We start from the raw sequence: 576,716 nt of genomic DNA, 5'->3' as shown, positions 1-576,716 counted from the left end.
ATCAGTCCTTTCCAACTCACATCGGCTACGTCTACACATGCAGCCAACATCGAAATAGCTTATTTCGATGTTGCGACATCGAAATAGGCTATTTCGATGAATAACGTCTACACGTCCTCCAGGGCCGGCAACGTCGATGTTCAACTTCGACGTTGCTCAGCCCAACATCGAAATAGGCGCAGCGAGGGAACGTCTACACGTCAAAGTAGCACACATCGAAATAGGGATGCCAGGCACAGCTGCAGACAGGGTCACAGGGCGGACTCAACAGCAAGCCGCTCCCTTAAAGGGCCCCTCCCAGACACAGTTGCACTAAACAACACAAGATCCACAGAGCTGACAACTGGTTGCAGACCCTGTGCCTGCAGCATAGATCCCCAGCTGCCGCAGAAGGAGCCAGAAGCCCTGGGCTAAGGGCTGCTGCCCACGGTGACCATAGAGCCCCGCAGGGGCTGGAGAGAGAGCATCTCTCAACCCCCCAGCTGATGGCCGCCATGGAGGACCCAGCAATTTCGACGTTGCGGGACGCGGATCGTCTACACGGTCCCTACTTCGACGTTGAACGTCGAAGTAGGGCGCTATTCCTATCTCCTCATGAGGTTAGCGACTTCGACGTCTCGCCGCCTAACGTCGAAGTTAACTTCGAAATAGCGCCCGACGCGTGTAGACGCGATGGGCACTATTTCGAAGTTGGTGCCGCTACTTCGAAGTAGCGTGCACGTGTAGACGCAGCTATCATGGCAGAAATCTTTCATAGCTGACTAGCCAGATTGAAGACAAATGAAGGAGCCCCAGGACCGTCTTTATACCCTAGCTCATGTGGAGGGAATCCCATGGTTCTCACTGTGTAAAAGTATGCATCAGGATGGAGTTTGTCACATAAGAAAGTTACCTGTCCATGAATGACTCAGTCCTTTTTAGGCTGATTCTATGGCCCGCATTGTAGACTGAAGGTTTGCAGATGTCTGTTCAACATAATTGGGTGCCCCCCATCCTTTATTGTTTGCTTGATGTGCCATTTAAACTGAGTAACCTTTCCAGATAGTCTGGCTGCCTATTCTGTGGGTGTGATTCTGGGGTCTGACGTCTGAAATACAGACACACAGCTAATGTTCATATCTTTAATTACATCTCCAATGTGGAAATTTTACCCAGTGAGAGGATTTGTTGTTGCTGCCAATCTTGAAGCCAAAACTACTGGCCAAGTGGCCAGGATCATTCAAGGTTATAAACAGGACAAAAGCAGTTAATGACAAAATCCTGCATCCGGAGAAGAGAAACGAGACAGACTATACTACATGGACTTACTGAAGACTTACAAAGACCAAGAGGGCCTCCTCATCAAGCTTTTTTCACCAGCCCCTCAGTTTAGGCTGCCAGCATCCTTAATTCATGACACTGGACTGAAAAGCAACAGCCAACACAATGAAATGTAGACATTTCCTTGGCGTTCATAGCATCATCAGAACATTCCAGTGCAGACTATTGCCCGGTGCTATTTTCGGGAAAAATGTCACTGAGAATCTGACTAGAGCTCTTTCAATTTCACAGCCGTGTAAAATCTCTCAGGGAGTGTCACATTGCCCTGCACTGTGACATCTGATGTCCCCATGCTGCTAGTCTGGTCAGTCTTGGGAAGGACACAAGTTGTCCTTCCCCTACATTGGTCACTCTTGGTGAGGGTATCAGAGCCACCTTGGGAGGCAATACAGAAATGAATGTGAAACCTACTCTTGCCTTGCCCTGAAGGCGGCACAGAAGTGAAGTGGCATTCTGTGAACTCTCTCTCTACAACAACTTGGCAAACTTCCCCCCACTCCCTTACACTCACATGCACACCATGCATGATTTTATTTTGGGCCAGGACACTTATGGTTAGAACACCATAAAATTTAAGAGGTAAACAGCTGAAACTGTGAAAATTGACCAATGTGTAAAACCTCTGGCCATGAAAATTGATCAGAATGCATGTTGAATTGGTAGGGACCTATTCAGTGGAACTTGTGGGGAAATGATCTGCCAGAAACTTTTGGCCAAGTTGGCCCTCAGGCTGCATTGGGGAATTCCCCAATGACAATGATTTTTCTCCAACTGGGGCTCCCAACACAAAAGGGGGTTGTAAGTCTAGTGTAAGGGTGTTGTGAGTAGGGTCACTAACCATCCAGGTTTTCTCAGACATGACCTCTCCTTTGATCTTCCTCCGGGCATGTTTTGGAAATAGTAAAATGTCAGCGATTTTTTTTTCTGGCCTTCCAAGCTGGGTGACTGGAAAGCCGTGGCCACTGTCTGGACACCCAGTTCAGAGGGCAACACCGCTGCCAGCAGCAGCAGCAGCAGCAGCAGCAGCAGCAGCACAGAAGGAAGGGTAGCATGTTATGGTGTTGCCACTCTTCCTTTTGCACTGCTGCTGGTAGTGACACTGCCTTCACATCTCGATGGCAGCAGAGTAGTGCTGCTGGCAGGTCACCCACCTCAGAAGTCAGGGCCACCACTTGCAACAGCACAGAAAGAAGATTGGAATATTGTGTTGCTCCCCTCTTTCTGCACCATGGCTGCTGGTGGGGCTGCTTTCAAAGCTGGGTGGCTGGAGAGCAGCTGCTGCTGGCCAGATGCCCAGCTCAAATGGTAGTGTCATTGTTAGCAGCAGCACAGAAGGAAGGGTGGCAAGGTACAGTACTGTCACTCTTACTTCTGTGCCACTGCTAATGGTGGCACTGACTTCCAAGCTGGGTGTCCTGCAAGCAGCCACTGCTTTCTGGCCACTCTGCTCAGAAGTCAATACTGCTCCCAGCAGCAGTGCGGAAGGATGTGCCGCATGGCTTGGTATTGCAATACTCCCTTCTGTATCACAGCTAGTGACAGCACTGCCTTCCAAATGCAGCGACCACAGAGGGGGTGCCACAGTCAGCAGCAGTGCAAAAGGGAGGGTGACACTGTATGGTATTGCCACTCTTCCTTCTTTGTCATTGCTGGAGACATCTGTGTCTTTCAAGCTGGGCAGACAGAGGGTCAGTGCTGTTGCTGGCAGCAGCACAGAAGAAAGAAGGGTGGTATGGTATGGTATTGCCTCCCTTTCTTCTCTGCCACTACTGATGGTAGCGCTGAATTCCACCCTGGGAGGCTGCAAAGCAGCAGCCTGTGGCTGGGCACCCAGCTCGGAAGGCAGCACTGCCACCACTAGCAGCACATCACAAAGGGTGGCAGATGGCAGTATGTGCTGTCCTTCCTTCTGCGCTGCTGCTGGCGGGAGTTCTATCTTCTAATCTGGGCAGCTGGAAAGGCCATGCCAGCACCAACAGCAGTGGAGAAGGAAGAGTGGCCTGGTATGGTATTGCCTCCCTTCCTTGTGTGCCACTAGTATTGCTCTGGGGGAGGGTGGCTGGGAATTGGTGGCAACTGGGTTCCCAGCCTGGATGGGAATCCCACCACCCATGTCAGCACAGAAGAAAGGCACCATGGTCTACAATTGCCACCCTTCCTGGTGTGCGTGTGACTGCTGGCCGTAGTTCTAACGCCGACGCTGGGCACCAAGACAGTGTGGACACCAAGCACACAAGGCAGTCTGCCACCAGCAGCAGTGCAGAAGGTCTGCTACTGCCACCCTTCCTTCTGTGCCACTCCTGGTGGCAGCACTGCTTTCCCAGCTGAGCAGCTAGAGCTTAGCAGCTGCTGGCAGGACACCCAGCTCAGAAGTCAAACACACCATCAGCAGCAGCACAGAAGGAAGGGTGGCTTCGCATGTCATTGCCACCTGTCCTTCTGCACTACTAGTGGTGGTGGGGCTGCCTTCTGCGCTGGGTGGCTGCAGAGCAGTGGCCTCTGGTGAAGCATCCAACTAGGATGGCATCCGTGCTGCTGGCAGCAGCACAGAAGGAACGGTGGTGTGGCATGGTATTGCCTCCCTTTCTGCTGCACCACTGCTTGCTTTCCAGGCTGGGCAGATGGGAGCAGCTGGCACGCCACCCACCCAGCCCAGAAGGCAAAGTAAAATCATGGACTTTTTTCATACTTCCAAAGTCTGTCTGGGTAGAGCTTGGAGGACTAAAGAAGAGGTCATGGCTGGGGAAACTCAAATGTATGGTGACCCTACTAGCGACCCTCCTGCATTTGTCTTGCTATTTCTTTTTGAGGTGGGACCCCCCAGTCTGAGAAATGGTTCACTACGGGGTTCCTCTATAACCCCGATGGCCAGTGAGCCTTTCCCACAACTTCTGTGGAAGTAGCTGTAGATTCTCAGGGACATTTTTCGTTCTTCAGATATCTGTCTAGATGGAGACTGGAGGACCAAAAAGGAGGTCATGTCCAAGAAAACCCAGATACATGGCGTGTCTATCAACCACCAGCATGCCTTGCATTAAGTGGCCATAGACTTCTTTGTACAAAGAAACCTGTTACTTATCCAAGAACAAAAATACTGTGTCTACATGCCACTTGTATTAGCCAGAATTTATCTAATCTTCTACTATGTAGTCTCTTGATGCCGCCTCCTTAATTTCCTGGAAGAGAAAAAATGAAACTTAGCCTCCAAGAGATAATATGTCAATGCAAACTTCTTTATCTTGGGAGTGCAGCCAGCCTCAGGCAGACCAACATCAGGAGCCAAATAAAATCATGAGACTGGTTTAAAATAATGAGATTAAAGAGAAATAAACAAATAATTTATTCTGGATTGTTTTATGTCTTTGCTTTCTGAGCCTTAAGGACAGACTTGGGTCATGTTTTCAGCTTTTTCTCTGCATACCTGAGGACTTGTAAAACTTTTTACATGAAAACTGAGGGTTCATCTATGCTACAGAACTGATCTTGACATAGCTGTGCCAGCCTAGCCCCCGAGCTTAGATGCAGCTCATATGCACAGGAGTTTTTCTGTTGGCATAACAAGACCACCTCCTGAAACAAAGCCGGCGTAGGCTGATAGTGTATGCAGTCATGCCTAGCAGTCAGAGCAGTGGCAGTCACAGACCAGGACTCAGGTGAGTCAGAACTGGGGTCAGGAGTCCAAGAGGAAGCCAAAAGGCAGGTCTCACTGACTCAGACTTTAGAGGCAGAAGGGGCCACCATGATCAATTGGTCTGACATCCTGTGTATTGCAGGCCACAGAAGCTCATCCATCCACTCCTGAAATAGACCCACTGTCTGAATTACCGAAGTCCTCAAATCATGATCTAAAAATGCAAGTTACGGAGAATCCACCAATCACATTAGTTAGAACCAGAGGGTGACTCATGCCACATGCTGCAGAGGAAGGCAATCTTGTCAGTGCAACCCCCTAAGGCCTCTGCAGATCTGATCCAGTGACAATTCCTCCTCAGCTCCAAACGTGGTACCTCAGAGACAGGGTGACCGTATTTCCCTGTGCTGAATACAGGACACTCAGATGAGTTCAATGACTGAGGTGCAGCCTTCCCAGCCGGCCAGGACAGCAATGCCTTCCCTTGCCTCTGTCATCCACCACCCACGGATGGGAGCTGTTTCCAGCAGCCAGCAGGAGGAGGTGGGAGTGGGAGGTAGGGATGACCTGGCCTGTGTATTCAAGAGGTCATCTCTTCCCTTTGTTCATCCCCCATCCTACTCCCCTGCAGCTGGAAGTAGCTTGTCCCCAAGCTGCTGCTGCACTCACCTAACCCACCCACATCCTGTTCCCTGGCTGAGGCGTGGGTTGGAAGGAGTTAAGCCCTCAGGATGCATTGCACTCCATGGCTGAGAGAATGTGGGCAGGGGTTTCAGTGAACCAGGCCGGACAGATGGTTCAGCAGGGTGGGTGCTGAGGGGACAAAGCAGCCCTTGGGAGCACAACCTAGGGTTGGGGCAGTGTGTGAAGATGGTGCTATGCCTTTGTCTGTGGGGGCACTGCAGAATCTGCAGGGCTGAGGCACAAACAGGCTAGAAATAGCTTCCTTTCTGCTACTACAGAGCTTAGCTGAGGGGTGGGGAAGATTCCTTGTGTAGAGGTTTGGCACATGCAGGCTGGGCTTCGCATGGCCAGCACCCTAGGCCAGAGAGTCTCGATCTTCCTCTGTGTGCTGGCCCAGTCCGAGGCAGTAGGGGAAGGAAGTCACCTGCTAGCCAGGCTGTTGGGGAGCTGAATGATCTGACCAGGGTTTGGCTTTCTGCACAGCACCCAGAATGGCTCACACTCCACTGGGGGCTATATGGAGAAACAGTGGGGCTGGGGGGTGAATGGGCGCAGCAGGAAGAGGACAGTGAGCAGAGAGCCCATGGGTGAGCAGCAGAGGTGAAATGTAACCAGTCCTAACTCTCAGTGTTCTGTGCTGTTATTTACCTGTAATTTACCACTAAATGTTTTTTAAGAGCCCAGTAAGCAGTGGAGGTGTTGGTAATGTGCTAGGCAATATTGACCTCCCATGGTTCAGCAAATTTTCTTGTTTGGCACCGATCAGGTCCTGAGGATGCCGGATAAGAGAGGTTCAGCCTGCAGTAGGTTTAAAATAAACAAAAAAGGAAGTATTTCTTCACACAGTACAGAGTCATCATGTGGAATTATTCACCTGAGGATGTTGCGAACATCAAAACTATAATAGGATTCAAAAAGGAGCTAAGTAAATTCCTGCCAGGATGGGCACGGATGGTGTCCCTAGCCTCCATTTGCCAGAAGCTGGGAATAAGTGACCAGGGCCGGATCATTTGATTACCTGTTCTGTTCAGTCCCTCTGGGACACCTGGCAACTGTTGGCAGACAGGATACTGGACCTTTGGTCTGACCCATCATGACTGTTCTTATGTTCTTAAGTTCTTTCTTTAAAATAAAGGAGGTTCTAGCAGTTGCAGGGGAATAATTGAGAAAATAACGGAACTAAATAGTAACAGAGAGGAAGCCGCGCTATACACTATCAAAACAAAAAGCAGTCAAGTAGCACTTTAAAGACTAGCAAATATTGAGTCTGTTCTGGTCTGGCTATGGTCTGAAGAAGTGGGTCTGTGCCACGAAAGCTCACCTGATAAACTATTTTGCTAGCCTTTAAAGTGCTACTTGACTGCTTTTTGTTTTGATAGAACTAAATATGAGTGACTTGCGGCCAAATTCATAACCGTTGGCAGAAATGACAGTTGAATTTGGCAATTTACTTTGAAGCAGAGGTCACTTTTGACAAACTTTGAAAGAAGCTATTGTGAAGGAGCAAAAAAAAAAGTTTGATTTTTAAGGAAATACAGTAAAATCAGTCATATCTGACATTCTATCAGCTGGAACTTTCAAACAACTGGCATTTTAACCATAAGTACATTTAGTTACATTTTCCATAAGTACAGTACAGTAAAGTGTTAGTAAATACAAATACATACAGCAAATACAGTGTAAGTTTACAGTGTACAATACTACTGTCGTTGGTAAATAAAGTACTCTGAATACATTTTTATTTGTTTCTTAATATCTAATCTTGTTTTTCTTCAGTGTTATGTATTACTAGGTGTACCTCTCTGTTATCCACAATATTTGAATATCCAGTGATCTCCCAGTCCTGGGACTGCTGGATATGAAAGAGTTTGTTGTACTTAAAAGGAATAAAATCTGGGTTTACTCTCAGACCATATCCTAGCAAATGCTTCACAGTCTGCCTGACATTTTCTAATGAGTACAAATACAATACAATTACCTTGTTCATCTCCTTGCAGAATACACTGCCATCATTTTATTTTGGAACCTATTGAGACATACAGTGAGAATTTTGCCCCAAAGCGTGAAGGCTGTATGTAATGCATGTTTTTTTTTGGAGTGAGATTTTCTTGCTTTCCCATAAAAATTTGTTCTCTCTGGTTTCCTCATAACAAATGAGGATAATTTTAGTCAGAATGTGCCCAAGATGTCCTTCCATTTCCACAGTACATTTACAGGTATTATGGATTGTTTGTCCAGAAAGTAATTATGTTCTCTCAGTTTGATACTGAAAAACGAGGCCAATCAACACAATAGGAAATGAAATCAATTTGTAAAAGCTTCAGTTCAGCAGACTTTTATATGGCATATGCTCATGCTGCACAAACCCACAAAAGACTTGGAAAATCAGCTCCCATGGTCTTCAGCAGCTGTCTGCACTGTGGGAGAATGACAGATTCTTCACTGTGCTGGTCCTCATGTACATCCAAACTTAGGTTTTTAGAGGGGAAAAGACATTTCATACTGTGTAACAGGTTCAGGGCAGCAGACCTCAGGTGAAAGGGTAGAAGGCAGCCCAGAACCCAACCTGGGCTAGGGAACAGGCAGCAGGAGCTCTGGGGTGGGAGGGGGCAATAGGGTATGGTGTAAGTAATCAGTTAGCAAGACCCAGCTGAGCTCTCTGACAGAAAGCTTAAAAGCAGGGAGACAGAGCAAGGGGAGGAGAGAGAGGAGTGAGCCAGACCCTGTGAAGAAAGTAAAAGTAGTAAGAGCAGACTGGGTGGAAGAGCGGGCTGGGGAGTGAGGAAAAGTGGTCTCCCCTCCCCAAGCTGGGCTAACTGGTCTGTTAGGGGAAGAGGCAAGCGGGGGAGCACCTTGCCACAGCTATTATAAACAAAACATGGTTTATTGACTACAGTCAGGGGTGGCAGGTTTTCAGAAATTTTGGTGGTGCCCAGAATGCCCAGAGTCCAAACCCCTCCTTCCGCCATGCCCCACTGTGCCCCCCAGCCCCAGTCTGTTTAAGGCTCTGGAAGGGAGTTTGTTTAGCAGGCTTCCGTCTTCAGAAGTATCTAAAAATATGGCTGTTACTTTTTAAGTTTTTGGCTAGCTGTTCTTCACATTGCTTTTTGGCCTTCTTAATTACATTTTTGTACTTCATTTGACAGAAATCATGTTCCTTTTTATTTTCCTCACTAGGATTTAACTTCCACTTTTTAAACAATGCTTTTATATGTCTCACTGCTTCTTTTACTTGGTTGTTAAGCCATGGTGTCACTTTTTTGGTTCTGTATGGCTAGGGCTACACTGTAGCCATATTTCAAAATAAGGGCCTATTTTGAACTTCCCTCTTCCCCTCTCACAATGAGAGGTAGTGGGAATTAAATACCACACTTGAAATAGCCCTGCTATTTTGAGCAGTGTGCTTAGTTGTGGGGTTTCTACTTTGGGATACAAAATAAGCCATAACTGTAGCCTGTGTGTGTGTGTGTGTGTGTGTGTGTTTTTAATTTGGGGCATATATTTAACATAAGCCTTTCTTGTGGTAACTTTGAAAAGTCTCCATGAAGCTTGTAGGGATTTCACTTTTCCTTTTAATTTCTGTTTAACTAACCTCATTTTGTGTAGCTCCCCTTTCTGAAATTAAATGCCATGGTGTTAGGCTCCTGTGGTGTTTTTCCCACCACAAGGATATTAAATTTAATTAATTCATTATTTCCAAACAGTCCAGCTACAATCACCTCCTGGACCAAACCCTGTGTTCCACTTAGGGCTAAATCAATAATTGCTTCTCTCTGTGTGTGTTCTAGAGTCAGCTGCTCCAAGAAGCAGACAGTTAAGGTGTCGAGAAAAGTTACCTATGCATCCTATCCTGGGATCACATATACCCAATCAATATGGGGAGAGGGTGGATAAAAATGGATGACATTCTTTTAAAAAAAGCAAAAAATCAGTTTTTTAATTTTTAAAAAGTTATCCGTAAATACTCAATTTCTCATTTCTAAATTTTTAAAAATAACAGTTACAATTAAATCTCACCGCATGCATGCTACACATACTCTTACAGTCTCATAACAATGAATTAATGGCTCTGGTCTGTCCAGGCTAACTACTAGCTCTTGCTTCTCAAAAATTCAGGGCTTTCAATTGCTGTCTCTCAGCAGACTATAACGTAACACATGCAAAGACAGACACAAGTTGGTAAGGATTGTTTTCGTCTGTGCTTATATAGTAGTAGACAGTGGAGTGAACTAGAAAGATAAAAGGAAGACATTGTTCAGCATACATAGTTTCCTATATTCCCCCGCACTTTTGAAACTCTCATGCCTGCTGGGTGTAAGAGAGACCCCCATCTGGGAATATTTTGAAGAAATTTATTCCCTGGGAAAAAAGGAAAATATGTCAAGTTAAGCGAGAAACTCCAGTAGAAGAAATCTAGAGTTGCCTGTTGTGGCTGAGTGTGATTTTCTTGCTTTATATTGTATAATACAAGGCCATATTCCTACTTTACATCAGTACAACTCAGCTCGTCCAAAGGAACCCCATCCTAAACTAATTTTTTCAAAAAAACAGAAATTCCAGTGAGTGAAAAGGGGCTTGCTCCAAATTAAGTGCTCTCTGAGCACAGTCTTAGCTTTTTTAGTAACTTGATTTAAATCAATGATTTTTTTATTTTGTTTGTTTGTTTTTGGTGATTTAAATCTCCTTCATTTAAATCTCCTTGATTTCAATTGCCTCGATTTAAATCAATCTATCCCGTATGGTGATAGTTGAAATCCCTCATTATTACTGAACTTTTCATTTTTATAACCTCTGTCTAACCTCGCTTACCATTTCACAATCACTATCACCATCCTTGTCAGGTGGTCGATAATATATCCCCATTGCTATATTCTTATTATTAGAGCACAGAATTATGATCTATATAAATGTACACAACCAACAAGCAGCAGAGACAAAAGTGAAAAAAAAAAAAAAAAAAGCAAATACATGGTAGAACTTTGTTAAATGTTAACTACTAAAACCAAGCAAACAAAAAGACCAAGGAAAGTAGCATTTTACTTCTTCACAGTAAAGATTCAAAGCTGTATTTAGTCAACGTTTAGTTGTAAATTTTTGAAAGAACCACCATAATGTTATGTTCAGAGGTACAAGTAACCTCCATTTCCTTGATCTTTATAATTCTGAGTTTCTACTGTAACCAGTGATTCTGGTGCAGTATGTGGATTGTAAATCTTGCTTCACTAGTGCCTGGGTGTGTGTGTCAAATCTCATATTTATACATACATAATTGACATGACTCATGGGTGGACTGGCAGGGATACTGGGATCAGGGGAGACTATAATGTGAGTGCTATTTTCCTGAATACAAAGTTGGTGCTTGGGGGGTGGGCAGGGAGGAGAACTGCAGTTAGTGTCCCACAAGGTATACGGCATCAACTGGCTGCAGGGTTGTGCGGAGGGACGCATGTGCCATACACATTCTACGCTACTGGTCCACTGCTTTTTTCCTGCAAAAATGGAGAAATTTATGCTTGCTCCTGGCATCTGCAGGCATAACGCCCTAAGCCACAACTCCTCAGGCATTGCTCAGACCTCTCGTCCCAGAATGGATCAGCTCATAGGGCTAAATCATACCTTCAGATAAATGTACAGATCTGCTGTTGAAATTAATGTGAGTTTCACAGTTGTATCTGAGACATAAATACCTGGCTGAATCATGGCCTAAATTCAGCATGTATCTAGCCTGAAGTGAACAATTAGTCCCATTGGATTTAAGGCTAAATATGTGCTTACATACCTCGAGGAATCAGGGTCATAGTAAAAAAATTAAATATTGTGATTTATTCATTCTCTTTTGAAAATGTGACCCACTGGGACTAGAAATCTGTGTATTAAAGAAATGATCAATTTTCAAAAGTTGTTCATCAATTAAGTTCCTGCATTTTCACTGCGTACTTAATCCACTAGTTCCTCACAAAGAATAAAGGCTAATATGTGAACCGGAGCACAGCCACTGAGCTGGGAAATTTGTCACTCCATCATGAATGGAAATTATTTTCCTATTTTTCAAAGTATTTCCAAATTCCTCAAAATCCTTGAAGTAGATGGACCCTTCCCCAAAAATATTATACCCACATCTCACAAAATCCTTGAAGTAGATGGACCCTTCCCCAAAAATATTATACCCACATCTCACTAAACTAGGGCATGCAGGATACAATATAAAAATAAAGGTTTTTTCAGCCAACTATTTAAATACAATGCATCTGTTCTCCCCTTTCCAGGAGGGACACGTTTGGACTCATAGTGGGCAATCTGTGGTGCATGGGTCACACATTGCCCATTGGGTCAGACATGCAGATGAGTGGGGCAAAGAGGGGCAGTTGCTCTGGGGCCTGGTGTTTCAAAGGGGCTCAGAGTTCCAGCCACCACTGCAGCAGCAGCCAGGCTCTGCACCCCTTTGAAGTGCCACAGCTGCGCTGCTTTGCTGGTCCATGAAGCCTGGAAGGATGGTAAAGGAGCCCCAGCGCCACACTCCACGAGGCGCTAAGGACTGACTGCTGTAGGCCCCACCTATTCCACCCTTGTCCCTGCCCCTTTTGGAGGTGCAGAGCTGGGTCTCCCTCCCACCTTGCCCCAGGGCTGTGGTGGCTGTTGGCCATGCTAATTGGGGTAATACACTGATGAGCAGCTAGACAGTTTGCTGATGTTGATCATCGCAGGCAAGGGCCCCAGCAGCTCCCATTAGCTGCAGCTCACGTTCACCAGGAATGGCGAACTGTGGCCAATAGGAGCCGGGTGGGGTGTGGGGGTTGGGGAGAATCCCACAGACAATCAACCTCAGCAAAATGTCTCACGGCCTGCCATTGGATTATCCTGATGGACCACATGGGACCCACCATGCCCACCACTGATTTGAACCGTACCAGAGAGGTACAGTATTTTCAATGAGATTACAGTTGAGTTAGGAGCTGGAGGGGAGTCAGAGAAGAGACATTTGTCTCTTTTATTCCCTTTTATTCCTTTTATTCCCTTTTAGTCCTTTTATTCCCTCTTCAGTGATGATAGAAATGATCTTGCCCGAATAAGAAAAGAACATAGGTTGTTATCGAGAAGAATCTTAGAAATGGCCTCAAAATGTCCAGGAGTCTTTACACAGAATAGACGCAGCTTTAACTGACGACTGCCTTTCTTGGTAGGCATTAGTGCTGTTTCAGTAGAAAGAGTGGTTCAAGGTCACCAGCTCCGTAATTACATTTCTTTTTAATCAAAAAGAAATTCGATTTGATGAATGTAGCCTGGTTTGAATTCTTGGTCATGTCATAAGTCTAATAGGTAATCCAATCAGCAGCCAAAGCAAAGAGCAAATACAGACCTTTTGCTGCCTACCTCAGTGGCCCTGAGAAGGCTCTGCAGCCGCCCCATGTAGCTGACATTCCCGCTTGTGATTTAATTTTAACATCTCACACATAAATGGACAAGGCATGAACTTAAAATGGGGATCCAAGAACAGGATGGCTGGAAAGCAAATCTTACTGTGGTATCTCTAGGGTTGGCTGAGAGAAAGTCTGTTAATGGTGAAGCCCACAGTGTGAACAGCTCCTCCACCGAAGCATTCAGGAAGCTTCCCCCGTGCCCGCCTAGACAATAGCAGTCCCTGCACTCTCTGTGCTCTGTGTGGTACAGGAACTACTTGCTTGTACTCCTCTTCTGCTACCCACTGCAGAAAAGAACACTGAAAAGGGGATGGAAAAGATGGAGATCTTGGCCCCACTCAGCCTCTGCATTGGCCTGTCAAGTGTGGCTCTTGTACCAAGGGAAGGATCTGATCCCCACTAATGAACTGAACAGATTGCCAAGAGCAGCACAGAGGCTACGTCTACACTTACAAAACACTTGGAAATGACCATACTAATGGCCAAATTGAAGAATACTAATGAGGCGCTGAAATGAATATTCAGTGCCTCATTAGCATGCTGTGAAGTGCCAGTTCGCTTGCCCCTGTCTCGTCTACATAGCTGATAGGAATAAGGGGATTTCGAGATTGGCAGGGTCCTTTCCAAAAGGACCCCCGGGCAGACGAGCCGCAGGTGAGCGAACCGCAGCACTTTCGAAGTGAATATTTATTTCAGTGCCTCATTAGTATTGTTCGATTTGGCCATTAGCATGCCCATTTCGAAGTGTTTTGTAAGTGTAGACACAGCCTGAGAGACATTGGGCTTTGCTAATGGATGGAACAGGGTCATAGCTGCTACTGGTGGCTGAAACATAGTGATGAAATACAGAAGTTAATGGGGCCACTGTATAAACTCCCTGTGCCACAAAATCCTCATGGCAAATCCAGAAATTGATGACATGGAAAAGTAATAGTAGAAAAAGTTTTATTAAAAAGATTAAAAATTTTGTAAGTAATATTGGAAAAGGCAATACTGCCCAGTTTCTTTTAATGCGTCTCCAGCAGGAAACAGAGAGAGGAGCAACTGCCATGGGAACACCCATCTTTCTCTGCAGAATGGTAGGAACCAAAGGATGCAGCAAGTGAACCATTGTCCTACACGAGATATTCATGTGGAAGGTACCATGCCGACGACAACGGCACTGCAGGTTTTCCCCACGCTGCCCTTCAGTGGGCCTCATCTCTGAGCTCCAGGGTCATCTTTTAAAAAGCAAAACAAAGAGGACCTCAGGTATTACAGACCAGTTAGCTGAACTTCAGTACATGGGCAAGCACTGGAACAAATTATCAAGCAATCGTTCTGTAAGCAGCTGGAGGAGGATAGCATTATCAAGACTTGCTAGCACAGATTTGACTAGATAACACCACACCAACCACTTTTCCTTCTTTAACAGGATTACTGGCCTATTGAATAGGATGGAAGCAATACATCTTGTTTACAGCAAGACTTTTAACCCTGCCCCACATGACATTCTTATAAGCAAAGTAGGGAATTGTGATCTAGTTGAAATTGTCCTCAAAGTAGTTACCAATAGTTTGCTGTCAAATTTGTGGGGTCCTGCAAGGGTCAGTCATAGATCCAGGATTATTCAATATTCATGATATTGATATTGGTGTGGGGAGTATGCTTATAATACATACAGATGTAAGCCAAATTATGAGGGGTTGCAAGCACTTTGGAGGATAGGATTAGATTTCAAAACAACCTTGACATCACCAAGATGACATTCAATAAAGACAAATGCAAAGTACTAAACTTAGGAAGGAAACACCAAATGCACAGCTACAAAATGGGAAATAACTGGTTAGGAAGTAGTACTGCTGAAAAGAACCTATGGGTAAAGTGGATCATGAACTGAATATGAATCAGTGATGTGATTCAGTTGCAAAAAACTCAAATATGTACTAACAAGAGTGTTACGTGTAAGATATGGGAAGCAACTGTCCTGCTGTACTCAGCACTAGCGAGGCCTTACCTGGTGTACAGTGTCCAGTCTTGGGCCCAGCCTTAAGAGAAAGATATGGACAAATTGGAGAGAGAAAAGCAATAGAAATGATAAAAGTTTTAGAAAACAGGATCGACGAGGAAAAGGTTATGGGCATGTTTAGCTTTGAGAAAAGAAGGTGGAAGGAAGGGCAAGAAATTGCTTTCAAATATGTGAAGGGCTGTTGTAAGGAGAAGTGATCAGTTCTCACTGTCCACTGAAGCATGAATGAGAAGTAATAGACTTAATCTGCAACAAGGAAGAAACAAGGAAGATCTGGGTTTGATTTTAGGGGAAAAAAAAAGCTTTCTAGTGATCAGGGTACTTACGTTCTGAAACAGATTCCCAGGGAGCCTGTGGAAGCTGTACCTCTGGAGGTTTATAAAAACAGGTTAAGCATCTGTCAGGGATGATCCTCCCTCAGCACTGGGGGCTCGACTTGGTGACCTCTCAAGATTCCTTCTGCTCCTACATTTCTTTGAGTCTAACCCTCTGGGTGAGAGGTCAGAACAGTTTTCAAGCTCTTATAATGTGCAATGGTACTGCTCAAGATGCTACATGATTGTGAAGGTGGGTTAATACTACAGAACCAATCAAGAAGAAAATTAATTTATTGGGACCTTCATCTCATTTTAGATAGTCCAATTATCAGCCATCCTAAGCTAACAATTTTTAATTGTGTTTCCTGTTCCTATGTAGTACTGTACACCTTGGAATTTCACAAAGCTATTTTAAGCCTCATTTTCTAGCTTACTGCTCACGTTCCTGAAAGAGTCTCTTTTCTACCTTCACTCTCCTGTGATATGTCATTGGTACCTTTGCGTATGAATTCTTCTGCACTGTTTTAGCTCATCTCACCTTCTGGGAGAATAACAGCACCAATCTGAGATCTAAAAATACAGGGAGTAATGGTACGGACTTTTCTGATTTCAAAACTCAAATTCTGTTCATAGAAGAAAATGGGCTTTTTTCTTATCCCTTTTTCACTGGATTTCTATTGACGTATCTACACTGACTTCAGTGGAATTACTTCCAATGTGCCGTACATTCTGATCATCAGGACCAGCTATGTCACATGGGCAAATGGGAGCTAAGCGCCACCAGTAACGTCACAACTGTGTCAGATGTACTGCAGGGTGTGGTACCAGTTTCTGGCAATTTGGAACTCCTACGGTGTCATGAACTGCTGCACCTCCCGGAAGCTGCAAGACAGCTGATTGCCACCAGTTTTAAGTCCCACTGTACAATCAGCTTGCAGGGAGCGGAGAGAGAAGGCTCAGTGCAGAGAGTACAGGCTTCTATAGGACTAGACTCACAGAAGTAGAGTATAAGGGATAGTAGGGTAAGAACTAGATTACTGGGCAGTTGGTTGGGACTCAGAGGCTGTTTCTGCACAGGCAAATCTTCTGGATGAACGGTGCCTTCTTCCGGAAGATCTAAGGAGAGTCTACGCATGTAAGGTGCTCTTCCGGAAAAAATCTGGAAGAAGGTGCCCCAGCTTCCGGATTCTGTACTCCACTGCAGAATAAGGAAGAGGGCCTTCTTCCGGAAGAATCTTCCGGACGAAGGCATGTTTAGATGCTCCTCGACCGCTTCTTCTGAAAGAAGCGGTCCTCCATGGCAGCGGCCCACTGGAGAGTGGGGATGCTCTAAGTGACCCCAGTGGGCCTCTATGGTCTCCAGGTCCTTGCAGCTTTTAAAGCTACAAGGACCTGGAGACCCCGTGGCAGGAAGCTTGAGACTGTGAGACAGGCAGGGCTGCCTGCCACACTCCCCTGGGGCCCCGCAGTGCCCAGCGAGCCCCGACCCACACAGATGGCCAGCAGGCCAGCACCCTGCACTGCTCAGGGGAGCCCCAGGAACCCAGACGAGGGCAGCCAAGACCCCAACCGGGCTCCAAAACGGAGGGCTCCCTCCTGCACTGAGCCACAGCTCCAGGACCTCCTGGGGCTCTGGCTCAATGAGGAAGTCCTCCAGGACACCAGTGGGCACCGGAGGAACGTCCCAGCCATCTCCTGCCTCGCCCAGGGCCTGGCTGCCCATGGTCACCCCTCCCGGACACCGGAGCAAGTCAGGCGCAAAGTGAAGGAGCTGCAGTAGGGTACATGCTGGCCTGGGACAGCGCCTGCAGATCCGGCCGTGCCCCTGCCAGCTGCCCCTTCTACTGGGAGCTTTGGGACATCCTGGCTGTGGATGAGTCCCCTCCACCTCACGCCACCATGGAGACAGCTGCACCTGAGCTTCCTGCTGCACTGGAGGAGGAGGAGAAGGGACCCACCACTGTGGACATTCCATCTGATGGGGAGTCCACAGACAGCTCCCTCATCATCGTGCTGCCCTCCACTGCCAGCAGCCAGTCCCCCTCCAGTCAGGCATCACCCAACATGTGTGAGGCCATCTCAGGTAAGTGCACACTGTGGCAAAGCACAGTGGGGGAGGGGGACACCTGGTCCTGGGCCCCGAAGCCCTAAAGCCCATCTCAGTCAGGGCCCAGGGCACACCCATGCCTGCAGGCAGCACCCAGCTCCCTCCCCCATGGAGTGCCCCCCAGGCATGCAGAGCCCCCCCCCAGGCAGCATAGCTTCATCCAGAACTCCCCACAGTTGAGACCCCCCACCCAGCTCACAAGTCCATTGCCAGGGTGGGCCACCATGGACAGCACCCCGGCCCCAGCATCATGCCCCAGGGGCCACTGCCCTGAGTGCATGCCAGCCCACACAACAGCCTCCCCTGGCATATGCCCGTCCCGTGGGTCCATGGAGGGGGTAACCATCTGGGTAGATTGGGGCCATGCCACCCAGGTCCCAGATGTGTCACTTCCTCTTCCCTCACCCTCTCTCTTTTAACAGCGGCACCATCCAAGGGCAGGAGCAGCCAGACAAGGAGCCCGGGGCCTGCCAGCCCTGTCCAGGCCAGAGGACCCAGCAGTCCACCAGCTGGGCCTGGACCAGCCCCCATGGCATGATGGCCATGTATGCACTGGACCAGGCACAGCTACTGTGAGGACGAGGTCACAGCCTACACCATGGTCCTCTGCCACCAGAACATGCTTGCCAAAAGGCAGCTGCGGTGGAAGCAGGACACATGGGGGAGGTGGTGGGGATGCTCTGCACTGTGTGTGAGACCCTAGTGGGCCAGCACCCAGCCACCCCCAGCTGCTCCCCCCATAGTCCCACCAAAGACCCCCTTGCTGCCCTCCTGAGGCCCCCCCGTTGCCCCCCCGCAGTCCCCTCTCTGCTCCCCCACTGGCCCATGTAAGGCACATCAACCAGGGTTGGAGTGGGTAGGCTGGGTCACCCACGAGGCAGTGAGGCATCACGATGTCCCCGATGGTGCACTCCTGCCAGGGCAAATATGTCCTGGCCTCCATCCTGCGGAACAGGGTGGAATTCTGCAGGATCTGCATGTCGTGCCCTGCCCGGCCAGCCAAGGTAAATGTCCATGAACTTCCCACGGGCGTCCAACACCACCTGGAGCACCTGGAGTGGTACCCCTTGCAGTTGACGTATTGGCCATCACTGTTGTCCGGGGCCCTGATGGGGATATGCATCCTATCAATTGCCTCGAAGCACTGGGAGATCCTGAACACAATGAAGTCCTCGACAACTGTGTCCAGGTCCCCAGTGTGCACCAGCTGCCACACTAGCACATGGTTGATGACCCTCATGACCTGCAGGGGAACGAGAACAGGCGCACTTGTGGGTGTATGCAGAGGGGTCCTTGCCCCCTTCCCCTTCCACCCCCTCCCTTCCTACAGGGCCCTCTCTGCTGGGAGACCCCTCCGGCAGCAGCTATGTGGTATCCTCTCTGGGCTAGGCCTGCCCACCCCCCTGGCCCTGCCCATTCCCAATCGGCACCTGGGGTCCCCCAAGCCCACCGGCCCCCCTTCCTCCCACCGGTGGGGTAGGATCTGGGCTGGGCTTACGCGGAGGATGACGGCTCCAATGGTGGATGTGCCCACCCTGAACTGCTGCCTGATGGACCAGTAGCTGTCTGGGGTGGCCAATTTCCATATCGCGATGGCCACGCACTTCTCTGGGGAGAGGGCCGGCCTCATCCAGGTATCCTGGCATCACAGCATGGGGGCAAGCCTGCTGCAGATCTCCAGGAAGGTCTCCTTCTTCATCCACAGGTTCTGCAGCCAGCAATCATTGTCCCACTCCTCCATGATGACCCTGTCCCACCAGTCCGTGCTGGTGGCGTGGGTTCAGACATGCTGGACTGGCCAGAGGGGGCCCAGCAGGGGCAGTGAGGGTTCAGAACCCACAGGCCTGGGCCTCTGTCTCCACAGGAGGCTGAGGAGGGTGGCCAGGAGGATGGCCAGTCTGTGTGTGAGGGCAAGTCTACTGCCCTGCGGCTGCTGGGGGTCCAAGCCTACTGGTCAGTGGGCACTGGCCAGGGACCTGGGTTTGGCTTGTTGTGCACAGACGTGGCTGGCCTCAGCAGCATTTGCATGGAGGGGCTATTTGGGTGGGGTCCTTTAAGGGGCTGTGTTGCCAGCAGCCACGGAAGGGCTCCCTGGCTGTGCGACCCCATCCACATCATTTCCTGCCCTGTTCTTCCAGAAGAGCACCAGTGCGTATGTAGATGCACTGTTCCGGAGGAAGAGGTGGCTCTTTCGGGGGCCTGTTTGCTGTGTAGATGCACTCTTCCAGAAGAGGATCTTCCGCAAGACATCTTCTGGAGGATCATCTTCTGGAAAAAGTGCCACGTGTAGAAATGGCCACAGAGAAAAGTAAGAAGGCAGAAGATGGAAGAAGAAGACACCTCCCTCTTCTTCTCCACCAACAAAACACTGCCCCATGACACCGTCACCACAGAGAAAATGTGGCTGCTTATTATGAGCATGAGCCATCATGGTTTGTATTTGAGCATATATTAGATGCCTACGGCCTCTGGCTTTCTGCCAAGCACTAAAAAAAGTAGTTAAAATACACAACAACAAATTTGAGCACTTGTTCCAAAGTTTGAAAGTGTAAAACATCCCAACACTTTGGAGCATTTTATGGTTGCCTATTGGGTTCAAGTTTGGCATTTAATCTCCTAAATGGTTTCACTAAAAATAGAAAAACAGTTGGTACAATAAGCTGCTTTTTCCCCTATTGTAATCACAGGACAGGAATCTAAGGAGAAATTGTTGTTGCCTCAGGAACAAGGCTGAGGAACTCAAGTGGTTGCTTGTATCTACCTGACTTTTATAAAGTGAAACAAGAACTAAATTTCCAACCTTATTTATAGCGACAGCAAGGCCAGTTGAGTGAACACTTAATGGAACAGATATTGATGCACCTGACAGCTCTGGCTATTTATAAAAACCCTACTAGCCTTTAGATTTTCATGATCAGACCAAAAAAGAAATAAAAAAAAAGTCATGTGCAGCTGGTGAAATGAGTCCTTTCAAATCCTGGCACAGATAGTCCCTCCACAATGGGAGAGAGACATTGAGTGTGCCAAAGCTTGTGTAGGGGGAAGAAAAATCCAAGCAGGTGGTACCCACCTAAAGAAGAGAGCAAAGAGATCGAATTGTAAGAGACAGAAGTACTTTCATGATATAAAATGTGACATAATAACCCATGCTTGTGCACTGAATAAAGCTGGGCAAAATATTTTGGCCAAGGCTTTGATCAAAATGCAGTGACACCAAAACATTTTATGCAATTATGTTAGTTTCACAAAATCACAGCATCACAGGGCTAGAAGGGACCTCAGGAGGTCATCTGGTCCAGCCACCTGCTTCAAGCAGGATCAACACCCACCAAGTCATCCCAGCCAGGACCTTGTCCAGTCAGGACTTAAAAACCTCAAGGGATGGAGAATCCACCACCTCTCTAGGCAACGCATTCCAATGCTTCACCACCCTCCTGGTGAAGTAGTTTTTCCTAATATCCAACCTACACCTCCCCCTCTTCAACTTCAGACCATTACTCCTTGTTCTGCCACCTGACACTACTGAGAACAGTTTCTCACCCTCCTCTTTAGAGCTCCCCTTCAGTAAATTGAAGGCTGATATTAAATCACCCCTAAGTTTTCTCTTCTGTAAACTAAACAAGCCCAAAGCCCTCAGCCTCTCATCATAGGTCTTGTGCTCCAGACCCTTAATCATTTTTCTTGCCCTCTGCTGAACCTGCTCCAGCAAATCCACATCCTTTTTACACTCGGGGGCCCAAAACTGGACACAATATTCAAGATGTGGCCTCACCAGTACCAAATACAGGGGAACAACCACTTCTCTAGATCAGCTTGATATGCTCCTCCTAATGCACCCTAGTATGCCGTTAGCCTTCTTGGCTACAAGGGCACATCATTTACTCATATCCAGCCTTTCATCCACCATAACCCCTAGGTCCCTTTGCATCGTACTGCTGCTGAGCCAGTTGGTCCCCAGCCTGTAACAATGCTTGGGGTTCTTCCACCCCAGGTACAGGACTCTACACTTCTCCTCATTGAACCGTAACAGATTTCTTTTGGTCCAGTCCTCCAATTTATCCAGGTCACTCTGGATTCTCTCTCTACCCTCCAATGTATCTACCTCTCCCCCTGGTTTTGTGTCATCCGCAAAACTAGTTTCAGAGAACTGTTTTTGTCAAAGTCCCCCTGCAAAAAGTCGGTACATTTTGAATTTTTGGTTCGAAAAGGTGTTCAAAATTATGAAAAAAAATAAAAACATAAAAAAAAATTAAAAAATCAAAAGTTTTTAAATGGTCAAAAATAGAATAAAACATTTTGATTGCCAAAATTAATGTTTTAACTTTAAGTAATTTTTTAAAAAAGACTTTCACTAAAAATGTTCAAAACAATGCTTTTGGTTCAACCTGAGACGGTGTTTTCTCCCATTTTTTTGAAATTGCCAGTGAACAGAAAAATCCATTATTTGCACAGCTTTAGTGCTGAGAGAGTCAGAGAAAAGACTTTTTTCAGATACGCAGCAGGGACATTGCAATGCCAAAGGCCGTGTCTACACTAGAGAGTTTTTGACAGCAGAAGGGGCCTTCTGTCAGCCTAACTCAGGGAGCATCTGCATGCCCAAAGCATTCTGTCAACAGAGTCTGGACAGAACTCTGCATGTGTCTTGATAGTGTTCTCCCTCGAAAAGGTGAGGAATAACGCTGTGTCGACGGAGTTCTTTTGACAGAAGTGCAGTGTAGACATTTCTGTCAACAGAGAGGGCTTCCAGTTCCCTGGGCAGCCCTGTTTGCAGAGCTTCTGGTCAGCTGGTCTGGCTGCTCTCTGGCTGCAGAACAGATTGCTCTGTCATTCTGATTTTGTGTGCAGATGCACTCTGTTGACACAATTTCTGTCAACACAACTCTGTCAACAGATGCTTCTAGTGTAGACATAGCCAAAGATTCTAGCATGATGCTTGAATAAAGTTTCTAGACACAGACATGCTATGTGGAGATACACGTCTCAGAACTGGAAGGGACTTGGGGTGTCATTGTGTCCGGTCCCCTGCCCTCTTGGCAGGACCAAGCACCATCCCTTTTTTTTTTTTTTTTTTTGAATTAAATTGCTTTGCCCCACATCCCTAAATGGTCCCCTCAAGGACTGAGCTCACAACCCTGGGTTTAGCAGGCCCCTGCAGAAAGCACTGAGCTATCCCACCTGTGTTGTAGGCCACTCAACACTCAGTTTGTTTTGATTCTTTTTTATGTTCTGTGTTAAATAAAGCAAGGTTTATTAAGACTGCTTGATTTATTTACTAACGCCGAAGAGAAGAACAAAGCTCTGATGTCAGAAAGGCAGAGCAGGGCAAAATTTACACAGGGAGAATGCTCAGTAAAAGAAGCAGAGCAGTTGGATGCATCGCCCCATGAGGGGTGCTGGCTACAGCCAGTAGGTGTACCAAAAAGAGTAGCAGACACGAGAGAATGACGGTGAGTGTTTCATCCATTCTTATTCATGCCATTTGGATCTTTCAGTAGAGGCCAAGATGTCTCCCTCTTATTTTGGAGAATGCAAAAAAGAAAAAATACAATTTACACTCCTGAGTAATGGATGAGTATAATCAGAATAATCAAGCAGTTCACATTTTATGCTTCAGACACTAAATGTGAAAATTAAAGCTATATTTCCTTGGCAGGATATCAAATGTGATTCCTTGGAGGTGTGACTCACTAGATAATTACCTATACAAGTCACTTGGAGAGATTCGTAAGCTCATAAAAAAGTAAACTTGCAGATCAGTGGTGGCATTGACTGTTATTAGAACCTGAATTGCCTGTGGAGCTATTGTTATGACAGCTGTAAAATTTTGGAATTACTGGAAGAATTCAAGATCCTATCAAGGGGAAAGACTTATTTATCTTACATATAAGAGCTGTGATCAGCTGCTGTAATTATGCTATCATTAAGGGAGGCGAAAATTAAAGAGAGGTGATGTGACATAGCAGAAAAGTGGAAAATATCTCTTCTTTGGTTGTGTACAGGTTCCGCCTCTCAAATCTGGTACTCGTCCAGTGGACAATGGATGTTCTAGGACCTAGAAATTAGCAGGTTGGGGTTACCGACCTTCAAGCCTGGCTTGGGCCAGAGCAGCAACCAGTAGCCCAGCTGGGGCCTGGGCACTGGGGCCAGGAGCTGGAGCTCCCTGCCTGCCCTGTGGGGCCAGGGGACAGAGCTGGAGACTCCTGGCAGCCCAGAAGTAGCACGGGGTGGGTGGGAATCCTGCAGAATTCTGTGTCTGGGGCTGGAGCTCCAGGCCAGACAGGGGGAGCCCCAGCTGGGGCTGGAGTCCCAGGGAGAGCAGCTGGGGCCACATCAGCCTCGCAAGTGGGGCCGCCTGGGGCAAAATCCCTGGACCTCCCCTGGTCTGGCAAATTCTCTTATTCAGGGCCTGTCAGGTCCCAACCATCTTGGACCAGGGAGGTGCAACCTGTAATCATTCTATTGCTGCCTTTCTGACTTGCAGTTTAATAACGTTGATTCATTGAGCAATACGAAATTGCTTCTGAATGTTGTATGCTCCCCTCATTGAATCAGCTAATGAAAGTTTTGTCATGAATTTCTTCTCTGGTTTCTTCATTATTCCCTTTATTGTTCTGCAAGCGTTCTGGGAGCCTACATTCGAGCTGTGTCTAACAGGAAAGTAGCAACTGTTCCCCTACATTCCACTATTAGGGCTTGCTTTGAATTCTCAGTGTTTCACTAACTCGGTGAGTGGTGTAGGTCCTGACTTTAGTCCCACAACAGCAGTCAGCCTGTACTCATTGCTGGTGTGACAGTGATGTAAGTGGAAGTATAAAGCTGCAGGTACTACTTGGAAAGCTACTGGAAAATATTTACAAATCTTCCTTCTGTTACAATAGATATTCTCTCTCTCGCTCTCTCTCTTTTTATCCACCACTTGGAGCATTTGTATGAAAACCATGACAGTTGTTTTCCAAGAGTGTGTCTGTTCTCGCTCCTTATATTCATGCTTAGGGATAAGTAAATTGGGGTGGTTAATATGACATTCTATCCAAAATGTCACCCAGTCTTGAGAGCTGTCATCCCACAAGGACTGGGGCATGTATATACACTTAGATACACAGCCAGGCCTACTGAACTCTGCAGATAGATTTCAATTAAGTCTGTGTAGACAATAAATATTTATAGGGGTGGGGGTAAGATCTAGATCAAAGGTAGTTAAGCACCTAATGCCCATTAAAATCAATTATGGAAGGGATGAATATAGGTTGGTTGTGTATTCCATGAGGCAAGATAGTGTCTTCTAAGGATCCCACAAGGAAAGGGTGTTCAGCTTTCTGTGGCACCCTGGCCCCTTCGCTGGGCCTCACAGAGTGTTTTTAGCTGTAAAGTTTGCAACCCCTATTCAAACGAGTAACCCCACTGAAGTTAATAAATAGGAACCACTTGTGGCAGTAAGGTTTGTAGAATCCACTATAAAATGGTCTTCCTCTCTACCCAAGCCTAGGAAAGCTGTGGCACTGAGAACTGTCACAGTACAGGTTGAACCTTTCTCGTCTGGCACCCTTGAGACCTGACCAGTGTCAGATGAGAGAATTTGCTGGATGATTGGAGGGCAATATTGTCTGGCGCGTTACCAACACTTCCACTGCTTACTGGGCTCTTAGAAGACATTTAGGCGTAAATTACAGCTAAATAACAGCACAGAACACTGACAGCCAAGGCTGATAGCTATAAACAAACTTGATGGGACCACAGGAAACTTGGTGACACCCACCATAAGACGTTGTCCTGCTAACTAAAATCGTGCGGGATTACAGAGTGTGCTGGATGAGAGATGTCCAGATTAGAGAAGTTCAGCTTGTATCACACACAATTATGAGTGTTTCCCTTCTGAGAGCACAGCAAATGAAAGACGTTAAGTAGTAAGTTTAAGGAAATAAAAAGTGCAGCTTCACATGTTGTCTTTCAGAAGCTGGTAGTAATAAAAGACAATTAGTAGCATTATACGTAAGCAGCTATTGTTTTAAAATTTTAAAATACCCCCCAATGTTATTCTATTGTATTATGAAAAAAGTGTGGCATTACCATGGCTGCCTGAAAGCTAAGTGGAAGCCAGATTGTCTCTCCCAAAAGCAACTGCACCAGCTGTGCAAGGGGCCTTTCTATAATCCTACATCAAGATAGTGCACTTTTAATCATATCTTTTAAATGCGATTCTTGCAGAAGGACACCATGTCCCATCTCTATTATTGTATATTATGCAGCCAAATTCTTCCCTGTGCCTTTCACAGTTATTGTTGTGGGCTGAATAAGCCTTACATTGATAGAGCTGATCTGAATTTTCTAATATAAAATATCATTGTTTTAAGGCTTAAGATTCAAATGCACAGTTGCTTCAGATATGTATTAGGGTTATTGGGGTGCACAAATATCCTTCGGCATTTAAAATGAGGTTTCCTTTTCTACATCTTTTAAACTCTGTTCCTACTAAGCTCATGCTGGTGTCATTTTACATCTATTAAGGTTAGACTGGAATTATCACTGAAATGTGCTTTTATAAAAAACAGCCAAGTAGCCGTGGGCCTGATTCTTCAGCCCTCATATGCGTAGGTAAATAGATTTCAGTCAACTACTTACCTGATTGGTTGCTCTTTGAAGCTCCTCTCCTTTTGGCTGCTTCTGCACAGACTTTCTAGGACTACGTTCACCCCTTACAGGCCAAAGTGGGGTGGATGTCACATCACAAATGCCTCTGGTCTCTCCTATCTTGAATTGTAAGTTGGGCAAGTACGGTAGTGATTTAAAATCTTGTATGGAAGTGTCCTGTATATTGACTACAACTTACGTTTTAAAAAGATGTAGAAAACAGTCTTGTAAAATGAAACAGGTCATTGTTCCCTTTTACCAAAATCTGTAGAACAGCTAAAAATTGCACAGAAATATTGTCATTAAATATTGTCATTTAGAGGCATCACTGTATAACAATTATTTTTATTGAAATCTATTGGTTTGCTCCCTACTGAATTCAAGGAGAATTTTTTTTATGAGACACAAGCTATATTTCAAGAAAGAGCACAAGAACTGCTGTGATTATTTCTTTCCTTTTTATAAGATCCTAAAAATACATATCAAATATTAACTGATTTATGAAATGATGATGAACGATGAATCATCTGGGATTTACTGACCTCTAATGGCTAAGTTAAAAACAGCTGCTTTCTACTTATCCTGCATCTCTAAAATGAAAATATGCATAGTTATCTGCATTTTAGGACAATGCCTACTGTCTGAAAAAGCATGCATCTTTATGTTAGGGGAGTAAATAGCCCCTCACTCACTTCTTTGAATAACTTTGCCAGATGAGTCAATTATCATTTATATTTTCGTTTGCAGTCAATCATGGTATAAGTAAGACAAGTAGATTTTGTGTCTGGAGTAATTCATTTTTATTAGAGTTTTTCAGGACAGGTGTATTTAAAGCTTGACTTCTTTCTCCTTCCAAGTTAAAAAAGGCCTGCTAGGGTTTTTAGTATTCATCTTGTCTAGGAAATATTAGGAGGGTTACAGCATACAGTATTTCTACAAGTCACTTAAACACTGAAGAGGATCTGCTTCGGCCACTGGGCACAACAACAAATTTTTGAAAACAAAATAACAATAGTGACATGCAGGGGGGCTGACAGATTTGCTGGACCCCTAGGAAAGATGGGATGGTGGCTCCACACTCCCAAAAAGCGTGGCACCTTGGACAGCACGTGCAGAGCTGGGCAGCCAGCTCTCAGCACTACCAAGGCTGCACTGTGCCACACAACACCCATCCCCAGCTGCGAGAACTGCCAGACTAGATAGCACTGTGCTCCTGCAGTGATTTGAAGGGCCTGCGGTTCTGGATGCTGACACAGTAAAATTGGTGGTGGTCAGGAGCTCTGGGCCCATTTGTATCAGCAGGCTGTGGGGCAACTAGCACCATAAGCACTCTCCCTTCTGTCATCAGGCCTGGTTATAGGTCACGAAGGGGAAATACATTGGCTATATTAGTAATTCAGAACATAAATTTAGGACAAAAAAACAGTTAAGTAGCACTTTAAAGACTAAGGCTGGGTCTACACGTGCCCCTTCCTTGCAAAAGGGGCATGTTAATGAGCAGGTTCAAAATATGCTAATGAGGCAATGCAATGCATATGCAGTGCCTCATTAGCATAATGGCAGCCGCGGCGATTCAAAAGTGTGGCTTTTTGAATTGCACACCACCGTGGAGATGGGACCTTCTGAAAGGACCCTCCCCCAGTTTTCGAAAGCCCTTCTTCCTATCTGATGATCGCAAGAAGGGCTTTCAAAAACTGGGGGGGGGTCCTTTTGGAAGGTTCCATCTCCACAGGCGGCATGCGATTCAAAAAGCCGCACTTTCGAATCGCTGTGGCTGCTATTATGCTAATGAGGCACTGCATATTCATTGCAGCTCCTCATTAGCATATTTCGAACCTGCTCATTAACATGCCCCTTTCGAAAGGAAGGGGCATGTGTAGACCCAGCCTAACAAAATAATTTATTAGGTGAGCTTTCATGGGACAGGCCCACTTCTTCAGACCATAGCCGTACCAGAACCGACTCAATATTTAAGGCACAGAGAACCAAAAATAATAATCAAGGTGGACAAATCAGAAACAAAATTATCAAGGTGAGCAAATCAGAGAGTAGAGGGGCAGAAGGCAGTGGGGGGGGGTGGTCAAGAATTAGATTAAGCCAAGTATGCAAACGAGCCCCTATAATGACCCAGAAAATTCCCATCCCGGTTCAAACCATGTGTTAATGTGTCGAATTTGAATATTAAAGACCGTTCATCAGCCTCTCTTTCAAGAGTGTTGTGAAAATTTTTCTTCAGTAAGACACAAACTTTTAAGTCATTAATGGAATGGCCTACTCCATTATAATGCTGGCTGACTAGTTTGTGGATCAGGAATGTTTTTACGTCTGTTTTGTGCCCATTAACTCTTTGTCTAAGAGAGTCTGAATTCTGTCCACTATACAAAGCATCTGCGCATTGTTGGCACATGATGGCATATATGATGTTAGTTGAGGATCTTTACCAAATATTCATAAACCTGAATTACCCACCAGGAGAAATACAACAAATCGACAGTGCCAGACGAATACCCAGAGATCAGCTACTCTAAGATAGGCCCAAAAAAGCCAAGAACAGAAGACCAGTGGTCATTACCTACAGCCTCCAACTCAAACCACTGCAACGCATTATGAAAGACCAACAACCTATCCTTAATCAAGATGCCACACTCCAGAAGGCCCTAGGTGACAGGCGTGTTCTCTCCTACAGAAAACCTCCCAACCTTATGAGGATTCTCACCCACAACCACAGTCTATACCACAGGAACACCAGTCCTGGAACTTTGCCTTGCAACAAAATCTGCTGCCAGCTTTGTCCACATATCTATTCTGAAGATACCCTCACTGGACCTAGCCAGGCTATTCATAGAATCCAGGCACATTCTCATGTTCCTCAACTAACATGATATATGCCATCAAGTGCCAACAATTAGATATTAGCTGGTCATGTCAAATCTTTCCAAAACTTTTGTCCACAGCTGCACCATGATTCCTGCTTCTAGATGGCACATAACTGTAACAAGTCCATTTGCTTCTAAGCATGTTTCAGCTGTTTCAGCTCCATCTTCTGCAATTTTGAGCAGGGTGTCTTTGGTAACTTCATATCCTTTCTGCAAAGCATTAACTGCATCATGATGGGCTGACCATCAAATGTCTGCAAGCCTCTTAAGTGTTGGTATTCCTGCAGGTTTGAAACTATTCATCAGCATACACACAAAAAATAGCAACTGGACAACAAGCTACTGCACTTTATCCAACAAGATTCAGGGAATATGCACAATAAGGAAAGTATTCAGATAGATTCTTTTTTCATCAATCACAGCTTTCATTCCTCTGTAGTTTCCACTAATGTTGGAGGCTTAGTCATAAGACTGGCCACAACAATCTTCAATACAGATATCATGTTCTTCACGAAACTTAGGAATTGTGTTGGCCAGGATCTCCCCTGTGTGTCCATGTGTAGGAATGAACTTGACAAACTCTTCCACTGGGCCATCTGGTAATACATAGCAAAACATCAATGTCAGCTGGTCAGAATGTGAAATATCAGGGTTAGAATCCACACTAAGAGAATAGTATTTTGTTTGTTGATGATAAGTAAGATAGATGGTCTTCCCCCTTGTTAGCAGAATATGTGCAGAATGGAAATTATTTGGATGATTAGCAGAATATAATATATTCCTAGCAACCCATTGAAAAACAGGCTATTTCATCATTCCCATGAAAAGCAAGGCCTCTAGATGCAAGCATCTTGATCACACTGAGCCTTCTTTGCAGAAGACAGTGTCAGTATTTCTTTTCTGCCTCATACTGCTCTATCATGCCCTGGTCTATGCGTTCGCCACTAAGTTTTCTTCTAATGAGTATTTCTATTGATTTGTGCGCAAGGAACTGTTTTCATGGCAATTTAAGTCTCTAGCTGCACATCTCCAGTCAGATTACCCATTTGTTGCTAATTGTGCACTTTTATATACATTTGCAAATAACTTAGAAGGAGCACAAAATAATTTGCCAGTCTCTGGTGAATAACAGAGCCAGTTATGCTGTATTGTCTCACCATTTCATTATTCACGGAAAAACAATGATTCTGTACAACAATGCTTGAACTTTTCACCAGGGAATATTATTTCAGGAGCATCAAAGTTACTATCCATGTGCTGACACTGATTTACCCCTTTCATGAAAAAGTATGCAAGCAAACCTTCTGACACGTTCCACTTTCCTACATCAGATGGAAACTCTGGTTTCCCACGTGGTTCAACATAGGTTTCTACTCCAGGTTCTTCAACAATAATTTCAGATGGAAACTCTAGATTCCCAGATTGTTCAACATGGGTTTCTACTCTGGGTTCCCCACTAGCAATGTCACTGCTGCACATTAATTCTTGGGTATCATTTGGCTCTGAAGCAGGGGTCACAGTCAATAGTGTATCTGTATCCTTTGCAGTGCATCCACCTTCACTGCTTGTCTGCAAAGAACAAATCAGTAATGTTCTTCATTGTAGCTGACAATTCCTTAATTTTCTTCTCTTCTTCTTTCTTCACTTTCGCCTTCTCCCAACCACTTTTTTGTTTCCTTGTTTTACCCTGTATGGGGCAAAAGGATTTATGAGTCTACATCCGTGTTGCATATGAAGTAATAATACTAGACTACTATTGATTGTACGACAGTAAACCCCCTCGGTTTAGTGGGCTAGTGGTAGGGAGGGGTGTCTGTTGAAGCAGAAAGTCTGTTAACTGTGAGGGTTTACTTGTATTCACATAGTGCCCCCACAGTTCTCCCCGCCAGGCTTCTCCAGCCCTCCCCCCTCAAATACTGTAAAGAGAAGACTCACCTCAGTTGCTGGAGCCCCTGCTGCTGGAGCCTAGTCACATCCTGGCCCATCACGGCAGCCAGAGGAACTGCCACTATGGCTGGAGCCTCCACCACTGCCAAAGCCTCCACTGTGGCCAGAGGAACCACCACCGTGGCTGGTGCTTCTGCCAGAGCTAAAGCTGCCACCACAACCAGAGTTCTGCCACCGCCAGAGCCTCTCCACGGCCTGGGCCGCTGCCACCGCTGGTGCTGCCAAGTGCTCCTCCCAATGGGGGTGGGGTGCATCGGTGAGTGCCTTCTGCCCGCATATGTGCCCATTCCTAGAGGGAGGAGAACATTGTGGCTCCTCCAGCTGCAGCATTTCCAGCCGCAGCATGGGTCCTGCAGCCGCTCTGGCAGCAAGGTGACTCCTCCAGGGGTCCCAGCCACGACAGGTCCTGCAGCCGCTCCAGGCAGGTCCAGCCACGGCAGCCCCTCCAGAGACGGCTCCGGTGAGCTGCCAGCATTTCTTTGCGGGGAGTGGGGTGGATTCAGCCGACTTTGGGAACAGCAGGGGAGCTGGTGAATGTCCATTGTTCCCGAACTCCTCTGAATTGGGGTCTGCTAAATTGGCGGTTTTGCTGGACAAGCGGTTTAGTTAAAATTTTGAAAAAAAACAATCAGATTTTTCGATTGAAATCAGACTTTTGTAGGTTTGAATAAAATAATGACTGTGACAATGTGACCCTTACTAACCATGTAAGAGCTAAAAATAATAACAAATGAACATTTGATATTGTTCTGTTATATATAATTTAATTTTAAAAGGGACGATGGAGCAAAGTGACAATGATGTACACCCTAGAAAATCTGATAATTAGTAAGACTGTAAGACAGATGATAGATCCAGTGTTTATATGTAATGTGATCTTTTTATTAAACACCAACTTACCTCAGTAACTTGTCTTGATAAAAATTGAGTACACAACTGCAGCCTTACTATTGATGTTTATGATACAGACTGTAGAAGACAATTTGTTCAGAACTGTAAAAAGTGTACAAGTCTGCCATAATTTAAAGGGCTGGACTATCAACCATTTTTGCAGTCTGTTGTAGATCTAATATTAAAGTTAATCGACTCACTTAATAAGTGGCTGCAGAAAAATGCATAAATCTTATCAATGGTCTATGCAGACTGTACTTGCTTTTGGGTCTTGTGGTTAGAGTCAAAAATCCTATTAGTAAAAGTTGAAAATTCCCCTACTACCCATCAATACGGTGGTGCAATCTATTGACATGAAATGGTGGTAAATGGAAGTGTCTTTAACATTACTTGGCCCCTCTGAAAACACCATCTACATGTAATTATTCATTATTTTAAACTGAAGTTGTTGTTTGGCAACCCCAGGGCTTGTGAGTCAGTGTACATCTGCATACCGACAACACACCCACTAGCGAAGGAAGCTGCAATCAGTCCTGAATATAATGAATGCCATGATGGGTCAAGTTGAAGTGGATTGTTCATGGAACAGCCCTCATATCCCATTATGCACCAGATTATTGGCAAAGGAGCAGTTAATCATACAAATTCTTTCTTCTTGTAGAAATATGAAAATAAACGGACATAACACTACTAGAAAAGCATGGTATTGCAGCCAGAAGGTAAATAATAACTCAGTTTAGAAGTTTGAAGCACAAATTTGCCACTGGTTGTCCTGTCAGGCTGTATCTACACAGGAACCCACCACTGAAAGAGCAAAATCGAAAGCCAGACATTGATATACCGTCTTTCGAAAGAACACGACCACAAGGCAAAGGCGGATCGCAGTTCTGACCCACTCGTTCAAAGACCCCGGCCCATTATTTTGAAAGAGAACATCCACATGTGTAAGAGCGCTCTTTCGAAAGAAGGGAAGCAGAGATGCCGCAGACGGGGTCACATGGCTGCCAAGCCCTTCCGGGGCTCACAACCAGCCACCACCTTAAAGAGCCCCCCTCCAATTCCCCCGCCCTGCTCTAGCTGAGGCCTGCCAAGCTGCCAGGAGCAACGTGGGACCCCAGCGCAGCAGCACTATGGCCTATGACACCCCGCTCCTCACACTAGATGCAGACTTTGTGGGAGCTGTTGCCCACATTGTCTGCACGGTCGCTGCAGTCACTCCCCTCCTCCTTGGGAGACAGAACAGCCCCCCTGAGGACACGGAGCATGCCCAGCCTGCACCCCGCCCCCTGGCACCCCAGTGCCTCTGGAGCCACCCCAGCAGCACGGACTGATGGGAGCGACTGGTTCTGGGGCAATGGGATGATGCCACCTGGCTCTGGAACTTTCACATGAGCCGGGACACCTTCCAGGAGCTGTGTTACTGCCTGGCACCTGCATTGAGGCATCAGGACACCACCATGAGGCCCGCACTCCCCCCTCGGGAAGTGTGTTGCTATTGCAGTATGGAAACTGGCCACCCTGGACTCCTACCGCTCAGTGGGCCACCAGTTCAGGAGTGGGTCACTGGCTGGGAAAACCCTGACACACCCTCATGAGAGCGCGTAGCCTCCCTCCCATGCAGGTTGTCCGTGCCATGAACGCCATGCTCCTGCAGTGGGTCGCCTGCACTGGGGACCTGGATGCCATTGTCGAGGGTTTCTCCATGTTGGGGTTCCCAAACTGCTTTGGTGCCCTGGACGGGATGCACGTCCCCATACACACCCCACCATACAGCACCGGCTGCTATATCAACCGGAAGGGCTACCACTCAGTGGTCCTCCAGGTCCTGGTGGACCACAAAGGCCAGTTCATGGACATCTATGTGGGCTGGTTGGAGCAAACCCATGACGCCAGGGTCTTCCACAATTCCAGCCTGTGCTGGTGTATGGAGGCCGGCACCTTCATTCCCCAGCAGGAGATGCCGGTTGGGGACACTACCATGCCGCTATGCATGGTTGCGGATGTGGCATACCCCCTACTGCCATGGCTGATGCGGCCCTATACTGGCCACCTCGACCCCTGCAGGGAGGCCTTTAACACCCACCTCAACCAGGCCTGGCACATGATTGAGCGGGCCTTCGGGTGCCTCAAGGGGCAGTGGTGGTGCCTTCTTGCCCACCTCAAGGTGGGGGTGTGCAATGTTCCACAAATGGTGGATGCCTGCTGCGTCCTCCACAACACTGTGGAGGGAAAGGGGATGCCTGCATCCGGGGGAGGGCAGCTGAGGCCACCGTGGGGTTCGAGCAGCTGGCCGCTGTTGCCAGCTGCCAGGCGAAATGCGACGGTGTCCGGATGCGGGAGGCCCTTCATGTAAATCTCGCTCCAGGGCCACATTGACCCCCCCGATGCCCACCCCTCCCCCTCTGCCTCCCCCCATACATCCACCTCCCCACCACATGCATCATCACCACCACTGCACCCAGGCCCCCCACAAGGGACGACAGGACACGGGCATTGGTGCACAATAAAAATGTTTATCAACAATAAACCATAAAAAACTGTGGTATGAATGTTCACCTATTTACTATGTGGGTGGGAGGACACCCCTGTATGTTGCGGGGCGGGGGAGCCTGAACTTGGAGGAGGGTGGGGAGGGGGCCAGAACTGGGAGGGTGACTCAGGCAAAGGGGTTGTGGGCCAAGAGCTCTGCCGGCCGCGGGTTCCCTTCCCCCTGGGAGCAGGTGCCACGACAGGGCTGGGGTGGGGCATTGAGCACCAGAAGGTAGGGGCATGGTGGGAGCGATTTCTTCCTAAACTTGGTGACTCCAAACAATATAACAAAGTGGCGATGCAGATGGATTTCCTGTGCTGCCTTCAGCAGCAGAAGAAGTCAATGTAAGAAAACAACTCTGAAGCCCGGGGGAGGGAAGGGGTGGAGCCCTGGCTACAAGTACAGGGCTGCCGGGACCTTTTGAGGAGACTGTAGAGCAATGGCACATATGTACCAAGCATTTTGAGCATTTTGTTATTGCAAATGACACTAAGGAAGAGAAGAAGGTGCCAATATTCTGAAGTGTTGTAGGATCTAAGACCTACTCCCTGCTATGCAGTTTACCGCACCCTGTTAAGTCAGAGACTAAATCTTACAGTGACATTGTGGAAATCCTGGGCTCACACGATGATCAAAAACTATTGGTAACTGCAGACAGATACAAGTTCCATAAAAGAGACCAAAAAGAACAAAAAGAAAACAAAACAGTTGTACAATTCATAGCAACTTTAAAAAAACTGGTGGAGCCCTGGAAATTTAAGGAGCAGTTAATCACTAAAGGCTGATCCTCGACTCTGTTACTATGGGACCTTACTGTGCACCTCACCAAACATGTGATAGTTTTCCATTTATTTTCCTATTTAGAATCTGTTGTCAACATAAGTCTAGGCAACAGAGCTTATATGCAAGCCAATATAAATTCATTAAAAAGCAGAAAAGGTGAAGTGCTGAAGTTTACTGACAGTGTATACTTCATGGACTGCATTTCTGTGCTCATTGAAGTTTGCAACTCATTTAAAAGAATGATCAAATGTGCATGCTGTGATTTGTTATTATAATCCAGTTCTGTCAGTTGTCCATGACTCTGTCACACTCTACAGAGTCACGGACAACTACGGAACCCTACAGAGTGTTAGGACTTCTCACTTTCGCTTTCTAAAGAGCAGTACAATGCTTGTCATTCTGGCAGTTTAATAAAAATAGTTACCTATGGTGCACTAAGATATTGATGAAGCCATGCATATTCAAGCAAACCTCCCATGGAAGTGAATAGGAGTTTTGTGTCTAAGAGAGAAATGCAGCATCAGGTCCTTATACCCTTAAACTTCTTGGATGTATGTAGTCTAAACTTCCTGTCTTGTACAGATTAACTTTTTAAAGTTTCTTGACTGCTTTTATTATCACCTGTCTTGCTCCTAGTGGTACACTGTTTTGTCTTAAAGAGAAATTTTAAGAAGATTAGTAGGTTTACCATTTTAAAATTGATTTGAACTGATTAACCTGGACCCCTACTGCACTAGATAGAAAGTTGCAAAAATATGGGGACCCAGAAGTATGATCAAGAAATTATGTCTTGTAGCCTAATGCATAGGACACTAGAATTAAAATCAGGAGGCCTAGGTCATAATTCCTCACTCTTACACTAGCCTACCAGGTGACCTTTCAGGCAAGTCACTTCACCCCAGTGTATCTCGGTTTCCCCACCTGTAGAATGGGGCTAATGTTACATCATTTGTAAGGTGCTGTTACTTTTAAATACATCATGATAGCTAAGAGTTAGGTATGATTCTTAAAAGCTCAGGTGCTAGATGCTTCCTTAAATGATCCAGTATACTAAATTAAAAAGCTACTATATGCTTTATAAAAATATTTTTTAATTTGCAATAAAGGAAGAGAGCCTGTGAGCCTTTGAAGAATATACTGTGCTATAATATAGTTGGAATAATGAACACTGCAATGCAGTAGTGTGGGGCATACTTCAGCATCAAACAAGTTTTAAAAATAAGCTTTACATTATTTAAATCACAACTTGAAAAGTGTGCCAACAGCAACCTAGATCTATAAGAAACGGGCTAGTATTTTGCTCATCCTACAAAACCTGTACTGATCAGCAAGGCACCTACTCTGCCAAAACAAAAAAGCAGTCAAGTAGCACTTTAAAGACTAACAAAATAATTTATTAGGTTATTTTGTTAGTCTTTAAAGTGCTACTTGACTGCTTTTTTGTTTTGATAGTATATAGACTAGCACGGCTCCCTCTCTGTTACTACTCTATCAGTAAGAAATAGTTGAACAAACAGAAGTATGTTTGGCATCTTTTCAATTTCACAGAGGGTGTTGTGGAACATTTGGCAGGAGTAACCATCATTAGAAAATTATGAGTGAAAAAAAATCTATGCATGACAGTTAGCTCCCCTCTGTGTTTTGTAACAGACAATTAACAGTTTTCTAAATGATATGCAGCCATTTGGAACTTTTGTCAGTTAAACAGATTTAGATTAATAAAACAATAATCCAGAGCTTTTAATGGAAGAGAAACTCATTTTAACATGTGAATAGTAAAGGAGAGAAAGCTGTCCTAGTCTATATACTATCAAAACAAAAAGCAGTCAAGTAGCAGTTTAAGGATTAACAAAATAATTTATTAGGTGAGCTTTTGTGGGACAGACCCACTTCTTCAGACCATAGCCAGACCAGAACAGACTCAAGGCACAGAGAACCAAAAACAGTAATCAAGGTTGACAAATCAGAAGAAAAATGATCAAGGTGAGTAAATCTGAGAGTAGAGGGGCAGAATGGGAGGGAGAGTCAAGACTTAGGTTAAGCCAAGTATGCAGACGAGCCCCTATAGTGACCCAGAAAATTCCCATCCTGGTTCAAACCATGTGTTAATGTGTCAAATTTGAATATGAAAGAAAGTTCAGCAGCCTCTCTTTCGAGAGTGTTGTGAAAAGTCCTCTTCGGTAACATGCAAACTTTTAAGTCATTAACAGAATGGGCCACTCCATTAAAATGCCGCCTAACTGATTTGTGAATCAGGAGTGTTTTTATGTCTGTTTTGTGCCCATTAACTCTTCGTCTAAGAGAGTTAGAAGTCTGTCCAATATACAAAGCATCTGGGCATTGATAGCACATGATGGCATATATGATGTTAGTTGAGGAACATGAGAATGTGCCCATGATTAAAGTGCCACTTGACTGCTTTTTTGTTTTCAATTTAACATGCTAACAGACTAGAAAACAGGGCCTTGTTTTGTGGTTTTCATTATCAATAACGGCATTTCACTCAGATGCCCCTTAACAGCATTTCTTGTAAGAATGATGCTGAACCTCTGAAAAAGGAATTTTTACATAGTTTATCCTGCTGAATGAAACAAATGTGTCTCCTTGTAAAACATAGGGGCATAATCAAGCGTTTGTGCAGTAGTATAAAATGTCCACAGTGTGGTGCCAGCGTTGCATAATCCGCTCACTACAGAAATCCAGGTAGCATCTGAAGGAAAGGCAGGGACTTCCTTATGTTGAGGTAAAGTGGGTCACGTGAAAGGTTTGAAAATACATTCATCAGAGACGCCATTCTCTGGAGGCTCCAGGGCCACTTTCTTCTGCTCTGATAGTATGAAGTGGTCACAAAGCCAGTTTGGTTGGCTTCTGGAATATTCCCCGTCTTAGGGTATCCACACCACTCAAGTAGCACAGCAACAGTTCCGACAGCATGGCCTGCGCAAGGGGAAAGGCCAAGTGCCAGAGGGCATGGCCAGGATGTCCCTGCATGCTAGTGATCTCCAGTCCTACAATTCCCCGTTGGGTTATTTGTAAACTTGAGCAGCTATAATTAACAGAGTGAACCAGCACAGAGCCCTGGCAGTAGGGTGGATGAAAAAATTCCATCAAAAAGGTTTTTGATGGAAAAATGGGATTTTTGGCAAAACAATTTCTGTGCAAAGTCTGTGCATTTTGAAACACTCCCAAATGGAAAAGTTTGGTTGGGAGCAGAGAAACAGGAACTGGGGAAGCTTTGAAGAGGGAAAACTGCACTAATAAGGCTGAGGAACCAGAGCTAAGATAGACAGACGATTCCACCCGGAAACTGGTGTAAAGAGATGGGGCGGGGGGAGGGAATTACAATATGAGAAAGTCTCTTTTGCTGGAGGAAATGGGCTAATATTTGGAAGGGGTGGGACATGAGGGCTGGTGGTCTAGCCCTTTATCATTTTATTCCATTGACAATGCAGCATGTTTAACAGTGAGACATAATCCGGCATATCCGTGTATTTTATTCCAGAATGGAAGAGAATACCAGGGAAAGTGACTTGTATGTTTGCAGCTCTGTAAACGTATTATGATCAAAGATTTGCTTATTTAAGGTGACAGAGTCCCTTTGACTATTCTGAATTAAACATACCATTTCCTATAAAGGCCCAAAGACTGTAGTAATTAATAACTAAGACTTCATTTCTTTTCCACTTATGCATTTTTCCTGCTCCCCTGTAACTTTCCTGTTAACTAGAAAGAATGTAAACAGAGCCATCAAACAGTCTATAACTCTCCTAGGTTGAAGTTATGCATTGGATATGGCTGTGCAAACAGGAAATTGGACCCTTTTATTGTCCCTCATGGAAAAGTTATGGAATTTGTCCCTTTAGTGAAACAACAAGGGATTAACAGGAATGCTACAGGGAGGGCACAAAAATGAACAAAAAAATCTCCAGCCTCAGAATAGAGTGCCCTTTGCTGTTTGCTTCTCCTGGGAGCGGAACACTCATTTAATAAATTATGCAGCTATTTGTCAGTTTTCCCCCAGGGGATAAAAAATCAGTTTGTTTACAGAGCAGATTAGGCCATAGTTAAGAATTGCACTCATAACTCAAAGATGATTTGCCCTCAGTGGGAGGATATGGGGGCTTGTGCAGGGTTTGTGCGTGTGCTGTGGAGATCTCCCTGTTCTCAGAGCTAGCCTAAGGGTTCAGAGCAGCCTTGGGAGTTAAATATACAGGATACTCTCCACATTTACGTGATATACAAATGTGTAAGGTAAAAGGGGGAAGGATCTTTAGGTTCATCCCATTCCACTGACCTGCTGTAGAAGGGAATCGAGCCGCATATGTATCTCGCACAATGGGTTCTGTTCTATGATGGGGGCTCCAAGATGCACCTATAATATAAATAACATGACTTTCAGCAAGGGGGTTGTGTCAGTTTACATTGGTTTTTGGCCTGAAGGCACTTGTCAAGGAAAACCTACTGAACCTCTCTTTCCCTTTCTCCCCTGAAAACTGAGATTCTTCTTCAGGGGCCTCAGAGGCTGCCTATGTTCATGAGGGCCCCCACAAGCTCTCTCCAGCTCAGTAGTGAAATGAGCCATGCTACAGCTAGCTGCTGCATACTGCTGGGAAAACATGTTCCTTCCCTCCTGCCCTTGCACAACTCCCTAGTGACCTGTAGCCACTTGGGCTGCAGGGGGAAATGGCCTTGTGGCCTCTTACCATGGTCCATCCTATGGCATGTGCCTTTGTGTTTGTGTCCTCTGCTGGCAGGCACTGTGAACAAACAGATGTTTGACTGGCAGGGGAGATGTCCATGCTTGGGCTCTAAAGCTTCCCATCTCCCTAGCTATTGCCGCACACCGATGGCAAAGAGCTCCAGGACAGCCCCTTCCCCCAACCATTTGTAAGGCTGACAGCTGGGGAAGAGAGGTCCTGGGAGAAGGAGGAGTCAGTTCCAGGGTGTTGATACCCACCCACTTTTCTATAATTTTACAGAAGGATGAAGGTACATTATGGTAATTTTGAAATAGCCATCAAGAATGATGGCACCATTACCCCAGACAAGGGCTCTTTATTTCATATTCTGGATCACTGAATCTCCAGTGGACTAAAAGAACAGTTTGTATATTGAGATTTCGAAGTCGCAGCTGTCAGAATACTGCCATTTTCCAGGCTGCCAGCAATACCAATCCTTAGTTCATTTTCTAGAAATACTCCATTATCTATAAATACACACACAGGCCAGTGGCTCCATTTTCATAGATAATTTACAGTAACAGTGCACAGAGATAGTGAAAAAACACTTCTCACTTCTAGAATCCTCAAGGGAACTGAATGAGTGATGTCTGTAGTGGGATGCAGGAAGGCTAATGAGCTAAGCAGCTCCCTGTGGAGTTCCTTGAGAGCAAGACTATGATCTTGTCCTTAGGACTTGACTTAAGAATTCAGAGCTGTATTTCAAGCACTGCCATTCACTCAGGCTGCTGCTGTGCTACCACTCTCCCGTCGGAAGTGCCATGGTAATGAGGTAATTTGACACAGGCTAATAAGGCGCTATAGTGCATATTAAGCACCTCATTAGCATAATGGCTGCCATGCGAACAGACTTCAAATTTCAGATTGACAGTGAAGATGGGGGGAACTTCGAAATAAGTGCCTTGCGTCAACGTCTCCGTACTCCCGTAGAACTAGATCAGAGTAAGAAATGTCGAAGCGGGGAGCTTATTTCGAAGTTGCCCCCACCTACACTGTCAATTTGCAATTTGAAGTCTGCACTTTGAAATTCACACAGCTGCCATTATGCTAATGAGGTGCTGAATATGCACGTTAGCACCTCATTAGCCTGCTTCAAATTGCCTCATTACCATGGCATCTCTGATGGCAGAGTGGCAATGTAGCAGCAGCCTCAGTGATTTTTCAAAAAAATTTAAATTTACAGGACTGTTTATAAAATAGGGAGATTGTAAGGAATATTAATGTTTAAAAATGCCTTGAGACTTTCCAATGGAAAGAGCTATATTGATGTAACACATTATTATTTTACAGGATTAACATTTAAAAAACTTTTTTTTAAAAACTAACTCTCTTTTATGTTGCAAGAACCATTCAAAACAGCCATGCTTTTTTGCTATACAAATCTTGCAAATTGACACAACTTGCATTTTAATAGCTCTAATTTGAAAGTATATTCCTTTTGTGTACATATCTACCATGTGTAGATCTTCTTCATAGATGGACAGGATCCCAGTTTTATCCTAATAATCTGTCTTGGACATATTCTTCTGAGGATCTAGATTTTGATGGATATGAAAACCACAGGAAACTTGAAATCTAGGCCTGGGGAGTACTGAAATCAGGGAAATACAGAAATTTCACAACACAAAACTTTTAAAACATACTAAGAATCTTACAGGTTAGGTCACCATGTCACCAGGTGTGTCAGGTTAATGATGTCAAAACTGTTCAGGTGCTGAAGGCAGATTATTATTGTTTGTGTTATGGTAGCAGTTACAAGTGATGGTTCCTTTGCGTCAGACATACCATAATAACATACAACAGTTCTTGCCCTTAAAGCTTGCAATCGATCCTTTTATAAAAAATTTTAATCAAGTCGCCAGCCAGTTTCTTCTTTCCTTCCCATTGTTTCTTCTCGTCCCTCTATTACAGCTTTATGAACAATGTCCTAAACAGAGTAAGGGTTGCACAGTGGAAAATCAGGAAGGGACTTGTGCCAGTATATGGATGACTGAGTATTTCTAGCACTTGATGATACCTAGCCCTTGGGAACGAAAGTTCCCCCTCAGATAGCCTGAAAAGAGTAGCTTAACCCACATTCTCTATTTGAAGGTCAACAGTTCCATTGCTCTGGACAATCCAGGGTGTGTGCATTCATCTGGCAGACTAGATCCCATCTTTTCTCTGCTTTCTGGAAGCTTGCAGTGTTTGTCAGCAAACAGTCTGTTCAGAAACAGACAAACTCCTGCTTGTACAGGCTGCAGCTACCCAGAAAATCTGCAGGAGTTTGGTTTTTTTATTCTTCTTCCCTCTGTTCTGTCTGTATTCTTCTTCGCACAGGAGTAGAGAGGACATCAACCAACATTTTTAGTCAATAACTGAAATATTGTATGATGTTTTTTTTGCAGGAGCAATGTTGTGTCACTTGCAGCCTGATCACTCCACCACCACCACTGTTGGTAAAACCTATAGGGCAGGGGGAGCGCCGGAGTCTCACGGTATTTCTTCTCAAATGTTCTGTCTAAGTGATGGGTGGGAGACAGAGGAAGGGGAACTGAATTTGCATTATCCCATGGAATGAGCTATGGGGCTTGGACCCAAAATCTGCTAGTCCCCCATATCTGCAAGTAATCAAGGCCATCAGGAGGTCCCATGACTGCACACTAGCTCTGGAGCCTGAAAGAGCTCTAAATGCCCAAGCCCCAATGGAGCTCTTCTACCCCGGCCTTAAAGCTGATCCCCACACCTTCAATAATACAGGATGTTTGCTTGCATGGATGGAGCTATGCTGTACAATGCATGAAATTCAAAGGCCCAGCACAAAAACTAAGCTTTTAAGTGGGGTTTAGGCAGAGCAATCCTGAGGATTTAAATGACTCTTAACTGGTGAATATTATGTGTAGTGGCATTCTGCACAGCAGTGAATTTCATCTCACATGAGCTATGCTCAACAGTTTCGAGATTATTGTCAGGAGAGAACAAAGGAATTTAGTTGCCCTCAGATATCTTGTGGTATCTTTGTTCAGTTTACTGTGAGTGTGATTTAAAAGGAAAGACTAAGGCTACATGTACACTACCCCGGAAGATCGACCCGCTCAGGATCTATCTTCTGGGGTTTGATTCTGCATATCTAGTATGGACATGTGAAATTGACCTCTCAGGGGTCACAGATGACCCCTGTACTCCTCATGAGACGCAAGAAATAAAGGAGATCAACAGGAGAAACTCTCGCATCAACCTTCCCTACTAAAGATGGCCAAGTTAACCGAGCACAGATACGTCAATTTTAGCTATGTAATTGCTGTAGTTAGAATTGCGTATCTGTGGTTTGCTTACTTTGCCTAGTGTAGATGTAGCCTCAGATTCATTTGCCAGAATTCCATTAGAGACAAATGAGAGGGCATTAGGGAAGAGAAAGGCTGCATACAGCACTAGTGACAAATAGGATTTAGTCAGGTAAACAATCCACCCTTAATTATAATTGTCTAGTTTCTAACCCAAAGATTATATGGATTCACTGACATCAGTGTTGGCTGGTCAAGAAAGGTGCACAATACTTGCATGTTTAAGAACATAGACCTGTTCAGAATACTACAACCAGCAATTGTCTTTCCCAACAGGTGGATCACCATTATTCTCTGTGATTCCTGGGCGGTGGAGTTCACAGTTGCAACCTGAGCTGTCAGTGTAAGTCATGATGAGACAGTATCTGGAGAACTGTTAGGGTCAACACAGTTAATACAATATCCATGTTCATGCCGTCTTGGCCTTTGTACGTTGACCATGGCTCAGCACTGTTCAAGGAGTTGATGTTACTTTGCCAGTATATTGTGGAGCTCACTTTGCTCGGAGACAAACTGTAGTGCAGACACAGGCACAAGTAGGCTGACTCAAGGTGACTTACATTGATCTAACTTTGTAGTGGAAACCAGGCCTGCGCGGTATATCTTGAGTTTGTTCGATAACCTCCCTATACTAACGAGTGATTATTATAATAAATACTTAATTTTGCTGATTCTTAAAAACCAGGCATTTAAAAGTTGCACTATGTGAATGTCATGTAAGTAGAAGTGGTGAAAAATTTGCTGAAATATTTGTGCGTGAAATGTTCCATTTTTCAACCCAACGCTGCATGTGACAACGTTATGATGACATGAGAGCAGTGCAAGCTCAAGCACATGGCTCTACATGGCTGAGGTGAATTTAAGCACCTATATGATGTAGTTTACTTTAAAACAGAACAGACTGGAATAGTGCAGTGGTCCAGTAAAATGCCACAGATAAATCTATCTCAGCCATAGTTCCCAAAAATACCAACCCCACCCACCACCAGAACCATAAATAGGGCCTGGGCTCTCATAGAGGCTGAGAAAGCAATAGGAAATCCCAGCAGTTCCTCCCTCACCCACAACTCTTCCCTTACAGACATTTCTGACATCTTCTGTACCCTTTCCCTCAGGGAATCCACTGTCTGTTTCCTATGAGGTTCATCGGCATTCCTGGAGACAGCACCTCCAGACTTATCCGTCTGTTGGCAGTGCACAGGGAGGTGTTCTAACCAACTCTTTGGCATCTTCCATCCATCACAGTGGCAATAGAGAATATGCCTTGTTTGCCTGTAATTACAGACATTTGGTCATTACAAAGAATAGTTCATCGTAGTCCAAACGAAGGGAACTCATCTGTTTTCTCACTAGCTGCCTGACGCATGTGGTTGCGACTGAACAGCTCAGCCCTAGAACATAAAGTCAAGTGGTCAAGAAGCAGGCTGGTGCCTCTTAGTTCTCCCTCTTTTTAGGCTAATGCCATCTGTGTTCAGTACAAACATGGTGTTGTCTCACCTTTATTGTGATTATGGGATCAGGACACCTTAGTTACAGACAATATTATCTGTGATAAAACAGCTAATCCCATGATGTATGACAAGCAGGTTTCCAGTGCGTGGGCTTGGAAGCCAGGACCACCAAACTCCAATCCTGGCATTGTCACTGACACCCAGCACCTCTGAAAATCAGGTTATTTGGTTGCCTAACTGTAGTCACTTCCTTTTGGCCTTACAGTCTCTCTGTCTCAGGTTACTTATCAGTATAAATGCACACCTCAGAGGGGAGGTGGAGGAATGTAGGGTGGGGTGGAGGAGTTGCCTGTCATTAATAGGACCTGAGGAAGAAGTAAATAAGTTAAGTGGGATGGGTGCCAGAAGTTACTTCTTCCACAGGTCCTTGTAATGACACGTGACTTCCCCTGCCCCTTTTTTATTTCTTGTTCTCCTCCTTCTCTCTCCCTGCTCCCGTGCCCCCTGCTATATAAACCTTGGATTCTTACTTCTGCTCTAAATCTGAAGAAGTGGGTCTTACTCACAAAAGCTCAGATAAAATTGTTAGTCTTTAAGGTGCTATAGGACTGCTTACATTTTCTAGTATCTTGTCCAGTCTCACTTTATATGTCCTAAGAAATAAGGCTTCTTCCACTTGCGTTTGGAGATTATTGGTAGACTTATAGCTCTCCTAGGAAGTTTTTCCTGATTGTCAATTAATTTGTTCTAAATTTCTTCTTCCTATTACTTCTAACTATATGCCCATCCTAAATAATTTCTCTTCATCTTTGAGCCCAAATCATGGAGCCCTTATTTAGCTCCTCTCCAGGTTACACTCTCTACAGCAGTTTTATCTGAGTCAGGACATTTTGCAGTCTGAGTCATCCATCCTTACTCATACTGCATGAAACTTCACTCGGTAGCCCCAGAATCAATTGGACTGCTAATGGAGAGAGACAATCCCACAATGTGGATAAGTTTGGAAGTGGCAGGCCCTAACTCAGGATTTGGCTATTGGTGTTTAGATGTGCCTTGCAAATACTTGAAGTATGAGGAGAATACCAAATACCTGATAAAGATCAAAGATTTGCTTTCTTTGGGGAACATCTGGCAACTTTCACATCAAAGTCTCCGGTACGTGTTATCTCTGTGGGAACCAGGAGACTAGTACCAAGGGAATAAAGTCAGTTCATAAAACCTTGAAAAGCCGCAACTATTATATGGGACCTGATGTCTCCCATAACAGACATTTGGCAATTCCTGCATCAAATGTTTATTTCTCTGTTAGCAGGCAACGGACACTGTCACACTAATAGATTTCTGTGTGAATTTATTTGGAGTTATCCATTTTGATTACGAGCTGAAACAACCCATAATGCACAGCATGCTCGTATGGTACGTTCAGACAAATGGTGCATGGCTAGAGGGTGGCTATGGGTGGTAGGCCTAATGCTGAGGCAGTTCAACACGCCACAGAATAGCGTCCTGATGTAGTGTAAGCAGTGATTCCAAGCCACCAATGTGAAATGGTGAAAGGACTATATATATCCCTTTGAGCCTTAAAGGTACTGTATAGACTCAGTATGATTATTTTCGGAGGCTTCCTTTTCTCTCCTTTCCATGGAGGCCCAGAATGGGAGAAGTCACAGGCAGGACTAAAAGTTGCATGTGCTATTCTCTATCACCCACTGTCTGCCATTCTGGTTCTTCAACAGTTTGCAGTTTCTGTGACCCAGCCCCTGGCTCAGTCACCTTTCAAGTTAAATCCTTTTTTGGGGTATCCAAGTCCAGATCTATTCCATCAGGTCCTTATCACAGCCCCCACCCACATGGCTTTATGAAAATTGTTTTATGGATATGAATATGAAGAACTCAAAGACGCTTTATGCAAAATGGGACATGTAGCATGTCATTTTTAAAGTTACAGTCTGCTGAATCTGTATGTCCTATTTTTGTACATGTATCATTCTTGTATGTGAAGTGAGAAATATGAAGTGTGAACCTGGTTTTAAGCCTAAACGTGCTAATTAGGACCATTAGTGAGACTTTAGGAACTTAATGACACAGTATTCAAACCAACAACCTGTGAATGGTTTTATTTTTCCTGTAAGCCCAAACTGTGATTGGTCCTAGAAAGAGATGTGACCATGCCACCTAATACTGGACTCCATCTTGAATGTGGTACTTTGCCATGGGGATCAGGAGACTGAACAAAGGGTTTCCACCCTGGGGCAAAGTCTATTTAAGGAGTGGGAGGCAATCAGATCTTTGTCTTCAGTTTGTGGTGGGAGGGATGCCAGTGTTTTGTGTCCATCATTTTGATTTTTCCTCAGAGGCTGTTGTTAGCCTCTCTGGCACTGTCCTCCATCCTGGAAAAAGGCAGGAAAGAAAAGACAGGGAAAGGTGGATTCAACTGATCTGAATCTGCCCAGTAACAGCAGGGTTTATAACACCCTTCCCTAAGGTCTCTCTGCATGTTGACTGCAACTTTGAAGTGCTGCAGTGGCAGCTCAATTGCAATTCCTTTGGGCAGTTGGGGCTGGCTGTTTGCTCCATAGACTGTTAAAGGCAGAAGCCTGGTTGCTTCCCTACCATTGAGACACTGGGAAGTTCAAGCCAGAGATAGTGTTTGATACAGTCCCTCGGTGATGAAGCATCCCAGTATCCCACGACCAGTAGCAGTTGCTGGCACTAAGAGAGTTTTGTTTAGGACAGGGTAATAATAGTGGAGCTAAGGCAATTTGATTCTCCAGGAATACTTAAACATCCCAGTCAATCACATTCCCCATCCACATTCTCCACACATGACAATTGGTCAAAAAGGAAAGAACTGAAGAAATGAGAGAAGACCAGCTTCTGCCTGCCTAAGCACCTGTGACAGTGACCTGCCCTCCTGAGTTCCTTACCTGCTGTGTCTCCTGTTTCTGTGGTATCCTTCTACCTCATCTCTGTCCATCGAGAATATGGTAGTATGATCCCTTCCCTATTGTATTTTGCCCAGTTATCATTTGTATTTGGGGTTCTGGCTTCATGCCACTGTTTGTTCTGACAACTGGAATTTTTGTTTCATTTTGTTAATATGCCTAAGCATATGTCCTCGAAGAATAAGAAATACACTGTCACAATCCATTGTTGCTTCCTTTGAAAAGCAACCAAGCTTACTTTAGAAAATAAAAAAAGATGATACAAAAAAGTCAATGTACTTGTTCCTTTCTGTATCTTCTTTTCTCTATATACAGCTACGTCTACATTAAGAGAAATCTTTGAAATGGCCATGCAAATAGCCATTGCAAAGATTACTAATGAGGTGCTGAAATGCATATTCAATGCCTCATTAGCATGCCACTGGCCACAGCTCTTCAAAATTGCCGCATTTCGCTCCCACGTGGCTCATCCAGACAGGGGTCCTTTTCGAAAGGACTCTGCCAGCTTCAAAATCCCCTTATTCCTATCAGCAGAGTGGCTTGCGATGGGGCGGTGGCTGGGTCCAGGTGGCCCACCATGGCCCGGGTCAGGGCATCCAAGTTCACCGTGACCCAGTCCCAGGCCTGCCATTCCATGGTAAGCTACTTCCACAGCACACCAGTAAGGTCTCGCAGTGCTGCTGTATAGGCAACGTCCCCCACCTCCTCCTCTCCACCCTGGTGGCACTGGCAGCTGGCCTAGCGGCAGCTCTGTATTTGGGTCTGGGCCACTCCCCCTCACCCTTGGTCATGGGGCTGGTCCGTCTGCTGGTCGCAGGAGCTGTGGAGACAGAAGGGGAGGGGGAATGGGACATTAGTCCCAGGTACAGATCCCCGTGTCCCTGGCCACCCCCCTGGGGTCCCTGCAGTGCCCATGTCCCTGGGTGCCCCACATGGGTGTCAAGGGTGCAGGGTCCTCCCCATTGCCCCACCAGTCTCTCCATGGCTAGCCAGCCCACGGTGCTGTTCCATCCAGGTGGTGCTGAGTGCCGCACATTGTCCCCCCAGGCCTGGGGAGCATAGTCGTCTGTGGTCGACATGCACCAGGGCTGGTGGCTGTGTGGGATGCCTGCGGCCATCCTGGGCACATCCCAACACTCCCTCCCTGGGCATTGGAGGGGCTGGTGTGCAGTCCACCTACCTATGGGTCCCTCCAGGAGGCTGGGCAAGGCATAGGAGGAAGGGGCCTGGCTGGATGGCCCAGATGGGATGTCGATGACTAGGGCCTCCTCGCTTGAGCCCTCATCATCGCTGGTGGGGTTGGGTCCCTGTACTGTCCATGGGTGCCTGGTGCTGGATGACGGCCCTGGGTGCTCCTCACCCTCTGTTGCCATCTCTGGCTCAGTGTCTGCCACAGCCATGTTGAGCTCAGTGATGGGGAGGGGTCCGGCCTCCTTTGGCCCCAGGAGGCAATGGAGCTTCTTGTAATAGGGCAGCTTGTGAGCACTGCCCCCAGCCGCCCAGCTGTATCCCAGGCCCTACAATACCCCTGCTGCAGTTCTTTCACTTTTGACTGTACCTGGTCTGGGGTGTGCGTGAGGTGGCCTCGTCCGATCAGCCCCTTTGCCAGCTGAAGGCCACGATGTTGCAGCGATGAACCCCCATTTGTTGGAGGACCTCTTCATCCTCCCATAGGCAGAGGAGGTCTTGGAGCTCAGCTTCTGTCCAGGAGGGGCCCAGCGCTTTGGGGCCTGGCTTGCCTTGGAGGGTTCCTGGGGTGGGCGGGGGTGCAGGTGGCTGGCCATGGATCCGGGTGGTGTGGGGGACTAGCCAGCTGTCGCAATGGCTGGTGAGCTGGAGAGCAGCGTGGGCTCCCTGCTGCCTGCACGCTCTCAACTTTCTGCCTGAGACTTTGTGGGAGCCTGCGTCCTTAAGCGTGGCCGGATGCTGGGACCATAGAGCTCCATCTGTGCTGTGAGCGGCGTGCTTCCTGCCAGCTGATCGTGGCCATGGAGGACTCCCTCTTTCGAAAGAGCGGGCCGCGGAGCATCTACACTTGCTCTCTTTCAAAAATATCTTCTGAAGGAGGGCGCTCTTCCTGTCCTGGGACCAGAGGACTGACACTGAAAGAATGGGGGAGTTCTTTCAAAGTTAATTTCGAAAGAGTGCGTGTGTGTGTAGATGCTCCGTGGGTTCTTTCGAAATAACGCGGTCTTCTGACCCAAATTTCATATGTACTTGATAGTGTAGATGCAGCCTGAGTGATCCCTCAGTGGCTGAGGGTGGCATTTACGACAGGCAGTTGGTTAGTACAGAGTCTTCTAACAATACGGCTTTCTGGAATCTGCTAGATGTTTCGGAGTGACATCCGAAACTCTGCCACTGTGATGGGCAGCCATGAACTGATCCTGTTCTCGCCTTTTACACATTGTAGGGTGGGAAAACCCCTGCCAGAAACCCTGTGTATTTCACCCCTGCTGTAGAAACCGGGTAGGATTTCTGACTGGAATCTGGCTTTGACTGGAATTGGTTTATCACAAGTAAAAGGCAGGCAGATTTAATGGCCATTTTATGAAACACAAACAAAATGGATTTCCTGCCATTAAAATATAAACAACTTATACTAACAGAAATACTGAGGGTTTTTAATCTTAACAGTGTCCCTAAAGCTTCAACTGCCAGCAGCTGGGACCACATGGCAGCAGATGGATCATTCAATTATTTGCCCTTTCCTGTTCATTCCCTCTGAGGCACCTGGCACTGGCCACTGCAAAAGACAGGATACTGGATTAGAGGGACCCCAGTGGTGGGGATGCACCGCACCATGTGTTGGGCCCTGGCTGACCGGCCCCCAGCCTCCCCTGCCCCCTGCTGCTCACCCTGAGCCCCCCACCCCCTGCTCCTTCTGATCCCCTGCTGCTCCTGCCCCACCCCCAGTCCATGACCCTGAGGCCCTGGCCACACTATTGCTCCTGGGCCTGCCTGGGGCTGCCCTCAGGGGCCTCATGGCCTGGCTCATGGCCACGGCGGGCCCCATGGAGGGTCCCCCAAGCCGTGACCGTACCCCTGGCCCACTGCTGAGCCTGGGCCTGTGGCAGACCGTCCCTACCTCCTGGTGCTCCCAGCCCCATCAGGGGACTGCACACCCTGGGAGGGAGGGACACCAGCAGGCACTGGGGTTCGAGGGCCTCCACCTCATCCCTCGAGTAGGTCCCCCATCATCCCTGTCCCAGGCCCCATCCAAGTTCACATGCCACCATTCCTTGACCCCCATGTATATAGTTATGCAGGTCACGGTTTATACATGTTTGTTTATTGGTTCCTAACAACTATTTACAAATGTTTCCTATGATTCTAAGTTTCGTGGTACATACAGATTTACAGTTTGCACCCTGTCTGTCCCTGATTATTGTGGGAGAAGGTAGGGGACAGCAGGGCCTGTGGGGAAAGGTGGGGGGTTAGTGCTCCCCTTGGGCAAATGCCTCCCAGAGCGCCTCTCGGATGTGGACTGCGTCATGGTGGAGCTGCCTGTCAGGGGCCATGGTGGGCTGCTGGTACCTGGGGGCCAGCTCTGCCATCCAGCCCTAGGGGAGGGTCTCCTCAAGTGCTTCAGTGAGGTTGTGGAGGGCACAGCAGTCGGCCACGACCTGTGGAACATTCTCCACCCCCACAGCGAGGTATGTGAGAAGACATCTGAACCGTGTCTTCCTGTGGCCAAATATACACTCGACTGGGTACGGGCTCATGTGAGCTGGGCATTGAACAGCTCCTGGCGGGGGGGGGAGGTGGCCCATGCACAGGTGCATCAACCAAGGCTGCAGCGGGTAGGCCAAGTCGCCCATGAGGCAGAGGGGCATGGTGACCTCCCTCATGGCACGCTCCCGCCAGGGCACTAATGTTCCAGCCTCCACCCTGTGGAACAGAATGGAGCTCCGCAGGATGTGCACATTGTGCGCCCTGCCCAGCCAGCCCTCATAAATCTCTGTGAACCTCCCTGGCATGTCCACCACTGCCTGGAGCACCATGGAGTGGTGCCCCTTGCGGTTCATGTAGTGGGTGGGCGCTGCTGTGGTCCAGGGCCCTGATGGGGAGACACGTCCCATCTATCGCCTTGATGCCCTGGGGGAACCTGAGCTCCATGAAGCTCTTGACGAGCACGTCCAGGTCTCCCATGTGCACCAGCCGCCACACCAGCATGTGGTTGATGGCTCTCATGACCTGCAGAGGAATGGGAGTGGGCACACTCATGGGCGTGCACACAGGTGCCCCTGCAACCCTTCCCCGGCCTCCTGCTCCTTGACTACAACCTCCCCCCCCGGGGCACCCCTCTGGCAGAGGAAGTGTGTTGGTCCCCCTGGGCTACACCGACTCACCTCCACTCTGGCCTTCTGTGGGGGGGGTCCCTCTTGCTCGCTGGACCTCTCCCTCCCTGCACCCAGCCAGGGCAAGGGCCAGGCTTACCTTTAGTACGATGGTCCCAACAGTGGATGTGCCCACCCCGAACTTCTGCCCAGTGGACTGGTAGCTGTCCAGGGTGGACAGTTTCCATATAGCGATGGCCATATACTTCTCCAGGATCTCATTAATCCTCTCCAGTCAAGGGCAATTCCAATGAAATCTGTTATGGAAACATGTAAGGCCAGGAGTTTTGTGTGTGTCAGTATTGCAGAATTGGGTACCAATTGGGTTCTCCATGTGTGGGTACTGCAGAATGTAGTCCTAGACTGGCAGTGAAGAAACAACATCTTCTGAGCATGTACCCACAAATTAGGAAGCGACTCTAGTATGTGCATGGGGGGAGGGAGACATCTTGCCAACAAGTTTATTATCAGGAAACCAGATCCAAATCCTTGCTGATTCTTGTATCATGCGATTTAAACCCATGGTGACATCTAACTATTTTTAATTTGCTATAATCCCATTATCCCAATAGGCTCCTGTTCCCATTGAAACTAATAGCAAAACCCAAATGATTTCAATAGAGCAGGAGTTAGTGCGGTGTCACGCTTAAGTGATTATAACATTTAATAGAAAACAAACTGCATATTCTTGATATTGTTATGACACCCATGGGACATACATGATACATAATGTAAAAATCATTGAAAATGTGTTCAGTCCTGAAAACCTTATGTGTACAATATGTTTAAAATCAATGAAAAGTTTGCTTGACCACAGTCTGCAGGCGCTGGTATTTTAATGGTTGCATATATGTGTTTTTGAACAAACCAAACCAAAATATGATCATCAAACAAAACTAAAAGTTTATCTGAGCAATCATTTTAAATGAGCAATTATTTCAACATTGGTTGAAAACAGGAAAAATAAGAAATTGTTCATTAGCACATGAAAATCTTACCCTAACATTAACTTCAACTAACTATTAAGAACCACTTTTGTATCTCTACAGAACGCATTAATTTTCACTTTGAAAACAAATTTCAAGCAAATGAAGAAATTTAAAATAATAATTGCAAAATATTTAGAATCTCAAATACTGCTCTGTGAAGTTTTACCAAATCATTCACAAGAGCTGCACAGCACTTATGAAATACAGCTGTGTTCCCCAAAGTTAGACCTAGGGCTAACTCTTGCCCAGGATACACTTGTCCTGTTTTTGGATCACCAGGCACTGACTACACCATAAAACCAAAAGTGAATAAAAACCAGTAATTGGTTTATTTAACAAAATGTAAAACGCACAACAAATGATAAACTCTGGTTGTCATAAACAGTAAGGCTCTGTCTACACGGGAGCCCACCATTGAAAGAGCAAAATTGAAATTCAGAAATCGATATACCATCTTTCAAAAGAACACAACCACATGGCAAAGGTGGATCGCAGTTCTGACCCACCCTTTCGAAGACCCCGTCCCATTATTTTGAAAGAGAGCGTCCACACGCGCACGAGCGCTCTTTCAAAAGAAAGGAGGCGGAGATGACGTGGATGGGGTCACATGGCTGCCAAGCCCTTCTGGGGCCTCCAGCCAGCCGCTGCCTTAAAGGGCCCCCTTCACCTCCCCAGCCCTACACTAGCTGAGACCTGCCGAGCTGCCAGGAGCAACGCAGGACCCCAGCACAGCAGCACCATGGCCGACAACACCCTGCTCCTCGCACTGGATGCAGACATCATGGGCACTGTTGCCTACGTTGTCTGCATGGTTGCCGCAGCCGCCCGCCTCCTCCTTGGGAGACAGAACAGCCCCCCTGAGGACACGGAGCACACACAGCCTGCACCCCGCCCCCCTTGCACCCCGGCGCCTGTGGAGCCACCCCAGCAGCACGGACTGATGGGAGCGACTGGTTCTGGGGCAATGGGATGATGTCACCTGGCTCCGGAACTTTCACATGAGCCGGGACACCTTCCAGGAGCTGTGTCACTGGCTGGCACCTGCATTGAGGCATCAGGACACCACCATGTGGCCTGCGCTTCCCCTCAAGAAGCCAGCCGCCATTGTGGTGTGGAAACTGGCCACCCCAGACTCCTACTGCTCAGTGGGTCACCAGTTCGGGGTGGGCAAGGCCACTGTCAGAGTGGTGCTCATGGAGGTAAGCTGGGCCTGGGGCACACTCCCACCATGGGAAGGGGGCCCATGGACACAGGGACCCCTTGGGGGTCACCGGATGGGGGCTGGGAGGGGACGTTGCTGGCTGTGGGGGGTGGGAGAGGGTCGCCAGCTGGGAACACCCTGGCGCACCCTCACGAGAGTGCACGGCCTCCCTCCCTGCAGGTTGTCCGTGCCATGAACGCCATGCTCCTGCACCGGGTCGTCTGCGTTGGGGACCTGGACTCCATCGTCAAGGGTTTCTCCTCGTTGGGGTTCTCGAACTGCTTTGGTGCCCTGGACGGGACACACATCCCCATCTGCACCCCACCACACAGCAGCGGCAGCTATATCAACCAGAAGGGCTATTACTCAGTGGTCCTCCAGGCCCTGGTAGACCACAACGGCCGGTTCATGGGCATCTACGTGGGCTGGTTGGGGCGAACCCACGACGCCAGGCTCTTCCACAATTCTGGCCTGTGCCGGTGTATGGAGGCCGGCACCTTCATCCCCCAGCGGGAAATGCCAGTTGGGGACACCACCATGCTGCTATGCATACTTATGGATGTGGCTTACCTGTACAGCCATGGCTGATGCGGCCCTATACTGGCCACCTCGACCCCAGCAGGGAGGCCTTCAACACCCACCTCAACCAGGCCCGGCACATGGTCGAGCCGGCCTTTGGGTGCCTCAAGGGGCAGCCGTGGTGCTTTCTTGCCCACCTCGAGGTGGCGATGCGCAATGTCCCACAAGTGGTGGGTGCCTGCTGCGTCCTCCACAACACTGTGAAGGCCAAGGGGGGATGCCTACATCCAGGGGTGGGCAGCTGAGGCCACCATGGGGTTCGAGCAGCTGGCTCCTGTTGCCAGCCACCAGGTGAACCACGACAGCGTCCAGATCCGGGAGGCCCTTCATACAAGTCTCGCCCCGGGGCCACACCAAGCACCTTGATGCCCACCCCTCCCCCTCCCCCCATACATCCACCCCCCACCACATGCACCACCACAGCCACCACCACTGCACTGTGCCTCCCCCCCCACCCCACGGGACCTGGGCAGTGGTGCACAATATAAACCTTTATCAATAAACTGTAAAAAACTGTGGTGTAAAAGTCCAACTATGTACAATGTGTGGGGGGGTACGTTGTGGGGACGGGGGGCCTGAACTCGGATGGGGGGTAGGGAGGGGGCTAGAACTCAGATGAGGGTGGGGAAGGGGCTAGAACTGGGAGAGGGGGCAGGGGGCCTGAACTCAGAGGGGGGGTGGGGAGGGGGCCAGACTTGGGAGGGTCACTTGGGCAAGGGGGTTGTGGGCCGAGAGCCATGCTGGTCCCTAGATCCCCTTCCCACCCCCAGGAGGGGGTGCCACAGCTGGGCTGGGATGGGGCAAGGAGCACCAGAAGGTATGGGCATGGTGGGATGACAGGGGCATCTGGGTGAGGTGGGGTGGAGGACTCTGTGGGGGGTGTGGGGTGGGCAGGGGACCCTGGGTGGGACCTTTCTGGGGGGGTGTCCTGCGGGGGGTTCAGGGGATTGGGCATCTTGGGGGAGGTGTGGAGGGCCAGGAGCTGGGCCACATTGCCCACATGCTCCTGCAAAGTCCCATGGATGACGTCCAGGTGGGACATGAGCCGGTCCCAGGCCTCCCTCCACCACACCAGGTCGGACTCCTCCAGCTGGAGCCGGCGCTCCATAAGCTCTGCCTGGCGGAGGTTGGCGGGGTCATCCACTGGGCGCCGCTGCAACCTCCAGCTGTGCACCTGGCATGACGCCGCTGCTGAGGGTGCCCGGCCCCTGTCCGATGCCTGCGGGGGGCTCTGGGGGACCACCGATGCTGATGGGCTGCGTGGGCCGTCACTTGCTGCACCTGCAAGGGGTCATGGAGAGCATGTCAGTGTCCAAGCAGGACCTCGTCCCCCATTCACCCCAGGACCCTGTCCCCCGGGGGCCCCACCTCTCCTAACCCTCCCAGGGCCTGGCCATGGTGGACACGGCACCCCTGTGGCATCAAGTGCACACAGGCTCCCCCCACCCCTGGTCGGGACCATCCCTGGGTGTGGGCTGGCCCATGGGCATCCCATTGGGCAACTGGGTGCCTGGAACTGTGCACGGGTCCGCGTGCTGGGTGGCACTGGCAGGTGCAGAGGGCGTGTTCAGGGCTGTGGCCGACTGGGGTGTGTGGCCCTGGGCCTCCGGGCCTGTGCCCAGGCCACTGGCAGGGGTGTCACCCCTGCCCTGCCTGCATGTGTGCTGGCCCCACTGTGCACTTAGTGGGGGGGACCCTCGAGGATATCTGGGAGTGCCCAGCTCCCTGTGGCCTGGCTGGACAACTGCGAGGGGACGTTGATGCTGAGGTCGCCCTCCTCGCTGGACCAGTCCCAGGTGGTGTCTGCTCCCTGGCTCGGGCTGGCTGGTCCTGGCTCCTGCAGCTCCTCTGGCTCGGGCTGGTCTGCTGAGCTGTCCAGGACCGCTTTTGGCGGGGAGCTTTCCTGGGGCCCCAGGATGCTATGGAGCTCCTTATAATAGGGGCAGGTGGAGGGGCCTGTCCCTGAGCATCCGGCATCATCCCGGCCCCAGGCATAGCCCTGCCGGAGCTCTTTAACTTTGCTCCAGACTTGCTCCGGGGTCTGCTCCGGGTGGCCTTAGCTGGTCAGTCCCCAGGCAAGGTGGGCAAAGGCAGCAGCATTCCTCCATTTTACCCCCATCTCCTGGAGGACCTCCTCTTCCCTCCAGAGGCCCAGGAGGCTTCTCAGTTCACAGTCCGTTCAGGAGGGGGCCCTTTTCTTTTTTTCAGGGACAGATCCCTGGGAGCCCTGTGGGGACTCTGAGTGGGGACCCTGGGGCTCAGGGGACTGCCAGGCACTGGCCATGTGCCTGTTGCTGTTGTCGGGGGTGGCTGAGAGGGCGTGCTGCCTGGAGCTCGTGCTTTCGCAGCTTGCCTGCCCTCGGCTTACTGCCAGGGGGTTTCTGGGTCCGTGCGGCTGTAAGAGCGGCCGGACGCACGGGTCATAGAGCTCTGCTTGGTGTGGCAGGGCGTCTTTGTGCTTGGACTGGGCGCCGTCATGGAGGACTCCTCTTTCGAAAGAGCAGCTGTGGCATGTCTACACATGCCTTCTTTCGATGTTGTTTTCTGATGGGTGGTGCTTTTCCCATACAGGATCAGGGTCCAGCTTTCGATGTCTGGGCTGCATTCCTTTGATTTCACATCAAAAGAGTGCATGGTAGGTGTAGACGCTTCCTTCACTCTTTTGAAAGAGGGCCGGTCTTTTCGAAATATTGTGCACATGTAGACACACCCTAAGAGCCAAACAAGGGGCTCAAACAGAAACCAAGGTAAACAATTCCCTACGGCAGTCTTAAGTCAGGGATGATCCAGTAGGACTCCCGATGGTAAAGGAGATGAAACAGAAACGATAGGATTCAGTGGTACTGGAACCAGGCTAACAGTCTTCTTTTCTTCAGATCTTTTCTGCTTGAACTCGTCATCCTGTGTGCTGTATGCAGATGCTAGTGAGATGGTAAGTATGTGTGGAGGTAAGACTAGTTCCTTTACCACTTCCCAAACTAAAATCAAATACAGGAATTACGTTGCCCTACGAGGCCCAGCAGTTCTGTGACTGCTGCCCTAGCAACCAACTTGCTCGCCTGGGTTCTCTATCTGAGGGGCTTATGAAGCCTGACAGTCTAGGACTGTTGCCCTAGTAGTACCCCAGTACCAGAGAGTGCAGCTAAGAGCCCAGACACAACCAGGGAACACCACAGAAAGAGCCCTGAGGTGCAGGCTCCACCCCCTTAAATAATCCCTGGCTTCTAGGCAGACCAGGGTGAGGTGATCTTAACCCTTCCTGCCTTTGCCTTCCCACCATTCCTCTGCAGGGAGATGATGATCAAGGACAGGAGGCCATCTTGAAAATGGAAAACAGAATGGAAGCCATTCAAACTCATTTTCTGCCCCAACGGCTGCATAGGAAATTACACCCAAAATTTAGGCACAGATTTGGTAGCGTACTTGGAAAACAAATAAAAGACTCTGAGACATAATTAGTTTGTATTATGTCATTCATTGCCCACTTTATTTCATTAAGATAATTTCAATATTTATCTTGTCTACTGTAATGTATATCATTATAGAAAAAAAAAAAATCAAGCTGATAACCTTGGATAAAATACCACAAGCACACCTAGTTATATAGATGTCATCTACAAAAGAGAGTAATATTAAAAAAAGCATATCATTAGTCAAAGAATATCATGTTTTTAACAGACACATGCAACCTAAATATGTATTTGATGCATATACAGTATACATTATGTGTATACACACACACACACACACACACACACAAAATGCATACAGTCCCCCAATACGTACATATATAGCTTTTGAATCAAATTTTATCAACAGGCTCACATACATTTACTCATGTATATGGGCCTTTAGTTACATCTTTGTACAAACCTCAGTCTTTAGTCTATTAAATATTTATCCCTTTCGGGTTCTAAATGCACATGAAAAATATGAAAAGTACAAAGTACCATTTTCATGCTTTATACCTTTCCCCGCATATTTTTCCTTCCTGAAAAAATAGCTGTAATTTTATTTGGTGCTAGCCATACAGGAAAATACTCTCTTCTGCCAGGGCATAGTCAGCCCTCATTCTCTGCACAAAAACTATTATTGAAATGTTTGGGAGCTACATTAATACCAGGGAGACAGAACATAGCCTAATTATAATACAGTTCTGATTATTTCTACTAGTCCCCTTTTGAGCATGTAGAGTGACATTAAGCACAGTCTTACTTCGCTATCTTAGTTATTGTTTGGATAGTAAATTATTGGGCCTGTCAATTCTAAGTGAGCTTTTAATTCAATCTTGTTAAATACCAAATCCTCTTTATGACGACTTAATCAACAAGAAATGGAGGGACTTTGTTTTCTCATCATACCTATACTTGCATCAGACATGCATGCTCATATTTGTAAACGCACAAGTTTTTCCACTCTTCTTGAATTTTCGTCCTCAAGAGCATGCTATGAATTAAAACAGGAATCCTGCCCCACAGCAGCAAAATTACGGCAACCCTATCCACCTGACGTGCACAAAAGAATGGAGCAGACAGGTCTACAGTGGCCACTGAAGATTGAACTTAGGTTCAGTCTTCTGGGGTGCTGATTTGTGTATGCACAAATGGCACATTCTGGGGTAAATGTTGATCCCGGAACTCCTTGCGAGCCGCAAGGATTAAGGACCGTCAACAGGAGGAGTGCTCCCGTCAACATTCTGCAGTGAGCACAGGAATCAATGTCAACAGCTGCAAAATTGATTTTAGGTGTGCAATTGGCATACCTAAAATTGTGTAGCAGCCGTTGCCATTCCCGGTAAGTATAGACATACCAAGGCAGAACAGAAGGCTGATATATGTGCCTGTAAAACCACACTAAAATGATAGGTTGCATCTTATGCTTGCTGAGCTCAATGTTGACTTTTAAGAGTTTCTTAGAATATCTTAAAAAAAAAAAAAAATAGGACAATTTTTTCAAGGAGCTTCAAAACCCAGATTTCATGACAAAATGTTATTAAAGTACGCAGATGCTAGAAGAATAACACATAGCAAAGCACGAGCTGTAGTGGGACACTGGAATCCTCCCCATAATTATGAATTGTAGTTGAATGTCAGCACACTTCATCCGGAAATGATGATACACTTAAAGTCTGTACAGTCACACGGCGTGCCCCTTCACATCTTTGCATTCAGTGAGCAATACATTTAGGATTGCTAAAATGCTAATATTTTTAGTCCTATATTCTCAGTACAAAAAATGAGCTTTTAAATTCACATCCTGGAATATACTTGCTTGACCTTGAAGCTGTGAGACAGTAGTTTCATCCCACTGACCTCTGTGGGACTATTTGCATGAGGACTAATTGTGGACTCCTAGGATTGGGCCCTACCTGTCCTACTTGGGGAAAAAAAACAAACAAACAAACAAGCAGTTTCTACTCTTAAACCACACGTTTTCCTTGTCTTGGTGTTGGTCTGGCTTGGGGCTTTCAGGAGCACATTACTAACAGGCAGGGAGCAACTAACTTTAATTGTAATGCTTCTCTCTCTCTGCTTTTTATTAAAAGGCAGGTGCTTGATCCACCTTGTAGTGGGGAAAAAAAAAAAAAAAAAAAAAAAAAGATCCATAAGTATCAGTGGGAACAGGAGTAAGCCACAAAAATCCAATTCTTAAGTCCATACCTAAAAAAAAAAAAAATCAATGGAATATTTGACAGCACAAGGGCTGCACAACTGCACGCAATGAGTGATGTTGACCAGTTTCTTTATTCAATGGTGGTGTTAAATAGTAAAACAAGATGAAGGGTTAAACTTGCAGTAACTTTTCTGTGCCTGGCTAGCCAAGCTTTTTAAAATGTTCACCGTCCAGTAAGACCGGACTGTCTCTTAGCTATTTTCTGTTCTAGTTTAGGACCAAATTATGAACTTGTTTACAACTTCGAATTGTCCAATAACTTCAATGGAGGCTCAGAGCAAAACTGAGTTAGTGTAATAATGAGCCAAGAAGTCACTCTAGTTTATACTCGGGGAGAATCTGTACTAGGCCTTTACTGTTTTGAAGGAGTAAAGTCACTACAAAGCACTAATTATTTTTATAAACAACAAATTAATAAAGTTAACTTTAGAAAAATAACGGTCATTAGCACTCTTTACAGAGCAACTGCCCACGTTCCATTGTTCTATGTGCCCCTAATACTTTCATAAAATAATTTACAGCAGTGCCAAATAGTTTATTCAGCAAGATGGTACATTTCATGGTATGGCCATTGCAGTTCATTGTTCATGTGATAACAAGTGCCTCTGACAAGCTTAAAGTGTCACACTCTGATATTCACCAGGGCTGTTATTGCTCTTCAAGAGCACCTGTTTCTTCTGTATAACTGGTTATGGTTGAAATGGGAATGAATTTGGCAGATTTTGATGACTTGGGTGAATACTTCCAGGTGTCCAAACTGTTTGTTAGGCTTTTGTTGTTGGTAAAAGAAGTCTGTCTTCTGCTAATGCCATCAGAATCTTCTTTACCCAAATTTTGTTTTATTTTTTGACAGCAGGGGAAACTCTGTATAAAGTCTTGCAGGAGGTGTCCACTAAAGAACATGTAGATCCAAGGATTGCAACAGCTGTTTAGACCAGCCAGCAGAGCAGTGACTGTAACGACAGTGTTTTCCGTATCTATTAAAAAAGCATGAACTGTTTTAGTAGCAGATAAAAAGGAACATTGCCATCATACAGTAAATTTCTTCATTTTTGATCGTCCATGTTAGTCATTGAATAGAAATAAGAAAAGTCATGATTGAACAGAACAGCTACAGACTTTTAAACGCAATAAACAGTCACTGGTCTGGTTGGACTCTGACTATTGGCGGCCCATCATATTGCTTTGTGGGGAACCCAGTCTCTGGAACACCACCTTTTATAAACCCAGGGATTATCCTAGGCTTGAGGTTCCCAGGCACACTGTAATAATGGAGACCCTCTGTCTTAAACTTCATGTAGAGAGTTGTGAGCTAAAGGGTCCCTGCCCAGTCCCTGTAGGAAATATGAATGCCTCAGGCTCCCTCTGTACCTTACACACACATCTCCCATAACCTCACCAAAGGTCAGAGACTTCTAGTTTACCGCTCCAAGGGACCCTCTTTTGGAAACTGCTACAGAAAACACAGACATACAATCCAGAGTTCTACACAGCTGTTGCTCTTTACTTAATCATGGGAGATACACTTGCAGTTCCTTGCCTCAGTTTCCCCACCTGTTTGGGCTGGTGTCAAATACTGTCCTGGATCCCTCTGTTACCTGCACGCCGAAACATGGAATCTTCTCCCCTCAGCTAGTTCTCTCACCTAGGCTGTCCATGCCCTTCCATCCTCCCCCGTCTTTATTTAATGCTCTAGCTATGCACCTGGCTTCCTCTGCCCTGCACCTGGTAAATTTCCATTTTTTCTCCACTTCCTAAAATTGTTCCTCCTTTAGACCAGAGCTCATCCATTCTTCCAATACGTTATCACCTGAATAGGGTCCTTGAGTTCTATGACCCTCCTTGTATCTGAGCAAGGAAGAAGTGATACAACCCTTCTAGCCCATAGCAGATACAACAAAGCTGACAACAATTTTCACAGTGACCACTTAATGCCAGAGTTCACCACCTGTACAGACAGATCCTCCAAACTGTCCCAAGGAAATAATCAAGGAGTCCTTAGACAACAACAAGAAGTCTTGTGGCACCTTATAGACTAACAGATATTTTGGAGCATAAGCTTTCATGGGCAAAGACCCACTTCATCAGATGCAAGGTCTTTGCCCACGAAAGCTTATGCTCCAAAATATCTGTTAGTCTATAAGGTGCCACAAAACTTCTTGTTCTCGAAGCTACAGACTAACACGGCTACCTCTCTGATACTTAGATAAAAATCCAGCTCACTTCAGTGAGTTTTATGTGAGTAAAGATGAAGGACTTCAGGTTTGGGATCTAAGAAACCCACACACCAAAACATTTAAGTGTCAGCGGTCCCATTGGCACTGAGGCTACAAATACACTAGCCCTTTATGTCACTATAATTTGTGTGGCTCAAGGGTTTGACTAAGTTACCCCAAAGCAACATAAAGTACACTTGCCTAAGTGCCAGCTTGGACAGTGCTATGTTGGCAAGAGAGCTTCTCCCACAGACATAGCTGTAAGCTCTCGAGTGCAGCCATAGTCTAAGCAAGTGAAGTGTTAGACTAGAGTCTTAATCGCAAACCTGAAGTCCTAGTTCTATCAGATAAGAGTGAAATTGAGGTAATTGGCAAAACACTTGCTCAGCAAGACCAAGATTTCATCCTAAGTGTTTTCCTCCTAAATGTACATAGGCCCTGATCAAAAGCCCATTGAAATCAATGGAAAGACTTTGAATCAGGTCCATAATATTTAGAGATGAAAGAAAGATATGCTGCAATTTTTTCTACAACAAAGTTTACTTACAGGTAAAAACATCTTCCCACCTCCACTAGTTTAATTAAATTGTCAGTCTTTCAAGTATTTAGTTACCAGCCATGTTCAATTAAAAGTGGCTATGAATATGAATATTAAGTTTCCACAACAATATATTAACTGTGTTGTACATTTTACTGGTTTTTAAAGTGTCTCTTCATATTTATCTATTTAACTCAATGAAAAATTCTAACCATTTTTTTCTCCTTTTGAAATCAAAATTATATTAGTTTGCTTCAAACCTTCAATTCTATTTATAATTTGATCATATTTCTTATGTAATCTACGTTCCCACTATTGTTAATGAGACAGTGAAGTACAAAAAAAAGGCAGTATCATTAGCTAAAGTTTTAGGGTTCTAACTTTTACTTTACATGTTTACCACATGTATGTATGTGTACTTTATAATGAATGAAAATTACTTCCAGAATTTCATCCATAGCAAGGGTAAAATAAGTTCACTGCATTATTTCTGGAACGGATTTTTTTCGTTTATAAACATAAAGCACATCTGAAATTTTGAATTGGGGAGCATCGTGTTACTGAATAATACTTTTTCAAATTAATTCAGCAACATAGTTTAATCACACCCACTTACCTTTTATTAAATCAAAAAGAAAATGTGACCATTTACTTACAGAAGAGCTGGCTGTTTACAAACAGGAAATTAATAACCTCTAAAAGCTTTCATAAAACTTCTGAGCTTATCAAAATATCTTCTTCAGCCTAAAACTTGTGCTATTTTCCTTAGCTGTGAACAGACAGCTGAAATGTCAGATACACAGGGAACTGCAAAATTCTCCTCTTTTCTTATGTTTTTAAAAGGTAAAAAGTAGGACAAAAGCATTTAAGTTATCACAGAACTTCCAGCCAGAGAAACAAAACAGTTAGCAGCCTTCCTGGTGACTTGTAGGGGAACTGCAAGTTTGCAAACAGACATTTAAGTTACAGTAGACCCTGACTTACTTGGAGGTTGTGTTCTTGAGCAACTCCGCATAAGTCAAATTTCGTGTAACTTGGGGAGCCAGGAAACTGCTTCTCTGCTCCTGTCAGTGGTGGGCAGCCAAGAGCCTGGCTCTGGACTACTAGATGCTCAAAAACGAGGAAAACTGACCAGTACTACTGTACTGGTCGGTTTCTCCACTCCTGTCAGGACTGCTGCCTCTGACAGGAGAGTTTTCCCTTCTCCTGTCAGTGGCAGCAGCCAGGAGCCTGACTTGCAGCTGCCACCCCACTCCTGTCAGGGGTGGTAAGAGTCAGGCTGCTGCTCCAGACAGCCTGATTCTTGCTGCCCCAACAGGAGTGGGGAAACCGCTCCTGTCACAGGCAGCAGCCTCCCTGGTCTTATCAAGGGTGGCAGCTCCTCCTGTCCGCAACAGCAGCGGAGAGTCAGGCTCTTGGCTGCGGCCACTGACCAGAGCATGAAAGACTCTCCTGTCAGGGGCAGCAGCCCAGTTGGCTGCCACCCTTGACAGGAGCTGGGAAACTGATCAATGCAGCAGTGCTGATCAGTTTCCCCACTCCTATGACTGGAAGTTCAAAGTACTGGCGGGAGTGCCGCGGCTAGACATGCGCTGGTTCTTCGAAGTTTAAAACTTTGGAGTTGCCGTGGGGGGGAATTTGCCTAATGAAGTGCTGCCTATGCACGGCAGCACTTCATTAGTAAACTCTGAACAGCCTCATTACCACCCTTCCTTCAAAGGAAGGTGGTAATGTAGACACAGCCCGAGTGCAGTTTAAGAGGATTTGCTTCTGTTAATTGAACATGGCATTTTGATGTCAAAGCAAGACAGCAATAAACAGTGAACATCTAAAACAGTGAACATCTAAAAGCCCAACAATGAACAACTCATATCTAAACAGCAAGTAATGCGTGATCTTGAAACGTTGGATAACTCCTCCTTTAATATGTGCAGTGCCTTGTGGATGTCATACTGTATCTGAGTTTTGATTGTGATGCTAATAAAGTCTTGATTTTGCAAAAAGAACTTGTGGCATTCCTGCTGTGAAGGACAACATACATTTTAAGAAAGAAAACTGAAATTACACATGAAGTAAAAATGGCATAATTAAAGTAGGTTCAGGAGTGAAAGTCAGGAAGATAGTGGTAAAAACACACACATGTAAAGTGTGAGAAAACAGAACGTAAAAAGTTTGTGAATGTCCTGCAGTAAATATTACATCACAAAATCAGTGTGTGCGCCCTGTTCTTAAAATAGGGATTACAAAAAGTATTGTTTGACTTTATTTATTAAGGACTCATTCACATGCACTGTGGCTCTTGAATTATTGAAGTTTTTAAAGAATAAAAAAAAATTGCTTTTCTTACTATTTTGGTGACAACCCCTGCTCTAGGTTTACACACCTCCCACACACAAACTTTACAATGAAATGGAATCCCCAAATTTATTTTACTCTTTTAACCTGTTCAAATGCAGGTAAGTGGCAAAAATGAAACACACACAAAACTAACAGGAGAACAGCTTTCCAGGGTAGCAGATGCATTTCATTAATTTCACCAGAATATTATGTCTGTCATTCAGCAGCAAAAAAAGAAACCATTCCTGTGGTTATTTGCAAGTTATCTAACTCCTACCTCCAATATAAGCAGAAACAATCCTCTAGTTTATATCAAACTTTTTGGGAACATGGTGGTATTTATTCTATGTCCTGAAAGAAATAACTGAGCTACAGTAGAGACAATCCATGCTATCAGTTTTTCCAGCACAGCTTGACATTTGTTTTACAGGAGAAGGGAGCTTAAAAGTCAATAGCTTGGTTGTTCAACTTATTCTTCAAGAACAGAAACCACATGGGTCTCCTTCTCTGAGCTGGTAGCCATTGTAATAATAGCAACTACTAAAGACAAAAAATTAATTAAATATTTTAAAAGGCAGGGTTTCCAGCTCTAAATAAAACCAATGTGATTTCCCCCCTTGCCCTTGAAAGAGCTAACCCACCATCTAGATCAGTGGTTCTCAACCAGGGTATGTGTACCCTTAGGGGTACATTGAATTCTTCCAGGGGATACATCAAATCATTTAGATATTTGCCTAGGTTTACAACAGGTTACATTAACACACTAGTAAAATCTGTACAATCTAAAAGTTCATTCAATGAGATGTATTTCTACTGCTTCATATACCTTCCACTGAAATGTAAGCACAATATTTCTATACAATTCAGAGATGGTAGAAAATCAGCAAGTTTTTAGTAATAGTCTTCTGTGATAACTTTGCATGTTTTTTTAAGGAAGTGGTTTTTAAGTGAGGCGTAACTTGGTGGGATGCAAAACAAATCTGCCTGCTGAAGAGGGTACAGCAATCTGGACAGGTTGAATGGCGCTTGTTTCAAGACCTCAGACGACCTTAGGACCACTTTTCTCAACTGGCGGTAGGCCAGAAAAGTCTGGGGGTACTTGGGATGAAGCGGGGGAGGTTGAAAAAGGGGTACTTCATATAAAAAAAAGGCTGAGAAATACTGGTCTAAATCTCCTCCTCACCTCCCACTCCCCAAGAGAAAGCGGGCCAGCCCTGGGGGCCCCTCTCCCTTCTGAGTCACTTCGGATCGGGCCCGCACTTACCGGCCCAGGCGAAGTGCGGGTCCCAGACGGACCACATCTGGACGGTGAAGAAGGGCGCCCAGCACACGATGTAGGCCGAGACGATGACGAAGGTCATCTTGACGGTGCGGACCTTGGCGCGGGAGATGGCCTTGACGCTGCTGACGCAGGGGGCGGGCAGCAGCCCGCGGCGGCCGGGGCCTGGCGGGCGGCGCGTCTTGCCGCGCACGTTGCGCCAGAGGTGGAGGCAGATGAGGCCGTAGCAGGAGGCCAGGACCAGCACGGGCGCCACGAAGACGCCGCCGGTGACCCAGGTGACGTAGGCGCGGGGCCCCCAGGGCTGCACGAAGTGCGCCCAGCAGTCGTAGACCCGCGAGCCGCGCTCTACCTCGCTGAGGGAGAAGATGAAGTACTGCGGCGTGCTGAGCACCAGGCTGAGCGCCCAGGCGGCCGCCACCGTGGCGTGCGGGCGGCGTGCGGGCTGGCGCAGGCTGCGCAGCGGGTGGCACACGGCGGCGTAGCGGTCGGCCGTCATGGCCACCAGCAGGTAGGCCGAGGCGAACATGCCGAAGACCTGCAGGTGCTTGACCACGCGGCACAGCCCGTCGGGCCCGTAGAAGCGGTGGGTCACGTCCCAGCACAGCTGCGGCAGCACCTGGAAGAAGGCCACGGCCAGGTCGGCCAGGCTGAGGTGGCGGACGAAGAGGTGCACGCGGGAGGCCTGGCGGGCCGCGCGGTGCAGCGCCAGCAGCACGAGGCCGTTGCCGAGCAGCGCCGCCGCGAAGGTCAGCGCCAGCACGGCCACCTCCAGCTTGGCCAGCTCCTCGTTGCGCCCGTAGGGGTCCCACGCGGCGGCGCCGCTCGCGTTGGGGGCGACCGGGCTGGGGTCGGGGCTGGGGCTGCTCCCCGCCGCCGCCCGGCCCTGGCTGCTGTTCCACCAGGTCGCGGCGCTGCCGGCCGTGCGCATGGTGCTGCCCACGGGCTCTGCGCGCTCGGCGGCGCCGGGCCGGTGCCTTTATCCCGCCGGCCAGGGAGGGGCGCGGCCGGCTGCGAGGCTGGGCAGCGCTTGACGGCAGCCGCCCCCTCCCGCTTCTCGCCTCGGCAGCGGCGCGCGGGAGCGGGGCTCTCTGTCCCCGGGTGCCAGCCCTTCCCAGCCGGGTGCGTGCGCCCGCAGCCGGGGGACCAGCCGCGCTCCCCGCGTCGCTTCCCCGTCGCTCTGCCCGAGGGAGGGAGGGAGGGAGGGGCGGGCGCGGGAGATGGGCTCTGTCAGGGCAAGCGGGGAGGACGGGGTCAGCGGCACCTTCGCTCCTGAGACTGGGCTACTCCCTGCGTCTGACCCAAGGGCTTCGGTGTCTTGCTGCGCCGGGGAGGGAAGGAAGCAAAGGCAGCGAGGGAGGATTGCTCGACAGTAGCGCACAATGTGGGGCAGGAGAAAGAGCAGGACAGGGCACGGGCGGGAGAAGGGGTCGGGGGCGGAGGGCTGGATCCTGGAGGGGCAATGGCGATGCCTTGCAGGGAAGTAAGGATGAATAAAAGGAGGCGTGGGAATGGGAGAGAGGGAAGGAACCAAATACAGGGACAGCACGGAGGGTGATCTGCTGGCTGCAGAAGATGCTGTCTCTCCGGCTCTCCACTGTGGAGCGTCGGTTTTTGTCAGGGGTCACAGTTTTGCTTGGAAGAGTCTTCTGATGAGCAGCGAGAAGTAGCTGACCGCGTGATGTCTTGGGTGTTATCAATTTCCTTACTTGAAGCCATCCCTTGAGGAGTTACTGTAAGGAAAAAATATGACATCCTCCCCCCCTGCATTGTTTGTTCCCTGAAGTCCGAGAGAAAAAATAAAGCAGCATCCCTCAAACACAGCAGTTGCTAATACCTGTGAACTTTTATTTTTTGTCATCACAGAATGGAGTCTAATAAAGCTGGTTGTGATGATTTGAACACTGTCTTCCAGATTGATTCCTAGCAGCCTTGTAAATTTTCCATCCTGTGGCACACACACAGGAGAGAGTGAAATTTGTTGAACTATTCAGCTGTGTCTACATGTGAGTGCCCTTTCAAAAGGGCGAAAATTGAAGTTTGGCAGTCGAAATGGCGGCTATCGAAAGGGAGCACCTGCCGCCATTTTTCAGAACAGCTCTTCGATCTGGTCTTTTGAAGTGCCATCGAGGTCTTTCGAAAGAGAGTGTCCATATGGCTTCAAGCTCTCTTTCGAAAGAAGGGAGGCAGGAAACGCCACGGACGGGGCCCCATGGCCAACAAGCCCTTCTGGGGCTGCAGCCAGCCACCTCCTTTAAAGGGTCCTTCCCTCCACCCTCCCCTCCGCACGAGCCGAGTGCTGCCCAGCCTTTCCCAGCCCGGCAGAGCCCCCTCGTGCCCACCACGGAGGCCCAGCAACAGCTTCTGCAGGAGGTTGCCCTCATCATGGACGCCCTGCTGGCAGTGCTGTGCATCATCGCTATAGCTGGATCCAAGCTCATTGGGTGGCTGGGCAGTCCCCCTGGGACCGCGGGGATCCCTCCCTGGGGCACCGCTGGGCGCCCCCCTCCCCCCCCGGGTGCCCCGACGCCTGTGGACCCACCCGAGCAGCACCAACTGGTGGGAGCGCGTGGTGCTAGGGGAGTGGGGTGAGGTAAGGTGGCAGCAGAACTTACGCATGTCGTGGCAGACCTTTGATGAGATCTGCCACTGGCTCGCCCCTGCACTCCGGCACCACGACACCTGCATGCGGCCAGCCCTCACCCTGGAGAAACGGGTCGCGATCACCATATGGAAGCTGGCCACCCTGGACTCCTATCGCTCTGTGGGACAGCAGTTTGGAGTGGGCAAGGCCGCCGTCGGGGCTGTACTTATGGAGGTAAGGTGGGGCCAGGTGGGGGGGGGGCGAGCTGGGGCAAGGGCAGCCCTCCGCTGTAAGGGGCCAGATGGGGCAAGGGCTGGACAGGAGGGGGGCGGGGGCTGCACGGGGCAGGAGCTGGATTGGAGGGTGACAGAATGGGCCTGAGATTGGGGGTGACAGCTGCCACACCCACACCAGAGCACGTGTTCCCCTTCTCCCTCTGCAGGTCATCAGGGCCATCGACGTGATGTTGCTCCATAGGGTCGTCCACCTGGGGGATGTGGACATCACCATCACCCGCTTCCAGGACCTGGGCTTTCCAAACTGCATTGGCGCTTTGGATGGCACACACATCCCCATCTGCGCCCCACCACACAGCACCGGCCAGTACATCAACCGGAAGGGCTACCGTTTGGTGGTGCTCCAGGCCCTGGTGGACGCGAGGGGCTGGTTCACTGACCTGTACGTGGGCTGGGCCAGCCGCACCCACAATGCCTGGGTCTTCCAGAACTCCGGCCTCTGCTGGTGCATAGGGGCCGGCACCTTTGTCCACCAGTGGGAGAGCCCCATGGCAGAGGACATCACCATGCCACTCTGCATGGTGGCAAATGCGGTGTACCCCCTGCAGCTGTGGCTCATGAGGCCCTACACAGGACACCTCAGCCCCACCCGGGAGGCTTTCAATGAGCGCCTCAACTACACCCGCAACGTGGTGGATCAGGCCTTCGGGCACCTAAAGGGGCGGTGGAGGTGCCTCTTCACGCGGCTGGAGGTCGGAGTCCTCAACATGTCCCAGGTGGTGGGCGCCTGTTGCATCCTCCGCAACATCGTGGAGGGGAAGGGGGGACCTCTGGCCAGCACTATCTAAGAGCAGCCGAGCGCCGCCCCCATCTGCCAGGCCCACCGGGAGCGCTGCCGAAGCATCTGTCGACAGAAGTTAACTGTTAACAGGGAAATCACAACAGAACTTATGTCGACAGACAGATTACATCTATACATGCAACTTGCTCTGTCAACAGAGAGCTGCCAGACTGCACTGCCCTCTGGTGCCAGAAGCAGAATGGCAGCTCTGCAAAGAGGGCTGCCCAAAGCCTGGAAGCCCTCTCTGTCGCGCATCTACACTGAACTTCTGTTGACAGCACTCTTGTCAACAGATTGTTATGCCTCAAATTTCTGAGGAGTAATACTGTCGAGGGAAATGCAGAGGTCTGTCACGATCTGTCAACAGAAAGCTTTAAGTGTGTGGATGCTCCCTGAGTTTTGTAGACAGAAGGCCCCTTCTGTTGACAAAACTCTCTAGGGTAGGCATAGCATATATGTCTACATATTCTATAGAGCCAAAGGTAGTGATAGTTCTAAAACTGAGTTTTAGAAAAAGGGAATAGTAAAAAAAAGTGCATTTTCAAACTTTATCACAACTTTGGTTATTTGGGATAATCAAAGGAAATGTTACAGTTACTCTGTTGCTTTTCCCTTGTGCCATGTTCTGTCCAAGGCTAAGTGACTGGCAGGTAGAAAGTGATGTCTTGGCATTTAGCTGAGGACTCTCAGGTCCTCTCATGGGCTATGTCTGCAGTAGAAGCCTCTGTCAGCAGAAGTTACTGTAGATGGAATTTGCAATAGAATGTCTGTTGACAGATTGCAGCTACCCAAAACTTGCTCTGTCGACAGAGAACTGCCAGACTGCACTGCCCTCTGGTGCCAGAAAGCGGAATGGCAGCTCTGCAAAGAGGGCTGCCTGGCAATCAGAAGTCCTCTCTGTCGACAGAAGTGTCTGTCCAGAGATTGTTATGCCTCAAATTTTTGAGGAATAATACTGTCGAAGAAAATGCTGAGCTCTGTTGAGACGTTTGTCGACTGAATGCTGTAAGTGTGCAGATGGTCCCTGAGTTATGTCGACAGAAGCGCGCCTTGAAGACCCAACCATGGATTATAACAGTAGTACTAGAACAGGGGTGGCCAGCTGTAGTATGACGGCGTTTCTGGGCACAGCTAAGGAAATCAGTTCAGAGTATCTTTTCTTAAGACCAGGCCACCTACAGCCCTAGGCTGGGATTTCCTTCTCACTAAGGCAAATTCAATCAACCACAAAAGTACCTCTGCCAGACCTGCTGGCCAGCCAGAAGCCACACATGCAAACCCACAGACTTCCCAGCTGCTACAGCCAGCTCAGCCCAACAACCTTGAGCTTAGGTGAGAGATGTTAAAATCTATTTCACCAACTCCACACAGATTCCCTTGGGCCCCAAAGGGTCCATTCATAATCCATGGTCAGTATACACTTGGATTTTACCCAGATCATTCTGATCTAAACATCTAAAGGTTTATTACCAAAAAAAAAAAAAACAAAAAAAAACAAAAAAAAAATAGAGAGAGAACAGGGTTAAAGAGAAAAATTGTCAAAGCGATACTTTACATACATCAGTTACAACTATTGATGCAGGCCAGCAATGTTATATGCTGATTCTTGAAAGTCTTGGTAGACATTTGGCCCTGCCAGGGCCCACCTTATAGTTTTTTCTATGCGGAGGGAAAATTCCTTTCTTCTCCCATGGGTCTTGGCTTACCACTGACCAGGTGGGATACTGTGCTGTGTTGCCATTCATTGCATCTCAGGAGGAAAGCCCCACCTTCCCGATGTATGTATCGGCAATCTGGGCCTTTACTTAGTCCATTTTCTTGGCTGGGGTGGGGATCCATCTCTCATTGTGAACCTTAGCACGAAAACATTTCTAATACAATTACAGAGCTAAAAATCTCTATAGACAAACATGGCACAGACATGTAAGTAGCACACATAGATTCAGGGCATCATCAACTTTCGTTAGACACCTCACATGCTCCCCCCCACCCCGGCACAATATTTGGTGCCACTACATACAATGAACACATTAAATGGCTTCCATATCCATATAAGAATCCAGTCACGTGTCACCAACATGTGACCCATGAGCCAGAATCTGGTCTGTGAAGCTTTTTATCTGATCCGTGAGGCCTTTTCCCATAGCAGCAGGACCATTTTACCCAAACTGGCCAGAGCGCGTGTGAGGTGCAGGGTGTAGTTAGGCTGAGGCAGAGCTCGGCAACCTGTGGCTCTGGGGCCATATGCAGCTCTTTAAGGAGCCATGTGTGGCTCTGGATGCTGCCATCACTGACTCCTCTTGCAGCTCCCTGCCGCCGCAGCTGAAATAATGAAACTAAATTTAATTGGTTTAGTGGTTGGCAGGGCAGTGGGATGAATCCGGCTGTTAAAACAATTAAGTTTAGTTCCATTGTTTCAGTGTGGCAGGGCAGGCCACATGTGTGGCAGGTGGGGGAAGTAAGCAGGAGAGCTGTGGGGAGGGGCAGCCAAGTTTGCCTCTGCTGGAGCTGCACAGCTATGCTGAGAAGGTGAGGAGGTGGCAGCTGTGGAGGAGCAGTGGCAGCATGCAGAGCTTGTCATCTGAGGTAGGTTAATCCTGGGGATGAGGGCGCTGCGAGGGGTTAAACCTGGGGATGGGAGGGGGCGGGTTTGGAACTGAGAAGGCCTAAACCTGGGGATGGTGGGGTTGGGACGAAGAGAGGTTAAACCTGGGGACAAAAGGGGGTATTTGAAGCTGAGTTGGATTAAATCTGGGGAGGGGAGGGCCAGTTTGGGGGCTGAGAGAGGTTAAGCCTGGGGAGAGCATGGTACTGATCAGGCCATCCTTGATTTGTACTGTAGTGTCCAGGAACTGTAATGACTTAAGAGTCTGAGTCTTACTGAAGAGGAATTTTCAGACTACTTTGGAAACAGAGGCTGCTGAACTCTCTTTGATATTCAAATTCGACACATTAACACGTGGTTTGAACCGGGATGCGAATTTTCTGGAACATTATAGGGGCTCTTTTGCATACTTGGCTTAATCTAATTCTTGACTCCTCCCCAAGCTCTGCGTCCCTACTCTTTGATTTGCTCACCTTGATAATTTTTTTCTGATTTGTCAGCCTTGATTACTATTTTTGGTTCTCTATGCCTTACATATTGAGTCGGTTCTGGTATGGCTATGGTCTGAAGGAGTGGGTCTGTCCCATGGAAGCTCATCAGCTAATAAATTATTTTGTTAGTTTTTAAAGTGCTACTTTACTGCTTTTTTTGTTTTGACAATATATAGACTAGCACGGCTTTCTTACTTATTTGAGGCTTGCTATCGTAAAGCACTCACGGTAGAGTTTTAGAGCTTGAATTGTTCCCATTGAAGGCATTGGCAAAACACTCATTCATTGCAGCAACCCAAGGTACGATCCATTACTTCACAACTTTGACTCTCTCCCACTGTGTTAGGGATTTTCGGTGGTCTTGTTCAGAGGAAGGGGAAAGCCACAGTGAGTTTTGCTTGTATAAATACTGCAAAATCCGTCCCAAATTAAAATGAAAAATTCTGACCAGTTATAATTTATTGTGAACTATATTTAATTGAAATATATCTCAAACATTGAAAAATATTTCTTTCATAAAGAGATATGGCTTTTCCCATCTTTTTTACTATACGTATTATTAACAATATAATCCATTTGATTACATTTGCATAATGCTTTTTGATTAAGTTTTAAACTGAAAACCCAGATACTAACTTTTTCATGATGTTTTTTCAAAATACTTCGTTAACATTCAAAATTATTTCCATTTCAGTTTTCCCTGCAGCTCTGCTAAAAGATAAACCAGACATGGTCTGTATAACCCCCTCAGCTATTCAGTGTGGTAAAGAGCAATTTTGTATCCGTGCAGGGCTCTACAAATATGAAGGAAAAGTAGAAGCTATGTGGTATAACTCCTAATGTAGTATGTAGTCACCCATGACTTCTCCAGATTATATATGTATGGCCTGCTGTGGTAAAAAATTGGGAACAGTCGCTCCTTTCAACAATGCTTTCCTGTGGTTTGGACATGATTTATAAGAGAAAGATTGCCTGCATTAAATTTCTTGTGAACAGAATGAACTTAACCTGTGTTTCATGCATATGTGTGATACTCCATAAGTATCTACTTGGTGAAAAATATTTACTGAGCGCTTCAAGCTATCTGAGAAAGATATATCTCCATCCAAGAGCTGGAGGTTGAAGCTAGCCAATCTAGACTGGAAATTGAGTAATTAACGTGTCCTTCACTGACTATTTTAAAATTGTGATTTGATGTTTTTCTAAAAGAGATGCTCTAGGAATTATTTTGGGAAACTTCTCTAACCTGTGTTACACAGTAGGTCAGACTAAATTACCACAGTGATCCTTTCTGGCCATGGAATCTAGGAATCTGCAGTTAGCTGACTGAGACTGTAAATATCACATGGGAAAGGAGCAATCTCTAAAATTATCCAGAATACAGAAATCTAGAGAGTGATAAATAAAGCAATACATGAAATAGCACTTGGATACTAATTAACAGATTTGTTGGCAAGGCATTCTTTGTGAGAACTCTGATTCTGATATTTAACTCTCTCTCTCTTCCCACTTGGTCCAGTAGAGCTTGAATACCTATAACGTTTTCCTTCATTTGTCTGTACTCTAACCTAAACAGTCTAATTCTCTCCAGTCTCTCTTTATGTGGAAGTGGTTATGTGTTTGTAATAATTTTTGTTATCTCTCTTTGGGCTCCTCTTTCTCCTATATCTGAGATGGGATGATGCGAACTGAACACAATTCAAGTTGAGGGTTTACTTTGGCAGGAACTGGCATTACCATGTTTTCAGAATTATTTTTATCCCATTTTTTTTGGTACATCCTACATTCTGTTTGCTGAGTTCGTTTGTTTGTTCATATCACTCTCATGCATCAAGCAGTTCACTAGATCTTCCCCTCGCAGTCATTACAGTTAATGTAGGGCATAGGGTAGCTGACTGAGAGTTGTTTTTAACAAGATCACCAAGTACAGTAAACCCTCGATTTAATGGACTAATGGGGCAAAGGGGTGTCTGTGAATGCCGCAAGCCCGTTAAATCTGAATCTGCAGGACTGGAGGCACCTGGCAGGATGCACTAGGGAATGCTCCTCCATCCAAGAATTGGAACACCCACTCACACGCCCCACCTTTGGTGGGAGGAGCACATGGCAGTTCCAGCCACTGTGGTGGCCCCAGCGGCCCCTCCAGCCTCAGCTGCTGCAGCAGCCCCAGCAGCTCTTCTGGCCCTGGTGGCCCCAGCTGCTCTGGTGGCTCCTCCTGCCCCAGTGGCCCCGGCGGCTCCTCCAGTCGGGTGGCCTCAGGAACTGCAGTGCCCCCAGCATCTCCTCCTGCTCTGGCGACTCCAGCAGCAGCTCCCGCAGCTCTGCCGAGTCACTGACATTTATTTGCGGGGGTGGGGAGGGCTGGTGGGCAGCATCCATTATTTCCAGAGTCCGCTAAGTCGGGGTCCGTTAAATCGAGGGTTTACTGTATCAGTACTTATGAACCAAAATATAAGTACTGTGTAGCCACAGGATATGGTCGTCACGGAGCGGCTGTGGAATTTGATAGGCTATCTAACCTGTAAGAAGGTCAGTTTTGAAGACTGAATCAACAGTAAAGGTAGCTGAGGCTTTATTTCTCTCTCTTTACAGAATGCTTTCCACCAATGCTTGTTTCAGCTCAATCCTACCTACCAGAACATTACTCATTTAATATCAAATTCTTTAGTAAGAGACAGATCTAACAAACCACTTTGAGCATGTGCAGAAATTTTGGTGTGCTTATTCATTTGCTTAATTTTAAGTGCATTATTAGACCAGGGACTTTATTTTTACTAACAATCTTAGAAAAGCTAATATACCACTGAATTACAAATATACCTTGATAATAAAACATCTGCTGTACCCTTCAAAATCACACTTTAAATCATTAACACAGTGTACACATGTAATATGATGTTACTTTTAACTATCATGTGGACAATGTCCAAATCTATTTGAATGTCATTGTAATATGTGAACTTTTAACATTGTCTTTTTTCAGCCTGTGTGGCTTGTACAAGAATTAAACATAATTACCACATTTTAAAAGTCCTTAAATACATTCCCAGTGGGTAATTATAATTTAACAGAACAGTAATAGTAAGGGCAAAGTCTAGTCCTCAGAGTGTAGTTAAGTAGAATAACTCCATTCAAATTATGGTGTTGTGTAATAACTAGTAAGGAAATAGTGTAAAAGAGATGAAAATCAGACTCAAAGACCTGATAATATAATAGTGATAGTATAAGCCAGAGTTGGTTCAAGTTATATCATAATAGAATTGAGTTTTCCTTCTTGTTTTTTCATACAGTTGTGTTTCAACAAAAACTAACATTTCTTTGTGTGCATTAAAACACATTATTTGAGTTGAAAACAGAGACAAGGAGATGTAATCACAATGACTATTTGTAGTGCATATGGTTATTATCATCATCAACAACCATTGGCTCAGTGCCCCTTAGTGTCAGATGCCTCTCCCACCATTTTGTTCCATCTTTCCCTGTCCAGTGCAGCGTGGCTTAGTTTCTGTAGACTATCTCCACACCAATCTACTGTATCATCTAACCATTCTCTGTGAGGTCTGTCTCTCCTGTTTGAACCGTTAATTATACCAAATACCAGGGTCTTGATTTTTGGTTCATCGTTTGCATATGGTTAACTTTATCTTAATTATTTCTAAGAACACGAATAATGAGGTCACCATTAACTGCCTTATGTTGACCTTATTCTGCAGTGTAGACCAGGCCTAAGCTACAAAACAAATATCAGAGGCCATTATTAGGGAAACTAAAGACTACTTAGAACAGAGGTGGGCAACAAGTGTTTATAGGGCTGGGGGGAGAGGAAAGCAAAACCAGGCAAAGAAACAGAAGTGCCTCAGGGCAGCAAGGAACAGGTGAACTGGGGAAGCAGCCAAGGGGGGGCTGCTACAAACCAATTGGAGCCAAGTGAGTTTACTTGAGGCTGCCCTAGGACTGGTTGAAAGGCCTCCTCTGCTGGGAACCAGGGGAGGGAATAGGTGAGGAGGTTGGAGTTGGGAGATCAGAGGAGGTGAGAGTGGGTTAGAAAACAGAGAAAGAGTTTCCGAAGTTCCAGAAGCAGGTAGGGGAGGTGAAAAGTCACTACAGGGAAAGTTTGGGACTTCCCTCCCCGCAGGTGACTGGGAGGGAAGGGGCCTTCTCCCAGCCCATTCAACCTTGGGACATTGGTGCAGACTGCAGCTTGAGCCCATAGGGCCTGAGCTACCTGTGGGACACTGAGCAGCATGAGGGGACATGAGCCCAGGAGCGAGGCTGACTCTACCTCAGCCTGCTGCAGCCCCAGACCACTCAGAAGTGCTGCTTGCTCCATGTGGCTCTACTCCAGACAATGAGGGGAAGGGGATGCTTTGCATGCTGCTTCCCCCCTGCCCCAGCAAAAAATCTCTCAGCTCTAAATGACTGTGAACTGGCAAATGGGAGCTGAGATATTTTGCATGGGGGCAGGAGGAGCACATGAAGCCCTCCTGACCCTCCTGTGTCTGAAGGAGAGAGCTACCTGGAGCAAGAAGCTGTTTAAAGCAGGCTCCACAGGCTGGATTCAGTGGCTTCGTGGGCCAGATGTGGGCCCCAGGCCATATCTTGCCCACCCTTGACTTCAAAGGACTAGATGGAAAGGGTGTTCTGAAATCTTTTTTCAGAGGGAAGGTTGGCAGGTCTGTTAAAGGGTGTCATGCAATAAGAAGGCAATGTCATTTTTGTTTTTCAAGCCAGTTCTGCTCCCACTGACTTTAGATCAGTGTAGCTAGATTAATTTAAATGAAATTGTTCTGGACCTGTGCTGGTATGAGATCAGAACCTGGACTATAATTTTGAAAGTAAAATAAAGTAAAATAAACAGATGGAAGTTCTGCTTTCTGTTATTTTGAAGACAAAAGGGTATCTCCATTGGTATACACCACAGTTATTTCAAATATGCAACACCAGAGAGGAAAATTTTGCCATAGGATCTCACAGGACTTGAATAACTTAGATAGCTATTTGATAATATTGCACACAAGTTATATATTTAATTTTTAAAGAGGAAGACAACATATCCCCTGATATAACCTAGTGAGGAGGGCTTTAAACTAGGTTCGATGGGGGCAGGGGAGCAAAGCCTGCAGGTAAGTGGACAGCATGAGTACATGGGAGATGAATTTGAAATGGGAGGGAGTATGGGCTACACTGGGAGAGTAAAAAGAGGGCCAGGGCAAAACTGTGAGGCAAGACCAAATCAATGTCTGAGATGTCTATATACAAATGCAAGAAGTATGGGAAATAAGCAAGAAGAATTGGAAGTACTAATAAATGAATACAACTATGATATCGTTGGCATCACAGAAACTTGGTGGGATAATACTCATGATTGGAATGTTGGTATTGAAGGGTACAGCCTGGTTAGGAAGGACAGACAGGGAAAGAAGGGAGGAGGTGTTGCCTTGTATATTAAAAATGTACACACTTGGACAGAGGTGGAGATGGACAAAGGAGATGGACGGGTTGAAAGTCTCTGGGTTAGACTCAGAGGAGCAAAAAACAAGGATGAGGTCCTACTAGGAGTCTACTACAGGCCCCGTAGCCAGGTGGAAGAGGTGGAGGAGGCTTTCTTTAAGCAGCTAACAAAATCATCCAGGGCCCAGAATTTGGTGGTGATGGGGGACTTCAACTATCCAGTTATATGTTGGGAAACTAATACAGCAGGGGACAGACTGTCCAATAAATTCTTGGATTGCATTGCAGACAACTTTTTATTCCAAAAGGTTGAAAAAGCTACCAGAGGGGAAGCTGTTCTAGATTTAATTTTAACAAATAGGGAGGAAATTATCGAGAATTTGAAAGTGAAGGGATGCTTGGGTGAAAGTGATCATGAAATCATAGAGTTCACAATTCTAAGGAAGGGTAGAAGGGAAAACAGTACAATAGAGATAATGGATTTCAGGAAGGCAGATTCTGGTAAACTCAGACAGCTGGTAGGTAAGGTCCCATGGGAAGCTAAACTGAGGGGAAAAACGGCTGAGGAGAGTTGGCAGTTTTTCAAAGGGACATTATTAAAGGCCCAAAAGCAAGCTATCCCACTGTGTAGGAAAGACAGAAAACATGGCAAAAGACTGCCTTGGCTTAACCAGGAGATGTTGCATGATCTCAAAATCAAAAAGGAATCTTATAAGAAATGGAAACTGGGACAAATTACAAAGGATGAATGTAGGCAAACAACATGAGCGTGCAGGAGCAAGATTAGAAAGGCTAAGGCACAAAATGAGCTCAAACTAGCTACAAGCATAAAGGAAAACGAAGGCTTTTTACAAATACATTGGTAACAAGGAAGACTAAGGAGAGGGTAGGGCCATTGGTCAGTGAGGAGGGAGGAACAGTAACAGGGAATTTGGAAGTGGCAGAAATGTTCAATGATTTCTTTGTTTCGGTCTTCACTGAGAAATCTGAAGGAATGGCTGCCATAGAGAATGCTAGTGAAAAAGGGGTAGGCTTAGAAGTTGAAATAAGAAAAGAACAAATTAAAATTTACTTAGAAAAATTAGATGCCTGCAAATCACCAGGGCCTGATGAAATGCATCCTAGAATCCTCAAGGAGCTGATAGAAGAGGTATCTGAGCCTTTAGCAATCATTTTTGGTAAATCGTGGGAGATGGGAGAGATTCCAGAAGACTGGAAAAGGGCAAATATAGTACCCATTTATAAAAAGGGGAACAAGAATAACCCGGGAAACTACAGGCCAGTCAGCTTAACTTCTGTGCCAGGAAAGATAATGGAGCAGGTAATTAAAGAAATCATCTGCAAGCATTTGGAAGGTGGTAAGGTGCTAGGGAACAGCCAGCATGGCTTTGTTAAAAACAGATCATGTCAAACCAATCTAATAGCTTTCTTTGATAGAATAATGAGTCTTGTGGATAAGGGAGAAGCGGTGGATGTGGTATACCTAGACTTCAGTAAAGCATTTGACATGGTCTCACATAATATACTTATCAATAAAGTATGCATATACAACTTAGATGGGGCTACTATAAGGTGGGTGAACAACTGGCTGGATAACCGTACCCAGAGAGTAGTTATTAATGGTTTTCAATCCTGCTGGAAAAGTATAACTAGTGGGGTTCCGCAGGGGTCTGTTTTAGGACCGGTTCTGTTCAATATCTTCATTAATGATTTAGATGTTGGCATAGAAAGTACACTTATTAAGTTTGCAGATGATTCCAAGCTGGGAGGGGTTGCAACTTCTTTGGAGGATAGGGTCATAATTCAAAAGCATCTGGATAAACTGGAGAAATGGGCTGAGGTAAACAGGATGAAGTTTAATAAGGACAAATGCAAATCGCTCCACTTAGGAAGAAACAATCAGTGTCACTCATACAGAATGGGAAAGGACTGCCTAGGAATGAGTACAGCAGAAAGGGATCTGGGGGTTATATTGGACCACAAGCTAAATATGAGTCAACAGTGTGATGCTGTTGCGAAAAAGGCAAATACGATTCTAGGATGCATTAACAGGTGTGTCATGAGCAAGACACGAGAAGTCATTTTTCCGCTCTACTCTGCGCTGGTTAGGCCTCAGCTGGAGTATTGTGTCCAGTTCTGGGCACCGCAGTTCAGGAAGGATGTGGAGAAATTGGAGAGGGTCCAGAGGAGAGCAACGAGAATGATCAAAGGTCTAGAGAACGTGACCTATGAAGAAAGGCTGAAAGAATTGGGCTTGTTTAGTTTGGAAAAGAGAAGATTGAGCGGGGACATGATAGCGGTTTTCAGGTATTTAAAAGGGTGTCATAAGGCAGAGGGAGGGAACTTGTTCTTCCTTGCCTCTGAGGATAGAACAAGAGGCAATGGACTTAAATTGCAGCAGGGGAAGTTCAGGTTGGACATTAGGAAAAAGTTCCTAACTGTCAGGGTGATCAAACACTGGAACGAATTGCCAAGGGAGGTGGTAGAATCTCCATCACTGGAGCTATTTAAGAAGAGGTTAGATAGATGGCTTTCAGGGATGGTCTAGAAAATGCTTGGTCTTGCCATGAGGGCAGGGGGCTGGACTTGGCCTCTCGAGGTCCCTTCTAGTCCTACTCTTCTATGATTCTATGATCTTTACATTTAAATGACTTGATATGATGAGTGGTGTTTTAAAGTAAGAATTTTCTCCTCACAACAGCAAAGGATTTCAAATGAATAGCTCATTTATGTAAGTGGAAACTTCACTCCCAGGTACCCAAGTTCCAGATGAGACCAATTGAGAGATCCCACAATGGAAGACACAGATGTTGATTTGCGGCATTACTTTTGACAAGACATATAGATTCAAAATCAGAAATCTCCCCAGTGTTTTTCTAACACATAATTAAGGTATCTTAATGTTTTTATTTGAACATAAAATATTTATGTACAACGTTTATACACAAACTACAAAAGCATATGCTGTGTATATGGATACCCCAATATACATAGTTACTGAAAAATTGTTCCTGCAAGAGGTTCTGTAGATAAAGTAAATATACCACATACCACATTATAAAGAAAGCAAATAATCCATGAGTAATGTAGTTATTCTATTACAGGTCTGTAGTGTAGATAAATTAGCCACTTTTAGACACTCTTAGGCCAGGTCTACACTACAGACATATATTTTTAAAACCACATTGGTCAAGAATGTGAAAAATCCATATCCCTGAGTGACATGGCTATATTGAGTTAACTCCTCATTTATAGCCGGGACTATGCCAGCAGGAGAGCACTTCAGGAAGGTGGATTAACTGCACTGTTGAGCTGAACCTTTCCAATCCAGAACTCTCTCATCCAGCAACACCTGTAGTCCGGCATGATTTTAATTAGCCAGACGACTAGTTATCGTGGGTGTGGTCAATTTTCCTGTGATCCCTTGAAGTTTATTGACAGCCCCTGGTTGTGGCACTCAATGTTCTGTGCTGTTATCTAGCTGTAATTTACTCGCAAATGTCTTCTGAGAGCTCAGTAAGTCGTGGAAATGCTGATAATAATATGGATAGACAATATTGATCTCCCATGGTCCAGCAAATTCTCTCGTCCAGTACTTGTGAGGTCCAAGGGTGCTGGACAAGAGAGGGTCAACCTGTAGTCTTGAAGACTATAGGGATTGACATTTTACAGTAATCTTTTTCAACAAAAGGGGTTCTTGTAAATAAATTTGTCATGTAAAACTGACTTGCAGAACTTTTAATTTTGTGAAGTTGGGTTCTTTTTATTGAATATACTGAATTATGAGTTTGTTCAAACTGAACAGTCTAGTTGCAGAAAACCAATATAAGCAAAAATATCGTCTATATCCAACAAGTTCTGTTAGAGGCAGGAGTATTGCAGAAATAATTGTGTGTGAGGCACTCAGGTACTATGATGCTCAAAACTATCTAAGTACGTAGATACTTTCTGAGACATGGCTGCCTTAAATCATTCTCTTTGTCTGGAGTGGTTGAATGTAACCTCAGTCCCTGTCTGTGTAAGTAATAGAAAAGCTGTCTTTTGTCTGCATGGAAATAAAAATAGAACCACCACCAAGCAGCCTGCAATATAGAGCAGCAATATGTAATCGGGGTTCCAGTAAATTTTACTGCTAAAAATTTACTTAATGTATTAAAATACTGGAAAAATTACACAAGCTATCATCTCTAAGGGGTAGCTGTGTAAGTCTGTAGCTGTAAAAACAACAAAGATTCCTGTAGCACCTTACAGACTATTTAATAGGGTATAAGCTTTCTTGGGTAAAACCCACTTACTCATCCACAAAAGCTTATGCCCTAATAAATCCATTTATCTGTAAGGTGCTACAGGACTCCTCATTGTTTTTTCAAGCTACAGATACTTGAACCCAACTGTGCAGCACACAAATTCCTGCTCTGGAAAGAATATTAACGAAAATACAAAGCGCATACCTCTATGCAAAGAAACCACCAGTGAGTAGCAGCGCTGGAGATGTAATTTACAGATAACAGCTTCTTAGTTGTGAAAAGCAAATGTTGGCACTTGAAGTCTAACATTACCATTCAGCTTTAATGTTTGTTTATTAACTGAAATCGTGTCAAGTTCTACAGCAGAATATTTGTGTACACATATATACTGTGTATATATAACTTCCTGTCTGTCATACTCTCCTGCCAAAATAGAAATGTGCGTCTAGACTATGAAATTGAAAATGGTATCTCGGAGGAGGATGTACAGCCAGATTGTTGTTAAAATGGCTAGTGACATTGCCAGCTTTACTCCATTTGCTTTGTTAAATGAGTCTTTGAAGCCTGACTGATAATGATTTAGGCTTTTTGAAGCCAGAATAGAAAGAAACTGAATGCTTTAACTAAAACATTGAAATGTTGATATAGAAGCTTCCTAACTCTTGCTACAGTTTGTAAAAATAAAGTAGTAGTGAATAATGTATCAGCTGCATATTAAACTTGTCTCAGCTATGCTAAGGGGAAGAAATCAAGAGCCAAAGCTTTTTCTGTTTTTCCCCATCATATTGCTTAATGCTGACTTTCATACATACATAGCAAATGAAGTATGAGAAAGACACAACCTGTCTGTAGTCAGCTCTCTAGTGACTCTAATCTGGAGGATTAAAAACATGTACACTGACTCCCCAGCTACTATGAGCAGATGGGAATAAGGGGACTTCGAAGTAGGCAGGGTCCATTCGAAAAGGAGCCCCATCGGGATGAGCCATGCAGCGGCAAGCTGCATCAATTTCAAAGTGCCGTGGCTGCCCACATGCTAATGAGGCACTGAATATGTATTTCAGCGCTTCATTAGTAAACTTCGAAATGGCCATTTTGAAGTTTGGGGCTAGTGTAGACATGGCCTGACAAACATAAAAGAGCCTTCAGTTTATTCTGAGGTAAATTTCCCATATCTATATCTATAAGCCAGAGTTAATATAGTGTTAACACATCTCATGCCTTTTCATTCTAATACTACGTGTTATTGATTCACCCAGAAGTAGATTGAGTTGGATTTGAGTGGTCCCCATAGGACCTATCCTGACTGAAATCCAGTGTACCAAATTAAAAGAAAATCAAAATAGTAGTAGTGAGTAAATAAATAATTGAAATGTTCATGCTTGTTAATAACACTCCTTGGCTACGTCTACACGTGCACGCTACATCGAAATAGCTTATTTCGATGTAGCGACATCGAGATAGTCTATTTCGATGAATAACATCTACACGTCCTCCAGAGCTGGCAACGTCGACGTTCAACTTCGACGTTGGGCAGCACCACATCGAAGTAGGCGCTGTGAGGGAACGTCTACACACCAAAGTAGCACACGTCGAAATAAGGGTGCCAGGAACAGCTGCAGACAGGGTCACAGGGCGGACTCAACAGCAAGCCGCTCCCTTAAAGGGCCCCTCCCAGACACAGTTGCACTAAACAACACAAGATCCACAGAGCTGACAACTGGTTGCAGACCCTGTGCATGCAGCATGGATCCCCAGCTGCAGCAGCAGCAGCAGCCAGAAGCCCTGGGCTAAGGGCTGCTGGACACGGTGACCATAGAGCCCCGCAGGGGCTGGAGAGAGAGCGTTTCTCAACCCCTCAGCTGATGGCCGCCATGGCGGACCCCGCTATTTCGATGTTGCGGGACGCGGATCATCTATATGTGCCCTACTTCGACGTTCAACTTCGAAATAGGGCGCTATTCCCATCCCCTCGTGGGGTTAGCAACTTCGACGTCTCGCTGCCTGTCGATTTCAACTTCAAAATAGCGCCGAACACGTGTAGCCGTGACGGGCACTATTTTGAAGTTGGCGCCGCTACTTCAAAGTAGCGTGCACGTGTAGACGCGGCCCTTCTTTGGCATAATGTGATATGATTGTCTTACAGGAGGAAATACTAAACACTCTGTAGTGAAATCCTTTAGTATTGCTATCTTGTGCACTTTAAATGACTAAAAAAATATGGTTCACCCTCACCGTATTCAATAACAAGTGTTCGGCAATTGACAGTGAAGCTATGAATGATGCTAAGAAATTGCTCCATAACAACTGTGTTGAAGCTAATCATTATTAAAAAATTGCCTTCTTGATATGGGAGATATGCCAAGAGCAGAAGGATTATTATAGCTAGTGAATAAATTGTCAGCGTGTTCCTGCTTTTAGCTACTTTCTGAATCATAATTCTAACCGAAAGACAGAGAATAAATGGTATAATGGCTCAATTTATGGGGAAGTATGTTTTAGCAGATATTTTTAGAAACCATTCTGGAAAGAAAGACTTGAAAAAATTATTGTTCTTATTATCTACTATGTGTTTGAGAGAGTTTGTGTGTCTATCTATCCATCAGTCTGTGAGTCTGTTTTTTTCAAGAACATCTCTTTAACTATGAGCTAGGACCACCAAATATGGTATGCAGCTTCATTTTAGCATAACTTAAAAGTAAAGAAAGGTAAAGTTTTCCTTGTGTCAGGACAGTGGGAGGTGTCTGGGGCTATGATTCCTATAAAACAGAAAGGGAGGTGTCTGCTAGAAGGCAGTTATACAGTAGAATGACCACAGGGTGGGTGCACCACTAAGAGAGTGGCTGGCAGGGGTGGGCCTCTGGTTGTTGCCAGCCACCGTACAGGGTAAGATTCCTGTGCTGGTGTTGGGAATGGTTGGCCCGCCCTTAGGCTATGTCTACACTAGAACGCTATGTCGAAGTAGCCTATTTTGAAGTAACAACATTGAAACAAGCTACTTTGATGCATATTGTCTACACATCCTCCGGGGCTGGTCCCATCGATGTTCAACATCATAGTAGTGATGAGGAACATCAAAAGGGGCTGCCCTGGATGGAAAATCAGAGTATCTACAAACACAAGTGGCCCCTTCCAAAACAAGGGCCCAGGAAAGCCGGTGGATGGGGTCACAGGGCGGACTAGCCCTTCGGGGCAACAGCAAGCCATTTCTTTGAAGGGCCCCTCCCAGCCACACTTGGCCTGCACAGCACGCGTCCTGCAGACCTGACACCAGACCCGCACACTCACTGCAAGCAGCCATGGACCAGCAGCTGCAGCAGCAGCTGGACCCTTTCCAGGCTGTCGCCTGGGGAGTAAGCACTCTGCTAGGTGCTGCATGGGAGGCTGCCCAGCAGCTCCTGGCAGGGGGATCCCTCCCCAGGGGGCAGATGGGGATGCCCCAGACCATCTGGCTCCCTGTTCCCCTGCTGCTGGGTGCTCCATCACTTCTGGAGCTACCCCATCAGCTCAGCGTGGTGGGAGCAGCTGGTAATGGGGGAGTGGGACAACGACATGGCTGCAGAACTTCCGCATGCGCCAGCAGACCTTCCTCAAGTTCTGACAGTGGCTGACCCCCGCACTGAGGCACCAGGACACCAAGTTGTGGTGCGCTTCACTGTCAAGAAGAGGGTCACCATTGCTGTCTGGAAGCTGGCCACTTCAGACAGCTACTGCTCCATGGGCCACCAGTTTGGTGTGGGAAAGGCCATGGTTGGGACCTTTGTCATGGAGGTAAGGAGGCCTGGGCATGCCCACTCTGGAGGGAGGTGGGGGCCAGGGGTCCAGATGGGAGGGGGTGCCTGGGAGGGATGTCCAAGGGGACCGGGGGCGGGGGCCAGGGGCACCCTGTGGACCCTCATGGGTGCTCATGTCCCCTCCCCACAGGTGGTCTGTGCACGCAATGCCTTGCTATTCCAGAGGGTCAGCCAAGTTGGCGACCTGGATGCGGCCATTGCAGGCTTCGCTGCCATGGGGTTCCCAAACTGCTTCAGGGCCCTGGATGGGACCCATATCCCTATCCATGACCCAGACCACAGTGGGGGGTAATACATAAACTGGAGGAGCTACCACTTGGTGGTCCTGCAGGCAATGGTGGACAGCCAGGACTGCTTCCAGGGCATGTATGTGCACTGGCATGGCTGCACCCATGACACCCGCATGCTTTGGAACTCGGTCCTGTGCTGCTTGCTGGAGATGGGGGCCTACATCACCGAGAGGGAGATCCCTTTGGGGGCACCACCATGCCCCTCTGCCTCATGGCAGATACAGCCTACCCAGTCCAGCCCTGGCTCATGTGCCCATACACTAGCCACCTCAACACCAGCCAGGAGTGGTTCAACACCCACCTGAACCACGCCCCCCCGCCAGGTGGTGGGGAGGACCTTCAGGCGCTTGAAGGGCTGGTGGCCCTGCCTCCTCACTCGCCTGGATATTGGTCTGCAGAACATCCCCCAGGTTGTGGGCACATGTTGCACACTCTACAACATCATTGAGCTGGGGGCTTTGTTCAGGGTGGGCAATCAGCTTTGGCATGGGTTACCCCCAGCTGTCTGCCACAGCCAGTCTCCAGACCCACTGGGAGGGGGGGTCCGGGTCTGAGAAGCTCTGCGGGCACATTTTGATCAGGGGGCCCAGTGAGTGCCTCCCTGAGAGACCTGCACACTGCCCACACCACCCGCATACTGTGCAGCCCCCCACAAGTACACTTCTCACGTGTGTGGGAAAAATAAAACTTACGTTAGTGATTAACTGTTATCTGTTTACTATGATTTCTGCACAAAACATTGGAACTATATACGGGGGGGTAACTATATATGGTGGGTAGCTATATTTGTATATAGGGGCAATACCTATATACTTTGGGGGCCAGTGGATGGGCCAGCTGTTGGCCTGTCACTGGGGGAGGGATGGGTGACCCCCCACTGGGTTTGGGTCCTGGCCCCCCCACCCCCCCCTTGTCTGTGATCCCTGGCAGGGCTGGCTGGGAGGACAGGCAGGTAGGGCCGGGCTGCCTCCCCCGCCCAGTCTTCAGCCCCAGCGGGCTCCAGTCCTGGAGGGTTTGGAGGTGTGGCAGCAGGAGGGGCAGCGGGGGGGGTGGGAGCCAGGCAACACCCTCCCAGAATGACCAGGCGAAGTCCCTGGAGAGCCCCGTGAGTGCTGCCATGCTGCCCAACGCCAGGCGGTCTCCTTCCAGTCGTGATGGAGCCTCTCCTTGGCCACCTCCACCTGCCTCCGGAGAGTTGCTGGGGGTGGGGGGGGAGGGCGTCCCAGTGCTGCGGGGTGCTGGCAGTCCCTGGACCGAGCCGGGGGGGGGCTCTCCAGGACAACAAATGGCTTATGGTTGTCCAGGGCCTCAGATGGTGCAGCTGCGGAAATGGGGAGGGAGGAAAGGAAGGCTGTTAGTACTGTGCCCTGGCCTATGGCCCATGCTGTCCTCATCCCCTGTCCCCCATCCATGGGCATGGTGTCCCTGTAGGTGGCCCCATTGTGTGGTCAGTTCCCCCTACACCTCCCCTGCCCAGGGTTAGGGCATGGCACTGTCTGTGGGAAGGGGTGCTGACGGGCACTGGCAGCCGTGCTGCCGTCCTGGGGCCATGCTGTGGCTGAGCCGTGGCAGGCTGACATCTGCTGGGAGTGTGGGGGAGATCCCTCGGTTGTGTCTGGTGCCCCTTGCCCCATGGCCTAGGGGTGTGTGCCCTGTGGGGTACGTGCCTGAGAGTCCACTGACGCACTGAGGGGATGCCCATTGGCTGGACACCCAGCTGGAGCTCCAGGATGGGAGGTCAATAAGGAGCTCCCACTCCTCAATGGTGGACCCCTCCTCGGCAGTCCTGAGGGCTGTTTCCTCTGGTGGCCCCTGGGTGTGGGGCTGGCCTCCAAGCTGGCCTCCAGCTTCGAGGTCTGCTGGGGCTCCTTGACCACACTGTCAAGGATGGCTGGGGGGAGGAGGCCTCCCAGGGGCCCAGTATGCTCCTGAGCTCCCTCTGATAGGGGCAAGCAGTGGGGGTGGCCCCAGATTGGCTGGCTGAGGCTTGGGCCTGGGCATAACTGCCACAATTCCTTTACTTTGCTCTGGACATGAGCTGGAGTGCAGGCAGGGTGATGCCAGGTGGCCAGGCCCTTGACTAGCTGGGTGAACACTTCCACTGCTTGCTCCCCATTACTTGGAGCATGCATTACTCTTCACCCCAGAGCCCAGCAGGTCTTGGAGTCTGGCTTCAGTCCAGGAGGGGCCTCACTGCTTTTTACCCCCCAGCATCTGGATGCTTGAGGGCCCTGGGTCCCCTTGGGGTGGGGGGGAGCCCTGGGGGCGCTCTGGGAGCTGGCTGCCCACCGTGAGTGGTCGGCTCAGGGTGTCGCAGAGGGCGTGTAGGGCAAGCACATGTGGGTGCTGCTGCCTGCATGCTCTCAGCTTCCCGCCACAGGATATCCGGGTCCGTGGTGCTTTAAGGGCTGCTGCATGCGGTGATCATAGAGCCCTGCAGGGGCTGCACAGCATGTCTCAACCCCTCAGCTGATTGCCGCCATGGAGGACCCCCGCTATTGCAAAGTAGCGGGATGTGGATCGTCTACACACACCCTACTTCGTCATTCAACTTCAGAGTAGGGCGCTATTCCCATCTGGTAGGAATAGCACTTTTGACGTCTCGCTGCCTAACATTGATTTCACCTTCGAAGTCGCACATGGTGTGTGCAGACGTGACGTATGCTACTTTGAAGTTGTGCCAGCTACTTCGAAGTAGCCGGCTAGTGTAGATGCGGTCCTACTGTTCTGGTCCCCGTGTCCCATAGCCAGAGCTCAAACTACTCCCCCCCCCAGCAATTGGCCCTTGGCCCTGGTGCCAGATGGCAGGGGGTGTGGAGGTGCGGCCCCAGCCCTGGTAAACCCATGCCAGCAAGCACAGCTCCTTGGGTGGCCACAGCACACCCAGACTGCAGTTCCAAAGCATAGGTGGCTATGCAGCACAGTCGCTGCCCCAGCCTTGGGGAACCATTGGCTAGGCAGCGTAGTACTTGCCAGGCCAGCCAGTCTTGGGGAGCTGCCACCTGGGCAGCACAGCCCCCACCACCCCAGCCATCCTGGGGAGCAGCTGCCCCGGTAGTACAGCCTCTCCTTGCTGTGGCCAGCCCTAGGGAGCTGCTGCTGTGGCCTTGGGGCCCTGGCCACCTTGGACAGTCCCAGGGAGCTGCCACTCAGGCAGTGTGGCCTCCCTTGCCCTGGCCAGTCCAGGGAAAGTGCCACTTGGGTAGTTTGCCCCCCATCCGGGGATCCAGCAGACAGGCAGTTTGGTGGCTGCACTTCCAGCCCCAAGCCCACCCCTACACGCCAATCCCTTTCCCTGACTCCTGTACTGCCCACCCTCTGCCCAGAGTCCCCACCCTCTGCCCTGAACCTTTCCTCACCCCCAGCCCTGACTCCTGCAACCTCCACATCATCAGCCCCCTGCCCTGAGGCTGCCCCACCCCATATCCCCAATCCCCTGCCTGACTCCTACATCCCACACAACTGCTGCCCTGAGATCTTCCTAAAGGACCAGAGCCGCACAAAAGTGCTAGTTGTTGTATAATCTGTTCTCCTGATATATTTTAACAAGCCACAGGAAAAAAATAAATTGAATGGGATTTATTTTAATTGACGCTGATTCTGTGCATTCATTATCAATGCTGCTTTTCATAACAAAATCCTCAAAACATATTTCCAGTCCAAGCCTCTTTGACCTGCTCCAAGTTTTGGCAATTTAACATGATACCATTACAATATCCCTATTATAGTATGATTGAGAAAGCAGATCCTATGTATAGGACCTAATCCTGAAGGATGCCAATTGTTGTCAAGCCCCATTGACTTTTTTGCGTCCAGCCATGTGGAGGTTTATGAGGAAGGTGGTTTTTTTATGAGGGTCTCCAGATTTGAGAACCCCTTTTTGATGTTTTCCTGTTTGCTGTACACTTACTCTAAACCTCTAACCAATTCCTGCAACAACCCTTGCTGCCAGCTCTGCTCACATATCTACACCAGCAATATCATCACAGGACCTGACATCAACCATACCATGAGAGGCTCCTTTACCTGCACATCTCCTTATCTATGCCATTATGTGCCAACAATGCCCCACTGCAATTTACATTGGCCGAACTGGACAGCTTCTACATGAAAGAATAAATGAACGTAAATCAGTCATCAGGAATGGTAACATACAAAAACCTGTAGAACACTTCAATCTCCCTGAATACTCGGTAACAGATTTAAAAGTAGCAGTCCTACAACAAAAAAAATTCAAAAAATATGGAGAAATAAATCTCTGAGCTGCAATTCATTTGCAAATTTGACTCCATCAGCCAAGGATTAAACAGAGACTGGGAGTGGCTGGCCCCTTACAAAAGCAGCTTCTCTGCTCCAGATGTTCACACCTCCACATTAGAATCTGACAACGGGCCACATCCCCTCTGACTGATCTGACTTGTTTTCTCCTCTCTTGATGTATACTACTGATAATGGGCCATTTCTATCCTTACTGAATAGACCTTGTCAGCTCTGGCCCTCCCTTCTACTGGGACCCCACTCTTTAAAGACTCCTCTGAAACCACCCCCCGCTCCCCCCCCCAACTGATGCATCTGATGAAGTGGGTCTTCACCCACAAAAGCTTATGCTCCAAAATATCTGTTAGTCTAATAAGGTGCCGCAGGACTTCTTGTTGTTCTCAAAGATACAGATTAACACAGCTACCTCTCTGATACTTTTTAAAGGATAGTTAATGTTCCATCAGATGCAAAGAAAACCCACCTGCTCTGCAGGAAGCCTGATTTCAATGTATTGTGTATCAAACAACCTTCTGTAGTTCCTGCAGCTATCCAAGCTTTCATGAGATGAATTAAATGTGGAAATATGAAGGATGTTCTATCATAGCCCTGTGGCATACAATCAGGCTATAGGAGCTGAGATTGGAATCTGGTGTCATAGTTTGTATACAGCTCTGTCCCTCTTGAGCCCCATGTATGTCTTTTGACTTTAGATTCAGCATAAAAGTAAATCCAGTATCTCATGTACCGGTTGCCTCTGGCACACACCCCCAGTTATATGCTCACACTGACCTACTTAGGGCAATACCAAGTCCCCCTCCTCTGCATACAGGCAGTACAAAGCTGGCTTTGCTCTGTCCATAAACTCCCTCTCCATAAAGAGGCAATAAAGGGTGGAAGAGTTGTTGAATCTCATCTAGAACAGAGAAGAACATTAACTTTCATGTAGAGAAGGCTGCATGTTTGAAAAGAAACAGTTTGAAATGCTACATTTGCAACAAGTGTCACAAAAGGTTTATTTCTGTTGCCTTTCTCTCAGCTGGCAAGTGGTTTCATCACTTTCTGTTTTAGGCTAGGTCACATAATTGGTGTTTGTTATTCTCAGTGAATGCCACCATAATATTTTATGTTTATCAGCTATGAGATTTTTATGTCTCTTACTTGCTGTCAGGGGCTATGTCTACACTAGCCAAAAACTTCAAAATTTTTGGGAAGAAGGGGCCTCCGGAAGAAGCACATCCTTCCAGAAGCCCTCCCAGGGGCCGCGCTTCTACATGGCGTTTTGGAGTCTGGAAGAACGGTCTTCCGGACTCCAAATTATGTGACGTTATGCTAATGAGGCACGGGGAATTTTTATCCATGCCTCATTAGCATATTTCACTCCCTGTATTAGCATGCCACTTCGGAAGTGGCCTCTGTAGAAACAGTCAATGTGTTGAATTTCTTAACGCTGATTAGCGCCTTGATTTTGTATTTGTATTTGTGGACTCTAGAGTCTGACCTTAATCCAACTGCAATAGGTATTATGTGGAAAGAATAGAGCTTTATAAACAAAAGCTGTCCAAAAATCCCAGGAACACTATTTGCATGAAGTCATCACAAGAATGGGAATAAATTAAATGAATAAAATATAAAACTCATCCATAGCATTAACTGGCTGAAGACATCAGCTCCCTCTTAACTTCATCCACACAATGGGTGCATCAACACTAGCCAGTCACTTCGAAGTAGCTGGCACAACATCGAAATAGCACGCATCGTGTCTACACGCGCCATGCGCTATTTCAACGTTGAAATCAATGTTAGGCGGTGAGACGTCAAAGTTGCTATTCCTATCCGAAGATGGGAATAGCACCCTACTTCGACATTCAGCGTTGAAGTAGGGCGTGTGTAGACAATCCACGTCCCGCTACATCAAAATAGCAGGGTCCTCCATGGCAGCCATCAGCTGAGGGGTTGAGACACTCTGTCCAGCCCTTGCAGGGCTCTATGGTCGCCGCATGCAGCAGCCCTTAGCCCAGGCTTCTGGCTGCTGCTGCTGCAGCTGGGGGTCCATGCTGTGTGCATGGGGACTGCAACTGGTGGTCAGCTCTGTGGACCTCGTGCTGTGCAGGCCGAGTGTGTCTGGGAGGGGCCCTTTAAGGGAGCAGCTTGCTCTTGCCCCAGAAAGGCTAGTCCAGCCTATGACCCCATCCACAGGCTTTGCCTGCCCATTATTTCAATAGAGAGTGCTTGTGTGTGTGGATGCTCCGCGTTTCCTTCCAGGACGGCTCCGTTCAACATTTCCCGTTGCTACTTTGATGTTGAACTTCAACTACACCAGTCCTGGAGGATGCGGAGATGATATGCATCGACATAGCCTATTTTGATGTTCTTACTTCGAAATAGGCTACTTCAAGGTAGTGTGCTAGTGTAGATGTAGCCTGTGTGTGTCAGGAAGATTAGTGGTTCATACAGCCCTTCGTTTCTGTTCCATGTTTTCATTGAATAGCTCCCATCTTTCTGTGTTCAATTCAATAGGATTTGCAAGACTCCTGTAAAGGCTTAACTAGAATGCGCCAAACCTTAAATGGGAGTATTCTATGGCAGATCCTAATGATTTGTTTCTAGTTGATGTTTTACTTAAGCAACATTACCTCACCATGTCTGCTTGCTTGTAAGCATCTTTATTACTTGCTGTAAGTCAAAGGCCTTGCTACACCAACCTGATAAAACTACCTGGACAAGAGACATAGCGTTTAGGGTGATGTCATTAGAGCAACACAATGTCAGTGCAGATTGCCCAGAAGGTGTCCCACGCTGCCCACCATTTTGTACTCAGCTGCCCTGTCGCCAGCTGCACAGGTATACATCCTTCCCATTGTAAAGCCCCAGAAAGATTTCAGAGGTCTGTTCCTGTGTGCTCAGCACAGAGAGCCCACATAGCAGGTGCCCAGAGGAGCATATCAGCTCCATGTATCAAACGCACTTCTGCTTATGGAGCACATTGGAGATGGTGGCTCTCATGGGTTTGTGGGAAGAGGAGTCTATGCAATCACAGCTCTGTTACAGCAACAGGAACTTTAAAACCATGGGTCAGCTCCTTCAGGGGGAGGAGGAGTGCTTATCAAACAAATCAGAGAGCTGCAGCAGATGTACCAAAAGCAAAGGAGGCAAATAGTCACTTTGGTGCAGTACCACATACATGCCTTTTCTACAACAAGGGTGCTGGGATCAGGACGGTGGTGGTATATGGACAGGGTACTGCAGGGGAGAGCAATTGTGAAGAGGTCAGGGTGCTTAGCTTCAGGTTATAGGAAAAGGGGGCATGGTTTCAAGGAAGAATGAAGAAAAACAGAAATTAAAACTTTCCACAAACAATTAAAAACTGTTATTCACTTCTTCATATAGTGTTATCAGAGAGAAACTGCACCACCTTAAATGGGGAGATGTGTGAAACTGCTACAATTTTGGATACCCATTGTACATTTATTGAAGAAAAGCTCCACTTCTTGCAGAAGGCTTTTGAGTACAACCTTACCCAATTTTCAAGACATCTTTATTTTAACGTAACTTGCAGTGTTACATGGCTCTGCAAAGCATTATTAAAAATTAGTGTCATGTGGACAGATAATGTACTTCTATTATATTGCACAGATTTAGAATTGGAATGAACTTTTATTATGTAAACAATATGACTTGGTCTACCTCCCCAGGAATCCCAGATGCACAGTAACATCCTTTGGATGCTGACCTCTGTGAGAGGAAGAAGGGGCAAGTCCCAAAAGCAATGAGATTTCCTTAATAAAATAAACCTGGACCAGTGCTGCCACTTTTAAGCATCTCTGCCTTTCCCCTGGATCTGTATTTGTTTTTGCTATGGTATAATCTTCTGAGTATATTGCCTGAATTCTATATTAGAGTAGTACTATGCTACTGAAATGCACTTATATCAGATTTTATAAAAGAGAGTAGCTGCAGAGAAATCATAAGTATAGGGCATCAAATCTTTTCCTATCTGCACAGGCATACAAGTCCTAATATAAAAAGAATGCACTGTGGGGAAGTGTGTAGAGAGAAATCTCTTGTGATCTCCCCCCAGACTGCAGTCTGCTTCCTATGCAAGTTACAATATCCTACAACAAATCATTAGATAAAAATGTAAATAATCTGAGTGATGCTATGTATAAAAGTGACTGTACCAGATCTGGCAATATGTGATATAAACAAAGTATGTCATGTGAATAGCAAAGTTAGGAATTGCAATGTATGAGTGAATGAAAATGAAGGAGGGAGCATAATGGAGATTTTAAAAAGAAGAAGAAGAAGTCCTACTAAGAAACAAAAACTATTCATATTGTAAAAACTTAGAGAAAAAACAGATTTTTAAAAGGCTTTTTGGAATGGTACCTTTATAACAGTGAATGTTAGTATTACATGAGCAAAGTTAAAGCATTCATTATTGATAAGGTACCACATGTTTATATTAGACAGTAGTAGTAGGCATCCTTCAGTCTGCATAGACTATGGATCGCGCCCTTTAAAGTTTCAATTGAGGACTTCATTTACAGTGTCTATTGTGACTATAAAGACCCACACGAGAGTGACAGTCCTTGCTGCATCTCATGCAGATGTAGTGGGTGTCTGGTGAGTCCTTATTGTGCTTTCTGTGCACTCGCTTCTCCTCTGCTAGCTGTCTGATCTTCAACTCGCCCTTCTGAAGGCCCTTGTGTAACCCCTGCCTCCATCTGCTGCAGTTGTCTGCTAGATCTTCCCAGTTGTCCAGCTCGATGTCTACCTCTCTGAGGTCTCTCTTGCAGACATCTTTGTAACGCAGCTGGGGGCGTCCGGGAGGTCTTTTGCCAGAGGCTAGCTCACCATACAGGATATCTTTTGGAATCCTTCCATCGTTCATCCTGTGGACGTGGCCAAGCCAGCAGAGTCGACGCTGCCTGAGGAGGGTGTGCATGGTTGGGATTCCAGCTTGCTCGAGGACGGCAGTGTTAGTCACTCTGTCCTTCCATGATATTCCAAGGATGCGCCTGAGGCAGCGCAAGTGGAAGACGTTCAGCCTCTTTTCCTGGCGGGCATACAGGGTCCAAGTCTCGCTGCCATAAAGGAGGGTGCTGAGGATGCAGGCTCTGTAGACTTGCATTTTGGTGTGAGTGTACAGCTTGTTGTTATTCCACACTCTCTTGCTGAGTCTGGACACAGTTGTGGCCGCTTTTCCGATCCTCCTATTTAGCTCAGTGTCCAACGACAGGGTGTCAGTGATGGTGGACCCGAGGTAAACGAACTCGTGGACAACCTCTAACGTATAGTTGTCAATGCTGATTGATGGGGATTCAGCAACATCCTGACGGAGTACGTTTGTCTTCTTTAGGCTGATGGTAAGCCCAAAGTCCTTGCACGCTTTGGAGAACTGATCCAGCAGTTTTTGAAGCTGGTCTTCTGTGTGAGACACTACAGCAGCATCATCTGCAAACAGCATGTCTCTGATGAGGACTTCTTGCACCTTAGACTTAGCTTTCAGCCTTGCAAGGTTAAACAGTTTCCCATCAGATCTTGTGTGCAGCAAGATGCCCTCTGTTGAAGATCCAAAGGCATGCTTCAGGAGGAGTGCGAAGAAGATCCCGAACAATGTCGGAGCAAGCACACATCCTTGTTTGACGCTGCTCCTGATTCTGAAAGCATCCGATAATGCGCCGTCATATTGGATGGTTTCTCTCATGTTTTCGTGGAACGACTGGATCATCTTCAGTAACCGTGAAGGACAGCCTATCTTGTGGAGCAGTTTGAACAGACCATCCCCGCTGACCAAGTCAAAAGCCTTGGTCAAGTCGATGAAGGCTATGTAGAGTGGCTTTCTCTGCTCCCTGCACTTCTCCTGCAGCTGCCTTAGAGAGAACACCATGTCAACGGTAGACCTCTCTGCGTGGAATCTGCACTGCGATTCGGGGTACACCCTCTCAGCAATCTGCTGGAGTCTGCCAAGGATGACGCGAGCGAACAGTTTACCAGTGATGCTTAGGAGGGAGATTCCACGGTAGTTGTTGCAGTAGCTTCTGTCTCCTTTGTTCTTATACAACATTACAATGTTAGCGTCACACATATCCTGTGGAACCTCACCCTCTTTCCAGCACAGGCACCGTAGCTCATGCAGGGGTTCCAGGAGTGTGTCCGCAGCACATTTGATTACCTCTGGTGGTATGCCATCCTGACCAGGGGCCTTTCCAGCTGCAATGCTGTCGATGGCTGTCTTCAGTTCATCCACAGTCGGCTCTTGGTCCGGTTCGTCCATTACTGGTAGGAGCTCGACGGCATCGAGGGCTGCGTCAACCACAACGTTCTCGCGTGAGTACAGCTCGGAGTAGTGCTCAACCCAGCGCTCCATCTGTTTGGCTTTGTCAGTGATGACTTCACCAGATTTGGATTTCAGAGGTGCCATCTTGTTCTGGGTGGGTCCTAATACCTTCTTCATACCCTCATACATTCCTCTGAGATTACCAAAGTCAGCACAGGTCTGAATTCTGCTGCATAGCTGGAGCCAGTGGTTGTTGGCACAGCGCCTGGCTGTCTGCTGTACTGTTCTTCTGGCCTCTCTAAGTGCTTGCTGGGTACTCTGGCTCGGTGAGCGTTTGTACTCCAGGAGTGCAGCGCGCTTCTTTTCAATGACTGGAATCATCTCATCAGAGTTAGCTTCGAACCAGTCGTTCGTGTTTCTAGCTCTTCTTCCAAACACCAACAAGGCCGTGTTGTAAACTGTATCCCTCAGATGTTGCCATTTGGATGTCACATCGATGCCCCCAGGGCTGCTGCACAGATTTTCCTGGAGGGTCTCTCTGAACTTTTCAGCTTTCTCCGAGTTTGCGGTCTTTCTGGCATCAATGCGGGGCCTTCCAGCACGTTCTTCAGGCCATCAGTGACACCTGAAAGACCGCTGTCATCAACGAGGAACTGAAGAGGCTCAGAGTTGATATCGCTGCACTGCAAGAGATGCGACTCGCAGATTCGGGATCTCTAAAGGAAAAGGACTACACCTTTTTCTGGCACGGTAAAGCCCAAGAAGAACCCAGAGAGCATGGTGTTGGCTTTGCTGTCAGAAACACCCTTCTACAAATGGTGGATTTAGTGATGGGTGGATCAGAAAGACTTCTTCGGATCACACTTCAAACTTGCGCCGGTCCCGTCCACCTGATGAGCGCTTATGCCCCAACCCTGTATGCCACACTAGAAGTAAAAGACAAGTTCTACGACGTGCTTAGTGCTGCTGTAGCGCAAATACCTGCTCGTGAACAACTGTACATCTTGGGTGACTTCAATGCAAGAGTTGGAGCTGATTGGGCCTCATGGCCTTCCTGCTTAGGACACTTCGGTGTGGGAAGAATGAATGACAATGGACAGCGTCTCCTTGAACTGTGCACGTACCACAGTCAGTGCATCACAAACACATTCTTCCAAACGAAGCCACAGCACAGAGTGTTGTGGAGACACCCACGCTCGAAGCACTGGCATCAACTAGATGTGGTCATCACTAGGCGTAATAACCTCAAAAATGTCCTTCTGACACGCAGCTATCATAGTGCTGACTGTGATACAGATCACTTGCTAGTTTGCTCCAAGCTCAAGCTGAGACCCAAGAAGCTGTACCGCTCTAAACCTGCTGGAAGGCCCCGCATTAGACAGAGACACCATAGGTAAGGTAATAGCTTTTACAGGATCAGCTTCTATTGACGAGACAAGCTTTCATGCTCACAGAGAGCTCCTTCATGTCTGATGTGCATAAGCTTGAAAACTTGTCTCTTTCACTGACAGAAATTGGCCCAGTAGAAGATACTTCTCCACCTACCTCCACTCGCTAATATCCTGAGATAAACATAGCAGCAACACCACATAATACATTTATATACCACTTTAGTTTCTTCATTTACGTGATGGTAAAGAAATGCCCAGTCTGAGGTTTTACAGCCCTGATAAAACAGTCTATGGAATATAATAGGTGTGAAACTAGTAAAGCTCTCTAGAAATTATTCTAAATCCTTATACACATCCATAGAAAGATGCATTATTTTCTAGGTTTTTTTTTTTTTTTTAGAATCACCTCTTGCACTTGAATGTAATAGCAGTGCTGTAGCTCATTATTAAATTCTAAAAGATGGCTTCAAAAAAAAGCTATAGGAAAGATTGTTCTGAAGCAGTATGGTTGGTCTTATGTTCTTACCTTCATATTTTCTCATGGAGAAGTCTTATACACTTTAATTGAGAGAAACAAAAGGTCCGCCTAGCTCAGTTTCCTGTTTATCGACAGAGGCCAATGCCAGGTACTCCAGAGTGAGAGGGATCACTTGATGATTACCCGTTCTGTTCAGTCATCCACTTCCAGCCTCCAACAAACAGAGGCTATGGACACCAGTCCTATCCATCTTGTCTAATAAGCATTGATGGATCTAACCTCCATGAATTTTTCTAGATTTTTTTGAACCCTGATAAATCCTGGTCCACACAACCCTCTCTAGCAAGGAGTTCCACAGGCTGACTCTGTGTGGTGTGAAGAAGAACTTCCTTTGGCTCATTTGAACCTTGCTACCTATTAATTTTATTTAGTGACTCCTAGTTCTTATATTATGAGAATAAGTAAATAACTTTTCCTTATTCACTTTTTCTATACCTGTCATGATTTTATAGACCTCTGTCATATCCCCCCATTAGTCTCTTCTTTGCTAACATGAAAAGTCAGACTTTTTAATTTCTCTTCATGCAGCAGCCATTCTAAACCCCTAATCATTTTTGTTGCTCTTTTCTGAACCTTTTCCAATACCAAGATATCTTTTTGAGATGACGTGACCATATCTGTCTATAGTATTCAAGGTGTGGGTGTCACATGGATTTGTATAGAGGCAATAAGCTACTCTCTATCCCTCTTTTAACGATTTGTCATTTTTTTTTTGCTCTTTTGACTGCTGCTGCACACTAAGGCTGTGTCTACACTTACCAAAAACTTTGAAATCGCCATGCTAATTTCTTATTCCGATCAGCTGATTTTGAGTGGGGATTTCCATGTTGGCAGGGTCCTAGCGAAAAGGACCCCCATGTAGACAAGCTGCGCATGAGCAAAACACAGCACTTTTGAAGTGCAGTAGCATGCTAATGAGGTGCTGAATATTCATTTCAGCACCTCATTAGTATTCTTCGGTTTGGCCATTAGCATGGCCATTTTGAAGTTTTTCGTAAGTGTAGATGTAGCCTGAGTGAATGTTTTCAGAGAACTATCCACCATGACTCCAACATCTCTTTCGAATGACTATTGCTAAATTAACCCCCATCATTTTGTATGTATAGTTGTGACTATTTTTTTTCCAATGTGTATTACTTATCAATACTAAAATTCATTTGCCATTTCATTGCCCAATCACCTAGTTTTATGAGAAGGGGTACAATGCAGTGGATGAACAAAGTCAGTATGTAGCACATGTATTTAACAAATGAAATGTTTGTAGAAATGTAGAATTCTGTTTAATGTTCATTTAGTCGGACTGGAGGGCTATATTTTATGGGGTCCTACCTGCCAACATGATAAGCGAAGGACAGACATGATCTCTGTCACCTGTGAGAGAGAGAAATTCATCTGCATCTTAGAGCCAGACTTCAAATTATCTACAATTGATTTCAACAGGCTTTGGCCCAGGCCCTAAAGGCCCAAAACCCTGCTACTAAAGTCAATAGACAGTCTCCAGCAGGCCCCAACTGACCTTAGCAATGAGGAATAAGGTGCTATTTACCCTTTTTTCATATAATTTAGCTTAATTGGAACATTTCTGGATTACACATAGCATGACTGGCATCACCCTTGCAGTACATTTCTTTATAGCATTCTGATATGATGTCACTTCATGCATTGTAACTCATCAATGTGTAAAGAGTCTGAAGACTTGCAAATGCTTATTCTCATTACCTGCTCTCTGAAGTGTTTTAGTTTATATCCAAAGAGGCTTTTTTTCATAATAAGGATTTATTTGGAAAAAATAATAGACCACAGAAATCCTCTTTGGACTGGCTGGTGCCAACTGATAAGAGAATCCCCAAAGATCTGTTGTACATTCTGCATCCCTTGCTGGACCAAATAGATATAAAATGAAAACAGACACAGACAGGAGGTTTTTGTTTAAGAAAATACAAATGAAACCAAACAAGTTGCCTTAATTGTAAAATAATGAAGGTAAAATTGATCTGAATGAGCTGATGACTAAAACGCTGTGAAGATCTGGCCCCTCCCCACCCTAAGTGAAAGCAAAAGGAAGAACACATTGAAGTATCCTTGTCAGTGTAACACTTGATCCTGTTTTTTCCATGCTCAAGGGTACATGAGGCGTCTTTTGCAAATTTATCAGGAACAGCAGTCTAAGCAGGACTGGGAGTCTGGACAGTTTCACTGACTGGATTTGCCACTGACAGGTGAGGTGAACTAGAGCAGGGCTTCTGAACCGAGCCAGACTAATGTACCTCTTGTAAGCATCTTTTTTGTCTTGCACACCGCCAAGTTTCACCTCAATTAAGCTACTTGCTTCAAAAATCAGAAATAAAAATACAGAAACAGCACAGCACACTGAAAACCTGCTTACATGCTCATATTTATGATATAAATCTGTTGGAATATAAATATTGTACTTGGTGATGTATAATATAAAACAAGCAATATAAAGCAAGTCGTTGTTATGAAATTTTAGTTTGTATTGACTTCACTAGGGCTTTTTATGTAGTCTGTGTTAAGACTAGGCAGATATTGAATGATGTACCCCAGAAGACCTCTAAATACCCACAGGGGTACATGTATCCCTGGGTGAGAACTGACCTGAGCCAAGTCACTTACTTTCCCTATACTCATGTTTAACAATGTTTCTGACAAGTGCTTCAGGAATCCTTGAATGAAAAAAAACAAAACAAAACAAGATTAACCCTACAGGTGATGTTATAAGATTCAAAACTATGCACGCATCTGATCTTCTCACATACGTACTGATTCTTTACTTTTATAAGGAACTTTACAAGCTTGCTGATGGTAAAAAGGACCACACCTAACTGTTTTGCATCAAAAATTAGGAGGGAAATTAATGTTCTCTTAAAAATTCCATACACTTGTTCATTTCGTTTTATTCACCAATTAAAATAAGCTTCCTGATCCAAGCTACAGAACTGGACAAAATTGGTAACAAAATGAAAAAAAAAAAAAGCATGCACAGTATTTTACCACCAGTATCTTTTGCATGATTTCACAACCCAACACTCAAATTAACCAACAAGGTTATCACAAGTACACCATTTAACAGGAAGGAAAACAATTCATTTGAAAGCTACCGCAAGCATGTGTTTAATTTACAACCCTTTCTATTCTTATTGCCATAATTTCACAGACAGGACTTTACTTAAGTTACTGCCCTATTAAAATTGCCTTAGTGATGGATGACTCAAGAGGTTGGGAGTTCTGCTTAGTTTTGGAAAGCATCCAGAAGTTTAGATACTTAATTATCCATTTCTTAGCAGACTGAATTGTAAGAGCAGCCATTCCTGCATCAGTTTGATCGTCCTGGTTCCAATCCTAGCTGGAGCCTGTAAGTACAGAGAAAAACAAAAAAGTAGAGGAAACTAATTATTTCAGAACCTTCCAAAAATTTTGATTTGTATCTTAAGATTAGCCCAGGATGGAAATGAAAGTTTCACTTTTTTCTGAAGTAGTGCACAACATAATACAATTATGATACAGAATTTATAGAGGAAAAGGAGATCTGTCTCATAAACGGACGGACTGTGGTGTTATAATCAATCTTTTTAATGCTTTATGTTTTTCCCCTGATTTGTTTATCTCCTTCCCAGATCAGAACCCCACTCTGAGCAAAGGGAGGAATGGTGAAGAGAGCAGAGAGTCCTTTAAAACCCAGTAAATCGCAGAAGAAATGCCTTGGTTAAGCCAGCCTGGCAAATGTTGGTTTATTTGCTCCAAAATAATCCATGTTAAAGTTAAAAGCTTGATTTTCTTGTTGTGGAAATCTTTCCACTGACAAATTTAAGTTTTAGATGATTTTGTTCTGGATTCCAAAGATCAACCTGTATGTTGCTAGGTGTGCTTAAGAGCAAATACCCTCCCTTCTTTTGTCTGAGAGCAGCAGACATTTCAGGAGGCTTACTGCATTATATCAGCAAGTCCTGTTGTGTTGCTTACTGGATATTTGAGAGCTCCTCTTGAAGCCAGTTAATACCATTGACCCATGACTTTTTTCATAATTGTGCCAGATAACCACAGATAAACTTCCTTATGTTGAATACAAAAAAGTATTGGTAAAAATAAGCTGGTTTGCACTTTTAGATCTTCCATCCTCATATCGGTCCTGCTTCTTGTCTCTCACATGGCTATGTCTAAAGTTCATGCCAATTCACATCCAAGATTTCCATTATGTATCACCTGTTATTCCTGTAAGTAGTGCTCCCTCACTCTGCAGTGGTGACAGCGAACACTCTGCCTTCTGGAATTGTGTGGTGTCCTCAGACTGAGGTCAGACCAGCCAAGCCATAAGAAGTCGACTATAGTTCTGGGCCCATCTAACAGAGGCATCAAACAATAATCTGCGGTTCTTAGGTCCATCCTTATAGCAGGCAGCACCCTGCATAGATTTTGCTAGCTGTCTGGGCTAGGAGGCTTAGTCCTGCTGCCAGCTTGGCCCTGCCCTGAAGGCTAGAGTGTCAGAGTGTTAACTGATGTCCACCCCTGCTGTGGTGCTGCAAGCCAAACACACACACATGGTTCAGAGCTCTGCTGCCCTTTGAGCAGGGCACACCGGGGAGGGGGGGGGCAGGTTTTAGCCTCAGCTTGTAGGCTAAAGCAGGCAGCAAAGAGAGTCTCAGGGCACTGAAAGAGGTGAGTACCTACAGCCTTGGATCAGGAAGCACGAATAACCAGGAGCTTAGAGCCCTAGTTTGACAGATGATGGTTCCACTTGGGCTTCCAGGGTTTGGGTGGCATGGGAACAAGGACCGCCCCCCCCAATTCCACCATACCCCTGCCCAGGGGCCTCACCTGGCAAAGCGGTCCACCACAATGTCAGCAAGGATCCTACCCCAACACACCAACCTAGAGGCAGTCAGCTACAGAGCTGGACAGTCATTGGCTACCCCGGGCTACCTCCCACTTCCACCTTGGGATCCACAGAGCTGCTGCGTACATGGGGAAGTGCTGGGACTACCATCTGCTATCTAGGTCCATCTCTCTGGGTGCAGGATGCTGCAGAGCATAAATTCAGCTCCTGGGTGCCGCAGCAGGGAGACTGATCTCCTTAACTACTACTGCGACTGCAACCCTACCCCCCAGCAGTTTGAGTTGCAGAGCCCTCGCTTTATACTTCTTGCCCCACCGTGGTAATACCAGCAAGGAAGGTGTGCCTGGCTTAGTGCCATCCACCACAGGAAGTGTAATGGTTTCTTGCTCTCTAGTCCAGAGGAAGACCCCACACCTCACTGCAGTGAGTGGTCTGCCCTGCTGGCTAGAACTCCCTTTCCTGGCCTCCGCTGCTGCTCCCACCACAGGAACGCTCCCTCTCTGCGCTGCCGTTGCCCCCTTTGCTGCTGTGCAGAGAGGGGCGGGGGGTCTCTTCCTCCTCCAGAGTGAGCAGTTAGGACCCCACCAATCATTGTCACCCACCATCCCTGGGTCATCCTGTGGCTGGCTGTTATTCTCTTCCTGCTGGGGCCGATCTGGAGCCTGCTACCTCACTGAGGCGGCAGCCGTGGCCTGCTTTCTGGCATCATGCAGGGGCTTCGTTTATGGGAGTGTGATTTTTACCACCTGTGCTCCTGGGGTGGAGGAGCATCTGCTGCTGAGGAGGGCTGGGGGAGGACAGGGTCCTCCCTTTAGGCCAGCTGCCCATCCTGTCTCCACTGACCCCCCCTCCCCACCACTTAGCACCAGAGCAGGATAAGAATGAAGCTACCACCACCAAGACCTGTTCTTTGCCCCTCAATGGCGCTTTGTGCAGCAGAGACTGAGCCCCACAAGAACTTGTGAGCACACTTTCTCCCTCCCCGCTCGACGTAGCTCCCCTCTCCCACTTGCTTTTGGCTGGGGGGCCTTCCCTGCCCCTTGCTGCCTAGTTTGTTTCTCTCTCCCTTCTTACTTTGGTCCTGAGAGTTTGCTACTTTGGTTTACCCTGCCTGCCCTGCCCCAGCCCTTGTAAGTTTGTTGTGTGGTGGCCCCACCCACAGCTGGCTCAATGTTCTGCTTCTTGTTAGTTCCCCACCTTGCACACCCCTCTCCTCTGAGTGTTTGTGTCCTCATCACTCACATGATAGTCCTTCACTATCCCAGTGCAGCCAGAGGAGCCAGGGCCACATGCTGCAGCTGTGACCATGCCCCCTTGCCAGTCTCATTGGCACCCTCCTTCCCTGCCTACAGCCCAGCAGGGGGGAGCGGTTGCCTCACGCATCCCCACGCATCCCCCAGCCTCATTAGGCTCACTGGCACCCTCGTTCCCTGCGCACAGCTGAGCCGAGAGGAGTGGCTGCACATCCACTCCTGGTGGAACCCTTCTCCCCTACCTACTGCTTAGTGTGCAGGAGCAGCCAATCCCAGTTCAGTGCCTCCTCTTGCCCCGCCCTGATCCTACCCTTAGCCCAATTTCGCCTGGGGTCTTCCCCCAGCCTGTACCCCCCTGCTGCCCCCTGCGGCTGACCTCGACTGCCTGTCTCATCCCTCCAGCCATTTTACCAGCTGGGGTGAGGGGGTTCCCGGACCTGGGGGGAGCTGTGGCCAGGGCAGTGGCAAAGGCCCTGCCCAGAAGGCAGAAACTCCGGCGGTTGGGACTGCTCCCCTGTCACAGCCCTGAGAACCACTGGGGCCCTGTCCCCTCCCTCTCCACCATTACTGGGGGCATTCCACCTTCCCCCTGAGCATAGGGACAGATGGCCGCCAACCCTCCACATACTGCTTCATCTTCTGCCCCATCACCACTCCTAATCCAGCTCCGCCTTTTCCCCACCCTGCCCATCCCCCCTCCTGTTTTGTCGAACACCCTCACAGCAAACTGTGTTCCCACCTTTCCTTCACCATGGCTGCAGTTGCCATTAGGGGCTGTCTTATGATCCCCCCCTCTGTCCCTCCCTCCACTGTTCCCCTTCCCACCTCCACCACAGCAGACCCAGCCAAGGCTGCTGGGGCATCCGCCCCCACAGTTGTCAAGGACACAGGCATGGATTCTGGGTCCCCTACCACGGTGTCCTCTGCCAACTCTGCCCTGAAAACAGCTCCCCTGAAGGGGAGGAAGGGCCAGAGGACTTAAAAGGGTAAGAGCCCTGCCTGTAAGTCAAAACCTCCCACTTCAGGGGTCATTGCCCCCGCTACAGCCACACCAACTGCAGGCCCACCTCCTTTCCGCCCCCCTGCTCCCTCCACCAACCCTGGGGGCCCTGAATGCCCCGCCCCCAGGTCATACGCCCAAGCTCCGGCCGCCTCACACTCCTTCCACCTCTAGGAATACCATCTGCAACGGCCATGGCCCCTTCCCCACCCACACCAGAAAGCAAGGTGTGTGCTGCCTCCTGGTGTCGGCCTCGCCTCAGGTGGAGACCTACTGCAGGCAATGGCACGAGTGTTATGGCCTGTGGCCATGGTGGCAGCCTCTTGCACGTTTGGGAAGATAGTTTTCTTCCTGGCATTGAAGGCCACTGCCCAGGAGGTGGTGGAGAGGGGCCAGGCAGCAGGGGGGTATCCGTGTGCCCCTCGAGGTGCTGGAAAAGCTGGTCATGCGGATGGTGTTCTCTGGTCCTCCCTTTCTTCTCAATTCTGCCCTTTTGCCATTCCTCACCACCTTGGGGCGGCCATTGTCAGTCCTGAGTCCCCTTACGGAATCCTTGTCCAGAGGGTGGCTGTGCCAGACTTCCACTGGGGGCGATGGTCTATTAGCTCCTGGAGGACACCTGCAGTGGCCTGGCTCTGCTTGCTCCCCGTACAGTCTCGTTCCTTGAGGGTGCAGTTGAAATCCCTGCCAAGGACCAGGCACTCGTGAGGATCTATGGTGTTGTGGAAGGCTGACGCCCACTGGAAGAAATGAGTCCTCTCCAGGGAAAGAACAGGAATTTCTTTAGTTGATGCCACAAACATAAAAACTCCGCCATAAAGTCTCTATGAGCTACATGCCAGTCCCAAGCCTGGGTGAAGGAGGAGGGCTGGTCAGATAAGTGTCGATGCGATGACTGTCAAACAATAATATGAATGAAATCTGATGCCAGTACAACAAAATAATAAAAGACGCTGGCTCGGCTGTTGCCTGGATAAACAAGGTCCGCTATACCAATCGAGCGATCAGAGTTGGGTCGATATGTAAGCTACTGAAAGGGAATTACAACTAACACATATGCTATCAATTGGAACATGAAACGTCCAAACTCTGTGGGCAACCAGAAGATTAGAGCTACTTCAGAAGGAGATAGAGAGATACCGATGTGATATACGTGGACTAGCAGAGATGCGTTTGATGGCATCGGGAGAGATATGCATTTGTGAAGTCATTTGGTTAGGAAACAATACAAAGCATGAAGCAGGAGTTGGATTCCTTCTTAGCAAAACAGCTAGGAGAGTATACTAGGATACAAACCAGTGAGTATAAGAATGACGGTAGCAAGACTCGAAGCAAAACCGTTCAACATCTCAGTCATTCCAGTGAATGCACCCACGTCGGACACTACAAAGGAAGAGATTGGGCTATTCTATAAAGACTTGACAAAGACGGTGGAAGAGATACCAAAGAAAGATGTGTTGATCATTGGAGGTGATTGGAATGCAAAGGCTGGAACAGATAACGAAGGTTGGGAGAGAGTCATGGGAAGGTTTGGATATGGAGAAAGAAACAAACGAGGTGAGAAACTACTAGAGTTTGCTAGAGCATGAGATGGTGATCTGCAACACGAGATTCCAACAAAAGGACTGTAGGAAGTGGACATGGCGATCGAATGACGGGAAGCCCAAGAACATGATAGATATGATTTTGATAAGAAGAAGATAGATAACATCAGTACAGCAGTGCCAAACTTTCCAAGGAGCAGATATAGACTTAGACCACTGTCTAGTGATCGTAAACATAAAGATAAAACTCAAAAGAAAATGCAAGACACAGTTTAAAGAAAGAAGAGACGTGGTGAGGCTATGTGAGGAAGAAACAGGGAATGCATACAGAGCAGCACTTGAAGAGAAGATTAAGAATATCACAACAGAGAAAGACCTCGATAAGAGAGTCGCAGGGATGGCCATTGCTATAGAAGAGGCAATTGAGCAGCCTGATTGAGAAGAAGAAAAGATCAATAAGAAGTAGATTACCCAGGAGACACTGAAGTTGATTCAAGAGAAGAGAGTGTTGAAGATCAGAAGAAATGTTTCCAAGATGGTGGAAGAGCAATATAGGGTGATATGCAATAAGGTAAGGAAAGCAGCCAGAAAGGATAAGGAGAAACGGTTAGAGGAGCAATGTGAAGATACAGAGAGGTATTACGGAAAATGTCAGACTCAGGAGGTGTATAAGACAATTAGGAATATTAATAGGAAATGGCAACTGAAGCAGATGGTGATCAAAGAGGAGAACAAAGAAGTGCTCATGAACAGGGAGAAGATTGTGCAGTGATGGACGAGACATTGCACTGATCTATACAAAGCACAGTTGAACCCAAGTGTCTCAGAGAGACTGATTGAAGAACTGAAAGAGATATCTCCACCGAGCATCGAGAGCGAGACTTATATTTCAAAGGAGGAAATAGAAAAAGCAGCGAAACAGCTAAAGAATTACAAGAGCCCTGGAAAGGTCACAGGAGAGATGATCAAATACGGCAGAAAAAGCATGTTTCAGGAAATACACCAACCATGTAATATAGCATGGAAAGCAGGGAAGGCACCTAAGGAATGGACAAGATCCATGCTAGCGACAATATGCAAGAAGGGAAGTATATTGGAGTGCAAGAACTACAGAACAATTGCCCTAATGAGTCATCTAGGCAAGGTGCTGATGATGAGACTGATGGAGAGACTAAGATTGCAGATAGAAGAACATATAGCAGATGAGCAAGCAAGGTTCAGAAGAGATAGAAGTACCATGCAGCAGATATTGGCACTAAGACTGATAGCGGAGAAAGCTCTATGAAAGAACAAGAACGTGTACACTTGGCATAGAAAGTATGCTTATTAAGTTTCCAGATGGTACCAAGCTGGGAGGGGTTGCAACTGCTTTGGAGGATAGGGTCAGAATTCAAAATGATGTGGACAAATTGGAGAAATGGTCTGAAGTAAACAGGATGAAGTTTAATAAAGAGAAATGCAAAGTGCTCCACTTAGGAAAAAACAATCAGTTTCACGCATACAGAATGGGAAGCAACTGTCTCGGAAGGAGTATGGCAGAAAGGGATCTAGGGGTTATAATGGACCACAATTTAAATATGAGTCAACAGTGTGATGCTGTTGCAAAAAAGCAAACATGTTTCTGGGATGTATTAACAGGTGTGTTGTGAACAAAACACGAGAAATCATTCTTCCACTCTACTCTGCTCTGGTTAGGCCTCAGTTGGAGTATTGTGTCCAGTTCTGGGTGCCTCATTTCAAGAAAGATGTGGAGAAAGTGGAAAGGGTCCAGAAAAGAGCAACAAGAATGATCAAAGGTCTAGAGAACATGACCTATGAAGAAAGGCTGAAAGAGTTGGGCTTGTTTAGTTTGGAAAAAAGATGATTAACGGGGGACATGATAGTGGTTTTCAGGTATCTAAAAGGGTGTCATAAGGAGGAGAGAGAAAGCTTGTTCTTCTTGGCCTCTCAGGATAGAACAAGAAGCAATGGGCTTAAACTGCAGCAAGAGAGGTTTAGGTTGGACATTAGGAAAAAGTTCCTAACCGTCAAGGTGGTCAAACACTGGAATAAATTGCCTAGGGAGGTTGTGGAATCTCCATCTCTAGAGATATTTAAGAAGAGGTTAGATAAGTGTCTGTCAGGGATGGTCTAGACAGTACTTGGTCCTGCCATGAGGGCAGGGGGCTGGACTCGATGACCTCTCAAGGTCCCTTCCAGTCCTAGTATGCTATGATTCTGTGATTGATTCATCAATTTTCAAAAGGCATTTGACAGTATAGATCAGAAAGTGGCTTGGGCAGTGTTGGAGTCATATGGAGTGGATAGCAGACTGATACAGTTGTTGAAGGAAATCATTGACAATGCGGAGGCAGCAGTGAGAACATGTGGGGAGTTGGGAAGCTGGTTCAAGACAAGTAGAGGTACGAGACGAAGAGATCCAATATCACCAAGTATCTTCATCGTATGTCTGGAGAGAGAGCCCCGATTCCCCTGCTGGCCCCCCCAGCCACTGACCATCAGCCGAGGGGTGGCTGAGGCCACCGTGGCGGCGATGGAGGATGTCATTCCTCCTGCCCCAGAGACTGAGCCCAGTGAGGTGAAAGTGGTCGACCCCAAGCCCACGTCCTCTTCCAACTCCGCTCTAGCTGCTGCCCAGGCCACCATCGGGGAGCAGCTGGAGGAGGCGGGCGTCAGCCTCGCCCTCCTCTCACAGGAGGTCGAGGCCTTAGGTCTGACCCTGGCCACCTCGGTTGTGGACAGCCTTCTACTGAAAGCCTGTGGGCCAGCTGCTCACACCCAGCCGCTCCCCTCATCCCTTCCCCTCAACCATCACCGACCTGTCAACTGTCACCTCTTTCTGCCCCCCAGAAATTGTGGGGTGCAACTGCCAGCCTGGCCAGGACTGGTCTACCAGCCATGGCAACTGTACCCCCAGACACCCCAGGTGGGTTTGACCTCTTCCTGTCCCCAGTGTCCCTCAATGTCAACACATTTGGTGTCGGCCCCCTTGCCTCATCAGTGCCCGTGACCGAGCATGCTGGTGCCTCACCTTTAATCCCCCCTCCCCTTTCACCATCTGAAAAGGGCCCCCCCGACACCCCCTTTGTCCATGCGTCCATTCCTGCTTCGGGCCCCACTCCCACTCCCATCCCCTGCTTTGCCCCGGACCTATCCCTTCCTCTGGTGAATGTCCTACCCTGGAACCTGCACCCCTTTCCCCTCTTGATCCTCCTCCTCCTCCACCTCTCTCTCCTCTCCTTTTTCCTTCCCCTCCCACTCCCCCCACTACCTTCATTACCCCTGCTCCCATCCCTTTTCTTCCCGCTCCCCTCCCTGACCCCTGCCTGTTCCTAACCGCTCCCATGGACGCCATCCATCTGGGAGGCCCCCTTTTCTTTGCCCTCTCCCAGCACTTCCGGGGCTGTTCTCCCTCTGCCCCCCGCCCCCGCTTCCTGTGGCAAAGCCCCAGCCCCAGCCCAACCTTCCCTGTTGGCTGTGGGGCCCTCAAGGACACGTGGCTGATGGGTGCTCAGAACCCCAATGCCCCATGCACTGGGGAATGAGATGCTCAGGTTCTTGGAGGCCACCCGTGGCTCCAAGAACAAGGCAGCCCTCGCCCTCCAGCACTGGGGGAACTTCCATCTCATCCTGGAGACCATGAGGGCCCTCCTAAAAGAGGGCAAGGGAACCAGGAGGAGGGACGCCACAGCCTACCAATGGGCCCGCAGCTTCCGTGATGCCTTGATCACCTTCAGCATTGGCCACGGTTTGCTGCGTGGCCCCACAGGGACCGTTGGCACTCCCTCCGGCGAGGTTCCTCCCCAGCCCTCCACACGCCGCCGATCATCCTTGCCCCTCTGAACACCAGGGGCTGCGGGTCAGGTCTCCACAGGTGCCAGGTGCTCTCCTTCCTCCGAGAGTGGAGGTACTCGGTTACCTTCTTCCAGGAGACCCACATGACTCGAGCTGCCAAAGCCAGCTGGCGGCTGGAGTGGGGAGACGAGGTCTACTTTAGTCATCTCTTGGCCTACTGAGCAGGGGTAGTGACCCTGTTCTGCCCAGACCAGCAGCCTGATGTGCTGGGGAGCGATGAACTCCAGGCCCTCAATGACCTTTGGGCGCGGGGGACCTTTGTGAGGTTGCATATCCAGCTCCTTCGGTAGATGGATCATGGCTTCTGCTTCTTCTATGCCCTGGAGAAAGAGAGGGGTGCCAAGAAACATATCCTCTGCCTGCTTACAGAGGATGGCACCCCTCGTATGGATCCGGTGGAGATGCACGAGAGGGCCTGCACCTTCTACGCCACCCTTTTCGCCCAGGATCCTACTGCTGCCGATGCCTGCAGAATGCTCTGGTACCAACTCCCTTCGGTCAGCGCAGGCAACCGGGACTGGCTGGAACTACCTTTCACTGTAGCCGAGTTCTCGGAAGCTCTCAGTCTCATGCCCACCAACAAATCCCTGGGCATGGACAGGCTGACAGTGGAGTTCTACCATGTGTTTTGGGACGTCCTCGGCCCAGACCTGGTCAGCGTCTGGGCCAAGTCCTTACAAAGCGGGGTCCAACCTTTATCCTGCAGGTGAGCTGTGCTCACCTTGCTGTCTAAAAAGGGGGACCTCCGTGACCTCAGGAGCTGGCATACCAACTCACTCCTCAGCACGGACGACAAGATTATCACCAAAGCCATCTCGCTTTGCTAGGTGTCCGTGCTGAAGGACACGGTCCACCCCAACCAAACCTACACCATCCCTACACCATCTTCGATAACCTCTATTTGGTCTGGGATCTCTTGAAGCTTGGGTATAGGGTTGGTCTGTCGTTCACCCTCCTGTCCTTGGACCAGGAGAAGGTGTTCGACAGGGTGGACCACGGGTATCTCCTGGGCACTCTGCAGGCCTTCAGCTTCGGGCCTTGCCTCATTCGGTTTCTCCGGGTGCTGTATGCTGCCTCAGAGTGTTTGGTCAAGTTCAACTGGACCCTGACAGCTCCGGTCAGCTTCGGACAAGGAGTGCATCAATGCTGCCCACTGTCAGGCCAGCTCTGTACTCTGGCCATCGAGCCCTTCCTCTGTCTCCTTCATCAAAGGTTGATGGGGTTGGTGCTTTGTGAGCCAGAGCTTCGGCTAGTCCTGTCAGCGTACGCTGAGGATGTGCTTCTCATGGTTCAGGACCCAGGCGACCTGACAGGTTGGAGGCTTGCCAACCCATCTACTCAGCAGCCTCCTCTGCCTGGGTCAACTGGGTCAAGAGCTCTGGCCTGGTGGTCAGGGCTGGAAGGCAGGCAGGCCGCATCCCACCTGCGCTTCAGGCCATTTAGTGGAGCATGGGTCCTCTGCCCTATCTGGGCGTCTGTCTTTCCATCACACATCCCTTCCCGCCCTAAAACTGGCAGGACTTAGAGGGCAGGGTGGCTGAGCGGCTGCAGAGGTGGACAGGACTGCTTCAGTGTCTCTCCCTGCATGGGAGGGCACTGGTGCTCAACCAACTGGTTCTGTCCATGCTCTGGCACTGTCTCAACACCCTGGTCCCGCCCCCAGAGTTCCTGGCCCAGCTCCAGAAGCTAGTTCTGGAGTTCTTTTGGCCAGGACTGCACTGGGTCCCTGCAGGGGTTCTCCATCTCGCCCCGGAGGACTCAGGTCAATGTCTTCCGCTTCCAGGCCCTACAAGGACTCCTCAACATCAACAGTGCAGATAGTCCGGCGTGGAGCTCACTGGCACATGCTTTCCTCCGTCACTTCTGAGGGCTCTGATACGACCGGCAGCTCCTTTATTTGTCTCAGAGACCATCTGCGAGGCCTCTCAGAGCTGCCGGCTTTCTACCAGGACCTCCTCTGCAGGTGGCAGCTGCTTGTGGTCTCCAGGTCCTGCTACACAACCCCTACCTCCGTGTGCAAGCAGCGGAGTCCCCCGTGGTGTGCCGGAGCTTGGTCCTCAGTGGAATCACCAGAGTCGGAGACCTCCTGGACTACGATCAGTGAGACCGGATGGAGGCTCCGGTACTCACCCAGCGCATGGAGCTCTCCACCCTACACTCTCCCCGGCGCGTACTTGAGGAGGTGAAGGCCGCCTTGCCGCCTACTGCTCATGCCTACCTCAATTGGGTCCTACGAGAGGGTGCACCCTGCCCCCTTCTCACTCCTGGCCCTCCGGCTCTCTCCATGGGCCCCCCGCTTCGCAAGCCTGTCCGTCCCCCCTCCCCCCGCCACCATCCAGATGGCTGCACGCCTGGCAGCCGGTCCCCTTCCCAACCGTGCCCAGACGTCATCTGTACACACTCGTGCTGCACATGCTCCACTTCCCCACCCTCGTGTCCCGCCCCGATCACAAGAGGTGGGACCTCCTACCGCCATTGGTGGGTGGGGAGCCCTGGTGGGCCAGCCTTTATTCCACCTTGGTCCTGCGGCCCGCTGGGGACATTGGTTGAAGGATCCTCCATGGGGCGGTGAGCACGGGCGTGTACTTGGCATGGTTCACCCCCGTCCCGGACACTTGCCTCTCCTGTGGTGTGAGGGAGACCCTGGAGCACATCTACGTCGAGTGCACCAGGCTGCAGCCCCTCTTCCGGCTCCTCCAGAACCTCCTGTTGAGGTTCTGGCTGCACTTTTCCCCACACCTCCTTATCCTGGTACACCCCATCTGCAGCCCCACTAAGTCACGGGACCTCCTTGTCAGCCTCCTTCTGGCTATGGCTAAAGTGACCATCTATAAGACCAGGAAGAGGAGGCTGGCGGAGTGGGAGACCTGCGACTGTGGGGCCTACTTCCATTCCACCCTTCGATCATGAATCCGAGCAGAGTTCCTCTGGGCAGCGTCCACTGGCTCCCTCGATGCCTTCGGAGAATGGTGGGCACTGTCCGGGGTTCTCTGCTTGGTATCCCCCTCTGATTCCCTCATTTTAGACCTCTGACCTTCACAACCATCCCTTCTCCCCCCTTCTGGTTGGTTTTGCCACCCCCCTCTTCCCTTATCTTCCCTCTTTTTGTGCCCATGACCCCCTCCCGCTCTTTGTTCATGCCTGAGCCCCTTCCCTATTCCTCTCACTCACCTCCCCACATGTACACATATCGATCCCCCTCACATCCCAGTGCAGTAACAGGAGCCGTTTTATCATCTTGTGCTGGGAGTTGTGGTTATACTTGTGGTCCCCCTTTTTTCACTGTCCTCCCTCTCTCCTCCTGCCCCACACTTGCCTGCCCACAACCTCAGCCAGGCTGGTGGGGGAGGGGTAGCTACTTCCTCCTTCCATTCTCCTCTCCTCTGTCCCCTCCCCCGCCTTTTCTTAAAGGGCCCCATCCTTTATTAATTCACTTGTTTTCTTTTTGCACCCCTCACCATGGCCTCTACATCCACTGGGGGGTCCTCCGGTGACACCCCCCTCCCTACTTCCCCTTCCACTGTTACCCCTCCCACCTCTGCAGCAGCAGCCAGCCCATCCGAGGCTCCCGGGAATTCTACCCCGAGGTGGTTCAGAAAAGTGCAACTAAAATGATTAAGTGTTTGGAATGGGTCCCATATGAGGAGAGGCTAGAGAGACTGGGACTTTTCAGTCTAGAAAAGAGGAGACTGAGGGGTGATATGATAGAGGTATGTGAAATCATGAATGGTGTGGAGAAAGTGAATACAGAAAAGTTATTTACTTGTTCCTATAATATAAGAACTAGAGGACACCAAATGAAATTAATGGGTAGCAGGTTCAAAACTAATAAAAGAAAGTTCTTCTTCACACAGCGCACAGTCAACCTGTGGAACTCCTTACCAGAGGACATTGTGAAGGTCAGGACTCTAACAGAGTTTAAAAAAAGAGCTCGATAAATATTTGGAGGTTAGGTCCATAGATGGCTATTAGCAAGGGGTAAGGTATGGTGCCTAGCCTTTTGTCGAAGGCAGGAAATGGATGGCAGGAGACAAATTGCTTGACTATTGTCTTTGGTTCACCTCCTCTGGGGTACTTGGCACTGGCTACTGTTGGAAGACAGGATACTGGGCTAGACAGACCTTTGGTCTGACCCAGTATGGCATACTTATGTTCTTATGTTCTGTTGCGGCCGCTGCCCAGACCGCCATTGGGGAGTGCCCAGAGGCAACGGGCGTCAGCCTTGCCCTCCTCTCACAGGTGGCTGAGGCCTTAGGTCTGACCCTGGCTGCCTCAGAGGTGGACGGCCTGTTGCTGAAGGCCTGTGGGCCGGTTACCCACACCCAGCCACCCATTTCTGCCCCCAGTGTCTCGGCCAAATCCTTACAAAGCGGGGTCCAACCTTTATCCTGCAGGTGAGCTGTGCTCGCCTTGCTGCCCAAAAAGGGGGACCTCTGCGACCTCAGGAACTGGCGTCCCATCTCGCCCCTCAGCACAGACTACAAGATTGTCGCCAAAGCCATCTCCCTCTGCTTGGGGTCCATGCTGAAGGACATGGTCTACCTCAACCAGACCTACACTGTCCAAGGCCATACCATCTTCGATAACCTCTATTTGGTCTGGGATCTCTTGGAGCTCAGGTGTAGGGATGGTCTGTCATTTACCCTCCTGTCTTTGGACCAGGAGAAGGCGTTCGATAGGGTGGACCATGCATATCTGCTGGGCACTCTGCAGGCCTTCGGCTTCAGACCCCACTTCGTTGGGTTTCTCCAGGTGCTGTACGCTGCCTCAGAGTGTTTGGTCAAGTTCAACTGGACCCTGACCGCTACGGTCAGCTTTGGGCGAGGAGTGCGTCAATGATACCAGCTGTCAGGCCAGCTCTACACCCTGGCCCTCGAGCCATTCCTCCGTCTCCTTCATCGAAGGTTGACAGGTTGGTGCTTCGGTAGCTGAGGCTGTGGCTGGTCGTGTCAGTGTACACCAACGACATACTCCTCGTGGCCCAGGACCCGGGCGACCTGGTGTGGTTGGAGGCTTGCCAAGCCGTCTACTTGGCAGCCTCCTCTCCCTGGACCAACTGGGTCAAGAGCTCTGGCCCGGTGGTTGGAGCTGGATGGCAGGCAGGCTGCCTCCCACACGAGCTTCAAGCCATTTGGTAAAGTGTGGGTCTCCTGCCCTATCTCGGCGTCTTTCTATCTGCCACACATCCCTCCCCGCCGGAAAACTGGCAGGGTTTAGAGAGCAGGGTGGCTGAGTGGTTGCGGAGGTGGACAGGACTGCTCCAGTGTCTCTCCCTGCGTGGGCACTGGTGCTCAACTAACTGGTCCTGTCCAGGCTCTGGCACCGTCTCAACACCCTGGTCCCACCCCTGGACTTCCTGGCCTACCTCCAGAAGCTAGTGCTGGAGTTCTTCTGGCCAGGACTGCACTGGGTCCCCTGCAGGGGTTCTCCATTTCCCCCCGGAGAAGGGAGGACAGGGCCTGATGTGCTCACGCACTCAGGTTCACGTCTTCTGCCTCCAGGCCTTGCAGGGACTCCTGAACACCAGCAGTGCACATGGTCCGGCATGGAGCTCGCTGGTGCACACTTTCCTCTGTCACTTCCAAGGGCTCCGATACAATGGGCAGCTCCTTTATTTACCCTTGAGAGGCCATCTGCGAGACCTCTTAGAGCTGCCGGCCTTCTACCAGGACCACCTCCACACCTGGCGGCTGCTCTCGGCCACCAGGTCCTTAAGGACTGTGGCAGGGGAAGACCTCCTTGCTGAGCCCCTGCAACACAACCCTTATCTCCGTGTGCAGGCGGCGAAGTCCCCCCCAGTGTGCCAGAGGTTGATCCTGGGCAGAATCACTAGGGTTGGAGACCTCCTGGACTACAACCAGGGAGACTGGATGGACACCCTGGTGCTCGCCCAGCTCATGGAGCTCTCCACCCTACGCTCTTCCCGGTGCGTGCTTGAGGAGGTGAAGGCCGCCTTGCCACCTGCAGTTCATGTCTACCTCAACTGGGTCCTGAGAGAGGGTGCACCCTGCCCCCCTCTAACTCCTGGCCCTCTGGATCTCTCTGTGGGCCTCTAGCCCTGCAACACCCCCCCGCAGCCACCTCCACTTCAACATCCCAGCCGGCTGCATGGCTTGCAGCTGGTCCCCTTCTGAACTCTGCCTAGACGTTATCTGTACATACTCGTGCTTCACACACTCCATTTCCCCACCATCCTGTCTTGCCCCAACCACAAGTGGTGGGACCTTCTGCCACCATCGAAGTGTGGGGAGCCCCGGTGGGCCAGCCTCTATTCCACCCTAGTCCCACAGCCCACCAGGCCATGGGATGATGAGCATGGGCATTTACCTGGCACGTTTCACACACACCCCTGACACTTGTTCCTTTTGTGGCACGAGGGAGACCCTGGCACACATCTATGTTGAGTGCGCCAGGTTGCAGCCTCTCTTCCGGCTCCTCCAGAATCTCCTGTTGAGGTTCTGGCTGCACTTTTCACCACACTTTCTCATCCTTGCACACCCCATCCGTAACCCGACTAAGCCGTGGGACCTCCTCATCAGTCTCCTCCCGGCCATGGCTAAGGTGGCCATATACAACACCAGGGAGAGGAGGCTGGATGAGGGGGAGACCTGCGACTGTGGGGTTTATTTCCATTCCACCCTCTGCTCACGAATCCAGGCAGAGTTCCTCTGGGCAGCATCCACTGCCTCCCTCGACACCTTCAAGAGTTGTTGTTCTCTGCTCAGTGTCGCCCTCTGGCTCTTCATTGCGAACCTTTGACCTCCACTCCTCTCTGTTTTCTTTTTAGTTGCCCCCCGTATTTATTTGGGGGCCAAGTCTTTTTAATGGGGCCCCCCTCACCTTGAGGGGAACCTTTTAGATGTGGGCAGGCTGCACCCACCCACTCCTTGGTCTTCAATAGGAGCCCACCTGGGGGGCTCCTGTGTTTTGGAGGTGTGGTAGTGGGGGGTGGACAGACTTTGGCTGTTTTTGGCCTCCCTTGGGGCTGCTTCTCGCCCCTGTTTTGGGCCAGCTTCTGCCCTGCCGGGGCAGGCTGCTCTCTTCTCCGTCCAACTCCACGCCTTCCAGCTAATTTCTGGAACTGCTGGGTGGGTGGTGTTGTGGGGGGACTCCTGCTGCCCTGCCTTTTGGGAGGAGAGGTGATACCCTCCCCCCACTTTCCATCTTCTGTGGGGGAGTCTGCTGGCCCCTGCTTTGGGCCTACATTTTCCATCTGGTGGCTGCTGCACCCTCACCACTTCAGAGTTGGTAAGGGGCTGTCTAAGGCAGTAGCTGGGCTTCCCTCCACAGCTTGCTGTGGAGTGGTTTGTTTGGGGGAGGGGTCTGGGTGGAGCCCTCTCCACCAAGACTCCGGGGGGGGGGTGGCTGCATAGTTGGGGGGTGTTGGAGGTGTCCCTGCCCCACCCCCACTGCTGCCTCCTCTACTGCCCCCCCACACCCAGCTTCCACTGGGGCCCCACTACTACCATCACCATCTGCCCCTTCCGCCTCCTCCGCTAGTGAAGCTCTGCAGCAGCTGCTGTGGGGCTGCCCCTCCCTTAACACCCCCACCTATTCCCCCCCCCTTCTGGTTGGCTCTGCCATCCCCCCTTCTCTTCCCTCATCTTCCCCCTCTCTGTGCCCATGACCCCTTTCCCCCTCTTTTGTTTGTTAGGCACCTGAGCCTTTCCCCATTCCTCTCTCTCACCTCCCCACATGTACATATACCAAATCCCTTCCACATCCTAGTGCAGTAGCGGGAGTTGTCCACCATCTTGTGCTGGGAGTTGTGGCTTTTCTTGTGCTCCCTTCCCCTTTGCCTTTCCTTCCTCTCGCCTCCTGCCTCACCCCTGCCTGACCAGGTCCTCAGCCTGGCTGGTAGGGGAGGGGTAGCCACCTCCTTCCCCTTCCCTCTCCTCCCTTCCTTCTCCCACCTTTGTTAAAGGACCCCACCCTCCAATCAACTATTTGTCCCTGTGTACCACCATGACATCCATATCCACTGGGGGGTCGTCTGGCAATGCCCCCCTCCCTCCACTGTTACTCCTCCCACCTTTGCAACAGCGACCGACCCATCTGCGGCTGCCAGGAACTCTGCTCCTGCGGGGGTCGAGGGTGCGGGCATGGGCTCCGGGGCATCTGCTGCCCCCATCACAGCATCCTCTTCCACCGACCCTGCCCCAAATCCACCTCCCCAGAGGGGCAGGAAGGGCTAGGGGACCAGAAAGGGGATTGGCCCCGTGTACCCTTTTGGGTAAGATCTGAGGTATACATTGACCTGGGAACGTGGCTGGTCCTTTGAGACCGGAAGAAACTGTTTGGATTTGGTGAGACTGGTTTTCATAACCTCTCATCTGTGTAAGGAGGGAACCAGGCTGTAGCACAAGGGAAGGTGGCGTGTGCAAGGGAATTGCTTTTGAGACTTCTTGCTGTCCAGCATGGTAAGAGAAGTGCTCTGTGTGACTGGTTTGATGCCATAGTAGAGGACCCCTGCTCTTGGGCCATAAGTAGCCCTGTTTTAGGCAATTTGCGCTGGTTTGGCATGCCAAGATGTGCCTGGAGAAACCTCCAATATTACACAGGGATTTAAAAACTCATACCTTAATGAGCTCTATCTGCTGCAGCTGGGCTCACGAGGGAAGAGAAAAACATCCATAAAAGGAAATGCCCACACGCTACACAGAGAGGAAGGCCATGCTGGAGGATGACCTGCATGTTGTTTCTCCACCACCATGGCCAACTCACAATGGCAGATTGAAAAGAGCATGAGCAAATTTGACTGGCGTTGTTAATTAAAAAGATAAGTAACTATGCTAGTCTATAAGATGCCACAAGACTTCTTGTTCTCGAAGCTACAGGCTAACACGGCTACCTCTCTGATATACGGGTCAAAGAAGTGTTATGCCAAAACCACAGTCAGGCAAAAATTATAAGCCGTACACTCTGTGGACACGTTTAAAATATTAAACGGCAAATAGATCAATCTCATTTACAACCCATCAGCCTCAATTTTTTCAGTAATTTAATCCACTTTTTAAACCTCCTCCTCCTCAAGGAGATAAAGCACTTTTAATGGTGATGATATACATTGTACAGAAACCTGAACTGATTGGATTAGTAGATGTTCCACTTCCTATCAGCTTTATCTCGGTATTGAAATACAGTTTAGAGGATTACGTAATGAAATGCTTTTCAACTCCTGGTTCTGAGAAACCCAGACCTAAATCAAAGCTAACTACAAGTCTTCAGGAGAGGCAAGGGGGCTGGATTTCAGGCCTCTGACAGCAGAATCGCATCTTCTGTTTAGAGCCCATTGTCACAATGGCTATTCAAGGGACAGGCTATCTGAAGATGACCCATCAAGTGAGGCAGTCATAAAACAGACCATGACTGACGGGCCAAGATGACTGAAAAGATCAGCCCCTCAAGGGGCTGATCCGCTACTCTGCTCCAGTCTGTATTGTGTCCCCCAAAGCAGCACAAAGAGTGGAAACCATCCACATGTCCCAGCACACGTCAAGCTGGAATAACAAGCTCTCGATGCAATGTTCGCCGTGATCCTGACTCAAAGGCAAGGAGGGAGTATTGCTGGAGCACATTTAATTTATCTCCAGCTGGAAGTCAGTCCTCCTTTGAGACATTTTATCCCTGAGCTAGATTATCTAACCCTGTGCAAACGCATTGTGGGAGGGCTAACAAATCTCTCCGTACGCGGGCCTGGAACAAAACCAGCAATTCTATCCACACACCCTCTCTGCACGCCAATACTGGCAAGATTCCTTATAGCAACAATTTTACCCTGAGTATATAAACTCTACTATAATAGAACATATCATGAGATAGTTTGGGCTTTACCACCTATAGAACCCACATGTTAGTCATTGATATACAGCAGAAAATGTTTCATTTTATGTATTTATTCTAGAGAACTTCCTTCTGATTTTTAATTCCCAGTGAGAGTCAATGCTCTTTTATAGATAGCCCACGCAGTATGCTTTCCAAAAAGCTGTCAGTGACATGACAATGCTAGCTGAACTTAGCCTGTTAATCAGCTTAATATTAAAGTCATTGTTGAGTAAATATTTAGTTGAACTGACTCAATCAAGTAAGTATTTGAATAGTCTGTTAATGGGCTGGAATAAAACAGGTAGAAAAAAATAGCATCCTGTTCAACATGGTCATTTAAGAAAATAGATCAATATTTCTCAAACTACTTTAGTTAACAGATTAGCACAGAGAAGATAAGAAATGGCAATAAAGTTACATTTCTAGAAATATTTACTCTTGGACTCAACCACCCGACCTGTATGATTCTGTTTTCAGGTTCAAATTGTAGCCGTGATGTAATGTACTGGACCCAAAGGACCTTGCTAGAGGCCTTGTGGCCCAGTGCATGTTGCCACAGGAAAACAGATGAGTCCTCCAAGCTGCTTAGACAGGCTGCATGAGAAGCAGTCAATTAAAGATGAGCATTTGTAACGAGCATCCAGTCATAGCCCAGCAAGCTCGTAGAAGGTGCTGCTGGGCCTTAGCAGATTCAGGGGCTGTCTGGAGCCAGAAAAGAAAGGAAAGTATTACTCAGTCCTGCAATGGGTGAGAGGTGCAAGGGGGGTGGAGGGCAAAGTGGGGGCAGTGCCCAGGGGTCCAGTGATTCAAAAGGGCCTGAGGCTCCTGACTGCTGCCACTGGCTACTGTGACAGTAAAGCCAACCAGAGCCCTGGGAGGCAAGGTTGGGGAGCGCTCACGGGTGGCAGGGAAAGGTATGGCACAGTCTGGTAGTACTGAGGGGCTGGTTGCCCCAGCCCCCACCTTCAGCTGGATGGCCTGCCCCTTCTGGACTGCAGAGCTGGGCACCTCTGGTGTTAGTTGGAGTGCTGCAAGTTGCACACAGAAGGCTGCCAACATGAGGAAACATTGCTTTCAGTCGGGCCTAGCCAAGTCAAGAGGCTCCTGAACCTGGTTGTTAAGTGGCCAAATGCACATTCTACCACCATTCTGCACGTGCTGAGCCTGCTATTGGATGGCTCCTTACTGTGGTCTAGCCTATCTGTGTATAGCTTTATGACTCAGGGAATCAAGGGGTAAACTGGGTCTCTTGGGATCACTCTTGGCATTTCCATGTCTCCCCTTCTAATTTTCTGGTCTGGGAAGACAGTTTCATCCTGCCGCTTTCTGAAAGACCAAAGTTCCTAAAGATGCACACATCGTGCATCCTTCCTGACCATCCCACGCTGACCTCAGTGAAATGGTCCTTGTGATTCCCCCAATGCCTGCAACACCATCAAGAGCACCCCGTGCAGCTCATGCAGTCTGGGGCAAGGCGGTCTGGTGCCAAGATAGGAATGTGCATTCCATCTATTGCTCCACCACAGTAAAACCATCCACTATGTCCTGCACATTTCCCAGAGTCCCTGTCCTTCATAGTGGAAGGATATTGATCGCCTTCGCTACGTGGATCACAGTAGCCCCCACTGTAGATATACCCACTCCAAAATTGATAGCTACCAGTGAGTGAGCTATCTGGCACTGCAAGCTATATAATCCAACCTCTCAAGTAAGCCCCTGCCCCTCCCCCCCAGAAAAAACCGAAAAACACCCAGCTCAAAAGAATAAGTTTACTTTGCGGGGAGGAGAAGTTCAAGCAACAGGTGAAAGAAGCCTTGTCAAGTGTGGTGGAATAGCCTTTTGCAGTAACCATTGGGGCTAGAGCGGCAGGCTGTCCTTGCCCTCTCTCCCCGTGTTCGGGGACTGCAACGCCAGGGGGTGGGGGTGGAGCGCATGACCTGTGTTCAGGGGACTCCAGGCAGCAGTCAGTGGAGCCCGCAGTGCTGAACTGGGAGTCCCTCTGCAGCTGCAACAGAGCTCAGGACCTCAGTTTGGTTGCTCATTATGAGCTTTGCTGCTTGCTCTTGTTGGAACTCAAGTGCTTTCTGCTGCCCCTCAGCTGTAGTATGACATCATTGGAACAGCCCTCATCAGGGGAAAAAGGCCATTTAAAGAAGGGCAAACCTGCCTGTTCTGCAGCTACTGGTTTGCAGTAGCATGGTCTGCAGAGCCCAGCAGCCACATGGCAAGGGTTCGATTCCAGCCACATGGACAGCTGGGTGGGGAGGGATACCTTCAGAGTGAAAGGAAATGCCAGGGGAAAAGGGGCGTGTACAGGGAGAGGGCCCAGAGAGCCTGCATCCTGTGCGTGTGCCGGGTAGGAGGTGGAGGGCGAATGGAATGTGCACTAGCCCTGTAGTGCAGCAATGCACTCCAGGGAAATGTGAAAGGGCAGAAAGTAAGGAAAAAAAAATCTGATCCAAATTCCCGTGCTTCTGTAGGTTGCCAAAGACGACATCACCCTCCTAAAACTAAGAGATACCAACAAATAACAGTTGCTCACCCTGTGTGATCACAAGCCTGGAAAACTTGCCAAACTGTTGTGTGGTGCCATGACTCCAGATTGCTATCTGGTTGCCTGCGGGGGCAAGGTATGCTACTGTGGAAGCTGCAGTAAGTCAGGCCTCCCCAAAAACCTTTTGCAAAAAAAAGAGTGCCTGGATGAGGCCTTTGAGGAGATCTCCAAAAAGGAGAAGCGCTCCATCTTCAACAGCTTCAAGCAAGCTGTAGGAAGGAAAGTTTGTGACTAAGGAACTTAGCTGACAGGAGCAGCTAACAAAGAGTTGTGTGGGGGTGTTTGGAGGGGAAGTTTTAAAAGGGGCTAGATACCATTAGCATTCTTTAAAACCAAGACTACCTGATTTAAATGAAATCCCTACCAAAAGTCTAATTATCTGTAGAAGGAAAAGTAGGCAGAAGCCCAGCAGCAGAGTTTGGGTTATCCTGTTTATTGCACCCAGTTTAGCATGTATGATTACCTGCCCTATGGACAGATTGTGTATGTATGCATTCGATGCAGGGAGATCCTGGCCCTCAGAGACCACATACCACTTTGGAGGCCAGGCTAGCTGAATTGGAGGAGCTATGGGAGCCAGACAAGTGTGTCAATGAGGCTTTCTTGGACACTGCAGAACTGCCCTACCTCCAGTCAGACAGCCAGTGCTGAGGATCGTTGTCTCAGGGAAGGAGAACATTCAACTGGAGCAGAGGGAAACCATTCCATAGCTGGGACTCTGCTGCCAGATGATGTTGTGGTATCCTTCTCACAGATACAACTTCTGGGGGAGGGAACTCTGTCGCTAGGAAAAGGCGAGTGTTAGTAATGGGGGATTTGAGCGTTGAAATATAGGCTTTATCTTCACTTCTGTGAAGATCGGCCCAGTCAGGGTTAATCTTCCAGAGTTCGATTTTGTGTGTCTGGTAAAGACACACAAAATTGATCTCTCTAGGGTCGACAGTCAACCCCTGTACTCCTTGCTATTACAAGAAATAAGGAAGGTCAACGGAAGCATTTCCTTAGTGAAGACAGTCAAATAAGTTAATTTCCGATATGTCAATTCTAGCTACACAATTGCCGTAGCTAGAATCACGTATCTGAAATGGACTTTCAGGTCTAGTGAAGACTTGCCCATAGACAGCTCGGTTAGTGACCACAGAGAGAACTGTGGAGTGACTTGCCTGCCTGGTGAGAAGGTTGCAGATCTCTCAAGACATCTAGATGACTTAGGTGTAGTGCTGGGGACAAGCCAGTGGTTGTTGTATATATAAGTACCAATGACAGAGAAGGGTAGGAGAGGTGCTCTGGAGGCCTAATTTAGGCTGCTAGAAAAAACAAATCCATGACCTTTATGGTAGCATTTTCTGAAATGCCTCCAGTTCCACGTGCAGGGACAGGTAGGCAGGAAGAACTTCAGATTCTTAATGCATGGATCAGAGGATGGTGTAGGGAGGAGCGGTTTAGATTTAGTAGGAACTGGGGAAATTTTGGGGGAAGGGGGATCCTATACACAAAGGATGGGCTCCACCTAAATAAAAATGAACCCAGACTGCTTGAACGTGCCATTAAAAAGGTTGCAGAGCAGTTTTTAAACTAAGGACTGGTAGACGCTATTGGGATGCAGAGGAGCACATGGGTCAGACAGACATCTTAGGGGAGGACCTATAAATGGGGATTCTCTATTTTATAGTAAGGAGAAGAGGATCAAAGATGATGAAATATGGATAAGATCAGATGAGAAACAATCAAATGAAAAAAGAGTAACATCAGGAGATGGCAGACATAAATAGTAACAAAGTGCTTATACACATACGCTAGAAGTCTAAATAAGATGGGTGAACTAGAGTGCCTTGTATTAAAGGAGGATATTGATATAACAGGCATCACAGAAACTTGGCGGAATGAGGACAATCAATGGGATACAGGCATGTTAGGGTACAAAATGTGTCGGAAGGACTAAACTGATCATGCTGGTGGAGGAGTGGCGCTATATACAAAAGAAAATGTAGAATCAAATGAAGCAAGCATCTTAAATGAACCAAAATGTTCCATGGACCAGCTGCGATCTCCTGGGGCTTGAGCTCAGCTCAGCAATGCCTGGCTGGGTGTCCCAGAAGGGAGGACAATGATGAAGGTCCCGTCACAGGAGACCTCATCATTGCCCTCGGTGGGCCAGTCCCTGCACAAGGGGGCTGGTGGTGGGAGAGGGGCCTGCCTCCTCACCACTGTCTGAGGGGGTGGGGGACCAGTGGTGTCCACTACGTGCTCTGGCCTGGCTGCCTTCCTCAGCCCCAGGAGCCTGTGCAGCTCTCTATAGTGGGGGCAGTGCATGGGCCATGCCCCCAACCAGCTGGCAGCATCATGAGCTTTGCAATATGCCTGCCTCAGCTCCTTCACCTTTATCCTGATGTGGCTGCCAGTGTGGTCAGGGTGGTCTTGGGCGGCCAGGCCACTGGCCAGCCGGTCTAAGGCCTCAGCTTTGCGCTGGCAGGTGCCGGTTTGCCAAAGGACCTCCTCCTCCCTGCACAGAGCAAGGACATCCACTTTGGTACCAAATGACTGGAAGACGGCCAATATAACACCAATATTTAAAAAAGGCTCTAGAGGAGATCCTGGCAATTATAGACCGATAAGTTTAACATCAGTACCAGGCAAATTAGTAGAAACACTAGTAAAGAGTAAAATTGCAAGGCACATAGAAGAGCACGAATTGTTGGGCAAAAGTCAGCATGGTTTCTGCAGAGGGAAGTCGTGTCTGTCTAATCTATTAGAATTCTTTGAAGGGGTTAATAAACATGCGGACAAGGGGCACCCAGTGGACATAATATACCTAGATTTCCAGAAAGCCTTTGACACGGTCCCACACCAAAGGCTTTTATGTAAATTAGGTGGTCATGGGATAGGAGGAAAGGTCCTTTCATGGATCGGGAATTGGTTAAAAGACAGAAAACAAAGGGTTGGAATAAATGGTAAATTTTCACAATGGAGGGGGGTAACTAGTGGTGTTCCCCAGGGCTCAGTCCTGGGACCGATCCTGTTCAACTTGTTCATCAATGATCTAGAAAATGAGGTAAGCAGTGAGGTGGCAAAGTTTGCAGATGACACCAAGTTGTTCAGGACAGTCAAAAGCAAAAGGGATTGTGAAGAACTACAAAAAGATCTCAGCAAACTGAGTGATTGGGCAGCAAAATGGCAAATGAAATTTAATGTGGGTAAGTGTAAGGTAATGCATGTTGGAAAAAATAACCCAAATTACACGTACTACATGATGGGGTCAAATTTAGCTACGACAGATCAGGAAAGGGATCTTGGAGTTATAGTGGATAGTTCTCTGAAGACATCCACGCAGTGTGCAGCGGCAGTTAGTAAGGCAAATAGGATGTTAGGAATTATTAAAAAAGGGATAAGACAAAAGATATCATACTTCCCCTATATAAAACTATGGTACGCCCACATCTCGAGTACTGCGTGCAGATGTGGTCTCCTCACCTCAAAAAAGATATATTGGCATTAGAAAAGGTTCAGAAAAGGGCGACTAAGATGATTAGGGGTTTGGAACGGGTCCCATATGGGGAGAGGCTAGAGAGACTGGGACTTTTCAGTTTGGAAAAAAGGCGATTGAGGGGCGATATGATAGAGGTATATAAAATCATGAATGGTGTGGAGAAAGTGAATATAGAAAAATTATTTACCTTTTCCCATAATACAAGAACTAGGGGACACCAAATGAAATTGATGGGTAGTAGGTTCAAAACTAATAAAAGGAAATTTTTCTTCACACAGCGCACAGTCAACCTGTGGAACTCCTTGCCCGAGGAGGCTGTGAAGGCCAGGACTCTATTAGGGTTTAAAAAAGAGCTTGATAAATTTTTGCAGGTTAGGTCCATAAATGGCTATTAGCCAGGGATAAAGTATGGTGCCCTAGCCTTCAGAACAAGGGCAGGAGATGGATGGCAGGAGATAAATCACTTGATCATTGTCTTCTGTTCTCCTTCTCTGGGGCACCTGGCATTGGCCACCGTCGGCAGATGGGATGCTGGGCTTGATGGACCTTTGGTCTGACCCAGTATGGCCATTCTTATGTTCTTATGTTCTTATGACATCCTTCAGCTTGTCCTCTGTCCAAGAGGGTCCCCTCCTGGTACAGCTCTTGTCCGCGCCTTGTGAGCCTTGGACACCTTGTCTGAAGCCCTCTGGGCTGGGGGGAAAAGGGGTTATGGCATGCTGACATGGTGGCTGGGGGTGCAGAGGCTGGCTGGTGCTTTGCGCAGGGGCATACTGAGGGAAAGTTTGTGCTGCCCCTGCTTGTGGCACACTGTCAGCTTCCTGCCTGGGTTGCCAGGGAGCTGCTTCTTTTAAGGCAGCCAGCAGGGACCATAGAGCCCTGCCTGGGCTGGCCAGACTGTCTCCATCCTCTGGGGGCGGGGGCGGTATGTCTCCTTGGCAGACTCCTTACTTTGAAGTAAAGGAGTGCAGAGCATCTACACACACACTTAACTTTGAAGTCACTACGCCATTCATGGGAATGGAGTAGTGACTTCAAAGTTAGCCTCCCTTACTTCGATGTTAACTTCGGAGTAAGCAAAAGTGCGTGTAGGCGCTCTGCAGGCTACTTTGAAGCAGCCCCTTAGTCTGAAGTTAACTTTGAAGTAAGTTTGTGGTGTAGACGCATCCAATGTGAAAAAGTGGAACTATTAACTCTGGTTTGTAATTTATTCTTTAAATCAGCTTATGTACCTATTGAGTGGAAGACAGCTAATATGATGCCAATATTTAAAAAGGGCTGTAGAAGTGATCCTGGCAATTATGCCCAGTCAGTCTAATGTCAGTACGGGGCAAATTAGTCGAAACTATAGTAAAGAATAAAATTGTCAGACATGTAGACGAACTTAATTTGTTGGTGAAAAGTCAACTTGGTTTCTGTAAAAGGAAATCATGCCTTACTAGAGTTCTTTAAGATGGTCAATAAGCATGTGGACAAAGGGGATCCAGTGGATATAGCATACTTTGATTTCAAGAAAACCTTTGATAAGGTCCCTCACCAAAGGCTCTAAAGTAAAAGAAGTTGTCATGGCACAACACAGGAGGTCCTCACATGAACTGAAAACAAGTTAAAAAAGACAGGAAACAGAGTAGGAATAAATGGGTGGTTTTCAGAAAGGAGAGAGGTAACTAATGGTGTCAAAAAGGGTTTGTACTGTGACCAATCCTATTCAACCTATTTATAACCAGTCTGGAAAAAGGGGTAAATGGTGAGGTGGCAAAAATTTCTGATACTAAACTGCTCAAGGTAGTTAAGAACAAAGCAAACTGTGAAGAGCTTCAAGATGTCACAAAATTAAGTGATTGGGCAACAAAATGGCAAATACATTTTAATGTTGATATATGTAAAGTAAAAGATATTGGAAAAAAATCCCAACTACACATACAGAATGATGGGGTGTCATTAGGCTATAATCACTCGAGAGAAATATTGGACGTACCCTGGACAGCTCTCTGAAAATATCCACTCAATATGCTGCAGCAGTCAAAAAAGCAAGCAGAATATTAGGAATCATTAATATGGGACAGAGAATAAGACCAAGAATTTCTTATTGTCTCTATGTAAACTCATTGTACACCTCATCTCAAAAAAGAAACCCATGGAGGTTAGGTCCATCAATGGATATTAGCCAAGATAGGTAGGAATGGTGTCTCTCGCCTCTGTCAGAAGTTGGAAATGGATGTCAGGAAAGGGATTGCTTTGGTGATTACCTGTTCTGTTCAGTCCCTCAGGAACATTAGGCACTGGCCTCTGACAGAAGACAGAATACTAAGCTAGATGGATCATTGGTCTGACCCAGTATATGGCATTGTTATGCTCTTAAGGAAAGACCAGTATGAGAGTCAAAGAGATTACAGTTTGCTGTTAATAATTGACTTGAAATAAGGTAATGGGATTATTAGAGTTCTGGTGAACTCTACTTGCAAAAGCAATGAAATTGAATGAGCCTTTACCAAGTATGTGCATCGCAGGAACCCAAGTAATACTTATATAGTTCAGAACATATTTCATGGAAATAAGAGTTGCGCAATAAACCTCAAAACTAAGGCTGCTTCTACACTATGAGATAAAATCAATTTTAAGTCAGTTAGCACCATATTTCCCAGTGCCTACCCTCACTGTAAATTCCATTAGCTTGATTTATGGACCACTAAAAGCAACATAATAGCAAACTCCTAAAATTGTAGTAACCTGATGGGTGTAGTGTTCAGTTCAAACTAAAAATTGTGAATGAAGGTAGTAAGGATGCGCCATGTCTTTAAATCAAACTCATTAGCTTCCACAGATGTCCCATACGTGCCTCACAGTGTCCCAAAGTTGTCCCCTCTGGCCTCTTACATCTCCACTGCTCTCAGGTGTGGAGGAATTAAGCAACAGAACAGTTACAATTCGGCACCTGCAAGCCTGGGGCTGTAGGGTCATGAGGGGCTGAAAAAAATCATCTCTCAGCTAGTAGAGCAGTTATTGGGTCTGTGGTTCTGTGTACACGCCTGCTAGCTCCTTTTTTTTCCTGTGCTGCCTGGTGCCAGCCACTGGTCCACCCCTAGCATGTGTCTGCTTGGCTGTGGGTGGGGGTGGGGGTCATGCTTGTCTGGTAGGATTAGAGACTTTTCAGCCATTTACATCTCCCTTCCCTCCCGCCAGAGGCTCTGGAACACTCCCGCACCCAGCTGCATCATGTGGCTTGATCCCAGACCAATAAAAGGATGTGCTGTGCAAGGTGCTAGGCAGCTTTTGCATGGTGACAGTTATGATGTTCAGGGGCTGGTTGTAGCTTCGGGTCTTTTAGCTCCCCTGAGCCACACTTGTTTCAATGAAGGCAATATATTAGCTATACAATTACCACAGTTGTGAAGTAAGGTTTGAAGCGGGGAATATTCCTGTTCTAAGGGTCATCTTTTCCAGGTCCAAACCTTGCTGTAGTCTGGGGTCTTTTAGCTGCCCCGAGCTGTACCTCTTTCAATGAATCATTTGAGTTTCAGTGTAGCAACCATGTCTACGTAAACATACTTAACATGGCAGGGAAAAGAGGGGAATGAAATCTGCAGTCCTATGACCATCACCCTTGAAAGAAAACGGATGGTGGTTGGTCAGGGACTCCCTCCTAAGAGGGATGGAGTCATCCATGTGCCGCCCAGATCTAGAATCCCGGCAAGTTTGCTGTTTGCCAGGATCTAGAATCCAGGATGTTACAGAGTCTCTGCCAAAAACCATTAAACCTGTGTACTATTACCCCTTCCTGCTTCTCAATGTAGGAACCAATGATACAGCCAAAAGCGACCTTGACAGGATCACAGTGGATTACGTACCCCTAGGAAGGAAGATCAAGGAATATGGAGCACAAGTGGTGTTCTCATCCATCCTCCCTGTGGAAGGAACGGGTCTGGGTAGGGATCGCCAAATCACAGAAGTAAATGTGTGGTTGTGTAGGTGGTGTCGCAGAGGAGGATTTGGTTTCTTTGACCATGTGTTTCTCTTTCCTGAACAGGGATTGCTAGGAAGAGATAGGATCCACCTTATGAAGAAGGAAAGAGCATCTTTGTGAGCAGGCTTGCAAACCTAGTGAGGAGGGCTTTAAACTAGGTTCATCGGGGATGGTGACACAAGCCCTGAGGTAAGTGGGGAAGGAGGAGGAAACAATCAAGTGGGTTTCTTTGGTGAAGAGGAGAAAGTGGGCCAATCAGCCACTTCTGTAAGATGCTTATACACAAATCCCACAAGCCTAGGGAACAAACAGGAAAAATTAGAGGCCCTGGCACAGTCAAAGAAGTATGAGGTGGTTGGAATAACAGAGACTTGGTGGGATGATTCACATAACTGGAGCACGGTCATCGAAGATTACAAACTGTTTAGGAAGGACAGACAGGGAAGAAAAGGAGGAGTTGTGCTCTATGGCTGTTTCTACACATGCCACTTTCTCCAAAAGAGGCATGCTAATAAACAGCCTGAAAAATGAGGCACGTATGTAAATTCCCGGTGCCTCATTAGCATAAGGTCACATGATTTGGAGTCCGGAAGATGGTCTTCCAGACTCCAAAACAGGGTTAAGAAACCCAGCCCCCGGGAAAAATTTTCAGGAAGAAGGGGCCTCTGGAAGGAGGACTTCCTTACGGATTTACATACTTGCCTCATTAGCATATTTCGGGCTGTGTGGCATGTGTTGAAACAGCCTGTGAGGAAGCAGTATGATTGCTCAGAGCTCCAGTATAAGGAAGGAGAAAAACCAGTTGAGTGTCTTTGGATTAAGCTTAGAGGCGGAAGTGATGTTGTAGCTGCTGTCTGCAATAAACCACCACATCAGAGAGATGAGGATTTCTTCAGACAGCTAAGTGAAGCTTCCAGTCACAGGCTCTGGTTCTCATGGGAGACTTTAATCATCCAGACATTTACTGGGAGACCAATACAGTGGCACACAGACAACCCAGGAAGTTTTTGGAGAACTTTTTGGTACAAGTGCTGAAGGAACCGACCAGGGGCCATGCACAACTTGACCTGCTACTCACAAACAGGGAAGAACTAGCAGGAGAAATAGAAGTGGGAGGAAACCTGGGCTGCAACAACCATGAGATGGTAGATTTCAGGATCCAGACAAAAGAAAGAAGGGTGACCAGTAACATACAGACCCTTAATTTTACAAAAGCAGACTTCATCTCCCTGAGAGAACTGATGAGCAGGATCCCTTGGGAAACAAAGATGAAGAGGAAAGAGTTCAAGAGAACTGGCAGTATTTTAAAGAAGTCATACTGAAGGCACAGGAACAAACCATCCCGCTGCATAGTAAGAAATATAAATATGATAGGCAACCAGCTTGGCTTAATAGGGAAATCCTTAGTCAGCTTAAACTCACAAAGGATGCATATAAGAAATGGAAATGTGGACAGTTGACTAAGGAGGAGTAAAAACATATGGCTGGAGAATGCTGGGGAGTAATCAGGAAAACAAAAGTACAACTGGAAACTGCAGCTGGCAAGGGATGTGAAGGGTAACAAGAAGGGTTTCTACAGGCATGTTAACAATAAGCAGGTTATCAGAGAAGGTGTGGGGCCATTACTGGATGAGAGAGATAACCTAGTGACAGATCATGTAGGAAAAGCTGAAGTACTCAATGCTTTTTTGTGCTTCCATCTTCACAGACAAAGTCAACTTCCACATGACGGTCCTAAACAATGCAGTATGGGAAGGTGGAGGGCAGCCATCTGTGGGGAAAGAACGAGTTATGAGCTATCTAGAAAAACTACATGTACACAAACCCATGGGTCTGGATTTGAGGCACCCAAGGGTACTGAGGGAATTGGCAAATATTTCTGAGCCTTTGGCCGTTATCTTTGAAGACTCTTGGAGATTGAGAGAGATCCCAGATGACTGGAAAAAGGAAAATGTAGTGCCCATCTTTAAAAAAGGAAAGAAGGACAATCCAGGGAATTATAGACTGGTCAGTCTTACATCAGTCCCTGGGAAAATAATGGAGAGGATCCTCAAGGAATCCATTTTGGAGCACTTGGAAGAGGGGAAAGTGATCAAAAGTAGCCAACATGGATTCACCAGGGGCAAGTCCTGTCTGACTCATCTGATCAGCTTCTATGACAAGGTGACAGGTTCTGTGGACATCAGAAGTCAGTGGATGTGATATACCTTGACTTCAGCACAGTTTTTGATATAGTCTCCCACAACATTCTTGCCCATAAGTTATGGAAGTATGGATTGGCTCCTTGACGGTAAGGCCCAACGGATAGTGGTCAGTGTCTCAATATCTGGATGACAGTTGGTTTCAAGCGGAATGCCGCAAGGCTTGGTTCTGGGGCCGATGTTGTTAGACATCTTTATCAATGACCTGGATGAGGAACTGGATTGCACCCTCAGTAAGTCTGCAGACGACACAAATCTAGTGGGAGAGGTAGATACGTTGGAGGGCAGAAATAGGATCCAGAGTGACCTGGATAAGTTGGGAGATTGGACCAAAAGAAATCTGATGTGGTTCAACAAGGAGAAGTGTAGAGTCCTGCACTTGGGACAGGAGAATCCTAAACATTGTTATAGGCTGGGGACTGACCAGTTAAGCAGCAGTACAGTGGAAAGGAACCTAGGGGCTGTGGTGGATGAAAGGCTGGATATGAGCAAAGAGTGTGCCCTTGTACCCAAGAAGGCTAACAGCATATTAGGGTGCATTAGGAGGAGCATTTTGAGCAGATCTAGAGAAGTGGTTGTTCCCCTCTATTTGACACTTGTGAGGCCACATCTGGAACATTGTCCAGTTTTGGGCCCCCCAGTATAAAAAGGATGTGGATGTGCTGGAGCAGGTTCAGTGGAGGGCAATGAAAACGATTAAGGGTCTGGAGCACAAGACCTATGAGGAGAGTCTGAGGGATTTGGGCTTGTTTAGTTTACAGAAGAGAAAACTGAGGGGTGACTGAATAGCAGCCTTCAACTTCCTGAAGGGGAGCTTTAAAGAGGATGGTGAGAAACTCTTCTCAGCGGTGTCAGACAGCAGAACAAAGAGCACTGGTTTGAAGTTACAGAAGGAGAGGTGTAGGTTGGATATTAGGAAAAACTACTTCACCAGGAGGGTGGTGAAGCACTGGAATGTGTTGCCTAGAGAAGTGGTGGATTCTCCATCTCTAGAGGTTTTTAAGTCCTGGCTTGAATGACTTAGCTGGGATTGATTCTGCTTGAAACAGGGAGCTGGACTAGACCTCCTGAGGTCCCTTCCAGCCCTGTGATTCTATGGAATGGGGGAAGGCGTCATGATGTACCCACATCTACTTGTGGGACCAGAATGCCATGAGGCTCAGGGAACTGTGGGATAGCTTCCCACAATACACTGCAGCAGCACTTGATTTAAATGACTTGTGTGTGACAGCAGTAAGTTGATTGTGTGGGGAGCGTGTGGGAAGGTGAAGATGCTCAAAATCAAACGGATACACTCCAGTGTTAAGAAATGGATTTTAGCAAAAACAATTTTATCTTGTAGTGTACACACAGCCTAAGTATACTGTCCTGTTCACAAACCCCAGGGCTAAAGTTACAAATCACTATGCTTGCTCAGCAAATGGACCCCAGCAAAGTGCATTTCTCTCTAGAAACCGCTGAGAATGCTGTCACCGAACCTTATGGCTGCCTGGCAGTGAATTTAAATGCTTCACCAGAAGTTTATATGCAGGCTGCCAATATGGGGGGCAAAGGGAGCAATTGCCTCCCTGCCTTTTAGAGTTGCTGTAGCAGGGCCACTGCTTACATCTGCAAGGAAGCCGGGAGGGACCAGCATCACAATCCAGGCAGTGCTGAGGCCTGAGGTGAATGTGCCTTTTGGGTGGCTGTGTTGTGAGCTGGTGGGGTGAGTATCCAAGTGTGTCTGTGAGCATTTATTTGACTGTGTGTTTGGTAGTTTGAAAAAAGCGGCGGTTTAGAAAGTGAGAACTGGGAGTGCTTTGTGTCAGGTAGACCTTCGGTTCTGATTGGATTGCAAGCCAGGCTTTGAGCCGGACCTAGCCGGTGGCCTTACATAAGAGGCAGCCAGAGTGAATGCAGGGAGCAGCTAACAGGGGAGTTTGCCAGAAAGGTTGCTTTGGGGGGAAGCCCCATACTGTTTGGTGATCTTTCTTGATTATGTTCCTCTTCTGCCCCTCAAGGGGGCAATAAAAACATCTGACAAATCTCTCTGAAGGAAAGTAAAAATGGATCATGATAGGTCAGCTATTGTAGCCTGCACAGCACGTGCCATGTTTGTCTTCCTTCGGGAAAACAGAAGGGATTTCATCTGTATTAAGATGAAAAGGTGAGAGGACCTGAGGCCAAGTATAAACCCTTCAATCCATCAGGGAAGATGAAGACTTCCTCGACAGTAGGCAGCATTTAACACCCCAGGTACAGCACACTGAAGAACCAGTGAGGGCAAAACAGAACAAGGAGGACAACTGGCAGCATGTAACCTCCCAGAAGAAAGCCAACGCAGGAGGAGGTAAGTAACCACTATGGAAGTATAAGAGTTACATTGTAATGTAAGTGTAAGAGTTACATTATAAAAATCACGCTATGGCCGTGTCTACACTAGCCCCAAACTTCGAAATGGCCACGCAAATGGCCATTTCGAAGTTTACTAATGAAGCGCTGAAATGTATATTCAGCACCTCATTATCATGCGGGCAGCCGCAGCACTTCGAAAATGACGCGCCTCACCGCCACGCGGCTCGTCCCGACGGGGCTCCTTTTCTAAAGGACCCCACCTACTTCGAAGTCCCCTTATTCCCATGAGCAGATGGGAATAAGGGGACTTCGAAGTAGGTGGGGTCCTTTAGAAAAGGAGCCCCGTCGGGACGAGCCGCGTGGCGGTGAGGCGCGTCATTTTCGAAGTGCTGCAGCCGCCCGCATGATAATGAGGTGCTGAATATACATTTCAGCGTTTCATTAGTAAACTTCGAAATGGCCATTTGCGTGGCCATTTCGAAGTTTGGGGCTAGTGTAGACACGGCCTATGATAGAATGTTGCTTCTGAGCTCAAGAAGGGGAAGTTATGTTGATGCTGTGTGTAGGAATGTAGGGTGGGTTTGGATGGAGCCAGGTGCGCCTGGGAAAGCAGGAAGCAGAGCAGTAGGTGCTAGATGGTAATTAAGATAACCACAGACTATTACCCCTTCTTACTCAACCTGTAGACTATTACCTCTTCCTACTTCTTCATGTAGGAACCAATGATACAGCCAAGAACAACTTTGATGAGATCACGGCAAACTACGTAACCCTCAGGAGAAAGATCAAGAAATACGGAGCACAGGTGGTCTTCTCATCTACCCTCCCTGTGTAAGGAAGGGGTCCGCGAAGGGATCGTCGAATCAGAGGTAAATGTGTGGTTGCGTAGGTGGTGTAGCAGGGAAGAATTTGGTTTCTTTGACCATGGGATTCTGTTTCGTGAACAGGGATTGCTGGGAAGAGACGGGATCCACCTCACTACAAGAGGAAAGAGCATCTTTGCAGGCAGGCTTGCAAACCTAGTGAGGAGGGCTTTAAACTAGGTTTGTCGGGGGAAGGTGACAAGCCTGGAGGTAAGTGGGGAAGGAGGAGGGAACAACCAACTGGGTTTCCTAGGTGAAGAGGAGAAAGTGGGCCAAACCAGCCTCTTCTCTAAGATGCTTGTACACTAATGCCAGAAGCCTGGGGAACAAACAGGAAGAACTAGAGGCCCTGGCACAGTCACACAAGTATGAGGTGGTTGGAATAACTGAGACTTGGTGGGACAATTCACATAACTGGAGCACGGTCATGGAAGGTTATAAGATGTTTAGGAAGGACAGACAGGGGAGAACAGGAGGAGGAGTTGCGCTCTATGTGAGGGTTCAGTATGATTGCTCAGAGCTCCAGTATGAGGACGGAGAAAATCCAGTTGAGCGTCTTTGGGTTAAGCTTAGAGGTGGAAGTAACAGAGGAGATGATGTAGTTGGTGTCCGTTATGGGCCGCCAGATCAGGGAGAGGAGATAGATGAGGATTTCTTCAGGCAGCTAAGTGAAGCTTCCAAATCACAGGCCCTGGTTCTCATGGGAGACTTTAATCATCCAGACATTTGTTGAGAGACCAATACATCAGCACACAGACAATCCAGGAAGTTTTGGAGAATTGTAGTGAGCCAGTGTGGCCTCCTGCTGACTCAGAGGCAGAGGACGCTGCGCAGGAGGCCCTGGTGGGTGGGCCCAGAGCCAGAACACCAGTGGCCCGCCCCTCAGGGGGAGGGGCCTAGAGCCAGAAGGGCCAAGGGCGGAGCTCGGGACCCATTAAAGCCAGGGCCTCCAGGTAGGGAGGGAGCGCATTCGCGAGCTCCCCAGCACCAGGGACAGAGGACCCGCTGCCACCCGACCAGTCCGGGGGAGCAAGCCCCCAGCGGCCCAGACCAGCCAGGCCAGCCACGGATCCGGATGCCCCAGGGAACCTACCGGGACTTCCCAGACCTGCTAGGACCCTCAAGTCGGTGGAGACCCCCTGCCTTGGAGGAAACCCCGGGCCCTGCCAGTCCGACGAGGGCTAGCGACCACGAGGCCCCAGGAGCGGCCTGCCCTGGAGCTCTGGCAGGCCCCTGCAGCTCCCAGGCCCAGGAGCGCCTTGGGCCCACCGTGCTACCGCTGCCGGACTACCCCAATGATGTGGACATGACCGACTGGCTGGAGCCCCCAAAGGTAGATGATCTGGAGGGGGCTGACCCCACGGGACCCCCTGACCAGATGGACTGGGACCTTCCCCCGGTGGAGGTAGAGGTAGGAAGTGGCCCGGGGAACGACGCTCCCGAACCCATGGTGGTGTGTTGCGGCCTGGATCCCCACTGCCGTGGTTGTGTGTGAGCGACCCCCAGGCCCCGGGCCGGGTCGCAGGGGTGTGGGAGGGCCTGCGACTCCCTACCCCCCTCCCTCACGGGGCAAGCCCTTGCTGGGCTTGTGCTCCAAACCCTTGTGCTGCTGCCCCACCCCAAACTGAGGGCTGGGTTTGGCTTGTACTATAAACTGTGAACTGCTGCCCACCCTGAAGTAAGGGCTGGGCCTGTGCTGTAACCCTTTTTGTTGCTGTGCCACCCTGAGGCAAGGGCTGGGCCTCCCAGGACTGCCAGTGTGGCTGCGGTCCCCTCCGGAGCTACAGGCACTGCCCTAGCTCCGGACGCCTTCAAGAATGTTGGGGATAACTTCTTGGTACAAGTGCTGAAGGAACCGACCAGGGGCCGTGCGCAACTTGACCTGCTGCTCACAAACAGGGAAGAACTAGTAGGAGAAATAGAAGTGGGAGGGAACCTGGGCTGCAGTGACCATGAGATCGTAGATTTCAGAATCCGGACGAAAGGAAGAAGGGTGAGCAGAAACATACAGACCCTTGATTTCAGAAGAGCAGACTTTGATTCCCTAAGAGACCGGATGAGCAGGATCCCTTGGGAAATGAAGATGAAGGGGAAAAGAGTTGAAGAGAACTGCAAGTATTTTAAAGAAGTCTTACTGAATCAGTAACAAACAATCCCTCTGCGTAGTAAGAAATGCAAACATGGTAGGCAACCAGCTTGGCTTAACAGAGAAATCCTTAGTCAGCTTAAATTCAAAAAGGATGCATACAAGAAATGGAAATGTGGACAGTTGATTAAAGAGGAGTATAAACATATGGCTGGAGAATGCCGGGCAGTAATCAGAAAAGTGAAAGCACAATTGGAACTGCAGCTGGCAAGGGATGTGAAGAGTAACAAGAAGGGTTTCTACAGGCATGTGAATAACAAACAGGTTATCAGAGAAGGTGTGGGGCCATTACTGCATGAGGGAGGTAACCTAGTGACAGATGATGCAGGAAAAGCTGAAGTACTCAATGCTTTTTTTGCCTCAGTCTTCACAGACAAAGTCAACTTCCCCAGGACGGTCCTAGATGATGCAGTATGAGAAGGTGGAGGGCAGCCATCTGTGGGGAAGGAACAAGTTCTGAGCTATCTAGAAAAAACTAGATGTGCACAAGTCCATGGGTCTGGATTTAATGCACCCCAGGGTACTGAGGGAATTGGCAGAGGTCATTGCTAAACCTTTGGCCATTATCCTTGAAGACTCTTGGAAATCAGGGAAAATACCGGATGACTGGAAGAAGGCAAACATAGTGCCCATCTTTAAAAAAGGAAAGGAGGACAATCCAGGGAACTAGAGACCCGTCAGCCTTACCTCAATCCCTGGGGAAATAATGGAGGGAATCCTCAAGGAATCCGTTCTGAAGCACTTGGAAGAGGGGAAAGTGATCAAAAGTAGCCAACATGGATTCACCAGGGGCAAGTCCTGCCTGACCAATCTGATCAGCTTCTATGACGAGGTAACAAGCTCCGTGGACATGGGGAAGTCAGTGGATGTGATATACCTTGATTTCAGCAAGGCTTTTAATATGGTCTCCCACAACATTCTTGTCCATAAGTTAAGGAAATATGGATTGGATCCTTGGACTATAAGATGGATAGAAAGCTAGCTTAATGGTCGGGCCCAACGGGTAGTGGTCAATGGCTCAATATCTGGATGGCAGTCTGTTTCAAGCGGAGTGCCACAAGGCTTGGTTCTGGGGCCGGTGTTATTCAACATCTTTATTAACGACCTGGATGAGGGACTGGGTTGCACCCTCAGCAAGTTTGCGGATGACACAAAACTAGGGGGAAAGTAGATACGTTGGAGGGTAGAGAGAGAATCCAGAGGGACCTGGATAAATTGGAGGACTGGGCCAAAAGAAATCTGATGCGGTTCAATAAGGAGAAGTGTAAAGTCCTGCACCTGGGGCGGAAGAACCTCAAACATTGTTACAGGCTGGGGACCGACTGGCTCAGCAGCAGTACGATGGAACGGGACCAAGGGGTTATGGTGAATGAAAGGCTGGATATGAGTAAACAGTGTGTCCTTGTAGCCAAGAAAGCTAACGGCATACTGGGGTGCATTAGGAGGAGCATTTCGAGCAGATCTAGAGAAGCAGTTATTCCTCTTTATTCGGCATTGGTGAGGCCACATCTGGAATATTGTGTCCAGTTTTGGGCCCCCTCAGTATAAAAAGGATGTGGATTTGCTGGAGCAGGTTCAGCGAAGGGCATCAAAAATGATTAAGGGTCTGGAGCACAAGACCTATGAGGATAGGCTGAGGGATTTGGGCTTGTTTAGTTTACAGAAGAGAAGACTCAGAGATGATTTAATAGCAGCCTTCAACTTCCTGAAGGGGAGCTCTAAAAAGGAAGGTGAGAAACTGTTCTCAGTGGTGTCAGATGGCAGTACAAGGAGTAATGGTCTGAAGTTGAAGAGGGAGAGGTGTAGGTTGGATATTAGGAAAAACTACTTCACCAGGCGGGTGGTGAAGCATTGGAATGCGTTGCCTAGAGAGGTGGTGGATTCTACATCCCTTGAGGTTTTTAAGTCCCAGCTGGACAAGGTCCTGGCTGGGATGACTTAGTAGGGGTTGATCATGCTTGAAACAGGGGGCTGGACTAGATGACCTCCTGAGGTCCCTTCCAGCCCTCTGATTCTGTGTACAGGAGATTGCTGAAGGTGATATGGAAATGAAGGTACGTGACTGGTCTCAGGGGCTATGTGAGATGAGTGAGAGTCTGGCTTTTTCTTTGTTTATGGAATCACTTTCTTGTGCTGTATAAATTAAGAGACCCAAGTCCCAGTTGCAGGGGAGGGGGGCGGGACTCATGTTTCTGGATGTATTAGCAGAGTGGCTTTGCTAATAAACAGAGTGGTCTGACAAACTGTGAGTCTGAAGTCTAACTTTGACACCACTTTCAGGCTCTGTGCATGGGCACCGTGGTAGAGAATGCTTTGTCAGAGACATCTCAGGTAAAGGATCACAAGATCCCATTGACTGGAAGGCATGGAATACGTGCTCCGAGAGATGGGGGTTCTACAACCACCACTCCTAAGAGAAGATGATGGGTGGTGGTGATCCGGGACTCCCTCCCTCCTAAGTGGAACAGAGTCATTCATCTCCTGTCCAGACCTAGAGTCTCGAGAAGCATGCTGCTTACCAGGAGCTAGAATTCAGGATGTGACAGAAAAAGTCTTCCAAAACTGATCAAACCTTCACATCGCTACCCCTTCCTAATTCTTCACGTAAGAAGTAATGATACAGCCAAGAATGACCTTGGCTGGATGGTCACCTACCTGGACTGCTGCCTTAAATATAACGTTACATCCAACCATTGTTACATTAGCCACGTCTACCCTAGCTGGCTATTTCGAAGTAGCCGGGCCAACTTTGAAATAGCGCCCACCGCATTTTTACATGCTGAGCGCTATTTCGAAGTTGAAATCGACGTAAGGCGGTGAGACATCAAAATCGCTATCCTCTTCAGGAGACGGGAATAGTGCCCTACTTTGATGTTCAACGTTGAAGTAGGGCACGTGTAGATGATCCGTGTCCCGCAACATCGAAATAGCGAGGTACATATTCCCCCCCCATAATTGTAAATAGTTTACTTGTCCCACTCCCCGCTTTAGTAGCTGCCCCCCATGTACATAGTTCCCCCATTTTTAATGTAGACTTCATTGTTTTGTTTCAAAAAAAGGTTTTGGTTTATTTAGAAGAAAAGTGTGTGGGTGATGGGGGCAGGTAGTGTTGGGGAGGGGGGAGCGGTGGGTGGCTCACCAGCAGCTGGCCCTGCCAGCGTTCACCCCGCAGCCTGTTTAAAATGGGCCCGCAGGGCCTCCCAGACCCAGATCCCCTCAGGGTCGACTTGGTGACTGGGGGCAGCGGGTGGCTGAGCGCCAGCCCTGCCAGCCTCCACAGCCCAGCCCTGGAAGAATAAGAATAAGCTATTTCAATGCAGTGTCCCAGTGTAGACGTAGCTATTGTGTGGTAGCCAGCTGCAGGCCAGGGTCTACAGCAGCCTCGTGGAAGTGAGATATATTGGCAGCTGCATGTGTGCCTTTATGATTCTCAGATTCTAAGGCTTATCCGGGACCATCTATCCCATTGGAGGCTGAGGGAGAGGGTGAGCACAGCCTGCCCACTACTAAAAAGGTCCCTCTTAAGAGTGGGGGATCCATTAAAATAACATGGTCCCCGTGCGAGTACAGGGACAACTAAAGAGAAAACAGGAACGGGTGTGGGGATCAAAGGGCTAAAGTAAGGGAGATGGAGGTGGATACTGAGCAGAGAGCTCCAAACAGCATCCACTGCTCCCCGAAGGTGTTGAGGGAGATGGCAGATGCTGTCCAGAGGAACTCTACCTGGATTCGTGAATGGATGGAAGAACAGAAGTAGGCCCCACAATTGCAGTCCCATGTCCTAAGCCTTGGGGTCATCTAGCAGCAGTAGGCTAAACTAGCAGCTGCTGCCAATTTACCACGTGTGGCTAATTAAGGCCTGTGGAACCCTTCCAACGGGTTTCTTTAAGGTAAGCAGTGGTGCAGGGGCAGGAGATAAAGGATGGACAAGGGCTGTGGGACTCCCAAGAAGAGAGGGCTGTGGTTACACCGGAGGAAGGTACTGGAAAGAAGTGTCTGCTGCAAGTGGCCCAGGGAGGCAGTTTGCTGCACCAGGAGGGCCCAGGGAGGGAAGCCCCTCCAGCCACAGCTGCCTAGGGTGCCTGGGCCAGAACCCTGTACGTGAGGGAGGGGTCCGGGTTCCCCCCAGACCACCCCACACTCCAAGGCAGCCCTAGAGGGCAGGAGGAGACTGGGCACCCTTAATGGGGGAAGGGGTGGCGAGAGTCTGCTCCACTAACGACTGTATTTTGGACTAGCCAATGATGAGAATGGCTCAGTGATGCTGTGGCCCAACCCCCTACAAGAGCAGGAGGCAGAGTAGGGGACACAGTGGGCCTCTGAGGTTACACTTTAAACCGCTACATAGTGCGGGACCCGACAAGGGCAAGCCTGGGGCTTTGTCACAATTGGTATTAAAGGTCACTGTTTATTATCAATGTATTGTATGTATTGCTGGATCAAATGAATTTGTTAGACCAAAACCACAAGCTCCAGCATGGAGTGTGCAAGAGAGTCAGGACCTCATTGCTCGGAGGGGGTAAACCTGTGCTGGCGAAACTCTGAAGCAGCAAAAGAAATGCAGACGTATATGCAAAGCTCTCAGAGGGCATAGAGGAAGAAGGGTACACCAGGGATGCAGAGCAGTGCTGCGTGAAAATGAAGGCGCTCAGGCAGGCGCAACAAGACAAAAGAAACAAATGAACATTCTGCGTCATCTCCCCAAAACTGTCGCTTCTGTGAGCGGCTGCATGGCATTCTGGGGAACGACCCAACCACTGTCCACAAAAGTCTGTTGATACCTGTGAGGAGCTTCCTCAGAAAGCCCCTGGCAACAGTAAGGACTTGGTGGAAGAGGACGGTAGTCAGCCGGCAACTAGAAGAGCTTTTTGCAATGCTGGATCTCAACCACCCCTCATCCCTGGATGTTTCGTAGCTGGACCCTGATGGCAGGGAGTGCACTTTTAGGGAGTACTCATTCTTAATAATGCTACAAGTGGATAAAAGCAATGGGGTGTAATCTGTTGCTGCTGCTGTGCCCATAGAGCCCAAGGTCCCCGGAAAAACTTGTTAATGCGTCTGGGGATACAGTGCCCTTGCATATCTCTATAAAGCTCTCAGGAGCCTTAAGTTTTTCTCATGACGTTTTTGCAGGGGGGGGTGTCTGTCTTATTCCATCTTCCTCAATACAATACCTTTCCATGCCAAGCCACCAGTAAATAATCTGGAATCATACCCCATGGCAGTGCAGCATAATGACCAGCCCTGTGCCCACACTGAGTTAGCGTTCATTCCTCATCCACTTTTCTTATCCTAAGCAGATTGAGGGCTCTTTTTGCAACCCAGAAGCAGCAAGGGAAGGAGAATTAAGTGAAGCAGACAGAGGGCTGCAGACAGGGGAATTTAAGAGAGAGAACAAGAGAGCCCACCACTGAACAGGCTGCCATGTGAGCCTACTAGCCTCTGCTGTGAATGATTTGCTGAATGGTTTGAATTTTGATTCTGGTTTCAGTTGATTTCAGTTACTATGGCAGTTGGGATTGTGCATCTGAGAGTGTGATCTTTCATTCCCTTGATCAGCCTTCCCCTGGGTGGCTACGCTAATGAGGGGATAGGCCTGACCTAGGTGAGCAGGCTTTAAAAGCCAGAGGCTGAGCGACCAGGGGAGTGAAGCAGACAGGGGATGCAGATGGGAGTTTAACAGAGGGAGTCCTGCTATGGTTAGGAAGACCCACAACACTTCTGTTAGCACTGCTCTTATCTCCTCCGCCTGCACCTGAAGTCAGACAGACCTGACCATGGATAAGAACATAAGAACATAAGAATGGCCATACTGGGTCAGACCAAAGGTCCATCCAGCCCAGCATCCCATCTGCCGACGGTGGCCAATGCCAGGTGCCCCAGAGAAGGAGAACAGAAGACAATGATCAAGTGATTTATCTCCTGCCATCCATCTCCTGCCTTTGTTCTGAAGGCTAGGGCACCATACTTTATCCCTGGCTAATAGCCATTTATGGACCTAACCTGCAAAAATTTATCAAGCTCTTTTTTAAACCCTAATAGAGTCCTGGCCTTCACAGCCTCCTTGGGCAAGGAGTTCCACAGGTTGACTGTGCGCTGTGTGAAGAAAAATTTCCTTTTATCTGGATGCTTCTATCCAGATCCTATTTTGGTTTTGCAGGGACTGACTTGCAATTCCCACTTACTGAAATCCTGCTTGGAGGAACCATCCAGTGTGGAAGGTGTCTGCTGGTGGAATCTCTCAGGAAGCAGATGGGAGAGCTACAGGAGGAGGGGGCTAGGCTTAGGAGTATCAGAATCCACGAGCCATTCCTGGAGAGTATTCATGTGGTGACAGCTGAGGCAGGGGCTATGGCTACACTAGAACTCAAATTTAAGGCAGTTAGCTTGATTTTACAATGTCACTGTCTTCTCTGTAAATACCATTAGGTCAATTTTAGGGAGCACTAAGGTCAATATAACACCATGGCTACGTCTACACGTGCACGCTACATCGAAATAGCTAATTTCGAAGTAGCGACATCGAAATAGCCTATTTCGATGAATAACGTCTACACGTCCTCCAGGGCCGGCAACGTCGATGTTCAACTTCGACGTTGCTCAGCCCAACATCGAAATAGGCGCAGCGAGGGAACGTCTACACGCCAAAGTAGCACACATCGAAATAAGGGAGCCAGGCACAGCTGCAGACAGGGTCACGGGGCGGACTCAACAGCAAGTCGCTCCCTTAAAGGGCCCCTCCCAGACACACTTTCATTAAACAGTGCAAGATACACAGAGCCAACAACTAGTTGCAGACCCTGTATATGCAGCACGGACCCCCAGCTGCAGCAGCAGCAGCCAGAAGCCCTGGGCTTAGGGCTGCTGCACACGGTGACCACAGAGCCCCGCAAGGGCTGGAGAGAGAGTATCTCTCAACCCCCCAGCTGATGGCCGCCATGGAGGACCCCGCTATTTCGATGTTGCGGGACGCGGATCGTCTACACGTCCCTACTTCGATGTTGAACGTCGAAGTAGGGCGCTATTCCCATCCCCTCATGGGGTTAGCGACTTCGACGTCTCGCCGCCTAACGTCGATTTCAACTTCGAAATAGCGCCCAACACTTCGAAGTAGCGTGCACGTGTAGACGCAGTTCATGAGAAGCAACTTGACATAGGGGTAAATTCAAATGTTAAAGTTCAAATTAAGGCTAGTGTGGAAATGCCATCTGTAAATCAACTATTAGCCTCCAAAGGTGTCCCATGTGTGTCCCACAATGCTCCACGGTTGTCCACTCTGGCTGCTTCCATCTCCACTGCTCTCCAGGTGCGCAGGAAGTCAGCAACAGGAAGCCCACAAATTTGAATTCAGCACCAGTAAGCCCAGGAAATGTAAAGGGTATGCAGAAGCCTGAATTTCTTTTAGCCATCACATTGGTAGGCATCTCTTGCCATCACAAGTACTCAGGTTTGTGAACTGAGTTCTCAGGGTCACAAGAGAGCTTCAGCATGGACCTCTCCTTGCTGTTTGGAGAGGAGTCCATGGCAGGCAGATGAAGTGTCCAAGTGAAATGTGGACATCTATGAAAAGATTCCACATGAGATCATCAGTAGAATTTCTCAACTGGTTTGGGGACGGCAGATGGGGATGTTTGATTTGCAGAAAGATCACATCATCCTCAGGTTGTCAAAATTTTGGGACAGGCCTGTATTCTGTACATTGAACAGGTCAGGAGATCTTGTGGAGAGGCACCCAGTAAACTCACAGTGGTAGAATTGAGCATAGATCCTTTCTAGAACATAACACTGGAATCCATCTGCATGGCTTTGGAGAGGTTCATATTTTTGCCAACAAACTAGCTCTTCTTCCCCAAGAGAACGATGAGACAGAAAAAAAGATATTCAACTCCATCTATTCAGTGGCTCTTGAGTAAGTCTCACAAAGATATACAAATATGGCATGATTTACAGGGTGGGGAATTAGTTTTATTAATTAATGATGACTATTTTCTGGACAGAGAGGTAGCTGTGTTAGTCTGTACTCCAACAAAACAGCAGAATTGTAGCACTTTAAAGACTAACAAAATTTTGTTAGTCTTTAAAATGCTACAATTCTGCTGTTTTATTTTCTGGACAGTTATTCCTTGGTTGAGAGGATGTACCAAGACTTTGGCTACATCTACACTAGCACACTATAGCTACGTCTACACTGGGATGCTACATCGAAATAGCTTATTTCGATGTAGAGAAATAGAAATAAGCTATTTCGACAAATAGCATCTACACATCCTCCAGGGCTGGTGCCGTCGACGTTGGACAGCACTACATCGAAATAGGCTCTGCAGGGGAGCGTCTACACACCAAAGCGGCCCAAATCGAAATAAGGGTGCCAGGAACAGCTGCAGACAGGGTCACAGGGCAGACTAGCACTTCTGGGGCAACAGCAAGCTGCTCCCTTAAAGGGCGCCTCCCAGACACACTGAGCCTGCACAGCACGTGGTCTGCAGAGCCACAAGCACGCACACCCTGTGAAGCACCATGGATCCCCAGCAGCAGAAGCAGCAGCAGCAGCCACCAGAGGCCCACGCACCCATCCCTGGAGGACCAGTGGCTGCCCCGCTCAGTGCCATGCAGGAGGCAGCTGACCATCTTTTAGTTGAGGAAGATGAGCTGCCCCCAGGGGATGAGGAAGCAGCCCCAGACCTTGCTGCCCTCCCAGCGCCCCCCACCGCCGGCTGTGGAGATACCCCACGAGCACGGACTGGTGGGAGCGGCTGGTGCTCGGCGAGTGGGACAACGACCGCTGGCTCCAGAACTTCCAAATGAGCCGGCAGACATTCCTGGAGCTCTGCCAGTGGCTCACCCCTGCCTTACGGCACCAGGACACCCCCATGCGATGTGCCCTCACTGTAGAGAAACGGGTCGGCATCGCTGTCTGGAAACTGGCCACTCCAGACAGCTACCGATCTGTAGGGCAGAAGTTCGGTGTGGGCAAGGCCGCCGTCAGGGCTGTCATCATGGAGGTAAGAGGACCCGGGCGGGGGGGAACCCGGGGGGGGAGGGCCAGACACACCCTGCACACCCCTCACCGGTGCTCTCTCACGTCCTTCCCCGGCAGGTCGTCCACGCAATCAATGCCCTACTCCTCCACAGGCTCGTGCGGCTTGGGGACCCGGATGCTGCCATTGTGGGGTTTGCCAGCCTGGGCTGCCCAAATTGCTTTGGGGCTCTAGGTGGGACCCATATCCCCATCTGTGCCCTGGAGCACAGTGGAGGATGCTTCCTGAATAGGAAAGGATACCATTCCGTGGTCCTCCAGGCCTTGGTGGACAGCCAGGGCTACTTCTTGGACATTTATGTTGGCTGGCCTGGCAGCACCCACACTGCCCGGGTGTTCAGGAATTCAGGCCTGTGCCACCAGCTGGAGGCGGGGACCTACATCCCCCAGCGGGAGATCCCTGTGGGGGACACCACCATGCCCCTCCGCCTCGTCGCAGACGCAGCGTACCCCCTCCGGCCCTGGCTCATGCACCCCTACATGGGCCATGTCACAGCCAGCCAGCCAGGAGCGGTTCAACACGCACTTGAACCATCCGTGCCAGGTGGTCGAGCGCACTTTCGGCCTCCTCAAAGGGCGCTGGAGGTGTCTCCTCACCCGGCTGGTTGCAGGGCTCACCAACATCCCCCAGGTTGTGGGCGCATGCAGCGCACTCCACAACCTGGTGGAGAGCAAGGGAGAGGCCTTCTTCCAGGGCTGGGCTGTGGAGGCTGGCAGGGCCATCCAGCCACCCGCTGCCCCCAGTCACCAGGTCGACCCTGAGGGGATCCGGGTCCGGGAGGCCCTGCGGGCCCATTTTGACCAGGCTTCGGGGTGAACGCTGGCAGGGCCAGCTGCGGGTGAGCCACCCAGTGCACCCCCCCATCCTCCACAACACTCCCTGCCCCCACGCCCACACCACAGAGAACCTGAGAGCACAACCCCCCCCCACACTTCTGTGCAATAAATGGAATTTTTTTTTTAAACAAAAACTGTGCAATGTGTATTAATTATTAAAAGAAGAAGGGGGGAACTATGTACATGGGGGAGCAGGTACTAAACGGGTAGAACAAAAACTATTTACAAGGATGGGGGGAATATGTCCAAAGGAGGGGGGCCTTGTGGGGCAATGTCCTCAGCCACGCAGCCCCTATTGTCCTGCGCCTAGTGTGGGTGGGCGCGACCCACGTCTGGGCCAGAGCCCCTGTCAAGGCTGGGTGGGGGCTGGGAGAACCGGCAGATAGGGCCGGGCGGTGTCCGGAGGCCCATGGTCCCCCTCGGTGGCAGGCCCAGGGACGGCAGATGGTGGAGAGACGGCGGATGGTGGAGAGACGGCAGGGGGAGCCAAGTGCCACACGATGTCCTGGAAGGTACACATGAAGGCCTCTCGAGCCTCCTGCCATGAGGCCAGCACTCACTCCTGGAGATGGAGCCGCCGCTCGGACACCTCCAGCTGATGCCAGAGGGTGGCGAGCAGCTGGGGGTCTATGGACACCCACAGATGGCTCCGATGCTGTCGGGCTCGTCCTGGGGCTGGTCCGTGCTCCGCCGAGGGGCTGGACTACTGGGATGGCCCCGGTGGGCTCTCCGGGACGACAGATGCCGCGCCGGTACTCTCCGGGCCCTCCAATGGTGCAGCTGCAGAACAGAGAGGGGAAGAAGAGTGGAGACAGCCGTTAGTCTGGGCCCTGACCCGTGGCCCTTGTCCCCCCACCCCTCTGCTGCTGGTTCCCCATCCCCATCCCCTGGAGATGCTGCTGCTGATGACGGGTGTCCAACCCCGCCCCACGGGGGACCCTAAGTTCCGCTCCCCCCATCCCCAGGGATGGGGCATGGCGCTGTCCTGCTGGGGGGCAGGGGCTGATGTACTCTGAGGGACATGCCACTGCTGTCCTCAGGGCCATGGTCATCTGGGTGTGTGGAGGGCCCTGGTCATGTCTCTTGTCCCCACCCCTTAACCCCGGGGGGGTGCACTGGGGGGGTACATACCTGACGGGCCGCTCCCACGGTCGGGGGACACCCATCGGGGGGATGCCCTGCTGGACCTGCGGGAGGGGAGGTCGATTTGGAGCCCCCCGTCACAGGAGGAGGACTCCTCTTCCTCTGGTGTCCCAGGGGTGGGCTCCTGGTGGGGCCCCTGGGGTGCAGGGCTGGCCTCCAGGGCGGACTCCATCTCCGGGGCCTGCTGGGACTCGTTGCCCGAGGTGTCAAGGGTGGCCGGGGGTGGGGGGGAGGTGTACCAGGGGCCCAGGATGGCCCTGATCTCCCAGTAAAAGGGGCAAGCGGTGGGGGTGGCCCCAGATCAGCTGGCCATGTCCCGGACCCGGGCGTAACCCTGCCACAGCTCCTTTACCTCACTCCTGACGTGGTCAGGAGTGCAGGCAGGGTGACCCCAGGCAGCCAGGCCCTCGGCCAGCCTAGCAAACGCATCCACGTTCCACCTCTTGCTCCCCATTACCTGGAGCACCTCCTCCTCACCCCAGAGCCCCAGCAGGTCCTGGATCTCGGCCTCTGTCCAGGAGGGGCCCCGCTGCCTCTTCCCCCGCTGGCTGACTGGGAGCCCTGGGTACCCTTCATGGGAGGGGTGCCCTTTGGGCGCTGGGGGGGACTGGCTGGATGCCATGGGTGCTGGGTTGGGGCTGCTGAGGGACGTGCAGGCTGGGCATGTGGCTGTGCTGCTGCCTGCACGTGCTCTCAGCTTCCTGCACAGGAAATAAGGGGGCGGGGAGTTTTAAGAGGCTGCTGCACACGGCGACCAGAGAGCTCAGGGGCTGGAGAGAGCGTCTCTCAACCCCTCAGCTGATGGCCACCATGGAGGACCCCGCTATTTCGATGTTGTGGGATGCGGATCGTCTACACGTGCCCTACGTCGACGTTGAACGTCGAAGTAGGGCGCTATTCCCATCTCCTGATGAGGATAGCGACTTCGATGTCTCGCCGCCTTACATCGATTTCAATTTCGAAATAGCACTCAGCACGTGTAGACGTGGCGGGTGCTATTTCAAAGTTGGCACGCCTATTTCGAAATAGCCGGCTAGTGTAGACGCAGCTTTTGTCAAAGTAGCTATTTCGAAGTAAGGACATCGAAATAGGCTACTTCAATACGTATCATCTACACATCCTCCAAGGCTGGTGTTGTCAATGTTCAACATCAAAGTAGCAACGGGGAATGTCGAAAGGAGCTGCCCCAAAAGGAAATGTGGACTGCCCACACACACACACACACACACACGCGTGCACTCCCCAACAGAATAAGGGGCCAGGAAAGTCCATGGATGGGGTCACAGGCTGGACTAGCCCTTCCGGAGCACCAGCAAGCCGCTCCTTTAAACGGCCCCTCCCAGACACACCTGGCCTACACAGCACAAGGTCTGCAGAGCGCTAGCCACACTTTTGCAGACCGATGCACAGCAGCTACGGACTCGCAGCAGCAGTAGCAGCAGCTGGAAGCCCTCCAGGTAGTCACCCAGGGAGTAAGCACCCTGCTAGGTGCTGCATGGGAGGCCACCCAGCAACTCCTGGCAGAGGAGGCCTCCCAGGAGGCAGACAGGGATGCCCCTGACCACCAGGCTCCCCTGTTCCTCCCCCACCGGGTGCTCTGCCACCTCTGGAGCTACCCCACCAGCTCCAAGTGGTGGGAGCAGCTGGTCATAGGGGAGCGGGACGACGACCAATGTCTGCAGAACTTCTGCATGCACCGGCAGACCTTCCTGGAGCTCTGCCAGTGGCTCACCCTTGCACTGAGGCACCAGGACACATGGATGCAGCGTGACCCTCCTCTTGACAAGGAGGGCGCAATTGCCATCCGGAAGCTGGCCACTCCAGACAGCTACTGCTCCGTGGGACAGGCCACAGTTGGGGTCATCATCATGGAGGTAAGGAGGCCCAGGCATGCATCCACTGGTGGGGGCGGGGGGGCTGGGCAGGGGTACCCTGGAGGGGGGCCTGGAGCACCCTGCACACCCTCATGGGTGTGCGTGTTCCCTCCCCACAGGAGGTCTGTGCACTCAATGCCATGCCGCTGCAGAGGGTCATCTGAGTCGGGAACCTGGACGCAGACGTCGCTGGATTTGCCGCCATAGGGTTCCCAAACTGCTTTGGGGTCCTGGAAGGGACCCACGTCCCCATCCGCACCATGGACCACAGCAGGGGAAGATACATCAGCTGCAGGGGCTACCACTCCGTGGTCCTGCCGGCCAAGGTGAACAGACGGAGCCACTTCCAGGATGTCTATGTGGGCTGGCCTGGCTGCACACGATGCCCGCGTCTTCCAGAACGCGGGCCTGTGCTGCCGGCTAGAGGCAGGGAACTACATCCCCCAAAAGGAGATCCCTCGGGGGGACACTACCATGCCCCTGTGCCTCGTGGCGGATGCGACCTACCCCCTCCAGCCCTGGCTTATGCGCCCATACACCAGCCACCTCAACACCAGCCAGGAGCGGCTCAACACCCACCTGAACCACGCCCGCCAGGTGGTGGAGAGGACCTTCGGCCACCTGAAGGGCCACTGGCAGTGCCTCCTCGCCCGCCTGGATGTCAGCCTCCAGAACATCCCCCAGGTTGTGGGTGCGTGCTGCACACTCCACAACATTGTGTAGAGTAATGGGGAGGCCTTCGTCCAGGGGTGGGCAGTCGATGCCAGCACAGGCTTCCCCCAGGCAAGCCGCTGCACCCAGTCGCCAGGCCCACGAGGCCCTGTGGGCCCATTTTGATCAGGGAGACCCCTGAGTACCTCCCTGGCCTTCCCCAGAGGGACTCACACACACTGCCCTCGCAGGTGTCAGGTTCTTTGGAAAATAAAACTCGATTATTGAAAACTGGTAACGGTGTTATGTTCACAACAAAAACTGCAGCCTACATACAAAGGAGGACAACTATACACAAATGGGGACCCAGCAGATGGCTCGGCCATTGGCCCATCAGTCTGGGGTGGGTGCCCTGGCAGGTACAGGTTGCAACCCGCCCCCCCGCCATCCCCGCTGCACCCAGCTGGGGGCTGGGAGGACTGGCAGGTACAGCCAGGATGCCTCCACCAGCCGGTCTTCAGCCCCAGTGGGCTCCGGTCCTGGGGGGCTGGCAGGTGGCGCAGCAGGTGTGGGGGGGAGGTCGGCAGGCTGCATGGCAGGTGGGGTATCAGGTGGAGTAGCAGGGAGGCAGCAGCAGGGCAGTGAGGGGTGGGAACTGGGGGGCAGCCTCACTAATCAACCTGGCTATGTCCTGGAATACGCCCGTGAACTCCTGCCACGCCGCCCAGCACCAGGTGGACTCCTCCCGGTCAAACCTCAGTCTCTCCTTGGCCACCTACGTCTGCTGCTGGAGAGCTGCCAGGAGCTGGGGGCCCACAGGGGCCATCCCCTGGGTCTGGCAGTGGCGTGTCCCTGGGCGCAGGCGCTGTCTGACCTCTGGCAGGCTCTTGGGGACCACGGAGGGTGCCTGGCTGCCTGGGGCCTTGGAGGGTGCAGCTGCAGAGAGGGAGGGGAAGGCTATTAGTACTGTGACCCGGCCTGTGACCCGTTCACCCTGCCCCCCTGAGGTGCTGGGTCTCTGTCCCTGTCGGTGGGTGTGTGTCCCCATTGCATGCTCCCCCCACTCCCAGGGTTAGGGCACTGTGCTGTCCATGGGTGTGGGTGCTGATGGCTATGCTGCCATCCTGAGACCGTGCTGTGGCTGGGCAGGTGCAGGTCAGGGTCTGCTGGGGGTGTGTGGAGCTCCTGGTCGTGTCTGGTGCCCCGCGCCCGTGGGGTACATTGTCGCGGTCAGGGGAACCCCAGTGGGTGGACACCCGGCTGGTACTCTGGGAGGGGAGGTGTATGAGGACCCCCCCCTCGCTGCTGGACCCCTCCTCTGCGTCCCATGGGGTGGCTCCTCGGGTGAGCCCTGGGGTGCAGGGCTGGCCTCCAGGCTGGATTCTGGCTCCAAAGCCTGCTGGAGCTTGTCAGCCATGGTGTCAAGGGTGGCCGGTGGGAGGTGGTGTCCCAAGGACCGAGGATGGCCCCGAGCTCCCTGTAATAGGGGCAAATGACGGGGACGGCCCCAGACCAGCTGGCCGAGTTCCGGGCCCGGGTGTAACCCTGCTGCAACTCCTTCACCTTGCTCCGGACATGGGCAGGGTGGCCCCGGGTGGCCAGGTCCTCGGCCAGTCAGGTGAACGCTTCCATATTCTGCCGCTTGCTCCCCATCATGTGGGGCACCTCCCTCCTCATCCCAGAGCCCCAGCAGGTCTTGGAGCTCGGCCTCTGACCAGGAGGGGCCCCACCTCTTTTTGGCCGCCGGGGGTGCCTGGGTCCCCTCAGGGGGGAGCCCTGGGGGTGCTCTGGGGGCTGGCTGGATACCATGGCACTGGGTGGATGGTTCGGGGCCTCTGGAGGGCGTGTAGGGCTAGCACCATGCGTGTGCTGCTGCCTGCATGCTCTCAGCTTCCTGCCACAGGAAATCCGGGTCCGTGGTGCTTTAAGGGCTGCTGCGCACACGGACCATAGAGCCTCACAGGGGCTGGACAGAGCATCTCAACCCCTCAGCTGATTGCCACCATGGAAGACCCCTCTATTTTGAAGTATCAGGATGTGTATCTTCTATACACGCCCTACTTTGACATTGAATGTCGAAGTAGGATGCTATTCCCATTGTCGGATGGGAATAGCGATTTCAACATCAAAATAGCGCACAGCATGTATAGACACAACGTGCTATTTCGACATTGTGCCGGCTACTTTGAAGTAGCCAGCTAGTGTAGACACACCCTTTGAGTTTAATGGATGTTTTTCAACAGCTGTCTTATCTGCTATTGTGAAAAAGCAGAGAAACCTATGACAGGGACATCTGCAGACTGCAATCCAAGACCAACTATCCAAAATACTTGGTTATATAGTGAGGATCCTCTGGTTGGAAAAAAAAAGCCGGGGGGGCGGGGAATGATGATAGGACAAAGGGAGCTTGCAGATTGCTCAAACAAAGCCCTGTTGCCTCAGCCTCTCATGCTTACTGATGCTCTTTTTGATGGGAGGACTAACCCTGGTGAAGACATCCACTATGATTTTACTTTGTACTGTTTCATAGAACAACCCCCAAAATAGCCTAAGATACCCCAATATAATTCAAGACATATTTGGATCCCTCACAAATTTTGGAACAGCAAAAAAAAAATAGAGTATGCTCTGTGATGCCTCTTTGTCCTGTTCAAAAACAAGTCGTCCTATGGCATCTTATAGACTAGCAGAAATTTTGGAGCATAAACTTTCATGGGCAAAGACCCGCTTCATCTGACGAAGCAGGTCTTTGCTCACAAATGCATATGCTCCAAAATTTCTGTTAGTCTATAAGGTGCCACAGGGCTTCTTGTTGTTTTTGAAGATACAGACTAACATGGCTACTTCTGACTCTTTTTCCTGTTACCTGTTAAAACGGGTAGCAAACTTATGTTCTCACTATGCTGAACCTGTGCAGAAAATAGAGCAGTGGGAGATGTGTACCCATACTAACTGGGACAGGGCCACCCTGGGCAATTGTTACACAGTGGAATTCAACATTGCTGTAGCAGAAAGTTTGCAGGGGCTATTAAAAAAAATCAAAATCTATCATTTGGTAGAAAAATCTGAAAACCATCTCCTTCAGAACCAGTTTTCCTCCATTTATGAGCTTTCATCTGGCAAGTTTATCTATGATGAAACAGTGTGTGGGAGTCCTGGAAGCATGCAAAGACCCCATTCTCAGTTTCTGATAATGCCAATGTCTTCATTTCCTGTCTTATCAATGGTAACACCCCCACAGAACTAGACAACCCACTAGAAAGGCTGCAAGATCTGTAGCTGTACCATGACACTGATACTTGTGAAAAGGGAAAAAGAGTCAAACTGTCCTCTGAAGAATTATTGAGGAGACCTCACAAGCGAGATCCTGACTGATCAACACATCATGGAGTTTCTGTTGGCCCATTCTGGAAACACATGGCTATGAGGTGTCAGGAGAAAAGGCTGTGTGAGTGTCAAAGGAATTGCCCTGGATGTAGCAATGTGGAGAGAGAGAAAAAAGTCCGAAATATCTAGTCCTGGACTATAAAGAGGACCTGGGGAAGAACACTCTGAAATGATAGAATTGCAACAGACCTTGAAGGTAAGCAATAAAAATCAGTGGTAAATAGAGACGCAAGAGATCATATGAAGTTGTTTGCAAGAGGGTCCTTGCAGAAGGGTTTAAAACCCTGCCCTACAGCGTTTGAAAATAGATACAAGGTGGAAACATCCCTTTTCCATCAATTCTTGCAGGTGATGCTATTTTATGAACAACGTGTTGGATAATTCCAAACAAACTTTATGTTATGCCGGATAACATTTTGTGGCAGAGGTAGTCATCAACTGCATAAAAGAGCTTCTTGGCAAATATCCCATTATTAATTTTGGAGAGATGCCTGATGGTTTTAACTGACTGTGTTTCCTAGCAATTAAGTAAATGATTACTGGAGTTGATCGAATGAACTCCGCTCGCAAAAATCAATGAAATTGAAAAAGCCTTTACAAAGAATGTGCATCACAGCAATCTGAGTATTATGTATATTGTTCAGAACATTCTTTTTCCAGGGAAACAAGAGGTGCACAATAGACCTAAACATCGAGTACACGGTTCTGTCTGAAAACCCCAGGGCTAAGTTACAAATTGCTATCAACAAATGTATCCCAACAAAGTGCAATTCTTTCCAGAAACTTGTGAGGAATTTTATGGGTGCCTGGTGGTGAATTGAAGTTCTTCACCAGAAGCTTATATACAAGCTTGCTGATTGGGGCAAAAGTAGGCAACTGCCCCCAGACTCCATAGAATTGCTGTGGCAGTACTGCTGGGCACACCAATGAGAAAGTGGAGGGGAGCTGACTCTGCAGTCTGAGCTGAATGCCCTATGCCCCACCCATTTTGCGCTTGGCCACACCTCTGCCAGAATGCAGAGCCGTGAACCGGTCCACTTAAGGACCATGGTGGCTGTCAGCAAAACTGCTCACATACTAAGGTACCGGCTGCTGGTATCTACTTTGAAAACAACAAATGGGTATAAAAAGAGAGGAATCAGCAGCAGCCCCCTTTTAACAGCCAGGGTTGCTGCACAAAAGCATGTCTAGCTGCACGAAGAGAAACCTGATCCTTGTTGAATTAGTTAGCAAACCATCTTTGCAAAAAAGGAAGGCTTATACTGTGTCTGGCTCATGAGAATTTAGCAGCAGACATCTCAGAAAAGGAGCTCAATAGCTTAAAAGTAAGAGCACCGTTGATGCAGAATCAAGTGTGCGTGCTGAAAAACATGCACATATTAAAACATTGTGTGATGCAAGTCTCCATGGAAGCAGCATGTGGTAAAGCAGTGGTGGGAGGAGGTTTATCAGACCTCTGTTACATTTTGCTATCCCTCAGGTAATGGGGCTTGTGATTAGGAGATAATGGAGTATGCATTTAAAAAAAACTGACATGATGCCCAGCTGCCACAATTAAGGGCTCCCTCTCTGGCAGACGGAAATACCAGAACAATTTCAACTCAATTCCTGGATGCTGACATGAAATCTGTTTGTCAGAGGACTAACTTAGCCAAATACGAAAAGGCTGAACTTTACAGCACCTTGCCTCAAAAAAGGTACCTAACGTACCTGAGGCAGAAGGATTCAGAGCAGTGGAAGTAGGTCTGTACCGGAACAGGAAGAGAGTGGGATTGCCTGTGTCAGGGTGCTGGGAGAACCCCTAAACCAGCTCCTGCCACTCCGGCCCTAATCAGGGAGAATGGAATAGGCCAGATGAACAGGCTGGAAGGAAGGAGTGAAGGGGGTAGAACTGAAATGGGGCATTTGTTGCCTTGTAAAACAGTTTGTTCAGAAAAAAGTCACACAGCTACTGAAATTAAAAAGGAAATCAACCAAATTAATAAAATCAAAAATTACTGGACTTGTCCATGACTTAGCTACTCCCACTGGAAACAACTCTCCTTCATTTGAAAGCCAGCAGAGATGGAATGATGAGCCAGTTACATTTCCTCTGGGCTTGACTGAGCTACAAAGTGCAGTAGCAGAAGCCATTAAAGGGGAAATTTTAATATGGCAGATTAGTAAATGGACTTTAAGAACTATTATTCAAAATCTGCTTGTATTATTTGTATCTGCTTTTGTAGTGATGGCATTAATGTCACATTAGAAGAAGTCAACACAGATGCTGGAAACTATAACAAATGGGCTCTCTTAATATTGCCTCAATCTTGCCGTCGATGAAGCTACAGAAGTCGCCAGAGGTACAAATGACCTAAAGGCTTTTTTGGATGCATAATAGTCATTGTTGTATCAATTGCCAAAAAGGTCTTGTGACCTGAGTTCTTATAATGAATTAGAAATTGTAGGTCAAAAAAGAAATCAAAAGGTTCAACATACGGTGGGTGGTGTCAACATGCAGAACTCTTAGGCCTATCTTCCATATGCACCCTGCTGCGGCAAAAACGCTTCGAGGCCTCACAAGACCAGTTGAAAGTTAGAAGCAAAACGTGCTACCTTTCAAGCACCACACTCACAGCTCTGTTGTGTATATTTTAATCAGAAACTTATTTTATGCTGGATGTGCTGACAGAACTGAAGGAACTATACAAGAAAGAGGAATCATTCCCAAAGCAAAACCCTAAAGAAAAAAAATATACCTCAGACTTGAGAGAGTCTAAAATGAAAGCCAGGAACTCACTCCTAACAAGCCCAGAAGCATGAACAATCCATGACACTCAAAACAGCCAACTAAATAGGGAAGGAAAAAGCCCAGAATCAACTTCTTATCACTGACGGCACCTGCCAGCTTCATGAACAGCAGCTATAAGACTGGAAGGAAGTGAGAGAAAGGGGGACAGAGACCAGGAGAGAAAAGACAGGCTCAGAGGAGGTGGAAGCCTCCTGGTCTGTTGCGGGTAGGCCTGTGGTAGGCCAAGCAGTTGTAAAGACAGTGTGTAGCTGGAAATTGGTGTTGGTAAACTGATAACGAACAAAGACCTCGGGCATTGCATTAAACTGGCATGTCCCCGATTCCACTAAGGAGAGAGCTCAATGGGCTGAAACTAAAAGAAGCACAATATGCACCATCACACTGCCAAACCCTCAGAAACACCAAACATCTCAGACTCAGTTGCTTGGGCAGTGCTGGAAATCGCAAATAAGCACAATAAAAATGCATTAGTTTTGCTAAAGAAGTGGGCCAGGCCACCCACTCCGCTTTGTGGAACGTTAAAGGGGGTTTTGGGCACAAAGGCTCAGTGGTTAATGCTTCTAAAATGCGCATCTTAGTCAGGGCTATCAAAAATTCTTGCTACAGTGATGCAAGAGAAACACTCAGTGAAAGTGGCATGAGAGAGAGAGAGAGAGAGAAAGTGGCCTTGTAATTGACTAGTGTGCAATTGAACAGTGGCATTTGTGTTTTCCATGTTGTTCATAACGCATCTAGGAAACACTATCTGAGGGACGCCTGTAAAAGTAAAAATATTCTACATGGGTATACCCTGCCAGATACAAGCAAAGCCAGCGTTCACCTGGTTGACCCTGCAGATGCATGTTGTCCACTGAACTTAGGGGTCTTAGACAGCTTAATACCAGGCAGCCAGTTGCAAGGCAGCACATCCAAGAAATTCTCTTATGTAAGAGCTCACTGATAACACACGAGAGCTGCACAGTGTCCATGTTCACAAGTGGTCAAACAGAACCTCTCTCCTCTGATTTCTGTAAGGGCCTTGTGAAAACTGATACACAAAGGCTACGTCTACACCAGCATTCCTCTTTCAAAAGGGGCACGCAAATGAGGTGTAGATTTACATCTGGCACATTATTTGCATATTCTTTCCAAAGAAAAGCAGCACAGACATGGCTCTTTCAAAAATAATCCCCATCTTTGAAAGAACTATTCTTCCTTAAAAAAAAACCATAGGAAGAAGGGTTCGTTCAAAGATGGGGATTACGGGGATTGTTTTCAAAAAAGCAACGTCTATACTGCTTTTTTTTGGAAAGAACATGCAAATGAGGGGCTGGATATGTAAATCTGCACCTCATTTGCATGCCTCTTTTGAAAGAGGACTGCTAGTATAGACATGGTCACTGTCATTTTGGCTATCAAGGCATTCACAGCTCTTACGCTCCTAGTTTTAACCAGGAAATAGTGATTGGTGCACTCCTGGTCAGGAGACAGGTCAAAGGCAAACAAGGTGTAGCCCTGTGAAAATGCCTCACTGTCTATTAATAGAGAGCAACCTTACATGTATTTTTTTTATGTCCCAATCCGAACCTGATTCAGGTGCTCTCCAATTCAGCCTCCAAGCTTGAAGTGCGGCTACAGAGACTTGTTTAATAATCTGTTCTCCATCCTGCCAGGCCACTTGGACTCTCAAATAGCATCTGATGCAGAAGACACAGCTGATGGCCCCACAGAGGAACACAAATTACTGTGGCAGTGCAGGTGAAGATCTCCTGTCCTCCAATAGAGATGGATATGGACTGAGTAAGATACTGGCAACAGGAGTGACCTATATTAAAGGGGTTGGGGGTACTGCAAGGCATTTCGTTCGGTCAGTCTTGAGCAAATAAATACAGCTCTGCAGGTCGTTGAAGACACGGGGGGACACAGCTCAGGACAACGTTAATGGTAGGCTAGCCCTACAGGGGTAAATTCACTCACATTTAGCGTCATGATTTAGCCAGCCCTTTATGTTCAGTAAGAACAAGGGATGAGCTCTGTGCTGAACATTTCTGACAATCAGGCCTCTGAAGTTTCCAGAGTAATAGAGATGTATATTGATGGGATGTTGTGCCTCACTGTGACAGGTGTAAAAAACCATGGGTAAGAATGGCCATCACATTTTAAATTCCATCTTCAATAGTCAAATCACCCAGATGTGTTGACAGTTGTTTGAGACCTGACTTGCACCCAGTACCACTCTGCATTTTTGCAGGCAGTCTCTTGCCATGATGTATTCCTGTAAACCTACACACAACCGTAATGAGGGTGAGGTGACCGAGGCAGTCACCTCGGGTGACAGCTGCAGGGGCACACTTCAAAACCAGTGGCACCATCTTTAAAGAACTTCTGGGCAGCTCCATGTGAGCTGTGAATGGCTCTTTAAGAACCAGCCCAGTGAGGGGTGGGAGTCCGTGTTCCACCTCATGTTAGTGGCAGGTGAGTGTCCCTGTGTAACCAGCCCCCCCACCCCAGAGTCAGCCACATCTCCATGCCAGGTGAGGGGTCCCATGTGACTAGACCCTGCATCCAACCCCAGAGCCAGCCACACATTAGTGCCAGGTGAAAGGTCCCTGTGTAATCAAGCCCCTGCCCCACCCCAGAATCAGCTACATCTCGGCCCAAGGTGAAAGGTCCCTGTATAATGAGCCCCCACACCTCACCCAAGAACCAGCCACATTTCAGTGCTAGGTCCCTGTATAACTACCAGAGCCAGCTGCAGCATGAGGGGTCCTTGCAAGAGAGAAACTCCCTAGAAGTATATGGGGGGTCCCAGACTTTGGCCCTGTCCCCACAGACATGCAATCTTTTTCCAAGTCAAACACCTCATATCTGTCCCAACGCAAGTCAAATTCTGCTTTCTCTCTGGGCATCATGCTGTCTCTACCATATTGCTCCACCTCAGGTGTAGGTTCCACATAAGTGTGGTTTTCTAAAGTGTTAAAGTGGGAAATATCTATGCAACTTTCATACCCCATTGATTGTTGGCACTTGCTAAACTTCATGGGCAAGAAGTTCAGCGTCTCTAAAATGAATGTCCAGGGCCTTAACTTCCCCATACCTCCGTGCACCACCCTGAAGGAAATAGTGAGACAGGCATTGGACAACAACAGGTGCTGAGCCCATGGTTCTGGCTGGTGTTGATGGGATGTCAGCAATGCCCTGAAAACCTTAGCCACCAGGGTAGACTGCCCCTCCAGCATCAGGCCCTGAAAATCTTAACTGCCGGGGGAAACTTCCCTGCCAGCCCCCCGGTGGCTGCAAGCCCCCACAATTCTTTCCTGCTCTTGTACCCCCAACAGCGTGCAAGCCAGGGCATGGTGCTGCCTGGCAGCACGGTCAGCACCACATGGCAGGCACATCCTTTTATGGGGTCGGGGGCTACCTATGTGATGTGGTTGAGTTGGAAAAAGATTGCATGTTGTCAGCAGGCTGTCAAAATCCGAGACAAGCCTGTATCCTGTTCAGAGAAGAGAGCTATAGGAGCTGTTCAAATGAAGGGACACACTGCATTCCACGCCCTGCTGCCAGCAAATCTGAGATTGACCTTTCCTCTCTACAACCATCAAAGGACAGCTCTACCTTTTATATACGTCCCAAGTAGACCTTCAATAATTGGTCTGACATGGCATCTTCAGTGGACCCAAGAGAGTGAACCTGGCCCAAAGCAGAGCACTTGGCAGATACCTATAAAAGGTTAGAGGAAATTTCCCACTCCCATTAAGACAGGCTAATGCTGCATTTCAGGAGGAGTGTCTGGGCCCAAAAGACCATTGGCTGATTCAAATCTACCTCATGGGCATCATTCAGGTGGTGAAAGCCGTTGCAACATTCAACCCCATCCAACTCTGTAGGAAGCATAGCCTTAGTCAGACGCCAGCTCAAATCACACTAGACTACATCAGCCATATCTTTACTTTTACCAGCTTAAAACAGACCTTGTGCCCCTCCTTGAGCGATCAGACACAATAGGCTCTTAAGAACCATCATAAATCCTATGGAGAATCTACATCTGTACTACAGGGATTTTATGGATAGCTGGTTTTAAAGGAGCTGTATCTTGACATCTCCTTGCTCAACTAAAGTTTTCCTGCACCCAATGGAGTGCAGCAAATTTCAAGATAGTCTGAGTCAGTGTATTGTAGAGAACTTACAATCAACTTTTGAACTATAAGCAATATAAACTTCATAGCAGACCTGGCTCTCTGCTGTACTTCCTGCCTTGGAAGTTATTTTCGTCCTCATAGTAGGACACCCACACTGGGCCAGTCTAAATTGTCAAATCGGATCAAGTCATTATCAAAATTTGTGACTCTTCTGCTTACATTATTGAGTCTAGAAGAGCTGTAGCAGAGTGGGAGAAAGATTGGTCAGGACGAAGTAAATGCATAACAGGGCGGTTAGTACAAGGTAGTTTAATGATGAAAGTAATTGTCACGCCTGGGAGAGGCAGGGGGTGGAATACTTAGTGTAATGTGGCCATGATCCCTAAGTAGGGCCTGTATGTATCATGCCAATGACAAAGTTCACAACCATTTCATCCTGCACTGGGGAATAGAATGCAACTGTCCTGACCCCTTAGATGTTAGCTTGAGTTTCCTTGTATTTGAACAGCTCCCCAACTCTTTTTTTTTTAAACAAAGCATGGGCTACTTTTTTAAAGTGAAAGATTTGCGTTCAGCAGATCAGTTTAAAAAGCCCTTTTACTGCTGCTGGCTATGACTGAGATGTGCCTGCAAGACTCAGGTCCACTACTTTTCAGCTACATAATTCCCATGACTTGCCAGTCACCAGACTATATAGACTGCCCCCTTTAACTTGCTGGAGATCAGAAGGCTCTGTATAGATTTCTATAGGGTGTCACAAGGCAGCCATCTACTCAAATGTTTCCTCCTTTGGTGTTTTTTAGGATGCAGGGATAAAACAGATTCTCCCTCCATAGTGCATTAATGGGTGGGAAAAAGTGCTTCCTGTCTAGCAAGATACATACTTCTAGACTAGAATGACTATTCCAAAGAGTATTAGTTGGCAAGATGAAGTAAAACCTTCCTTTTCCAGAGGTAGCAACTCAATTCCTGTTAAGATTGTACTTGAAGAGTCTATTAGCATGAGTATGACATTTTTCTCCCACAAAAAATATTCTAAGTCAGTGCCCACCCTGTTCCTGTGAGAGAATTGTTTCTGAATTTTACTTTGATTTTCCAAGCACTGCTCAGTTTATTAGCATGTGTTATAAAAGGTATAAAATATTGTAGCTTTTCCAAAGCCTACAGTTCAGCTTTCATTTGGTTAAAGGTAAAATAGTCACAACCAATCATTTGCTGTTCTGCTTAGCAAAACTCAACACCAGTAGGAAGTGGTATCAAATATTGCAGCCTATAAAGTAACTGTATGATTTGGGGACAGCTCTGAAAAATTTTAAAAATGGGGGACTGACAAAAGAACACCCCACTATTCATACCCTAGACTATTGTAATCTTTGTACAAACATACCTAGTGAGGTATCATTTGAAAATTAAACTCTGAGATCAATATTTACAGCAAAACATACATAACATTATGTAAAGTTATGAAGTACCATGTATGCTGATGTTAGCACATACTCAAGACCACATGGCCTTACCTTGAGAAAGGGGAATGGCTAAACAGTGCAGAACACATTTTTGGGAAAATTCAGAACTTTGAGTATCTTGGGATAACCCTGCAAATACTAACCAAGCCCAGTAGAAGTCAGAATATGGCTGATGAATTCTGGACCAATGTTGCATCCCAGTGCAGACACTGAGGGTGTGACCTGCCTGCCAGCAGACTGCTTGGGAAAAGCATGCATCTTCTTCGGGGGCTACAGGTGTATAGCACTGTGAGGTACCCAGGGTTGGGGAGCAGGCAATGACAACCCCTCATTAGTCTGGATTACAGTCTAGAATGCAAGAGGGGCATTCAGCAACATGCTTCCTGCATAGTGGAAACTGCACAGGGTTTTGGCTTTTCTCAAGCACCAGCCCACTCAGTTCGCTTCTAACAAGCCTTCTAAAAGCACAATTTTGTATCACCAGGGCTGCACTGTGCACTCTGGAGAACTACATGGGGGAGTAGAAACTGAGTCTGAGAAGCTCCCAATAGCTCGGTTATTAAAAGTCAGGTCTCATTCTGAAGAACTCAAACACTTTCTAGCCCTAAAAAGGCAGTTGCTGTTCAAACTTGGGAATAATGCCACCAAGTGCTCACAGATGGAAAGATATATTTGACAGGGCTGTTTTTAAAATGCCAACCTTTCAAATAGATCTTTTTTATTGTTAAGTGGGTTTTCCCACCACCTGAATGATTAATTCATGCTTCAGGTCAATTTCAGATTTTAGACCCTTCTTCCCAAGAGACAGGGAGATCTTATCTGGGAGGGCAGCCCCCTGGAGCCATAAACACTTCAATATTGCCTTTGAATTTCCTTAAGTCTGTTTAAAATAAAATTTCAGAGGCTTCACTGTACATTAAACATTACTTCAATCCTAAGGAAGATGAACTTTCTCTAACCTTAGAATCTGGACTCAGACAGCATTGCACAATGGTTTGTCTAATCTTCGCTCGGGTATCTACTTGCTTTTAGATCCATTTGTGTCCTCTTTTTTGTGTTTTGCACTTGCAATCTGAAACACTCTGAATAGCTCCTAGTTAACAGTGATTACACTGGATATTTTAAACTATTTGTTCTTTGAAAGCAGCAAGATTAACAGAGGATGAAAGATTTAGTGCCATGTTGTGACCTTAATTTTCTGAGAATGATTGTAGAACTCCCTAAACATACCGTATGCTTCAATTTGCCTTTTTGTAACCCAACCAGCTAAGAAAAGAAAAATAGCCAGATAATGGGACATATGAATTCAAAATTAAAAAGTTTGAACAGATTTATTTTGTTGTAAATATAGAGTTGTAAGACATTTGGCAGTCATTGCCTGCAAGTGTAAGAAATAAAACATTACAGAAAACAACATTAAGTTAGACATTTGTTCTCAGAGGCAGAACTATGACTTGGATGAACTAAGCCATATTAATAATGTAATTAACCATATGTAGATTTAATCAATGGCATGGTGGCAAGAGTTCATAAAAGCCTTTATTTAATGTGTTTTTTTGTACATATCCTTATAACAGACGAGGTGATTTGGGGCAGCTGCATATACAAGGCAACATGTCACAGCAGAAAAGCAATAGCCCTGTACATTGAGCTGGTAGGACTGCAGCTACAAGACTGAAGTGATTTCTGCATTAGCTGTATAACAGGAGTAATTCAGCAACAGCTCTGAGGACAATTCTAATGTTAAGCCACTGATTGTCTAGCAGTTTACAGAAATACAGACAGGAGCTCCTTGGGGAAAGAATTGTGAAACTTACTGCCCCACCTAATTTGCCTTTCTTCATCCCTTTCAAACTGCAGCCACAATAGTTCACAAGCCTAATCTGTACTACAGGGTTATAGTGACCTAATTTACATTGGCATATGGTTACAGCAGTTATTAAAAATCACTTGTGTGCTCACACAGCTGTATCTGCAAGCTGTGTTCTCTCTAGAGCCGTGTCTACACGTGCATGCTACTTCGAAGTAGCGTCACTAACTTCGAAATAGCGCCTGTCACGGCTACACGTGTTGGGCGCTATTTCGATGTTAACATCGACGTTAAGCGGCGAGACATCAAAGCCACTAACCCCATGAGGGGATAGGAATAGCGCCCTACTTCGATGTTCAACGTCAAAGTAGGGACCGTGTAGTCGTTGCGCCTCCCGCAACATTGAAATTGCGGGGTCCTCCATGGCGGCCATCAGCTGAGGGGTTGAGAGACGCTTTCTCTCCAGCCCCTGCGAGGCTCTATGGTCACCGTGTGCAGCAGCCCTTAGGCCCAGGGCTTCTGGCTGATGCTGCTGCAGCTGGGGATCCATGCTGCATGCACAGGGTCTGCAACCAGTTGTCGGCTCTGTGGATCTTGTGTTGTTTAGTGCAACTGTGTCTGGGAGGGGCCCTTTAAGGGAGCGGCTTGCTGTCGAGTCCGCCCTGTGACTTTGTCTGCAGCTGTGCCTGGCACCCTTATTTCGATGTGTGCTACTGTGGCTTGTAGACGTTCCCTCGCAGCACCTATTTCGATGTGGTGCTGCGCAACGTCGATGTTGAACGTCAACGTTGCCAGCCCTGGAGGACATGTAGACGTTATTCATCGAAATAGCCTATTTCGATGTCACTACATCAAAATAAGCTATTTCGATGTAGCGTTCACGTGTAGACGTAGCCTAGGAGCACTGTACCAGTGTGGGGCATTGTGGGAAGGATCCTGAAAGCCAGTCACTGTCTTCACGCACAACAGTTTACACTGATAAGAGTTGCCTTAATTACACACTGATAGGGACTCCTCGCTTCTCAGTGAGGTGGTACTAGACCAGCATAGTGGGGCATTCACATCAGCAAGAGTCAAATTTAAGTGAAGAAACCCCCAAATAGATAGGCATAAAGCAGCTTATGTCAGCCGATTGCAGCAGTGTAAACCAGGTGTAAGTGTCTGAATTGCTGCTCCTCTGTCTGTAGCTCATGCAATATGCAATATGTATCACACCCAAAGAGTAAAAGATCTCAGTGAGTTGTAAGTGAAAACAGACTAGCAGTTCCTCAGGCAGATACTACATAACTAGAGAAATGCCTCAAGTCTGGCAATAGCTGTGTCAAAACAGCAAGGGCTCATCCAAGATCTCATTTGATACAATACTTAGCTGGAAAAGCAGCTTCTCTACTCTGAGCAATGAGCAGCTTGCTGTGGAGGGTTCCAGCCATATTAGCCCATAGGCTTCTCCCACCTCCCTATTGCACCTGCCTGCATACAGTCTTTAGTGACTATAGATGCAATCTAATACCAATACACCTTTGAGAGCCACCCTCAGGCCGTGTCTACACGTGCCCCAAACTTCGAAATGGCCACGCAAATGGCTATTTCGAAGTTTACTAATGAAGCGCTGAAATGCATATTCAGCGCTTCATTAGCATGCGGGCGGCAGCGGCACTTCAAAATTGACGCGGATTGCCGCCGCACGGCACGTTCAAACTGGGCTCCTTTTCAAAAAGACCCTGTCTACTTCGAAGTCCCCTTACTCCCATGAGCTGATGGGAATAAGGGACTTCGAAGTAGGCAGGGTCCTTTCGAAAAGGAGCCCCGTCTGGACAAGAGGCGCGGCAGCAATCCGCGTCAATTTCGAAGTGCCGCTGCCGCCCGCATGCTAATGAAGCGCTGAATATGCATTTCAGCGCTTCATTAGTAAACTTCGAAATGGCCATTTGGGTTGCCATTTCGAAGTTTGGGGCACATGTAGACATAGCCTATATCACCACAAAAGGCCCAAGACTATCATTTCAATGGCTTAGCTGCCAAGCCATAGTTATATTAGACTGTGCAGGGAGGATAAACAAGAAAAGGGGAAAAGAGCGTATTTTTAGATGAGTGACCTGTGTACTGGCACTATGGATCTGAGAGGAGAGGACTCATGGCTGTTTTACGTTACACACTTTCCCCAGTTACCCAGCCACACATCTTTTTGACTCACTGTTTGGAGCTTGATTCACAGGGCCAGAATAAACTGCAGCTACTCTGCACTATAGGAGAGGCACAAATATAAAAGCAGGTGCCCTATACAAAAGGGTAGGATTTAATACCAGCCATACACAGGATCAGCTACTCAGTGAAGAATTATCCCCTATGGTGTTATGCCAAAAAATGTGGAGAAAGTTAGTGGCAATTCAGAGATGATAAACTGTGCGGCTGATGACAAAAGATTAAGACCAAAAATAGGAAGTTTGGACCAATTAGTAGCATAGACCATATCTGAAAGGTCTGGAACACAAAGGAATTAGTGAATGTATTCTGAAATGGTGCAGTACTGAAGACTAAAAAAGGAAAAACTTGGATTGAATATCAAGGTAAGGTTCCACGGAAATAGTTAAACTTCAGAAGAATCTCCCTAGAAGAGAGTAGAACTTTAAGTAGTCATGATGCTAATGTTCATGACATGATAGAGGATATGCCATGGGAAGAACCCTGCATGGGCACAGAGCTGACCTACATGATCTAGGATCTCTTCCCTCTAGCTTCTATGACTATGATCAACATTTGTTAAAGTTAAGATCTTATTACAATTGGCAACTTCTCCAGAGGCTCAAATTAAACATTCATTTCTTCTCCCACTAACCCCCAGTGGGGCATGAAAGGTCTTTTGCTAAGTCATCTCCCACCCCTTCTTTAAGTGATCTTACTGTCACTCTAGTGCTTCCTAAATCATGATGAAACTTCTTGTCCCTGCTTTCAGGACTCCTCAACTGACTGTTTATATAATTGAATAAATTTGTTCTACTTCACCACTTTCTCAGATGTACCAGCTTTTTCCTAATAAGCTCAACGGTACATGCTTTCTTCCCTGATAGCCTGTAGGCCTGAAGTGCTCCTCTAAAGTCTATTTACAAAGCCATCTCACTCAGATCACAGCTAAAGAGCCAGTGTTGTAACATCTACAAAACAGGAATGTTTTGCCCCAAAGGTGAAGACATTATCAAGGCCTAATGTAAGTAAATACATTGTGATAGCTATTTTCTTTCCTCTTGCTTCCCTGTTCTGTATGACTTTGACTCACTATTTAGCAAATCCATCATTCCTATTGTATGCTTTTTAATCCTTAGTATCTCACATGCTATACTATCAAAGAGTAAAATATCAATGTGCCCTGCCTTTTTGCAGATAAACTTATCCTAAGTAGAGCATTAAACTAAAACAGCAAAAGGCTTCAAGCAGCTTTGCTCCTAACTAAAAGAAGTCAATAAAATACTTTCAGTGTAGCCCAAACTTGAGGAGAAAAACCCTCAATGATCCAGCTTTCATCCCTAAAACAACCCTAACTCCTCATGCAGGCTAAACCAGAAAACAGTCTACAACCTGCCTCTTTTATACTGTAGTAAATAACTACTTAATTCATCACACTCGGGCCAGAGCTACTCCTCTGACAAACCCTGCACTTAGGACATACAGCTGTGGTTTCCTCACCCTGAGGAGGGGGAGGTTTAACCCTTGTCTTGCCAACCAGAGGTTGAGAGCTAGACATCCTGTCCCAGGAAGAAGTATAGATAATGCCATTAGACAAAACAGCATTAAAGGTGTTCAAGGCTACAGTTAAGGCACAAATAAGTACTTTGGCCCATCCCAAGAGCCCATCTACAAAGAGATTTAGATGTTGCAACACCTAACTTGCAGCCACCTAAAAAATCACTGGAACAATAAGGAAGTCCCCAGGCCTGAGCTAGGCTCTCTATACAGTGAATGTGGATCTAAGAATGGGATCCATAAATGTCAGCATGCTAGGCAGTGACATACAGACTGGTGTGCTAAGTCAATGCCTCTTACAGAGAAAGGGACCCCACTCTGAGACACAGAGAACTATGTATTGCTGCTTGTGACCCACCACCCGAACCCCCTCTCCTGGAGCCAGTTGGCACCAAAGGTGCATCCACATTTCAAGCTAAAGCTCTGGATTCCAGCTGAGTATGAGTAGCCACGTTATCTTGATCAGACACCAGGCCACAATCTTATAGCTAAGCACACAGTGGGAGAAGCATGAAAACAGGATGACAGAGCACATCACTTTTGGGTTAGTGATACCTTCCTGGATTATTACAATGAGCAGAGTTCCCTGCAAGCTGAGTGCTTGGGCAGCCCCCCAGGAGAGAATCGGGTGTCACCCAGCTGATTAGCAGAGCAGCCACCCACAGTGGGCAGCATGTGCTTCCACTGGTGGAGCACAACTGCACATGCTTTGGTTCACATAGCAAACTTTATTCCACCTGTCACCCCAGAGGCACGGAGACCACTGACAAGGGAGAGTGAAGTCTCAGCTCTACAGGCATCCCTGAGCACCAGCTGGCTCTTATCTTGTGTGGTAGGGCAGCAGGCCTGAGCCCCTAAGGTAGCAGGTTTGTTTCCTCCTGCTGACAACCCATAGCTTGAAAGATGAGAGGGAATGCTGCTGGTGAGTTGCAGTAGAGTTTTCATGGGCTGATCCACAGTGTACAGGCATGTCTCCATGAGCTGAGATTTACACCTGCAGCCCACGGTGCTGGCATTCCAGACTGGGTTGCTTTTGGCAATGAGTTAGGTGCCTGCCTCCTGCTTCACCCACAACAGGAGACCCCCTTGCTCCATTTGTAATGTTTAGTCTAGTGCTTAGCATATTCTTCTATGATGTAGGAAACCCTGGTTCAAATCCTCCTTGGAATTAAAAAAAAACATGTGAAACAGGGGAACTCTTCTGCCGCTCAGGTGAATGCCCTAATTAGAAGGGGCTACCATCCTCAATCTCTCCTTTTGAACCTGTTCTACAGTATTTTGCATAAATAATTGAGTATCAATAGGACTGGCCCCTGGGTCTCTAACTTCCCAGGTGGATGTACTAACCCACAGGCTAGAGACTGATTTGTTCATCTTTTGCTCTGGCCTGATGACTCTTTATTAGGCCGTCCCTGGAACAGACAGGCTGCTGGTTTCAGACATTGTCAAACAAGATCCTCATGGTTGATGTCACAATGCCCTTCAAGAACAAGACACTGGCCTTCCATGATGCTCAGTCTCAAAAGTTGGAGAAGTACACTTGTCTGGGCAGCACCTTGAGCATTAGGAGCCGTGAAGTTCAAATCCATGCATGGATCTTCTGAGCCTAGGGCACATGGGAGCCCTCTAATGAGCAATGTTGAGTCACTGTGGAGTTTGGCAATACTACGTTTGGCTGATGCGGCAACTCATGGTGTCAGACACCCTCAGGCGTTTGAGAACGTGTCACTGGATATCAGCAATATCAGAGGGGGTGAAAAGGGGAGTGGATGACAATTGCAGCCTGGAAGGTAACTCATATACTTCCCTGGTGGACTGTATTTTCCAACAGACAAGCTACCCTAAATTCTGACTTACTGAGGGACAATCTCTGCTCATCAATATATTTGCTTCCCACTATCAACTCTCCATAAAGCAAGTGACGTGCCTGAATATTTGATTCAACTATCTAAACTGCATTGTTAAATTTACAAACCTAAATCCATGTAATTGCTGATGGTGTACTATATGCATCATATGACTTTTAAATTTTACCTGTAGGTAATACAAACAGTACACCCAGCTGTACAGAATCACTTTCTTTATTATGTATACTGTGCATGTTTCTAATATTAGCTGTGAGTTTTTAAACACTCAAGGGAAGGGCCTCTATTACCTCAGAAATTAGGTCACCTCAGGGAATGAGGGACAGCTCTACAAACCTTCACTTCCCTATCTCCCAGGGGAATTGAACCCAGCTCTTCCATAGCCTAGCTGAGTACTCAGACTACTAGGCTGTAACTTATTACTAATTCTACTGCCATGGGCAGGCATTTGACAGGCCCTGCCCATGACTTTCATTAAAAATACCTGTGACAAACTCGACATTAGTGATTACAGCCTGACAGTGATTTTTTTGAAAGCTAAATTAGAAAAGACACAACCTTCGTGCTCATCTTGGACCTCTGGAGCTGAATTCTTCCAGACTCTGTAGCAGTTGTACAACTTGAATCTTTCATAATAGCAGTAACACAATTACATTCAATTCAAACTGAGAGATAGAAGCTATATATATGACTTGAGAACCAGAATATCAACTTACCTGTGAATAAATCATGGTGTACTTACCCAGAGACCAGAGAACATGAAAGCCAGTGCTGCTCTTAGGCAGCAGGAGTCAGAGGAAGAGAGAGAGATGCCACCAGATGTCAGCCATAAGGACAAGCTAACTGTCCACTCTACATTCCTATGAGAGCTCTCAGGGGAGGAAAGCTGGTGTTGTGGTTACAGGCCTAGTCGGGGCCTGTAGAGGTGTGGGTTTAGAGAGCTGGCCTTTGTCAAAGGCTATGTAACCATGGGTGGATCACTTGAGGTTGCTGAGTCTAGATCAGTTACAGATATTACAAGTATTTAAAGGGATCACAAAATATGTCAAACACCACAAAGAAGGATCAGTTTGACATTTGTGGGCATGTGCCAACAAATCTCACGTGTTGGAAAACAGTTCCAAGTGTAGGCATGGGAACTAGAAGTGAAGGGGGTGCTGCAGCACCCCCAGATTTACATAGGGCCCCTGCCCCATCCTTGGGACTCAGGTCCCAGCTGCTGGCCCCATGCCCTGGCCAATGGCTTTGCACCTGGGGCTTCATGCCTGACACCTCATGCCAGGCCCTGCACTTGGGGTCCTGAGCCCGAGACTCTACTCCCCCACCATATGCTCCGGCCTCAGGTCCCAGATTCTTGCCCTGCTCCCTGTTCTCTAGCTGCTGTCCCTGTGCCCCGGACTCTGTTCTTGGTACTCTGGCCCTGTACCCAGAGGACCAAGCCTGTGCACTGTCTGCCAGTCCTGCATCCCATCAGCCCTGCGGCCATGGCTCCATTTCTGGCCTTATGCCCACCTCCAGCTTTGACCCCAGCCTTGGCCCTCTTACTCCACAGACCCCTTCCCCCCATAGACAAAGCTCTGCTCCTGATCCCAGTGCTGGGCGATGGGTGGGGGGCACAGACAAGGGTCAGGAGGGGGCATGTGGTTAAAAAGTAAAATCTGCTTTCAACACTGCCACCAATGTATTCTACCGCCACTGGTGCCAAATGCCATCAAGGATGTTTTCTTCTTCCTTAATCCCTTCATGTATGAGAAGCCATCACAGCCGTCCTTCTTTCAGCTCCTTATTGCTGAGAAATATCTTACTCAGGCTGCCTGCAGGACTGCAAAAGTAAGAGCCATTAACCCGCAGTGTCACTAGTTAAACTTAATTTGGTTGACTTCACTACTGCAATCATTTTACAACATCAATGCTCGGTAATTTCCTCCTCTGACAACTGACAGCTGCAGTGCAGCAGATATACTTAATGATCTGATTTTTCCTGTGTGTATATGTATATTCTTGATCATAAAAACCCAGTCATGGCCAGAAAGCACTTCTGAGAAATTCAAAGCCTCTGTAACCAGCTTATTATATTCTGTAAAAAGGACATTTAAGATGAGCAAAGCTGGTTACTTTTCTTGGAACCAGCATCCAGTGCAGCTTTTTAAAGAATGTATCTCCATTAGTGGATTGGTCTTTCATTGGAATGCTATGCGATACAGGGGAAGGGCCACAAATGTATTCACCTCAGCCAGCACCATCCCTATCTCCAACATCCAGGATCATGGCTGGCTACTAGTCCTGGCCAGTTTACAACAAATAATTATCAAAATAAGCAGAGCTGCACTGGTATAAAACAGCTATGACAGAGTGGAGACTCTGCCCCCAAACCACCTAGCCATCATCTTAGAACACTAAATACAGGGCCAGGGCCATATGCTGATCCCATGAAAAATGTGCTTATAGCCAAATAGGGTTTTTCTACATGATGAGGCTAAATGTGTAAGACACTGAAGATTACATCTGCATTTTTATTATACCAGTATATTTTCAGGAACTGTGACATCTTGGAAGTTGCTGTTTGGCTCAGTTCATGAGGAGTGGCTGATTTTAAGTTGCCCTTTTTTAATCGTGATTTGAAATGAACATACATGAATTTCCAAATGCCTCTAATCAGAAAACTACCAGTGAAAATCCAGGGCAGGGCTGGTTCTTTTTTAAGGATCACCATTGTCCACTGGCAAAAAGTAAATCCATCCTAACCAGCCTGAATGATGAAACAGAATATGTTGTTTTTCCTTCATAGGAGGCTGGGTGGCTGAAAGAATTAATAAGACACAGAGCACGTTGCTTTTAAGTTTCAATGAGCAGTGGTCAAAAGCCATTAGTATGAAGTGACCTATTGCAGAATGGTGGTTTCAATCCTGCATTTGATGTTCTTGGGATCTAACTCATAAAAATTCATCATTCATGAGAGATGCTTGTCACACTCCTCAATAAATACACCTCTAGGATTCAGTGAAACATATTCTGTGCAGTGACCCCTGCAGAAGAAAGCTGAGGAACGCTAGTTTGGCACTGTGCCAATCCCACTGCCATTTTCTTTATGATATGTGAATAGAAAACATTCTTGTCCAGGACTTTGCAGTGGGACAAAGGAAAAGAATCAATCAGAAAGACTGAAAAATTAAATCCTATCCTCTCTCCTGTTACAATAGGTGTCCTCAGTCATAGCAGAACCAGTTCAGTTCAATGGCACAGGGGTGGGCTATATGTGTGAAGCCTGGCCCAGAGGTCTGCGTAACCTCAGTTATTGAACAGGCCAACTGCATAAATGCAGATGCAGCCAGGAAGGGCCTGTCACTCTTGCCACTTGACAAATCAACCCCCTATTAGTCACCTTCGAGTGGAGGACTGAGGAGGAAAGATTTCTTCACACATTTACCACAGACTTATGCACCCCCCTTGTACTAAGCAGGTTACTCTAGCTTGCTGAGACAGGGCAGGATTTAGCACAAATTGTTTTTTAAAAGCCTCCTTCAGATATGTGGTTTTCTCTGGTGCTGGATGGTGTTGACAAGATTTGAGATCACAGTGGGAAAGGTTAATGTTTGTACTGTGTCTTAATAAAAACTTGTTTTGGAAAATAATTCATCTCTGGTTTGTCTCTGATGCTTCTTATATACCTCATGCACTGCGCCAGGCATCTTCCTTTGAATAATACCCAGGAACAAACACACTAGAAATAAAATAATTAAGAAGGTATTTTTTTTAAAAAACACCACATTTGTTCACTGAATTGGGATGAAGAGTCTGAGCCAAGGACTTCTCCATATGTCTATTCATCTTAACGGCAACAACCACTGAAATAAATGGACTTCTTATAGGCCCAGCCTGTGTGCAAGGTGAGCAAGGCAGTTGCTTTGGGCCCTACACCTCCAGGGCCCTGTGCACCCACTGGCTGGACCCCACTGTCAGCGTGCTGCCTTGGGCCCTGCAAATTTTTTGTCTGGGCCCGACTTCTTAGGTACATGAGTCTTGAGGGATTCATGCTTTTATAAAAGCATGTTTTGGGTTTGTACAGAATTTTTTATTCAATCCACTGCCTCAATCCAGTAAAGTGCTTAAGCATGTGCTTGCCTTTAAGCACTTGAGTATTTTCCTGAAGAACAGCATTAAATTCTATACAGCCCCAGTATAATTTTAAGATGAAAAAAGGGAATTGAAAAAGATAAAGACAGGAAAACCCCTTTTAAAGCAACCAGATAAGCAAACAAACATGGATGCTGGAACTAAGGCTTTGTTGTCACACCTCTGGCTTGAAATGGTTTTCATTATATGCAGGGTTTACAGTTTGGTTCAATGTCTCTTAGCATCCCTATAGTAAAAGCTGTTTCAGCACCCCTGCAAATGCACATATTTGCTGATTATCAAGAATATAAAATTGCTGACATCTGGGAGCAGGAAAAAGTGTAACTCCATCCTCTGAAAGCCTTCGTCCACTGTTGAAAGGCTAAAACAGATGCTAGTTTTGGTAGTTCCCCCACCCCCATTTCCAGCCATTTGGAATATCCCACACTAAAAGAGGGATGTAGAATTGGGACAAAGAATCAATATCATTTCCAGTACACACTGGTAGTTATATGGAGTGGGCCATTCTGTTAAAGACCTGAGAATATGTGTCCTACAACAAAGAGACTCTAAAACCAGATTACATTGGGAGATTTGTGAACTGAGAGTCATACTCAAATTCAACATATTAACACTTGGTATGAACAAAGATAGCAATTACATCATACGTTACAAGGACTGCTTCTTTTCCTTGGATGTTCATAATTATCTCAGGAAAGACACTTAATATCACCCACCCCTCGCTTCCCTCCCTCAGCCGTATGTATTTAATTTGTCAGTTTCTATTGCAATGTTTTTTTTTTGGACCTCTGTACTATATAACTGTCAGTGTGTACTGGAAATGTTATTGATCTGAAGAAGTGGGTCTGTCTCACAAAAGCTCATCACCTAATAAAACATTTTGTTAATCTTTAAAGTGCTACATGACTGCTGTTTTGTTCAGTTACAATAGTAATGGGAGGTTGTGGGTACCTACAATACATAAAGGTGTTACCTCTTAACAGTTCCATTCTTTACTGTGACCACAATATACACTACTAGCTTCATGGAGCAGGGAAGACTATAAATTAGTGCATTAAAATGAAATTATTATTTTTCTAATATAGGATTAAAAACAAAAGCTATTCACGAGCTAAATAGGATTATCTGTGTAAACAGGACTGGGTTGCGAAAAGATTAAGCAGCATGTTATGACTAAGGAGGCTTATAAAAGAAAAGGTACCTGATAATGCAGAAACAGTATCAGCTATAAGAAATTCAGTGTGCTTCATGCTATTAGTAAACTAGCTAGAGTGGTGTTACAGTTGGTGGATGTAGCCAGACAGCCAGCCCCCTCTCAGACCAGCATTGCTGGGAACACAAGGGAGCCAAAACAACAGGGCACTTAACATAAATTCCAGCACAGCCTTTGAAGCTGTGAGAAGCACAGGTGTGCTGCTACAATGTGCCTCTGGGAACATATACAACAATTAGGCTCACAGCAGACAGAGAAGCTGTGACAGACATGGCTCTTAGCCCCTACTAAATAACGTGATGCACACACACCAACATCCTAGGTGGGAAAATATTTACCCTAATAAAAGGAATGTCCAGTAGTCGAAACTTATTGTTTCTCTCCCTTGCAAGTGTAAACTACTCTTGCGAGAGCTGGCGTCGCCCAGACAGACCAGCCCCAATTTGGCATAAGAAAGGAGAAAGAGAATAAAGGAGTACAGAGGTATAAGTATGGGACCTACAGCACCATGATTTTTGAGTGCTTTTCACTATCTATCTGCTGGTCAGATAAGTGACAGCCTCCCAAGGCTTCTGCAGCTAAAAGGGTCCCTAAGCCTTGTCCCTTATTCGTCTTTCCACGGAATTGAGTGACCGATCCTGGCTTGGCACCGCTGGAATCGAGAGATGCAAGGAGGGTAAGAAGCACCCACACCTGATCTCCTATCTTTAGTGTACACATATTTTGAAATAGAGCTCTATACTTTGTTTTCTTTCTTTGGGATAGTGGCTTCAGTTTTGTAATTTGTTTGTGTGTGTAACATCTATACATTTAAATAAGTAGGCACTAGCAATTTTGTAACCACATGATTAGAATCTAGTTTAATAAATTTTGGTAACCGTTTGTGCATAAGCCTGACTTGTTTCTCTGGTTTACTGTAAAGCAGCCAACACAATTAAAGAACCTCAGCGGTTTTGGCTATAAAGCTTGGCCATTAGGTGAGAGTACTAAGAGCCTAGCGTTGAGTTGTGCCGCCTCCACGGGGCAAACTCTTGGGGCGCCTGTCAGTCAATCCTGACTGCCCACTGCGAAGGGGCTCTGAGCTCTAGCAGTTAAAGTCACGGGTGTGGAAAGGCTCTTAGTGCTGCCATTGGGGCACCTGTCAGTCAGTGTTGACTGCCCACTGTGAAGGGGCTCTGAGCTCTAGCAGTTAAAGTCACGGGTGTTTAGGACCTTGGGGCATCCGTCAGCCTAGCCCGGGCTGCCCGCCGCGAAGGGACAGTGCGTCCTAGCGGTTAAAGTCACGGATGGTATAAAACGGGCATAGCTGGCACCTCACCAAACATCCTTGGCCATCAGCTAACAGTGGATAAGTTCATAACATCTGTTTTTAACCTTTTTCTAAATTGATGCAATGATGCACTAATGACTTAAACAATATAAAATGCCTCCATAAAAAGTTTATGAAGTCAACAGTTGTGCAAAGACCAAAAAAAACTACTCACCTGAGAAACAGACTCAGGACTTGTCTAAACAATGCATCTGTGCACATTAACTAGAGTGGAAATTCAGTGGGCCTCAGGTAGTAGCACACTATGCCATTTGGGTGTTCAACCAGACTAGTGAGGATTTTGTCCCTATCTGCCACGCAACTTTCAATTCCTCACAATGCTTTGTTGCTGTAGCTCCTACCTGGGTCCCTTATAAACAGCCTTTTAGCATGAAGCTCATATCCTGAGTGTGTAGTTGTAGCCTGCCAGCACACCCCAGTCACACTCTGGCTCCCAACAGCCTTTACCACTTGCAGGGTGACCCCAGCCACTCTCAGTCTTGTATTTTACCCCAAAAATGTGGTCTTCACTGTCTGGCCCTTTCTTGAACTATCCAGGGGCAATATCAAACTGTTTCATAGTTTAATCGGCATTACCTGTACAGTTCAGTTAAAGGTTAACACTGGATTAGTTTTGATTAAAGAATAAAACAATTTTTAAACGACATATATATGGACTTCAAAAGAGTACACATATAAGGCATTAAAGTCAGAAATGGTTACAAAAGAAATAAAGATAAAATGCTTTCTAGGAGGCTGGACTTCACATACCAATCCTGGAGGTGTAGCCGTGTTAGTCTGTAGCTTCACAAAAAACAAGCAGTCCTGTAGCACATTAAAGACTAACAATTTTATTTATTAGCTAATGAAGCTTTCATGGGTAAGACCCAAGTGGGTTCATTATCTAATAAATAAAATTGTTAGTCTTTAAGGTGCTAGAGGACTGGACTGCTTGTTTTTTTGTGAAACTAATTTTGGTTCAAGGTGAAATTCTCATCAGAGGTTCTGAGCAACACAGCTGACCAAACACTCTAAAGTCATGATCTGCCCCCAAAGTCCAAAGGGTGGGTTCCTTTATCTCCTTCAGTGAAAGAGACAGAGACAGAGAAAATATGAATACCTGGGGTATTTCTGCCCCTCCTTTTCAGAGTCATCACACTTTGAAATGCCTTTTCCTGAAGGTTCCTTCCACCTGTGAGGATAGAGACACGGAATCTCATGATTCAATGCTGTTGTTTGTTAAAAGGCTAGTCAATCTGCTCCTGCACTGCCAAAGAATGGTCACTTGACATGTGATTGCCCATAAGCTTTGATGATTCCTGGTTAGAAGCATCAGCTTGTTTTTGAGACACAGGTTTACTCCCTCCCACAACATCTGATAACCACACTTTAGTCATAACTTTTAATATAATGTTGCCGCACAATTTCACCATGATATTATTGACCAGCAAGTTATTAGTTTTCAGATGATACCGCATAAGACGTATTTGGTACAAAGATTATGGCTATGGTGTGTGGACTGTGAATAAAGAAGTGCATTGTTACACCAACTGTGTGGATCCTGCTAGCAGGCACAAAAAATTCCCTAGCATGCGTTGATGTTGTTCCATTTCAAACAGTGTTATATCAGTTCACACTACAGAACTTTTAGTACACACCAAGATGGCCCATACACATTGTTAAGTGCCCAGCATTCTGGTGTGCTCTAGAATTTCTGCCCCGGCTAACTAATGCACCAAGCAGACAACCCCATAGTTCAGGGCTGGTGAACCTATGATCTGTGAGGTTAGGGGAAGTGAAGCGATCTAGTGCTGGCACCCCAGTCATGTGAGTGGGGGAATAATTTTTCTGTGGATCAGTAAGCTCCAGTCCAAAACAGGTTCCCCACCCCTGCCATAGACAGCTCCGGAGGATACTTCTTTTAGTTTAGTGCACCGTCATTCCTTATAAATTAGATTGCTTTGAGGCAGCTGAAAGTGAAATAACTATTCAGTATTAGAGTACAGTTTACACTGTAATGATTCAGAGAATTAGCACACCTTAGATAACTAGCAGTGCAAAAATTAGGGTGGCCATCCATCCGATTTTGGCTGGAACAGTCCCATATTCCAGGTGCCAGGAAGGCGTTCCAACTTACTTTAACAAAAGGGCTAAGTGCCCTGTATTCATGCCCCCCTGCTGAGCTGCCCTTCCCCCCAGATCATTGCAGGCACAGCTGCTGGCTGGGGAGTACGTGGAGAGCACATACTCAATGGCCACATGTACAGGCTGGAGAGGAAGCTAGCAGGGGACGTGACATAGAGGGTATGTTGGGGTGCAATGAGGGGGGTAATGTGTGTCGCCTAAGATTTTAATGGGTCCTGGTTCCCCTGGCAGCTGCCCCTACTGCCAGGGAGCACCCCTCAAGGCAGAACTGCCAACACCTTTTCCAGGTCCCCATGGCTTGGGGAAGCTGGGAGCTACACCTGTGGGGCTGCTGCCCCATTCCCAGCTTCCCACAGGCTGGGGAAGCTGGGAGCTTCACCAGTCGGTTTGCAGCCCCTCCCAGCTCCCTGTGGCATGAGGAGAAGCTGGGTGTCTCACTCACATGGCAGCAGCCCCATTCCCATTTCCCAGAGGCATGGGGCAGCCAGGAAGGTCCCCCATGGGACAGTAGCCCTATTCCCACCACCCAGAAGCGTGGATCATCTGACAAGCTCCCCTGTTCCTCAGGATAACCACCCCTGCAACTGGGGAGCTCCCATGTGGGTCGGCAGCCCCATTCCGGTGCCCTGTGGCATGGGGCAGCCATGGAGCTGCACTTGCTTGGCAGCAGAGCTGTTCCCACCCACACCCAGGGTGTCCCACATTTGGCCTAGGGAAATATGGTCTCCCTAGCAAATATCAAATAAAACTGTCTTGTCAGACTGACTCCCAAGTCTTTTATTGCAGGGCAAAGCAGGGGAAGAAGGAGTATAGGGCAGGGAAGACACTTGTTCAGTCAAAATAAAATGTTTGGGTCAATGGAGCTGTGCCCTGTGGCACCAGCAGAGTTCTTGGCCCTGTGAATTCAGCCAGATAGTGCTGTGAAAATCTGTTCAGTCGGACAGTCAGTCACTGAAAAGGGAAGTGACATACTAAGCATCGTATACAATTGCTTTCTGGCCTCACAGAGCATTTAAGCCCACCCCTAAAGTAAATATGTGGTGATGTTCTTTGCTGCATTGCGACTATTTTGTCCAGCAGCCTATGCTTTTGTGTACTGAAGAATACATGTACATCCACGTGCACATGGAGGCTACGTCTACACGTGCACCCAACTTCGAAATAGCTTATTTCGATGTTGCGACATCGAAATAGGCTATTTCGATGAATAACGTCTACACGTCCTCCAGGGCTGGCAACGTCGATGTTCAACTTCGACGTTGCTCAGCCCAACATCGAAATAGGCACAGCGAGGGAACGTCTACACGCCAAAGTAGCACACATCGAAATAAGGGAGCCAGGCACAGCTGCAGACAGGGTCACGGGGCGGACTCAACAACAAGTCGCTCCCTTAAAGGGCCCCTCCCAGACACACTTTCATTAAACAGTGCAAGATACACAGAGCCAACAACTAGTTGCAGACCCTGTATATGCAGCACGGACCCCCAGCTGCAGCAGCAGCAGCCAGAAGCCCTGGGCTAAGGGCTGCTGCCCACGGTGACCACAGAGCCCCGCAAGGGCTGGAGAGAGAGTATCTCTCAACCCCCCAGCTGATGGCCGCCATGGAGGACCCCGCTATTTCGATGTTGCGGGACGCGGATCGTCTACACGTCCCTACTTCGATGTTGAACGTCGAAGTAGGGCGCTATTCCCATCCGCTCATGGGGTTAGCGACTTCGACGTCTCGCCGCCTAACGTCGATTTCAACTTCGAAATAGCGCCCAACACGTGTAGACGTGACGGGCGCTATTTCGAAGTTACTGCCGCTACTTCGAAGTAGCGTGCACGTGTAGACGCAGCCGGAGAATCTCATTTGCTCAACACAGAGCTTGTAGCTAGATCTGCAATAACCTGATTTGTGTGTTTAAATGTAGAGACTAGTGACGAGCTGAATATTTAGTCACAAATAACACTATGAATCATAAGAAAAATCTTTGAGAAGGCATGAACAGAAGGAAAAAAGATTGCATAAAATCACTGAGAGGGAAGTAGTAATGCACAGCCTCAGTCAGGAGGGTACCTAACTTAAGCAAATAAATAGGATCGTTTACTTTAGTGGGACTACCCATATGCTTAAAGTTAGGCACATGTTTAGGTACCTTCCTATATCTAGGTCAGAATGAGGAACATTTCAATAAAAAATGTAATTTCCAGGACTTCCTAACATCTGTAGAGAAGATACACAACTTGACAAAAATCATTCCCACCCTTGGGATGCAAGAAAATTGTAGCCCAAGGTTTTCTCCTGTTTTACAAATACAATAGGGAGAGATTCATCTCTAGGCAACTTTGACAATGAGGTGATTAGATATGAGTTGTGCTCGGTTATTGACATGCCCACGATTATACCTCAATTCTGCCAGAAGGCCCAAGGTAACGGCTTGCGCCGTCCATAACTGACCTATCTGACAAAGGTAAAGTTTTAGGTGCCTCTTTCAAGAGCACATGTGACAATGTTGCTGCTGATTTAAAATGTGCTTTCTTGTGATTTATAACAACGAGCAGGGCCTGCCCCTTTGTGGCTGTTACCAAGCCGAGAACTTGCTGGCAGCTCCTGCCCTGAGGCTCTGGCTGGGGCCAGGGGAACCTTGGCAGCTCTGGGGCTGGGAGACCATGGGGGTGTGGAGCTCCCTGGGCAGCTCCATCCCTGGGGACACGGCTGGGGTGGGAAGGACAGACAGCTGGATGGACAGACAGATGGACGGACACCTCTCCTTTTGTAATAGTATAGATGAAGACATTCTTGCAGCAATCAAAATAGTAGCATGGAGGCACTTTTCCACTTTTTCTTTAGGCCGCAGTTATTAATAGATTACTTGAGGCTCAATCTCGAGAGCAGCTCTGAGCATGCTATTGCTGCTGCTGCTGCTGCTGCTGCTGCTGCTGCTGCTGCTGCTGCTGCTGCCGGTTATGGGAAAACAGGATGTGAGATGGAAGATTCTGAGTGTCCGCCTCAGACCCTGCCGTGAAACAGAGCGGACTAGAGAGCAAGGGGTCACTAAACTCCTCCTGGTGGGTGGAGTCAACCCTACCCTGTCCCCTTCCCTGCAAGTACTGGGGTGGGACAGGAAACAGAAAGAGGTGGCTCTGCAGGTCACTTGGGAAGGAGAGAGATACCATGCCACTGCCAGAGGTGTTCTGAGGCATACACAAAATACGCAGCTGCACAGGACAGTGCTGGCCGGGGTGGACACAATCCCCTGGTTACTTGGCCCTTGCTCTACTTCCTGGCCCTGGCAGTCTAATCCCCTAGCCCCCTACCCCTTGCTCCAACCACATCCCAGCTCCAGCAGCCCAATCCCCCAATTCCTGCCCCCTGCTATGTCTCCTAACCCAGCAATCCCAATCCACAACCCACTCTCCTCTGCTCCAACTGCCTTCTGGCCCCAACAGCCCCAATCCCCCCAGCCCCACACCCCCTGCTCTGACCTGCCCCAGTAAACCAATACCCCCAGCCCTGGGACCCCTGCTACACCACCCAACCCTACTGACCCCAATTACCCTGTCCCCTCCTCCATCTCCTGGCCCTCAGCCCTAGCAGGCTGCATGGCTCTGCCTTCTGTCTGCTCTCCCGTCTGCCTCCCTGTCCTGTTCTTGTTCCCCACTGTCCTGAGTGCAGCCCTCAGAGCCCAGGAAAGGGATGGGGATGCAGCAGCTCGGGTTGCACAGGGCACCAGAATTCTAAGGGTGGTCCTGGCTGCTGTAGCAACCAAGAGCTGAATCTGCACCCTGCAGCTCCCTGCCCTGGGAGTACACCCACCAGTGGGAGGAGGCAAATGGGGGAGTTGCCCCTGGGTCCAACATTTCAAGGATGCCCAGAGCTCCAGCCACCACCATTGTCAAGGCAGCAGTGGAGGCAGCCGGAGCTCCCTGCCCCCTTGAAGTGCTGCGCACAACTATGAGGGAGCATGGAGAGGGCCAAGGGGCAATCCCTGCCCCTTCTGCTCTTGGCCCTGCCCCTTGCAGGCTGGGGAATCAGCCCCCTACCCACCACCACCACCACCTTTTCTACAGGCCCGTGGAGGCTGTTGGTGCCACTGCCTGGGAGGCAACACCCAGAAGGGAGACGACGGGACTACCATCCACCGTGTACCTAGAGGAAGCAGAGGACCTCTGGATGCACCATCCAGTGTGTACTGCACTCCAGCAGGGCTAAACTGCACGGGAATGGGGGCTGAGTGCAGTGGGTGCTGGTGGGGGTCTGCAGGGCTGGACAGTGAAGCGGCAGGTGTAGATCGCAGCAGGTGCTGCCTAGGGACAGGGTGGTGGTTAAATGTTAGTTTTGGGACTCCAGCTGCAGGTAGGGGTGGGTCACAGAGCTGTTCTGTCTGCGGTGCTAGCAGCCCATGGAGCGCGTCAGCCTGGCTCTCGGTCATGTTTAACAGCTACTCCATGGCTTCATTCCAGCACTTGGCATTGGCCTGCTGTTCCCACCTCCCCCTGGCCCTCCACTCTTTCAATTCTCTTTTCAGCAGTGGCCTGTGGTATAACCTCACACACCAAGTCGTCTTTACGTTTCTGGGGCTGTTTCTTTACACTGTGCCAGAGGTGGGAAAAGTGCCCCAAGAGTTATCTGAGTAAAAGGGCGGCTGTTTTGAGGAATGTACTTAAGTACAAGTCATTGTTGCCCCTCTGGGAAACTACTTGAGTAACTGTACACACGCGCATACCATCTTTATTGTACTCAAGTATCCAGAAGTGAAAGCAGCTGCACTTTTACTTAAGTAACTTTTTGAGTACTTTTTCCACAACTGCCCTGTGTGGCTGTTCAGCTGGTGATAAGAAGGCAGGCTGGGATCCCAAGGTTACATTTGCAAAGGCAAAATGCAACGTTTTACAGAGGGATATTTGTTAACCCTACACATCACTAACTCAGCCCCTTTAAACACAAGCACTATTCATATACCTATCACTGACTAGCTATCTCAGGGCGAGCACACATCCGACACCAGATCCCTGAACTGGTGAGTTAACCACTCTGGGCATGTGTGTCTTGGGGAGAGCCGAGACTGAAGGGAGCCCTATAATCAGTAATGTCCACACATTTTCCATTGGCTTTCTTCATGCTGAAATATATTTCACTGCTGAGGGTGAGCATGGAAGCAGAGGAGGGTCTTCTTTAAGACTGCAGCTATCGTCTTGGCCCTGATGTGACATGCCTGTGTGCAGCCATGGTCCCCCCTTATGGAACAGTGGCATGGGAATGTTACCCTTAATGGGACAAGGAGCAATGCAGCTGTGCCAAGGAACTTGGAGAGGTGGGTTGCCAGTATCTGCATTAATTTTCAACAAGATCTGTAGAGGCAATTGCCATGAAGTGAGAGAGTCCATTGATCCCCTGTTCCCCCCCTGTGACTAGGCATGCTAGCACCACACAGACTCAAGCCTGATTTCTGTAATCTCCTGCCTTCAACAGCTTGTTTCAGTGCTTCCAAAAATCAAAGATTCTGACTATGGGCCTCCTCTGCTGTTTTCACTTCCCCGACCTCTGACTGCTGGACTGGCTAGCCCACTCCGGGGTAGGATGGAATTCCTGACTGCATTGCATGCATCTGTGCCCACAGAGTCATTCTTTGGCTCTAGGCCACCCCTCTGCACACTCATTCACAATTTCTTCCTCCTGGCTCGGTCCACTCTGTGGCCTCTGTGATCCCAAACTATCCACAGTGGTCTTCAGAGTGGAGGTGGGGTCACTCCCAAGTATGCTGTTCAGCTCTTTATAGAACCAGCAGGTCACGAATGCACTACCAGAGTGGTGGTTCGCCTCCCATGCCATGTAGTAGGCATTCTGCAGCTCCCTTGGTTTGACCCTGCACTGCAGAGTGGTCCAAACGGCCCCTTTCAGTCATGTAGCTTTATATCTGCCCATCCGGATTGTAATTCCTATGGCTGGAGTGCAGCTGAGCCTGGACTGTCTCCTTTCCCCGATGAAGTCCAGCACCTCGGCATTGCTCCAAGTAGGGGTTTATCTGGTGCATGAAACAGGCATGGTCCCGTGGAAATATGCACCTGTCCCTGAACAGAAGAGGACTTTCAAAACGCCAAAGGAGTGTAAAGAGGGCTTATTCCAGCAACTGTGGAGTCTGTGTGCACTACGCACCCTGCCAGTGTGGACACATAGGGAGTTACAGTGTTGGGAGTTGATTTATCGCATTGTAACTAGTCAGCACAGCCGGGTCATGAGTGTTGTCCCATTGTGTCTGTGGAGATGCCTGAGGTGAATAAAATAGGAAAAATATTTGTAAAAGATAAAGATTTCCCATGAACAAATAGATATTGGGGGTGAAGAGCGAGCTTTGAAACTCATACTCCAATTATTACAGAACCACCCATACAACACAACAATGACTCACAGCTATTAACATCTGACATACGAAATGTCTGAGGTATTTTCAAGGTGGTTGTTTTTTTCTTTAGTTCCCAATGAATTATCACTAAGCTCTCTGGCTAGCAGCACTCAAGCAGTAGAGTCTCATAAATGTAATCACAAATCTCTTCAGGATAAGATATAGGGGCAATCATATTGCTGTTAAGTAAAGAAGTGGATGCTACAGAATAGGAAATGAAATGCAACCACACCGTGAAATGTGTAAGCTTCTTCAGCATATAAGCTCACTTGTAAACACTCAGAAAATGGAAGAGATGGATCACCAACTGATATAATTAATTTTGCTTCCATTGACTTCAGTGGTGTTATGCCAGATTAGACCATCTAATTATCTGATTGGTAAATACATAATATACAACAGCAAATCATGAGAGAATTTAGACTTCCAAAAGGAGAAATGAAAAATATTTAAATATGCTGGCCAAGAACATAACAGAACAGCTTGTGAAAAAGTTATATTTAGTAGGTAACATACTCTATTGTCATTGCAAATTTGAAAGCTTTATGTGTGGCATTATTTGAGTCAATAGTGATATCTGATCTAGGAAACCAATTTATCACAAGAGTTAAAACGTGTCACTTTTCTTGCCTTCACTGTGTCCAATGATGCAACATTGCTGGTATACTATACATCGTATAACAAGATAAAGGCATAGGTTCTGGATCTAGCAGTCAAAATCAAATTATGTAAAAACAGAGTGCTTGTAGGCCATGCAATATCCTTGTAGTCAGGTTTTTACTGAAGTGAATGCCCCGGTAAGGGATTAAACTGTGGTTGCATTTTTTAACATACATACAATAAGAATAATGCAAATGTAATCAGTAAATGGCCTGATTAATAATCACTTCAACCCATTTATTCCTATTAGGAAGCACTTGGACAGCACTTTCTGTGGATATTTTTACAAAGCACAGTACAGTCTTCCCCCACCTAACGAGGGCAATTCGTTCCTGAAAAACCCCTCTTAGGGCGAATTCTTGTAAGTCAAAAACGTAATTACCATTAATTTCAATGGGAAAAAATTGTATGTGTTCCTGAGTCCCAAAATTTACATCCATTTATGCTAAAACAACACCAAATCCCATTAAAATGAACACAATTACTTCAATAGTTAACATTAGTTATCATAACACAACTTAACAAGGCATTTTCCCTTCATTAATTACAGTACAAAAAATGAGGAGGGAGATCTGCCAGGAAGCCAGTTCTGCCTTGTTTTGCATCATCACCAGGATGCGGTGGCTGGACTGCAGTAGGAAGCGGGAGTTCAGGAGAAGTGCGAAGCTCAGAAAAGTCCTACCGGTAGTGCAGCCTGGGGAGCAGAGCCTGGGGCCGGGGGGCTGTCCCAGGCGCAGAAACAGGGCTGTGAGGGGAACAGAAATTGAAGAGGACCTGGGAGGGGGGGCGTGAAGCCAGATAGCTGCCCGTGTCTGCAGAAGCGGGGCCGGTGCAAGAGAGCAGGCAGGGTACAGCAGGGCGTGGGGAGGCAGCCCGGCCTGAGCGCAGCTTAGGTTAAGCGGGGAGGGGGCGGAGACCCAGACCAGCCACAGCAGCGTATCCTTGTGAATTCAAGGAAATGCCTCATAAGACGAAGTAGGGGTATTAAATGGAACTCCTCGTAAATTCGAATTCTCATAACCCGAATGGGTGTATCTTGGGGTATGACTGTATAGGATATGATGATTGATGATTTGCCACCTTATGGCTACGTCTACACGTGAAGCCTACATCGAAGTAGCCTATTTCGATGAATAACGTCTACACGTCCTCCAGGGCTGGCAACGTCGATGTTCAACATCGACTTTGCGCAGCACCACATCGAAATAGGTGCAGCGAGGGAACGTCTACACGCCACAGTAGCACACATCGAAATAAGGGTGCCAGGCACAGCTGCAGACAGGGTCACAGGGCGGACTCGACAGCAAGCCGCTCCCTTAAAAGGCCCCTCCCAGACACAGTTGCACTAAACAGCACAAGATACACAGAGCCGACAACTGGTTGCAGACCCTGTGCCTGCAGCATGGATCCCCAGCTGCAGCAGCAGCAGCCAGAAGCCCTGGGCTAAGGGCTGCTGCACACGGTGACCATAGAGCCCCGCAGGGGCTAGAGAGAGAGCGTCTCTCAACCCCTCAGCTGATGGCTGCCATGGTGGACCCCGCTATTTCGAAGTTGCGGGACGCGCAACGACTACACGGTCCCTACTTCGACGTTGAATGTCGAAGTAGGGTGCTATTCCCATCCCCTCATGGGGTTAGCGGCTTCGACGTCTCGCTGCCTAACGTTGATGTTAACATCGAAATAGCGCCCGGCGCGTGTAGCCGTGACGGGCGCTATTTCGAAGTTAGTGCCGCTACTTCGAAGTAGCGTGCACGTGTAGACACGGCTTAGATCATCCAAAAACATCACTTCTTCTGACAAAAGAAGCTTCACAATCACTCTTCTGTTATGCAGCTTAGGAACAAGATTGCTGATAATTCCTCCAGAGAGAGTTTTATATTTCGGAGATGGGCAGCACTGACACAAAATCACGTCAAATAAAACTGCAATAAAGCAACACTGGAAACAGTGCTAGTTCTGTTTCACTTATTCTAGGTTCAGGAGAGTTGGATTGACAAGAGTTTTTAGTTGTAGAGCTCCATCTTCTGGCTTTTGGTGTTATGGTAGGTGCTTGAGGTACATTTTTCACACAGGTTTAGTCATGGATACAAAATATATTAATTCTTTGTTATGAGGGGCTTTTTTTTCATTATTTTTGCCGGACATCTTCTTTCCTAAATGAGTATTTTGCCTCTGATTGAGTGATATAAATATATCGTATGATATGATGTTGAACAGTAGTTTCAGTAATTTCCATCTCAAATTCGAGAGCATGAGCTGAAGCCTAGGCTAAGGCTTACACCATAAGGTCATTCTGAAGACATACATAGGAGAAGCTGTACCCCTGTTGGGCACTACTGATAGTAAGGTGTAGCTCAATGGACGGACTGCTGAATTGCCACCATTTGTGGTGAAAGGCCATTACCCAATCTTAATGGGTAGGTCATGGCTTTGGAAGATCCAGCTGAAGTGGGCAGAAGTGCATTGGATGTCTAAAGAAGAAAGAGGTCTGACTGATCTATTAAAGAAACATGCGGCTGCTTTTGGAGAGTAGCTGGGAAATATGAGGGGAATCACCATGAAACTGAACATTAAACCTGACAGCCAGACCAAAAGTTGATGCAGACATGTATCAACTAGTCAAAAATTGAGTCTTGATACCAGTTACCAGCTGCACTTCCACTGTATGATATACTAACATCTTTATGCAACAGATGGAATGATTTTTCATATTATTTTCATTACACATATGTCAGACACAGTAGTGGGTGTCATCACTTGGTTAACGTTGCCAGAATAGGACATGTATCAAGATACGCAGAGAGCTGTATATTGCCCACTAAAGCTAATTGCTGATTTACTTCAAACTCGCCAGCTTCTAAGGAAATACAGAGAACCCAGAGTTTTGGTAAATCCTCTGTTTCTGGACACTCATCTTTCCTGCTGATTTCTAAGAAATGAACTCCAGGGGTCTATAGTTGTTGCAATCTATTTTAGGGTTATGGAATGTGTTTATATATCAGCATTTACATTTAGTTTTGAGAAACAATTTTAAATATTAGCTGTTATTGTGGTTACACGCCCGGCTTTGGAAAAGTTCTGAGCTTGTTACAGTAAATGCAAACTGCAATACACACATCCCTCATTTAACGAGTGCTTTACTTAAGAGTACTCACTAAAACAAGGGACATACCTACCTACCTTTTTTCACAAAACAAGTGAACTTTCCCGGCTTAGATGAGCCAGCTGCAGGGTCCCTGGCTGGGAGGACGGAGAGATCCGCCGCCCCAGCCCGGCCCACTCCCAACACTCCCCCAGCCTTCAGCATGCCACGGACTGGCCTGCTCCCAACAGTCCCCAGGCCCACGGCTCCCTGTGCACCCCCTGGCCTGGCCCCCTCCCAACACCAACTCCAGCCCAGTAGCCGTACCCCAGCCTCCCACACCCCCCCACAGGTAGCACTGCTGCAGCCCAGAAGAATGAGCCACCACCTCCTCCACCAGAGCCGCCACCAGGTTTTAGCCCTCCCTCCCGCTCATGGCCCCAAACTGCCCCCAGCCGTTAACCCTTCCTAACCCCCACAACCCCCGGTTCACTTACCTTTAAAAAGCAGTGCCACATGCTGCCACTCCTTCCCCAAGTCAGGAGCACTAGGAACCAATCAGAGACTTTTACACGTACTTAATGGTAATTTATTGTCCCTCTTACTAGTTTTTGCCTCCGAGCAGAAAGTTGGGAACCAATTGTGCCCGGATAGTGAGGGATGGGTGTATTTTGGCATTCTCCAATTTTTCTAAAATGGAGTTATAAACTTAGCCTTTTGAGCTAGAAGGTAAGGTCCTCAGCCATGCTGTGGCCTCCTCATGCTGGTGTAAAGGAGGCCTTGGGATCCCCTTGGCATAGGCTGTGATAGTCAGCCATAAGTCTGCTAACCAAAGACACCCTCGCAAGCTTAAGAATAATGGGTGTACTGGTGAGAGGGGAGTACCAATGATAGGACCACAATACCGCAAAGTTTCTGGGCAGTGATATGGTAGGTAGCCCAGGGAGGCTGATCCAAGTTATGGCTATGGCAGGAACCTCTCCAACCCCATGGGCAGCCTAGAATCAGGAGTACATAAAAGTGGATTAAAGCCCCCATTACCACACTCGTCAGCCCGCATTTTCCAGAGTAGTGAGCATTGGGCTGCTCCTCTGAGTGGCACAACCCAGACTCCAACCCAGGGCATTTTCTAACATTGTGATGCTTTTATATACCCCAAATAATATAATGATTTTGCTTCTCACCTGTAATGGAAGGCTTGGCAAAGATTAAAAAAAAATTGCAGGAGCTTGTCTACATTCTAATGCAGGGGTTTGCACACTGGGTCAGGACCCCAAAGTGGATTCATTAGGACTTAGATTTGCTGAGATCCAAGGCCAAAGCCCAAGCCCCAACCCCTCTGGGCCAGAGCAAAGCCCAACAACTTCAGCACTTGATGGTGGAGCTCAGGTTACAGGCCCCCAGCCTAAGGCTGAAGTCCTTGGGCTTTGCCCCACTGCCCCAGTCTAAACCGGTGGGGCTCAGGCATGCCAGTGCTTCCACCTGCCCCAGGGTCATGCAGCCATTTTTCTTATCCAAAGCAGGTCACCGTGCAATGAAGTTTGAGAACCCCTGTTCTAATGTAATCCATATCCTGGCCTTGCTCCACCTGAAGACACATCCACTGTGATTGACATTCACTAGAATTCAGTAGCTGGAACCAGCACAGCATCGTCTCTGACCACAGCCTGTCAGCACAGTCTTCTTGATCATCAAGGTACTTCTACTCTAGTAGTACCTCAGACCAGGCTGAAAAAAAATGCCACAGTTTCCTCGATCCCATGCTAATTCCTACCCATTTTGTGAATTCTAATTCCCAGATGGGACCTAATGGACTACAGCAGCATTCAAATGGCCAGTGTATTGGAGATGATCTGTAGCCTAGAGAACAAACTTCATGCATGATTTTGACATTTCTCAAGTTTGAGTCTGTGAAGTTTTGTTCACATAAGTGTTCAGGATTCAGACCATCACCTTTAAAGATCTTCTAGTCTTCTAAGAACTAGTGACAAACATACAAATAGTTGAAAGGATGCAACTGAAACAGACTCAAAGGTGAACTTTATAATACTGAGATTTGTAGCAGGGATATTTTTTCAAGTTCAGACAGTTTACAAATTCTAGCTTAGGTTCTAAAATGATTTGATTACATTGTATCTTAAAATAAGAAGAATGTGGATTAAATATTCTCCTCTGCTTTTTTTAATCTTTTAAAGAGAATGAACATGGCATTTATTATATAATCATAAATACCTTGTTAACTCCGACAACAATGCTGAAAAGATTAACTCCTGTCATATTACAATTACACATGGTATACTTGTTTCAAAGGTGACTAAGACATAATGTTTGCCAGAAATTTAAAAATAGCTATCAAAGCAAAACTGAAATCTTCAATAAAAGTTATGGTTACCAGGAACTGAAAATAAATATACATCTACACTAGCATGGTTGAAATAAACTCAGCTACTGCTATAAAAATCCTTGTCAGTGCTTTGTTTGTTTTATGCGTATATGCAAAGCACAATGTTACTATTAAATAAGACATTTGGAGTAGCTCAGTTAAAATAAACATATTGTTTCTCTCATTGTTACCTCAGATTATAGTGACATTTGGGAGACATAAAATGTGCCTGACAGAAAACGCATTTTCCTGTTGGATCACAAATACACAATTTCTATATACTGTAATGGAAGAAGCATCTTTAGGAGCACAAGCTGCAACTAATATCTATATCTTACTAGAGATTGATCCACGCTGCTAAATTTCATCCCCAGTTCTTGCAAAGGATATGGATGTTCCACTACAAAATTTATATTCAGCCAAATAAAGAGAGGAGCCAATTGCAATGTTTGTAGCTAAACTCTCTGAAAGGAAGTCTTCAGATCCAGTGTGTTGAACCCATCTTCAATTCTCACCAGCCCCCACAAGCTCCTTCACAGTTTGGGGCTGAGAAAGATTAAACCTGGGGACGGGGGTGTGGTTTGGGGCTGAGAAAGGTTAAACTTGGAAGTAGGGGGGGGAGTTAGGGGCTGAAAGAGGTTAAGTCAGCTATAAAGAAACTTCTGAGCCAAAGAGAAGAGGCTATAATTTGTTGTGATTACACAGGATCAAGACATCAAAAAGTTACAGACTGAAATGAAAGTGCATCAAAGGAACTCCATGGCTTTTCAGGGCTCATGCTGAACATTATGCAACCCCTAAGATGCTGTGAGACCGATTCTTTGTTTCCAGCTGCTTTATAGATCCCCAGAGTCAGCCTGACAACAAAGATCCTGTATGCAGGTAGAACCAACTGGAAATGAGTGGCCAGCCATGTCATGTGACCTGTCAGCTGCCCATGGACCACCAATAAGGTACACGCTACAGTGTGGCAGCTACCCACGAAAAGGAGAGTACCTGAGCCTGCAATGGGACTACCCACAGTGAGTAAAGTTAAACTGATGCATGAGTTATTGCTGGATCACAACCAAACACTTCATCTTTACCCACATTTGACCTCATTGTAGATTTCTGGAAATTCTACATCTTACATCAGATTTAGTAGGAAAGCGGATAACATTATGAATAGTTTCAAACCATTTAGTACAATTTCAACAATTTAATTAAAATTCACAAAACTGAACAACTTAACATTTTTTCTGGGCTCGTATTCTATTTTATATCCCACTTTGGTGGAGTCTCATTCTGCAGACAGAGAATGAAGGGTAAATAGTGCATTAAAATAAAATAAGATACTATCATCAGTGCTGTATTCAAATCTATTTTAAATCATAATTAAAATAGTTTATTTCTGCTTCTAATTCAATTTAGTACCCAATAGCTTTATCTAGTGAAGGACAATACATGGGGAATTGGACTGTTTCCTTCTCAGATCAACCAGATCAACCATTGAAATATGCTGTAATTTGACCACTTTTGAGTACACTCAGCTTAAAATTGGTCCGGCATTTCAGCGTTGGCTTGGCTACTCTGGACTGATGTCTATAGGATTTTGTATATGTGTTTATCAAACAATCCTGCTTGATGTGATGCAACTATAGCTTAATAAGGCGATGCTGGAGGCAATGCTCTTGATTGGATGTTTATTTATTATATGGGCATCGACAAACCCCGGTGCCTGCTCACACTTCCTGCCATGCAGCACCGAACCAGGAAGTGGAGACTCCTGCCAAGCAGCTCCGTGAAATCAGCTCACTGTCACAGGCTGCACAGTCCACTCAAGTGCCTCCCAGGGAGGAAGCTGCTCCATGTGGTCAGCAGAAAGATCAAGCTGACACTCAAGAACTAGTTAAAAACAAGACTCAAACTTCTTCTGAGGGGAGGCGCTCATGCCCGCCCCACCACCTGGACAGCAGTGACGTATTCCCCATCACCTCTCTTTCCACTCTTCGAAGTGCCCACGGCCACACGGCATGCCGGGACTTTGATGTTTGACACTTTGAAGTTGCTGCGGGGAGAATTAGCCTAATGAAGTGCTGCGTATTCATCGCAGCACTTCGTTAGTATTGTCTCATCAGGCTGATTACCATGTCTCCATCGAAGTAGGGCGCAAGTGTGGACATAGCCAAGAAGTTGAAATACTTCCTACAGGAAAGTTAAGGGTGTGTCTACATTACAGAGCCTATGTTGATCTAGTTATGCCAGCACAGCCCCATGGCTTAGATGCAGCCAACACACAGAGAAGAAGTTTTTCTGTTAGCATAACACCACCATCTCCCCAAACAAAGCCATCTTAGACTCATAGCTTGAGCAGTCATACCTAACTGTCAGAGCAGTAGCAGTCAAAACCAGGATTCAGAGATATGGGTCAGAGCTGGGGTCAGGAGACCAAGATCAAGCCAAAAGTCAGATCTTTCTGATGCAGATGTTAAGGTCAAAAGAGAGTATTATGATCATCTGGTCTGACTTACTACATGTGGCAGGCCACAGAACTTCATCTATCCTTTTCTGTTATAGACCCACTGAGCTTCTGAAGTCCTCAAATCATGATTTAGAAATGTCAAGTTATGGAGAATCCACCATTTACACTAGTTGAAACCTGCAAGTGACTTGTGCCCCAAGCTGCAGAGGAAAGCAACCTTGCCTATCCCACCCCCAAAGTCTCTGCAAATTCCTTCCAAACCTCAAACATAGGGTCAGTCAGACCATGAATATTCTGGCAAAACCCACCACCCAAACACCTGGGAAACAATTCTCTTTAGTGACTCAGAGATTGCTGACATCTCTGCCATTCCCAGAACAGCCTCTTAGAGTCTGGCCCTGAGTCTACTTTAGAACTGGCTGATCACAGGATGACTATGAGCTGTCTGTGTGAGGAGCCTGTGAAAAAGACTAACACAGTCCTGAGATGCACCAGGCAAGTTATTTCCAGTGGAGACAGGGAAGTGCTAGTGTAACTGCCCTCAGGCAGGCTGAACGTGGGACCTCTGGAGCTTAGTGTATGTGCCTCAGCTTAGGCTAGAGAGACATTTATTCTTCCCTCTGTGAAGTGGTCTAGGTCCCACTACGTGGGACAGTTAACCACACATAGGTGTGTTGGTTACATACTTCTCCTAGCTGAGGGGACATATCCCAAGCTTCAGAGATCCAGTTGAAATCCTGGATGAGCCCCCACTTGTAACTGTCCTCAAGCAGGCTTGCACCTGAGGCCTCTGGACCTTAGTACAGGTGTAGCTACAGCTTGAGCTAAAGGCCCAGTGGCACTCAGCTTAGGCTGTAGAGGACACTTATTTTTTCTCTGTGATGTGGTGTAGGTACCACTACCTAGGACAGTTAACTGCAAATATGTGTGTGAGTTACACTAGTACCATTATACAAGGCACTGGTTAGATGTTACCTGGAATACCTGGTCTCCAATGTTTAAGAGAGAGGAATTCAAAGTGGAACAAGTGCAAAGAAGGCCTACTACCAGCATGATCCAAGGAATGGAAAACCTGCTTTATGAGAGGAGACTCAACAAGGTTAGTTTGTTTAGCCTAACCAAAAGAAGGCTGAGAGGAAATATGATTGCTCTCTATAAATACATCAGAAGGATAAAAAATGTGGAGAGTTATTTAAGTTACACATCAATGCGGATGCAAGAACTATGCTTATAAACTGCCCATCAGTAATTTCAGACTTGAAATTAGGCGGAGGCTTCTAAGCATCTGAAAAGCGAAGTTCCATGGGGACCAGAGGGCGCAAAGAATCTTCAAGAATTGATATGTTTATTGAGGAAGTGGTATGGGATTCCCTACAATGGCATATATGGCCCACTGGCAACTGCTAGTAGAAAAATCTCCAATTATAGCACCAGGAGCCACAAAGAAGCCATTCAAGAGCTGTCTGCAGCTCTGGAGCCTCACGTTGCAGAACCTTGTACTAGACGATCTCCTTTGATCTGTTTGCTTTCACTTATAATCACTTATATTGTCACTTTTAATCACTTATGTTGTTTGAAGTGTGAAGGGGATTAATCACAGCTCATTAACAAGAGTTGGTGCATATCCACTTTTCTTTGGAGAAGTGGTGGACTGGGTAATAAATTCATACTGGTTAGGTTTTGATCAGGGCAGGACAGACAGTAGAGCTCTGAGGTCTTAGACTAAGAAGCTGGGAACGTTTTGGCAGTAGCCTCTCCGTTGTGGGTTCATGACTGGCTGGCCTGGGCATTCATGAAAACAGTTGGGTACAACCCCTGCCTATGGAAGCTGATGTGAGTGCAACCTTGGAGGGCATTGTAGATTGTCACAGCACCACATCGCAAGAGGGAATCCAGATAAGTGAGAGCAAGATGCTCAGCTATACCTCAGTTCCAGGTGGCACCACAAGGGGGACTTGACACAGGTCCCTTCTCACCTTAAAGTCTATAAGCACAAATGGAGCAGAAAGTTCATGCATCTGACGAAGCGGGTCTTTGCCCACGAAAGCTTATGCTCCAAAATATCTGTTAGTCTATAAGGTGCCACAAGATTTCTTGTTGTTCATTTTGCACCTGTACCTCTTGGGCTGGGCTGGGCTGAGCACTCCTCAGCCATGGGATTGGAGCCTTTACTATTGATACAGGTTGAATCTCTCTAATTCGGCACTCTCTTGTCTAGCAACATCCATAATCTGGCATGATTTTAGCTAGCCAGACAACCACTTATCATGGGTGTGTCCAAGTTTCCCATGGTCCCGTAAAGTTTGTTTGCAGCCGTCAGTTCTGGCTCTTAGTGTGGTCTGATGTTATTTAGCTGTAATTTATCCCAAACATCTTCTAACAGCCCAGTAAGCACTAGAAGAGTTGGTAATGCTGCAAGACAATGCTGACCACCTGTGGTCTGGCAAATTCTCTCATTCAGCACCAGTCAGGTCCCGGGTGCAGGACTACAGAGGTTCAACCTGTGGTAATAAATAGGCTCAAGAGTTTCTGTCTAGCACTGCTCTTTGACAGTAAGAACTATCCCCCACTCTCAGGAGGAGAATGGAGTTCAAGTGTATTCATATCATATCATCTGGATATGTAAATCTGGCACAGAAAGCCCTTAATATATGTTCCATCGTAAAGAGCATGTTTTATTATGTGTCAAGTTATTTTGAGTAGGATGTCAACAGTGCTCTCCATTCAGATACAAAGAATATGATATTTAGTAGCAGTTCACTCCTTCCAAAGACTAACACAGAGATGCAATCTCAACATTTTTCCAGGCAACCCAAACATAACAGGAAAAAATAAAATGCTAAAATTAGCAGTATATATTTATAGCACAGGGCTTATCAGATATCAGTAAATCATATCTAAGCGCTTATAAGCAAATCTGAATATGAGGAAAAAACTTTCCAGAATAAATTACAAGACTGGATGTTTCACACAACCATTAAATATTGGCTGAAACCTATATATCAGTGGTTCTCAAACTTTTCAACATCAAGCCCCCTTTTGATTTTTGAGAAACCCTCATGCCCCCATCTCTCCTTTACCATCATCTAACCCCCCTTTAACAAAAAATTCAATTCATAATTTAAAATAAACACAAAAGCTTGACATAAAAATATTATTTAAAATTAAAAATAAGCACAAATAATTCTTCTTGGCCCCTTGTGGTTGCTTGGTGCTGCCTCAGCTGGCCAGCTGCCTGAATCCCCATGCCAGCCTCCAGAGCTGCCCATGCCAGCCGCCCACCTGAGACCTGTGCTGCCAGAGCTTCCCACCTGAGCCCTACATTGCCAGGGCCAGACACCTGCTTGCCCACCAGCTGCTGGGGCCAGCCATCCACCTGATCACTGGCCACCCAAGTCCAGCGATAAATGATAAAGGATAAAAGAAAATGGCAGGAACATATGTTGGTGGAGTTAAGTTGCAATGAATAACGAAAGCCAAGGATACAGTAATGGGTAAACTTGAAGGACTTTTAATACATTAGATCGACAGTCATACTGAATGCAACATGCCTTTGAACTTCCTCATCGTAAGGGAGAAAGCCCTGTGTTTGTTTGAGGACATGAAGAAGAAAGCTGAGGAAGAGAGGCAAGTTGGGGCCAACAAAGTAACTTTCAGAGCAATTCATGGTTGGTCTGAGCACTGTAAAGTGCATTCACATTATCATAGCCTGCCGGTAACAGGTGAAGCAGCATCTTCTGATATTCAGGCAACTAACATTTTCCCAGCCACACTGAAATGAGCAGGGGATGAAGGTGGATATTCTCCAATACAAATCCTTAATGTTAACAAAATGGGACTTTTCTGGAAAAGAATGCCTTCTCAAACCTTTATTTCCAGGGATGAAACAAAAGCAACAGGTTTCAAAGTCTCAAAGGACTGACTAACATTACTTCTTGGTTGAAATTTGGAAGGAGGTGTGAAACTGAAGCCCCTCTTTGTTTATCATTCAGAAAATACAAGAGCACTTATAGGCTTAAACAAGACATCATTACCTGTTGCCTGTCACTCTAATTGAAAGGCATGGCTGACAAAGCAGTTTTGTGCTGATTACATAACAAGCTACCTTTCATCATTCATCTCTAAATATTGTGCTGAAAATAATCTGGATAATAATTGTCTGCTGATCCTGTATAATGTTCCCAGTTACCCTATCAACATGAAAGTCTATGGCGATAACATTTGAGTGGCTTTTTGTCAATAAATACCACTTCCATCCATCAGCCAATGGATCAAGGCATCGTTGCTACATTTAAAGCTTACTATCTGCAACTGGTGATGCGGTATCTCATATCTGCGTCAGATGGAGAAGACAAGCCAATAATTAAGCAATTGTAGAAGAACTACAACGTAAAGATGGCTATAGAAAATATCACAACTGCATAGAATAAAATTACTCAAAGTATCATGAATGGTTTTTGGAAAAAGCTATTGCAGAAATATGTTCATGATTCCTGTGGTTTTGAGGGTGAAGAATTAATTCAGCTGGGTGCAGAAAGTTTATCAGAAAAGGAGGAGAAAGAATTGGATAAACCACAAAACATGCAGGACATTAAAACATTCTCAGAATTCTTCAGTGCATTGGAGGCAGCTACGCAAATTCTCAACAACAAAGACCCAAACTTAGAATGGAGTTCAGCATACAAGTGAGAAGTTCATAAAGCCATTTGATGCTATTAGGAATTGTATGACAGGAAAGGGGCTTGTAGTAACAAATTCCATTCTATCACTTTTTCAACCCTCAACCTCATCAGCTCGGCCTAAACCCTCAACACTGTCATCTTATCCTCAACCCTCCACCTTAAAAGCTGAAGATAGAACCCCAGTTAAGGAGGTTGAAGTCATTACAGAGGTGTCTTCTGATGATGACACAGGTGATCCCATGGAATTCTCGTCAACACCACCTTCTTCACCACTATCTAAGAACAGACTAGTGGTTATAAGTGTCATAAAAAAGTAATAAAATCATACCATTCTTACTTTTATGATTGTATAATATTGTAACGTATGTAGGAAAAATATTGGGTGATTTTTCTGGGAGTTGGGAACTAGAGAAAATATTTTACATTGAAATTAATGTGAATTTCATTTTCAGTTTACAAATTTGCACCTTAAGAACAGTTTTCATCGTACAAATTACGTTTGTAAATCCAGGAATGGGTGTACTTGTTGAATTATCTTTCTATATAGGAAGAGTTAGATACATTGCTCTTTTCATTTACTTATTAAGTTAACTGCAAATGAAACCCTAGGGTTTTAAGGTGTCTAAGTGCCATGGTTGAAGTTGCCTCACTCCACCAACCAAATCTGAAACGATCCCCCCAGTTGCAAGGCCCGCAGTTTTGTCTCCTCCTATGAAACTAGTTCTTGTCTATAGTTGTACGTTTCTGGTGTAAAACCTGCAAGAAAATCAAAATACTATAAATTAGATAGTTTTGTTATAACTGACTATGAAACTGCATGTGTGGAACCCCCTTTACATATGCAAACTAGAATAAAATCCAGTGTATCTAATTTATCTGAATTTTTAACATGTATTCTCCCAACTACATATGGAAAGATGCAAGCTTTAGTTCTTCTAAAAGAATCCGAGCAGAAGGTGAGTTAGCAAAGCTCAGAAACCTGCTGTGAAGAGTTATTGCAATATAATATAGTTCTATATTTAGAAATGTTACAACATCTTTTGATTTTTGATCATCTAATCTTTCTAGTTTAATTTTCGGCCTTTTCCCTTCCCAAAGCAAAGATTTTTGTTCAAATGATTAATTTTTAAACAATGTATTTTAAGTGGCTACATTATGATTAGTATTTTAGCTATTACTTTGATTATTTGAATTTAACTACAATATGAAAGCACTGCTATTTCAAGAGGTTAGTGTGCAGCAATTATCATTGGTCACTTATTTGCCCCGTCACATACTGTTTGTTCTAAAGTGGGTTATTTTAAGATGAGGCAGTTGGATGTCCTATGCTGATACAAAGTGTGAATTACACTGAAAAATATTTGCTTCTGAGAAGGATGATTTGTTATCATGGAATTTCAAGATGTCCTGTTCTTGGACAAAAGGCATTTGGAAATGTACTCTTTGAAAACGGGGAGAAACAAAAGCAATCTCAGTGTTTATATTTTATGTAATCTCACAAATCCCTAGTGATTATGGAGGAAAGGCGGTCTATCTAGATCAGAACATAATGTTTTTCTTTTAATGGGGAGGCTAGAATAGCTTCAGAAAGGATCTCAAGAGAGAGCGAAATCACAAAGCCTATTGAAACAACAACAAAACAAAAATCTGGAAACAGAGTTACAAATCCTTGTGTGAACATACTGAAATGAAAGATGCAAAGGTTAATGTTTTTTATTAAATGTTAATGTGATTGCTTGTTATTACAACTAATAATGAGATTTTGTCAAGACGGATGAAAAGTAATGGTGTTGCTGCTATTTTTGCAGGCCTAACAACAGAAGGAAATTCTATTCTGCAAAATATAAACCAAATATTTGAGAGAAATAGATGACAAATTCTTCAGCCACTGTGGCACAGATTTTATAGATATTTAGAGCTTGCTATGCTCAACATTTAGGAATCTAAGTTATCACTTTCTATTTTTCACTATATACGCAAATGGAAAAACACCTCTGTTAAGTTCAAAATTTAAAAAGACAAGGTAAGAAATGCTGCTTAAGAAGTTTATATATTTACTTTATACTTGTGATGTTGTCAGCTTATTTTTAATAAAGTTTTAACTTCTTAAAGTTTAATGTCTACTCTCATAAAATAATTTTCTGGACCCCCCCATAAGTTATCACAACAGTCATAATTTAAATTAGTAACAATAGGAAAATATATTAGAAATAAAGAGACATGATGCATCAAAATAATGATAAATAATTCTGCCTACAATTTTTCCCTTGATTGCGAAAGGGGTTTTGGTTCTGAAGTACCTAAATTCAAGTTTTCAATAAGTTAAAATCCTAAATAAGTTTGGCATTGCAATGCTGAGCACAGCAATATCTGGGCTCCTTGAAAAATCTGGCTTAATAGACCCAATCCAAGCCCTTTGAAGTAAATTGGAAGACTCCCTTGAACTCATTTTACTCCTTGAACTCCTCCCTGCTGCAGGAGCATCCCCAGTGGTTCTTCTCCCCACTTTGCCCCTTTCTAGGCTAGATGCTGCAGGGAGGGAGAGAGTAAAGACCAGAGGAATGCTCTCCATGGCTTGTAAGCAGCATCTGAAGGAATGCATCCCTTACAGCTAGCTGGGACTGCCTACGTAAATACAATTTTCTCCTACTTTTGTTAAATATTCGGCTGATGGAGTGATATTTTGCTCATTGTAATCAACTTGGCTAGTGTCAGGTTAAAAATGTTGTGCTAATACTAACTGCAGCATCTGTAATTATTGTGGGAATACAGGAAAGACTGTGCTTAACCCTGCTCATAGGGAGACATTGTCAAGTTTAAAGAATCAGAATCTGGGTGCATGCATGTAAATATAGTTTGCTGCTGTTTTGCTGGGATTTTCTAGACATTGAACTGATGGAGTGGTGTTTTGCTCATAGTCATTAATTGGGTTGTTGTGAGAGTCACAAATTATGTTAATACTAAGTGCAGGAATTGTGAAATGTTCACCTGTGCTTGTCATTATTGCGGGAAAACAGAAAAGATAGGCTGTGTTTAACCTATACTTGGATGAACATGACTGACCTCTGTGAAATTAAGATGGCAGAACAGGACTTTCAGTCAACAGGCTACATGCCCTCAAGGTATTGGCTGCAAGACTGGTTCAGCCGGTTACTCCCTTTGTCTCAAGGGTAGAGCTAAAAATGCCTCCATATGGAGTCTCTTTTCTGATATTAAATTTCCTCCACTGTGTAGTACCCAGAGGCACTGAGACCTCATCTGCGGCGAGGGAAGTCTCTGCTCTACAGCCTTGGCTAAATAGTAGCTGGACTTTAGCTCATGTGGTAGAGTGCAGGGCTTTAGACCCTATGCTTACAGGCTCTATCCCTGGGGCCAGCAACCCACATCTGTCAGTGTTACAGCTGGTGCCTTGGCTAGGAAGAACTGCTAGAAGGTCTCAGAAGCTCAGGATGTGCTTCCTCAGCCCAGGGAAGCATGTAGTACCCAAAGGCACTGAGACCTCCTCTGGTGTGAATGAAGTCTCTGCTCTACAGCCTTGGCTGAGAGCCAGCTGGCCTTTAGGTCATGTGGTAGAGTGCAGGGCTTTAGACCCTATGCTTGCAGGTTCTATCCTTGACGCCAGCAACCCAGGTCTGTCAGCACTACAACTGGATGCTTAAATATCTTGTGGTTGGACTCTGCTTTGGGCCAAGAGCTAAAATCACTAAGTTTTTGTCCAAATCCACTGCAAGCAGGCAATTCAGCCAGCAGGAGCTGTGGGCGAGTAGGTGGCCAATAGGATGGCTGGCAGGAGCTGTGAGCAGGTGGTCCGGCAGAGCAGCAGCAGAGAAGAGATGTTATAAGTGGTCAGCAGGGCTGTGGCAGAGAGCAGTGACTGAGCAGATGATGAGTGACCAGCGGAGTAAGTACAATTCCTCTTTACCTTCCCCTGAAAGGATAGTAGGTGAACTATGCTTTGTGGGTTGCAGTGTTGTTCCTGTGATTTTTCTACAAACCTAGAACTTAGACATGTTGATGCTCAACATGAAAACACCTAAGCCCCTTTGTCGATCACACCAGAGGCGCTGTGCCCAAGATCTCACAGCAAGCCAGTCCCTTAGTAGGCATCCTTCAGTCTGCATAGACAATGGATCACGCCCTTTATAGTTTCAATTGGCTTCATTTACAGCGTCTACTGTGACTATGAAGACCCACATGAGAGTGACAGTCCTTGCTGCATCTCTTGCAGATGTGGTGGGTGTCTGGCAAGTCCTTATTGTGCTTTCTGTGCGCTCGCTTCTCCTCTGCTAGCTGTCTGATCTTCATCTCACCCTTCTGAAGGCCCTTGTGTAACCCCTGCCTCCATCTGCCACGGTCGTCTGCTAGTTCTTCCCACTTGTCCAGCTCGATGTCTACCTCTCTGAGGTCTCTCTTGCAGACATCTTTGTAGCACAACTGGGGGCGTCCGGGAGGTCTTTTGCCAGAGGCTAGCTCACCATACAGGATATCTTTTGGAATCCTTCCATCATTCATCTTGTGGATGTGGCCAAGCCAGCGGAGCCGCCGCTGCCTGAGGAGGGTGTGCATGGTTGGGATTCCAGCTTGCTCAAGGACGGCGGTGTTGGTCACTCTGTCCTTCCATGATATTCCAAGGATGCGCCTGAGGCAGCGCAAGTGGAAGACGTTCAGCCTCTTTTCCTGGCGGGCATACAGGGTCCAAGTCTCGCTGCCATAAAGGAGGGTGCTGAGGATGCAGGCTCTGTAGACTTGCATTTTGGTGTGAGTGTACAGCTTGTTGTTATTCCACACTCTCTTGCTGAGTCTGGACACAGTTGTGGCCGCTTTTCCGATCCTCCTATTTAGCTCAGTGTCCAACGACAGGGTGTCAGTGATGGTGGACCCGAGGTAAACGAACTCGTGGACAACCTCTAACGTATAGTTGTCAATGCTGATTGATGGGGATTCAGCAACATCCTGACCGAGTACGTTTGTCTTCTTTAGGCTGATGGTAAGCCCAAAGTCCTTGCACACTTTGGAGAACTGATCCAGCAGTTTTTGAAGCTGGTCTTCTGTGTGAGACACTACAGCAGCATCGTCTGCGAACAGCATGTCTCTGATGAGGACTTCCCGCACCTTAGACTTAGCTTTTAGCCTTGCAAGATTAAACAGTTTCCCGTCAGATCTTGTGTGCAGCAAGATGCCCTCTGTTGAAGATCCAACGGCATGCTTCAGGAGGAGTGCGAAGAAGATCCTGAACAATGTCGGAGCAAGCACGCATCCTTGTTTGACACCGCTCCTGATTCTGAAAGCACCCGATAAAGCGCTGTCATATTGGATGGTTCCTCTCATGTCTTCGTGGAACGACTGGATCATCTTGAGTAACCGTGGAGGACAGCCTATCTTGTGGAGCAGTTTGAACAGACCATCCCTGCTGACCAAGTCAAAGGCCTTGGTCAGGTCAATGAAGGCTATGTAGAGTGGCTTCCTCTGCTCCCTGCACTTCTCCTGCAGCTGCCTTAGAGAGAAGCCAGTCCCACAGCTGTGGGAAAATAATACAAGATGACTATCTCTTACTCTAACCATTAGACCATGCTCCTTCTAAAAGGCCCTGATTCAAGAAAGTGTTTAAGTATGCTCTTAAGTCCATTTCTATTCAAGAAAACATCTAAGCATATACTTAACTTTAAGCATCTACTTAAGTCCATTGGTTTTATAAACTATTCTATCATGGCACGGAATGCCTGCCACCCACTTCTCCCTCTTCAAGACACCTATATTCTATGAGATGTAGAAGAAATCAGTGAACCAATTATGACTATTTGTCCAGGGGTAGGAGGCTTTTAAATAATTCAGAGCCACGAAGCAGTGCGTATTGAAAGACTATGTAACTGCAGGACCTTGTAAGTTTTATCTTCATTCTTCTGTCCCCTTCCTTCCTATTGTTTGTGATGTTCTCATTGTTACATTTTTGTTTTAAATTAAGAGTAATCTCTTTGGAACAAGAACAGCAGAAGACAGAATTATGAGAATGAACCACATGATTGCACACAATAGCTGAAATCAGCAAGCCATTCTCTGAGGGAAAATTTACTGAGGAATGTTAGAATGACTTTGTTTGTCTTCTGCCCAGACCAGAAAAAAAAATTGAAAACATCTCATTCTCTGGCACTATGTCTACGCATCACAGTGATCTGTTGACAGAAGTTACTGTCGGAAGATAACTTCTGACAAATTTCTGCCAACAAGACTGTGGCCAGACAGCAAAGCAGATCGAAAAAGCAATCCGCTCTGTTGACAAAGAGCAGCCAGACTGCCCAGATGCTCTCTCGACAGAATGGCCAACTGGAAACATAGTAGACAGGGCTGCCCAATGTGACATAGAAGTCCTCTCTGTCAACAGAGGGCCCCTGGAGCATCCACACGGCTTTTGTGTCAACAGATACTGTCCAGAAAGGCATTCTGCCTCATGGGGGAGAGGCAGAAGGCTGTTGATGGAAGTGCCATGTTCAGTCGATTTACTGTCGAGAGAACGCATTTTAGTGTGGACATAATGCAAGTTTTGTCGACAAAGCTCTCTAATGTACACATAGCTTCAGTGAACTATGGTGAAACATGCAGAACAGGGTTTCCCAAACTTTGTTCCACGGACAGCGCATTGTGAATAGAAGTTCTGTGAAAAAATTTTGATGCTATCAAGATTTTTTCTTTCTAAAATAGTAAATATGAAATTACGTGTGTATCAAAAATACTAAGGCATTTGAATTGTATTTAGATTGCAGGTATATTTACAACACATTCAGAATAGTATCGCTGTTATTATGCAACTCATGCCAAAACAATCAACGTTGCTTTGGATAGTTTCAGCATGAGTCGTGTTCCGAGGAATCACGTGATAATCCGCTGGGAGGGAGGGTACACTAGGTATTGTAGGGGGTTCACATGAGGCTGGCACAGACTGTCAGGCCAACAACATTAGTGTGCTAATGGTGCTTGTGCTGTGAACTCATGTGTTTCGTGTTGTTTGCTTATAATATCAATATTTTTGTGAAAAAACACAAATAGTGATGCTAAACTCACCTCCCCCGGATCTGTGGCTGAAAGAAGGATCGTTGAAACAAAAAGCAGGTTACTTTGGTATTCCAGCCACAGCTGACATAAAAGAGCAAAATATCAGGACACTTCAAAATGAGGCTGGACAATCGCAGCCTTTCATTGCTGGAAGATCAGCAAGTGAGCTGTCCATGATGAAACAATTCCTGCCAAAACCCACCAGATTAGCAGTGGCAGGAAGTAAAATACCAAAATGAAAGTATTATAAAAGTTATTTGTCTTTCAGATGTACATCCACTGGAGATAAAGATTCTCCTCAAGTGCAGTGCATGGTAGGCAACAAAATACTATCCAACAGTTCTCTGGTCCCTGCTAAACTTTATAGGCGTTTGGAAACCAACTATGCTGTATTCAAAGACGAAGATGTAAGTTTTATCAAGCAACAACTTGAATCACTTGAAAACTGTAAATTTGAAGCTTTTCAAATTGCTCAAACAGACAATAAAAGTGCAACAAAGGCGTCTTACAAAGTAAGTTACCACATAGTGCTCACCAGAGAAGCGCATACAATTGTAGAAACACTCATCAAGCCTTGCACAAAAGATATTACAATGTGCATGTTTAACAAAAAGCATAGTAAAAAAAATTGACACAGTACAGCTGTCAAACAATACTGTTGCACATCATATTAAAGATCTTCCTGCTGATATACAAAAGAGCTAGTTTGCCAACTGAAAATCTGTGATAGGTATTCGTTGCATCTAGATGAATCCACTGACGTATCAGTGCTTGCTGTGCTGATTGTATTTGTCTGTTATACATTTGATAAATCTATTGAAAAGGACCTGCTGTTATGTGAATCTTTGCAAAGCAACACAACTGGTGAAGAAATATTCCACTGCATTAACAACTTCATGAAAAAACATGAAATGGGAAAAATGTGTTGATGTGTGCAGTGACGATCCCAGAGCAATGGTCGAGAAAATTGCAGGAACTGTAATGCAAATCAAAAGTGTGGCACCAGAAAGCATCAGCAGTCACTGTGTCCTATACAGACAAACACTTGCAGTTAAAAAACTGCCTATATCACTGAAAAATGTGGTGGACGAAGCAGTATAAATTATGAATCATATTAAAGCTCAACCACTTCAATCCAGACTATTTAGATTTTTGTGTGAAGAAACAGGTAGTCAGCACACAGTGCTTCTTTTACATAGAGACATGAGGTGGCTATTATAAGGCAAAGTGCTTGTATGACTTTTTTGAGCTTCATGGTGAACTATTGATTGGTGGATTCCAAGTTTCGACTGTCTGAGTGTTTGACAAGTTCCTCATGGCCGCTGAGACGTGCATACCTGGCAGATATTTTTACAAAATTAAACTAAGTAAATCTGTCGCTGCAAGGAAAGAATGTGAATGGAGAAATTCACAATTACCGCAATGGAGAAAAATTCATCATTGTAAAGAAAATTGGAATTTCAGACCTTGTGCATAGAAGAAAAGAACTTTGACTGCTTTCCTGCACTTAGTGACTTTCTGATTGAAATGAAATCTAAAACAGTCAATGAGGATATTTGCGGTGTCACTCCACAGCACCTGCATGCTTTGAGTTCTACTCTCTTTGAATATTTCCCTCCAACAAAAAATGGTAATGCTTGGGTTCAAAGTCGGTTTGCAATTACGATCAAGCCAGTTGCCTTAGCAGCGCAAGATTACGAGAGCCTAATTGACTTGCTTTCAGACTCTCAATTGAAACAAAAGATTAACTAATTTCCACAAAATAATTTTTGGAGCAGACTAATTGCAGAGCACTCAAAAGTGGCGAAATGTGCAGCTGAGTGCTCCTTCCCTTCACTACAACATACCTATCTGAAACTACATTTTCACATTACACTGCAATGAAAACAAAATACAGGAATAGACTTGATGCTGCACCTGCTGTGAGGATCCAACTCTCCAGCATCGTTCCTAATATTGAGCAAATTTGTGATCAAAAAATGCAAAAAACACGCTTTCCATTTAAAAAACTGCCAAATGTTACTTATTTTTATTTTCCAGTAGTTTTCTGTAAAATACAATTTATAAAAGCACGAAATTTAAAATTATTTTTCCATACCGAATTTGGTTTGCGTTTCTTTTTCATAAAAATATTTTGGAAGCTTTAAGGAAGGACATTCATTTTTGAACAGTATTGTCCTTTATAATTTTGTACAAAAGAATGACTCTATCATCCTTCTTTCACCTGCTTTTTTAATGTTTTGTTTTGGGTTTGTACTTAATTTTTAATTTTTATACTTAACTATAGGGGTGTGAACCATCCTCCTACCAGAAGGACATTAGTTGTTCATTCAGATTGTTTTCTCTTGTTATTTTTTGTTCTTTATAAAATAAAAAACGCTAAAAAAAACTAAACTCTTTTAAATCCACTTTTGAAAATTATGAAAGGCAATTTTCAGTGTGAAACCCTTTCTCCTTCCTCCTGGACCAGCATATATATGTTCTATCAATATACTGCAAGCCCAAAAGTGTTCCACGGTCAAATTAGTGTGGGAAACACTGATATGGAAGAAATCTTGGAGAACATGGACCAACAGTTGAAAACCAAGGAAAATGATTTTTCAGCATTTGCATTAGCTCTTGATACAAATTGTGATATTAAAGACACAGCCCAATTATTGATTTTCATTCAAGGCATTATTGCAAACTTTGAGCTCACACAGAACGGGCAACAATGCAGTTAATGAAAAATATGATTACTGGAAAACATATAGTCGAGGCAATAAGTAACAGGATCTCTGAATTGGGACTGGAGTAGGAGAAAGTGACACGTGTGACCACTGATGGAAGACCTAATCTGACAAGCAGAAATGTTGGATTGGTGAAAAGAATGCAAGACCCAAGTGGCAGAAACAAACCTGGAGCAGAAAATAATCTTGTCACATTTTCACCGAGTCCTCTGCAAAAGTGTTCAAAAATTAAGCAATGTATGGATACAGTTACAAAATTAGTCAACTTTATTAGAGCAAGCTTGATCACTGCTTAAAAGTCTCATGCAATTTTTCTAATGGAACCTATTTTGGCAAGAATGTTCCCAGAACATTTTGAAAAATGTGGAGTTGATCACTGGTAAAGTGTATATTTGTGTCTTCTTTCTATCAAACATTAAGATGCAGGAAGCTGTATGTCACTGGCATATTTAAGTGTATGAATTTTAAATTTTTAAATACAAGAATGCAGTGGCTAATGTATTGTTTATAAACTACCCCAACTGTGACAGTGAAAAAAATCACAAACTTCTTTTCACCTTTCATTAATAAAAAGGCTAGAACAAGTGAAGACACTAAAAATGGAATTAAAGGTGTCAGTTGCTTTTCCTTTTTATAATGTTGTGGAGATACTCATCTACTACAGCTGGAAGGGACCTCAGGAGGTCATCTAGTCCAGTTGCCTGCCCTCTTGGCAGGACCAAGCACCATCCCTGACATCTATTTGCCCCAATCCCTAAATGGGCTCCTCAAAGATTGAATTCACAACCCTGGGTTTAGCAAGCCAATGCTCAAACCACTGAGCTATCCCTCCCCCCTGAATTTTTTTTTTAAATTGGAGATACACATCTCCTAGAACTGGAAGGGACCTTGGGAGGTCGTCTAGTCCCACCCTCTGCCCTCTTGGCAGGACCAAGCACTATCACTGACATATATCTGCCCCAGTCCATAAAGGGCTTCCTTAAGGATTGCGCTCGCAAGCCCAGGTTTAGCAGGACACTGAGCTATCCCTCCCTGCTTCTAGGGTTGAAGATCAAACTGGCAGCTGGCCTAGCTTCTGGATTTTGAGTCAAAAATGATTTTTGTACGAAACATGATTGGCTATCTACTTACAATAATAAACTTGGCTGTACGCTCTGCCAAAAAGTTAGAAAAGTTGAACAAAAAGACAGGAATTAAAGTATCTAAAGAATGGGCAAACAATGAAATAGCATACTTTGGTGAAAATCAACAGCAACAGCTTATGTCTTTGAGAAAAAAAAAGTTTGATCACAAGAAAACCATGGAACATAAAGCTGCTTTAAAGTTGGTTGCAGAAGCTGACAAAGAGACTCTTAAGAACGTGTTTTGAAAGGCATTATCTCACAAAAAAGTGATTACCGCTAAAACCTTTTGCATGGCATTTAAATTGGCAAAAGAAAACCAATCATTTATGAATTACATTAGTAATGAGATGAGGAAAAATTTAGTTTAAAAATATTAGTTAAAAAAGTAAAATTGCATTGATAATTGATGAGTTAACTACTCTAACTCAAAAATCTACCCTAATCGCATATGTTCAAGTTTGTGTCACAGATAGTGAAGTAACCATGCTGTTTAATTTATTTTTGGATTTGGAGAAACTTCAAAGTGGTAGTCCAAAAGGAATTTTTGATTCTTTACTCAATTATCTTCAGATTTATGGGATTACAGAAGACTGCTTGAAAAAGTATGTAGTTGATATTGCATGTGATGGTGCAGCTATGATAGTAGGGTGTAACAGTGGAAGTAAGAAGCTGCTGATGGACAAATTTCCTTCTTTAATATCATGGCACTGTGCTAATCACAGATTAGAACTGTCAGTCAGTGATATGGTAAATAAAGTCTCAGGAATCAACAGATTTAAACTGTTTATTAATAAGCTTTATGTCCTATATCACATCACTGAAAAACAGCAGAGAATTGCAAATGTGCACAAACTTGCTGGAATTTCAACTGTTAAAAATTGGCCAAATTTTAAGCATGAGATGGGTGGCTTCCAGTTTCCAGTGAGTTTCAGCAGTGTAGGAAAACTATGAAGTTTTGGTACAACATTTCAAAGAAGCAAAGCATGGTTCTACAAGAAACTAAAAAGAAAAATGTACATATGAGGGATTACAGAGAAAAATTACACCTACAGAATTTATATTGGATCTAGAATTGATGGGTGATGCTCTGCAAGAATTAACCATATTGGACTTGAACATGCAAGAGCGAAACATGGACCTGTACAGAGAAGACCAAAGATTAAAGCTTCTGTACAAGTTTTTTAGAGAAAGTCAAACCACCCCAGGCCCTTTTTATGATAATGCCATCAAAGCTGCCAAAAATCTCTGCTTCCAAGGAGTTTCACTTCACAAAAAAGAATGCAAAAATTATCCTACGATTGATTCAGATGCTTTTTATAGACAATTAAAAGACTCAACCGAACAAGGTTGTTCAATAGTGAAGATGCTGATTTAGCGCAATGTGTTCGTGTGCTTGATAAAAAGCAGTGGCCTGAAGACATTAACACTTGATTGACGTTCGGCAAAAAGGAAGTTAGAAACTTGTCGATCAGACTTCAACTAAATGAAAGCGATACGATTTGCAGATTTCATGAGTATCCGACTGATCAGAAAAATTGCTGCATTTGAAACGTGCTGAGTACCATTTCCATTTCTTCAATGAATGTGAATGAGGATTTTCACAAATGAATCTGATCATCAGCCCAGCCAGAGCTTCACTGATGATGAAAACTTTTTTGTCACTTTTGTTTATCAGAGTTGTTGGACTGCCCTCCCAACTTCATTCCTACAAAATATGTCGATTCCTTGTCTCTTTGAGGACAACTCCCAGACATAGACTCAAACAGTAAAAAACAATGTCATATTGTTTTGTTGGAAGAGCACTTGATCAAAATTTGGAATTTTCTATGGAACTCTAATTTTTTATGTTTTCATTTTTTAATGCTTTACAACTGTTCTAAAATTCTTTAAAAATCAAAATAATAAACAGCTAAATAATAAACATTTTTATTTTGATTGTATGTTTGAATTATTATTATCATATTTTTATTAAAATTAGTTTAGTCACAAATTTAATAGAGAAGGGAAGGGTTGCAGAAAGAAGGGAGAAGGTGAGGGGTGAGAGGGGCATTCTATGTTTTCAAAATATGGGTACCAGCACCTCTTTTTTTACCAAAAAAAAAAGAAATGGTATTATTACCAATTTCACATGTGTTCCCAGAAAAGTTTGCAATATAAATAATCTTCTAAGATAAGCTTTGAATAATTGTGTATTGAGGCCTTGTCTACACTGGCAAGTTATGCGCACTAAATCAGCTCACAGCGACGTAACTCCCATGATGTCCACACAGACAAGACACTTAATGCAACATGCAGCAACCCTAAATGGGTACGTATATTTTAATAGAACTTTGCATTATCACCCTGTATTACCCTGTATCTTTTTAATAGGCCACAGACTTCTGTATTACTCTTTTGCTTTGTTATTTATTTACTACTTTCTACCTTCGTATTATCCTTTATATTGGTTATTTTATATTCATAAGACACTCTGAACCAGATTCCATATTGTATCTAAAACCCCATTTTACTCTCATAAGAACCTGTAACATTTGTGCTGTCTGTGAAAATTGGTGTGTGAGAGCACCACCTGGAAGTGTGAATTTGAGTGCTGACAGAGTTACTCTCTGGAGCCAGCCTGTCTGGATGACAAAGACTTGGAGGCTGAAGAAAAATAAGAACTGGACTCTACAGCAGTGACCCACCCAGACAGGAAGGTTAAGTCCCATCTGTAGGTGAGGAGTCACACAGAAACCTGGACAGTGGGAAAGGATCAAACCCAGCTGCAATTGACTGGTGACTCATTGTGCCTGGGGCAGTGGGACAGAACCAGAACTGTGGACTAAAAGTGACAGAGAGGGAGCCATGCTAGTCTATATACTATCAAAAGAAAAAAGCAGTCAAGTAGCACTTCAAAGTCTAATGAAATAATTTATGAGGTGAGCCTTCATGGGACAGACCCACTTCTTCAGACCATAGCCAGACCAGAACAGACTCAATATTCAAGTCTGTTCTGGTCTGGCTATGGTCTGAAGAAGTGGGTCTGTCCCATGAAAGCTCACCTAATAAACTATTTTGCTAGTCTTTAAAGTGCTACTTGACTGCTTTTTGTTTTGATGTTACATAGGCTAGCACGGCTCCCTCTCTGTTACTGTTACTGTGCCTTAAATATTGAGTCTGTTCTGGTCTGGCTATGGTCTGAAGAAGTGGGTCTGTCCTTTGAAAGCTCACCTCATAAATTATTTTGTTAGTCTTTAAAGTGCTGCTTGACTGCTTTTTGTTTTGTGGACTAAAAGATGTGTGCACCACTACAGAGCTGGGTTCCTCTTCTCGTCTTGTCAACATCGGAGCATTGATCTGGATCAGCAGAACCTGGCTCCACACTCTCCTCTAATCCATCTGGTCAATGGGTTAGAGTGAGCAACCTCTGGTAACTATGAGCAACCACAAGACGAGTGTGTGCATGTGTGTGTGAGTATGCCTCTAAGTAAACAATATATAATGTATGCATATAATGTTAGGGTACTGTATTCTTAATAAATGCAGCATTCTTGCCTTGTCCCGCTAAAAAGATCCTGTGTGCTTTTTATAATATTTTTGGTGGAGAAATGCAAAAGGGGGAGCAGCAGGCGCTGTTGTTTTTTGGGAATCAATGAGTGTGTGAAAAGTGCTTGACCGCAGTGATAAAAATTTACACTGCAGAAGTGTTTTGGGAAGTGTTTATACTGCAGCAGTATTTTGGGAAGTTCAAGTGATTGATCACAAAAGTTTGCAAACCCCCAGTTGTAGCCTGGCTGGGTAAAAGAAGGAGAGAAATTAGATTTCTCACTCTAGGAATTGTCTTCCTAAGGTATACACACCACCGGTCGTAGCATGGCCAAGTGAATAGAGGGAATTAGTATTCCACTGTGCCCTACTAGTGTGGGAAAAGTTAAAAGGTGGCCTCAGCTGGCCAAGCCCAGAGAACAATTAAAGTTTATCATCTTCAATCTAGTGCCAACTTTGTAGGGGTGCTAAGGGTACAAGGCACATAATTGTATTGTAGGAGGATAAAAAATTTCTGTTTAGGAGATTGGATACATTAAAAAAAAATTGTTCAAAGGAAAGCAGTCTTTTTAAAAGGCTCCCCAAGAGGAGCCTGAGAAATTGGCCTTTGTAAAGAATGTTACCCCGTTTGAACAAATTCTACAAAAATTCAGACATAGCCCCTGCTCTAATCAGGCCCTGGCTGATGTCCCCACAATTTCAGATTTGAAGGAGAAATAGGCCAAATATATACTGATATATAAACCATCTACCCCAATGAAAAAGATGCAGCTACAGTCTGGCTCTTCCAAAAAGCCTGTAGTGATGTGTTTAAAAGGATTAGCTGACCGCAAAAATAAAAATTCAAATGTACATGAGGAAAGGAACCAGGAGATGTGGGGGCTAGTTAAGAAAACCATCCTCCTTGCAAATTGGTAGTGGAGCAGAGACTGTGCCCATGGGAAGGAAAAGTTCAGCTAAAAAGGCAGGATCAGGCCCAAACAAGCAGGCCTGCAACAAATAAAGAAAGGGAACTATTTGCTAAAAGCCCAAGGCAGAACCATAGTGACAGGAGAAAGAGACAGAGAGTCCAGGCATGGAAGATTCGAATCCCTGAAATAACACTTAAAATAGTATTATCTAATAAAGATGTAATTTTGGAGAACTAGCAAGTAATTTAAGGAAAGACCTCTGCAGAGTCTGGAGGGAACTAAGCAGTTAAACTTTGTAAAAATGTTATAAAAAAAGAATTCTTGGTTTCTTTGCATCTATTCTAAAGAAAAATGGGCCCTTTTCCAAAAGAATGTCTGCACATAAGCTAGGCAAAGAAATAATTTTAAATCTGAATAATTCAGTCAAATTTGCTTAAAAAAATTAGGGGGCTTCTACTGGACCTTAACTACCCCATATGTATAGAGGGAAGTGTGAACTATGTACAGTGGTGTGGAATAGGTTAAAGTAGTATATGATATTGAAAAAAAAGTCTGTAATATCTGTGTGTAAACATACATATATTGTGTAAATATGTTAGGTGTTCAGAACCTAACCACCACTAATGTGTTGTAGGTTTATAAAAGTCTGTAACCAGCTTAAAATAAATTGGCTTTAATTTTTTTTCTCAATAATGTCATTTTAAAGTTGCAAAACTGACAAGACACTTTTTGCCAGACACAGGTGACTAGTGTGGCTTGACTTTTGGCTTAACTATTGGTATTCAGCATTTAATCTTTATGCTACCTCAATTGTATACCAAGTTCGTGTTAGACCAAGTTGTGGCTATTACAAAAAGTAGCCAGAGAACCAGGAAAAAGAGAAGAAATTCCGGATTTCTTGTTTTTGGTAAACAAAATAGCAGATAAAAGCTGTCTTGAAGGAACAAAAGAGCCGGGGGGCGGGGGGTTGGCATTGTTAGGAACACTGAGCCTTAATGTGACTCTGAGTAATCATACTGTCAGAGTATATGAAAACTCTATGCATAACAGAAAGAATTACACCTTATGTAAAAAAATTATGGCTCATGTTATGAAGTTTAACTGTGAAATGAATGTGCATTTTCCTATAACATACGCAACATCTATTATAGAAGGGGTATAAAAAAAAGCAAGCAAAACATGTTGCTTAATTAAAATCTTTTTAGGGCTCTAAGAAGGAGCCCAAATAAACCATGCTTTCCTTTTAAAATCACTATGTGTTGTGGAAGAACTGCTCATAAGCAGCACAATAAAGGGTTGCAAATAAGGAATATCCCTGGTCAGCAAAAAGAGTCAAACCTGAGAATAAAAGGGTAAAAGTTAATTCTAAGTAGAAAAAAAAACCCTGCATGCATAATGCTAAAATCTAAAAACAAGTACAAAAGGGGGTCTGCTTCTATGAATAAAACCCTTCTATTTAATTCACCCCCAAAGTTAAAATAACCTGCTTGAATTTAAACCTATGCAAAGATTTCAAGAGGGTATTGAACACACTGGCCTCAATAATAAATTGTCTAAATAACAGCTACGGTATAGCAAAATATTTATAAATACCCACTGGTAAAAAAAAATCTAATGCTAATAATACTGTTTAACACTGAAATATATTTAATGTTCATAAGTAACTCTGTAACAAATGATTTGGTGAAAGAAAAGCCTGTTGAAATTGGCAACTGAAAACACCCCCATGATAAAAAGGGCAGGGTGGGGGGGTTAACTATAGTAATAATGCTTCTCAGTTATCTGTAAATAAACTCAAAGATTAGTATAATGGAGAAACTATTACAAACATAATCTGCTGTATAAAAAGGCAACAAAGGTACGCAACCTCGAATATTTTAAATAATTGACCAATGAGATAATTCATCCTAAACCAACTTAAAAAGTAAAAACCATTAAAACCTTGCCTGTCCACAGAACAAACAAATATAAACTTCGACCCCCAAAAGGGGCAGAAAAATGTTTTTTGTCTTTCAGAAAATCGAAAGAAGCTAGTACAAGCTGAAGAGCAGCCCAGAATACCATAGAGCTGCTGTTGCAACAAAATCTGTGTTTTATACGTTTAATGTTTTGTCTGTGTTGTGGTGTTTGTCTTATTGCTAGCATTGTTGTGTATTGTGTCTAATATATATGTTCTCTGCTTATTATTTAGCATAACTGAGGTATACTATAATAAAATGAGTTATTTGTGCTATCAAATTATTATCTACTGTATGGCAAAATGTGTTAATACTGGCAAATAATATTAATGTTGGTTTAGCTATATAAATAGCTTTATACAAATACATTAGCCAACTAATATCACTGTACAAATTCATGCACAGGGTTTGGTAAAGGGTGGTCTCCCAGCTCTAAAGGCATATTGGCAATTGTGGTTCACCCACATTGTATTATTATCCTAAATTTGCCTTATGGAATTGTATTGTATGTGCTGTTGAATAAGAATATATATCTCAAATTAAAACGCCAAACAGAAGTCATGAATCAATACATAGCCCTAAAGCAAATACATAAAATTTAAATGTGACCCACTCAAGAATGATTCTTGAGGGGTCAAGGAGGGGACATGTAGCAACCCTAAATTAATAGGTATATTTTAATAGAACTTTGCATTACTATGTATCTTGGTATCACCCTGTAGTACCCTATATCTTTTTAATAGGCCACAGACTTCTGTATTATTCTTTAGCTTTGTTATTTTATATACTACTTTCTACCTTGGTATTATCCTTTATATTGGCTATTTTATATTCATAAGACACTCTGAACCAGATTCCATATTGTACCTAAAACCCCATTTTACTCTCGTAAGAGCCTGTAACATTTGCGTTGTCTGTGCGAATGGATGTGTGTGACAGCCACCTGGAAGTGTGAATGTGGATGCTTACGGAGTTACTCTCTGGCGCCAGCCTGTCTGGACAACAACGACTTGGAGGCTGAAGAACAATAAGAACTGAACTCTACAGCAGTGACCCACCCAGAGAGGAAGATTAAGTCCCATCTGTAGGTAAGGAGTCACACAGAAATCTGGGCAGTGGGAAAGAATCAAACCCAGCTGCCATTAATTGGTGACTCATTGTGCCTGGGGCAGTGGGGCAGAACCAGAACTGTGGACTAAGAGCTGTAAAAGATGTGTGCACCACTGCAGAGCTGGGTTCCTCTTCTCGTCTTGTCAACATCGGAGCATTGATCTGGATCAACAGAACCTGGCTCCACACTCACCTCTAATCCATCTGGCCAATGGGTTAGAGTGAGCAACGTCTGGTAACTATGAGCAACCACAAGAAGAGTGTGTAGGCCTCTGAGTAAACTATGTAATATAAGGGTACTGTATTCTCAATAAATGCAGTGTTCTTGCCTTGTCCCTGTAAAAAGATCCTGTGTGCTTCTTATAACACTGGCAGCTCTTTTTTTACCAAAAAACAAACAAACAAACAAAAAGAACTGGTATTATTACCAATTTCACGTGTGTTCCCAGAAACGTTTGCAATATAAATAACCTTCTAAAATAAGCTTTGGATAATTGTATATTGAGGTCTCATCTACACTGGCAAGTTACAGCGCACTAAATCAGCTCACAGTGATGTAACTCCAACGACATCCACACTGGCAAGACACTTCCTGCACACTAACTCCACAGTTGCAGTATTCAAGATAAACTACCTTGATGAGAGGTATATGATTTGCTGCACTCCATCTACAGTGCTAGATTGCCATTGTGGATGCTGTAGTGTACTCCAGCACCATGACAGCCCTACAATAACTGTCCTGCAATGCCTGTTCTCATTTCTCAACTGTCCCTGCCTCAGGTGATCATCCCTCAGAGCCACCCTTTACATTTCACTGGAATTTTGAAATTCCTGTTCCTGTTTGCTTGAGGATACATGCTGTGCTCTCAGCTTAACTTTCTAAGTGGCCATGCCTGCTCCGTGCATCAGGAGATTCCCTGCTTGGGTTCATGTAGGGGTGCTAGACCTCATAATTTGAAGAAGCTGTCCAGTCCCCACTGCATGCCAGCCATAAGAATTATAATACCTATGGATGGATACCAAAATGCAGGTAAAACAGCTGAGGGATGCTTAGCAAAAGAGGCCCCGAAAGCACAGCAAGATTTTGTGCTGAGTGGTCTTTCCATCTGTGAGGAGCATGGGTTCTTCTGATCAGGTAGAGTCAGCAGTGTATGGTATATTTCAATACTACTTCTTGGGCCTAATGACGGAAATGTGTGGGGTGGACTCCAACAGCGTGATTATGTTTTTGTTTTTGTTTTTTTTTTGCTGGGATGGTTGTGCAGGGATGCCAGGATATTTTTTCCCCTGGGAGATTGGAGCTGCTAGACTTCTCTTCTATTAGTTGACTGGATGCCGGTGTCTGAACTATCGTCTTCTTTTCATGAGTCTGTGAACAGCAAAACAGAAGGAAGAGATGTGCCTTTGCACTTGGTGGTGCTGCTTCCCCCACATGAGACAGGGTGTGGGTATTCTGGGGCTCTAGGAACTAATTACATTTCCTCCTCTCTCTGCACCACCGATGCCAGAAGACACGAGGATCTAGATGTGGCTTTGGGGGGTGTCAGACATTCCCAGGCAAGCGGAAGGGGCTCCCTTTGCTTTCTGCCTTGTACGGTGCAGGCGGCCCAAAGCCACTGAGAGCCCGGACCGGGCCGGACCGGACCTCAGGTGGCTTTGCGCAGGCGGAGCGCTTTCTCTGTTCCGCCAATCCCGGAGGGAGACAGCGCCCCCTAGCCACCGAGCGTGGGACTTCCAGTGCCGCAGCACCGGGGGTGGAGGGAAGGATCTCTTATGTGGCTGGGCCGAGGCAGTCGTGGCCCGGTGCCCCGCTTCCCTTCTCTTCCCTCCCGCTACGCTGCGGCGGTGGCGGCCGGCTGCTGGCGCGTGACGGGCGGCAGGCGGGCCCTGGCTGCCTCGGTGCGCGGCCTGCGGCGCAATGCGGCCCACGCGGAAGCGGCTCTGCTCCGCGCTGCTGGCCGCCTACTCGCTCTTCTCCCTCTACGCCGCCTACAGCGTCTTCCTGCGGCCGCGGCGCCTGCCCGCCTCGCGGGGCGGCACCCGGCAGCAGCAGCGCCACGGCCGAGGTAACGGGGCGGGAGGGGAGAGCCGGCCGGCGGGCGGCTGCGCTGTAGCGTCTGCGCGGGGACCGACCGCGGCTACCCAGCACCAGGCTGAGGGGCCGCTGCGGTCCCTCCCGGCCCCCGCCCTGTGACACACGTCCGCCCCCGCGTGGGGGGCTGCCGCCCAGAGCCGCTAGTGGCCAGCGCAGGGCAAGCCGGGGCTTTGCAAAGGGGCTGAGGGGAGTCGTAGCAAGAGGTGCCGCTTACAGCATAGCAAGCCGGCGCGGTGGACACCCCCTGAGCCGGCAGGGTTGGGGTGATGGTCACTGGCTAGTAGCCAAACATGTGGTGTGCGCCGAGACATCGGCTGCAGGTTCCAATTGTTGGGGAGACTCCGGGGGCCAGGAAACAGATGCGAAAAACCAGCTGTGTAATAGGCACCTATGTAAGCCAGAGCCCTGAGGATAGGGCCTGTAAAATTGGGCCATCTGGCCACCCTATTTGAGGCCCTTAGCCCTCTTTGAAATCGTCAGCCTAGAACTGGTGTATGCGTGGGAGAATTAGCTCTTTAGCATTCAGCGTCAGTCATGCCCTTGCAAACTGATGAAAGAAATAACAAGAAGTCCTGTGGCACCTTATAGACTGACAGGTATTTTGGAATATAAGCTTTTGTGGGCACAGACCTGCTTGCTGAGATCTGCCACAGGACTTCTTGTTGTTTTTGAAGGTACAGACTGACTCGGCTACCTCTCTGATGAAAGAAATGTTTCCCACACCTGCGGCAAAGTTCTCTGGAAACTCAACAGCTCAGCTCTCTTGGCTACAGGTGTTGGTCCAGTAAAAGTCACCTTCTCGCTACTATCCTGGGACCAACATGGCTACAGCACTCACAGACAGCATGTCAGGGAGGCTGGGGCAGGCTACACCTCCCAAACCTCACACCAACGGGGCAAAGAGTGACAATGACATGACCTTAGGGGCTCCAGTTTTTCTGATCTCATGGCTACATTAGAGATGGGGAGAGCAAAAAGGAGTGAGGGGGGTGGGCGGTAGGGTGAAAGAAGCTGAGTGGGGTTGAGACCGTGGGCAGAAGCTGAGGAACACACAGGGGTTTGGTGTTTCTCTGCTGTGATCCCCAGGTGGGAGGAAAGGGCTATGGGCTTAGTGATCTCGAAATGTCCAAGAGCTTCAGTGTGGTTCCAGTAAAGGCTGAGAACTTGATCCTGGCCAAGGCTGAGCTCTCAGCTCCACCCACCCCAGCTGGGGAATGGGGCATCCATCCTATCCCGGGTCACTAGGATTAAGGGCTTAGCAATTCAGAGCCTCTGTTAGAAGAGGCAGGAGAGGGGACTAGCCTCCCCAACAGAGAGCTTCACCCATCTGCCCATGACAACACAGCATACTGAAAAATAGTTCCATCACAATCAAAATCCACAGATAAGCGAAGTAAGAGAATTGCTCCTTGTACAGCTTGTTGATTTAAGGGTATTTACTTTGCATATTTTGATGTGATTTTGACAGTTTGTGTTTGTGGTTTATAAACCTTTAACATATTGGATTGCAGTGTCTACTGTTGTTAAATTGGGTGGACCCCCATAATTCTTCAAAACTGATATTTTAAATAAAAAAATACTTAAACATCTGTATTGAATCAAAATTATATAAAAACAAATTATGCCAAGCCTATATATAGAGAAATGCTGACATTTAAAAACAAGTAATTGGTTTTCTAATTGCAGTTTTAGTGTGGAACAGCACTTAATACATACAGTAAACTCTCTTTTAACCAGCATTCAATCAGCCCTACTTCTCTGCTAGCTGGCATTCCATCACAGCTGGTGTCACCTCCACTCTCCCTCCCAGAACGGCTCCCTGCGCAGCACAGCTGTGAGCCATGCTGCCCAGAGCAGTTCCTTGTGTGGTGTCACCATGCTTAAGCTGCCCAGAGCAATTCCTCATGCTGTGTGGCCCAGCCATGCGTGAGCCGCCCAGAGCATCTCCTTGTGTGGCATGGCCATGTGCTGAGCTGCCCCGCATGTATTGGAACCTCCCACATATCCGGCATATTGGAATAGTGGACAACCTCCCAGTCCTGGGGTTGCCAGATATCAACGAGTTTACTGTATATTGATGGGAAGAGAACAGGGAAACTGGAGATTTTCTTAAGCTGAACAACTAAATTTCCTAGCACTAAAACTTGAATAGCCAGTCCGGAAAACTTTTTAGTCCCCTGCGTTATCATATTCTACCGTATGTTGTGATCTGCTTTGTCTTTGAGACTGTTACATAATGAATGACTGAATGTGTGCTAAAGAGAGAGAGTTTACGTGTTTGTCAAAACTACCTTGAAATTTGTTGCCGTCTGTATCCAAGTTGACTTACAATGATGGACAGTGGGAGGAGCTGCTGCCTGCAGCAAAATTAAACTTTTTTTTACAAGGTCCACTTATTTGATGGCATGTACATGATCTATGGTGCTAGTTTCCACGAAGTGAATGTTTCTTGTGCCCTGGATTTTAAAATTCAATTTTTATTTTGTTAGAATTATAGATACCCAATAGGGTTCAGGGTGCCCTTGTGCAAGGTGCTTTACAAACACAGGCCCCAATCCTGCACAGGCAGACATGAGTCCTGCTTCACTAAAGCTGCCATTGTTGCTATCTGTGAGTAATTAGAATTCTAATTTTTGCCACTGTTGAGTAGCCCAGTGAGCACAAGTGCAAACGCTGCTCTAGGCATGGTTGAGCGTAAGTGTGCTGTAAAAATTGTTTTACTGTTAACAGTAAGTTAGTAAACATCTACTAAAATAAGACCTGTGACAATTAAGGAGTAGACGTTAAGCCTAAGGTTGTTAATGCAAAATATGTGTCTTTCAAACAGAACGCTCTTCTCTGGGTAATGAAGAATGGAATCCTTGGGAAGAAGATGAAAAGAATGAGCAGATTGCTTCACAGCACAGATACGAAACTAACCTTCAAATGTTAAAAAATATGAAAACCCAGAAAGAACAAATAGACCTAAAAGTGCAGATCTGGGGTAAAGCAGCCATTGGTAAGTACTTGTGATTAATATGATTACTACTACTAAGTATCATTGGTAAGTCACTTAAACTTTGTATGTCTCTGTTTTTCTACCAGTAAACTGAACATAAGAGTGTTTTTACCTGTTTATGGTTGCTACAGGTGGAAAACCTGGTATGAGTGGTAAGTTTTCATTATTTAAGAACTGTATAAACAATGCAGTAAAAAGAAACTTGTGTTCTTTGGCATACGTTGATCATTTTTTATCCTGTTCTGCTGTAAGGGTTTTTCTTTGATTATCCTAAGCAAATTGCATAATTTTGCGTTGTCCGTAGAAAAAAACTGATGAATCCTCATAAATTTTTTCACACTGACTCATAGATCAGAAGTCGAGAGATGGTAGCGTGATCGGTGCAGATTTGGTTTCCTATCCAAACTTTTTACTAAGATGAATCTCCAGCTATATTTTTGTGACCCTTAGATCTTACCTCATCCCATGCTTTTCAGCACTTTGGGCTACCCACATTCTCCATGCTTGCTTGTGGAAACCACCTACTGCCCCGGGTTACATATATGCACTGCCTCTCACCTGCTACTGTAACCCTAGTCCCTTCCCAGCGGAGAAGGGAGGCCACAGTAGTGGAGGGAGTTAACAACGGCCATAAGAACGTCCATACTGGGTCAAACCAAAGGTCCATCTAGCCCAGTATCCTGTCTGCCAACAATGGCCAATCAGAGGTGCCCCAGAGGGAGTGAACCAAACAGGTAATGATCTCCTGCCATCCATCTCCAACTTCAGACAAACAGAGGCTAGGGACACCATTCCTTACCCATCCTGGCTAATAGCCATTAATGGACCTAACCCCCATGAATTTATTTAGCTCTTTTTTAAACCCTATTATCGTCCAAGCTTTCACAGCCTCTTCTGGCAAGACGTTCCACAGGTTGATGGTGCGCTGTGTGAAGAAGAATTTCCTTTTATTTGTGTTAAACCCGCTTCCCATTAATTTCATTTGGTGTCCCCTAGTTCTTATATTATGGGAACAAGTAAATATTTTTTCCTTGTTCAGTTTCACCACACCACTCATAATTTTATATACCTCTATATTCCTCTCTTAGTCTTCATAGTCCCCTTTTCTAAGATGAAAAGTTCTAGTCTGTTTAATCTCTGTTCAGGTGGGACCTGTTCCAAATCCCTAATCATTTTAGTTGCCTTTTTTCTGAATCTTTTCTAATGCCAGTATATCTTTTTTGAGATGAGGTGTCCACATCCGTATGTAGTATTCAAGATGTGGGCATACCATGCTTTTCTATAAGGGCAATAAGATAAGACCCTCGGGCCACACTGCCCACCACTGCCCTGTAGAGTCTGTGGGCTTCTGTCAACCACTCTCACCAACTGTGTCCACATTTATAGGGTCCAAATGCTGTCTCTTAACCCCAACTAGGCAGCAGCTGGTGTTAGCTTATGGCTGGGGGTGAGATACTACGTGTGCCCTCACTTCATCTGAGTCTTTAACTGCTAGGACAGACAGTCCCTTTGCAGCGGGCACCCGGGGTGGTTGACGGATGCCCCAAGGATTTATCACCCGTGTCTTTAACTGCTAGGACAGAGAAGTCCTTTCGCAGCGGGCAGCCAGGGAGGCTGATGGGTGCCCCAGGAGTCTGCCCCATGGAGGTGGCACGACTTTGCGCTCAGCTCTCAGTACACCTCACCAGTGGCCACGTTAATACAGCTGAAAGCAGGCTGGGTTGTTTTATTTGCGTTCGGTTTGCACAGTAACAGGAAGAGTCAGGTTAAAACTTAAACAGTTAAGATTTATTTGATAGGCAAAAGCTTAACTTTTATGGTTACAAGGCTTATATTTCACTTCTTAGGTTACAAGCAGCTAGCATATAACAAAAGTACTTTAATTCATAGATCTGTTATTAAATGTGTGCAAAAGCAAAACATATAGCAGGTCTTATTCTCACCCCTGCGTTACCTGGCTTGGCGTGGCCAGCGTCTGTCACTTAATCCCTCGGGAAGAAGAGTACGAGGAGGGCCTCCCCTGGGACCTCGAGAGGCAAAGACCTTCCTGACCAGCAGGTATAGGTAATTGGAGTTCAATTAGAGGGGGCTGCTGGACCCTTCTTTATACCCCTTGGGTCACATACACTCTTCCTTATCTTAAAGATGCCAATTGTGTTAGATCGTCTCATGACGCTAGTTCTCACAGGGGAGTTTCAGGGACTTAATTCACACCTGCGAGGTGGAGATAATTTAGACATACTTTTCTTATGGGCATGAGATTCCTCTCCTGGGACAATGTGTAGGCGTATCAATGACCGATAGTAGCCAAGGGCAGCCTGAGGCCCTGGTCGTCTGCTAGCCCATTTGTCTTTTGTTGTCTGGTTTCGGTCCGTTCAGGGTCATGATGAGACAGTCCATCTGTGTTCTGAGGCATCAAAGACTGTGCTTGAGATTAGCGCATCTGTGCTCTTAGGCATTCCAAGACTGGGCTGTTTCCTTTGGCCCTTTGTGCTCTGACGCACCTAAGAGGGGTAGGATGGAGTAGAGCAGGGGGGATTCTATCTGGCTACAGCTGGTCAGTCCAAATGCACTGGACTCCATCCACCTTAAATGGCCCAGTCACCCTCTGACAAGTGTAATTAAAGCTGATAATTAATATTAGTTAAAATATTAAGCATTATAGTTAGTCATTTTTGATTTCCCTCTCCAGCAGTTAACAGGATGCTGTCTACAATTTAAAAATAATTGCCCAGATTTTGACCTGATGTGGGAAACCTTCCCGTTCTCATTCCAAAGAGTGGGGGTTGGGTTGTTTATTTTTGGAGTATGGGGAAGCAAGTCCATCTTAAATAGGAAAATTTAACACCCACTTCCCACAATTGTTGCCTTGTGCTTCCTGAAAAAATTTCATTTTGTATAGTTCTTACCATAGACAGGCCGCGTGTGCACCAAATAGTCCAACATCCTCTCAATTATTTATACAGGTCTTTATCTCTGGCAACATGTTCTTGAAGGACTGCTCGAACTTGCTGATGTGACTGCTCAGTGGAGAGAAGGAAGTATAAAGGGAGGAAAAACACATTTCAGGTACAGGTTGCATGACAGTGACCTTCCCTTATGTTGACTTTAGCCATTCCACTGTTTAAAAAATCAAGACTGCAGGAAAAGATGTCCAGTTACATATTTTAGTCCTCCCACTGCAACAGGTGTAAATAATTTAATATGTGTAAAGGGAAAAGGTATCTATAGCAATAATACTTGCTTTGGTGATTGATTTGGACCAATGAGTACTATATTGGCCATACTCTAGATTCAGGTCCCATGTTAAGTATGTTTTGTATGACATTTTAATTTTAAAATGTAATTTGTAAAAATTACAAGAAACATCCTATTGCCCATTGCTTCTTAAAGTCACACAAATTAGGCTTTGTGCAGAGAACTCAGTGGAAGTTGGCAGGTTGGAATTCACCCTCCACTTTGGCCACTCTTCCGGCCTATAGCTTACAGTAGTACTCTCTGCGACCTTATTCATCTGCAAAAGGACCTATGCACCACTTCAGCCGCGACTTAATAGCATAAGTGATGTTCACTGCCTATGTGAACCCTTTGACCTATGATTCAGTCTCACAAGGTGAAATTCATCAGTTTAGAAAAATTTATTTTTATTACAGAGTATGACCATGTTGCATTTTAACAGAAAATTAAATATACAGGTTGAAATAAACAGCTGATAATTCACATGACAAATTCACCAGGCCTAATTTGAGACTAGTCATTTTTGTAGATGTAATAGTAATAATTCTATAGGTCTTAAGGCCGGAAGGAACCATTCTGATCATAAACTCAGGCCATAGACCATCACTTCGTAATTTCTGCAAGAAGCAAAAGCATATATTTTCCTGAGATCCATACCCCAAGGAAGTTGTTCCATGGTTAATCATCCTCACTTTTAAAAAGAAAAAAAGTATGCCTTTTGTTAGTCTGAATTTGTCTTCCATCGGCTTCTAGCCCTTTTGTCTTGCTATCAACTATCTCTTTTCACATAGGTGCTTGAAGACTTTGATCAAGTCATCTCTTAATCTTACTGTGGGTTAAACTAGATGGCATTTATTTGGTCTCATGCTATAAGGCAGTTTTTACAGATGCTGAATAACTTTTATAGCTCTTTCTTAGACCCTTTTACATGAGGACATAAGACCTGGCCACAGTGTTCTGATAATGGTCTGACTAATGGTAGCTGTGGCGGTAGTATCATCTGCCTGCCTCTGCTTAGTATTTCGTGACTTATCCTTCCAAGGATCATGTTGATTCTTTTGCTCCCATAGCTCATGTTCACTTGACCATCATGACAGTCAGATCCTTTTCAAACTACTGCTTCCTGAAATACAATTTCCTCCTCCTGTAAGTGTGCCACATATTCTATAGTATAGCTGGAAGTTGTTTGTCAACAAATCTGATCGTTTTTCACACAGAAAGTTGCATTGCAATGTGAATGCTCACAAAGTTTTGTTGACAAAAGGCACTTTTCCTCAACAGACCTTGCCAATGTAGACAAAGCCACATACTCACATCACCCATGGCAGTGCAACCTGAAAAGTTAGCCATTATGTTCCTCATCAATATCACCTTCCTCATCTTCAGCAGTGGCCATCATTCTGGTGAGTCCCCAGGCTATAGCTCTCCCTCCTGCACACAGGCCGATATGTAACTTTTATTATGTGTTACACTTACACTACTATATCAAATGCATATTCAGTAAGGGTATTTTCCCTGTTCCTTGTTTGTATTTCCCCAATCTAATGTTAAGGTGCCTTCATCTGTAGGTTAATATATAAATTATTTCAGCTCATTAACATATATATTAATTTATTGCCAAAACAAAAAGCAGTCAAGTAGCACTTTAAAGACTAGCAAAATAGTTTATTAGGTGAGCTTTCGTGGGACAGACCCACTTGGTCTGTCCCACAAAAGCTCACCTAATAAACTATTTTGCTAGTCTTTAAAGTGCTACTTGACTGCTTTTTGTTTTGATAGTGTATAGACTAGCACAGCTTCCTCTCTGTTACTAATTTATTGCCATCGCACTTTTGTCGTTGGACATACTTTCCAAAAACTAGTATTAGGTCATGTTTTTGTGTTTGGGTGCTATAGTTAGGCACAAAATTCCCCCGTATAGTCTAGTTTCAGTTCCCCAAAACTTATGGCGGTGACAGTTTATCAATGCCAGAGTTCATAGGCCCCAAACCATAATGCTAATGGCTGAAACTAATGTCTTACAAGATACCAGCCTGTAGGTTCTTCACATAACTGCAGAATATAATAAAGGCAAGGTAGTGATTATGGTAAATGCAAGCTAGCCTTATGGGTTACAGATAAGATGGGCACTGCCAGGTAAACAGTTACAGTGCCTGAACTATGCTGTGATTTTTCCATTACACTGTTTTTTTTTTAAATTTAATAGGTTAATTAATAGTGTTCCTGCTCCATTGGGTTAAATTTCCAATCAGCATGTAGAGTTTTGGATAGTAAAATATAACAGTGCTCTTCATTTCACACATCCTTGTTTAAATTTAATAGGCCTAAGCACATACGTAAAATAAAATATCATACTAATGTTTTCATGGCAATCAGTTTTTTTTTTGCTCTTTTGCATAATCTTTTTATTAGAAAATTAATTAACTTGGTTTGGGACGCTCTTGCTATTTTGCCCAAGTATTTTTAAAGTAAGATTCTCTTTGGAATTTGTGCTTTGTCATTGTAGTTGTACTTTGCTTTAACTCAATTTACAGAAATGCCAGAAATAGCAAGTTCAGGGTAAATGGATTCATAATGCCATCCTCCCAAGTAGTTGTCATCTAAGATTTTTTTTTCAAAAATGACACCATATTTAAGTTTGACTTTCTAACCTGGGGTGACCAAACTTCTTACATCAAGCCCCAATTTTCATCCCTGCAATTATAAGTGCCCCAACGTGTCTAATGTGATCCAGACCGATGGAAATTTTGTATATGTTCATATGAACAAAGACCTTTTGGCATGTATAAGGCAATAATTATGTATAATGTACAAATTTTATTAATTGGTATATAAATATGAATACACATACCTAAAAACAGTAACATATTACAGCATTTTAATGAGATGGATGAGCCTGATACCCAGCAGAGGATCGTGCTGTGCCCCCTTATGAAACTTCACACAGTCCCAGCAGGCGCACCCCCACTTTGTTCACCCCGGTCTAACCTATAGCACTTTGTTTAGATCAGTCAGTTTACAAAGACTGACTCAATAGGGAAGGGAAGTGGAGGAGGTCTTTTGTTTTTTAAAGTTATTTGTTAGCCTCTTAATGCTCAGAATGGCTTTTGTATGATTCAGAGAACAAGAGAAAACTCTTCAATACAAAGTGCATTTAGAGTCTAATCAGGCAAGTGGCTGAATACCTTCTGAGTGATACCAGTACACCCTGAAAAAGCTCTCAGTAGCAGCACAGGACCTGTCCATCTGCTGACTTAGGCAGACAATACTGCATCCCTACATCTTTGAACAGAATGGATATTTGAAAAAAATCCTTTTATGAATATCCTCTTTTTTCAAAACCAAAATTTATATAATCTACACACACGGTCTCCCAGAAAAGTTTCATATTTGGTGTAGACAAGAGAATATTTGTCAAGACCTGGCTTTCACTAGTGATAAAAAGTATTTTGTTACACTTACGGATAGGTTTTTAGAATCTTGACTGCTTCAGGACATTTATTCTTTAAATTATCTGTCAGTTTCAGGTTACTAATACCTAGCAATTACAGGTAGTTTCTTAATGTCTGTCTCATTGGGGAAAAATGACTTCTTTACTGGCATTGAAGTAGGCTGTTTTGTGGGTGCAGCCAGATTATCCTAACACGGGCAATAATTTTTGCAGAGGGACCACTCCACGAATTTTGCTACTGGTCATGGGCCAGCAGAGCATTGGGCAGAAAGGTTAGGGGCTACAGAGAGAGTGTACGTGTGTGAAAGTGAAACACTTTGTCTGAGAGAGACAGACTTTGTGATACAGATAGAATTTGTGCTGCAGTGTAACATGACAGTGACTTTGTGTCTGTAGCACAAATGGGGTGTGTATGACAGGTACACAGAGGCTGTGTCTATGCTACCACCTTCCTTCAAAGGAAGGATGGTAATTAGGGTGTTGGGAGTTTACTAATGAAGCACTGCCGTGCATAGGCAGCACTTCATTAAGCAAATTCCTGCCCCACTCCACTCCCCCCCCCCAGGAACTCCAAAGTTTTAAACTTAGAAGTACTGGCATGCATCTAGCCGCGGCTCACCCACTGGTACTTTGAAGTGCCGGGGCAACTTCAAAGTCCCCTTATGTGAGGAGTAAAGAGACTTTGAAGTTGCCATGGCACTTCAAAGTACGGGCGGGTGTGCCGCAGCTAGGCGCATGCTGGTACTTCAAAGTTTAAAACTTTGGAGTCGCCGTGGGGGCAGAATTTGCTTAATGAAGTGCTACCTTTGCACAGCAGTGCTCCATTAGTAAACTCCCAACACCCTAATTACCATCCTTCCTTCGAAGGAAGGTGGTAGTGTAGAGAAGTCCAGAGTGTGTTTGCTGACAGCTGCTGTGTAAATTTATGAGAGAAGCCACCCTCTGTCTCTTTAAGGGAAATCTGTCCTTCTCTGTTGTCCTCCTCGCACTGCCTATGCCCGCAGCCCCTGCACTGCTGAGTCACTTACCATCCTTGAGCAGCTCCGCTGTGCATCTCCCTCTCCGTGATCCCTGCTCTGCTTATATGCCTATTTGATAGGATGCTGTGAGAAAGGATGAGGGTACCTGTAATGTGAGGGTTTTTTGGAGGCTTATTCTTTGTTTTTGGCTATCTGAAGTAAATTGTTATCTGTATGTAACTATTCCATACTGCTGGATCATGGAGTTATTTGTAATTATTATTATTATAGCCTGTATGCTGCTTGCAGGGGAAGGGTTGTCTTGTGACTGTAAATTATAGGGGGGCACAGAGAACTTTTTATATGGGTATTTTTTTTAAATTAGCCCTGGAGTCATATTTGCCAAAGGGGGCATGTAAGTAAACTCTGGGTATTTCTTTGTTCTCATGCAGAATATCGTGATTTAATAGAACTCATTGGATCTACCCCAAGAATTTTACGGAGGGATAATTTAACCTCCCTTTAATTTTTCAAATAGAAACTTAAAAACAAACACTTTGGAGAACATATTCACATTTGACTTTCAGAGTAATCCATCTTCCCAGTTCTAAGTTACACTCAGGGAATTTTTAGAACTTTAGCTGTGATTTATTTCCCAGATTGTTTGCAGGATCAGAACCCAAGTATGTATATATAGTCATGTTTAACTTCATGTGTGTGTTGTTCCGTTTACTTCAGTGTTTTTTACCCCGTATTTTCAAGGTCAGGCCTTTGACTAGTTAAATGAGTTGGAAGTGGCATATCAGTGTAGGGTCTCTAATGACCTCCCAATTATTGGAATAACTCAGCACCTCAAGATTTATTAATACATGTATCTTCACTTTCCCCCTTCCCATTATAAAACTGTTGTTAGGATCATTTTACAGTTGGGGAATTGAAGCACAGGGATGAAGGTCACATAGCAGGTCTGTGATAGAGCAGAGAATCTAACATTAATCTCCTGAGTCCCAAGCTAGTGACCTCATCACTGAACCATTCTTCTTTCCATACTGGCATCTATCATAGTAGAGTACAGTAAACTTATGAGTTTCACATAAGATGCGTTCCTGGGCAACCACATGTAAGTCGAATTTTCACAAGTCGGGGAGCTGGGAAATTGACCAGGGCTGCTGCATTGGTCAGTTTCCTGGCTCCTGGGACTGGCAAGGAAGCTGCAAACCATGTGGCAGCCTGACTCTCGGCTCCCACAAGTGGCAGGCAGCTGGTTCCAGGCTCCCCCGCAACCCCCACTTGCTGGTCAGTTTCCTGGTTTCCCAGCTCCCCACCACTCATGATTTCGACTTGTGTTAATCCAAGTAGCATGCAAGTCAAAGTGGCATAAGTAGGGGTTTTACTGTACTGTAGATTTCTTGGTCCTCGTGTGGAGCTGAAGGTTTTTAATCCTTGTGTTGTATTTTGTATTCTCTTGTTTTGGAAAAATAATAAAAATTTATGATCAGTTTTACAGATGCCAAACCCTGTCCTAACTAATTATTGTGAAAATTATCCTGGTTTCAAGTCATGATTTTTTCAGTATTTGAATAGTGTGATGGTTTTGATATCTTTGCAGTATACTGTGTTTGCAGTTAATTTTTAATTGCTTTATTGTTCAAGTAAAAGACCAAAGCGAGCTTCCATAAAGTTTGAATTGTAGTTTTAGACTTCGTATATCTGAAATATATCACAACAGCAGAAGTAGTAAATAATGTATATTCAGGGAAGAAACCAAGTCTGTAAACACTACAGGCACATAGTTTACAATATGTTAAAAAGAATATGTCTAAAGGTTGGTAACATATCTCAGAAGATGTTAATTGCTTCTGTTTTATTATTTATAGTTTTGTTACTGGTCCAGCTGTAGTCCCTGGATACTTTTCAATAGAAGCTGATAATGTGGTTCTAGTTCTGAATGGAAGAGAGGAAGCAAAGATCACTTACGCCACTCAGTGGTTGCATTATGCACAAACTTTAATACAAACTCACAAGCTGAGACATATTGCCATTGTGCTGCTTGGAAGTGAACAGTGTAATAACGAATGGATTCGCCCATATTTGAAAAGACACGGAGGCTTTGTGGAACTTCTTTTTGTAGTGTATGACAGTACCTGGGTAAATGAAGAAGATATTTTCCAGTGGCCTTTAGGAGTAGCTACGTAAGTGTTAAAAATAAACAGATTACACTTAAGGTATCAGTTATGCATGATCTATCTGTATCATTACATCTGAAACATTTTATTATACAAATTACATAATGTCTACTACCTTAAAACTCTTAAGTAAGATGCATCAAGCTTCTTATAAAAGTTGCATGTTTTGAGAGATGACCCAAACCACCTGTTGGCTTCTCTCACTTTCTAATTGCCTGCCTGTGCCCCTTGATTTTCACCCAGCACTGCTGAGCATCCCTGGTATAACCTTTCTCCATCATGCCCTGGGAAGTCTTTCCAGAAATGTCTGCATTTCTTTTGTTGGTTTGCAGTTTACACACCAGACACATTCCCCCCCCCACACCCTCCCACACACAGAAATGAGATCCTGGATCTCTTGATGGGTCCATGCTGGGACTCTTTTGTGACCCTGAGAACTCATGGCCAGATGTGATCAGTCTTGAGGTGCACTCCTGAATTTTCCTAGGCCACACTGTCTGGACAGAAAATGAATTCAAATTCCCAGGCTTCCATTCACCTGCTCCCTGCCCAGCTGGAGAGCTGCGAAGACAAAAGTGGCCATAACAAACACGTTGGGGGCATTGGGGGATATCTCTGGAGGTCAATACAATCTATTTAAAATCATGCTGTTCCCACACTAGCATTAATTCAACCTTTTAAATTCAAACTTGGTGCTACCCCTCCTGAGAAGTGAGGGGCAAAAAACTCAACTTTAGCACCCCTTAAAAGCTACCTAATGATATTTGCAGTGAAGACAGACGTTATAAAAATCAAGCTAAGTCCTTTAAAATTGACTTTATGCACTAGTGTAGACATTGCCTTAGAAAGAAAACTAGAGCTAATTTTGATAATGTAACAGCTGTAAAGGACATGTAATTTAACACTAAACATAAAAGTATAGTAAATTAGATCTAGAGAATGAAATCAACTGTCAGCAGTTTAGGTGACTCAGATGCTGTTGTACTGACTAAAATCAGTGATTTCTGAGTATAATTCAAAGATTAAATTTCTGAAGATGCTCAGGTTATAGTAAACAAATGAGTTTTCATTTTGGAATATACCAATGACACTGTTTCTCCAGCATACACTTTAAGGTGATTGAAATAGCTGAGAAGTCAAATCCGTTAAATATAAGTATTATCCGTTAACATTTGAGTATCTTTGTTTTTAAGTTCAGTCTGTAGCTAAATATTGAAACTGATTAAAAGTCAGTCCAGTTCTTAAAATTTGCTACATAAACATGAAATGATGCAACATGCCTAGCTCGTGTACACTATTTTTGGCATAAAAATACTTCCATCTAATATGCGCATTGCTGTTACAGATACAGGAATTTCCCTGTGGTAGAACCCAACTGGTCAATGCTACGTTCTCCAAGATCATATCTATGTAATTTTTTAGGAACAGTGTATAAGAATTCATCTAGGGAGAACCTAATGGAAGTTCTGAAACAAGATGGGCTTGATAAACTCTGTTGGATTGCAGCCAGAGAACAGTAAGAGCTATGCTTTATTTCATAAATGTATAGTTTGCAAGCTGAATTATTCCCACCTCCTTGCCCAGATCACTGTTGTCATCTCTTTTACAATATGTTGTAAATAAAATAATGATGATTGTCAAACTTAAAACAATGAAAACCTTTGCTGAGCTGATATTTATATACAGACCTTGGGTGAATTAACATCTTTGTGTACTTGAGCACTTTACACTCTGGGTGTGATTGAAACACTTTGGACTTATTATATTAGATATTTCTTTCAGTCCTGGCTTCTCACACATACATCTGTGTTTGGTTGAAAGGACAATGGGTATTAAAAATCTGTGTCATACAGCCTGTGGATGCTGCCTACCTACCATAAAAGGGATACATGAAACCCAGATCTTTTATTGGATTTACAAGAGAAAGATGCTGGTTTCTTCTTCACAGTATAGTTGATTCTTTGTCTTCAGGAGGTCAAACAGATCTTCCAACTAATGGAAGTAGGTTTTAATGGTACTTCTTAATTTGCTTTTAACAACTTCTATCATAACCATTGACAGGTATGCCCTTAAAAATGACAGGATGCTTTTAAAACATCTGCACAGTTTTTTCATGTATTATTAATTTAAATAAAGTTTTTGTAGAGCTCCTAAGGGGAGAAAGTTCTCTGCAGGAAGAAATGATATGGATATTGAGGTGTTTCTGGTTTTGTAAAGAATTGAGGGATAATGTTAGAACATAAGAACAACCACACTGGGTCAGAACAAAGGTTCATTTAGCCCAATATCCTGTCTTCCGACAGAGGCCAATGCTTGATGCCCCAGAGGGCATAAATGGAAGAGGTAATCACCAAAGCAATCCCTCTCCTGACGTCCATTTCCAACCTCTGACAAACGGAGGCTAGGGATACCATTCCTACCTATCCTGGCTATTACCCATTGACGGACTTAACTTACATGAATTTATCTAGTTCTTTGTTGAACCGTGTTTAAGTCTTGGTCTTCATAGCCTCTTCTGGAAAGGAGTTCCACAGGCCTACTATGCGCTATGTGAAGAAAAACTTTCTTTTGTTAGTTTTAAACCTGATACCTATTAATTTCATTTGATGACCCCTATTCCTTTTGTTATGAAACAAGTAAACAACTTTTCCTTATTCATTTTTTTCCACACCAGTCATGCTTTTATAGACCTCGATCATATCCCCCGTTAGGCTCCATCTACACTAGAAGCATCTGTCGACAATAACATCTGTCAACAGAGTTGTGTCGACAGAAGTTCTGTTGACAGAGTGCACCTACACACAAAAACAGATCAACAAAGCAATCCGCACTGCCAGCAGAAAGCAGACGGACTTCCCTGCCCTCTGTTGACAGAACAACTGACCAGAAGCTCTGCAAACAGGGCTGCCTGGTGAAGTGGATGTCCTCTCTGTTGACAGAAGTGTTGACATTGCACTTCTGTCGACAGAGCATTATTCCTCAAATTTTCGAGGGATAACACTTGTCAGGACAAATGCAGAGTTCTGTAAAGACTCAGTCGGCAGAACACTTTGTGTGTGCGTGTGTGTAAACGCTCCCTGAGTTATGTTGGCAGAGGGCCCCCTCGGTCAACAGAACTCCCTAGTGTCGACACAGGCTTAGTCTCCTTTCTTTCTAAACCGGTGTCCTTGATCGCTTGCAGCCATCTCAAAAAGCGTTATTTTCTTTTTAGAATTTTAGATTTTAGAATGAAACACGCAGGTTGTTTTAGAATTTAACATATATAAGCCATAAAGGTTTACAAAAAGAATATTCTGAGCGCAGATTTTCAGCATTCGGCTAGGATCATAGATTAAGGTGCTGATTTGGTCACCCTGAATGGAATACTTTACTCCATTTAAAATATAAATAATACTTAGAAGGTTTTTATATTAAAAACGCTATTTTGAGTGTTTTCAGTTTTCTGTATTCAGTGTTTGAATAATTTTAGATGGGCTAATTTATTAGAAAAGGCGGAAGAATGGAAACTAGGAAGAAGTCTTCAGAGTTGCAATATGTAACTATCTCTACCTGAGTTTGCAATGAACACAGAACTAATAAAGACGCAGGCAGAAAAACCTGCTAAATATATTATGACATCTCAAAGAAGAGACTGGTAATAGACATGGAAAAGGACTCTTCAATCAGACTGCCAAGGAAAGAAACAATCCTGAGGCGAGATGAATAGAATAAAATTTGGTGGTAAATTATAAGGACCAAGAAAATAGAAATTGTAAGGACTCAGAGTATTGCTCTTGCAGATCTTAAAATATGGTTTGACTCTACATGGTCACTGGCCCAAGAGTACTTGAACCAAATTATTCCAAAAACATCCTTTATTTGCTATGACTTGGGTAATGTGGTTTCCTGCAGAGTCTTTATGAGGCAAGAATGCAAATGCAAGCCTTTCTTTTTGTGTGATTATCTTGATACTGTAACAGGATTGTCCTTCTGGTTATTAAGTGAGTAAACGGCCTCAATTGAACCAAACAAATTAATTCTGGTCTTAATTAGTTTGTGAAATTGTTCTCATAGAAGGTTTTAAAAACCTTCATTAAAATTTTAAAAGGTATTTAATAAAACTAGAGTCAAGTTAACACTGTTTCCGAAAATTTGGACAAAAGTACTTAAGAAAGGCTGAAATAAAATCTAGAGAGGGATTATAGCTCTAGATTTTAGTGTCATCACATAAAATACCACAGACTGTCAGAGCAAATTAACAATTGCTGATTTATGTTTTCATTTCTGAACAGTCAATTCCTTTGTTGATTTAAAATATTTTGGGGGAAAGCCTGTCAGAGCACTCTATCTCCATATTTAATAACCTTCTTGTTTAATGCATGAAGTAGAATCATAGAACACTAGGACTGGAAGGGACCTCGAGAGGCCATCGAGTCCAGTCCCCTGCCCCAGTGGCAGGATCAAGTACTATCTAAACCATCCCTGATAGACATCTATCTAACCTGTTCTTAAATATCTTAAAGTAAATGTTGCTTCCAGTGTAAAATATTTTAAAATGTTTATTTTTTTTTGTTGGTGCTTGAGGCATTAAAAGTTGTTTAAATGCCCTGAGTTGAAAACTGTGCTTATGGAGTTTCTAGCTTAGACATGAACTTCTCTATAAATATTTGAAAAAATTATTGAGAAAAATGTGGGTTGAAAAATAAAACTTGCTGATGCTCAGAACTGTTGTTTACAAACCTGCAGCTGTGCAACATTTCTAGATACTACAATGAAAATGTGTATCTCTAATTTTTATTGTAATATATTTACCTTTACAGTAAAAAGTCATGTTAATTTCACTTATTTTTATTTTTCTAGGTGGCAGCCTCAAGAAACAAATGAAAGTTTTAAAATCTATCAAGATGCATTGTTGCAGAGTGATCTCACATTGTGCCCAGTGGGACTAAATACAGAATGCTATAGAATTTATGAAGCTTGTTCATACGGCTCTGTTCCTGTTGTAGAAGATGTAATGACACCAGGCAAGTGTGGAAACTCATCTATATACCACAGGGCTCCACTGCTTTTACTAAAGACCATGGGGGCTCCATTTATCTTTATTAAAAACTGGGAAGAACTTCCTGCTATTTTAGAAAAAGAGAAAAATATGAGCTTACAGGAAAAGATTCAAAGGAGAAAAAAGCTTATAAAATGGTACCAGAACTTCAAAGCACAAATGAGACAGAAATTTATTAATATCTTGGAAAACTCATTTTTACCAAATAATAAAGGAGGATAATTTTCTCCTTTGAAAATAAAAAAAGAAGAATAAATCAGAAGTTTAATTTTCATTGACTTTTCAAGTAATTATATAAAAATAAAAATATAAATGAACCAATTTCAGTGCAGGTCTAATTTCTTTGAAGTCAGTAAAGTTGCATCCTCCTATTCCAGGGATGTGTTTCACCCTTCTTTCCTAAACTACTTTCAGAGAAGATGCAATCTTATAGGTTAATAGTTTGGATGGATGACGTTTCTTGTTGTTATTGCAATTATCATTCCTCATTCTTGGCAAGTCAGTGCTTCCATGTCTTAATCTAGATCCTCAAGCACTTCAGCAAATACATCACCCAAAACTAAATGTTTCACAAGAACCATAAAAAATGTGGACTCCACTACGTTGATATTACAATATCATCAATCTCTTTCCCTAAAATTCTCCTGCTATCATTCTCCTTATTTTAAAATATAATTTTATTACAGTTTTCATGAAATGAGAAACAAGAGAACTACTGTAGTCAACCTGGCCTTGAATGATGGAACTTTTAACACAGCAATGTTTAAATTAAGTCTTCAAACTGTTGCAGATAACGAGAGCTCTTCTCCCTCCTCCCACTTTTGGCAGGTACAGAATGAAGCCGTTTAATTATTTGATCCCCTCCCATTCTAATGTCATAAGGAAGATGCCATATATGGAAAAAACTGTTTTTGTTCAGTTACCAAAAGAATTTTTATCACCAAAACTGGTCTCTGATGATATCCCACTCATCCACATCTCTGCCTGCTTTCTTGACAGGCCTACTATCATCTACCAAAAGTATCTCAGACCATCCTGGAAAAAATGACATCTTTAAATCTTTTTCATCCAAGACCCTTCTGTAAAGGAATGGTCCCTCATTTTAAGAATACATTTGAACCCCTTACCCATCCCCATCTCATCAAAAAGTACCAGTTTATCTTTTATTGGAAGTTTCTCCCTGTGATATTTTAGTGGCTGTGTCTGATGATGTCAGAGTATGTCTACAGTATTTAAAGATGTACGTGGGCACCATTCTCAACAAACGCAGAGACCCACTTGCTCAGATAAAGTTATAAACACAATTGTGCTTCCACTGCAGGGACAGGCAAAATACAACCCATTGATGGATCTGACCTGCCATTGTCCTGCAGCCCAGCTGGAGCCTCGGGCAGGTTCCCTGCCTTATGTGTCCTCACACGCTGCTCAAAGTGGCTGGCTGCGGGAGCCAGTGTGTGCTTCTCTGAGCGCCACGTGGCCCTGTGGAGGACAAGGGGGGCTTTGCACACTGCCCCTGTTCCCAGCACAATTGTACAGCTCCCATTAGCTGGAAACTGGCCAATGGGAGCTGTCTGGGTCATGCTTGTGGTGCAGGAAGCATGCTGAAGGCCCTACCCTTTTCAAGGGGTGCACAGCACACGGAGATGTGTAGGCCCCCCAGCCAGCCGCTTTAATCGGTGTATGGGGTGCAGCAGGCAGGGAGCCTGCCTGAGGATCCCACTGGGATGCTAGCAAGGTGTCACCTAAGGTAAGTACCTCCTGGCCAGAGCCTGCACATGGCACCCCATCTCCTCCCACACCCCAGGTAACAAACCAAACCCTCTGCACCCCTCCCCCTCCCAGCAGACCCAGTACAGCCTCATACACCTTTCCTACAGGTCAGAACCCTGTCCTGCACCCATACCATCCTGCACCCTAATCTCCTGCCTTAGGTCACAATTCATGCCTGCTGCACCCTCCTTTGCATCCCTGCCCCAGGTCACAACCAAAATTCTCTGTACCCCTGCTCGTCACCATATCCCCTCCCAGACCCTGCACCCCTCTCCCTTGCTGCAAGTCAGAACTCCCTCCTACCCCAGGTCACAGCTCCCTCTCACAACCCCAACCCTTGCACTCCAGGTCATAGCCCCCTCCCAGACACTGCAACCCCTCCTACACTCTTCCTGACTGGAATCCTCTTCTTCACCCAAACTCCGTCCCAGACCCCATGCCTCCTCCATTAATGTCGTGCAAGAGTGCAGCCCTTGACCACTTACCAAATTCTTGGAGTGACCCCCCTCCATCAAAAATTATTGCCCACCCCTCTACAGTGTAGCTTTGAGACTAACAATTTAGAAAAAAAAATTAAAGAATTAGGAGAAAAATGTTCAAATGTGCCAAAGTGATCTAGGCTCCTGCTTCTGGTATCCTTGCTCTTTCATCTGAAACATCTGATACTAACTGCTGTCAGACAGAGCACTGGACTAAAGAGACCACCAGTCTTCTCCAGTGAGACCATTCCTGCATTTTTGCATTTGTTTTTGATTGAACCTACATGGGGTCACTTAAAGCTTTGTGTTCAGTTTGATGCTCCAACTATAGAGGATTGCATTCTCTGTTCGTCTGATTTTTCATGTGTGGATGAGAGAGCAGGCAGTGTTCTGCACTCCCATCTTTCCCCCTGTTCTAGGATCTCCAGAGCTTCTCCCACAGATCTAGGCACAGGAGGTAGCATGATGGCGATGAAGGGGTAGCACATGGTCTACCCAGGGTCAGGTAAGTAGATGTGGTTGTAGGTCCTTCTCTAGGTACAGCTCAATGGATCACTAGGTGGTCCAATAAAAACAGACAAAATTAATTTATCATTATAGTTAAGGCCCTACCAAATTAACAGCCGTGATAAACACATCACGGACCACAAAATCTGGGCTTCCCAAATGAAATCTGTTGCTTTGTTTGCATTTACCACATATTATGCAGATTTCACAGAGGAAACCAACATTTCTCAAACTGGGAGTCCTGACCCAAAAGGGCGTTGCAGGGGGGTTGCAAGGTTTTTTTTAAGTGGGTTGTGGGATTGATACACTCACTCCTGCTCTGCCTTCAGAGTTGGGTGACTAGAGGATGGCAGCTGCTGACTGAGGACCCAGCTCTTCCAGCAGCAGTGCAGAAGTAAGGGTGCCAATACCGTACCAGGCCATCCTTCCTTCTGTGCTGCTGCTGGTGGAGTGCTGCTTTCAGGCCCAGGCTTCTGGTCACCAGCTGCTGGTCTTCGCTTGCCCAGTCTAAAGCAGTGTCACTGTCTGAGGCAGTGCAGAAGGGTAAAAGTACTGGAAAACACCCCCACACCCACATAATAACCTTTCAACACACACACACACACACACACACTCTCTATCTCACTCTCTCGGGGGTCATAACCCCTACATTTACAACACCATGAAATTTCTGACTGAAATAACTAAAATCATGAAATTACTCTTAAAAATCCTTTTGGCTGAATTTGACCAAAATGGGCCATTAATTTGTTAGGGCCCTATTTATTCTATATCATTTGCCTGTCCAGTTAAACTCTTGAAGGCTGAAAGTTTCATAACACTGTACCTTAGTCTTTCTGTAAAAAAAAATTAAATATTTAATTGAGGAAGAAGAGACTGTACTAGATTTCCAAAGGAAAATTGGTAGATGGTGATTCTTGGCTCACTAAGTATATTTTATAAATGAAAATATTGAATGTGTGAGTTTGTTTTATTCAACATTGTAGCACCATTTTATGAAGATAAAAGGAACTGGAAGATATATGGTACAGAGTAACTGGATTGTGAAGATATATAAATGACCAATGACCACTGCAGCATAATCAGACTTCGGTTATTAGTCGCTAACATGGTAGATGAGTTTTGAAAAATGCAAACCTTCACTTGATTGCTATGTTTATTTCCAAGGAGACCGCTCTAAAGCTCATTAAATATGTATGGTAGAAAAATGATGTAATTATATTTGTGTAGAATTTCTGATCCTTGACTTACACAGACACTTCTGAGAAAAAAAAACTATAAAAACTATACATGGTATCACATTTTCCCCTCGCCCCTCCATATGAAAGAATCTTCTCTTCCATTTAATATTGCCCCTGAACTTTGAGGGGGGCTGAGCACTTGGAGCACTCACTGACTTCAGCTGAAGTTGTAAATTCTCAGTATCTGACTATCAGGCCATAAGTATGCACCTGCATGGAGCACTTCTGAGTGTTTTCAAAGTCTGATTAAGTTGTCAACATTCAAAGGGGATATGTGAGTGTAATCCTGGCTATGGAATGTTCCAAGCATGTGAGAGGAGCCAAGGAGCTCTGCCACTATTTCCTATGTAACAAAAAAAAACTGTGTATCGTTGTAATCACTTATATATGCCTAGATTTTGTATCTAATTTAGTCAGTTCTTTGCCATATAGTGTTAATTACATGCATGAATTCAAAGGCCAGTTCAATTCTGGCAACTAAGTAGCAAAACATACTCCATAGGATTGTCTTTGCTGTGATATTTTCTATGTTTAGAACATACTACAGTAAGGCAACTTTGCGTTAGAAAATCACTTTTTAATGGGCCCCTCAAATAGTCTTGCATATAAAAGTCATGACTAGTGTACCTTAGTATGTTTATATTGTGCCATAGTGTCTCCTAGAGTTCCTTTTTCCTGCAAGCCACAGAATGACAGGCCAGAGAGAATAGTGTATGTATTTAAAAGTGTTTTTATGGGAAATGTTAGAGAAACTGTTCTTCGTAGGAAATGACTATTAGCACATGGGGTTGTAGTCTACAAGTCAAACCTCCTAAGGATCACCTTGTTTTCAAAGCAAATTCTATCAGTTTTTAGCAAAGTTGTCCGCAACTGCCAAAATGAGTCGTTTGCTTGAAGAAACTTTCATGCTTTTTCTGTATATAAAAATACTGAGTGTTATATCTGGAGGCTCTCCCGCAGCCTACGTTATTAAGGTCGCTTTCCACCCAGCAAGAACAGAACTAAAGGGGGAGAGAGGTTCTGTTCATTGCTAGTTATTTATATCCCTAACTAAAATAGCCTGGGAAGCCCATGGAAATAAAAGCCAATTATTTCCTGGTAAAGCGTATTTATTTTCTGTAGCCTCAAAATAGCCGGCAATAATGTACATGCTATAGGCTCCAAAAATATTGCCAAGCATTGCCTATGGAAGTGAGATATAAATGCTTATTGAATAAGGTTAAATTTGTTTCTTCAGTATCCACAAAGCCTAATAGTGGAGAGACACTACTAAAGCAGATTTGAGAAATACAGTTCCAACTCTGTGTGCAGCAGCTGTTGTTTCCAAGACCATTGCTATTCTCAATATGGCAAACTGGTGTTCTTCCTCGAGTGTCCCCGTGGGGGCTCCACGATAGGTGTCGGGCTCGCCTCGGCGCCGCAGATCGGATCTTTCCAGCAGTTTCTGCCGGAATGCGCATGCGCCGGCGCGCGCCGCTCCCTTGCGCGCTCCCGGCCACGTGCGCGATCCGGTCCCCGCCAGTTCCTTCTTAACCGCCATCGGCTGCAGACGGAATCCACTCAGGCTGCGGCCAGAGTCAGCGTATTTAATGTTCTTAGTGTTTTTAGAGTTTCTTTTCACTCTTTTCAGTCTTTCAGTTAGCTTGTTGTTTTCTCTTATTGCAAAAAAAAAAAAAAAAAAAAGCATATAACAGCATAGGCAAAAAGCCTTAGTAACCAGAGGAGCAGCGGAGGCCTGGGGATGTAAGGCCATTAGGCCTCCTGCCGCGGCAGGCTGGCTCCGAGAGAGGGGAACAAGCACAGAGAAGGTGCTAAGTACCCTATTAACAACTCAAAGACTCACCGCAATGTCCTCTTCAGGATTCAAGAAGTGTGAGTCATGCCGCGAAGCAATGCCGGCCTCCGATGGGCACAGTCAATGTATTAGGTGCCTGGGGGAATCTCACGTCACCCAGAAATGCTCCTTCTGCGCAAAGCTCACGGCCAGAGCCAGGAAGGACAGAGAAATGCGGCTAAAAATGCTGCTCTTTGATAAGGTCCTCCAGCCAGACGTGCCGGAGCGGCCTCAACAAGAGGGACCCACAGGGCCCCATAAAAGGAGGGCGGCGTCCCTCACCCCATCAGTGCAAAAACGGAGGAAGCTCTCTCCAACCCGATCCCTGCCGGCAGCCACAGCGAGCAGGACGGGTGCAGCACACATAGCCCCCAGCCGCAATTACAAACAAGCGGCAGCACGGAAGCGCACGTGGCAGAGGCTGAGCCTCCGATGATTAAACAGCCGGCCCGCACCGCGGTCAGAGCAGCGGCCAGGCAAGCGCCGGAACCGGTGGCACCGCAGCTAGCGGCACAGACGCCCGGGGCGCTGACGGTGCAGGGCTCGCAGGCATGCGGCCTGCAGGCGCCGGGGGAGACCACCTGCGTAGCACCGCAGTTAAGTGTGCCGAGCGCGGCGCCGACAGCGGGGCCGAGATCCCCAGCATGGAAAGGGGCGGAGTTAGCCCCACAGGGGAGGGGAAAGGCAGCAGAGAAAACCCGGCACCGCAGCCCTTCTCCAGACAGGGCTGCAGGGCTGCTCTCTCTAAGCCCTCCCCTTATGCTGCGAACTCCAACAAGGAGGCAGGGGTCTCCCCCAGTCTACCCTGAGCCTCCCTCCCCATTCCTCCAGCCAGCGTCACCATGGCTTGGGCCACCCTCACCTTTTCTGGGATTTGACCCCCTGGAGTACTACCACAAATCAGTTTCACCACTGTCTCAATCACCCAGACGATCTCGCTCCCCCAGACGCCAGGGATATGCACCTCGAGAGTGGTCCAGGTCTCCATCCCAGGAACCATGCCCGTGTTGCCATGGTCGTCCCTGTCACGCTGGGCATAGACAGCACACCCCTAGGGACAGGTCCCCCCAGACAGTTTACTATCCCCGAGGGCAATCACGGACGGGGACGGAAACGCAGCTATCTCAGGGGGAGTTGGTTCTGGAACCCTGAGATTTTCCCTCGCAAGCCTCCAGCGAGAGGATGTATCATCATTAACAGGACCCCGAGGGCTCAAGGGAGGCTTACCCCAGTGGTTCCACTCTGTCCTCCCCCAACGAGGCTACGGCCCCAGGGGATGTCCACCCCCCGGACGATCTCAAACAGTTCCAAGAGCTGTTTAAAAGGGTGGCCTTTACGCAAGGCATCCAAACAGCAGAGGTGCAGGAGAAGCACCATAAGCTCCTCAAAAATCTGAGACCTCCGGCCTCGTCTAGAATAGCTATTCCGCTCGACGAAGCAATTATGGAGTCTGCTACCACGATATGGCAGACCCCAGCGTCCGCTCCACCTATAAACAAGAGAGCGGATAAGAAATACTTCGTCCCGGCGAAGGGCATGGAGTTCCTGTTTAGTCACCCACAACCAAATTCACTGGTGGTGAAATCGTCTCAACAGAGGTCGAAAACTTCCCAGTACAAGGCAGGGGGAACAGACAAAGATGCCAAGAAGCTAGAGCTATTCGGCAGAAAGGTCTACTCCTCCTCTACCCTACTGTTGAGAATGGCAAATTATGCAGCACACCTAGCAAACCATAATTTTGACAATTACTCCAGACTGACTTCTCTCATGGACTCGCTTCCAGAGGATAAGAAGCCAGTGCTGAAGGCCATCGTGCAGGAAGGCTACGCAGCCTCAAGGACGGGAGCTCAGATCACCCTAGACGTAGCAGATGCGGCGGCACGCTCAACGGCTACGGCAGTGGTCATGCGCAGGGAATCCTGGCTTCAGACATCGGGTATCCCGAGGGATCTGCAGGCGAAGATTGTCGATCTCCCCTTTGACACACAGAAGTTGTTTGCTGAATCAACTGATTCGGTCCTTCATTCCAGTAAAGACTCAAGGGCCACTCTCAGAACCTTGGGGATTTATACCCCTCCATACAGGAAGAAAAAGTATTACCCTCAGCAAAGACGATACCCGTATCAGCCCCAGCGTGCTCAGTACCAAAGGGGCTACGAATAAGGTCGGCATCAACAGCACCAACAGTATAGAACTCCCAGGCGACGTTCCCAACAGAGCCGTGCATCCTCGGGGCAGGGCCAAAGGCAACAAGTTTGACGGACAGATCGAGGGCTGCACTATCACTACCATCTCGCAATGTCCTCCAAAGCTAATGTTCCATCATCACCTCCGACCGTTCTACACCCAGTGGCAAAAGCTCACCACAGACAAATGGGTACTGGAGATCATAGCCACGGGTTACGCGATCCCCTTCCAGTCGCTTCCACCGCCACGACCTCCACCCAGGCCCCATCTCAAGGACACCTCCCACGAAGCGAGACTCAAGCAGGAGGTGGACCATCTTATGTTTATAGGGGCAGTGGAAAGAGTGCCGGAGCAACTCCAAGGGAAAGGGTTTTATTCAAGATACTTCCTCACAAATAAAAAAACAGGAGGCTGGAGGCCCATCTTAGATCTTCGAGGCCTCAACCGGTACTTGCGCAAACAACGCTTTCGGATGATCACAGTCGCCTCTATTCTCACGGCACTGGACGATGGAGATTGGTTCACAGCCCTCGACTTACAAGACGCGTATTTCCATATAACAATCCACCCGGCTCACAGACGCTTTCTCCGGTTTATGGTCGGCAAAGAACATTTCCAATACAAGGTTCTGCCGTTTGGCCTCTCCTCGGCCCCCAGAGTCTTTACCAAGACCCTGGCAGTGGTGTCAGCCTACCTGCACAGACAGGGGGTGTTTATATTCCCATATCTGGACGACTGCCTACTGAAAGGGGCTTCGAAGGAAGAGGTACTACGCATGATACACGTTACAGCAAGCACGTTCTCTTCGCTGGGCCTGGTCATCAACCTGGCAAAGTCAAAGATTGACCCCACACAGGACATAGAGTTCATAGGGGCACGCATAAACTCCATCACAGCAAGGCTTTATCTACCAGATGCTCGCTTTCGCGCTATTGGTTCCCTCGTACAAGTCATCACCTTCAGCCCCATGGCGCCGGTTCTAACGTGCTTACAGCTGCTAGGCCACATGGCAGCAGCAACATTCGTAGTACAGAACGCCAGATTGCATATGCGCAGCATGCAGCATTGGCTGGCAAGCGTCTACAAACCGGCAACACACACCGTGCGCAGGGTGGTGTCGCCCACGACAGAGGTGCGCAGATCCCTGCAATGGTGGGTGAACCCTAAGAACATGCTAACAGGGGTACCCTTTTATCAACCACAAATCTCTATCTTCCTCACCACCAACGCCTCCCACATAGGGTGGGGAGCACACATGGGCGAAAAGGTGACGCAGGGACTGTGGTCCCCTACGGAACAGTCGCTGCATATAAATATACTGGAGCTCAGAGCAGTGTTCAACACCTGCAAACACTTTCGAGACTATATACAAGGCAAAGTAGTCGGGATCAATACAGACAATACCTCCACCATGTTTTATATAAATCGACAAGGAGGAGCTCGGTCCCGTGCCTTATGTGTGGAAGCAGTCCGGCTGTGGAACTGGTGCATCGCCAACAATATAACCTTGAAAGCCTCGTATTTACCAGGCACTCACAACGTGAAGGCAGACCAGCTGAGCAGGCGCTTTGCACTCACACACGAGTGGCAGATCCGTTCCGATCTGCTACAACTGCTTTTTCACGCATGGGGGTTTCCCCAGATAGACCTGTTTGCCACTCAGCACAACAAGAAGTGCCCTCAATACTGCTCCAGGGCAGGACTGGGATGGGGGTCCCTGGGGGACACATTCGCGATCTCGTGGAAGGGCCCCCTGCTCTACGCATTTCCTCCCACAGTGCTCATCCCCAAGGTCTTGCAGAAAGCCAGGAGCGAGAGAGCCCGCATGATCCTAGTAGTCCCAACTTGGGATCGACAGCAATGGTTCCCCTTGCTTCTGCGCATGTCGGACCACCCACCGATGCCCCTTCCGGTAGCGTCGGACCTGCTCACGCAAGCCCTGGGGTCCATAGTGCATCCACACCCCCGAGGCCTGCGACTGCAAGCATGGTCAATCCATGGCTCAGCTCCCTAGAGAGTACACGTATGGAGGGAATGCAACAAGTCCTAGAAAGTAGCCGAAGGACTTCTACCAGGAAGACCTACAAGCAGAAATGGACTCGATTCACTGCATGGTGCTCTACCAAGCAATTAGCTCCCCTTGATGTGCCTATATCCGTAATATTAGAATATTTACTGGACCTCAAGAGAGGCAGACTTTCCCTATCTTCGTTAAAGGTCCACCTTGCCGCTATATCGGCTTTCCAGCATGAAGAGGAAGGGCCCACGGTGTTTGCCCATCCCATGGTTACCAGGTTCCTCAAGGGGCTGGTAAACCTGTACCCCCCTCGGAAACCGCTTCCACCTTCGTGGAGCTTGGACCTGGTGCTTAACGCGCTAACGGGACCACCGTTTGAACCCTTAGCCACAGTTTCCCTCCATCTCCTTACGATAAAAACAGCCTTCCTTCTTGCAATCATGTCAGCTCTCAGGGTGAGCGAGCTCGCGGCAGTTATGGCAACGCCACCCTGCACAGTATTTTCAAAGGAGGCGGTAACCTTACGGCTACATCCAGCCTTTGTTCCGAAAGTTTCTTCAGAGTTTCATATTAACGAACCTATAGTTTTACCCTCGTTTTATCCAAAGCCTCATAACTCCAAAAAAGAGGCGCACCTACACCTCCTGGACGTGAGGAGGGCTCTGGCTTTCTATACAGACAGGACTAAGTCCTTCCGGAAAACGGATAGACTCCTAGTCTCTCTCACTCCCAGATCAAAAGGAGAAGGTCTCTCTTCGCAGAGAATCTCGAAGCACATCGTATCCTGTATAAAAATGTGCTACGAACTTAGAAAGACTCTTTTACTGGCCCCGCCTAGGGCTCACTCCACCAGGGCGGTGGCGGCATCAACAGCCTTTTTCAACGGCATTGCGTTAAAAGACATCTGCAGAGCGGCGACCTGGTCATCCTACGACACCTTCGCCAAGCATTATGCCCTACACAGGGTATTCCAAGAGGATACCCATCTTTCGACAGCGGTCCTTTCGGGGGCAAGCTGCACGTAACCCGATTACCCACCTCCTTTCTTGGGTTACTGCTGGGTAGTCACCTATCGTGGAGCACCCACAGGGACACTCGAGGAAGAAAGAGAAGTTACTCACCGTAGTAATGATGGTTCTTCGAGATGTGTCCCCGTGGGTGCTCCACCACCCGCCCATCCTCCCTGCTTCAGATCTCTGTTTAATATTTTTCAGGAGCATCCGAGGCGGTTGGTCAAGGAACTGGCGGGGACCGGATCGCGCACGTGGCCGGGAGTGCGCAAGGGAGCGGCGCGCGCCGGCGCATGCGCGGTCCAGCAGAAACTGCTGGAAAGATCCGATCTGCGGCACCGCGGCAAGCCCGACACCTATCGTGGAGCACCCACGGGGACACATCTCGAAGAACCATCATTACTACGGTGAGTAACTTCTCTTTTTCCACTAAAAGGAAATCTAGATGATGTTTATATAATGCTATGAGTATACAAGGTGCAGGTAAGGGGTAGGTTGAATTAAATAAAGAATAGTGTACCTGACCTACTGAAACCCTTCCTTCAGGCACAACCAAATCTGGATCAGATTCAGTGGATTAACAGGTTTGGTCCACGTAGCAATAAAGTTCAAAATTTTTTCATATTAAAAAATTCTGAGATTGGCTCTACATTTATGCCAATGCCCAAAAGTCCATGTTATGCTACAAACTATTAGGGTAGTTATGAGCTTGTTTTCTCTGCTTATGCCAGTCGTTATCAATATATTTACAACTGAAGGCTGCACATGTGGCCCACAGTATATTATGTGGGCCACATCCAATATTTTCAATATGGTCCTGAGGATATCATCTGGGCTGTAGCTCTGTGCTAATTGGGTTGTAGATGGCCTGTAAGTTGAGAACCACTGGCTTATGCAGAATTGCATAGATTTCTTGTTAATCAAAAGTTCACAAATCTTGGCTGGTAATCCTCCAGATGAAGAAGCTGTTTGCAGTAGGTTGGACAGTTGATCGTTTTATCATTCTTTTGACACAGTACATCTACACAGAATTTTGTAGTGAGCCTCCCAGCTTCAGTTGACAGACTAGGACTACAGGCTTGTGCTACATTCTAAAAATAGGTGTACAGGCAGTGTTTTGAAGCTGTGGCTCAGGCTGGATCTCAGAAGTTGCATTACTCAAGCACATAGAATGTGGTTCTTTGCTTGGAAATAAGCAACACAGTCTACAAATGATGCTCTATGGGATTTGCTAGGAAATGGGATGCCACCTCCCTCCCTAGAGGAGTCCAGGAGGTCTGAGCTAACTCATGTCTGGAGCATGGGGAGTCAGGCCTACTGGATGGGGCCAGAGCGGGTACAACTAGAGCCATGAGGCAGAGGTAGAGTTGGAAAACAGGAACCGGAATAAGGCTAAAGCAAGGTTTGTCATACCAGCTGGCTGGAGATTCTCCTATTTGCACAGGTAATTTTCTGGTGTCCCCTTGTGGTTAAAGTAGTGTACCTGGAACCAATCAGGGACCCAGGAACACTGACAATCAGGCCCTTCATGGGTGTTGTGCCTGAGTCCACCAGGCTCACGGCCCATTTACTGCTATGGTTCCAGAGCTTTTGGGTGGCAGCTTGAAAGTGGCAATTGGTCTGAGATTAGCAGACCCAGCTTCTGAACCCCTGGATCTTCCTTGCCATTATATTATGTGCAATACCTGATTTACAGGGAAACTGTGGGTATTTTAAGGATAAGGACAATAGATCTGCCATTGTGGACGTACACATCAATTTGCTAGCTATTCCCATGAGCTAATTTTCCTTGAGCAGTGGGCATTCAACTTGGCTGCTCCTCACTTCTCTTATACCTCAAAAGTCAAACTGAGGGTACGTCTACACTATGTAATTAGGTCACATTGGTTAAGGTCAATTTTCTAGCACCTGATTGTGTGAAGTCGAAGGTGCATATCCACATGGGTACATAAAGTCAGTGGAGCATGTCCCCATTAGCGGTGCCAGGTTGGACTTTGTCAGCAATGCAGCGTGGGTACCTATCTAGTTCTGGTGCCATGAAGCAAGCTCAATCTGGTGGGACCACATTGTTCTGCGGGTATGGGATGATCAGCAGTAGCTACAAAACTTCAGCATGTGTTAAGGCCACTTTCATGGAACTTTGAATTGGTTTTCCCCTGCCCTGAAGCACTGTGATACCAAAATATTTGCTCTGACAGTTCAGAAGCATATAGCAATAGTTCTGCAGAAGTTTGCAACTCTGGACAATTACTCATCAGTGGGTAATCAAACTTACAATAGGCATTTCTGTCATCTAAGTAGCAAAGACAATCAATACTCTTCTGCTATGGAAGGCAGTTACTCTGGGAAATGTGCAGGACATAGTATACAGTTTTGGCACAATGGAGTTCCCTAACTGCTGTGGGACAACAGATGGAACACACATCCCTATCTTGAGACCGATCACCTTGCCACAGAGTACATAAGCTACAAGGGGTACTTCCCCAGGGAACTGCAGGCATTGATGGATCACAAGGGCTGTTTCACCAACAGCAACGTGGGATGGTCAGGAAGGGTGTATGATGCACGCATGTTTAGGAACTCAGGTCTGTCCAGAAAGCTGCAGAATGGAACTTTTTTCCAGACAAGAAAATCACCATTGGAGACATGGAGATACCAAAAGTGATCCTGGATGATCCAATTTACCCCTTGCTCCCTTGGCTAATGAAGCCATACACAGGCAGCCTGGACTGAAGAAAGGAGCATTTCAACTACAGGCTAAGCAAGTGCAGAATAGTAGTAGAATGTGCCTTTGGCTGTTTAAAAGCCAGATTCAGGAGCTCCTGACTTGGTTAGATCTTAGTGAAGGCAACATTCCCCTTGTGGTGTCAGCCTGCTGCGTGTTTCATAATTTATGTGCGAGTTAGGGGGGAAATTTCATCCCAGTCTGGAGGGCTGAGGCAGATCACCTGGCCAGTAATTATGAGTGGCCAGACCAAGATAATAAAAAGAGTACAGTCAGGGCCACTACTAGTCACGGAGGCTTTAAAAAACAGCTTTATGACGGACCAGACAGCAACATGACAGTCATGTCTGTTGCTATTACGGAGGTGCCCCCTGAATGATGTGTGCTTGCCTGTAAAGCCACCACCATCCCTCTGTGCAACAAAAGCAATAAGACTGATTTTATGACCTTAATTGCTTTTATTCAGGGGACACTAAGGCCATTTCCACACATGCCACTTTCGGAGAGAGTGGCATGCTAATAAACGGCCTGACGAATGCTAATGAGGCACAGATGTAAATTCCTGGTGCCTCATTAGCATAGTAGTAGTAGTAATAGCATCCTTCAGTCTACGTAGACTATGGATCACACCCTTCGTAGTTCCACTGGGGATCATCATTTGCAGCGTCAACTGTGACTGTGAAGGCCCACACGAGAGTGACAGTCCCTACTGCATCTGTTGCATGTGTAGTGGGTGTCTGGCAGGTCCTTACTGTGCTTTCTGTGGGCTCGCTTCTCCTCTGCTAGCTGTCTGATCCTCATCTCACCCTTCTGAAGGCTCTTGTGTAGTTCCTGCCTCCATCTGCTGCAATCGTCTGCCAGCTCTTCCCAACTGTCCGGCTCGATGTCTACCCCCCTGAGGTCCCTCTTGCAAACATCTTTGTAGCACAACTGGGGGGATCTGGGAGGTCTTTTGCCAGAGGCTAGCTCACCATACAGGATGTCTTTTGGGATCCTTCCATCATTCATCCTGTGGACGTGGACAAGGCAGCGGATCTGCCGCTGCCTGAGGAGGGTGTGCATGGTTGGGATTCCAGCTTGCTCAAGGACGGTGGTGTTGGACACTCTGTCCTTCCATGATATTCCAAGGATGCGCCTGAGGCAACGCAAGTGGAAGACCTTCAGCCTCTTTTCCTGGAGGGCGTAGAAGGTCCAAGACTCGCTGCTGTAAAGGAAGGTGCTGAGGATGCAGGCTCTGTAGACTTGCATTTTGGTGTGGGTGTACAACTTGATGTTATTCCACACTCTCTCACTGAGTCTGGACAGAGTTGTGGCTGCTTTTCCGATCCTCCTATTTAGCTCAGTCTCCAATGACAGGGTGTCAGTGATGGTGGACCCGAGGTAAACAAACTCGTGGACGACCTCTAACGAATAGTTGTCAGTGCTGATTGATGGAGGGTCAGCAATGTCCTGAGCAAGTACATTTGTCTTCTTTAGGCTGATGAAAAGCCCGAAGTCCTTGCAAGCTTTGGAGAACTGATCCAGCAGTTTCTGAAGCTGGTCTTCTGTGTGTGACACTACAGCAGCAGCATCTGCGAACAGCAAATCTCTGATGAGGACTTCCCGCACCTTGGATTTAGCTTTCAGCCTTGCAAGATTAAACAGTTTCCCATCAGATCTTGTGTGCGGCAAGATGCCCTCTGTTGAAGATCCAAAGGTGTGCTTCAGCAGGAGCGCAAATAAGATCCTGAACAATGTCGGAGCAAGGACGCATCCTTGTTTGACGCCGCTCCTGATGCTGAAAACATCCGATAATGTGCCGTCATATTGGATGGTTCCTCTCATGTCTTCGTGGAAAGACTGGATCATCTTGAGTAACCATGGCAGACAGCCTATCTTGTGGAGCATTTTGAACAGTCCATCCCTGCTGACCAAGTCGAAGGCCTTGGACAGGTCGATGAAGGCGATATAGAATGGCTTCCTCTGCTCCCTGCATTTCTCCTGCAGCTGCCTCAAAGAGAAGACCATGTCAACAGTAGATCTCTCTGCGCGGAGTCCACACTGTGATTCAGGATACACCCTCTCAGCAGTCTTCTGGAGTCTGCCGAGGATGACGTGAGCGAACAGTTTACCAGTGATGCTTAGGAGGGAGATTCCACGGTAATTGTTGCAGTCACTTCTGTCTCCTTTGTTCTTATACAAGGTTACGATGTTAGCGTTGCGCATATCCTGTGGAACCTCTCCCTCTCTCCAGCACAGGCACAGTAGCTCATGTAGGGGTTCCAGGAGAGTGTCTGTGGCACACTTGATTACCTCTGGTGGTACACCATCCTGGCCTGGGGCCTTCCCTACTGCAGTGCTGTCGATGGCTTTCTTCAGTTCATCCACAGTTGGTTCCTGGTCCAATTTGTACATTACTGGTAGGAGCTCGACAGCATCGAGGGCTGTAGCAGCCACAAAGTTCTTGCGTGAGTACAGCTCGGAGTAGTGCTCGACCCAGCTCTCCATTTGTTTGGCTTTGTCAGCAATGACTTCACCAGATTTGGATTTCAGAGGTGCCATCTTGTTCTGGGTGGGTCCTAATGCCTTCTTGATGCCCTCGCATATTCCCCTGAGATTACCAAGGTCAGCACTGGTCTGGATGCTGCTGCATAGCTCGAGCCAGTAGTTGTTGGCACAGCGCCTGGCCATCTGCTGTGCTGTTTTTCTGGCTGCTCTGAGTGCTTGCAGGGTACTCTGGCTCAATGAGTGTTTGTACTCCAGGAGTGCAGCGTGCTTCTTTTTGATGGCTGGAATCATCTCTTCGGAGTTAGCTTTGAACCAGTCATTTGTATTTCTGGCTCTTCTTCCAAACACCGACAAGGCCATGATGTAAATTGTATCCCTCAGATGCTGCCATCTGGATGTCACATCGGCACCCCCAGGGCTGCTGCGCAGATTCTCCTCGAGGGTCTCTCTGAACTTTTCGGCTCTCTCTGAGTTTGCTGTCTTTCTGGCATCAATGTGGGGCCTTCCAGTTGGTTTAGAGTGGTACAGGTTCTTGGGAATCACCTTGAGTTTGGAGCAAACTAGCGAGTGATCTGTATCGCAGTCGGCACTATGATAAATGCGTGTCAGAAGGATGTTTCTGAGTTTATCATGTCTAGCGATGACCACGTCTAGTTGATGCCAGTGTTTTGAGCGTGGATGTCTCCATGACACTCTGTGCTGTGGCTTGGTCTGGAAAAATGTGTTTGTGATGCACAGATTGTGGTACGTGCAAAGTTCGAGAAGATGCTGTCTGTTTTCATTCATTTTTCTCACACCGAAGTGGCCTAAGCAGGAAGGCCATGAGTCACGATCGGCTCCAACTCTCGCATTGAAGTCACCCAAAATGTACAGTTGTTCACGAGCAGGTATTTGCACTATGGCAGCACTAAGCATGTCTTAGAACTTGTCTTTTACTTCCGGTGCGGCATACAGGGTTGGAACATAAGCGCTGATCAGGTGGACAGGACCGGCGCAAGTTTGAAGTGTGACCTGAAGGAGTCTTTCTGACCCGCCCATAACTAATTCCACCATTTGTAGAAGGGTGTTTCTGATGGCAAAGCCAACACCATGCTCCCTGGGTTCTTCTTAGGCTTTACCCTGCCAGAAAAAGGTGTAGTCCTTTTCCTTTAGAGATCCCGAATCTGCGAGTCGCATCTCTTGCAGAGCAGCAATGTCAACTTGGAGCCTCTTCAGTTCCTCATTGATGACAGCAGTCTTTCAGGTGTCGCTGATGTCCTGAAGATCTTCAGTCAAATCGGTCAGCATGGTCTGCACATTCCAGCAAGCAAGCTTAAAACTTTGATTGTTTCCTTTTCTTGTTGATTTTCTTATTGGTTTGCCTGGTGCTCAAATTTCAGTCACTTGTCAGGTTTGGGAACCTTAATCCTCATGCACCCAGTGAAGCAGGTGAACTGTGGTGGGACAGTACTCTTCTGGCTGGGGGCTGCCCAGCTTGAGGCGGGCGGTGACTGTCCAGTGAGATGCGACAATCTCTCCCACCATCGAAGGCAACCCCTGGCGCTCATACTCTACGCCAATTGAGCAAGAGCTTATAACCGGTATCTGTTACCTCCCGTGTTGGTTCAGCGCTGTTAGCGATGCTGGAGAGCCTCTCCAGGCGTGAGCCTGGGCAATTTTTTGGGACCCTGGGCTGCCCAGATGCCAGTGTTCCCCTCTCGGCTTTACTGATGTAGTCCAAAAGAGAGGATAACCTCTACGTCTGGTACCAGCTCAGCTGCAGGAGTTGATGGGTGAATGCCAGAAGTTGGCACAGAACCGCCTTAGGACTCCCCTCCAGATTTTCTGTCAGAGTTTACTCCCTTAGCCTTGCTCCTTCCCAGGATAACCCATAAGGCAGTGGGGCCTCATTAGCATATGGTTACATGATTTTCAGGAAGAAGGGGCCTCTGGAAGGAGGACTTCCTTCCAGGAGCTCCCCCAGGGGCCACACCTCCACATGCTGTTTTGGAGTCCGGAAGAGCTTCTTCCAGACTCCAAATCATGTGACTGTATGCTAATGAGGCACTGGGAATTTACATCCATGCCTCATTAGCATTTTTGGGCTGTTTATTAGCATGCCACTGCATGTGTAGAAATGGCGTAAAAGAGTTCATGGCATGGGCTTTGGGGCAAGGAGGAACAAGAGCATTTGGCCATCACAAGTGAGGGGAATGGCAGCCTTCTGCTCTCAGAAGCATCCCTAGGAGTTGAATGCAAGGCTTCCCTTGACTTTCCATCCCACATTCTAGGGTGCTGATGACAGGAAGTTAGGGAACATGGTGAGGACGACATGGTTCATCATGGGATACAATGAACACCAGGCATGACAGAATCTCTCTTTGCTGCCTCATCAGCTGCACCACCTCCTCCTGGGTCTTCAATTTATGCTGTCTTAGGGCTCTCCTTTCACCCCGATCAGCTCATCTCTCCTCCAGAGTGGTTTTCCTCCACACATTTAACTGTGCCCTGTCCTTATGGGAGGCTTCCATGTGCTCTATGAACATATTTTCCTGTGTTCCTTTTCTCCTGTGGATCTGTGCCAGTCTCACAGCTGGGGGTGGGGGGGGGATGTAGGGGAAGCAGTGGTCAAAGAGCCTGCTGTAGAACACAATGCAGCAAAACATAAGTGAAGGCCAGAAATAAAGGAGTTACAGTTACTGGAGAAGAGTTTAAAAACACACAACAAAATCTCATGAAAGCACCTCTGTGAAACATGATAGGGATGTATTTCATGCAAGGATAAATGTTGGCTTTTGAGAATCCTCTGTGCAGCAGACACTACACAGAGACCTTAAGAGACCCACTTGACACACTTCCCTTCCAGCCATGGCAAGGTACAGATTGAGGGCATGCTTTCAAACCTGTCCTTGCAAAATCAGTTTTTGCAGCTGTGCATGCTGCAAGCAGGTGAAAAGTGGTGCAGGGGCTGGGTTAGTTTGCTTCTTCTTCCCCTTTACTGGGGCACTGAGCCTTTCCCTTCTCTCTGGGGTACGGGGAAAGAATAAGAGGTGGGGGGAACAAGCATGGCAGTGTGGTTGTGCTATTGGGGCTTTGTGTCTCTTGTAGTCACTGGATGATTCTACTCCTCCCCTTGCTGGGACAGTGAATGTCACTCTTCCTCTAGCAGCCTGGGGAAGGAAGCGGGTGGCCCAGGCATGGCAGAGCAGCCTGCCCTTTCCTCCCTGCAGCTCTCTTGGGCACCATGACACCCTGTCCCCCACTCCTCTGGGACAGTGAAAAGAGGAGTGGTCTAGGTATAGCAGAGCAGCTTGTGCTATCATATAGTATCTTAATGCTCCATCCCCTGCTTCTTCTTGGGTGCAAGAAGAGATATTAGTCTACCTAGAATAAGAAAAATTGATAAGGAACAAATGCTGACGATGTGGGCACAAGGCCAATCATTGTGCTGCTCTGCTCTGCAGTGCCATGACTCCAGATTGCTTATTGGTGGCTTGGCGTGGAAAGGTGTCCTACTGGGGAGGTCAGAATAAGGCAGGGCTCTCCAAAAACCTCATGAGAAACTGTATGTGTCTGAGTGTTATGGAGATATGCTAAGTTGATTGGTGCTCTATCCCCAGACACATTAACAAACTCTTCAGGGGGTCCTGGGCTGTGTAGGTACAGCACCTGCCATAGATCACACCCAATTGCCTTAACCCACTTGTACCATTATTCAAAATGAGACCTCACCAGAAGTGCCCTCCCCACCCTCAGGGTCCAGCTGCAAAGTGTCCTGGGAAGAGGAGAGGAGGCTCCTGGCTGTTGGTGAGATCAGCTGCTCCATTTGCCTGCTGACCATTGTCCTCGTCCTCCTCTTCTTCATCCATGTCCTTGCTGTTGCCATAGGCTTCCTGGGGAATCTCTTTGGTGGTATCCACAGACTGTTTTGGGACAGTGGTTGGGTCACTCCCCAGAATCCCATCCAGCTGCTCATGGAAGTGGCATGTATAACCCCCAATGTCCATTTGCTTCCTTTGTTTTACGGTGTGCCTGCCTGCTGGACATCACTGGTGTACCCTTTGTCTGACATGCCCTTTGAGATTGTGGTGTATACGTCCACATTTCTTTTGCTCTGTCGTAGTTTTCCCAGCACAGATTCATCCCCCTCCCCCACCCCCAAAGCAATAAAGTCCTGGATCTTCTGCATGCTCCTTGATGGAGCTTGTGTGTGACTTTGAGAATTCATGGCCAGATATGTTGCTGAGGTGTGGTTCCTGTTCTGCAAGACACATTGGCCAAACAGGAAATGGCCTTCAAATTTTCCCATGCTCTCGAACATCAAATTTCACAGCGCTCCATCTGTACTCATGTAAGGTCAACCACGTACGGTCAAATCTGGAGTGACTCCTCATGAAAAGCAGGAGTACAAAAGTCAACCTTAGAAACCCTTAAAGTTGATGGAATGAACCCTGTAGTGTGGATTCATTCCTTACACATTTGACGTCACGTAAATTTGACCTAATCTCCTAGTGTACACCAAGCGTGAGCTGGGGTTGTGTTATGTATCCAAATTCCTTTCCATGTACTTATTGTCAGATTACAAAACAATCCTGTAATTTAATAGATGTAATACATTCTTGTCCCTAACGAGAATGTCTCCTAGGTTGGGGTGGCCAAACAGTCTAAAACCAAGAGTCAAAATAGCTGTGGATAGAGTGCAAAGAGCTGCGTATGGTATGTTTATTTTTATATGGCTATAGTACGTAAAATATAATTAAAAAATAACATGACTGGACAGACACCTGGAGAGGAACCCTTCAGCCTGCTAACCAGTTGGAAATGCCACCGTCTCCGCACAAGCGCTCCTGCACCCCCCTCCTCAGAACTCACTCGGTCCTCATGTCCATGAATCCTGCCAGAGGGGCCCTGGCAGCCATGCCACGGACCCTGCAGCATTGCTCCCCTTCTTGCCACCCCACGCTGCTGCTCCTGCACCGGCAGGATAATAAGGGAGGCCAAGGAAGGGGCCCCAGGCAGGCCACCCATCCAGCACCTCTCCAGCCCAGACCGCCCTGAGCCCCAGCAGAGTCACCCCCAGGAAGTGGGAGCTAGGATGGGACTAGCAGCCTAGGAGCACACTGGGAACAGCAAAACCTCCCACTCTGCACCTCCTGCCTCTCCCAACTGCCCCTCCCCACCCCAGTAACACTCTGGGTACCACCACAGCCCCAAGGCAAGGGAGAAGCAGGGACCTGGATCCCAGTCCACAGCACAGCCTGGGGGCCTGACCCCTCTGCAGCAGTGCAACCCACAGCTGCTTAAGCTGCTGCGTCCCCTTGCCAAGGTTTGAAGGCAGGGAAGAGATTTGAGAGCCCCCAGGCTGGACCCCGACTTCACCACATCTGTGCCTGGCGCTGTCCACAGTACGCGTTTGATCCCCACCCCCACCCGTGCCATGTTAGTGTCACCCACTCTCCAGTCATCTCTCCACTGTCACAACCAGTGTCCACCTGCTTGCTCAGTCCCCTCAGAACATCCCTCTTCTCATTCCCAATAGTCCCCCAATTTAACAATTCCCTCCTATCTTCACTCGCCAACTAATCCTGCTTGCCCCAGTACGACTCCCTAGTAATCCCCCTACTAGCCCCCATCTTTCAAACACCCCTTCTCCAATCCCCAGCCAATTCCGCCCTCTCACCCCCAGCCCTTCCCCAGGAGCGCCACTGTCCACACCCCCACTGCCCCTGGCCACTCAGACTCTACAAGAATAACTAGACACCACCCACTCCGCAGCAGCAGTCAAAGACTGAGTGTATCACCCTGCTAAGAACATGATCTCCTCCAGCAGCTCCCTGCCAGGCTGTGGGTGTCCTCAGGATCCTAAAGCCACTCACCTCTGCGGCTGCTATGCCTGTTGCATAGGGGGGTTTGGTTTGGTCCCACGACAAATGAAACATGAACCCAGCTCTGAACAGGAGGCGCATTTCTTGGATGAAAAAGCCACATGCTGCTCAAAAGCCACAGGTTAACCACCTGGTCCTGGGGAGTCCCTCAGCCTAAGTGTAATTAGGCTTTTGTTGAATGTCTTTTACGTTTTCTCCATTGTCCCTATTGTCTGGCAGACAGAACGGCACCCAATATCCCAGAGTTCCAGTAGGTTCAGGCTTGGCGGGGAGGGATAGAATCATAGAATGCTAGGACTTGAAGGGACTTTGAGAGATCATCAAGTCCAGCTCCCTGCCCTCATGGCAGGACCAAGTACTGTCTAGACCATCCCTGACAGACATTTATCTAACCTGTTCTTAAATGTCTCCAGCGATGGAGATTCCACAACCTCCCTAGGCGATTTATTCCAGTGTTTGATCACCCTGACAGTTAGGAACTTTTTCCTAATGGCCAACCTAAACCGCCCTTGCTGCAGTTTAAGCCCATTGCCTCTTGTTCTATCCTGAGAGGCCAAGAAGAACAAGTTTTCTCCCTGCTCCTTATGACACCCTTTTAGGTACTTGAAAACCGCTATCATGTCCCCCCATTAATCTTCTTTTGTCCAAACTAAACAAGCCCAATTCTTTCTTCATAGGTCATGTTCTCTAGACCTTTGATCATTCTTGTTGCCCTTTTCTGGACCCTTTCCAATTTCTCCACATCTTTCTTGAAATGCGGTGCCCAAAACTCGACACAATACTCCAACTGAGGCCTAACCAGCACACAGTAGAGCCAACGAATGACTTCTTGTGTCGTGTTCACAACACACCTGTTAATGCATCCCAGAATCATGTTGGTTTTTTTTTGCAACAGCATCACACTGTTGACGCATATTTAACATATGGCCTACTATAACCCTTAGATCCCTTTCTGCCATACTCCTTCCTAGACAGTTGCTTCCCATTCTGTATGTGTGAAACTGGTTGTTCCTTCCTAAGTGGAGCACTTTGCATTTGTCTTTATTAAACTTCATCCTGTTTACTTCAGACCATTTCTCCAATTTGTCCAGATCATTTTGAATTTTGACCCTCTGCTCCAAAGCAGTTGCAACCTCTCCCAACTTGGTATCATCTGCAAACTTAATAAGCATACTGTCTATGCCAATATCTAAATCGTTGATGAAGATATTGAACAGAACCAGTCCCAGTACAGACCCCTGCTTGTTATTCCTTTCCAGCAGGATTAAGAACCATTAATAACTATTCTCTGAGTACGGTTATCCAGCCAGTTTTGAACCCACCTTATAGTAGCCCCATCTAAGTTGTATTTGCCTAGTTTCTTGATAAGAATATCATGCAAGACTGTATCAAATGCCTTACTAAAATCTAGGTATACCACATCCACCGCTTCTCCCTTACCCACAAGGCTAGTTATCCTATCAAAGAAAGCTATCAGATTGGTTTGATGTGATTTGTTCTTTGCAAATCCATGCTGGCTGTTCCCTATCAGTTTATCACCTTCCAAGTGTTTGCAGATGATTTCCTTAATTACTTGTTCCATTATCTTTCCTGGCAAAGAAGTTAAACTGACCGGTCTGCCGTTTCCTTCGTTGTTCTTATTCCCCTTTTTATTAATGGGCACTATATTTGCCCTTTTCCAGTCTCCTGGAATCTCTCCTGTCTCCCATGATTTTCCAAAGATGATAGATAAAGGCTCAGATATCTCCTCTATCAGCTCCTTGAGTATTCTAAGATGCAGTTCATCAGGCCCTGGTGACTCGCAGACATCTAATTTTTCTAAGTGATTTTTAACTTGTTCTTTTTTTTATTTCAACTTCTAACCGTACCCCTTTCCCACTAGCATTCACTATGTTGGGCATTCCTTCATCAGACTTCTCAGTGAAGACCGAAACAAAGAAGTCATTAAGCATCTCTGCCATTTCCAAGTTCCCTGTTACTGTTTCTCCCTCCTCACTGAGAAATGGCCCTACCCTCTCCCTGGTCTTCCTCTTGTTTCTAATATATTTATAAAAAGCCTTCTTGTTTCCCTTTATGCCCATAGCTAGTTTGAGCTCATTTTGTGCCTTAGCCTTTCTAATCTTGCTCCTGCATTCTTGTGTTGTTTGCCTATATTCATCCATTGTAATTTGTCCTTCTTTCCATTTTTTATATGATTCCTTTTTTATTCTGAGATCACGCAAGATCTCCTGGTTAAGCCAAGGTGGTCTTTTGCCATATTTTCTCTTTCCTATGCTGAGGAATAGCTTGCTTTTGGGCCCTTAATAATGTCCCTTTGGAAAAACTGTCAACTCTCCTCCGTTGTTTTTCCCCTCAGTCTTGCTTCCCATGGGACCTTACCTACCAGCATTCTGAGTGTACCAAAATCTGCCTTCCTGAAATCCGTTGTCTCCATTTTGCTGTTCTCCCTTCTACCCTTCCTTAAAATTGTGAACTCTATGATTTCATGATCACTTTCACCCAATCTGCCTTCTAATTTCAGATTCTCAATCAGTTCCTCCCTATTTGTTAAAATCAAATCTAGGACAGCTTCCCTCCCCGCCCCCCCGGGTAGGTTTTTCAACCTTCTGAAATAAAAAGTTGTCTCCAATGCAGTCCAAGAACTTATTGGATAGTCTGTGTGTCACTGTGTTCGTTTCCCAACATATATCTGCAGAGTTGAAGTCCCCCATCACCACCAAATCCTGGGCCCTGGATGATTTTGTTAGTTGTTTAAAAAAAGCCTCATCCACCTCTTCCATCTGGGTAGGTGGCCTGTAGTAGACTCCAAGCAGGACATCACCCTTGTTTTTTACTCCTTTAGCTTAATCCAGAGGCTCTCAACACATCCATTTCCTATGTCCATCTCCACCTCAGTCCAAATGTGTACATTTTTAATATACAAGGCAACACCTCTTCCCTTCCCCCCCATCTATCATTCCTGAGCAGGCTGTACCCTTCCATACCAACATTCCAATCATGTGTATTATCCCACCAAGTTTCTGTGATGCCAACAATTTCATAGTTGTATTTATTTATTAGCACTTCCAGTTCTTCCTGCTTATTACCCATACTTCTTGCATTTGTATATAGGCATCTAAGATACTGATTTGATCTTGCCTCCCAGTTTTGCCCTGACCCTCCTTTTTTTCTGCCATTATAGCCCATGCTCCCTCCCATTTCTGACCCATCTCCCAGGTCTCCATCTTCTCTACATACCCATGGGCTTTGCTCCCCTTTCCCCGTCGAACCTAGTTTACAGCCCTCCTCACTAGGTTAGCCAGTCTGTGTCCAGATAGGGCCTTCTGTCTCCTCGAAAGGTGAATGCCATCTCTGCCTAGCAGTCCTTCCTGGAATAGCATCCCGTGGTCTAGGAATCCAAAGCCCTCCTGGCAACACCATTTACACAGCCAGGCATTCGCCTCCAGGATGCACCTGTCCCTGCCTGGGCCCCTGCCTTTGACAGGAAGGATTGAGGAGAATACCACCTGTGCCCCAAACTCCTTCACCCATACTGCCAGAGCCCTGTAGTCACTCTTGATCCACTCAGTGTCACACCTTGCAGTATCATTAGTGCCCACAGGATGAGAAGCATGGGGTAGAAGTCAGAGGGCCGGATAATCCTTGACAACACCTCCATAACGTTTCGGATACGGGCCCCTGACAGGCAGCAGACCTCCCGAGATGAAATGTCAGGGCGACAGATGGGGACCTCTGTCCCCCTCAGAAGAGAATCGCCGACCACCACCACTCTACGTTCCTTCCTCACAGTGGTAGCAGCTGACCTCCCAGCCTTGGGGGTAGGAGGCTTCTCCTCTGCTGTACGGGGTGATTCCTTGTCTCCTGTATCAAGTACAGCACAACAGTTTCCTAGTACCACAGTGGGAGGCTTGGGAGCAGGGGTGGAGCACTGCCTGCTTCCAGAAGTAACCAGCTGCCAGTGTCCACCCTGAGCCATCTCCTCCTCCACCAGTGGTGGGTCAGCAGACCTGGGTACTGGGACAGCTACCTCAACTGTCTCCACGTGAATACTGTCCATGAATTGTTCATGAATTTGGATACTCCTCAACCTAGCTACCTCCTCCTGCAGCTCTCCCACCTGCTGCCTGAGACATTCCAGCAGCAGGCACCTTTCACACTGGATGCTTCCCCTGGCCTGGACATCAGTAAGTGGGAATTGCAAGCCACAGTCCTTGCAAAACCACACCAGGATCTGGGTAGAGGCATCCATATTCAGGCAGTCTGTGTGGCTGCAGGCACAGGTGTTGTGGGTCTTCCTGACCACTGTAGGCCTCCCTCTGTTAAACTCCTTCTTAAACTCCCCTGGTCACTCTCCCTCTGGCTTATGAGAGCCTGCTGGCCTAGGTCAGGCCTTACCCCTCCTTAGTCACACAGGGGAAGGCTGATCCTGAGGTAGATCAAAGGCAATCAGGGGAACAAAGGGCAGGAACTCAGTCCCAACTGCCACAGAAACTGAAATCACCCACCTGAAAGCAGAATCACAATTCGAAATTCAAAGCGTCAAGAACACACACCCACTCACCCCAAAAGCTAGTATTCTCACCGGGTAGCTTCTTGAGCAGCAGGATCACTTGCTCTCCCTCTTAAACTCCCCTGTCTGCAGTCCCCTGTCTGCTTTGCTCCCCTGGTCGCATATAAGAAAGGGAAAGGGAAAACAGGTATGGGGCTCCTCCCGAAGGCAAACTCCCTGTTCGCTGTTCACAGGGTTCGCTGTGGCTGCCTTCTTATATGGGTACTAGCTAGTTAGGCCCGGCTCAAAGCTTTTGCCTCCAATCTAAGCGGCCTTTCAAGGCCCACGCAGAAGGAAGCTCTCCCAGTTCACACCTTGCAAACTTGCCAAACTGCCAAACATGCTTTCCAACTGCCCCTCTCTGCAAAACAGATGCTCAGGCACACAGGCAGCTATTCAAACTGCCCCTCTCTACAAAATAAAACAAATAGAAATTCAACCCACCTGCTCACAACACAGCCCCCCCAAATGCCACACTCTCCTGAGCTCCTCTAGGATGCTTTTCCAGGCAAACTCCCTGTTAGCTGCTCCTGCTCCTGATTCTGGGTTTCATTTTAGGGCAGGATCTTATGAGTAATGTACAGAGAAAAAAGAGTTGACTTCCCCCTGGAAATAGAAGCCTATGCTCAGAGAAGCTCAGCCAAAGAGGAAATAGGGTCCCACATTTCAGACACCAGCCTTGGACTTGTTAGACCTGGGTTCAGTTTCCTGCACCATTATAGGCTTCTTGTGTGACCTGGAGTAAGTTATGGCATCTCTCTGGGTGGGTCTACATTGCAATTAACCACCTATTGTTGGTCTGTGCCCACTAATTTCATCTCAGGCTGTAGTGCTGTAAAACGGCAATGAAGCTGTTCTGTCCCATTCCATGTCTATTGCCCTATCTGCAAAATATTGATAATGCTTTGTCTACCTGCCAGCTGTTGCAAGACGGAATTAATTAGTTAATATGTGCACAGTGCTCTGAAGAACATGCTTATTGGTATTAAATCCATCTATTGGATGGCTATGTTTTGAGATGTTGGGGTTTTTAGAATAGTTTTTCCAATTGTGTGACCCTGATTTATACTGTTGCTTTCTAGCTGCTTATAGGGATTTCATATGTGGCTCAGAAATGAATTAAAGGTGCACTTTTCTTGAATAGATCTAATCAGGGTATTTTTCTTTCCAATGCTTAAACCAATCATTTAGTGATGTTTTATATCTATAACCAACAAAAAAAAAATCATTGCTGCCTATAAGAATTGTCATCTTCTTTTTAATTTACTAGCACTGATTAGTAACACTACACTTTAGCTATAGATTGTATAAGGAATCTCATTCTTTCTACTTTGTATTTCAAAAGTATATCATTAAATTACCTTATCAAAAGATCAACACTTTTCCCTCCTGAATTCGTAAGCTGCAAACATTTCTGGTTGTGGGTTAGTGGCACCTAGCCATATTGCCAAACTGGGTGGCCTTGGTCCAGAAATAGTTCCTAATCCATCTGCTACAAATTATTAAAATAAATGATACTAAAAGAAAGCATTATTTTGTTATGATTCACATTCTTGGAATGAATATGTGTAATTTTGTTATACCCATTCGCTGTATAAAAGAGTACATCTTTCAAAGAGCCTATTACAGTTTCTCAGCTGTTTAATGGAGCAAGCATAATGTAACTTTCTTGTGAAGGGTACATTAGATAGTAAAATGAAAATGACATGCTTAACTTAACAGTTCGAGAGACAGAAAAGAAATAGTATACTTATTGATTATTTTATGAATTTGCAACAAAATTTGACAAAGAAATATCTGAGTTGCTGAGAAATACTTTTAGTCACAAATAAAATACTTTCTTTCTATCACCCATACACAAGTACATTTTAATATTCTGTACTGATTACCTTATCCCTAGGGCAAATTTTCCTGTCGCCATGCCAACATTAGCCATGGGGGATATACTGAGCAATTTCCTACACTCAGTATCTTTTGGGCCTGAGCCTGTCCATGTGTGATTATTAAAGACCTCAAGACAGATTTCTAAGAGTTCATGTGTTAACTCATATCTTGCATGCCCCATTGACTAATTGTGATGGGGTTTACAATCTCCACACTGAGGCCGAGGCAGACTTAGAGCATCCCATGTAGAAGCTCTTACCAAGGAGGTCTGACTGCCGTAAGCTGGTGTGTCCCAGTGCAGTGCTCCGGTCAGAGTGGGTGACTGGGGGCGGGGCACCGGATGCTGCTTTCCACCATACACCAGTGAGCACAAGCCAGCCAGAGTCCAGCCCTAGCAGTCACACAGCACTGTCCCTGCTGCCCTGGAGGATCCAGAGGCTGCGCGGGCCCTGCCACCTGTATCAGCCTCGGGGTGTCCAGCAGCCAGGCAGCACAGTCCCATTTTCCCAGCCAGCCCCAGGGTGGCCAGCAGCTGGGCAACATAGGCCCCACCACCCTGGCCAGCCCTGAGATCCCCTCCTCCTGCCCTGACTTCTGCACTCCACACATTTCAACCCCCTGCCCTGAGCCCCCACACACACGCCAGCTCCATGCCATGAGCAACCCCCTCCTGACACACACCAACGCCCTGGTCTGAGCTCCCGGCACTCCATCTCACACTTAAATTTCTTACAGGTAATATGGTATCGTAATTCCCACCTCCAGCCTCCTGTCATGAGCTCCTGCACCCTGCCCTCCTCCCCCACGCACGTATGCACAACACCCACACACACACACACACAAGGTTTTCAGATATTCTGGCTAATAGAGAGGTATACCTAGTCATGCATAACTCTAAAGAAAGTCAAGATCAGATATTAAGAAACAACCCAAAATGTATGTGGAGTACCTTGTTTACCAACAACAGTAGTACTGTACATTGTGAACATATACTGTATTTGCTGTATTTATTTGTATTTACTTTCACTGTACTGGACGTATGGAAAACGTATCAAAAATTGACTGATGGTTAAAATGCCAGTCAGTTGAGAGTTATGGATGATAGCATGCCAGCTATGAAAGAGCTTCCTGTAGTAGTACCTAGAAGAAATATATTACTTTCACCCTGTCTGACTCAGTGTTTCCTCTGCCTGGTTTGACACATCACCCCTACGGTCAGAAGGACCACTTTCAAGGCCACCAGGGAGTCCTCTGTATCATCCCAGAAACTCTAGGGTTTGGACAAAAGGATTGTAAATAAATAACAGCCATGCCCCCAACTCAGGTGGGGCGGGGAGTAGGCAGTGGCCTGGGAAAGGTGAGCAGGAAGTGGGCTAACCATAGGCTATCCCACTTTTCTGTCTCTAGGCTAGAACCTAGTGGAGCAGGAGGGCCTGGGTTGACCCCCTACCTGCTCCAGATTCCCTGTGGCTAGTGCTCAGATGGGCAGAATGGGGAAAGAAACAGAGCTAGCTGAACCCTGGCTAGGAGGTTGAAGATACAGTGAATTAAAAGACTGCCACAGGCCCTGACAACTAGTCCAGGTGACTGAACACAGCACCCCTTACAGCTACCTTGGCTAACCTAGAATTCAGCTGATTAAATTTTATCTAACATCTCCCATACTTTCAGTCCTCTAAACAATGGTTTCACTCCTGTTCTGTTATTGTGTAGTGTTCGCAGGGATTATTAGGCTATGTCTACACTAGGAAATAAATTAGAATTTATTAAAGTCGACTCAGTATGACTAGATTTTATAAAGTGGATGGTGGGTGTCCACACACATTCAGGAAGTTGACATAGTGTGTCTGCATTACCTTTGCTAAGTTCGACTGTCAGCAGTGCATTGTGGGTATCTATCCCACAGTCCCTGCACCCCCATTGCATTCTGGGTTGCTGTGCCAGTGTGTTATGGGGGGAAAAAATGCTGCAATGCTTGTCATCATCCCAGAGTGCATTGCCCTCACTCTCCACTCCCATTGAAAACAAATTGCCAAAAGCATTTTCGTGCCACTTTTCCACAGCCTGCCCTGGCACATGCCATTATAAGCTAGCAGGTCAGTTCTGGGACATGTAAAATGCAGAAATAAAAATCTGAAAAGTTTCAATTTGGAGCTATAGAAAAGTTATTTTTGGTATTGTTGAAATGCTTCATTTTGATAGTGTTATTTTGATTAATTTCATTTTCACCCGGCAGCCAGGGGGAGGGGGGCCAGAGGCAGATGGGGGCGGGAGGGCCAGCTGCTTGGTGCAGAGGGTAGCTGGAGAGCCCAGTAGCTGCATGAGGGGGAGGGGTGGTCAAACCGGAAAGCCCAGCAGCCACGTGGTGCGGGGGGGGGTGGGAGGGGGCAGCTGAGAGCCCAGACTGATTCCTGATTCTTGTTTCCTACTTCCTGCTCACCTGGAGAGCAGTGGAGATGAAAGTGATGGTCAGAACAGACACACTGGGGGCATTGTAAGTTACTTCTGGAGGCCAATAAAATCAAATTAAATAATACTGTGTCTACACTAGCATCAAGTTGACCCTGTAAATTCTAATTTGGCATTACTCCTTCTGAAAAAGCTGAAGTAGAAAAGTCACCCTTAGGACCACTTAAAATTGATCTAATGACATTTGTAGTGAAGACAGATACATTATAAAATCGACCTAACTCCCTTAAAATTGAGTTTATGCTCTAGTGTAGAGATAGTGTTAGGCCTGATCTACACCAGGAAACACAGTTGATCCAAGATACATATCAGCGCATCAAGACTGACTTTGTTCCCTGGTGTAGATCGGGGCTCTTCGGGCTCACGCCAACATCACTTACTCCATGTGACAGCGTGGAGTACCAGGGTCAACAGCCAAGTGCAGAGCGATTGATTTTTGCCATGTCTTCACACACACTGCAAAATCGATTTTGGTGCATCGAACCCCCCTCTAAGTACAGACATACCCTTAGTCATGTTGCACATAGATCTCAAGAGGTTGCTGCTTTTGCTGGTCACTGAAGTGGCTCCTAAATGAACAGAACATCATTAGCAAAGCACGTTGAGAGAGTGGCATGGTCTAGTGAGCTGGCACAGAGCTGGTTCCTCCAGAAGGTTAAGTTATATACAAGGGGAACAAGATCAGGTAGGGAAATACTGTGTCTAAATGGTTATCTGACCCTGGCACCAAAAAGTGTCTGGTAAACTCTGTGAAATGGGGAGCACAGCAGACCTACACTATTTCACTAATAGCTAAATTGTGCTAATAAAGCACTAGGAGCACAAAATTTGCACCATATGACAGCCACACAAAAAAGTATTTGTCTTCTGATTTTTCCTGTTACGGTGTTCTGTTTTCTCCTAGCATGTGTTGAATAGCAGTAATTAGGCTTAGCAATACTCTATTTTTGTTAACATAATTTATACTTGATGAACTGCAGTAATATTTTGCGCATTTGCAGATTGCTTTATTTGCAACAACTTTAAATAGAAATTTATTTCATCCATCCTTTTTGATAAGCATGGTCCCATCATTCAGACTGCAGGTGCCTAAAGCCATGCATGCATGTTTGTTCCAGTAATTTTCCTCTGCTGATTACGTTCACCAATTTTTAAATCCTAAGCAGCTAATGAAGTGCCTTCATTAGTATATGCATTCTTTAAGTATTCCTGTGGAGGTGAAATGGAAGCTACCTCTGTAACTAATAAGATGGAAATATGGAATTTGTTTCTAGAACTAGACTCAAGCTGTAGTTTGAAGGCAATTTTATGGAAGACCTTGTCAGGGTCATGAAACAATTATCGTAAGTGGATTTAGGGGAAGGAGTCATAGTATAAAATTATCTCTTTTATAAGCGTTACAATGACTATTAGGCTATCACAGTACCCTTTTTATTTTACATGGAGATACACATCTCAGAGAGCTGGAAGGGACCTCAGGAGGTCATTGAGTCCAGTCCCCTGCCCTCTTGGAAGGACCAAACAGCCTCCCTTTTTTTAAAATTTATTTGTCCTACATCCCTAAATGGCTCCCTGAGGGACTGAGCTTGCAACCCTGAGGTTCGCAGGCCAATGTGCAAACTATTAAGTAATCCTTCCCATTACGTAGCTATGCCCTTTTACTAAGGTAGTAATATATGTAGGACAAAAGTAGGGCAACCACATTGCCCTATGGCAAATATGGGACGCTTGCCTCCAGAGTGGCTCTCACACATCAGGGCTCCTTGCCAATGGAGGTAGCTGCCTCACAGAGAGCCACAGGGGATGGGAGCTCCACAGCCTCCCAATGAGGGAGAGAGGAGGATGGGGGCTCAGCAACCTCTTGGAGGGATGTGGGGTGCTGAGAATAGGGGCTTCGCAGCCTCCCAGCAGGAGAGGCAAGGAAACGAGACAGCTGCCCTAGGGAGGAACTTCCCCGCAGCAGGAGCTGCCTCATGAAGGCTGGGCAGTGGGGGCTGACACCATGGGGTGCTAGGGAATGGGACAGCTTCCCCATGGAGCAGCTCCCCTGCAGCAGGAGCGGCTGCCCCAGGGCACAGGGCTCCATGTAATAGGGCAGCCTCTGCACAGAGGAGCTCCCTGGGGGTGCTGCCCCAAGGCACAGTGTGCCAGAGAACTGGGCAGCTGCCCTGCAGTGGGGCTCCCTGGCAGCAGAGGCTGCTGCCCAGAGACACTGCCCAGAGGACAGAGCCCCACAAAATACAGGACAATTTGCCTGTTCTGTTAAAAAAAGTTAAGACTCCTACAGGACAGCTTAAATAAGGGGCTGTCCCGGGAAAACCAGGATGGATGGTCGCCTCAGACAAAAGCAAGTATTTTCAGTGATTACACAGTGGTGTTGTAATGATTTATGAAACTCTATCAGAATTAGGTGTTTCCTCAAGACTGCTTAAAGAAGACCTAGCTCTTACGTGGTGCTTTTCATCCACAGTTTTCAAAACACTTTTACCCTGGGAATCTTGACTCTCCACATATTCTGACTATCACATATCAACACCTACCTTCAGTTTGTTACTTCAGGCAACTCTCACATGCAGTACCGAACCCATATTGTAGGCTGGGGTCAGCCACCTTTCTGAGACAGGGTGCCGAAATTTGACCTTTTGACCTCCATGTACAGTCCGAGCACCGGTGATACTTTTACCGTCAGTAATCATCCAACTTACAACAGCTTCGTTAATAAATAAATAAGATGCAGAACTTTGCCATTTAGGTGGTACTTGCTAGCATTAGCTGGTCTTTTGTCAATCCACAGGCTCCATGGATTTATGCAAGCTCCTAGCTGCAGGGGAGAGGAAGGGTGGGGCTGAGCTCTCGCCTCAATGTTTATGAAAATGGGCTCACATGTCACTCATGGCACCCATGCTGGGGGTTGCTGGCCCCCTGTTGTATGCAAAAAGACTTTATGAGCTATGTTTTGTCTGGGGATTGTGTGGCCGAGCTGCGGGCCCCTGAGCAGGCCAGGTGAGACAAGTCTGTTTGTGTCTCAGCGAAAACTGTGTGATCCTGGGACCCCTGAGTCTGTGATCAGCCTCTGTTTGAAGTCTCTGCTAGTGAGGAAATAGAGTTCAGCGGGGAAGCTTAATGTATGAGTTGGTGGCTGAGCAAACTCTTGAACAAGCGGAGTGGGAGAGAGAGGATGGCCAAGCTTCAAACACAGAGGAGAAGAAGATCTGAAGGAATTTCACACAAAGTATCCAAGTTTTCCTCTTTTTTTTTTTTTTTATTGGCAGTCACTCAATAACAAGTAGGACATCTTTATATCACCCTCCTTTTAACATGGGGGACTGCTGCATTGCAGCCACCACATGATTTTTGGCAGATTTTAAAACTAACTTACCTCAGACCTTGAAAAGGCCCCCCTCAAGGGTCAAGCTCATAACCCCAGGTTTACAAGGCCAGCACATTAAACACTGAGGGGCGCTCAAGAGGTGGTTAAGCTAACAGCAGAAGGAGAAGATGGAACGAGAAACAAGCAAGTTACTATTTCACACAAGGGAGAACTCTTGAGCAGGAGCGGAGAGTTTATTGTAGCACCGTATTTGATGCTGGTGCAACCACAGGTGAAATCCTGCATCCGGTTCTGGGCCCCATAGTTCAGATGGATAAATGGAGATTGTTCAGAGAAATGACATGAGAATGAATGAAGGATTAGGAAATTTGTCTTACAGTGGTAGACTCAAGGAGTTCGAGCGATTTAGTTTAACAAAAGAGGTAAAGGTATGATTTGATTGCAGTCTATATGTACAATGGGAGCAAATATATAATAGTGGATTCTTCAGTCCAGTCAGGAAGGGTATTGCATGACCCAATGGCTGAAAGCTGAAGGCAGATCAATTCAGCCTGGAAATTAGGCAAAAATTTTGACTCTGATGGTAATTAACCATTGGAACAACTAGGCATGTGGATTCTCCATCGTGGACCACTTTTAAATCAAGATTGGATTTTTTTCTAAATTATGTGCACTAGGAATTATTTTGGGGAATTTACAGGTGGTCAGATTACATGATCACAGAAGTCCTTTCTGGCCTTGGAATTTAAGAATCTCTGTAGCATAGGTTAGCTGAAAGATTGGTAATGTTGCAGTTTTCATACTGGAGATAAAACCATGGTTTCTCTGTGTTTTAAGAGCGCAGATTTGTTCGGCTAAAATCTCAGATGTGGCATATATCATTAGACTTGCTCCTTTACAAAGGTAGAAATGTACTAGTTAATGTATTCCAATGCACCCATGGGATATTGCTTTTTGCTTCTCCTGATAATCTAAACCATCAAGGCATTTTAATTTTAATCCAGTCAAGTGGAAAAATTAAAGCAGATCTTTCCTGTGAGCCACTGAGTCTTAGTCAGTTTCAAATCATCAGAAGAATGCTGGCAGAGGCCTGTTCTGTGTGCAGGAAGTCAGATGTAAAGTTGCACTGAGCTGCTTACAGACTTCTAGTTTTTGCTCAGCAGGGTGGCCCAAGAGACAGTACAGTGAGAGGTGGCGGAGACAGGGGCAGACAGGCAGACATGAGCAGCAAGAATCACTTTCCTACCAGACTGGATATAACCCTTATTTTTCCAGGTTGGTGGAACACTGGATATTTTTCTTGATCACTGTGATTAGAAATTAATGGGTATAATAATGCATTGCTTTTTTTTTTGAAGTGTTAAGTTATTTAATAGAATTTGCCTTGGTTCTATTTGCTTTTTTTGCTCTCATTCATCTGGCAAACATGAAACAAGGATCTTAATTATCTTAAAACTCCATAATTATCAACAGCTATAGTAGTGCTTCTTTTGTGTTTTATATTCAGAACAAGTCAAGGGCCAAGTGGTTAGGAAAGTTAGTAGTAATTGTGACAAGTAACTTAGTGATGCTGTTCAAATGTGCACAGTTATTCACATGCATGCATTCTTTATTTTTTTAATTATTCTCAAACGCCTGATTCTTATCAGCTGGGTAAAGGGTTTGTGGCAATTTCAGTTTCAGCCATATCATAATTATTAACCACCTACCTAGGAGAATCATGGAAAATTGGCATGCCTGTGTCTGGGCCTGGGACTCATCTGCTGCCTGCAGAGCCAGGCTGGGAGGAGTTGAGCAGAGCTTGGCACAGGGGGGGCAGAGGGAGTTTGGTCCTTGAGAAACGTGCTAGTGCAGAGAACGGTTGATCCCCAGAGTAAGGGGCTGGTGCAAGAAGGGCTGGGGTTGGTCTGTGCAAGTAAGGGGCTGGTGCAAGGCTGGGGTTGGTCTGTGTAGTGAGGGACTGAGGTATGGAGGCATTGGTTTCTGGAGCAAGGGTCCAAGACATTCAGGTCACAGGTGGGGCAGAGAGGGTTCAGTTCCCATAGCAAGGGCCTGGGGCAAACAATAAGGCAGATGTGGGGTAGGGGAGAACCAGACAGGACCTCCATCTTGGCAGTGGCACTTACTAACCACTAATCCAAAGAAAGGCAAGACCCGAATGTGAAATTAAAGGCTATCTCAGAAACATGGATTGTTTGAGGACAGATGAAACAGCCACATGATTTTTGGCCCTACAGCTGGAGCACGTGTATAAAGGAGGTCTTTTTGCTTCTGGTGTACTGTTATGGTACCCTAGTAGGGGAAGAAGGCTGGTAACCCTAATAGGCCCTTAAAAGTCAATGGGTTTATTGTAAACACTTTCCAGCTCTTTGGAACTACTATTTTTGAATGTAACATTATAGCTGATTTAAATCATCATGTATCAGAGAGGTAGCCATGTTAGTCTGTACCTTCGAGAGCAACAAGAAGTCCTGTGGCACCTTATAGACTAACAGATATTTTGGAGCATAAGTTTTCGTGGGCAAAGACCCGCTTCATCAGACGCATGAGTCATGCATCTGATGAAGTGGGTCTTTGCCCGCGAAAGCTTATGCTCCAAAATATCTGTTAGTCTATAAGGTGCCACAGGACTTCTTGTTGCTCTCTTAAATTGTCATGTCATCCTAGAAATATTTCTTATGTTGCATATTTTTCCTTAGAAAATATATTGCATAACAGCAATAAAGTATGACAGGACATGTATAATCTACTAATGACACACCTTGTGGGTGAAGAGTATTTGGCTTCCTGTCTTGGCCATAGCAACTACAAAACCTGTGTTTAGCTTATAGTGCCCAGCCCATCGCATATGAAAACTCAAGGCCCTGAAGCCAATGGCAAAGCTCCTCCTCCCCACACTGTTGTTTGTGGAAGGAATGTCTTTTAAAATGTATATGCTATTACAAAGATGTTTCCTGTCCCCCATTGTATTGCCCAAGATGGGCAGGTCTGTGACTTACAAAGAAGAACAGAATAATCAAATGTACCTTTTTATTAGCTGAGGCTCTGGGAAACGAGTAGCTGTCCAGGGAGTAGGGTGCTAGTGTAGACTTGGGTGTGTTTGTTGTTCCACTACAGATTCCTTTTGACATTGGGCAAGTCCCTTTGTTTCTCTGTGCCTCAGTTGCCCATCTGCAAAATGGGGACAGTAGTGTTGCCCCATATGTCCCTGGGGCTTTGAAAGGAGAAATGTGCTAAGAAGAGATTATCAGGGTCTCAGGCGTTAGCATGGTGGGGGCCATATAAGTACTTCAGATAGTACATGCATAGATGGGAACACTGTACTATATAACTACATTTTTTCTGCTCCTTGTTAGCTATCAGCAAATGATAAATGTACTTTAAGCACATGGACCCACATCCTCAGTGGTATTTATGCACCTAAATCCTATTCAGTGTTCGGCACCTAAATGTCTTTGAGGATCTGGTCTGGTCACTTTCTGCAGTTGGGCCACCATACCGTACAAAAGAATGCACCAGACTGCATACTCCCTCCACACTTACAACTGCACAGCAGGGGAATGTAAAGCTCTTGAAGAGCATCTCTAGCACAGCCAGGAATCTGCTTCCTCATCCAGCAACTCTGAGGACCACGGTACCGAGGCAGGCCTCTGATTTTCAGGGACACAAACGGGCACCTCCTTGGCTCTCAGGCTATAATGGCAAGTCCCTCTCTTCTGAGCCCTCTATGACACTACTCTCCCATGACTGCTTCATACAGCTCCAAGCAATATTCCTGTGCTCTAACCAGTCGTGTGGTCTTGGAAGGTCATGGAGTGGGAGTTACTGCTGCCGCTGGAAACAATTTAAATCCAAATTTCATAATAAATTTTGCAGCTGCTGGAAAATGAAATGTGCCCCACTGAGCGTCGAGGCCCTTGTTCTCTCTTCCACACACAATCCCTTGTGGGTGCCCAGAAGGCACAAGAGGGGGCCATCTGATGGAGCAGACTGTATTTCAGTGATGGAGCAGACATGGCACTTTCCATGTCATGCCTGGTGCTGCAAAGAATATCATTCACTTTTGCTCTCACTCTGCCATTCATCTAGAAAGGAGAGTGTCTCAGATAATTGCTGTAATTAATACCACCCTCGCAGAATAACAGGTTTGCACTGTGTGTCCCTTGTTTGAGAAAAAGCTAAAGTTATAGGAGTATCACTTTGAACACAGCAGCAGCAAACTTACCAAAGGTTGAGCATAAAGAATTTCCACCTTGCTTTGAAACCATCTGAGCATCTTACAGCTGCAGAGAATAAAGTTACCTGTATGTAGGGAGGACTCAGGCACTATTAACCACAAAGGGGCATTACTTAAGTAAGACAAATATGACACAGCTGTTTCCTTTTGTTAAATTAATCCCCTTGTGTAGAGACTTGCAGTGAGGTTAGGAGTAAGTGCTTTTGAGGCTGTCTCCTGTTTTCCAAATTGTATAGTACAATTTTATTCCTCTTGCATATTAGCATCAGTTTTAAATAACCCATCAACATGTGAAAATTGGCGTACACTGGAATGCAACATTGCCTAATTACTTTGTCAAAATTGTAGGCAAAGCTGCTTCTCTTTAATTTTTTAAAATTCAAATGCCTTCCCCTCTCTCTTTCTCAAAGCATAACCAGGGTTTTCTGACTAAGCCAAGTAGCACTTTAATCACCATTAATTTATTAATCTTATCATATTCCAATTAGATTTTTAAAGATGTGATACTCCTATCTGCTCAGAATTTCCCCCTAATTGCACTGACAACCAGCTACATACTCTCCGGCCCCTCCCTCGGGTCAGTCCTGGTATTTTTGGGGAGGGGCAATTTTTTTTTAAAGAGGGAAATTATGAGGGTGCCATATATTTTTTTAGAGTTCTGCTTTACCACATGCCAGGCTCTTAACTTTTTCCTATGTAATCTTCTCTATATGGCATGACTGAATTGTAATTAGACTTCTGGGTACTCTAAAGCAAGAATGAAGATAGCAAACTTCAGAGTGTGGTCAAGATTTAAAAAAGGCACATAACGGTCTATGTTAAATATAAGATAACACGTTGATTTTTTTTAAAACACACACATATAGCAATCAAAATAAAAATTATGTGGCTTTGGTATGACAGACAAAGTGATTGTTGACTGGCCTGTACCTTCTGCTGGTTGACAGCACAGCTGGAGGCATCTAAGGTTTACCCAAAAATATGAACTACCCAGAAAATGTAGGAATATAGAGAACCTCTAGCACAAGCATATATTTTTTCTTAAGCCACATGTTCTCTTTGATTCTGCTGCCACTGAAATCCACTGGTTTCGTGTTCCATTGGCAGAGCCAACTGCAACAAAATGTCCAGCGTTTGAATAAGCACATAATATACAAACTTCAGAATATTTATTTTCAAAATAAAAACCCTACATTGAAATCTCATGTGATCTCATGGGGAAAAAACGGTTAACAAGAATGGTATTTTGAACAGTGAGACTACATTGTCAAATGATGGCTATAAAGATTTACTGTATGTATTTATATGCAGTAATACCAAAACACAGTTTCCTTACACATAGGAGTTTATCACTGTTATAAAGCATTAATTAAAACTTCAAGAACTAATAAAAGCATCATAACATGTTTTTCAGTGTCACCATCTGTTCTGTAGAAGGATGATGGAAGTCTGGCAAAATTATATTTCCCCAGAGCAAGGAATTTTTTTGAGGTATTTGTAAATATCATTAGACTTTTCATCATAACAAACAGGCCAAATAGGTTTTTGTGGGCTATTTTTTTAGTGGCTCTGGTAAATGAGTTGACACATTTCCAATTGGTGGTAATCACCTTTCCTGACTTTTTGCTTAACTAGCTCAGATTTCCTAACATGACCTATTTACAGGAACTAAAGGACACCTTCAGAGTTGGTTCTCATCAAGGGCACAGGCCTGAGCTGCGTCTACACATGCACGCTACTTCGAAGTAGCGGCACCAACTTCGAAATAGCGCCCGTCGCGTCTACACGTGTCGGGCGCTATTTCGAAGTTAACTTCGACGTTAGGCGGCGAGACGTCGAAGTCGCTAACCTCATGAGGAGATAGGAATAGCGCCCTACTTCGACGTTCAACGTCGAAGTAGGGACCGTGTAGACGATCCACGTCCCGCAACGTCGAAATTGCTGGGTCCTCCATGGCGGCCATCAGCTGGGGGGTTGAGAGATGCTCTCTCTCCAGCCCCTGCGGGACTCTATGGTCACCGTGGACAGCAGCCCTTAGCCCAGGGCTTCTGGCTGCTTCTGCGGCAGCTGGGGATCTATGCTGCAGGCACAGGGTCTGCAACCAGTTGTCAGCTCTGTGTATCTTGTGGTGTTTAGTGCAACTGTGTCTGGGAGGGGCCCTTTAAAGGAGCGGCTTGCTGTTGAGTCCGCCCTGTGACCCTGTCTGCAGCTGTGCCTGGCATCCCTATTTCGATGTGTGCTAGTTTGACGTGTAGACGTTCCCTCGCTGCGCCTATTTCGATGTTGGGCTGAGCAACGTCGAAGTTGAACATCGACATTGCTGGCCCTGGAGGACGTGTAGACGTTATTCATCGAAATAGACTATTTCGATGTCGCAACATCGAAATAAGCTATTTCGATGTTGGCTGCACGTGTAGACGTAGCCCTGGAGGCCCAGGGCCACACACCACAGTTGGCCACAGCCCAGAACATGCCCTCTGCACCTGCCAGCGCCACCCAATACCCAATACCCAGACCCATGCACAGTTCCAGGCACCCAGTTGCCCAGTGGGTGCCCATGGGCCAACCCACACCCAGGGATGGTCCCACCCAGGGGGGAAGCCCGTGTGCACTTGACACCACAGGCCCTGGGGAGGTTGGGGGAGGTGGGGCCTTGCGGGGGACAGGGTCCCGGGGGGAATGGGGAATGAGGTCCTGCTCGGAGACTGACATGCTCTCCATCACCCCTTGCAGGTGCAGCAAGTGAGGGCCCACGCAGCCCATCGGCGTCGGTGGTCCCCGAACGCCTCCTAGAAGCATCAGACAGGAGCTGGGCACCCTCAGCAGCAGCATTATGCCGGGTGCACAGCCGGAGGTCACAGTGGTGCCCGGTGGATGACCCCACCAACCTCCTCCAGGTGGAGCTTATGGAGCACTGGCTGGAGAAGTCCGACCTGGTGTGGTGGAGGGAGGCCTGGGACTGGCTCATGTCCCGCCTGGACGTCATCCATGGGACTTTGCAGGAGTACGTGCGCAATGTGGCCCAGCTCCTGGCCCTCCGCAACACCCCCCCCCAGATGCCCAATCCCCTGAGCCCTCCGCAGGGCCCCCCAGAAAAGTCCCACCCAGAGTCCCCTGCCCACCTCACACCCCCCACAGAGTCCTCCACCCCACCCCACACAGATGCCCCCCCCGCTGTCCCACCACACCCATACATTCCAGTGCTTCCTGCCCCGTCCCGGCCCCGCCATGGCACCCACTCCCGGGGGCGGGGAAGGGGATCTCAGGGCCGGCATGGCTCTCGGCCCACAACCCCCTTGCCTGAGTAACCCTCCCAAGTCTGGCCACCTCCCCGCCCCTCCAAGTTCAGGCCTCCCACCCCCCTCTTCCAGTTCTAGCCCCCTTCCAATCCCCCTCCGAGTTGAGGCCTCCTGCCCCGCAACATACAGGGGTGTCCCCCCACACACATTGTACATAGTTGGACTTTTACACCACAGTTTTTTACAGTTTATTATTGATAAAGGTTTATATTGTGCGCAACTGCCTGTGGTCCAATGTGGGGGAGGCACGGCGCAGTGGTGGTGGCAGTGCATGTGATGGGGGGGTGGATGTATGGGGGGAGGGGGAGGGGTGGGCATCAATGTGCTCAGTGTGGCTCCAGGGCAAGACTTATACGAAGGCCTCCCGGATGTGTACACCATTGCGGTACACCTGGTGGCTGGCAACAGCAGCTGGCTGCTCGAACCCCATGGTGGCCTCAGCTATCCACCCTGGATGTAGGTATCCCCCTTGGCCCCCACAATGTTGTGGAGGATGCAGCAGGCATCCACCACTTGTGGGACATTGCGCATTCCCACCTCAAGGTGGGCAAGAAGGTACCGCCACCACCCCTTGAGGTGCCCAAAGGCCCACCCAATCACGTGCCGGGCCTGGTTGAGGTGGGTGTTGAAGGCCTCCCTGCTGGGGTCGAGGTGGCCAGTATAGGGCTGCATCAGCCACAGCTGTATGGGTATGCCACATCCATAAGTATGCACAGTGGCATGGTGGTGTCCCCAACTGGCATTTCCCGCTGGGGAATGAAGGTTCTGGCCTCCATACACCGGCACAGGCCAGAATTGTGGAAGACCCCAGTGTCGTGAGTTCGCCCCAACCAGCCCATGTATATGTCTGTGAACCGGCCTTTGTGGTCCACCAGGGCCTGGAGGACCACTGAGTGGTAGCCCTTCCGGTTGATATAGTAGCCGGCGTTGTGTGGTGGGGCGCAGATGGGGATGTGCATCCCGTCCAGGGCACCAAAGCAGTTTGGGAGCCCCAATGAGGAGAAACCCTCAACGATGGCATCCAGGTCCCCGACGCAGATGACCTGGTGCAAGAGCACGGCTTTCAGGGCACAGACAACCTACAGGGAGGGAGGCCATGCACTCTCGTGAGGGTGTGGCAGGGTGTTCCTGGCTGGTGATCCTCTCCTGCCCTGCCCCCCCCAGCCAACAACCCCCTTCCTGGCCCCCCCCAGCCGGCGACCCCCCAAGGGGTCCCTGTGCCCATGGGCCCCCTTCCCATGGTGGGAGTGTGCCCCAGGCCCAGCTTACCTCCATGAGCACCGCTCCAACAGTGGCCTTGCCCACCCCAAACTGGTGACCCCCTGAGCAGTAGGAGTCCGGGGTGACCAGTTTCCACACTGCAATGGTGACTTGCTTCTCGAGGGGGAGCGCAGGCCACATGGTGGCATCCTGATGCCTCAGTGCAGGTGCCAGCCAGTGACACAGCTCCTGGAAGGTGTCCCAGCTAATGCAAAAGTTCCAGAGCCAGGTGACATCATCCCATTGCCCCAGAACGAGGCGCTCCCACCAGTCTGTGCTGCTGGGGTGGCTCCACAGGTGCTGGGGTGCAAGGGAGTGGGGTGCAGGCTGGGCATGCTCTGTGTCCTCAGGGGGGCTGTTCTGTCTCCCAAGGAGGAGAGGGGCAGCTGTGGCAACCGTGCAGACAACATGGGCAACAGTGCCCACAACGTCTGCATCAAGTGCGAGGAGCAGGGTGTTGTCGGACATGGTGCTGCTGCACTGGGGTCCTGCGTTGCTCTTAGCAGCTCAGCAGGCCTCGGCTAGTGCAGGGCGGGGGAGGTGAAGGGGGCCCTTTAAGGTGGCGGCTGGCTGGAGGCCCCAGAAGGGCTTGGTGGCCATGCGACCCCATCCACAGCATCTCCACCTCCCTTCTTTCAAAAGAGCGCTCGTATGCATGTGGGTGCTCTCCTTTGAAATAATGGAACGGGGTCTTCGAAAGGATGGGTCGGAACTGTGATGCACCTTTGCCGCGTGGTCGTGTTCTTTCAAAAGATGGTATATCAAGTTCTGAATTTCAATTTTGCTCTTTCGATGGTGGGCTCCAGTGTAGACAGAGCCTCTTTGTTTGTGAATAAATTACATTTTTTTAGCAAATGATCTGATTCCTATGTCCTGAGAAGAGTCTGTGCATATTCGTGCCTTAGACTGAAAGGCCAGATATAAGATTACAGTTCTTTGTTCCCAAGATCTCCTAGGGAAAGGATAAGATCTGGAGCTTATCCCACAGGTAGGTATTCCCAAGTGTGTCTGCCTGGGTTAAAGAGTTTTTTGTTGTTTTTCTTTTGTTTTGGGTTTTTTTTTTTGGAGGGTGGTGGCAGCAACTAAACCCCAGGGTCAGGGAATCTGTGACCTTGGGGAGTTTTTTAAGCAAAGCCCTTTACAGGCAAGGTATTTTATAAGGTTTAGTGGGCCCCCACTTTCTGCACTCAGAGTGTCAGAGTAGGGAGGCAGCCCTGACAATAACCATGAAATTCAACAGCTTCCCAGTGCACATGACATGGTTCAGAAATTCTACTGATACGATCAGCAGAAGATCTGTAAATGACTTACAATGCTGTACTTTTAAATGGACTCTTTTTAAAGGCTTCCAGCTGTAAATGATGACCAGTGTTTCATGTTTCCACTGATAAAATATCAGGGTTACTTATTAAAGGAGTTCAATCTTTACTGATTTACACCCATTTATCAATCCACTCAATATTTCTGGAATACTTTTTTTTGTCAAACACTAATGCTTTATGACTCTGTTGTGTCCTGCTGCTTCCCCAGGGCTCCCAGGGAGTGCTGGCGGCTGTGGCTTCCTTGGGGCTCTGGGGCAGGGCTGGCAGCTGCCACCACCTTCCCAGCTCCCTTGGGCTTGGAGGAGCCGCCCCTCTCTGCCATATCTCCCGGTCCCATATTTGGGACCGGGAGATATGGTCACCCTAGACAGGAGCGAAGAGAATGCGCTACTCTGCAAGTACCGCAGCCCTGGGATCAGTACTTGCACTGACAATAAAGGAGCATGTCAAAAGCAAATGGTAAATAAGCATGAAGAAGAAAGTGAGCCTCAGGATAAACAGTCAGTATTAGGAGCCTGTATCAGGGCTTTAATGATTGAGGACACAGCACAATTATGTCAATGAATTTGTTCTTTGTTTCACCGGAGAGCCGCTGTTAATTGCAGTGGGGCCTAAACTGGTGCCTTGGTAGGACAGTGCTGTGCAACAGCAAAAGTCCTTCCTAATGCTGACACTTTCACTCATAACTATCTGAAAGAAAAAGATGCTTTAGTACCTATAGTAATGGAATGAATTGATTGAAATATGATATGTCATCTGATTTTTGACAAGTCTCATGATGCTTTGGACCATCAGATACGTGGCCTTTTGTTTTTGCATTACAAAGCAACAAAACCCACATTACTTTGTGTTTGTCTCACATTCGTCTCCTTTGCTGACACCCATTTTGTCCTTGCAGCAAGAACTGACATGTTTGAGGTGTACCAACTGACTTAGAAAAATGTAGCCACAAATAACACAGATTTTGCTTCCTACATGGCCTAGTTTGAAGCAGGGAGATTAAACTCAATCAGAAGCCAAAGCTGCTTCGTATTATCTGTCCTCATGGGTGGTGGATGAACTTAAGGCTGGGGGAGGCAAGCCCCCAGCCCCACCCTTGGCACCCAAGGCCACACCCCTGCTGCCCAAGCACCCTTAGGAAGCAAGCCTTCACCTCCACTATAGGGCCAGGTCACCTCTTCCCCAGTAGGCAGAACATGACTCCAACCTTCCTCGGCCCTGGTAGCATGCCTGGTATGCAGCCCCAGGAGCACAAGGCGTGCAGGTGGCACTTGGCCTCAGCCTTCTCTGGGGCTTTGGGAATACAGGTGGCACCCCTCAAGCCCACAGGGCATGCAGAGTACAGTGGGTACACACTGACCCCCCCCCCACCATGAATCCCTGGTGACATCCAGCCACAGCCTGCCCAGCCCCAAGAGTCTTCGTGGCATAGCCTCAGATTTGGTGGGACTGAAGCCCAGGCAGACCCAGGCTGCACTGAACAGGGGAAGGACTGGAGGTAGAGTGTAGGGGGGGCAACCTGGCAGTTTGGGGTGGCATTGTCTTCTCCTGCCTCTTATATCTACTGCCCATGCCTGTCCTGCTCCACTGATTAACATTGCACTGTCAGCAATGGAGAAATGAAAAAGGCGAAAGCTTGCATCATTGGACTAGGAACCATTTTCAAACATGTGAACAAGGGGAAGGCTTTGATTTACACAGTGTGAGACGAGTGTAGAACTAACCTGCCCCTATTGTGTCACATTCATGGATAAGTTTGAACTTCCGTACCTTTGTTATGTTGCATGGACTGAGCTAATGTGTTTCTGAGATCATCCTGAGTTTGTTGGCTACAAAACAAAAACTCTAAAGAGACCAGCAAATAACTAAAATTCCTGCCAGATTCTACACAAAGTAATGTTCATTGCTGAAAACTTGGAATCTCTGTGTGACACCCAAAAAAAACTAGAGTTTTCTCCAACTACTGCCAATACAGACATTTACTGGATTCTGACAACCAAAATCTCAGCTGAATTGAAGTAGGAGCTGCAGGAGAAATATACAACAAGAAAATCCAGCAATTTTTGGAAACTCTTCCAAACGAGGAACACAAGAAAACCCAAAACACATTCAAAATCTCCAAATGCAATGTTCAGCAAGAAATGGAACACGACCATGGTTCATAATCTAAACTCCAACATATTTGGTTCCAAAACTTTTTGGAATGTCATTCAGGTGTTGTACACCTTTCCCAAGGTGTATTTTGCAGCAGTGACCATTATGTCATGAGGAAACTACAGATGAAATTTCAAATCTGAATGGAGAATGAACTAATTTAAATGAAAGTGTACAATCCTGGAGGCATTGGCCTTTTGTAACAGTCATCAAAATACACTTCTCAGCTTCAGGATTTCTGGAGAAACTACTAGCTCTGAGAGACACAAAAATACTCTTGCGTATATATAGTAGTAGTAGTAGCATCCTTCAGACTACGTAGACTATGGATCGTGCCTTTCAATTCCATTTGGAATCATCATATGCAGCATCGACTGTGACTGCGAAGGCCCACACGAGAGCAACAGTCTTTGCTGCATCTGTTGCATGTGTAGTGGGTGTCTGGCAGGTCCTTACTGAGTTTTCTGTGGGCTCGCTTCTCCTCTGCTAGCTGTCTGATCCTCATCTCACCCTTCTGAAGGCTCTTGTGTAGTTCCTGCCTCCATCTGCTGTGATTGCCTGCCAGCTCCTACCACTTGTCCGGATCAATATCTACCTCCCTGAGGTCCCTCTTGCAGACATCTTTGTAGCGCAATTCGGGGCACCCGGGAGGTCTTTTGCCAGAGGCAAGCTCGCCATACAGGATGTCTTTTGGGATCCTTCCATCATTCATCCTTTGGATGTGGCCAAGCCAGCGGAGCCGCCGCTGCCTGAAGAGGGTGTGCATGGCTGGGATTCCAGCTTGCTCAAGGACGGCGTGTTGGACACTCTGTCCTTCCATGATATTCCAAGGATGCACCTGAGGCAGCGCAAGTGGAAGACCTTCAGCCTCTTTTCCTGGTAGACGTACAGGGTCCAAGACTCACTGCCATAAAGGAGGGTGCTGAGGAAGCAGGCTCTGTAGACTCGCATTTTGGTGTGAGTGTACAACTTGATGTTATTCCACACTCTCTTGCTGAGTCTGGACAGAGTTGTGGCTGCTTTTCCAATCCTCCTATTTCGCTCAGTCTCCAATGACAGGGTGTCAGTGATGGTGGACCCAAGGCAAACGAACTTGTGGACGACCTCTAACGTATAGTTGTCAATGCTGATTGATGGAGGTTCAGCAATGTCCTGACCAAGTACCTTTGTCTTCTTTAGGCTGATGGAAAGCCCAAAGTCCTTGCATGCTTTGGAGAACTGATCCAGTAGTTTCTGAAGCTGATCTTCTGTGTGTGACACTACAGCAGCAGCATCTGCGAACAGCAAATCTCTGATGAGGACTTCTCGCACCTTAGATTTAGCTTTCAGCCTTGCAAGATTAAACAATTTCCCATCAGATCTTGCGTGCAAAAAGATGTCCTCTGTTGAAGATCCAAAGGCGTGCTTCAGGAGGAGCGTGAAGAAGATCCCGAACAATGTTGGAGCAAGCACACATCTTTGTTTGACGCCGCTCCTGATGCTGAAAACATCCGATAATGTGCCGTCATATTGGATGGTTCCTCTCATGTCTTCGTGGAAAGACTGGATCATCTTGCGTAACCGTGGCGGACAGCCTATCTTGTGGAGCAGTTTGAACAGTCCATCCCTGCTGACCAAGTTGAAGGCCTTGGTCAGGTCAATGAAGGCAATATAGAGTGGCTTCCTCTGCTCCCTGCATTTCTCCTGCAGCTGCCTCAGAGAGAAGACCATGTCAACAGTAGATCTCTCTGCGTGGAATCCACACTGTGATTTGGGATACACCCTCTCAGCAATCTTCTGGAGTCTGCCAAGGATGACGCAAGCAAACAGTTTACCAGTGATGCTTAGGAGGGAGATTCCACTGTAATTGTTGCAGTCGCTTCTGTCTCCTTTGTTGTTATACAAGGTTACAATGTTAGCATCACGCATATCCTGTGGAACCTCTCTCTCTCTCCAGCACAGGCACAGTATCTCATGTAGGGGTTCCAGGAGGGTGTCTGTGGCACACTTGATTACCTCTGGTGGTACACCATCCTGGCCTGGGGCCTTTCCTACTGCAGTGCTGTCGATGGCTTTCTTCAGTTCATCCACAGTTGGTTCCTGGTCCAGTTCATCCATTACTGGTAGGAGCTCGATGGCATCGAAGGCTGTATCAAGCACAATGTTCTCGCGTGAGTACAGATCAGAGTAATGCTTGACCCAGCACTCCATCTGTTTGGCTTTGTCAGTGATGACTTCACCAGATTTGGATTTCAGAGGTGCCATCTTGTTCTGGGTGGGTCCTAATGCCTTCTTGATGCCCGCATACATTCTCCTGAGATTACCAGAGTCGGTACTGGTCTGGATGCTGCTGCATAGCTCGAGCCAGTAGTTGTTGGCTCAGCGCCTGGCTGTCTGCTGTACTGTTTTTCTGGCTGCTCTGAGTGCTTGCAGGGTACTCTGGCTCGGTGAGCATCTGTACTCCAGGAGCGCAGTGCACTTCTTTTCGATGGCTGGAATCATCTCATTGGAGTTAGCTTCGAACCAGACATTTGTTGTTTCTAGCTCTTCTTCCAAACACCGACAAGGCCATGTTGTAAATTGTATCCCTCAGATGCTGCTATCTGGATGTCACATCGGCACCCCCAGGGCTGCTGCACAGATTCTCCTCGAGGGTCACTCTGAACTTTTCAGCTCTCTCTGAGTTTGCTGTCTTTCTGGCATCAATGCGGGGCCTTCCAGTTGGTTTAGAGGGGTACAGCTTCTTGGGTCTCAACTTGAGTTTGGAGCAAACTAGCAAGTGATCTGTATCGCAGTCGGCACTATGATAGCTGCGTATCAGAAGGACGTTTTTGAGGTTATCGCATCCATATCGCATCGCAAATGTGTTTGTGATGCACAGATTGTGGTACGTGCAAAGTTCGAGAAGACGCTGTCCGTTTTCATTCATTTTTCCCACACTGAAGTGGCCTAAGCAGGAAGGCCATGAGTCACGATTGGCTCCAATTCTCGCATTGAAGTCACCCAAAATGTACAGTTGTTCACGAGCAGGTATTTGCACTATGGCAGCACTAAGCACGTCTTAGAACTTGTCTTTTACTTCCGGTGCAGCATACAGGGTTGGAACATAAGTGCTGATCAGGTGGACAGGACCGGCGCAAGTTTGAAGTGTGACCTGAAGGAGTCTTTCTGATCCGCCCATAACTAATTCCACCATTTGTAGAAGGGTGTTTCGGATGGCGAAGCCAACACCATGCTCCCTGGGTGGTTCTTAGGCTTTACCCTGCCAGAAAAAGGTGTAGTCCTTTTCCTTTAGAGATCCCGAATCTGCGAGTCGCATCTCTTGCGGAGCAGCAGTGTCAACTTGGAGCCTCTTCAGTTCCTCATTGATGACAGCAGTCTTTCAGGTGTCGCTGACGTCCTGAAGATCTTCGGTCAAACTGGTCAGCATGGTCTGCACATTCCAGCAAGCAAGCTTAAAACTTTGATGGTTTCCTTTTCTTGTTGATTTTCTTATTGGTTTGCCTGGTGCTCAAATTTCAGTCACTTGTCAGGTTTGGGAACCTTAAGCTTCACGCACCCAGTGAGGCAGGTGAACTGTGGCGGGACAGTACCCTCCGGCTGGGGGCTGCCCAGGTTGACGCAGGCGGTGACTGTCCAGTGAGATGCGATGATCTCTCCCACTGTTGAAGGCAACTCCTGGCGCTCGTTCTCTATGCCAATCGATCAACAGCTTATAACCAGTGTCCGTTACCTCCCGTGTTGGTTCAACGCTATTAAGCGATGCTGGAGTACCTCTCCAGGCACGAGCCTGGGCAAGTTTTTGGGACCTTGGGCTGCCCAGATGCCAGTGTCCCCCTGTTGGCTTTACTAATATAGTCCAAAGGAGAGGATAACCTCTACGTCTGGTACCAGCTCAGCTGCAGGAGTTGCTGGGTCAATGCCAGAAGTTGGCACAGAACTGCCTTAGGACTCCCCTCTGGATTTTCTGTCAGGGTTTACTCCCTTAGCCTTGCTCCTTCCCAGGATAAGCCACAAGGCAGTGGGGGGGTGTATATGTAACCCTTCTATTAATGCCAGTTGCCTGCTAGAAGGGCCGGGTTCAGCTCCTAGGGGTTTCCTGTCCAGGATACAACCAACTGGCTCAAGGCCCCACCCAGTGGCCTGGGACAATCTCACCTCACTTGCTGGGTGCCTGTAAGGCAGTTCTCCCCCGCCCCCTCACAAGCACAGAGTCTAAGATAGAAACAGCTTATTTAATGACAATAACCTACCCCAAGTTTACGGTGACAGATGCAGTATATTTAAGCAAAGGAGAGACAAACCCCTTTAACTAGATACCATCCACATATGCTTCAGAACCAAGTCTCTCTCTGGGGCTCTTGGCCTTTACCCCCCACACAGTTACAGGGTGTGCCTTTTGCAGTGCAGTCCCGGACCCAGGGCCCACAGATACATCACCAGGGCAGTACTATCTGTCCACTTGTCTGCAGCATCCCACTGACTGCCACTTGCTGGCCGCTGGCTACTCCTCCTACCAGCCATCTGCCAGTTGCACCGTCCACCACTGCTCCCTTACCGGCCACCCGCCAGTCGCTGTCATCCACCACTCCTCCTACCGGCCACCCGCCAGCATCCGCTGGGGGATCACCCTGAGGCAGAACCCTGTGATTGCAGCTCTGCGTGGCCTCAGCTGCCACTCTGTGATTTCAGCTCTTAATATCTCCAGTGTGAAGTTTCATAAAAACCCTAGTATTCAGCTCTACCTTTCAACAGGTAGGGAGCGCTAATCAAACCAGGCTTACAGCTATATGGCCAAGGCACTCAGCAAGATGGCTCAACCAGTACTCCTCCCCTCCTGCCTTACAATGCCTTAATCCAGGAAGCCCTGTGTAATCAATGTCTTATGCAGCTATGGCAACTGCCCTGTCCCCCACAACAACCCAGAGCATTGGTGAGATCCCAGAACTCGCACACTAAGGCTGTGTCTACACTAGCCAAAAACTTCAAAATGGCCATGCAAATGGCCATTTCAAACTTTATTAATGAAGCGCTGAAACACATATTCAGCGCCTCATTAGCATGCGGGTGGCCGCGGCACTTCGAAATTGATGCAGCTCGCCACCACGCAGCTCATCCAGACAGGGCTCCTTTTCGAAAGGACCCTGCCTACTTCGAAGTCCCCTTATTCCCATCTGCTCATAGGAATAAGGGGACTTCGAAGTAGCTGGTGTCCTTTCGAAAAGGAGCCCCATCTCAACAAGCCGCGCGGTGGTGAGCTGCGTCAATTTCAAAGTGCCGCGGCCGCCAGCATGCTAATGAGGCGCTGAATATGTATTTCAGTGCTTCATTAGCAAACTTTGAAATGGCCACTTGCATGGCCATTTCGAAGTTTTTGGCTAGTGTAGACGTAGCCTAAGTGTCAGCATAAATTGTGATTTTACAACAATGTGTTTACAATAGACAAAATCTCATGGCTTACTTGCTACCCATTAGGCTCTGCCTGAAAGGTGTCACACGTGCACCCCTTTGCATTCTCTTGCAAATGATCTCTGGGAGACACATTCCTCCCAGCCTTCAGCAGCATTGCGGTCCTGCTGCCACATTCCTTACATATAAAAAAAGGTTTAAATTATATTCAGTAAAATGTGTATATTATGAAAGATTTTTAGTCTCTCTCTCTCTCTCTGATTTTTCCCAATTTTTAAAAAATTTAAATCCAATTTCATCCCAGTTTTAATGATTGAAAAACAAACACCAGAACAATTCCAGAACTTTGAGTCTTTTTTCACAAATAGAAACTTAAAACTCAGAATATAAGGATAACCAGCTGTAAAGCTCTCACGTGGGAAATAAGAAACTAGGAAGCAGTATTACAGGAAAGGAACTGAGGGTTGTTGTGGATCACAAATTGAGTGTGAGTCAATGATCAACAAGAGTATCATATGTAAAAGATGGCAGGTAGTTGTTCTGCTCTGCTCCACACTGTTGAGATCTCCACTGGTGCACTGGCTGCAGTTTTGGACACCAAACTTCAAGAAATGAGTGAACAAATTGGAGGCAGTCCAGAAAAGAGCACCAAATGCATATTTTGAAGGAAAGATTGGAAGCAATGGACATGTTTAATTTAGAGAAGGAAAGGCTGAAGCAGGACATAAGGTTATTGTGAAAAGGACAATGGTCAATTTTTCTCTATGCCCACCAAGCGCAGGGACAAGAAGCAACTGGCTTAGTTTACAGCAAAGGAGATTTAGTTTGCATATTAGGAAAAAGTTTCTAATTATAAAGAAAGTTAAGCTCTGGAATAGATTAAATACTGAAATAATTTCCTAGTGATTTTGTAGAATCCTTACCCTTGGAAATTTCTAAGAAGAGATTAGACAAACACTTGACAGAGATGGCCTAGATTTACTTGGTCCTGCCTCAGTACAGGCACGATGAAATAGGTGATCTCTTGAAGTTACTTCCAGCTTTACATTTCTAGGATTCTCTTTTGTTTTCCTGAATTATCCTGCATTTAATATGGTACCTTTAATATCATGCATTTAGTATGTTGCTGTCCCTAAGTGTATTTTAATTATCTCTTTTTCTTTTCATCAAAAACATTCTGAAGAAATATTCTCTGGTAATTATTACTGAGTTAACTACTGATTATGACCTGAATTGAGTCCTTCTAATTTACATGTGAAAGGGACTCTATAGATCTCTGTGGAAGGATGTATCAAGTATAGCTGTGGCACATCCCTGGCTCCGAAGGCATCACAGGGCACACAGTGACAAATGGACAGGCCTGGATAGAGCCATTGCTCCTCTAACAGCCTTTCATATCCTGTCAGAAAAAGGGTAACTTATCTTCAAACTTTACTACCCTTTCCCCAGAGTTCTAGGAGAAGCTGCAGTCAGGGGGCCCTTCCAGTGAAGCCATCTTGCCCTAGCGTAAATAAGAGATGTGGGCACCAGAGGCAGCGCAGATGATGCAAAGGTTCTGCAGGATGTTCCAGAGATTCCCTTCTCTGAGGACAATCTTTATATACACACCTTCTCTTTCCATGGAATAATCTGGGGACAACTTCATGAAGGCATCCCAGTGTAGTCTTCCTTCTCTCCCCTCTCTCAACCCTTATAGCAATTTTCATCAGCTCTTAATTATTCCAGTGTAGACCAATTGCCTTAACAGCCATTTGATCACGAAGGAGCACTCCCAGTAGGGACTCAGTACACAGAACAAAGAAAAGCATCTAGCAGATCTCTAGATCATCTGTCAAATTTCCAATGGAAACAGATCAGGAGGAAACACCAAACTTTGGATCTTCACTGAGAATGGTTTATGCAATCCACATGGATGGTCAGTGATGGGGCCTCAAGATAATATTACTTTGCAGTTGTCAGTGGATTATGTAATTAAATATACATAGAAATTGTAATTTCAAAAGGCATTTTGCTAAAATGTTCAATTTTTATTGTCCTTTTTCAGCTATTATACACTAGCCATAATTCACAAATACTCTTAGTCATGGAACATGTAGGGACTAACTTCTCCAAAGTCCCTAAGCTCACAATTCCAATTGAATTCAAATGGAATTTTATTTGTAAAATCAGGTCCATAGCTTTCATAGATGCCCTGACTCCTAAGTGTGTTTGGAAACCTGCTAGTAGAAGATAGAATCCTCCCATTAAAGATGCGGAAGGGACACTCAAATGACGAAGGTTTCCATTTCTGGGAATTATTTTATGTTTTGTGTCTTCAAAGAGCATTCCCTCCGAAGCTGCCTTATCAGTCAAGCAGGGGTCAGATCCATTTGAATACCATATAAGCAATTGAGATGGGATAGGAGCAACTGATGCATTTGTTTTGCTGTGGAGAGCTGTTTCTCATTTTTGTAAGTAGGAGTACCTGTGCAGAAACTGATGGACGGGAATAAAAAGTAGCTGCATCCTGTGATCACATGAAGAAAGCTTTATGTATCCCATGATTCCCGAGGCATTCAGCATGAAGAAAAGAGGTGTAGGAGTGTTATCCTGGAGCAGCACTACTGTAATTGGGTACTTGGAACAACTTCTGAAGCATTGGCTCTATGCACGAGAAAATAGATAAATGATGAGAAAATTAAGCTTATTCTTTAAAAAAATTGTCATTCTGAGATTTGCTGTTCTCACACTTGAGTTCATATGTCTCTGTAGTACCCACAAGACACAATTAAAACTGCTTTAAATTGATAAACCTGTGAACCAGCATGAAACTATACAGTTGCCAGGCAACATCCTGCCTGCAATGAGAGCATTTACCAATGCACAAGTTAAATAGTGCTAGTGTTGTCTCCCTTGATGCTGATGCCATTATACAGGAATCAAATTCCCATATAGTGAGCTAATGCTTTACTACACCCACCATGCTGAGCTATCTCTTGGTTTACCAGAGACATCCATTAGCCTTGAGCCCCCGTCCCCCATTTTCAAAACTACAATTTGTCTGCAAGGGATACAGGAGCTGGGAAGGCAGGAGCAGTAAATGAATGTGGAGAGAGAAGAGTGAATGAATGAGATTCATTAACTTTTACTAAACACATTGCATGTGAAATTATGTATCTAGTAGTGAATATAATTGCTGATGTTTACTATATTTGGAAAAAATCAATTTAACATTTTTAAAATCTCATAATGGTTTTCCCCAGAGACTTCAAAGGATTCTGTGACCTCAAGGCTATAAGAGGAAATGGTGGGCAGTTTTAGGGTCATCAGAGAAAAACTGAGAACCTTTTAAATACTTGATTCCTGTTTTCTGTTCCCAAGATCTCTTGGGAGAGAAAAAAAAGGTTCCTGAATAAATTTTATTTGTTGGGTGTGTTAATTGCATGAACAGTAATGGATCCACCTTCCCTTCACCTAACTTTTCACTTTAAGTTGGTAAACAAAAGCAGGAATTAGGTATTGCAGGGGTCCTAAATAATGTTTCTTCATGCTTTGAATATAAGTGCAAAATTATACACACATATGCTCAGAGAAGAACTGTTTGATTTTGATTTGCTGCAATCATTGGTCTCTTTACTAAAAGACAGGCTGGTGAGATGTCAGTACATCAGCCCCTACAAATCCCTGTATCTCTGAGACAGCATGGACTAAACATACAATGTGGGTGCCTCTACTAGGTAAACAGTTACATTATAGATAATAATGAACAACATTGTCAGCCTAATATCCTTTATGGAAAATTGGGCCTGGAAGACTAGCTTGCCTAGGTTACCTGCAAGGCTTTTGGACAAATATTCTCATTTCAGGGAATAGGGAAATCAGCTCCTTGAAGATGTATGTTCCAATTATTTTCCTTTTTTGAGATTTGACATTCTTCTGACATGAACCTACTTCCATTACCTTTCCACAGGAGGGAGCTGTGACACCTGAAATGTACGTGGGAGAATATAAACATGAACTTGATAACTGTGCTGTGCTTCTGCAGAAAATATTTCATCGATACTACATCTTGTAATCTTCCAAAAACCATGGCTATTGTTGCAGCTGAACTGACAACATCTGATTCTAGGCTGGGTAACAGTAAGGCTTGACATGAACAGAAATGGTGTGGTTGAGAAAGAGAGAGAGAGTCAGTCTAATGTAAGCAGTGCTTTGTTGGGAATTAACTATCCCCTGTAATACTGCAGTGTTTGGTTTGCAAACATCAGGCTAGTGCACACCAGCAAGAAAAAGAAGCCAAAGCTGAGAGAAATGTAACCAAAGGTGATAAGGCAATTAGACTGTAATTCTTTCAGTTTTAAGCTAAGAAAGAATGTAAAACTTTCTGTGGAGAATATGAAGTGCCTCTGTACCTCCTTTCCATCTTACCACTGTGGCACACAGAATGCAGGAGCATGGGACAGAGTTATTTTGTCCTGTCCTCCATGTGCTGCTTAGTATCTACTAATGGTAGGAAGACTAGGTACTGGATAAAAATCTTTTTGCTGGTCTACTCCCTCTGCCTATCAGGTAAGCCCAGACATCCATAGGACAGGGATCAGTCAAACGGTGACGCCCAGATACTGACTCAGAAAAAAGTGGCATAGCTGGGCCCACCATTTATAATAGTGCTTTTTCCAGACTGATAGACTATGGTTGTGTGCATTCCTCTCACCAACGATGCATCCCACAAAAATGAATAAGCACAATGTGCAGATATAACAGCTGAAATAAACTATGTTAACAATGGAAGTATCATTATTGGGCTTCAGAATTAATAGACGCTTGGGATAAATTAGGATGGTTCACAACCCTCCAACTACTGTGGCAAGCAACAATACCGCTGTCCTGGTTTGCACTGAGGAGGCTTTCTTATAGCAGATAGCAAGCTGGGAATCTGCAGAGTCTGAGTATCTTCTAAGGCTGCAGTGTCCAATACATTCACCACTTGTTATATATGGTGAATAGGACACTGCAGTGTGGCAAATACAGTTCTCGAGCTGCACGTGGTTCTTGGAGCCTTTGAATGTGGGTCCTCCTGAGAGCTGCACACAGGAGTGCTGTCCACCTGCTCCGCACACCTCTCCCACCACTTAGTGGGAGAAGTGGGTAGTGGCAATGCTCCAGCAGCAGATCCAGAAGCAACTCTGGTGAGTGGCTGGCACTAAATTAGAATGGGTGGGTTTGGAGAGCCTGGCTCTGGGGGAGGGGGAAAGCATTCATTTAGAGGGAAGTGGCACAAATATGGTGAACGTGGAAAGATGACCACCACAAATGTGGCGATCTTTGAATTCCTATTGGACACCACTGTTCTGAAGACTTCAAGTGGGAAAGAGTCAGTCAGCCAGTAGACCAGGAGTTTGACCCCCTACCTAAGTTGTCTGTGCACATTCCTGAACATTTATTCATGCAAGCACTTGAAATGGAGTCAGGTAACCATAGAATCATAGAACACTAGGACTGGAAGGGACCTCGAGAGGCCGTTGAGTCCAGCCCCCTGCCCCAATGGCAGGAGCAAGTACTATCTAAACCATCCCTGATAGACATCTATCTAACCTGTTCTTAAATATCTCCAGCAATGGAGATTCCACAACCTCCCTTGGCAATTTATTCCACTGTTTGGCCACCCTGACAGTTAGGAACTTCTTCCTAATGTCCAACCTAAACCTCCCTTGCTGCAGTTTAAGCCCGTTGCCTCTTGTTCTATCCTCAGACGCCAAGAAGAACAAGCTTTCTCCTTCCTCCTTATGACACCCTTTTAGATACCTGAAAACTGTTATCATGTCTCCCCTCAATCTTCTCTTTTCCAAACTAAACAAGCCCAATTCTTTCAACCTCTTTCCATAGATCACATTCTCTAGACCTTTAATCATTCTTGTCGCTCTTTTCTGGACCCTCTCTAGTTTCTCCACATCTTTTTTGAACTGCGGTGCCCAGAACTGGACACAATACTCCAGCTGAGGCCTAACCAGCGCAGAGTAGAGTGGAAGAATGACTTCTCGTGTCTTGTTCACAACACACCTGTTAATGCATCCCAGAATCATGTTTGCTTTTTTTTGCAACAGCATCACACTGTTGACTCATATTTAGCTTGTGGTCCACTATAATCCCTAGATCCCTTTCTGCTGTAGTCATTCCTAGACAGTCTCTCCCCGTTCTGTATGTGTGAAACTGATTGTTCCTTCCCAAGTGGAGCACTTTGCATTTGTCCTTATTAAACTTCATCCTGTTTACCTCAGACCATTTCTCCAATGTATCCAGATCATTTTGATTTATGACCCTATCCTCCAAAGCAGTTGCAACCTCTCCCAACTTGGTATCATCTGCAAATTTAATAAGCGTACTTTCTATGCCAATATCTAAATCATTGATGAAGACATTGAACAGAACCAGTCCTAACACAGACCCCCGCGGAACCCCACTTGTTATACTTTTCCAGCAGGATTGAGAACCATTAAGAACTACTCTCTGGATACGGTTATCCAGCCAGTTATGCACCCACCTTATAGTAGCCTCATCTAAATTGTATTTGCCTAGTTTTTTTATAAAAATATCATGAGAGACTGTATCAAATGCTTTACTAAAGTCTAGGTATACCACACCTACCGCTTCTCCCCTATCCACAAGGCTCGTTATCCTATCAAAGAAAGCTATCAGATTAGTTTGACAAGATTTATTCTTTACAAACCCATGGTGGCTGTTTCCTGTCACCTTACCACCTTCCAAGTGCTTGCAGATGATTTCTTTAATTACCTGCTCCATTATCTTTCCTGGCACTGAAGTTAAGCTGACTGGCCTGTAGTTTCCTGGGTTATTCTTATTCCCCTTTTTATAGATGGGCACTATATTTGCATTTCCCAGTCTTCTGGAATCTCTCCTGTCTCCCATGACTTTCCAAAGATGATAGATAAAGGCTCAGATACCTCCTCTATCAGCTCCTTGAGTATTCTGGGGTGCATTTCATCAGGCCCTGGTGACTTACAGACATCTAATTTTCCTAAGTGATTTTTAACTTGTTCTTTTTTTATTTCAACTTCTAACCGTACCCCTTTCCCACTAGCATTCACTATGTTGGGCATTCCTTCATCAGACTTCTCAGTGAAGACCGAAACAAAGAAGTCATTAAGCATCTCTGCCATTTCCAAGTTCCCTGTTACTGTTTCTCTCTCCTCACTGAGCAATCGCCCTACCCTGTCCCTGGTCTTCCTCTTGTTTCTAATATATTTATAAAAAGCCTTCTTGTTTCCCTTTATGCCTGTAGCTAGTTTGAGCTCATTTTGTCCCTTAGCCTTTCTAATCTTTCTCCTGCATTCTTGTGTTGTTTGCCTATATTCATCCTTTGTAATTTTTCCTTGTTTCCATTTTAATACAATTCCTTTTTTATTTTGAGATCATGCAAGATCTCCTGGTTAAGCCAAGGCAGTCTTTTTCCATATCTTCTATCTTTCCTACACAGTGGGATAGCTTGCTTTTGGGCCCTTAATAATGTCCCTTTGAAAAACTGCCAACTCTCCTCAGCTGTTTTTCCCCTCAGTTTTGCTTCCCATGGGACCTTACCTGCCAGCTCTCTGAGTTAACCAAAATCTGCCCTCCTGAAATACATCATCTCTATTTTGCTGTTTTCTGTTCTACCCTTCCTTAGGATTGTGAACTCTGTGATTTCATGATCACTTTCACCCAAGCTGCCTTCCACTTTCAAGTTCTCTACCAATTCCTCCCTATTTGTTAAAATCAAATCTAAAACAGCTTCCCCCCCGGTAGCTTTTTCAAGCTTTTGGAATAAAAAATTGTCTCCAATACAATCCAAGAGCTTACTGGACAGTCTGTGCCCTGTTGTATTAGTTTCCCAACATATATCTGGATAGTGGAGGTCCACCATTACCACCAAATCTGGGGCCCTGCTTGACTTTCTTAGTTGTTTAAAAAAAGCCTCATCCACCTCTTCCACCTGGCTAGGTGGCCTGTAGTAGATGCCTAGCAGGACATCACCCTTGTTTTTTACCCCTCTTAGTCTCAACACATCCATCTCCTACGTCCATCTCCACCTCAGTCCAATGTGTTCCTTTTTAATATACAAGGCAACACCTCCCCCCTTTCTTCCCTGTCTATCCTTCCTAAGCAGGCTGTACCCTTCAATACCAACATTCCAATCATGTGTATTACCCCACCAAGTTTCTGTGATGCCAATGATGTCATAGTTGTATTTATTTATTAGCACTTCCAGTTCTTCCTGCTTATTACCCATACTTCTTGCATTTGTATACAGGCATCTAATATATTGATTTGATCTTGCCTCCCTGTTTCGCCCTGACCCTGTTTTAACTCTGACTTTGTTGCCCATGCTGCCTCCCATTTCTGACCCATCACCCAGGTTTCCATGTTCTCCACTTACCTGTGGGCTTTGTTGCCCTTTCCCCGTTGAACCTAGTTTAAAGCCCTCTTCACTAGGTTAGCCAGTCTGTGTCCAAATACAGTCCGTCCCCTCCTCAAAAGGTGAACACCACGTCTGCCCAGCAGTCCTTCCTGGAATAGCATCCTGTGGTCAAGAAAGCCAAAGCCTTCCTGGTGACACCATCTTCAAAGCCAGGCATTCACCTCTAGGATGTACCTGTCTCTGTCTGGGCCCCTACCACTGACAGGCAGGATTGAGGAGAATACCACCTGTGCCCCAAACTCCTTCACCCGTGCCCCCAGAGCCCTGAAGTCACTCTTGACCTGCTCAGCATCATACCTCAGAGTATCATTAGTGCCCATATGGATGAGAAGCATGGGATAGTAGTGAGAGGGCCTGATGATCCTCGACAACGCCTTTGTAATGTCTCGGATATGGGCCCCAGGCAGGCAGCATACCTCCTGAGATGAAATGTCAGGGCAACAGATGGGCGCCTCCGTCCCCCTCAGAAGAGAGTCCCCGACCACCACTACTCTGTGTTTCCTCCTTGCAGTGGTGGCAGCAGACTTCCCAGCCTTGGGGGTACGAGGCTTCTCCTCTGCTGTATGGGACGATTGTTTGTCTCCTGTATCAAGTACAGTGTAACGGTTTCCCAGTACCACAGTGGGAGGGTTCTGAGCTGGGGTGGAGCTCTGCCTGCTGCCAGAAGTAACAAGCTGCCAGTGTCCACCCTGATCTATCTTCTCCTCCACCAGTGGTTTACAGACACAGCAGCTGTCCTGTGTACTGGGACAGTTACCTCAGCTGTCTCCACATGAATACTATCCAGGAACTGCTCATGGAGTCAGATACTCCTCAACCTGGCCACCTCCTCCTGTAGCTCCTCCACCTGTCGCCTGAGAGATTCCACCAGCAGGCACCTTTCACACTGGATGGTCCTCCCAGCCTGGATATCGGTGAGTGGGAATTGCAAGCTACAGTCCCTGCAAAGCCACACCAGGATCTGGGTAGAGGCATCCATGGTCATACTAATGGTAGCATGATGAAGCACTTAATTATCTACATAGTTATAAATGATTTATTTTAAAATACATCATTTTTAATGCACAGGTGTTGCTCTAAGCACATGGGTTTTTTTTCCTTTAGAACTTGATCTAACTTTTAATGTTCACAGAACCAATAGCATCACAATGTTAAGAGGACTGTTAAGTAGCAGAAGTTTTTCATTTTCAGCAGAGAACCAAGGAAGCAAACAAACAAAGTAAATGGAAAATGCAATACCGATGGCTATTATTAGAACTCTAATTACCTGTTCATCAGAGACTTGAATTACTGGTAACATGGCCCATTAGGCTCATTTGGAAGTGCTCAAAAATCACTGTTTTCCCATTAGGCTTAGGATGAAAAGCTAAACCAGGAAGATTCCCCATGCCTCTATGTCTTGTGTCTCTATGTACAATCTAGTTGTTAAACAATAAGGTGAGCTAAAGAGCCAAAACAAGCATGAACGTTTAAGTGCTTGCCTGTCTACTAATTTTTATAGTATCAAAATACAAATTACAATACTGAAGTTCCAAAGGCACACAGCATGAATCCAGGAGACGTGGGCCACCACAGAATACAAAATGCAGTTGTGAACACCATTACTTGTACATTTCAGTTCTTTTCAAATGGTAAGGTTGCCTCAGTCTGTTGTTACATGGGGTGGAATTATTCAGAATTCATTCCTCTCTGTAATTACTAATGGGGAAGTGTTCAGAAAAAGAACAATATACTTAAATGCACGGAAAGTAGTGTGACTATCTTATGCTCTTTATTATGTCATTAGCCCTATTATTGTCACTTAAAATGAACAAAATTAACCCAGGAAACATTAAACTGCATGTTATAACTGATAAACCAAATATGAATGTATCAATTATTATGCTAAATTCCATTATTTCCTCACACAAAACATACTTAAGCAAATTACAGTACATATATTTTATTTTAAAACAAACCTAAGGGTTGTGTGAAGTAGCAGGTTGACAAACTTGAGGGCTGAAATCCTACATCGTTGGCCCTTTCTGCGGAGGTTACTGATGGGATAAGAACCACTCTCTACTACGCTAATGTGTCCCATGAGCAGCATTCCGCTAACGCTCTGTGGGGGGAGGAGGAGGTCCTTCAGCAAACCGGCCCCCCACCAGAATCCTCCTGCCCCATCCCCCACCCCCTACCGGGAGCCCCCTGCCTCCCAACCCCCACCAGGAGCCCCCTTCCCAGTCACCCCCTGCCTGGGGTGGGTTCATGCTGGGGGCTGGCCATACCTCCTTCAGCACTGCTCCGACAGTGGCCTTGCTGATGCCGAATTGGTGGCCGATGTATCTGTGGCTGTTGGGGGTGGCCAGCCGTCATAGTGCGATGGCCACCCTTGGAGTGCTGGCCACATATGGGTGTCCCGGTCCTGGAGAACTGGGGCGAGCCAACGGCAGAGATCCTCCAATGTCTGCTGGGTCATCCTGAAATTCCCCTGCCACCACTCATCGTCCCAGTCCTCCGGCACCAGTCGGCCCCACCATTGGGTGCTGGTGGCGTAGGCCCCCTGGCTCCGGCTCAGGGGGAAACGGGGGAGGGGCAGCATGAGGGTGGCAAGGGCCTCAAGGCGGGGTCCAGGTGAGTGAGCTGCCCGCGCTGCTGGTGCTGCATGGCGAGCAGGATTGTGAGGGCATCGTCCTCGGCGAGGGAGGGAGCTGGCCTGGTCTCCGGCTGTTCCCCTGTGTATGTGCTGCTGCTGTCTTCAGCCTGTCAGCCTTGAGCACGTGCAGGCTGTGGGTGTTGGGAGGGGCCCTTTAAGGGGTCGGCTGGCTGGGAGCCCGGAAGGGCTTGTCGGCCATGTGACCCCATGCCTGCATCATTTCCTGTCCCCTTACTTCCAAGTAGGGACTAACTGTGTGTAGACATTTAACTTCAAAGTAGGGGAAAGCCTACTGAGAAGTAAGGGAGGGTGCGTTTTGTGTGTGGATGCTCGAAGTACGCAACTTCGAAGTTAGTCTGTAGTGTAGACACAGCCTATGAGTTGCTACCTGTATTAATCTCCCTTGCAGTATTTATACGCCACATTAAAAGGTACTATTTAAATGTCTGCTCAGTTATCAAACAGGAAAGAAACATTATCAGTTGTGAAATTCCAACCTACCACAAGAGGTGTCAACTTCTGCACAACTAAAGAACACTCAAACATCACACAAGTGATTGTGGAATAGCAATGGAGAACTTTGTTGTTTGCCTATCCCACATCTATGAAAAAGAGACCTGCACACGCACTCATCTCATCAGCCTGAACTCTGGGACAAGAGAATAAAAATCCTTGTCAAGAAGAAATTATTTCTATGCTGCTTCAACTCTGAAGCATGAACATTTCTAAGCATAATGAAGGGATGGATCCCCAACTGTTTGTCCTGATTAGCCATAGAGGATTTATAGCGCTTGCATATTACAGAAGCTACTATTGTCTGTTAGAACCTAAAATTCTAACTTATGTTTATATGTGTTTACCTGCTTTGATCTTGTAAATAACTCACATATTTTATTTAGTTAACAAATATTTAGTTAATTTATTACAGGGGTGGCTTCACAAATTGTCTTTATTATACTGGGTCCATGTAGTCCAATTCTTGTCTTCCAATAGTGACCAATACCAGGTACCTGAGGTGCAACTGGCCTAAGATAAGCAGCTGGTCCTTTGGGACTGAATATCATGATATTTGTGTAAGGGACCATTTATCAGAAAGGCACACTTGCCAGGGCTGGGTGGCAAGATAGATAGGAATACACCAGTGAGATGTTTGTGATGCCATGTTAAGGATGCTGTAGCTCTTGAGCAGTTTGGACTTGATATTTGGTTGGTGAAATCCAAGTATAAAATTCGCAGCCTGTTTGGGCTTTGTAGCCTTCTTCCTCACAGTCTGCCCTGAGGTTGGTAGTCACACTCACGAGCCACTCCATTCAGTTTGGCACTGACATAACTGACAGGATTCGTTTGCAAAAGATCAACTGGATTTATAGATCAAAATTAAACACTATTTTGAACTTGATGCTGGGAGCTTTAAATGTTAAAGAATAGACACAATGAGTAAATGACAGTAATATGATGGTCTTAAGACAAAAAACTTGGAACAGTTATGCAAGAAGAAGGCAATAATAATTAAAAAAAAAAAGCTCAGGAGCTGAGAGCTTTACCGTTAAGGTTTGACCAGGGATTGGAGCAACCTCCTGTCTCAGTGCCACAGAGTGAAACCACTGCAGCAGAATTGGCCAAATTGCAGTACTGGTCCGTTCAGGATGAATGTAAACACCAGATGGCGGAACTGTTCTTTAATTAATTTGGTGTGTGCATATACCATGTGTTTGCTAACAAATGGTATGTTCACATCCACCTTCTGCCATGTAAAATAAGTACACACCTCTGTACAGATGTGAGCATCCAAATACGGTGTATGACCTTCTTAAGATTCCTATATCCTGAGCATTGAATTTTGTGATGCTGCAGTACCTGAGACATGCTTGAAACAAAAAAATCCGACCTGAGCACCAGGGATGCTTGGGATCCAGAACCTAATTTTGTGGTATGACCTATTTTTATAAAAGACTACCAGTATGCCTTGGAGTCCATTTTCTTCTTGCTACTTGTGATGTGAAATCCTAGTCTCCACTGAAGTCAATGGCAAAATTCCATTGACTTAAAAGGGGCCAGGATTTCATCCCTAGTGCCTGCAGTATTTATTGTACAACATCTGTCCCACTCATTACAAGAACAGGAAATCTTTCTGGCTTTAAATCTTAATAAGAGTTTACTGAAATAATCTCACTTGCAAGCAAATACCATTTTATTCTCTTCAAATGGTCAGCTTATCTGTGACAAACACTAAACAAACTCTCTCAAGGCTGCATCATATTTGCAATAACTCTCAAATGTTTCTTTGTTTCAATTCAAGCTTTGTTCTTTCATTTAGACTTTTGTATGTCCAATAGTAAGATGATAGATGGAGTATAATTTTAAAGCATAATTAGTTATTTGTCTCCTTTTCAGTCTAAAGAAAATTGGTATCTGGTTTTGTTAGTTAAGGAGGTTGATTTCTTACATTTTGCATGACACAAAGCATATCGCAGAGATACTCCATGAAGAGCAATCAGTAGGATCTATTTTTGTTAGTAGCACAAAAGAACAAATATTGTAACAGTTCATCAGGAAATGTAAATGAAATGCAGTAATGAAGTTTTCAAGCAGGCAAGGGCCAGAGCACGAAGCTGTTTTTCCCATTTTGTATTTATATTCATGAGGTATTGTAGGAACTGCTGTCTGTTTAAACACATCTTTGCTTTATCATACAGAGGTGTGTGTTTATGCTAGTAATTAAAAATCTCCAGTTCTCTGTCAGAGTAAGATTAGTTAATCCTATATGTTTAGGTGGAAATCAAGAGCAAAGTATTCAAGCATTCTACTACAGCAGTACCCTTTACTTATCCGGTAGTGTATTTTGTTACAATACATAGTAATACTTTTTCATAACATTCTCATTTCAAAGAGCTAAACATGCATTATCAATATTAATTTGGAGTCACAGAATGACTGTTGGGAAGGCAAACTACACAATCCCAATTTGAGAAAACTGGGACAGAGAGTCACATTTTGACACTGAAATGAATAGCAATTCCAGCCTTACATCTATGACTTTTAGACCAGAATCTGGTCTTAGTTCAAGATGAAATCCAGATGCTACCAACCTGTGACAGATTGGGAGTAGAACTCGGTATCCAGAACACCCAGTATTGTGCCTTAATCTGACCACAAAACTGCTGTCATAAAACAAGTTCTAAATATTCCTAACACACAGTCTAAATCTCATTCATACCTTTCTGTAAAGGAAGATAAAGCAAGTGTAATAGCAACCTTTGCTGGCCCATTTCAGACAAAGAACAACCAGAAGACACCATCAGTTTTATCTAAAGAATAATTAACCGAACAATGTCTCTTCCTCAGCTGCAAAGGAGTAATTTGCTTCAGTGCATTGGACAGATTACTCTTTTCCTGCTCTCAGTTACATGAGTGGAAATCAGATGCAAATCTGTTGATGTATATGGAATTACAGTAGTTTTCACCCATGCAAGTGAAATCAGAATCAAGCCTACTCTTTTTCTAATCATGAGCCAAACCAGTGCCTGTTCCTTAGAGAATTGTATGTGTGTGTGTATATGCACACACACACACACACACAGAGGCCATGTCTACACTACAAAAATAACTTTGCAGTTGCTTACTTAAGTAACAGACTTCGAAGTTAACTTTGAAGTAAGGGAAAATGTATAGACTTTCTGCAGGCTTCTTCAAACTAGTGGCTAACTTCGAAGTTAACTTCAAAGTTAGTTCCTACTGTACATGCATCCATACTGGAACAAGCACGTTATGTTTATCAAATACTGTACAATCTTTAGAAAAATTGTAATCTGGAGTGTTCCTTTGTCAAATCAACATATGGGGAGCTGTAAGCAGGGAAGTGAGGAAGTGTCTTTATTTTTAATGGTTGAAATAAAAGATATATTCAAGGAAAACTGGAACCCGATCCAGTTCCTTTTTAAATGAAAGGGAACTTTGCACTGACCTCAGTGGGAGCAAGATAGGATCCAAAGATAATTTTTAAAAACATGGAGATTTTTTAGAAGTAACAATAGGGCTAAAGTAGAAGGCTACCTTCAAAGTCTTGTTTCTTGAAAAACAGTTTGCTGTAATAACCTGCTTCTCCCTCTATGGCTCCTTTCCCATATTCATATCTGGCATTATAGAGCCCATGCTAACATAAAAGCTTAAATTCTGTGGGGCTCTGTACTCTGTGATTGAAGTACTTGCAGTGGGATTGGATGCAGCATAAATCAGTGGAGAATTTAGTCCAGACTCCTTGAAACATCTTAAAAGAAGATTACACCCATGTAATAACACACAATCCTTTAAGAAAAAAAATCAGAGGTTTTGGCCAGCTCAGTCTGGTTGCTGTGGAGTTCCAGCATAATTCAGGAACCAAAATTTATCTCTGCAGCTCACAAAGAGCTCTGACTCCTGACTTTGGCATGCTCTCCAGCCTGCCATCAAACATGCATACATGCATCTCTCTGTGTCCATATATGGAAGGTTGCTCCCATTGCTGACACACGAGCAAGTGAGCTAAGCATATTGAATTAACTAGCAATCATCTTGACACATGGGAGAGAAATCTCCCGAGGAAGACTTTGAATTTTGTATCTTCACAGACAATTGCTCTTTAAGTGAAACTCCTGTATCTGCTTCTGTTTTAACAGATATGTACATGGGCTTTGATATGTTTACACTAGAAAATATTGTACCCATTTTCCATGTACTTGTGGTAACAGTTTTGTAAATGGTAGTGCAGACAGGGCCAGCTTTTTTTTTTTCTACCACATAATGAAGACCTGGCCTGACCAGATGCTTCACTGCTGGAAAACCGGTACAAAATTTTGTAGGGCAGATTCACCAGTGATGATCAGCTACCTCCAAAATACCTGTATGCACAGTTCCATTTCTATCCAATGGTTAACTGCAGATAGCAGCTAGATGATACAGCTTCTGTATCAGCTAAGTTCCAAACCAAGGTCTGAGGCAGACCTTGCATTTACAGACTCGTTCTTGTTTTTCCCCAGTGAAAGAATTTAGGGCTCCTTGCTCTTTCATGGCTGCTGTTATGCACTTTCTATTGGTAGTCCGTTTATATAGATGTGATGGGGCAGGTGTACTTTACCCCTCTGTGAACCATGAAGGGGCTTAAAGGAGTCTTTATCCATTTTATGAAAGATCAGATAGGTAGGAAACAGTTCAACTACTTCATGGGACAGAAAGGAGGAAGCCAGTCCTTCAAGATTGCCTGAGTTGTTAGACCTGGAGGTAAGAAGAGTTGAAATTACAGAAGATCACCTTGCAATGAAATTGACAGCTATGCCTTGTAAGAAAGCATACAAAAGAACCAGAAGATTCCAGAAGTAGAGACAGGTTGAGCGGATAGGTGGGCCTAGGGAACAGTAGTGAATTTTCTCCGCTGAGCAATAAGAAATAGATATATGTTTTGCAGGTGACTGTAAACACAGTGAGAAGTCTTGTGGTATCTTATGGACTAACAGATATTTTGGAGCATAAGCTTTCGTGGGCAAAGACCCATTTCGTTGGATGTATAAGTGGGGTGGTTTAGAGGAGGATTTACAGAGGGAGTCTCAGTAAAGGGGAGGGCCAGAGCTAACAAGGTCTATTCAGTCAGGGTGCATGTGTCCCATATCGGCAGTTAATGTTGAGTTGTGAACATCGAGAGGAGAAACTAAGTCAGTTCAGTCAGGGGGGATGTGGCCCATTGTCAGTTGGTAGTGTGGAGGTGTGAACATCAAGAGCAGAGAAACTGCTTTTATAATGGGCCAACCACTCCCAGTCTCTATGCAATCCTTGGTTGATGGAGGCAAATTTGCAAATGAATTGCATCTCTGAAATTTCTCTTGCATTTATTTTTGAACTTTTTTTGTTGAAGGACTGCTGTTAAAGTGTTCTCCTACAGGTTTTTATATGTTACCATTCCTGATGTCTGATTTACGTCCTTTTTTTTTTTTCTTTTGCATAGAGACTGTCCAGTCTGGCCAATATAAACTGCAGTGAACACAGTAAGAACTGGTGCATTTGCTGAGGTTTCTCCAGCTGACTCTTGACAGTAGAAAGGAATTTTGTAGATGTAGACACATGGAGTGTATCAAAGGAAGATTCCCTCTTTCAGATATGTTTTAATGTGGGGATTAGAGGCGCTTTATTATTATTATTTGGTCCTGTGCTAAAAGGACCTGTCCTATTAATGTGGTCTTCTTCTAGATAATGTTCTTTTTAGGCTCCATTTTGTTGGCAACTATATAGGCCCTCAAACTCTATTGTTTTTTACTTCATTGTTAGTATTCCATTATTTGAGCACTTCAGTGCAATCAGGTGTGATCAAGGGTAGAAAAGCTTGGTTGACAATAGAAAGGATGGACTTCCTGAAGAAAAGGCAGCACGTGGCTGGTTAGGCTAGCTTTCCAGCTAATCCCCCTTTTGTTAGGCACCCTATACATTTTGTGACTCAGCATGTCATTGACAAACAGGTGGAGAGTTACAAAGCAGTGAGCATCAAATGTGTAGAGGAAAATCTCTGTTATGTAGCAGCCAACTGATTTTGTGTCTCTTGTTGAAGGGATATAATTTTTAGATCAAACTCAGAACTAAATTAGCTTTACAAACAAGATTGGAAAATAGCCTTCACCGTGCTGAAAGGGATGTTTTAGCTAGACTCCGTTGAGACTGACAATATGCAGGAAACCTGGGTAAAGGTAACTCCCTGGTAGGAGAGCAAGAGGGGACATAATAAAGATATTGAAAATCACAAATGATAATAGAGAAGGTAGAAGGACGAGTAAAGTAATATTTTCATTTGACCAACTTAAGCTTGAAAGCTTGTCTCGCTCACCAACATAACACATAGCTCTTCGTTATGTAATCTGAAGGACGAGGACCCAGCTTCCAAGAATATTCTGCCCCCAGAGTTTTTACCAATAATATCAAATTGCACCAGTCCTGTAGAGTGTAGCCCTCTTCTAGGGTTTCAGAGGATTAACCAGCTGCCAGTCCCCCCTAACTTCAGCAATTAGGACCAGAACTATTGCCACCAGTGGCAGAGCATTGGATATGAGGTATCTTCATAATCCACAGACAACAGAGATGTCAACAGACAACATCAGTTTGAATTTTGGACATTTATTTGTGGTCCTGTGGCATACTCTGAATTCCTCACACAACTAACTGTCTTGGTTTCTCTGTTACCAGCCACTCCTCCTATACATTACATCTTTGGGCATGGAGATATAACTTCTTCTGAAGTTACTAAAAAGAATTGTGTTTTTTCCACTTTTTCATTTTCTGCAAGACAGGTCCCTATGCCCTTAATCTGCTGCAGTGATGCTCCAGTTCTAGTCACTGACTCTGTAGGTGTTCTGGGGCTCAAGCATGCACCAAAAATATAGGGGGTTCTCAAGAAAGGCTCCATTTCCAGAGGGGAGGAGGGTAGTAGCTGTACATACTGGGACATTTGCTCTTCTTCTCCTTCCCCTATCAGGAAGCAAGGGTAAAGTACACAGATTGCAAATTACTCTTCCACTCCTTCCCCTCAGCAGCCAGTTGTGACAGGCATGCACACAAGCCATGTACTTTCCCCTCACTCCTGAACAGTCAAGCGAACAGGCAGAAGATCAAGAGAAATTCCCCTATGCATGGCTGCTGCCTCTCCCAACCCAAAATGGCACCCTTGGTTCTCAGCACCTGCAGGGCTGGATTAATCTGCTGTGGGCCCAGGGTTCCAAACCCTGGGTCTGCCCTGGGAAAGGTCCTACCAGCAGTAGCAGTTGTGGGGACAGATAGCTAAGTGGTTAGAGTACTGGCCTTGTCAACCCAGGGTTGTGAATTTGATCTTGAAGAGGACGGTTAGATTTAAAAAACTGTGAGGGATGGTGATAGGTCCTGCTATAAGTGCAGGGGACTGTACTGAATGACCTCTGGAGGTCCTGTCCAGCTCTCCTGCCCCCAGCCCAGGCCCTGCTATCAGAGGCCCTAAGAGCCACTCCCAAGTGGAGAGGGGCTGGAATGTAGCAACCGCAGGGGGGAAAAATAGTCAGCACCTGCGGTTCTCACCCCCATTTAAAAAAAACAAAACAAAAAACATTGTGTATTCTTCTAACCTGGCAAATGACCATTATGTTCATGTATCAGAGGGGTAGCCAAATTAGCCTGCATCTTCAAAATCACCAAGTCCTGTGGCACCTTATAGACTAACAGATACGTCTGACCAAGTGGCCCTTTGCGCACAAAAGCTTATGCACCAAAGTATCCGTTAGTTTATAAGGTGCCACAGGACTATTTATGTTCATGGAGGTGCTTGACTTGAGTCGGCCAATGCAAACACTTCCCCTTCTAGCCTTTCTAACGGAGTGAGGTGGCTCTCCTTGCCAATAAGCCACGGCAGGCAGCAGCCTCATGACCCCGAGGCTCCAGAGAATGTTGTTAATGACAAAGGAAAGGAAACAGAACGGGGTTTCATGCCACTCGCTGTTTCCCGCGCTCCCCCAGCCCCTCCTGCCGCCCGCCCCGCGCTTGGAGTGCTAGGAGTGGGGCGCGGGCCGCGACCCCCGCCGAGAACGACCACGAGCAAACGCTTTGCTGAGCCCGCCCCAAGGAAACGCTCCCCACATGGCGCCGGCTGCGGCGTGTGGATTTAACTTTCCACGCCCGGATCAAGGGCTTTCCCCCACCTTATCCCCGCCTCACACCCGCTCGCCATATGCTCTCGGGAGAGGGCGCGGACTGATCCCCGCCCGCCACAGCCCAGGCTGGCTCAGCAGCCTCTGGAACGGGCCCGGCTGGGCCGCTCCGCGGGAGGCAGCCGGGCAGCCTAGCTTGCTGGAGCCGCCCCCTCTCCTCCATTGGGGGTTGGGAAGGCGGGGCGGCTGCGGTTGGCCGCCAGAGGCCTCGCTGTGCGCGGTCAGCCCTGAGGGGAGCGTCAGGCTCCCTCCCCCCCTTCCTGCCCACTGCCGGCGGGGTGGGCGGGTCGCTGGCAGCGGCGGCTGCGGGCTGGCGGCAGAGGCGCAGTCCGGGCTCCTGCCCCAGGCCAGCGGCAGGGGGAGCGGCCGTGGCGGGCGGGCGGGAACGAACTCCGCCCCCTCCCGCGGGGAGTTGAGGCGCTCGCGGCTGTCGCCTACGGACCAGTCCGCTCGCTGCGCTCCCAGCCGCCGGCGGGCGTGACCCGGGGCTACTGAGGAGCCGGGCGTGAGGGGCTGTGCCCCGCCGCCCCCACCCTTTGTCCGCCGCTTCACCCCACCTCCTCCGGCGCGGGGCGGCATGACAGCGGCGCTGGGAGGCCGCGGGAGCCGGCGCTAGCCGCATGCAAAGGGAGCGGTCCCGCCCCGCCCCGCCCGACCCCACCTCGCCTCGGCCCAGCGGCCAGGCTCGTTGCCGTGGCTGCAGGCGATGGTGCCCGTGCCGGGCTTAGTCTAGTCGCCGCTTCCCCGCCCTGCAGCGGCTAGTGTCGCGCGTGCGGGCGCCGCTCCCCTCGCCGCCTGCGAGGCGCTGCTGTATGCCCCTCTGAGCCGGCTCCGGAGCTCGCGGGAGAGGCGCCGCCTGGATAATGTCTACACCGAGTAGAGTCAAAAAGGACAAAGAGATTATAGCGGAGTATGAAAGTCAAGTGAAAGGTAAGTGGCTGTGGGGCCGGGCGGGGCGTTTTCTCCCTCTCTCCCGTTTGCTGCCTGACACTCTTCCCAACTTGGGCTCCGGCTGGGGCGCCTGGCAGAAGCCAGCGCGATCCCGGGGAGGTTGGAGGAGCGGCGTTGTCCCGGCTGATCGGAGGCGTTCAGGAGCCACAATGCACTGGGGGAGGACGGCTCTCCCACGCCCGGCTTTGCACGCCAGACAGCGGGCTAATTGCTCAACTTAATTTCCTTCCGCGGTGTCCTTTAAAGCGGGGCGAGGCAGACGCCGCCCATGCAGCCCCTCGGCAGTTCGTCAGGAATCAGCAGTTTGGACAAGGGGGAGGGTGTTTTAAAGGTGGGTTGTTTGTGACCGGCCGAATTGAGATCACGCACTTTTCACTCATCAGTGGGGGTTAGCAGCCTTTTTAACAGCAGGGCGCTTACACTGGAGAAAGACAATAATAAGCCTTGTCCGTCTTCTAATGCACAGGGCGTTATTTCCCTTTGTATGTTGTGCTGTACCTGCTTGATTAATAAGTGGAGCTCTCCAATATTCTCGTGTTTCAGCTTCAACATTAGTAACATCTAAATATTGTGCTGAGAGCAGTGCAGCGTGAGTCTTGAATTAGCTGCTAGTGTTCCTTAGATCCCTGGTATCCAGCCACTATAGTGGCTACTGCTATAGTGAAGTAGCCACATTCTTCTGAAAATATATTTATTGTTCAAGCCAACTAGCCACACTCAATGAGCCAAATAGCCACATGTAGCTATTGGACACAATGGCCTTAGACCTTAAAAAAAATCTGTGGAACAGAGGACAAGAAATTGGTGTTTAACTTATACCAGTATGTATGTTCCTTGATACATGTTGATTCCTTTCCATAGTGGCTCTGGATGAACACTTGTGCTGTTTGATGAAATGCTCCAGTGGATGTATACTTCCATGGATAGCTACAGATTTAACATCTCATTTGCTGTATAACCCTTTAACATTAACTGCACTATAAAGACGACATGTAAGCAAATATTATCTAGGGCTTTGATCCTGCTATGTGGTATGGTAGGCAGAGCCTGTCCTCACATGGTACCTGACTTTGTGAGCACAGATGCCCTCCCCTCCCCCACACATTCAGGGTTGAGTACTGTGGATCCAGGTAGGACAGGGGCGGGCATACCAAACATCCCACCACTCTTCATGAAAGCTAATAGACTCTCAGTAGTTGCAGAGCCCATCATCTCTTTTTACGTAATCCTGCAATGAATTCACAATGATTGTGAGATCTCAAATTCAGCATTTTCATGGCAACCAACTGTAATGAATTAAGAGAACCGTGGTCTATTCTGTGTTTAAACGGTTACAAAGATACTGTGCTTTGAGTGGAAGGAATCTTGTACCTTCCTCTGCTTGCTTGTCCCACCTCCCTGCACATTATTAGCCAATTTTAATGAAAACGAAGACTTGTGTAGTGAAGGTATATGATTATAAACTGTCTCTTCTGGCATTAGTGTCCCTGGATAACTGCCACTACTACCCAATGCATTTATAAACATAATGTAGTAGGAATTTTTATTTGTTTGTTTGGTTTGCTCCCTTGTGGTGTCTCTGAATGTGTACAGTGGTTGTCTTGACACTGCTGATGTGATGACACTCTTAGCAAATCTGTTTAGCAATATCCATTAGGACCTGTGGTTGTAATCATAGCCTCATTTTTCAAAGACCTGTATAACTGAATTACAGATTATAGGGTTCTGGTATCACTTTCTTAATGCTCACTTGAATATTTGTGTAATGCCACAACAGACCTCCATGGCCTGATAAGTAAATAGATGCAAATTACAAACAAACTAAGGTCTGATCCTGACCCCCAATGTCACTGGTCTCTCTTTTCACTGGAGTCTGGAAAGGGACTATACAGATGCTCCAGTTAGACAACAAGGTAACTTTCAGGTACTGTAAAATCAACAAAGCTAGCTCTGCGCTACTTGTCTAGCAGAAGTATTACAAACCATGCTGGGGAAAAAGGCATGGCCCAAGAACTGCTTCCTCCAGTGATTGGTGGTTAGCTTAATACCCCAGGGAACTGCTACTATCAACATAAATTAAAGCTATGCTAAGGATACAAAAATAACAAGAAGTCCTATGGTACTTTATAGACTAACAGATATCTGACAAAGTGGGTTTTTGCCCACAAAAGCTTATGCTCCAAAATATCTGATGGTCACTAATGTGCCACAGGACTTCTTGTTGTTTTTGAAGATACAGACTAACTCGGCTACTTCTCTGATACTGAGGATACAGGTATTAGAGCAGTTCCTGGCCTGTGAACTGGACAAAGCTGTTATCTCTTGTCCCTTCCCCCAGCAAAGTCCTGTAATGAGTACAGTTTGTGTGCCACAGGGATCATTCTGGTCCCTAGATGTGCAGTTCCAAAAGATAGAACACTTACAGAATTCGACAATGCAAAACATATGGATTTGTGTAGGCCCAGCTGTGGCTAATATGTCTGTGTTGTTGGAGCAAAGAGGCTTCTATTATACATGACTAGTAAAGTGTGTGGGGCGGGGGGTGGTACCACATATGGAAATGGGGGTTCAGTGTAATACTTTACATATATTGCTGTGTGGTTAACTCCTTATTCCTTGAATAAGAGGCATCTATATTAGATATTAATTGTGCCAATTAATTTTTAGCTTATGTGGACTAAAAGTTATTCCTTGCAGTACTTTTCTAGATGTATGAATAAACTCACTCATTTCATAGACAGTTCATACAAGAATCTCAGAAATCAGAGTAGATAGGATTACAAGCTAACAGAAATACAAAGTGGGTACATTTAATTCATGGGGAAGTATGTAAACATACTACTTCAGTTTTACCTGGTTCGTTGTTTAAGCATGAAAAACTTGAACTGCTACTGATTTTAGTATGTTGTTCTTAAAGACAGTTGGTTTTTTTTTGGTGACCAAAGCAATCAAATTTCTGGAAAAAATTAAATTATGAATTTTAAACTCTAGGAAGTAGAAGGCTGCTGAGTCTTTGGGACCTCCTGATCTTACAGTTAGAAACACACATGTGGATTTTTGTACCCACACTCAGCCCCACTGATTTTGGGGATGTTCCAGGGAGATGCCAGAAGCAGCCTAACTGGGTCTTATTGCTAGGTTGGACCTTAATATGTAGGGAATAGTTGAAGAAAGCCCACTGGAATAATTAGTTAGTTAAAGCCTGTTATCCCGGCTAGCATGTAGGGCAGCAGTGAAGGTCCTCTGCTTCTACCTTCAGCCATTTTCTCCAGTGTGTCCCAGTTGTAGTTCATTCTCTTTATGTCTGCCTCAGCGGTACGCTGCCATGTTGTCTTGGGCCTGCCATGTGTCCATCGTCCTTCAGGTGCCCAGTGAAGTGCAACCCACTTCAATATAAGCCTAAAATTCAGTGATTGATTGGAGGTGTGACCTTTAACTATAGTGAACAACGCTGATTGTACTGTAAGTTTACTGTTAAGAATAGATACTTCTATTAAACTTCTCTGTGTCACTTCCTAATTTAAGTAGCTCTTATGAGGGCTATCAAGATTTTTTTTAATTCTCAATCCGTTTTGACAGATGGTCTTAAGGGCAAGCTTTAAACAATTGTTTACTCTAGTGTGAGGTATGTGCCTTTCAGACCTCTTACTTCTTTTATGTTTGAATGAAATTGCTTGGAATCATAGAAGAAATGTCAAGACTTCATTTAGTTCAGTTTCCTGCATTGAAGCAGGATCAAGTATACCAAATCATCTGTGAAGGATTATCTGTCTAACCTGCTGTTAAAACTTCCAATGACAGAAGTTCTACAACCTTCCTTAACTAGGCTTATTGTTAGAAGTCTTTTCTAATATCAAGCCTACATCTCCCTTGCTTTGGATTAAGCTGACTGTCCTACTTTCAGTGGAAGTGGAGAACACTTGATCACCTTCCTCTTTAAAATATATGGTAAACTCCCAATATCTGCAATTTCAACTTTCACTTAAATTGCGGTAATGCAAGTTAAGCGCAAGTCAAAATCGTGGGGTTCCCATGTGCTGGGGGCCGGGGAGCGCAGCTGTTCCTCCAGTTCCCTGCTCCAGTCCCGCAGCTCCACAAGCACTGGTCAGTTTCCTGGGTCCCACCAGCAGCAGGGAGCTAGGAGTCAGGCTGTCACCTGGTTCCACTTCCCCTTCATTGTGGGAGTCAGGAAATTGACCAGTGATGGTGTACTGGTCAGTTTCCAGACTCCCACAAGCCCAGGGGAGCTGGAATTGGGCTGCTGCCCGGTTCCCCCCGATTAGCGTGAAATTGGACTTAAGTGAGGGTGCGCAAGAGCACAACCCTTCCGTAACTTGGGGAATGACTTACTGCATTCTTTTTTTTTCAAGACTAACATTTCCAGGTTTTTATTAAAGCTTTCATCATTCGTCGGGCTTTTCTAAACTTTTTATTCTTTTTGTCTCCAGACACTCTCCAGTGTATCCATATCTTGTGTAAAGTCTGGCTTCCACCAGTGGTCATAATTCCTACCTGATGCCTCACCACTGCCTACTTTAGGAGAAAAATATCCTGAGTGTCTTATGTGCAGCGTTTTTGTTGAATAACCTCAGAATGTTAGCCTTTTTTGCAGCTACATTATATTGCTGTTTCTCATTCAACTTGTGATTCAACTATATCCCTCAAATCCTTTTCTTCACTACTGCCACTTAAAATTAAATGGGAATAACTAGGTTTTTTTTCAAAGAATCTAGCAGGTTGGGATTGGAAGAGACCTCCAGAGGTCACCTAGTCCAGCCTCCTTCAAAGCAGGTCAAACCCTAACTAAACCATCTAAGCCAAGGTTTTGTCAAGCCTGGCTTTAAAAACCTCTAAGGACGGCTATTCCACCGCCTCCCCAGGTAATCCCTTCAAGTGTTTGATCACTGTCCTAGTAAAACAGCTTTTCCTAATATCCAATCCAGGCCACCTTCATTGCAACTTGAGACCATTGATTCTTATTCTTTCATCTGCCACCACTGAGAGTAGCCTGGCTCCATCCTCTTTGGAACCTTCCTTCGGGTAGTTGAAAGCTGCTATGGTTCTTCTCTTCTGTGGATGAAATAAGCTCAGTTCCCTCAGCCTCTCTTCATAATTCGTGTACCTCAGCTCCCTAATCATTTTGTTGCTCTCTGCCACTCCGTACAATTTGTCCACATCTTTTCTGTAGCAAGGGGCTCAAAACTGGACACAGTACTTCAGATGTGGCTTTACAAGTGCCAAATAGAATAATAACGTCCCTTGATCTGCTGCTGCTGGTGCCTGTGCTTCTGCTAATGTTGTCCAATATACTACTCGCCTTCTTGGCAACTAAGGCACATTATTGACTCATAGCCAGCTTCTCTGCTGTAATCCACAGGTCCTTCTCTACAGATCTGCGGCTTAGCGAGCCAGTAGCAACGCATGAGATTCTTCTTTCTTTCTTCTTTCTAAATACAATACTTTGCACTTGTCTTCATAGAATTTTGTTTTGTGGATTACAGACCTATTCTCCCAATTTGTCAAGGTCAATTTGAATTTTTCTGTCCTCCAAACCATTAATAATTACTCTGAATATGCTCTGTTAACCATTTTTGCCCTTTCTTTATATTAATTTCATCTAAACAGAGGATGAGATCTAGGGTGGCACTAGTGTTCAGTTATACTTACTTTTTGTACCATTTGGTCTATATTTATGATGTATACTCATGAGATGTCATCTGATTCTAAAATTTCAGAACTCTGGTACTGTCTGCTCTTTGGGTGTTTGGGGAGCAAAACTGCCGGCTAAGATACTGTTCAATCAGAGATCTCTAGTGTTGTATAATGTTACAGAAAACACATAAAGGTACTGTAGAATATTGACCTTCAAAAGTCCTAGACACCTCTCAGTTTTTAGTTTAACACAATATTATATGTTTTACAAAGCAACAGGAGAAAGTTCTGTTTAACTCAGCGGCTGAAATCCACTTCGGCTGCACCAACTACATTGTTATCCCTCTGGAGTGTCTGAATATACCTGCCTATCTCAGAAATATATGTAGTACTCTCAAGCTCAAACCTTTTCATTGACTTGATTGTCTACTTCAGCTTGTTTGGTTAAAGACCAAATGCTTCCTAACACTGTTCTTAATGTACTAATTTAAAGTAAGACAAATTGGATGGATTTACTGAGCAACCCAGAGAGTTACACAAGTATTAGGACATATCTCTTAGTGTCTATATTGCTATCTTTTGTATGGTGACTGATCAGTTACTGAGATTTTAATGGATGACTTAGTTTGAAAAAAAACAAACCAGACAATCTCTTTTACAGGTAGGGATGTCTCTACAGTAAACCTTTGATTTAACAGACTAAAGGGGGTAAGAGGTATCTGTTAATGCTGAAAGTCTGTTAAATCCAAATGGTTATACTCTGATGATGCACTGACATTCCCAGTCCATCACTCACTCCTGTCCTCTGCACCCCTCTTCTGTTCCCCACCTCCTTCTCCATTTTTCCTCTCACAGGTCCATCTCCCTCTCCCAATTACCAGGAGAGGAGCTGCATGCTGGCCTGACTCCTTCTGCTTCCTATGGCTCTTGGTGTGCTCAGTGCAGTGGCTCTTCCAGCCCCCAATTCTGAGCTGCCCTTATGAGGGCAGAGTGCAGCTACCACTGCCAGCAGGCAGCAGCCTCTGATGCCACAGATGTTGCTCAGTGCCATTGCAGGCAGTGGCCGCCAGGTGCTGACATGCTTCGCACAGATGGGGCTGGGAGAGGAGAGCTCCTGTGTGGCAGCTTCAGCCCTGGTGGCCCCAATCACCCCAGAGGCTCCCCTTGCCCTGGTGGCTTCAGCCGCTCCAGCGACTCTGGGAGTTGCTGGCATTTATTTGAGGGAAGGGGTCTGGCGGACAGCATATGTTATTTCCAAGGCCCACTAAGTTGGGGTCTGTTAAATTGAGCTGTATGCAGAAGGCTGACAAAACACACCCGTACAGCACTTAAATTCCCTATAAGCCTTTAAAATAGGCCTAAGCACTCATTAAGTCTTGTTAGGGTATGTCTACACAGCAGTTAAACATTCATAGCTTAGCTGCATCCGTTAACTTCAGCTTGCAGGGGTTGGGCTTTGGCTCTGTTTGTGATAGAGAGCAGGGGTGAGAAAACCAAACATCAAAATTTGCCAAAAATTTTTTTTGAAATGTTAGTTTTGATTTCAGCTTTTCATTGTGTATTACAATATGTTTTATAATAGCAAGTAATTTCAAAACCAAACCTAATAACAAAAAATCATTTTTGAAAATATTTAAATGGGCTATATTAACATTATTATAATTCTTTTCCAGTTTTCATTGATACTTCTCAAACTCTAAATGCAGAATTTAAAAAGGCAAAATCAAAACAAAGTTTTCATTGACCTTAAAAGATTCTGACTCTCCTTTTTCTGGAAATTTGAAATCTGTTGGAATTCTGAAACAGAAAAAAAAATGAAACTGTGTATTTCCCTTGAATGGAAAAATTGATTCTTTCTCAACTGGATGGCTTTGCAGAAAATTTGTCATGGCTTGCAAAAATACAATACAGGAAACTTCCTTAATTATTTTCTATTTGCCAAAATAAACCAAACCCTAGCAAAATTAGAAACGAACGAAAAGTAATGGAAAAACTATTGTTTTGGTGGTTAGATGATTTGATAGGATTTATGCTCTGCCCTTTCTTACAGTTTTTACATTGGGTACGTTATTGGTATTGTTCTGTGACCTCCATTTAAAAAAATCATAATTTCTGTTTAAAATGGCTGTTCAGGAAACTCCCAATGTTATCTGAATGAAAATTTAAATATTGACAAATGAAGTCTTCCATCTGAGAGCTTCAAGATGCTTTAAAAATGTGTAGTGAATTTTGTCTCCTACAGAAAGGAAAATTCTAATGCATAGAAAATAAGTGGGTTGACCAAAGTCTCAAAGGAAATCTGTTTGGCAGAGTCAGGGATTAGGCCCAGGATATGTGACTGCGTGTCCTCATTTTAACCACATGACCATCCTTTCTCCATTTCATGTCTTGTCTGTTTCAATGGACATTGGAAGTGAAAGTAATCTGTTACTTCAGTACATGTGAACAGATAACCTGTGATCATGAATGTGACAATTGTCTTGCATGTATCTTTATACATATATTTAATAAAAAATGTTATCTTAAATAGGGTGATTGGCTTTGTCATCTTAATCATTAATAGTAAAAGATATAACTTCCCTGTCAACGTGTTCACATACTTCATTGAAACTGATTCAGTTTGGATCCTGTACAATGGTTCTGTCTGATGTTCTTTCCAAGTGTTTTCTCCACAGTGTTTCGGCATTACATAGCAAAGTTGTAAATCATGTTAAGGTTCATTTAATTTCCTACTATTATCTTTTTATTGGTCACTTTTTATGAAGTAAAATATCAGTTGCTAATAAAATCAGACTGATAGCTTGGAAATGGTCCTGTGCTAAGATGGAATGACTTCTCAATTCACCTCTTTCATCTTCATTTTGCTTAAATTAATTTCAGTTTCCATGAATACTGGTTCCTTTACTGATCAGTGTAGCTTCAATGGCAACATGTCAGCAATGGGAAAGGTTGGCTAGCAGTGATAAGACTGTACAATAAGAAACCCTCTGCTGACCATTATACTGGCTCTTAACATTGACCCTCTGTTGGCAGTGCAGCCATCAACATGCTGGACAAGACCAGTCAGTGGTAGAGGACAACTGCACCAAGACATGTATATGTGCAAGTGGAACTACTATATTAACAGAATGTCACTGGTCCACCTCTGATCCCGTGGTCTTCTGAGTAGAAATGAGTATTAATTCAGTTTATATTTAAGCTAAATTAGTTCCTAATAATCTACCCTTATTGCTCAGGCTCAAGGAACAAGCTAGCCCTGGGGTCTGCAACCAAACTAGTGAGAAGAGCCATTTTTTTTTCAAATTTAATTACAAAATCAGTACTTAAAGAGCTGCAATGCATGTGAATACAAGACAGTCCTTTATAAGTAATGTCAAATCATACTTTATGTCATCCCGATTTTAAGAACAGCAGACACACAATGATTTGTATCAGTTAAAAATTTTATTTTTTTCTGCTGGATTGGAGAGCGAATGAGGACAAGGAAAGTGCTGTGCCTGGGGATAGGCTCTTAAGCAGGAAGGAGCAATGTTCAGATCAAGCCTCCATGACTGCCCCGATTCCACAAACCTGCCCCCCGAACTCAGGCTTAATACCTCTCGGCCTCAACCCCTCCCCCACACCCCATCCCCAGGATTAATCTGCCTCAGGCATCAAGCTCCTCTAGCTGAGTGCAGGGCTGCTCCTTGCCCTTCTTGTGGAAGATCTTGTACAGCTGGAACTGCGGGTTCCCGGTGTACTGGCACGTGTGCTTGCTCTCGGCCAGCAGGAGGCGGTACGGCTCAGTCAGCTCCATTTGCTCCTGCTGCCTCCTCTTCCTCCTTCTCAGTGGGGCTGCACAGCGCCAGCAGGGGCAAACTCGGCTGCTCCTCCCTTCCAGCTTTCCTGGGAGGTTTAGCACTTCCCCCACCTACAGCATGGGTGGCTCCCTGCTCTGCTCTGCCGCTGCTGAAATAATGGAACTAAATTTCATTGGTTTAATGTCCTGATCCCTCCTGCTGCCCTGCCAGCTGTAAAAACAATTAATTTAGTTCCATTATTTCAGCCGCTGCAGGGCAGGGAGCTGCAAGATGAGTCAGCAGTGGCAGCGCCCATAGCTGCAACTGACTCCTTAAAGAGCTGCATGTGACTCCAGAGCTGCAGGTTGCAGACACCCGATCTAGCCTATTTCTCCAATTTACATAATCATGTGGGTGTATCAGAATTCTTTGATTCTTTCTGCTGTGATGGCAACATGTCTCACAGTAAGTTTCTCTCACTTTGTCAATTACTAGTCGTAATTTACTTTAGGGACTTTCTCTATGTTTACTTTAGGTAAAAATCTATTCCTGCGTGTCTTGACGCTTGTTATGGAAAGACCATTCTTGTGGCAGGAAATCTAGCTTAGTCAACGTTCTCACCTTTTGTCTCAGAGGAATAGCTGTGAGAGTCTGTAACTTCACAAATAACAAGCATTTATCTCGTAGTGTAGATGCCACCTATGGCAGATAACCTGTGCTCAGGAGTGTTAGAGACTAACACATTTCTTAGGCCACAAGCTTTTGTGGGTAAAGCCTACTTCCTTAGCTTTTCAGCTCTTAGACGAAATGAATGGAAACTGTGATGGCAGTTCTTACGTGAAAGCTTAGCACAAGGAAGTGGACTCAGACACATGACGAAGTGGGTCTTTGTCCACGAAAGCTTATGCTCCAAAATATCTGTTAGTCTATAAGGTGCCACCAGACTTCTTGTTGTTTTTGAAGATACAGACTAACACGGATACCTCTCTGATATTGTTCATTCTGCTTTACGCTTACCTCCCCACCGTGTCTTGCTTGTTTAGATTGTAAGCTCTTCAGGGTAGGAACCATTTGCTGCTCAATTTACTACCTAGCATAATGTGTCCCTATACTTGGTAAGCCATTCAGCCCCATAGTAGTAAATATGACTAGATGGGACACAAAACAGCTGCCAATGCAGGATTATTTCCTATAGTACATATTTTGTGTCTTCACCAGTGTTCCTTGTAAGCTGTGTGCTTATGCATCCACTCAGAATATTTAAATGCCATCTGGAATATTTAGCAGAGCAACACAGCTAGGTTTTTGTTTCTCTGAGTGGTGCAAATTGATACGTGCCTTGGTGTACATAACATGTATTGTGCACATAGATGGAAAAGAATCAGCATGTGGATGAAAAAGATTAGGTGGAACATTGATCTGGCATCTTTTAAATCGCAGTAGTGATCGGGCTTCCATCAGTTTGTCTTGAGGGGCTATTTTACAGTCTGATAGGGATATCTTTGTTTGGAAGATTTTTTTTATTCTGTATCTTCGCTTCCCTCTTCCATCATTGGCCCAGAAGGGTGAGCCAGAGAGAACCTTCCTTTTCCCATAATCTATCCACTAAGTCACCCAATGCTTCATGAATTGATTTTCGCAAGTTGGAGAATATATTAACTGGAATATCCTCAGGCCCATCAGTCTCAGAAGACATCTAAATATAAAGACACCCACCAAATACATGTTGGTGAGATCCATGTTGATTGTTGCACAACTCAGCAATTTATATTTATATTGCTTTTTAATATGCCTCCTGAGCAGTGTGCTTCATGACTGCTCCTAACGCTCTTTAGCAGTTTCAAGTAGCTTTTTTTTAAAGGAAAGCAAATCTCTGCTCTTTCACCCCAATCTGACAAGGATATTTCAAAGTTTTTAGCTAAATATGTGGCATTTCAGTCTTTTGAGTACAAACAAGCTTAATTTCAAGTATCTTGCAACCCCCTGAAATTAGAAATGGAAACTGTATACTCCATTGGGAAGAAGCAATGCCAAGTTATTTGCTTCTAGCCCTGCTAAATCCTTAGGGCCAAGGTCTCAAAATAAGCTTCATATAGGAGAAATATTAGATTCTCTTGCAGATATTTCCAAAACATCATTGCTCTTCTTCCTTCAAGGTCAATCTTCATGGTGTGAAGGAAACTTGATTTACAATGTTCATGCACTCTGTCAGCAAGACACCATACATGCCACATTTTCTAGGAGATCTCTGCAGAGTGCATTAGGACATACAGGTTGAACCTTCTTGTCTGGCACCATCGGGACCTGACCAGTGCCAGACAAGAGAATTATCTGGATGACAGGAGGTCAAAATAAACCCAGGGTTGTGAGTTCAGTCCTTGAGGAGGTCTTTCAAGGGTCTGGGGCAGGTTGCATTTTAAAAAAAAAATCTGTCATGGGGTAGTGGTTGGTACTACTGTGAGTGCAGGGGAGTGGACTCCATGACCTATCAAGGTCCCTTCCAGTTCTATGAAATATGTAATATTTTTTAGCATATTACTAGAACTTCCACTGGGCTCTTAGAAGACATTTAAGGGTAAATTACAGCTAAATAGCACAGAACATTGAGAGCCCAGGACTGGTGGCTGTAAACAAACTTTATGGGACCACAGGAAGCTTGTCCACACTCATGGTAAGTGGTGTTCTGGCCAACTAAAATCATGCCAGATTACGGAGTTTGGTGGCTGAGAGAGTTCCACGTTAGAGAGGTTCAGCCTGTACTGTGAAATAAGTGTGTCAACAGAATGAGCTGGGATGACCTGCATAATTAACTTGTGGTTTTGTTACTGTCAGGTGACTATCTCAAACAGATGTTGAGGAAATTTCTCTGCTCCATTACTTTGTCAATATGTAGGTACATATGCAAATGTTCCTTGATTACGTTTCCTCTGGAAAAAGCTGTATGTGTGCTTATGCACATTGTAAATTGTGGGGCTGTTGGAAGTTTTGGGGAAGATAATGTAAGCTTGTTTTTTCTAGTATGAGTTCTACTAGAATTGTCTAGAAATGGACAATTATGCATAAATTTTCAGTGACCTTTTTTCTTGTTTGTAACTTGTATAACTGATGAAACTTATTTCCGTTTCAGCTGTAATCTGCTGAGATTTTTTCCCCCTACAAATGCATGCGTGGTAGTGAGTGGGTAGAATACAGAAAGGTATTGCTTTTGAATATTGTATACATTTTTTAAAAAAAGACAAACAGGAAATGTACTTAAATAAAATGACCTTTTTCTCTAATGAAAAAAATAATTGTATTATCAGAATTAATAATTGGAGCCATTATACTACTGTATTTCTTGTAAACCATATTTGAAATAAAAACAACTGTAGCTGACTTACTGGATGGTGACTTCCAAGAAGTAATGACTGTAACCCTTTATGTAATTAGCTACCATGGGAAAATAGATGTCTATTGCAATTTCATGTAAATAGACTATCCAGACTGCTCAGCTGACATAGTTTTGCTCATCTGAAATACTCAACAAATGTTCTGTTACCAGTCTATCACTGCTGTAATGTGCTCGGAAGCCTGACTGCTTTAATCTGTTTTTCTCTTTTTGCTTGTAAATTGATACAAATGGAGCAATAGATAGTCCGCTATCTGGACAAATTAGACTGCTTGTTTATTCCCTTATCTTAAAAAAGGCATTGTGCCTGAAGAACAAGAAATTGGAATCTTTTTTTTTTTATCTGAATAAGCTGTTTGCATAATCATAACTAAAAATTGAGGTGTTCATTGGTTCAACTAAACAGTAAGGATCTAGGGCACTGTCTGTCTGTGACAGCCAGTGTTCACATGTCATCTCTATCCCTCCTCACTAAATATAGTGTCTCACTTTTCCAGTATTGGATATCTAAATTTCACAAGTAGCACCACACAATTTCCCCCTTCAAAATGCATAGAAGTAATACATTTTATATGGTGACTGGGAGTCACAGTGAGGTATTAAGCATCAGAATATATAAGGTTCTTTTGGCTTTGCCATGTATGACATTATGCCCCCATATTTCTATGAATTTGTTTTAGAAAATGAAAACTGCCTAACTCAAATATGCTTTATGGAAAATGGGGCATGTCGCCTATCATTGAAGAGTTTGTAATCCCTGAATGCATATATTCTATTTGTGTATATGTATCATCCTGTATTTGAAGTTAGAAATGTGAAGTATAAACTTGTTTGTTAATCTAAGTAAGCTAGTGACAAGCATTAGTGGTATTTAAGGAATTTAATTGCCCAGTGGTGCAAGACGGTGATCTGTGAATAGCCTTGTTCTTCCTGTAAGCCTGGACTATGGATGGTCCTGTCAAGACATGTGGCCAAGTCATCTGATGTTAGAAGCCATTTTGAATATGATGCTTTTCTATGGGGGTGTGAAGGCGTTTTAAACTGAGCACAAAGAACTCCCACCTTTGGAAAAATCTGTTTAAAGGCAGGGAACCAAATACAGTAAACTCTTTCATATCCAGCAGCCCCGGGACCGAGAGGTTGCCAGATATTCAGATATTCTGGATAATAAAGAGGTATACCTAGCAATATGTACACTAAAGAAAAGCAAGATTAGATATTAAGAAAATGAACAAAAATGTATGCAGAGTACTTCATTTCCCAGCAACAATAGTATTGTATATTGTAAACTTACAGGCCATGTCTACCGAGCAGCTTTTCCCCACAAAACGGGGCTTTTCGTCAGGAAAAACCTGCAGAGCATCTTCACTCAAAACGCTGGCAGTGTTATACCTCTCTGTGTTTAGGTATAATCCCCCTCAACCGTGTTCTGTTGACAAAACAGCTGTGTGGATGCTCCAGGGCCCTTTTGTCAACAGACAGTTTGCGGAGCTTCTGGTCAGCTGGTCAGTCTGGCTGTTCTCTGTCAACAGAGCAGGTTGCTTTTTCAATCTGCTTTTATGTGTAGATCTGTCCACAGAGGTCCTTCTGGGAAATCTCTTCCAACAGTGACATCTGTCGACAGAGGCTTCCTGTGTAGACGTGGCTTTACTGTGTTTGCTGTTTTTATTAGTTTTTACTTTCACTAAATTTTACTTATGGAAAAGGTAACTAAAATTTACTTATGGTTAAAATGCCAGTTATTTGAGAGTTCTGGATAATAGAATGCTGGATATGAAAGAGTTTCCTGTTATAGGAGATTTGGCAGTTGGGAGACACCTCTTGCTTACTACCTAGGTTACTGCTGGAAACATCCAAGACTGAACGGGAGAAAGGATCACACCCAGACTTAAGAGGTTGCCTAGATTATAAAAAAGATGATTAAATATACTATTAGGGAAAGAAATTGTATGTAACAAGTTTCTTGGAATATTAAGCTTAGCTGCCATATTTTGTTTAGTTTTCCTTAATAATGTTCTTTGTTCTGTTATCATTTGCAGCCACTTAAACAAATATAAAAGTATAATTTATTAATGAACTTAGTGTAAGCAATTGTTACCAGGGAGACAACAATATCTGTGCATATATCTTTCATTTATAAAGGGGGTGAATATATCATGAACTCACTCAGTATAAACTTTATTCATAGTGAGGTGGATTTATTTGCGATTTTGGTCCCATTGGGGCTGTGCTCCTGGCTTCTGTATCAAGTCCTTGAGATTGAGCCTTCTCAGGCCTGAGGCTCTCTCATTTTCTGTTTAACTCTCTGCTGTGGGCTGGGGCCCCCAACTCTGTGCCTTTGCTGGGGAGAGTTGAGTTGCTGGCTCAGCAGAACAGGGTGGTAGGGTGCTCCAGAGGGCAGGTAGGCAGGTTCAGTCTTACGAATAGCCCATGATGTGACAGTCTCAAGGGGATCTCTGTTACCCAGCCCGTTACATCTTTGTAGTAGACAACTGGGTGTTTGTCACCAATGTGAAAACACTGTACATAGTATGTGGCTTTATTAAGAGCCATTTTGTGTGTTGATGTCTAATTTCCAACTAGAAGTTGACAAAATTACTTAGAGTCTGATAGTCAAGAAAGAAAATAGAACAAAAGTGTTATTCATCTTAACAGATACCCTTAAATAAAATTTTTTATGAAGCTCAGAGTGGGGTATAAAGGCTTGCTCCATAAAAAATAGACTAGGGAGTCTGACAAGGGACTTGCTTCTGTATATCTGGCCACCAGTTGTCTTCAGGCCACTATGCTCTTATCTCCAAAAGAGGAGGGTTCTCATCAGCTATTGCCACCTTCTCCTCCACTCTTCCAAATGATTTCTGTTGTAACAGGGTGATTTGTGTCAAAAACTATGTGCACCTTCTTAGATGAACTTGTGGCAATGTAGCTGACTTTATAATTTTGTCCTCATCAGCCATTTGTACAGTCACAAATTAATCATTATGTATCAGATCCTGAAGTTCTTTCTTGGGCAGAATAACTGATACCAAACGGTGTTTTGTCTGACTAAAATCTGAATAAAACTTCTAGTATTTGGCTCCAAGACTTTAGGTGAAAACTAAGCAGTGGGAGCATCTTGGTCATACCTCTTAATTTCCACTCCATTCATTTAAGGAAATGGGTTTTACCCATGAAAGCTCATGGCAATACATTTGTTAGTCTCTGAGGTGCCACAGGACTGCCTGGTGTTTGTGTACATCTCATTTGAGACATTCATACCGATCTGCTGTTATCTGTATATAACTGCAAAGTACTGTCAAATACTGAAATCTTGAATCTGGTTGTGGGGAGAGCAGGTTAATAACAATCTTCATTTGAAACTTTCAGACATTTGAAAGTGTGACAGTATCAGACATTTGAGCATTGGGACATAGAGTCGTGCAATCCACTGATGTGAAAGCCCATATCCGCAGGTCACTTTTTAAGATACAAAATTTGTGTCTGCATCTGTATATGGAACCCTTCAAATTTGCAGATACTCACTTTAAATACATGTATACCGGCTTGATATCTGCAGATATGGATGCAGCTATCCCTGTGTTGTTTTTGTGGATGCATCTACCCACAAGCCTTAAGAAATAAAATTTTCATTTTCATGATGATGGGTATAGTAATACAACTTTTACAGAGAAATATGAAAATAAATACATCAGCAGAAGTGTTTCCAAATACAATTAAAACCTTTTTTTTCTGTGTGGCATTAGCAGCTCTTTAAAGTGCTGTAATTAAAGAGGGAATTAAAACTGGCAAAACTGAGAGCTAGTTTCTTCTGGTACCTGTAACATATGAGCAATCTTAAATACAGCACATTGTTAAGGTTTGTTCTTTCTTTTTCTTTATCAAACACACAATTTCTTTATTAACATAAACATGCTGTTATCAAGAAATCTGTTTACATATGCGGACAAGTTGGTTACAACTATAACATTCATGTTGCAGAGATCAGGGGAGCATAAGAAACGAGAAATATAGTACTGTTTGTAAAGCTAGTGGAAAGAGTAAGTCATAATTACTGGTGTAAAGGAAGCTAAAAGTAGCTGGTAAGTGAAAAACTTACTTTTTAGAATGATAGGCAGCAGATTTTTGTCTGTCTTGCAGAGAGGAGTCCTGCTGCATGAGACCTTAAACAAAAGGGCCTTATGCAACTGATTCAATAGTTCACTGCACATAACTTTGCTAAACAGGTCAAGAGGGCACAAGAGCTGCAACATGAGGCAAACAATAATTTTTCAAATCTCTAACTCCCTTGTCAGTTCAGCAGAACACTAAGAACGTAGGACAAGACGGCTCAGGAGGCTGGTGTTAGAATTTAGAGCACCTTTCCTGCAGGTTGTCAGCTGGAATCCAGCACAGGTCAGGAATGACTCTAAATTGATACCACCTGAAAGCTGCCAGGTGACCTACATAGTATGAATTAAGAGCTTCCACTCAGTTTAAAGAGGAGCAGGTTGGCTTTCACTTTACAAAAACAGTCTTGTGGTTGGCAAACCAGCAAACGGACTCGGAGGCCAAGGACTCAATAGGCATTTGGGCTAGCGTTGCTAACTCTAATGGTTTTGCTGGGAGTCTCCTGAAGGCTGTTGCAGCCACTCTGCGAGATTTTAAACGGCAGAAGTCAGGTGGAGCAGCCAGGCTAAAACAGGCTCACTGCCTGCCTTGGCACTGTGTCTGTCCCCGAAGCAGCTAGCCTGTCTCTGTGGCACATGGGAAGAGGTGGGTTTCTGTGTGCAGCCCCTGCCTCAAGTGCTGATTCCGCATTGGAGCTGCAGCCAGTGGGGAGCTGTGGGGGTGGAGCCTGTAGGTAGGAGCAGTGTGCAGAGCCTGCCGTCGTCCCCCATGGCCCTGGGCCACAGGAACATACTAGCTGCTTCTGGGAGTGGCATGGGGCCAGGACAGGCAGCGAGCCTGCCACACCACCAACCAGGAAACTCCCTGAAGTACGAACCCCCGGCCAACACCTGCACTTCTTACCTGCTTCCACACCCTAACCTTCTGCCACAGCTTTGAGTCCCATCCCAGAGTCAGCACCCTGCACCCCTCATGCACCCAAACTCCCACTCCCCAGGTCCCCCCGTCACACTCTGAACCCCTCAGCCCAGAGCCTGCAGCTCAAGCTCTTGCCCCATCCTGATGAAAATGAGTGAGAGCATGGAAGAGCATACAAAGGAGTAGGAGGAGTGAAATGTGCAGGGGTGGAACCTCAGAGAAAGGACAGGACAGGAGCATGGCTTTGGGGAAAGGGTAGGGCAATGATGTTTGAATTTGTGTAACTGAACAGTGGGCAACCCTAATTTGGGTCTAGGTCCTCAAAGGTTAGGGCACACTAGTGTCGAAATCAGGGCCTTGGAAGTTCTGGGCCCAGAAGGATGATTTGTCCTTGGAGGTAGTTCCTTAATGTGATAGATGCATATTTGGCATTCAATTTTCTGAAAAGCAAGTGTTGCTGCTCTACTTGTTCTCTGGATAAATGAGGGAACTCCAGCTTCCACATGTTTGTATTAATTTTTAAAGTAAAAAACAAAATTATTTTTATAAGTAATCTTTTGTTTTACTAAATCAATTTGAAATAAAATCTAGGGAATAATATATTTGTTCAAGACTCATTAAAATAGATATCTTCAAGAAAAAATATATATATAAAATATATATAATGGGTTGGATATCTTCAAGAATAAATAATGGCTATAAAATTTCTAGACAGGAGCTAGTCATACTGAACTAAGATAGCCTGATGATTCTAAAGCATATATCTGAAGACTTTATGCAATTTTAAGAAAAAGAGTAACTGCTGAGTTGCAAAAGTGTGGTTAATAATTAGAGGTTTGTAAACTACTCTCTTCCAATAAATTATTAGTCCTTTTTTCTGTTCATGTATTTTCTCTGGTCTCTGGAGTGTGAGGAGCTGGGATCCAGGCAGCAGCCTGGCTTCTGGTTCACCTCCACTTGCAGAGCTCGGAAACTGAGCAGGGGCAGCAGCCATAGTTAGTTTCCTGACTCCAAAGAGCAGAGGGGAGCCAGGAGCCAAGCTGCCCCTGGTTCCCACCTTTCCTCCACTGGTTGGAGCCGGGAAACTGAGCAAGGCTGCTGCCCTGCTCAGTTTCCCCTCTCTGCAAGCGGAGGGGAGCCAGGCTGCTGCCTGATTCCTGGGTCCAGCAAGTGGCAGGAAGAGGGAAACCAGGGTACCACCTAGTTCCCAGCTCTGTGCCACTCTGGGAGCCAGGAAACTGACCAGTCCTGCTGGGGTGGTCTGTTTCCCGGCTCCTGCAAGACCAGAGAGCCTGATTCCCATATCCCCTCAACTTGCACAAAAATTTGAGTTACATAGGGGTTGCAGAAATGCAACCCCCGAGAAACTTGAGGATTTACTGTAATGTTGTAGGGGGTGGGATGAATTTCCAAGCTTGCAAACTGTCTTCACATGAATTCTCTCAAACTGTAAGTATTTGCATTAACCTATTCATTTTTAAACTGTGGTACATGATCTGCAGCACACCTGCTAGTCACATGATGTTGGCTTATTCTCTTCATTGTCACCTCCAACTAGCAGCAAGGTAGCTGAAAATATATTACTTCCTAATACGAATTTTCCATTGCTGTAATTGCCACAGAGGTAGTTGATTAATGGGAGGATGGTAGTAAGTGTGATCATGGATAGGTGGTGAAGAATGCTGTCTCCTAATGTTTTCTGCAACATGTAATAAGGAATAAAGTATGCATATGGGTTCTGCCTTGCTGGCAGGTATTTTTAAGTTCCCTGGAACAAGGAAAATATGTATTTGCATATTGCCTAGTACATTGGGATTCTGGCCTGACTGGCAACCACAGGAGCTACTGCAGTATAAATGACAACTCTATAGTAGGTGGCAAATGCCAGGACTGAATTTGGTCATAAGGAGTCTGGTACTATAGAAATTTTGCCTTGCTCAGTCTGTCACAGATTTTCAATCCCCCTTTTTGATCCAAGTTCAGGACCTGTCTCAGCCCTGATGTAAGCCTGGTGTAATTCAGTTGGTTTTGCTTTTACTGTTGTGTACAAGTCCTAAATTAGAACGGATTGCATTTCATTATACTGCTGGCTTGGAAACAGCTATATATGAAGGATTGAGGCACAGTGGAAATGCTAGTTTCCATGTAATTCAGAGTAGATTTAGAAATGCCAGATGAGTATTTTATTTGGTGGTATCCTTAGTAATATTTGTTTGCTGGTGAGACTTACAGTGATTAGAAGCTTGCCCATATTTTCCATCTGTCAAGCTGCCTCCCATGCTATAGCTTTCTTATTTGTTAATGACGGTCTGTGTTATGCTCTATGTGAGGTGTCCCATTTTCATGAACAGTTCCAAACTGATACAAGACAGTGATGTCATTGGCTGTTGAGCTGTACCCACTGAATAATTTCAGGTAAGTAAATATGGTAAGTGTATGGTTTGGTATCTGCTTTCTTTTGTAAAGTGATTGTAACAGCTGTAGGCCTTAGTCCTGCAAACATATCCATGTTTGATTTTACAGGTGAGAATGTTGACCTCACTGGGGCATCTGACCTTCTCAGCATTACTTATGTGTGTAAGTGTCTGCTAGATTAGGGTTTTGTTGTATTATGGAAATATACGACTGCAAACCATTCCTCATTTGAATAGGTGGTCATAACCTAGTCCCTAGATACCTTACTGTCTGTGTGCCTTGCAAAGTGGCTGCTCATTTGAATAACGATCCCATACTTGTTGTTAATCCACCCTAACACACACAATTTATCTGCTTAAAACTAGTCAAGAACTACAACTTGACTTTGATAGAAAGTGGAGGATAAAGTTCACGTAGTGTTAGCAATATCCAGGTATATTGCTACCAATGGCAATGGTAAGTATGCTGTGATGGTAACCAATATGCTTTAAAATTGTTGCAGTGATGTTCTTTGAGATATGTACTCATTTTCTTTTCTGTGTGTGTAGTGCAAACAAAACCATGTGAACAAAACAAGCTATAAGATGTAAAAATGACTTTGAGATCCAAAGATTTTATGGACCTAAAATAGGGAGGATAAATTATTCAAAAATCACTGTTTTATGCAGAAAGTACAAACATATTAACAAAAGGATGACTTGTTGACATTTTAATCTTTTAAACCTTTGAAATGTTTGTGTACATCAAAAGCCTTACTTCTAAATCCACTGGATGGTGTTTTCAGGGTCTCAAATACAGTGTTCAAAAATTGCTGCAGATGAGAAAAAAAGATCGAAAAGCTTAATGGAATCAGAACATCATGACCTATTATGTAAAACAACATTTGGCAAGGCCTTCCCAGCTGCTGTAAATGAACAGTAAGAGAACTTATCAGCTGTTTTGACTATCTTTATTATGTAACCTGAATATTTATGACCCTATTAATGATTAGTTATGAAATTCCAATATTGATGCAACAAAGGTTCTATATAAGAAAGAAGAGGCAGAACGGTTTGTGCCTCAAAAGAAAAGTCAGGAAAAATCTTAATACTTCATGTTCATGGCTGGGAAAGTTTGTTGCCTCATTTTGCAGATTTAAATGTTATATTATGATGTAAATATTCCATACAAAAGGTACTTTAGTAACAGAGTGATTGCTGAGCATTGATATAAACTGTCTACATATGTATACTCACAGAGAGGTAGCCATATTAGTCTGATTTGAAGCAGTGAGCCTGTTCCAAGAAAGCTCATCACCTAATAAATCATTTTGTTAGTCTTTACAGTGCTACAGGACTACTTTTTTGTTTTGTAAATATGTGTAGATCACTAAGCAGAATGTGATTTGTGCAAAGGAATCACTGGATCAGAAGTGTAAGCTAGCATGATCTAGCAGATATTATTCTTCTGCTAGAAGAGATTTTTTTAACCCACTCTATATATTTATGACCCTTTCACTGTAGTGTTCAAGTATTTCAAGTTTTTAGAAATAACAGCAATTTCTTTCTTCCTCTCCATTCCATAGGATAATAGCTTGATAATTTCACGGGTGTGGTAACAGGATCGTGAGTGTGAGAAGATGAATTTAAAAATGGGTTTTTCATTGTTTTGGAAGTGCTGAGGTCCTTGGTCATTCTTATGCCTTCGAAGAATGAGTTCTAGCCTAGTCTAGATCGAGCTCTTACTGAAGTACCTTTACTGCAGTCACAGTCCCTACCTATTGATCACTAGTCTGTTCTTGTAAAACGCAGCTGTCGTGGGAGGCCATGGTTGTGAATGAACAGGAATTGCTAACAGATGCAGTTTGGTGGTGTTCACAGGAGATATTTCTCCCCTCACCCAACTGCAGGCCTTGGGCAGGCGTGATCCCCCTGCCCACCCACCACCACCACCACCACACACATGTAGGCTTATTGCCCTATTGGCCTTACTGGACCTGCCCTCCCAAATATAGAACTCAAACCTCACCTATGGAATTGCATTCAAGAGTTACAGCTATCTAGAGAAATATAAAACACAGTAATTCCTGGACTGGTCTGTTAAATTTTCCATTAAAATAATGGATAAGGTGAGGTTTTAGATTATTAATCTTAATTTTTTTATTCTTGGCCTCAAGCCAGTTTGTAGCTGTTGTGGTGTACCAGGACTCTTCCTTTTCAAGACTGAAGATTTAAATATGCATTGTTCTTCTGGGTAGTAGTAGTGAGCCATCAAGTAAAGTTTATAGTAGAACAAAGAAACCTGTAATTGGGATAGGAATTTCAATTGTGTCCCTTTTTGCTTTGTGTAAGACATTGTCAGATAAATACAACATTAAGTCAGATAAATAAAACAGTGACTGGGTTGGAATTAGCACGTCTGTTTATAAAGTTTAAGTGGCAAGTTTACAATAAACCAGTAATTTTTACTTAGGAAACTCTTAAAATATTCTTGAAATGTTGTTGTTTTGTTGATGGTTTTTTCCCTCAGAGCATTTACAAGTCCCATCTTGGATATATTTTTCACTTAATAAAACCCCTGAACTTACTTGAATTTACTCCATATAAAGCATGTTCATGTTGCAACATAAAATGAGTAATGCAGTGGGGTGTGTACGTGAGGCTGTAATTAATTTTTGTCAGTACTTCATTGTAATCATGTCTCTTCGTCCCTCATCTTTAAACATTTTTAGTCTTTTAAGAGTACTAAATACAGTCTGTACCATGTACGTTCTACAGAAAAATAACAATGAATCTATTCTGCTCCATTCTGCAATATACACTGCATGTAGAAGCTCTGTTTTGTTAAGGGCTTGACATCAGTAAAACTCTGTGCAGGCTCAGCAGTCTGTCCACGTGCAATGAACTGGAGAATTGGGACTGACAAGAAATAATATTTTACAGCTACAAGGGGTTTTAAATTTGTTGGCAAAGTCACTTTGAGGAGAAATGTGAACTACAAGGTTTCCACTGATCATCAGTTTTGTAAGAGGAAGAATTTTTAAGTAGTGTGTTTTTTTAAAAAAGAAAACTAAATTTTTTTGCATTTGATTTATTGCTTGAAATGAAGCATAGTTCAACCTTGATATTTTTTAAGTCACTACAAAATGGGAAGTTTGTTAAAATGTAGGTATTGCACAATTATTTTTATATCTATCTTAGGCATTTGTGATGTGCTTAACTGCAAAATATTTAGATACTAGAAGTAATAAATAAAATAAATAATAGCTGATTCTCAAGCAGCAATGGTTTCACTTCTTCCTTCAGCTGGACAGATTATTATGAGAGGCACCAGTGGTAGATAATTAGGAAAATGGGAGATATTCAGTATAAGTATTTTCATAACTGTCGCTTTTAAGGGGGGTGGGGGCAAGGGTTTGGAGAGTTGTCTTGCACTATACTCTGTGGCTACATCTATACTAGAAGCATCTGTCTACAGCAATTACTGTTGGAAGAGCTGTTCCAGCAAAACTTCTGTCAACAGCTCTGTATGCGCATAAAAGCTGATCAATCTTTTGATCTGCTCTGTCGACAAAAGGGCCTCTGAGAGCATCTACACAGCTTTTTGTTGACAGTTTCTGTTGACACAGTGCATTTTGTTTGCAGACAGTCCACGAGTTTTGTCTACAAAACTGGATCTCGTATAGAAGCCCCCTGTCAGTCTGAGTTAGATGTCACTGAAGCCAGTAGAAAGGCTACGATTGGCACCAGGAGACTTTGGATCATGAGTGTTGTGGACTCAACCAGATCTCTGGAGACATGGAATTTAAAAGCCCTGTACCAAAAATGCCCCAGCCTTAAAGAATTTTTCCTCTTCTCCATCCGCCAAAATTTCCCTGTAGAATGAAGACTATGTGGTGGGAATTTGAGGTTCATTTTTGTGCAAGGGAACGGTGACTGTGTGGCCAGACATGGACATTACACTAAACAATTTTACAGTATTTATATGCTTTATCTGTGCAACAAAAACAGAACCATAAAACCCATTTAGTCCTCCAGTAAATGCAGTAGTGTCATGTTTATATGTAACTGTTTCCTTAAAAGTTCTTTCTTATAATTTAAAACAGTTTAAAATTAAATCCTACAAACTGGCTAAAACTAGAAAACTCAGATTAAAATGTGATACTCTAGCTTTAAGCTTTACAATTGCTATGGGCAAAGAAAATGTTTCCATGCCAGATGGTGCCCCTTGCTCATGGAGAAAACTGCAGGAGGGCATTAGAGGAAAAGGAATACTTCCTTCCTTTGCATTTTCTAGGGGGAGAAGACTGAGAGACTGTTGATTTGGCAAGAGGCATGGCCTCCTACCCCAAGGGATCCTGCAAATCAATGCAGATTGGGAGTCCACCCCTGTATTTCCCCAGTCTGCAGAAACACTAGCTGTCCCGTGCCTCTGCTTTGCTTCCCTGGACTCCCTCTGCCCCTGCTAATTTATCTCCAGTAAGAGCTGTGCTGCCATTGACTGGCTTTTTTACAACTCTCCTGTATCTGCCATGGAGCAGGCACACTGATAGTTCAGAAGATCTTTATGTGGGACTTGTGCAAAGGACAGTGCCTGAAAAACATGGCGGGGCTGACATTCACTCAGTTCTGCAGTCAGAGAAGGGGTACAAATGCCATCCTTTGTCTGCACAGATAAAAACGTACACATACAGTGAATACTCCAGGCAATTCTGCAGTGCTGCGAACGATAAATATTGTATAAGAGTTTGCTTAAGCTACTCTGTAATTAAACATAATACAACTGACGCAACATGTTTCAAACAGTGAGGAAAGTGTCAGTGTGTAGCTGGTAAATACTACCCTAGTTTAAAATAATTGCTCTATTAATAACACACATGGGCTATGTCTACACTAGCCCAAAACTTAGAAATAGCCATGCAAATGGCCATTTCGAAGTTAGTAATGAAGCGCTGAAATACATATTCATCGCCTCATTAGAATGCCAGCAGCTGCGGCACTTCGAGATTGCCATGGCTCGCTGCCGCGCAGCTTGTCCAGACAGGGCTCCTTTCCAAAAGGACCCCGGCAACTTCAAAATCCCCTTATTCCTATCTGCTGTTAGGAATAATGGGATTTCAAAGTTGCTGGGATCCTTTCAAAAAGAACACCTGTCTGGACAAGCCGTGCAGCTGCGAGCTGCAGCAGTTTTGAAGTGCTGTGGCTGCCAGCATTCTAATGAGGCGCTGAATATGTATTTCAGCGCTTCAGTAGTAAACTTCGAAATGGCCATTTGCATGGCCATTTTGAAGCTTTGGGCTAGTGTAGACACAGCCACAAAGTTTGTAATAAATCCTGTAAGATTTCTTAAAACAAGAATATCTCATTTGTGAGATCAGTTACATCCAAGGACTATAGAGGTATCAATTAAAAAAAAACAAAACAAAACCTACTTTTCCCTAACAGGTGAACCCTTGTGGATGAAAAACAGCTGTGCACAGAGTCAGAGAATACTAGAACTGGAAAGGGCCTCAAGAAGTCATCAGGACCCATCCTATGCCCTCATGGCAGGACCAAGCACCATCTATATCATCCTTGTTTAGATATTTATCCAAGCTTTTCTTAAATATTTCCAATGATGGAGAGTCTACAACCACCACAGGCAATTTATTCCAGTACTTAACCACCCTGACAGTAGGAAATTTTTCCTAATGTCCAACCTAAATCTCCTTTGCTGCAATTTAAGCCCATTGCTTCTTGGCCTATCCTCAGAAGCTAAGGAGAATTATTTGTCTCCCTCCTCCTTATAGCACCCTTTTAGGTACTTGAAAGCTGCTATCATGGCCCCTCAGTCTTCTCTGAGGGATGGATGGCTGAGGAGTTTGAGCATTGGCCTGCTGAACCCAGGGTTGTGAGCTCAATGCTTGAGGGGGCCATTTAGGGATCTGGGGCAAATACATTTAAAAAAAATTGTCAGGGATGGTGATAGGTCCTGCTGTGAGTGCAGGGGACTGGACTCAATGACCTCTGAAGGGCTCTCCTAGTTCTATGAGATCTGTATAAGCTAAGCAAACTCTCTCCTTTCATAGGTCATATTTACTAGAACTTTAATAATTTTAGTTGTTCTTCTCTGGACCCTCTCCAGTTTTGCTGCATCTTTCAAAAAATGTGGTGCCCAGAACTGGACACAGTACTCCAGTCAAGACCTAATCAGTGCAGAGTAGAGCAGAAGAATTACTTCTTGTATCTTCTGCACAACACTCCCATTAATGCATCGCAGAATCATGTTTGCTTTTTTTTGACTCATACTCAGCTTGTGGTCCACTATGACCCCTAGATGTCTTTGTGCACTACTTCATCCTAGGGAGTCACTTCCCATTTTGTATATATGAAACTGATTGTTCCTTCCTAGGTGGGGTACTTTGCATTTGTTCTTGTTGAACTTCATCCTATTTGCCTCAGACCATTTCTCATGTTTGTCTAGAGACCCTTCGAATTCTGACCCTATCCTCCAAAGCACTTGTCTCCTCTCCCAGTTTGGCATCCTCTGTAAATTTGATAAGCGTACTCTTTATGCCAATATCTAAATCGTTGGTGAAGATACTGAGCAGAACGGGCCCCAAAACTGACCCCTGTGGAACCCAACTTGTTATTCCCTTCCACCAGGCCTGTGAACCATTAATAACTGCTCTCTGCAAATGAGAGCAACAAAAAGTCTTGTGGCACCTTATAGACTAACAGATATTTTGGAGCATAAGCTTTCTTGGGCAAAGACCCGCTTCATCATGTGCATGACTCATTCATCTGATGAAGTGGGTCCTTGCCCACGAAAGCTTATGCTCCAAAATATCTGTTAGTCTGTAAGGTGCCACAAGACTTTTTGTTGCTCTCGAAGCTACAGACTAACATGACTACCTCTCTGATAGATATCTCTGCAAATGGTTATTCAACCAGTTGCAGACCCACCTGATAGTAGCCCCATCTAAGCTGCATTTCCTTAGTTTCTGATAAGATCATGCAATACTATATCAAATGCTTTAGTAAAGTCTAGGTATACCACATCCACCACTTCCCCTTTATCCACAAGGCTTGCTATCCTATCAAAGAAAGCTATCACGTTGGTTTGACATGGTTTGTTCTTGATAAATCCAAGCTGACTGTTAACTATCACCTTTTTATCTTCCAGATGTTTGCAAATGGATTTCTTAATTATTTGTTCCATCATCTTCCCTGGCACTGAAGTTAAGCTGTAATTTCCTGTGTTGTGCTTATTTCCCTTTTTATAGATGAGCACTATATTTGCCCTTTTTCAGTCTTCTAGAATCTGTCTGGACTTCCATGACTTTTCAAAGATGATAGCTCATGACTTGGATACCTGCTCTGTTGGCTCCTTGAGTATTCTAGGATGCAGTTCATCAAACCCTGGTGACTTGAAGACATCTAACTTTCCTAAGGAGTTTTTAACTTTTTCTTTCCCTATTTTAACTTCTTGACCTACCCCATTTCCACTAGCATTCACTGTGTTAGGCATCCAGTCTCCAACCTTCCAGGTGGAGAGTGAAAGAAAGAAATCATTAAGTACCTCTGTCATTTCCATGGTTTCTGTTATTGTTTTCCTTCTTCATTGAACAATCAGCCCAACCTGTCCTTGGTCTTCCTCTTGCTTCTAATATATCTAATGTGTGAATATAAGTCACCTTGACTTTTTTTCATTCCTCAAGGCACTCTGAACACATAATAACAAAAATCCTAGAATTGAGTGGCAAAAAGTAAATGTGATGGGTTGTTCTGTCTTTAAGATCAATGCAGGCTGGGACCCTTTTCCAAAGTTAACAAACCAAAAAAAAAAACAAAAACGTTTTTTTTCAGAGGTGAATCAGTCTGTGGAAAGGCTTGCTGTGGGAAAGAGAGGCACTTATGTAAGTGGTCTGGGGCCTAATAAGGGAACCCAGATTTGGAGGTATCGATTGCTCTTTATTTTTCAGAGGGAATGGTGTTTCTTTCTCTGCATCTAATAAATTTTATATCCCTTGAATTTTTGTAATTGGTAAATTCTAGGATTATAACATACTGCCTTGCAATAAATTTTACTGTTTTAATCCTTTCGGCACTGCAGAGCGGATATAGCTACGGGAGAGATGTCTTTGTTCTTTCCTCTCTTACTCTGTATTAACAGAATTATTTCAATGCCCAGGTCCCCACGGCTTTCACTTGCCTGTGGGCTTTGGTCACCTGCCCCCAGCAAACCAAGTTCAAAGCCCTTCTGACTAGATCAGCCAATCTGTATCCAAATATTCTTTTATCCGTCTTGGATAGATGAACCCATCTCTGATTCGTAGTTGTCCTTCTTGAAACAGTATCCTGTGGTCAAGGAAACCAAAGCCCTCCTGGCAACACCATCTCTGCAGCCAAGCATTCATCTCCAGGATGTATCTGTCTCTGCCTGGGCCCCCACCTCTCAGTGGAAAGACTGAAGAGAATACCACCTGCACTCTAAACTCCCTCACCTCTATCCCCAGAACCATGTAGTCACGCTTGATCTGCTCAAGGTTACAGCTTGCAGTATCATTTGTCCCCACATGGATGAGTAAAATGGGGTAGTATTCAGAGGGTTGGATGATCCTCAACAGTCCTTCTGTAACATCTTGGATACAGACTCCTGGCATGCAGCATACTTCCTTGGGCGTCATGTCAGGGTAACAGATGGGTGCCTCTGACCCCCTCGGAAGAGAGTCTTCAACCACCAGTACCTTGTGTTTCCTCCTTGCCAGGGTGGTTGCATACCTCCCAGTCTTGAGGGCGCATGGCTTCTCCTCCTCCTCCTCCTTCTTAGGGGATGATTTCTCAGCTCTGGTATTCCAGGCAGCATAATGGTTCTCCAGAACCATAATGCGAGAGTTAGGAGCAGGAGTGGAGGACTGCCTACTGCTAGAAGTAGCCTGCTGTCAGTGCTTCCCCAAAGACAGCACCATCTTCTCCTCCACCAGTGGTGTGCCAGCAGTCCTCTGTAGCTGGATAGAATCCTCAGCCTTAGATGTCTCCACGTGGATACTCTAAAGGAATTCCTCCTGGGGTTGGATGCTCCTTAGCCTAGCCACTTCTTCCTGAAGCTCTCCCACCTGCTTCCTGAGAGATCCCACCAACAGGCACCTTTCACATTGGATGCTACCCTGAGCCTGGATTTCTGTAAGTGGGAAATGCAAACCACAGTCTCTGCAAAACCCCATTAGGGGTGGGGGGTCTAGGTAGAGGCATCCATAGTCCAGGTGGTCTGTCTGGTTACAGGTGCAGGTGGAAGAGACAGTAGCAGTGTTGGCACAGGTGATGCAAGTTTTCCTAACCATAGTAAGACTCCCTCTGACAAGTTCCCTCTCAAAGTCCCCTGCTTGCAGCCTCCTGCTGGTCACAAGCATCTTCCCGATTAAATGAAATTTAGAAATTTAAAACTTGCAAATTGAATGAAACTGCAAACTTTATACATCTTTTCAGAAAATTGCAAGCTATCCATCACAATCACAGTGAAGGCCAACAAGATTTATATTTGTCCAGAAGAAGAGCTCTGTTGATTCACTAGTTTGTGTCTCTCACAAGCTGAAGTTGGTTCCAGCAAAAGATATTACAGGTTGACACTCTCTAGTCCACCACCCTTGGGACCTGACCAGTTCTGAATCAGAGAATTTGCTAAACAGCAGGAGGTCAATATTGTCTAGCAGCATTATGCACAGTTCCACTGCTTATGGAGCTCTTAGAAGACATGTAGGATAAATTAGATCTAAATAACAGCACAGAACGCTGACAGCCAAGACTGGTGGCTATAAACAGACTTTGTGAGATTGAGGGAAACTTGGCTAAACCCAAGATAAATGGATATCCAGCTAACTGAAATCATGCAGAACAATGTATGTTGCCAGATGAGTGTGCTGGATTAGAGAGGTTCAACCTGTATATCACCCTACTTTTCTTTCTAATATCTGGGACCCACACAGCTTCAACACTGTATGCCATTGCAGTGATGCCTGCACTGCAGTCCCATTGCTTAGTTAGGGTCATGCCTGCTGAGACCTCTTTTTTTTTTTTTTTTATTCAGTCCTGAATTTATCCATTTTCATTAAGGCTTTTAAAGTGATATGAAAGACTCAGCAGGGCAAGAGGTTGTATTGGTAAGCCTAAGGTATTTTATAAGCTGCAGGACATTGTACAGCCAGAGCTGGCCACTTCTATTGTCCACACCACTCTACCATTAAAGTTGCTGTTGAAATGACAGAACACGTGGGGTACAAAAGGGCATTTTCTAGCCAATAAATAAACAAGTCTACTGATGCTGTGAACACACTTCGTTCAGAAATACTACTCTTATTTCTAAATTCAGAGTGCCTCCTTGGGTGAATAAGACTGTCTGACTAATGATGCAGTGGCATTTTGCAAACTATTTTCATTCAGGGTGAGGATGACTACTGTACCAGGATATATATGTTTCACACTCATAGCAATAAGCACAAGCCTGTTCACAGCCTAAACAAGGCATACTTTTGTTTCTGCAATTCCATTAAAGGAAAATCTTTGACTGTATTTAATTAGAGATATTGGGGGCATTCATCACTAACTTTTCTATTGCTTAACATTTAAATGCTGTTATTAGTATCCTCACAAAGACTCAAGTAGTGACTAATTCAGTTGTCACACAATATTGGAAATAACAATATTGTATTATTCAGTATAGGAAGTACTGTATTTTATTAGTAGAGTTGCAGGATTATCACATGTAAGCGCTTTTAATACTGAAGAGTTTTAAGTTAATGCCTTTTTCCAAACAATTTTAAAATGACTGTGTACCTAATTTTTTCTGAATTTTTGTAGAAAACACAAATCACAGATATGAAACTGCTTGCCAGGCAAATGAAGAAATGCAGTGACACAGTTTCTTGTTCGCTGCTTCTTATACCACTGGAAGAAGGAATCCCAGCACAGATAACTTGCAAGTTAGATACTGGTCTTCTGGTGTTTATCATTAGATACCATTAGCGTGCATTTTAGATTAACATCAAATAGTTGCTATCTAAATCTCAGGGATGAGGAACCCCCGGACCACCGCTTTTCTGGATCTGACCCCCAAGGCTTGGCATTCCCCTCAGCATCCATCCTGCCATGGGGCAGAGGGTAGGGAGCCCCGAGCCTCACAAGCTGAATCAGGCAAGCCAGGGCCAGATCAGAGACACAGGCTCTACCTGGCGGGGGCAGGAAACAGTTGTGCTGCTGCCACCTGTGTCACTGTTGCTGATCCTGCTCCTCCTCCCCTGGAGTTGCAGCTCATGGCTCCTTGGAAAGGCTTTTCTCTCTGTCTCTCCCAGGCACTTCTTCCTGTGTCCAGTCGGAGCAACAGGAGGGCACTGCCTGGAAGACATGGGGAGAAAAGCTTCTCTAGGGAGTGTTTCTCTATGCTGCCATTCCCCCAGCTGAGGGAGTGCGTGCCAGCAGCGATGCATGGAGGTAGATGCCCCTACTGCCCAGACTCCCACCCTCAGTCTGTTCCTGTGTCCTCCCCGCTGCTTGGACCCTCCCTGCACCCAGCTCCTGCACACTCCCACCCACCCAGTCAGCCCATCCTCAGCCTGTTCCTGCACCCTCCCACCCAAACCCCACTTCTGCTCCTTGGCAGTCTTCTCCTGCATAGTGAATCCTGAACTGTCCATTTCTGGTCCCACCTCATGCTCCCAGAAGAGTTTATCTGGTCTGGGGGAAGTCCTGAACCCCAGTCCCATGGTGCTGGAGCATGAAGGAACTGAAATGTCGTCTTAGTCAGTGAGAGGTTTTTTTTTTTTCTTCTCACCTTTACATGGTCCCAAACTGATTTTTCTGTGGGTCATGGCCCCCAACCCAAAAAAGGTTCCCTACCTCTGACCCAAATGAATGAATTAAGTGCCTAATTGCAATTGTCACAGTGTCAGGTAATTGCACCTATGTTGTCCTTCTCTGTGATCCACTCCTCACACCTGGCTTGGCAGTCTTGGTCCCTACCTGTTTCTGGGCCCAGGACCTTGTCAACATTCTCTTTAATTTTTTATGTCTGTGTGCTGAATGCATTATGTGCATCAAAGCATTTGCAAATGTGCATCACCAGCAGAAAAAATATATATCTATTTAAATTATCACATGGATAATTACTCCAGCCTGTACAGGCTAGTCATTTTAGAACTCACTATTCAAAAAAATTAAACATACAAGAGAAATAAAAATTATGAAATGCATAGATCAGTCACAATACAAATACAACACCCATTGAAAGAATAAAATTACAGGGAATATATGTGCGTGGCAGGGAGTACCAAGTAGTAGAGTACCACAAATAATACAAGTATGTGTTAGGAGGTGAGTGTGAAAGAGACAGCGTGTGACGTGTGGTGTGTGAGAGACAGAGATGGTTGTGTGTATGTGATGCTGTGTGTGTGTCTGTGTGTTTTGAGGCTTTGCAAAAGAGCGTGTGTTCCTTCCTTTAGTGTCATATGGTTCCCAAAGTGTAATCCAGTGTGCCTGTGGGGACAGACTGAGAGAGAGTGCATAAGCAACTGTATTTTCTTGTTAGGTTCAGAATGGGTCTCAAAATAGAGGGAAGCTAGGATTTTGCAGTCTTCATACCAAAGATGGATGCCAGATATTGAATCTGTTTAGCTGCCCACCCATGTCCCTCCAACTCCAGTTCCTGCCCTCTGTGTCCAGCCAAGAAGAAGATTGACCTGCCCAGACTGTCTGCCCCTCAGCCGTTGCTGTCAGCCGAGAAGCTGCTGGCCTGACAAGGCTTTCTCTCTACAGCCCCCTGAAGCCAGCTGCATCCGTGCTAGCCCTAGCCTGGCTCCTTTTCCTGGAAAAGGCTCCGCTGCTACAGTCAGCCAGACTGGGAAATGCAGCCATCACATGCTGGGAAAGCTGAACCAGCTTCTGGCCAAACAACTGATGCTGGGCTTTGTGCCAAATAGCTGATTGGCCAGCTGGGGAGAGTTGATTGGCCGCAGGGCCTGGAAACGGGTGATGAGAATGTCTATTCAGCAGCTGATTGGCTGCCAATATCTGATCTTCCTCTGGGTGGATCCCTCCCTGAACCAGATGCGGCGCTGAGCAAATTACCGCGGGGGGTGCGGGGGGCAGTTTAACACGTGCTGCCAACTGCATGCTCTTCTGCTAATCGGCTGGATTGTATGTGACTCATACCTGTGTGACCTCTTGTGCATGCAGCTTACAGGCAACGTAGGCCCTTGTCCCGCTCCATTTTGACTAGCCACTCTTAAAGTTGCACAACTTCGTGCTTTATGCTGTGATGTCCCCAGACTGCAAAGCTGAGGATAACAGCTTCCTTCTCTCTTCTACTGCTGCAACCAGTGTATTTCCAGCAGTTACAGGTTACCACATAGCTCTTTCTAAGCAAGCACCTTTAATCTTAAGGTAAAAGCATTATGGAGAAATCATAGGAACTTCTATTGTTTTTATATGTGAATAGTAAAAGCTTACCAGAGGTCACTCACATGGGGACCTGGTAGGCCAAAGTCTTTCCAAATCTTCCATAAGGGTTCTCCTCTTGCACAGAAGTTCCTGTCCATTTTGCTGGGATGAAACAGAAGATTGTGATTCTATTTAAACCCAACATTTATTCAAAACCCTTTCTTTGTATGGAGGTCTTTGGAAAAGCCTGTTTACAGCAGTATAGGTGATCTTCCCTAGAAGTGTTACCTTTGTAGAGGTGTTTACAACCCAACTGACAAGTTAATCACCCATGCTGTTTATCATTTGTGGAGGAAATGTGGCAACCTCTCCCAGGGTTTCATGCAGCCTGTGGCTCACAGTGTTGCATAAATCATTCATGAACTTACTATAGTACTGTTCCAAAAGGTGCTGCAAGATGTTGCGGTATTTGCCTCGGTAACAGTGGAGAGCACATGAGTAATGAGGACAGAAACCATAAAGATAACTGCCATATCTTTTTTGGTGTCATAAGCAAAACAATACAATATACAAGGGCACCCTTAAAATTGAGGTGACCCATCTGACGAATTTTAATTACTTATTTCAGGGCAGAAACTCAACAGCCCTATACTCGAAATACATTCAGATTAGTTTGGTAAACAGCTTGCCCAGTTGTACATGGGATTCTAGTGTTAGTAATGGTTCTGTTTCTTTTTTCTTGTTGAAAGATTCTTTATAATGAAGAAGTATATTTTTCTGTGTTTGAGGGAACAGTGGACCTGGATAGGCACTATGATGGTACTTTTAATCCCACAGTTTGATAGCACTTCCAGGTTATCAGTGCTACTGCCTTTAATGTTTTGGTCTGTTGCTAGGAAGGGTAGGCCTCTAGTGGTTGTCTCTGAACTTTCAGAGCCCCACATGTAGAGGTATAGGTGAGACAAAAGGAAAGCTGGATTTAGGGATTGCTGGATGCAGAGGACAGTTCTCAGAAGCCAGCCAGGGACCCATGCTTTGGGGGCCCTGCTTGGCACAGGGCAACCTGAGAGTTACCCTCACCCTAACCCAGGGGTTTGGTCTGCCTCTATCTCACCAGTGGCATGGGAAGCAGAGCAACCCAACAGCCTGTTTGACTCCCCCATCTGCCACCCAGGCCACTCTGCTTCACTGAGGCACTGGGAGGCAGAGCAACCAGGCTTCAGCCTGCCCCAGTCCACCAAGCAACACGGCTGGGAGCCAGGCTCAGGGGAACACAGGGGCTTGGAGTCAGGTCGCTCTGCTGCCCACCGCCATGGTGAGTGTGGAATGGAGTGTGACTCCTGCTGTTGAAGCCAGCCGTCTCCCCAGTAATCCCCACCGGGTTGTGTCACTTGGGGGAAGGGGTGCAATGAGGGCAGAGCAGGGGTGGGAAGGGATGGTGTTATCCTGGGTCCTGCACTTCCCCCAGCGATAACCCTGGCAAGGTGTCCAATTTTTGACTAGAACACAAGAGTGAAAAAGGACCCTGGAAGCTGTATCCAGGACCCCTGGCCAGACTGTTCAAAAATCCGCTTGGTGGTGCATTGAGGCTGGCAGTCTCCTTGCCTAGGTTCATGTGACTCTCAGAAGCTGCTGGCATGTCTCTCTGGCTTATAGGCAGAGGGACAGGCCATGGGGGCTCCATGTACCGCCTCCACCCCAAGCACCTGCTCCACAGCTCACATAGGCAGTGGTACTCATTGGTTGTGGTTGTCTGAAGAAAGTATACCCAGAGACTGTGTGCCAAACCCTACTCCCTCTCTCTTCTCCAGATTATACTGGGGAAAAAGGGGAAAAAAAGACACAAAGAGGGAGGGGGAATGACTTGGAAAGCAAGATAATGCAGGATACAGGGAGGGTAGAATCACACACAGGTTAACCCCAAGCAAAACCTAAATTTGTATCTGAAATCTGCCTTAAATGATCCCTCACTAACAGCATTCTGTTTTCTCGTTTACTTTATCTGCCCTCATGGGCTGTCATCACTACTTGTGGTGTTAGTTTAACTGAGATTGTAAGCTGCCTAGGGTAGTGATCCCTCCTTCTCTCTCTTCTTGTACCTTATGGCCAATGTGACTGGACATCCCAGAGTCACATAACACAGACCTTTCAGCAGCCCAGCTAACAACAACTACGGACTGTTTAACTTTAGCTAAGTCACTGCTTTTGGCTTTCAGAAGACCTAGCACATGTAGGAAACAAGCCAGAATTTGCTAATTGACTACAATTAAGTATCGTGAGAATTCATGTATGAACTCCATGGTCTAGAATCAGAGGAAGTATCATCTTGTCCACATGTTATATTAGCAAAGCAACTCCTATCAAGCACCTCTTCCTGCCTCTGCTTGGTGATGTTCTTCTGTCCATCAAGGCAGAGTTTCTAGTGGTAATTAAGTCTGGTGGGAAAAGTGTTGGAGATAAGTGTTCTGATAATTGTTCCTTCCATCATGAGGTAGCTCCTGCAACCTGTCCTTGGTAATGCCAAGCTCTCCTTCATGCCGTTAGAGAAATACTCATTTTTGGTCTTTCAGCTAAAGTGGTAAAAATTGGCTATAATGAGTGCTGGCAATAATTCGTAAGAGAACTGAAATAGTTAATATTTTAGGATTATTATAAAAATTTTTAAACAGCAACGAAGGGTCCTGTGGCACCTTATAGACTAACAGAAAAGTTTTGAGCATGAGCTGTCGTGAGCACAGACTCACTTCATCAGATGCTCAAAAGATGAGTGTGTGCTCATGAAAGCTCATGCTCAAAACTTTTCTGTTAGTCTATAAGGTGCCACAGGACCCTTCGTTGCTGTTACAGATCCAAACTAACACGGTTACCTCTCCGATACTTATAATAATTTTTATTATTCCATCCAAACTCATGGGACAGAGTATCCGTGGGCAGTTAAATTGTTGAATAAAATGTATAGGTTGAATAAGTGTGCTCTCTATGAATTTTCCAAATCTCAGACCCTTCCTGAAAAAGCCAGATAGATGCAAGCTGTAGATATCCCCAGAATCAAGCCTGCCTTCCTTTTTTTACTAAGGAATGTATATCACCTGGCAAATTATCACTCTGCACAGCAGAACGGTACCAACAGTATACATGTCACTATTTACCCTGTGAAATGTGCCTCATTCATAGTGTGTAGTACCATTTGAAATATATTACTAATTAACTGTGTAGACTCTTGTGCTGTACTGTAGCATGTTCTTCTTTACTACTTGGTATTTTATAGTCTGTCAGTATTTCCCATTGTTGGCTAATTACTTCTGTGATAGTTTTTAAGAAATAAGTCTGAAGTTTAAGACAGAGCTGACTCTAAAAGCAGTTACAGCTTATAGCAGATGAAAGAAGTAACATTTATATTCACCGTCAGTCAGCTTAGGTTATTTTAACCTACATGGTACTTTTCAGCACAAAATGTTGATTTTCAGTGAAGACGCAAGCATAGTTTTTGAGCAGAAACCTGATTTTTTGCTTTAAAACCTACAAGTGTAGATATGCTGCCTCTGCACCTCTGAGCCAATAATAATGCTATTATCTGTGTTTTTTGTGGGTGGGTCTTGACTGCTCTATTTTTTGTTAACTGCTTTATGTACAAAAGAAACTGAAATATTAAATCTAAAGCCTGTGATATTTTTTGTATGTTATTGGTTACCATTTGTTGACCGCTGAGTGTGGCAATAGTTCCTGTGAAAGTAGATTTCTTGTTATCTGATTTGTGTAAAAAAAAAAAAAAAGAACAAACAAACCCCAAAACAAACAAGCAAACAAAAAAAACCTCCTTGGATTCACTTTCCAGCTGCTTTTATACTCTATACTTATGCAAGTAATAGTGGAAAAAGTTGTGTTCTTGCAGGAGTCATTCATGATACTTTAATTTTCCTATTAAACAGCAATATTTGTATCATGTGCTTGAACAGGTTTTGGGGATCAGCAGTCCTTAGTGTATTGTCAGACTCAGTTGCATGGCTTAGAAGGTTAATGCTTTTATATTTTTTCTACTGGTGGAAAAACTTGTATTTTCTTCCAGATTTTTAAATGACTGTCTTGTCTTCATGAGCTCTTAATTTAGTTAAGACTACTAGTCATACCCCATGTCTATCACAATGCTAGGTGTTCTGACAGCTGGACCTTTATAGAAGGGATGGAGTGGCAAGGATGTAGGCAAAGAAGAGTCATCCAGTAGTTTGAGAGTAGTTTAAGAGATGGTGCAGTAGGGAGCAAGACTGGTTTCATAGCTCTTTCTTCTGAGGAGATGGCACAAACTGGTGGCTTAACTTTTACTGAGTTTTGATGTTCATCTGTTGGCATCTCCACCTAATAGAGTAAAAGCTCAGTTATCCAGCACCTGGGTAACTGGCTCAGGGGCCGCAGGGCCAGGGCCAGCTGACTGGCTGATAGCAGTGGAGCTGGTGGAGTGGGGCCACTGGCTTCACTCCACCATCCAGCAGATTTGATTATCTGGCACTCCCAGTTCCCCCTGGGGTGCCGGATAATGGAGATTTTACTGTAAAAGCCCCACTTAACTATCCTTTCTTGATACGACTATGTGTTGGGAGACAGTGTTTGGATTTCATTGCTTGTGTGGCAAGGTTAACTTCAATATTAACTCAGTGCATTTTTAAAGTAAATATTTCTGAATACTGGTTGGTATAAAAATTCATAAAATAAAAATCACAACAGGACTCCTAGCCTAGAGCTGAATATGCTTAAACTATGAAAAGAGGTATTCAGGGATGCGGTGCAGTGTAGTCTTGTATGCTAAACACAGCTGCTAAGTAGTGATAAGGAAGTAATGCTGTATTCATTCTGACCTTGTATCCAAAGAAGCCTTGTGTTATGAACTACTGAAAATAAGGAAGAATTTCCTGTGACACGCTGCTGATGTTGGCATTTGAGAGGGAATAGAATGAAATCTCTGAGCATGACAGACACTATGTCTAACCACACAGGATTTCCTGTGCTAGAATGGAAGCTTACTAAAAGTCACATTTTTTTCATCCTCTTCTTAATTCATTCAGAAAAGAGTTCAGCAGTGTGAATTGATACGGCTGCTGTTGCTGTTTAAAAGCTTAATTTAACAGAAGCTAAAGGATATAGTGATGCCAGGTGGACTGCAAGACACCATTGTTTTAATTTCATATAAAAAAAGCAACCACACATCTGAATATATTTAAAACTCTCGTTAAAAAATAATTGTATGTGGATCAACTGCCAGAGATGAACTGTGAAAATGTTACAATAATAAAGAGTTCTTCATTACTAAAATCTAATTTATAGTGAATTAAAAACAATACTTTAGAACGTATATCAGTTTCTGTCATTTGCTATAATCCATTGTCTCTTAAATTTGTTAAATGAATCAGACTACTGGATATGCTGCCGTTCATGGTAAACTCTATCCATTATATGAAGATCACACAACTGAAGCAGATAGTGTAAAAGAGCATTACTGAAACTTGAGTTACTGAAGCTATAAAACAAGTAACAGTGACCTATATTGACACAAGGAACAACAGATGACCTTTTTCTTTTTGTAAATTTAAAAAATAGAATTCCCTGTGTTTTTTGTATTTTGCTACTGATTTGTAATATTAACTACTTTACTTTTGGTTAGCAAATCTATTTTCTGTGGAATGAGTAAAGTGCAAGTATATCACTCTGACACAGAGATTCTGCAGTTATGTAGTTGACATTGAACAGATGGAGTGCTTGAGTTTTTAATTTTCTTAGTGCACAGCTTATTACAGAAAGGCAGGCTTCTGTCCCTCCGGAAGTCCTTTTTGGGGATATAAATGGGTGGTACATATATATTTGTGTTGGTCCTCTGCATGGAGATGAATTATATCCACAGAGTATCAAAGTAGCCTGGCTATTCTTGTATAGTTATTACCCTTATACTCTAGTGACACAGGCAATTTTTTAAATTTTCATTGCTGTAAAAAATTGCTCAGGTACTAAATTTCTATGATTTCTAAGCCTGAAAATCTATTTTTACTAAATTTGAAACACTTTATAATTAACTATGAGCGTTCCAAAGCATGTGTGCCCATCTATCTTAATGAAATATTGTTAAAAATAATTGTCAGTATTATGATATGAATACAGTACTCCTACAATATTAGCTTTTCCGAAGTACTAGTAGGCCAGTTCCTTCAAACATTTTGGATGTAGAACTCCCATTGGAATTAATTGACACTTGAGGCACAAATGGTTTGCAAAAACAGGCTCAAACTGTTTATCCCAAACCCTAGTGTCATTTTTGCATGTTATAGCTATCTGTAAATACTTCACAAATAACAAGCAGTCCAGTAGCACCGTAAAGACTAACAAATTTATTAGGTAATGACCTATTATGGGAAAACCCATTTCCTCAGATTTTGGAGTAGACAGTGAGACCAAAATCTGGGAGAGTGGATCTTACCCACGAAGCTCATTACCTAAGAAATTTGCTCGTCTTTAAGGTGCTACAGGACAGCTCGTTGTTTGTGAAGCTACAGAATACCAGGGTTACCCCTCCAAAGCTGGGTCCACACGTGCAAGTACATTCAAAATATCTGTCTCTCCTTCAAAAGAACGCAAGGAGCGTCTAAACGCAATGTGTTCTTTTGAAAGGAAGTCAAAGGAATGCAGTGCGGATTTTGAAATCCCTGGCCTGATCCCATATTAAGAAGAGTGGCCTCTTTCAAAAGACTCTTTTGAAAGAAGACACGAAGATGTTCCACATCCCACTCTTTGAAAAGAGGAGTCCTCCATGGTGTCGGCCAGCTGGAGCATAGAGACACCCTGGCCCACAGCAGCGGGGTTCTATGATCTCTGCATCTGGCTGCCTTTAAAGGTGCATGGACCCAGAAACCCTGTGGCAGGAAGCTAAGAGCATGCTAGCAGCACAGCCACAAGCTGCTTTCTGCACACCCTCACACCAACGTCCAAAATCAAAAAAACAACAAAGGCCAGCAGCTGCCTGCCTCAGGAGCCCCAGGTCCCTTCCTCCCCCCCGAGCCCATCCTGGGACTACAGAAGGTGGAGGAGGTACTCCATGAAATGGGGGTAAAGCAGCACAGTGCTGCAGCCTTTGCCCACCTGGCCCATGGCCTCTTCACCCAGGGGCACCCTGAGTGCACTCTGGACCAAGTGCACAGTAAAGTCAAGGAGCTCCGGTAGGGCTATGCCCAGGCCTGGGAAGAGGCCAGCCACTCTACTGCAGGGAGCTGCGGACCATCCTTGGTCCCTTGGACAGCTTCCTGCCATCTGCCACCCTTGACACAGCTGCAGCTGTGGGGCAGAGGCCCAGGAGGAACCAGGACCAGAGAGCCAGAGGCAGGAGCCATACCTGACCATGGAGTCATCCAGCAATGAGGGGGACCTCGTCATTGATGTGCCCTTCCAGTCATCCAGCCAGACAACCAGGAGCCAGGCATTGCTGAACCTTGGCAAGGGAACGTCTGCTAAGTACCTGGTGGGGCGTGCACCCCAGCTTGCAGAGTGAGGGCAACACAGCTGCCAACAGGCCATGCACAGGCTGAGCGGTCCTGGCCCAGACGCATCCTGGCCAGCTGTGGCCCCTGGCACACCACGATGGCCACCAGTGACACCCAGCACTTGCCCCCATGGACAGCCCCAAGAGCCATGTGTGTAGCGAGAGGTAGGCAGGGCTGGACCACACCCAGGGACTGCCTCACATGGGCAGGGAACCTCTCTGTGCTTGTGATACCCCATGGCTGCCATGTCTTTGGATGGGAGATGTTGCCCTGAGAGGGAGAGATATTACCACAATGGGCACGACCCTCGGGGCCGTCATAAGAGACTGAAATGCCATCTGTCTCTACATACAGCTGTGTCATCCAACGGCTGGGAGAGTCCCGTCCCTCCATCCTCTCGGACGGCCTCCCAGCAGCCCGGGCACCCCCCCAGCAGCATCATGGTGGGCCTGCAGCCAGAGACTTTGGAGGTAGTTGTGAGATGAGATCGCCAGCTGCTGCCAGGCCAAGGGAGCTGAGTGACGCCTTCAGCCGGGGGAGGCCAACATCGCTTGGTGGAGGGTGGCCTGAGACAGCCTCGTTGATGACCTGGAGGGCATAAAAGGCATTCTCTGGCAGCACATGTAAAACATGGCCCATTTTCTTGGCCTCCACTGAGCCCCCTGCTGATCCCAACCCTGCTGAAGCCCTCCAGTGGTCTTACTTGCCCGTGCTGCCCACCCCATCTCAGCCCCGCCATGGACCCTGAACCTGGGGATGGAGGAGATCTTGGGGCAGATGGGGCTCACAGCCTTCTACCTCTGCCCTTGAGTGATTCACCCCATCCCCATCCAGGTTCAGGTCCCTCCCAATGTACATAGTTTGCCTCCCTCCCCATAGTACATATTTTTTGAGTTTGATAATAGTTGTGTATTTGTAGTTTCTAGTAAATGTTTTATTTTTCAAAGATCCCTGTGTCGTTCGCTCTTTGCAGACAGTTGGTGGGGGTAGATATGTGAGGGGTGGCTGTGGGTTGGGGTCAGTGAGGCTTATGAACAAAGCTTTCACGGAGGGCCTCCCTGATGTGGACCCCATCCCAGTGGACCTGGTGACCGGGGGCGGTGGGCAGCTGCTCATAGCTGGGGCCAGACTCTGCCATCCACCCCTGCATAAAGGCGCCACCCTGGTCCTCCACTGCCACCGCCCCTTCATGCACCCAAAGGCTCACTCCACCATGTTGCAGGCGTGGTTGAAATGGCTGTTAAACAGCTCCGAAGTGGGATTGAAGTGGCTAGTATGAAGCCCCATTAGCTACATCTGCAAGGGGTAGGCAGTATCCACCATCATAAAGAATGTCATAGGGACGTCCCCAACTGGGAGCTCTCACTGGGGGAGGAAGGTCCCAGCTTCCGTGTGCTGGCAGAGGCCAGAATTCTGGAACACGTTTATCATGTGTCCGGCCCGCCCAGTCCACATAGATGCCCGTGAACTGGCCTTTGGAATCCACCAGGGCCTGGCGCACTACCGAGTGGTAACACTTTCTGTTAATGTAGTGGCTGGCGCTGTGTGCCAGGGTGCAGATGGGGACATGCATCCCATCCAGGGTGCTGAAGCAGTTCAGGAAGCCAAGTGCAGCGAATCCCACAACAGCTGTGTCCAGATCTCCCATGTGGATGACCCTGTGGAGCAGCATGTTGTTGATGGCCTGGACGACCTGCACAGGATGGAGGACATGTGCTCTTGTGAGGGCATGGTGGGAAGTTTCCAGCCCCTGCACCACTGTCCCCATACCCCCTGCTCCCTCACAGCCCTGTGCCGCCGAGGGTCCCCCTTGCCCAGGAGCCCCCTTCCCATGGTGGGCGTGTGATCTGGGCATGGCTTACCTCCAAGAGGACAGCCCCGATGGTGGCCTTGCCCACCCAGAACTGGTGCCCTACAAAGCAGTAGCTGTACGGGGTGGCCAACTTCCATATGGCAATGGAGACCCGCTTCTTAAGGGAGAGATCAGGATGCATGCTGGTGTCTGAGTCTGGGGGTGAGCCAGCAGCAGAGCTTCTGGAAGGTCTGCCTGCTTATCCGGAAGTTCTGCAGCCATCTGGCATTGTCCCCCTCCATCACCAGCTGTTCCCACCAGTCAGCACTTCCAGGGTGGCTCCAGAGGTACCAGGACACCTGAGAGGGGGCACTCACATGATCCAGCGGTGGGGGGATTCCATGGCCTCTGAGGACGTGGGGGTAGCCACAACAGCTGTGCGCAGCATGGCCAGCACAGTGTCCAGGATAGCAATGTCTACTGTCAGGAGCATCTGCTGGGGCTCCATTAGGCTGCATGCTGGCTGTCTGGTTCCTGCATGGGCTTTACAGAGCTTGTGACGGCCCTGCAGGCCTCAATGTGTGCAGGGTAGGGGTGCTGGGCAAGAGCCCTTTAAGGAAGTGGCTGGCTGCAGCCCCCAGAAGGGCTTGGCAGCCATGTGACCCCATCTGTGGCGCATTCAGCTGCATTCTCTCGAAATTGCTCCTGGAGCTGTGTGGTAGCTCCCTTTAGAAAGAACAGAACAGTCTTTTGAAAGAGTGTATCAAGGGTTCGATCAGCTTTTTGTGTGCAGCCGTGCTCTTTTGAAAGGCTAAAATTAGAATGTTATCATTTGAATTTTACCCTTTTGAAAGAGTGCTGTTGTGTAGCCCCCGCTTGAGAGAATAATACTTCAGTTACTTTTACACTATGTCTCCAGCAGTTTGATTTCCTTTTACAAATTATTGGCAGGAGGAGTATTTGAACCTTTCTTTTTTATTTAACTTGAATAATGCTTTGTTCTGCCATGAAAATATTTAGAAGTACCTATTAAACAAATCATTTTACTTAAGAATTTTTACTGTGCCACATGTGGTTGTGTATTTAACTTAACAGAAGACACCTCCTTTTTTCCTGAGCCACTACTAACCAAGGGGTACATAAATAGTTTTTAAAAGTAAATTGTTCTTACTCATTCAGAGCAGTCCTAGTTGATTGGGTGAGCAGTTTAAAAATGTCTTTTAAGATCTGCTTTATTTAACAAAACATTTTATACTCTTTTCTTCTCTACTCTTCTCCCAATAGTTATTTTAACAAAGATCTACTTTGTGTTGGGGCTGTGTCAAACCATAGACAGGAATTATTTTTTTTAAGTCTTGCATACAGTCTCTTAATTCAGTGTTTCTCAACCAGGAGTATGTGTACTTTTGAGAATACACAGATTTCTTACGGGGGTGCATCAATTCATGTAGGTAGTTGCCTAGTTTTACAACAAGCTACATAAAAACACTAGTAAAGTCAGTATAATCTTCAAGTTCATTCAAACAATGACTTGTTTCTACTGCTCCATATGCCTTACGCTGAAATGTAAGTACAGTATTTCTATTCTAATTCATTTATTTGATAATAAAGTGATAGAAAGTCAGCAAGTTTTCAGTAGTTGTCTTCCATGATATTTTTGCATGTGTTTGTAAGCAATGTGGATTTTAAGTGAGATGTAACTTGGTGGGATGCAAAACAAATCTGACTCCTGAAGAGGGTACAGCAATCTGGAAAGGCTGAATGGCACTTGTTTCAAAACCTTAGATTACCTTAGGACCATGTTACTCAATCGGTGGTACACGTGCCCTTAGGTGTATGTGAGAGAAGTCTGGGGTACTTAGAATTTTTTTTAAAAGGGGTACTTCATTTTAAAAAAAAAAAAAAAGGTTGAGAAACACTGTTTCAACCAATTTAGGGGTGAGAGAGGAGATGGTAGCCATGTGGGTCTGACCTAAACATATACTGACCTATTAAAGTTTGGCAACATGAATATCTTGTATAAATGAACCATGCAGCATATGTGAAAACACATAAATAACAGAGGACATCTAACCTATAGCTTTTTTATCAAAAACTACAGTTTGAAGTGCAACATCAGCTATGAATGTAATATAAATAAATATACTGCACACATCTTCACCCAGGTCAAACTTCGTAATCTGCGAGGTAAGCAATTGGAAGATGAAAAGTGGAAATCCATAAATGTTCCAGCTTGTGAAGTTTTCTATTAATTCATAGAGAGAGTGGTACTTACTTCTGTAGTCTTACTAGACAGAAACACACTGCTTCTAAACTTCTAAGTTGCTTCCTCCAGCCAGGTGTGTTCATTTCCTTAAGCAAGGTGTGTTCAGGGGCACAGAGCTGGCCCTCCAGAGGCCATCGGGAGGAGTGAGCCAGGGGGTGGTCAGCTCTGAGAGTTGCCCAGAACATAGAGTGCTCTGCTTCCCACCCCCGCCAGGCCCCAGAGCCACATGGAGTGCAGCGTGTAGGGCTCTGGAAACAGCTGAAATGGCCCAGGGCACCAGTTGTTACAGCAGCAGCAAGGGCTGAGAGACCCAGGTCCTTTTGAACCACCAGGCCCAGGGTCAGTTACCCCATTTACGCCTGCTGTCAGCAGGCTCTCACCAGCAGAATAGTTATGCTTGACAGAGACCACGTTTCCACCTGTCATTGCTGAAGTAATCAATGCCTTCATAAATGGTCAAACTGTTATAATGACTAGTTGTAAAAGAGTCTGGGATGCTGTTGGAATAGGTAAGAAATACACTGTCCTTATGCTGTGCTTTCTGCATTGTCTGGGGAAATCCTCAGTATTGTTTTATGGAAAGGTCTGGTCTAGACTTGGCCTGGACTGCCTTACAGACTGACTTTCCATCTCAACCCATCATGTGAACTATGCTCAAACTTTGTCCCAAGGAGGAAGTGTGAGGAAGCAGAGGCAGGGCATTCTCAGCAATGGTCCAGCACTTCTGGAAATATACTTAAGCACAAACCTAGCCAGCCTGAGGCCCGGTCTGCACTACTTCAGGGCATCGATCTAAGTCGTGCAACTTCAGCTACATGAACAATGTAGCTAAATTCAACATACTTAGATCTACTTACTGTAGAGTCCTCATTATGGTGAGTCAGTGGCAGATTCTCTCCCATCAGCTCTGCTTCTTGCTCTGGTGGAGTACCAACGTTGATGGGGAAATATGCGGCAGATGAGTAGATGTGATAAATTAACCCCCCCCGCTGGATCGATTGCTGACCATCAGTCTGGATGCAGCTGTCTCAGAGGGCAAGTCTACACTACCTGCTAGAGTGCCTCTTTGCAACTGATTAAGCAGTTAATTTCTGGGCTTCTGTGTGAGAAGTCTTTTAAAAAGCCATAAGCAGCAGGGTGATGGTATTTTGTCCTCTTCTTTGGAATGTAATTGACTCTAATTAAGCCTTGTAAAGTCTGCTAAGATACTATAATGATGGGTGTTCTGAGGATGACGACAGAATAATAAAAGTCCCTAAAAGAGAGAATTCATTATTACAGAGGCTCAGATAAGCAACTGAAGTTGGTAAAAGGGGCAAGAGGAGGTTTTTGTAACTACAAATATGAATCTCATGAGCTTTCACCTCTTTATTGGTGGAGAGGGAAATCCTGCAGTATAATGCCTATTGCGTGCCCCATGTTACATAAGCCTAACATCATCTCTCTTACTCTGGTCATATGCTATCTTTTCAATTGTGCTTCACGAATGAATTGCCAAGAAAGGTTTTTCATCTCTGACTTATGAGTGAACTATTTGACTTTGTGTATCATGTTACCCTTGTTATCATGTTACCCTGGTGTGTAGTACTTTGAGTCCTTGTAGAAACTAACTATATTGCTTGTTATTTCTACTTTTTGAAATAACATCCTCATACCTGAAAAGATTTTTATTTAAAATGTGGGCTACCTGATTTCACACAGGGATGCTGTATATAACACGCTGCTTTAAAAAGTAAGCCCGCACCAAAAAAAACCTAACATATTTGAAAATTGTATACTGATTTATTGTGTTCTGACTTTCAGCATGCTATTAATATGGTGGCATAGGCTACTGTCCATACAGATGATCAATTTGACAGTTACTTCTGGGGAAATTCAGTGGCACAATATTTTAAAATGCTGCAAAAAGCTCCATATTTTATTTGTCAAACGAACACTATATAATCACACCAGTTTCGATTATTTTTATAGTTTTATTCAAAATAGCTATGAATAGAGAATAGCCAATGAATAGAGAAACCTTTGTGACAGCCCAGTTACTGTTTCTCTTCCCCCTTCCCCCCCCCAGCACCCAGCAGAAGGGTCAGACACTGATAGAACCCTCATCCTCCAGAGTCCAGCTGAGCGGCACCCCAGCTCAGACATCTGGACCCTCGAAGTCTATTCTCCCTGCAACTGTCCTGCTGGGGGACTTGGTGTGGTATGGCCCTGCCCTACCTCCTCCTTTGCCAGAGCTGAGTCTCCTGGGTCTCTCCCATACCTGGGAGAATGAGGATCAAACATGGCATCCAGAGCTTACAGAACCTCCATCTCTGCCAGGCAGGGTGCTCTGCTCACTGATAGCTGGGATCTGCAGGATCCAGCAGCCCCTAGTGGCAGCCAGCAGCTCTGCAGCTCTAATACTGCCAGGGAAGCATGGAATTCTGCAAGGCGAAGTGTTAAAGAATTCCCCCCAGGAGTAGAAAGTACATATTTCTAGGTGAGAAAATTGCAAATGGCCGCTGTTAAGAAGCTGAAATGCCTTTCAAATTGATAATGGCCAGTTTGGGTTCTGGTTTTATTTTCTTAAACTCCGTTGGATGGTCTGTGAGGACAAGAGAAGTAGGAATGGCTGCTGTCAGACATGCTGCCAGGTATACAGTCTTTTGCTTTGCAATTCTAAAAGCAGTCTTGGAGACGCCACGCATTGCTTTTCACTGTGGAGGAAAGAGTCTACCAAGAGTCCATTAAATTTAACATTTTAAATTTCATGTGTAGATCTTCTGTTTCAGAAATGTTAAGTATAAATTTAACCTCTCTAATCCGGCTTCCTCGGGACTTGAATGGTGTTGAACAAGAGAATTTGCCAGGCCATGGGAGATTAATATTATCTAGCACATTACCAACTCTTCCACTGCTTGCTGGACTCTTAGATGATATTTAGGGTAAATTACAGCTAAATAACAGCACAGAACACTGAGAGCCGGGACTGGTGGATGTAAACAAACTTTATGGGACCGCAGGAAGCTTGGCCACACCCAGGATGAGTGGTTGTCTGGTTAACTAGAATCATTCCATTTTATGGATGTTGCCGGAGGAGAGAATTCTGGATTAGAGAGGTTCAACCGGTACCATGGTTATCACTCTTTCTGAGATGCTTGCTTTATATTGCCAGTAAAAAGTAATATTCACCAATGCAGTAAACCCTTGATTTTATGGGCCCCAATTTGGCAGACTTTGGGAACAACAGATGTTCCAGATGTCCACCAGCACCCTCCCCCCGCCCCGTTGTTTCCAAAGTCTGCTTAACCAGGGCCCATAAAATCCTAAATTCTCCCTGCACCCTCCAAAAAGTATTTTTAGGAGACTTACCACTGCCATGGTGTGGAGCAGCTGCTGCTTCCTCCACAGGAGCCACCATGTGCTCCACACACTAGGGGTATAGCGCGTTCATGGGCAGACGTGTGGTGGGACCCCTCCAGCTGCAGCGGGGCTTTCGCAGCTGCACGCAGCGGGACCCCCAACAGTGGTGACCCGTTCCAATGACTCCTCCAGCGGTGGCAGTTCCAGCACAGTCACAGGCATTTTTGGGTGTGGGGGGGTATGGGACTAGGGCTCGGAGAGCCTGGCAGGGGTAGGTGGGCAGTAAACCCTCCGATTTAATGAACTTTGGGATTTAACTGACACCCTTCCCCTCTTTAATCCGTTAAATCAAGGGTTTACGGTAAACATAAATTAGGCTATGAGCAAATTACCAAATTTATTACTACATGTATGTGATACATAGTAAATAGAAGATGAAGAAAAAAAATTAACACTGACTGTTACTTTAGGGCTTTAAAATCATTCTGCCACTCTTAGAACTGGGGAAAATCAAGTGCAGTGGCGCTTAAGCTGTCCACACCACTGTATCTCTTTCTGGAGTACGGTTTATCTGTGGAACCCAAGTTGCTACCTCACCTAAAAACTATGTATCTACAAAATCAATATAAAAATACAAATGTGACACAGGAAATTATTACTGGAAAAGTGCTTACTTTCTCATTTTATCATAAAATTATAAAAAAAAAATTGGTTGGAATATAAATATTGCACTTGCATTTCAGTGTATATGATATAGAGAACAACCAAATACTCATTGTCTATATTAAATTTTAGTTCGTACTGACTTCACTAGTGTTTATGTGGCTTGTTGTAAAACTAGGCAAATACCTAGACGTGCTGACCTGCCCCCTGGAACAGTGTCTCTCAAATGTAGCCCCTGTGGCCAAATGTAGCCTACCTAGGCTTTTCTTGAATCTACAGCCTCCTGGACTGTGATAGTGGGGCTTCAGGCTCTGGCTCCCTTGCTATCTTCCCTGACCAGGGTTTAATTTGTCCCCCGTCTTGCTGGGGTTAAGTAACCCTGCGGTGAAAAGTGATGCTTGTATGTTTCTTGATATCACTTTTTCAGTGTACTTACTAGCTTAGCAATAAATCAGTATGATTGGTTTGTTTTTCTTAAAGCTAATTAATGTGTTAGAAAAAACATGAAAGTGGCCACCAGCAAGAATTCGCAGTCCCATTCTGAGGCTACCAAATATTTTATCCTGAGAACTCTTCTCTAGCAGATATCTGCATCCCTCCCAAGGGTACATGTACCTCTGACTGAGAACCTGTGATCTTGTAGATTTAATTAACAAAGTTGTTTAGGTTGGGGGTGGTCGGGTTATTGAAGCAGGTAGGTTGTAGCAGACTGAACCTAAAATCCCAAAAGCAAGAAAACCAAGTTTAAAGTTTAAATTGTACAATTATTTTATCCATTAGTACACACCCTACCATCAACCACATCTATCATATACTGTATGCCATGTGCCAGAAGCTTTAATTGCTTTCTTTCAGTCTTCTTCACACTTCTATTTACCAAATTATATTTTCCCTAATGCCAGTGGTTGTGAATGTGTGCTATAGTAGTTGGTTGCGTTGACAGAGGGTAATTTTGGAAGATGGTTGTGTACAGAAGAGTCATTCAAGGATGTGATGAGATGTGGGACTGACACAAAAAAAATCAGACTTGCCACTGAAAATCCATGAAAAGAAACCAAATTAAAAAAAAAAAAAACTACATAGAAAATGTACAGTGTAAAATCTAAGCCTGAGTGTAATGTCACACTAGCTATTTACATTTAGAGAGAAGTAGAAGCTTAGGTCCCATTTTAAATCCCTTTTGAAATTCTATTTAATGAGGCACCTGCTTATGACTCCATCCCCTGATTAGTTTGGTATTCAGTTTTTTTCCCTGTTTTTTTCTTTCTTTATTTTCCCTGAGAATGTAAAAATATGAATAGTTTACAGGATAGTCAGCTACTTTCCATTCAGATAATATATGTAAGAGTTTTCTTTGTTATTTCTGTCCCATCAGCTTCTGACTTGGAACACTGGGGTCTTGCCATCTTTCAACAATCTTGAAGTGGCAGATGCAACCAATCAAAAATTTGGCAGTGGTTTAGTGATGTTAGCCTAGGCTGTGGACGAAGCGAGATAATGCATTCCCTATGACTCTTTAAAAAAACCTAATCATTATCTAACTGTTACCAAATCTTATTTGTCCAGCCAAAGTCATCAACTGCATAGGCCCCCCAGAGAAAAGAAACATACAAGCAGTGTATCTCCTTATGTTGATTTAGTAATAACTACATTTTAAAATCATGTTTTCTATTCAATAGAGAAGGAAATGCTTTGGAGAAACATGTTCCAGGTGGAAAGCTGATAGGATCCTTGAAAATAGGCTGTGATTATTCTGATTCTTTGCCTGTTTACCTTCACACTCTGTCCTCCACTACAGTGGTAATTGAATGGCTAGAGAGATTTCAGGAGTTGTACAAAAAGTTATTGCAACAGCAGCCTACAAGTTACTTCCCATGTATTGGCTTGTAGCAGATTTTGTATGAGTTCCAAGCTGGATTCTTTGCATCTGGCTTTCAGATTTTTAGTACTTTACTTATTGTTCTTTAAAACTGCAGATAAAGACCCCTTACTGTATTCTTGTTAAAACACAAACACTGTCAGTGAGAATTAAAACTGATCAACTCTGTAGCAGATACTCAGATGTCTAGCAAATGTTAAGGCAGATGGGGCTGATATTAGTACTTCTGTCCCTCTTTTGGTAAAAAAGGAAGGAATCCCAAATTTTCCTCTCTTGCAGTCCACTAAATCTGCAGTGACAATTTCTCAATCTGGTGTCATTGCTGTCACCTTCAACGTTTAGTGGACGGTTGGCCATAGCAATTGTTTGTCACTTGGTCCATTCCTGTGTGGCTTCAAGGGCTTGATGGGCCAAAAGCCCAACATAGGAACAGTCTTGATGCACCCATGTAAGGGGGAGGAAGGGTTTGCCTCTGGAGCCTAGTGGAATTTTATCCCAGATACTGTAAAGCACCTGGAAAACAGTATTCTCTGGGATGTCTTATGGCATTCTGATGACATGACCAAAAAGTGTAAGATGCCTGCTGTGGACAGTGTCCCTAGTAAGCTATAGGTCAGAAAAATCATCAACATCTGTTTTATGAATGAAATTGTTCCATTTTATTTCCAATATGTGGAGGTAGCATTTCGTGTAAAAAGCCTCCAGTATTGCCCAGTCTGAGCAGCATAGGGGCCACCTTTCACAACCATCCAGCAGTGCAGAGGGGAAACAGCTTAAATAGATCCTACATTTGGTTATCATGCCAAGATCATGTTGTTTCTGTGCTCATTGTAAACCAAGGATTCCCAGCCTATGGGTTGGGACCCAAACATGGGTCGCCATTAGATTTTCTAAGGGTCACCAGCTGGGCAGCTCCAAACTGCATGTGGTTCTTTAAGGAGCCATTTGCAGCTCCCACTGCTGCTGTGGCTTACTCTCCCAGCTCCCAGCCCCTGTTCCAACAGGCTGAAATGGAACTCAGTTGATTTAACAGCTGGCAGGAGGGATCTGGCCATTCAGCCAATTAAATTTTAAGTCCAATTTCAGTGTAGCAGGGCAGGGAACTGCCTGTGCTGCAGGTGGGGGAAGGGAGGGGAGTACAAGGGCTGGAGAAGCCACACAGAGGAGGCTGTGGCAGCCTGGTAAAGGAGCAGTGAGAGTGGGGGTACCAGCGGTGCTAATGTGAGGTAGGTGGGGGGCATTTTGGGGCTGTGAAGGGTTTAAGCTTAGAGCAGGGGAGGTGAATTGAGATATTTTAAAAAAAAATTTCCCAGGGCAGAACCTCCCGCCTCCTCTGATTGTGACCTGCCTTGGGTCACAAAGTCGTACTGAATTGTCAAAATGCATTGCTGATTCAAAAAGTTTGGGAACCACTGTGTGTAAACAAGCCATGAAAATGCTTCAGTGTCAGTGATAACTATGAGACTATCAGGCCTCTTGCTTCATGAAACATTGAAGAAAACTAGATGTTCTAGGCTATTCTAAAAGAATATGAAAAAACTGCATTTATTTACCCCAAGCATTTCTGTCCATGTAAGTTTTCTTGGCTTCCCATGTATTTAGTCAGGTTTCTCACCTTTTTCTGTAACTGGAGGATGCCACTACTGTCTCCCTTGCTATGGTGATGGTAGTCCTGGTCCCAGAGGAGAAAGATTTTGAGCTATTTCTTCTCCTTACTTTATATTCTGTTAACTGTTAGGAATTCTAGACAGAAGGTAATTAAGTGGGTGCTTGTCAGACACATTTCAATATACAGTCCGCAAAATTAAAATGCGTGCAGGGGATTTACTACGTATCCAGTGAGTCATGCTACTGAAAGTATCTGAGTCACTGCACCTCCCATGTCAGTTAGGCTAGCATTGTTAATAAGCTCAAGTCAATTGCCCGTAGTTGATTATAGTTGCTGAAATCTAGAGATATGAAGGAATTGCAGAACATATGTAAAATGATTGGCTAGAAGAAATTGCCCTTTCCACCACTGCTTGCTTAGTGATAAGCATACTGTTAAGTTTCTTGACCATCAGTTGAGAAAATGGATCTGCTCACGTCTTCTTCACTGCAGATCATTCCATCCCACATTATCAACTTTGATTCCCAGCAGGAAAAGGATATTTACTTCAAGCCTGAATATAAAATGTTCTGGACTACTCAATGTAAGGACTACAATTTCTGTTTAAGATTCCTTTAAAGGAAATACAGTTTCTCCCTTGGGAATCTGTTTGGTAAGAGACAACCACCAATCAAATATGTCTATTGATAAGACCCTGGATCGCATAGTCTTGCTGTCCATTTTCTCAGTACAAAAGCCAGATATTTATCTGTGCCTTTTCCTCCAATTCTTCTCATCCTCTTTAACCTCATGGGGTCTGGTTTCTTGATCTCCTTTTGAATAAACATAGCCTCTAAGGAGGGATAGTTCAGTGGCCCAGGCATTGGCCTGCTAAACCCAGGGTTGTGAGCTCAATCCTTGAGGGGGTCATTTAGGCATCTGGAGAAAATAGATTTAAGAAAAGATAAAAGAGATGGTGTTTGGCTCTGCCAAGAGGGGTCTGGATTTGACAACCTCCTGAGGTCCCTTCCAGCTTTATGAGAGAGATATCTACATATATTATGTTATATTATAAAACCCACAGGAAATCTCTTTATTCCAGACACAAATGTTTTGAGCTCTGGTCATATGGTACGTGGATGGAAGTACAGTAAACACTCAAAATGCAAGAGTTAAGCACAACTCAAAATCTCCTCCCTCTAGCCCCCCATGGCTCCAGTTCAAACCCCGCCCCCAGCCTGGCTCACCCTCCACACCTGCACCCGGCTTTGTCTCCAGCCACCACCCCTCACATGTGGAGCTGGCTCAATCCCCCCACCGTGGTTCAAACCACCTGCCAGCTCACCATGCGAGCACAGTTCCAGCTCACCACCCCCACTCGCAGCTCTGGCTCAAACTCCCACCCCCACCCCCCCATGTGGCCCATCTTGCCACCTGAGCATGGCTCTGATTGACCACCCCCACGTGTGGCTCCAGCTCAACCCACCCTGTCACTCCGGTTCAACTACCACCCCCACCAGCCTCCCGTGTGGCTCCGGCTCAGCTCCACTTCCCATCCCCTCTGCAGCTCTGACCCAGCCCAGCCTTAACCTCCCCTGCCTCCTGCACTCCTCTCATGGCCCAAGCACACTACCAGTCTTAACCCTCCCCAACTGCCTGCCCCAGTCCAGGACTTACCCTGCAAAAGGAGCTCCACATGCTCCTGCTGCTTGCCCAGCAGCAGAAAGTGTGTTCCACTGGGAAAAAAGCCATCCCAACCTACGTGAAATTCCAGTTACAAGAGGGTGCATGGGAACGGAACCCTCATGTAAATCAAGGCACTACTGTATTTTGAATAGCTAGGCTTCTTTGGTGATTGTGGAAAATTTTACTGAAGCTTTTCAAAACACTGGTTTTTATAAAGGGAAAATTAAAAAGAAATTGGATTTGTGCCTTCAGAATACTTACTTTTCAAATGCCATCAGTGATAGAATTCAGGCTTCTGCCCATTGACTGAGTTATTTTCTTTAGTCATGTTTCTCTTGAAGTCTATGCTTAGATGTAATTGTGTCCACCTGGAGTTTAAATTTAGTTCTAAAATAGCTTTTGAATAGTTTTCTTATACTCAACTTTCATTAATATGCTTTTTTCTGCCTACCATCACTTCCAGCAAGAACAGTATAATTGACAACTTTCCACATTAGGCATATTTGCTTTGACACTTATCCCTGAAGTCTCTCTCTTCTTGTTCAGTATAGCTAAGAAATGTACTGTTCAATATTCGTCTGAGAGCCTGAGCTGTAAGAAGAGAGACACTGATTCATGACACCCAGGCAAAGCACTGAAGGTCTGTCTGGTCAGAACTTAATGTTAGAATGATGCTTTTCCTTCTCTGATGATGGGGGAGCTAGGAGGGTGGGACGGTAAGTGTAACCATAATGACTTGAATCGGTGACAATTGCCCCTGTACTATGTGAAATAGGGATCCAACAGGACTAACCTCAACTTACGTCCTTTAACGGGAGCCAACAAATAAAGTTCAGTCTGTCAGGGAAGTCCAATGCATCGCACCTACAATAAAATGAGATGCTTATAAAACCTCCCAAATTTCTCTGAGCTAGAGTTACAACTGTACCAGCGAAGGCATGTTTTGTTTCCAACTGAGATTAGGTTGTACTCTGTTGAGTATTAATTGTTGATCCAAAATATTTCCCAACCATTTTTGTTCAGTAGAGATAGGTAACTACTGGGCACTCCTTTTTCCCTCACTGCACCCCACTCACAGCTTGGAGACCACAAAGGCATTTGTGTGGGTTTGTGTCTCAGCCCAGAGGTTCTGTTGATGCCTCCATCTCTGCTCCTCAGTGTTGCTGCAATTTCTGCCATTGTTTTGTTATTCTGTCTACAGCTGTCGCTGCCGTTTCTTCCTGCAATGTTCTTCTATTCTACCACTTAGACTTGGTCTCAGTGATTTCTACTCTTTAGAGATTTAATTGGCTAATGAGAAGCTTCTCTGCTGCTGCCACTTGTGTGCTGTCTTTTCATGGCAACACTGCCTCTGTACTAGGTCTAAGGTTCATCCCCTGTAGATGACCTTATCAGTGAGGTTTAGCTCTGTGATCAGACAGTGAGAACCAGGATACTCAAATGATAGTCAGCTCTCAAAACAAAAAGCAGTCAAGTAGCACTTTAAAGACTAGCAAAATAGTTTATTAGGTGAGCTTTCGTGGGACAGACCCACTTCTTCAGACCATAGTCAGCTCTGTCATCAGACATTGGAGTGGGAGAGTCAGGTGGCTCCTGGGGCCCATTAAGTAAGTCCACTCCATCAGGTGGCAACTCTTGCTCCTGCTCTCTTTGACCCTTACTTTGATCACTAACCCCTGCATAGCCAGTCATGTTAAGGTAGGGTGGCCACCCTTCTTTAGAGCATTATAAGTACAGTCCTGCTGCCGTTTATGCATACCTTAAGGGTAACATTTCATTAACCCTGTGTTTTGAGTAAAAATTGACTTTAATACTAAGCTGCCAAAACTGATCACTTGGGTAACACAAGTCTCTCTGCTTATTATCCCTTAGGCAGAGTAGGGATATCTGTGCAAATACCCTCTGCCCCTGTGGGGTTTTCTACCAGTTCATTATTAGATGTTAAAGTTGAGCTCATTCAGATCCAGCTTATATTTTGATTGGTTGGTGCTGTAGTCTTATTTCCATGGTGATGAACTCAGTTTCCTTTTTTCTTGAATTGAGAAGCAGAAAGGAAACATATAGTAAGGTGATTTTGTGATTTTTTTTTTCCTTTAAGGTTGTCTAACTAGCATGTATTCATTGCAAAGTGTGGACTTGTTCTAGAACAGCAAAATAGTTCAAAAATGGAGCTTGACCATGTTTTCAAAGATTTCCTACAATCCGTTGGATGGGTCGGAAAGTTACAGCATATCTTTTAGTGGATCAATGTGATATATTTTGGAAACAAGACACTACATCTTGAAGAGGTCCACTGCTGTTTAAATAGACTTCTGGAAACTAAACTGCAGAATGTAGAGTGCTCAAACGTTAATTGAAGTGGAGTCAATTGCTGACAATATAAAATATTTATACATATGCTGTTTTCACTATCAATGAAACTATGTGCATGTGTACTATGTGTAGATGGAACCAAGAAAATAAAAATGTCTTTTCTGACATATATGTCACCTACCACAGTGCATGGGGAAGCATCTTCAGTCTCCAGTTTTCATTTTGTGTGTTTTATTGGATACAAAACTGCACTTCATTATTTAATAATATAGAAGGGGATAGAAAAAGATTGAATCACCTGAGTTGCATTTTATACCCCATGAATAATATGGATCGTCTGGCTCAGAGACATGAAGGCAAATGTGCAGTAATGGGAGGCCCATAACACAGGGCTTGCTAAAGCCCGTTAGTCAGTGAAGATACGCCCATGGACTTCAAGTAGAACCTGCTAAGAGAGAGAGAGAATTTTTGATTCAGTCCCAAGTAGAATATAGGGTCCAGTTTATGAGGTGTGTGTTACCAAATCATTCAATAATAATGATCATGATGTAATTAAATTTACTATGTTTGTAGGTAGTGGAAGATACCAAAGAAACCCACAGTAGTGACATTTAAGAGAAAAACAATGGAAAAATGAGCCAGTTAAATGAAAATTAAAATGCTGAAATTCTTGAAAGCAGCATGGAACCTACTTAAATATACAATAATGTAGACGCAAAGTAAATGTACTACCCACTCTCCCCCCCCCCCCCCAAAAAAAAAAAAAGTACTACTGTGGCTGAGCAATAAAGAAAAAGAGATGGCTAGAGGCAAAAACTTACCTTTAAACATTAGAAGTCACACCCTGCTGAGGGAACATAAACTCTGGAATGTGTGTAGTTGTAATTGAACAGGTAAAAAAAAAAAAGAAGTTAAAAAGATAATAGCAAAAGATACAAAAATTGTTACACAATTTTAAGTAATCAGAAATAGGAGGTCTGCCAAAGAGTCAGTGGAGCTGCTGGACAATCAAAGTGCTGAAGAATCACCCAAGGGAGACCAGGCCATTTGTGAAGATGCTAAAAGATTTCTTCGTAACACTCTTCACCCCAGAAGATGTGAGGGAGATTCCCACACCTGAACCATTCTTTTTAGGTAACAGATCTGAGGAACTGTCCCAGAGAGAACTGCTGATAGATGAGGTTTTGTAATAAATTGATAAATTCAACAGTAATAAATGATGATGACCAGCTGGTATTCTGCCAACAGTTCTGAAGGAACTCAAATTAGAAACTGTAGATTGCTAACTGTGATATGTAACCTGTTGCATAAATCAGCCTCTGTACCAAATGTCTTAACAATAGGTAATGTAATGTCATTTTTTAAGAAGGCCTCTGGAGCAGATCCTGGCCATTCCAAGCCAGTAAGCCTAACTGCAGTAGCAGGCAAGCTGGTTGAAAGAACAGTAGAGAACAAAATTGTCAGACACATAGATGAACACAATATGTTGTGCAAGAGTGAACACAGATTTGATAAAGGCAAACAGAGATAAATGGTTAGGTGTCACGGTGGAGTCCTCCAAGGCTCTGTGCTGGACTAGTGCTGTTTAGCATATTCGTAAATGATCTGGAAAAGGGAGCAAACTGTGGTAGAATGAAACAAAACTGTATTCAAGATAGTTAGCTACAAAGCTGCCTGTGAAGAGTCATAAAGGGATCTTACAAAACTGGGTGAGTGGGCAAGAAAATAGCAGATGAAATTCAGTATTGAGAACTGCAAAGTAATGCATGGTGGAAAACGTTCCAGTCGTGTACAGAATGATGGAATCTCAATTAGTGTTGGAAGTCAAGAAGCATCTTGAAGTCATCATGGATAATTCTCTGAAACCAGCTCTTCAGTGTGCAGCATAAGTCAAAAAAGCTAATTGTTAGGATCCATTACGAGAGAGAGTGATAAAAAAGACAGTAAATATCATAATGCCTTATATATATCCATGGTATGCCCACACCTTGCATACTGTGTTCAGTTCTGGCCACTCCAAAAAGATGTATTAGAATAGGAAACAGTATAGAGAAGGCCAACAAAAAATGACTCCAGGTATGGAACAACTTCCATATGAGGAGAGGTTGAAAAGACTGGGACTGTTCAGCTTGGAAAGATGATTAAAATGATGAATGATATGGAGAAAGTGAGGAAGTAACCATTATTTATTCCTTCATGTAACACAAGAACAAGAGGTCACCAAGTAAAATTAGAGAACAACAAGAAGTCCTGTGTCTCTACGTAAAAGAATAAATGGACATAAATCAGACATCAGGAACCGTAATGTACAAAAACACGTGGGAGAACACTTCAGTCTTCCTGGACACTCAATAACAGATTTAAAAGAAGCAGTCCTAAAACAAAGAAATTTCAAAAATCAAATGGAGAGAGAAATCTGTGAGCTGAAATATATTTGCAAATTTGACTCCATCAACCAAGGATTAAACAGAGACTGGGAGTGGCTGGCCCCTTACAAAAGCAGCTTCTCTGCCCAGGGTGTTAACATCAACACATTAGACTCTGACAATGGGCCATTCCCCCCGTCTGATCTGACTTGTTTTTTCCTCTTTTTGATACAAACTACTGATAATGGGCCATTTCCACCTTGACTGAATAGACCTTGTCAGCTCTGGACCTCCCTTTTACTGGGACCTCACTCTTTAAATACCCCTCTGAACATGCCCCCGCACTCATGCATCTGATGAAGCAGGTCTTTGCCCACGAAAGCTTATGCTCCAAAACATTTGTTAGTCTATAAGGTGCCACAGGACTTCTTGTTGTTCTCGAAGATACAGACTAACACAGTTACCTCTGTGATACACGTAAAATTAATAGGCAGCAGGTTAAAACAAACTTAAAGAAGTACTTCTTTAAACAATAGTCACCCTTTGAAGCTTGTTACCTGAGGATGTTGTGAAAGCCAAAATTATAACTGGGTTTAAAAAATAATCGTTAAGTTACTAGAAGATATGTCCATCTGTGACTATTAGGCAATATGATAAGGGATGCCACCCCATGCTCTGGATATCCTTAAACCCTTGATTGCCAGAAGCTGGGACTGGATGTGAGGGGATGAATCATTCTTTTATTGCTCTGTTCTGTTTGTTCCTCTGAATCTTCAGAAAATGCTGGAAGATAAGATACTGGACTAGAAGTGCCGTTGGTCTGACCCAGTATGGCCATTACTATGATCTGAAGTGCCTGATCCAAACTAAATGGACCTAATTCTGCAATGTTTTGAGCATTTGATATGTACTCTGTGCCTTCAACTCCAGTATAGCAGAAGTTGAAGGAACTGGATGTTTCAGCCAGTAAGTGCTGATAGGTCAAATTCTGAAGGATCTTCCTAATGCACAGTGTTCTTACACAGAGAAAACCTGGGTGGCAAGCTTAAAAATACAGTGCAAACAAAATAGATACATAAATTCAGTTTCCAGAGGAAATCATTAATGAACAAGAGGAGCACTATGATTTATTTTATGATTTATTTTATAGAAGAAGCAAGTGACAAAAATGAGTTAACTGAGGTTGAAAAGTCTGTGTAAAGGCAGCAAAATCACATTTGAGTATTAATATTGATAAATATTAAAAGCCTTCATAGCAACTGTCACCAGGGAAACCACTGAGATTCTGAAAAATGCTAAGGTCATATGTGAACACTGAAAATCCATCTTGATTAACAGCTTCTAAATCTATCAGTCTTCTCCATTCATCTGGTGTCTGAAATGTATAGTGCTACTGTTTTGTTAGGGGAGCAGTGGTTGCCTCAGATCAGAGAATAAAAATATAGCTGAGAAAGACTAAAATAGAAATTGTACAAACATATATGGTATCTAAAGTTTGAAAGTAGTTAGTATTCCAAGGATGTCCAAAGTCCCACAATTCCAGCAAGTTAACAGGGTAATAAATGACTTTGATACGTGGTTGTGGTGGATGTTTTTTAAAAAAGGCATTACTGTGTATATTTTCTAATGGGCAGTATGTAGGTAACTTATGTTTCTGATGTCATGGTAGTAGTATATTCTTAAGCGTCATGCTTTAGGATAGTAAAATTAAGGGTTTCTGTTTTGATATTGTTGTGTGGTAGCCTTATGATCTTAACTTGTGTGTCAGGTTGAACGATCTCTTTTCTTGCCCAACACACTTATGCAAATAGAAAATAAATAGGCAATTGGAAATTTTCAACTAGCTTTCCAAGACTCCAGCAAATAAGTGCTGCTGCTTCCCAACTCTGTTGCTGCCTAAAGTTCTTAAAGCTAGTGCTGTTGGACTGGTTTGGCCTACTGTTCTGGCAGAATTACCGTAACTACCATCATAGTTGTTTTGCCTACTGCTTCAATGGCTTGCACCACAGCAACAGTGCCTACTGCTTCATAAAATCTACTGTTTGTCTGGTTCTTTTAAGGTATATTTTAGTATGTTTAACACCTGAGTTCACATTTCTTGTTACAATAAATTCTAGTCTGCTTTGTTGTTTTGAGATTTGAAAACATAACTTCTGAGCTAATTTTACCAGTAGCGTATGGAAAAACTTGCACAGATGCTCTGTAGTTAAACAGAGGCTTTGACTGCTTAGAGACCAGTTCGGGGATTTTTTTTTCTTTGTGGCCTATTTAGTGCTGCTTTTCAAGTTGAAAGAGCAATAGAACAGGCCATGCTGTAAAACATATTTGTTTGATGTGTGGATCATTGAATTCTGCCACTGATTATAGCCAGTACTTTGGCAAATGTATAGAGAAACCAAAATGAGATAATGTAACTTGATAATTTCACTTTTAAAAATATCTGTAATGTTTTCATACACTTCTGTTTTGGATGGTCACCAGATCTGGCATGTATTGCCAAGATAGACCAGTAACTGGATGAGACAGCCTATTTTGTCATGGCTGTGTCATGACTCACTTACTTAAAAAATTTGAGGGTGGGAGTTTGTTTTGTTTAAATATTGACATCTGTATTTTCAGATCAGACCTCACCACAGTATTCTGCTGCTGCATAATCTTCATTGAGAAACTTGTGGGGCAACCAGATAGGTCTTAACAGTTACCATATTTGCAGATTGGCGAAGTTCTGTTAGTAAATTAAAGTTCCTGGTGCTCGTGATACTAATCAAAAATGTTTCAATATTAATCAGTGCTTAAGATCAGAAGGCAAAAATGGGAGAACTCATTTCACAGAACTGGTACAAACTGTTTAGCAGAGAGTAAGGAGTATCTTATATGTTAATGTTGGCATAAACTCCGCAGAACATATGTATTTGGACTCATAAATTTTCTCCCCTTCTACTGAATTCCTGTATCACTTTCTTGACAAGTATCAGAGGGGTAGCCATGTTAGTCCGTATCCTCAAAAACAACAAGAAGTCCTGTGGCACCTTATAGACTAACATATTTTGGAGCATAAGCTTTTGTGGGCAAAGACCTGTTTTGTCAGATGCAAAGTAGTGGAGATTCCAGAAGGTCTAATTATACAAGCTCATGAAAAGGAGGGAGTCCTAGAGGAAGGCTAGAATTGAGAAGGTCAGTTCAGTCAGGGAGGATGTGCCCCATTTCCAGCAGCTAATATGGATACAGGCTAACACGGCTACCCCTCTGATACTTATCAAGAAAGTCATACACCTCCACATCAGCTGCTGGAAGAGGGCCACATCCTGACTGACTGATCAAGCATCGAGAGTGAGACCGGTAGAAAGAGCAGTGAAATGACTAAAGAACAACAAAAGCCCTGGAAATAAGATTGCAGGAGAGATGATCAAATATGTCTGAGAAAGTATGATTCAGGAAATACACCAATCAAGTAATATAGCATGGAAAGAAGGTAAGGCACCTAAGGAATGGACAAGATCCATGCTAGTGACAGTACACAAGAAAGGAGGTACATTGGAGTACAAGAACTACAGAACGATTGCCCAGATGAGTCATCTAGGCAAAGTGCTGATGATGATACTGACAGAGAGACTGAGATCACAGATAGAAGCACATCTAGTGGACGAGCAAGCAGGGTTCAAGAAGGATAGATGTACCATACAGCAGATGTTGGCACTAAGACAGATAGTGGAGAAAGCTCGACAAAAAAAACAAGAACATCTATAATTGGTTCATGGATTTTCAGAATACGTTTGACGGTATTAGAAAGTGACTTGGGTGGCGTTGGCATCATCATATGGAGTGGATAGCAGACTGATATGGTTGTTGAAGGATGTCAATTACAATGCGGAGGTAGCAGTGAGAATGTGTGGAGAGTTAGGAAGTTGGTTTAGAAGGAGTAGAAGTACAAGACGAGGAGATCTGATATCGCTGAGTATCTTCATCACTCACCTAAAGAGAGTGATGGACAAGGTCAAGGAAGAGGTAGAAGGGATATCTGTGCACAGGATGAGACTCAGCAACTTCAGGTTCATGGATGATGTAGTTATCATTGAAGAAGATGAAGAGAAGCGAGCAAGAACGGTGCAGGTGCTCAATGAGGAAGGGAAGCGATAGGGACTGATTATGAACATTGATAAAACAAAAACAATGGTATTTGGAGGTAAGGAAATAGGAAGGAAGATCAGTGTAGACAGGATTGAACTAGAGAATATAGAGAAATTCACGCATTTGGGGAGCGACATAACATATGATCTAGACAGTAAGAAGGAAATAGTGACTAGAATAGCAAAAGCAAGAGTGGGTTTGAAGGTGATGGATAAGATCAAAGTGGTTAGCTCAGGAATGAAGCTGAGCATCTTGAAAATGTATATTCAGCAGCATGTTGTATAGATGTAAGACATGGGTGATAATGAATGATTCAAAGACAATGATTTTGGCATTTGAGAGGAGTTGTTTTGGAAAGATCCTGAGAATAGGATGGATACAGAAGGTCCAGCGAGGAATTATATAGGAAGATAGAGCCAAAAGAGAACCTACTGCAGAAGGTTATGCAACGAAAGTTACAGCTATTTGGGCATATCTGTAGGATGAATGACAATCAAGACCCTGGTATTTGGTATAATGGATGGTTCAAATAGAAGAGGCAGACCGCACAGAGAATGGGTAGCTGATATAGTAGATTGGTGTGGAGCTAGTCTGTAGAAACTGAGCCACTCCGCACTGGACATGGAAGGATGGAAGGAGTTAGTGAGAGAGGCATTGGACACCAATGGGCACTGAGCCCCTGGTGGTTGTTGATGATTTTGATGTGGGATCTGGGATGTCGGTTGGGTGCAGAAGGGAGGTTGGAGTAGGGGTTTGAGGTGCAAGAGGAGATGTAGGGTCTGGGAGATAATTTGGGTGAAGGGAGGGTTGTCATCTTGGGGCAGGTAATTGGGGTACAGGAGGAGGTACAGGATCTAGGTGGGCTATGGGTTCAGGAGAGGATTCTGACCTGGAGGAGGGGTGCAGGGTCTGTGAGGGGGTTGTGACCTGGGGTAGGGGTCCAAGAGGTTCTGGGGTTTGAGTTGCAACCTGGGGCAGAGGATTGGGGTTCGGGGGAGTATGGATGTGGGAAAAGATTCTAGCCTGGAGGAAGCACACAGAAGGGAGTATAGGGTCTGGGGGAGGGCTGTGATGTAGAGTAGGAGGAGATTGTGACCTGGGTAGGGGATAGGGGTGCAGAGTTGGGGAGGTGGTAGGGATATAGGTGCAGGATAGGATTCTGACTTAGAGGAGTGGTGTAAGAGTGGGTGTGGAGGGTTCAGTTTGTGATCTGGGGTTGGCTGTTGGGGTGGAAGAGGGGTGGGGTGCCAGGTACCAATGGGAATTGCAAGATTGTGCTGGGGATGGGAGCAGTGCACAAAGCCCCTCTCCACCTCTCCCAGCACATGGCCTCCACAGCTGGTTGCTTTGAGCAGTATACAGGGGGGCGGCGGGGCCACAGGATGGTGGTTGGCCAGATGTGGCATGCGGTCTGTATTTTGTCAACCCTACTACAGAATTTTGTCTACAAAAATTATGCTGTTTTAATTAAAATGCTGTTGCATGTCCACACTATGTTCCTTGTTTCGATAGAATGCATCCATACTAGCTGTTCTTGCATGGACAGGTAGCCATTGTGGGTAGCCATCTTGCTGCAGAGTGCTTTGGAAAAGACTTCCAATGCCTTATGGGGCAGGCATAGTGTCACATGATGCAGATTCCTCAGCCCCCATTGTTCCATGGAGATCCTTGTAAATTGCCAGCCACTTTCAAAACTGAAGAAAGTGAAAACAAAAAAGCTGTCAAGTAGCACTTTAAAGACTAACAAAATAATTTATTAGGTGAGCTTTCATGGGACACACCCACTTCTTCAGACCATAGCCATATCAGAATAGACTCAATATTTAAGGCACAGAGAACCAAAAATAGTGATCAAGGTGGACAAATCAGAAAAAAAAATGATCAAGGTGAGCAAATCAGAGAGTAGAGGGGCAGAAGGGGTGAGGGGCAGTCAAGAATTAGATTAAGCTAAGTATGCAAATCAGCCTCTATAATAACCCAGAAAATTCCCATCCCAGTTCAAACCGCATGTTAATGTGTCGAATTTGAATATAAAAGAGAGTTCAGCAGCCTCTCTTTCAAGAGTGTTGTGAAAATTCCTCTTCAGTGAGATGCAGACTTTTAAGTCATTAACAGAATATCCCACTCCATTAAAATGCTGGCTGACCAGTTTGTGGATCAGGAGTGTTATGTCTGTTTTATGCCCATTAACTCTTTGTCTAAGAAAGTTTGAAGTCTGTCCAATATACAGAGCATCTGGGCATTGATAGCACATGATGGCATATATGATGTTAGTTGAGGAACATGAGAATGTGCCCATGATTCTGTGAATAACCTGGTTAGGTTCAGTGATGGTATCTCCAGAATAGATATCTGGGCAAAGCTGGTGGCAGGCTTTGTTGCAAGGCAAAGTTCCAGGACTGGTGTTCCTGCGGTATAGACTGTGGTTGTGGGTGCGAATCCTCATAAGGTTGGGAGGTTGTCTGTAGTAGAGAACAGGCCTATCACCTAGGGCCTTCTGGAGTGTGGCATCCTGATCAAGCATAGGTTGTAGTTCTTTAATGATGTGTTGCAGTGGTTTGAGTTGGGGGCTGTAGGTAATGACCAGTGGTGTTTTGTTCTTGGCTTTTTTGGGCCTATCTTAGAGTAGCTGGTCTCTGGGTATTCATCTAGCCCTGTCGATTTGTTTTTTTTTATTTCTCCTGATGGTTAATTCAGGTTTATGAATATTTGGTAAAAGTCTTGTAGTTTTTGGTCTCTGTCACTAGAGCAAATGTGATTGTACCTAAGGGCTTGACTGTCAACAATGGATCTAATTACATGTGCAGGATGGAAGCTGGAAGCGTGTAGGTAAGTATAGCAATCAGTGGGTTTCCGGTACATTGTGATACCGGGCAGGACGACCTTGATTTGTATGGTAGTGTCCAGGAAATCTGTCTCTTGCGTGGAGTAATCAAGGCATAAGTTGATGGTGGGGTGCAGATTGTTAAAGTCTCTACGGAATTCTTCTAGAGTCCCTATACCATGGGTCCAAATCATAAAGATGTCATCAATGTATCTTAAGTAGAGGAGGGGCAATAGGGGACGAGAGCTGAGGAATCGTTTCTCCAGGTCAGCCAAAAATATATTAGCATATTGTGGGGCCATGCGGGTGCCCATGGCAGTTCCACTAATCTGGATGTAATTTGTCCCCAAATTGGAAATAATTGTGGGTGAGAACAAAGTTACAGAGCTCAGACACCAGACTGGCTGTGTTGACATCAGGGATGGTATTCCTGATTGCTTGTAATCCATCTTCATGGGGAATATTAGTGTACAGAGCCTCTACATCCATGGTGGCAAGGATGGCATTGTCAGGAACTTTTCTGATTTTTGTAATTTCCTCAGGAAGTCAGTGGTATCTTGGAGATAGCTGGGAGTGTTGGTGGCATGGGGGTTGAAGAGGGAGTCCACATAACTGGATAGTGCGGTGGTAAGGGTGCCAATACCCGAAGTGATATGGCGTCCAGGGTTCCTAGGTTTGTGGATTTCGGGAAGTAAATAGAATAATCCAGGCTGGGGCTCAGGTGGTGTGTCTGAGTGAATAAGGTCCGGAGTAGCAGCAGGGAGTTCCTTTAATAGTTGTAATTTCTTTTGGAATTCTCAAGTGGGATCATAGAAGAGAGGTCTGTAAAATGTGGTGTTGGAGAGTTGTCTGGCTGCCTCCTGTTCATAGTCTGACTGTGTCATGATGACAACAGCAGCCCCTTTGTCAGCTGGTTTGATTATAATGTCTGGGTTATTTTTGAGACTCTGGACAGCATAGCGTATTTTTGCATATTTTTGAGACTCAGCTTAGTTGAGATTTGATGGGAGATGATGGAACTAGGTGCCTCTCCACCCACTCTGGGTAGCCAACCGGAAGGCGAGACCCTCTCCCCCACTAGGGGTCCGAGGACCTGGCCAAACCCAGCTGTGACCCCACATGCGATGTTAAGCAAGAGCACCGCCCCGGGACGATACACATGACCCCGCCCAAATAGCACCCGGGGGGGAAGGAGCTAGCGGAACTGGGGAGAACGAAAGTCCAAGGCAAAGGAGAAACAGTGAAACAAAGTACTATCTTTATTAAATAAACGACTATCTATTAGTAACACCTATATGTCTATCTATATTGTATTATGCTATACTATACTATACTTTACACACACACACGTGTGTGTGTGTATATATATATATATATATATATATATATATATATATAAAAATATAAAAATATACATTGATTAAGGCAAATGGGATTAGGTGCTTCGATTCCCAAGTTACCTTAAGGGTACAGGCGGGGGCGCTACTTCCCGCCTGACTGGGGGCTGAGGAAATACCTCGACCCCAACTGGCTGGTGCCTGGATTTCCCGGTGGTCACCAGACTATTTAGGAGAGTCCAGGTGGGGGCGCTACTCCCCACCTGGTACGGTGATAGCTTGGGAATCTCAGCAATAAAAGGATAGGATGGGTAATCGATGATCTTATGCTAATTAATTGTTTATATACTAATTGTCTATGCTACTTATTTATTAACAATACTATCAATACAAATAATATTATCTAATAATTAAACTTACTTAATATAAACATTAATATTTACATTATACGGGGGAACCTGGCCTGGGCCTTTAGGCCCAGCCTATCCACGGTTAAATTAAGGTGACATGTCCAGTAGTCTTTATTTAGAGTTAGTGGTCAAGTCCAGTAATCGTTTAAGGTAAGTGGTCAAGTCCAGTAGTCATATTTAAGTAAATAGTCAAGTCCAGTGTTTACAATATCTAGTAATGAAGTGGCCAGTGGTCTGATAGGTTAGTTAGAATGGCGGAGGTGGTGTTACTGCAGATGAGATGGTCCAGGTAGGCACTGCCAGGCGATGTTATGACTGGAGCGGTGACGATGGTGTTGGCAGACCCCTGGTCACGCCGCCGGGCACGCAGTACCCCCCCACCGAAGTAGGGGGGCCAGTTCGCCACCTGGCAGCCTGGCCGAAGGGTCTGCTTGCCGCTCCTTGATGCAAGCGTGAGCTAGCGTGCGGTGGGGCGCGCTGGCGCGATGACGCCACTTCAGGCTGCAAGGCGGCACGGGCTCCAATTAGAGAAGGCCGGCGCTGCTAGGTGTGGCAGACACGGCAGTGATTTAGCTCAGTTTCAGCACTGCCCAAAGGCAGGTGCTGCAGTGATTTCAGCTCTGTGCCGCAGGTGCGGCTGTGATTCAGCTCTTCTTCGGCTTTGCGCCTGGCCTCGGGTTCAGTGGACGCCTATTGACCACACTGTCCCATGTAGGGTCGGCAGAATCCTTGCCTGCAGTACCCAAGGGCCCCGAATGCCAGGACCAGCCTGACTTATATAGACAGAGTTCATGCATGATTCATGAGGTAATTATCATATGAAAGTTCTGTGCACCTGTTCTCAGACAGGTCCTCTGGGCTGGGAAGTTTCCAGAAACTGCCCACCTGTGCCCAATCAGGAGCCCGGAATTCAAATCCATGATCATGAATTATTCATGAGTTCAAGTTACCGGGGAAACCAACTGACACAGAGTGACCGTTGCAGGGGGCTGCTAAATGGCAGCCTATGTATCTTTTAGATTCTACCTGTACCTGCATTGATGTTTAATGGCCAAAGGCTTGCTTCCCCTGACCGACGGGGCCGATGATGCCCAGGGGATGAAAAAATCCCTGACAAGATTGTGTCTCATTTGCCATTGTTTGCATAAAATGTCAGTCTGAGCATGGTTGCTGAATCATTGTACATAGAAATCCAGACTTTCACTATGACCGTCAGGGGGTGTCCACATAGAGTTCTTCTTCTTTTGTTGTTGGTTGTGGGGCGGGGTCGAGAGAGTCAGACTGTTGTTCATAGGTGTGTTGGAAGAATTCCTTTAGATGGAGGCGGTGAAAGAGCGCTTCAGGGTCACCACACGATTGTATTAAGTTTGTGGAGGAAGTAGGACGGAAGGAAAGACCCTGGAATAAGAGAGACTCTTCTGCTGGGCTGAGTTGGCAGCTGGAAAGGTTCACAATATTGTTAGCTGAGCTGTCGTTATTGTAGTTGAAGTATGTTGAGTATGAAGTAATTTAGAAAATGTATTCTCTTTTCTTTTTTGTAGGAAGTGGAAGTTTGTTTTGTAAATTTCTTGTCTAGTACAAGTAAAGCCTCGTTCTGTGGGGTCTCGTGTGGATGCTTGATTGTTGATAATTTCAAGTTCAGAGAGTGAGTGTGTGTGTGGGGAGGTCGGGGTGGGAATGTTGCCAGCTGTCTGGTTTTCTGCTGGAACATCTGATCAAAAAGGGATGCTGGTGGCTCACTGACCAGGCTGCTAAAGATCCAGTGGGCAGTGCAGTGGAGGTAAGGCAGGCTCCCTATCTGGCTGCACACACCCACTGAAAGCTACCAGCATCCCTGTTGCAGTCCAATGCGGGGTAGCCATGGGGCTCCATGTGCTGCTCTTGCCCAGATTGCTGGCTCTGTAGCACCCATTGACTGGGAACTTTGTCCAGTGGGAGCTGCGTAGACAATGCATGGAGCCTCTCTGCCCCCTGCCTAAGAACTAGACTTGCTGGTCACTTCCAGGAGCCTGCTTTAGCCCCACTGCGCTGCCAAGCAGGAGCCTCCTGAAATAAGCAAGGCCTGTCCAAAGCTCACATCCCAACCCCCTCTGCCACAACCCTGAGCCTTCTCCTGTACTTCAGACCTCTCATCCATGGCCCTATCCAGAGTTCACACCTCCAGCCAGAGCCGGTCCTCCAACCCATGCCCTAACCCAGAGCCCCCTTCCACACACTGTATTCCTCAGCTCCAATCCAGAGTCTGTTCCTGCACCAAAACCCCTCATCTCGGGCCCTATCCCCAGTGGAGCCTTTACCCCACCCACCACTCCAGCCCCCTACCCCAAACCACAGAGCAACTCCTGAGCCCCGAAGCTCTCATTTCAGTTTAGAGCAGCTAAGCTAGAGAGCTTGCAGTGGCTCACCTGCCTCAGTGTAGCTGCAAGCACTCTAATGTAGTCCTAGCAGATCATTGTTCTCCCTCTCTCTTAAACTTGCAACAATTGTGACATACTTAAGGCTTTTAAAACACTGCCATCTTCTTTATTAGTTTAGCTGAAAATCCAGATTGAAATGTTTGATTCTTCCACTTGTTTCACTAATATCATTCCGTATAGAGTAGAAGAAGTTACAGCTTGAAGCCAAAACTATGGACCCCCTAGATTTAGCCAAGTCCAGTCCCATCTGTCACACAGGCTTCCCTCGTTCCCACGACTGAAAATTGTAAAACCTTTTTGATCTTTTCCTATCCAGATGGCAGGTTGCCATGCATCTGTAGACATCTTCCACCCATTATAACCTTGTGGCTAAGATTAATGTGCATTCTGAATTGAACACCTCTTTTGTGGTTTAACTCAGTGGTTAGGATCTTAAACATGACTGTAAAATGGCAGTTCTTCCTCTGCAGCTGGGTTCCCTGTTCAGGGATGTTCCTTCTTGCTTTAATGAAAGTTGTAAGATCTTACTTCTGGTTGCCCTGTGGAAAAAATACACTCTGGCCTTGCTGCATTAATCTTTTCAATCCAAGTTTCTTTCTCAGATGCTACATCTATACTTAGGAAGAACTTTGAAAGGGCCATGCTAATGGCCAAACTGAAAAATACTAATGAGGTGCTGAAGTTAGTGATACTCCATGAAGCAACAGGTATCTGTCCATAAAGAGGTTTTTGTAGGATTGAAACCTACATGTGCAGGGCTGGCAGGTTAAACAAAATATCCTTTTAATTTTTAAAATGAGCAAAACACCCTTTTAATATATAAAATGAGCAAATTTAACAGGTAGCATATATGTAATATCTTGATGTAATTTGTATAAAGGATATATGAGTTGAGAACTGCATTTTTAGATGCCTGCAGTTGCAAGGAAAAGACTAGAGTATATGAATTTTGAAATGGCATTTAGCCATTCGAGTTCCTGGTATCCGCCTTACGTAGGTGATACTGAGAGTAGCAGGGATATAAGCACAGAATTGCAGTTGTGTTCAGGGAGAGCATTCAGCATTCTGTCACCCATGTAATGCACGGATATGCATCCCATGGGTTACAAAATATTGCTCTAACTGTGAACCACCTGGCCTTCAGTTAGACTGGAACTGTCCATGTGGAGCTCAGCGCTCTCTTTGTGTTTACATTTTGAAGTTAGAAAACTCCTATTGAAGCATCTCTCTTAAGTTAATGGTATTATACATTTACCTCCTTCAGTCCAGCCTAATGTAAGTGGAAGTGAGGGGTGCTTTTTTGGGGCAGGGGGGCTGGGTGTCTGGTAACAGAATGTTTTCACTACTTAATTTTAATCACTTCATACAAAGTATCTCCCTAATTTGATGATTCATGCTAATTAAAGACAAATGAGATGCCTGAAATGCCGATTTAGGAAAAAGTCAAGATAAAAATCTCTGAATCTTCTAAAGGCTGTTGATATCAAATACAATAGGATTTTTTTTTTTAATTAGAGGATAACATACACAGGACTAAGAAATACCTATATGGGTAATATAAGAAAGTATGTGGTACACCTGTCACTATAGCATGTGAACCTTTCCAAACAAAATGAAAAACATGGCATATGCTATCAAAAACACATCTTGTACTGCTTCATGTTTTAGTTTCAGAATGTAGCATTCTTCCCAAGAATGCTTAATCTCATAGAAATAGGGTCTCTGTTCTTAATAAGATGTATGGAGTGGAGGGGAGGTTTTTATGCTTGTGACCTAAAAGAAAGGGTTTTACCATATTAGCATGAGCAATAGGAGTAGATGCATGACAGGTAAACTTTCTTACCTTTGTCAGACTACAAAATAAATCTCACATTTAACCAATTGAGACTTAAAACTTAGATCAGCTTAAATTGTCACAAAAACTGTGGAATCAGACTCTTGGGCCTTTGCCCTGTGCACAAATAAGAGGACACTGGTATATGTTAAAGGGACTTGGCATTACCTTTTATAGCTTTTCCTGTGGGGAGAAGGTAACTGTTAAGGGTTGTAGTCTGTGCATCACCTTGGTGGGGAGAAGAGGCCAATATGCTTCCTTCTCTGCCTTCTAAATCTGACATGAATGCAAGGTGTCTTTCATATGGGAACATGCAAGGAGAATTCTTATAATGATAGAACAGAGTGTAGTTTGTGAATTTGCAATGTGCAGAATATTTGTGTTGTGTCTGAAATCAGTAGTACCATATTAACTGAATGTTAAGAAAAATAAAAAGCCGTTTAGAAAAAACAATGTAACCATATGCTGGCATTAAACATGTTAATACTGTGCTCTTATATAAGGTATTTATTTGTAAGGCTTCCATTTTTCTAGTAGATCAATTGTGTCTTGAAATAATATCTGGGTTTTGATTCAACTGCATGTGGCTTTCTTAATAACTAAGTTAAGTTTGTTCCCACTATCAATTTCATAATTCTTAAATAATGTTAAAATATTTTAAAATTCTGTATGGGAGGAACTGTTTTTGTTCCCTTCACAGTACAAGTCAGAGGAAGTTTTATAAATCAAAGTACTCTCCTCAGCCAGTTGTTCTTTACCTTTTCCACATTGAGAAACTCTTCCCAAATACCCGAGACATGCCTTCCATTTAGCAGTATTGGCAGGCCAGGACAGTTGTGAATGTTGACACCTGTTTGAGAGCCTTCAGGACTGTAGCTCCTAAGCTGAAAACTCGTGCTCTGGGCATCAAAGGGGGAGAGTTCCATAACCACGTTTAGTTTGTTCTCTTATTCATTTCCTTTCCTGAAAGCCTCATTGATCCTGTAACTTCATCTAGTTTAATCCAAAACAAGACCAAAGGGAATGTCTTAGGCTGTATACTTCTGAACTTCGAAGTTTCCAGGCAGAAAAGAACTTGCAATCCTGCATTCACTATGGCTGCATCTACACCAGAAGCATCTGTTGGCAGTAACATCTGTCAGCAGAGTGCATCTACACACAAAAGGAGATTGACAGAGCGATTCGCTCTGTTGACAGAGAGCAGCCAGACTGCCCTGCCCTCTGTCAGCAGAATGGCTGACCTGAAGCTCTGCAAATAGGGCTGCCCATTGAACCAGAAGTCCTCTCTGTCAACAGAAGTGCGTACACTGTACTTCTGTCTACAGAGTTCTGTTGATGGAAGCATTATTCCTCAAATTTTTAGGGTAGAACACTGTCAAGACAAATGCAGATTTCTGTTGAGACTCTGTTGACAGGATGCTTTGTGTATGTAGATGCTCCATGAGCTATGTCAACAGATGGCCCCTTCTGTCAAAAAAAACTCTCTACTTTAGACACAGCCTATATGACTACATAGAATCACCCATAAACACAACAGATGACTTAACTTAAATCAAGTATAATGAGTTTTACTCACATGTTCCAGCTGCTCATTTGGTTGGTATGGAATTTGAAGTATCTATTATTGATGAGGTTTTTAATTGCATGTTGGATAGTTCCTTGTACAAATGCTTTCATTGGTATGGAGCTAGTTAGCAGACCATGTGGTATATTAGACTTCAATTTTATATGACCGTTTGATAAGCCTGTCCCTAAGTTTGATGATATTCCTTCCCTTTTGCTAATGCCCTGCCTCTGCCACCACAGGATGGGCATGATTTTTGGCTCTGTCTCTTGATGTCTTCCATTAGCTGATGTCACACTTAACAGGAATCTGCAGTTCTGCACCCTCTTGGCATCTCTCAGTGCACCCCATTAGGTTTCAAGCTTTAAGTCATCACCTTTGGGTGGAATTATGCTGTGACTGGCTCCTAGGCTGCAGTCCCTGAATACCAACAGTGTTTACCTCAGCCCTTCTGACTTTCTTTATCAGGATTACTAAGCTAGCGGGCAGAGGGATGCAGTAGATGATACCGTTCTTGATTACTTCTAAGGCATTTGACACAGTCTAAACTGACAGTCACATAAGCAAATGAGGGAGATGATGTCCCGCTAAAATTACTACGTCAGGCAGGGCAGAATTGTCATTTTCCTGGTCAAGGTGTGGGGTTGTGGTCTCTGGGCCCTTGAAAGGGTTGTGACCTTTGGCAGAAAGGGTAGAGCTGGAGGTAGCTTGCTCCAGCCAGCCCTCGGGTCACAAGGGGCTCCAACAGTGATTTAACGGGCCCAGGACTCTGACCATTGCTGTGGTGGCAGTGGCCAGGAGCCCCAGACCTTTTTAATTCACCAGCCCTCAGAATAGCTGCCCCTCTCCCCTGTCAGCAGCTCTGAAGGCGGGTGCACAACTGGTTGAAAGACTAAACTCATAGAGTAGTTATCAATGGTTCCCTGTCAAATTTAGAGCGTGTACCTAGTGGGATCCTGAAATTGTCTGTCTAGGACCTGTACTATTCAATGTTATCATTAATTATTTGGATAATAGAGTGGACAGTCCACTTCTAAAATATCCAGATGACACCAAGTGCTGTGGGGGACACAATAAGAATTAAAAATGACTTGGACAAATTGGAAAATGGGTTGAAATTAAACAAGACGAAAGGCTATACAGACGTGCAAAGTACTACACTTTGGAAAGAAAAATCAACGCACAACTGCAAAATGGGGAATAACTAGTAATAGTATGTCACAAATTGATTATGAGTCGCTTGTGTGATGCATTTACAAAAAAGGCTAATACCATTCTGTTGGCTTTTCTTTTTCTTTTAAGAAAAAAGAGTGCTGTATGTAAGACACACACTTCACTCAGCAATGGTGAGGCCTCAGCTGTCCACTTTGGATCCCAAACTTTGAGAGATATGGACAAATTGAAGAGAGCCAAGAGGAGAGCAGAAATGATTAAAGGTTTAGAAAACATGAGCTGTGTAAAAAAAGTTAAAAACTAGGGATGTTTAGTTTTGAGAAAAGAAGGCAGAGTTGGGGCTGCGGAGGGGAAGACCTGATAGCTGTCTTCAAATCGGTGTTACGGACTTTTATAAAGAGTATGGTGATCAGTTGTTCTCAGCTGAAAATAGATCAAGTAGCAACAGAACTCATTTTCAGCAAGAGAGAATTAAGTGCAATTTGAGGGAAAAATTTCTAACTATAGGGTCAGTTAAGTTCTGGAATAGGCTTCTGAGTGGGGTTCTGTATCCCTGACACTGGAGGTTTTTAGGAACATGCAGTGCTTTTTTTTTTGTGAGGTACTTGCTGGTACTGGCACCTCAGCAGCCCCAGCTGGGGGTTTGGGGCTGGGGAAGCCAGCTGAGCACTGGGAACACATTCTACCGACATGTATCAGCAATGTACTAGGTATACGTGGTCCTGCCTGAGTGGAGAGGGCTGGACTAAATGACTTCTGGAGGTTCTTTATGTCCAGACCCGATTTGATTCTGTTTCTTCTGGGGGTAATGACAGTTGGTTAATACAGTGACCAAATAGCTTCCTTAAAGCAAAGTAATACTGAAAATAAAAACATTTTTTTCTTGAAAGGTTTAAATGTGTCTTAAAACCATACAACAGATTGTCCTCATCTCTGCTTACGAGGTGTCTAATCATCTTCCATATGGGCACCCTGGATGGACTGATTCCTGTAGACCCTTTCACAGAACCTGCTTTTCCCTTGATGTTTTCTTCCTGTTCATAGCTCGTTAGATATTCTAACTCCAAGCTGTTGCACAACAGTTTTCAGGTAGTTGGAGGAAGAAGAGATGGTCATCCCTGAACCTACAAACTTCACCTACTGCCTTCCAAGTATGTACTTAGCTGTTCTTATCTGGATAACTGTCATGTTGCTTCCCAATTTGTTCTTCTCAGAGTCTGTATTGTGATGAATTCAAGCGTTATAACATCTGATAAACATTTCCCTGAGACAATATAAATTATATGGTCTCAACAACTAGGCTACATATCAGTGTTCTTAGATGCTTACACAGTATGCTCCTCCAGTATTCATAATCTGTCAAAGCTGATATCATCCGTTTTTGGATCAAGGGTTGGTGCATTGGAAAACTTCCAGAGGCATAATATAGCCCCATGGTGCAACTTTTAATAATATAGCATTGCAGCAGTCTGCCAACACATGAAATATGTTTTTTATGGTTAAAAGTATCGCACATTGTGAAAACTACCTCCAAAAACAAAGATTAATCAATCTTCCAGCCTGGGACTCCCTAATGGGTTATGTCTGAGAGCAAACTGCTTCTATCATCTGCAGCAAAAAGACATAAGTAAGTCTAAAATAAACCATTTAGAACAAAAGCTTAAACACTTACAGCTGGAATGTAACATGATAAATTCCCATGAAACTTATAAAATCTTAATGGAAATGAGACAAAAATTTAATGAGGCAGTCATCCAGTTCAAATTGAACTACTGATGACTCACAAAAACTCTGAGTAATGACTCGGTTAATAAAATTGAAAAAATATCTTCCTAGCAACTTAGGTAGGGGGAAAGAGAAGGAAAACAGACAAATTTATAAGAGATTCTAGTATGTTGGGGGAGAGCTCAGAGAAGTCCGTCTGTATTTATGGCCCTCAGTTCAAGGGGAGATAGGTATAGTCCAACGGTTGGCCACCAAAATAGTAAGAAGAGCCATTTTTTTTCAAATTCAGTTAAAAAAAATCAATAATTCAGAGTCGCAATGCATGTTGAATGCAAGGTGGTCCTTAATAAATAATGTCAAACCATACATTTTGTAACCCCTATTTTAAGAACAGCGTACATACAATGATTTGTAATGTGATTCATGTTTACTGCAGGGTGTTCACAAACTTCTTACATATTCTGTTTTCTCGCACTTTACGTGTGTGTCTTTGGACCACTGTCTTTCTGACTTTCACTCCCAAACCTTCTCTCTTTGTCTCTGGAGGACCCTAGATTCTGAACAAGTTTGGTTTTGTTTTGGAAATCACTGAACAGCTGCTCTGATACTTTGATCAAACACTCTTTCATGTATTTGCCATCCATGAACGGCTTTCCTCCTTTCGCGATCTCTTGAGTTGCCACAGAGCTTTCCACAGTTAAGCTACTTGGTGGTTTCACCGATTTAGTGAACATGTTCTTATTTTGCTGCACTTTGTGTAGGAGCTTCTCCATGGCTTTTTTTCTGGCATCTCCAGCTGGATACTATTTGACAAAAGTAGTGTGTTTTTTGAGAAAATGCCTCTCGAGGTTGCATTTTTTGTTGTTGGCGAATTTCTCATTGCAAATGAGACATAAAAGAGCCCAGCCGAATTCAATATAAATGCAAAGGATTGGGTCCATTCATTTTGAAATTCTCTATTTTCATCTTGAATTTTCCTCTTTTTTGAAGCCATTCCAACCCCACTTTAATTATGCCAATTTTACTTCACGTTTAATTTCAGTTTTCTTTCTTAAAATGCACATTGCCCTTCACAGCAGGAATACCGCAAGCTTCCTTGTCTTTTTCCAAATCAAAACTTTATTAGCAACACAATCAAAATACAGATAGTGTCATATTCCACAGTGCACTGCTCATATTAAAGGGGGAGTTATAAAACGTTTCAGGTTCACATTGTTAGCTAGTTAGATATGAGTTGTTTACTGTTGCGCTTTTAGACATTCACCATTTATCAAAAATAATTAGGAGGGCTTTTTTACTTTGCAATTATAGTGTTGGGAGCCACTAAGAAGTCCTTAAAGAGCCGCAGGTTGCAGACCCCAGTATAGTCTTAATGGTTAAGTCTCAAGATGAGGTCAGTGGAACTCCGGGTTCTGTTGTCAGCTTTCCAAAATATCTAGAGCAAGCCATTGAATCTCTTTCAGTTCTGCCCTGTAAAGTGAGGAAAATAATGTGTGTGTGTGTGGTGCCTAACACAGTGGAGCCCCATTTTCAACTGGGGCCTGTAGGAACTATTGTGATGTAAATTGTAACTCAAGATCAGAATGCTAGTATAATCTAATCAGTAGTTAAATCAGTCATTGAACCATACGTATTTCCCAGTTAATCTTTCTTTCTGTGATGGGGCTGGTGCTTACCACCCCACTGAGAGTGGGGAGGTGAAGTTTATGCTCCCTGTGATCCTGCCCTCACATGCAGGACACTACAGTCTGAAGTTCTAAATCCATTTCCACAGCCTGTCTTCAGGTCAGCATGGCCTAATGGCCCTGATCAGTTATAGTGGTCCTTGCCCTTGGGATAGCATGGGCCCATGGCCAGAGTCTGTCACAGGGGCCCTCTTTCCCTGGGCCCCAACATATGGCCCTAGCAGCAGAGAGGTGGCCCACCACAGTGTCAGTGGAGAATCCAACCACAGTGCTGACTCAATCAGTGGGAGGTACCACTCCCTCACCCTCTCTGGGTCAGTTCCTACCCTGTGTCTTGAGGGTGCCATCCATGGCCTGTTGGGGTTACTGAGCTCCTCCACAAAGTGGATCCTCCAGGTCTCTCTGGGATTCAGGAGTATGCAGGGTTGTTCTGCAGGAGCATCCCACATAGATTTTCTCTCCAGCCACCTGCCTGGAATTAGTTCAGCTGCTCCTCTTTACAGCTCATCCCCAGTTGATGCATGCCCATCAGGGCCATGGAGGGGAGGCCTACTTTGCCCCAGGGTGGGATTAACCCTGTTAGTCCCAGTGTGGGTCTGATATGCTTTGTATATTTTTTGCTCCAAATGTTAATGTCTTTTCACTTTTATCCACACTTGTCTCAAAGATTGTTGCTTGTTCAACCTCAGTTACTGAATCTGCAGTAAAAATATTAGGGTTGTTATCTTGGATGGTAGTTCTTTCTAGCAATTGGTAGATTTTGGTGGCTGTTTTTTTTTTATCAGAGAAACCTTATTTGATACTGCCACAAACATCAGGCACAACCAATATAGCCTTCTCATTCATGAGTGTTTTTAACTACATTTTAACTTAATTTTCTTTCAGTTATTGTTTGTTATATCACTGTAATCTTGAATCTTAACCTCTTGCAACAACTGGGCTGTATATATTATCTTATAATTAAAGCAGGGACATAGCTTTTAGACAGATTCTGTCCTTTGGGGAAAAATATTGAAGTTCTCAGAATTTACAACAGTATTATAAACTTTATAATCTGTGGACGTCAAAGTATTCAACGCTTGCAACATCCCTGAGAGGTAATTATTATGCTCTACCATTTTTTTTTTTTTTTTTTTTTTCTTTTTGCCGAGCAGTAAGCTAAGGACAGAAATATTTAAGTGACTTGCTCGAGATCAAAGCAAGTCAATAGCCCTCCATTTCTTAATCCATATATATAGGTAACCTAAATATAAAGGTGAAGAATGATGTTTAAAAGGAAAGGATAGTGCTACTTCTAAAGTCAGAGGCAAAATTTTTTATTTCAGTAATGCAGAATTGTGTCTTAAGTGAATAATGATCTTTCTGTGTGTTCTCTTTCATAGACCTTATAGTAGGGGTGGGAAACCTCTGGTAGATGCATCAGATCCAGCCCACCACTTAATTTCATCTGACCCATGGCACAGTACCACATTGTGGGCCAGAAGCCCACACATGTCCCTGAGGTCCGTAGTTGCAGTGGAAATCAAGGAAGCTGTTCATGCTTAAAAATAAGAACATAACTAAAACAAAAGTCAGTTTCTGTTCTGTTTCCCAGTTCTCCCCCTTATTTCTTAGGTCAGTACAACATGGGGAAGAAGGCTATCATTTCAGCTAAGAAGGAATCATGTTCTCCACTCACTGTCCAAGTTTTCCAAATGGGTCGCATACAAACATATTCCAAATATAGGAGGGAAAAGCAGACTTACTTATTTTTCCTTTATTTAGAATATAATCTTTCTTTAACCCTCAGATGGGGTAAAAATCACATTTTGGAAATTTTAGATGTAGTAGTAGTAATTTGTGGGTTAATTTTTAAAACATGGGGAAGGTTTGTCGTACTCTTGAACTGATGAGCCATTTCAAATGTGGGGAAGAAAATGGCTCCTCATGTGCATGGGTACTGACTCCCTAACAGTGCTTTAGAGAACATTGTGCTAGTGTCCACTGTTGTCACATTTCTCCTGGAAATGCAACACTGATCATGGATCTGTAGAAATGCACCTACATGCATGAAAATCCTGAGAGATCTTATGTGATCTGACTAATGTTGACCAAATCATAACACGCAGAAAGGTCCCCTTCTGCCAAAGACATCCTATCTAGGAAAGCACTTGCTTCTCAATTATTCTTGTGTTTATTTGCTGTATGTCATTTATTTCAATAAAAATAATGGTGCCTGGGGCATTTGGACATTTGGCCTCTTTTGTTATATTTAGATCACAGTTTGTAGCCCAGTCCTTTGGGAAGAAAAGCATTTCCTGTGAAGCCTTAAGTGCCTTCACTTCACATTAAGTTCAAGAGTAGTTGCACGTGTATATTGGTCCCTGATCCTCAACTTCCAACACTAAAGTAGTCACACTGAAGTCAAGTGCCTAAAGTTACGTATATGTGTAAGTCTTTGCAGGGTCAGATTTTTAATGTCTGGTGTCCTTTTGTTATGGATTTACAAGATCTTTGCTATGCTCCACCCTTTTAACAGCCTTCTTTAGTGTGCCACATGCCCAAAGAGACACTTTTCCACAACGGTGGGACATGTAGCCACAAAGTGCCAAGACTGAACTTCCTAGCTCCCACATCCCTAATTCTCACCATGAGCACGGAATGGAGGCTGCATCCACGCTACCAGATAAAATCAAATTTAAAGGAGTTAGCTCGACATGAAAACATCAGTGTCTTCATTCTAAATGTCATTAGCTCCATTTAGTCTGCCCTAATATCGATAACAAAATGTTAACAGACAGGTATGGCATCAATCGTGAGTTTAAAATATCAAATAAAGGCTAGCATGGCAGTGCCATGTCTTTTATTTGAAGTTATTAGCCTCCACGAGTGTCCCATATGTATCCCACAAAGCGACGTGCTGCACCTGGCTCCCAGCTTCCTGCTACTAGTGGGAGCCAGGAAACTGATATGGGCTACTGCACTGTCAGTTTCCTTGGTCTACAGCTTGGGGAAGCCAGGAAATTGACCAGGGCTGCTGTGCTGTCAGTTTCCCAGGTCCCCCAGCTGCAGGGAGCCAGGAAACTGACAGCACTGCTGCACTTGGCACACAGCTCCTCCTACTAGCGGGAGCTGGGAAACTGACAGAGCTGCTGCACCTGGCTCCCGGCTCAGAATGCGGGCTGAGGGAACTGTGGGATAGGTTCCCACAATGCACTGCTGCATCAATTGATGATTGGTGATTTCAGTGTGGAAGCAATATGTCAAATTTGTTGGGAAGTGGGATACTGAAAATCAAATCTTTAAAAAACAGCGTTATAAAACTGATTTTTTATAAATTCAAATTCATCTTGTAGTGTAGACATAGCCTGAGAGTCTGAGGTGGTCTCCTGAGATTTTTACCCTTTCAGAGATTGTAGTAAGCATTTGCCGGGACACCAGGCTGCCTTTTTAAAACAGAATAAAGTTTATGAGGCAACAGGAATATATTGTCAGGAAGTCCTTGAGTTTGCACAGAGAAGCAGAAGTTAAGACAGTTTAGACTAGGGCTCCACCAAGACAAACTGCTGTAGAGATTATCTTGGCTCTTTTTCTTTGTGTCTCAGATTGAGGTGAGAGCCCTATGTCTCTGTGACCTAAATTCTTATCCCTAGAGCCCTGTATGGATACAAAATTTCTATCTGCATCTGTATCTGCAATAATTTACTGAGGATGTCTTCATATTTGCAGATGCACCCACGAAAATAAAGTATGTATCCACAAATTGGCAGAGTTGTGTATACAAAATTTGTATCAGGACCTGCATCCTCATCTGCAAATATGAGCCATGGATATGTGCATCCTTACCCATGGATATAAAGTGCATATTCATGGATTTGCAGGGCTCTACTTTTTCCAGGTTCTTGTCATTGTCCTCTATCTGCAAAACCATGCTGAGTTCACATTCCACCTTCTTGGGCCTCTTGTCAGTCGTTCAATCATTGGGGTTCTTGTTGTCTTTCGTGGATCCTCCTTTGTGTGTTCATTCCAGCAAGTTCTTCATGGTTCATTTATGCCACCTGAGACAACTCTGGTACACAAACACTTATATCTCCTGTTTTGCTCCAGGAGAAGCATTCTTAACCTTTCTGTATCCATTAAGTAGCAAAACCAAGCCGAATGGGTCAACTGCCATGTATATCATTCATAACACTAGTACAGATAATTTTCATTTCTGTCATACCTTGATTCAGGTATGTATCCATAACACTATTTTAATTATGCATGTGAAATCCCCAGTGTAAGAGATGTATGGATTAATTGCTGTAGATTTTTAATGACACTAATGTTCTGAAAATGAGAAATAGATGTGCTGGTTTTGTGAGTGTGCCTCACACTATGCCTCAGTACTATGACAGTAAACAAGCATTAAAGGATCTAACATAACCAGGCTTCTATTTTAGTAAACATAATAAAAGCAACTTTAAATATTCAAAGCTATTCTTGTTCCCATTCCTATTTGCCACTTTTCCAATTAAGCTCCCATTACTTTTCAAAAATTTTCCCTTTAAATTTCTTTCCGAGAAAAGAAATAAATGTGTTTACATTTCTTTTTTTCCCCTCCTTTTCTCTGTCCCAACTTATATTATTCATCATTTGCGTCCCCTCTTCAAACAATACTGATCTCTCTGGAGATCCTGTTATCTGCCATCCTGTTATTTTGACCAATACTCTTGTCTTTGCCACACAGCTGCTTATCTTTTTATTTTACTTGCTTAAAAATGTGATCAACACTGCTGTGAGGTCAGCAGAGGGTCACAGTACAGAGGACACTCGCATCCAGAGGTTCATAGGAAATAGGAAGTGATTTTTTTTATTTTTCCTCCAGTTGCAGGCATGTTGCAAATCCTGATCCTGCAAGCTTTGCTCAAGTGAATAGTTCCACTTTGTTTTAATAGTCCCAATGAAGACAATGGAGACTATCCATGTGCATAAGTGTTGTAGGATTGGCTTCTTAGTGTTAAAGCCAAAAAAACCTGATTTTTGCCTTTAAAAACCATACCAAGAGAAGAAGCTTGTGTTTTGTTACTGAGCACACTGAACAGTGATATAATTTAATGATCCGTAATTAAAGGTCTATCAAACCAATGAATATAAACTTTAGGCAAATTATGTTCTGTAGAATTGTTTTGTGTGTTGTTTTTTTTTAATGCCAGATGTGTGATAATGTAATTTGTGAATACATGCCTTTAAGAATCACGAGGAACACTCACTGCGATGCTTGCTGTAGGCAGCATATGGCATCACCTTTGAATTATGCACAGTCAGCGTACGTAGAATGCAGACAGCCTAAGGAAATGATTAGACTTCTTATCATAGTAAGTGTTGTACATTACTTTCACGTGACTGGATAAAACGCAGTTTCACTCTAGATTGGCATTGTTGCTTCCAAATGCAGTATATTAACAATGGATATGACTATTCAATAGATTCTGAATAATGGAGTATTTTCAGTAACCTCTTAATTTTTGCTAACAAACTTTCCTCATTGAAAGGCAGGAATTTCTCTTCACAGCTAAACATAGCATTTTTAAAGTGACTACTTTAAATGCTACATTGTACAGTAAACCCTCGAGTTCCTGCAACCACCTCATAACTCAAATTTTCACGCAAGTCAAGGGGAGACAGGAAACAGGCATGCATTGACCATGCTTCTCCTGATGACCTAAAACAATTTCAAGACCTTTTAAAAAGTGTGGCAGTTAGCCAGGAGATCACCCTAATGGAAGTTCCAGAGAAACAACATAAGCTTGTAAAAAAATCAACAGCCACCTACTACAGCCAAATTAGCCTTACAGATGAAGCCATAATGGAAACAGCTGATGAAGTTTGGCGAACCCCAGCCACAGCTACACTTACAAACAAACAAGCTGATAGAAAATACTTTGTCCCTGCAAAGAACATTGATTTTCTGTTCTTAAACGCTCAGCCTAAAATCTCCAGTGGTAGATGCAGCCAACCAGAGAGCAAAGACACCACAATATAGAATTAACCTTCCTGATAAAGAGCACAAATACTTAGAAGTATTTGGTAGAAAAATGTACTCGTCATCTACACTTCATTTTTGCATAATCAACTACACTGCACTTCTAGCTAATCATGACTTAGAGAACTATTCCAAACTTATTCAACTGATTCACCATCTTTCTTATGGTAAGAGACCTATTTTTAAGTCTATAGTACTGTAGCGCCCCGTAGGGCTCGGGTGGTCCTCGGGAGGAACCTGATACGGGAGGGGCCTGCACTTTACAATCGGGGTTTCCAAAGGATAATTAATACAATGAATAAAATTACACCCACCAGGAAAACCACAACTCCCTGTGGGGTTTCTAGGTTCCAATAATTAGTTAAAATGGCCCAGGGGTTAGGTTGGGTTGCATTCATTGACCCCCTGCCCTCTTTGTTTAATAATAAGTTCTGATACTTTTGAAAGCGACAACTGTATTGTTTATTAAGTGAATAGACTACTTAAGATGATAAGAGAATTTACAGCTATTGGCTTGCTATTACCACAAGTATATTTGGTTTTCCAGTTATTGATTCCTACTTTCTATATTACTGAACAGGTTTTATGGTTAACAGCTTACACTATTAGTATTACTAAACCTTTCCTTTAACTGTGAACAGAAACTTATTATTCTATTAAACATATACTTACAAACTTATACTTACTAGTCCAATACTTATTAACAGAAACATTACGCGTTGCAATGGATTCGGTTGCGAGGCCTGAGTTGCCCCTGGAGTTCCAGGGGAGGTGGTCAGACAGGTGATCAGTCTGCTTGACCGGCACTTGGGGATACGTGCGCTTCTACCTCTTTGAGCACCAGTTGGGCGGGGTCTTTTATACCCTTCCGAGCCTCCCCCTCCCCTCATGAAAGTGGGGTGATTTTGGTGAGCCAATGAGGGAAACAATTTAGGTGATGCGCTGGGTTGCTACCTAAATTCCCTTTCTTAAGGTTAGAGCCTAAGATTTTTGGCGCGAATAACTTTGGTATTCTGCCTGACAACAGGATGTGGTTTGAGGCCTAGACAGAGTGTGTGGCAATGCCTGCCTCGCGAGCATGGCCAGGCCAAATGCAGACATTTGTTTAACAAGTACAAGAGGGTTATGCTACCTCTAAAACACCACTACAGGTGTCCCTGGACTTGCCCGACATGGCAGCCAGAGCAACAGCTGTGGCCATCGTCATGAAGTGATCCTCATGGCTGCAAGCAGCAGGTGTCCCAAAAGAGCTTCAGGCAAAATTAGAGGACTTGCCATTTGATAAGACCAAGCTCTTTGCAGCAAATAGGGATGAGATCTTGCACTCCAATAAAGATATAAGTGCTACTTTGTGCACTTAGGGGAAGTACTCTCCCTCATTCCATAGGAGAACATACACCCTATATCACAGATACAAAGATCAACCCTTCATGAGACAGCCTTACAGGTCATATTGATGCAATACCAATAGACCATGAAACCAGAGGCACAGAGCCCCGGATCTTGTTCCACTGCACAACCTGCCTCTAAGCAGCAGGTTTGAAGTTTTGGTCTTGGGCTTGCGGAACCTCCCACACCAGATTACTCGTGTATTCCTTAACCACCTATGCCCCTTTCACCGCTGATGGATGGCCATAACTACAGACAGATGAGTTTTAGACATTATTGCCCAGGGATATACTACCCCTCTACTCTGTTCCTCCAACATCCCTGCCCTTTGCTATCCCTCCTCATGGACCACCGCCCCCCACACAAGAACTTACTGTGTCTCGAAGTATAGCACCTCCTACAAATCAGAGCCATAGAAGAAGTTTCGAAACAGCATCAGGGGAATGGATTTTATTCAAGCTACTTCCTAATAGAAAAGAAAGCAGGTGGTTGGAGACCCATCCTGGATCTATGGCAGTTGAACAGATATATTCACAAACAGCATTTCAAGATGGCCACACTGTCCTCTGTAATCTCTGCACTGGACAAGGGGTAGTGGTTCACAGCCCTCTACCTTCAAGATGCCTACTTCCACGTCACCATTCATCCTGTTCACAGCTGCTTCTTTTACTTCATCCTCAAGTCAGAGCATTATCAGAAGAGAGTTTTCCCATGTGGACTCTCAACTGACCCCAGGGTATTTATCAAAATCCTGGCATGAATGGCTGCACACCTCAGACGAGAAGGATTCACCATATTTCTATACCTCGATGACTGTCTCATTTGAGGACCTTCAAAAAATACCACAAGAGCCATGGTACAATCTACGAGACAGCTTTTACAATCTCTAAGCTTCCTCATTAACATCGCCAAATCAACCCTAGAACCTACCACAGTCATCAACTTTAAAGGACCTTGACTCAACTTTACAATGGCTTTCCTTCCACCACACAACACTGTGAGGCTATAAAGAGCCTTATCACAACTCACCGTCAATCCTATAGTTCATGTTCTCCCATGCCTTTGCTTCCTGGGCCATATGGCGGCCACTACTTACATTGTCCCCAATGCTCATCTGCATTTCTGATGCCTTCATCGTTGACTGGCATCTGTTTAAACCTCCACCAGACATCAAGTATACAGATGAGTGCTGATACCTCTGAAGGTAGTCACATCTTTATGCTGGTGGAACCAAGAACGAAATATTCGAGTGGGGGCCCCATTTCATCCTACTCAACCAGTCCAACAGATTACAACATGTGTTGCTTTTCAGATGGGGAGTGCATTGCCAACATTATCATAACCAAGAGATTGATGGACTAAAGATGAAAAGAGGCTACATATCAATCTTCTCGAACTACATGCTGTTTTCAATGCTTGCAAGTACTTCTCCCTGTCATTCACGGCAAGAGGATCTGAGTCCTTATAGACAAAACCATGGCTATGTTTTATATCAATTATCACAATTGCCCGATCACAATTGCTTTATGAAGAGGTCATAAAATTATGGAAGTGGTGTATTGCTCACAATGTCCTCAAGGCATCATACCTACCAGACAAGAACAATACAGTTGCAGACTCCTCAGTTCTCATTTCTTCCTAGATCACAAATGGGAGCTCCATCACAGAGTGACCCAACACCTCTTTCGGACATGGGGTCACCCAGACATAGATCTCTTTGCAACGCCAGAAAACTCCAAATGCCACCAGCATTACTCGAAAGCAAGCACAGGCCACAGATCTCTGGGGGGCGCCTTTCTCCTTTCCTGGAATGCTCACTTTCTGTATGACTTCCCACCTATTCCAATGATTGCCAGAGTCCTCAGGAAAATCCAGACAGGTGGAGCAGAAGTGATCCTCATAGCTCTGGCTTGGCCTAGACAGTTTTTGTTCCCTTCACTCTCTCACTTATCTCTTCATCCTTCTTACCTGCTTCCCAACTACCCGGATCTATTTTCTCAAAGCAAGGCTTTGACTCTCCATCCCAGACCACATATTCTACATCTGACGGCCTCATTTCTGTGTGGTTCCCACAAGAGATACACCACGACTCCCAACAAGTGAAAGAGGCTCTGTTGCAGAGCAGACAAGAAACAGCACGTCAGATCTACCTCCCCAAGTGGAACCACTTTATGGCCTGGTGTTCTAAAAGGGGCATACAACCTCTAAAAGCTGCACTGCACATGATTCTTGACTATATTATTTATCTAAAGCATACTCGCTTGTCATTATCCTCACTCCAAATCCACCTGTCTGCGATAACAGCCTTCCACCCACCTTTAGTTGGCTTCTTGATGTTCACTCATCCAATCGTAAAGAGATTTTGGAAGGGTCTGCAAAATATTATGCCTCCATGTAAGCCCATACCTCCCGCTTGGGACCTGGAACTTCTCCTTCGCACCCTAATGGGACTGCCCTTTGAGCCGATGGCCGTGTGTTCTCTCATCATGTTAACAGTGAAAACACTGTTCTTAGTCACTATGACATTACTTCGTTAAGTCAGAGAGAGAGCTGCTCTGGCTACCATATACAGCCTTCCACAAACAGTGTTATGACCCCACCCCTCCTTTCTTCTGAAAGTATGTTCTCAATTTCACATCAATGAACCTATAGCTCTGCCTGCCTTTTACCTTATACCTCACACCTCTCATACAGAAGCCAGATTACACACAGTAAATGTCAGAAGGGCCATATCCTTCTATATAGACAGAACTCGATTGTTTAGGAAGTCACAAAGACTATTTTTATCCATTACTGAAAGATCAAAGGGATTGCCTTTCTCATCCCAACATAGATCCAGACTTATATTCACATCTTAATATTAACTAATATGGAGATATACCTGTTTTGTAGAACTTGAAGGGACCTTAAGAAGTCATTGAGTCCTGTCCCTTGCACTCACAGCAGGACCTCTCAGCACCCTGACAGGTTGGTTTGTTTTGTTTTTTTTTAAATCTATTTGCCCCACATCCCTTAATGGCCTCCTTAAGGATGGAACTCCCAACTCTGGGTTTAACATGCCAATGTTCAAAGCAAAGCAGTGTTACTCCATTTGAAATAGACCTCTCCTGACACCACCTAGTGCCTGTTCTACAAGGGTGATGGTGATGGCAATGGCAACATCAACAGGCGACATGCATCTCAAAGAACCATTGTTACTGCACAAAGTAACTAACTTCTCTATTTCAGTGTAGCCCAGTCATGGTGCTTCTCTGTAATTGTACAATCATCTCTTGGCAGCAGGATATACCTGCTGCTTGAGCTAGCATATGGATATCACCTTTGAGTGATTTTTCTATCTTTTAAAACTTCAGTTATCATTTTGAAAATAGTGACATAGAATTGCATTTTAAAAAGTGAAAATACATGTTGTAATAGTGAGAAATGTCTTGGAAATGCTTACTATGAACAGTTTGGTGATCCTAAAAGAAGAAAGCAAAGGATGAAGGGAAGAAAGGAGAACCTATCAAACAAAAAGTGTCATTTCCTTGGGGTTTGTTTCGAGGCTTGCTCTGTATACCTCAGCTAATAGAAACTTCAGCACCAGATGATGATAGTAAGCATGCCTAAAACACACCTTGGCTGTATACAAGGGTAGGATGGTTGTTTGAAGTCTTCCCAGCTGGCTGCAAGCTAAATGTGTTCTGTGACCTCTTAATTTGAAACATTTCCCCATGCATTTTCTCCTAACATCTTAATAGGTGCTACATGCTGCTAAAAAAGTAATCCAAAAACTTTGCTATGCAATTAACTTGATTATTTCTGCCAGTGTCCGTTACTAGATACTTAAATCAGTCTAAAAGTACTTTGGCTTGAAAACTGTAGATTACCTTCATTTTATGTTATCTAACCTGTACACATTGCACATCCACAAAACTACCAAGAGTTTTCAACACTGTTAAGCAGGATCCTACATTTCTACCTTTCATTAAATACTTTGGCTGCATTGTGCAGGAGCCTTTATCATGGAGAATTCCCAAATACTGCACAGATGTTATATGCAAAAGCACCATGGATACACTGCTATAGTTTGGAGTCAAGGGTTTCAGTTGATTAGTGCACAGCATAGTAAGGAGGGAAATATGTCCCAGGACACTGTTGTTAAAACCCCTAGGCCACGTCTACTCGGGCAGCTTTTGTCGACGGGCATCTGTCAAGAGGGAAACCTCGACAGAACCTCTGCTATGCACAACTTGCTCTGCCGACAGAGAACTGCCAGACTGCACTGGCCTCTTGAGAGAACAGTGGAATGACAGCTCTGCAAACAGGGCTGCCTGGCAACCAGAAGCCCTCTCTGTTGACAGAACTGTCTACATGGGCACTCTGTCAACAAAACACAGTCAACAGAGGCATTACCCCTGTTCAGGAACAGAGTGAACACTGCTGGCAGAACAGCTGACTTCTGTCGACAAACTCTTGACGGAGCAATTTAGCCATGCAGACACTCTGGAGTTTTGTCGACAGAAGCCCTGTTCTGTCGACAGAACTTGCCCGTGTAGATGCAGATCTATTCTTGAAAAAGTGAAAGAGGCTCATGGGGGTGGGGCAAGGGTATTGTAATTATACATCTCATTGCTTATTTGCCTCTTGAAAGTCTAAATTAAATTCCTTGCTGAAAAAACTGTGTTGTCAGACTAGCATTCCTTCCTTCCTACACTTTTCATAGGACTAGAGGGAACCTTGGGAGTCATTGAGTCCAGTCACCTGCTCTCTTGGCAGGACCAAGCACTATTTCTTTTTTTTTAATCTATTTACACCAGATCCCTAAATGGCCCCCTCAAGGACTGAACTCAGAACCCTGGGTTTAGCAGGCCAGTGCTCAAAACTTGAGCTTTTAAAAGGACATAATCTTACTCAACAGATCTGGTTCCTGTTTGCTAACCCTCTTTTCAACTCATTTTAAGGATACAAATAGGCTTTTATTGACTTTTTTCCCACTCCTGCATAGTCAGTGCAGCTATGAGGGTCTGAACTATGGATTCTGTTCTTTCAGTGCATCATTAACAGAATTATTTACCCACTTATAAGCAGGTTATATCTATCCAAACAAATTGAAGGTAATGGAAGATTACACAGGTGACATGCAAGGCCTAATTTAAAGGTGGTGGGGTTGCAGAAATGAACATCAGGACCTAATTTGTCTGAAAAAATATTTATTACTGGGAATAATAATGCATGACTTAGTTTACAACTTGATTCTCAGAGCCTAAGCTGAATTTGCAGGTCTGGCAATTACAAAAAACATCTTTTTACTTGTAAATTGAACACATTTGAGATGAAAATTGTTTGAGACACAATAGTGATGGAATTTTCCAATGTCATTTTTAGATGCACTTTTTACACTGGAACCTCTCTAGGAATTCTGTTCCTTTGGACAGAGCCCTACAGCCTGTTTGACTGACTGCAGAAAATCACATGCTGCCAATGGAGAAATTATGCAATAACTTGCAGAAAGCAAGTGCTTGGAGACGAAACAGATAGGATCAGGAATTGCCTGGGCTAACAAAAAAGAAAGAATGTGTATTTATGGATAAGGGCTTGTTCAGTAGCACTGCTATAAATTAAAGGAGTCCAGGCACAGTGATGGGAAATAAGAATGGTGTGAGGAAGACAGAGATGAAGATGTTCTAAATGGGGTAACACACAGTCCTATGGCATCTACAGAATGGGGACAGACTGTCTGGGAATGACTACAGCAGAAAGGGATCTAGGTGTTATAGTGGACCACAAGCTAAATATGAGTCAACAGTGTGATGCTGTTGCAAAAAAAAACAAACGTGATTCTGGGATGCATTAACAGGTGTGTTGTGAACAAGACACAAGAAATCGTTCTTCTGCTCTGCTCTGTGCTTGTTAGGCCTCAGCTGAAGTATTGTGTCCAGTTCTGGGTACTGCAGTTCAAGAAAGAAGTGGAGAAATTAGAGAGGGTCCAGAAAAGAGCAACAAGAATGACTAAAGGTCTAGAGAATGTGACCTATGAAGAAAGGCTAAAAGAATTGGGCTTGTTTAGTTTGGAAAAGAGAAGATTGAGGGGAGACATGATACCTGAAAACCGCTATCTAAAAGGGTGTCATAAGGAGAAGGGAGAAAACTTGTTCTTTTTCACCTCTGAGGATAGAACAAGAGGCAATGGACTTAAACTGCAGCAAGGGAGGTTTAGGTTGGACATTAGGAAAAAGTTCCTAACTGTCAGGGTGGTCAAACAGTGCAATAAACTGCCAAGGGAGGTTGTGGAATCTCCATCACTGGAGATATTTAAGAAGAGGTTAGATGGATATTTATCAGGGATGGTTTAGACTGTACTTGTTCCTGCCATTGGGGCAGGGAGCTGGACTTGATGGCCTCTCAAGGTCCCTTCCAGTCCTAGTATTCTATGATTCTAAGAGACAAACAAATTAAGTCATGAGCTTTTTTGGACAAAACTCACTTCTTCAGATGAAAAATATGTGAGATATGGGAGCAGAGTTTGCTTTATAATTAGGCATGCAGTTGTGTTGGCAGTCTTCTGCAAATTTACCCTGTGACCTTTACCTCTTGAGTTCTAGAATATAGTAACTGAGGTCAGGAAATCAGTTCCCAGTGCTGTAACTCCTGAGGTGTCCACAATGGCAAGGCGCTTAGTGCCTGCTACTGTAACCCATACAAGTAGGGATGTGGTTTACTGCCCCATATAGTGGCACTTGCACAGAGAAGTGCAAGAAAGAGTCTTCTCTACAGCCTGAGCTGCGAGTCAGTGGGCTTTTAGCTCAAACTGTAGAGGCTCATACGTTAAGCTCTAGAGGTCCCAGGTTTGAGTCTGCATATGGACAGTTTTACTGACTGCAGTTGCTTCATGCCACATAAACCACCTCAGTGACAAGCAAAGAGCTTTCTGTGCGGTGGGTGCAGTGCTGGAGTGCCACTATGTATGCTTCAATTGTTTGCTGCATTGTGACTGGCCTCCAGAAAAGGCCCATAATCCTTGCGGTGCCCACTCTGCTCATTGTTTTGAATTTTGCTGACTGCCCTTCAGGCTTACTGATATCCCCTTTCAGAGCTTTATTTAAGACAGTCTGCAGTCTGTGCTGATCTGCTCCAGATACAGAGCAAACCATTCAGGTGGCTGATGCTAGTGATGTATGTGTGCGTGTGCAAGGGGGAGAGAGAGTGAGTGAGTGATGTGTAAAGAGCGAGGCAGGGACATGGGGGTTGATATTGAGGTCCCCCTGACTCAGGGCAGGTTGTTTCCTGCTGCTGTTTGAACTTAATGGGCAGCATACTGATATCCCTCAAAATACACCCCCCTACACTCCTCCATCTCTCAAGACTTCTTTTGAAAAGCTATTCACAATGTAGTAGCATGACCATGGATCAATAGAATTGGGAAACGGCTATCATGTGATGCTGACTGCCCCATGTGGCATTGCAAACCTTTCCCAAAGCAGCCTCTGGCCAGTTGCACAGTGGGATAACTACCACAATGCACTGTTCTTTATTTGCAAGAGCTGCTAATGTGGATGTGCTCCACCAGAACAAGGAGCACAGTTTGAACAAAGAGCGGTTTCCCTCTGTGAGCAGCATTATAATTTTCAGGACTTTACATTTGCCAGTGCAAAGACAGCTTTAAAAAAGGTGTTTTGCAGAGTAGTTTTATCATTTCCTATTAAAATGCCGTAATTGTTCTGACCTTCTCAAATTGATTAGCAGCTCCAGGCTGACAGTTAGAATAATGGACTTTATTCATAAACAGGAAATTGGCTTTAACCATTGCTTTTCAGCCTGCTTATGTTTGTATCTACACCTTTGGGCCCCACTCTTACCCTCACACCTCCCTCTCCCTCTCCCAGTTACTGGGAGAGGAGCTGTAAGCCAGCCTGGCTGCTTCCACCTCCCATGGCTCTCAGTGCGCTCAGCGCTGCAGCTTCTCTGGCCCTGGCCGCCCCAGCCGCTCCAAGGACCCCAGCGACGGCCGTGGCTCCTTCAGCTCTGGCAGCTCCAGCAGCAGCCGGTCTGATGAGTTGCTGGCCCTGCTTTGGGAGTGAGGACTGATGGACAGTGTCCGTTATTTCCGTAGTCCATAAAATCGGTTTACTGTATGCACACTAGATGCACACTACCTGGAACAAAACGCTTTCCATATTCAACTTTATAAAAAAAGCATTTATAAAAAAAAAACTGCCCTAAAATTTTTGAGAGATTATTTTTAAAAGAAAAAGAAAAGAAATATTGAAGATAATGGCTGGTGTTTTGCATGAGTTCTATAGAGAAACTATTCCTGGATTTCATCCACCATTAATGATGTTCCTTGTGGCTACATACTTTTGCTGCGGTGGGGGCACATAGCTTTGGAGAGGTGACTTGAAGACATAGCTCTCCTTTCACTCACAACTGCTCCCATTTGTCCTGCCACATGGGCTGCTAATTTTGCTTTAGGCCCTAATTCAAGAAAACCCTTAAGCTTGTGCTTTACGTCCAGTGCTACTGAGGAAAGCATAGCGTACAATGTGATCTCCGACTAGGCATTTAACCTCATGTTCACCACATAAAAGATGGACATAATGATACTTGCCTTTTCTTGTAAAGCACTTTGAGCTTTTGGATGGTAAATGTTTTGTAAGGGTTAGGTGGCATTATTGACTTTTATGGAGCTTGTGCTTAAGTACTTTCACAAATAAGGGATGCTTTCCTGAGTGTCACAGCCTCATTGATCAAATATCTCCAGCTTCTCTACTACTTTCATTCGCATCTTACCTCACCTTCAGATATAGGAGAGTGGAGAAGACTAGTAGCAAGAGCTTGGATTCTGGCAGGAGAGCTGTCCAGTCCATAAAATGGATCATGGTGAGCCCCCCCAAGGCCCCATACTTTGTTGGGCAGGGGGGCGCACTTCAGGAGCATATGAAGGAGGCAAATGAGGAGGCCTGGCACTGGCAGGAGGGGTCAGACCTATCCGCCACCACCACCGAGTCAAATGTTCAATTCTTTTTCTTGACGGCGGTTCTTCCACACTTGGGATGCCGTCTCTGCTCCAACAGCTCCTGGAGTCAGTCACCTGCTGGCTGCTGACTGGTCCTACTTTTCCCCATTGTCCCATTCACTTGTGCCAGTCCAACAGCCTGCATAGTGCAGGCTGATCCTGACCCTGACACTGCCCTTGCAGACTCCCACCTCAGAGAGACAGATGGACCTTCCCTTCAGGGGCCCTCTGCCAGCACAGCACTGCAGCATAGAGGCCCTCTCCTAGCACAGGTGAGTGCGGCTAGGTTTCCACACCCAGCACTGGTGTTCCTCCAGTGCCCCATTCCTCCCCTTTCCACTGTCCTTTCTCCCCTGTCCTAGCACTGCCTTTTGCCTCAGGATCCTCCATGCCTTTTTCAGCTCTTCCACAGCAACTCCAGTTTTGGAGTTCTCCTCTCTGCTGTACTAGGACCCAGGATCCCACAATTCCACCACTCCCACTTGGGCTGGTGAATTACAGAAAGATAGCACACAGTTTCCACTAACTTGCATCATTTTATGATTTTTAAAACTTTCTCAGTGCTTTAAAATTATGGCTGTTCTGAATCACTTGGGATTTTGCATCCTGAGCATGCAGAGTCACTTATGATCTAAATTTAAGGTCATTTGACTAAGGGAACCCCAGCTGAAAGGGCTGCCTGCCCCTCCCAAATCCCAGCTCCCTTCAGTGCTGCAGAGAATGAGTTACTAAATGTCTGGATGAATCACAGACAGAACCTCATTGTCTTCACTGAGAGTGATGGTGTGAACTCACCCCATCATCAGTTAACATAACTAAGGATAAGTCATAAACACATCACAACCCCATTAAACAAAAGAGTTTTGGAGATGCTTGCTGGAGGATGCCTCAATTTGTGCATCCTGGATAGCGGTAATTTAATTTGAGTACATAATCTGTGTTTGTAGAAGGGGCAGATTAGGCATGTGAATGTTTCCAGGGCAGGGAGCAGAACTGGGGAGGGGATATGGTAGGAGGGTGTCATAGGCAATGCATAGGGGGGCCAGTAGGTTGGGCTGCAGGAGGGGGCTCAGGGCTGGGGCAGAGAGTTGGGGTTCAGGAGAGTTAGGGCTCTGGCTACAGGTACATGCTCTGGAGTGGGGTTTGAGATGCAAGTGTGCGCTCAGGGCTGGGGCAGAAGGTTGGGGTGCAGGCTCAGGCAGGGGTTTGGGGATGAGGGTTTGGAGTTCAGGCTGCCCTGGCGACTCCCCCTCCCCAGCCTTTCTTACCACAGCAGCTTGGGGCCTGGTGAGAGGCACCTCTCTAATGCATCTGGGCATGGCTTTAACAGGGGCGCCTATCTCTGAGCCAGAGAAGGTCAGAGTTGTGTGGAGGCCAGGGAGGGGGTGCTTGTTGTTCCCCAGCCATGATGGCCTTCGGGCAGCAATAGGTTGGAGATATCAGGAAGAGGCACCTTTCCCCTTTGCAGCCCTGATTCCCTCTGCAGGGCTTAAGAAGCAGCTGCACTGCCATGTAGTAGAAGGCATTTAGGACAGCAATATTTGTAGCAAAAATGGGATTAAAAAAATAATCTTTTCTAGTTTGCCTACTACCGGCGTGCTCAAGGTGGAGGCAGGCCCCCTCCAGGGGGCATGAAATTTCATAATGGGGGTGCAGCACAATCTGTTGCTGGGTGTCAGGCTTATCCATCTCATTAAAAGTGTTGAAATACATTACTTTTTTTATTTATGTGTATTCACATTTATTAACCAATTGATGAAGATTTTATGTTACTTATTTTCTGACACGTGCTGAAAGGGGATTTTTCATATGAATATAACCGAAATTTCTGTTGGTTTGCATTACATTAGACAGGTTGGGGTAGCCCTGGTTATTGCAGGGATGAAAATTGGGGCCTAACATAAAATGTTTGCTCACCTCAGCCTACCATGTCTTTTCAATAGCACTTTGTCTAGTCAGTTTTACTTTGCTCCCATATTACTAGTTCCTGCTGTTTTTGTTGTTCACAGAATCTGTTGTTGTTTTTTGTTTTTGCAAGTCTATCATGTATCAACAGATTTCTTTGCATTTTTCTACATTACTAAGTCACAGAAATTGGCTGGGGTAAGTGTAGCGCATGATATTTTGATAGAGGGTCTGGAAGTCAAACTAATTGTCTTTAAGGCCCTGAGTGATCAGAACTTAGTATCAGAGGGTAGATGAGTTAGTCTGTATCTTCAAAAACAACAAGAAGTTTTGTGGCACCTTATAGACTAACAGATGTTTTGTAGTATAAGCTTTATGGGCAAAGACCTGCTTCATCAGATTTAGCCTCCACCTTGGTGAGAGAGAGAAGAGAGTTTGTAGTGTTTCCAAATTCTGAAGGAGCTTTTGATTCTCTTATGGTTAGTTATTGTGAATCCAACTCTTCAGGGTTCTTTCTTGTATATATCTGTGTATGGAAGTAAGTTATATGGCATTTTAATGGCTTTTATAGTATTTTGTAGCTCCTTTCTCCTGCGACAACTCCTTATTTTGTATTCTATGCTAACATTTTATTCTACAGCATTTCTTGTTCTGATGTGTTGGCTTTATAGTTTCTCTCTTCTGAGAAAAGTAGATAGCTGTTTGTTTTAAAACTCCCGTGCCATGCATTTTCTTCACCAATGCCTTTCTGAGAGTCCTTTCATTTTTTGTGAATATTCTCAATATTAGTGCCTATGTTGAAAACCAATATACAGCCGGTGTAATCAACTTAATATTGATAGCTATATTCTCTTTAGGACCTCTTGCTTCAATGATTTCTTTCTGGCCAGCTAAGAGTGCATTGGATCATATCTTCCTATATATTTTGGGTGAAATTTTGACTTTCTTAGGGTTAGAGCTGCAGTGGTGAGAAAACTGTTGCCTGTCTCCTCTGAGTTACAAGGAACATCTTGCTGCTGCTGGGCCTGTTGACTCAAGCCAGGTAGTTGCAGCAGGGCCAGCAGTAGACAAAATGCTACTCCTCTCCTCAATTTGTTAACTGATTTTATTGCATTTGTAGCTCATTTAAGCTGTGTCTACACGTTCACGCTACTTCGAAGTAGCGGCACTAACTTTGAAATAGCGCCCGTCGCGGCTACACGCGTCGGGCGCTATTTCAAAGTTAACTTCGACGTTAGGCGGCGAGATGTCGAAGTCGCTAACCTCATGAGGGGATCGGAATAGCGCCCTACTTCGATGTTCAACGTCGAAGTAGGGACCGTGTAGACGATCCGCGTCCCGCAACGTCGAAATTGCCGGGTCCTCCATGGCGGCCATCAGCTGGGAGGTTGAGAGATGCTCTCTCTCCAGCCCCTGCGGGGCTCTATGGTCACCATGGGAGGCAGCCCTTAGCCCAGGGCTTCTGGCTGCTTCTGCGGCAGCTGGGGATCTATGCTGCAGGCACAGGGTCTGCAACCAGTTGTCAGCTCCGTGTATCTTGTGTTGTTTAGTGCAACTGTGTCTGGGAGGGGCCCTTTAAGGGAGCGGCTTGCTGTTGAGTCCTCCCTGTGACCCTGTCTGCAGCTGTGCCTGGCACCCTTATTTCGATGTGTGCTACTTTGGCGTGTAGACGTACCCTTGCAGCGCCTATTTCGATGTGGTGCCGCGCAACGTCGAAGTTGAACATCGACGTTGCCAGCCCTGGAGGACGTGTAGACGTTATTCATCGAAATAGCCTATTTCGATGTTGCTACATCGAAATAAGCTATTTCGATGTTGGCTTCACGCGTAGACGTAGCCTTAAAGTCTTTGGTGCATCGTATATCCCTGTCAAATAAGACAATAAATTTGCACAATCTGTGAGTCTGTATTTGTTCATACCATACACAAGCAAATCAAAACATTTCTTCTGATCTTATACAAAAACTTTAAAATTTTAAGAACAACTGAAATGTACTAACATCAAGAAATTGAACTGTGCCCCAACATTAGGTTGATCGGTATTAAGTATTGTTACAGTAGACAACAGCCTTAGAATGCTAAGTCTGGTCCTTCCGTTCAGAAGATCTCTTTTCTTGCCTTTTCCCTCGTGAACTGAAGTATAGCACCAGAGCGCTCCATAGACTGAGCAATGGCCTTTTCAAGCAGTAAAATAGCAAGCAACATCAGTCTCTCATTGGACATTATCGATCAAAGATATCTTTTAATCAACCAGAGCTTTGAAAAAGCTCATGACCGTGACCAGCAGTATTAACAGACTCCTCAAAGCTATGCACACGTTAGGAAGTGTCCTTCAGCTCTCAATCATGAATGAATTGGAGAATTTGGAGTGGAGAATGCTTCCAGATTGACAAAATGTTGTCCAATTTGACACAGAGGTCTTTTCGCTGAATGTGAACATTGACCAGGTGACAGCAACCTGAAGGTTCATACAGTGTTCAAAATTGTTTTTCTATCCACTCTAAGCTTACTCTAAGGGCATACAAACCACCCTGGTCTTTTCATGGTATTTCATTTGTCTGAACCTTTCTTTTATGGGCAATTGAGCAGTGTCAACAAGCAAGCAAAAAACTCCTGCGTTAATTTGTCTTTCAAGGTTCCCATCACATCTCTGCCCTCATAACCAAATTGTTTCTTCTTCCATTGAATACAAGTTTCCTTGAAGACATGCTCAGCTGCTATGTTTTCTGCCATTTCTTTGGAAGCAGCAAAGGTATCTTCAAATCTGTTGTCTTTGTTAGGTCACAGTGAAATAAGGCAGCTTCTTATCTAAGTAGTGACTGTTGACTGCATTTGTAATGCCATGCCTACCAGATTTTCTTGGAACAGGATTCTGTGCCACACCAGGATTGATAGCAAAAATTTGAAGTCAGTGATCTGGTTTGACAGATTTTGTGCCTCTTGTCGAATTCCAACTTTCATTTGACTCCGCTATGCTAGTTGCATCAAGTCACTGTATAGCTCATTCACTTGGCACATCACTGGCATTATGCTGTTAATACAGCTGTTCCAGTGATTGTCACTTAATGGCTTTATGTTCGGGTTTGTGACATTGTCCATTAGAATCTTCCACCTAACATCTGATGCTGAAAACAATGGTGTATATCCTTTGGAGAACTCAGAAGAGAGATACTGAATCTAAAAAAGATACTGCTCCATCTGATACAACCATGTTGAGAGAATGGAAGCCACAAGTCTCAAAAAAGTAAAATAAAAGGGTCTTCCCTCTTTGCTGCTGTTTCTTCCCTTCATGTTCAGGCTGTTGTCATAGCCTTGGCCATGGAAGTCCTGAGGCTTTATTTGATTCTCATTCAGAATGTTCACAGAGAGTTGTGTTAACCCTTTTTCAGTAGTGTTATCTATAGACTGGAATATATTACCAAGCACCTTCCTTGCCATGGCCAATCAATTCATTTTGAATTTTCTTTGCTTGCCATTGACATGCATTGTTATTGATGCATGACATCATTGTATTTGCCAAGGAATTCTGCCAAACCAAGGAAAGTACCTTTGCGTTCAGTGAAAACTTTTCTAGTAAGCCATGGAGAGCCAAATTATTCTTTGCAAAAAAGAGGGTAATTGAGATCAGATGCTCAAGCACGCTGCTTGGGTTTTGCATTAATAATACACTGTTTTTCCACGTCTTTACATTTCTTCAGTTTGAGCCTGGATTCGACCTCCATCCATTAGAAGTAGGCCATAAAATGGCCAAATTACATTTTTTTGTTGCTTCAGAACTTCAGGTAAATTATGCAAACAATTGTATCCGAAAAGTGCAAACAACAATTTGACATTCTTGTCAAATATTTTGCAGCAAAACAAGAACACTTTTTTAAAAGTTGATTTGGGGTAAATTAGGCCATGTTGGTTCAGTTTCTTACCATTCTTGAGCATACTTGTGCAGTGTAACTTTGAGAATTGTTGCTTCTGCTCATTTGCTGGAAATGTCATAGCCTCAATTTTTGCTTGACCCATTCAAAATTGTATGATCAACACTGGCAGACTTTAGGATTGGAAAGCAGGATCTGATGGATCCATTTGTGGTGTGCAGATTTTCTCACTGCTATTTTTGTCATTATGTGAGCCTGATTTTTTTTTATCATTACTCTCCTTTTCATATGAGCCACATTCTTCTTTATCATCACTCTCCTTTACTTCTGCATCAGTTTCCTCATGTCCATTCTTTATCTTCCGGTATATCTATTAATTCCTTAGTAATAGGACCTTCATCACTTCTGCTTCTCAATTTCTTCTGCACTGGAACACTTGCTGGTGCCTAAAGCCCAGGTTGTTGATCTGTTTCAGATGTTTTTCCATCAAATTTGCTCTCTACTACAAAACAGGTTACAATTGTCACTTTTCACTTTCTGTACTGAGCTTCTGAAGACTTCTTCAGTGGCACATGGTGGGAGACCAGAAAGAATTAGGGAAAGCAAAAGTTTGTGTTCTGAAGTCTTGGAAAGTCATCGAACTTTACTACTTTTGCCATACTTAGAATATTCCTTTGTATTGTTTCATAGATAGCGATACAATAAATATGGCTTTTATTAGTCATTATATGCACTCTTCAAGTCATATAGTACAATTACACTTCCACAATCACACAATAGAACACGTTCACAATATCACTTCATTCTTCTACCTCACTGACTGCCTGGAGATATCCCCACCCCATAAATACCTGCGAAGGCTTGGCAGAAAGCATTCTAGGAGGTTTGAGGAAAATGTAGTTATCGAAGTCTGGAGGCTTCCATGAGATTCTGCAAAGGTCCAGAACTTTCTAGGAGGTTGGTGGAAAATGAACCCACATACGGAATACTTGAAACGTGTTACTTCAAACATTCTATTTTCCCTGTTCTCTTTAACAATAAAACCAGCATTCGAGGTGGTTGCCAAGGTCACCTGCCCCTAACCCCATCACTGAGCTGCAGTGCACCATAGGGGTTCATATTCCTGCTGCTTTGAAAGAGAGCAATAAGTATCTTTGTCTAGCATATGTGCATTAGACAGATGGGGACCTGGCTAGACTCCTAGTTGGCACGTAAGGCTGCCTTTGTGATGTTGATGCATAGGTGAGAGTGTAAGCCAGTGCCCCCAAAGAGTACTACTTTCGAGCAATACCTAGGAATTGTACGACTCCACTGTTTGTGAAGCTAGGGAGCCAAGTCCTTTCTTGAGCTACCACTTTTTTCCCCCATAAAAACAATCATCTCTACAAGATCAAATACTTCCTTTGCCACACAAGTGAATAATATCCAGATAGATTTTTCACCTCTCTATCACAAACTGAAGACACATACTGAGAGAGAAATATAAACTACCATTTCCTCCCTAGGCTTCTCTGAGATACATCCTTTGCTTTGTCCTTCTATCATTAGATTCATATACCTTTGCATGGTATTTAACCATTTCTACAGCTATCTGTCCTTTAGAGCAGGGGTAAACAAACTTTTAATTTCAGGCCCCGCTTTTTGGCCCTGTAATTAGCTGCCTCCCACAACCTGTGAGAGGCCCACAGGAAGGAGTGCAGGGGGGTGCTCAGGAAAGGGGTGGTACAATCAGGAAGGGAGTTCTGGGAGGCTCCAGGCGTGCCTCAAAGGGGGAGGGGTGCTTGGGGTGAGGACCCAAGAGCATTCCAAGGAGAAACCTCAGGAGATTACCTTATCAAGCCAGAACCTCTCTGGCTGCCCCCACTACTTGTCTCACAGCTTCTGCACATTCTGATTGGCCCAGCAGCTGGGAAGGGGGCGCTCACAGGGCAGATGAGCCAAGAGAAGCTGCCAGGAGGCAAAGGAGGGCCCCCAGGGGGAGGAGAGGGGACCGGAAATGAAGCCAGCTTTCTGCCGGCAGAGACCAGGGAGGCAGGAGGCAGGCAGCGAGCACTGCACATGGGGCAGGAGACCAGAAAGAGGCTGCAGGCAGCAGCAGAGAGCCCCTGTGTGGTGGGGGAGAGCTGATATCTGCACCATCCTTTTGAAATTTCACACTTCCCAATTTGTACACCTGCTATAGGGGCTACAGTCTAGTGCCCTGGGCCAACAGTGCTTTTTCTTAAGGACACAGTTGAATTCTACGCAAGTAAACTAAGAACCTTGAATTATAGTTTTGTCGGCAGTGTAGCCAAACTGAAATCCTTACTGAGGAAACACACTTACTCAGGAAATTAGTGTGTGCCACCCAGAACAGATGTAGCACAGAACTTTGCTGGGAGACAAATGGCTGCCAAGTTCCATCATTAGACCATGTTTTCCTCTCTCTTTAAAAGGTAGCAGGATGAGGACATGGGGGAGTCCATGCTGGTCAACCTCTTTCCATTTCTCTCCTCCTCCCACATTCACATTGCTATAGAGACTAGATAGCACCTGTCAGTTGCCCATGGCAACATGGAAGTTCCCTCTCTCTTCTTAGGAAAACATCCTCTTTTACTTCTCATCTTTGTCTCTTGACTGGCAGTGGTAGCTTTCATACATGGGCATGGCCACTTTCAGAAGTGCTTGGAGCCTCAAATTGCAGTTCTCAGCTCTTCCTCTCTTCTTGCACTGATTTTAGACTTGATGTATTTTCAAATATTGAGGCAGATGTTTTGTCTGTGAAAATCAGTCAATTTCCTAGTTTTTCAGTGATACTTATCAACGTGTATCCCAAAGGTCAGCAGCCTTCAGTGCATGACCCATCAGGGTAATCCATGGCGGGCTGCAAGACATTTTGTTTATGTTGAGCATCCACAGGCACAGTCCCCCACTGTTCCCAATGGGTATGGTTTGCTCTTTCAAGCCACCGGGATCTGTGCGGGGGACTATGTCTTTGGATGATTAATGTAAACAAAATGTCTCGTGGCTCACCAGAGGATTACCCTAATGGGCTGCATGCCAAAGGTTGCTGACCCCTAATATAGCCTGCAGCACAGTAAAACCTTTGTTATCCCACGTTCTGGGAGAATAGGGGTGCTGGTAAGTCAAAAATTCCACTTATCTTGGAAGGAGGGAGTTTTGGTGCAGGAGGAGGCTCACGACAGAGGATTGGGGCACAGGAAGAATTTAAGGATTCCAGATCCAGGTGGTGTTTGCCTTGCATGACTCCCTGGAAACAGTGACATGTCCCTGCTGCTCCTAGGCGCAGATGCAGCCAGGCAGCTTTGCATGCTATCTCCACCCACGGGGACTGCTCCCACAGATCCCAGTGGGAGCTGCAGAGATGGTGCCCAGGCTGTAGCAGGAACAGCACATGAAGCCACCATGCATAGGTGGAGCAGGGACCTGTTACTGCTTCTGGAAGCTACATGAAGGCAGATGCAGAACCTGCTTGGTCCTGTGCCAGCCATACCTTGAACCAGGCTTTCAGTGAAGACCAGAAATCGTGGTTTCTAAAGTTTTGTTGTTAGTAAAGTGCCAGATAAAACCAAGAAAGAAGTGTTTTGTTTATAATATTTTACACAAACTGAAATGTTTGATAACATTCACTATACCTTACCTGCCAACAGTAGTGGACATATCCCTGTGTTCTGTGATTGAAAGTGGAAGACAATGAGCCACTGGCATTACTATTATTACATTTTGAATATTGTTTGTGGGAAAATTATTTTAATGAATGCCACACTGCCTGTCACATGGACCATGGAGAAACATGACAGTACCATTGCCAGCCCCAAGGAAAAAAAAAGGCACATTTGAGCCAAGTAGAAATGAATTGTATTGAATGAATAAACCTTTTTCTCACCTCTTCTTATTTTGTGCGTGAATTGGTATATCATTACTTTAGAGCATGGGTGTCCAACCTTTTGGCTTGCCTGGGCCGCACTGAGTGAAGAGGAATTGTCTTGGGCCGCATATATAATATATAATATAGTTAATGTATATAAATCACATAATAATGTTAAAAGTTTACGATCTTGTGGGGCTGCATTACTAGCTGTCCAGGGCTGCATGCGGCCCGCAGGCCGTGGGTTGTACACACCTGCTTTAGAGTAACCCTCGCCCCCTGCCAGTGCACATGCGTGCAGTTCTTTTTCTTTCTTTTCTACTTGCAATCAGGATGTCCTTTAAGAATTCTAAATCTAGTGGTCACAGAAAATAGATGGTGCATTGATTAGTCATTGTCAAAGGAAGTTTATTTATTATGGATGTTGATTTGTGATTTGTTCGGCCAGATAATTTCCTTTCTAATTCCAGTTGGTTATACTAGTAATTCTCATAAACATTGAAAATTGGAGGTATATTTTGCTGCAAGGTCATAGAAAAGTAGAACTGGAAGTTACCTGTGTCATAGAACAGGAAGGGACCTTGAGAGGTCATCGAATCCAGTCTCTTGCACTCACAACATTCAACTTCCACCCAGTGGCCAAGATTTTTGGAGGCTTACTGCTGCATGGGGGGGTCTACTTCAACTGGCCCCCCCACTGAAAACTCCAATGTCCCACACCCCTACAAGGACCTAGGGGGCTAGCTGCTGCCCAGAGGGAAGTCTCCCCCAGTGGCCAAGGTTTTCAGGGGCTTGCTGCCATTGCCCATGTTGACAATTTCTACCCCTGTATGGAGGTATGACTAAGTAAACACAGACCATACCTAACAGGGTTTTGTCTAATCTAGTTTTTAAAACCTTCAGTGATGAGAATTCCACAACTTCCCTTGGAAGAATATTCTGGAGCTTATAATAATCTTTAACATATGAAGACTATTATCAGCTCCCCCATCTGTATTATTTTCTTAAAACTTAACATGGCCAGTTTTTTAACAATTCGTCAAAGGTAAGGTTTGCTAAACCTTTTATGATTTTTGTTGCTGTCTTCTGCACTCTCTTCAGTTTTTCCTCATTTTTCATGAAGTGTGACACCCAGAAGTGGACACAGTACTCCAGCTGAGGACTTACTGTTTCTGAGTAGAGCAGGACAGTTACATCTTGGGTCTTACATATGACACCTTCATTGATACATCCCAGCAGAAAGATATTAACCTTTTTCACAACTGTCCCACTTTGCTAACTCTTATTCCAGTCTTTAACCTGTTCTTTCCCTATCTTAGTTTATGTTCCGTTCCCTTGTTAATATTCATTTTGTCAGAAATCTGGTCTCCAGTCAACTTTTTCTTGCATATGGAAGCAAAATTACCAATTAAACATTTCAGACTTCTTGATGTCCATTATTAGTTCTCTCTCCAGGCTGGATTGATTTAAATTAAGGCAGTTTAAATAATTGATTTAAATAATGGTTTAAATAACCAAAAATTAATTAATTTTAATGAAATTACCAAAAATGCTAAGACTGACTGTACTTAGAGTGCACTTAATTTTGGAGTAAAACCCCATTGAACTCACTGGCACTTCTTTTGTTTGAGAAAACAAGTATATGATGAGGTTCCCTCCAGAAAGCTGAGTTATACTGAAGTGAAATAGAAAACAGACTTTTATAGCATCACCATTATGGCCTGTGGCTATGATGTTCCAAAATAAGCAACAGGTATTTTGTAATATAAAATAAGAAAATTATACTCTGGCACCTGCCAATTCTAGATTTCTGTTACTGCAGCTTTCTTTATTGTATACTTGAGTGATAGCATCTAAACCTAGTCAATTAATTAAACAAGCCAAAAGGATTAGCAAAGATAAACTTTTTCCTAGCAACATCCAACACTGTACACAGTTTGGCCACATTTGCACAGCCCCCTCCCTTTCAGAAGGGGCATGGATTTAAATATTGTGCCTCATTTGCATATTCATGTGAGATTTCGCTTCCAGAAGAGCCCCTTCTGGAAGCTACAGAGCTATATAGGTGGGGCCCTACTGGAAGGAACCCCCCTCTTCTGAAAGCCCCCATCTGGGAGGGTCCCATCTATATGGCTCTCTAGCTTCCACAAGGTGCTTTGCTGCAAGCAAAATCTTGCAGGGCTATGGAAATGAAGCACAAGATATTTAAATCCATGCCTCATTTGAATATTCCCCTTTGCTCTTTACCATGCCCCTTTCGAAAGGGAGGGGCTTTGTAGACTTAGACTAAAAGGCATTGAAAGAGTCTTGAAGAGTGATGTGTTGCAAAGTGAATTATTTAATTTACTAACCCGTTGATCCACTTAACCGTAACCACATCTTCATTTACATCATTTTCTCCCAGTAAGCAGTTATGACGTTTAATTCCTGCAACTATACCCTGCACCTCCTTCTTGCACTGCTTACAATTGACAAGTTATCATTTTTTACCCAGGGATTGAATTTCTTCAAAATATTCTCTTATAGTCTCTCTTTTGCCCAGAAGCCAGGACAGTTTTTCTGTAGCAAACTGGGGGGCTGGGGGAATATGGGGAGCTCTGTGTGTGTGCCAATTAATGTCTTCCCTCTTTCTTTTATTTCATTTCATCGTTCATCCTAGTACTTATCTGCATCCCTTAAGATACGCAATACACAATTCATCCCTAGAATGTGTGTGCATGACCAGTGTTCCCTGTAAGCTGAGCACCTGGGCAGCCATCCAGGAGAGATTCAGTGCCAGCCGGCTGATTAGCAGAGCACCCACAGCCACCCACATTAGGTAGCATATATTTCGACTTGTGGTGCTCATCCACACATGCCTTGGTACATATAACAAAATGTATTCTGCTCATAAATGGAAAAAAATTAGAGGAAATACTGTGTGCTCCTCCCATTGGCATCATGACGTCATGGTACCCTACCTCTCACACCATTACTACTTAATTTTTTTTTTAAAAAATCTTCTCGTGAGTGACGTTTTCAAAGTAATTTTGAAAGTCCCAATGAATTGTCAATGGGTTTTCCTATATTGACTATTTTGTTTATATGATCAAAGAATTCTAGTAGATTTCAGAAGTGTACTGTTCTTTTATAAAAGCTCTGCTTGTTTCTTGTTTTAGTCATTCAAGTGTCTATTTTTAATTGTAGTTTCAAATTACTCACATGTATTCAAATAAGAGTAATTTCTAGACTCACCCTTCATGTTGTTTTTGTGAAGTTTTGGCAGAGTGCAGCACGATAAGGCCATCATATCTCTAGTCTTCTGGTACAGTAGCTGATTTTAGTCAGCACATGCATATTTTTGTTAGCAGCTCAACCACTTCACTCTTAAGTTCATCCAAAGTGTGCAGGTATATACCCTCCAGTCCTGATGATTTATTACTCCTTAGTTTGTTTGTTTCAGTACCTGTTAGGACACTTCAGTGTTCAGTCTCTAATTCTGCCCCATCTTATGTTGATTAAAAGAGGCCCAGGGTACATGTATCTCTCCTACATACGTTAAGGGAAAGACTGATACCAATAAATCATTCAGCTTCCCTGCCATGTCTTTATCATTGAGGAATAGGAACAAATTGCCAAATAATCAGAAGCCCGTGAGATGCATTTAATTTGCCAACTTATCTATTCCGCCATTTCTAATTGTTCCCCCTCACCACACCCCCATCTACTGCATTTTTCCTTCCAAAAGTTTCTCTGTTCTTTTGCCCACTTCCCATGTTTGGCAGACAAAATGCCAGAGTGCTGGAGTTTTTTGTTGTTAGCTACTTTCCTGTTATAAATCTTTGGCTAATACCTTGCAAACTATAGTCATTTTCTGTCATGGCTGACTATACAAATTGTGTTTCAGGTGTCCCTCAGGTCACCAATTTGCGATCCCTGCCCTGTGTCTGTATTTTCTCCTTCTGATTATCTGCTATATTGATGGTTGATTTATTTAAGATTTAATTTTAACTTTAGATTGGTGGGATCTTACTGCTATTTCTTTAAATGGTAGGAGCATCTGTTCTAAGTCCTAATTGCTAGTCAAAATATTTGTAATGCACTCTTTTTTAATCACAATAAGAAGGATTTAGCTGCCTAAGTTTCTAAACTTTTAGCACTGTGTGCTTGTATTTATGCAGTAGGATTCCCTCCACCCCCTTCCCCCCCAAAACACTCCAGTTAAATAGCGCATGAAGGATTTCTCCCTTGCCCTATCCTTGCTACCTTATAGAGACAAATATGTCTGTTGACTGCCGCTGTTCTTGATGTCCTCACTACCACAGAGCAGTCATTACAGCCCTGCTGGAAATCATAGCCATTTGTATGCCTCTTTAGAGAGAGAATATTTTCAGTATAGGCTTTAACTAATGAGTTATTGCTGGAAGATCGCAGGTAAGCAAGTTCTTCAGTAGCATGCCAACAAGGTAGTTCTATATTTGTCTGGATCTAATGTTTCTTCCCTTCAAAAATAATTTTGATTTCTGGCAGACTCTGGTTACATTCATGGTATCTGGTAACATGCATATGATTTAGTGCAAAGATCATCTGGACAGACACCACCTATTCTCTTGCCATTGAATGGGTTGGTAGGGGTTCCTGCCAATCAATCCCTTCCTCCCCACTTAGATTTTTTTATCGTCACCATTAGCAGGAACCTCAGGGGAGCCATCACCTCCTTCTACAGTAACAGCTGAAGCTAGATTTCAATTACTGTGGTTCTTAGTCCACTTTAAACTTCCGAATAGGGAGAAGCTGGAACAAAGAGTATTCCCCATGACTGTGAAGGATTTATCCTTTTCAACTGCTGTTAGTTGAGTTTGGGCTGTCTCTATACAACTGAGCTCAAACATGCCTCAGTCTCCCATTGAGGTAGATACTTCATTTTGTAGCACAGAAGATATACTTCAACCTTAGTCAGTGCAGTACTTAGAACAGTATGAGCAATTGTCTACTCTGCTAAAGATTAAACGGCTTTAATATTGTAATTTTAACGGGGAAAGAGTTGTCTTCAATATATTAGGATGGCTTTAATTTCTGCTAGATGAGAGATATATTCAGTCTGATAACGTATCATCAGTGTACCCGTGCTCCTTTGGAATTGTATCTATGACCATGTGGGTGCTGTCATTCTAGACAAGAGTATACCTCTAGGGCAGTTGCCTTAGCAACAGGGTCGAAGATTTATCATGTCTTTGCTGAGCTTTGGAATTAAGGGATTTGATTAACATCATTAGATTTTCATTACCACTCTGATGACAACAAACTGATACTTGATTTTCTTCCTCTGTTGCAGTTCTATTTCATACTCTATTATGTGCATTGAAGAATATATAAAGGTTGCCATTACTAACTACTATTCATGTTTACCAGTAAGGTCATGTTCTGGATTTAAACAATGTTGCAGTGCTATTCTGTCAGTTCAATTTCTTTATCGGCTTGATTCAAGCAAATAGAAGACTTAGAATTTGCAGTTATTTTTATCCCTTCACTGATTTAAATTTCAGATTCATTTTCTGTTTTATAAACACCTTCAGCAAATTATGGTATTGGGATTGTCTAAAGGCTTGAGTCAAATCAAAACCATTCTAATATACTGAAGATAATCATTTCCTCCTGTTAGAATTACAGCACTAAAGCTCTTTAATCTGTAATAATTAGATTAGACGTTGCTAATATTTCTCTACATATTGCACTGACTGAATCAAGATATGTTTTCTCAGCTACAAAATGAAGTATCTACCTCAATAGGCATTAATTTGGCTTTATACCAGCGTAAACTGAAAGCGAAGTTTGGCCCTATCGTCTTTTCTAATCAGCACTAGTTTAATCACTTTAAGAAAGTAGTAGTGGTTCATATAAAATCTTAAATCCACCTCTGATTTTGTTTCTCTTTATATTAAATAGTAAGAATTGATTTTCAGAAGTACTGAAATGACTGCTGCCGGATGGGGGGGTGGGATAGCTGCAGAAAGAGGACCCAACTCGTGTGTTTAAATAAGGGTGAGCAATCATTTTTGTTGGGGGGACACTCCAAGAATTTGATGTACTTCTGTTGATGTACTCTATGGCTATGTCTACACACTTGCCTCCTCCTTTGAAGGGGGCATAGTAGTCAGGGTGATGGGAGATTACTAATGAAGTGCTGTGCTGAATATGCAGCACTTCATTAGGCTAATTCTCCCCACAGCAAACTTTGGGGAGTAAAGGCACTTTGAAGTAGCTTGGTCACTTTGAAGTGCCCGCGGCTACACAGCATGCCAGCACTTTGAAGTTTGACACTTCAAAGTTCCCGCAGGGAGAATTAGCCTAATGAAGTGCTGCATCGTCAGCGCAGCACTTCATTAGTAATCTCCCATCGCCCTGATTACCGGGAGCAAGTGTAGACATAGCCTATGTCAAGGTGTTCTGATGCCAAAGTAGACAGATCTGTGCTATCTGTTGCTCCATTGCAGTTTAGGAATCACATTGCTGCTGCAAATCCTCCCACTATAATTAGTGGCTCTTCACACTTGCATGACAATGGCCTTCAAAGTGGATTTTCCAGCTCTAAAATGATTTGCCACTGACGAATAGCAATCCAGAGCTGTAAATCTCCATAATATGTTTGCCACTCACTTCCTGGCTGTCAGTACAGCCCTCATTTTAGTGTTAGTGTGGTGAAGGCTGGGGAAAAATCAATACATAGATCCAGGAATCCCACCACTAAGTGCTCATTTGTCAGCCACAGAAGCAGCACTCCACTATTTGCAGCTGCATCATGAACTCTACCAAAAATCTTGAATTGATTCTCTCTGGGTGCATCTACACTTGCATTCTTCTTTCGAAAGAGCTTTGCAAATGAGGGAAATCAAAATGCAAGTGAGGTGCATATTTGTCACCTCATTTGCATATTATTTCGAAAGAGCTTCTTCTGGAAGAAGAAAACCAGTTTAGACGTTACTCTTTTGAAAGTAAACCCTGTCTTCGAAAGAATCCTTCTTCCCTTTATTTAATGGGAAGAAAGATTCTTTCAAAGATGGGGTATACTTTTAAAAGAGCAGCGTCTACACTGGTTTTCTTCTTTCAAAGGAAGCTCTTTCAAAATAAGAATATGCAAATATGAACCTCATTTGCATTTTCAATTCCCCTCATTTGCATACCTCTTTCAAAAGAGGAATGCAAGTGTAGACGCACCCTCTGTCCCCCCCAGGAATCTACACGCCTAGAAATGTTTCTCCACAGCTCTTCTAGAGGTCCTGCAAATATGGAAGGACTGTGCTTCTGGTGCTTGCTGTGCTTATGACAATAGTGCAGAGCCGTGCAGGCCCCATCCTTGTTTCAGAGAGGGTGGGCAGTGACAGGGCTCACATGGGTTCATTTTCAGAATAGGCTTGAAAGTTATTGGCTACAGATGCCGTTATTGGGTGGAGAAAGTTGGATGGTGGGAACCTGGCCCCTCAATTCCAGTCACCTTGCACAACTGATTTCTGCCAGACTAAGCTAAACTGCCCAAAAGGCAGTGCACTGGATGGTAGTGAATTGTATTCTCAGATACCTACCCATAAAACTCATATGAGCAGACCTTCATAGCAATCTCTTTGAGTGATACTATAGCAATCAAATGATGATCAGGTTAGCTGTTTACCTACAGGAAGATGACATCATGTAATGTATTCCTAAATTCTCCTTTGCTCCTTGATGATTTGTTTTGTGACAATGTTGATAAAAAAATCAATGACTCTTAAAAAGTATATAAAATTAAATATTTTTCTTTTTAAGAATAAATGTATTTAAAATTATATTTAAAATTCTGACTGCCCATTTTGGGGTTTAAGCTTCCAATAGTGTATTAAAAAATTAAAGAAAAAATTGAGCAGAACATGTTTGCTGCCAATGTTTTAAAGGAAGTCAAAGCACTAAGTTGGTGGAAGTTACCCCAAGCGCCTGAATCCAGAGTCTGATGAAGTGCTTTGGACGAAATTAGCCTCTTCTGCAGGTTTTGCAATAATGTTTTATTTTCAGTTTATTCACTTAGTTCTGTTCAATGACTAGTTCATTTAAAGTTGAGAAACCCGCTGGAAATTAAAAAAAAAAATACAGGAAAGTTTGTTTTCCTTTTCCTGAAATTTCTTTTTTGTCTGACTTATTTGTGGAACCCTTGTTGCTAACATTTCTTGCCAGCTGTAGATCTCATTCTCTCATGCCTCATTTTTATTCATGTAGGTTTGAGTCCCTCAGTCTGTTCTCTGCCTAAGGCTCTTCACTTGTGTAACAAGCCTTTCTGAACAAGGAATACTGGACACTGCTCCTTACTGTTTTGAGCTGTAGCACTTCTGGGTAAGCCAGAGCAAGTTGCTATGGAGTAACAGTTTTCCCACCCGTCTTTCAGAAGTAGAAACTGTATGCTGCCAGACAGGGACCAAAGGACAAAGTCCACTGTTACCAAGTTTAAAGAAAGATGTAGCATCAGTACTTAATTGCTGGCACAAATGAGCAGCTTTTGCAGAAGAGGTGGAGCTCAAAATGCTATGCAGGCAGCTTGCATGCCTAACTGTGGCACCCAGGTGACCATCAGGTGGGGATGTGAATAGTAAGTTTCTTATCCAAAAACAGCAGTAGCTTCTGCAGATACATTTAGTATATTTTTTGCTCTTAGCATATCTTAACATTGTATAAGAAACAAATGGGTGAGGCATTCTGATGGAGTCCTCTCCACTTTTTTTGGCTTTGTCTACCTAGAGCCCATGTTTACAAGGTTGCAAGACCCCTGGTAAAAAGGGCACATGATAGATAATCCAGTTTTCAGGCTGCTTTAATTAAAACTAAAGAAAATATATATTTGGTTGTGCAGAACTAGTTTCAGTTTTCACAAGAAACAATGATTTATTCTTTCCCTTTTGACATGGATGTTACATGATGGTTATTTAAAAGGCTCCAGAAATGCTCACTTTGGTCATTATAGTCATTTGTAAACTTAAATGTCTACTAATGGGAATACAAGGACTCCCCTGCCTTTTTAATTGCTTGAATGAATTTATTTTAGTGTTAAGAAATAAATAGAGGCAGAGATTTCAACAGAAGCTTCAGTGTCCTGGACTTTTGGCTTTCTGCACAAGTCTTTCAGATGGACTGCAATAAATCTTGCACCTCAGCCAATCACCATTCAATAACTTGCAAAGAACCGTTTTCTTCAGAAGAGGGGGACTGTACCATTTCTGCCAAATAAAATACCAAGGGGATGAATTAGAGAGCAAATTTAGCCTGGCTCAAAAATTGCTTTGGGGAAATGCAGAGATGGTATGTAAGATGAGGAAGTTTCTCTTTAGCAAATAGGTGAATCTAAGTTTAAGTTGGTATAGTGGACATGTTGTGAGGAACTGTTGAGAGAAGCAAATCAAGGGGTAACCTACATCAACGAAGGCCCTGTCCTACAAACACTTATGCATACGATTAACCAGGTGAGTAGAAGCGTTCCCTGTAAGCTGAGTGCGTGGGCAGCCACTCAAGAAAAATTCATATGCCTCCCAGCTGATTAGCAGAGTGCGCACAGTCACCCACACCCAGCAGCATGTGTTTGTACTGGTGATGCACATCTGTTTAAGCCGTGGTGCACATAACAAAATTTATTCTGCCCTTGGGTGGAAAAATTAGAGGGATAACTCGTGAGTAGCACCACTGACTATTTGTGAGTAAAAATTAATCACACCATAGAACAGGCCACAGTTCAGGCTGTCTGCATATTATAACTGAAAAAGGATGGAAAAGGGCAACAAAAACAGTTAAGAATACGGAACAGCTTCCATTTGAAAAGAGATTAAAAATACTGAGACTTTACAGCCTGGAAAAGAGACACATCGGAAGAAATATGATACAGGCCTATAAAATCAGGAGTGGTGTGAAAATAATGGAGAAAATGAACAAGAACATGTTATTTACTCCTTCACATAGAACAAGAATTAAGGGTCACCCAATGAAATTAATAGGCAGCAGCTTTAGAAGAAGCAAAAAGTAGTTATTTCTTCACACAATGCACAACGAACCTGTGGAACTAATTGCTTGGGGATTTTTCTAAAAAGCTGTTATTTAATTAAATAAGTACACAACATTATTACATATTAAAAATTGCTTGTAGGCTTTCCACTGTGCCAAGGATTGTAGCACCAGTATTTAGCCTGCCACCACATATGTTCTTGATGCTGTTTGTGCAAAATATCACAATCCTGCTGAACCATAACAACAAATGTGGATATGCCTAGAAGGAACCAGATCCTGTCTTTGGGACTTGGTTTAAGGTCAGCAGAAGGATGGCACTCCATGTTGTTTTTACCTGTATTACGTAACTGATTTGCATAGAAGGGCAACTACTGCACAACCTTTTTTCTTCCAGGCAACACCCTGTAACATGGTATACTGAAATTAAATTCAAAGTGTAAGTCAGCAGAAGCCATGAAAGCAGAGCTCAGGCTGGATTCAGTCAACCTTCACTCACCATTTGTGTCAAAGTATTGAAGTAGATATTTTTGTACTGTAAGAATTCCCCTTCAAATCCCTTTCATGTTAACACAACAGTATTTACAATGGGCCTAAAGTAATGTTGCTGTTGAATCCCTAACATTTGCAAGGTTTTGCTTTTTGTGATTTTTTTTTAAACCGTGAACCCTTGTTGTTTGCACAGATTTTGGCATTTCATTGCCTTTGTAATAAAAATTAAAAGACAAAAAGAGAGCAATTGGGCCCAGTTAAAAATGCTGATTTTAAATGTTCCCAATTAATGAATGATGTTTCCAGCTCTTTAAAGCAAATAAGTTGGTGGTGAAGGAGTGAGTTCCTTGCACCCAGACTTAAGCCCCGCGGCCCCAACCCACACCCAGGATCACCCTCAGGGCCTGAACCTATGCCCAGGTTTAACCCTCCTGCATGCTCCATGACACCCTTGCTTAACCCCCTGCATGTGCCCTCCCCGGCATCCAGGCTTAACCCACTGCACAGCCCTCCCCAGTGCTCAGGCTTAACCCCCATACCTCTTGTAAGGCTCCCCCTGGTGTCCAGGCTTAACCCCCCCAGCTCCCATACTTCCCTAAAACACGCCCCGCAACCCAGGATTCACTTACTGCCTTAGGAACTCTACCTGCTGCTGCTCCCTCCCCACCAAGCCCTCTAGCAGCGCAGCAGGGGCAGCTCCCACCTGCTTGTGGAGATGAAAAACTAGCACTCAGTGTAATTGGTTTATGGCCTGGTCCCTCCTACTGGCAGTCAATCAGTTACATTGAGCACTAGTCTTTCAGCGCCAGCGGACAGGGCAGGGAGCTGGAAGAGTGAGCAGCAAGAGCCAAAGGTGGCTTGGAGCCCCCCTCTGCCCCCCCCTCAAAAAAAACTGGCTTCCAAAATGGCAGCGGCACAGGGAAAAAAGGTGGTGGAACACACTTCCGCCGTGTTCCTCCAGAAGAAAACCCTGCTTATATGGGTGATTATTAGCATGATTGGGCCCTAATCCTGTCAGTATTATTACCGAGTAACTGCGCAATTGTGTTAATGCAGTTATGCATTTTAATCTTTACTTCAACACAACTCTCTCAGGCAAGATTGAGACTGCATGTCGGACTGCTGCTGTTGTAGCTGCTTTGTGGAAAAAAGGAGATAAGAGTCTGGATTGCTGCCATTTTGGCACTTTTCATAAGCATTAAAATAACTATCAAACAACAAAGAGTGTAAGAATTCTGAGCTAATATAAAAGTTAAGTTCATTAGCAGGGGAAGTAGTTATGATATATATAAATAATTTATGTATAAAAATTCTAATTGTGTTATTGCACATATATAGCACGCTCAATTCTACACCCATTGAGGTTAATGTGAGTTTTCTATTCACATCTGGGGCTGATTGGATCTGAAATGCCATTGTTTGTGACACTTAAATGACAGAGCTGATTCTTAGCTGAACCATAGCTATTTTAAGTATTCTGTGTCACATAGCAGGCCATGCTTTTAGACTGTAAACTTTTGAGCTGGGAACCATTGATATAGCACAGATACTGTGTGTACTGGTATGCACTTCTGTGTTATGTAGTTTTTAAGTAATAAAACTTGAAGTTTGTAGTAGCAGCTCAAGTTGGCTCTGAAGTGAAGTGTCTGCTGTTCTGTTTTTATGCAAGTCAGTGAAGTATGGTGTACAGGTTAGAAACAGAAAATTCTAAGTTAGAAACCAAAAATTTATCCAAAAACGGGTACAACTCAGAAGATGAAGGCAACAATCAAAAGAAATAGCTAAGAGAAGACATTAGGGCCAGCATTTCACATTATATCTGTGCTGTTTAGTCCAGAATTTACTGATTGTTACTGTACTCTGATTTGCATCCTGGGAGTCTTGTAATCCCAGCAATTTTTGGATTTACAAGGAACAGTCATTGCCCAAGGGTGGGGTTCTCTCCCTCACAATACAGGCTCTTCTTCAGGCCTTTCTGACCTTGACGTGGAAAGTCTGTAGAATGCATCATTTAGAAATGATGACCAGGGCAGAAAGTGGCTTCCTGTAGGCTATTTGGCTGTTCGCATGTACTCTTTAATTTGAGCTGGCTGCCACTTAATTTCAGCATAATATTTTTAAAATGTTAGTTTTAGCTTTAGATTTCTTGATTATCTGAGATGCTATCTCCCTATCTAAATTACAGATAATTTGTGTGTTGGGGGAAATTTGAAAGAAATCAATACAAAGAATTTCTTTAAAGAAGTAAACGCTTTCAGTTTTCTACACGTGGAATGTAACTAAGAAAATAGTATTGTGAAAATTCAGTCTTCTCATGCTAGCATTTTCTGAGATTAGGACAAATCCATGAATTCAATTCAACAGTCATCTTGAGAAGGGAGGAAATCTTTGGAAGCTAAAACCATGTTAAGGCCCATTTTAATGTAGCGCATTAAGGATTAGGTTAAAACTTCTGGGATGTAGATCTGGTTATAATGTAACTGCAGCAGAAGACAGGGAAGTATTGTTTGCTACCATCACTTTGAATTGTGTGGGTGTGTGGGTATGTGCGCATGCGCGCTTAATCAACACACATTCTAGTATATTTCTGCTTATTTTTTCAAGTACAGTATTTAATAATTCAATCAGTTGGTATATACTATAATTGACTTGCCCTTGTCTTAGATGCTTGATGCTTCTTATTTTGCTGGGAGCTGCTCAACTGTCCCCTCCACTGTGGACCTTGCACCCACTCCAACCTTTCCGTCAACCCCATCACCTGGCTTCTTCTTTGTTGTCCCTCCCTCAGAAACGCCCTGTCCCTTCCCCGCTCCCTCCCAAGCATTTCTGGAGTGCTGTGAATTGGTTGAGTCACTGCACTCCAGAAGTGTTAGAAGGGAGGGGGAGGAGTAGGTAAGTGCTGGGCCCCCAGCATGTGTGAGGCATGGGTTGGGGTGGTGATGCAGGCCACATGTAGAACCTTGATGGACTGCATGTGGCCTGCAGATCACAGGTTGCCTACCAGTGGTTCAGGACTTTGGAAGGTGGAATTCAGTGGTCACCAAACCCCTCCAGCTGGTTTAAGGAGCAATTAAGGCTGCTTGTCTATTATAATTTTTTTAAATCACACCCTTGTTGTGACAAAAGAAGAAACTTTCACAACTTTCTCTTCTTTCCCTTCCTCTTTTCCCTTCTCCCTGTCCCCAAAATGTCACTGCACATATTATGTTAAGGAAGCAGGGAAAGCCAAAGAAAAGGGTGAGGCTAAGATGAGACCTGCTAATTTGATGTCTTGTGGAACAGCTCTTGATCCTCCTGCAAGGAGACTAGTCTGCAGTAGTGGAGCCATCATTAGATCCCCTGCATGTGGATAGCAACATCTTCAGCTGGCAGCTGAGCCTTCCCCTTCATCACCCCTAGAACTGCCCATGAAATCAGATTCTGCCTCCCTAGAAAGGTGCTGAGAATCTGGAAGTCATGGCACATAAAGTAATGGAATCTGCAACTTCCAAGACAAGCAACCAGCTTTGGTATTCACTGCATCCTGCCTGTGTCTGTGTAACCTTGAGCTTGTGCATCTTTTAAAATCATTCTCCATTTAAAATAATTAAAAGATTTAAGGAAATACTGCCATCTACAAGTTGAGTCAGTTTCAAAAGGTTAGTTTAAAATATTTTCAGATATTACACCCGCTCCCAGTGATCGTTGCCATTTTTGTAGATTGTTCCACTCACATTTTCCTATTTCTTAAATATTGTTCTATTCCATGTTGCTGTGGAGAAGACCTGCTCAAAGAGAAGAAAGTGCAGTAGCAAGATCCGCTGACCTCTGTAATAATTAGGATGTTGTTATTTGAAAACAAGTTCAGCTTCAAGTTACTGGTGATATATCTTTGTTAGAGTGACTGTTTACATGGGCCTCTCTGAGGAGTGGGATTTAGTCTCCAAAAATTAAAATTTCAGGTTTAACAGTGGAATCCTACTTTGGTTTGCAAGTTACTTAAGGAATTGTATTTCCGTTAGCATAAAAGGACATTAAAAGTACTGAGCGCATCAAGGATCTATTCTTGAGTTTCTCTTCTCCATTTCTAACCTTCCAGCACCAATGTTTTTTTCCTCTATGTATCTCTGTGCCATTGATACAGTATTGTTTTTCAGTTGCTTATCCTTGCTTGGAGGCATAATTCTTTTCCAGTGACTTGAGTTGAAGTGAAATGAAAGCCGAACACGTGATTTTTTTGATTCTTGTCCCAGACTATAGAAATGTGTGGTCTCATTAAGGATTCACACAATAGCTGGTATCTCAAAGTAGGTTAAGAAAGAGCTTTGGGACATCTCTTTCCCCCAGTAACTACTAGCTTAATATTTTTTTTGTTACAGCTTTAGCATACATTTTGCATTCCAATTCAAGTGTTTCTTCAGTGGGATTCAGATTTTCTGCCTAGAAAAATATGGATGTAAACCATGTATACAATAAGTCTTTGTGATGTTGTTATTTTAGTAGTCGTTTACAGCACCCAGTAGCATACAGACAGTATTGGTTTTATAGTGGTCTTTTATTACAAATGTTGCACATGGGTCTATAAGATATTTAAGTTTCCTAACGCCAGTTTCCCAACCAAATAGTCACATAATTAGGAACCAATTCACCACCTTCTAACATTCAAGAGATTCCTGCTTTGTCAACTTCAACAGATGTTGACTCAGGCTGATTATCTTGTTACATTTGTAGTTTTCAGCATTGTTAACATATTCCTATATGGTTGCAAAATTATTTCTATTTTCATCGCACTATGCTATGATCATTTTTTAGCCTGGATTTGAATGGGACAGCATCAGAAAAGATATAAATGTTAGGAATGAAATAATAGTTTTTGCTGTGGGAATTTTCCTATTTCATTAATGTCTTTTACAAGAAACAGAAGAATGTTTTTGTGTAAGTATTGCCATAACTCAGGAGCTATGTATATTTTTACACTACAGAAATATATATGAATGCTAAATAAACATTACCAGATGATATTTTCTTGTGCCAGTTGTGGCTACAAATGGAAAGCTGCTCTTTTTTAGTCTCACTTTGGATAAATATTATAGGAGAGGTGTTTGTTTTTAATTTGATTTCGTTTATTGTTTGATTTTTCGTTTGCTTATTCTCAAGGGTCCTATGCTTATCTGCAGTGCATTTTCACTGTCAGAAATACCTGTTTGTTCTACCTTCATATCTACAAATGTAATATTTGCCCACAATTAGTATATCGGTGATTCAGTAATATCCCCCATATTAAGAATAAGGTGCAAATGTGAAAATTCTTAGCTGTGTGGTGACTTATCAGTGACCGGTCTTACGTTGAACATAGAAAATAGCTGTGTGGATATGATTCCTACTCTACTTACAGTATAGAACATTTATATAAAACTTAGCTTGTACTTTTTCCTTACACATATCTGCTGTAGTTGGAGCTGACAAATATTATTTGTGTGCTTTTTTTCTTTCCTGTTGTCATTGACTTCAGTGGTGTGTGTTTCCTTTAGAGATTCGAGCTCAACTGATAGAGCAGCAGAAATGTCTGGAGCAGCAAACTGAAATGAGGGTGCAGCTTCTTCAGGACCTGCAGGATTTTTTCCGCAAGAAAGCAGAAATAGAGACGGAATATTCCCGCAATCTAGAAAAATTAGCAGAAAGGTTCATGGCAAAAACAAGAAGTACAAAAGACCATCAACAGTACAAGTAAGAGAGGTTCTCATATTCAAATTCAATTAACTTTACAGTGGTAGGAGTAGTTTAGGTTATTTATTTTGTCAAAGGTCCAAATACTGTACAGTTACTTCTCTTCCTTGTGCTTTGGGTCTGTTAACTTATGGTACTGTCAAATTAGAGGATATTAGTGAAGTATTATGATATATTGCTTTCCCATTAAGTTGTCTTCATATGATAAAATTTGTGCAACTTAAATTAGAAAAGATTGAAACCAAGTGTAATACACAGGTGGAAGAGATGCACTGTTCTGGATACTCGAAGCTATGTGCTGAATGTTGCAGTGAATTTTTCAGAATTTGACAGTCGCATAGTAAAGGCTGAGCAGAGATACCAAGAAGAGGGGAGGAAAACTGGGATGACTTAATTGGGGTTGATCCTGCTTGAAGCAGGGAGCTGGACTAGATGACCTCCTGAGGTCCCTGCTAGCCCTATGATTCTATGATTCTATGAAAAAGTAAGAAGAAAAAGGGAGGGAACTTTGTGGTGTTGTATGTGTTGTTCCATATGGGTTTTACTGCTGCTTGATTGGTGCTGTTCTTAGAAACAAAGAGACATATTTCATACATGTATAATGGTTGTATATGGATATGCATAGATTGTAGTAACTTTTGTGCACTGAAGAACTGGTCAAATAATATTTATCAAATTTATTATGTACATTTTGCAAAATATTTTAAATTTTGTTGACACAGAAGAAATCTTTTATTGGCCCATTCTACAGAGCCTGATTGAATAATTCATGAATATATCTAACTAATTTAGCTGACAAAATTAGCTCATTTTAAACCATTTCACATTGAATCAAAATACCAGTGTAATGGTGTCTATGCCGTAGGGTTGCTACCTTTCTCACTGTTGGTAACTGGACCCCTGAGGTCCTGCCACCTCTTTCCCTGAGGCTTCTACCCCTGCTCCACGACTTTTGAAGGCCCTGACTTCTCTCTGGTTCTTCTTCACACAGCCCCACCCAAGCTCTGCTTCTTCCCCCAAGGCCCTGTCCTTGTTGCATGTGTTTCTCCCAACTCTCCTTGTCACTTGCTGGATTGTCTTAAGGAGTCTGCCTACAGGTAGGAGGTAGCCCCAGCTGAGCAGGCACTGTCACAGTTTAATAATCCAGTGCTGCTTCCTATCCTGCAATAACTGGACTTTTGGTTCAGATGCCATTTAGGGTTTCTAGGTCTCCTTTTCTACTGGACTTTCAGTTGAAAACCAGGTACGTGGCAACCCTAAATGATACTTGGATGCAGATGCAAAAAGCTGGACAGTCTGGGTAAAACCCAGATGGGTGACAACGCTACTCCACTAGGGCTCTTGTCAGCATAGAAATGTTCTTGCAGAGGTGTGGTTTTTCTTGACACTTTTAACCAACATAACTATGCCATCAAAACATTTAAGTGTAGACCAGTCCTCATTTCTTGTAGTCACTGTTGTAGAGGAAATCTTGTTTCTAGATGCTCAAACACCAAAAGGCAAATAAAAATAACCTTTTAAAATATTTTAAAGCAGTTCCATGACTTTTCAGGATTGTGATTTTTTTTTCATGCTTGGGTGCTGTCATTTTGTCTTTAAATCAAGACTGGATGTCTTTCTAAAAGGCATGCTGTAGCTCAGCCAGAAATTCCCATTTTTACAAAGGAATTACAGAGGCAGGTTCTGTGGTATGTATTATGCAGGAAGTCACACAAGATGATGATAGTGGTCACTTCTGGCTTCAACATCTATAAATTGGCAGGGTATTTTTAAACTATCTACTTGAAGATCTTTATAAGTGAATTTAATTTAGTTCCCCTACATTGTCAAATATAATTGAGACTTCTGTGAGTTCTTTGGCAAATAAGACCTAATGAGGGCCTCCTAATATTTGCAATACCAACCTCTGTATCAAACTGAAAGTATTGTGGTAGCTTCAATCAAACTGAGTGGCATTTTGAGTGAATATGTATGAAAATTAACACAGTAATCCTGGAGTTAATATAGTGCTAAATTGAATTTACTTTATGTTCAATGTGCCACACATTTTTGTGTTTTGGCCACAAAAACAACTTTTCTGTATAAATTGTCAAGGAGGAAAATGTAGGTTTTTATATCTGGGTAATTGCTGAAAAAAACAGCTTGAAGAAGTATACGAAAACCACTCTGGTGAGGGGTAACTCTTTAGAGTTGTTTAATCTCACTGACTGGCTTTTATCACCTCCCACTATTTTTAGTTCTGTAGGAGCTGTAGTAACTGTACTCTATGGAGTAGAATGTAATTATACATAAACCATATGTAGGCTAACAAAATACAGTCCCTAAAGATACTGCATGTTGACCATGACTGCCAAGGAAAGTGGTGAATTTTCAATTTCTGGATGTCTTCAAATTAAGACTTTCTGGAAGATATGCTTTATCACACAAAATTCACAGGGATCAATGGGTGAAATCCCATAGCCTGTGTACATTCATAGTAGCAAATATACCCAATTGCCAGAGACCAGAATACTAGTAAATTGCTGATGAATTACTGTAGTGAATTCTTGCTGAGTGTCTGGCTGATGTGTTTAGGCAATTGATCACATTACTGGCTGCAAAAGTGGGGGTAGTAAAGGAATTCCCTCTTTTTCCTCCCTACTTCCAGTTAAGATTGGCAGAGACCCCACAGGGATTTCATCTTCTCTGGTTCATAGGACCTGGATCCATGGAAGGTTTATAACAGTGTAAATTGGGGATTCACTGTAACTTGGAAATCTTTAAATCATGATTGAGGACTCCAGGAACTCAGCCAGAGATTGGAGTCAATTACAAGGGTCGGGGTTAGGGGTCTGTGGCCTGTGATATGTCAGAGGTACCTCCTGGCCTTTTAATTTTTTTTTTGAGTATATAGATTCCAAATTCAGAAGGGACCATTGTGACAATCTAGCACTTCCTATATAACCCAGGGCACAGGATTGCTCCAAAGTAATTCTTAACGTGCAGCTTTAGAAGAACATCCCTTCTTGATTTAACAGTTGTCTGTTATGGAGAGTCTATTATGACTCTTGGTAAAATGTCCCAGTGGTTAATTGCTGTCACTGTTAAAAATGTGTGCCTTATTTTTAATCTGATTTCGTCTAGCTTCAACTGCCTACCACTAGATCATGTCACACCATTGTCTGCTAGTTTGAAGAGTGCATAATTAAATATTTGTTCCCCAAGTAGATACCTAGGGATTGTAATCAAGTTACACTTAACTGTCTATTTGTTAAACTAAATAGATTGATCTTTGAGCCTGTCATTATAAGGCAGATTTTCTAATTCTGTAATCAGTCTCATGGCTCATCTCCGAACCTTCTCCAGTTTGTCAATATTCTTCTTGAACTGCGGTTGCCAGAAATGAACACAGTATTCTTCTTCGAGTGGTCCCCGTGGGTGCTCCACAATAGGTGTCGGGCTCGCCCGGCGCCGCAGATCGGAAATCTTCCAGCAGTTTCTCCTGGATCACGCATGCGCCGGCGCGCGCCACCCCCCTGCGTGCCCCCGGCCGCATGCATGATCCGGTCCCCACCAGTTCCTTCTCAATCACCATCGGCTGCAGACGGAATCCACTCAGGCTAAGGCCAGAGTCAGATTACTTAGTGGTTTTTTTCCACATGTAATTTGTTGTTTTTCGGTTATTAAACAAAAACAAAAAAAAAAAAAGAAGAGGGAAAGCAAAGACAAAGAGAATACCAGCAAAAAAAAAAGGAAAAAGGAAAAAGAGAGGAGCGGAGAAGAACAAAGCGGACGTGAAAGGCCATTAGGCCTCCCGCTGCTGCAGGCCGGTGATCACTCTTTGAGGAGGAAAGGCACGGATTAAGTGCTAAGTACCCTCTTAACAATAAAGGACTCACCACAATAGCCTCTTCAGGTTTTACACAGCGTGAGTCATGCTGTGAAGCTATGCCGGCCTCCGTGGGGCATAGCAAAGGCATCCGACGCCTGCGGGAATTGCAGGCTACCCGGCCGCGTTCTCACTGTGCTCTGACCCCCACCCCCCTCTCAGTGCAGAAACAGAGGGAACTCTCCCTGGCTCGATCCTTGCCGTGCATCTGCAGCGAGCAGGACGAGCGGAGCACACAGCTACCGGCCGCATACTCAGGCAGCGGCACCGTCACAGGCGGCACAGACCCCCGCGGCACCAGCGGTGCAGGGGTGCCAGGCACGGAGCCTGCAGGCACCGGAGGGGGATACCCGCGCAGCACCGCAGCTGACGGTGCCGAGCGCAGTGCTAACAGCGGGGCCGAGATTCCCGGCAGGGGAGGGGGCGGTGCCGGCCCCGCAGCGGAGGGGCAAGGCAACATCAAAAACCCGGCACCGCAGGCCATTTCTGGACAGGGCTGCGCTGCTGTTAGCACCAAGCCCTCCCCCTGTGATACACATGTCACACCAAAGGCCTGCGTCTCCACCGGCCCATCAGGGGAAAAAGAAACAAAACACAAAAAAAAAAAAAACCCGCCTTCTCCGTTCCTCCAACCGAAGTCACCACGGCTTGGGCCACCTTCACCATTTTCTGGGATTGGATCCCCCTGGAGTACTGTCACAAGCCAGTTTCACCTCTGTAGGTGTCGCCGCAGAGGTCTCGCTCTCCCAGACATTGGGGGTACACACCCCGTGAGTGGTCCAGGTCTCCATCTCCAGACCCTTGCCATGCTGCCATGGTCGTCCCTATCAGGCTGGACACAGACAAATCACAGGCCTGCACCCAGGGGCAGGTCCCCACCCCTGGCCGCTCAATACCCCCGTGGGCGTTCCCGATCGGGGACGGAAACACAGTTGTCTCAAGAGGAGTTAAATTTAGAACCCCGAGACTTTCCTTCACAATCCTCCAGTGAGCAAGTGTGTCATCGCCCACGGGAACCCGAGGGTTCAAGGGAGGTTTACCTTAGGGGTTCCTCCTCATCCTCCCCAGACGAGGCCATGGCCCCCGGGGATGTCTCTCCCCGGGATGACCTTAAACAGTTTCAAGAGTTGTTTTAAAGGGTGGCTTTCACGCATGACATTTAAACGGCAGAGGTGCAGGAGAAACATCACGAACTCCTGAAGAATCTGAGACCCCCGGCTTCATCCAAAATTGCTATTCCGCTGGACGAAGCCATTCTGGAGTCAGCCATTACTATATGGCAGACTCCAGCCTCTGTTCCGCCTACGAATGGGAGAGCGGATAAGAAATACTTCGTCCCGGCAGAGGGCATGAAGTTCCTCTTCAGTCACCCACAACCAAATTCTTTGGTGGTCGGGTCATCCCAGCAGAGGTCAAAGGCTTCTCAGTACAAATCGGGGGATCAGACAAAGATACTAAGAAGCTAGAGCTGTTTGGCAGGAAGGTGTATTCCTCTCCTATCCTGCTATTGAGAATGGCAAATTATGGGCACACCTAGCAAACCATAATTTTGATAATTACTCCGGGCTTACCCCACTCATGGATTCACTCCCGGAAGACAAAATGCCGGTGTTAAAGGCGATTGTTCAAGAGGGCTACGCAGCATCGCAGACGGGAGTCCAGATTGCCCTGGACGTGGCAGACATGGCGGCATGCTCAACGGCTACAGCAGTGGTCATGCATAGAGAATCCTGGCCCTAGACATCGGGTATCTCGAGGGACCTACAGGCGAAGATCGTGGACCTTCCCTTTGATACACAAAAGCTGTTTTGCAGACTCAACTGACTCGGTCCCTCGCTCCAGTAAGGACTCGAGAGCTACGCTTAGAAGCTCGGGCATTTATGCTCCCCCATACAGGAGGGGAAAATTTTATCATCAGCAAAGACGCTACACTTACAACCACAGCGTGCTCAATATCAACGGGGCTACGGCCACAGGCGCTATCAATAGCGGCAACAGTACAGAACCCATAGGCGACGTTCTCAACAAAGCCATACACCGTCGGGTCAGGCCTCAAAGGCAACAAGTTTGATGGGTATGTCGGGGGCTGCACTATCAATACCCTCGCTCAATGCCACTCTCATCTCATGTTCCATCATCGCCTCAGATCGTTCCACTCCCAATGGCAAAAGATCACCACAGACATATGGGTGCTGGAGATCATAGCCACGGTTGCGCGATCCCCTCCCAGTCGCTTCCACCGACGAAGCCTCCCACCAGGCCTCACCTCAGGGGCGCTGCCACAAGGCGAGGCTCAAGCAGAAGGTGACCCATCTTATGTTCACAAGTGCGGTGGAAAGAGTGCCGGAATAATTCCAGGGGAAGGTTTTTATTCACGCTACTTCCTATCGGAGAAGAAAATGGGACACTGGAGGCCCATCTTAGATCTTCGGGGCCTCAACCGTTACTTGCACAAGCAACGGTTTCGGATGATCACAGTTGCCTTGATACTCATGGCACTGGACGATGGAGACTGGGTTGCAGCACTCGACTTACGAGATGCTTACTTTCATATAACAATCCACCCGGCACACAGACGCTTCCTCCGCTTCACGGTCGGCCAGGAGCACTTCCAGCACAGGGTTCTTCCGTTTGGCCTCTCCTCGGCCCCCAGAGTCTTACCAAAACCCTGGCAGTGGTGTCAGCCTACCTGCACATACAGGGTGTGTTTATTTTTCCCATATCTGGGCGACTGCCTGCTAAAAGGGACCTCGAAGGCAGAGGTCTCACACATGATACGCGTCACAGCAGACACGTTTCTTCGCTGGGCCTAGTCATCAACCTCGCAAAGTCAAAGTCCGAACCCACACAACATATAGAGTTCATAGGGGCACGCATAAACTCTATCACAGCAAGGGTGTACCTACCCGACACCCACTTCCGCGCAATCAGTTCGCTGGTGCAAGTCATTACATACAGCCCCGCGGTGCCGATCTTACCATGCCTACAGCTGCTGGGCCATATGGCGGCAGCGACGTTTGTGGTACAGAATGCCAGGTTGCACATGTCAAGCCCATAGCATTAGCTGGCGAGCGTTTACAAACCGGCATCCCACACTGTCCACAGGGTGGTGTCGCCCACAACAGAGGTGTGCAGGTCCCTGGCGTGGTGGGAAAACCCCGAGAATCTGCTAGTGGGGGTGCCTTTTCACCAACCACAAATTTCTATATTTCTTACTACCGACGCCTCCCACATGGGATGGGGAGCGCACATCGGCGACAAGGTAACGCAAGGGCTATGGTCCCCTGCGGAACAGACACTGCACATATCCATACTGGAGCTCAGAGCAGTGTTCAACGCCTGCAAACATTTTCGAGATTACCTGCATGGCAAAGTAGTCGGGATTCAATACCGACAATACCTCCACTATGGTCTACATCAATCGATAAGGAGGAGCACGATCCCGTGCCCTATGTGCGGAAGCACTCCGATTGTGGAATCGGTGCATCGCCAACAACATAACATTGAAAGCCTCGTACTTGCCGGGCACGCACAACGTGAATGCAGACCAGCTGAGCAGGCGCTTCGCAATCACGCACGAATGGCAGATCTGCTCCGATCTGCTACAGCGCATTTTTCGTACATGGGGGTTTCCCCAGATCAATCTGTTTGCCACCCAGTACAAAAAAAAAAAAAAAAAGTGTCCCCAGCACTGCTCCAGAGCAGGAGTGGGGCAGGGATCCCTGGGGGATACATTCATGTTTTTCATGGAAGGGCTCCCTACTTTACGCGTTTCCCCCGCAGTGCTTATCCGCAAGGTCTTGCACAAAGCCAGAAGGGAGAGAGCTCGCACGATACTCATAGTCCCGCTTGGGATCGGCAGCAATGGTTTCCCTTGCTTCTGTGCATGTCGGACCGCCCACCGCTCCCTCTACCAGTGGCACCGGACTTACTCCCGCAGGCTCAAGGGTCCATAGTGCACCCGCACCCTTAAGGTCTGCACCTACAAGCATGGCTAATCCATGGCTCAGCTCCTTAAAGAGCACATGTACGGAGGGAGCACAACAAGTCCTGGAATGTAGCCGAAGGACCTCCACCAGGAGGACTTACAAGCACAAATGGACTCGTTTCACAGCCTGGTGTTCCGCCAAGCAGTTAGCTCCCCTTGACGTTCCTATACCTGTAATATCAGAATACTTATTGGACCTCAAGAGAGGCGGGCTTTCTCTATCCTCGCTAAAGGTCCACCTCGCCGCTATATCAGTCTTTTCGGCATACAGAGGAAGGGCCCATGGTATTCGCCCATCCTATCGTTACCAGGTTCTTGAAGGGGCTGGTAAACCTGTACCCCCCTTGGAAACCACTTCCACCATCGTGGAATTTGGGCTTGGTGCTCAGCATGCTATCGGGTCCACCTTTTGAACCATTAGCCACAGTTCCCATACGTCTCCTTATGATAAAAACAACCTTCCTCCTTGCAACTATGTCAGCCCAGCAGGGTGAGTGAGCTCGCGGCAGTGATGGCAACGCCACACTGCACAGTATTCTCAAAGGAGGCGGTAACCTTAAGGCTGCACCCAGCCTTTGCTCCAAAAAAAGTCTCTCCGGAGTCCAATCTTAACGAGCCAATAGTTTTACCCTCGTTTTACCCGAAGCCTCACAGCTCCGGCAAGGAGGCACGCCTGCATCTCCTAAATGTGAGGAGGGCGTTGGCCTTCTACACAGACAGAACTAAGTCCTTCTGGCAAATGGACAGGCTTCTAGTCTCTCTCGCTCCTGGGTCAAAAGGAGAAGGTCTCTCTGCCCGGAGAATCTCAAAGCACATTGTGCCCTGTATAACAATGTGCTTTGAACTTCGAAAGACTCCTTTGCTGGCCCCGCCCAGGGCTCACTCCACCAGGGCGGTGGCGGCGTCAACAGCCTTATTCAAGGGCATCGCGTTAACAGACATCTGTAGAGCGGCGACCTGGTCATCCTCTGACACCTTCACCAAGCATTATGCCCTGCCTTGGGTATTCTGAGAGGATACCCGTCTGTCGACAGCAGTCCTCTCGGGGGCAAGCTGCACATAAACCGATTACCGACCTCCTTACTTGGGTTACTGCTGGGTCGTCACCTATTGTGGAGCACCCACGGGGACCACTCGAAGAAGAAAGAGAAGTTACTCACTTGTAGTAACGATGGTTCTTTGAGATGTGTCCCCGTGGGTGCTCTACCACCCGCCCATCCTCCCCGCTTCGGATCTCTGTCTAGTGTTTTTCAGGAGCATCCGAGGCGGTTGGTCAACGAACTGGCGGGGACCGGATTGTGCACGCGGCTGGGGGCACGCAGAGGGGCGGCACGCGCCGGCACATGCGCGATCCAGGAGAAACTGCTGGAAGATTTCCGATCTGCGGCGCCGGGCGAGCCCAACACCTATTGTGGAGCACCCATGGGGACACATCTTGAAGAACCATCATTACTACAGGTGAGTAACTTCTCTTTCCAGAAGCTATCACACCAGTGCCAAAACCTCTCCGCTCCTACTTGAAATTTCCCTGTTTATGTACCTTGGTATTATGTTTGTCCCAGTGGGGGTGGGGCTCATGTTCACCTGATTATCTGCCTTGACCCCAAAATCTTTTTTCAGGGTCACTGCTTTCCAGGGTAGAGTCCCTGTCTTAATAAGTATATGTCTTACATTCTTTCTAGAGGCATATGTTTAGCCATAGGTGCTGACTTTTCTTTTTCCTTATGGTATTCCACCCTGAGACCCCACCCCCAAAACCACCACCTGCCCACTGTTCTCTCTTCTCTCTCAAGTCCCTTTCCCAGCTTCCAAAGAGCTGATCAGCAGGGCCACCTAACAGCCATTGTTGGTGGGTGTCAAGGATGCTCCAACCCCACAGCAGCCATGTAGTCAGCACCTATGCGTTTAGTTGTATCAGAACATCCTATCTTTGCTTGCACCCAGTCTACCATGAAGTCCAGATTGCTCTGAATCAGTGACTTTTCCTCTTTGCCACACTCTCCCATTTTTGTCATATCTGCAAACTAGATAATCTAATCATACGACTAGAAGGGACTGCGAGAAGTCCAGTCCAGTCCCATGCACTCATTGCAGGACCAAATATCATACAGACCATCCCAGACAGGGTTTTTCTAAACTGCTATTCAGAATCTTCAGTGATAGAGATGTCACACCTTTCCTAGACAATTTATTCCAGTGCTTAACCACTCTGAGTTAGGAAGTTTTTCCTAATGTCCAACCTAAACCTCCCTCACTGCATTTTAAGCCCATTGCTTCTTGTCCTACCCTCAGAGGATAAAGGAGAATGATTTTTCTTCCTCTTCCATGTAACAACCTTTTAGGTACAACAGGAAGTCCTGTGGCACCTTAAAGACTAACAGATATCTTGGAGCATAAGCTTTTGTGGGCAAAGACCTGCTTCATCAGATGCGTACATGCATCTGATGAAGCAGGTCTTTGCCCACAAAAGCTTATGCTCCAAGATATCTGTTAGACTAACTCAGCTATCCCTCTGAACCTTTTAGGTACTTACACATATCTCGTAGAGCTGGAAGGGACCTCAGGAGGTCATCAAGTAGAGTCCCCTGCACTCACAGCAGGACCTATCACCATTCCTAGCAGATTTTTGAATCTAGCCTGCCCCACAACCTTGAAAGGCCCACTCCAGGATTGAACTCACAACCCTGTGTTTAGAAGGCCAGTGCTCTGGCTGCTGAGCAATCCCTTGCCCATATTCTTGTCTCTGTCTTTTCTTTTCTAAACTAAACAAACCAAATTATTTCATTCTTCCTTCACAGGTCATATATTCTAGACCTTTAATCAGTTTTGTTGCTCTTCTCTGGACTTTTCCAGTTTACTCACTTCCTTCCAGAAATGAACACAATACTTCAGTTGAGCAGTAACTAGGGAGGAGCAGAGCAGAATTACTTTTCATTTCTTACTTACAACGCTCCTGCTAATGCATCCCAGAATGATGTTTGCTTTATTTTGCAACAGTGTCACACTGTTGACTGATATTTTACCTTGTGGTCCACAATGATGCCTAGGTCCCTTTCCACAGTGTTCCTTCTTAGGTAGTTATTTCCTATTTTGCATGTGTGCAATTTGATTGTTCCTTCTCAAGTGGAGTACTTTGATTTGTTCTTATTGAATTTCATCTTGTTTACTTCAGACCATTTCTCTTGTTTATCATAGAACAATAGGGCTGGAAGCGACCTCAGGAGGTCATCCCAGGATCAAGCAGGATCAACCCCTACTAAGTCATCCCAGCCAGGACCTTGTCAAGCTGGGACTTAAAAACCTCTAGGGATGGAGGATCCACCACGTCTCTAGGCAACTCATTCCAACGTTTCACCACCCTCCTGGTGAAGTAGTTTTTCCTAATATCAAAGCTGCTCTTTTCCTTCTGTAACTTCAGACCATTGCTCCTTGTTCTGTTATCTGACACCACTGAGAACAGTTTCTCTCCATCCTCTTTAGAGCTCCCCTTCAGGAAACTGAAGGCTGCTATTAAATCACCCCTTAGTCTTCTCTTCTGTAAACTAAACAAGCCCAAATCCCTCAATCTCTCCCCATAGATCATGTGCTCCACCCCTTAATCATTTTTGTTGCCCTCTGCTGAACCTGCTCCAACCCATCCACATCCCTTTTATACTGGGATGGACCCAAAACTGGACACAGTATTCCAGATGTGGCCTCACCAGTACCAAATAGAGGGGAACAACCACCTCTCTAGATCTGACAACAACCAGATCATTTTTAATTATAATGCTATCTTCCAGTACTTGAAATCCCTCCCAGGGTCTGTCCTGGGCTTAAAATTTATGATATATGCCACAGGATTTTAATATGCTCCTGGTGTACTGAAGGAGAAGTTTTATAGAAAACTGCTACTGCTTAAGCTTAGCAGGTAACACTGCACCTTAGGTATCAGAATTCACCATAAAGACTGTTTGCAAGATTGTTTTTCACCAATACATTGTGCTAGATGTTAATGCACAACCCAAAGATGAAGTGAAATGTCAAGAATGTGTTTTTAGGTCATTTAGTAAATAATGGCTGAACTAACTTAAATTAGTTATTTTGGGTTTTTAATTAGAAAGTTTGATAAATGCTATATGATTTAAATATTCAAAAGGGTCTGTAATGAAAACACCCAAGGTGCCGAACTACTGAAAAACAGCATTGTCCTAGCAGTGGCTCTCATACAATATAACTGCAATTGACAAAATTAAGTGAATGTTAGTGATCAAATGGAATTTATGAATGCAGATCAGAATTAGAAGAAATTATATACTGTTATGGAAATTTTTAAAATGACTACAATTAAATTCATTACAGTGAGCTATATTTTGATAGAGAAACAAACCTATGATTTCTTACTAGACAAGATTTTCAGTGCCAAGAGACATAATTAATATACCTCTTGCAATGGCCTACATAGATTCTGAATATTATGTATAGTCTGTCTGTTAGCAAACTGCAAACTTTAGGTCAAGTTTTTGTTATTTGCAGATGGGCTGTACTTATACAAATTCTTGTACTTTTATTCTATTTTTGCCTCATGGTGCTTGAAAACTTGCCTTAAAATCTTATCTGAAACTAGACTCAGCAGATGTATTGAAAGAATGGATTGATTATCTGTTCAGAAACGGAATTAGATCCAAATCCAGCTTACTTTATTCAGAAGAATAATACTGTTTCTCTAGGACTGCTTGCACGCATAAAGAGAATAGAACTTGACTTCTAGCATTTATTCTGACAGATGCATATGTGTGCTTTCTTTACATAGATGAAGTGTTCTTTAATTTAAATTAAAGTAACATTGTTGGATTCATGTTTGTCTTTTTGATGGAGGATTGGTGCGGCAGGGAAATGTTTCTGTTATATTAATTAGTAACACACATATGTATACACTCTTTAGGAAAGACCAGAATCTCTTATCTCCGGTGAATTGTTGGTACTTACTCCTGAACCAAGTGAGAAGAGAAAGCAAAGACCATGCAACTTTGAGCGATATCTATCTGAACAACGTCATCATGCGCTTCATGCAGATAAGTGAGGATTCCACCAGAATGTTCAAAAAGGTAATCATGTTGGTAAAAGATAACCATGCTGGATTTCAATTACCAGTGAAAGGGAAGTGTCTAACAGGTAGAACTTAAAGGGGAAATTCAGCAGTATAGTCACATAGGCTGCTTTAGCACATTCATAGGTTTTGGTTTTTTTTTACCTTTGTCAATTAATTTTTCACTGCAAATATATTGGAGAGCATACGATGTGATGGTGACCTGAGGAACTGAACTGTTTTAAATTCAGGAGGTGAGGAAGGAGCCCCATTCTTTGCTCAAAAGTGTGTTGTGTAGTCAGGCAGGAAGGAGAAAATAGTTCAACCTTGAACGGATGGAAGAGTGTTGTTGAGTTATTTGCAGAAATGCTCTATGGCCATGGTTGTTCTTCATGTAGATGCAGCCATGAATTCCACTTAGGTATCTGCACACCCAACTCACCAGAGACCAGAGAATTCTGCTTGGCAGTACACATAGAGGAATAGCAATTGTAACTCATGACCATAGCCCCTCCCTTGACTATCTGAGTCAACACCACTCCAGCTCCCCTTAGGTTCCTTCTTATGATCAGTGCCTGGAACTTGAGTTCTTTGTGGTTCTCACCTCACAATCTCTCTATTTACCAGTGATTTTTCTAGTTATTCATAGTTAATTAGTGCCCTTAGTATTGTATTAGTGTTAGGTTAAGTATTGCCCTACGATGCCCCTACCAGGATAAAACACTGTCAATGGTCCACGCGCACGTGGTGCTTAGTGTGCTTAGGGGAAGCCCACATCAAGGAGCAGTGTTTGATTTGCAGAATGTTCACCAAGTGAACTCGGGTCTAAGCAGCACCTGCTTGAAGAGGCCATGCTCCACTGTGGCCTGCACAAACCTCCTCCAATCAGTGATGGTTATATGGAGCCAATCATGTGGTGGCTTGCTGGAGCAGCCCAGTTTATCAAGAGCTGCTCAGCAGAATACAGGGCATTTGGGCCCTGACCAGTGAGGCTGTATAACTTGCTCCCAGAGAGGAAGCGTCTTGGACAGGACAGTGCTGGACAGGCTCAGAGGAGGCAGAGAGATGCTTCAGCCCAGTACGCCCCAGACTGTGGTCTTCATACAAGGGCAAAGAACATTCAAAGGTCACAGGGAAGTGGCCCAGGGAGCATGAGCAGTTAAGGAAGAGTGAAGGAGGGCAGGGAAAGGCTGCTGCCATAAGATCCTTGGGCCAGGATCCAGAGTAGTGAGTGAGCCTTGGTTCCCCTCTCCTCTTCGGTCTTCCACTGCACCTTTCCCCACTGAAGCATGGCCCAGGTTTCAAGGGTGAAACCTGTGTACTATGAACCATAATATCCGGCGGGGTGAGAAAAACTGCTTAATCTAGCTCAGGGCCTGCAACCGAAAGAGCAACAAGAGGCAGTTTCAAAATCCATTACAAAACCAGTACTTCAAGAGTCGCAATGCTTGTGAATGAGACAATCCTTAACAAATAAAAAAAAACATATTTTTTGTAACCCCGATTGCAAGAGTGGCACGCACACAGTGATTTGTACCACTGGCCCCACAAACCTGCCTGCCATCTCCAGGCTTAACCCCCAACCCTAGGCTTAACCCCCTCTCATCCCCAAACCTACCCCCCCATTCCCAGGATTAACCCACCTCAGCTGATCAGCTTCTCCAGCTGTGCACGCTGCCATGGCTCCTCCGCGGCTGCTGTCGTCTTCTCAGCAAGGCTGCACAGCTTCATCAGGGACAGAGTCAACTGCTCCTCTCCCAGCTCCCCTGTGGGCTAAGCACTTCCCCCACCTGCAGCATGGGTGGCTCACTGCCCTGCCACCCCTGAAATAATGGAATGAAATTTAATTGGTTTAACAGATGGATCCCGTCCACCCCCCTGCTGGGTGTTAAACCAATTACAATTAGTTCCATTATTTCAGCAGTGGCATGGTAGGGAGCTTCAAGAGGAGTCAGCCACATGTGACTCCAGAGCCACAGGTTGCTGACCCGTATCTAGATGGCACCAGCCTAGTAGTGTTCGGAGTTTTTGGATACATGCTTATATTGTACTTTCTTTTGGTGACCACTTTGACTTTTTGACTATCACTTCTCATCACTTAAAATCAATCTTTTGTGGTCAATAAACTTGTTTTAATATTTATATTTACTAGTGAATGTACCTGTTTAGTAAATCTGCTCATGAGAGAAAGGCTGGTGTATGTCCACTTTACATTGACAAAATGGTGTATCAGTTAATAAACTTACATTTTGAGCAGTTCAAGACAATATATTTCTGTGACACAAGGGTGGGAAGTGAGGTAGGAATTTGACTGTTGCATTCCTCTGTGGTTTATGAGTGGCTCTGGGACCATTTCTGCAACCTAGATGGTTATGGGGCACCATGTGCATTTGTGCTGAGTGATAACAGAGCCTGAAGGGGGTTGCTGCTTGTCACTAGCAAAGCATTGTGAGAGAAAGTCCATGCAGAAGAATTAACGGGGTACAGTAGTCCTACAGTCCTGGTGCACCCCAGGAATACCATCCCAGTTACCAGGCATGATTCTCAGACTCTGGTGTTCTGAACACTGACCCATGTAAGTTAAATAAACGTCTGTGTCACATCTCAAAGAACCTGTTACAGTAAGTAACTGTTTCCTCTCTACCATGATAGAGTCTCTGATTTGAGCAGAAGGGTCTTGAGTGTCCTCCAGTACACAGGACAGCTGATAAATCACTGGTGGAGGAGGAGATAGATCAGGGTGGACACTGGCAGCTTGTTACTTCTGGCAGTAGGCAGTGCTCCACCCCTGCTTAGAACCCTCCCACCATGGTACTAGGAAACAGTTATGCTGTACTTGATACAGGAGACAAAGAATTGCCCCAAACAGCAGAGGAGAAGCCTCGTACCCCCAAGGCTGGGAAGTCTGCTGCCACCACTGCAAGGAGGAAACATAGAGTAGTGGTGGTCGGGGACTCTCTTTTGAGGGGGACAGAGGTGCCCATCTGTCGCCCTGACATTTCATCTCGGAAGGTATGCTGCCTGCCTGGGGCCCGTATCCGAGACATTACGGAGGTGTTGTCAAGGATTATCCAGCCCTCTGACTACTATCCCATGGTTCTCATCCATGTGGACACTAATGATACTGTGAGGTGTGATAATGAGCTGGTCAAGAGTGACTTCAGGGCTCTGGGGGCACGGGTGAGGGAGTTTGGGGCACAGGTGGTATTCTCCTCAATCCTGTCTGTCAGCAGTAGGAGCCCAGACAGAGACAGGTGCATCCTAGAGGTGAATGCCTGGCTTCGAAGATGGTGTTGCCAGGAAGGCTTTGGCTTCCTTGACCATGGGATGCTATTCCAGGAAGGACTGCTAGGCAGAGGTGGCGTTCACCTTTTGAGGAGGGGAAAGACCGTATTTGGATGCAGACTGGCTAACCTAGTGAGGAGGGCTTTAAGCTAGGTTCGACAGGCGGGGGAAGAAAGCCCACAGGTAAGTGGAGAACATGGAAACCTGGGAGATGGGTCAGAAATGGGAGGCAGCATGGGCAACAAAGTCAGAGTAAAAACAGGGTCAGGGCAAAACAGGGAGGCAAGATCAAATCAATATCTTAGATGCCTATATACAAATGCAAGAAGTATGGGTAATAAGCAGGAAGAACTGGAAGTGCTAATAAATAAATACGACTATGACATCGCTGGCATCACAGAAACTTGGTGGGATAATACACATGATTAGAATGTTGGTATTGAAGGGTACAGCCTGCTTAGGAAGGATAGACAGGGAAGAAAGCAGGGAGGTGTTGCCTTATATATTAAAAATGTACGCACTTGGACTGAGGTGGAGATGGACGTAGGAGATGGACGTGTTGAGAGTCTCTGGGTTAGACTAAGAGGGGTAAAAAACAAGGGTGATGTCCTGCTAGGAATCTACTACAGGCCGCCTACCCAGGTGGAAGAGGTGGATGAGGCTTTTTTAAACAACTAACAAAGTCATGGAGGGCCCCAGATTTGGTGGTGATGGGGGACTTCAACTATCCAGATATATGTTGGGAAACATACAGCGGGGCACAGACTGTCCAGTAAGTTCTTGGATTGCACTGGAGACAATCTTTTATCGCAAAAGGTTGAAAAAGCTACTGGGGGGAAGCTGTTCTAGATTTGATTTTAACAAATAGGGAGGAATTGGTAGAGAACTAGAAAGTAGAAGGCAGCTTGGGTGAAAGTGATCATGAAATCATAGAGTTCGCAATTCTAAGGAAGGGTAGAAGGGAGAACAGCCAAATGGAGACAATAGATTTCAGGAGGGCAGATTTTGGTAAACTCAGAAAGCTGGTAGGTAAGGTCCCATGGGAAGCAAAACTGAGGGGAAAAACAGCTGAGGAGAGTTGGCAGTTTTTCAAACGGACATTATTAAGGGCCCAAAAGCAAGCTATCCCGCTGCGTAGGAAAGATAGAAAATATGGCAAAAGACCGCCTTGGCTTAACCAGGAAATCTTGCATGATCTCAAAATAAAAAAGGAATCGTATAAAAAATGGAAAGAAGGACAAATTACAAAGGATGAATATAGGCAAACAACACAAGAATGCAGGAGCAAGATTAGAAAGGCTAAGGCACAAAATGAGCTCAAACTAGCTACAGGCATAAAGGGAAGCAAGAAGGTTTTTTATAAATACATTAGAAACAAGAGGAAGACCAGGGACAGGGTAGGGCTATTGCTCAGTGAGGAGGGAGAAACAGTAACAGGGAACTTGGAAATGGCAGAGATGCTTAATGACTTCTTTGTTTCGGTCTTCACTGAGAAGTCTGATGAAGGAATGCCCAACATAGTGAATGCTAGTGGGAAAGGGGTACGGTTAGAAGTTGAAATAAAAAAGGAACAAGTTAAAAATCACTTAGGAAAATTAGATGTCTGCAAGTCACCAGGGCCTGATGAAATGTACCCTAGAATACTCAAGGAGCTGATAGAGGAGATATCTGAGCCTTTATCTATCATCTTTGGAAAATCATGGGAGACAGGAGAGATTCCAAAAGACTGGAAAAGGGCAAATATAGTGCCCGTCCATAAAAAGGGGAATAAGAATAATGCAGGAAACTACAGACCGGTCAGTTTAACTTCTGTGCCAGGAAAGATAATGGAGCAGGTAATAAAAGAAATCAGCTGCAAGCACTTGGAAGGTGGTTAGGTGATAGGGAATAGCTGGCATGGACTTGTAAAGAACAAATCATGTCAAACTAATCTGATAGCTCTCTTTGATAGGATAACGAGCTTGGTAGATAGGGGAGAAGCGGTAGATGTGGTATACCTAGACTTTAGTAAAGCACCTCCCCGCTTTCTTCCCTGTCTATCCTTCCTAAGCAGGTTGTACCCTTCAATACCAACATTCTAATCATGTGTATTATCCCACCAAGTTTCTGTCTGTGATGCCAACGATGTCATAGTTGTATTTATTTATTAGCACTTCCAGTTCTTCCTGCTTATTACCCATACTTCTTGCATTTGTATATAGGCACCTAAGATATTGATTTGATCTTGGCTCCCTGTTTTGCCCTGACCCTGTTTTTACTCTGACATTGTTGCCCATGCTGCCTCCCATTTCTGACCCATGTCCCAGGTTTCCATGTCCTCCACTTACCTGTGGGCTTTCTCACATGATATTCTTATAAAAAAATTAGGCAAATACAATTTAGATGAGGCTACTATAAGTTGGGTGCATAACTGGCTGGGTAACTGTACTCAGAGAGTAGTTCTTAATGGTTCTCAATCCTGCTGGAATGGTATAACAAGTGAGGGTTCTGCAGGGGTCTGTGTTAAGTCCGGTTCTCTTCAATATCATCATCAATGATTTAGATACTGGCATAGAAAATACGCTTATTAAGTTTGCAGATGATACCAAGCTGGGAGGGGTTGCAACTGCTTTGGAGGATAGGGTCATAAATCAAAATGATCTGGATAAATTGGAGAAATGGTCTGAGGTAAACAGGATGAAGTTTAATAAGGACAAATGCAAAGTGCTCCACTTGGGAAGGAACAATCAGTTTCACACATGCAGAATGGGGAAAGACTGTCTAGGAATGACTACAGCAGAAAGGGATCTAGGGGATATAGTGGACCACAAGCTAAATATGAGTCAACAGTGTGATGCTGTTGCAAAAAGATCAAACATGATTCTGCGATGCATTAACAGGTGTGTTGTGAACAAGACACAAGAAGTCATTCTTCTGCTCTACTCTGTGCTGGTTAGGCCTCAGCTGGAGTATTGTGTCCAGTTTTGGGTTCCACAGTTTAAGAAAGATGTGGAGAAATTAGAGAGGGTCCAGAAAAGAGCGACAAGAGTGATTAAAGGTCTGGAGAATGTGACCTGTGAAGAAAGACTGAAAGAATTGGGCTTGTTTAGTTTGGAAAAGAGAAGACTGAGGGAAGACATGATAGCGGTTTTCAGGTATCTAAAAGGGTGTCATAAGGAGGAGGGAGAAGACTTGCTCTTTTTGGCCTCTGAGGATAGAACAAGAGGCAATGGACTTAAACTGCAGCAAGGGAGGTTTAGGTTGGACATTAGGAAAAAGTTCCTAACTGTCAGGGTGGTCAAACAATGGAATAAATTGCCAAGGGAGGTTGTAGAATCTCCATCGCTGGAGATATTTAGGAACAGGTTAGATGGATGTCTATCAGGGATGGTTTAGACAGTACTTGTTCCTGCCAATGGGGCAGGGGTCTGGACTCAATGGCCTCTCAAGGTCCCTTCCAGTCCTAGTATTCTATGATTCTATAATTCTATGAGTTCCAAGCATTACTTTGGTGATCACTTTGTCACGAAGGTGACATCTGGAATGGGGAAGTAGCCCCAGGCTATGCTTCCCCCAAGAAAACTCTATTCCCATCTCAATTTTTTTTACATAGTTATTGGGATTTCCATGAAACTTGTATTTGTGAAAGGTATCTTGTTTAAAAGATCAATAGCTTCATAAAGTAATAATGCAGCTTCCTCTCTGAATAAGCAAGAATCATAAGGCAGTCGCAGTTTGTTTGTGAGTCAAATCTTTAACAATCATCAATATAGTGTTCTAAAATATAATAGATTGTAAATGCCTGATCATGAGTCATGGTGTGATTTCTGTGGGCATTGATCCTGAGTATTACAAAAATGAGTTCCAAAAGAATTTAGATTAAAAATAGAATAAATGCCAACTGGGTGATGGTGTATCCTGCTGGCGTTCAGGATGCATCACTCCGAGATCCTGAATAAGCTTTCTTTTGATTCACTCCGGAAGGTTCCTGTTCCACAGGACAAATGGAGGCTGCAAATGGGGATGTGTGCAGCTGGATCAAAAAGCTACCTAGAGAATGAGAAGAAGAGGAAGGGGAAAAGGGATGAAAACAAATTCATGTAATAGGGTGTTGCACAATAAAATCTGTGGCAGAAATAAAACTGAACTAAAACTATTTTCTTACTGTTCCAATATCTGAATTACAGTATATTTTGTTAGGTGCATAAATCTGTTGCACACAACCCACTATTTTTGATAATATAAAAGATGTATGGATATTTGAACAACTAATCAGGAAAACATTTTGAACCCATTCCAGAAAATAATATATATGCTAATCTCCCATTGACTTCAGTGGGAATGGCGCAAGTAGAAAGGTTTCAGTATGGGGTCCCTTGTAACATACAAAGGTGTATCAATTCAAAGAATTAAGGCTGAAATTTCATAAGAGAAATTTCTGAGCTTTTCATAAATCTTGGCATCTGAAGCCAATATTGAGGCCTGTTCTACCCACAAGTTTTTATCAGTGTATTTATACAGGCAAAGCCCTCCTAGATCAAACATCACTTATCCTTGCCACTAGAATTGCATCTATACTAGGGCTTTTGTGAGCATAGAAATGTTGCCAAAAATCACACCCATAACTGATGTTGCCATAGAAGCAAAAATTATAGTTCTTTATCATTTAATATTTTTCAGAAACATTTACAGACAGGTTCTGCATCTAAATAATTTGAAGATTTTAGTATTTGCTGTGTCTGTAAATTAAATTAACTACCTGTGGATCAAGTCTACTTAAATACTGCAAAATATGGATGATTAACTTACACCACATCAAACAATTAGAGAGCTTCCATCTTCACTGCCTGAGATTCACCTGCAACATCAAGTAGCAGGGCAGGATTCCCAACACTGAAGTCCTTGAGAGGTGCCAGCTCCCTGGCATGGAAAGCATGCTCACCAGGGCTCGATTTCAGTGTGTCAGACACGTGGTCCATCTGGTCCTTTCTGTATTCTTAAAGTAGAGCTCCTCAGTCAGCTGAGGACAAGAACATTCTCTAAGGGCTCACCCATCCCAAGGTGTTTGGAACAATATTTACAGTGGGGTTGCTGAGAACTATTGAACCATACTGTAAACTGGTTTGTAATGGAATCCACTTTATGCCAGGGGATCTAGAAGCACCCCCTAATTCTAGGACCCATCTTCTGATATAAAGAAACCTTGAAGGCCAGTCTCAGAGCATGCAAGACAGACATGAAAATCTTTACAGTGGATAGACCTAGATGGAGAGTTCAGTGCCAGGAGGCTAAGTCCACTTGAGAAGTAGTGTGTTAGGTTTCTGCAGGAGAAGAGAGCATGTTGTAATGACAATGTTTCAACCCCCACCCCTCCTAACAACTACACCTGCTAGTTATGCAGCCGCATTTGCAAATCAAGGATTGGACTTGCTTCCCGTGTGGAAAAGCTGTAAAAACAAATCAATTCACAAATCAAGTAAATACTAGTTCAGTCTATCAGTAGCTCTGGCCTCTAATGTTAGAAGCCTGGTGTCAGAGAGCCCTGTTTATCCTGTGTCCAGATCCAATCTATATTAAGCCTTCTTTAGTCATACTTAGGCCTAGTTACATCAAGTATAGCTACAAATTACATCGGTGTAGCTGCGTCTTTCAAGAATGTGAAAAATCCACACCACTTGAGAGAGATAATTAAGCTAACCTAATGACTGGTGTACACAGCACTTGGTCACCAGAATTCTTCTGTTAACCTAGCTAATGCCTCTTGGGCAGGTGGATTACCTGTAGCAATGGGAGACCCCTGCTGTCACTGCAGCGAGAAGGGACCATTGTGTTCATCTAATCTTCTGCTCCTCACCCTCTCTCTCCTGGAAAAAACAGTGCCCTCAAGCCACAGCTGTGTTACTGTAGTGTTGCAAGTATACACACAGCCTTAGTTTATTGGTGAAGATTTTGCTGCAGCTTCCCCCTTAGAAGAAACAGTAATGGTTATTGGGATACCTGGGTCATAGTGTAAATTTTGGGAAATGCAGTATCTTCCAGGCACACTGACATCATTTTTTCTCAGGCTATTTTTTTCCAAGAATGGATTCCACTGTAGATTATCTCCTTTTTGTCCAGTATCATCTTAAATCATTATCACTTTTTCCTCAACAGTGAGGTCAAACACAGCATTTTTTCCTTTTGCTTACTTCTTTCTCCCTCGAGCTAAGGGCAATTCAGGGGACCTCTTTAAAAAGCTTAAAGACCCAAAATGCAGGAAAAACACAATATAAGAAAATATTTGAAGAAGAAACTGGAAATTGTGCTTGTCATAAAAGCAAGAGAGGATCTAGCACCATTAGACGTATTTCCACATTTCTATGGCAGGGAGACTTTATTTGCAAGGCAGAGGCATCCTCTTCCAAAAGTTTTAAGTCCTGATTATGAAACTGATCGCCTCCTTTTCCCTGCAATGGTTTTTAGGGTGAAAACTGAGTCAAGTTAATTTAATTCAGTGTTGCCAGCTCTCACTATCTGATCATGTTTCCTGCAACTTTGGGGGGTATTATTTACATCTCTCATGAAAATACAGCAGGAGGCTGCCAACTCATGAATTTTCCCTTCTTCAAAATGGCTGCTATCTTCTTTTAATGTAGATGGATCTGTTATGAGCTGCATTCAGTCTTGTTGTGGATTGAATTAAAACCTCGTTCAGAATGGGCAGCAGGTATCGTAGACTAGGAGGCAGTGCTGGGCCCCACTTATGTTCTGCCCCCCAGTCCTCTCCCTAGAGTTTCTGCAGTACCTTGCTGCTCTTCTGTGGTTCAGGGCACTGGGACCATGCTGCCTGGCATTCCAGGGCTGGCAATAGGAGCCCTCCTGGGTCTGCTGCAGCTGTATCACCCAAAGCTGGGGATGTTCAGGTGACCTGGAGGAGAGGCTGGGGGCTACAAGTGAGGGTGATTTGGGCCCCTGGGGGAGGAGAAAAGCAGAAGGGACAGCAAGGGGTGGAGCCTCCAGCAGAAGACGAGGTGCCAGAGGCCAGACTCGTCCTATGTCCAGGTCAGTGACCACCCACGTTAGCCATGGTGTGTGAGCATGTGCCTCGCTAGAGATAGTTGAAAAAAATACTTAAGGGTGCACACCTAAAATAAGTCCTAATAGAATCTGCCCAGAACCTGGCATTGTGACCAAGTATGGGAAGGAGGGGAGCTGGGAGAATACAAACAAATGGGGAACAGACAGTTCAGAAAGGGGAGCAGGGGAAGAGGGAACAGCAGAAAAAAAAAAAAAAGCCAAGTACAGCTAGAGTACAGTATGACCATGGCGAAAAAAGAGAGAACTTTTGAGTTTATTGGCTGAACCAACCTAGGGGTGTAAGCTAAGAAATTGCTTCTTTTGCTCTGGGTAGCTCCTGTATTTGAAGACTTGAAACATTCTTGTAAATAAATAAGATTATGTAAGAGAATACCAGACTCTGGCCATTTCCAGTCCCAACTGATACCTCCCCAGGAACCCAGAATTTGCTTAGCCCTGTGGTTTGAAAAGGGGAACAGAAAGATGACTGCCAATTTCCCTACAGTTAGTCTTCATATGGAAGTGAGGCTGCTGTAAAGGTGACTGCCACTAACATGTGGTGTGCTGGATGAACCCTGAACTAATCGTATTACCATTTTGTAAAATAAGGGAATATGATATTAAGTGTAGAGCTGGGCAAAACCTGAGATTTCTGGTTCGGGGAAATTTCATTATGTTGAAATGTATGTTCTGATTTGAAACAAAATCAGCCAATTTTTCACAACATCTCTGAATCAGAAATTTTAAAAAATGTTTTGGAAATATTGTCACATGGTATTTCTGAAAGGAAGTATGTTCCCTTGGAGCCTCATGGCCTCTGACCGAGACTGATAAGGATAATCTTATCTTTATTCAGCAGCTTCCAGGGCTTGTTGGGGTCTCCAACTCTAGGGCAGCCCTGCTGTGTGGGCTGCTCTTATACCATAGACCCCAGGCTGCCAGCCTCCTGGGCCAGTTGGCTTACCAAGCCAATGAGTCTGACAGTGCTGGGGGGACAGTCAGCTTAGGATTCTGGAAGCTCTGGGGTGCCTAGCACCAGCACAGGAACCTAAGGTGGGGCTGTCCTAAGGCAATAGGCTCTGGAAAAGTTTCCTGCCCTTAAGAAGTCTGCATGATCTGCATGCTTCAACTTAGCACACAAGGGCTGTGTCTACACTATCCCAAAACTTCGAAATGGCGATGCAAATGGCCATTTCAAAGTTTACTAATGAAGCGCTGAAATACATTTTCAGTGCCTCATTGGCATGCCAGCAGCCGCGGCACTTCGAAATTGCCGTGGCTTGCCGCCGCGCAGCTCGTCCAGAAGGGGGTCCTTTTCGAAAGGACCCCACCAGCTTCAAAATCCCCTTATTCCTACGGTGGGGTCCTTTTGAAAAGGACCCTCGTCTGGATGAGCTGCGCGGCAGCGAGCCACAGCAATTTCGAAGTGCCGCGGCCGCCAGCATGCTAATGAGGCGCTGATTATGTATTTCAGCACCTTATTAATAAACTTCGAAATGGCCATTTGCGTGTCCATTTTAAAGTTTTGGGATACTGTAGACATAGCCAAGCAACATGGGCAGTGGGTAAAGACCCACCTGGGGAGGGCAATTCCCAGCCCCGCTCCTTCCATCCAAGGCTCTACCTCTTCCACAACCACAATCTCAATGGAGCCAACACCCAGCCCTGAACATTCCCAGGTTCCTAGGTGTCCACCCTCTCAGCAGGTGGCATGGCTCCATCTTACTGGCTGGCAAAAGAACTCAGAGGTTGAAGATCTGGGCAGCTGTGGCTCAGCGCAATCCTTCCTGATCAGCTGGAGGACCAGGCAGTTGCAAGGCATTCCCAACCCTCCTTAGCAGCAGGAGAGCAGAGCTGCTGCACCATGGCCCCAGCTCTCCTGGGTGGCTGGAGAGTAAGGAGTTTGGGAAAGGCAGTGCCTTCCCTTGCCTACATTACCCACTTCCCATGGTTGCCAGCATACAAAAGCAGTAGACATTGCAATTTTACATGCAAAATTGTCTCCACCATAAGAGCAAGCCTCAAAGAACAGAGCTCAAACCTGCTAAAATGCTGTGTTCTTGCAGATCTACTCAGGCAAATGGGATAGGTGTGCTTTGAGGGGACAACTGAATAATAAAGGAATAACAAAAACGGGAAATGTGAAGCAGAAGGGGAGTCATTTCACAGAGCATTTATACAGTGATACTGGCTGCCGCTGTCTTAATAAGCAACTGCCTGAATACTCATATGCAACATTTACAATTTGTAAAAACTTAATTTCTTTGGAGAGAAACCATAATGAGCTGAGATGAACATATCTCCACTGTTTACAATAAAAGAGGTTGGGGAACTGAAGCACAATAAATATTTTAGTTCCATAATCTTGTAATTAGCAGGAAATATGACTATCTGCCAACTCTAGTTGAAAATTGTAACAACACAGGATATATAATCTCTGCATAATTTTCTTATTGCATTAAGGTTTAACAATTAAAGGCGAGATAAGAAATTACTCACTGAAACTGGTAGGTCTAGGCCAATTTTACTCTCACCAAATTTAGCAATCTGTCTACAGAAAGTCCCTACAGCTGCTGAAAGCTATTGTTTTAAAGAAGGTATATATATTCCCTTTTCTGACCGTAACAAGCCATATCATTTAAGAAAAATACTCAATGAACAGTGTCACTGAGTGCTGTAACTGATGGCAAAATACCATGTCCCAAACATAGGTGCTACAGCATTGCAGGAAAAATTCAGCTTAACTAACTACAAAATTTAAGTGAAAACCTGTCAATAATTTCGTGCTTAGTGTTGCTTCAATTGAATCTAATGGGAAAACTTGCATTGAGTCAGCTGGCGCAGGTCTTTAGTGTGGTACTAAAATGTTAGGTATATGAAATGGAAACAATAACTCAAATGAAATCTCGATATGTTCCCATTATGCATGTGTGCTCGTGCTGTTTAATGTTCAGTGCAAGTGACACTGGAGAGAGCAAAATGTATATTTAGATTTCAGAATTTGTTGACAATCTTCTTTTTTCTGGCTTGCAGTTTTAAACACTATGTATTAGACCTCTCTCCCGTGTCAAGTAGCACAGAATAGTTTTACTGTATATTAGGCCCATTGTTGCATCTGTATGCCTGTGTTTAATTATAAGAATGTGAGTGGTTCCATTGACTTGCTTGTGGAAGACACTAAATCATATACATTCTGGATACACTGATTTCTAATCATTATTGTTCCAATTAAATTAGGAACACTATTTACATTTATTGTAATAGTGTCTTCAAATGGTGTTAATCTATCAGTGTACTTTGAAATTGGATCAGCAATGACTATAATTGGTTTAGTAGAAGATGAGTTTATAATTTATTACAATAAGATTGTTATTTAATCCTTTCTTATGAGGTTGTATTAAGGCCTGTGGTCTTTGTTTTTCTCTACAGTTGTTGGATGCATTATTATCTTGAAAATTTTAAGCACAAGGGTTATCCCCAATAAATTTCTTGAGGCTAGAATGAAGACCAAGCCTTTTTGAAGCTTGTTATTATGATCTTGAGAGACTAGTAAGAGATACTGATTTAGGTCCAGGAAAAGGTGTGTTACATCTTGTATACTGCAATTTGGCTTTACTAAAGATCACCTCCCAGAGGAAGGTAACATTGAAGCACAATGAAGTACTGCAGGAGATGAGAATAAGTATCATGCCTGAAAATGAGGAGGCAGTTGTTAATAACTGAAAAGAAATGCACTGCACATCTTAGGCACACACACAATACATATTACACACTAAAAGCCTTGTTACTAGCCCCTTGAGCCAGTGTTTCCTGATGTTAAACTAATGCAAAATTCATTGGACTGCTAGAAGGTTTGGATTAACAAAATCACTTCACTTTTTTTCTCCCCATCCCGCTCCAAACATGCACAATTATAATAAACATTTTGCACATCAGCTCCATTACAAGGCTCGCTCTGCTTTGAGCAGTTCCCAGCCCCTGTCTGCTGGGGTTATTTTTCTCATGAACTGGTAGAATTGTTGCCATGTTCTGTGTCCCCCGCTGTATAACCTGCGCATTTACTACTGTGTGTCCTTCTTCCTGGCCATTCTGTCTCTCTGCTGTCCTCAGTCTGTTGTTTTCCACCTCATCTTGGGGTTTTTGTTTTGTTTCTCCTTCTTATGTCTTATTTTACAATTTTAGCGTCTTACTTTTAAAGCTCCTTGTCATTCCTGAGCCCCATTCAGTCAAAAGCTATGTGGGAGCGAAGAGAGGGGCATGCCAGGGGCAGTCAGTGGTGGTTCTATAGAGCTGAACTGAGAACTACAGGAACAGATGAAAAGTTTGAAACAGGAGCTGTTCTGTGAACACAACAGCACATCCCAGCTGCGTCTACACGTGCACGCTACTTCGAAGTAGCGGCAGTAACTTCGAAATAGCGCCCGTCACGTCTACACGTGTTGGGCGCTATTTCGAAGTTGAAATCGACGTTAGGCGGCGAGACGTCGAAGTCGCTAACCCCATGAGGGGATGGGAATAGCGCCCTACTTCGACGTTCAACATTGAAGTAGGGACGTGTAGACGATCCGCGTCCCGCAACATCGAAATAGCGGGGTCCTCCATGGCGGCCATCAGCTGGGGGGTTGAGAGATACTCTCTCTCCAGCCCTTGCGGGGCTCTGTGGTCACCGTGGGCAGCAGCCCTTAGCCCAGGGCTTCTGGCTGCTGCTGCTGCAGCTGGGGGTCCGTGCTGCATATACAGGGTCTGCAACTAGTTGTTGGCTCTGTGTATCTTGCACTGTTTAATGAAAGCGTGTCTGGGAGGGGCCCTTTAAGGGAGCGACTTCCTGTTGAGTCCGCCCCGTGACCCTGTCTGCAGCTGTGCCTGGCTCCCTTATTTCGATGTGTGCTACTTTGGCGTGTAGACGTTCCCTCGCTGTGCCTATTTCGATGTTGGGCTGAGCAACGTCGAAGTTGAACATCGACGTTGCCAGCCCTGGAGGACGTGTAGACGTTATTCATCGAAATAGCCTATTTCGATGTCGCAACATCGAAATAAGCTATTTCGAAGTTGGGTGCACGTGTAGACGTAGCCCCCATGGCCAGTTGCTTTAAGGCCCAACAGAAGAACAGGGAAGAAAGTTGCATGTTTTTCTAAGAGCGCTCTTCTCTTGACGGTCACTCGATAATGAGTAGGATGTCTTCATGTCACCTTCCTGTTTGTGAGTCCATTGATGGCTCATCGGCCTGATTCTGGAGCCGCAGATCTTATCTCAGAAGGGGCTGGTGTTGATAGCTCTTGGAGGTGCATGGGGCAGTTTTTGCCACTCTTTTCTTCTTCTTCTGTACCTCTCCTTGGCTACGTCTACACGTGAAGCCTACATCGAAGTAGCCTATTTCGATGTGGCGACATCGAAATAGGCTATTTCGATGAATAACGTCTACATGTCCTCCAGGGCTGGCAACGTCGATGTTCAACATCGACATTGCGCAGCACCACATCGAAATAGGTGCAGCGAGGGAACGTCTACACGCCACAGTAGCACACATCGAAATAAGGGTGCCAGGCACAGCTGCAGACAGGGTCACAGGGCGGACTCAACACCCAGCCGCTCCCTTAAAGGGCCCCTCCCAGACACACTTGCACTAAACAGCACAAGATACACAGAGCCGACAACGAGTTGCAGACCCCGTGCATGCAGCATGGATCCCCCGCTGCAGCAGCAGCAGCCAGAAGCCCTGGGCTAAGGGCTGCTGCACACGGTGACCATAGAGCCCCGCATGGGCTGGAGAGACAGCGTCTCTCAACCCCCCAGCTGATGGCTGCCATGGAGGACCCCACAATTTCAACGTTGCGGGACGCGGATCGTCTACACAGTCCCTACTTCGACATTGAACGTCGAAGTAGGGCGCTATTCCGATCCCCTCATGAGGTTAGCAACTTCGACATCTCGCCGCCTAACGTCGAAGTTAACTTCGAAATAGCGCCCGACGTGTGTAGCCGCGACGGACGCTATTTCGAAGTTAGTGCCGCTACTTCGAAGTAGCGTGCACGTGTAGACACAGCTCTTGTCTGCACTGCAGCGAGACCTCTCAGATTGCACCACCCTCTCACAAATTACTGCTCTCTGCTGGGGATGGTCCTGGGCAAGGGTCTCCCAGGTGTCAACACCGATGCTGCAGTTCTTCATGTGTGCTTCCACATGTCCTTAAATCACTTCCTCTGGCCCCCAGTTCTCCTCTGTCCTTCTTTTAACTCGGAAAACAGAGTATGTTTTGGGAGGTGCTGATCAGACATCTGACCCACATGACCAGTCCAATGAAGTGGTTGGTGAATGATAAACGCTTCAATGCTGGTCATGTTTAACTTCCAGGATGCTAGTGTTCCTGTGCCTATCCTCCCAAGAGATATTTAGGATTTTCCTGAGGCAGCATTGATATTGTTCAAGTGCCTTCAAATGCCACTTGTGTGTTGTCCAGGTTTCACATGCGTACACTAGTGTTGGAATAACCACTGTGTGACGTACAAGGAGCTTTGTCTTAGCATAGGTGTCCTGGTTTTTGAAGACCCTTTGTCTCAGGCAGCAAAAGCAGAGCTTGCACAGCTCAGCAATGCTGGATTTCTGTGTCAATTTCGACTTTAGTGGAAAGATGACTTCCAAGGTATGGGAAATGCTCTACATTTTCTAGCAGTTCTCCATTGACTTCAATAGAAGGTATATGAGATTGTCTCATTGACGAGGGTTGGTGGAGCAGCTTGGTCTTTTTTGACATTCAGTGTGCAGTCAAGATTCTCATATGCTTTGGTGAAGGCACTTAAGGTGGTCTGAAGGGATCCAGGAGAAAGAGCACCAACCAAATTGTCATCTGCATATTGGAGCTCTATGATCGAGGTCATGGAGGTCTTGCTTTTAGCCTTCATTATTCTGAGATTGAAAAGCTTCCTATTCATTCTATAAACAATCTTCGCACCATCTGGAAGCTTGCCATCAATGAGGTGAGGGATCATGCCGATAAAGATGCAGAACAGTGATGGGGCAATGATGCAGCTTAGTTTGACCTGAAAGGTGTCGCTTTGGGATCTGTTGTTGCTCAATACTGTGGCAGTCATATCGTCATGAAGCAGCTTCAATATGCCAATGAATTTTTGGGGCAGACAATCTTTCAGAGGATGGATCCACAGGGTGCTACGATTGATGAGTCAAACATGCTTTTGGTTAGGTCAATGAAATTCATATATAAGTCTTAGTTTTGTTCACAACTTTTTTTTTCTGTTGCCTGATTGGGGAGATCATGTCCACTGTTCCTTGGAATGGTCAGAAGCCACACTGGGATTCTGGAAGAATTTATTCTGAGAGTGGCAGGAGTCAGTTTGCAAGAATTCAAGCTAAAATTTTCCCTGCTGTTGCCAGGAGGGAGATGCCACAATAGATTCCACAGTCCAACTTGTCACCCTTCTTGAAGAGGCTGACAGATCACTGTGTCTCTGAACTCTCATGGAATTTAGTCCCTATCCCACTCTTGAGAATCAGGAGGTGGAGTGTTTTGTTGAGCTCTGGACTTCCCTCTTTGAAGACTTCAGCAGGGATTCCATCTAGTCCAGTTACCTTGATTGCTTTGATGGCAGCTTGGACCTCACTCATAGTGGGATGTGTTGCAAGATTGTTCCTCAGCAGCTGCTAAGGGATTTGATCAAGGGATTCTAGGATCATGGTGGAAGGGCAGTTCAAGAGCTCATTATAGTGCTCCCTCCAGTGAGAAGCAATTGCTTCATTGTCTTTCAAGAATTGGGTACCATCCTTTGATCTCAGAGGATTGATTCCATGGTTTCTCAGTCCATAAACAGCTTTGGTGTCACTGAAGAAAACCTTTGCATCATTGATGTCTGCAAAATGGTGGAGTTCTCACATCTTCTCAGTCCACCACTGGTTTTTCAGAGTCTTTGTTTTACATTGGACTTCTGCCTTGGCCTTGGCATGGACTTCATTATGCAGTTGATGTTACTTTGCCGGGTCTTAAAGGCTTTCCTTTTCACCTCAGTCAGGCATTCAATTTCCACGTCGTTCGCATCAAACTAGTCTTGATGCTTCCTGAACTGGTAGCCAATGGTTTCTTCACAAGCTCCAATGATGACATTTTTCAGTTGACACCAATGTTCTTCCGCATCTTCAGGGTGTACTGTTGTCAGCTTCTTTTGAAGTGCTATCTGGAAGTATTTTTGTCTGATGGGGTCCTTCAAGCCTAGTACATTGAACTTTCATTGGATCAGTTTCCTATGAGTTCTCCATTTGGTGACCATCCTAATTGCCATCATGGATCAACTAAGGTGGTGATTAGTCCAGCAGTCATCAGCGCTAGTCATTGCACATGTGAGAAGGACATCACACCAGTCCTGAGCGTGGATAATGACATAGTCTATGGCGTGCTAGTGCTTTGATTAAGGATTTGCCAGAAAGTCCTAAATTTGTTTTTCTGGCAGAAGAGAGTGTTTGTGGTGACAAGTTTGTGTTCAACACATTTTGTAAAGGGGAGCACTCCATTGGAGTTGCTGTTGTCAGCTTTTTTGGCAGTCTACCCAGAGGTCCGTATCTCTTCTGACGCTGGCATTGAAATCCTCCAGGAGATTAATCTTGGCTTCGCTGGGAATGTCTTTCAAGACTGTCCAATTAGAGCTGCATCTACACGTGCACGCTACTTCGAAGTAGCGGCACCAACTTCGAAATAGCGCCCGTCGCGGCTACACGCATCGGGCGCTATTTCGAAGTTAACTTCGACGTTAGGCGGCGAGACGTCAAAGTCGCTAACCTCATGAGGAGATAGGAATAGCGCCCTACTTCGACGTTCAACGTCGAAGTAGGGACAGTGTAGACGATCCGCGTCCCGCAACGTCGAAATTGCTGGGTCCTCCATGGCGGCCATCAGCTGGGGGGTTGAGAGATGCTCTCTCTCCAGCCCCTGCGGGGCTCTATGGTCACCGTGGGCAGCAGCCCTTAGCCCAGGGCTTCTGGCTGCTTCTGCAGCAGCTGGGGATCTATGCTGCAGGCACAGGGTCTGCAACCAGTTGTCAGCTCTGTGTATCTTGTGTTGTTTAGTGCAACTGTGTCTGGGAGGGGCCCTTTAAGGGAGTGGCTTGCTGTTGAGTCCGCCCTGTGACCCTGTCTGCAGCTGTGCCTGGCATCCCTATTTCGATGTGTGCTACTTTGACGTGTAGACGTTCCCTCGCTGCGCCTATTTCGATGTTGGGCTGAGCAACGTCGAAGTTGAACATCGACGTTGCCGGCCCTGGAGGACGTGTAGACGTTATTCATCGAAATAGACTATTTCGATGTTGGCTGCACGTGTAGACGTAGCCTAGGTGTAGAATGTCTCCTTCACACCATCTTTAGTGTCTAGAGTTGGTGCATAAGCACTGATGACAGTTGCCTGTTGATTTTTGGCCAGCTTCGAGTGGAGAGTCATGAGATGCTCACTGATGCCAACAGGGACTTCAGGGAGGATCTTTGTCAGTTTATTCTTGATGGCAAATCCTTCTCCATGAATTCGTTTTTCTTCCTTTGCAGTTCCTTCCCAGAAAAATGTGAACCCTCCACCTTCTTTACTTAGTTTTCCTTCTTCTGGTTATGCATTTCTGCCAGGGCAGTTATATTGATTGTCAAATTGCTGCAGTTTATGGGCAATATTTGCTGTTCATCTTTCAGCTCACCCACTGTCTGGGTTGTCCATTAGAGTCTGAATATTCGATGTTCCAAAGTTTACCACTCAGTTTCAGCTGAATAGAGGTGAATCCACTGGGTGCAGTTATCCAGTCAGGAGGTTGAGGTCGACTATGTGTAGGGCACCTTTTCGAGCCCCCTCTCCACATGGGGTGAGCAGAGCAGATCCTAAATAGGGCTGCTTAGTCATGAATCGTTCTACCACCTCAGTACTTGAAATGGAGCAACGGATACATACATCCACCACCTACGTGCTGGTCCATGACTGAAAGCTTCCAGACTTCACAGTCCTAACCACTGCAGCCTTCAGTTCTTCAGCAGTAACAATCCTATCCACTGCAGCCTTCATCTGCCTTCACAGCCATTATAACAGTACCCTTGCTATCCTCTGCCTATTCTGCTGTTGAGGACTTTTGGCATTGTTCTTTCTCTGGATGTCGCCCTCCTTGACTTTGCCACCATGGGTGACCCTGCCAGGAGTACAAGACTTCCTATGGCATCTCTCTCGGGTTTATTGGAAGACACAAGCCAACTCACTGTGACAAAGTGATGGTAGGTCAGTATTGTTTAGCAGCATTACCAATTCTTCCACTGCTTATGGGTTCTTAGAAGACATTTATAGGTATATTACAGCTAAATAACTGCACAGAGCACTGAGAGCCGGGAATGGTGATTGTAAACAGATTTTATGGGACCACAGGAAACTTGGCCACACCCATGATAAGTGGTCATTCAGCTAACTAAGATCATGCTGGATTACAGATGTTGCTGGATGAGAGAATGCTGGCCTAGAGAGGTTCAACCTGTACTTGGTCTTCATTTATAATAACACAAAATGCTTTAGTCTGGGTTTTGTAAAGTCATTGGCGTAGTAAGCCTTGTTTGCTAGACTTTCAATGGCAGAACCTACTTGAAGGAGAGATGCAGCATTAAAATATATCAAACTTCCAAAAGAATCAAGAATGGGAAAGATTTTGTGGTGTATCGGTATAACAGATTTTCAAAACTGCTGTCTAGGTGTGGAACTAGATCCTGCTATGCCTTAATTACCAAAACTGTTGTGCAACAGGAATCTTGCTGACCCTCTTCCATCTTTCAGGGTCCCAGAAAATTACAAAAATCATCTGGCCTGTAAGGCTTCTAATAAAAATTGAAAAATGATCATATACGTATGACACAACTTTAAAACATGATGGCAGAGGAAGGGGGAGCAGATGTAAAATGTCTATTCCACAAATCTTGGGGGGTTTTAATTTTCTTAGAAAGTGTCCTTGACGGCGTGTGTTCTGTGGCTCTTTGGGGAATTGGGTGTATTTCAACAAATGTGTGTTCAACTACAGATATTCCTCCAGTTGTTTCACTGATATGGAAGTATGTTAGTAGCTGTGGACATAAGTCTCTGTACTGCTGATGGAACAAGCAGATTGAGATTTTTAGCTGTGAAAAGCACTATCAGTTCTAAGATTGGTTTGCATTTGATTTTTAGGCTGAGGTGCCTATAAGTATATTCAGTTATTCTTTATTCTTTATTCACAAAAAGAAAATGTGTGGAGATCCAGCCCTGCAGTTTAGCGGGATGCTGTGATAGGCACTACAGGAAAAATCTAGATAGGCAGTTTGCCAGAGCCTATGAATCTTTCATGTAGTTGCTTTCTAGAGGCTGCTGTACATTTGTACAGTTTTCATCTGACTGAACTGTTACATGGACAAATAACAAAGGAATCCGTTTGAATGAGGCTCCAATTAAACTCTCCTGTTTTGACGTACTTGCTTTCTTTACTAACCAGTGCCAAGTATTTCTTCTTCATGAGTCAAAATGAAAGCAAAAATGCAGTGGAGGAAAGTTAAACAAAGCTGTTTCAGCTCTCTGCTCTGTGGAAAATTATGCAGTTGGCCAAGTCTTTCAAAGAGGAGCCACAATTACTGCTTGTGTAAATATTTAGTTAAAAGAAATAGTTGTATGAATTGAGAAACAAAGGGTACACTAGTGATTAGAAATGGAAGGATATCCTAAAATGTTATGTGCCATGTGGTTTATTATATATGTGTATCATAACTATAGTAAAATGGTATATAATTTTTAAAAAGCCTTATAATATTAATCCCAAATTTTAGCCCCTCTCATGGCACCTTATTTCCTGATACTCTGTGGAACTCACACTCTTTAATCACTTCTGGATCTCCAATTAGAAAATTACTCTCCATCTGTTGAATGTCTCTATATCACTGAATCATTAAGTTTAAGTGTACTGGACTTCTGTCAAAATGCCTTCTTCACGATCTGTATTGCTTTCAAATATGAGTGAATGGTGAATGGAGATTTCTGTGGCAATTTAAGTGCTCCTTCATAATAATTTCTTTTTAATTACAGAGCAAAGAGATTGCATTCCAGCTTCATGAAGATTTAATGAGAGTCCTAAATGAGCTTTATACGGTAAGCATATTTATTTAGCTTCTGTTGCAAGAATTGCTTGTGCAAATCGATTTCTGTACACTGCAAGTGTCTCTTTAGATGGCAACCATTGGTACTGAAACCCCTGGCTTGAAGTAGTAACAATAAACATTAAATATATGGTTTCCATCAGCAGCACCCCTGCTATAAAAATTGTTCCAGCACCCTCAATGGCATGTCACACCCTGTAATACGTAGGGGGGATTCTGGGCACACCTGAGAGAATAAACCCTTGGCAAATTGCTTAAAAATGGGCCACTTGGAGCCCAGACTGGGGTCTCATTCATAGTAAGGGAAACGAAGCCAGCCAAAAGTTACAGAAGCAAATCCTGCAGGTTCTCCAGAAATAACAATGCCCAGACCGGTACCCCTCATGTACATGTGAGAACGTTATGAAAACCTATTTCACCAAACTCACACAGATTCTGCCAGCCCCCAAAAGGACCAGCTCCGTATTTCCTTAGATCTTACCCAACACGGTGGCTATAGAAATGGTTTAATATTTATTGTAAATGTCTGGTAACATCACACACCAACGGAAGTAACACAGTATTTTTGTATAGGCAAAGGCTAACCAGGAGTTTTGCCTTTTGGTAGATTTTACTGAGCTTTATATGTTTCCTGTGTTAAGTATGTGTGCTTAATACACTGAACACCTTAGTTATCTGCTGAAATGTACTGTACTTGCTCATGTCTAGTCCATATTAGGTGTGTATGCTCACCATATGCACCTGTGCTGGAAGTCTTTCCCCTGATAGTACCCGTAGGGGAATACTCTGAGTGACCACTGATGTCATGCGTCCATAGCATGGTATAAAGGGCACTGCATGTTCTCCCCAACCCTCAGTTCCTTTATGCCACCGGCAACGGTGCTTGAACCTTCTGCTGCTCTTGCCTGCTTCTTCACGTTATTTGACTGGACAGCCTGTTTCTTCATATATCTTTGTTTCCTCCAAATAGTTATAGTTAGACCCCTTAGTAATAAGAGTTAGTTGTTGTTTCTGGACAGGACTTTTGGTGCACTTCGGGACATACCTCGGTCTCCTGGGTTTAAGCCCTGCGAGTACTGCAAGTATCCTTTGCCCATCAGTGACCCACACAGCAGCTGTCTGTGATGTCTGGGTGAAGCAGACATTAGCAACAGGTGTTGCATTTGTAAATCATTAAAGCCCAGGTCTGCACAGGAGTAAGAAATCCATCTTCATGTTGTCCTGATGGAGTTGGCATTGTCCCTGGTACTGGAGCTCTGTTCCAACTCAGGAACAAGCACACGGAATCAGTGCATAACAGTCTACTGGCACTGTTGTCCAGCCAGCGTTGGTCGCCCTCACCGACTCTCTTGAAAAAGTCTGAAAGTTCCATGAGAGGCTGATCTCACAGGAAGCGAAAGGGGAGGTCAGGAGGAGAGTTGCTAGGCAACTCGACTCCTGAACCAGAATGCTAGGTATTAACTCAGGTTGAGTGGTCCAACCTGCCCCACCCAAGCCTGCTGCACTGGACATCGGCAAGAGCACCCATGGCACAGAGGTGCCGTCCATGCCTGAGGCCTTGTAGGCATCACAGGATTTTCTAGTTTTGACAGTGTTGCTCAAACCCACCACAGTGGTCCCCTACTTGAAAGAGAAGCTGGCTTTGGGACCTATACCTAGGTTACTGTCCCTATGGTACCATTCCTAGTCCAGGGGAACATCCCACCACTGCTCGCTTCTGTAGAGCCAACACCCTTCAGACCTGGGGAAACATACCATGACGAGCCCCAGTCCTGGGATTCCATTAGCATGATCCAGAACACATGTTGCTAGGGCTGCAGCATAGACCTGTGGAGGCACACATCTACTAGCAAGAGCAGCAATAGCAGCCCTTCCTTTTGGCTCAGCTTTGACGACAGTCACAAAGTTGTTCTGGTGGCCAACACCACCATTCCAGCTCCCATATGGTGCAGTCTTCCGAACTCTGCAGGTACTCCAGGTCCCAGTCCCAGTCCAGATCACAAGACTGGTCACACAGAAGGGGGAGTAGATGGCCAGGTCTCCAGCACTGATCCACCTCCCAATGCTGGTCACTGGCTGCCCGTACTAGAGATGACTCAAGATCCAACAGCTCTGTTCTGAGGCAAAGCGGTTGACTTTGCTCAATGTGGAGTTGTCATCCAGTGGTCTCCTGGTTTCCAGAAACTGTCCAGTCACCCTCTGTGTTGGGTTCAGAGCAATGGTAACGCTCTTGCGTACATGGCACCATTGGCGTCTTCAACACTGCCAGCTCCCTCCTGGCCCAGGGCCAGTGGCTTCCAGCTTGGAATCTGTGGCCCTGCTTAGGGTTAGCTGAGCACATTGCAGCTGAACAGTCAGGGGATACAGAAGTGGTCCCAATACCGGTCTTGTCATCCTCATCTCCACACGAGGCCATTTTGGCCTCCCCCGACCTCGTATCACCACAGGACACCAAGGCCCATCACGGGCTGCTACAGCAGGTCGCAGTGATTCTGGGGCCTCGGACGGATGTGTAGGAGGAGCCTATGGACACCTTTTTCAATGTTATCTGCTCCTTGGCACCTTCAAGGATGCCGTTACCCCTTCATGAAGAGGCAGCTGAAGATCATCACAGCCTTGTGGCAGACACCCTCCTCCCTTGCTTCCATCTCTGAGAGGGATGAGCTGAAGCACTTTGTTCCAACTAGCGGTCATGATTACCTCTATATCCACTCTGCCCCTAACTCCATGGCTGTGGAACCCAGCAGCCTGGAGCAGTGCCCAAAAATAAAGCCTCCAAATGCCTGGAATTATTTGAGCATAAGGTTTATTCCTCATCCAGCTTACAGCACAGGGTGGGGAACCACCAAGCCCTCCTTAGCCATTACGACTATAATGTGTGGCAAACTAAGGACAAGTTCGAGGGGCTGCTCCCAGAGTTGTAGGGCATCCTAGATAAGGGCACTGTGCAGCGAAGTGAACTTGCACTAATGTTGAATGGACATGAGCAAAACATCTCGGAGACCACCAGTTACGAAACGGGTGACTGTCGTATTTTATTGTAAGCATCAAATAGTCCCACTGAAGCCAGACCACTGTGCCATGGGAAGTCATTTGTGCCATTTATGTTGGCTCTTAGAGGGCCTAATCTTAAGGCTCCTTTGGCCAATGAGAATCTTTCAATGGACTTTGCATTAGTTCCATAAAGTCAATAGATATTACTCTAGATTTAGAAAGAAGAAACTAAGACAGGGGACAGCAACCCCTGGCACATGTGCCATGATTCGCACACCAGCTGCTTTTCAGTGGCATGCGGCGGGAACTCAGCCCCAGGCCTCCTCCCACCATGCAGCAGTGGAGCAGAGAGGGAATGGGGAAGATCTGCTTCCTGACTCTGTGCCACTGCCCCCTCTCACTTCCTGCTCCATCCACGTGGAGCAGAAAGCTTGGTAAGTGGGGGAGGAGTCCTGTGGGGGATGTGGGCACGGCAGAGGGGGCTCTGAGTCTGCAGCTGTGGGGCTTGCTAGCACAGTGGGGGGATATTCTCGGGGCATGGCTGTGGGGCTGCCACAGGGCTCCTTGCTGTGGGGCTGCCAGCGGGGCACCTCTCACCCCTGGAGTCTGTGAGGGCTGCTGGTGGGGAGCTTCATGACATGTCTGAGGTCTTTAGTGGGGGCAGGGATGGGGCTCCATGGCCCAGCCAGAGTTCCAATGGCTGCAGGGCTCTGTGCCACAGTCAGACTCCTCACTGTTTCCCCACTGTGGGGCTCCCAGCTGGGACTGCGGTCCCCACCCCAACACCATTTGGGCTCCCAGTACTGGGGCTGCCCGACCTGGCTCCCTGCCCTGTGGCTGTCCAGAGCTGGTTGGTAGTGGGACTCCCTGCCATCAGCAGGGCTTTGCTCTGGCCTGGAGGTCTCTGTTTCAGCAACATTCATTGTCCTGCCAGACAAGGGCTGTTGCTGGACGAGAAAGTTTCAACCTGTACTTTAACAGTGGACAACTCCTTACTGTTTGCTGACTCAGTCCAGTTGGCAAAGAGTAAGAAAGTAAGAGAAGATGTGGGGGTGGTGGAGTGGGAGCTAGCCCAAGAGGGATCCTGGTGGAGGATGGCTCAGCAACCGCACCTGGGCTCTGGGCCTGTGCTGTCCCCACACTCCTGGTCTGCACCCCCCTGAGTCTGAGGGGTAGGTGTGTCTTGCATTCACCTCCCTCCCACTCCCCCACAGACAGATGGGGTCAAGGATGTCTTGTGTTCCCCGTCTCCATCCCCCACGTACAGCTGCAGGGCAGTCTGGGTGAAGATTTAAAGGCAGAAACAGTAAAGTTCCACATCTTAACTTATTTATCGCTGCAGTAGGACTATTAATTACTTTAAAAAGTATCACCGCCACTGGGACCGTACACAGAGGTCAAAAGGTCACATTTTGACACTTCTCAGAAAGGTTCCTAACCACTATCCAAGAGGAGAAATGGGTGAGGGATCACAAAAGACTCCCAAGGTATTTGTCCCCTTGAATTGAGTACAGAAAGTGATTATAATGTTGAAAAATAGCTCTTCTTGCTCATGGGTATTTTAAGAATTTGGAAGTATGAGCTTATAATGAAACCTAAAGTTCTGTGCTTTGAAAGAGACTACAAAGGTATGTTGCTTTGTGTTCAACGTGACAAAGCTTAGAACTGAATATGTGTAAATGAGATGAAGTATCTCCAAAATTCAGGCACTCTCTGGAATACTAAAAAACCTACTGATCTTTTATGGAAAACAATCTTTAGAAACCATTTTGCTGATTTATACTTCCTCTGTTTCTCTTTGCCTACTTCCGTTACTATGCACTTATCTAAGAAAATAGGGTATTTGTTGCTTAAGATTTCATCTATTCCTGCTGTTTTCTTAGTCACCCCCTCTTTGCGACATAATTAGTGTTATAATGTCAAACAGGATTGAGATGATAAACAGCAGGAACTGATGTTCCTAACTTCCAGTGGAAACCCAAAGAACTGTTGAAAATCCTAGGAGGGAAACTTCAGTTTTCCTCGCCCATAAGCTCCTTCATGTGGTTTCTTCTGTACAAGGAGCCCTCTACTCCATTGAGTGAAATGTTTGTGCAGTGATTAGTGCATACAGATGCATATTGTTTCCAGACAAATGATCTGTGTATTTTAATTTACTTCAGTAAAATAAGAGCTCATGTTACCACAGAACTGATAAGGCAGGCTGGGCCCTCTGCACCCTCCGCCCACAGGACTCAGCTCTTTCTGAGTCCTAGCATCCTTCGCCACCCGTACAAGGGGGAGCAAGGGTGCAGCAGAGGAGGACCTTATCCCACAAAGGCTACAAGGTCTCATTCTATAGCATTATCCCAAAGCCCTACCCCACTGTCCCCAGGTCTTTCACCTCTAGAAACTGTTTTATTCTCTTGACTGCACTGGAAACCAGCCACAAGCGTCCCAGTGACAAGCCTGGTCACTCCTCAGTCAGCCACACCACCTGGTATTGCACCACTTTCCCAGTGCATGTCTGTACACACCGTAGCTGTATACCATCATCCCTGAAAACTTCTGGCTGGTTGTAATGGATGCCCCCATGCTGTAGCCCTTTCTCCAGTAATATCATGATGACCCCTTTACTGACCTACTTTCTTGTCTTGCCCACTGGGGCTTGGTGTGCTGTCAATGACCTTTGGTGTCAGTGAGCACAAAAGTGGTATGAGCTGATCCCACTTCATGCCTCTTCTGGATGCAAACAGCTTCAGCAGGAAGCCCATCTGAGATCTCTCTGCTGTTGTTCTGGCAGCCCTTTTGTGGCGCCAGTGCAATATAAGACGCTCACAAATCAAATATTGCTTGCCCATGGAGTTACGTATGTTTCACTGTTCCCTGCCATGTTTTCTTGGGTGAAGGCATATGTCCTGTAACCCTTGATTTCTAGTGTTCTGTTGCCTGCACCTGCCATGGAAAAAAAACCAAATACATACAGTACTTATAGATCCTAGTATGCAAATATATGGCCTTATGCAACAGGGATGAATCATACCTGCAAATGGTAAATCAAAGTGGTGAAATGGGTTGCTAATGCATTAAAAGGTAAGGTATTCAAAAGTTTAACAAATGGAGGAGGGTGTAAAAGACGCTCCTCGCTTGAGGTACCATTTGATCTGGGGTCAGTCCTGGACACAATCCCGGAGATACATAGGTTTGTGTCCTCCATTTGTGTCCTGACCTCCTCCTAGTTCAGGAGGAAAAGTAGAAGGAGTCATAGTGGAATGCTTCCTATAAAAGGCAGAGCCCCATGCCTCTGCATGCCTCTGACCCTGGGGAAGGACAACCGAGAATTCTTACCAGTCTTCCTCTGCATCTTGAGGACTGCTGTTGCAGCTGCTGCTGGAAGCAGGTGAGTAAACCTTTCTCCTGGAATGGATCGGAAAGAGATTCCACATTGCTCCTATGCTGGAATAAATCCTGAGATCTGGGGAATGTTGGCCAATTAGCACCCCTCACCCCCCAACTGACTAAATGGGTGGCAGAAGTTGCCAGAGGGGAGAAGCTACCTGTCATCCTCTAAGCAAGTGTCTCTCTCCATTGCTACTGGGACTGCCTCCCTTTCACAACTGGCCCTATCAAGTTCCCCCAAACATTGATGCAGATGAATTGCATTTTTCGTTATAAACCTGAAACAAGACTATTAATTATGCAGTTTTATTATAAATAGATAAATATTTATATAAATAAATGGATTTGTTCTTTCTCTCAACAGATAGTACTAATATATGTTAACTTTCTAGTGTTAGATCATGGTACTCTGGGCAGCTCTGATAGTTGAAGTGGGAAGTTTGCAAGAAAAGTTTAAGTTTTTGAGCAAGGTCTCAATCCACAGCTATAAAAATACAGGGCACTGGGACCAAACATGATAGCAAAGACACAATGAAAAAACAGCCTTTTCACAATAAACCTGCCCTCCATCTCCCCACAAAGCCTAGTTGTCTTACATAGCACAAATTACTGTCTTATTGATTGATCTGCGTAATTAATTTGTGTGTTTAACTAAAAACATTAAGTAATTTCTCTGTAATATCCCCTTCACCATGATGTGAGTACCATAGGCTGCCCTCAGTCTGCATACTGACCTCTTACCAATGACACTGGAGGCTTCCACATTCAAATCAAGGGTAAGATGCAGCCTGTTCCTTTTTACAGATATAATTCATGTAATTTAGTGTAGTATAGCCCCCTTCCAGCGACTTTTAGGCTCACTTTGTTTTGTGTCAGAAATTCTTATTTTAAAAGAGTCAGTCTAGAGTAATGCACCTATAATGCCTGCTAAACTGACAGAATTAAACTCCTTTTACAGGAAGATTAATATTGCATTTAAAAATGCGTATCAAATACAGAGCAGGAGCATACCCTATCTGTCATGAAGACACCCCAGCATCTGTGAAGTTATGACCTTGTTCTTCCTCTTCAATGAACACTTGATAGCAGATCAATAACCACTTTGGGGACTAATTAAAGTCACTGTAGTGATGGATGCCCTGACAGTATGGCCTATCAATTCAACAGTTTGTCAGACAATTTAGAGGAGCATTGTACATTTCATCAGGATATTTGTTCCAAAGAATAGATGGAGGACCCAGTTCAGAATGTTTTGTACAAGAAAATCTCCCATTGACTTCTGTAAGTAAATTGGACCCTAAAAATTGCCACTGAATTATCTAGGTATTGATGAGCAAAATGGATGTGTGTTAGTGATTGTTTTTAATTCTGTTTTTAATTTTAGAATGCCATTAGGAAGGAAATGAATTATAAATCTTATTGATCTCTTTGCATTGACTTTGAATTTTCCATTTATATTTTAGATTTGCACAAAAAGAATAAGACATCCATATATTTTTAAAATCACCATTTATTTAAAAATATTTAGAAGTGAAGACGTTTGCTTAGATCTATGGAGGACTTTTACTAAATAAACAAAATGATAAAATAAATTGTAGGGTAACTTAATGATTCAAATAGAAATATAAATTGTGATGGACAACTTCAAAATTGCTGGTTGGCTGTACTACAAACTTATATGTCATTTAAAAAGACACTGGTCGTTTAGTTGCAAAACGTAGGGCACTTTTACATTTTCATATTACTAGCATTTTCATAATTTAAAAAAATAAACATTGGTATTTTCATTTTTGTATTCAAATAAAGCATTTGCAAAATAAGTATTGCAACATTGCACTTCTGCATGAGAACCAGAAAGTGAAACAAACTAGCAAAAATGAAACTACTGGTTGAGTGTCTGGTCTGGTGTATTGGGACCTGAATGGTGCTGAATGAGAGAATTTGCCAAAAGGAGTCAATATTGTCTAGCAGGGAGATCAATGTTGTTTAGCAGTATTGCCAACATTTCCACTGCTTCCTGGGCTCTTGGAAGATGTTTGGGGTAAGTTAGAGCTAAACAGCACAGAACACTCAGAGCCACGACTGGTGGCTGTAAGCAAACTTTATGCTACCATGGGAAACTTGGCCACACCCATGACAAGTGGTCGTCTGGCTAACTATAGTCATGCTGGATTATGGATGTTGCTGGAGGAGGGAGTTTCAGATGTGAGAGGATGAGAGAGGTTCAACCTGTAGTCTGTTTTCTTAATTTAGAAATAAGAATTTTGAGTCAGTTCCAGAAGCTTTTAGTTAAGCAGAAGACTTGGGCAAGGCAGATTTCTACCAATCTCTTCTATTATTTGACGTCATTTTAGATCCTCAAGTGCAGAGAGAGAGAATGTCCCACAAAACATGATAGAAAATTGAGGAGTAAACTGTAACTTCACATGCAAACTTCCTGTTGTCTTGCATACTTGTGGACTGAAAATGTTTGGGCCCAATTATCCCTCTGTTCCCTTTCCTTTTGAGTAAACACCTGCTTGCTGCCTTTGTAATGAAAAATTTGCTGCAAAATTGCTTCACATCTGAGTGCCTAGTTTGTGCAACAACATTTCTCAGGTGTAGTCAATGGGACCGACAGCCACTGTGGGCCTGGAGGCAGGGTGGGATGGGGCCCTGCCCCTGGAAGTGGCGGAGCCAAGGGCAGAAGGGGTGGGGCTTATGGCAGTCAGTCCTGGCCCTACCCACCAGCTTCCCGAGAACTTCACGCAGAACAGCAGAACAGCGCTCTCTGTGGCTTTCCACTACTGTTACCTCTGCAGCGGCAGCAGCTGAAGTTTCGGGACCCTTTGAAATGCTGGGCCTGGGGGCAACTGCCCCTCCCCCACCCCCCCATCAGTGGTCCTGGGCATAGTCACTTTTGTCAAGTGACTTAAGGGCTACAGTTATAGAATGTTACATATCATTATGCCCTTTTTACTGGCAGAAGAACTGAGATAGAAAACCTAAATGACTGTCTGCTTGGCTCAGATGGTGGCTTAGGGCTTTGTCTTGGACCTAAAAGAACATCATTCTTATTCTGGGACTGGCAAGCTTTTGCTGAAAAAAATCATGCCGGCCTTCTGTATAAAAAGTATCTCAAAAAGAAGCAAAACCCAAAAGCCATAACCCATATCTAATGTCCCTTTCATGTCATCTTTAATGGAATCTCATCACTTGCGGGGATGAGATGGGTTTCTCTGTCTATTTTACAAAACAAAATTCTTTAAAAATTATGATCACTTGTGTTTTCAGTTTTCATTGTGTGTGTGTGTGTGTGTGTGTGTGTGTGTGTGTGTGTACTTATATATGTAATATGAATCCCAAGGCATAGATTATTTCTTGCTTTTAGAAGTGCCTTTTAGTAAGAATGCTGAATGTGAGTGTAATGGGTAAAACCTAATGTTGAGTTAATTTAAGCACTGTCAGACTAGGACTCAATATGTCTACATTGAATTCCCAGTGAGACCACTGCCATGCTGTGCTTTTGCTTTCTCTTCCAAATCTGCCTGTCATGTCAATTAGATTGTAGGTCCTTTGGGGCAAGAAGTGTCCCTTGCTATGCAGATGTATAGTGCATAGCACCACACAATGCTGTTCTGAGTATATCGTATTGTAATATAATAATAATAATAATATACATTCTTTGTATTAGATAATTTGGCATAGAAACTTTAATCCTACGTTTGCAAATGTGTTTAAAAAGCAACTCATTTTGAAATGTATCAGAGGGGTAAGCGTGTTAGTCTGGATCTGCAAAAGCAACAGGGGGTCCTGTGGCACCTTATAGACTAACAGAAATGTATGAGCATAAGCTTTCGTGGGCAAAGACGAAGTGGGTCTTTGCCCATGCAAGCTGATGCTCATACATTTCTGTTAGTCTGTAAGGTGCCACAGGGCCCCTCGTTCATTTTGAAATGCTGCACCAATTTTTCATTGTTCATTAAGGAAGGACATGAACAGTGTACCATTTTATTTTCAATATAGATAATATCTTAGTTTTATCAATAGCTTAAGTGCTAAATAATTTAGTGCATACATATATTAGGCACAATTAGGGTTCTCCAAAAGCTTTTTTTTTTTTTTTTTTGCAGAAAACTTTAAAAATACTTCTGCTTTGCATTCACCTGAAATAGCATACAGGCGGCATCTGAGAATCAGTGCTAAGTCATGTTTCGGCTCTCAGATGAAACTAATTCACCATCAATCCTTTTCAGCTGAGAGTCATCCTCAATCTCTGCCAGCCAGGGGAAGCTTCTTAGGCCTTGCTGATTATTCAGCTACAGAAGCTGCTTCTCTTCCAAGGGATTTTTTTTTCAGGATGACTCCCCAAGGCAGTCTTATTTCTTCAGCACATCCCGCATACTAAGGCAGAAACAGCCAGTTTACTTCTTGCTGACTGACTCATCCAAGGAGAAGATGGTCTTCATGGCCCTCCCCAAAGGGGACATCCAGCTGCGTCATTGCAGGAAGTATAGAGGAGATTGTCAACATGAGGATTCCTCTATCATTTGTTACTTCCCCAAAAACAATATAGAAACCGAAAAATGGACACCCGCCATTTCCACTTTGGATGTAGGCATCTGGTGCCTGGAGGGGAAGGGGTGCAGGGAGGGCCACACAAAGGTGCAGTGAGAGGGCATTCTCTTCAGCACTTAGAATTTTGGGCACAGGGGAGCAGTGCACCTCCTGAGTGCTACCACAAGTCACCTGTGACTGGGGGCAGCAGGGGGGAAAAGGGCCTTTTTCCCTAATACATCTGTAGCGTGGCATTCCTTTACCATCCCTAATGCTTGGGAAAGACCCTTTCCACTAGCTGACCTTTTCCAGCAATGGAGTGGGATAGGAATAGCGTGTCCTCCATTTGTTCTGAGGTGGGTGTTACTAGTTTTTATCAAAAGATGGCCACGACAGAGGTGAGGGGGAAAGACAGACCTGATTAAGTTATGACTAATTTTCCATCACCTTTCTCTGTATCCCAAGTGGTTAGAACAATGTTTTGAAGATGCAAAGCACAGTATGAATAGCAAACAGAGAAACAGCAATTCATGGACAGTCGACATTGGAAGTAAATCATGTGGGCTAGGCTTGCACACCTGTTGTTAACTCTAGAGATTGAATTAAATGGCGCTGAAAGGAAAAATACAATGTAGAACCTATGCTGGCAAAAACGTTTATTGAGAACTTGACAAGATAGTGTTTTTGTTGAGGGGCCCTGAGATTTTTTTTATTTTATTATATTTAATTTTTAATGAGAAGCCTTTTGATATCCCTTGTCTCCTAACTCTCTTTTGGTTATCTCTTCCTCAGGTCATGAAAACATACCATATGTATCATGCAGAGAGCATCAGTGCGGAAAGCAAACTGAAGGAGGCGGAGAAGCAAGAAGAAAAACAGATTGGGAGGTCAGGAGACCCTGTCTTTCATATTCGACTAGAGGAGAGACACCAGAGGCGGAGTTCTGTGAAGAAGATTGAGAAAATGAAGGAAAAAGTAAATAGGGTTTCATTAAAAGCTTGTTATCCTGCTAAATTTGATGTAAATTCAGAGCAGTTCTGAGATTCCTCTGAAGCTGTAGCTTAGATTTATACGTTTCTGTAGCATGGTCTTAGAGAGAGTGTCCATTAAGGAAAATATGTGGCATATAATGAGATTAATATAATCTGTGATAAACTAGTTAGCTATTTTAATGTTATAATTTACCAGCATTTTATAAAGAATTTACAGTTCTGACAGTGTTTTTATTCCCAGTAATTTCTTTATAACATGGCTTGTTCATAAATTTTCTTATCTATTGATGAGGTTTTGAAATTGTGTTTCTCGTAAATGCATAGCAAAAACTGAAAGCTCTTCATAGTTGATAGTAACAATTCATGTGCACTCACCTTTTTTGATGCTTGTTAACATTGAGGTATTCAGACTTTCTCTCAATATTGATACACAATTTCTTTCTCAGCGTCAAGCAAAATACTCTGAAAACAAGCTCAAATCTATTAAAGCCCGAAATGAGTACCTGCTAACCCTTGAAGCAACCAACGCTTCTGTTTTCAAGTATTATATTCATGACCTTTCAGATTTAATTGATGTAAGTAACGATGTTTATACATATATTCTGCTTAGGAGTAATATGTAGTATTTTTATTCTGCTTTTTAGTTTCTAAGAGAAAGTAGAAAATGTTTAGTACATTTGTTACTGATATTGATCACTATAGTATTTAATAGTATAACTGGTATATGTTCCTTTTAATTTTATGTTTTACAAAAACAGATGCCTGTAGGAAACTGAATTCATATCTTTAAAATGTAGTGGTCAAAATATTTTTCATAAGGTGGCTGGAGAAAACAGGGCAACAATATCACTAAACATAGAAGTGGTTTCTAAACATAAACATAGATATGTTTCTGGAAAAAGAATGAAGAATTTTAATGCTGCAAGATAAAAATTTTAAGCTCTGACTTCTATAAAGAGACATTATTAAATGGCACCTTAAATGCACACAAAAGCTGTTCCTTACATGTACTTTAATTTTAATAGGAAAAAAAAATTTACTGAGTTTTTAGACCTGTAAGTAATGCATAGTCAATACAGCTATAGTGGAGTACATCAAAACAATTCTACCTTGTGCATCATTAACACAAATGTCTAATGTGTTTCAGTGAGGTACATCTGTGCAAAGCCATTAAAGGCAGTGGGGTTACACAGGTGTCTTTGACATAAAAATTTGGCCTGCAGAACCTGTATCTAGGAGATGGAAGGAACCCAGCTTGACTCTTGAGCCCAGAATGAGGTTGTAGGTCTGGTATTTAAGAAAAAAAAGATCAGTGTAGTGTGTGAAATAGAGAAAACTTTGAGACAAGCAATATTCCATTACCATATTTATAATCTCTTTTCAGAGAACTACACCGTAAATTGCATTTATATTCACAAATGTCATGTTTTGGTGTCAGGATGCCCTGTAGGATAGGGCAAGCTCACGAGGCTCCGTGTTTTGAAGCATGGGTTTATTGCAAGCTTGCAGAATTTATATGACTCCTACTCATCTAGTGAAAAATACCCTCTGCAATTTCATAGATTAGAATCGCTGTGTAGTTTTGTGTTGAATTTTAACATTGTGAATCAACTTCCTTTTTCATGTTTGTCTTTTCGGTCCTTTTGTGTTCTGTCCTCTTCCTACCCACATTCATGCATCCACTTACATGCATGCACTGAAATTTTACTTCACTCCTAAAAACCAGAAAATTAAGCCACGGGACTAAACTTTTCTGTAGAGGGACAGTACTTTTAAGTAAGAAAACAAGCTCTCCTAGACTCTTAGATTGCTGTCTGTGAACCCTGCTTGGGGACTCCAATTTTGTACAGGTTGAACCTCTCCCTTCTGGCACCCCTGGGACCTGACTAGTGCTGGACAAGAGAATTTGCCAGATGACAGGAGGCCAATATTGTCTAGCACATAACCAACACTCCCACTGCTTACTGGGCTCTTAGATGACATTTAGGTGTAAATTACAGCTAAATAACAGCACAGAACACAGAGCCAGGACTGGTAGCTATAAACAAACTTTATGGGACCACGGAAAACTTGGTCACATCCATGATAAGTGGTTGTCCCGCTAGCTAAAATCATGCCGGATTACGGATGTTGCCAGATGAGAGAGTTCCAGATTAGAGAGGTTCAACCTGTAGTCTCTTACTCGGTGTCTGAGAAAGTTACAGATCCAAACGCTATCTGTCTGCTGGAGGGAAGGAGAATATTTTCTCAGTTTTTCCATCACTACCACTTCAAAACCTTTTCTGTAAGGGTGAAATGATATCTCTGTTAATTATCCCCTTCTCTGGCCTCAGTTTTTGATTCTCCTCCTGACCCCAAGAATAGCTCCAGTGCCTGTTTCCAATTTGGAAAGAATATGTTCAAGATACAGATTGGAAAATTGACCTGATTCTGTCAGTTTCACTGAAGTACACAAATTCTGCAATTTTTTCAGTAGTTGGACTGAAAACTGACCAGACCAATAGTTTTCATTGACCCAGAGGAAAGAGATTGCAGAAGCACTGAAGCCGTTTGTCTACAGATTTACAAAGATGACATTGTATTGTCTAATACTTGGAGTTCACATTCGAAAAGCAATTGGCACAATCATAAAGACTTTTTTGTAAAATAAATCCAAAACTTAAATTCAACAGGATTTGGTGGCATTTGCATGAAAAAGATACCTGTTTATAATGGATGAGATTTTCAGACAGTGGGCTAACATATGCAATAACAATTTTAAACAAGCAACTCTGATTTAAATATGGCCATTCCTTAAAGAATGTAAATTAAGGGCTTGATTTTTTGCACACTCTCTACACAAGGCCTGGGAAAAATATGGTCCAGAGGCCAGATCCAGCCTGCAAAGCGGCTGGATTCAGCTTGCCGGTGTAGTGGGAGCCTCAGTCAGGCTCTCCACCTGCCCCACCCACTCACAATGCTCCGAAGACCTGATTGTGGGGCCATGTTTGTCTGTGAACAGCTGCGATCCTTGAAGGAGGGGAGACTGAGGCTTCAAGTGCTGGCCCTGCTCCCCAGCAAAATCTTGTAGCTCTCTTTTCTGGCCAATGAGAGTTGCCTATTTGAATAACAGGCCATGCTCAAAGTACTCCTCCTCCTTTCCCTCAGGCTTGTAGCTATTCCCCAAGGCACATGTTCCCTCATTCCACTGCTCTGAGCAACCTGACAGGGCATGGAGGCAGGGAACCTGCTGGTGGGGAGTCACCCAGGTAAGCATCTCCCAGCCAGAGCCTGCCTCTGGCACCCCAGCCTCTCTGTCTGCTCCCCCCCGTTGCTGCCATCTTACCCTGCATAACTCAAACCAACTGTCCCCACCACACCCATACCTCCTCCCTGAACCTGCACCGCACTTCTCTGCCTCAGGTCACAACCCACTCCTGCTCTAGGTCATAACCCACACCCCTGCATCCCAATTCCCTACCCCAAGTTACTACCCCCTCCTTCACCCAGACTGCCTCCTAGATCCCACACCCTGTCCTACATCCCAAACCTTCACTTCAAGCACTCTTCTACACCCAGCCACCATTCCCTGCAGCTCTTCCATTAATATTATGGAAGAGCGCACCCTTTGACCACTTATCAAATTCTTGGAGTCGTGCCCATCAAAAATTGTTGTCCACCAGGGCCATCCCTACCCATAGGCAAAACATGCAGCCATGTAGGGCACCATGAGATTTGGATCACCAAATTGCCCCAAATTTTATTGTGCCCTATGCATCTGCATGATGCCTATGGGCTCCGGCTGCCCATCCTATCCCCTGGCCTCTTCCATTCCCTGCCCGCCCCCACAACTCAGCGCCGCCCATCACCCCATTCTCCAGCCATCCCCCCGGGGCTCAACACCCAGCCCCCACTCACCAGGTGGAAGTGAGCAGCCCTTGCAGACTGGAGGACTGAGCCAGGGGCAGCCATGCAGCAGGCCGCTGGAGAGAAGCAGCACTTTCCCTTTAAAATTGCTGCGTCTCTCCATCCAGCTGCAGGGCAGCCTGCTGCTCTTCTGGCCCATGCCTCCCACCCAGCCCTGCTTCAGGTTGTCACTTCAGTAAATGGCATCCAGTCTGGGAGAGTTGGCAACCCTTTTCCCCCACACCTTCAGCTGCCCTGCCCCTCCCCCCCATGGGGTTTACTGGGGCTGAGTACCCTTTCTCTACACCATAGATTTACAGGACTCAGGTATAAATATGTGTAACTAGAAATTAATTCAGAGTCATGCTCATCTAAGTCTGCCGTCATTTAAATGAAATACCTTTCAGACATTCATATCTAATCAGTATATAGTCTACATAAGTAATCAATATAGATTAAGTGTTTACTTTTAAAAGAAAAGAATCAGGGCTTTTAAGTGGAAAAGTTTTCTCAAAAGGCTTTTGGGTTCATAACCACAAGATGAAACATTCCCACTGCTGACATGTGGTGAACCAAAGGAATCTCATGCTGTAAAACTATTAATGAAATGTTACAACCCTGATTTAAATGTTTAAAAGTGAGGAAATTCGATGTTGTGGTTGATTCTTCAGTCTCCGTCTTCTCTAACTTGTCACCATCTGCCCTTTGTCCCATGTCTACCTTACATGTACACATTAAGAAATCAGTCCTCCCATCATAGAGGAGGGATTGGGATGAAGACGGAGCTGGCTACACAGCCTAAGTTGTGCAAAAGAACCAGAGTAATAGAGAAAGCAGTTGTGTTGGGGCTGTAGAGTCTTGGATACATAAAGCTGAGTGGTATCCCATGCCGTTAGATAAATATATCTTACAGTGATGACTTAGCTATGTGCAGGTATGCAAGGAACCATTTTGCAAACTGATTGTAGTAAATTATCGAATTATGCAAATAAATTAACATAAAAGAGGTTCTCGGTCAGGTTGGCCCTATTTTAATGAATGCATTATAGGGTGTGTTTATTGTGTGTGTGTATATATATATATTTGTGGACGTAAAAGAGCTACAAAATAAATTATTCTTTTGGAAATATTGCAACAGAATGAATGGGGTTAAATTTTTCAAGTAACAGTTCACAGTGTTTAAAGCATCCTGAATCACAAGGCAGTCTGATTTTGGCAAATTCACATGGAGGATCCTGAACTGTAACTCTTCAGCTAAATCCTGAACTCAGTTTGAACTTTTCACTTAATTCATTTAATTAACAAAGCTTCGTGCTTCTTTCTTTAAATGCTGCTGTGCAGTTAATGAGAAGGGAAAAGCCAGATAAAAATGTGCCTTGAGTCTTAAACCTTTGTTTTAGGTAGCACTTTGTAAGCTTTGAGGCCAACCTTGGTAAAAGAAGTGGTAACTCAAACATTATTTCATATGTACAATTGTTTCTGTTTTCTTTTTATTCAGAGAAATTTGGATATCTCTTAAATAGATTATTTCCCTTCTGTAGATCTAATTCATATGCAGAAGAGAGTGTACATTTGACTTATATCTTGTGGAAAAGCTGGAAAGTAGTGTTTTTTCAGCTAGACTGAGCAAGCTTCATTTGTTTTGTGGGGAAGTTTCATAAGACTAGAGATCTCTGAGCAGCAATTCAGTACACATCCTGCTAATCTGAGTGTTTGTACTCACATCTGTCCATATGGTGCATATCAGCATTCAGTTATTTGAAGATTGCCATGTCTTTCAGATTACATTTGTCCAATTGTAATAGGAAGGCATGAGTCCTTTTTGAGACACTTCAAACACCCTTTAACCTAAAAGTAAATGCCGGTGAAACAGTAATCAAAACAAAACAGCATCAATAGTAAATCTGTCTGTAGTCCTGGAATAACTATTAACCAAACATTCTGTTTTGGAGATCTTCTAATTAAGTTCTGATGTAATGTTTGGGATGAATTGGAGTTTACAGGAAGGCTCACCATTTCAGTTACCGCTTCTGACCAAACCTTCAGCGAAGTTGATATCTCCTGTAAACATGTCATGGGCTTTCTCTATCATTTATAAACCAAATTTGAAATAAAGCTAAACTGTACACAACTCACCATCTTTAATTCATAAATTTCTGTGATGGGTTTTGCAGACCCCCCACATTAAACTAAGGCACAGGATGGAGCAATCTTGGGCAAGGGAGGCCCCAACTCCAGCAGCTGCAGGGAATGCCCCAGGTGGAGGGATAGCGCATAAGAGCAGTGATAGCCCAGGGGAAAGGGAGGAGGAAACTACAGGCTGCACAATGAAAACCATACCTGCAGTTGTTCTCCATCACTGACCATTTAAAAATCTTCCATTTAGCAAGTGAAGTTCAAGTTAAAGTGATGCCCTCTCAGTTAGTGCTTATTAAAAATAGTTCTGCTGCCCTTTATTCATATTATAAGCATAACATTTTATTACACCTGCATCCAAATCAAAAATGAACTTTCGGTCAAATCAGCCAGACTTGTTCCCTTTGGAAAGCAAGTGTGTCTACCAATCACCTAGTCAAAGCAGTTGTGTCCATGCAAATGCTGTTTGCTCCTGAAGTCTTTGGCCCAGTTCATCAATACATGCTAGGGGAGAGCTTGTTTAGCTTCAATGGCTATCCATTAGTTAACTGTGGATCTGTTTAGTTACAAGGTCTTCTACTTTCAATTGGGTTCAGGGTTGGGTTCCATCTGGATAAGTGTCAAAATGTTTTGATTGCTTATTCAGACTTTCCAGATATCTTGGCTGTGCAGACTAGAGTGAAAATCTTGAGCAAATGTGTTTTTGGGGGAGATTTAAACAATGCCACTCCTGGTAGTGAGAGCAGTTTGTCAAAAAGTGCCAGAACCTTACAGCTTAGTTCTAGAAATGGAGAAAGGCTCAAAAATGATGACTCTTGTCCTTTCCAAACTGGCCAAAGTAGCCACCCCTGTTTTTCAGCTATGGTTAGAAGTCCACCCTGATGATACATTAAACCTGTCATCCTCTCCTTTCTGAGTAGTCTTTGGGAAGCTGCCTGATGGAAGCTTTTGCAGAGAAAGAATCCCATCTACAAAAAACTCTTATCCATCCACAACAAATTATATTTTGGATATGTGCATTGTTTGAAAATATACATGTAGATTTTAACCCAGGGCTAAGAGGTAGCCACTTTTTGAGGGGGACAGAGAGGGAGAGTGTGTGTGTGGATTTTCTTGTTAAACAAAGTAAATGCAAATTGTCATTCAGGCAAATTTTATTTTTATTTTCATATTAATTTTGAGATTAAGCCACAAATCCAAATTCAAACATTACACTTTGTGTACAAATCTACTGTGCAGAAGTCTTTGTGGTTCAAATTCTGGTCTCATTTTCACTTTTCTTGCTTGCTAGTAAGAGTGCTATGAAATGCTGAACAGCGTATCCTGCTTCAGTGGAGAAACCCTTCAGGCCGATTAAGCCACTATACTGATAAGTTTTGAAGATAGTCCCATGCAACCCTGTTTACCTAAACAAACGATGGTTTTGGTTTTCATTTTTGTTGTTGATGATGGTTGCTGAGGGTAGGGAGGAATGAACCTTGGCATCCTTAGGATTATCAGGGGATGAAGGCTACAATTTCGTTTTCTGGTTCTCTGGTGAAGAAGTTATGTCAAAATTCCAGGTGCTTGTAATTGTGATTTCCTCTATAAATCAGTAAGTTATGGTGTTTAATACAAATCTGAAGTTGCTATTTTCCTGTACTCAGATTCTAATTCTCTTTAAAACAAGTAACTAACTGGCTACTATAGTAAAATCCGCTGCTGCCATGTTATTTCTTTTTCCTCTGCTTAGCCTCCTATGAGTTTTTGCTGGAATTAATATTCATAAAATCAGAACAACTGGCTGATCTCTCTTACATCATTTTTTGTCTGCCTTTTCTTTCAAGGTAGTGAGTTAAATTAAAGAGCTTATTTAACTCAGTACACAGGAAAAAACAGAGAGAGGTAATTCTTTGTTTAATAAATAAATTCTGTCAGCCTTAGTTTTTTTTAGTCTGGAAAATTTTAAAATATGGATGTTGTTAATTTAAAAAGTTAGGGACTTTGGTTTCAATAAATGTAACAATCTTTCCTCTCCATGCTGAAAATTTGTATAATTGGACATGCTTCACTAAGATTGAGATCCTTTTTTTGTAGACTTAAAATGGTTCATGTACTGTGTTTTGGTTGGCCATTATCCACCAGCAGTAAATGACCTTGAGTAACCTCTAATGCTGAAAGCTGTTGTTGATCAGAGCAGTTTTGTGCACAATAATGTGAATGAAACAACACTTTCTTGTCATAGATTTCGGAGTAGAATTTGATCTCTTAGGACTAATGATTAGGTTCCTAAACATGTGGGAAGGTGTGACAGATTTGTTTCCATAAAAGGGAATTTTTACATTCAGCTCTGGAAAATAGTTTGGAAATTGTTAGTATAGATAAAACAGAAGGATCAAAGTATGACACAGTGAACCTTCAAAATGTTCAAGTTGCACTTAACTCTCATTAAAACAAGTTAAGCGCAACTCAAAATCTTGTTCCCCCCAACCCTGCATTCGGCTCCAGTTCAACCCCCCAGCCAGCCCCGTTCAGCACCCACGCACCGCTCCGGCTCACCCCCCACCTCCATGCCCAGCTCTGGCTCCGGCTCACAATTCCTCACATGCAGCTCCAGGTCAACACCCCTGCCCACCCCGGCCCTGGATCAAACCCCCCATGGCCCAGCTCACCACCCTAGCACAGCTCCAGCTCACCACCACCGTGCCTGGCTCTAGCTCAAACACTGCCCCCCCCACCCCCCGCATGGCTCTGGCTCACCACCCCCATGTGCATCTCCAGTTCAACCCCCGCCACAAGCCCCAGTTCAAAGCCCCCACAGCCCAGCTCACCACCCCCACACATGGCTCTAGCTCAACCCCTGCCCTCGGCCCGGTTCAACCACCCCTCCCCGCATGTGGCTCAGCTCTACCCTCCCGCCCCGCCTGCAGCCCTAACACACCCTAGGCTTAACCCTCCCTGCCTCCTCCCACGACCCCAACCCACGGCCAGGCTTAACCCTCCCCAGCTGCCCCCCCCCAGCCCCAGGAGATACCTTTCAAAAGGAGATCCATGGGGCTCCTGCTGCTTCCCCAGCTGCAGAACACGCATTCCGCTGGGGAAAAGGCTGCTCCCAACTTACACAAAATTCCAATTACACGAAGGTGCGTGGGAACACAACCCTCGCTCAAAGCAAGTCACTACTGTACTTCTTTCCCTAAGACTGTGTCTACACTGAGCCCTACTGCTGACAGTTGGAGGCAAGTAAGCCAACAAAGGGGTTTTTTGCTGGCAGAACCACATCTACACTGTTTGATTCTGTGCAAATTAGCCTCGTGAATATGCACATTACTCATGTGAGTATGCAAATGTGCCACCATATTACATTTTCAAGACGGCTTGTTTGCATCACCCTGTCGACACTAGGGCTCAGTGTAGACACAGCCTAAAAGGCTATAATAGCTAAGAGAAAGACATGCATGGGTGAATATGCAATGGGCGTGATTCACTCTGCTGACAGAAGGTGGAATGCAAATTCTTCTTTTCCCTCCTGTACATACTGTTCTACCTAAGATTTTTGCAGAGAGAGGGTAGCTTTAAACTTCATCTGGACTCCCACAGGGGTACTGAAGTTGACTGGGGGATGCACTGAAGCAGCATGTCCTTCAGCTGCCCTAGCCATGTGTCGTCCCTGACTGGGCCAGCCTCCCCTTAGGCTATAGTGCTTCCCTGTGGAAAATGCAAATCAAGGATGTTTTAGGGGCATACATTTTTACTCTTTTTTTGGAGGGGGATTTAATTCAGATTTAAAAAATAAACTCAATGGGAGGAGATGTTTTGGGTGTTAATCTAAGAATAGGACTGACAAACAGGAACTCTAGTTTTAATTCTGGTTATTCTACTGATTCTACTCTACTATGTTGAGTTGGAGAAGTTGTATAAGAATAGGTTTATAACAGAAGAGCTTTACATACATGCACAGATATTATATTGAAATACCTATTAGTGTATGCAAACTCATTTTCTGTGCTTCTGGTGAAATTACACATGTATATCCAGAAACATACCTACATATATCTGTATAGACACCTCTGGCCTCTGCTTCCATTTTTCCATCTATCAAATGGAAATATTTACTTACCATCTTGACATAACAGTTGTGAGGTTTAATTACTTTGTAAAGAGAGCACTTTGAAGATGGGAAAAACCACTGATGGTATACGTGCTTGTTATTGTTATGCACAGTTTATCTAGGTCATGGTTATTGGCATTTGTTTCTGTTTTTTATTTTTCTTTTCTCTTTTGTTGCATTATTAGTGTTCTGATCTTGGATACCATGCAAGTCTGAACAGAGCCCTGAGAACGTATCTCTCTGCTGAGTATAACCTTGAAACTTCTAGACATGAGGGCCTAGATATAATTGAGAATGCTGTTGATAGCTTGGAGCCACGAAGTGATAAGCAGAGATTCATGGAGATGTTTCCCACTGCCTTTTGTCCACCAATGAAATTTGAGTTCCAGTCTCATATGGGTGATGAGGTCAGTAATTAGTAACTTCTTAGAGACAAATAGGCTAAATCAAAACCAATAATTTCTGTCCCTGCATGAAGGAAAAACTGTCCTAGTGTGAATTCTGATTATTTTCTGCAGTGTATGGATTTTATCCACTTCTACAAATAATGTAGTTAAAGTGAAGTGAGCACCAGTATTATTTATGTGGACACAAATGAATCAGCAAACAAAACCTTTGGCAGATCTGGAAACATGCTATTCAGAGCTGCTCAAAATAATTCTGAAGCACGAACAATCCTTTGTTGTTGTGTTTGGTATTAATCTGCAATGTCACTGGCTTAGAGTCTCTTCCCTTCCACAATGTACCTAGCACAGGAACAGAAGCAATTAATGGCTTTATATCTCCAGCATCCAGTGAGGTTTCCTGTTGCAATTTAGAAGGGCCTCAGAGCCATTCTGCAATGTGCTTGAAGTATGATATCTGGAGACTGCCAAAATTAAAGTGGTCTACCATCGTGCCCCTATTCCACATTAGGGTCTGATGGCCACACAGAGTGCTAAACCACCTGGGAATTTGCTTCTGCATGGGAAATCTTGAGTGTCCACTGTTTATGTAGCCCTGGAGCAGCTAAAAGTCATTGTGCAGAGAAACATCAGGCTTGCTATCTGTTTTCATAGAATATTGTGACTTTTTCTACATCTTATAGTACATACACTTTAAATTTAAATTTGTATTTTCCAGGTCAATTATTGTACTACATTTTTACTAGTTTCAACTGCAGTTCCTCTGGTTTTAAGGGTAGGGATGGAAGCCAGCACAGTGAATTGAATTTTTCTCTGAAACTAATGGCCACTTCTGATTTTCATCAGGTTTGTCAGGTCAGTGCCCAGCCACCAGTACAAGCAGAGCTTATGCTCAGGTATCAGCAGCTTCAGTCACGACTGGCCACACTCAAGATTGAAAATGAAGAGGTGAGATATGTCTTGCTTGTAAAGCGTGATAAACAGCATTTTGGGAATGAGAGGATTTCCATCATGGAATGCATGTACTGTAGACTGGGGGAGGCTAAGCCTCCCCAAACAGCCCCATGTGGCTCTGCTCTGAGGCTGCCCTACTGCGTGACACCTTGCCTGTGGGCCCAGCCCAAGCAGAGACTGTTCCTTTTCTTGGAAATGAGCCTATGGCTGGGATCACCCAACACTGCTCCCCTCCTCCCAGACACTGGAGCCACCGTGGAGCTAGAGAAACTCAGGGAGACTGTCAGGACCAAATAAGTAATATTAGATTCATGCCGTACTGGTAGACAGGTTGAGAATCACTGGTTTAAACTAATATGGCTTAAATCTGTAAGCACAATTATAATATATGCTATCAAATAAGAATCTAAGAGTTTAAAAACTGTACCCCAACAGTGAAATTATGCCTTACTACATCTCAAATGTATCACTGTAGGTAGTGTAGCCAAGTGGTCTAAAGCACTGGATTTGTTCAAGAAAGATGTGGAGAAATTAGAGAGGGTCCAGAAAAGGGCGACAAGAATGATTAAAGGTCTAGAGAATGTGACCTATGAAGAAAGGCTGAAAGAACTGGGCTTGTTTAGTTTGGAAAAGAGAAGATTGAGGGGAGACATGATAGTGGTTTTCAGGTGTCTAAAAGGGTGTCATGAGGAGGGGGGAGAAAACTTGTTCTTTTTGGCCTCTGAGGATAGAACAAGAGGCAATGAGCTTAAACTGCAGCAAGGGAGGTTTAGGTTGGACATTAGGAAAAAGTTCCTAACTGTCAGGGTGGTCAAACCGTGGAATAAATTGCCAAGGGAGGTTGTGGAATCTCCATCGCTGGAGATATTTAAGAACAGGTTAGATAGATGTCTATCAGGGATGGTTTAGACAATACTGGGTCCTGCCATTGGGGCAGGGGGCTGGACTCAATGATCTCTCGAGGTCCCTTCCAGTCCTAGTGTTCTATGATTCTGCGATTCACTGTGAGACCAAGGAGTTGCATCGAGGGTGTACCGGGGAAGATTGGCCCACTGATCACTGAGTCATCTGTAGAAATGGATCGGATCAAAGACACCTCAGTTGTGGGGTACAAACATCCATTGCTCTTTTAGGAGAAGCTTGAAACTAAGTTGGTAATGCATCAGAATCAGTTATAAGTTATTTTAAAATGTGCACATTTGAGTTTGTGTATTGCTTTCAGTGAGAATTCATTGTGTGTGTTTTAACTTATATCCATCAATTCCTATACTTTTAGGATTAATTGGAAAATATTATTTATGTGGATATATCTAACTTTAAAAAAAGATACTTAGAAGCTAATTCATCTGTTTATTTGACCCGTATGTGTAACACATTCATTTTTTTTAAAGGAAACACGTATCACAGCCAATGCATTTATTTTTAAACCAAATATAGTTCAAGTTACTCACATGTAAAAGTGATTGTGGTTGTTTTAAATCAGTATCATCTGTTGAAACTACTACACTTTCCTTGTAACTGTTCAGTCCACCTTTACTGAAACTAACATATTTAAGCAAGCTTCAGCTTTTGGCAGTATACATGCAAGTGAGCCAGTGAGTCTTTGTCAAAACTAACACTGTAAATATCCCCTTTTTCGGTACCTCGTAGCTGAGGTCACTGGCAAGTCACGTCAAAGAGCCTCCCACTCCAGCTGTCTGTTTGGTCCTGTTGTTTTACATAAGACAACGGATGCTAAATGTATTCATATTCCAAACATTTTGGATTTTCACGTTTTAATCAGTCTCTCTCTCCCTCTCTCTGTATAAAACAATAGATTAAAACTATTACATTTATTGTCTCCTACAAAACAGAATTTGTTAATTTTGGAGGCAGTTGCTGAGATTCTAAGTTGTACTAGGAGAATTACAGAGATCTAATTATCTAGTTCCCCCTCCCCTCTCTCAGCATGGATTTAAGAAATGATTGGTGCCCAGATTGAGAGCTCTGAAGGATGAAGGAATTTCAGCTGTGTTCTATGGCTGCACAAGCTCTTAGCTAGAGCTGTTTACACATGTTGGTACTGAATGCCTGTCATGATGGTGACTCACCTAGTAAAAGAAAGTTGCTCTTTCCTTTAAAAAGAACAAACAAATTAAAAAAAACACACCTAGGAGCTCTTCACACCACTCTGGCAGCATACAGGGGCCTAAAAGTGTGTATAAATTATACTTCCACCCATTTTAAAGCAGTGTAAATAAGAATCTCCTCCTAAAACAGCCAACAGCAGGGTAGCAGAAAGGTCAGCAGGCAGCGCTTAAGTATCCACCATGTACAGGCCAACACCAGTGGCTGATTCTTACCAGTACACCATACTGGCCCACTTTTAATCTCAACCATCAAACATTTTCATCAAACTCTCCATAGAGCAGAGCTTGATGGTATACACTAACTTCCGAATGGATCTTATCACTTGTCTTCATTATAAGGAAGCAGTATATTGGTTCTTGTTCTGGTTCTAGTCCTCTGGCCACTCTGAATGGCCATACTAATGATGCAATTCTGCCGCTAATAGGAGAAGCTGTGATCACTATGTAAACGGTACCGTCTTCCCTCTCTTCCTCCATATTGCACTTGTGGGTTATAGACATGATCTTTAAAAAATCTAACCCCTTACCACCATAAGGTTATCACGTCACCAGAGTTTCTCATGGGAGTACCAGGCAGGTAGATGTGCTCAATCCTATTTGTATCTGGGGAGTTGACAGTTCAGGTTTAAGAGTAGTGGTTTCTTTACCCGTTTTTTTTCAATGCCACTTTTTTCTTCCACTTTATTGTTCATAGGTCAAATTCTGAAGTTGTTATTCAATCAATAGAAGATTAGCCTATGCTTACTTATAGTAACACAGAGATAGCTCTGTTAGTCTGTATTCTAACAAAACAAACTAGCAGTCATGTAGCACTTTAAAGACTAACGAAATGATTTATTAGGTGATGAGCTTTCGTGGAACAGACCCACTTCTTAGTGTGTTGTTCCCACGAAGGCTCATCACCTAATAAATCATTTTATTAGTCTTTAAAGTGCTACATGACTGCTGGTTTGTTTTGTCATTTATAATAACTTAACGCACAGAGACAGACCTAGGAACCAGGGCATCCCTCTATTCTATTACATCTACACCAATGCAGAACATGTCACATGCGACTAATGTACACCACAGTTCGTTCACAGAGCATGTAAGAGCGAATTCACTTCATTAATAAGTTTTCAGTTTAAGCAGCTTTTAGGATTTATTTGTCCTCCTTGCCTAGCTGATAAACTGCATTTGTTCACACCAGGTTAAGAAAACAACAGAAGCTACTTTGCAGACAATACAAGACATGGTCACCATTGAGGACTATGATGTGTCAGAATGTTTCCAGCACAGTCGTTCTACGGAGTCTGTGAAGTCAACCGTCTCTGAGACATACATGAGTAAACCCAGCATTGCAAAAAGAAGAGCTAACCAGCAGGAGACTGAGCAGTTCTACTTTATGGTATGTTGGTTGCTTCTTCAACCTTGTGTTGTGGTCCAGATACCAATAGTAACTGTTTTCAAAGGAATTCTGCAAAAATCCTGAAATTTTCATAAGAGATAAAAATGATCCATTGATTTTCATCTCTGCAGAAATTCAGAGAATTCCTGGAAGGGAGTAATCTCATCACAAAGCTGCAAGCAAAACACGACTTACTGCACAGGACACTTGGAGAAGGTAAATAATGCAGAAGATACTGCAAAGCAGTTCTAGGATGAACTCACTAGAATATTTAAAACATATGCAGTGGAAAATTACAAAGTTCAGAGTCCTTGTGCCCAGTAAGTATAGGCCTGATTTCTTTACCAGGCTTAATTCAGTACATCACTGAGCGCCTTTTCCTATACAAGAGAAAGCTATACATTGGTTCTGTTTCCTCAATAGATATTAGTTTACATTTTGCAAATATAACAATATAGACGAATGCATTTGGGAATGAAGCTTTTGAATGAAACATCTGTGTTCTAATTTGAGACATAACACAATGCTAGACACACACTGAATTATAGAAGCTGTGCAAAGCATACTGGTTTTGCTTTTGTATTTTTTTGCAGAGAGAGTTTTATAAACACATAAAAGGCAACATTGTGTAGGGCCCATACCCTGCAACTGGACCCACTAGTGTGGACCCTCCTGCTCTGCGGGAGCCCCACTGTGGCTCCACTCCACCAATTGCAGGTAGTCCAATTCAGACCTTCAAAAGAAGAATCTGGGAACTGTCACCAACTAGCCTACCGAAGGACCAAAAGGAAACAAGCAAATGAACCCATTTCTCACAAGACCGCATTAGTGAGCTGGGGCCTACAGGAGGTGAGGAAGTTAGATACTGGGGAAAGCAGAAATTCTGTGAATAAAATCTTTTTCTCACAAAAGGGCCACCTGGTCAGGATGGAAGATCCAGATTTGCATCCAGATCTTGTAGTTTGAATAAAAATCCAAACTCAGAAGGAATCTAAAATTTGTACAGCATCTGGATCCTGATCACGCCAATCAATCTCTTCTTACAGACAGATCATGTACAGAGGGTTAATATGGAATGTGTGTGTCAAAGTTAAATAAACCATCCATAAATCAGTTATTAAGTGGTCAAGCCAAGCAGAATCATGAGTAGACTGACCAAGATGTTCACTTGAGATGGAATAGTGAGCAGTCAACAACTCTATTCATTATATCTTGGGGAGGAGACACTACAGTGCCTGCCCTGTGCTCTCCTAGTGCTTTAACCACAAACCAAACAATAACTTAAGGAGTGCAGTGATAGAGGCCACAGTACTGGGGACTGCCTCAGCCCATGAAGACAACAGGTCATTTTCCTTTGCTGTAAGAGCAAATTCTTTCAGTGAAATCCTGGGTCCTGTTTACCTATGGAAGCTTGTCCTTGTAGTCTTTTTGTGCATAGGACACCAGCTACAAGTTTCAGCAAGTCTGTGGTTTTACCAGCATTCCCTGAATGTTGGGATTCTTCTGTTTCCAAGCCATCTGTGCCTCCAGGAGGCCATGGGGAAGGTGAAAAACTCCTTTCTGATCCCTAGAAACAGGTGACTGGTTAGACCAACAGTGTCATAAATGGCACAGATCCAAATCTACAACCAACGGAAGGGAGGGAGGCACAGCGAACAGTATAGTAAGAGACTTTTGAAACACCCAGGCTAGCTTATTTGGTAGGAGAAGAGAGGTGTATTGTGTATCCCACCATTCAGGTGGGTCCATTTCCCTGACCCAATTAATGGGTAAGTGGAGAACTTAAGGAGAAAGGAGCCGTGGGGAAGCCTTGTTTGTGCTTTGTTCTTTTCTCACTCACTGCTGTCCAGTCACAGTCCAGCCCCAATGAAGATGGTGAGTTGAGAGGATGATTAGTGGAGGTGTCTTCTGAGTATAGATAAATCCCATAACAAGCAATCTTAAAATTCTTCACTGGTTTCTTTAGGCAGATACATGGTCATCCTAGAAAAGTACTCTGTAAAGTCTAGGTTTTCTAAAAATGAGAGAGAGAGAGAGAGAGAGAGAGATGGGATTGGCAATTTATCGTTAAACTGTGATGTAGATTAATAGTTTATACAGATGAAGTTACTAAGAACTTCAGTGGAAAACAAATTATGCATAAGTTGTAACGCTGTGTCATGTATTTCTTATAAAATGATTTCTTAGCCTCTTGAGATGGCACTCCGTTAACTAAAAACAGATGTGCATCTGAATCTCTCCTGGGTGGCCACCCACGCACTCAGCTTACAGGGAACATGGCTTGTATATGTAGAACAGATTGAAAAAGAAGAAGGAAGTTCTTTTAGATGTACCTACTACACGGCGTGGTAGTTAACGGGAATCTGTAAAGCCTGGAGTTCTCTTTTCCCTTTGCATACATTCAGGTACTATATAATTGCTACCTTTCATGACTTTTATTATCACACAGAATTGTGGTGCTCTTATGCAGTACCCAAATAGAGTTCCTTGGTAGCCACACCAGCCGGAAGTGACAGAGCCCTGTCAAAATTAGGACAAAACTTTAAGCAGGTGGCAATACTTTGTCAGGCTGTGTATGTATTACACTGTAAAACTAAGGCCATGTCTACTCTCAGCACTAGGGGTGTGATTCCCTAGCTTGCATAGACATACTCATGCTGCTGTTCATTCAGCATGCTCTAAACACAATAATGTGGCTTTGATGGCACAAACTAGCTGAATCAAGCATGTACCAATGTGGTTCAGGCAGGTTTTACTGAGGACAGTTATTCCATGCCACTGTTCACCACTGCTCTGCTGCCTTGGCAATCCTGCTGAGTTTGCACGAGTGTGAGTGCTCAAGGTAGGGACTCTCACTCTCAGCTCCTACTGTAGGTGTATACGAAAACAAATGGAACTCTGCAAGCAAGCATCATCTGAAGCCAGAGGACACTGAAGGATGACATTGTCCCACCAGTCCTGGTCAATTGTGTCTTAGAGACTGTTTCTAGTACCCCTTCACTCAGCACTGGGCCCTGACTCTAGTACCAACCCTGGTATTGTCATGCAGAATGTGGGGTTGATGGAAGTAATAAGAAAAAAAGAGATGAAGACTCCTCCCCCTCTGATATAGGCCTCTTCTTCCTCCTCCCTTCAGATGGATGATCACCTTGTCGTGGTTGGGGGGCTTGTGTGTCTCAATGACCCAGAGAGCTATGCTGGCTGGAGCTTTACGCTCCTGGTAGGGTCTCCCTTGTCAGACAGGTCAATGGATAGAGACCAGACAAAGAGTGATCCAACCTCTCCTCGAGGATAAGGGGTTGGCGTAGGGCTAACAACCCTGCCTGTAAAAAGAAAACCGTTACAGAAACATCTACAAGGAAAACCTTAACTTGTCATGTCTGGGGAAGAGCAGGAAATCCAGCCGGAATGATTATGAAGCAGGGTGGGATATTCATGGGGCCAGATTGAAGCCATTGCCCAAGATAGAACCAGGTGGAGGAGCCTTGTGGATGACCTATGCCCCACTTGGGGTTCACGGGTTTAACTTCCTCTTCCACAAATGAGTCTATCTTGGGGCTGAGTGACTCACTGCTGCAAGATGATTTTAGTGGCCCACGAAACTTCTAAAGAAAATAGCTGCTTACCTGGAGCTAGAGGCTACAGTGCCTCAAGGAGTCATCCCATGGGCTCACTGACATTTTGGCTATAGTAACACCATCTAAGGTGGCATTACCTATCAATGAAGTTGTGCTGAGTCCAGGGAAAGATAAGTGGCAGGCCCCGACTTCTGTCCTTCCCACTTTGAAGAGGACAGAGAAGAAATACAGCATGCCAGGCAAAGGTTATGAGTACTTATATTCTCACCTTCCCCCTGGGTCTGTAGTCGTAATGACGACAGCAATCAGTGAGAGCAACAGACATGGTCAGGCAAGTGCTACCCGCATACAGAAATAAACTAGATCTGTTTTGTAGAAAAACTTATTCAACAAGCAGATTGCAGCTTTGTATCTCTAACCTGTAAGCCCTGCTGAGACAGTACGATTACACTACATGGGACTCTCTGATGAAATTTAAAGACTTGTTGCCTCTTGATGTTAGCATTCTCTCTCCTCTTGGAGGAGGGAAGGAACATAGCCAGAACCTCTGTGCAGGCAGCCCTAAATGCAGCTGACTTGGCAGTTAGAACAATGGCTTCTGCAGTGGCTGTTAGGCAAAGCTCTTAACTGCAGTCCTTGGGGCTACCACAGGAGGTCCAGAAGTCAATCCAAGAACTCCCATTGAAGGGCACCTCATTGTTTTCAGCGCAAACTCATGGACTGCCTTCAGATTACTGGACTTCTATGCTCCAGCTCTTTCAAGGAAGCATTTCAGGCCTTAATAACTAGCCCATGTCTTGGCTGTTCCACCATGACAGGATCTGTTCAAGAAAAGGAGCATGGGCTACAAGTATTGTCAATCATCTCTGTCCACCTTAACCTCACTACCAGGTCAAATAGATATTCAGGAAATCCCAAATAGAATTTATGAAGGTATGTCCAAGGTCGTTAAACTAGTTCCTCTTTTGTTTATGAACCAAATTTTCCATTTCAGCCCAGCATGGTCCTTCTTCACATCAGACCACTGGGTGGTAGATAATTATACCCTTCAGTTTCCTCCACTCTTCCCTCCCACCTCCATCTTTCTTTCAGGGACCATTGTCACAAGTAACTTCTAGCCCAAGGGAAGCAAGCCCTTATACAGGAGGGGAACAGTGGAAGAGTGTGTCAACACTTTAAGAGGGAAGGGGTTTTTGCTCCTAATATTTCTGAACCCCAAAGACAAGCAAGTGTGGGGGTCTTCAATCCATCCTGGACTTACACTGCCTCAGCAGTTATCTTAGAAACTGCACTTCTGCATGGACTCCCTGGCCTCCATCATTCTCTTCTTGGGATTGAATCCAGAGGAACAAATTTGTTCAGAATAAGTCCACTAGGTCTTGCTAAACAGTAGGCAACTGTCTACTTATTTGGCCAAATGGAAGTGTTTCTCAATATAGTCTTCTCAATGAGGTCTTGTTCTTTTTCGGTCTTCCCTATAGTGTACACAGAAATACTTGCTTCACCTAAAATAGCAAAGTCTGGGCCTTGCATCAGGGTATACCTAATACCACTGAGCAGTAGGACCGTTTTCGCACACAAGATGTCCATATGCATTCTTAAAGGTTTAGAGAGACTTTCCCTTCTGACTGGCATTCTAGTTCTCCCCTGTGTTTGAACTTAGTCCCGCCAAGAGTCATGGCCGCTCTCTTTAAGCCACTACCGTTGTGTCCTCTGCTGTTTCTCTCTTGGAAGGTTGCCTTTGTGGTAGTGATTACCTCAGCCAGAAGGGTCATTAAATCAGGGCGCTTACATCAGAAACCATGCACAATATTCTTTAAGGACAGTATTCAACTGCATCTCCCTACGCGGCCTCCTTTCCAAAGGTGTCTGCCAGTTGCATGCTAACCAAGCCATTTTCCTGCTAGTTTTCTTCCTGAAATCACACAGGTATTCAGAAAAGCCACAACTTCTCTCTTTGGATGCCAGATGTGCCCATGACTTCTGTGTTGAGAGGATTAAGCTATACCGTAGAGCTGTGCAACTTCTTGTAACAGTAGCAGAATGATGAAAAGTCCGTTGGTGGCAGCCCAGAGAATCTTATCCTGGATAACTTCTTGTATTTGGACTGCTACAAATAGGTGGACATACCTCCTCTTGCTGTCTTTACCACTCATTTGACACAGCTCGGCCCTTACCAGCTGTGTTTCAGACCCAGATCCAAGTTCAAGATATCTGCTAGGGTGCAACCTGGTTGTCAGTGGATACCTTCTCCTCCCACTATGCCGTTGCCCAGCAGGCATGAGATGATGCCATATTTGGCAGAACAGTATTGCAGTATGTATGCCTATGAACTTTGAGGCCGCCTCCTTGGGTACTCCTAATGTGGAATGCACATGAGCCAGCACTGGAAGAGAAAATGGTTAGTACGTTTTCTGTAACCGATGTTCTTTGAGATGTGTCGCTTATGGCCATTCTGCAACTTACCCTCCTATCTCTCTGTTGGAGTTAGCCAGCAATGGAATTGAAACTGGGGGCTAGCAGTGCCCCTTATACTGGCACTTTAGCTCCCTCTGGTGCCATACACTTGAGCCAGCCCAGTGGGTACTACTTAGGGAAAATCTCTAGCAACAGTGCACAGGGCACACACACAACTATTGCAGGGTGGACGTGAGCAACACATGTCAAAGACCAGCTACAGAAAAGACTTAAGAGGGTATCTGTGTTAGGCTGTACCTTCACAAATAACAAGCAGTCCTGTAGCACCTTAGACTAACATTTATTTATTAGGTAGGGAGCTTTCATGGGTAACTACCTAATAAATATATATATATTCTTTAGTCTTTAAGGTGCTACAGACTGCTTGTTATTCGTGAATGTACAGAAAAGTTAGTAAGCATTTTTCAAATCATGTGGGTAACAAATACAGGAAACATACTGGCAAACTGACTTAGCTCTGACGCCTGTCTAGTCCAGTACCAGCACCAATAAGAGCCAATGTCAGTGCTTCAGAGAAAGGTCCAAGAAACCTTACATTAAGCAGACATGGAATATCAGCTCCTCCCAGTTGGCCTCATCATGATCTCTAGTAGCTAAAGAAGAGCCTAAACCTCAAAGTCTGAAATTTTTTTAATTTCTTCCAGAATTTGTTGGGATTAACTATTATGACTCTAATAGGTTTTTAGCCGTTAAAATGTCCAGTCTCTTTTTTTTAATCTTGCTAAGTTTTGTCTCTAATAGCCTATGACAGAGTTCCACAGCTTCAATAAATCGTGTGTGAAAATGTAGTTCCTTTAAGTGGTTTTGAATTCGCTACCTTTTAATTTCATTGAGTCTCCCAAGTCTACCTTCTCTAGGCCCTTTATTATTTCATATAATTTATCGTGCCCCTTCATATTCATTTCTTTTCAAAGGTAAACAATCACTGTCTTTAATTCTCTCCTCACACAAAAGATTTTCCATGATCCCTTTATCATGAGCGGCAGGTGCACTCCATCTTTGCCCACGAAAGCATATGCTCCAAAAATCTGTTAGTCTATAAGGTGCCACAGGACTTCTCGTTGTTCTTGTGGATACAGACTAACACGGCTACCCTGATACTTATTTATAGAATGGCACTTTAGCATTTTGTATATTTTATTCATTTGTTCATGTATATCCTAACATCTTATTTGCCTTATTGACTGCAGCTGTCATTGCTAGACATTCATTATTTAACATATTTCTGTCATGTTCCCTCTTGTTCCTTTTCCTTTCTAAGATACAACATTTTCATCATTACTAAAGGTTAACAGCAGGGTGAGGCAGTGTTCCATGTTAAGTCCTGGGTAGTTTAATGTATTTGTTAATTATCTGGAGGCAGGGAAATGAGTGGATGAGCAGTGTAGTAAAAAAACTGCAGATGACTAACATAAATATTTAGGTCAAATCCAAAGACTGAGGAACTTCAGAGGGCTTTAACCAAGCTAAGTGAATGGGCAACACAGTGGTAAATAAAATTATTTATAAATGCAAAACAGTGTGCTTCGGGAGATAAACATCAAAGTATTCAGATGTTTCACAGTTATAAATTAACTATATCAACTTAGGAAAATTACTTGGGCATCACCATGGGTAGCTCAGTATGCAGCATCGGTACACTCTTAAGCAGTGCTTTTTTTGTGAGGAAAAAAAAAATGGAGCCAATACTCAGCCAGCTCCCTGCCCAACCCATCCTATAGCTGGGACTGCCAAGGTGCCAGTACTCAGTACTGGCAAGTACTGGCACAAAAAGCACTGCTCTTAAGTGTATAGAGAAATTGTTATTAGCAAGCAATTATAGTCAAGAGCTCTGCATTTTTGGCAATTTCATTCTGACATAGCTCAATTTACATATTGATTTAGTCTTTAAAATCCATGACCATAAACAATGGAGGCTATTTGGAATTTTGTATCACATTATTTATAGCACCAAATGGTTCTTCAGGAGAAAATGTCGGAGAAGTAGCTTAATATGTTGATTGGTTTTGGTTATTTAAAACTGGTTATTCAGATGGAATATAACCTCACATTGCCCTGAATCTTTATGCAGTTGTAAATCTTGTGAACCAGGCTTGGGTTAAAAATAATGCTGGTTTAATAGTAAACTGGCATGTATAAGTATAGCTATCGTACAACAAAAAAAATGCACTTTTATTTCCATCATCTGAAACTGAATGTTTCCCTGTTCATTAAACTCCTCTAGGTCACAGAGCTGAATACATGACTACAAGGTGAGATTTTTTTAACCTCTTCTATGTTGTAGAAACTACAATGGTGAATATTGTTAAATAAATGGTGTAGAAGAGTATCTGCATCACACATTCTAACATCTAACTAAACTAACGCCGAGACTATAAATTGGTCAAGGACTGATTGTCCATCTTTTCCTGGAATTATAAGAAAACTGTTATAAGAAAACTGTATTTTTGAGAACTGTTTGGGCAATGGCAAATATTGTGAGCAGAAGAGATACTTTTATAAAATTTCATAAAGCTGAAAGACCAACGTAAAGCAAAATTTTGCTTTGGTGAATAGGAATGAATTCTTTTTTAATTATGTAAACATTTCTTCACTCTTCTATTGTAACACACTGTTCCAGATTGTCAGTCTGACAACATCTCTCTTCTTGGGCATAGTTCCTACTGCTGCCAAATCACTACTGTATAACTAGAAGTTTTAGGGGAGAAAAATTTTTATAAAGATTAATTAAAATTAATTTCCAGTCATTCACTAGCCCAGAGTCCCACCACAATTTTTTAGATTTTTAAGTATTTTTTTTCTGATTTTTAAAATAAGTTTTTCTGCCTTCTGTTGGTGCCTGAAAGAGCCATAGAAATAAGGGAACATGTCCAGCTATAAAGGAATGCTAACCGCACACAGAATACTGTCAAAGGCACAATATAAACTGTGAATTAGAGAAAAATACCTATTTCAGTGATCTCTTTTGGTTCTAGTCATTCCATATGCTACATGTAACAATACTATGTTAAAATTTTGTAGACAAATCTAGATCACGGAGTTTTTTTTATGTTGATGATTTTCCTTTAATTCCTCCAGCTAAGTTGCAATGTATTTTGTTTCTTGTGAAAAGAAATTGTCAGTATGAATGTAAGAGGCTAATTTATTTAATGGCTACTGGCTCCAGATGAAAATGTCCATGACTTGTTTTTTGATGTGCTGAAGGAATATGATGACCGTTTTTAATTTTAATTTGAAGTTTCTCCACCATGAGGCAACTTCTCTGCTTAATGAAATGTTGGTGTATCATGCTTTGGTTGGCGAGATGGCTTTCCATTCCTGCTGCACATTTTGTGCATGATAATACAAAATAAGATCATTCCAATCATGCCGTTTGGGGGACAGAGGACAATAAAACTTTCATGGAGGCTTTGAAAGGAATGTCAGAGTTATCAGTGAGGCATTTATCTTTTTAGCAGAATTTTTTCTCCTTAGTCATTTATTGTAGGCTTAAATCTTGTGAAATATTTTTATTTGACAAGTACTGAATATTTTGTTTTCCTTTTTTCCTCTTAAAATGTTTTATTACTTTGCTCTGAACTTACAGATACTTATTTTATTGCACAACTTAATTCTGCCTTGCTCAGTAATTGTATTCACTTCCCTTAGGCCTCCAAATCTTCCGTCTAAACCCCAGAAACATGGAATCTCAGATCCCAATCACAATATAATGCTTGAGTTGTTCAGTGGTGTTTTGGAGTCATTTATCAAGATATTGACCGCAGGTCTCTGGAGCCGTGTCTACACGTGCACGCTACTTCGAAGTAGCAGCACTAACTTTGAAATAGCGCCCGTCACGGCTACATGCGCCGGGCGCTATTTCGAAGTTAACTTCGACGTTAGGCGGCGAGACGTCGAAGTCGCTAACCCCATGAGGGGATAGGAATAGCGCCCTACTTCGACATTCAACGTCGAAGTAGGGACTGTGTAGTCGTTGCGCGTCCCGCAACTTCGAAATAGCGGGGTCCGCCATGGCGGCCATCAGCTGAGGGGTTGAGAGATGCTCTCTCTCCAGCCCCTGCGGGGCTCTATGGTCACCATGGGCAGCAGCCCTTAGCCCAGGGCTTCTGGCTGCTGCTGCGGCAGCTGGAGATCCATGCTGCAGGCACAGGGTCTGCAACCAGTTGTAGGCTCTGTGTATCTTGTGTTGTTTAGTGCAACTGTGTCTGGGAGGGGCCCTTTAAGGGAGCGGCTTGCTGTTGAGTCCGCCCTGTGACCCTGTCTGCAGCTGTGCCTGGCACCCTTATTTCGATGTGTGCTACTTTGGCGTGTAGACGTTCCCTCGCAGCGCCTATTTCGATGTGGTGCCGCGCAACGTCGAAGTTGAACATCGACGTTGCCAGCCCTGGAGGACGTGTAGACATTACTCATCGAAATAGCCTATTTCGATGTTGCTACATCGAAATAAGCTATTTCAATGTTGGCTTCACGTGTAGACGTAGCCTGGGTGGCTGATCTCAACATTTCTTGCTGTAATGGTCAAGGCTTCACGTAAACTGAGGCAGATCACTATGTTCAAATCTGTCTTGGGGTTCTTTCCCAGTTGAGCAATATACTACTTCTTGAAACATGAGGGAAAGAGACGAATACAATAGTCACAATAAACTTCCTTATAATGTATTTAATTGGAGGATGGATTGCAGGGACAATCTGATTTGGGTAAGGAATTTACAATCCATTAAAAGATGAAGTATAATGTGCTATCCCACAATCTGATATTATTTGCTACAGGTTGAACTTCTCTAGTCCAGCACCCTTGGGACCTGACCAAAGCTGAATGAGAGCATTTACCAGACCACAGGAGGTCAATATTATCTAGCAGCATTACTGACACTTCCATAGCTTAGTGGGCTCTTAAAAAGCATTTGGGGTAAATTACAGATAACTTACAGCACAGAACACTGACAGCCAGGACTGGTAGATGTAAGCAAATTATAGGGGACTGTAGGAAACTTAGCCACTCCCATGAAATGTGGTTACCGGGGTAACCAAAATCATACCAGATTATGAGTGTTGCTGGACGAGAGTGTGCCAGACTAGAGAGGTTCAACCTGTACTAGCAGTTCTTGTCATTTTCAATAAATCAGAACCCAACAGTACACTGGGTCTAAAATACAAGTTTTGATTTCCCATTTATTCATTATATTGTGTGGAAATTGATAGACGCAGACTCTATGTCTTGTACCTTTGCTCTATTTACTATCTTTTTTTTCTTACTTCCTTTCTAATAATGCTTCCAGCCGAGGACGAAGGAACTCTCACACCAGACACCAGGTATAGTTCTAGTGAAGAGAAAGCTGACTTTCTTATATTCAAGTGGCATTCATGTCTGGCTTTAAATTAGTTTGCTAGTTGACCTTTCACAAGAAGTTTGCATTAAGAAATTATATTGTTTCATAACTCAGTTTTGGCTCCCAGAGTCCTCTCAGATATTCTTTTATTCATTAGCAAGTACATGCTCTGCAAAAATTAGCCATGACCTTGTAATCAATATCCTTTGTTGAAGGAGGAATGAAACTTCAAGTGAACCATAGTAATAAGGCTTAGGTAATCAGCTGGCAACTTGAAAAATGTTTTTTCAAAACTCCAACCCCTGGAAGCTCAGCCTGGGATCTGAGAGTCAAGCTGAGATCTTTTCTTGTACATCATCACTGGTCGTAAATATTTTGCAGAACAAATTCAACTCTCAGTAGTACAGGTGTGATCCCACTGTCTTGAAACTGAGCTTTGAGTGACACCTGCACAACTGCACTGAAGTCTAATGGTATATCACAGAGGTAATTTTGTAATAGAAAGACATAATAGTAAATTATAGTACTTCTCACAACACAAACGTTGTCTCTTAAATCACCTGTGCAAAGACACAATAAAATAAAAATGACACACTCGTATGAAAAAATGTATTACCCTCCAACTCAATCCATATCTTCCCCAGGCACTGTGAGACAAGCTGGGTGAGAGCTCAGCCACAAGGAAGGAGGCGGATGCCCTGCATGTCCAACATTAAAAAGAGAGAGCTCAATGACAGATCATTCAGTAAGGCAGCTAGCTTAGGGAAAGGGCCTCCGGTCAAAGGATGAGCTTTGTATGGAAAAGATGAGTCATTTTGACTGGCCCCACAATAGGGCCATATCTACACAGCCCTGGAGCATAGCGCTGCTGTATGCTGATGAGGTTTCTAGAAATTGCAGATGGTTTCCATTTGTGTACTTGCGTGGCTAATTAGCACAGCCGTGCAAGATTTCGCTCTCGGCAGAGGGTGGTGCCAGCAGTAAAGAGGCCAGGTGGATGTGCCTCTGCCAGCTAAACCCCTCTCTCGGTAGTCTGTTATCCCTCTGTTGAGAGCAAAATCTCACATGGGTTTAGAAACCTCCTTAGCATAGCGCTGCCAGCTTTGGGGCCATGTAGACATGCCCTAGGATTGCCGCTAGAAAACTGGTTCAGTATTACATAACTCCATTAACAAGATGTGCTCATCAGTCCAAAGTACATGCTTGTTAATAGCAAATATTTTATTTGAATTAACAGCAGTGGAAGGGACTAGTCTTGGGGACATCTAGCAAAAGCAGATTCCCTCCTTAAATGTTTTCCCCCCACCAGTGAATCAAAATTTAAGGCCTGTTAAATTTTTATAAGCAATGAACTAAAAATGTGAAAACTAAAACCAAATCAGTGCTTTAGGGTTGTGAGGCTTACACTAAAACTATGTGTTAAAAAAGTCATGCTTACTCTGGGAATTTCTTACTGCAAACAATACCCTTCAGTAACTGTACATTCCTGGCACAGATAAATATGCTAGCAGTCGATGTGATGTATGCGTTCTAATATTTTGCTGTTTAGTACAGACAGGCCAGCATTTGTTGTTTTTAATTATTGTAGTACTGTATTCTTAGGTTAGCAGCTGAACTGTGCAAATGTTGTACAAATTGATCTATCTGTTCATGAATTGCTCCACTTACTGAAAAGTAAATTTTAGCGTAATTGTGTGTGATTCTTAGCCATTTAGTTTTTACCAGGTATTTAAAAACAAACAAACGTTTTGACTTTTTTAAACATACATTTCTAACATTGGAATTACTTAGAAGTAGAATAGTTCCTGGAATTATGATAAATAACCTCATTACAGCATAAAAATGTTGCACATCAAAGCAACAGGTAGGTTGTCTCAGCAGTTCCTTTCTAGATTTTCCCCTCAAACATGTAAGAATACATATATCATCTTCCAGTAAAAAAAAATATGCATACAAATTGCAGAAGCTTGGCATATAGAATCTTTGCCTGGGCTTAAGTCTTAATTTGAATTTAGTTTAACGGGAAGTTAAAGGACTAGTTTGTAAGAAGAAGAAGAAAGGTTGCATATTTTGAGTGACAGTGAGTTTTTTTTTCTTTATGATTTTGTAACCCAATCTGTTTTTATATTAAATGAGGCCCCACTGGCTGCCCCAGCCATGGGCTCTCTGCCCCAGACAGCTCCCAGCTGCGGAGACCCGGGGGTGAGGGGTAGGAGTGGGCATGAGGGACCCAGGCAACCCTGTGGCTTGGGCAGAGCCCTGCAGGCAGCACCAGCTGTGGAAATCCCAGCCAGCGGTTGGCTAGGAGCCAGGACAGGGGGACCCCAGAAGCCCTGTGGCTGGGAGCCAGCTGGGCCACAGCGCCCTGTTGGCAGCCCTAGCTGCGAGAACCCCGTCTGGAGGGCGGGAGACCCCAGCAGCCCCATGGCTGGGGCTGCCAGTGGGGCCTCCTGCCCCAGCCAGCTCTCAGCTACAGGAACCCCGTCCCGGGGGTGGGGCAGGAGGACCCAGGCAGCTCTGCATCTGAGAGCTGGCTGGGGTGCGGAGCCCTGCCATCAGCCCCAACCATAGGAGCCCCAGCGGGGGGCAGGGTAGAAACTCAGTAGCCCTGCAGCTAGGGGCCGGTTGGGGGTGCAGGGTGTCCCAGCCTGGCAGCAGCCTTCCAACCACAAGGCTGCTGGCGGCCCCCCACACACACCCCAGCCGGGGATCCCACAGCTGGGGCTGCCTGTCCCACAAACCCTCCCCAAAAATCTGGCAACCATAATCCAATTTAGGTAACACTACCAGGAGTTAGAACTCCTACTAGCACAACACTTGGGGTAAGCTTACGCTGAGGGTACACTGAAGAATAGCAGTGCTATTTTGAGAGTGGTATTTCATTCCTGTTACCCCTTGTTGTGGAGGGATAGTTGGAAGTTCGAAAACAGGCACTTAATTTGAACTTCAGTGCCATGTAGCTGGCACCAAGTTCAAAATAAGCTACCTCAAAATAACTTATGCAAATTGCTTAGTTATTTTGAGATACAGCTACACTGTAGCCCTAGCCTTGGGGTCATTGAAACACACATGCTTTCCCACTATATCAAGACCTCAGGGAAGAATTCCTTTGGCTAATCAGTGGTTTGAAAAATAGTTAAGTTAAACTTAAACTCTACTGATCAAGAATCTGTGTATGGTCAAATACTTCCTGTTCCCTCTCACTGATATTTAAAATAAAACAAACAAACAAAAAAATCCTATATTTAGATGAAGCCCGGGTTGTGATTCACACACAAGAAGCAAGACGTTTTAGAAATACATGTGCTGATCTTGCAAAGAGATCCATACTGGTGCTGTCTCTCATTTAGAATCTCACAAATAGAACTTGGGGATCAGGCCCAAATTTGTTGCCCTCCCTTTCAGGCTGTATCCTAAATTGAAGAATAGTTTCTGATTTTACTAAAATCAGGCATAATGGATCCCATGTAGAAGAACACATGCATTTAAAGTTGCAATAATGGGTACCTGTGTTCTGGCTAAGAAACAGGCCTGAGCACAAGCTCTTCAAACAACTTAGTCCTGCTAATTGTAGGAATATAGTGTACAAGCAGCTATCAGTGGTAGGCATTGCCGGGTCAGGAAGTAGACAGCATACAATCCTGGGCTATCCCACTTGGTGGTTCTTACTGCAGGCATCCTGCAGAGCAGTCCTTCTGACACCTCAGAGGAACGAGAATAAGGGCCAGTAACTTCCCTTCCCTGGCCTTTCAGGCTTAGCTGTATGAGCAAGCATCTGCAAGAATTTAGCTGCACGGTATATAAAATTTATTCCTGCTACTAATGGGAAAATAGGGTAGATTAACGCACAAGCCTCATTTTCATACCATGATAATTAATTGTAATTGTATATTTAAAGGAAATTCATTGCTTAATTCATTTTTCTTCATCAGGGTAAAATAACTGAATGAACCAAGTTTTCATGTGTGTGTTACGGTTACCACACAGATTGAATTAAGTTGAGGTTAAAATTTGAGCCATCACTTAATTTCTTTAATTTGAAGATTTGCATAAGAACTTTAATAGTACTTTTATAGCCTCCTGGCAAAAGTGGAAAGATAGTTTTGTTTGCAAACAGTTGTTAACCTTGAATTATCAATAAAGCCCATTTTTACGTGTGATCTGACTTCTCTTTCTTTCAGTTTGTGTTCATATTCTTTTTGCTTTTGTATCCCCAGGATTCAGGACAAGTTATTCCCCTCATAGTGGAAAGCTGTATCAGATTTATCAATTTATATGGTAAGCTCTGAAATATGTTAGGTCACTTTGTTAGCACCCTGGCTATTTTGCAGAAAGTAGATACTGCATAATTTTACATTTGCATATTTGTCATTTACTATTTTTAAACATAGATTGTCATGATCTCATTGCTCATCTTTTCTTTCTTTACCCTTCAGGTCTTCAGCATCAGGGAATTTTCAGAGTGTCTGGTTCCCAGGTGGAAGTTAATGATATTAAGAATTCATTTGAGAGAGGTAAATGAATTTATATCTATAGCAGCACCCTGAGATCCAACTCTTGAAAAAATCTGTTAACATTTAATAATGTTCTTGGATATTTAAGCTATTTTATGTACTGTATGCACTTACCTCAGGCTTTGCCTATCTATATATTTACTTACCCAATATAATAATAAGTTTCAGCATATTCACTTCATTGTCCCTAGGCACATAAAATTGCACTTTGCTATACAAGTGCACAAGGTTTGTGTTTGTTGCCCTGTCTGTGAAATGCTTTATTTTACCAGTTGGTGAACTTGTCTTTCCTGTTTCATTATTTCTAAGATTACTAAAAAAAACAAAACTACTGAATGGATATCAAATAATATTTTACACAATTTGAGACCACTATTTCTAGGTCTTCCAGCATAGGAGTGCTGGACTTTCTGCCAAAGTGACATCACAATTAATAGGTTAAGAGAATCATTCCATTTTAAACCCCTAATTTCATTCCTAAAAAAAATTACATCCCAGATGATAATTTGTGAGAATGATCTGAGAGGATGAACAGAGGAGGTTAAATATGATTGCCTTTCAACCTACTTTAAGTCTATGACCGTTGTGAATTCACTCACTGTGGCAAAGGAACTGGGATCTAGAATGCTGAGACTGTGTTAAAGCGTAGTGTTGGCTGATTTTTTTAAGACAAATGTATTTAAGTCATCTCTTTTGGGATTTTAAAAAACATTTTTTAATTTTTAGCATAACCTTGTCAGGTCACCTTTTAATAAGAGAAACCCTTGGAGGAAAATCTGTTTTTTGACTAACAGCAAGACAAAACTTAGATGATATTTTTCACTCTCCATTATGAACTGCATACATTGTAAAATCAGATATGATACTTGAGCAGATTTGCAATAAACTTTTCTAATATGATAAATGATGCAGCATCCTTGTGTCTGAGGACAATAATAGATTGTTATTGTCTGCCTTTAAAGTTCACCTTATTAAAATGGAAATTGTTTTGCTACAGAAATGTTCTCAAGTTATATGTCATTATAGCTAAAAATGTTTTGACATACTGTGTAGTCTTTAAATGATGCAGTATTTTGTTGTGAGTTTTAGTGGTTTCCATTCTATACATTGTACTGGTGCAGCTACATGTGCATCTCTTTTTGAGTTTTGATTAATGCTTTTTCAATCCTGAGAGAGCTGTGTGGCTAAAATAAACCTCTTAGTTTTATATGCTCTATATAAACTGCCTAAAAATAGTCCTGAAAGTCCTATTTCTCAAAGAATGATCACATTCTTTATTTCACCAATTGCAAAGCATAATTTTCCCCCTTAATATACACTCTGAACTTCATGAGCTGTGGGTTCACTGGTTATGTAATTTAAAGAAAGATTAATTTCAGGCTGGGTTGTTTGTTTTTTCAGTTTAATCATGGAGAGAGATTTATAAACCAATGTTTATAATTTTACTACCATACAACATCCACATAGTCAAATAAAATCTTTATTCATTTATGTAAAATGCTATTAAGCAAGAATGCCTGTGCATGTTTCATTTACTCTCTTTATTTTTAAGGTGAAAATCCTTTGGCAGATGACCAAAGTAACCATGACATTAACTCAGTTGCTGGAGTACTGAAGCTCTATTTCCGAGGGCTGGAAAATCCTGTCTTTCCTAAGGAAAGATTTAATGATCTTATTTCCTGTGTCAGTAAGTAAAAATTCTTATTTCAGTGTTTACAGACTTACATTTTCATAAATACAATATCTGCCTAGAAAAAAAATTCACTGATCTTTGTGAAACAATTTGTTAGCTGTCTGTTACAGTCTGTGCTGATTATTAGTTGTACTTGCAGCTGTGACTGCTCTCTTTTTTCAAAGCACTCAATGTACAGTATAACTCTATTGTCAGCACAGCGGGAAGACTTTTTCTTCATATGTGAGATATTTAAATGTATATACACTCCCATTTCCTTCTATAGGCAGAGCAAGGGAATAATGTAAGTGTGCCAAGAGAGTGCAATGGCTTAACTCTGTGCTGTAGCCTTATGCAAATGGTGATGAATGACTATTTAATAACCCAATCATCTATGATTCTGAAACCCACCTGTGAGATGCTTAGTGTATTCTATTCCCATCTGCTTTTTGGGGAGTTGGGATACTTCAGCCCTTTACTGTATCAGGCTTTTAGGTGGATAATAGTCTCTATTCCATGTAATGTTCTTGCCGGTGAACACTAGGTAAAGGGAGAAAAGCAGCAGAAAAGGGCTCAAAAAACCTTAGAACCAGCTAATGAAAAATTCCTTCCACAGTGACTTGGACAGCTAGTTGCAGGCTGTCTTCAAAGGATTCCTTCACGACTCCTTGGATGAAAAGCATGCCATCCTGGGGATAGAGTAAAAGGAGGTGGAACTACAGAATCTAATGCTGCAAAAAGTCAGGGCATGATCAGGTTGGTTTAAGTTAGACAACCTTGATGGCTGCCCTGAAGTCCCTAGGCAGCCCAAAACGTGGCTTTGTGAGTTCCATAATTAAGGTTCAGCTTTTGTGGAAAAACTCTCCTTTGTTGAGCCTTGCTCTATTGGCTGACTGTCCAAGCTGGATGCAAGTGCTAGGAAGGAAAAGGGGCAATCTTATAGGTAGCTATATTCCATCCCGTATGAAGATTTTAGTTAGGATGGGCACCTTGAGCTCTACTATCTAATGGACAGTTGTGCTTTGTACAAGGTGGAGCTCAATGTGTTATGTCACTTTTTTTTTTCATTATGAGTAATTGAATATCCATCAGCAAAGAGGGCCCCAAAGCTGCAGATTAATTTAACAATCTGAGACAGATTCCCTCAGCAGGAGGAGATGTAAGAGAAGACGTGTTCTAGAAAGCAAAATTTTATTTCCACCAGCATTACCTCAGTCTGGCCTGGGTTCAGCTTTAAGCAGCTGCTCCTCATTCAAGAGCTAATGTCGTGAAATCAAAAATTTTAAGTCCATAAGAGAGAGACCATTCTGATCATCTCATCTGACTTCCTTGATGACTTGGGGAATAAGACTTAACCCACTAATTCCTGTATTAAGTCTAATAACTTCTGGTTGAACTAAATAATATCAGAAAAACATCCAGTGTTCATTTAAAGATATGAAATAATGGAAATTTAACTATATACCTTGGAAAATGGTTCAAATGGTTAATTGCCCCATTGTTAAAAATTTGCACTTTATTTTCAGTCTGAATTTTTGTAATTTCATCATTTATCCTTTGGATCTTCTTATGCCTTTATTATTTTGATTAAGGAGATAGTGGTAGACCTGGGTGCACGCACATACTGCTGGCACTTCCACTTGTGTCCTCTCATCAGGTTTCCAAGAGGCTTTAAACAAATGTGACTAATATGGGAGAAGAAGATTAAGCCTTATATCTCCAAAGTTGAGGTGGAAGAGCAGGTGCCCAAAACAACCTGTTAGGTGCCACTTCTTGGGAAGAACCCGAAATATTTAAATGTGTTTCCTTTCCGGCCTGCAGTTTCTGACAGGTTTGTAGAGATCTGGCAGAATGAGTAATAGATATGCAGCCCTTGTCAGCAGAAAGGTAAACACCAGAGCAACATAGGGTGACCATCCTATCGAGGATGTGAGTGACGTATGAATAAATTTGAATAATGATTAGGTGGAGTCAATCACACCAGAACACCAGGCTAGGCTACAATGGAGCTCTTCCCGATGCTCCCAGGATTTTACCCCGCGACCCTGCTCGCCGTCTACGGTGGGTCTAATCACAACGGGGTTCCAGGGTGTGTGACTAAGATCACGCTGCTACCGTGTGTTTACCCGAGGAAGAACGACAGACAATCTTTTTGGGGTCAAACAAAGGAAAAGGTTTAATTGGGACTGGATAAAGAATCCAAGTTGTTGCTGACCTATTACATACAAAACTAAAGTAATGGCCCTTGTCTTTCTAATATGAGCACAGGATTTGAACACTTATTGGGCTTGCAGCCTTTAACCAATGTAGGACTGTGTTAACAGCACTGCTGTCTAACCCCTTCTACTACTTACTGTGTGTCCGGCGTGGACCATCTTCGTCGCGTGCTGCAAAGTGGAAAATAGATACTTCAGAGCTATATGAGTATATTTTTTCTTCTTCTTCGAGTGTCCCCGTGGGTGCTCCACAATAGGTGACGGCTTGGCCGGCGCCACAGATCGGATCTTCCAAGCAGTTTCTGCCGGACCGCGCATGCGCCGGCGCGCGCCGCTCCCTGGCACGCTCCTGGCCATGTGCGCGATCCGGTCCCCGCCAGTTCCTCTCAACCGCTGTCGGCTGCAGACGGAATCCGACTAGGCTAAAGCCACATAGCGTATTCAACGACTTTAATTGTTTTCTCTTTAAAGTTTTCAGTTATTTAGGCTACCATAAGTAGCCGGTTGTTATTTTGTGAAAAAAAAAAAACAAAAAACAAACAACAAACAAGCTACGGAGGGACAGCTCAAGCCAGTCCCAGTAACAAGCGCCGGAGGCCGGGAGCTAGGGCCATCAGCCCTCCTGCTGAGGCAGGCCATCGGACGGGGAAACAGCACAAAGAGGGTGCTAAGTACCCATAAACAAACTCAAAGACTCACCAACAATGTCCTCCTCAGGCTTTAAAAAATGTGAGTCCTGCCGAGAGGCGATGCCAGTGTCCGATGGGCACAGTCTTTGCATAAGGTGCCTGGGGGAGTCCCATGTGGCACAAAAATGCGCCTTCTGTGCAAAATTAACAACAAGAGCACGGAGAGACAGGGAGATGAGGATTAAACTGCTGCTTCTTGACAAGGCCCTCCAGCCAGACGTGCCGGAGCGGCCGCAGCAGGAGGGACCCTCCGGGGCCCTTAGAAGAAAAGCTGCCTCCCTCACTCCATCAGCGCAAAAACGGAGGAGAGTTTCTCCAACCTGATCCCTGCCGGCAGCAACGGTGAGCGGGACGGGAGGAGCAAGCAGCCCCCAGCCGCAGCAACAGCTGATCGGCGGCGGCACGGAGAGCCACGTGGAAGCGGCTCAGCCTCCGATGATCAGCCAGCCGCCCCGCACCGCAGGCAGGGCGGCGGCTAAGCAAGCACCGGTACCGGCGGCACCGCAGGCAGCGGCACCGACCCCCGGGGAACCGGCGGTGCAGAGCGCGCAGGCACGTAGCCTGCAGGCACAGAAGCACTCCGCACATGCGGCACCGCCTTCAAGCGTGCCTAGCACGGTGCCGACGGGGCCGGGATCCCCCGCCCATCAGGGGGCGGAGTTACCTCCCTTAGGGAGGGGAAAGGCTGCACACAAGAGGAGGCACTGCAGCCCCTCTCCAGACAGGGCTGTGGAGCTCTTTTCTCACAGCCCTCCGCTCATGTTGCAGACTCCAACCAGAAGGCAGGGGTCCCCCCTAGCCTACCCGGAGCCCCCTTCTCCTTTCCTGCAATCAGCCTCCCCATGGCTGGCACCACCCTCACCCTTCCTGGGATTTGAAACGCTGGACTATTATGCAAAATCGCTCTCTCCAGTGTCTCGACGATCCCCCTCTCCCAGACACAGAGGGTACGTGCAAAGGGAATGGTCAAGGTCACCTTCCCAGGAACAGTGCCTACACTGCCATGGTCGTCCCTACCACGCGGGGCATGGACACCATCGGCAATCTACCAGGGAAAGATCCCCACGTACTACCTCGTACCCGCGAGGGCAATCGCGATCGGGGACAGAGACTCAAACGTCCCAGGGGGGACTGGCCGTGGACCCACGAGATTTTCCCTCGCAAACCTCCAGCGAGAGGGCGCACCATCACCATCAAGAACCGGAAGGGTCCAAAGAAATGTACCCCAGCGGTTCCTCGTTTTCCTCCCCGGATGAGGCCACGGCCTTAGGGGACGTCCATCCTAAGGACGATCTCAAACAGTTTCAGGAGCTGTTTAAGAGGGTAGCTTTCACGCAAGGCATCCAGACAGCACAAGTGCAAGAGAAACATCATAAGCTCCTTAAAAATTTGAGCTCCCCGGCCTCCTCCAGAGTAGCAATACCGCTTGATGAAGCGATCTTGGAGTCCGCCACTACCATATGGCAGACCCCTGCAACTATTCCGCCTGTTCAAAAGAGACCGGATAAGAAATACTTCGTGCCGGCGAAGGGCATGGAGTTCTTGTTTAGCCACCCCCAGCCAAACTCCTTGGTGGTGGAGTCCTCGCAACAAAGACTAAAAACATCTCAATTTAAAACAGGGGGAACGGACAGAGATGCCAAGAAGCTAGAGCTGTTCGGCAGAAAGGTCTACTCCTCCTCCACCTTAACGTTGCGCATGGCAAATTACGCAGCGCACTTGGCGAACCATAATTTTGACAACTATGCCAGATTAACTTCCCTCATGGACTCGCTTCCAGAGGACAAAAAGCCGGTCCTCAAGGCCATAGTGCAAGAGGGCTACACGGCTGCGAGGATGGAAGTTCAGATTGCTTTGGACGTTGCAGACACGGCAGCACGTTCCACAGCAACTGCAGTGGTGATGCGACGGGAGTCCTGGCTCCAGACCTCGGGTATACCGAGAGATCTGCAAGCGAAGATAGTCGACCTTCCCTTCGACTTGCAGAAGCTGTTTGCTGAATCAACTGACTCGGTCCTTCATTCCAGTAAAGATTCAAGAGCCACACTCAGGACCCTGGGGATTTACACCCCTCCATACTCAAAGAAAAGGTACTACCCACAGCAAAGGCGGTACCAGTACCAGCAACAGCGCCCCCAGTATCACAGGGGTTACGAGCAAGGGCGGCATCAGCAGCACCAGCAGTACAGAACCCCCAGGCGACGCTCACAACAGGGCCGTCCGTCCTCGGGGCGGGGCCAAAGGCCACAAGTTTGACATACAGATCCAGGGCTGCGCCATCACCACCATTGCACAAGATCATCCGAAACGGCTTTTTCACCATCGCCTCCGACCATTCTACGACCAGTGGCAAAGGATCACCACAGACAAATGGGTGCTGGAGATCATAGCCACGGGGTACGCCATCCCCTTCCAGTCGCTCCCGCCGCCGCGACCCCCGCCCAAGCCCCACCCTCAGGAGGCCTCCCATGTAGCCAGGCTCAGGCAGGAGGTGGCCCACCTCGAGTTCTTAGAAGCGGTGGAGAAGGTGCCGGAGCAACTGCAAGGGAAAGGGTTCTACTCTCGGTATTTCCTGACGGAGAAAAAGACAGGAGGCTGGAGGCCCATCTTAGACCTTCGTGGCCTCAACAGGTATCTACGCAAGCAACGTTTTCAGATGATCACGATTGCCTCCATCCTTACAGCACTGGACGATGGAGACTGGTTCGCAGCCCTCGATCTACAAGACGCGTACTTCCACATAACCATCCATCCGGCTCACCGGCGTTTTCTCCGGTTCATGGTGGGCAACGAACACTTCCAATACAAGGTCCTACCGTTTGGCCTTTCCTCGGCCCCCAGAGTCTTCACCAAGACCTTGGCAGTGGTGTCAGCCTACCTGCACAGACAGGGGGTGTTTATCTTCCCGTATCTGGACGACTGCCTGCTCAAAGGGACCTCGAAAAGGGAGGTCCTCCGCACGATACGCGTCACAGCAAACACGTTCTCCTCACTTGGCCTGGTTATCAATCTGGCAAAATCAAAGATAGACCCCTCACAGGACATAGAGTTCATAGGGGCTCGCATAAACTCGGTCTCGGCGAGAGTATACCTACCAGAGGCTCGCTTTCGAGCCATCGGTTCCCTCGTGCAGGTCATCACCTTCAGCCCTACAGTGCCGGTCTTGACGTGCTTGCAGCTGCTGGGCCACATGGCAGCGGCGACGTTTGTGGTACAGAACGCCAGGTTGCACATGCGCAGCATGCAACACTGGCTGGCAAGTGTATACAAGCCGGCAGTACACACCGTTCACAGGGTGGTGTCGCCCTCACCTGGGGTGCGCGAATCCCTGCAATGGTGGGTAAACCCCGGGAACTTGCTAACAGGGGTACCCTTCCATCAGCCGCAAATATCGGTTTTCCTCACTACGGATGCCTCCCTCATAGGGTGGGGAGCGCACATGGGTGAAGAGGTGGCTCAAGGACTGTGGTCACCCACGGAACAGTCTACATATCAATGTTCTAGAGCTCGGAGCAGTGTTCAACGCCTGCAAACACTTTCGAGACCGTATACGAGGCAAAGTCGTTGGGATCAGTACGGACAATACCTCCACCATGTTTTACATAAACAGGCAAGGAGGAGCTCGATCCCGTACCTTATGCGCGGAAGCAATCCGCCTATGGAACTGGTGCATCGCCCACGATATAATCCTGAGAGCCTCATACTTGCCGGGCGCGCACAACGTGAAGGCAGACCAGTTGAGCAGGCGTTTTGCACTCACCCACGAGTGGCAGATCCGTCCCGATCTACTACGGCCGATTTTCCACGCATGGGGGTTTCCCCAAATAGATCTGTTTGCCACTCAGCACAACAAACAGTGCCCACAATTCTCCTCCAGAGCAGGGCTGGGCCGGGGATCCCTGGGGGACGCGTTCGCGATCCCGTGGGGGGGCCCCCTGCTTTACGCGTTTCCCCCCGCAGTGCTGATCCACAAGGTTCTGCAAAAAGCCAGGAGAGAAAAGGCTCGGATGATCCTGATAGTCCCAACGTGGGATCGCCAACAATGGTTCCCCCTACTCCTGCGCATGTCGGACCGCCCACCGATGCCTCTTCCGGTGGCGCCGGATCTGCTCACGCAAGCCCAGGGGTCCATAGTGCATCCGCACCCCCAAAGCCTGCGACTGCAAGCGTGGCTAATCCATGGCTCAGCTCCCTAGAGAGCACATGCACAGTGGAAGTACAGCAAGTCCTAGAAAGTAGCAGGAGGACTTCCACTAGGAAAACCTACAAACAAAAATGGACTCGCTTCATGGCTTGGTGTTCTACCAAGCAGCTGGCCCCCCTTTCGGTGCCTATACCTACAATTCTAGAGTATTTACTGGACCTCAAGAGAGCAGGACTCTCGCTATCCTCGTTAAAGGTCCACCTTGCCGCCATCTCGGTGTTCAGACATGAGGATGGGGGGTACACGGTGTTCGCCCACCCTATGGTTACCAGGTTCCTCAAAGGGTTGGTAAACCTCTACCCCCCTCGGAAACCGATTCCACCCTCGTGGAGCTTGGACCTGGTGCTTACCACACTCATGGGACCACCGTTCGAGCCCTTGGCCACGGTTCCCCTTCGCCTCCTTACAATAAAGACGACCTTTCTTCTTGCAATTACGTTGGCTCGTCGGGTGAGCGAGCTTGCGGCAGTCATGGCAACGCCACCCTGCACTGTCTTTTCCAAGGAGGCGGTAACCATACGGCTGCATCCAGCCTTTGTTCCCAAAGTTTCTTCCGAGTTTCACATCAATGAACCTATTGTTCTACCCTCGTTTTATCCAAAGCCTCATACCTCCAGCGAAGAGGCGCGCCTACACCTCCTGGACGTGAGGAGGGCGCTAGCCTTCTACGTAGACAGGACCAAGTCCTTCCGGAAAACGGATAGACTCCTAGTCTCCCTCGCTCCCAAATCAAAAGGAGAAGGTCTCTCATCGCAGAGAATTTCAAAGCACATTGTATCCTGCATAAAAATGTGCTATGAGCTCAAAAAGACTCCTTTGTCGGCCACTCCCAGGGCTCATTCCACCAGGGCGGTGGCAGCATCAACAGCCTTTTTCAAGGGCGTTGCATTGAAAGACATTTGCAGAGCGGCGACCTGGTCATCCTACGACACCTTCGCCAAACATTACGCCCTTTACAGGGTATTCCAAGAGGATACCCGTCTCTCCGCAGCGGTCCTCTCGGGGACCAGCTGCACTTAATCCGATTACCCACCACCTATCTTGGGTTACTGCTGGGTAGTCACCTATTGTGGAGCACCCACGGGGACACTCGAAGAAGAAAGAGAAGTTACTCACCGTAGTAACGGTGGTTCTTCGAGATGTGTCCCCGTGGGTGCTCCACTTCCCGCCCATCCTCCCCGCTTCGGATCTCTGTTAGTGTTTTGCAGGGGCACCCGAGGTGGTTGGTCGAGGAACTGGCGGGGACCGGATCGCGCACATGGCCAGGAGCGCGCCAGGGAGCGGCGCGCACCGGCGCATGCGCGGTCCGGCAGAAACTGCTTGGAAGATCCGATCTGCGGCGCCGGCCAAGCCGTCACCTATTGTGGAGCACCCACGGGGACACATCTCGAAGAACCACCGTTACTACGGTGAGTAACTTCTCTTTACATATTCCTGGATCTTCCTTGAGGTTCACCAGGTCACTCAACCCTTGGCCGACTACCTTGGGGAGCAGATCTTACCAAATGAAGAAATTTGCCTGCACTAAGCTAAGGCAGCTTCCTTATTTAAATGGGTTGCCCTGCTGGCCAAGCAGGGGAGAGCCCGGTATATACGGGGATTTCCTTCCAAGAGGTTTTCCACTTAGCAACAATAAGTGGGGGTTTTCCTAGTTAAAGGTTATCCCCTCAATTCCCGTGAAGGGTTATACACTCCAGGGTTTTCCCCTTAAAGGGTTATCCACACTCGCCCTGCCCCCCTAATAAGGGAGTGCGAGCTTACAGCTCTGGATAATAACAACAATCCTGCCTAATCTTCTGCTTGGATGTAATAGTTTCAGGCTAGACCAATAGCGTTGGCCTCCTGTGCCTTCTACCAGAAAGCACAGGGTACAAAATATGAGGCGCAAATTGTGGAATTGGGGAAGTCCCAATCCACCCTATAATGCTATCTCAAATTTATATTAACATAACCAGCAACATGCAAGTACACAACACAAGCAGTAGAAAAAGCCCATCCAACTGCTCATGTTGGTATTAAACCCAAACAGTAAATACCTCCTTTTCCCGCTCTGTAATCCAGGTGCTGGGCCTGTAGGTCTCTTCAGAGGCTAGGAAGTTATGACCCTCACGGCGCGCTTGTACGGCAGGCGCGTCAGGTCAGATAGAAAAGGAGGGGAAGAAAAGAAGGCCAGGAGGAAAAAGACCAGCTTGGTAAACAAAAAATCTCCTGGAGTTTTAGGACGACCTTGGTTTCAGTAACCGGCCCGGCCTAGGGTCAATGACTGGAAGGGCAGGGTCGTTGCTGCAGTTCACCTGTGCAGGGCACCGTTGTTTAGGCGCAATCTGTCAGGTGAACTCTCCGGATAAAAGCACCAGAGCCTTTCAAGTGATTTCTGCTCTTTGGTTGCTGGAGCTCTTCTGTTCTTCTACGGCCCACGGCGGCTAGCGAGCAACGACTGACACGCCGGTCAGCTTCAGCTCTTCTGCCAATGATCTTCAGCCACAGGCTCAGTCCAGCTCTTAACTCAGTCCTTTCCTGATGTCTTCTTTCTTGGTCCGCTCTCCTCTGAGGTCGGCGACGAACTCCGGACTGCCCCAAACAGGGCTGCTCTCCAGAATATATGGAGCCAGGGTGGACCTGTTTGAAAACCTGTCCTTGTCAGGTCCTCTCCGGCGTTACTATGTATCAAGGAGGCATTTGTTTATTACATATTTATGAGAATCCTAAACCAACCTATCACTTCAAAGTATTTTGAACACAAACTTCATGAATATTTATTATCCTATGAATATTGATACCAACAGTCACTCTGTATATCTAAACCTAAACAACATTTTATCACACTTTTTGAAATAAATCCATTTCATAAATTATTTAATTTTGATGCGGTTTGTTAGGGAAGTATGTCACCACCGCTGACAAAGCAGATTCTTTGAATTTAAACACTTAGTTTCAAGGCAATTTGGTTAGGATGCAGGACAATCATACAAACACCACAGCTCATGGACAGGGACATATAAATCACCTCAGAGGAGGATTTTTCCACACATCCGTCCCTACTTACTTTTTAAAAGGGACTAATTGTCCTGTATGGGCCCTCCCCCAATGACCTTTTCTGCCAGCAGCTGTGCTGGTGCAGCTGCTGGAGGGAGTCACTTCCCTGAGCCTCGGGGAGGCGGGGGAGTGTGGATGACTGCAGTGTCCCTGCCGCTTCCCTGGGGCCCCCAGGGACCTGGCAGCTGCCACCTCCTTCTCAGCTCCCTAAGGCTTCATGGACCTGGGAGGAGCCGCCTGTCCCCCCTGCCCCCATCTCCCTGTCCCGTATTTAGGACAGGGAGATATGGTCATCCTAGAGCAACACCATTTTATGCCCTACAGCTTCACTGAGAGTTACCCATTTTCTTGTGGCACTGGAGACTGACCTATGGTTACCTTATTAATGAGCTTATTTTAGAGAAGTGGGTTTGGGCATTGAGTGATAGCTTGAGGGTCTTCTAGCATCAAACAGAAGTCCTGTGGCACCTTACAGACTAACAGATATTTTGGAGTATAAGCTTTTGTGGGCAAAGACCTGCTTCATCAGATGCATGAGTTGCGGGGGGCGGAGGGGGGAACAGGCAGGTTCCAGAGGGGTATTTAAAGGGTGGGGTCCCAGTATAAGGGAGAGCCAGAGCAGACAAGGTCTATTCAGCAAGGTGGAAATGGCCCATTATCAGTAATATGTATCAAAAGAGGGAAAAACAAGTTAGATCAGACAGGGGGATGTAGCACTTTGTCAGACTGTAGTGGAGAGATATTAACACCCAGGGCAGAGAAGCTGCTTTTGTAAGGGGCCAGCCACTCCCAGTCTCTGTTTAATCCTTGGTTGAAGGAGTCAAATTTGCAAATAAATTGCAGCTCAGAGATGTATTTATTTTCAAATTTGACTCCATCAACCAAGGATTAAACAGAGAATGGGAGTGGCTGCCCCTTACAAAAGCAGCTTCTCTGCCCTGGGTGTTAATATCTCCCCATTACACTCTGACAATGTGCTACGTCCCCCTGTCTGATCTGGCTTGTTTTTTCCTCTTTCAATACATACTACTGATAATGGGTCACTTCCACCTTGCTTAATAGACCTTGTCAGCTCTGGCCCTCCCTTACACTGGGACCCCACCCTTTAAATACCTCTCTGGAACCCCCGCCGCCCCCCCGACACACACACACACGCATGCATCTGACAAAGCAGGTCTTTGGCCATGAACGTGTTAGTCTATAAGGTGCCACAGGACTTCTTGTTGTTCTTGAAGATAGAGTCTAACACCGCTACCTCTCTGATACATAACATCAAATAGTGGTTTCTGTAATCAAACTACTGCATGTCTTGTGGGAAGCAGTATATTATCTTACTTAAAAGAAGTGTTGACAATCTCTGTTTATAGACAGTCTCCCAGAATTTCCCTATTGTCTCTTTCGATCCCGGAAGAGCAGAGACCAAAGTCACAGATGATAACCCTAAACAATGTAGTTGTTTTCCTTTGGAAAGAGTGCATTGTGTTCCTCATCCTCCTCTTGACTAATGCTGCTTCTTATGGCGGCTGAGGCCATCTTGGATGTAGGTGACTTTCTTTGTGACAAAAAAAAAAGCAGTCCAGTAGCACTTTAAAGACTAAGAAAATAATTTTGAAGAAGTGTCACAAGTCAGCTGAGAAAGATGACTGTCTGCATAGGTTGAGTGGGGAGATTGAGAGAGGGTGCTTTGGTACTGGAATGTTTTTCGCAGTATTCTAGAAGAGAAGTGGCTCTAGGATGTAGCTAATTCATCAACTCCTTGGTTAGTTGGTGGGGTAGAGAGCTTTCTATAAGTAAGTTTTGGTAGCATCCAAGAGTTTTTCTGAGTAGCTCATGGTGACTTAATCTTGTTTTGAAATAGAGAGAATTCTTATTTCTGTCTTGAACAGGAAGTGGTCTGACCACATTAAGTGAATATCTTTCTTAAAATATTTATAATACACTCGTGTGTTTGTTATTAAGCACGGTTATTGAGTATCAGTGAAACATTTGATTTACATGAAATTCATGGTCTGTTGACTACTTCATCCTTGAAATTTTACATGCAGTGAAGTGTTTGCCCAGCACAATAGTTATTGCTTATTTTTATGTTTCCTCTTTCTCCTCTGATAAGATAGAAATCAGTCTAGTACTTCATATGGTATACTATTTGCTTTCTAAGCAAAATCCTATTTATTCACACACTACTAAAACCTGGCTTTTTAATCCAAGGCAATATCAATTCATGTCCCTCCCCAACCCATTTTGATGTTTGTATACTCAAAAATAGGTGTGTGAACAAAGGAAATCAGAACAGATTCTAAGCCTTAAACTAAGATTGAAATAGGAATTTAAAACATTGTTTGCATTTTTATAGAGATATCATATAAGGAACTTAGTGTAAAGCTCAATGAAGATGTTTCAGCCCTCTAGAGAACTATTGCACTAAACCAGGCAGTGGATGGCTTACAAATTTGTACTGAACTTTGCACTTTTGTTTATTGTCTGTTGTCTTGAGAGTACCTCAGCCGCGGTATTTTTAATACCTTTTGTTGGTATGAGTTTTCAGGCCCTCTTCAGGGTTTTAATTTTGTCTTTACACTTCCTTACCTTGGTTGTGCCCTGCTTCATAGAGTCTAATCTGTTTATACAAGAAGAAACTCACTGATTTTTGAACTTCTTATGTTTTGCCTGAATTTTGATACAGTATGGCCATGTCTACACTAGCCCCAAACTTCGAAATGGCCACGCAAATGGCCATTTTGAAGTTTACTAAGGAAGCGCTGAAATGCATATTCAGCGCCTCATTAGCATGCGGGCGGCCGCGGCTTGCCGCCGCGCAGCTTATCCCAACGGGGCTCCTTTTCGAAAGGACCCTGCCTCCTTCGAAGTCCCCTTATTCCCATCTGCTCATAGGAATAAGGGGACTTCGAAGTAGGCGGGGTCCTTTCAAAAAGGAGCCCCGTCAGGACGAGACGCGAGGCGTGTCAATTTCGAAGTGCCGCGGCCACCCGCATGCTAATGAAGCGCTGAACATGCATTTCAGCACTTCATTAGTAAACTTCGAAATGGCCATTTGCGTGGCCATTTCAAAGTTTGGGGCTAGAGTAGACACGGCCAATAGGCACTATATATTTATAAAATCCTATCCCAGTCCCAAACACACTTTTTACTGTTTTGTTTTGTTTTTTTAAACTTATACATTGTATTATATGCAATGCGGTTGACACTTTGGACAAAACCCTGCTTCCAGTTTGGACAGTAAGTCGTTCATGGCATATATAGTCTCTTTCCTGTGGTTGTACAGCCTCAGCACAGTGGGGCCACAATCCACATATTACTATTATTAATAACTAATATAAATATGTTGCATTATTGCTTGAGGCAGTGGGAGTTTTGATAGGTATTTTTATCAGGAGCAAGCACAGGCCCTTCCCTGGAATGAAAACAGAATTTGCCATAATTTGATGAGGTCTCTAAGTAACATGTAGATTCTAGAAAGCTTCCACCCTCTAGTTAAATTTGTAGATGTTCCAGTACTTATTAAATAGTTTGTCTTAGAAACAGTATGAAAATGAATTTTCACTTGGTGTCCTTCGAGACAGCCTATGAAGATTAATGCAAATTTATTTTACAATTCTGTTTACAAAGATTGCTGTGATTCACAAGAAAATACAATGTAGAAACTAAGCATAAAGTTGCTATTCATTTGAAAACATAAAATGGCAAAATGTCACAGAAATTATTTGAAAATATAATGTTGCTAGTGAAAGAACCTTGGAAGTAGAGTATTTAGCTATGGATGTCAAGCATATTTGAGGCTACTACTGTAAATTGAAGCTTTTCTCAGTGTAGCCACCAAGGAATATTTTTTACATTAGCGCACACATTTTCAAATGAAATAACACATTGTGATTTAATGCTTTTTCCTTGCAAGTAGTTTGGAAATGGTGCTACAAAAGATTCAGTGTTTTCTATGCAATGTTTCTCATATAGACCTATCATAACTATAATAGCTATTTTGTTTAGATTTTTAAATGGCTTTAGCTTAAATCAGGGACAAAATCTGGGTGTTTCATGGTGAGTGTGCAGCAAGTGATAGGGCATGATGAGCTTGTATCATTATGGGCTTCCGCGTACTGGAAAGCCAAAATTCAGCTGCTTCTGCTACCTGAATGGAAGGGTGGACATTACTGCTGGTAATGGGATGGCCCACTGTGTCTTGCACTCTTGTTGGGTTTCCTTCTGAATGCTTCTGCATTGCACCCTGTTATATAAATTGTACTTACTTTGCACACTTACCAGCTCCCATGTCAGCACACATTAAATCACTTTTGTCACTTAGCACCTCCAGTTAAACCTGCCTTAGCAACACCTCTGAGGAGAGGCCACCTGTCACAAGCAACTACTTGCAGAGGCACAGAACATGCCTGCTTGTTGGGTGTGCAAACTTTTGAAGAAAGATCACCACTTACAAGAGTGGCTGCTTCTGGCAGGTTTTATTGTACTTACACTTTATGTCCAACCACAAAATATTCCTTGTATGAAACTTATACCTCTGTTTTGTCACCACTGAATTTAGCTTAGAAAGGGTAAATATTTGCTGTACTTTACCAGGGAGGTTGTAGGAGAGATGGAAATAGACTCTGACCCCACTTACTGAGTTATAACCACCAGCCTAACTGCTTACCACGTTCTAACCACTAAGCAGTGCTCCATTGCAAAATGCTTCTATGCTATGCAAATGTTTGTTGTTTCTGCACTTGAGTATTTATTGTTAAATGCTCCACTACTTTGACATTTAAGCAATAATCTCAATTTGCCTGATGTTTTCTCAATGTTCTTTAGACGGGATATATTCTTGTCTTCATCTTTAATTGAATATTGTTTTACCTGGCTTGGGTGGGTTGTAGTTTTTTCCCCTTCTCTGGTCGACTTTATTCCCTAAATCCAGGATGTTCATGCATTTTGCTTTATGTACTGTTTGCAAAAAAAAAACAAAACTCAAAATAGTTGAACTGGTGGTTAAAATGTGCAGCTGCTTCTTAAGGAAAAGCAAACGTGTGCCCAGGTTCTCTGTCTCCATGATGCATTATGAACAGGTTCTGGTGATTTTTGAAAATACAATTTTATTTAAAAACTTGAAGCTCTGTTACACATTAAAAGTGAACTTAGTCAATTGGCACAACTGACAGAGTTCAGTACAGCACAGCCCACCTTTTACTCCCACTGCCTATAGCATGTCGTCAAAAGTTGCTCCAGCCTCTCTTCTTTTTTTCCATTAGGTGTTAAGGCTTCTGGAAAGCACAGTCTCAAAAAGACAATGGTTCCTCACCTGGTCCACCCATGGTGCTGCCCTAACCACAGAAGGTTCAGAGATTTTGGGGTGCAGCAGCCCTCCTTCTGGGCAGCCATTATGCCTACAGTTTCCCTCTACCTGAACTCTCAGCTTCTAGGGTACACACCCTGCAAGGTCCTCCACCCCCTTTTGTAGATTTCACTCTTGATGAAAATTTAGTTGGCTGCTGCAAAATATCTACCTCTCCGCTGGAGTTCAGTTCCACTGAGGTGCTTTCATTTGTGGTTGATATTCTTCCCTTCTCTGAGCACCTCCTTCTCTTTCCTCCTTCCCCACACACAGAGACGGTTTAATTCCTAATGAGATTAGACTTGGCATAGCTAGGCTAATTGCCAGTACTTAAAGGTGAGAATGTTGTCTTACAATTAGAGCAGTGATCCAGTAGCCAAAGATCTATTCCCATTTCTGCAACTAACTTTGTGTTGTTTGGGCAAGTCACATAGGCTGAATACTACAGGTATTTTATTATTTAAATCAGCTTCTGTGGCCGATGACAAGAGGACAACTAATATGATGCATTTTTTTTAAGGGCTCCAGAGGTAATCTTGGCAATTATAGGTCAGTAAGTCTAACTTCAGTCCCTGGTAAATTGATTGATTTTGTTCTTTAATTTTATCAGACACACAGATGAAAATGGTATTTGTTGGGGAGGGGTCAACACGTTTTTTTTTAAGGGAAGTCATGCCTTATCAGTTGAGTAGAAGTCTTTAAGGTGGTCAACAAAGAGGTGGATACAGTGTGCTTGGATTTTCAAAACGTCTTTGGCAAGGTCCATCAGCAAAGGCTCTTAAGAGAGTAGGCAGTCATGGGATAAGAGGAAACGTCCTGTAATGGATTAGTAGCAGGTTAAAAGATAGAAAATAAATGGTAATAATACATGGTCAGTTGTCAGAATGGAGAGATTGCAGATGATACACAGTTTACCCTAGAGGCCGCGTCTACACGTGCACGCTACTTCAAAGTAGCGGCGCCAACTTCGAAATAGCACCCGTCACGGCTACACGTGTTGGGCACTATTTCGAAGTTGAAATCGACATTAGGCGGTGAGACATCGAAGTCGCTGACCCCATGAGGGGATGGGAATAGCGCCCTACTTCGAAGTTGAACATCGAAGTAGGGCACGTGTAGATGATCTGCATCCTGCAACATCGAAATAGCGGGGTCCGCCATGGTGACCATCAGCTGAGGGGTTGAGAGATCCTCTCTCTCCAGCCCCTACGGGGCTCTATGGTCACTGTGTGCAGCAGCCCTTAGCCCAGGGCTTCTGGCTGCTGCTGCTGCTGCTGCTGCAGCTGGGGATCCATGCTGCATGCACAGGGTCTGCAACCAGTTGTCGGCTCTGTGGATCTTGTGTTGTTTAGTGCAACTGTATCTGGGAGGGGCCCTTTAAGGGAGCGGCTTGCTGTTGAGTCCACCCTGTGACCCTGTCTGCAGCTGTTCCTGGCACCCTTATTTTGATGTGTGCTACTTTGGCGTGTAGACGTTCCCTCGCAGCGCCTATTTCAATGTGGTGCTGCCCAATGTCGAAGTTGAACGTCGACGTTGCCAGCCCTGGAGGACGTGTAGACGTTATTCATCGAAATAAGCTATTTTGATGTAGCGTGCACATGTAGACGTAGCCAGAGAGTTAAGTCCAAAAACTGACTGCAAAGTGTTACAAAGGGATCTCTCAAAACTGAGTGGCATTGCTCACTGTGAATATTGGGCTAAGTGGACCATTATTCTGACCCAATATGGCCATTCTTATGTTCTAAAGTAAATTCCTAGGTTATCTTACCTAAAAAGTGTGGAAAATAACAGTTGACTGCAGAGGAGTGCTGAAGTATGACTAATGTATGGGTTTTGATCATCAAAGTGATGAAGGGGTCTTGGTGTACAAGTAGAAGAGGTGCTGCATTTGTGTGCAATGGCCCTTACCTCCTTAGTACTGATATAGCCAGTAATCCTGCTTCACAGTAACTGATCTGCTAGCCTTTACTATGACCACACAACAACCCATTCCCTCCACCCCACCCACCCCAGACAGATCTCCTCTCTCTTTCCCATTCATGTGAATAGCAACACAGTTATGCATGCCACTGGCATCCACTCCTTTTCCCCCCACAGAAGAAGCCGGAAATTAGGTAGGGATGTTTGAGTCTCAGGTAAAAGATTAAAAGGTATAAAGCATTCTCATCTATCTTTCATTTTAAACCAAAGAAAAAATTGAGGGGAATATTCGTGTTTCTGAAAGAAACAATGGAAAGCAGCCAAATTCACACTTGTGCAGTGTTCAGATTTTCAGTAGAGGGTGCTTTCCCCACAGCAATGAGGTAAGAGGTAAGAAAATTGGGACAATTTCACTAGGAATGAGGTAAGCCTATACTCAGCTAATTATAGTAATGTGCGGTTGGTAATGACTAGAAGTAACTGATTTGCACCATGTCCTGACAGGTAGAGTGCTGCGTGAATGTGATAGGACCCGTACTATGAAACCTGATGTTCCCTTTTGGCTTACACTGTCTATACCCTGGCAGTCAGTTATGATATGCTTGCTAAGTAAATTGTGGATAATTTCTGAAAACCAACACACTCAGGCCCAGAGTTGGTATGCTGGACTGTGTGCTGCTCTTGAGAGTCCGTGAGGAGAGAAATATACCTCACACAAGGCTGCAAAGCTTCTCTGCTGCTGCTATTGCAGGAGCCTCCACAGCTACAAACTATCCCTCCTACAGAGAGTGAGAAGAGAGGATGGAAGAATCTTGTGAGCAAGAGATTTCCGAGGAGCAATCATGTGATCAAATCCCTGTTTGCCACCCCATTCCAAATCCCCTTGCCCTCCTACACACTAGTTGTGCTGATTAGGGGAAACTTCCTTAGCTGAAGATGTAAGAGCAGGATTTCCCCCATAGCTCTCCAGTCAGAAATATTTATCTTCAAGGAAATGCACTTGAGGTGCATCTCTTTTGTGAGAGAAATGCAAATTCTGCTGCTGTGATGCTCCACTTGTCTCAGTTTGTGTTATGAACATCTCAACTGTTAAAAATTGGATTTTTTTCCCTAACAGGAAGTATTCAAACACTAGTCAACACACAGCGCACATTTGAAAATGAGTCCTATTTTTATAAAATAATCACATCAAAAGAGCAAAAATAAACATTTAAAATGTTGTCTATTATTAACACTGACCTTTTAGGAAAGTGATTATTTTAAATGTCTTTTGTAAAAGATCTTGTGTTCTATAACAGATGGTTTTTGGCTGTTGGCTTCATCCACAATTCTTCATTTCACAATTTCTCGTTGTTACCAAATTTTCACTGCATTGTTATTTGGTGTTATTATTCTAATATTCTACTCAGACTATGTTTAAATTACATGAATTGCACTATTATTTCATGGTAGACTTAGGGTGCATTTTTAAAATGTTAAATTGCTTTTAGCAGTGTCATTTCCACTAAAAGTACTTTTGAGAGAAGAGTCCAGGGATTTCTTACTCAGAATAGAGGTTTGCTACTTTAAAAGATGTTCATTCTGAACAATGTAAAAAATAATACACGCTGAAAAGGATTTCCTGTCATAGGGCAATCAAAACCAGTGCTCTTGTACTGTCTCGGTCTGCTTTACACTGCTGTTGGTTTGCCCATTTCAGGAACATTTTGATGGACCTAAATTAAATTATCTGAGGAAAATACATCTTATCATTATACTCTGTATTTTTGGATGAACAGCAGAAGGCTTTGATCTAGAATTGACTTCAGCAGATTTACAGCTGGAGAGAAACTGTTGACAGAGAAAACTACATCAGAAAAGTTTGATTAGTGATTGGAAGGATATTTCCAATATGCAAATTCAAATACAGAAAATAAGCTACTATTTGAAATGGACGACCAGTGTTCCCTGTAAACTGAGTGCTTGGGCAGCCACCCAGGAGAGACTCAGGTACCCCCCTCCCTCCACCCCTACAGCTGATTAGCACAGCACCCACAGTCACTCATAGGGGGGCAACATGTGCTTCTGTTGGTGGTGTACATCCACACATCCCTTGGTGCATATAACACAATTTATTCCACCCATGGATGTCAAAAATTACAGGGAACACTGATGATGACCAAGATTCCTACTCTCCTAATATTACATATTTATCCTTGAGGGGAAAATCCTCTTATTGCAGTTTCATGAGCCACCATCCGTAGAAATCTGCAGTAAATTAGTGTTCAGCAGACTTTCTGGACATGGTTGAAGGCATCGTGTGGTAATTAGGTATGGCTTCATATTTTTCAAAAAAACTTCCCTGATTTTTTTTTTTTCAAATTTTGAAAAATGTTGAGTAGCACCATATATTGGCATAAGAATTACACTGTTCAACTGAATATAGAGGCTTTGTCCAAAAAAAAGGAGCTGAAAATATCGTCTGCCTTACAGGAATAGATAATCTCTATGAGAGGGCTCTTCACATCCGCAAACTTCTCCTGACTTTACCCAGGTCTGTCCTTATTGTGATGAGATACCTATTTGCCTTCCTTAACCAGTAAGTACCTCTTAAGATTCCTTTCAATATTCTGCATCTTTTCTCCACTTCCACTCCTGGTATCAAAATTTCCTTTGTGCTTCTTCATACTCTGTGGAAAATATACATTTCAGCTTCATTTAACACAGATAGGGGTGTTTTAATTGTTGATGAAACTAGAAGGAAAATGTTATAAACTGAAGTTACTTTTTGTCTTAGCTGACCACAAGGTCCTGGTAAGACTGATAAAAGTGTTGTCTTGAAGACAAGGACTGAGGCTAGAGCTGGGGCTATAAAACAAAAACAACAAATAAATAATACCCACATTAAAAATAACTTGCAGAATTCAGAAGTGGACTTTTAACTAGACTTCTGTCTTTCTATTTGAAAAAATACAACAGATCCCAGCAGCCAGATCACCAGAGGTGATGGTTTGATGCTGTGGTGGAGCAAGAGCCACATGTTCTCATATGTGCCTTTAGGGAAAGTCACTGGTACTGTTGCCCAAAATAATGAGATTGCTGTAGGTGTTCACCAGCCCCTCCCCCTCCCCCCACTTTCCCTTTCAGTGGGAAAACTGAGACAGCTATTGGAGAGGTGGGGTTGTCAGAAACTAGCCCATTCTGAATGAAAAAAATTGGGCCAGAGAGAAGGGCAAAGGGAGAGAAAACACCATTTTACCTCTGTCTCTTTTCTGTTCTTTTTTCCCTCGCCTGGTATTTTCACTACATGATATGTTTTCTCTGATCAGTGTTCTGCCCTATTTTGGACTTCTCCTATTTCTATACTGCCTGCCTCCTGGGATTTTTGTTCTGCTGCTCCTTAAACCCTCCCTTCGGCACTGCAGTGAATCTTTTGGGTTGAACTTGTACTGTATCTTTTCAGATGCAAATGATAAAATGTGTTTTTACGTATTAATATATTTGGTCTAGAGGTTTTGTTGTTAGACTTTAATTGTGAGTGCACACATTGTACAGTTGTACAGTTGTTGAAGCTAATCCCCACTGTTCTTGTCACCAAATAAGTGATTTTTCCAAGTGTGCACACAAAGCTCTTTAATAAAAGGATTTGGCCCAAGGTTGCTTTTCCCCCCAGCTGAAAAAACCCAGTAGTATCTCTTGAGACTAGCTGGAATAAGGGCTTGACAACCAGCAGTGCGTGTAAGACTGCTTTATATTTCTTAGCCTCAAACACCTAACACTGGTCAGAATTATAAAAGGTAATAAATGTTATATGATCAGGGCCAGTATTCACTGACTTCAGCTGTTACTAATCTATATCATTCCTGCCCGTCAGTAGTCTCATTGTCCTCACTTAATTTCACATTCCCCTGAGTAAAATTGCAGTACCCCGCCCTCCACTTAGCCCCCCTTCCCCAGCAGCAGTGGAACTACTACCAGCACTAGATGATGGTGGTATGTTTACAGAAGGTGTAGCTACACTTGAGCTGGAGGTGTAATTTCCAGCTGTGGTAGACTGCCATAGTGTGCTAAAAATGGCAGTGTAGCCACAACTACATGACTAGTACAGTCCCTTTAAAACTCCAGGTACATACTTGGAGTGGCTAGCAGCTCCTACCACCCTTACTGGGGTGGCTATACTATTTTTAGCACACTAACTCAATGAAAGCAAAGGTAGGTATGTCTATGTGAGTTAGAAATTATGCCTTCTGCTCTAGAGTAGATATCCCTTTAGGCTGCAGCTACACTGCATTCTCCTTTTGGAAGCAGAATGCAAGTGAGTGAGATCGAAAACACAAATGAGTGAGATCAAATGGCAAATGAAGCACCGATTTACATATCTGGCACCTCATTTGCATATTGTCATGCAATCGTGCTTCTGGAAGAGGCTTTTCCAGAAGCAAAAACAGGCTTTCAGATGGGGTTTCTTTGAAAAGAAAGCCCGTTTTCGAAAGAACCCTTCTTCCTACTTCGTTTCAGGAAGAAGTGTTTTTTTTTAAAACAGGCTTTGTTTTCAAAGGAACCCTGTCTACACCGCTGTTTTTGCTTCCGGAAGAGGCTCTTCCAGAACCCCCATTGTGCACGAATATACAAATGAGGTGCAAGATATATAAATCCATACTTCATCTGCATTTTTGATCTCACACATTTGCATTCTGCTTCTGAAAGCGGAATGCAGTGTAGGCGTAACCTTAGGGAATGACAGATCACGCCCTTAATTGTCATGTTTCTTCTTTGCTGGTATTTCCTCCAAATTTGAGTGCATCTATTGAGACTTCACAAAAAACAGTTTGCTGCAATAAAACTAGTCTGCTACATTTATATTCCACCAAATGTGTGTTTTAGAGATCATAGAGGTAAGCCTTTCATATTTCATACCTCAGTTTTAACCACCCAATGTAGCATAAGTCATGAATAATCCAGGAACTTAAATCTCATTTGTAATTTGTAGAACAAGATTTATGATATCTCAGAGTAGCACACTAACAAAAGATGACACAAAAAGAAGTAGCATGACTGATTTTACAAGCAGATTTTGCATGATTGGAGGGGGCTCATTTAGAATTCCTTACTCTTTTCAGTTTGCATTGATGTCACAATACTGTTGCTACACAGCAAATGTTTAATCTAGCAAGTATAGTTTAAAGCCTTTTAAAGATGGATAAATGTACCAGCTACATCTCTAATCCTGCAGGCTGCCAATCACTATTGAATCTGTGGGAGTTATGAGACTTCAGGCCTTGTTGAAACTGAGTCCTGAGTCCTTAAGAATGACAAATGTGGAAGTTATAAACCTCAACCCTCAGCTACTGCTGAAGATTGCATAGGTCAACAGAAGGGGGAAAGAAGGTGTACATAAAGGTAGCCTGTATGATTCAGGGTCAGGGTGCATGGGCTGGTCTTCCAGCACAGTTGTTCTCACACAAAAGGTACATATATCCCTGGGGATACACAGAGGTCTTCTGGGGGTGCATTGACTCTTCCAGATATTTGCCTAATTTTACAAAAGACTACATAAAAAAGCACTAGCGAAATCAGCACAAACTAAAATTGCACACAGTGACTTGTTTGTACCATTCTATATACTAAACTCTGAAATGTTTATATTCCAGTTGATTTATAATTCTATGGTATTAATCAAGTAAGCCATTTTACAGTAATAGCATGCTGTGACACGGGTATTTTTATGTCTGATTTTATAAGCAAGTCATTTTTAAGTGAGGTGAAAGTTGGGGTACACAAGATGAATCAGCCTCCTGAAAGGGGTACAGTAGTTTGGAAGGGTTGAGAGCCAATGCACTTCAGGATAATTTACAAGGAATTTAATTTAACATGGAATCCAGGGTTCAGCAAGAAAAAGAAAAGCCCTGGCCACACTCTGCCTCCCTCAGTGCAGATTCTTCAGAGAGGTGGAATGACAGCACAGTGACCCCAGGATCCCTCTGTGGTCATCTTGTGGTCAGCTATGCTTGGATCAGAAATTAGAAATTTTGTTATATCCATGGCTTCATAGTAAAGTGTGAGGAGGAGGAGGGAGACCCCTATGCTCACAAAGCCCTTAGCACCATTTCACAGATGGTTGTTTCCATTTTTTTTAATCTTTTGTGCTCAGAACAGTGTTTTTATTGTACATCTCACGTGCCTTAGTAAATTTTTCCAGGGCTAAAAATGATTAATTTGCATTTATTTTTCTCTCTCCCTCAGTATTAGATTATGCATAGTAAAATCTCCATGTTACATATTGCCACACAACAGAAGAACAAAATCGTTTGTTTTTCTGTGTTGCATGGAACTATCAAAAAGGGCAGGGAACCAACGTTGCATTGTGCTGGCAAATTAAGGTTTTTCTGAGGTAGTTTTCAGAATTCGAAAGTCACAGAAGAAAAGTCTTTATTTTTCTTGATTCTTCTTTCAAAGCCTCTCTCAGTACAGTGATGAGAACATGATGGATCCTTATAACTTGGCCATATGTTTTGGCCCAACACTGATGCCTGTTCCAGACATACAAGACCAGGTGTCATGTCAAGCTCATGTGAATGAAATAATCAAAACAATCATCATCCATCATGAGGCTATTTTCCCAGATGCTAAAGAGCTAGATGGCCCTGTTTATGAAAAATGTATGGCTGGAGATGACTACTGGTAAGTCAGAATATTATCTTCCTGAATTTGCACCAAAATCTTAGAATTCCATTTTACACGACTGACTCAATGGTGTAAGAGGTACTACATAAATAAAAGAAATATGAAAATAAAAAGTATGAATGTGTGAAAGGTTCACAGGTAAGTGGTACTATGAAATATGTGGGGCAAACATAACCAGAATGATTGCCAGGGTTTCCTAACTAGAACACATCAAGAGAGTTAATTTTTGATCCTGAAAACTATCACAAAGGTAACCATCAAGTAGTGCACAGAGGTCTACGAGTACAACTTGGACTTTGTGGCCAGATGAAGTAGTTAGTATTGAAGTTGTTGAAGGGTTCGAAATGGAATTTCAGTTTGTAATTGTTTTACCATTAAGCCCAAATACATAGATGCTAAATTCAGTACCGCTAGAAGGAAAATACGCAGTAAAACTGTTAAATGGAAATTATATCTAAAGGGAAGCTGTTTAAATTCCTGCATTACTTATGATCCTACTTCCTAGTCTGTGGTTTACATTGCTTCTGACTTCAACTATATATATAATTAGGGGTATCAATTAATTACAGTTAACTCAACACTATTACCTTGAAAATCAATCTTAAACATTAATTGTGATTAACTGCAGTTTTAATTGCACTGTTAAACAATGAAATACGAGCTGAAATATATTAAATGTTTTTGGATGGTATTCTGCATTCTCAAATATTGATTTCAGTTACAACACGGAATACAAAGTGTACAGTGCTCACTTTATTATTTTTGATTACAAATATTTTCACTGTGAAATATTTTTCTGTTCACCTCATACAAGTATTGTTGTGTGATCTCTTCATCGTGAAAATGCAACTTAAAAATGTAGATTTTTTAATCTGCAGAAAAAAACAAAACAATGTAAAAGTGCCTACAAGTCTACTCAGTCCTACTTCTTGTTCAGCCATTCAATAAAGGCTTGTCTACAGTACCTCCCTACTTTGAAGGGAGCATGGTAAATAGGGTGTTGGGAGTTTATTAATGAAGCGCTGTGGTGCATATGCAGCACTTCATTAAGTAAATCCCGCCCCCCCGTGGCAACTCCAAAGTGTTCAACTTCAAAGTGCCAGCTCGCATGTAGCCGTGGCTCACCTACCAGTACTTCGAAGTGCCTCAGCAACTTCAAAGTCCCTTTACGCCTCCAAATTTTGAGGCGTAAAGGGACTTCGAAGTACCCCAGGCACTTTGAAGTACTGGCAGGTACTTCATGCGAGCCAGCACTTCAGAGTTGCCGCGGGGGGGACTTTAATGAAGTGCTGCCTATGCAACACAGCAATTCATTAATAAATTCCCAAAACCCTATTTACCATGCTCCCCTCGAAGTAGGAAGGTAGTGTAGACACAGCCTTAGAGAAGCACGTTTGTTTACATTTATGAGAGATCATGCTTCCTGCTTCTTATTTACAATGCCACCTGAAAGTGGAAACAGGTGTTCACATGGCATTTTGTAGCTGACATTGCAAAGTATTTGTGTGCTGGATATGCTAAACATTTCTATGCCCTTTCATGCTTCAGCCATCCATTCCAGAGGACTTGATTCCATGCTGATGATGCTTATTTTAAAAAAAGTATTAATTACATTTGTGACTGAATTCCTTGGAGGGAGAATTGTACAGCTCCCATTCTATTTTATCCATATTCTGCCATGTATTTCATGTATTGCTGTTTCATATGATGTGTTACTCATTTTAAAAAGACTTTGACTCAGATTTGACAAAATGCAAAGAAGGTACCCATGTGAAATATCTAAAGCTAGCTTCAGCACTCAACCCAAGGTTTAAGAATTTGAAGTGCCTTCCAAAATCTGAGAGGCATGAAGTGTGGAGAAGGCTTTGAGAAGTCTTAAAAGAGCAACACTTTAATAACAGAAGTGACGGAACCTGAACCACCAAAAACAAAAACAAAAAGCCAACATTCTGGTCTTGGAATCTGACTCAGATGATGAAAATGAATATACATCAATCCACACTGATTTGGATCATTATCAAACATAACCTACCATCGGCATGGGCAATTCTTTTGGAACGGTGGTTGAAACACGAAGGGCTATATGAATCGTTAGCACATTTGGCACATAAAATATCTTGCAATGCCATCTACAACAATGCCATGTGAATGCCTGCTCTCACTTTCAGGTGACATTGTAAACAAGAAGCAGGCAGTATTATTTCCTGCAAATGTAAAAATTTTGTCTGAACAAGCTGAACAAGAACAGAGCAATTTGAAATTCTGAAAAAGAAGTAGGACTGTACGAACTTTAAGAACATTGGAGAGGAGGTTTTAAATGAAAGTTCTCTTTGTTCATAATTCTTGTATTTGTAAGTTTAACTTCCATGATCTGTAGATTGCATTACAGTACTTGTGTTAGGTGAATTGAAATACTATTTCTTTTTTGTTTTGTTTTGTTTTTTACAGGACAAATATATGTAATTAAAAACAAATATAAAGTGAGCACTGTACACTTTGTATTCTGTGTTGTAATAAAAATCAACATATTTGAAAATGTAAAAAACATCCAAAATATTTAAATGGCTTTCTGTTGTTGTTTTAATGGTGAGATTAATCAGGATTAATTTTTAATCACTTGACAGACATATATAAATTTAAAATAAATTTTCTTTTGTAACAAAGAGCGCTAAGTGATGTTTGCTATAAAAATAATTTTTCCTGTTAGTTTGGCCACCTACTGGGGGTGGGAGAGTTATACCAAATATGAGTATCTATTAACCAATGCATTATTGGCTTATTGCCTGTACCTGCTTAACATTATGTATTTCTGCAGTGACAGCCCTTATAGTGAACATGGTACATTAGAGGAAGTGGACCAGGATGCTAGTACAGAGCCTCACACCAGTGAAGATGGTATGTCGTCTATGTTACATCTTTAATCCTCTTTTTAAATAAACTCTATTTACAGGCTTTTCATGCAGGAAATACTCTCTTTTCCTCACTGTTTCTCAATTAAAATTAAAGAACTTCTGAGAGGGTGTTATGCAGCTTATACCTCCATTTTTTTCCCACTCTTATCCATCTGTGTTTTGCCAGCTGTTTCCTTCTTCCTTTCCTGGCTTACTCACTTCCAGGAAGGGCAAGTGGGAAACTACTTCAGTCAGCACAAATATTTTCTGATGCAATGTTCCACTTTTAAATAGCCTTTTGCCTTTTTTTTTTTTTTTCTGCACAGAATAAACAGATTCAAGCCATGCCTTTGACTATTTTAGCTGAGATCATTGCATTCAGTATGCTATATTTTGGTATTTAAAAACATATGCTTTTCAGAACAGTGATTCTCAGCCCAGGGTATCTGTACCCCTTGGGGTATTCAGGGGTCTTCTAGGCAATACATCAACTCATCTAGCTATTTGCCTAGTTCAGGGGTTGGCAACCTACAGCTCTGGAGCCACATGCGGCTCTTTAAGGAGCCACTTGCAACTTCAAGAGCTGCCGCCGCTGACTCCCCTTGCAGCTCTGGAAGCTGCCGCCGCTTAAACAATAATCTAAATTCAGTTGTCCACTCTTGAACCAATCGAATTAAGTTTTGTTGCTTAAGCGGCAGCAGGCAGAGCTGCTCAGCAGTCAGCTGTGGCAGGGAGCCCAGAAGTGAAAACTGGCTGGTCAGGGAGCTGCCCCATGTGGGTAGAAGTCTAAGCTGTCAGAGGAGAGCTGTGGGGAGGGCAGTCGAGCCTGCCACTGCTGGAACCGCACAACCACATCAAGGGGAGGCGGCAACAGTGGGGAGCAAAGCAGGGGAGGCAGCAGCTGCTGCAGAACTGTGCGTGATGAGATGAGTTAAGCCTCCAGGTATGGGGTGAGGTTGGGGCTCAGAGGGGTTAAGCCTGGGGGTGGGGAAGAGAGGTTGGGGCTCAGAGGAGTTAAGCAGGGGAAGGAGGTTGAGGTTCAGAGGGGTTGAGGCTGGGGATAGGGCAGATTTGTGGGATGGAGGGGGGTAAAGCGTGGAGATCGGGGTGACAACTTTCTAACTGGTACAAATTATTGTGTGTGCTGTTCTTAAAATAGGGGTGATAAAAAACACAGTTTGATGCTGTTTATTAAGGACTGTCTCGTATTCACGTGCACTGCGGCTCTTGAAGGATGGATTTTGTAACTGAATTTGAAAAAATGGCTCTTCGCGCGATTTCGGTTGCAGACCCCTGGCTTAGTTTTGCAACAGGTTTACATAAAAGGCATTACTGAAGTCGGTACATACAAATTTCATGCAATAATTTGTTTATACAGCTCTGTGTTTTACACACCCAGATTAAAGTACAATATTTATATTCTAATTCATTTATTTTATATTAAACATGAGAAGGTAAGGATTTGTCAATACTAGTGTGTTGCAACCCTTTTGTATTTCAAGTTCTGATTTTGGAAGCAGGGAGTTTAAAAGTGAGGTGAAACTTTGGTCTTGCATGCTCCCATCAGACTCCTGAAAGGCTACACTTACCTGGAAAGGTAGGGTGACCCTCCATCCTGTATTGGGCGGGATGGTCCCATATTTGGGACACCAATAAGGCGTCCCTGCTCATTTTTTAAAAGGGACTAATTGTTCCATATTTGAACCCTCCCCCGACTAACCTTTTCCGCCAGCAGTTGGCTGGAGAGCACTAGGTCAATTCGCTAAGCCTCGGGGAAGCATGGGCAGCTGCTGTATCCCTGCTGCTTCCCCCGGGGCTCCCAGGGAGGGACGGCAGCTGCTGCTTCCTTCCCAGCTCCCTGAAGCTTGGTGGAGTCCACGTTTGGGACAGGGATAAATGGTTGCCCTATGGAAAGGTTGAGGAGCACTAGTTTAAACAAATGTGTTGCAATGGTAGAAAAATAAATGTATGTCTGAAAATTGTACATACAGAGGGTACCTATAATTCCTATTTTTAAAATGGGATACTTTATAAAAAAAGGTTGAAAAACACTATTCTAGAATATTTGAGGACATCCCTGCCCCAAGACATTAACTGTAATCTTGAATCATACTTACCCTTGCTGGATGAGGCATCATAGTGGCTGTAGGGACCAAGGAGATAACCGTCACCTATCAAGAATACTCTTTCTTTCAGCAAATAAAGACTTAGGCCTTGTCTAGACAAGGAAATAGAATGGCATCATTATTTCACTACAGCTACACTGCTACCTATTTATGTTCCCATATAGGCAAGTCCTGCATGGCAGAAGCCTCTTTTCCCTTTTTTAAGGTAGCACAGTGACTAAAGCAGCCTGTGATAAGGAGGAGACAACAGATAGGGGCCTGGAACCAACCAGGGAAGGGAAGGCAGATAGGGTCTGTGATCTGGTGGGAGACAATAAGAGAGTAAGCGCGGGTCTTGCATGAGGACCTGTTCAAGAGGGCAAGGTAAGCAACAGTGTGCAGGAAGTTCACTTTTGCATTTTCAGGAGTCGCAGGAGAGGGAATTACAGCAGAAGAGCTTCTCGGGGGACAAAGTGGGGAAGAGGGAGAGACCAGAACGGTACAGTTTATTTTATGTAGGACCTCAGACATGTTGAAATGTAGGGTTAAAAGTAACATTCAAGGATGGGAGAAAAGATCCTATTGCCAGCCCCAGACACAATATTGTTTTGAGCACCAGGCACAACTGGTAGTATGTATCTCTTCCTGCCTGCCCTCATGTAATAATTTAGGAGATAGTTTTTCATGTTTCTAAAAGATTATTTCATACTCCTATGATATGCTCAGGATCAAATGGATGACAGATCCAGGGGTGAAACGCTTAGACTGTGGCTACACTGTCCCTCTCTGTGGGAAGGGGCATACAAATGTGGCCAATTGGAAATGCAAATGGGTTGTGGACTTAAATATTCCATGCCTTGTTGGCATACTCACACGGGCGCTCAATTCCAGAAGAGCTTATTTCAAAAGCCAAAACAGCTGCGGGGGGTGGGGGGGGTTCATTCAAAAGGAACCTCCGCTTTTGAAAGCCCCCTTCTTCCTAATTTTTTTCAGGAAGAAGGGTGCTTTGAAAAGTGTGGTTTCCTCTCGAATGAACCCCATCTACACAGCTGTTTTGGCTTCGAAATAAGCTCTTCTGGAATTGAGAGCCCACGTGAGTATGCCAGTGAGGCGTGGAATATTTAAATCTGCACCCCGTTTGCATTTCCAGTTGGCCACATTTGCATACCCTTCCCCACAGGGACAGGCAATGTAGCCACGGCCTTAATGATGGAGGATCCTCTAAGAGAAACTTGATTTTTCTGACATTGATACAGAAGTGTAAATGATGAAAATTAGTGGATGGAAATTCAGATTCATAAATGTGCATTTCTGCAAGCTTTTCCCAGCACATGAGAATGAAATGCATTCAGGGGAGAAACAAACAAACAAAAGTTGTTGTGATCCTTTTGTATGCTATTGTAAGATATTAAATGGTATCTGAAAAGTGTGGACAGGCACTTTCGATGAAGTGATGGTACTTCATTTGTGCCTTGAGATCAAGCCTACATGGAGTAAATTGTATAGTTCTAGCACAACATTAATAATTGAGACAGTACCAATTAGAGTAACTAATTCTTTTTTTTACTACATCTGCTCCATTTAAATTCCTTGATCTAGTTTTGCCCATCAGGATGGCCGCTAATTTAATCCTAGCTTTTTCCATTCTTTCATTTTCTACTTTTTGTGAATTGAATACAGAAAGTGGACAGTCATGTTGCAGATGTACTTTTAAAGGGGAAAACAAGGTAGCTTGTACTTTGTGATAATGCTTGGACAAAGATGAAAGATGATAGCTTTGTTGGTGTGCCTATACTAGTGCATGAAATAAGAAGCCGCCACTTAACCAGCTAGCTCTAATCAAGTGTTTCAATAAAGGTTTATGTTTTGATAAGCTATTTTTTACAATGAAGGGTGGGTATTTTCATTGAACATAAGAACATAAGAACATAAGAACATAAGAATGGCCATACTGGGTCAGACCAAAGGTCCATCAAGCCCAGCATCCCATCTGCCGACGGTGGCCAATGCCAGGCGCCCCAGAGAAGGAGAACAGAAGACAAGTGATTTATCTCCTGCCATCCATCTCCTGCCCTTGTTATGAAGGCTAGGGCACCATACTTTATCCCTGGCTAATAGCCATTTATGGACCTGACCTGCAAAAATTTATCAAGCTCTTTTTTAAACCCTAATAGAGTCCTGGCCTTCACAGCCGCCTCGGGCAAGGAGTTCCACAGGTTGACTGTGCGCTGTGTGAAGAAAAATTTCCTTTTATTAGTTTTGAACCCACTACCCATCAATTTCATTTGGTGTCCCCTAGTTCTTGTATTATGGGAAAAGGTAAATAATTTTTCTATATTCACTTTCTCCACACCATTCATGATTTTATATACCTCTATCATATCGCCCCTCAATCGCCTCTTTTCCAAACTGAAAAGTCCCAGTCTCTCTAGCCTCTCCCCATATGGGACCCTTTCCAAGCCCCTAATCATCTTAGTCGCCCTTTTCTGAACCTTTTCTAATGCCAATATATCTTTTTTGAGGTGAGGAGACCACATCTGCACGCAGTACTCGAGATGTGGGCGTACCATAGTTTTATATAGGGGAAGTATGATATCTTTTGTCTTATTATCGATCCCTTTTTTAATAATTCCTAACATCCTATTTGCCTTACTAACTGCCGCTGCACACTGCGTGGATGTCTTCAGAGAACTATCCACTATAACTCCAAGATCCCTTTCCTGATCTGTCGTAGCTAAATTTGACCCCATCACGTAGTACGTGTAATTTGGGTTATTTTTTCCAACATGCATTACCTTACACTTACCCACATTAAATTTCATTTGCCATTTTGCTGCCCAATCACTCAGTTTGCTGAGATCTTTTTGTAGTTCTTCACAATCCCTTTTGCTTTTGACTGTCCTGAACAACTTGGTGTCATCTGCAAACTTTGCCACCTCACTGCTTACCTCATTTTCCAGATCATTGATGAACAAGTTGAACAGGATCGGTCCCAGGACTGAGCCCTGGGGAACACCACTAGTTACCCCCCTCCATTGTGAACATTTACCATTTATTCCCACCCTTTGTTTTCTGTCTTTTAACCAATTCCCGATCCATGAAAGGACCTTTCCTCCTATCCCATGACCACCTAATTTACATAAAAGCCTTTGGTGTGGGACCGTGTCAAAGGCTTTCTGGAAATCTAGGTATATTATGTCCACTGGGTGCCCCTTGTCCGCATGTTTATTAACCCCTTCAAAGAATTCTAATAGATTAGACAGACACGACTTCCCTCTGCAGAAACCATGCTGACTTTTGCCCAACAATTCGTGCTCTTCTATGTGCCTTGCAATTTTACTCTTTACTAGTGTTTCTACTAATTTGCCTGGTACTGATGTTAAACTTATCGGTCTATAATTGCCAGGATCTCCTCTAGAGCCTTTTTTAAATATTGGTGTTATATTGGCCGTCTTCCAGTCATTTGGTACCAAAGTGGATTTAAAGGATAGGTTACAAACCACTGTTAATAACTCCGCAATTTCACATTTGAGTTCTTTCAGAACCCTTGGGTGAATGCCATCTGGTCCTGGAGACTTGTTACTATTCAGCTTATCAATTAATTCCAAAACCTCCTCTAATGTCACTTCAATCTGAGTGAGTTCCTCAGATTTGTCGCCTAAAAAGGCTGGCTCAGATTTAGGAACCTCTGTAACATCTTCAGCCGTGAAGACTGAAGCAAAGAAATCATTTAATCGCTCCGCAATGGCACTGTCTTCCTTGATTGCTCCTTTTATATCTTTATCATCCAAGGGCCCCACTGCTTTTTTAGCAGGCTTCCTGCTTCTAATGTATTTAAAAAACATTTTACTATTGTTTTTTGAATTTTTGGCTAGCTGTTCCTCAAACTCTTTTTTGGCTTTTCTTACTACATTATGACAGTTAATTTGGGAGTGTTTATGTTCCTTTCTATTTTCCTCACTAGGATTTGACTTCCATTTTTTAAAAGCTTCCCTTTTCTCTCTCACTGCCTTTTTAACATGGTTGTTTAGCCATGGTGGTTCTTTGTTAGGTCTCTTACTGTGTTTTTTTATTTGGGGTATACATTTAAGTTGGGCCTCTAGTATGGTGTCTTTAAACAGTTTCCATGCAGCTTCCAGGGATTTTAGTTTAATTACTCTACCTTTTAGTTTCTGTTTAACTAGCTTCCTCATTTTAGTGTAATTCCCCTTTTTGAAATTAAATGCCAGAGTGTTTGACCGCTGCGGTGTTCTTCCCAACACAGGAATATTAAAAGTTATTATATTGTGGTCACTATTTCCAAGCGGTCCAGTAACAGTTACCTCTTGGACCAGATCCTGCGTTCCAGTCAAGACTAGATCGAGAATCGACTCTCCCCTTGTGGGTTCCTGTACTAGCTGCTCCAAGAAGCAGTCATTTAAGGCATCAAGAAATTTAATCTCTGAATCCCGTCCTGAGGTGACATGCACCCAATCAATATGGGGATAATTGAAATCTCCTATTATTACTGTGTTTTTTATTTTGATAGCCTCTCTAATCTCCCTTAACATTTCAGCATCACTATCACTGTCCTGGTTAGGTGGTCGGTAACTAGTGCAGTTCGTTGTCTTTTTGCATACACATTGTATTGGTAATAATTTTACAACTTCAGTCTTGAATCCCAAGGCTCAGATAATTGACCTTTTGTGGGGGAACAGGAAAACTTCCTACTAAAGGAAGTTTTTAAATTCAGCAGGTTTATTGGTTACTGGTGTGTCACAGCAGGACCCTGTTGTACACACTTGTAGGACAGTAAAACAATGTAGAATTGAGCTTGCTACTTCTGATGGGACATATTGTATTTTGGCATTTCCCTCTGTTAGGAGCCAGATGGAGCCTATTCTAAACATGTAAATTTTTATTATCTTGTAAATCTAGTTTGTTTTACACTGATGTGTTTTTTTCTCAAACTCTCTAGTCCCATAACAATATTGGGCCATTGAAGTATAATCTAAAGGCTATAATCAAAAGCACAAGGATTTATTTTTCTGTTTTGATTATTTTTAGTATAAGAACTACTTGCTCTATGAGGTTAAATTTCAAGTCTCTCTGTGCCTACAAAAAGTCAGCTAGATAGAATGGCGTGGCTGAACAACTGTGGGCACAAGTGAAGGTTTATTTATAGAATTGCAAAGCTAAAATAACATTTTTTAAAAATTACAGTAAATACATATAAAATGTAGGGCTACAATTAGCTTTTCCTCTAGGCTTTGGAGATTTGGAACATACAATGATGAAGTATAAAAAAAGCTACACACATCCTTAACTGTGAACACATGCATAGTCACAGTGACTTTACGAGGGCTATTCACTGCTTAAAGCTATGAATGTGTTCACGTGCTTCTCAGGATCCAGGTCAAGCCTCCTGGCTGCGGAGCAGAGGGGACAATTACCCAGCCATTGCATCACCACCCCTAATGCTGCAGCAGCAGCACCCAGAGCTTCAAGCCATTTAAATGGCCACCTGAGTTCCATGTGGCACACTCCGGGCATCTCTGAAGGGTTGTGGGGGAGGGTCATGCCACAGTCTGGGTGGCACTGAGGGCTGGCTGCCCCCAACCTCACCCCTTCCAGCCAAGGCCCTGCCCCTTCTGGGAGTACAGAGCCAGGTGTTCCCACACCTTGCCCAGAGGCTTGGCGAGGCTGTTTACTCTCCTGATCCAGGTCATAGTGAAGAGATTTTTTTAAGGGTAAAAAGCCTTTAGTGCAAGAGGTTCTTCCATTGTGTGCTTAAAAGAACATTCCTACTAAAACATTTCCCATTTTCTCCTAAATCTGAAAACAGCATGAACTATTGTGCATTTTAAAGAATTCACCTTTTGCCTCAGACTGAACCAAATCTATTTCTCTGTAACAGAAGGACATTTGTCTGAAAAATAACTCTTTGAAAAAAGTGTAAGGGATAAATCTTTATGCTTAACTTAAGCAGTTTTTGTGCAATTTTTTTCTGAAATTCTTTAACATTGAAGATATTTTATTCTAGTTGGATGTATGTAAAAGTTGACTAGATCTGTTTCTGAAGGAGATAAGAGAATTTTCTGAGGAAGTCTCAGGTTTGTGGGTAATTCCTGATGTAAAATACAAACAAAAAATGTTAGCATTTTTAATACGGTTCATTGACACCTTATAATGCTTTACATTTATAAATCAAGAAAGTAGTTCTCAGATGGATGGGGCATTAAAGGACAAATAAGCTTCAGAATTAGTGCTGCTGCATCTCTGAATAGCCACCACTGCCGATTTGACTACGATAAAATAATTCATGCTGTGATCAACTTTTGGCAAGTTCTACTATAGCAATAATTCACAGCCTTGCTTCTCCTTGTTATTTTCTGGAGAACCGCCAATGAACTTTGGGACAGATTGTTGCTGTAAACCCACAGCCCTTTGCTAAGGTGTAGAGGAGGGTACAGTGATCAGGATATTTTTTGCTTAAGAAAGGCACAGTGCTTATGGGCAAATTGGGGAAGCACAAACTACTTTGATGCACCCATTGAAAGGTACCATGAACATGCTTGTTCTGCTGGCTCAGCTCCACTTGCCTCACTGCTGTGCAGTGTAGACTGGCCACATGCCTGATTTTACACCAGCAAGTCTAGTCAAAAAGGGGACCTGAGACTGTCCAATCAGGTCAGGGGACCGATAACTGCAGGAGGTGAGAGGCACTGGGTCATCACCCATGCCAGCCCCTACTCAGGGCCGCCTCCTACCTACATCAGGTGGCTGCAGCTCCCAGGTGAGTCCCTGAGACTCTGGGGGAAAGGGGCTTGAGGGGCAGACATTCCAGCACTCCTGCTGAAGTGTCCAGTTTTTAAAATATTACAAAGCTGGCAACCCTGGTGGAGTGGGATGGCACAGCTCCACCCTTATGCTGCACCCACAGCTAAAGGAAGCTAGTGCGGTGGTTGTCTCTTGAAGTACAAGGGTAAAAATAGCAGCTAGGCTTTGTGTTTGTTATATCTTTCCCCTTACCACCTCCTGGACCTGTGCAGAACTATTTACAGTTTAGCCAATGATTTTTAAGGGGACAGCACCATAACGTGTCACTGAATGGCAGTAATAATGTTAGCAGACTTTGAGGTCGTAAGTACAGAACTGAGAGTGGAATCCCTGGAGCTCTTCCCACAGTTCCTCAGTGTGTCCTAATTTTCTCCTTCTCTTCCTTTGTCTGAGTTATTAGGAATCATAGCTGGTGATATCTCAGATGTCATCATGTTTTCTTGCCATAGTTAGCAAATGCCTCCTGGAATAGGACAGAGCAATACAATTTCATTTCCCTCAGAGCTGCCTTCATTTTACTGTTAGCCCCAATGGCTCGGTATCATGTAGAATCTCAGTGACAAGCAGGTGAGCTGACAGACTCACCAGGCCCCTAGGCAAAGTGGGAGGTGGGGTCAGCACTGCACTCTGATGAGGGACAGGGCTGGGACCGACCAGGCAGCCCTCATCCCCACCCATACCCTGGCACCACTCCCCCTCTGCACCGCCCTGGACTCCAGCAATTTAAAGGGCCCTGGGCTCCAGCTGCTGCTGATGTTGCAGTAGCAGCAGACAGGAGCCCTGGGCCACTTTGAATCGTGGGTCCCTAGGCTATTGCCCCCTTCCTTGCCTCAGTTGGTGGGCTTGGTTACAAGCCATAGATTTGTAACTGTTGATTGCTTCTGTTCCCTTTCCTTTAGTTGTCAAATTTTTCCGACCAGTTCTCAATAACTTGGACATTCTAAACCTTTTGTCTTTTTTTAATGCCCCAATGGAACTATCAAGAGTCCGTCAGGGTTCTCTACAAGTGAATTAATATTTGAAAAATAAAACCTGAACATTGCCTGCTGCAGAAATGTGCTGTCCAAGTTACGGGCACATTTTAGTAATGGACGTTTCTATCAGAATAAAAGAACAATTCCCATGAGCTTAATCCAAGAGCGATATTAAGAAAATGAGCTATGTCAGCTGTACACCACGTTGTTCTGAGAGCAAAAGCTATAGGGTATGTTACAGAGGAGCACATAAATAGCATGTCTCAGAAGTGTCATACACTGGCCATAGATGAACAGTTCAAACAGCTGTTCCCAGTACAGCAGCTTCCCACAGATGTCTGAGGAAACATGACAGTCTATAACGAGGTCCAGGAGAAACTCAACATTCCATAGGCCTCTCTGCTTACACAGGTGTAGAGTTACTTCTGATTTGATATATATAAGTGATAAGAATCAAACTGTGCGTACTGAAGTCTTTAGTACCGAATAGTCCACTGAACATTTAATTGTGCTATGGCTCACATGAAAAGGAATTGCCGGGATTTGATCAACTCAGTGGTCCGATATCCTAACTCAGAATGTCCAGTACCCGGTGCTTGAGAGAAAGGCAAAAGGAAACCCTGAATATGTAGTTATGAACTGGGCTACGTCTAAACTGCAGGAGCTCAAAGATCTACTGGCAGAATGTGTATATACATATATATGAAAATACACATCTCATAGAGCTGGAAGGGACCTCGCGAGGTCATTGAGTCTAGTCACCTGCTCTCTTGGCAGGTCCCAGCGCAATTTTTTTTTTTTTTAAACCTATTTGCCCTAGATCCCTTAAGGGCTGAACTCACAATCCTGGGTTTAGTAGGCCAATGCTCAAGCCACTGAGCTATCAAGTCTGCCACACCAGAAGTGTTTTGCTGACATCCCAGTAATCCTCGTTCCACAAGGAAGGCGGAGGTTGGTAGAGGGGTTTTTCCCGACATTCAGTCCTGTGTGGACAGGCCAAATGTTGGGAAAGCCTCTCCCAACAGAACTGTCAGCAGGAGAAATGCAAATGCATTCCACAATTTGCATATCTTTGACAACAGTTCTCAGAAATTTAGACATAACCATGGTGAAGTTTCTTCTTAACCCCCATCAATTAGTGACTGGTGTGTGTCCTGAAGTATCCGAGTTTATGCTTCTGCCCCTCTTTTTATATTGTCTTATATAATGTAACAGAATGTTCTTATTATTCATACAAACATCTGGTTTAGCTATATTGAATCCTGCTGCATTATTAATCCAACCCAATGTTTTTATGATTTGAGGAGTATCTTTTTACAGTGAGTGCCAGAGACTAACTTTGTGATATGAATAAAAGCAGCATTTTATTTCTGGTGTTAAATTGTTGTCTTTCAGTTTTGTTGTGGAGATATACATATCTCATGGAGCTGGAAGGGAGCTCATCAAGTCCAATCCCCTGTCCTCTTGGCAGGACCAAGCACCATCCCTCAGAGGATTTTTTTAAATCTATTTGCCCCAGACTCTTAAATGACTTCCTTAAGGATTGAACTCACAATCCTGGGTTTACATGGCCAATGCTCAAACCACTGAGCAAGCTCAGTCCGGTGGGTGATGATGCAGAAAACCAGGAATGCTAGATTTTCTCTCTCAGAACTAATAATATGTATATCTTTATCTTGTCTCTTCTTATTTGTCTCATCGTTAAACTGTACAGCCCTAATCTTTTTGGTCTTTCTTCACATGATGGAAGCCTTTCCATGCCTATAATCATTTTGTCGCATCTCTTGTCCTCTTCACTTCCCGTTTATATAATTTTTAGATAGGTTATCTAGATGTGAACACACTATTCCATGCGAGAGCATGCCACTGATTTTAAATTGTGCCATTATAATTTTCAGTGTCTTTTCTAGACCATTCTACATGCCTCTTTCCATTTGGTTTGTTCAGTGTTCATTCATTGTCAAAAAGGAAGAAGTTTTGATTAAGCTCGCCAGTCTTTTTCCTGAATAAATGTTAGTTTAGAAACTAGCACAAGTAATTGAAGGGATTCCAGCCAACATGCATTACCTTGCAGGTATAACACTAAATTTCACTGCCATTGTATGACCTTACCTAGTTGCATGTAGGCCTCTCAGAAATTCTTCATATTTGCTAACCTAAATAAGTTGCCATCAGAACTATTGCAAGTTGTTAACTTGATCACCTATGGATGCAAACTACAGGACATTCTTCTACAGGTTGGGCAAATTATTAGGAAATAGCTGGAAACTGGAAACTTAGTAGGGCTAAAGGATTATATTTCTACATTGCAAGAGGAAAGTTAATTTTAAAAAGACATTGCCACACATAATATTAACACATAATAAAGGGGCGCAAGAGTCTTCATTATAAACCAGGTTCTTCAGGGGATTACAACTCAGCAATTTACATTTTGCACTAAGCTAAACCATAATACATCAGTCATCAGCCTAACCATTAAAATTCTTTCTAAATTTTGGTTTAATTATACAAGATACTTTTTCATTTTGGATGGCTTTATTTTTTGAGCTACTCAAACAAATTGTAAAAATTGAAAACTGACATTTTGCAGGCATTGATTTTTAATGATTTGACTGAAGTTTTGATATAGTGATAACCGGACAGATACAATTTCACTGGCATTGGATTTTCATAACTTTTAGAACAAACTAAACATTGCCAACATCATACAATATAATCATAGCTATTCCATCAAGGTCCAGCTGGCAAAGTAGCAGCTCCAAACACATCAGTTAAGATATTACACTCGTTGGCCGAAACTGTGCAGATAGACATGCTAGCAAGGGACCCTGGAGGCCACAGAGGCCCACAGATGTCTGTGAGACTGCATGCCAGTGTTAGCTAATGTCAGTATGAACTGTGATATATCAAGGGCCATGTCTACACTAGCCAAAAACTTCGAAATGGCCATGCATGGTGAGCACTGGCAAATGGGATGGATTCAGTGAGCACCCAGGGGTAAGTTACAACAGTTTTGACTGGCCCCTGCAGAGCCAGCATGTGTGTGTAAACGGTAGTGTAAAGCTTCTCCATTCACAAGTACAAGAATGGATTTTAAAAACCTTATCTCCATAGAGATCATTTTACGGCTGAACATGAGGTTCAACCATTCTCCTCAAAACTTCTTGACTACGTCTACACTAGCCAAAAACTTTGAAGTGGCCATGCAAATGCCCATTTCGAAGTTTACTAATGAAGCGCTGAAATACATATTCAGCGCCTCATTAGCATGCGGGTGGCCGCAGCACTTCGAAATTGATGTGGCTCGCCGCCGCGCGGCTCATCCAGACGGGGCTCCTTTTTGAAAGGACCCCGCCTACTTCGAAGTCCCCTTATTCCCATCTGCTCATAGGAATATGTTGTAACTTACCCCTGGGTGCTCACCGAATCCATCCCATTTGCCAGTGCTCACTGGAAGCATATGGACACACTGAATTTGCCATCTTTCACCTGCTATGTCTCATACACAGTACTTGGACCTGTTCTGGCTGAGGAAATCCTTCTCTAGCCTTTTCTTTTTCCCTGCTGATAGTAAAGGAGATCCCATTTACTGGTGCTGTACCACATCTCTCTGACTTGTCTGTCCTCAGGTTTGTTTTGTTTTTTATTGCCTGGAACTATTTTCCCCTCCCCACAACCCATCACATAACTAAAATTGCTTTTTACGTTCAGAAACAAGAGCTCTGCCTGCTTTCAAATGTTTAGCATTGAGTGTGCCATGCTCTTGGCCTTTCTCTCTCTCTTTCTCTCCCCCCCTGTTCTTCACTGGGAGGTCTTAAAAGCATCCAAATTTCTTCATAGTTGGGGCACATGGGAATTACCACTTCCTAAAGTATATCTTGCTTCAGTGGCTGACAGTCAGCTTTGTGTGGATATGAGTGCGGAGGGGTTACATTTTACAAAACTTGAAATACACAGATAAGTCTGTTCTGGCTTCTGAGAGCTTCCTTTTTCCCGCACAGAATGTGAGCCAATAGAAGCTATAGCCAAGTTTGACTACGTTGGAAGATCTGCACGAGAACTCTCCTTCAAAAAAGGAGCCTCCCTGCTTTTGTATCATCGAGCATCTGAAGACTGGTGGGAAGGAAGGCATAATGGAATTGATGGCCTAGTGCCTCATCAATATATAGTGGTGCAGGACATGTAAGCAGTGTCTAGTTATATATCATAACTGAGTAATAGCTCTTTGTTGGGAAGACGCTCATTCCGCTATCTAGTGGGAGTGCTCTAAAGGTTCATAAACACCTTGAAACTGGGTCATACTGTACCATCTTTGTTTTGTCACATTTCCCTTAAGTAAATGTCCAGGAAGTGACACCACAGAATCACAAAGTTAATAGGCCAAACTAAGCTACATCGACAAAAGTGATCTCAGTACAGTGTTGTTGTACCTATTTTAGTGTTACCATAGTTGTAGCAACTGTTACTAATGAACTTCTAAGTGACAGGGCTACACAAGTACATCACTGCACTTTTTTTTAAATAGTAGTAAGAGATGTACTTGAAACTTCAAAGCCAACAAAAAAGTCCCTGCTCCCAAAAGGTTACAATCTAAATTTTAAGAAGAGACATGAGTAAAATCAACACATGGGTCATCATTTAGAGCATAGCAGCTGGAGACGCAGTTGTTTATCTAGTTTTAATTCTATAAGAGGACAAAAATAGAAGAGACATTATGCCGGCTGTCCTATGTATCCCACTTCCTGGAAAGTGAGCATTTCAATGCTGTGGGCCATTCTATTAAAGACCCGAGAATATGTGTTCTACAACAAAGGGACTTCAAAAGCAGATTACATTGGGAGATTTGTGAACTGGGATTCATACTCATTCAGCACATTAACACTTGGTGGCTGTGTCTACATGTGCTACTTCTTCTGGAAGAAGCGGCACGGTAATAAGCTATCCGAAAGATGCTAATGAGGCACGGATGCAAATTCTCTGCACCTCATCAACATATCGGCACGTGGTTCAGAGTCCAGAAGAAGTTCTTCTGGGCTCCAAAGTACACGTGCAGACGTGCAGCCCACAGGGATCTTCAGGAAGGAAACCCTCCTTCTGGAAGCCCCCCTCTTCCCCAAAATTTTGAGGAAGAAGAGGGTTCTTGAAGGAGGGGTTCCTTCCGGAAGATCCCCATGGGTCACACATTTGCACGTGTACTTTGCACATGTACTGTGCCACTTCCAGAAGACGTGGCACGTGTAGACGCAGCCGGTATGACAAGAACAGCAATTATCTCACACATTACAAGGACTGCTTCCTTTCCTTTGATGTTCATAATGATCTCAGGCAAGACACTTAACATCCCTCACCCCTCTCCTTCTGTTCTATGTATTTGATTTGTCAGTTTTTATTGCAGTTTTCTTGGACCTCTGCACTATATAACTGAGTCCGGACTGGAAATTCTATAGATATGACAAAGTGGGCCTGTCCCACAAAAGCTCATCACTTAATAAATAATTTTGTTACTCTTTAAACTGCTACGTGACTGCTGTTTTGTTTTGTTTGAATACAGACTGACACGGCTACCTCTCTGTTACTTTCCTGGACAGTAACTTCTCAATCTATATTTTCTTTTTAGGGATGATACCTTCTCAGATACGCTGAGCCAAAAAGCAGATAGTGAGGCCAGCAGTGGGCCAATAACTGAAGACAAGTCCTCATCCAAGGACATGAACTCCCCATCTGATCGTAATCCTGACATGTATTTAGGAAGGTAAGATTAATATAGCAGCATTTCTACAATGTCTTGCAGCTATTAGATTGCTTCTGTGCTCATGAAGTGGCAGCAGGATTTCTTCACACATGGCTTGTTAACAGCACTAATTTGTCCTATGATTTCTACATTTGTGTAGACAAAGAAAGAGATCAGAACCACCTCCTCAAAGACGCCCAGGCAGAACTAGTGATGGCCATTGCCCAGTACATCCACCGCATACAATCGCCAACTCAGCAGCGGAGCTAGGTTCCCCCAACATGTCTAGTCTTTGCAGTCCTCGAGCCCTTCTTCAAAATCGCAACCTCAAAACAGAGAGCCCTGAAAGGCGACGCAGACCTGGGCATGGCAGCCTCACCAACATTAGTAGGCATGATTCACTGAAGAAGATTGATAGTCCTCCAATTAGAAGATCTACGTCTTCTGGTCAATACCCAGGTTTCAATGACCATAAGCCAGTGGACCCAGAGTCAATAGCTCAGGTTGGTCTTGTTTCTTTGCCTTGGTGAGAAGCATGGTCAAATGATACAAATAAACATTTGACTTCACAACACAGAGAATTTAGTTGTTTGTTGAAAAGCTTTCTCAGAAGAGTATCCCACTTACCTGTCTGACGTGGAATCTAGGACAGATGTGTTAAAGGACCACAGATGAAAAGTGCCAGAGGAAGAAAAGTTGCAACAGCATTACAGTGAAATGATGTTCAGTTGTAGTGAAATAATTTTCAGTTGTAATGAAATGAAACTCTCGGGCTTTGTCTCCACTTGAATTCCTCTTTCGAAAGAGGCATGCAAATGAGGTGCAGATTTACATATCCAGCACCTCATTTTGCATATTCTTCGAAAGAAGAAAACCAGCATAGACACAGCTTTTTTGAAAGTAAACCCCATCTTCAACAGAACTCTAGCTTTTGCCTTAATAAATATTTGAAAGAACTTCTTTTGAAAGAAGAAAAGCAGTGTAGGCGTGACTCTTTCGAAAGTAAACCCCATCTTCAAAAGAACCCTTCTTCCCTTTTTTAATGGGAAGCATTATGGGGAAAACTATGTAAAAGACAAAAGGTCCTATAAGCAGGCAAAAAGCAGAGGGCCCTAGTAGGTGAAGTCCTTCCACCCTTTCCACAAGGATTGGGCCCTTTCCTGGCCTGAAGGTCCTGTCCTTTTGCTGAATCAGGCCCTTTGCCAGTTTAACCTCAGGCTAGTTAATCCAAAAGGCTTTTCTTTGTTTGTGTGTTATGACCTGGCTGATTTGCCAGGGGTGGGGGGCAGCTCAGTGGTTTGAGCATTGGCCTGCTAAACCCAAGGTTGTGAGCTCAGTCTTTGACAAGGACATTTAGGGGTCTGGGGCAAATAGATTTAAAAACAAAAATCTGTCAGGGGTGGTGTGTGGTCCTGCTAAGAGGGCAGGGGACTGGACGCAATGACCTCCTGAGGTCCTTTCTAGCTCTATGAAATGTGCCTTAATGATCATCTACTGTTTTTAGTTACTGGAGGATTTGGCAGTAGCCTTCCCTGATGGAGCAAAACACAGTCAAACCATTAATTTAATTTACAACAATGGACCATAATAATGGTACATGAAGTTGCACTGTGTCATGTCTCGCCCCAGAGCGGTTACATACAATCCCAACCCACACTAATACATACAGTTAATAAAATCAGTTATTTCGATGGTATTGCAGGAAATTGCCATCTCTCCTATGGCTTGTCCCCTCAGTATATTTTTAACATGTACATGATAATGCTGTGCCCCAGTATCCTCATACTTGTAGTTTTAAATTTTTAGGAAAATGACGAATGAGACATGGTTAGACATTGTCATGCAAGATACTGTTTACAGAGATCAGTTATGAGATTACTTTTCTCTGCATCTACCCTTCGCTAATGGCTTGTTAATGGCCTTCTGCTCGGTCTCTCTGTTTTATCCAGGATATTGAAGAGACAATGAACACCGCTCTGAATGAGCTCCGGGAGTTGGAACGCCAGAGCTCTGTGAAGCACGCCCCTGACGTGGTGCTGGATACGCTGGAACAAATGAAGAACTCGCCCTCACTGGCCCCCTCCACAGAATCACTAAGCCCTCTCCATAGCATAGTGTTAAGGAGCACTGAGCCTCAGATTCGACGTAGCACTAGTTCTTCCAGTGATACCATGAGTACTTTCAAGCCCATGGTGGCCCCCAGAATGGGAGTGCAGCTAAAACCTCCTGCTCTAAGGCCAAAACCCATTGTTCTTCCAAAAACAAATCCTACTGTAGGACCTCCCGCTCCTTCCCAAGGTCCAACAGACAAATCTTGCACAATGTAAACAGCTAAGCAACCCAGGAGGGGAAGGTGGGGTATGTTACAGACAGGAATGGATTACTGACAGAAGCCAGGGTTCCACAACATTGTTTATTCATGTTTATAACTGGAGATGTTTTGTTTTTCAGTGTCTTTGAATGTAATGTCTGAACTAGTACCATTAACATGGGCATTTGTATTTTGTATTGTTTCAATTTTTAAAAATAACTGGACAGTTGTATGTCATTTTAAAACTTACATTTTAAAAGTTACTTGAAAACTTGATGCTGCACCATTTGTAATAAACGGAACAGATCAGCAATGGCTTCCCACTTTGTACAATACTTCGTAGTCTTACTGTAGTTTAATAAGAGATCCTGTACAAAGGGAATGTGAATGAATTCGTAAGTTGATATGGAACCCTTCACCACTAGATCACTGGTTCAAATGGCCTGTGTGAAGTGTGCATGTAATGTCAACCCACATACATTTAAAAATACTTTCAGGGTTGACACTAAGTATTTAGCATAGTTCTGGTAGTTTGACTGAAGGCCAGGTGCTGAATAAGCATGGAGATTAGTACTCTGCCTGTGTTCTTGCTCCAGGTCAGGGTTAAAAGTGTATTGCCAGGATGGAGTGAAGTTTTTAATGCTGCCACCAGTGCTGTACTTCTCTTTGCAAACTAGCGCATCAGGACAGTCCGCCACCTTTTACAAGCACTAAATTCACTTAAAGTTTACAATTTAGTGAACCAAATATCAGTAGGTATATAGGGCTGTGGGTGTTTGTGTGAAATAAAAGATTTAAAGTAGCAGTTGAACAATAAATGAACAAAACATTCCTTGAACCTGATTCCTCAGAATCTTATTCAGATAAGTTGAGCAGTGATAATCATAGTTTCAGGCTGCTCTAGTTATCCTTCACAGTGCAAACAATGGGCAGTTTCTCTAGGATACTTCCTGAGCTCAGAGATTCTTCCCCAGCGTTCTGGAATAACTTCTCTCAGTTTCACAGAAGTCTGTTAGCAGCCCAGAAACCTCATTTTCTACTCTCTAGATTAAACCTAAATAAAATTTGCCAGACCCAATTATTTTTAAATTGTACATTTCTTGGCTCTGTGAGTGAAGATTTTTCTCAGCTTTGCTTAGTGCTCCATTACTAACATGTGGGCTATGTCTACACTAGCCAAAAACTTCAAAATGGCCATGCAAATTTCCATGCAAATGGCCATTTTGAAGTTTTTGGCTAGTGTAGACACGGCTGTGGATTAATTGTACAGCTGTTTTGCACAGGACCCCTGAACCATAACATTAGTTCTGTGATTATTTTTCCAATATTACCTGCCCAGTTTGTAGGCTTATTTACTTATACAGCTGAGCAGGCAAGTTATTAAAAAAAAAATACACGCTGTTTATATTACCCAAAATAGCATGGCCAAGGGTGGGGGGGGGGCGGGGGAGGGAATCAGCTTCTGGTCATCTATAGGAATAAAACTGGCCTCAAATAAGAGTTGTCTTCTCATAACATCTGCTACATTAGGCTCTGTCCTCTCAGCCCATGGAACGTTTAAGGTGTACCACTCACTATACTAACTGGGGAGAGGGAAGCATTAGTGTCTTGTGACAAACATTTGATTAGTATATTGTAATCTGTATAAAGTCACAGAAGCCATCTCCTGTTGTACTATGGGGATTCAGTTACTCCCACTATGGTTTATTAATTGTAATCACTTGATAAGTGATCCTGAACATGACATATATCCTATAAACTGTATTTGAGAGCAAGACGTTGTCAGGGCCTTTCATATTGTTTCTGATATTTGCAGGCCAAGGAGGGCTCCAAAAAATCCAAGGTCTATGTCTTATATAAAACTCTTCACTACCACAGTGGAGTCTGAGGTATCAGTCAGTTCAATCCATTGAGGCTACCGTTGCATGAATTTATGTTTAATCCTATAGCAGTTGCCTGCATCCTGCCACCTGTAGTCCTAAACTCAAAGGCAAGGTTCTAACTGAAGCCAGTCCCTGCTACAGGTTATCTTTAGCCTTTTGGTATGTTCACCTGTCCAGGATCAGACATTATGTTCAAGTAACTCCCTAACTATTAGGATCAATGGAACAAACTGGAATTCCAGCTCTAAGTTACATGCAGTTTTTAGGTTAATACGTTGCTTATTACCAGTGCGGCTTTACTGAGATGAAGACCTGTATCCTTAAATTTCATAGGGAAGCTTGTATGCTTAAGTAACTCTACTGGGCTTCATAATGCTTAGATTAGAAATTGTGTAGCAAAAGAAACTATTAGAAACAGTGCATTTAGTGAATGGCTGCAGTTAGAGCATTCACACAGGTTAAATGTGTAGTTTGATGGTTATTATAGATACTTAAAGTTTAGTAAGTGGATATGTAACAGGAAAGACTGACAACTTCAACCTTAGGACAGGGTAACTCCTGCAGACCTAAACAAATCAGTATTGTCCTTTACTGTCAGTTTGATAAATTGCAGTATTGGTAGCTTTCTGCTTGTTGACTGTTACCCTAATTGTGTCAATGTACATCTGTAGTATGTACATGTGAAAGTGCCTTTAAAAATTTTAGAGGAGCTTTAGCCTTGCTCTTGTACTGTTGCATTTCCATTGCATTTGCTCTTGCTGTTATACTGTTGCATTTTCATTGCATTCTTCCCTGCTCTTGTACAGCCGCATTCCCTCCATTTGCAAAGAGCAAAAAGTGAAAAGTACACAGTTATGGGAGGAAAATGTACTGTTATACTGTTGTGAGATGCACTTTTATGTATAGTACTGTACATTTTGGCATGTACCATCACAGGCTTCAGTATACATTCAGGTTTGTTCCCCATAGTGGAGCTGTATAATAAAGAAGATAGTTCTGTCTGCATTTGTGTAGTCTAATGGTGTGCAATCTGCATGTGCATCCCCAAATTACTATTTTCCTTCTTGGTAACGTGAAGTGAAAACGATTGAGAGGTTCCGCCCTCCCCCTGCATTTCCTGGAAATTTTATCTACCCCTTTGTCTTCCCCATTTCAATTTGTTGCCCCTGGGCCCCAGATGAACCCTTACTCAGAGATTAGATGACAAGGTCACCTGCAGGGGCTGGCATGAAGGCCCTGCCTTTTCTCCAGAAACATCCCTTTCCCTGAAACTCACTGCTGTGGCTCTCCCTGCGCTGTGCTTCATGCAGGCACACTACAGGTATGACACAGAAGAACCAGAAGGCCTATAGTGGGGCAATGTGAAGCCCCCATCCATTCACATTGCTTTCAACTCCCACTGAGCAGAAAGCCAAGCTCCACATTCAGACTTGTGCTTCCGCCACACAGCAGCGCATTGCGTCACTCAGCTACGCTCGTTTTTTTGTTGTTTTTTTTTAAACTTTGACTATTTGTTCTGGCTTCTTGTGAATGAGACACAGGAGGCTATTCCAACCTGGCCAGCATAGGCATAACTCTCATTAATGTCAGTTTCATCAAATTCATGAGAGCTGAATTTGGCATAGCGTTTGCGGGACTCTCTTACAGCAAACTCTTTCATAGCCAGCATGCCATTACCCAGAATACTCAAATAACCAGCATTTTAACCATCAGTACATTTTAGGTAGGTTTTCCATAACTACAGTAAAATGAAAGTAAATACAAATAAATACAGTACATACAGCGTAAGTTTACAGTGTACATACTGCTGTTGGTTAATAAAGTACTCTGCGTATATTTTTGCTTATTGCTTAATATCTGATCTTGTTTGTCTTTAGTGTTATGCATTGCTAGGTATACCTCTCTATTAGCCAGAATGCTGCCAGATATGAAAGTTTACTGTATTCGTTACTCTCCTATTAAGAGCCAAAAGGTCTGAAATAGTCAACAGCAAAGGTCAGCAACCCCCAGCACAGGTGCCAAGAGTGGCATGGAAGCCGATTTTCATTGGCATGTGAGGTGGGAGCTCAGCCCTGCCCTGCCACCCCCATGCAGCTGGGCACTTGCTCAAAGCCAGGCTGCCTGTGGATTAACAAAAGACCAGCTAATGCTACCAACCACCACCCAAACTGTAAAGCTCTGCATCTTATTTATTTATTAATGAAGCTGTTGTAAGCAGGACTGTTAGTGATGGTACCAATTATCACCAGCACTCAAACTGCACATAGAGGTCAAAAGGACAACTTTCGGCACTCTGTCTCAGAAAAGATGCAGACCCCTCGTCTACTGCATGCCAGCTGCCAACACCAGGCTTTTGCGAAGGTCAGCTCTGTGGAAGCTATTTCTCCTTTGCTAGGAGGCTGAAAACCTCAAACTTGAATAGAAATGGCTATTAGGCACAAGCCAGAGCTCCAGGTGGGTTAGCCCCAAGCAAGCCCTGGCAGTTGTACCAACCACCATATGTTCAGTTTGTAATTGGCTCAAGCAGAAACCACTGAAATAGCTCATCTCTTATTTGGAAGCTGCGGTTACACTCAGATTAGTTGACAAGAAACACCGTCAATGTTTTATCTACAAACCACATACACAGCTGGCTTCAGAGTGCAGCTCTGTGGTTCAGCAGCCTCCTTCTCAGACAGGCCATCCCTCAGGAAAGTCTATTTTTAATCTGGGAGATGTTACCCCTCCCAACAACCGAGCCCTTTCTGACCTACTTTAGCCTCCTAACTACTCTGTGGAAGCAAGAACTCTCATCAGACTGCCCAAGCTCAAATCCTGCTTAAAAACAGAAGTCAGCAGTAGTCAAAAAGCCCAGAAGTGACTTTCTTTTAAGGACTTCTTTTGTTATAGGACACTATAATTGCAAAGTAAGAAGAAAAAAAATCCCCTCCTGATTATTTTCTATAAACAGTGAACATCTAAAAGCTCAACAATGAACAACTCATATACAAGTAGCAAACAATATGTGATCTCAAAATGTTGGGTAATTCCCCCTTTAATATGGGCAGTGTATTGTGGGATATGATACTGTATCTGTGTTTTGATCGTATTGCTAATAACATCTTCATTTTGAAAAAGGAGCTTGCAGCATTTCTGCTGTGAAGGGCAACACACATTTTAAGAAAGAAATCTGAAACAAAACGAAGTAAAATTGGCATAATTAAAGTGGGTTTGGGAGTGAAATTCAGGATGACAGCACTACACACACACACACGTAGAGTGTGAGGAAATAGAATATGTAAAAAGTTTGTGAGTGCCCTGCAGTAAACATGGATCGCATTACAAAGCCCTGTGCGTGTGCTGTTCTTAAAATAGGGGTTACAAAAGGTATGGTTTGACATGATTTATTAAGGATTGTCTCTTATCCACATGCATTGCCACTCTTGAATTATTGAGTTTTTACCAAATTTGAAAAAAAAAATGTCTCTCTATGATGTTTTGGTTGCTGACCCCTGGGCCATCCTCACTTAAAAACTGACCCAGTTAATTATCAGTCAAACTCATATTTGGCTCATCACAATACATAGTTGAGGGTTGTTTATATTTTAATTAACACCATATTGATTTTTCCAAATATTATAGTAATGGAGTAACAATGTGAAGTTCAAACTGAACCAGAATCATCAATAAAATATCCTTCAAAAAGGAAAATTATGGTGTTCTAAGCCAGTCACAGGCGTTTGTGTTTGAAATCAATGCTAGGTAGGTAATACAAAGGCACAGATCAAATAAAACAAATAGGCCCTATCCATCCTTATTGCCAACGAGTATTTTGTTTATTATCTCCTACCTACATTGTCAGTACTATCTACTAGAATCTATAAAGTTTGAGTAAATAGGAAAAAAGGGATTTTTTCCTTTATTTGAATGAGTTGTTTTCCAAAAGAGCTAAGTCACTGTGATCAACATTCCATTCTCTAGTGGAATAGAACAGCCTTTTTCAATAGTGCCTTTTGATCAATAATAAAACAGCACTAACATGAAAATTGGCACCTCAGATCCATCAAGGTTAAATTTCAGGTGCTCTAAGGGCAAAGAGCATCTTACTTTCTTCATAACTGCTGGTAATGATCATGCTGAACAAGGCAAAGACTTCCAGATACCGCACACTGGCCAAACTAATATGTAGCCCAAGGTTTTCAAAGGTAACCCCTACAGTGGTATCCAGGCATGCCTTTTTACAACAGAATTAAAACCAAAATAGACTACCAGAAAAGATATTCCTAATTTTCTGAGACCTACACAGAATTTCACTTTGGAGGTGTTCTCAGCTTTTTAGTTGCTTTTCCTGAAAAATTGTTTCAAGCAATGTTGCATTCATACTGCCATTCATGGAAAGTGAATTCCAGCCCTGTGCACAAGATTTTCTTTTAATTACAAAAATCAAGTTCATTTTATAGCTGAACTAAAATTATCCTGGCCAATCACAGTTTATAAATGGTTAGATCATCCAATCATGGAATGGAAATAACACCACTTCAGATTTAGGTGAATGATGACACAATGTGAATGTAGACTTTTAGTAGCCAACAGTTCAGGCTATCACAGGCTGATGTAGACAAAAAAAAAAAAATATGTATCACTCAGTTCAGTAAGCAAGGGCTAAATTTTCTGAATAAAATACGTGTTGCAAATTGTTCATGTAGTGCTGGTTAAGATACAGTATTTTCTACATCAGGAGAGGACGCTCTTCTTCACTTGGCTATGCCGAAAACCACCTCTGAAAGACCAGCCTGAGGTAATAACCAGGCAGAAGGCCCCGTTCTGGGGAAAAGTACAAAACACACAGTAAAGAGCCTGAACAAACAGATATCAAGATTCTGATGAAATGCTGCTGGGAATGAATTTCAAAACCAAGTCCTAGAGAATGTGGCCTCTCTACTAAATACATACACAAAACTCCAGGGGCTTGCAACTTATTAAAACTGTTTCTTAAGTTTTGCATTCAGGAGCACATCTGCTCAGAACAGACTCTGTTTCTTTAAATTTCCTTCAGCCACCCACGACCTGATGTCAACACATGATCAAAGTCACATTCACGTTACTGTAATGAGATCTGGCTTAATGTATTCTAAGCTCATAACTTCATGTTTCTAAGACTCCTGTCACCATGGTACCAAGATGCCACATACACAATATATTTTATTTAAAATACAAAAAAGAGGACTTTTCTAGGGCTCTAGGAGAGATTGACAATATTTTCTGCTTCCTCCATCATGCCCCTGAGACAACAAAAGTCAGGACTTTTTTAATTAACAGCCTACGCCCACACCAAATGTCAGCCACATAAAATTCTCCCCAGACACAGAAAGCCATAAAATAAAAGGTGCACCCTAAAGATCCAGACTGGGTCTATTTGTGAAAGGGGCTGGGAAGCAACAAGTTTCAACGTGGACAGAAACCCTCACAGAGGATGTCCTGCTAGCAGCTCCCACTCTGATACAGAAGAAGTCCCACCCAGCTCAGGCACCTCTGTTGATTGTGGCTGAAGCTGGATATCATGGGGGAAAGCTGATCTTTCAGGTTATAGAACCTGAGGATTTTTAAAAGCAAACAAGCATGGTCCCTTCCTTTGTTGAGGTGCCACTGTTCCCCGGGGATGTATCACCAACCCCTCAGTCCTTGCCACTAAGGCAGGAAGGCTTGGGCAAACAAAAGCACGTGGCATTGTGTCCTAAGAATAGCAAGGCTCTGGCTTATTCTCATTTTCACAATTAGGGGGATTCCTTGAATGGTGACATGAAACAGAACATCCAGGTCCCAATTCCCCTGAGTTTCCACAGAGGCTTTCACAATAAGGAGACCGTGTACCACCCAGAACAATGGGGCTCTTTTGTCTGTGTGCTGCTTAGAGGGCATGTTGAGCTGTGGCCACATGAAGCTTCCAAGGGTCCCCACCAGCAGATAGAGTAGGTTACTCATCCTGAAAGAGACGAATGCAGAGACACTGTGGCTGGCTCCTTGTTTAAGGAGAAAGGGATCAGATTGAGGCTGCAGATAGACAAAGATGGAAATATGTGATTCGGACTTTACTGCTCCCTTGGGGTTTATTTGCTGAACGGAGTCCAGACGAATACTTTCACCTTGGCCACCAGAAAGTCACTGCTCCTGATAGCTCTACACAGAGTTTCCCTTTTCCTATTAGCATCACTTTAGTTCTACCTCTGTAGAGTTTCAGATAGTACCTGGTAGCTTCCAGGGACCTAATTTGCTCGGGTATTTGGGTGTCGGAGTAGCACTGATGTCCATCTTCAATAAAAACCACATGCACAGCTGCATGTCATTCGTACTGAAGTATGTGTCATTCCATGACGCCCATGAAGGCTTAAAGAAATGTTAAAAGGGAGCTGAGGGGACCAGGAGTGAGTCTGGTACAGGTCTACAAGATAAAGTTTTCACAAGTGAGAAGAGACGCTGCCAATCACCACCCTTCAGGATTTATCCAACAAGCAAGAGCACAGCAAATTCAATGCAACGCCACGTACCCTGGACGGGTCTCACAGACGACATGGATCTCATGGTTGCATCGGGGATTGCCCACTGTTAGCAGACAGGATACTGGGCTAGATGGACCTTTGGTCTGATCCAGTGTGGCATCAACACCTTTTGATGGTTAGAATAAAATCAGCACAGATGTTTTTCTTTCACCACTGTCAGTACGACAGTTGTCTGGGTGGCTGAATCTGCCTCTGTACCATAACCTAGTCTGAATTCCAATTGGCAGTGCGTAGGATTATGGCAACGTTCAAGAGCAGCTTGGCTCAACCCACTCCCATGTCCTCAGTAACAGCCTATCTCAGAAGGCGAGACTGAAGACAGCACGGTCAGGTGCAGGTTGTGTGTTTCGGGAAGCCGGCAGCCTGCCCTGCATGCAGGAAAAGAGGACTCAGCCGTGCTCCCTGGTTTCCTTTGCTTTGTTCACAAACTATAGAAGACAAGGGCCTGTATCAGATGTGGTGGCTCAGATTTTTTACCCAGTACATTTAAGACATCTGCAGATGTACTAGGAAGAGCCATATGCAACTGCTTAAAGGCAATTCCAGTCCCAGAGAAAAACCCCAGGCAGGGAACTGCATTTGTGCAAGGCACAAAACCTCTTGCAGTGAGACTGTAACTGTGCGAAAGACTACATTGAATGCTTTGTCATCAGGCTTGTGTTTGGAATTTTTCCCCCTATTTTAGTACTGCTTACGTGCTGTAGTGAGTACCGACTGCTACAACACTCCACTTTGTTCAGCTTGGCATCTTGACAGAAGATAAGAAGTGATGCTCTTCCATCCTAGGTCATTTGTAATTCAATTTTTGGTCTAGTAGACATTAGTCTTCATCTCTATCAGTTGTGTATCAATGCACTGCAGTGAAAAAGTGATAGCAGCCTCATCCTGTAGTGTAGTATCAGACTGGCACAAGTGTTTAAGAAATACAGATGGAAAGCAAAGACTAAATGGGAAAGGGACTTGAATGAAGAATGTTCTCATGGCAATAGGGACACAACTGGGAAAAAACTATCAGCTTGATTCTCCTCTCACTATGGTGAAAAACAGCTGTAAGTCCATTACGATCTAGGAGTATGCAAATATACAAATGCTAAAGTGAGAAGAGAATATAACTCAATATAAGGTGATGAGAGAGAGAACTTTTTCCTCGCAACATTACACAGAATCTGCAGCGTCTCCATCACAATGAGTAATAAGCATTTATCAGGGAGCCAACTGCTTAGCCAGTCAGTCAAATATGTTTGACTGACTACCTAAGTAGTTGGCTCCCTGATAAATGCTTACTGCTAATTGTGATGCAATTCTTTTTAGTGGGTTTGCAGCCCACCAGTACAATTATTACTCTCACCCTGACAAACATTTCTTAGAATTGCTGCCACCAGGACAACTTATTTATTTACTTATTTATTTTTGCCTAGCAGGTAAGGAAAAAATATTACAAGAGCCAAAACATTATAGACTTCGACTCACAAATCCTTTAGTTCCTCACAAAAAAAATTGTACAACCATTTTAAATTTAACTCTATTATGCGTTTCGATTCTTTTACAACAGCTGGTTTAATCATTGGCATTGAAGTCTGAAAGAAGAGATCTAATCACCAGGTTTCTGTTCCTCAGTGGGGTAAGTGAAAATAGAAGGGCTTGTGGGCAGGGAAACAGCTCCACTCTGAAGTGGTTGTCCGAAATAATAATGTGAAAACCAAGAAGTTTCCCACCTGAGTAATACATGATTGGGAAGACTAGTGAAGCTGCTGCATGGTGCTTCTCCTGAAATGGCTGCCACCACCCATGGGCTTCCTCTCATCTCAGTTTTACAACCTTCCATGTTTCTTCCCTCGCCTCACCCCCACACGCGCCTTTTCCCTTTCCTCCTCTATCACTCAAACCAATTTTGGGAGCAAATATTGCCTCTTCCCTCCCTCCCATCATCAATACCACCAAGTTAAATTCAAGGAGAGAGGGGAGAGAGCGGGAGACCCATCTGGGTAAACAAAACCAAGAGCATAACTACATGAACCCTGGAATGCTGAGACAGGCCTCGCTGAACACCAAGCAGAGTGAAAAAGGAAACCTTTATATGAGAAAATGGTTCTCTCAGGCACTAGACTCCTATTCATTGCCTTTTCCTTTGGCGTTTGGTGGCCCAAAACCCCTGTCAAAGAGAGTTTACTGCCTGGAAATAAATTTTACAATATAAGTGACTTGATCGAAATACATGGATTCAATGAAATTATTCAGACTGCTGGGGAAGTTGAAGGACTTTTTCCCGTGGAATCAGTTGGATTTTTCAGTGGCTATACAGAAATGAAATGGAGAGCATTTGTGTTTGTTTACAAAAGGCATGAAATGCTCTGGGTTGTTCCCTTGTCATCTCTATGATAGGAAGCCTTTTCTGGCATTACTTTACCTTCCCCAAGGAATCTGCAAGGTTGACTTGCCTAACAGAAAACCTAAGGGGAGGAAACAGAAAAGATTTGACCATTCTGGCAGTTACAGTATATTTGCCTCTACAAATATTTGGCTCTTACACACTGGTGTGCCAATGTGGGCAAGGGGGCAAAGGCGGTAGTTTCCCTGGGGCCCAACAATTCAAAAGGGCCCAAGGACCCTGGCCACCACAGATGGAGCCACATACCCTTAAAAACACCATGGAGCATCAAGCTGTCTGCTCCATGCAGCTCTGAGGGCTGGGTGGCGTGCATGCAACGGTCCAGGTGGTGCTGAAGGGCTGGCTGCCTGGTCCCACCCCTTCCACCCAATAGAAAACAAGACCTGCACTCAGGGATTGCAGCTGCCTGTCAGCGACAAGAAAGGAACGTCTGGGGAGTAGGGGCAGGTGAGAACCTTGTGGCACTGGCAAGGAAACGTGACGGGGGCAAGACGGAGAAGGGGCAGCAGAGAAGATAAAAATCACATGTTACAAGATAACGTTCTGAAGTGTGTGGCTGATTCGGGAAAAATGTTAATCACGCTAAAGACAGCAAAGCTCGTACACATACTTTCTAACTGCAAAGTAAGCAAGTGCTGCAATTGCCATAGGTAGGTTATGCAGTCGTAATTGGAAAGGGCGGTAGCATACAGAGTTCCGTGTAAGAGGTGGTCTATGCAGTTACTGATGGGGGCAGGAAGGTGTCCACACGATATTGTCTATGACTATTGTGAACTACAGGAGAGATGTTCCAGGACACAAGGAACAATTAGGCACTAAACTCCCCTTCAAAGTCAGCTGGTACTTGTACCGCAGAGTCTCTCTCTACGCCTTAAAAAACATCAACAAACCATGCTCTGGACCAAAGTTTCTCAACCAGGGGTAAATCTACCCTTGGGAGTACACTAAGATCTTCCAGTGGGCACATCAACTCATCTAGGTATTTGCCTAGTTTTACAACTGACTACATAAACTCTAGTGAAGTCAGTACAGTAGACCCCCCGAGATATGCATAAATCGAGAGTGCGTATCCTGGGTTAATGCAACTTTGAGTGGCAGGGAGCTGGGGCCTGGCTCTGGGCTGCCAGGAGCTAGCTCCCTGCCACTCAGAAGAGCATGGAAACTGACCAGCTGCTGCACTGATCAGTTTCCCGGCTCCTGTCAGGTGCAGCAGGCACAAGCCTGAATCTCAGCTGCCGTCACCAACAGGAACGCCTGCCACCCAACAGGAGCAGAGAAACTGACCAGCACAGCAGTGATGGTCAGCTTCCCCTCTTCTGGGAGCAGTGCGCTGCCCAGAGCCAGAGCCAGGCACTGCTGTGCTGGTCAGTTTCCTGGTCCCCAGGAGTGGTGGGGAGCAGGAAACAAGTCAGCAGCCTCCTCCCCTGGTGGGAGCTGGGAAACTGACCAGCACATCACTGGTCAGTTTCCCACCAGCAGAGAGGAGCTGGGAGCCAGGCTGCCATCTGGTTCCCAGCTCCCCGCCACACTGGGAGCCAGGAAACTGACCAGCACACAAATACTAGTCAGTTTCCCAGCTCCCACAAGCGCAGGGGAGCCGGGAGCCAGGCTGCTGTCTGGTTCCCGGCTCCTCCCAACTTGTGCGAAATTTGAGTTATGCAAGGTTGCCCAGGAACACAACCTTCACATAACTCAGGGTCCACTATACAATCTAGAAGTTCATTCAGACAGTGACTTGTTTCTACCGCTTCACATGCCTTACACTGAAACGTAAGTACAGTATTTCTCTTTCAATTCATGTATCTGATAACAAGCTGGTAGAAAGTCAGCAAGTGTTCAGTAGTAGTCTTCTGTATTATTTTTGCATGTTTTTGTACGTACGTAGTTTTTAAGCGAGGTGTAACTAGGTACACAGAACAAATCTGACTTCTGAAAAGGGTACAGCAACCTGGAAAGGTTGAATGGTACTTGCTTCCAGACCTCCGATTACCATAGGACCCTATTTCTTAACCAGTGGTACATGTGCCCTGAGGGGTATGCGAGAGAAGTCTGGGGTATCTTTGTTTTAAAGGGGTTCTTCAAAAAAAAAAAAGTTGAGAAACACTGCTCTGGATAAATTCATCATTAAGAATTACATGGCTTTAGACTAGAATTTTTTTAAATCTCCCTGGACAGTTGATGCTTTCAATCCGAAATAGGGATCAAAATGATTTGAACACTACATTGAGGGTCTTAAGACCATTTCTGGACACCGTCTGAGGGAAAAGATAGATACATGGGGAAGTACTACTCATGGAAGGTTCTGCCCTTTTTTTTCCTCCACTTGTGGGGTTTCTGTATCCTCTATTGTAAAGGCTGAAAACAATTTTGTAAGGGATTCTTCTAGGTATGAACATGGAATTCTTAATCTCATCCCATTTCAATAGGGAACTACAGGACACAAAGTTATTTAATAGAACATTGCTGATGAACCCACTTTAAAAGGACAAAGCATCACACTTCAGTGAAAAGGGAAATGAAAGGAATACATTTGTTAGTGAGAATATACCCTACTGGTAGGCAGGATATTAAAAAAATAATTGTGCAATGGGAAATGCCAGCCCTGGCTTCTTTCCATTAAGATAATTGTGTAATAAATAATAAGTTACCATAACAAGGCTTTAAGATTTGAAACACTTAACTGGATTCCCCAGTCCCAGGTGATCCCACTGGATTGGTTAGTGGCTGATGGCACCTAACCTAAAGTTCATGTGCACTTGGAGACACAGCCGGTTTGTGATTTCAAAATGGAGCAAATCTTTAGATTAACTCATGCCTCCCTGAGCTGCACTCCCAATATAATGGATGTCTCTCCTTGCTAATGGATCCTCTCTTGCACCTTAAGCTACAGTTAAGCACCTGGTAGGTAGGTCACATCATGAAGTTAAGCAGGACTGAAGAGGAACCAGTATAGAAACCTGAGCACATCTGTGAAAGGAGGTGAAGCCAATGGGAAGTAACCAGCACAACATAGCCAACAGCAGGAGACTCCAATGGAAAGGAAAGGAGGGTCCCTATGGAAAGGAGTGAAGAGGTTGAAGGAAGGACTCTAGGGGAATTAGCAGAGAGAAAGGAAGCAAGACTCCGGATGGAGAGAGACAGAAGAAGGGAGACTGAAAAATGGATTCTCTCATCTTGAGTCCCATTGGCAGGTTAGAAATCTATGTTCTCGGGTTACTGTTTGCAAAATGACCTCACTTAATCAAAAGGAAATTGTCCTTTGACAACTTTGGTCCTCTGCAGGTACAGTTAGATCTCCTACCTAGAGTATGATTCATGTAGGAATTTATTTTAAGCCTAGCTTCTACCCTGGGGCACTAGAATTATTAAAAATTCACAGCTCTATTCATAGCCATTGCTCACCATTTTCATGGAGTTTTCTGTACCTTTAAAAAAGAGTTCCAAATGCATATTTCATGACCAAAGTCCCATCCTCTGGCATTTATCAACCTGCACTCACCCTGAGAATGAGAGGGAGATGCTCTCACACACATCCGAATGAGTGTAAGCCAAAAAGGGTTCACTTGCTCGAGAGGGCAAGGAAGAAGGATATCATTATATTAGCCTTGTACTTGGAAATTTCTTCTTAGATATTGTGGAGGCATATTTATTTTGTCCCACAGAAAAAGAAGAATTAGAAGATTATTCTAATAAGATTGGGTTACAACTCAAACACATCTTTTCCAAAATACCAGTCCATCTGGGTTCTGTGAACTTTCACATGGAATTATAATTATATCCCAGTTTCTGTACAATTATTTACTCTGCACAACATCTGTAAAGAAAAATAAGAATAGAGGGCAACAAATTATGGAAAATCCTGATGTAAAAATACTATGTGGCAAATAAATTAAAGCATTCAATCAAAAGGCCAATAGCGAACAGGGAAAGAAATTAACAGGTGCTCTGTTTTTCTACTGTAACAACTGAAGGTATCATTGATAGAATACTTATGACAGACAGGGAAAAGGATAAAAGAGAAGGGGAACTGGATTTTCTGTTTGCATCTTCCAGAAGTTTGAAAAAAATTCTAGAACAGAATGAAAACAAAAGACAACAAAGATATTTTGTGGGACAGTCAGATTCTAAAGAAGTTTTCTTCAACAAAAACAAAATGTTTCATTCCAATTTTGACATTTAAAAAAAATAAAAATATTTCAAAAATTCTTCAAAACAAAAAATTGTCACATGCCAACAAAAAAAATGTCAAAATGTTCCATTTTAATATTATTAAAATCTTCCTGGTTTTTAGCTACCTTGCTAGGCTATTACACCACTAAGTTCTCTGTTTAAAGTTCTCCAACACAGAGCATATACTTCCTGCCATTTACAGTTAACATGTAGGTTACTTCTACTTGAATATCCATGTCTTATCTCTTCTTGTCTTCTCTTTAGTTATCAGTGTTCTTTGACATATGCAGAAGACGCATGTTAGCTAAACCAACAACAAGGGTAATAATTGTTTTTTTTCTCTTTTACAAACAAATGCCATTGTACAGCTCCAATTTAAATAGTTTTTGTAGTATATTGCAACATATTATTACATTACGTTCCATGAAAAGGACCAGCAATTTACACATTAAGGATTAGGAATTCAAGTGTATTCTCATTGTAAATAAGATAGCGCCTGGTTGGAACCATTATTTCTTTGTAGCATAGGTTCCTAAATTCGGCTCCCTGACACTAATAAAGTTTCTTTAAACAAAAGACTCCTATCTGAATCAGGCATTCATTCATCAGGACTCAGTAACAGCGAAATGAGAAAAATCAACTACTGTTCCAAGCAAAAGAGCAACTGGATGAAATATTTTAAATCCTTGGCTGCATTATCCAGATGGGGCAGCTTTGAGAGTGCAAGCTTAAGATGACTGAAAAGCCGTCTTAATGCTTAGGCTAATTCTGTGGAAGGTCTAGATGAAGGCCCTAGAAGCAGCCTTGCAAGGAGGAGGCCGAGCAGCAACACAGCTAACGTCTTCTGTCCTGTCAGCCTGCACCTTAAATTAACTAACCTTCCAATAGCTGTGAGCAAATACAACTGAAGACAACACCTCTGTAGGCCATCCAGACATGGACTCAGTCTCCATTATTTTTGCTTTGTTTTTTGGGAAGGGGAGAGAGGAAACCAAGTACAGTAAACCCCTGCTTTATGCTAGTTCAACGTACACATTAATCGTATTCATGCTAATGTCAAAATTCCGGACTCCAGTCACCCATTTCCCCCAGCTGGGGGAAGCAGACGGTTGGAGCCTGGGGTGCGGGGCAGGGCACAGCTTCCCCCTGGCTTCCCCCAGCTGGGGGAAAGCCAGGGGGAATTCTGCTGCTGGGAGGAAGGGGCACGGCGGGGGGAGCCCCTGAACCCTAGAGAGCCAGAAGCCACATGCTGAAGTTATACAGTAATCCACATCTTTAAAACAGAAAATATATTTTTTTAATTAATTAAGGTTATGTTCTTAAAGCCAAAGAAAGGCAGAGTCAGGCACAAACCCAGATCCTAATCAACTGTTCTGCAGGCCCAAATTCTAACAACAAATTTCTGAACCAATATCATTCTTATGCTGAGGGATCATAAAAGCAGTGGCATGCAATGTTTATTTGCCAACTAGCATAAAGCACAGTAAGATGTTGAGAACCTATTAGAAATACTCATCCTATCAGTATAACTAAATATACTAACTGTTCATCCTATTTGTATAACTGTTCCCAGATTGTCTAATGTGTACAAATAGAAAATCTGTTATGAAACCAATATACACTTCTTTTCAAACTGCACAGTCTTGAGGTGTATGGTTGAGACTGGGAAGCTTAAGAGCAGGAAGGGATTTTAGGTATTGAAAATAGTCGATCGGCTGACCAGATGGTTTAGTTCAGTTTGTTTGTTAAAGCAAACATCATACTGAAAGACGCTGAATGTATTTTTTAGCTTTAAAAATCAAAGCATTTTGAAAATGAACTACACTCTTAACTCTTACAAAATTCCTTCTTTCTGACAAAGGTTTGGTAATGTATACTTTTAAATAGTTCATTTAGCAGTTCTGTATCTGAACCTCAAAAGAATTTCTGGAAAAGCATTTTTGTTTCTCTAGGACAGTTACAATTTGGTTCAGCTTAGTCTTCTTTCTATTAAATAAAAATATGTACATTCTGCAAAATGCCTTTTTTAATCTACGAATTCAGTTTCCTATACAGCTGAGAACTGGCAGCTGACACTCATCCTGTTTGTTTCCAAGGGGTTAAAATAAGCAGCGAGAATGAGTTACCTTGAGTCTCCTAAGGAAAGAGACTGTTCAAGCCAATAGAATTTATGTACAATGTACTTTTCCTGTTGATGACCTAAATTGCACAAAAAAAAACAAGGGAAACCAAAGTAACATCCCTGAGATGGGAAAAACAAAATGTGTTGTTTTTAAAATGGGGAGAATATCAGAAAGCAGAGGAAATTCAAAGAAAACTGCAACAATTAGAGATTTGCTTCCAGGGCAGAATATGCACATTGCTTCAAAAGAATATTTGAAACAAATTTACTTATTTATACTCATTTACAAAATTTGTGTTGAATACTGAACATCCTGTTAGCAACATGAGCAAGTACAGCTAGAAAGCACACATAGAAGATTAAGGAAAAATCTGAAAATGGCCATACTAGTTGAATTTCTGGTTAACATGCTTCTCGTAATATGGTAGTCACAGTTACTGGCTTAGCAGGGATGTTCTTAAGCTGATAATTTTGAAACAAATTCAGGGATTCAGAAGATAAGAAAATAACAATGAAGGGATAGGCATACATTATCTGTAGTGGATTTAGGGTTTGTTTGTTTTTTTAAGAAAATAAAAGGTAATTCAATTAAGTTTAGAAACAAAAATATGCATTGCCATCTTCAAAGAAACTGACAAAAATTCCACTTCCATCGCCATGACAACTAGTAGTACATCATTGCCATAGTAACCAGCTGAATATCATTAGTTTTTAAAACAAGCACAGTGATTGGATGACAAACGTACTAAAGAGGGGTTGTCACCACTGTCACCTGAAAGCAATGATCATCGTTCACAATTTGCAGTTAAAAAACATTTCCCAACTCCAGAACATAGTGGCCTAAAGTAGAATATTTAAACTTTCATATAACAGTTTCAGAAGGTGGTTGTCTTGAACGTATCTTATTGGAGCAGATGCTTCTCATTACATTCCAGATATATGAGCTGCCATGATAGCCAGCCAACCCTACTCTCTCTCATGATTTGCAGTTTAATTTCCAATATAATTCCATGTTACAGCAACAATAACTAAATAGAAGCCAGGTACTGACCAAGTAAAAGCTTTCCTTCTCTATTGGCCTATAGTAGGAAAAAATGTCTTTCACTATTAGAATCACTATACAGCACTGTTTACTATTTTTCCAATTAATTATTAAGATAAGATGAAATGTAACGATCGAATGCACTTCCTGAGGAATCACTGAAAAAGACTGTTCTATTAAACTGTGATGTATTACTTGGTGCACTAGGTATACGCCTACACAGAGCCACTGTACCTGTTCAAAGAAATTGTCTTGTTCACCAAAGAACAGTTATACTGGCTTAGTCTTGTTAACAGAGTGCACATGCTGTGCATTACCAGAACCCTTATTATAAGTCTTTTTAAGTACTGGTTGGGGCCAGTCTGCTGCCTTTCCCACAGAGTTCCAAACTACCATGTAGAACCATAGAACACTAGAACTGGAAGGGACCTCGAGAGGCCATTGAGTCCAGCTCCTGGCCCCAATGGCAGGACCAAGTACTGTCTAAACCATCCCTGATAGACGTCTATCTAACCTGTTCTTCAATATCTCCAGCGATGGTGATTCCACAACCTCCCTTGGCAATTTATTCCACTGTCTGACCACCCTGACAGTTAGGAACTTTTTCCTAATGTCCAACCTAAACCTCCCTTGCTGCAGTTTAAGTCCATTGCCTCTTGTTCTATCCTCAGAGGCCAAAAACAACAAGTTTTCTCCGTCCTCCTTATGACACCCTTGTAGATACCTATGTATCTAATGTAGGAGTGTACTCGTTAAGAGATAGAGCATACTTAATATAGTACAATAATTAACAATATTTTTCACTTTATGGATTCTATAATCACTATGCTTAGCTCCTGCAGAACACCTTCCATTGGTAGGTCTGAAAGCACTTTATAAAGAAGGGTAAATATTTGTATCTTAATTCTACACGTGGAGAAATAAACACAGGATGGTGATGTGACTTACCCAGGGTCACACATGGAATCGGTAGCAGTGTCAGGAGCAGAAACTAGGCTTTGTGGCTCCCTACACAACACACAAGAAAACTACATATCAAATATGTTCCCTTAGAAGAGAACGTTTATCCTCCTGCATAGATAATATATCCACATAGGGAGGTGCTGTAGTAACTATTCCCATGGCCCCACCACCTTGAATAATTTCATAGAATTTACTTCCCTTTTCTGGGAAGTGTGGGTGGGTCTTAGTTCAGTCCTGAAAATCCTTTCATGCATAGTTTGTCTCCCCTTTTCTCTCCTCCCAGCCTCCCCCTTAGAGTTCTTTCTTTACAACAGCAGCCTTTGAATTAAAACGGACTTTACTAGACTCTCATGGGAAACAAACACCACCACCTTTAATGACCATGTAAACGAGACATCCTTCTGTAACACTCACAAGCCCTGTGAATTCTCAGGGTATGTCCACACTGCAGGTTTTTCAGAAATAACTTATTTCAACTTTCTAAAATTTCTGTTTCTGAAAAGTAAGAGAGGAAGCCGTGCTAGTCTATACACTAACAATAAGCAGTCAAGTAGCGCTTTAAAGACTAGCAAAATAGTTAGG

At 44.8% G+C, this 576,716-nt stretch overlaps 3 protein-coding genes across 4 annotated transcripts; 2 read left to right on the top strand and 1 right to left on the bottom strand.

Moving 5' to 3' along the window:
* Nucleotides 1–60,327: 60,327 nt before the first annotated feature.
* AVPR1A (arginine vasopressin receptor 1A) lies at nt 60,328–67,796 on the bottom strand. Its single transcript, XM_074984061.1, has 2 exons — nt 66,736–67,796; nt 60,328–61,357 (listed from the first exon to the last, which is right to left on the bottom strand). Exons 1-2 carry the CDS (start codon nt 67,679–67,681, stop codon nt 61,029–61,031), a joined length of 1,275 nt encoding a protein of 424 aa, XP_074840162.1. The 5' UTR covers nt 67,682–67,796; the 3' UTR covers nt 60,328–61,028.
* Nucleotides 67,797–220,953: 153,157 nt separating this feature from the next.
* On the top strand, nt 220,954–239,491 carry RXYLT1 (ribitol xylosyltransferase 1). Its single transcript, XM_074984060.1, has 6 exons — nt 220,954–221,281; nt 224,138–224,308; nt 227,275–227,377; nt 233,833–234,147; nt 235,487–235,657; nt 238,981–239,491. The coding sequence occupies exons 1-6, from the start codon at nt 221,134–221,136 to the stop codon at nt 239,399–239,401; spliced, it is 1,329 nt and encodes a 442-aa protein (XP_074840161.1). The 5' UTR covers nt 220,954–221,133; the 3' UTR covers nt 239,402–239,491.
* Nucleotides 239,492–311,301: 71,810 nt separating this feature from the next.
* Nucleotides 311,302–558,443, top strand: SRGAP1 (SLIT-ROBO Rho GTPase activating protein 1). Of its 2 annotated transcripts, XR_012648118.1 has the most exons (23): nt 311,302–311,897; nt 432,097–432,292; nt 445,073–445,235; nt 467,599–467,661; nt 479,370–479,552; nt 480,016–480,144; nt 489,866–490,087; nt 490,931–491,032; nt 494,357–494,554; nt 494,686–494,770; nt 502,835–502,862; nt 505,890–505,923; nt 510,158–510,218; nt 510,377–510,454; nt 512,007–512,141; nt 532,008–532,113; nt 535,971–536,195; nt 539,014–539,093; nt 552,989–553,169; nt 554,605–554,739; nt 554,879–555,221; nt 556,668–558,194; nt 558,270–558,443. XR_012648118.1 is itself a non-coding variant. In XM_075013725.1 (22 exons), the coding sequence occupies exons 1-22, from the start codon at nt 311,831–311,833 to the stop codon at nt 557,043–557,045; spliced, it is 3,192 nt and encodes a 1,063-aa protein (XP_074869826.1). In that variant the 5' UTR covers nt 311,302–311,830; the 3' UTR covers nt 557,046–558,240. The 2 variants fall into 2 exon arrangements, 1 of the variants encoding a protein (XP_074869826.1); XM_075013725.1 differs by lacking the exon at nt 558,270–558,443 and having other exon boundaries at nt 556,668–558,240.
* The last annotated feature ends 18,273 nt before the right edge of the window (nt 558,444–576,716 follow it).

The sequence above is a fragment of the Carettochelys insculpta genome, chromosome 1 (assembly GCF_033958435.1).
Source record: "Carettochelys insculpta isolate YL-2023 chromosome 1, ASM3395843v1, whole genome shotgun sequence".
Lineage (NCBI taxonomy): Eukaryota > Metazoa > Chordata > Testudines > Carettochelyidae > Carettochelys > Carettochelys insculpta.
The sequence above is the reverse complement of the archived record's forward strand: the minus strand, read 5'-3'. Positions and strand labels throughout refer to the sequence as shown.

Bases quoted from the DNA above. Each gene is read 5' to 3' on its own strand.
- AVPR1A (XM_074984061.1), bottom strand. From the start codon at position 67,681: ATGCGCACGGCCGGCAGCGCCGCGACCTGGTGGAACAGCAGCCAGGGC. The intron at 61,358-66,735 runs GTAAGTGCGGGC...CTTTTTTAATAG, and splicing joins CCCGCACTTCGCCTGGGCCG to ATACGGAAAACACTGTCGTT.
- RXYLT1 (XM_074984060.1), top strand. From the start codon at position 221,134: ATGCGGCCCACGCGGAAGCGGCTCTGCTCCGCGCTGCTGGCCGCCTAC. The intron at 221,282-224,137 runs GTAACGGGGCGG...TCTTTCAAACAG, and splicing joins GCAGCAGCGCCACGGCCGAG to AACGCTCTTCTCTGGGTAAT. The intron at 227,378-233,832 runs GTACAGGTTGCA...TATTATTTATAG, and splicing joins GGAGGAAAAACACATTTCAG to TTTTGTTACTGGTCCAGCTG.
- SRGAP1 (XM_075013725.1), top strand. From the start codon at position 311,831: ATGTCTACACCGAGTAGAGTCAAAAAGGACAAAGAGATTATAGCGGAG. The intron at 445,236-467,598 runs GTAATCATGTTG...TTTTAATTACAG, and splicing joins CCACCAGAATGTTCAAAAAG to AGCAAAGAGATTGCATTCCA. The intron at 502,863-505,889 runs GTGAGATTTTTT...TAATGCTTCCAG, and splicing joins GCTGAATACATGACTACAAG to CCGAGGACGAAGGAACTCTC.